Here is a 455,354-nt window from a genome sequence, read left to right as displayed (position 1 = left end):
TAGGTATGTGCCCCAATCAGGAATTCAGGAATTGAACCCATAACCTTCTGGGGCATGGGACGACACGCCAACCAACCAGGCCACCTGGCCAGGCCAGGATAACGTACTTCTAACAACCACATGCCATGTTGCTTTGACAAAACAGAAAAACCCCACATCCTAGTTTCATAGACAACAAACGACAGGGGTGGCCTCCTGTTTGGCTAAAGTCTGGCCCTCGGTAGCGGCACCCCTTGGCCTGGTCCAGCTGTGGGGCCAGTCCAGGAACGATTCCCCCTTCCCGTGCTGGTCACAGGTCATCAGGTGTGTGAGGCAGGTCTCTGGGGAAACGGAGACGACCCAGCTGCTCTGACTTCCTCACCAGACAAGGATTCCACATAGAACCAACTCAACTCAGGGATAAGCGGCAGCCACAGCTGCGGGCTATGATAAGAAACCCTTATCATAGGTTTTTAACTTAAAGCCAGACTGACCCAGGCATTCGTCCTCAGCTCACAGCGCAGTGGCCCACATTGAGTGGGAGAAGTTAGGAGAGAAGAGAACTTACATTCATTGCGTATCCACTATGCTGTAGCGTATGTGCTAGGCGCTTTGTACAGTATGTGTTAATTCATTTAATCCTCAAAAACAACCCTGAGTTTAATGCCACTGAACTGTAACTTAAAAATGGGTAAGATGGTAAATTTTATGTTATGTGTATTTCACCACAATTTAAATTAAAAAACAACCTTGTGTGGAAGCTACTACTCCCATTTTTGAAAGGAGGAAATAGAAAGGCACAAAAAATTAGATCCAGCCGGTTTGGCTCAGTGGATAGAGCGTTGACCTTCAGGCTGAAGGGCTCCAGGTTCCATTCCAGCCAAGGGCACATGCCTGGGGTTGCAAGCTCGATCCCCAGTAGGGAGCCTGCAGGAGGCAACCAATCAATTATTTTCTCTCATCACTGATGCTTCTATCTCTCTCTCCCTCCCCCTTCCTCTCTAAAACCAATAAAATAATATTTTTTTTAAAAAAAGAAAGAAATTAAATAACTTGTTCAAACTGCCCAGCTAGTAGGTGTCTGAGCCAGTGTGGACTCAGGTTGTCTGGGTCAAAGCCAACGCCTTTCTGCCCTGCTGGGTGACAAGGTAAATGCTATTAATAAATGAAATGGAAGGAATGAGTTCTAGGAGGGGTATATGGTCTTTCTTCAGAGGCTCACAGTTTTGCCCGACGCCAACTTGGCACTCCTCCCTGGTGTTGTGAGCAAATGCTAGACAGAGTGAGGCTTACAAATTAACACGCCCAGCGCTCAGCAGCTCTGGGAGAGGGGCCGTGATTGCTCTCACTCATGGAGAGCAGTCAGCACGGGCTGTGGGTGTCTGCAGCAGGAGAACACGCAGCTCTGAGATGTCTCAGATTCTCCACAGGAGGTTCCTCACACTTGATTTCAAGTTCTGAATTAGCTGAATTTCCAGATGCAGTGAATGCAATTCATTCCCTGAAGGAGTTGGAGGAAATGAGAGGAACTTGACAGAGGACAAGAGAACATCAGCATGTTATAGGAGGAAGGGGAGGGAGGGCCAGGAGGACAAATGAAGGTATAAAGAATAATAACAATAATAATACCACCCAAAGCTTTTATAAAGCATGCAATGTGTCCAGTACTGTACTAAATACTGATTATGTATTAATTCATTGAATTCTCATAATCACCCAGTGAGGTTATTATCAGTCATTATCAAAGAGTACATGGTTTATACAGCATTGAATTATCCAATATTCCAACTTCCACCTAGTGGAAGAATACTATTTATAACAGACAAAAACTAGAAACTGACCAATGTTCAACAACAGAAAATATTAAAGCCATGGAATTTATGCAGACAAAAAGGATAGATAATAATAATACGCAGTATTTGCTGAGTGTTTGCCATCTCCACTTTGCATACATCACCTCCTTTAATCTCTTTAAAAATTATTTTTATTGATCTCAGAGAAGAAGGGAGAGGGAGAGATCGAAACATCAATGATGAGAGAGAACCACTGATCGCTGCCTCCTGTATGCCCCCGCGATCCTGGACATATGCCCCGACTGGGCATCAAACCATGACCTCCTGATTCACAGGTTCACGCTCAACCACTGAGCCCCACCAACTGGTTGATCTTTACAACAACCCTGTAAGGGAGGTCTGTTTTACAGGTACAGAGACGGAGGCTCAGAGCCCTCTGAGGCTAATTAGCTAGAGTAGACTTGAAACCCAGATCTAACTTCAGGATCCAAGCTCTTCCTACTATTGTATGCTATCCTGCCTCCCAAGCCTGGAAGATGAAAAGTGGTACACAGCTGAAACCGGTTTGACTCAGCAGATAGAGCGTCGGCCTGCGGACTGAAAGGTCCCGGGTTTGATTCCGGTCAAGGGCATGTGCCTTGGTTGCCGGCACATCCCCAGTAGGGGGAGTGCAGGAGGCAGCTGGTCGATGTTTCTCTCTCATCGACGTTTAAAGCTCTCTATCTCTCTCCCCTCCTCTCTGTAAAAAAAATATTAAAAAAGAAAGAAAGAAAAGTGGTGCACAAACCGCTTCTCGTCAGGATTACAATCACATACACCCGAGGCTGCGGGAAATGCCAGTGACCAGGAGAGGTGAACTAGGAAAGGGGCTCATTTGTGTGACATGAGTGAAAGCTGTTCTCTCCAAATCCAGTGGTTAAAGGCAGCCAGAACAGGGCATCTCTTCCTCGCCTTCATTGGTAACAGTTCCCTGGGCCACTTGGAGCACCTGGGCCTTCCTGTCCTGGGTTCCCACAGGGAGAGAGGAGGCAGGAAGTACAGCTTTCCTTCCCCCGTGCCCCGGGACCCGCAGGCCTGCACTGACCGTCTTTGCTGAAGTCACACCTGCTCGGAGCAGAGACTGTGGTGGGATGTCTCTGCCCCATTTCACATTTCGGTTACGTCCCAAGCCTTCAGGGGGCCCGAAACCCCCCTCACACAGTCTCTGTACATCGTGGCCCCTGAGTCCTCATATACACTGTCCCTGGCCCAGAGAGTCTCAGAGGTGACCCTGGGCTCCTCTGACTTCCATGGCCGGCTCACCCAGAGCTGCTGTTCGCAGAGCTGAGTTTCCTGATGGTTTCAGAGCGAGGCGAGAAAGGCGTTTACAGCAGAGCCATACAATGTCATCCTCTTTCTGAACATTCCTTTGCCCCCTTTCACCAGTCCTGGCTTCTCACCACCTCTCTGGCTCTTCTCTCTGGCTCTCCCTTATCCCTGTCATTCTCTCCGCTTCACTGCTCTCCTCCCTGTTCAGGAGCAAAGCTGGTCATTCCTCCCTGAGCTTCCAGCAGAATGGCTTTCCCCTCTCCTTCCTGCAAATTCCATCTCCAAGGTCACACTCAGTCTCCTTGAAACTCAACAAGGTTCTCCCTCAAAAGACACCTCCTACAGAAACAGGTCAAGGGCATGTACCTTGGTTGCGGGCACATCCCCAGTAGGAGGTGTACAGGAGACAGCTGATCAATGTTTCTCTCTCATCGATATTTCTGGCTCTCAATCCCTCTCTCTGTAAAAAATCAATTAAAAAATATATTTTTTAAAAAGACACCTCCTTCCCTACTACTTATTTGTTAACTACTCTTAACTAAATAGTTAACAAATAAACATTTTTATTACAATAATCTTGAGAGTAAGACTTTTCTAGGGGAGGAGAGGGAGACCAAGACAAAAGAGGCCAAGTTGCAGTTGTTCAAATCCAAGGAAGTGACTTTTCTTGCTTGACTTGAATTTCTCTTGCCTTCAGTATTCTGTAAAAAGAGGCATTCCTTGCCACTTCCTGCCTGCGGTTGTGCTGCAGCCCGCACAGCTGTTGAGCAGCTGTCACGTCCGTGGGAGCACAGAGGTGGCTTCTAGCACCTCATGGGAAGGCTGTCTGCTTGTGGCCAGTGTGGGAGGAGCAGTAAAAGCTGGGCTGCGCAGATCCCACAATTCCTGGGAATTGGCTGCAGTCACCGCTCAGCCTCCCAGGCCGCTCCCTCTCCACCTGTCATCCTCGTCATCATCATCGTCAGAATAACAATGACCTCTTACAGAGGGTCACCGTGTGCCAGGTGACGTACCAAGCACTTCAGCCATCTCACTTCTTTTTCACAACAATCTTATGAGGTTATCTTGTTTGACAGACAAGAAACAGAAGCTTTTGCACAACTTTGTGAATATACCAAAAATCACAAAACTTTGTTTTTCTTGAATTCAGAGAGATGAAAGGGAGAGAGAGAGAGGGAGAGAGAGGGAGAGGGAGAGAGAGAGAGAGAGAGAAACATCGATGTGAAACATCAACCAGTTGCCTCCCTCTGTGCCCCAACTGGGGATTGAACTCGCCACTTTTTGGTGCACTGGAGGGTGCTTCAACCAGCTAATCCACCTGGCCAGGGCTACTCTGTATACTTTAAATGGATGGACTATATGGTGTGTGAATCCTATCTCAAATCTTAATAAAGCTGCTTAAAAAGAGAGAGAGAGAGAACTAAAGCTCATATAGGTTAGATAACTTGCCCAAGATCACCGAGGTATGAAGTGGGAGGATATTGCTAACAAGAAAGAAGCAGACAGCCTGGCTGGTGTGGCTCAGTGGTTGAGTGTCGACCTATGTACCAGGAGGTCATGGTTCCATTCCCAGTCAGGGCACATGACTGGGTTGGGGGCTGGATCCCTGGTTGGGGGCTTTCAGGAGGCAGCCAATCAATGATTCTCTGTCATCATTGATGTTTCTATCTCTCCGTCTCCTTTCCTCTCTCTGAAATAAAAATTTAAAAAAATATATTGAGAAAGAAAGAAAAAGAGAAGAAGGGAGGAAGGAAGGAAGGAGGGGAGGGAGGGAGGAAGGAAGGAGGGGAGGGAAGGAAGGAAGGAAGGGAGGGAGGAAGGAAAGAGGGGAGGGAAGGAAGGAAGGAGGGGAGGAAGGAAGGAAGGAAGGAAGGAAGGAAGGAAGGAAGGAAGGAAGAAAGAAAGAAAGAAAGAAAGAAAGAAAGAAAGAAAGAAAGAAAGAAAGAAAGAAAGAAAGAAAGAAATGGGCAGGCAGTGGATGCAGGGCAGCGTGCGGTGCGCAGACACTGGGCTTCTCTGTCGCTGACAACCTCAGTGCACGGGGACCATAGAGGGCCTGGGGCGGGCAAGCCCTCTGGCAGCCACTCTCAGCTGTGAGCAGCAGCAGGGCTCCTCAGAAAATTGTTTATATATTTTTAAATCCTTTGTGTTCCACCCTCGCAGTAAGGGAGGAAAGTGAGTGACTTCTGTGCCTGGAAGCCCCATGCGGAAATGTTCCACCACGCCGAGGGCTCCGTCAGTAGCTGTCCCAAACCGCCATGCACGGGTTGGAGAAGGGGCAGACGAGCTGCTGGGGCTTATGTTGCTAGCGTCCTGGGAGCCGGCATCCAGCCAGGGCAATGGGTGCGGGTAGGGCCATGAGTGCGGGTAGGGTCATGGGTGAGGGTAGGTGGCTGCTGCTGCTGGAGAGTCAGCATCAGGCTGGGTCCCAAGCCTCTGTCTTCACCCGCACCAGCTTCTGTCCTTCTGCAGCCCCTGTGCCCCTTGAGCTGGACCCTACTGCTGTGTGATGATTGCTCTAACCACTCGGGGCATGTCTGCTAACCAGACCTTCAGCATTATCTTTAAATGGATGGGGGCAGGGGGTGGGAGTGGGGGTGCAGGAGAGAAGAAGAGATAGTTGGTACAAGAAAATGTGATGGGTTTGAAATCCTTTGCCTTATCACAAGACATTTCCATAAAAGCTGTTACACTCGTGGAAGATAATTTCAACTGCTACAAAAGTTTGAAGTGCGGTGAACATGCTTTACAATTTTTTATCTCTTACTTGGGCAAAATTTCTCACTGATGGTGATTAGCAAGACCTTGAATAGATTATTTAAAATCTTCATTGGCAATTATTTATCTCCATGGTAAGCATCCGAAGAGATGTGTAAAGGAGTTCTGTGCAGCCATGTCTGCTGCTCTCTCTGCAGAGCGGTGCTGTGCGGGCAGCAGCCCAGCCGCCCCGGCCACAGAGTGCAGGGTCTGTGCCTGGCCCTGCCTGTCCTGTGCCGACAGGGAACATACACACCAGCCCTAGTAAGAAAGCAGGAATGCGAAGTATCTCATTAATAATTTTTATTTTCATGACATATGGAATCATAATATAGTAGACACTTTAACTGAAATAGAAAACATTTTCAAGTTATGTTCATGGAAGTAAGATCAGGTTTCTCGTTAAATTTTGGAAATACTTTATTTGGATAATTTTATACAAATTCAGTATTTACTAAGTTCTGTAATAACTTTATATTGTATTTAATTCTTTAGTATAAAGAAAACATAATTACTTTTTCCATCCAGCCCCAGGAGCTGCCCCCAACCCCTGCCCATCCCCAGTTTACTTGAACATGCTATGTATTTCCTATGAGTGTGATGCCATGGAATAGGCTCAAAGAGGGTATTTTTGAACATCCATATGGTTCAAAAAGTCATTTTTGAGCATCTTTAAGGTTCAGAGAAGGCATTTTTCAGCATTTTGCCATGCCAGGAGCCATGCTGAAGTCTGAAGATTCAGAGCTATCCTTATGGTAAATTGCATTTATATATATATATGCAATTTACCATATATATATCTATGGTTATGCAGGGAAATCTTTGTTGTCCCACAAAGAAAAGAAACATCTGGTGGAAAGCTCACAGCAGCCTGCTCTGTTGGAGCAGAATCTGTGGCATCTTAGGAAGGCCTGGACCAGCCACAGAGCAGAGGGCCAGGAGGCCTGTCTGAGAAGAGTGACAGAGAGCGGTGGGCGCTCTGCCTTTGTGAGCTTTCTGGTTAAGCAGAGGCCCTGGCGTGGCTCCGTATTACACGTTTCCACTGCACACTCCAGGAGCCCAGGCTCAGCTGCTGAGCATGTGTGTGTGGTTTTCTATCATCCTGTGCCTGAGGCAAAGCCTGCCCAGAAGTCAGAGGTGCTTGTAAACGTGGTTACTTTTCACACGTGCGACTTTGGCAAATCACTGCGATCTCGTTATGGGCCAGCGGAATGCCAAGGCTGACTTTCTGCTTCCAGCCTGGCCCCTGGGTGGAATACTGCCGTCTCCACAAAAGGCCCCAGCAGTGCGGGAAACCGCCTGTGTCATCTGGGTAATTCGAGACGCTGGTGTTTTCTCGGCTCTTCTGAGGGGGAGCCCAGGGGACTGTCCACCTGGGAAACCGGCAGGGAATGTTGAAGGTGACAGTAGTCAACATTACGTCCCAGACGGCCTGGTCTCTTCCTGGAAATGCAAAGAAGCAATACGGCCTCTGCCAGATGAACACCGGGTTCTCCCATGCTGTATGGCCTGCACTCACTCTGCCATGTGCTGTCATCACTTCCTCCACCTTTGCCCCCAAATACCTAAGTAATTGTGCCTAAAACAATTGGTATACAATGTAGGTGGTATCCATTACCACAAAAACTATGTATTGGGATATGTATAGGTACAGTGCAAGGAATATGCCTGGTTATTAGTGTTGAATCGAGCCGAAACCAGTTTGGCTCAGTGGATAGAGCGTTGGCCTGCAGACTCAGGGGTCCCAGGTTCGATTCCGCTCAAGGGCATGTACCTTGGTTGTGGACACATCCCCAGTAGGAGGTGTGCAGGAGGCAGCTGATTGATGTTTCTCTCTCATCGATGTTTCTAACTCTATCCCTCTCCCTTCCTCTATGTAAAAAAATCAATAAAATATATTTAAAAAGAAAAAAAAAAGAAGTGTTGAATTGAGATGATGGGGATCATAGCTATTATTTACTGTTAAGTTGTTTAAATACTAAACGGTGAAGAGCAATTTTCCCAGGCAAAAGCATGTACCTGGGTTGCAGGTTCAATCCCCAGCTCCCGAGTGTGGGAGGCAACTGATTGATGTTTCTCTCACATCTATGTTTCTCTCTCACACTCTTCTTCTCTCTAAAAATCAATGGGAACAATATCTGGGGGGGACGGGGTTGATGTGGGGATCCGATGTAGTTTGCAACGACCTGGCTAAATGCACCAAGAAGATTGGAATCCTTGGTAAACACAGGACCCATTAAGGCCTCCCTCAGAAAACGGTGAAGAAAATTGATACTACACTTGATCTTAGCCAAAAGGCCGAGAAGCGATGGGGTGAAGAAAATTGAATGAGCCAGCATGCCAAGTACACTTGCTCCTTCTGTGGCAAAACCTAGAAGAAGGGATGAGCAGTGGGGATCTGGCACGGTAGTTCCTGCATGAAAGCAGGAGCTGGTGTGGCTTGGACCTGCAACTCCACTTCTGCTGCCACAGCAAAGTCTGGAGGAGTGGAAAGACCAATAGAAGGACCACAGTTTGAAACATTGCTCGCCTGTCATAAATGAGTTAATTTACATAACAAAGTTAAGTTGGTTTGTTAATTTTATTATTTAGACATTTTGATTTACATTGTATTAATCTTGCTTTCTCAAAAAAAGAGTTGGAAATTAGAACCCATCTAATTGTTCAGTAGTCAAGTGACCTATATTCTTAAATATGAGCCTTAGCTTTTAGACATGTGCCTTAGCTTTTTACAAGTCTACGTATGCCAATTCAACTTCTTTGGGGTACCTGGGTTCAAATTGTGTGGACTTGTTTTTAAGTCGCAGTTAATGTTTACTTTAAATGTTCCTAAGGGTGTGATGGACATGTATTTCCTCTTAACTTTTGGTGTTTTGACTGACCATTGTATCAGCACCTTCAGAAAACAGTGAAACAGTTAGAATTTCAGAACAAATTTTGCAAATCATACCATTCTTCATTTTTCAATTTGCACACAAAGATTCCCAGAAATGATTCCTAGCAGGTTTGGCTCGGTGGATAGAGCGTCAGCCTGCAGACCAAAGGGTCCCGGGTTTGATTCCAATCAAGGTCTCATACCTTGGTTGCAGGCTCCTCCGTGCCTGGCCCAGACTCGTGCAGAAGGCAACCAATGGATATGTTTCTCTCACATCGATGTTTCTGTGTCTTTCCCTCTCTCTTCCTCTCTCTCTAAAAGATCAATGGGAAAATATCCTCAGGTGAGGATTAACAAATAAACAAAAAATGTCACCTAGAAGCAGATGTAGGTAAAATCAATAAATAAATAATAAAGTTGCATACACACACACACACACACACACACACACACACACATATATATATATATATATATATATATATATATATATATATATAATCTTCAGGTGAGGATTAACAACAGCAACAAAAAGTGGTTTGCCTCTGAGGCATGGGGAAAAGTAGTGAAGGGAAATTTTTCCTTTTCCCTTTATATATTTCTGAATTTTAAAGGTTCTTTACAGAGAGTGTGTATTACTTTTATAAGTTAAAAGAAATTATGTGTTACCTTGCCGGGTGGCTCGGTTGGTTGGCACATAATCCCATACACCAAGAAGTTTCAGGTTCAATTCCCGGTCGGGGCACATACCTAGGTTTCAGGTATGTGATCCCTGGTTGGGGATGTCCAGGAGGCATTCAATTGATCTCTCTCTCTCTCTCTCTCTCTCTCTCTCTCTCCCTCTCTCCTTTTCTCTAAAAATCAATAAACCTATCCTTAGGTGAGGATAAAAAAATAATAAAAATAAAAAACTTATGTGGAAAATTTTAATGTTATGGGAAAATATTGTAAAAAAGTGAGAAAAATCAGAACATAAAGTTATGTATGCAGAATGATCTCAGCTACAGAAAAATGCATGTAAAATCCAGGGAGGAAATATATCACAATGTTATTAGGGACTGCCTCCGGGTGGCAGGATTATAGGTGGCTTTTTTCTGCATCTACCTTCCCCTACTTTCTAAATGAGCCTTGTTATTTTTATAATCAGAAAAAGGCATGGAGCAGGTCTGCCGAAGGTGCGTGGCAGCTTGTAAATCCCAGCAGCTGTGGCCGGCCACGTGCTCCTACCATCGGTTGCTGGTCCCCGCACTGGGTGGCATGATGGCCCAGCGTTCGTGGCCGCCTCAGGACACTTTCCTAAGTGCCAGAGGACAGATAAGGACAGAAGATGGTTTCTTCACTTGGCTTCTCTGAGAAAATTGCAAGAGGAAAAAGGAGAGGCCGATACCAAAGGGGGAGAGAGTCTTCTGGCAGAGAGAGTGGGATTCCCAAGGGCCAGAGTGTGGGGTGAAGGTGAGCGCACCTGCCGCCTCCAGGGAAGGGGCCTGGTGGTCAGTGACGGGCTGTCCCAGGAACTGGAGGATCAGCGGAGGTGCTGCAGGGTCCTGGCAGCACAGCGGGGGAGGGGGAGAGACGGGGAGGGAAGGTAAGCACCACACCTGCTGAAAGGACTTGTGTGATCTCCAGACACTGACTGATTGGGGTCACAGGGGCGGTGGCCACAGGGAAAGCAACCCTGTCACTTGACCTATATGACCCTATGGATCCAATATACTTCTCTTTCTCTTCTTTTTTGTTAATCCTCACCCGAGGATATTTTCCATTGATTTTTAAAAAAATATTTTTATTGATTTCAGAGAGGAAGGGAGAGGAAGAGAGAGAAAAACATGAATGATGAGAGAATTATTGATTGGCTGCCCCCTGCATGCTCCCTACTGGGAATCAAGCCGGCAACCTGGGTACGTGCCCTGGGCCCAAACTAAACTAGGACTCCTCAGTCCACAGGCCGAGGCTCCATCCACTGAGCCAAACTGGCTATACTTTTGTTATTGTTTGTTTTTTAGTTAATCCTCACTTGAGGATATTTTCCCATTGATTTTTAGAGAGAGTGGAAGGGGGAGAGACAGAGAGAAACATCAATGTAAGAAAAACACATCAATTGGTTGCCTCTCACCAGGGCCGGGGGTCGAGCCTGCAACCAGGATATGCGTCTTTGACCAGAATGGAACCCGGGACCCTTCAGTCTGGGGGCCGACGCTGTATCCACTGAGCCAAATCAGCTGGGGCCCAATATATTTCCTTTTCTAATTTTTTAAAAAAATATTTATGTTTTTTGACTAAATCATACATTATAAATACATTAACCAATATATTTCTTGACGTTTTTGAGACTGGGATACTTCATGGAACCCAATGACACCAGTAGTGATGGCACGCTGGAGAATTCTGGAGAAAAGGGCGTCTCTTTTGACAGGCAGTTCTCCTTTAGAAAATCGCTCTTGGCTGCTGTTCATGCTGGGCCTGCTTGTTCCTGATGCTTTTCTTTTCTTTCCATTTTTAAATATATTTTATTGATTTTTTTTTTTTTACAGAGAGGAGGGGAGAGGGATAGAGAGTTAGAAACATCGATGAGAGAGAAACATCCATCAGCTGCCTCCTGCACACCCCCTACTGGGGATGTGCCCACAACCAAGGCGCATGCCCTCGAACCTGGGACCCTTCAGTACGCAGGCCCATGCTCTTTCCACTGAGCCAAACCGGTTAGGGCTGGATGCCTTTCTTGCTCTTCTCCCTTTGGGCTCTGTAATACCAAGGACTGTTCCCTGTGGTTGCGTTCCCAAGCTTCCATCTCCCCTAAATCCAGGCCGGGCTGAGCCAATGGGAGGCACTGCAGGGAGCCCGGGAGACCCGAGGCAGAAGAAGTCAGAGTGTTTGTCCGCTGCCCTCTCTGCTGTCTCTGCAGCAAATGAATGTCCTCCCCGGTGTCAGCCTCCCGTTACCCCACCTCCTCTCCTTGCCCCCTTTATGGCAGGTGCACTGACTGCCTGTCATTGCCGACCTCTTGCTTGTTTGGCTTGACACCCCTGGTTCGGGCCCCCACATCCTCTGTCACACGTGTTTAACCCCCCACATTAAGCTCTCTCTACGAGAAGCTCTTTAACGGGTTGCTCTCTTCTTGGTTGGATCCTGAACTAATTAATGCCTCCTCCGTCTAGGGCAGTCCCCGTGTGGTAGTTCTCGAGAAAGGAATACTGAAGAAGATTTATGTGCAATTGGCTTACCCTCTCCCCGACCATGTCTCCCAGGAGTGCCCAGTGCTTCTCGGCCTCTAAATCACACACCTATCGGGGGATCTCATTAAAGTGTAGGCGTGAATGTCATAGGTGTGAGGTCGGGTCCGAGTGTCTGTGTTTCTAACAAGCTCCCCAGGGATGCGGACCCCGCGGATGCAGAGCTGAGGAGAAGGAGCCCAGGCACCTGGGACCCCACGAGGGAGGGGAGCACTGGCGCCCTCAGCAGCTCCGTGGCCGGAGTCCCCGTCCTGACGGGACTGAGTGGGGGGCGGACGGGGGGTGCCAGCCGCCTGGCCACAGATGGACTGGGCTCATGTAGCGGCAAGCATCTGGCTTCTTTCTCATGGGACCAGATTGTGCCTGAGCTTTTACTTATTTAAATAAATTTTATTTTATTTTTTATAAATAATTTCTTTCCCCTTTATTAAACAGAAATATTATAGATCTTTGGGTATATATCCTGAATTTAATTTTTAGGATGGTAAAGGGGTGGTTACAAAATGTTTGTTTTGCCGAAACTGGTTTGGCTCAGTGGATAGAGCGTCGACCTGCAGATTGAAGGATCCCAGGTTCGATTCCGGTGGTCGGGGGCATGTACCTTGGTTGTGGGCACATCCCCAGAGGGGGGTGTGCAGGAGGCAGCTGATTGGTGTTTCTCTCTCATTGATGTTTCTGACTCTCTATCCCTCTCCCTTCCTCTCTGTAAAATATCAATAAAATATATATTTTTAAAAACACGTTTGTTTTACGAAGAAGCCTTGGGATGGAGTAGGATTGCGAACCACTGGGTTAGAGGACCTAGGATGGGATCTAAAAGAGGGTGGCCCCCCCGGGAAGTCCTAGCCCAGACGTGGAGGATGCACTGAGGGATAAGACTCTGGGTTGCGTTCCTTCCCCAGGGAGATGCACTCACTCTTGATTACTCACAGAACAGAGTCCTTGCGTTGGCGGCAGCATTTTCAGCCTAAGAAGGGCTCCAGGCCCTGGGACCAGTGTGTATGTGTGCGGGGGGAGTCGGGTCATCTTTCACGCCTCTCACTGCCGGGCTCCTGAGCGCTCTCCCTCTCGGGGTTGGGGTATTCCCCGTTGTACTGGTCTCAGCAGCCGGCAGAGCCTGTCTCCCAGGACAGGAGCTGAAAGTGCTCCCTTGTAGCCAGGTTCGGACTCGTGTTCTAGACGTGCACGCGGCAGATGCTCTGCCCAGGCCTGTGCTGAGGACACGAGCGCTTCTCGCTGGGTGAGGAGCGAGGCCCTCGCTGAGGGGCGGTGTGTACGCGAGGCTCTGAGGGATGTGCAGAGTTGGGAGGCTGGGAGGCTGGGAGGCTGCAGGAGTGAGCTGTGCGGGTTGGGAGGCTGGGTGGGTGGCAGGCATGCCTGATGTGGCAAAGTGTGAAGACACTCTGAGCCAGGTAAGAGGCCATTGATTTTACTTATGGATGTTGGAGCCAAGCGCTGAAAAGGGGTCAGAAGACCTATGCTCAAATATGGCTCCTGACTTGTGTGACCCCAGCCCTGGGGCTCAGTCCCCGCACCTGGAAACAGAAACGACTACTCCCCATCTGCCAGACTCACAGGGTTTTTGTAGGATCAGGTGACAGTAAATGCAAAAATGAAGACGTAAATGAAGCACTAGCCGGTTTGGCTCAGCGGCTAGAGCGTTGGCCTGCGGACTGAAGGGTCCGATGTTTGATTCTGGCCAAGGGCACATGCACAGGTTGCGGGCTCGATCCCCAGTAGGGGGCGTACAGGAGGCAGCCGATCAATGATTTTCTCTCTCATTATTGATGTTTCTCTCTCTCCCACTCCCTTCCTCTCTGAAATCAATATATATATATATATATACTTTTAAATATATATATATATATATATATATATATATATATATATATACTTTTAAAAATAAGTAAATGAAAAAGTAAATTGAGAGAAGGGGAGCAATAAAACAGGAGAGAGCACAGAGAGGTTGGAGGAGAAGCATCAGTCCACGGAGGAATCTGTCAGGTCAAAGACCAGGTCCTCCTGAGTGGAGCCTGGGAGGTTGGGCGGGTTGGGTTGGGGGTGGCCGGGCAGGAAGCTGCCAGGAAGCCTTCATCCTGGGCAGCTGGCAGGTGTCAGAGGAGCACAGATCCCCAGGCAGAAAAGGGGAGAACCCTGAGTTTCTCCTCTCCCAGGGCAGGGCCCACCCCTTACCTCCCTGAGGTTCCGGTCCAGCCACCTCAACGGCTTCTTGCTGTGCTCAGCCTTCCATTCCTCTTGCACAAATGCCACACCCATATCTCTCTTCTCTGGTTAGCCATGTCTTTTATCACATTTTGATTCTTTTTATAAAATACAGTTTTATTGATTTCAGAGAGGCAGGGAGAGAGAGATAGAAACATCAATGATGAGAGAGAATCATTGATCTGCTGCCTCCTGCACGCCCCCTACTGGGGATTCAGCTTGAAACCTAGGCATGTGCCCTTGACCAGAATCAAACCTGGGACCTTTCAGTCCACAGGTTGATGTTCTGTCCACTGAGCCAAACCAGCTAGGGCTCATTGTGATCCTTAATTTTTATCCCAGAAAGTAACTCCGACTTTATTTGTAGGGAGTTTGCCAACTCCCCCATTTCCCTCCTGAGAGCAGCTCTGGTGCTCAGCTGCTGCTTTTCAAATGTTCACATAAATGTGATCACTTGGGTGGTCCACAGTTAAGCCTTCAACCTCCCCGTTACGTGGGCTCAAAATCAGCAATCGGATTGACACCACCTTCCTGTTTGCATTCCAAACCATCCGGATAAAGCAGGGGCCTCTGGGCGTTCACAGGTAGTCAAGCGTGTGACCGTTTCCCCGAAGTCCGTGACCGCCGGCAGCTGCGACGGGGTCTCCACCCCGGAAGCAGGGCTGCTGTCAGGGACACGGGAGAAGGCGCTGCAAAGCCCCACAGGAATCCAAACAGCAGCGTTCACCACTGCGCAGCAGCCCTTCCGCCCAGCGAGCGGTGCCCTCACCCGGCAGGCTTCTCCCCTCTGTGCTGTCTGCAGGTCCCAGCGGCCCCAGTTCAGGGGCCCATCTCCACCTGGGCTCCGGCAGCTACTCCTCCCATTTCCTCCGGTTCTGCTGCTGTGCAAACAGCCTCCGGGCCTCCATCACGTAGATCCTCAAACACATCTGGCTTCACCCTGCTCAGCCCCTTGGGAGTGAGCCACGCCCTGCAGATTGCAGGCTCAGCCGAGTTCTTGGAGCCCTCACCGACCGACCGGCCTCCAGCCTTCCCTTCCACTCCAACCTTCTCCTTCCCCCCGCCTCTCCCGCTCCAGCCAACATTGAAAAACCCGTGCCCTGGCTCCAACATTGAAAAGCCAGCCCGTGTCACATGCTCTGTCATTTTGGTCAGTGGTGCCATCACCCTGTGTTATCATATTGTTGCTCTTACTAACATTCCAAACGGCAAGTGGTCAGCTAAGAAAAGAGAGGCCAAGACATGCTGAAAGCGGAGCTGTCATTCACGTTACAGAATTAATTGTACAGGAAAGAGCAGAAGGGAGGGCAGGGGCCAGCTGGCGCCCGGTGCCCGGGGACTTAGAGGCTGCCCACTCCCCCACGGAGGCCTGGAGAGCTGGGCGGTGGTGGGTAACGGACGAGCAGTGGAGCCCCATCATATTCCTGGACCTTGTCCCCTGACCCTGGTTGTCGGCCCTGGGGTGACGTAGGGAAGAGGAGCAGCGTCCGTACGGACCGCAATCATTTGCATATCATAGGTGTGCACACGGGCAAGCTGGTTGCTCTCTCCAGAACGTGGGCAGTCCCTCCCTGCAGACCCCAAAGATGTCAAAACAGAAAACAAAAGGGAGGATGTCAGAAGGGCCAGAGCAGCAGGGAGTCTTTGGGGGACTGTACCTTCCCCACGAACCCCACCCAGCGAGGTGGGACAGGAGAGCCACCAGAGATGTGGAAGCCAGATTCCCCAGGTTCCCTCACAGCCGCCCTCAGTCATCAGGGCCCAGTGCAGGGTGGACTAGAGCCTGAACTTCACCTGGCCGGTTACTGCTGTGTGACCACGGGGAAGTGCCTTCGCTCCTCCCGCCCTGAGAGATAATTGGGGGTGTGAAGCGGATCTGTTTATAGAAGCTTAGGCATCGCTGTGAGCTGCAGTCCTCCTGCCTCAGAGACTCCTCCGTGCTGGCTGGCAAAATGTGGATTTCCTGGCTCCACCCAGACTTCTGTTAATGTAAAAAACACATTCAAACCTGAAAAGAATGTTTGTGAGTTTATTTGAGCCAATCTGTCGACAATTGCTGGGAAGCAGAACCTCGACTAATTGAATAAATGCTATGGAGGTCACATTTGTATTTATACATTGCAATCAAAGGAGGGAGGAAGGTGGGTTACATATGAAACCCATTGGTGACAGACTGGAGAGGCGGGAGAAAGCAAAGCAGGGAGGGGGAAACCTCTGGGATTGGATAAAAAGTAAAATGATAGACACATGCTTAGGTGGTGTTGGAACAATTAACTTGATAACAATGAAGGGATTTGTGATCTCTGTCCAGGCCCCAAAGGGTCCAGAAAAGGGGAAGTTACAGTTACCCGGACATTTCAAGGGTATGTTCTCAGAGATGCAAACAGACAGATAGGCTCAGTTAAGGTAAAGGTTGACCTTGTCAGTGAAGATACTGGCCTAGGATGTCACCGCCCACCATAACTGTGTTTAGTTAAAGTTTAACTTCAGACCATCCTTTGTGGTGACTTTAGGTCTCTGAGTTTGCAAGACCGCCATGCAGGCCTCCCCTGAGCCTGTCCTGTCAGCGTGTGGCCCCTTCCGTCCACACCTGCATGGGGCTGGTGCCTGGGCCTGGACACTGTGAACTGGAGAGAGAGAGAAGTGTCTGCCTTAGATCTCCGGTAACAGTAGGGAGGATACTAGTGTGGGGCAATTTGGAATCCACCAGCGCCATGGCCGGGAAGCCTGGCCAGGCTGGCTGGGCCTCCGCCACTGAACTAGGACGGCGCAGGCACAGATGCTGCCCAGCGTGAGGAGCTCCTTCCGGTGCCACACAAGGGGCTGGCACCCTTCAGCGGGTCCACTCCTGTGCAGCCCCAATGCTGACGTTAGAGGTGTTCCGTCAACACACGATAATACTTTCAGCTCTGTTAGGCCCCGGGTGAGAAATAAATTCACATCCTCAGAGGAGAATGGAAGTGTCGTATTCTTTTCAAGTTCCTGGTAGTGCCTGTACACTCCAAACTGTGGACTATTTACTTGTTTATTTATGAATGAACACTTTTAAAATATATATATATATATATATATATATATATATATATATATATATATATATATTTTTTTTTTTTTTATTGATTTTTTTACAGAAAGGGAGAAGGATAGAGAATTAGAAACACCGATGAGAGAGAATCATCGATCAGCTGCCTCTTGCACACCCCCTACTGGGGATGTGCCCGCAACATGCCCTTGACCAGAATCGAACCCGGGACCTTTTAGTCTACAGGTCGACACTCTATCCACTGAGCCAAACCGGTTTTGGCTATGAATGAATACTTTTAATGCAAGCTGGTTTCTCTTGGTCTTCTTTTATCGGCAAATTCCATGAAGGCTATAAAACCTAGAGCTCCTCTCCTTTCATACGCACCCCTTCATCCTGCCTGCCCCCGACACAAAGATACCTTTGTGTGATTTCTGGTGAGAGAGCAGCGTTTCACGGATGTGATTTCACAGGATCCTGCAGCCGGCACCCCTGCCCCCCGACTCCCGGCCGGCCTGTGGGGGGGGGGGGGGGGGGGGGGGGTGGGGGGGGTGGAAGGGCTCGGACCCGGGGCAGCCCTGTGGTGGGGAGCCCAGGGCAGCCCTGGGTGCTGATAATGCCTGCCTCAGCCCCCCGGCGTTCCTGAAGAAAGGGAAGGGAAACGAAAGCCTCCCACGCTCCTTCCAAAGCTACACTCTCCGTCCCAGTTGTCGTAGTAACGTGCTCAGGCGCCCGGGCCTTTATGTGTCTGGGTGCTGGTGGATCACCAGTTTCCATGAGAACAGAGTGGTTTTAAACGCGGGGAATCTTGTGCTGCTGATCTCTGTGTCTTTGGAAAAGCCCATGCCCACAGGGACAGCCTCAGCCAAGCACAGGGAACCTCACAACGGACTGTGAGGTCTCCGTCCAGTGGGGCCTAGAAACCACCAGACGTTCACTTATTTGTCCTCTGAATTTTATTTTGGAGAAAAGATATAGTTTTGTTTTGTTTTTTTAAAGATCCACTTGCTTTGTTGTCACTGGTGAATAGATTAGTTTCGAATGCATCGTCCTACCTTCAACCTTAAAGACAAATTTGTCACCGCTGCCTCCCAATTAGAATCCTTTCCTGAGCCACGCTTCTCTCTGCTCCCCCAGCCCGACCCGGGGCCCACGAGGGACGGACAGTGCCTGCTGACCAGGCGTTCCCCGAATTCCAGGCCCACGCTCCCTGCATTGAGTCCCTGAATGCCTGAAAAATGTGAAGTTCAAGGACACATCACACGTGCTTCCTCAGAATTTTCAGAATTGTCCTGTTTGTCAGTTGACTTGGATTTAAGCTTCCCCTTTGGATGTAGGGAAGTAAGTTTCCGCTGAGAGACCTCAATAGTTCATGTCAGAGAGTTTGTGTGTGGGAACAAACTTGAAGGTTTAAAGAAACCAACCCCACAGTCTGAATAGCAGGCTGTGTTATGACACATTCTTCCATTAGGTCTTCCATAGCTAACTTCCTTTGTGCACTTACCAGGTGCTAGGCACTGAACCGAATACATGACATATATATATTATCTCATATAATCCTCACCGCACCTTGCACACGTGTGTGTGCGCTCACACGCACACACACACATACACACACATGCACACGTACACACACACACACACGCAGCCTGGCTGCCCTGCAGCAGCAGGTTGTCACCTTGCTGGGTGGGCTCCCGGAGGCTGCCCTGTGGAGAGAGAGAAGCCCATTGCCCCACACGCCTGGCGCAGACCTCCGAAGAGGCCAAAAAGGACGGACAGAGAGAGGCAGAGAGGGGACCAATGGAGCTGAGCAATTCAGCCAGCACAGCTGCCAGGTGGGCCTACATCACGGACACTGTGGTTTACAGCTCTCCTGGGGACCTTCCTGTGACAAATAGGACGATGCCAGGGCACAGCACTGACTGGTGCCCCAGGAGCCAGGGATCAGGCCGCCCAGGAAGACGAAGTCTGAGGGACAGCGGCCGGGGAGACGCCCTGAAGCCCTGGAGGTGGCAGACCTCCCAGCCCCACCCTCTCCTGGCGCTGAGATGGCCGTGAGCCTGACCTCTGATTCACAGCTTCTCTGCCTCATTTGTCATGAATGTACTTTACATCCTAGTCCAGGAGAGAACACACAGGTTGAGATCATTGGGGCAGACGGTTCACAGGGTGACAGATCCCAGATGCGAAGTGGTGGGTAGGAAGCGCAGACTCGGAGCCAGTGAGGGCGAACCAGGCCCACGGTGAGTGTTTTCTGCAGGAAGTGGGTGGAGGCGGACGGAGGGCACAGGGGGAGGGCTGTCTGGTGGCACGTGGTGGGGCCCGGGGGCCTGGAGGGCGGTTTGTGCAGGAGGATAGAGGGACCACTGTTTTCCCCACGGCACCAGGAAAAAATGAGGACTAAGGCTGTGTGCAGAGGGAGGAGTACTGAGCGGATCCTGCTTTATGAGAAAGTCCTTCCTTCATCTCCTCCTCCCACCTCATGGGACGGCTGCCCTCACGCGCTGCCCTCCCCTCCCATCTCTACTGGAGATCTAGAACGAAGAGGGAAAAGCCCTGATGGATCCACTGCTTGTTTTGCATTATTTTATTATGGTAAAATATAAATAAAATAAAAGTTACCATTTTAAGTGTATAATTCCATGGCATTACATACAGTCATAAAACATAAAATATAAATATAAGCCCGGCTAATGTGGCTCATTGGTTGAACATCGAACCATGAATGAGTTCAGTTCCAGCTCAGGGCACGTGCCTGAGTTTCGGGCTCAATCCCCAGGAGGGGATGGGTGTGCAGGAGGCAGCCAAGCAATGATTCTCTGCCATCATTGATGTTTCTATCTCTCTCTCCCTCTCCCTTTCTCTCTGAAATAAAGACGTATTTTGAAATATAAATATAAAACTTACCATTTTAACTACTTTACGTGTACAGTTTTACAGCATTAAGCACATTCACAATTATCCATTTAGAACGTTTTCATCATCCAAAGTAGAACCTCTTGCCGAAACCGGTTTGGCTCAGTGATAGAGCGTCGGTCTGCGGACTGAAATGTCCCGGGTTCGATTCCGGTCAGGGGCGTGTACGTTGGTTGCAAGCACATCTCAGTAGGGGGTGTGCAAGAGGCAGCTGGTCAATGTTTCTCATGGACATTTCTCGCTCTCTATCTCTCTCCCTCCCTCTCTGTAAAAAATAAGAAAATAAAAAAATAAAAAGGAGAACCTCTGTACCCACTAAACAATAACTCCCCAGCCCGCCCGCTCCGCAGCCTCTGGGAACCACTCTCCTACATGCCAGCTCCCGGGATGTATCTATTCTAGATAACTTACATCGACGAATCATACAACATTCGTCCTTTTGTGTCTGGCTTATTTCACTTAGCATAATGTTTTGGAGGTTTTTTGTGTGTGTGATTTTTAAAATATATTTTATTGATTTTTTTTTTATAGAAAGAAAGGGAGAGCGATAGAGAGTTAGAAAGATCAATGAGAGAGAAACACTGATCAGCTGCCTCCTGCACAGCTCCCACCGGGGATGTGCCAGCAACCAAGGTACATGCCCTTGACTGGGATTGAACCTGGGACCCTTCAGTCCGCAGGCCGACACTCTATCCACTGAGCCCAACCAGTCAGGGCGGCATAATGTTTTGAAGCTTCATCCCTGTTGCAACAGGTGTTAGGATTCCCTGCCTTTTCCAGGCCAATAGTCCACCGTCTGTCAGGATCGTTTGTTTGCCCCTCCCCCTGCTGGTGGACACTGGTGTCACTCCCACCCTAGACTGCACATTGGTGCCCAGGGATCTGTCTGGCTCCCTGCTTCCACTTCTTTTGGGGTTCATACCTAGAAGTGGGATTGCTGAGTCCTGTGGTAATTCTATATTTAACTTTTTGAGGAACCATGAGATTCCTTTCCACAGTGGCCACACTTCCCCTTGGGCGATCTCAATGAAAGCCTCACGTATGTTTGGCCTGGAAGGATGTTCCAACATCCAGATTCAAGAGGCAAGAGCTTAGCTTCCCTGGCTGTGAATATGGGTGCTGTGGTGAACTGGGGGCAACCAGAAGGGGGTGACCAAGAGGGCTCGTGTCGAGGAAAAGGTAGTCGAAGGAATCACTGCCTCCAGAATCCTCATAGCAAGAGAAACACAATGTGTGAGGATGAGTGGGGACAGATGTTCACTGGGTTTCCTGGGCCTCTCATGTCACAAAATATCCAATCAGCCCGCTGTCTACCTAAACCTAATCTACTATTACATGTCAACTGCACCTCTACAATAACAATAACAGCCCTAGCTGTTATTACAGCGTCAGCCTGGGTACTGAAGGGTCCCGGGTTCGATTCTGGTCAAGGGCACAAGCCTGGGTTTCGGGCTTGATCCCCAGTAGTGGGTGTGCAGGAAGCAGCCGATCAATGATTCTCAACATTGATATTTTTCTCTCTCTCCTTCTTCCTTCCTCTCTGAAATCAACGAAGAAATTAAAAATAATGATAACAATAATAACAAAAGGAAGATGAAAGGGGAAGGCTGAGTGAAGGAGACCAACTTGGGCCAGGAGCTGCTTCCAGTGCTGGGAGGCAGGGCGGTGGGCAGGGCCTGACCATGCAGCGAGCCGCCTGCGGGCCATGGTGGGAAGTTTGACCTTATCCCAAGAGCAACAGTTTGCCTGGGGCATGTTTGAGGCAGAAGAGCAATGTGCTCCCATCTGTGTTTGTGTGTGGGAGGGAATGGCAAGTGAGGAGGAAATCAACCTCAAGTTGGCTCTGACCCTCACCACCAAACACGGGCCCTAACTCAGGGGCTAGTAGCTCTGCCTGCCCAGCCTTCTGGAGTGTCTGGACCCTACTTCAAGCCAGCAGCATCTCTGGGCTCTCCTGCAACTCAGGGACGCATGCTGCTCCTCCCACCACCAGGGGGAGATACAGAGGCATTAGGCACTGCCTGCTTGGTGGGGCGCAGGCCAGAATCTGAGGGCAGTTTTGGTTTGTGCACCAGCTGAAGCCTCTCTTACTTCCGTCTACCTTTACTCTCATCTCCTTTATATAAGGAGATGGAGACAAGGGGGACCCTGGTCCTGCATAGGACCACGGTCCCTGTTTCCATTCCCTCATCCTCCCTGACGTCTCTGCAGCATGCAGCCCCACAGACTCCCCTTCTCTTCCAGTCTCCTCACCCTCTCCTCCTCTTCCAGCAGGGAAGTTCCTCTTCTTCCTTCTGCCCTTAAGGAAGGGATTGTTCCCAAGGTTCCTACCTTGGTGCTCCTTTCTTATCCTCTACATGATCCTGACCAGTCCTTGGTTCCAACCATGAGTTTGCATTCAATATTTTGGGCACCTCCTGGGCATCTCTCTTAGGAGCCCTAACCCCAAATCCCCCAAATGACATCTCCCTGAACGTTCCATGGCCACCTCAGTCTTCCAGGAAGGTCTGACTCACCTGGCTTGTGTTACAGCCAGGTGCCCAACCCTGGGCAGCCGGCTGAGGTGGGGGTTGGAGGGAGGAGAGACGGAGTGTTACAGAGGACTGAAGAAATACCAAGCACGCTTCCTAGAGAAAGGGAGGGACCCCGTTTATTAACGCTAGTGGACTCCTGGGATAATTTCCAAATCAGAGTGAAGAAACATGCAGAGGGCTTCACTTTTTATAAACTTCTGGGGTCTTTGTCTTGCAGATATGGTTCTGCCCCCTTTCGTGGGAGTACAGGAAGGCCCCCAGGTGTTGGGGGTCCCCAGGCCATATCCAATAATCTGTCCTGGGGCCAGCGATAAAGATCCTTTCTCCCCCCCACCCAGGGCAGTGCATTGTTCACAGTTTTATGGCTTGACATACCTTGCAAGGCCAGTTTCCTCCTCAGTGGTACAGAGCATAGCCCAGATGGGCTGCATGGGGAGAACCCTGCAGACAGGAAGAGGAGAAGTGAAAACAGATGTACCAGAGAGAGGAGGGGACCCAGGAGAGACCTGGCAAAGAGGCCAATGCAGCAGGGGGTCTTGAGAAGGGCATGAGCACAAACTGGGCATTGTGTCAGCAATTACCAAATTCCGTACATTTGAGCACCATGTGTCGTACAACTGATGGCATTGGTGGTGGGTCTTTCCCCTTCCTTTTTAGTCGTACAAAGTTATTTTTTTCCACAAGTGATCACTATCTATGATTATCCTATATAATAAAAGCCTAATATGCTAGGTGTCTTGTCATCCAGTCAACCAATCAAAGCATAATATGCTAATAATATGCTAAGGCAGCTCAACCACTTACTATGACATGCACTGACCATCAGGGGGCAGGTGCTCCGACTGGTAGGTTAGCTTGCTGCTGGGGTCTGATCCATCAGGACTGAGCAAGTCAGGCTGGACATGCCCTGAAGCTCTCCCATGGTCCCTCCACAGCTGGCCAACCTCCTGCATCCCTCCCTGGCCCCGATCATGTACTGGTGGGGTCCTTTGGTCTGGCCTGCTCCCTCTTGATATCCAGGACCCCTCAGGGGATGTCTGAGAGCCAGTTTCAGCCTGATTCCACAGGCCAGGCCGAGAGACCCCAATGGTGCACGAATTTGTGCACTGGGCCTCTAGTATGTACATAAAAAATATATAGATAATATATGTCTGCTATATGTATATATGCATGTATGTATTTGTATTACATGTGTATATAATATATACTTGTATTACCTATGAATATATTTATACACACAGAGTGTGTGTATATGCAAATGTGAAAAAACATCTGGGCCAATGTTCTTAACTGGGGGTGATTTTTGACCCCCATGGGACTTTGGTGATGTCTGGAGACACGCTTGGTTGTCTCAGTTGAAGCTACCAGCATCGAGTGGGCAGAGGTCAGGAGTGCTGCTAAACAGCCCACAATGCACAGGACAGGCCCACACGATGAATGTCCAGCCCTAACTGTTGTAATAGTGGCGAGGTTAAGAACTCTGGTCGTGTAAAAGGTCTGGGGAGTCATTGTTCTCCTTTCCTTCCTTCCTTCCTTCCTTCCTTCCTTCCTTCCTTCCTTCCTTCCTTCCTTCCTTTCTTTCTTTTTATAGGATTGTCTGCTGCCAGACAGCTCAGAGTTTCTTTTTTTCTTTTTCTTTTTTAAATATATATTATTGATTTTTTACAGAGAGGAAGGGAGAGAGATAGAGAGCTAGAAACGTTGATGAGAGAGAAACATCGACCAGCTGCCTCTTGCACACCCCCTATCAAGGTCGGCCATTGTTCTTTCTTTCAACTTCTATGTGGGTTTGAAATTTTAAATGCAAAGTAGGTATGAAAAAAAGTGACAGGAATAATTTGTGTGACAGAAAGAAGAGGAAGTGAAGAAGAACATATAAGCACATGCTTTCCAGGATCTTGCTTATAAAGGGAGGAATAACAGCGACAGAGAAAGAAAGGATCGTGTCAACCATGCTACCACCCCTGTCCCCATGAAGAATCACAATTCCTGACCAGTCATACCTGTACCCCTCCGCAGGCATAGCTGATCAGACCAGCAGGAGACCTCTGACCCCGCCAGCTCACCCACTAGCTGCCACCACAGAGCCTGCTCCAGGGTCAGACAAGGCGGGTGTGTCAGATCCTCTCTCCTGTACAGACCAGAGAACAAGGCCATAAGAAGCTGACACTTGCCGAAACCGGTTTGGCTCAGTGGTAGAGCGTCGGTCTGCGGACTGAAAGGTCCCGGGTTCGATTCCGGTCAAGGGCATGTACCTTGGTTGCGGGCACATCCCCGGTAGGGGATGTGCAAGAGGCAGCTGGTCGATGTTTCTCTCTCATCGATGTTTCTAGCTCTCTATCCCTCTCTCCTCCTCTCTGTAAAAAATCAATAAAATATATTAAAAAAAAAAAAAAAAAGAAGAAGAAGCTGACACTCGAAGGAAACACAGAGAGGAGTCACAGGGGTCATGACAAGCTGAAGCTGTGGAAAAGCAGAAACCTGGGGTAGGCAGGACTCAGGAGCGGAGAGAATTGGCACAGAAGGAGGCCGAGTCAGCAGCTGGCAGGATCGGCGCCTCACTAGTGGCCCCGGAGTGAGGAGTCCTCACCGCCCCTGGGGCTGCTGGGCTGCTGAGCTCTCCGGCACCGCCTTGGATCCTGGTCATTCCCTTTGACGGCACATGCTCTGCCCCCTGCCATTCCCTTTGACGGCACATGCTCTGCCCCCTGCCATTCCCTTTGACGGCACATGCTCTGCCCCCTGTCATTCCCTTTTGACGGCACATGCTCTGCCCTCTGCCTAAATGAGTCCTAGTTAGTGCCTTCCCGCGGCAGGTCCAGCTTTTGTAGGGCCCAACGCTTTGGCATCCTCTTTAAGAAAACAACAGCAAGAATATAGTCACACTGAAACCAGTTTGGCTCAGTGGATAGAGCGTCAGGCTGTGGACTCAAGAGTCCCAGGTCCGATTCCAGTCGAGGGCATGTACCTTGGTTGCGAGCACATCCCCAGTGGGGAGTGTGCACGAGGCAGCTGATCAGTGTTTCTCTCTCGTCGATGTTTCTAACTCTCTATCCCTCTCTCTTCCTCTCTGTAAAAACAATCAATTCTTTTTTAGGAAAAAGAATACAAAGTCACTAGGGCTTCACAGCCCACGGAATGCGTCCGATGTCTACTCCTCTTCAGCGCCACTATCTCGGTCACACCTACCTGCCCTCTCCCCGTCCCAGCTGGGCTCCCTCCCTCCATGGTCAGTGCTGCGCAGTCCCAAACAGCAGCCACTAGCTACGTGTAGCTATTTACATTTAAATGGATTGCAATTAAATCAAATAAAATATCCCAGCCCTTCAGGCTTCACTGGTCACATGTGCTTTGTGGCTATCGTGTTGGGCAGCACAAATACAGAACATTTCCATCGTCTCAGAAAGTTCTGTTGGGCAGCGGCTAGTATATATTATCTTATCACTAGTGACTACACCCTCTACGCCTACCCTCCAATTCAAAACTGCTGGCCTCATTGCTGTCACCCCAGTGCCTGGCACAGAACAGGCCCTCGATAAATATCCAATGAATGAATGAATGAGTGTGCCATTCTTACTGTCCCACACACCTCGTTTCAGACCTGCCCCCAGACTTCAGCCAGCCCTGCCCACGCTTTTTAAGCAGGGAAAGCGGCTGCCTTTTCCGGGCTGCAGGGAGCAGCTGGCACAGACAGCGAGCTTGAAAGTCTGGAGAGCCGCTCTGACGACGTTTTGACATATTTGGTGCACTCTTGGGCTTTTTCCTACCTGGTGATATGAACATGCCCCCATCTAGGGAAGGGTTTGAGGGTAAATTTACCTGTTTGGGACGGTAGGAAACGGAGGTGTTCAGGGAAAGAATGGCAGGTGCGCGATTTGCTTTCACCTGCTCTGGAGAGACGCAGGGGGACATAGATGAATGACTGAATGTGAGAGGGTGTCCGAGCTGGGGGGTTTGTGGACTCCTTTCTGCTCGTGTGAGTTTGGGAATGTTTATAATAAGTTATTTTTCAAATGTAAAATAGAAACAATATTCAACCATCAGCTCTTAAAGTTCCACTAATGGTTTCTCTGCTTCCTTGGTTATGGCCTCACTTTCCCCGGGGCAGGAGGGCCGGGCAGCTCTGTGCTGTGTCTGTGCTTGCAGAGCGGGCTGCATCGCTGAGTACGGTCGCGGGGTTAAACGCCTTGGTGGTCACCCCACGGGGCTGGAGGAATGAAGGTGCCGGGTCAGGGGTGGTCACTGTGGTGAAATGGGAGCCTTTAGGGCTGGGGGACTGGACTAAGGAAGAACTTTCCACGGAGAGGAGACTTCAAAACTCTTTCTGTTTTGAATATTTAAAAGAATTTTTTTTAATTGATTTCAGAGAGGAAAGGAGAAAGAGAGGGAGATAGAAACATCAATGATGAGAGAGAATCATTGATTGGCTGCCTCCTGCACGCCCCCTACTGGGAATCGAGCCCAGAACCCAGGCATGTGCCCTTGACTGGAATCAAACCCGAGACCCTTCCGTCCGCAGGTCGAAGCTCTATCTACTGAGCCAAACCAGCTAGGGCTGAAACTAGTTCTTTTTGAACTCTTCCTGTGCCCTTCAGAGGAGGAGCGAGACTCAGAAACGTGTGGGGTAGGGACACTTTCCCCTAAAAGGGAGATCAGGTCACCTGCTGAAGGTGACGTCCAGAGAGGGAGGGTAAGAATAGTGATGGGGACGAAACCTGTTTGGCTCAGTGGATAGAGCGTTGGCCTGCAGACTCAAGGGTCCCAGGTTCGATTCCAGGCAGGGGCATGTTGGTTGCAGGCACATCCCCATTGGGGGGTGTGCAGGAGACAGCTGATCGATGTTTCTCTTTCATCGATGTTTCTGACTCTCTGACCCTCTTCCTCTTTGTAAAAAAAAAATTAATTAATAATAATAATAATAATATACGTATCATTTCCCCCGAAAAAGCCAGGGACAGGAAACAGTGCTCACAAGCAGCATGCTCTCGAGCAGATCCCGGGCTTTTCGCCGTCTTCTCTAAAAGACAAAGCCGCGTTGACGAAAGAAAGCGCACTCGAGTGAGAACTGCCTTTTGAGAGCAAGGTTTAATTCGGATCCAGGATTGCAGTGACATTTTTAAGTCCTACTCAGTCTTGCCCCCCTAACTTCTGAAGAACCAGACTGGCTAGCCATACCCGAGTTGAGCTGAGGAAGTGGAACGCACCTCTGTACCACTCCCTGCCGCAGAAAGCTGCCCTCTCCGGTTGCCGTTAGCAAGTCCACGCTGCTTGCAATGGGTGTGTAGCCCGCCTCCTCCTCCCTCGATCCTGCTCTGTGGGAGAGATGTGCCGCGGAACGCTATCCCCTAAGTCTTGTTTTTCCCTTTCTTCGCCTTGGGGTCGCCCGGCCAGCGGAAGCCCCGCATGTGCAGGCAGTCGGCCGCGTGGTGGGCGATGTAGTAGAGGTTCAGCATCGCCGCGGGGCTGAGGATGTCCACCTCCTGCTTCTTCTGCTTCTTCCCGCGCTTGCCCCGGCCTTTTCCTCGCTTCCCTTTCCCTGGCTTTAAAGACAAGGAGACAGACGGGGCAACATTAGCTCTCATCACCTTGACATAACGTTCAACATAGCCTATGGAACGTAAGAAAAAATACATTCCTAAAAGGAAAAATGGTGAGAACCAAAAGTGGTGCATGGCGTGGGGGAAGGGGGGGTGGGACACAAGCCATGGCAGTCACCAAACATATGCAAAGCACCTCTAGGTTAAGGGAAACCCAGCCTAATGCATGTGGGGATCTTGTTGCCATTCTATTAATTTTTATTTTTATTTTTATTTTTATTTTTATATTTGAGAGAGAGAGAGAGAGAGAGAGAGAGAGAGACCTATTTGTTATTCCACTCATTTGTGCATTCATTTGGTTACTTCTTTATGTGCCCTAATGGGAGATGGAACCTGTGACCTTGACTTATCAGAACCCTTTAACTGACTGGGCTACCCAGCCGAGGCTCTTGTGTGCATTTTGTTTGGAACAAACTTGGGAAATTTGATAATATTGAAAAATTATTAATTCTGTTAGGTCTGATATTGGCACTGGGTCATGAAAAAAATGTTTACACATTTCAGAGTGGGACATGAACATCAGTAGGCATGAAATAAAAGGAGGCCTAAGGTTTGCTTTATTTTATTTAAAAAATTATTTTTATTGATTTCAGAGAGGAAGGGAGAGGGAGAGAGAGAATCATCAATGACGAGAGAGAATCGTTGACCAGCCGCCTCCTGCACACCAAACGCTGGGGATTGAGCCCACGCCCCCTGGGCATGTACCCTGACCTGGAATCAAACTGTGACCTCCTGGTTCATAGGCTGACACCCAACCACTGAGCTGTACTGTCAGGGTGAGATTTACTTTTTTTTTTTTTTTTAAATCCTCACCCCAGGATATTTTTCCATTGATTTTTAGTGAGAGTAGAAGAAAGAGGGAAAGACAGAGAAATCTCTATGTAAGAGAAACATATTGAGTGGTTGCCTCCTGCATGCATCTGGACCAAGGCCTGGACTGGGGAGAAGACTGCAATCAAGGTATATGCCCTTAACTGGAATCGAACCCGGGACCCTTCGGTCCGCAGGCCGACACTCTATCCACTAAGCCAAACTGGTTAGGGCAAGATTTGCTTTAAAATACTGCAGTTTCCACCCCTAAAAGACAGATGAAGCAAGTGTGGCAAAACCCTAATAATTTGTAAATAATCATTTTACTATTATATTTTTGTGTATGTATGGAAACTTTCATATTAAAAGTTAAACAAAAAACACTTGATAATCAGGATGTAAAGACATATTTTGGCTTTACATATGTGGTAACCTCCAGCCATGAGGACTAAGCAGCCGTGAGGACTAAGACATGAATATAAGGTACTTAGCACCGCGTAAGCAAGCACTCAGTAAATGACTAATGCCATCACTTTATCACAGCTAATTCTCAGAGATGGATATCAAGGGAAGTAGGTATTATTCAGCTCAGCAAAGTCATGGCAAATCGACATCCACCGGGCTCAGTGCCTGTGTTTTTGCCACAATGGCACTGCCAGGCCAATGTGCGCTGGAAAAGGAAGGTTACTACCAGAACCTGGAGTAGACAATCCCGGAGTCCTGCTGGAGCTGCACGGAGCTGAGGCGACTTCTCTGTGTCCTATGACTCTCTACCCAGAAACTAACAGCTGGAAGTGCATTATTTAGAAAGTGTCTGTTCTGGGCAAGGGGAAGCAGAGGAATGGATACGTTATTAAGGACACCTGCAATGGCTAAATATTCGGGTAAAATAGATGCTCTGTTCAGAGCATGGCATCTTAAAAATGTCCCGAGCTAAACAAGAAGAAACATAGTTGATGTGTTAAAAACACTAAAACATACTTTTGTTAGGTGAAATAGAGTGCATTCCTAAACACAAAACCCAGAAATAAAGATGAGAAGCATCTTGTAACACAGAGGCCTGCCTTGTGTGATGAAATCCAAATGGCAAAGAAAGGATCTGAAAACTGGAAAATAACTGCACCTCCTGAGAAAATCTGCCCCTGGGGATGAATGTATGTATGCCCATAAGCTCTTAAAGATTTGGGAACTGGGCTTTTTTAAATGACTTTATACTTCTCTTGCATGTCAACCATACTTGACATACCTGGAATCACTGCAAAAAAAAAAAAAAAAAGCATTTTGATATCTAAAAAGGTTTGAGAACTAAAATTCACACAAAAGTTTGCCATTTTTATTCACAGTTTTCATCTTGTAGAAACTGGCAAACTGATTCTAAAATTCATATGGAAATTCAAAGGACATAAGATAGAGGGCTGATACTTTTATTCAGAGTGCTCATCTTTTTGTAGAAGATTCTAAAATTCCCTTCCTGGCCCACGTGGCTCAGTGGTTGAGAGTCGATCTAAAATTCATATGGAAATTCAAAGGACTTTGAAATAGAAGATCAAAGTTAAAGGGCTCATACTTTATTTCAAGAATTGTTATAAAGCTACAGTATCCAGACAGTACAGCATTGGTGTGAAGAGACAAAGCTCAGTGGGACACAATGGAGCCCGGAAGTAGATCCACACATACAGGAACAACTGATTTTCAACAAAAGTGCCAAAGCAATTCAGTGGAGCGAGGGTAACTTTCTAGTGAATGTAGATGGAACAATAGATATCAATTTGGAAAAAAATGAACCTCAATCCATACTTGCACCATATACAAAAGTTAACTCAAAATGGCTCATAGAGCTAAATAAAAAACAGAAACTAAAAAACCTCTGGAAGAAAATAGAGGAGAAAACCTTTGTGATCTTGGGTTAGGCAAAGATTTCTTTGATATGACATGGAAAGCACAACTGTAAAAGAACAAACTGATAAATTCTTCAGCTCTGCCAGTGTGGCTCAGTGGACTGAGCATCGTCCCATACACCAAGAGGTCAGCGGTTCGATTCCAGTCAGGGCACATACCCAGGTTTCGGGCTGGATCCTCAGCAGGGGCGGGAAGCAGTCGATTGATGTTTTTCACATGAATTTTCTATCTCCTTCTTCCTCTCCCTTCCTCTTTTTAAAAATCAATAAAAACATATTAAAAATAATAAATTGTTGCCTCTAGCTGGTTTGGCTCAGTGGATAGAACGTTGGCCTGCAGAAGGGTTGTGGGTTCAATTCTGGTCAAGGGCACATACCTCGGTTGCAGGCTTAATCCCCAGTATGGAGCATGCAGGAGGCAGCCAATCAATAATTCTCTCTCATCATTGATATTTCTCTCTCTCTCTCCCTTCTTCTCTCTGACATTAATAAAAATATATAAAGAAGAAAAAATAATAAAAGATATACAAATCAATGTTCTTCTTTTAAAAAATAAACTGTTAAGATATTTCTTTTTAAATCTTTTTTGGATCAACTAATACATTCTATTTTTTTTTAGTATTTCTTTATTGATTTCAGAGGGGAAGGGAGAGGGAGAGAAAGATAGAAACATCATCAATGAGAGAGAATCATTGATTGGCTACCTCCTGCATGTCCCACACTGGGTCTAGCCCACAACTCAAGGGCAGGACCCCAGTCCTCTGGCTGCCTCCCTCGGGGCCTGGCCCTGGGTGGGCACACATCGGCCTGGGTTACTGGTCTAATATGGAAACCAGCTCAGAAGAGCGAGGACAAAGGAGATGGAGAACCCCTGGGTGTCGCCTGGACATAGGCTGCTGCCAGAATCCCGGCAGATGGCAGAGGGCTGACAACCAGTGGCAGTTAGGAGGGGAAGCAGCTGCAGGAGAGTGGATGAAGGCTGAGGAGTAGGAAAGCTTGTGTTTGAGGCCAGAGGAAGACCGTGCTATTGGAGCGAGCCGATGAGGCCAGAGAAGGCAGTGTTTAAAAGAGCTGGATTTTTAACGCAGTTTGAAAAGGCTCTCTGGGGGCGAGATGCAGCAGGAGGTTGAAATGGAGGTTTGAAGTTTGAGGTTTAACGTGTGAGCCAATGACATGAAGTGAGATGAAGGATGTTGCAAGTTTTCCTGGGCATAACATGAAAAATATTTGCCCTAACTGGTTCGGCTCAGTGACTAGAGCATCGGCCTGTGGACTGAAAGGTCCCGGGTTCGATTCCGGTCAAGGGCATGTACGTTGGTTGCAAGCATATCCCCAGTAAGGGGTGTGCAAGAGGCAGCTGATCAATGTTTCTAACTCTCTATCCCTCTCCCTTCCTCTCTGTAAATAAATAAATAAATAAATAAATAAATCAGTAAAATATATTTTTTAAAAATGCAAAAATATTTTACATAAAACGTCTCCTCCAAAGCCTTTCCTTACACTGGAATTCCTTAAAATTAGCCAGCAGTCCAGGCTGCACCTGGGCTCATTTTTAATTAATTAATTAGCTAATTAATTAATTAAAATATATTCTTATTGATTTTATTAGGGGAAGGGAAAGGGAGAGACAGAAACATCAATGAGAAAGACATCAACCCGCTGCCTCCTGCATGCCCCCTGCTGGAGATTGAGCCACCAGCCGGGCATGTGTCCTGGGGGCCAATCCAACCTGCGACCTCTTGGTGCGTGAGTCAAGGCAGAACCACTGAGCTGCACTGGCTCAGGCCGGGCTCATTTTTAAAATCCACAGATAAGAACCCCGCACAGGACCAGGGCAGCGGCAGCTAAGTGCCTGGCCAGTCCCTGCTGGCGACGAGGGGTTCCACACCACGTGGCCAGCCTCTCTGACACATAACCCATCTTCTGGGTGCAATAAGTGGCTCAACAGAACGAAGAAGTGAAAACCAACCAACTCGGAGCGGGCTCGGCCTGGTTCGGATGCTGCAGTCCTCTCTCTCCCTGGGGAACCCGCCCCCCTTCACCCCAAGTTCATTCAGATCCCTGGGCTGGACACCGCCCAAGCGCGAGGGGGTGTCCAGCCTCGCGGCGGGACAGACAGATCTCTCTAAAGGCTGACTCTACAAGGCGGACAGACGGTGTGAAACTCATTTAGCGAGAGCCTCGGGACCTCTTATTCTTAAGAAAAGGCGTGTGTTGTTACCATGGTATCTCCTTTCTCAGTTGAGCAGGTGAGTGTGGCATGTATCCCCAATCCTGAAACGAAGACAGCGCCCCCAGTGTTCCGTGTCACCTAGGGGAGGCGTCCCCGCGCCCATTCCTGCCGCGCACCCGGCTTTCTCCTTCGCCCTCCGGGACCTGCCCAGGCCTCTAACCCGGCTGCCCCGGCGAGCTGTATGGGCTGCGAGCCACGAGCACCGCCTCGGGAGGCGCGAGGTCACGGGCTGCAGACCCCGGGCTTCAGCGAGCACCGAGCGCGAGGGACACGCGGCGGCCGCCGGCGGCCGGAGAACGAACGCCAGGGGGCGCTGCGGGGGCGGGCCCGCGATTGTTTACTCGTTGCCAGGATACCGAGGTCCGCGTTCAAGTGTCCAGCCCAGCGCGCGTCCTGGAACCCGCGCCGCCTTCCTTTTAGCGAAACCCTGTGCCCTGCGGGCCGGCCGGCCTGGCAGGGCCCATTGTACTCGCGCTGTGGCGACCAGAACCCGGCCCGGCGTGGGGCGGCTGGACCTGGGCGGCTGGACCAAGCTCCGTACCGCCAAGGCGGTGCTGGGTGTCTGTGGTACTGGTGCCGGAGTGGGCCCAGCATCCGGAGTGAGTCTGAGCCTGGCCACTCAGCTGGCCGACCTTGGAAAAGTCCCAGGAGACGCCACGACCTCCTGGAAAGTGAGAGAAAGCTGTTGAGAGGTGAAGTGAGAATAGCGTGGGGAAATGTTTGTGAAAGAACCTGATACAGGCCCCCGATGCGTAAGAGTCTGAAAGTTCCTATAATCTGCGTGGGTTTAGGCAAGAAGGGGTAGAGGAGGTGCAGTCCGCTCCCACCCTCTGGAGTTCATCCTCCTCTCTGAGGGGAAGGCTACAGGTTGGGAGCAGTGCCGTCATTCTTCTTTTTAAATGACGTTATCCTTTTAAAAATATTGATTGGTTTTAGAGAGAGAGGAAGGGGAGGAAAGCGGGGAACTTGGATTTGTTGTTCCATTTAGTTATGCATTCATTGGTGGATTTTAAAAAATAAATATAAATGTATTTTTATTGATTTCAGAGAGGAAGGAAGAAGGTGAGAGTGATAGAAACATCAATGATGAGAGAGAATCATTGTTTGGCTACCTCCTGCATGCCCCACGCTGGACATCGAACCCACAACCCGGGCATAGAACCGAGACCTCCTGGTTCATTGGTCAATGTAGCCACACTGCTGGGCTGGTTGGTTCTTGTATGGGCCCTGACCAGGGATCAAACTGATCAAACCCCAAACCTTGGCTTATTGGGATGATGCTCTGACCCATTGAACTACAGGGCCAGGGCCTGGCTTACTTCTTTTTACTCAACAGTTATTGATCATCCTCCACTTGCCAGACACTGAGTTCTAGGCCCTGGGAATGCTTCCCTGCATGAGTCAAAGTGCTTGTTCTTCAGGGTATTTTTTTTTTTTTCTGGGGTGGGGGTGATATTGAAATGAAGGACAGGGCAGACATTAAAGATAATAGATGTGACAGAGGGTATTATATTGGGTCTATTAAATTGATGTGCTGTTTTTTGTTTGTTTGTTTTTAAATATATTTTATTGATTTTTTACAGAGAGAAACATCGATGAGAGAGAATCCTCAATCAGCTGCCTCCTGTACAGCCCCTACTGGGAATGTGCCCGCAACCAAGGTACATGCCCTTGACTGGAATTGAACCCAGGACCTTTCAGTCTGCAGGCTGACGCTCTATCCACTGAGCCAAATTGGTTTCGGCTGATGTGCTGTTTTACATTGGTGACTGGGATGGTCTGAGGCGGTCGTGTTTAAACTGAGATTTGGATGATCAGGAGCAGTCGACTATGCCAAGGTCAGGGTCAGGGCATGGCAGGCGAAGGCAGGGAAAGAAAACTGGACCAGGAAACAGGCGGGGCCCTGAAAGGCTCTGCATCCAAGGATGGGTGTTTTGTTTGCCTTCTGTAGTTGATGGCCTGGCTTCCCACGGCCATTTATACCCTCACAATCCTTTCCCTAATCGTTCACCCACACAGCCAACTTCCAACTACCTTCAGTTTACCTAGTAGTTTTTCCACGAGTCCCTGTGCCCATTATAAAGCACGTTCTCCTGTCCTCTGCCGTGGCTTCCTCCTCTGCTGGCCCCTCGTAATCCCTGGGTGGGGGCACACTCCCCACATTTCTTTGGATCATCACAGCTCTCTCAGGTTCACCCTTTTTGGGGTCACTCCGGATCTGTTTTGGCCCTGCTTTCCTCGATTCCTGAGAGGAGGCCCAGGCCCTGCTCCACGTTTTTAAAATGCAGTGGTTGGGAATGGCACGGAGTGTGTGTGTGTGTGTGTGTGTGTGTGTGTGTGTGTGCACATCCAGCGGAGGGAGAGGGGTTGACTCTGCAGAGGGTTAGGAGGAAAGTTTGGGAGTGATGGAAAGGTCTGTATCTTGACTGTAGTGGTAGTTATACCAGTGCAGGGCTGGCTACCTAGTTGGCCTGGCCCAGTACAACATGAAAATGTAGGGAAGCAGGAGAAAAATGCCACTAAAGGTACTAAATTATGAAACCCTTCCTTTTTTTTTTTTTGTGGTCTCTACCAACCTATCAGACTATTTATTGATTGATTGATTGCTATTTAATATTGTATTTCCTCAGGGAACAGGGACACTCACTCCCATTTTTAGGTACCTTCCTTACTCGTGGGCTGCCATCCACTATCGGTGACCTCCAAGGAAGTGCAACAACTTCTTCTTCTTCTTCTTCTTCTTCTTCTTCTTCTTCTTCTTCTTCTTCTTCTTCTTCTTCTTCTTTTAAATATATTTTATTGATTTTTTGCAGAGAGGAAGAGAGAGGGATAGAGAGTGAGAGACATCGATAGGAGAGAAACATCCGCCAGCTGCCTCCTGCACACCCCCCACTGGGGATGTGCCCGCAGCCAAGGTACATGCCCTTGACCCGAATCGAACCAGGGACATTCCAGTCTGCAGGCCGACACTCTATCCACTGAGCCAAACCGGTTTCGGCGTGGGAAGTGCAACTTCTGTGCTGGGATGTACTTGATACCTGAAACCTGATGAGTGAGATGCTCACATGTCATTCTCTGAATGTGCTGGGGTGCAGCTGTACTCTGCCCTGAGACCTGGGTACCAGCCTGCCCCTGAGGCTGGGGGTGGAGGTGGACTGGGTGGGCGTCAGGGTTAATGGAGTGGGGGCTGACAGATGAGACTCAATAGGAGTTCATGCTCCAAGCTCCTCCACCCAGCACAGTTCATTGTCCCCACTGAACTTCAATTACAAAACACAAATTCAAAGATAAGAATTTCAAGATTGTGAACTCAAGAGCATTAAAACCCAAGCACAGGGACCTTCTGAGAGTAGCACCTGTGTGATCCTTGGTCACATGCCTAGGAAGCTGAGCCTGCACAGGTGTGTATATTTGTCAAAATTCATTATATTCAAGTGAGTGCAGTTTGTTATACATTAACTATACTTCAGTGAGGTTGGTTTTTAAACTTTAGCTCTCAGGAACCTAAACCGTGCCACAGTTAAAATCAAACACATCTCATATCCAAATATTTTGGGTAATGGCATCAGGAGCCATCTAGGACCCAACTGTAAATTGACCATCCCTCACTCCTTCTATCCAGAGCTCACTCCCACCCACACCTACTGGAGCCACCTCCTGCATTATGCTGGCTCACTCAGCCATCTAATGATCTTTGGCCTGTGGGTGGTGCCACCTCTGCCTAACCACCCAGCTCAAAACTGCCTGTGTGCCCCCTTCACTCCTTGTCAAGCCCCCTCTCTCTGAAGACTGCCCTTTCTCCTGACTGCCCAGTTCCTCAGACCACCACCCATCTTCAGGTCTGTACTGGTCCCGCTGTCTCTCAGGCTTCCTGCACTCCATCTAGTGTAGAGATATCATCATGTCTCACCCATTTCAAAAACTTTTAATGACTATTTCCTAGAAAGTTAACTCCTTGGTATGGTATTGATAGACTTTCAAAATATTGCCTGGATCTGCTTTTATTTACCCACATGGTCCTACATGCCTTATTTTATTTTATTTATTGATTTTTCACAGAGAGGAAGGGAGAGGGATAGAGAGCTAGAAACATCGATGGGAGAGAAACATCGATCAGCTGCCTCCTGCACACCTCTTGCTGGGGATGTGCCCATAACCAAGGTACAAGCCCTTGACCGGAATCAAACCTGGGACCCTTCAGTCTGCAGGCCGACGCTCTATCCACTGAGCCAAACTGGTTAGGGCCTACATGCCTTATTTTGGTCACACTTCTCAGTCTCTGGGATTTGCATTTTCACACCTCCCAGCCTTTTCTTTACATGATCTATTTTACCTGGAATGCCTTCGCCCCCACGTCTATCAAAAGCCTATTCAAATTTCAAGGCCCAATACAAACAGTACCATCTCTGTGAGCTCATAAATCACTATGACACTTTGTGCCCATTAAAGTCAGCCAAATCCTCTGCACAGAAATACGTGGATTTGTCTCCTCTTCTGCACAGTGGGCAACCTCTCTCAGGCTCATCTTTGTATGCCACAGCAGTAATAACAGCCATAATGGAACCATCATCTTGATTCAGTGGGAAGTATTAGCACCTTAATTCTGCCAAGCCCAGCAACTTCTCCATTCTCATTGACCTCAGAAACAAAGCTGATGCTGCTCCCCTCCTGCTATCTGCCCTCTTGTTTCTGAGACAGACATGCATTATGCTTGCTCACTTAGTCACCCAATGCCTAAATACCTCTCCTGCAATTCAAGTGTTGGCTGATCTCAGAGCCCAGCCTCAGCCCTCTGCCACTCCTCCTCGGTGTCTCCTCGCATGGTGGCTTATCTAATAATGTCAGTGACTACCTCTCTTGGGATGACAGTCTGTCATGGAAGAATGGCCTTCATCTGCACGCCAGTCCTCAGGCTCCATTATTCCCTGGACGGAGCCTCTCTTAGTTTCCCCTGTCAGAGGCAAAACGGCTCTCCCAGCCTTCTGCCCTTGGGCAAGTAATAGTTAACATTGAAGGAGCACTGATGTCAGACACCTTGCTGAGCCTCACGCATTATCACTTCACTACGGCAGATGTGGTAGTTTCTGTTAAGTTCTCCAATTTGCACAGGAGGTCAGAGAGAGTAAGTAACTTGCCCTGTTTCACACAAGCAGTCAAAGCCAGCTCTATCCATCTGTCCAACCTGTGATGTTAAACACCAGAATTATTCAGGAAGGTGCCCTGGACTTGAGGCCAGGAATGTGGGTTCAAGTATTGACCTCACTACTTATTAATTAAGCAATTTTGAGCAATTATTTAAGCTTCACTTCTTCCCTCGGGTTGCTATAAAGATAATTAGAGTGCATGTGAAAGTGCTTTGTGAATTCAAATTGTTTCTATGTCTTGTGTAAAATGTATAAAATTGGCCTGGCCGGAATGGCTCAGTGGTTGAGCATCAAACATACGAACTAGGAAATCATGGTTTGATTCCTGGTCAGGGCAAATGCCTAGTTGCAGACTCGATTCCCAGGGTGTAGCATGCAGGAGACAATGATCAACGATTCTCTCTTATCATTGACTAGAGGCCCGATGCACAACATTCGTGTACTTGGGGGTGTAGAGGGACTCAGCCCAGCCTGCACTCTCGCAACCCGGGACACCCGAGGAGTCCTTAGCGCTGCAGAGGCAAGAGAGGCTCCTGCCACTGCTGGTGCGCTCACCAGCCGTGAGCCCAGTTTCTGGCTGAGCAGTGCTCCCGCTGTGGGAGCACACTGACCACCAGGGGGCAACTCTTGTATTGAGTGTGTTCCCCCTGGTGGTTAATGCACATCCTAGCAACTGGTTGATTTGCATATTAGAGTTTTATTATATAGGATGTTTCTATCTCTCTTCCTCTCTAAAATTAATTTTAAATATATATATATAAAATTAGGGTGGGTAGGAAATGGAATGGAAAGAGGTACAAATTTTCAGTTATAAGATGAATAAGGTCTGAGGATCTAAAATATAACATGGTGACTATAACTGATAGTGCTATATTGCATGATTGAAATTTGCTAAGAGTGTAACTTAAATCTCAAAACCGAAAAATAAACAAACAGATAAATAAATGAGGTGATGGATGTGTTAACTCGATTGTGGGAATACTTTCAAAATGTATGTGAATGCCAAATCATCATGTTGAACACCTTAAAAATATTACAATTTTGTCCATTAAACTTCCATAAAGCTGAAAAAAAGATATAAAGCATAAGAAAGCATGATTTGTCAGTGGACAGGTGGGACATAAAGGGAACGGTCTGGTGATGATTGAAACAACCTCAATGGCGGCACCATCTTCCACTGACCAAATGGCTCTCCAGACTTTGCACCGGAGAAAGAACGCCTTACAGGGAGGTGAGTGAGTGAGGAGGGCTGTCTGAGGTGTGTGGCTGAAAGGCAGTCTTTGTTATGATATAACCCAGAGCACAGTTTCTATTAGGATCAAAATATCAATGACCCGCGGCAGGGTGGCTCCGTTGGTTGGAGTGTCCTCCCATACACCAAAAGGTTGTGGGTTCGTTTCCAGTCAGGGCACATTTCTAGGTTGCAGATTCGGTTCCCAGTCTGTGCGAAGGGGAGGCAACCATCAAAGTTACTCTCTCCCATTGATGTCTCTTTCTCTTCCCCCCTCTTCCTCTAGAAAATCAAGAAACATAACTTCAGGTGAGGATTAAAAATTATATAGCCGGGACGATGTGGCTCAGTAATTAAACATCGACCTATGAACCAGGAGGTCATGGTTTGATTCCCAGTTGGGGCACATGCCTAGGTTGTGGGCTTGATTCCCAGTGTGGGGCGTGCAGGAGGCAGCTGATTAATGATTCTCTCTCATCATTGATGTTTCCATTTTTCTCTCCCTCTCTCTTCCTCTCTGAAATCAAGATATATATACATATATCTTGACAACATATGCATTTTTCTTAAGTACCAGTTCACTTGAGAATCACTTCATATTTAGACTTAAGATCTTATTCTACAAGAACTGAACAAATCTTCCTGTGTCAGCTGGAAGACGATGTTAAATTTAGATAACTATTCAAATAGCACTAATAGCACTAGTTAAATTTATCTTTTTATAAATGCATAACCTTATGTCTTCTTTATTAATAGTAACATTAACTATGCTGTTCTTTTAAAAAATATATTACCAGAATTGAAGCATACATTCTTAGAACATCAAACTTAAAATATTGTTCACTATCTTTCTTAGAAGTTATATTTAAAAATTCCTTTTTCCTACTTTCTACTCTAGTAGTGCCTTCCTCCTCTCTCCCTCCTTGCCAGGGCTAATCAGCCCCTGAACGATGAATGAACAGGTTACTCAGACACAGTTTGACTTCCCCCCTTCTACCCCACCCCCCTCTAGTGGCCAGGGCAGCCTCTATTGCCTGCCTCATTAGGCCTTTATTGGAGTTTTTATCTTATTTATTTATTTATTTATTTATTTATTTATTTATTTTTACTGGTTTTTTACAGAGAGAAAGGGAGAGAGATAGAGAGCTTTCTAGAAACATCAATGAGAGAGAAACACTGACCAGCTTCCTCTTGCACACCCCCTACTGGGGATGTGCCCACAACCAAGGTACATGCCCTTGACTGGAATTGAACCTGGGACCTTTCAGTCCGCAGACCAACGCTCTACCACTGAGCCAAACCGGCTTCGGCTGGAGTTTTTATCTTTAGATACATTCAGTAGGGTGAGTAATCTTGGGAGGTTTACATTGTCCTCTAGGCCAGTGTTTTTCAACCTTTTTTGGGCAAAGGCACACTTGTTTCATGAAAAAAATCACAAGGCACACCACCATTAGAAAATGTTAAAAAATTTAACTCTGTGCCTATATTGACTATATATAAAGTAATTCTCTTAAATAGGAATCAAATAAACACAAAGAAAGTATTTTATAATTACTTTATTATGAAATATTAAGTAAACAAAATAGTGAAAAATTATAAAATTCTTGTCTTGTCTGCACCTACTGCACACCAGGCAACATCTCGGGGCACACTAGTGTGCCTCGGAACAGCGGTTGAAAAACGCTGCTCTAGGCAAAGGCATCCAGGGATTAAGCATAAGGATTCTAGTAAACACCCGGGATCTGCATATCACAGGTTTGTTTGGAAAGATTAGGGGATAATCAGGGGCTCCGCCTTTGGCACTCCCTTTAGTTGGAATTCCGATAATCAGGGCAGGCGGCCTTCCACACACTTCCCTTTTATCAGAATGTTCTCCTTACAACTTTCCAACCAAGTGTCTGTGCTCCCCAACACCTCCTTCCCTCCTGTTTTTTTCATTCTTTCTTCCCCTTTTATTTTCATCTCCTTAAGTTCAACAGTATAGCACTGCATTCACTTTACCCATTATAGTCCTAATATTGAAAAGGGAATCACACACACACACACACACACACACACACACACACATACACACAAATGTTCTTTGAAGGTATTGTAATTTCCTCTGTTGGCCATTAGGGTCCCTGCAATTGAGAACCTTGGGGTGCAGTGACGAGACTGGTTTGGCGCAGAGAACCTTGGGGTGCAGTGAGAACAGTTGGGGCAGACTTGGAAGACATTATCTAGAGCAGGGGTGGTCAGCAAACTCAGTCAATATTTTAGGCTTTGCAGGCCTTATGTCCTCTTTTGCAAATACTCAGTTTTGCTGTTGTAGAATGAAAGCATTTATAGACAACATGTAAATGGATGAGCATGCTGTGTTCCACTAATACTGTTATGGAAACTCACAGTTGAATTTCTTCAAATTTTCATGTGTCATACAATATCTTTTCTTCAATGGATTTTTCCTCAACTACATAAGAATGTAAAAATCATTCTTAGCTCATGGACTGTATAAAAAGTGTTGGTGGGCCAGATTCGGGCCATGGGTTGTAGTTTGCTGATCCCTGATCCAGAGAATTAAAATCCCATTTATTATTCTTGCTGGGGGATTCCATGAAAGGGAGGGGGATGAGGTGGGAAGCTACAATTGAACACTCATGATTAGCAAGCATTATTCTAAGCGCTGTACGCATAGTGACTCATTTAATCCTCACAATTCTAGGAGGTAGGTAGTATGATCCCATTTTACAGATGGGGAATCTAAGAAATTAAACAACTTGTCACTTATCACACAGCAAATGGAGTCAGCCTTGAAAGAATAACTCGCCAAGTTGGGTCCAGCATCCACACTCAATCTGACCCATGCCGGGCTTTCTGGGTAAGCTACCTCACATCTTGTTGCGGAAGACATATTTCCACAGGCATCCACAAGGAGGATCTGTGTCATGCCAGCTCCGTTAAGCATTTGAACAAAAAGTTACAGAATGTTCAAAGCAGTGTTTCCATTTGAAGGCAAGGGGACAGATGGCACTGTCTTACTTAGTAAGGAAGTCACTGTCATCAAAGGTGTCTGAGCAGAGGTGGCATGACTTTCGCATTTTCTGCAGTTCCTTAGAAAGATTTGGGTTATTTCGTATAAAAGTAAAAATTTTAAATTCTTGCTTTTTGATATTTAAATCGAATTTTAAAGGAGTAAACAGTTTGAACACCTCCCCGTAGCCCACTCAGGCACAATCTTATTACATTCACAGGATCTGGCAGTCTGAAGGGCCAGAGCTACTGGCAGACTGTATGTCAGATTGCTTTGCCTCATTGCTATGAGAATCTCTCTTAACCTCATACCGTCATAACTTACACACATCCCATTCCTCCCACCTATATCTTTTCTTCTAATCTTTCTTCCTAGCTGAAAAACATTTGCAAACATATTAGGAAAGAATTGTTTGATTTAATATATTAAATGTATGATCATTAAGAGAATACTGATATATAATAGATAGATCTCTAGGATAAGTGATTTTTTTAAAGTATACAATATATTGTGCTCTCACTTGTGTAAAAGAAATTGGTGTGGCGATGGGTATTATCATGGGAATTTGCTGGAAGGACAGAAAATAGGAAAAATATTGATAGTGATGATTTCTGAATAATGAGAAAGGGATCTGGGGTGGGAGGTTGCATTTTTCATTGTGTACTCTGAAAAATTATTTGAATTTTTACATTGAATCTTTGTACAAAATACCCATACATACATGTAATATTCAATTTTACACTTACTTCCTTATGTCACAAAATCTACCCAATCCTGAAACTCTTTCTTTATTACTCTCCTTTGATTACGTCAACAACCAGACATATTTTACAAACAAAAATCACTTCCCCTGGGTCTTGCCTTATACCTCTAATAACGATAGAGGGAGAGTAAGTAAATCAGTATTGCTATTTATTAGGTGTTTGGTGAGTACATTAGTGGATTGAATGGTGGCCCCCCAAAATACCTCTTTATGCCTGCCTCACCCTTGGAACCTGTGAATAGTACCATATGGTAAAAGGTTAAGGCTCTCCAGTGGAGGAGCTTACCCTGGTGGGCCCTAAATTCAATCAGATGTATTCTTATGAGAGAGGCAACTGAGTTTTGGGAGAGAAGGGGAAGCAATGTGACCATGAGGGCGGACATTGGAGTGAAGTGCTGTAAGCCAAGGAGTGCCTGAGCCCTCAGAAGCTAGAAGAGGCAAGGAAAGGATTCTCCCAGAGCCCTTGGCGAGAGTAGTCATGACACCTTGATTTCAGACTTCTGGCCTCCAGTCCGTGGAAAAACATATTTTGTGTGTGTTGTAAGCCATTCAGCTTCTGGTAACTTGTTACAAGTAGCTTGGTACAATTAATAGCTTATGTTAGGATTTTGGATTCTATAAATGTTTATGGTGCTTCTGGCCTAAATAATACCATAAGCTGACTGTATTGAGGTACTTAATGCTGTTGTAGGCACTTTAGTTGTTACTATAGAAACTATGAAGTAGTGAGGTTCTTATCAGTAAAAATATTGGAGGCTAGATAAGCACCTGGCGGTGCTATTAAAGGAATTCTTGCCCAGCTAGGTGTGGCTCAGCGGTTGAGTGTCAACCCAGGAACCAAGAGTTTACCGGTTCAGTTCCCGGTCAGGGCATATGCCTGGGCTGTGGGCTCAATCCTCAGTGTGGGGCGTGCAGGAGGCAGCCAACCAATGAGTCTCTCTCATCACTGATGTTTCTATATATCTCTTCCTCTCCCTTCCTCTCTGAAATCAACAAAACACACATAAAAAAAAAAGAAGGAAATCTTAACTTAAAAAAAAAAAAAGGAATACTTGTGCTGGGTGGGGGTTGGCCCAGATCCATTGTCGGCAAACTATGTTTCTCGAGCCACATGTGGCTCTTTGGCCCCTTGAGTGTGGCTCTTCCACAAAATACCACGGCCTGGATAAGTCTATTGTGAAGAAATGGCGTTAGAAGAAGTTTAAGTTTAAAAAATTTGCCTCTCAAAAGAAATTTCATTCATTGTACTGTTGATATTTGGCTCTGTTGATTAATGAGTTTACCGGCCACTGGCCTAGATGATCTTGGATCCCTTTCAACTCAAGAATATATTTCCAAAGAAAAACAATTTTAAAAAATATATATATATATATATATATATATATATATATATATATATATATATTGACTTCAGAGAGGAAGGAAGAGGGAGAGAGATAGAAACATCAATGATGAGAATCATTGATCGGCTGCCTCCTCCATGCCCCCTTGTTGGGGATTGAGCCCCAAACCCTGGCATGTCTCCTGACCAGGAATCGAACCATGACATCCTGATTCATAGATCAGTGCTCAACCACTTTGCCACACTGGCAATAACCAAATAAAGATTTGCTTATAAATATTGAGGCTTAATATTTTAAGGATACTAAAATAGTCAAACATTTAGCAAATACCTTCACTTGGAAAAGGTGTTTGAAGGTATAAGCTACTTAGGACTTACCTTCTATAAACTTTCCAGACCAAGAATCCTGAAGGAATACTGAAATTTCACTAGTGGAAAAATAGGTAAAATAAGATAACTCACATTTTCCAAAAATGACCAATTGGAACTTACTCATGCCAACATTTCCAAAAGTATTTGCATGTTGCTGCCAATATAAACAGAGCTTTGATCTCTCCCTTTGTTCTACCCTATTTTTGAGATTACGCATTTCCTTATATTGTTAAATCACCACCACAATAATAGCTCAGTGTTGATATGATAGGGAGGTAAATTATTATTTTCACTATCACTATTATCTTTTGTTTCTTTTTAAGACACACAACTTTTAGGAACTTTAGTTTTCATCAACCTTATTTCCATTCTGTTTAAGAGCTTGAGGAAGAACAACTGGAGACCAGTCAGCGGCTGTTCCTATCCAGTCAGTAACCTGCACAGGGGGTTGCAGACCAGTCTTCAGTGGACGCTGAGCTCTCCAGGCTTCCATAGGAAACTACTGAGTAGGTGGAGGGCACCTGCACAACTTCAGAATAGTTTTCGACCTCAGGTTAAGGAGCAGTGATCTCAGGAGCTGGAGCTGTCCATTGACCCTGGAGAATTCCTCCTTGGTCACAGCCTTTTCAGTAGCAGCAGCCTGCACTTCCTTTTCACTCAGGGATCTCTGTGGAAGTGGAGATCAGGCATGACCTCCTGTGATAGTTCTTTGGAGATGTTGCCATCCATGGGCAGTACTTCCCAGGCCAGCATCCAACACATCAGACCCACTGAGTGAATCCCCTTGTTGTGGCAAGGGTTGGCAATGTCCGCATAGTGCAGAGGACTCTGTTACACACAGCAGTGGTGGGCAGGTTAACATAAGACGCCTCTGTGAGAAGCTGGTAGTCAGCCTTGGGGTCAGTTACCACCAGAAGTCTTGGCTCCCAGAAAGCTGCCTGATCTGGTTGATGAAGGCTCCAGGAGAGAAGCAGCAGCAATATGAGTGGTCCCAGTGGCAGCAGCAAACTTCAGCAGCTCGCTGGCCAGTATTCCTGGACAATATGACTGACATCAGCAGGGTTTCCAATGGCAACAATGGCATGAGCTGCCAGCAGAAACTCCTACAGGTTCTCCTCAGATTGATGATGTAGGTGCCATCACTCTCCCTTCTGTAGATGTGCTGTTCCATTTGGAAGTCAAGGTTGGTGCCTCCTAAGTGGGTTCCTGCTGCAAGGAATTTAAGGACCTCTTCCTCCTTGCAGGACATCAAGGGCTCCGGACATTGTGCAAGTTTCCCTTTAAGTTACATAGGACCCAAGAACACCATCATATGGCACTTCCTCTCTGGGCAGCGTGTGTGTGTGCGTGCGCGCACACGTGTGTGTGGAGAGAAAATGAGTAATCAGGAGGCCAAGAGGAAGAGAAAAGTTATAATCTTATATAATAAAAGTCTGATATGCTTTTATTATATAAGTATCTGACCTTATGTTTGGCCTTTGGACTAGTTGCTATGATGTGCACTGACCACCAGGGGGAAGACGCTCCAAATGGTAGGTTAGCTTGCTACTGGGGTCCAGCGATTGGGACTCTCCAGCCTGATTGTGCACCAGTGGGGTCACTCAGCCCGGCCTGCGCCCTCTTGCAATCTGGGACCCCTCGGGGGATGTCGGAGAGCTGGTTTCGGTTTCGGTCTGACCCCCACAGGCTGAAAAATCCCACCAGTACAAGAATCTGTGCACAGGGCCTCTAGTGTATAAATAAAATCATTCTGTAGCCATATTTAGTCTAATTTTTTTATTTTCTCTTATTTAAAGCATCATATAAAATATGTATTTAAATATGCAGTAATATTAAACATGTTAGACACTACTAGCTGCTATGGAACCTACTGGGTGTTTTAGAAATGTTTATGTCTAAATTCTATATTTTGTAAAATGTTGCTTTATTACGGGAAACATTCTTATCACATCAATACAGAAAAGTCTGGCCTGGAATTATAGGTAGAGTAGATGCTAATTAGCCATGCCCAGTATTTTTGAGATAATGGCAGGACTTTCTTAGCCCCAGAAAATCATCCTAAACACAGTTATCACCTAGCTTCCCAAAATTGCAAAGTTCATACTTGACCTAGCCTGGATGTTAAGATAGTTACTTAGCTCATTAATTAGAGCATTAATGAGATTAAGGTCATGACTTTATTGTATGAACCATGGTCATTTTTAGAACCTCAGCTGCATTCCTAATCTCAGCTAGTTTTATTGTAAATATGGGTCATCTCCAGAAGGACTAGAGGGAAAAATTCAAAACGCACCACAATTACTTGGGAGAGAAACAGAAACAGAAACCATTAAAACACTTGTCTATAGGATTATCCTACCTAATAAAAGAGTTATATGCAAATTAACCATTACTCTGCTACACCCACAAGCCATGCCCACCATCCAATCAGAGTGAGTATGCAAATAAACCCAACCAAGATGGCTACAGCCACAGAAAGCAGAGGCTCGGGTTTCCCAGGCAATGGAAGAAGCCAAGTTTTCCACCTTCCCTTAAGGGCCTAAGCCTCCACTCAAGACTACAAAGTTTCAATTATAAAAGGTAAACAAATTCAAACAGAAATGACTGCCAGCCCCTGGAGCTCCACTCCAGGCTACAAAGTTTCAATTGTAGAAGATAAATAAATTCCAGATACCAGGGCCTCTGCTTGGGTCACCAGGGGGCATGGCCGGCCTGCAAATCACCAGAGGCCCCTTGCTCAGGCTGCCCCACACCCCAAGGGAAACCCACACCCTGATCTGGTACACCCTTCAGGGAAAACCAGCTGGCCCCACCCATGCACCAGGCCTCTATCTTATCTAATAAGAGTAATATGCAGATTGACCATCACTCTAACACACAAGATCAAGATAGCTGCCCCCATGTGGTCAAAGATCCTGCCCCTATGTAGACACAAGATGGCCACCACAAGATGGCCAGAAGGGGAGGGCAATTGGGAGGTACCAGGCCTGCAAAGGAGGGCAGTAGGAAGCGATCAACCCTGCAGGGGAGGGCAGTTAGGGGTGACCAGGCTGGCAGAGGAGGGGAGTTGGGGGCAAACAGGCTGGCAGGGGAGCAGTTAAGACATCAATCAGGCTGGCATGGGAGTGGTTAGGGGGTGATCAGGCTGGCAGGCAGAAGTGGTTAGGGGCAATCAAGAAGGCAGGCAGAGCAGTTGGGAGCCAGCAGTTCTGGATTGTGAGAGGGATGTCTGACTGCATCCCTCTCACAATCCAGGCAGTTGGACATCCCTCGAGGGGTCCCAGATTGGAGAGGGTGCAGGCTGGGCTGAGGGACCACCCCTCCCCAACCCCATGCACAAATTTCATGCACCAGGCCTCTAATTTTTACATAACAATGATTGTTGTTAGAATGAAGAGCTGGGGGACTATGAATAAGGAAAGACAAGAAAGCACAACTAAAAATATCAGCATAAAGCACTAAAATGGATGGTTTCAAATGCTTGCTGGAAATGTCAAAATTCTCAGGAATCACTAAGGAAGTCTCACTACCAACCTCAAGCGCTCACTGGGAAGCAGCCGTGACTAAGTGTCTCTGGCAGTCTGGTTGCAACTGTTTCTCTGTAGGTGAGGTGTGCTTCTCTGGCCCAGTGGTTGGCTTGTCTGTTAATTGCTTTAAGTCAATGGAATAGGAACAGTTTGACCTATGCCACATCCAAGCAGGAACTTTAAATGTGCTTGCATGGTATGGTTTGGTCTCTTGCTCCTGTCCTTCACTACAAGAAAAGTGTGTCCCAGACAGGGGCTGTCCTATCAGCCTAGGGCCAGAAGAAGATGCATGGAACAGAGTCAGTCTAGCAGAGTTCAATCGGAGTTGAGCAGAGCTGCAACTGATTTGTAGACCCATGAACAAGAAATTAAGGTTGGTCATAAATCACTAAGATTTTGCAGTTGCTTATTTTAGTCTACTCCCAGGGAATACTAAAATAAGATTTTATATATTCATTCTCTTTAATTATACCCTTCCTTTCTATATCTAATAGGTATAGAAATTATCTATTATATATCTTTAATATTCTCCTGTATTAAAGAATTTAAAGACCAAGTTTCTGCCAAAATTAGTTTGGCTCAATGGATAGAGTGTCAGCCTGTGGACTGGAGGGTCCCAGGTTCGATTCCTGGTTTAACTCTGGTAGATTGACTCTGTTCCATGCATCTTCTTCTGGCCTTAGGCTGATAGAACAGCCCCTGCCTGGGATACACTTTTCTTGTAGTGAAAGGCAGGAGCAAGAGACCAAACCATACCATGCAAGCACATTTAAAGTTCCTGCTTGGATGTGGCATAGGTCAAGGGCATGTACTTTGGTTGCAGGCACATCCCAGTGAGGGGTGTGCAGGAGGCAGCTGATCCATGTTTCACTCTCATCGATGTTTCTAGCTCTCTATCCCTCTCCCTTCCTCTCTGTAAAAAATCAATAAAATATATTTAAAAAGAAGAAGACCAAGTTTCTAACTCCAGTTGAATTTTTTTATTAAAGTGCATCAGTAAATAAAGTGTTAACAATCAAGACAAGCTTTACTAAAACATGCACAAATAAAAATCCTCTATTTGTCCTGCCAGCGTGACTCAGTGAGCATCGACTTAGGAACTAGGAAGTCACGGTTCGATTCCTGGTCAGGTCACATATGCTGGTTTCGGGCTCAATCTCCAGTAGGGGGTGTGCAGGAGGCAGCCAATTGATGATTCCCTCTCATCATTGATGTTTCTATATCTCTCCCTTTCTCCCTTCCTCTCTGAAATCAATTAAAAAGATATTTTAAAATCCTCTATGAATCACTCAAAAGATGTTCTATGAAGTAATAGTAATCATGATTGGAAGCTAATTTATTCTTAACCACACACATTGAGTCTCAAATTAGGATATCCAATCATCCTGGTTACCTTAACATATGGGGCTAGCTGTCAATACCTGAATACTAGTCCCAGCAAGTCAGTGGAAAAATGATGTGATTTGAAACTAATCATTTATCCTTGGTGCCACAATTTCTCCATCTGCACTGAGAATTAATCTTCCCTTGGAGAAGATTTGTAAGAAAGTAAAATGTTAAGACCATACTTCTAAGCCTCAGAAAGCATTCACATGCATATTTTAAGTTTATATATATTTCAGAGGGGAAGGGAGAGATAGAAACATTAATGATGAAAGGAAATCATTGGTTAGCTGCCTCCTGCACGCCCTCTCCTGGTGATGGAGCCCACAACCCAGGCATGTGCCCTTGACCAAAATCAAACCTGGGACCCTTTAGTCAGCAGGGGACACTCTATCTACTGAGCCAAACCGGCTAGGGCAATGTGCATATTTTTAAAAGGGCAACTTACTTGTACTTGACACAAATTAATACTATATGGCTTTAAACGAAATAAATGACTGCTCTTTCTTTGAAAATTATCTTTTTACTGAAATTACATTAAAATTATAGTTTAATAGGGTTCATAATGATATGCTCGGTAAATTATTTTGATTGCAATGAGGACTGCCATCCTCTTCGGGCAAAATGTACAAAGTATTTAAAGCAATGCCATGCATCACACATTCACAGGACCTATCCATAAAAACAGAAATCCAACTGCCTAACAGCACAAGGAGGTGAGGCCCAAGCTCTGGTTAGTTTTGGCATGGTTCCTTTGGATATGGTTTGAAACGCCATCATGACTCCCAGAGAGGCTGTGGCTGACAAAGGACAGAGTATAAATAAGCCAATTTTGATTAGGTCTCCTGGCACAATTAAATGGCCTGGTGCTGTTATTAAACAGATTCAGTAATATCTACGTTAGGAGAAAGAGGATTTAAAGTAAAAAAGCTTGAAAATATAGATGGCAATTGTGGGGCTAGAAGAGAAACAAAATAATCCTGATTGAATCAGACTTTCCTAAAAAAACTTGTTCCTGTGGGAAGTATGTGATTCTGCTGTAAGAGAAGTTTAAAGAGGTTGGTACAAAAACCCTTATATTTCAAAGAAATGTGCAATACTTCTAGGTAGAAACAGTATTGCTAAATCTCCACATGACACTTTGAAACCACTAACAGGAAAAAAAGAAAATAAAACCATCATTAATCAACATAGAAGAAAAATGGTAAGCTGTCTTGCTGTTCAATAATTGATCATGCAAATGGACATGCCATATCAATAAATAAAATCTGTAGTTAATTGGTCATTTAAAAATGAATTAGATGAAAATGAATTTCTGCAGTGTACTCAGACATTTTAAGACTAAGGTAGTTTCAGAAAAAACATGGAACATCCTTGGAGGAGGCCTTTTTGTACTGGTTGTGACAGAGCACTCCATGCCCTATACAGAGTTCACAAGAAAATAATATTCACATTGACTATAGATCTCTTAGAAAATCAAGGGAAAACACTTTACACAATATACCTTTCAATAACATGCAGTATTTAGGTAATTGTAAATCATCATCCTTTACAAAGAAGGTGCAGGCACTCCAAAATTATCTTAAGAGTTAATGACTTTAGAAAGAGGTGTCAAAATATTAATTCTCAGCCAAGGATATGTTTTTCCTTGATTGGTTGCCTCCTGTATGTGCCCTGACCAGGGATTGAACCAGCAACCTTGGTATGTGCCCTGAAGGGAAATTGAGCCCGAGACCCCTGGATGCATGGGATGACACTAACCAACTGAGCCATACCGGCCAGGACTAGTGTCAAAATTTTAAATTAAAAAAAAAACAACAACTTAATTTCAAAGTTAGTTTTGCCAAACCTCTGATAAGTCCTAGGAGTACAGGGTGAGCAAGAAGAAAATATTCTCCCTCTTTTATGACATGCACCTCTCATGACCATGACGAATGCCATGGACCAGATGCCATCATAATCTTATCTGCACACTTGGGGCCAGCAGGAGCCAGGCTGGTTCTAGGTAAAACTAAAGCAGAGAGCAGTCCCACAAAAGAGCATGTGAAGGACGGATCCAACAGGAGATTTCCAAGGTCACTGGGCATCCAAATGACCCCAGTATAAGTTCATCAATTTTTTGTGATTCAGGATCTTAGCCTTGCACTGTCTACAAGCACCATGGCCCACAGGTCGCCCTGAACTACCCTGCTGTCCTTGGCCTGGGCCAGCTCTCCCCTGGACAAGCTGGAAATGAAGGCTGAATGAGCAGGGTAGGCAGAGCACCATTTATTGGAGCCAACCCCCACCGAGCAGATGCTTTGTTGACAAGAGCTTAGTGATTCTGGAGCAGCTCTTCCCAACAGATGGGCTGTGAAAACACCTCTCTTTCCAGCCAGATCTCATATGAACAGTGGAAATCCTCGGGCAGATCCAGCCTCTGGCCCAGCACACTCTGCAGGCAGTTATCCACAGGTGAAAACTCGGAGTCCTGAGGCCTGTCGTATCGGCGGCTGTTAAAAGCCTCGATGTTGGCCCTCAAGGTACATTCTTCTGCTTGGAAGTCCCAGGGCCTGGCATCTATGTCTGGTGGGAGGAGAGGAGAAAGATGTATACAACTTAGGACGCTGCTCCCCTTACCCCAGAGCATGGTCTAAGGACACCAACAATGGAACTGTTCAGAATTTCCTTTTCTGTAAATTTTTAAAACATGCAATGTTTTGGCCTTAGCTGGTTTGGCTCAGTGAGTGGATAGAGCTTCGGCCTCCAGACTGGAGGGTCCCAGGTTTGATTCTGGTTCAGGACACATGCCCTGGTTGCAGGCTCAATCCCCAATAGGGGGTGTGCAGGAAGCAGCCAACCAACGATTTTCTCTCATCATTTTTGTTTCTATCTCTATCCCTCTCCCTTCCTCTCTGAAATCAATAAAAATATAATTAAAAAAATAAAGGGATGTTTTGGAAAGGGGGTAATTGTCTCTCAGTTTATTTAATAAAATGGATTTTCATAGGATGGGGTATATGCTGGACTGGAGCAGTGCCTTAAAGTTTGTTACATCAGCACCTATAATCACATATTTTCTCACCCAAAATATGCAACAATAAATGCCACGAGAATAGAGTAAACGTTTATTTAGTTTTATTTAAACATCAGGCAACTCCTGGCTGTCGAGAGCGCTGAGAGTACTCACCGTTCCCGTAAGCCCAGTCGTCGTTCATGCGGTGGCGCACTTTCTGGTAAATGGCCGACATGGTCTTCATGTTGCTTTTCCTCCACTGGCGCCCCAGGTACTTGGTCTGTATTTTTAGCAGCTTCAGGACATAGAGTTGCAGCATGGCCTGCTTGACCTTGAGGGCCCGCTTTAAGATTGGAGCAGATTTAAACACCACCAGCATCTGCTCGTTTAAAGAGGAATGAGAGTGAAGAAAGACAGATAAAAATATAAAGTTAACTTGGCGTTTCCAACTCAGAGACACCTCCTTCATTTGGAGGGCTATAAATATATACTGCTGACCTGAGATTACCCGGGGGAGCTTTTGGAAATCTATAGTCCAGGCTCCACCAAGGAGGTCACTCCGTTTATAGTTCACAATGGAAAGTTTCTGGTATCTGCCCCATTCTTTTCTGTTATATAATATTCTATTATAAGGATACGCCATAAGTTATTTAGCCAGTTGGTCCTGTATTAACGAGCATTTGGGTTGTTTCTAATCTTTCATAATTACAAACGATGCTGCAATGAATAACCATAGAGCTGCATCGTTTGCGATTTGTGACTATAACTCAAATATAACGCTAACTTCCCTACCAGAGCTGCCCTGAGGGAGGACCCACATCTAGCTCTCTAAAAATTAATGTAAATACTTCTCTCAAATAGAATAAATTACCAGAATTGGGAGGGCCAAATCTTTTTTTTTATTTAATAAATATTAATATATTTTTATTGATTTCAGAGAAGGGAGAGGGAGGGAGAGATGGAAACATCAGTGATGAGAGAGAATCATTGATCGGCTGCCTCCTGCACATCCCCTACTAGGGATAGAGCCTGCACCCGGGGCATGTGCCCTGACCAGGAATAGAATCTCCTAGTTCATAGGTCAACACTCAACCACTGAGCAACACTGGCTGGGAAGGAGGGGCTAACACTTACATAGCATTCAGTGTCTATGTATAGAGCTTGCAAAGCAGGAAGTCCATACAAATTAACTGAAGATTTCAAAAAACTCTGTGAGATGGACACCTCCATGATCAGAAGTCCCACTCACCATGGTTCTGGAATGCTTCCATTTGGTCAGCTTATTGAGCAGCCTCAGAAGGTTGATGCAGGAAAAGAGGTTCCTCCAGCAGAACTGGTTGTTGTCTCCAGCTTCCTGTAATAAGGCATGCCCACCATAATCTCAACACCCATAGGACTTATTTCACTCAACACGCATAAGCCTAGAAGTTACTGTTGGTCGATTTAGATGAGACCTTCCATATAAAATGCTACCTCCTCACTATCCTGCTTTTCACACACTGAGGCCAAAACATGTAATGTCTTTCATTTGGTTAGAAACATTATACACAAACATAGGAACTTCATTCAAGCAAGCTTTCTTGTGTAGCTTTCTAATTTAGGATCAGAGAAGAGTTTCTTTTTACCCCATACACTGTGCACTTATATAATCTATGTTTGTAACTGCCAGACTTATTCTGGTAGATTTCAAAGTATGTTGGATGGGTCTGGTATTCATTGTGGTTGGGTTCTAAATATCAACCCACCCTCCTTTATTAAACCATATTGCAGCAAATTGCTTAATTCTCCAGCACGGGAAAAAAAAAAAGGCAGATGGTTAATGCTAACCAGGTGTTTCTCTTGCATGTTTCTTAATATCTTGTGAGCACCCAACAAGAAGTAACAGATGGATGTCAGATTAGAAACAGGTATATACTCATAGAAACATCATTTAGGGACAAAAATAGAGTCCTTATGGATTTGGAGGGCTTTAAATATATACTGCTGACAGAAGCTATATAAATTAATGAGTATGCATGATGGCCAAACTAACATCTTGGAAATTCCTCATGTCTACGAAGTGATAACATAATGCAGGAGTAGAAGATTATAGACGTGAACTGTTGTCTGGTGAATGTGAAATTATCTCTCCTCCCCCAAACTGATTTGAAGCAAACAAATGTAATACATGTAATGTGGACTGAACATCCAAGATTTTTGAGTGTATTAGGCTCATCTAAGATGTACATAAAACTACGGATCAAAAAGTTTCAGGGAAGGGTCAATGTGGGGAGAAGAGGATATATGTAATACTTTCAACAATAAAGATTTAATTAAAAAAAATTTTTAGGGAGCCCTGGTCGGTGTGGCTCAGTTGGTTGAGCATTGTTCTATGAACCCAAAAGTCCCTGGTTCCATTCCTAGTCAAGAATTTAATTAATTGAGCCTAAAAAAAGATATAAATCTTACTCATATAAATATTAGTCTTTTCTGAGTATAGAAGCCATTAGTTTAGACAAATAAACCATTACACTGAGCACCTATGTGGTGTAAACTTGCTGGTTACTTAAGCCTGTTTACATAGGTTCACACAAATACAAAACAAACTATGGTTACCAACTGAACCACCAGGTGCCACTGTTGCTTCATAGAAAGGAGATGAAATACCTAACATGAACTTGTATTATTATTAAGACTAGACAACGCTTTCATCCACTCTTGCATAAAAATGAAGTCTTCTCAGAAGCATTACAATTAGTTAAATAATTTTATGCTTATATCCTAAAAGGTCATTCAGAAGAGATACAGAGAACACATTGTACCAAGAAACAGATTCAGGTCCTGGCAGTTGTGGCTCAGTTGTTTGGAGCATTGTACTGTACACCAAAAGGTGGCATGTTCGATTCCCAGTCAGGGCACATACCTGGGCGGGTTTAATCCCTGGTGGGGACATGTATTGGACACAACTGATCAGTGTTTCTCTCTCACATCCATTAAAAAAAAATAGATTTAGGTCATAAAAGCTGACTATTTTCAAATATCCTACTAACAGAATTTTAATGCTATCCATGTTCCACTTTCTCATTTCAACCTTGAATGGCAGGGAAGCAGGTCTCTATCCTTGCTCTGCTACATTCAACTGTAAAATTTTGGCCGTTACTTAACTCTCTATCCATAAAACAGTAATACTAACCTCATAGTTGTTTTAAAGATTGAATAATGTCATGACCATAAACAAGGTTAGACAACTTATTACCTCTCTCTGCAAGGGTAAGGAGCGCCTCTTGGCTGCTGAGACCACATCTAAGTAAGACAGAATTTCTGCCCTGGTGCTAAAAGGGTGCTAGACTTAGTGTCTCAGGACATGGGTCTTTCTCTAATTCAGGGTCTGTCATGAATGAGACATGAACCATGAAAAGTCATTTTATTCAATGGACATTTCTCATCTTTGAAATAGAGGCTTGGGCCAAATAGCTCTCAGGTCCCCTCCAAGCTAAAAATCTATAAAACCTGTACCATGGAAGGTATCATTCTGTTTTTACATAATAGACTTTTTAAAAATATATTTATTGACTTCAGAGAGGAAGGGAAAGGGAGAAATAAAAACATCAATGATGAGAGAGAATCATTGATCAGCTTCCCCTACCGCCACTCCCCCTCTCCCCTCACTGGGGATCGAGCCTGCAACCTGGGCATGTGCCCTTGAATTGAACCTGGGACCCTTCAGTCCGCAGGCCAATGCTCTATCCACTGAGCCAAACCAGTGAGGACCAAAATAGACTTTTTGATGCAACATTTTGCAGGTATTAAAATTGGGGTTGTGGCACACATGTGTGCTGTCATCTGACCACTCAGCACTTGTTGAGCTCCTTCTATATACCAAACGTGGTGCTAGACTCTGGTGATATAAAAATGATGATAATTCTATCTCTTACTTCAAGGACTTTTCAGTCAAATGGAGAAACTGATACAAATTCCACTGCAACGGGGGGAGGGTAAGGACTGAGGAATATCTAAGGAGCTGAGGCAATGCCTGGTGAGATAGACACTTGGTCTTCAGTATGCTATTCATCAGTCAGTTTCATGGAATTAAGAATAACTCTGAGGGCCTTGGCCCGATTGGCTCAGTAGGTTAGGTATCGTCCCATGCACCAAAAGGCCCCTGGTTTGATTCCCAGTCAGGACATATGTCCGGTTGTGGCCTCCATCCCTACTAGGGGGCATGCAAGAGGCAGCCTATCGATATTACACTGTCACATCAATGTTTCTCTCTCTCCCCCCCTCCTCCCTTACTTTCTCTCTAAAAATCAATTTAAACATGTATATTTTTAAAAAGAATAACTCTGAGGGACTTTTCTGGCTTGCCTAGAGCTGTTTCCAGGATGAAGAATTTTCTGGGTCATCCTTCTGTGGCTCTATTGACTTTTGCCTCAGAGATGTAGGCAGGTATTTTCCGAAGCACCACTCCTGGGTTTTATAACCCGTATGGAAATGAAAAGTGAATGGCCTGTGGCACTGCAGAAAGGCAGATAATTATTTGGGATGACCAGAAGAGATTCTCCTGCCATTCTGCGCAGATGTTCACATTCAGTTTCATCCTAATTATTGTCCTAAAATTTCCTCTCCTCCTTAGTGTTCTTCACTGACCCTTTTCTTGACAAAATGCTACGTACAGCTTTTCCAAACTATTCTCAACTGGGTCAGCAGATCTAAACCCCTCCTGGTGCTGTGCTATTGCTAATATGCCTTTATAAATCTGAGACTCCCAAACCAGGGCAAATGGAGTTAGAGAAGCAATGGAAGAGCAAGTGCCAGCCTCTGCTACTTGGCATTTCAAAGGCAACCGAATTCGCATCTGCTTACCAGACTCTCCGTAGTCAGTTCTGGCAAATCCTGGATGGTACAGCAAGGGTAATCCAGGACCGAGATGCTGCAAGATGCAAAGATAAGGACAGGCTTTAGGTAAATGGCAATGGCAGGAAACAGCTGTATGATAAAGGGCAGGGGTTATTTCTCTCCAGCAGGCCCTATTTATTTCCCAAATTGCTTAGAGACCTTAGCTGAAACTGAGGGCTTTGGTGCCAGGCAACTCCAGCTCCAGTCTCCTCTCTTCACGGAGAGGAACTAACAGAGTGCTTCCAGCTGGCCCCCATCTGGCAGAGGCAAAAGAGAGCAGAAAGAGAGCTCGGGATGGCCATCTCTCTCCTTCCTTCTTTAAGGGGATATGTGAACTGGTTGGATTTGAGTTTCTGTATTTAAGTATATGCTTGTGCATATGTGTGAATGTAATGGTGCTCCCAGAGATGCTGCTGAAACTTATTGCACTTAACAAATTGTGAACGTGAAGATGCAACGCAGATTTCTGTGTCTCTTTCTGAAAGCCAGGAGCTCTAGGGAATAATAGCATAAGCTACCCCTACAGGAAGCTTGAGACAGGCAGCATCCTACAGCAGGGCCAATCTATTGTAGTAGCTCAAGAATGGTAACAGCATCTGCCTCTATGGGAGCTGGAGGCTCTGAGGTGAACCCAGGGAAGCAGGAAAAATAAGGCACCACATGATGACAGGAACAGTCCCTGTCAAATGACATGTGTCAAATGACAGCTCTTTCCTTCCCCTTCTCCCTTCTTCATTAGTACAATGCAGAATTAGGTAATCTCTGATACTTCTGGTTGGGACACTCCATGAGGTTTATACACCAATCTTGCACTAGCCCGTGTTGCTCAAGAGTGTTGCCCTGGGGACCAAAGGGTCATAGGTTTGATTCCTGGTCAAGGGCACTTACCTGGGTTGCAGGTTCGATTCCCAGCCCCAGACATCTCACATCAATGTCTCTTTCTCTCCCTCCCTCCTCCTCTCCCTTCTACTCTTTAAAAATCAATAGAAAAAAAATATCTTCAGGTAAGGATAAACCAAAACAAAACAAAATTGAAAAACTACCAATCTATCTGAACTAATGCAGTTGGAAATATATAAAAGACGTTGCAAGCAGGGGCTACAAAGAAGAGTATGGGGTTTCTTGGACCTGTCTCTATTTTGAAAGTCAAACTCTATCTAAACAAAAGGCAACAATTTATCCCACTAGAAATGTTTGCCTTTGTCCAGGAAACACACCAAGATAGCCTAGGAAACAAAAGGAGAAGAGGGATCAATGGCTCTCTCTTCAATGTTACTCATCATCTTAATTCACTCTACTAGATTCTCCCAGGGTTGCCAGTTCTCTGCTGCTCCTTTAGGAAGAACATTCTGGGCTGGCTTACCCACTCAGCTATCCACCTCCCACTGACAAAGCCCCACAGCAAAGTAGGTGCTGGTGACCAGGAAATGGGGGCGGGAAATCAATGATGGATTTATTCTAATCTCAGTGAATTGAATTCTAGCCTAAAGGGGAATAAAAGAAAGTTACAAGTTTCTACAATATCTAGCGTGTAAGAGCCACTAGAAACTGCAATAATGAGCTGTGGGTGCTCTAAGTTTCTCAGGGATTATGCAATAGTGAAGTATACCATGGGTGGTAAACAGGAAGACCATCTTATCAAGGCCAACCTTAGCAAATGGCATAGTCTGGCTCTATCACTCTTTCAACTCCAAATGATCTCGATGGGCACATATTGGATTGTTGGCCCCTCCTCTTCTAGGCCCAGGAGTGCATTTGTCTCCTGAACCCAACTTCCCAGCCTCAACTGATTGATCCAGGGGCAGACCTCTAACCCTGGAAATGTGGAACAAGGATTGAGAGCCGATTCAGTCTGAGTGGCATGGGTCAGGACATGTTGAGCTCGTGTGAGCATATTTTACTGGGAAACAGACACTACTACCATGCTTCCCCGAAAATAAGACATCCTCCGAAAATAAGACCTAGCGCATGGAAAGATAAGACATCCCCTAGTGCAACTTTGGGAGAAAAAATTAATATAAGACACTGTCTTATTTTCGGGGAAACAGGGTATCTGCAAGTGAGAGAAGACACTGGAGTGGAGGTACAGGGGCTTGGTGTCATAGAGAGAGGTGGAGGACTTCCTGGGCTCTCTATACTATAGACCAACCAACCCTGAGGCTCAGAGCTGCATCCTTGTCCTAGGTTCCTCAAGATGATCTACCTCCCATTTCCTCCTAACAATTTATCTCCTATGCGTGAACCAGGTCTAGCTGGCTTTACTTACTTACAAGTAAAAAGGCTGACTGATACACAGAGGTGCCTTCATGAAGCTGTGGCCCCTACCTAGCCCAACCTACACTTCCATTTTTCCTGGTAATTCAACTAGCAAGTCTTAGTGTTAGTTTTATTTTTTGTTAATCCTCATGGAAGGATATTTTTCTTTTTTAAAAAAATATATTTTATTGATTTTATCCAGAGAGGAAGGGAGAGGGACAGAGAGCTAGAAACATCGATGAGAGAGAAACATCGATCAGCAGCCTCCTGCATAACTCCCACCGGGGATGTGTCCACAACCAAGGTACATACCCTTGACCGGAATCAAACCTGGGATCTTTCAGTCCACAGGCCAATGCTCTATCCACTGAGCCAAACCGGTTTTGGCTGAAGAATATTTTTCCATTGACTTTTATAGAGAGTGTTAGTGAGGGGGAAATACAGAGAGAAATATCCACATGAGAGGGACACATTGATTAATTGCTTCCTGCACATGCCCCAACCAGGGCTGAGGCTTGAGCCTGCAACTGAGGTTCATGCCCTTGACCGGTATCAAACCTGGGACCTTTCAGTCTGCAGGCCAATGCTCTATCCACTGAGTCAAATCAACTAGTGCTTAGTGTTATTTTTAAGGTGGCCAGTGCATAAGTCTCCTGTAGTTAAAAAAAAACAAAAAACAAAAACAAACAAAAAAAAAACAACCAAACAACCCCTGAATTCTCCAATGCTTCCTTCAAATAAGAAAAAGTATTTAAATCACTCTGATATATATTTATCTTAACTAATGCTTATAAAAGCTCTATGATTCAGTCAGAAGAGATATTATTTTCATTTTAAAGAATGAAATACTGTGGTTCAGAGAAACAAAGTGTCTTACTTGAGATTACATAGCTAGCAAATGGCAGATCCAGGCCAGGAATGGAGGCCTCATGACTTCAGGTTCTGTGTGAGTGTGTGTGTGTGAGTGTGTGTGTGTGTTTTAAACTATATATAAGTAAGCTGCCTCTCATGGAGGAATTTCAGGCAGTACTGACATACTGGTGAGGCACCATCTCCTATCCCCTCCCCAGTCAGTCCAAGTAATCTGCCTTCTACTTTAGAAACTTTGCCTCTGTTGAAGCACTTCTGGTAGACTCTACTGATTCACAGGCTTCCAGTTCTCATGGCAACAGCAAAGTAAGGAACAAGGATCTGTTCCGTGACCTTCCCTTTCTGCCATGTCCCCACGTGGCTGGAGGAGTGGAAAGCAATTTGTATTCACAATTGTGATCAGAAAGCAATTTGTGTTCTGATCCTGTCTTTGCTGCTTCCTTAACAAGTCTCACTAGCATGTTAATCTTGAGCAAGTTAATTAGCCTAAGTTGTTTCCTAATTGGTGAAATGAGAAATAAAACTTGTTGTAATACCACTTAAAACTGCTTTGGAGAGTAAATGAAATAATGGATAGAAAAGTAATCTAATTTTAAAAATTACTAATTAATCTATCTATTATTTTTCAGTTACAAATCCTCTATAACACTTTACAGTTTACAAAGTCGTGTAACTAATCCAACTTATGATCTATACTAAGATTGGGACTGGCCAGACAAGCTATAAAGCTGAAATTTCACCGTTGTAGTTTTATTACTTTGAGTCATGACATTTTTCAGTTTTTAAAATTTTAAAAATACATATATCTTTGTGACGAGGCCAAATCATATACCCCAGCAGTTAACACTTCAAGGAAATTAAATAGTAATAGCTCTAAAATAGAATGAACTTTGGACACCAGAACTGACAGGCTCAGAAACAATGTAATTTTTCTCAATCATCCCAAACTAGCCCTTTTGAAGTAAAATGGTCCAGAGTCCATACCTGTTTTTAGCAGTGATGTAGGACAAAATATTTTGATTGAAGAATTTCAGGATCAATGGAATGCAGTTGGCAAATACCAAATGTTGTGATACATATTCAAACTGAATTAAAAGATCAAGGTGGAAAGGGCTGCTTATTTGGGGTAGAAGAAAGGATCTGTATGAAAAATAAGCTAATATAAATCTAATATCCATCCCTAACGATATCCACTGATCGCCTGTGTTACCAGTCTTTCTGCCTGGGAAGGAGGCAGTAGTCTCCAGCTCGTCCATCCATCCTGCATGGAGGGGGACAATCTGCAGTGTCATATAGGCTGCAAACTCTTAACCAAAAGCACACAACATAAACCGGAAAGAAAGCCCTATTACAGATCAGCAGAATTGCGGTGAGATTTGCTTTAAGCTCAACAGGAAAGGAAGGCAACCCCGAGGGAGCTGTCTTCCACACCAAAGCCCTGGCTCACAGTGTTTCAACTGTTACTGATACAGCAAGAACAGGTGCAACTCACCCAGCAACTGCTGGCATCACTCAGCCGGCATGGAGACAACACTTAACCAAACGGACCACTGGAATGTGGGCTCCGGTGCCAGTCTGTATGGTTCCCTGTACTTAGAATATCATATTGTAATGGACGAATCAACAAGAGCCCTTCAGTCAACAGATACTGCAAGGAAAATAAGTCGAGGATCTCTTTGATGAGCTTAACCACACAGCACAGGGGCTTCACTTTGCTCTTCTGAATCTGGATGGGGTTTGTGTCCAGGAAGACTTAGTGGAGACAGCTGCCACTAGGATTTTGCCCAAGATACACTGAAGAGCATCAGACACAATTTTCTCCAGATCCAGAACCTAGACTACTAGGACAGTGCAGATAATGGGTTGAAAAAGCAGAAAATTGTGCTGTTTTATATCCTCTATTGTTCCTGATTACCAAAAAGTAGCCTTGGTAGCAAGCTACCAAGTGATGGAAAACTTTTTCCAGTTTTATACGTGCCTTGTCAAGATTCACTGACACTGATACACACTGGCAAAACCCATAAGCCACCCACCTGTCTGTCTGTTGATCCACCTACTGCCACCATGAGAAGCAAACAAACACACATCCTCAATCCTCTCTACTAGGACCGCTATCTCCCACCAAGCCCAGCTCCTCCCAGCCTTGCTGCTGCTCTCACCACCCAGGACACGCTAACACACCTACAGATGTTTCTGAATGTACTAAACCCGCCACGGACACAAACCCTGCAGGGCCTCCCCTGCACTCTGAGGACCTGGTCTCCCACCAGCAAGCTTGGGTTTGACTTCAGAGGAGGAAAATAGAGCAGGGCCTCTGCAGGAATGACAACCTCCTCTCTCCCATGATCTCACCACAGCGACCATCCACTCACTGCTGCCATCTTCCCCCTCACCTTGGCAAAGCTACAGAAGAACCAAGTCTAAACTCCTTAGCATGGCAAACAACGCGCTTATGAGGAAACAGGTACTTAATAGCTGTGCACTCTCACATGTGTTATTAGGTGCTCCCTGTTGTTCCCTCCAGCCTTAGGGACTTTCACAAATTAGCTTTTCTGCTTGAAGTGCTTCCTGGGCTCTTTCCTCAACAACATTGTAGCTAATTGCTCAACATTGTAGCTAATCTCTCTTTAGGACTCCGGTTGAAGTCACTTCACCTCAGGCTGGATTAGGCATTTTCCTACCAGCCAATGTTTAACTGTACTTACCACTCTACGATTGGACATTTATGTATCTGTATCCTTTACAAGATCTCTAAGCCCTTAAGAGCCAGAACTGTGCCTTATTCAGAATTATATCTCAAATGTTAGAAAGATGCTTCACACATAGAAAACTATTCTTAACATGCTCCTCACTCCTCCCAACCCCTCCCTCATTTTTGTAGAAAGCTTGAATCCTATCATCCATTGTTTTAAAGCTGGCTGGGCAGAGATTCCTACCCACAACCCTCAGATAATGTTCAAAGGACATAGACATCAACACCTTTCTAGAACAGCTCCCCACACCCCACACCATATCTCCACCCCAAGCTTGTACAACAGCCACCAGTATTTTGATTCCCTGAGTGAGACAAAGAAAAGGCTGAAAGATCCTCAGCTGGATTACAAGGACCCCCGTGGCCCTTTAGGAGACAGCGCCTAGTGGACACCAAGACCGTGGAGAAGGGCTCCCAGCTGCTCACCTGGTAGATGTGGTTCAGTTTGAAGTGCTTGAGGAGGAGCAGCAGCAGGGCGGAAATACTCTTCACAATGATCTCCTTGTGCCTGTTCACGTCGATGCCCAGCTTCATGCTCTGGAGAACAGTGACGCTACGATAGGGATAGGAAGAGCGCATCTACATACATACATATCTGGATCGGATACAATGTACACAGGAGAGACAGAGCTTAGGAAACACGAATTCCTGTGCTAGGGAAACCTCCAGTTCCTGCTGATAATCCTGTTTGGAGAAAAGCTCCTCTGATCCCTGTTTCTCCCTCTCCTTTAGTGAGCTTGTCCCTTGGCAATGTCCACCCACAAGCCTGTGCAGCCCGTCACTGGCACGCATACTGCCCGCCAGACCCTCCATGCTGAGCTAAAAAGAGCACAGCAGAGAGCGCGGCAGTGGAAAGGGGCTGCTGGTGGGGGAAGGGGATCTCTTTGGAGATGATCTCTGTGTTAACCAGGCAGGGTGGGGACTAGAGACACCTCGTAGACAAGACAGCTAGTAGCCAGCAGCTGCCACAGTGGAAGCACTCACGGCATCTCCTCAGGCAGGACATCTGCCAGAATATTGATAGAGTCTGTCTTAGCCTTGGAGGTGGGAGCTGCAGCCAGCAGAATCTTAAGCAGAGCAATCTGGAAAGTAGAAAAGGAGGAATCCATCCCATTCTACAAGGCTAGTTTCCAATACCTCCACAGTCCTATGAGAAGTGTTTTAAAGTCTTCCTCTAAGTCATTCCCTCAATGACCAAATCTCCCCAGCCTCCAGAGGGGCAAGCAGGTGCCCAGTCCTGAGAGGCCTGCCTGTGAGACTCAGGAGCTAGAAGGGAGCTGACAGGCTGCTGTGCTTCAAGACTGCTCTTTCCAAAGAGGAAGATGGAAAAGGCAAAGTGAGAGGGACAATGCCTAGAAATAAAATGGGAGGTACAAGCAAGATTTCACTTCCTCTACCCTTTCCTTCCCCTCACCCGGACCATCGGCATCATCACCATTTTTGGCCTGAGGCTATCTAGAACATGAGACCATAGCAGACCTCAGAGGGACTAGGGCCCCCAATACACCCTGCACAGATTCCCATCTCAATCTCTATCCCTTCACCAAGCCTGCCCCCCCCCCCCCTTGCAGGAGTCCCGAGAAAAGCTCAGAAGTCTAAAGAGTTACAGAAAGCCTTGACTGAGGAGTCAAAGCTCAGGAAACTAGCTGAAACGATGGGTGTCAGCTGTTGAAATGACTCTCAGCTGTCTGTTCCTTGAAGCAAAGAAGGGCAACTTCTTACCATGTCCTTACCCCACCATCTCTTACCATGTCCTTACCCCACCATCTCTTACCATGTCCTTACCCCACCATCTCTTCCATGTCCTTACCCCACCATCTCTTACCATGTCCTTACCCCACCATCTCTTACCATGTCCTTACCCCACCATCTCTTACCATGTCCTTACCCCACCATCTCTTACCATGTCCTTACCCCACCATCTCTTACCATGTCCTTACCCCACCATCTCTTACCATGTACTGGGGGAGGCTGTACAGCATGCCCTGGTAGAGGATTTCACATGGCGTCTCTGGTACGACCTCTTCCCCCTGTGGCAGGAAACACAGTTACACAGGCCATTTTCCAGTTGCCCAGAGGCTATGTGAAGTGTGGCATGAAAAGAGCACTGAGCTGGGAGTCCTAGGTTCTACTCTCCCTGTGTAGATGTTTCATTATATGACCTTGGGTAAGTTACTTTCCCTATCTGGGTCCTAATTCCCTCTTCTATCGATCAGTGGGCTGGGCTGGATGACCTCTGAGGGCTCTTCCAGCCCTAACGAGCTATAATTCTGGTTTTCACATTATCTGGAGTCAATCCGAATTCTTTTTTCCATGTCCTAGCTGGGTCAGTAGTCAAACTCCCAGCTAGGAGATGGCTCAGACACTGCTTTGCTGAACACATGTGGACTTCATTCAGGCTGCAGGTATGCCTGGGACACTGGGAACAGCCCACACTGAGCCACTTCCCACGGTGTCAATCTAAGGCCACCTGAGAGCACTAATGCTCTGAAGCCAGAAGGGAAAGGTAGGTGACTCAACAGAGAGGGTTAATAAGGGAGATGGGTAGCCTATGGCCTGGAGAAGCAGGAAGGACTACTGGCTGATAAGCTTTTAGGTATAAACTATTTTTACTCCTCTATTAGCCCCTACAATATCCCTTTCTCCTTCCTGACCAGTCCCCTCGTGCACAACTCTCTCCGTCCTTTTGATGACCCCATTTAAGCCTTTTAGCAGAGAATGGAGACAGAGACCTCCAGTGCTTGAGAGGCTACTCAAGGCCACTGTCATCTTTGGGCAATGCAGTCCTTCCTCACCCAGGCCTGTCTATTACAGGGCAAGGGTCACTGCCAAGAGAACCAGAGGTAGGTAACTAAGCCCCTTTCATCCCACACAACTCAGCTATGCTCACATAAGCAAAAGTCTTAAATGGGCATTCAGTGAAGCCTGGCAATCCTGTGTGCTTGCCTTGTGCTACCCAAAAGGCCTATTTCACATCTTCTCCTTTTTCTCAAATCAACCCCCTTGCCCCACAGTCCCTTCAGAGTTGCTCACCCTGCCTCATATTTCATGGAGAAAACAGAAGCAACCAGACAGACACACTCTCATCTTCTCTTTGTCAAATCTACCGAACCAGCTGCGCTCCCATGACAGGCCAGCCCTCCACTTGTGCTTAAAATCTCACTCTTTTCCTCTGTCAAACGTAGCAGTTCTGTATGTATCCCCTCCCTCCTGGATCATCTCTTTGGGATGTAAACACACTCTAGTGTCACCTAGCTATAAAACATTTTCCCTTGACTACACATCCTCCTTCAGCTGCCACACTTGTTCTATTACCCTGTTTCCCTGAAAATAAGACAGTGTCTTATATAAATTTTTTCTCCCAAAGTTGTGCTAGGTCTTATTTTCAGGGGATGTCTTATCTTTCCATGCGCTAGGTCTTATTTTCGGAGGATGTCTTATTTTCGAGGAAACACGGTATCCTCACAATAAAACTCCTGTGTTGTATATGTCAATTGTTTGCTTCCTTTTGTTACATTCATTTTCCAACACACCAAGTAGGCTTCTAGCCCCACCACTTCACTGGAGGTCGCTCTTTTCAAGATTATCAGTTTTCTTCATGTTGCCAAATTCAATGGACACCTTGTTCTTATTATGCGCCATTTATCAGCAACATTTGACATAGAAGATCACTCCATTCTTTTAAAAAAACAACAAAAAAAACACAACACCACATTTTTATTGATTTCAGAAAGGAAGGGAGAAGGAGAGATAGAAATATCAATGATGAGAGAGAATCATTCATCGGCTGCCTCCTGCATGGGAATCGAGCTCACAACCTGGGCATGTGCCCTGACCGGGAATCGAACCATGACCTCCTCGTTCATAGACTGAAGCTCAACCACTGAGCCATGCTGGCCAGGCCACTCCTTGAAATATTTTGTTTTCTTAGCTCTTATGGTTTCACAACATCCTGGATTTCCTCCCACCTCCCTGAGTGTTTTTCTTACTCTTCTTTGTTGGCATCTTTCCTGGCTCATCCCACCTCCAACATTTTGGTGTGTCCCAGCGTTTTGTCCTGAGTTTAGTCCTCTTTTCCATATCTACCCTCTCCCTGGGTCATCTCAGCCAGTTCTATGGCTGTAACACTGTCCACATCAACAGTTTCCAAATTTACTTCTCTAGGCCAGACCTCTCTCCAGAACTCTAGACCCAAATATCTAATCACTTGGTTGCTCTGTATGAGTGTCTAAGGATATTTAAAACTTACTATGACCAAAATAGAACCGTTGATAAAACAGAACTCCCATCTTGGCAAATGGTACTTATTCTCAATTCCTCTTTTTGTCTCTATCCACATCCAATTGAACTGCAACGCTTGTCAGTTATACCTCCAAAATACAACTCAAATTCATTCACTTTTCTCTACTCCAGCAAAGTCACCACCTCTCACCTTGACTATTGTAATAGCTTCCTAACTGACCTTCCCACTTCCACTCTTTCCTGGTCCAGTCTTTACAGCAGCCAAGGGTTCCTTAAAAGACAAATCAAATTTATATTTTTTTATCCCCTATTTAACATCTCCAAAGGTTTCCCTTTGTATTGGGAATCAACTTTAAGCTCCCTATTTTGTTATAGGTTCTGCATAAAATTGGTCCAAACCATCTCCAACAAGCCCACCCCTCCCATGCTCCAGTGGGCCCACCACCTGAAAGGCCTTTTATTCACTACTAGAGGCCTGGCACATGAAATTCGTGCGCAGCTACAGTCCCTAGACCTGACCTGAGATCAGGGCTATCTTCCCAGGCGGCCCTGCCACCCACCCCTGGGTCTCAGTTAGCCATTGGGCAATTGGAGCCTGCCAGTTGGGGGAAGGGGCAGTGGGGGGGGGGGAGGAAAGGGATCAAGAAGTCCATTGGTAGGCCCCAATCAGGCGATCAGGGCCTACAGGCTGAGGGCAGCTTCTACATTGAACGTCAGGCACCCCCCGCCCCCCTCTGGGTCAGTGTACTTCATAGTGACTGGTCATTCTGCTTTCAGTTCAATTGCATATTACCCTTTTATTATATAGGATATCTAATGCCCCAAGTTTTGCTCTCACATAGTTCCCTATGCTTGGAATGCTCTTCCCCCTGATGTTTCTATGGTCACTCCTTCTTGTACCTCATATCTTGCATAACTGTCACCTTCTAAGAGTTCTACCTACCTTGACTATCCAATCTAAAGTAGTCTGTCATACTAGTATAATTCTACTTAAATTTTCTTTAACATGTTGTGAAATTAGGGACCTTGTCTTGCCTGGCACATAGTAAGATCCTCAAAACATGCACACATGCTCTGTGACAGCACTGCAAACACATTCCTCCTGCCCTCTTCCTGTGCAGGACTCTTTAACTCACCAGAGACATGGGGCACTTCTCCAGCTCCTCTTCATTCTTGATCTGAACATCTGCGATGGAGATGTATTTGTGCTGGGGAAGATAAGACATCAACAAGGGGCTGAGGGCCTCAGTCTCATGTGTACCAGCCTCTTGCTTTCACTTCCTCAACGACAAGGAACATGTCCTATTTATGGATCTTTCATCCCAAGTAGGCCATGAGCTATTTGAAGGCAGGAGTCTGATTTGCACCATTAACACTGAGCAAAGTATTTCATATAGAGTGTTTGTTTGTCCCGTGTTTCCAAATTGTTGAAGAGCAGCAAAAACCTAAGCATTTACCTTTAACCAGCCAGGAACTGGCTCTTGCCCCTGGACCACTGCCCAGAGGTTTCTGCTACATGTGTACGCATACATGGAGTGATGATGATGATGGGGTTGGGGAGAATTCAAGGTCTCTGTAACTTAGTCTTTGTGCTCACACAATTTAGATGCAGAGTAGTAGCCTGCTACTCGATCCTGAACCTTTGGAAGTTAGTTGTCTAGAGGGAGAGAGAAGTGAGAGGAAAGGAAGGGAAGAATGAGAAGAGAGAGAGAAAGGTGGAAGGAGGGAAAAGGAATGAGATGAAGGAAGAATAACTTTCTCATCTATCTGAATATAGAAAACTGGTAAGTAGGCAGAGGCCCGATTTCTTCCTCTTTGGCCAAAACGCCTTCAGGAAAATGTAGAATAATAGATTCAGAATGTTTCTGGTAGAAGAGTACTACCCAGTAGGAGGACCCCACTAATCCAACTTGCCTTGATGGCTCACTATCCCTGAAGACTTAGTGCCCACCCTGGTCACCTGCTTTAGGGTCTTCACACTCTCATGGATGGGCCTGGGTAATCCAACCAAGGTATCTGTGTCCCTGTGAAATGCAAGACACACTAGATAAGCTTCAGAAGTATAAAGAACTGCTCATTCCCCCTGGAGTCACATAAACCATGCCACTTTCAGCTTCCAGGTCCCCTATGATTGCTTTAGGACACAGAATTACAGAAACTTTTTGAAAATTAGGATTTCTGTCTGGTCCTTTAAGAACTCACTTTGCAGATAGCCCAATGTCACTTTTGACTGAAATACCAATAACCATGCCTTCTCGGATTTTGTAGAGGCCAGTGGGAAGGATTCATGAGGGTAGGGAGATGGGGAGAAAGACTAAATCTGTTCTGACCGTGTCTCTTCTTCACAGAATCCTGGCTCATTGGAGTAGGTAGGGCCGCTAGAGACTCGTAATCCAACACTCTTATGAGGAAATTGAATCCCAAGAGGGACATGACTTGTTGCTCAAGGCCCTACACTGGCCAAAAGTGTAACAGTTCTCCTAAGAAACTAGAAGGAAAAATTCCATGGGAAGAACCCAAAGTAATCACTGGGAGCTGCCCATGCCTAATAGTCTAGGTTGTATCCTCACGACCCAGCAACATTTCTCATTCCAAGCCACCACTCCGGCCCCATAAGAACCACTCTATAGCCATTGTGACGATTTGGTCACTTACTGCCCCAGAGTGAATCCGATGAACTTGTTCCTGCTTAGCTCCAAGAAGTGCTCAATGTCCTTCTGTCTGAGAGGACGGTGGAGATGAAACCCAAAGAAGGGAAGAAAAGCAAACCTTAAGAGAGAGAACCTTTCTGGGCTCCTGCCCCTCCAATTGGAGGACTGGGGCATTGGGGGAAGAGAGTAGCCAACAGAGAACTTCAAACCTAGGCGTTCTGACTCTCAGACCAGCTTATTGTGCCTTTCACACAAAGACCCCTCCACCCTGGGTCTTCAATGACCGAAACCCCAAGGTTCAGGGTCCCTATCTTTCAAACCTACCTGACCTTTGGGGCCCAGGGTAGGCCCTTGGGAAAAGCCACCCGCTCAGCGGAGAGGGGTGCCTGTGAAAGTGGAGGTGGTACCAGAGGGTCCTGTTCTAGCAGGTCTAACTCTCCGTCCAAGGTTCGTTCTCCATCGCCAGCAGACTCCTCTTCCTCTTCTGTGGCTGGTTCCTCAGTCTTAAAGAGATCTCTTTCATTGTAAATGTCCAGGCTGTCCTGCTTAGTAAGGAGTTGCTGGGTGGGGGAAGGAAAGTATGCAGAGATCTCACCCTGGGCATCCTTGTCTGAGGTCACCCCCTCCCCACAGGCTGTTAGAATTCAGGAAACATGGAGTAAGCACCCAGCTCTTGTGAGAAGATCCACTTCCAACTTCAACCCTACTGTCCCCACCAGGCCTGATCCCAGGACAAGCAGCTCTCAGACAATCAAGCCAACGGACAGGGCACAGAGCACAGATAACCCCCAAGTCATAGCTACTTAGCTTTCAGAAAGAACTGATGCCATTTTTTTTTTTTTTTTTTACCAGCACTTTCCTTCCTAATTATGCTTTGCTTAAGTGAACATTCAATTAGTTTGCCTTCTGTGGGCATACACCAGCTGGTTGACTGAGGAAGAAGAAAAACAGAAGCTTGCTGCTAGGCAGAGGAAAGCGAGTTTGGAATTTTAAATTTTGTCACACAAAGAAAAAGAGTGGACAGAAATAGGCCAAAAAGTTAACAGTTACTGCCTCTGGTTGTTAAGACTGTGGGTGATTTTTTTTTTATCCCTTCTTCTCATTTTATATTTGTTCCAAATTTTCTATAATGAGTAAACATTACTTTATAAAAAAAAAAAAATCAAGGTTAAAAAAAATCTCCCTGAAGATAATAGGCTAGATAACTGAGTGTGACTGTCTGGTCCTGACACCTATAGTTGGTGAACTCAGGTAGATCACACAAATGAGTTCATGGGAACATGGTCTCAGTGCACCTTGTCATTTTGACCTTCCAGAGATGGAGACTATACCTAAAATCCTAACCTGTCCTCTCCCAAATGTAAGCCTTTTGTTCTGGGGCCAGACAAAAGTATGGTTGACTCAGAGTAAGCCTTCTTGCTGCTGAGAAAATAGGAAAGTGCCACACATCCAGTACAGGGATTTTCTAGGACACCTGTTCAGGTGCTTTGGGTCCTTATACCCTAACCTAACTCTTGTTCTGGGTGCTAAAGAACTACAGGTGCCGAGATCCAGGTCATTGACCCTGTGGCAAGACCTGGATCTGTAAGGCAATATCACAATGTCATATCATGATAGTGCAGGCATCTGTCAGGACTGGGGGATAGAAGCCAAAGTACAGACTGCAAGGTTTCAGGTTGGTCACAGGGCCAGCCAGGGGCAGGATGAGCTGGGTCATTTACTGCCCTTTCCTCCCACATCCAGAGTAGCTTAGAATCTGGATTTTTGGACAGCTAGTGTCCCACTGTCTGCTTTAGTGCATACCCTTCTAGAACCACGGCGGCCTCGCAACTTGGAAGGTGGTGGTGCCAGCTGAGACTCCCCCAGGTCCAGAGTGTAAGAGGGCGGGGAGGCAGCACGCATGCTCTTCACCACCTGGAGACTGTCCTCTGCCAGTGGCGGCAGGCCCAGTTCTGCCCGCTTCTGTACTTTGAGAGCCTGTAGATGCTCAAATCTACCGAGGGTGAACTAAGGGGTAAAAAGAAAAGGGGCAGAGAAGAGAGGGGAAGGGAGGGAAGTCAGAGAGAGCAAAGTCAGGAAAGCATGGGTGAAGAGGAATAGCCACCACCTCCAGGCCCCCTCAGACCCTGGGTTAATTAGTAATAAAACAGGAAGGGGCAAATGTGGTTACTAGCCCAGTCTGAGGAACTCAGGCACCAGGATAAAGCATTATTTACTGACTCCGGGTTGGACATATCACAAGAAATTAGGAAAGGGACTCCTAGGGGCCTCCACTACAAAAAAAAAAAAAAAAAAAAAAAAAAAAACCGAAAAAAAAATTAAAAACAAACAAACAAACAAAAAAACCCCACAAAACCAAAAAAACACAAACAAACAGGAAAATTTATCTCCTTCTTTAAGAAACACATCCAGATGCTAAACCCAGTCCTCACTCAATTTCCTCTGCAGTTGGGGGAGGGGGGAATGCCTCTTGAAGTTGGGGAACTTTAAGAGGCAGTTACCCCTATGAAGCCAGTCCTGTGAGGTGGGAGCCAGAGCTAAAGGATCAGGTTGAATAATTAGTAACAAAACTACAACCATACATTTATAAGGACTTCATTTTTATCTGGACGGAGGGCAGCTAGAGAAATTGAGGCACAGAGAGTTGCCCAAGGTTGTCAGTATGAGCAGAGGCCAGATTTCCCAACTCTTAGCCAGTGTTCTTTCCACAAAACATCAGTTCTATCAGGGGGAGATGCAATGATACCCCAGTTCACAGAGTGGCAAATCTTGTCAGTCCAACAGACACAGATAACCTGCTCTCACAGAGAACATCTGATTTCTCTAGGATAGCCTAGTTGCCCCTCCATTGGCTAACAGCTGCCCTAGTCTTCAGCCTAGCTCCTGCCTGCAGAATCAGAAGAGAAGAAACTGAGGTATAGAGGGCACTGCTGAGTTAGGAGGGAGGAGAATGAGCCACTCACCATGACCACCTTCCAGAGCAGAAGCAGGACCTTCTTTATGGGGAAGTGGGGAGCCAGGCCACTACAGAACTTGGTAACCATGGAGAAAAGCAGAAGGGCAAAAGGCTCCTCATTATGCATGGAGAAGCCTGAAGGGTGTGGAGAGAGGCAAATGAGAAGTGAGAATGAGGTAACGGAAAACATTAGTAGTCCTGATTCTGGACACTCTCACCACCCCTAAAGATTTTGAGTACTGCCCAACAGGAGACCGCATAGCTCAGTGGTGGAGGGTCAACCTATGAACCAGGAGGTCATGGTTCGATTCCCAGTCAAGGCACATGCCCAGGCTACAGGCTTGATCCCCAGTGGGGAGGGCATGCAGGAGGCAGCTGATCAATGATTCTCTCTCAGCATTGATGTTTCTATCTCTCTCTCCCTCTTCCTTTCTCTCTGAAATCAATATATATATATATATATATAATTTTTTTTTTTTAAATTTGCGTCCTTGGTCCTGAGAAGGAGGCTTAGAGAGTCCCCAGAGGGAAACCCCTCAAGGGCAGGAAGTGAAGCCCTGTAGGTACATGGCTTACCTCCCAAAGCTTGGGGTAAAAGTAACAGTAATAGAGATGTTACTTTCTGGCTGAAGGATTCAATGCATTTGAGTCACTTTCCCACATCAATGAATATATTTTATTTATTTATTTTATTATTATTTTTAAAAATATATTTTATTGATTTTGTGCAGAGAGGGAGAGAGATAGAGAGCTAGAAACATCAATGAGAGTCATTGACCAGCTGCCTCTTGCACACCCCCCACTGGGAATATGCCCGCAACCAAGGTACATGCCCTTGACCGGAATCGAACCCGGGTCCCTTCAGTCCCCAAGCAGACGCTCTATCCATTGAGCCAAACCGGTCTCGGCATATTTTATTGATTTCAATGAATATATTTTAAAAATCCTGTTGGCTTTCATATCTTATCCCTCTCCGATGACACCAACTTATATTTCAACACAGTTCAGTTTTAAGGTGATTCGACTCATTTTTTCATGTGGGATTCGTGATAGAATGGAAGAGGGATACCTATCCCGATTTACAACCAAAGGAATTATGGTGTAGAGAGGACATTTGGTCTGAGCTCAGACACAGGGGCAATTAAGGCAGGCCCTCATGCCTGCTGTGCCGTATCTCTGTCCTAAAAGGATGTTAATGAAAAACAAAAAAAGAAAAGCTGCCTGTCTCTCTTGGGCAGATGCTAGGCTTCCCTTCCAGTGCCAGCCCCATCCTCACCCTTCCTTAGGGCCACTTCTTACTCAGTTCAGTGCGGAAGGTCTCCCTGGCCGTCCTCCACCCACAGGAGTCTGTTTCTCGCTCCAGGCGGATATTTTCCACCAGTAGGTACAGGACACTCAGCAGCACCCTGGGGTTACAGAAGGATCACAAGAGGTGCCCGAGGCAGATCCCAGCCTATAGTCAGAGACCTCAGTGATGGTCTTTGTGGGAGCCCAACCCAGTGGAATTAGCAACTTCTAGTGGTCTAGGAGCATCTGGAATTTGAGTCAAGAGTAACAACCCATTGCTAACCATTCCATTCCAATCCCATGGCTAGCCCCACTCACCGGAGCTCTGTGCTATCAGCAATGGAGATGGCTGGTTTTCGAACAGCAGTGCTACAGGCCTGGCTGTTGCTGCCGTGGGAAGGAGGGAGAAAATGAGAACCCATACGGCATCTTTACTCACTGTGTTCCCACTGACCATACACACAAATACGAGTACCTGCTACTCCCTGGCTATATATCCATATGGGGCGTACAGCAGGCAGCCCATCAATGATTCCCTCTCATCATTAATATTTCTAGCTATCTCTCCCTCTCCCTTCCTCTTTGAAATAAATAAATAAACAAAAATATATTTTTTTAAAAATAAATTGGTCTAAGGTAAAGAAGCCCATAGAATTCCTCTGTCATCTCAGCATAGGACATCTATGCAAAGGGCCCATCCCACTGTGGCTAGTACTGTGCTAGACACCAAATAGATGTTAAAGGACACTTGATAAATAATAAATAGATTGCATCCTATCAAACCCCTGGGTGATAGACATGAGATAAAATGAGGCTTCACTACAGTGTCTAGAGAAGATAAGGCCACCTCTAGAGCTATAACCCATGAGGGAAAGAATTGGCACATGATAGGGACTGGCCCTGTCCCTCTTGGGTCATGTTTTCACCAGAAGAGTTTTCTTCATGGATTCCAGAGTTAGGATGAGCTGAGAAGGTTTGGATAAAAAGGCAATACACCCAAGATAGGCCTCTGAAGCCCAGGATTGAAGCTGTAAGTGGGGCAGAAGTAGCAGATGAGCCCAACCTCAGGGAGGAGAACAGAATATCAGAGAATATGGCTGAAAGAAAGGGAACTGTCGGTGTAAGCTTTGGACCAACATGTGAATAGACCCAGCTCCACAGAGAGGTCTCTATGGTAAGGGACTCAGCATAGGACATGAAGCAGCCTTCAGGGAAGGGGGTTGTCTCAGCCAGCCCTGCCCTAAGGCTTCTTACTCGATTTCCATGTGGAGGAGCTCCAGGAAGGCTGAGAAGGTCCCCATCTGGTAGAGCAGGAAGCAGTTGTATCTGGACCAGTGTAGCACATCGACCTCTGAATCACATTCCCCAAAGGTGCCTAAAGGACCAGACAGTGCCACAGAGGTTATCCCAGTTCTTTCCACTCTGCCCCATGATTTTAGGACCATCTTTCAATATCCTGTCCAATAATTTGGCTGACAAGTGTAGGGCAAGGGCCCCGCAGACATCCCAGAATGAGGCAGGGAGAGGAAAGGCAGACTCCAGAGTTAGGTCCAATGTGCTCATCAATGGCCACTCGTAAGTTTGAGTTCTCTGAGAAGTAGATCCAGAGATGAAAATTCAAGTGCAAGCATTTTATTTAGGTGATCCCAGGAAACATCAGCAGAGAGGTAAGGGGGAGAAGGCAGTTAAGAGCTCAATCCCAGGTGGGGAGAAGCTCTGGGAAACAATATAAAACACACAACTCAAAAGTCATCTTACTCAAGAAGGGTGAGGTAGTCAGGCTACTCACTCACTATCTCCTGTCAGTCACTGAGGAGTGCTGCTGGACCAGGGGAGCACATGGATTCCCCAGCACTCCTGGCTTCCCTGTGGGTGCTTCCCAGAAACCCTCAGGCAAAATGGTGAAGGGAGAGGCACCTGGGAGTTGGTCATAGTACCAGACCCAATAGATATGGTTGGGCATTTGCATGCTATAGTCTTCCCTTCCCCTTATTAATGTCCACTCTCTTTCCTCTCCATGTATGACTTTTATAGTTTTTAGCTTACAACTAGTCTCTTCTGCCAACAGTCCTCTTATTTATAATTTCAGAGTTAATTTTACTATTCCAATTAAGCTATTTTATTTCTCTTTCCAACACCTGGTAATAATCCTTTTCTAGAAAAATTTCCTCAATCTTATTGAGTTCTGATTATCTCCAAATTACTCACAGCATCCACTCTTGCTGCTATTTTGGCTTGAACCTTCTAAATACCAACAAGAAACTATGCAGAGGGTCCATCGTGCATCTGTGGCACCCCCTGCCTTCCCTCCGTGTCAGGGCCAGGTCACAGATGACAAAAGAAGCCTCCGTGCTCAGCTGGTAGTACTTTGTCAGCTCTGGCCATACTGACTAGTTTCCAGATACGACTATAGCCCAGGTTAAGGAAAAGAGAAGCCATGAGAAATCCTGATATGCCTGGTAAGATAAAGGGTGATTCCAAGGGATCCAGAACAGTACCTACTACCATCTCATCTTCATAAGCACCAGGTTACTCCAAGCATGTGACAAGATCTGTCCAGCATCACTTGCCCTATCCTGCTCCTGAGAACACCATTTTCATTCCTGGTCTCCACCCCTCTAAAGTTGGCAAAGGTGGTCACTCACCTTGGGCCAGATAGAGAACAGCTCGGGCCACCTTCAGCCGCCGCTCTCTATTGACCACCTCCAGGCGGTCCAGGAGCCCCATCACATAGGTCTTCTGGGCGTCTTCCTCCAACTCCAGCCACTCCTTGCCCTGTACTGGGGACAGGCCATATAGGTCCAGTGTCAACTACTGCCTTCCCTTCCTGGAAAAGCTCCTGACAGCATAGTACAATACCTCTGATCTCAGCTCCCTAGAAATTCTTCTCCTCAAAAGCTTTATTTGGCTGAGAAAAAATAGGGGTGGGAAAGGTAAATGATCCAGAAGTTCTTGCCTGAGCCCACTCTGCTGCCTCATCTTTTTGCACATCCCCTCCATCCTCCACACACAGCTTATACTGTTCTATCTCTCTGTCTTTCTTCAAAGTGTTCCCTCTGCATTCCTACATATGCAATTCCTATTCATCATTACAGATCAAACACAAAATTACTTCTTTCCCACAAATGCTCCGGGAAGAAGCTCTATCCTTAAAGATACTTTTTACTTCTCTTTTGACACTTACCAGTTCCTCTTGGCCTGAGCTGGTTTTGTGATATACACATCTCCCTTTTGCTATCTAACTATAATCTCTTTGAAGACACTGCAAATTCATCTTCACCCCTGCCTCCTGCATCTCTGGCATGGAACAGGGTACTCACCACACACTTGTTGAGTTGAAAATTGAATTGCCACTGACCAAATAAGGGAACAGAGGTCTGAGAGAATCAGTGTGGACACATGAAATTATTATTAGACTAGAGGCCCAGTGCACAAATTAGTGCATGGGTGGGGTCAGGCCAGCCTGGGCTGGCTTGGGGGAGGGTTTGGAGGAGGTGCAAGGAGGGGACATGAGAGGTTGGCTGGCCATCCCTGTCCCTGATCAGGGTGGGGGGCCAAACAGGGATGGGGCTAGTGGGGGGGAGAGGCTGCAGGCAGTTGGATGGCCCCACCCCCTGGCCGACACCTGATCGAACTCCCACCCGAGAGGACAATTTGCATATTAGCCTTTTAATATATAGTATGCTATTGATAGTGAGGCAGAGTTGGAAGCAAGGGTTGAACATTAAGGTTAAGGACTAGGCTAAGCACAGGGTAGTATCAGGCAGCAGGGCACCAGCCCAGCCCCACCTCCCCATCCCTCTGCCCTCTTTGCCCTTTACATCAGGTAAGGGGATTCAGCTCAGGCCACTCCAAGGTTTCTCCACCTGAGATATAGGAAACTGTCCCATAAGCAAGAAGGGATAGCGAAGTTACACAGTTATGGAGCAGATGAAGAAGGATCATATTTTGTTTAAGGTATTTTTCTAGATCAGGCGGAGATATCATGAAGGGAAAAAAAGCAGGTCTCTGAATAAGGGTCTGGGATCACCTTGAGTCTTGAAATCTTCTTCAAAGCACCTCCTGTTAGTGGTGAATTCCAGGTTCTCAGTGTAGCTGTACAATTCTGTGCCAGGAAAGATAGGACAGAGTCACAAACATTTAGTAGACCCTTACCGAAGGGGTCTGGAGTAGAGAGGGTAGCACGAAAGAGCTAAAGCTTCCAATACATTCCTGTGTCCAATTCAACCCAGAGTCCGCTTCCTCCTTTTTGGAGCAGTTAAAAATAGCCACTTGTGTCCCTGGGTGATTAAACCATCAAACCTGTCCTCCTCCTGCCAGCTGGCTGACACAGCAGAGAAGGCAGGCTTCAACATTTGGTGAGGGCCAGGAGGAGGGTTGGAGCTGAGAGGGCATAATGTTATCACTCCTGTTTCTTAGGACTGCAACCCCTCCTGTTTGTCAACCCAGACTGGGGTTACTCAGTCTCTAGGAAAGAGAAGGGCACTACAAACCCTGACATTTAGAGGTGAGGGTGAGGGCTGAAGAATATGCATTAGAGATGGCTGTTTGGGGTTAGAGCCAACTCATTCTCTCCCTGCTAAGTTTCCTCGAAGGGTATAGAAGTTTAGGTTCCTGCTCACTGCCACATGGGAAGAGACCATATCGAGCAGCTATGGTTGCCAAAGGGCAGCCTGTGCCCAGGAAAACCTAACTTTGCTGACAGTAGTCTCTCAATTCAAAATGTTTACAAGAATATAAATGCCCTTTCACACACACACACACACACACACACACACACACACACACACCCGAAAATTATACCAGTACCCTCAACTTACGGAGGATGAAGAACTGAAGTTGAAAAATCAATAGGTGATAAAACAGGTTTCCTCAAAACCCTGTTCCCTAAATGAGACCCTAGCTGGAGATTTAGGTCACAAAACAAGAGAAATTCACTTATGTTCCAGCCAGTTGTCTTATGGTTGAGAAACACTTTGTCTTGGAACCAGAGATTTAAAAAAAATTTTAGAGAAAGGAAGAGGGGATGGGGAGAGGGAGGGAGGAAGGAAGGGAGGGAGGGAAAGAAGAGAGAGAGAGAGAGAGAGAGAGAGAGAGAGAGAGAGAGATTGGTTGCTTCCTACATGTCAATCAATCATAATTTTTTTCAAAAGATGTTCAACTACATTAGTAATGGAGAAAAGCAATTAAAATAATGCCATATTATTTTATTAATACATTCATCAAATTGCAAAATTTAAAAGCCTAGGTTGGTGAGGGCACAGAGAAATGAGTACTTTTATGCACTGCTTGGCATGAGAGTATAATAAAATTGGAAAGCAGTTTGGTCATATCTAGCAAAGTTGAAAACCTACACATATTATGACCTAGTGATCTAGATGAACACTTTAAAAACAAACAAATATATTTTTAATGATTTCAGAGAAGAAGGGAGTGGAAGGGAGAGATAGAAACATCAATGATGAGGGAATCATTGATTGGCCTCCTCCTGCAAGTTGGACTGAGCCTTCAACCCAGGGATTGGAACCAGCAACTTGGGTATGTGCCCTGACCAGAAATGAAACTCCGCCACCTTTTGGTATATGAGAAGAATGGGAAGATGCTCCAATCAACTGAACCAGGCTGGGCTGGGAGCCAGGGCTTTTGAGTCCTGAGTTCCAGAATCCTGGAGTGACCAGAAGCAAATCCCATCTCTGAATCTTAAATTCTTCAGTCATGATTGGAGTGTGTGTGTGTGTGTGTGTGTGTGTGTGTGTGTGTGTAAGAGTAGAGCACAAACCCAATCAGAAAAGAGAGCAGTTTCTTAGGTATTAAACTTTTTTGTTTTTATTTTTAAATTTTAGATCCTGAACTTACATACAGATAAATATAGAATACATATGACACATGTGTATCATCTACCCAGATAAACAAATATTAACACTTTGTCATATTTGCTTTAGACATCTAAAGTCCCCTCTTCCTCTCCAGTCTATTTTATGTCCCTCTCTCAATGTAACCACAACAATAAAATCGGTGTGTATGCTGCACATGCCTATCTTTATTCTTTTATTACCTATGTATGGGCCTGTAAACACATGATATTGTTCTGCTTTAAAAGTTTTTATCCAAGTAGTATCTATCATATTGTATACATTATTTTTTCTTAGTAACCTTTTTTATTATGTGCCTTTCAATAGTTTTTTTGTATGAAAAACAGCATGATGAACAACACATCCTTTCACTTTATGGATACTGCTTTCAAACAAGTGTGCAACTGCACTGCCTAGAAACACCTTTTAGACTCATGTTTTGCAGTTTGATGCATGTTTAAATTATTTTGTCATTGTTTCTTTCCTCCCTCAACATTGTTTTGAATATTTATTAATAGTGAAACATATTGATATAGATGGATTATTTTAATGGCTATTTATTGATATACTACAGTTTATCCATTCTCCTACTAAGTTGTTTTCCATTTTCCACAATGGCCACAATAAACATCTTTGTACATGTTTTCTTATGCCCAAGTATTTTTAAAAAGTGTACATCTTGTCCTAGTCGGTTTTGCTCAGTGGATAGGGCATTGGCCTGCTGACCGAGGTGCGATTCTGGTCAATGGCACATGCCTGGGTTGAAGGCTCAGTCCAACTTGCAGGAGGAGGCCAATCAATGATTCCCTCATCATTGATGTTTCTATCTCTCCCTTCCACTCCCTTCTTCTCTGAAATCATTAAAAATATGTTTGTTTTTTTAAAAGTGATCATCTAGATCACTAGGTCATAATATGTGTAGGTGTTCAACTTTGCTAGATATGACCAAACTGCTTTCCAATTTTATTATACTCTCATGCCAAGCAGTGCATAAAAGTACTCATTTCTCTGTGCCCTCACCAACTTAGGCTTTTAAATTTTGCAATTTGATGAATGTAAAATAATATGGCATTATTTTAATTGCTTTTCTCCATTACTAATGTAGTTGAACATCTTTTGAAAAAATTTATGATTGATTTCAGAGAAAAAGTAAGGAGAGGGAGAAAAAGAAACATCAATGATGAGAGAGAATCATTGATCGGCCGCCTTCTGCATATCCTCTACTGTATTGAGCCCACAACCCAGGCACGTGTCCTTGACTGGAATCAAACCCGGGACCCTTCAGTCTGCAAGTCGACACTCTATCCACTGAGCCAAACCGGCTAGGGCTAGTTGAACATCTTTTCATGTGTTTATTGACTGTATAGTTTTCTGTTCTATAAATTCCTATTCATTCTTTGACCATTTCATGTCTCTTCTCTCTCTCCCTCCCTCCTATACACACACACACACACACACACACACACACACACACACACTATGTATTGTAATTTTTGTTGGTAGTTAAACTAAGCTATTTCAAAATTTGTTCCCTGTGCTTATTCACAAGAACTTCTTTAAAAATATTTGCCTATTTTCTTTGAAAAAAATCATACCTCAAAGTATCACTTACACGTGATGGAATATTTAACTTTCACACCATCTCCACCCAAAGCTCATTTATTAATAACTGGCCTTCATAGCACGGGTAACATGGAGGCCCTTAATGTGAGGACGTCATGTTTAGCCTAAGCCAGTGGTCAGCAAACTGCAGCTCATGAGCCACATGCAGCTCTTTGGCCCCTTGAGTTTTTAGCAAAGGCCAGCTTAGGAGTACCCTAATTAACTTAATAACAATGTACCTACCTATATAGTTTAAGTTTAAAAAATTTGGCTCTCAAAAGAAATTGCAATCGTAGTACTGTTGATATTTGGCTCTGTTGAGTAATGAGTTTGCTGACCACTGGTCTAAGCTAAAAACCCAGAGAGAAGCAGCCCAGCACTGAAAGGAGAGTGGGATCACACAGCTCCACCCTGACGGCTGAGGTGAATGGCCAGCCTTGCTCAGCTGGCCAGTTATCTACAGAGTTTTTCTTCAGCCATTGCTGAGATTTATTTAAGGGGCAAGTGTTAAGGGAAAGCAGCAAGATGGGGGTAGAAGAGAAGAGAGATCGAATGAAATAGAGAAGGAGAGGGTGGCAGAAAGAAGGAGACATGCAAAGATACAGGTGAATATGGGAAGAGAGAGAGAGGAGAAACAGGAGAAGGTGGAGAGAAAACAGATGAGAGAGTGCACCAAAAGAGAATAAAGAGTGTAAGCAGAAAAGAGCGACAGAATGAAAGAATGGAGAGTACCATAGCCATGGGAGGATTCACAGAAAGAAATGTGAACAAAGAGATATTTACCACTGAAGGGTGGCGAGAAGAGGGAATGCGGAGAACAGCCTTTGTTCTGCAGCCACTTGTTGAGAACAGACAAGCTGCCAAGGGAGATGACAAGCCCCTTCCTCTCCCTCTTGGCCACCTTCCACTCTCTACAGACCCATCTGCCTCATACCTGACAACTCTGCTGCATGCCCATCTGCATCTCCATACTCAAATTCCAGAGTGGGGCAGTCCACGGAGCCCTGCAATGGAGAAATCTTTGCGGTAACTGGGGAAAGGGTTGACAAAGGAGATTATACCCTAATTTCATCCTCTTCACCTCTTGGAGGCCAAGGTTAGATCAGGGAGGCAGCTACAAGAGTTCCATCTGTGCCTTTCATCTAGGAGGTAACCTTCTACAAGTCAAAAATTTTATTTACAATTTTTTTCTTTATTGATTAAATTATTACATGTGTCCTTATCCCCCCATTGCCTCCCCTACCTGCCCCCCTAGTGTCTGTGTTCATTGGTTAGGCTTATATGCATGCATACAAATCCCTTGGATGATCTCTCTCCCTCACTCCTACCCTCCCCTACCTTCCCTCTGAGGTTTCACGGTCTGATTGATGCTTCTCTGTCTCTGAATCTGTTTTTGTTCATCGGTGTATGTTGTTTATTATATTCCACAAATGACAAGCCCCTTCCTCTCACTCTTGGCCACCTTCCACTCTCTACAGACCCATCTGCCTCATACCTGACAACTCTGCTGCATGCCCATCTGCATTGAGATCATGTGATATTTATCTTTCTCCGATTGGCTTATTTCGTTTAGCATAATGCTCTCCAGTTCCATCCATGCTTTTGCAAATGGTAAGAATTCCTTCTTTTTTACCGCAGCGTAGTATTCCATTGTTAGATGTACCACAGTTTTTTAATCTACTCATCTGCTGATGGGCACTTAGGCTGTTTCCAACTCTTAGCTATGGTAAATTGTGCTGCTATGAACATAGGGGTGCATATATCCTTTCTGATTGGTGTTTCTAGTTTCTTGGGATATATTCCTAGAAGTGGGATCACTGGGTTAAATGGGAGTTCCATTTTTAGTTTTTTTGAGGAAACTCCATACTGTTCTCCACAGTGGCTACACCAGTCTACCTTCCCACCAGCAGTTATAAGCCAAAATTGAGGCTCGGTGCTGGGAGGGGCTTATATATATAGAATCAGAAACTCTGGGTAATGGGCCAGGATTGTGAACAGATATGAAAGCTACAATCTGTACCCATATCTAATCTACATAAACACAGACCAGAAGAGCATCTAGCTGATCCCCAGAAAAACGTGATGGACGAAAACAAGAGGTGAACTGTATTCTAATTGCAACTCTGTCAACCCACTATATGATTTGGGGCAAATATCATTCTGTGGATCATAATTCAGCCCTAATATTCCAAACTTTAGGACTGTCAAATAAGGTAGCATTTCTACTCCAATTTTTTTTTAAAGACTAGATCTCCTATGATGGTGTATGTATAAATTATCCTATATAATAAAACCCGAGTATGCAAATCAGTCGAACTGCAGAACGACGGGTCACTATGATTCGCACTGACCATCATAGGGCAGATGCTCAATGCAGGGGCTGCCCCTGTGGTCAGTGTGCTCCCACAGGGGGAGCACTGCTCAGCCAGAAGCTGGGCTAATGGTGAAACTCTCCCACCTTCGTGGCAGTGCTAAGGACCCCTTGGGGGATGTCTGACTGCTGGCTTAGGCCCACTCTCCGTTAGGCCGGCAGTTGGACATTCCCCGAGAGGTCCCAGACTGTGAGAGGGCGTAGGTTTGGCTGAGAATCCCCTTTACCCCCACTGCACGAATGTCATGCACGGGTCTCTAGTTTTTTTTTTGTTTTTTTTTTTAAATATATTTTATTGATTTTGTACAGAGAGGAAGGGAGAGAGATAGAGAGTTAGAAACATCGATGAGAGAGAGTCATCGATCAGTTGCCTCTTGCACACCCCCTACTGGGGATATGCCCGCAACCAAGGTACATGCCCTTGACCGGAATCGAACCCGGGTCCCTTCAGTCCCCAAGCCGACGCTCTATCCATTGAGCTAAACCGGTCCCGGCACGGGTCTCTAGTTTTAATATAATCCCCTAATCAATTTAAGCACTTTGGGGTATTTCCTACTAATATGTATTAATCTATCTGAGCTTTTTAAATTTTGAATCCCAGCTTTGACATACTGTCACATATTATGTGATCTTGAGCAAACTACTTAACCTCTCAGTGTGGTGTAAGAAAATATATTTAGTCTTTGCCTCACCTCCCTCCCATTCTGGCACAGATCTCCTAAAACCTCTGGAATTTCCTGAGTGATGGGAGTGTCTGATATTTATAAGGGTTCTTGTCAACCATACTTGTGTTTAAGCTAATGAGGTGACTCACACGAACCCAAAAAGTTTCAAAGGAGGGGCTGGCCCTACCTCCAGGGAGAGGAGGAGCCTGGAGACTGAGTTCAATCACAAGGCCAGTGGTTTAATCAGCCATGCCTAGGCAATAAAACTTCATATAAAAACCACGAAACAGTGAGGTTTGGGCACACAATGCCCAAATTTTCCTCATTTTGCCACAAACTCTGTCAAGGACTTTGGGAACCAATTAAACCAGGGGATCTGGCTCACCGAGGCCAGAAATGAATCCTTTTGAAAGTTAATAATCTTTTTATTAAGCAACTTCCTTTTTAGGTTGAGAAAGCTCATACCTAAAGCCATTGTGAAAGGGTAGGTCAACAGTGCCCTATAAACAGTGACATGTACATAGGAGATGCTTTTGACTTAAGCCAAATAATTGTCTCTCAGTAATTCTTTAGCAGCCCTAGAGAGGAAAGAAAACCATCTCTCCTGAGGACTAGCTTACACAGGAGAGCAAAAGGAGGGAGGGAGGAAAGTAGGGAGGGAGGGAGGGAGGGAGGGAGGGAGGGAGGGAAAGCCCACGGCCATCTGAGTCTGGCACCCGGGTGTGGTAGTGATACTGACAGGAGAAGTGCTCTCCTGCTGCAGTGGAAGGCAGAGGAAAGCTAATCTGTCCAGCCTGCCTTTTGGCAGGCAGCGAGCCCAGATAGAGAGGATCACTGCAGTTGTTCATTCCCAAGCATGACAAGTGCAGCTGCAGGAGTCAGGAGGTAAACTGCAGTGCAGGTGGAAAGCTCGGAGTCTCGGGATACTGAGCTCACTGAGACAATGAACTCACTGGCAAAGGTAAAGCAGTATCAGAGCCTTTTCCTAAAGGAAGACTTGGGACAAGGGGACAAGGCTACTGGGCGTCAGGAGGAGTTTTAATTCCCTCAAAGAGCACAGCACTCTGAAATTATGTTCTTTATTAGCATATTGTCGGTCTTGATCTCGCCACTCCCACTGGAATACTAGCAACGAAGAGCAAAGATGTTATCTTGTTCACGGCTGGTATCCCTAGCACCCAAGTTAGTACTGGGCATATAGAATGACTATCCCCCCCCCCCCCCCAAATATACCACATCTGAGTAAGAACAGTGTCTCTAAGGGGGAAGGAAGCAAAGGTCCCCTAAAAGTCCAGACTGGTATTGAGGCGGGGTAGGAGGGGTGGGGAGGGGGGAAGATGATGTGATGGATAGAACCCTGCCTGATCTAACAAGGCAGGAGGGCTGAACTATGCCTCTGAAAGTGGTGTGATCTGGGGCCAATCTTTTTACCTCCTCTACTTCTCTCTTTTAAAAAATGGAATGGATTCCTACTCTGTCTGTATTAAGATGGAAAGCATACCTGAAATCCCTTTGGAAACGGTGAGATAGCATTCAAATGGTCCACCCTGGACTGGGATGCTTAAGTCCTGGCACTCAGAACCAACTCTGCCACTCGATGTGGCGGTGTGCGGTACTGCTAAGAGCTGCTCTGAACTGACCCGTTGCATGCAGGGTACCTGCACTGCATTAATCATTTTACATCCAATTATCTCCCTTTGGTTTTATCACAGCCTCCCACGGCACATAGCATTAACCTCATTTTACAGATGAAGAAAACTGGAGCGCCTAGAGGTTTGGCAATTTGCCAAAAAGTCAACACGGAGAATAAATGGCCGGGCTGCGATTCAAAACCTGGTCTGCCTGACTCCAAAGCTTGGTACTCCTGGCCTCTGAGCCAGAGGTACTAGCATGATGGTGGGCAAGTTAACTTCTGTTTCACGTCTGTGAAACCAAGGGCTAACCTGGATGATCGCTCCAGACCCTTCCACACCTGACATCCCACAGTCTGTTCTCCTGGTCCCCGCTCAGACCAGTTCTACTCGGGGCTGGTAGATAGAGATTGGCTGGAGGAGGACGGGTGTGTGTGTGTGTGTGTGTGTGTGTGAATAATATGATCCAATCCTTTCATCCTCCTGGCTAGGGATTTATTTTTACTACTATTATTATTATTATTATTATTATTATTATTATTATTATTATTAATTTTCCAGAAGAGGAAGCGACCCAAACATGCATACTCCTATGTGTGGGTTTGGATCCTGGGACAATCTCATCCACTCCCTCCTGCACTGGCCCCGCCTGAATCCTATCCCGTTAACCCTTCCAGGTAGCGGTCCCGAGGCCGGTGGAGCCGCCCACACGGGGGCGTGGGAAGGGGGAGGACAGAAGGCTCGGGAGCCGGGGTGGTGGGCAGCCCCCCAGCCCGCTCCCCTGCCCCGCGGCGGCGCTCGGCCTCCCGCCCCGGTCGCAGGTCCTCCACCACCCGCGCCCGTTCACTCCTGTCAGCGGGAGGTTCGAATCCCCACCTCCGGGGGCTGCAGCTGCGAGCGAGGTGATAAATATTTGAAAAGTACCCGGTTCGCTCGGGATCGCGCCACATCTCCGGGTGCGGAGGCCAGAGGGGAGGGGAGGGGTCCGGGACTGGAGAGCCCGGAGTCCAGCAGCGGCGCCCCCGCAGGCGCCCGCCCTCAGGGGGGACTCGGGGCGCCGGAGGGGAGCCCGGCCACAGCCCCTCAGCCGCCGCTCCCCGCCCGCGGGCACCTCCCGGCCCCAACAGCAGCTCTCCGGGCTCCTCACCTCCGACTCCCGCCGCTGGCTTCGGAACACTTCCCGGCCCTTGGCCGCCGCCTGCTTCCCTTTGCCGCCGCCGTTGCCGTTGCCATTGGCGGGCGGGCTCCCGGCCCCCGGGGCCGCCGGGTCCTCCATGCGGCTCCGGTCCGGGCGCCGCTCAGCTGCTCGGCGCTCTCTGCCAGAGGCGACCCCGCCGCCGCGCGGGCCGGCGGGCCGGCCCCGCCCCCTGGGCAGCGATTGGCTGCGGCCGCTCTCCGCAGCCCCGCCCCGCGGCGCCATTGGCTGTTCGGCCCCGGGGAGCGGGGCTTGGAGGGGGGCTCTTTCCAGGGAACAGACCTGGTCTTTTTCCCTGTCCTGCGGCGCGGCCGGGAGCAGGGGGCTCTCGGGTGGGCTCCCAGCTCTGCCTCCCCAATTGTGGGCCCGAGCTCAAGGCGGTTTCCCTTTGCTTCTCTCTCGGGGCCCCTCAGCACTCACCTCCTCCCAAAGAGCGACCTTTTCGGGGAGCTCTGTTCTTCACCTCCCGCTCCACTGCGGCTGCTTCCCCGTGACCGCAGACCTCTGCCCCCACTGCTCCTGCGTCCCAAACCCGCTTCCATCGCAGGGGAGGGATGGGTGGCCAGGGACCCCGCAGGAAACGAGGGACTCGCCCTCTCTGGAAGCTGAGGTTTCTGAAGAGAGCTCATCCGCTCAGAGGGAGGACTTAGCTGGGAGCCTGGGGTGCACAGGTGAGGTGGGGGGGGGGGGGCGTTTTCGCTTCACTGACATTGCGGGTGCCTCTCAGGGCTGCTCCCGGTCACCTGCCTTCCTCTGCAGAAGCGGGCACCTCACGCTGTGATCTAGGGCTGTGATCTAGGGAGTTAAGATGGTACGGAGAGCAAGCGCTCCCGCCTCACCCTCACTCACCCCGAGTCTTTTTAAAAAAATATATTTTATTGATTTTTTACAGAGAGGAAGGGAGAGGATAGAGAGTTAGAAACGTCAATGAGAGAGAATAATTGTCGACCAGCTGCCTCCTGCACACCCCCCATCGGGGATGTGCCCGCAACCAAGGCACATGCCCTTGGCCGGAATCGAACCCGGGACTCTTCAGTCCGCAGACCGACGCTCTATCCACTGAGCCAAACCGGTTTCGACTCACCCCAGTCTTTTGCTTCATTCTTCCAAGATCCTTCCCGGGGGCAAATGAGGCTGCGTGGCTTGCCCACCCTGGAATTTATCTTAAAAGCAGGAAACGTTTTGGCAGTCTGGGTTGGCAGTAGTAGCCCCAAGGAAGTAGCAGCCTGAGGAGAATGGGTGGGAGTGGGGACCCGCCACTCTTTCCAGGCACTGCACCAGGGGCCTTTCAGGTGTATCACACCTCCCGCTGACAGGTTGTTTTCACACATCACTGGTGAGGAAGGCGGACCTGAAGAGATGAATTAGTCCTTGCAGTTCTCAAGGCATCAAATTCTACCTTGTTTCAGTGCCTTCAAATGTGCTGTTCTCTCTCTGGAGGGACTTTCTGTTCCTCTCTTGGCTAACTTCAGTTCTTCCTTACAGATTCTATTTAGTCATCACCTCCTCTTCCAGGAAGCCTTCCTTTGACCCTCCTCAATCCTTTCAAGCCAAGTCAGCTGGGTTCCAAAATCCTTCTATTTTCCACTATATCCCAAAGGGGAGGGCCTGAAGAAGCTACTCCACTGTTTACTTCTTAGGGACAATTCTGTTCCTTTCTTAACCCTATCTTTCTTTCTCATTTTCCTCTGCTAGCTAGTAGGGATAGGTAAGGCAGAGCTGAGAGAGGGAGCCGTCCTTGGAGCATTCTCAATTCCCTTTTTTCCCTGGTCCCCAACATCTTCTTATTGCACCCTCTCACCATTTCCCCTTTCCTTTCTTATACCCACCTCTCACCCTCCACCTACAACCTGGATAAAAGCTGGAGAGTAGAGCCAAGTTTAATTCATTTTTGTATGCCTCGTTTATGTATTGTTAACACAGGGTTTATGTACTATTGACAGAGTTATTTGTTGTGGGGCTGTCCTGTGCATTGTAGGATGTTTAGCAGAATCCCAGGCCTCTCCTCACTAGGTGCCAATAGTTCCTTCCCCCAAGGATGACAACCAAAAGTCTCCAGATCCTGCAAAATGTCCCCAGAGGGTTAAGACTCACTGGTTCAGCAGAATTGAATTCATATGAATTTCCAAGAAAGTCCCTGGCTCAAGGCTGAAACCATTTGATTTTGGAATTCTTCTCAGGGTATAATTTGTTAAACTCTTAAGGACTCATACTCTGCTTTAAAATTCACAACCTACGCCTAGCTCATCACCGCTTCAGTGTGGTAAACCTGCCACAGCACAGCCCATTAGCCTTTCTTAATAAAAGAATCAATTATCCTACCTTCCCTCTCCCCAATACCTCTCCTCCTAAGCAGTCAGAGCTCTAAGTGACAGGCCCAGAACTTCATGTTCTCTTTTGTGAGCCTCGTCAGACGGCAGGATCCCCTCCGGTGGAGGCAGGCAGGACTGGCCGCTTTGGAGGCTTGTTCCTTTCCAGCCCAGTCACTAGGGCAAAGGGCAAAGTGACCTTCAGTTGAAAGTAGGATTGAGGACTGCTCTCCCGACCCCTCTGGCCCCTACGTAAAGCTTTTTGTTGAGTCTAGAGCTCCACCTGGCTTCACTTTCAGAGAGGGTTTTGAAAAATTGGTATTGTGGTGTTTGCAAAGAATCAACATGAGCACAGACCTCAATCCATTATCTTTTTCACAACTAGTGAAATGGAAGACAGTAAAGGTCAGACATCTCTGCATTATAGGTCCAGACTTTGTCATAAGAGGGAGCTATCTGGAGACAACTCCTGGAAGAAGTAACAAAAAAACAGATTAACTGAAAACTTTGAAACTTCCTAAGTCATGGAATTGGCACACACTCCCTCTCTTTTGTCAACAATGAAGTGGCAACAATCATTACAATTAACCATAGAGGTGACCATAAATATACCGGGGAGATAATTAGGGGCTGGTCTATAAATTTTTCTATCTTTGCAGAGATGGCCCCATGCTGTTATTTTTAAACTTCCAAAAATTCAGGATCCTGAGCCACTGGGAGAGAGAGGGCTGGAGGTATAAATAGGTTTATTACAAGGACCAAATATATCCTTCTCCATGTAAGTACTCCACTATAACCCATGGAGGTCAGATATATGATTGGAGAAAGTTTAAAAATAAGATGCAGGAAGTCTTAAAATACCTAATTTTTGAGGATATCAGGCAGCCAAGGTAAAGTAGTAGAAAAAGGATAGAACACCCTCCTCTCTCAAAAGCCACGTGTGGGTGTAATGAGAAAACACCTTGCATTCAGAACGTAGAGCTAGTTTAGGCTACCAACTAAAGGAGCTGGCTACCAGAAGCTGCTCAGAAATGGCTGCTCTACTGGTAGTTGAGGAAGAACAGGAAGTTACTGATTGAGCCGGGCAAAACCTCTGCCAGATTAATTTCTTTCTTCCCTTTGGTTGTATGTTGTCAGGTCCTGGATGTCAGGGTTGTTTGGTCCTAAACTCTTGGATGCTAGCTTCTCTGCTCTCCAGCTAAGGGTAGTACACAGGGGGCTTGGGGAATTTATAAAGATGCTTTAATTTCTCTGCCTTAAGCCTACACTTCTCAACTCCCCAGTTCTGAGAAAGCAGTATATTTATACATGCAATGGAGGGGTGGGGTGGGGGAATGTTAATTAGTGGAATGACCCATCATGGAATAGGGTTTCAAGGCTGATGCCTATTGGTAACCGCTTCAGTTTGTCACATCTTTGCCCTACAGCAAGCTCTTTAGCCTGTTGCCCAGAAACCTCTCTCATCTCTGTATTAGTTCATAGAAGCAAAGAATACTCTCAAGACAGGAATCCATTTAAGAATATTTTATTTATCTCTTCAGATTACATGTTCATTATTGCTGATCTAATACAATCACTTAGACATAAAGATTTCTAAGAGCCTCTTCAGAAATGGTGATCCTTAGAGGTTTTATTTCCTTTCAGTTAGATGACAATGAGAACTAGATGGTTATATATATATATATTTATATATATGTATGTATATATAGTTTAGAACTTGTTCATATATGATTTGCTGGTGTTGCCTATTTTCTTCCAATAATTTTCCTTAATTAAAAAAAGCTTAATGCAACAATGCATTTGAATTTTTTTTTTTAAACTGTGACAAAGTTAATTTTGAAAAAAACCATAGGAGCAGCAATTTTAGATCTGTTCAGAGAAAAGCTAAGCAGCAAAAAAGCTTTGCAGGAGTATATGGCCATGGGAGCCGTGCTCAGATGGGAGGATAGGATGAGGAGGTAGGACGGCAGAGGGAGTGTACCAAATATGTTTCTTTAAAAAGAAGAGAGAAAGAAAACAATTTTTTCATTAAGAAGACAAAAAAGACCTTGAAAAGTAGCACAAATTCATCACAGGGAAAATGGTAAGTATTCCCGACAGGCCAGGGCCACATAGAGAGATAATTAGTTTTCTTTCCCATGCTTCCAGATACCTAGGATGCGTCTAGGTGAGAAATTGAGGGAAGAAGACACATTTGCTCTGATTCCAAGGATAGAGGAAATAATGACCAAATTTCAACTAAGAGAGAACCCAAATTCTCAGGAGGCCTGTCCCTCCTTCTTCTCAATGACTGACAACACAGGATCCCCAGAGAGAAAGGAATTCAGAGGCAAATACCTCTTTATGGACAGCAAAACTACAATAGCAACGTGACCAAAAGCCCAGTGTGGCTCCTTTTTCATTTGGAAGGGCATGTTCCGTCAGGATCAGCTCAGAGAAAGCTCCATGGAGAGCCAGGCTTTGCTGAGAAACAGCAGGTTATGACTTTTGATCTAAGAACATAATAGGCTAGAGTTTAGATATCTGCCTAAGGAATTTTCTCTAGATATAAGATAAAGTACAAAGATCTGAATATTTTGCAAAAGGGATCCAATTAATACAAAAATACCTGGGTAAGCAAGAAAAAAAATTAAATAGCCTCGTGGAATTTTCAGCATTTATGATCTTCGTCATGAAAGAATATAGCCATGTATGTGGCTTTTTCCCAGTACTTGCTAAGACATACGGCCTTTGGGTAATCAGACTGTATGGGCTGAGCCTACATGGAATCTAATGAAGCGAACAGTCATTCCCCTACGGTCCTCCTCCCTGCCTCCAGAAGGAAGAGCGCTTCCAGAGGTACACAGGAGGAGCAGGGTAATTTGGAGAAGGTGGAGGTTGGGGAGGAGATTAGAGTGGGAAGGTTACAGTGACCCTGGATAGTCTGGTGTTTTCTTGAGTCACCTTGGTCTCAACTTAGAAGCAGACCAGGATAGGAAAAAACAAAACAAAACAGGAAAACTAAACAAACCTGAGAGTCTAATCAGGGTTGGAAGGGGGGGAAGGGGACTCACTTCATTCAAGATTTGTAGGGCCAGTACAAATCTAGACTTTTAACTCTTAGATCCAATCTGGTTCCATTGGAACCCTAAGACCAATAGGTCTGTCTCCAAAAGGAATCAAACTCTTAGGTGGGACATAAAATTTCAGGCTGCTCACATTATTAATTGTTTGTAATGTTGGAGTTACTGAAGAAATGACAGGCCCATAAGATGGAAAAGGCCAGAACATAGTAAGATATCCCAACAGAGAAGAAATACAAGACTAAATTACATAAACATCAGATTTCAGTTTCATCAACAGCTGAATGTCTGATAAAATTCAACCTAACCAAACTGACTTGATCATCTGGACACAGTTCACAATGTCATCTCTATACAGTTAGTTAAGCTGCAAAGATCTTCCCAGGAGACAAATAAATACATTCTGCTTCTTTAGGGTGTCAAGCTGTGGGCCTGAAAGACCTGTCCCATTTCCAAAGCCATACACTCCAAATCCCTTGGGAAGTATGCCTTCCCCTGCTCAGTTTCAGGCAACAAGAGGAAGTTTCAGGAAGTAATGTTTCGCATTTCTGAGACTGTCACTTTGGAGACAGCTTCCTGGGAAACCATCCAGTTAAATGACAAGGAAGTAGAACCATGGGCCCCAGTAGGGCTGCCTCCCACTTCCCGAGCAGAGAGGGCAGTTGGGTTAGAAAGATGGCTAAACAAATGTCTGACAAATATCAGAGATGCTGAGGAAATAACGGAAGCACATTCCTCTTGGAACCAGAAAGCGTTAAAATGGACAGAAGTACTTGAGATGAAAGGAGTCCCGGGTACAGGAGACTTCCAGTAAGCACAGGATAGCTGAGTTCTTGGGGCTGCTTGCCAAAGCCCTAACAATCCTTCCCAACCAATTTATAAAGAAGGCAGTGACAACGATGATGGCTGGGAACCCGGGCCATGTTAATACAGTGGCTTCCAAAAAGCCTCATCTGGGGACAAACCAAAGCTGAGAAAAGCAGCTGTTGAAAATGCAACCCAGAAACATCCCAGGAAACAAGGATTCCGGAATCCCGGGACTAACTCCTGAGGCTGAACAAGAGAAGAATGACCGCCGCTAAGGCTTCCGTCAATGGAAAATAATGCAAAAGCTGCACTAGGAATGGTTACCCATCCCTCTCCTTCCTCAGCCTGTCCTCCGCGGCTCTCACAGCCCTCGGGGCAGTAACCACTCTGGGCCAAGGCGACAGGCGCAGGACTCTAGATTTTAATAAATAAATAATCTAACATATAAGGTGAGCACGGCGGGCAGCTGATTAGAGAAGCAGCTTGCTGGGTTCCTTCCTGTATAGGAGTGGAGAAAAGGCTTGGAGTTCTATTCCTTAAAACTTCTTCTGGCTTGAGTTACAGGAACTTAATACCTGGAGGGGAAAAAGAAAGATGAGACTGTGATGTTATCAGCTTGTGGGGATGCTGGGACATGAAGTGCCTGCTTAGAGGTGTACTAGGGAGGCAGGGACTTTTCTGGAGTCTATAGTGAGGGTACATAATTGTGGTACTTGTTCACATCAGTAAAAAAAAGTCAGTATTTCTTTATAAAGAGGTAAAAATCATATCAAGAAGATGAAATGAATAAAGGCAAATTCAGGGAAGGGAACACTAATGTCTTGAAAAACCCTCAAAGAGTCTTTTGGGGGTGGCAGTGAGGGAGGGTGGGTTTATTTTTGAGTCCGTGTAAATATGGTGATGATGCAAAGACCAATTCGGTCTTCACCGCCCAGACTCCCCTGTTTTCTAGGGAACCCAAGGCACCTGTAGTAATTCGGCTTGAAGGGCCCATTCTTGTTGAGTCCCAGATACTTGGCCTGCTCATCTGTCAGCTCTGTCAGGTGGGCATCAAAGGTGGGCAGGTGTAGGCTGGCCACGTACTCATCTGAAACAGAGCACAGAAGCCCTGGCTTAGGCATTCATGCCTCTTGTCTGGCTGTTCTCACCATGTTAGGCCTTAAAAAGTTGAAAGACACTTTCTAATTCTTGGAGCTGAATGAAAAATGCTTAACTTTTGCTCACTGGCCCTTACTTCTAAGGAATGATTGTTTGAACTTTGAACCCATAAACTTTTCAAAGCCATTACCTTTCTTTCTTCAAGCTGCTTTGGTCTTGGACCTTTCCTTCTTCTCAGGGAGAAATGAAAGAAGTAGGCCTTTGCGTCTAAAAGCAAGGATGGGCTAGTGGGAGGACTAAAAAATGGGAAGCTCCAACTTTAGTTCTGCCTCAAACTCTATACCTTGAGTCACTCAGAAAACTAACATCTGGTAAATCTGAAAGGAATGACTAAGAATAATACTACACTGTCGGTCTTACTTTCAGTACATTTAGTTATCTTATGATTTGTTTACATTCTCTTTCCTGAATGCATATTACTTATTCAAAATTCTATGACATTTCCTATGTATTTGTTTGGTCTCCCTAATTTCACCGGATATTCAGAATATGGTCTACTCTATTTCTTTTATAATCTTCCAAAGTGTCTACTCAAGGAAAACATGTCAACTTCTAACAGCTGCTTTGCATTTAGAGCTAAAGCAAAATGAAACCAGAGCTGATTTATTCCCCGATCTTTGTGTCAGGAGCTTATAAACACACTGTTTCAGTTCAGGAGCTTGCGGTAGGTTCTTTAAAAATTTAAGACAGTTTAATGTTTCTCTTATACAAAACACCCACATAACTAAACTCGTCATAGAAGCTGTTCAGAAGCTTTCTTTTGGCCTGAAACAATGGGCTAAGAGTTAGAAGGCGTAGTATGAAGGTGCTCCTGGTCTGAGAGTTTGGTAGAGGCTGCCTAGAACTGGAATAAGTCAGATGTTGCAAGGTAGGAGATGATTCCTCTCTTGGGGAAAATTTTTTTCTTCTTTGAGATTCTTACATACAAGATATTTGATGAGAGAAAACTCTTAACATGCACAGACAGGTAAACAAAATCACAGCAAAGTGTCATGACTTTACTGGAGCAACCCATGTGGAACATGGGATCAATTAGCTGAGGATGGAACCTAGGAATTCTAGCTCCTACTTTACATGATAAACATCTCTCTCTCTCTCTCTCTCTCTCTCTCTCTCTCTCTCGCTCTCGCTCTCGCTCTCGCTCTCGCTCTGGCTTTTTCCTGTCCTTAAGAAACATAATGCTCCCAAACTTCAGTTAACCTCTGATTCTGAACTACTTTGGTAAGGATGGGGATGGAAGAGCACATACTTACCCATTTTCTTGGGCAACAGGTAGACATCCTGCTTATAGCGACCCTCAGGAGCATTGTAAAGCTCTATCAAGGCAAGAGCCTAGAAAAACAGAGAGATGGAAGCTGATGTGCCATTCACAGCCATCCACCCCATACCAAGTAAACCCTGATGGTGTCAGGATCCTCTCCAGGCCATTCTGGAGGCCTTACCTGAGTAGTAGCGGTAATTGAGAGCACAAATGTAGGCACTGTAGAGCAGCTTAGGTTCAGCAGACGGCCCTGGAGAGCAAGGATTATGACACAAACTGGTTAGAACCAAGTCTCCAGCCTTTGAGGGGTGAGGGAAGAGCATGCCTGCAGTTTCCAAATACTTCCCAATAACATTGCTGGGCAAAAAGCAGGTGTTCAATAAACAGAAATTGATTGACATTTAAATGAAACCATAAAAAGTTCTGGAGAATTTGATGAAGGAAGCAGATAAAAGATCTCTGGATTATGTAAAAAAGATAGTCAGTCACAGATACTGAGTCTTAGGCCAGCCTTTCAATTTCCTACTTTCTACAGCGGAATATTCTCCTTCCAAGGTATTGACATTCTTTTAAAAGACTGTTGTAACCAATGATGTAGTCTAATCCAAGGGAAACTCTCCAGACTAAGAGAAAATATTTTTTATTTTTTTATTTGGGAAGCTGTGATGATTTTTGTGTTCTTTCTCAGTTTGGTTCCCCTAAACTCAAGGGCTACCCTGTATTTTGAGTGGATGATTCAGAGACTAGAGGAGCTAGAAACTGTCCCCAATGCCATCCTTTCCTACTTCATTACCTAGAAAGCTTGGCAACCTTTTTTTGCTCAACCACTGGCACCAAAAACAATTGGTGACTTGCTTTTGTCACAAGAATGACTAGATGGACCTTCCAGGGCAACGAGAAATCAGTCACCAGACAGTGGGCTGACATCAAAGCAATTAATGGATATTTAACAACCTGTCCCTCCTCTCCCTGTACAATTCCTTTCTTGTAAAGAAATAATTCAGTCCCTTTATAGATCTGTAAAGTATCTGAGAAGGTGAGATAAGGTGAGGAAAGTTAAAGAGAACAGGAAGGATACTCAAACTTAAAAGGCCAATGAAAGTCAAGACAAAGTCTGAGTTAGAAGAAGCCAGGAGAGGGAACTATCAATCATACAACCAGAATACAGCTGAGTACATACTGCATGTTTGGCTCAGTTCAGGAGCATGAACACTCAAAAATGGAATCTATCATAAAGACATGACCTACGCAGAGCTTGCCTAAGATAGTCTTAGTTATAGTCAGGAATATCTACTTGGTGCTTTCTGATTAAATCATCCCACAATCAACACTACCTCTTTGTAAGCATCACTCAGAGTGGCATGGGTTCTATCCATTAATTTCTTACAGTAATAGTCATTATCTGACTCAGCCTGTAGAGTGACATAAAGAGACAGGATAATTGGTGAAAAGTGGGGAACCAAAATAGTTTCTTAATTGCTAAATGAAAAGACCTTTCACAGTTAGATGTAAAATCCATTGGTAAAGTAGTTAAGCTGTGCTAAAGAGAAGTTGAAAAGTATGAGAGAACATGAGGAGGAGGAGATCTGAGCACTGCAATCTCTCCTGTCAGAGCTGAATCTCTCTTACCAGCCTCAGGTCTTACCTCTGCCAGCAATACTATCCTCTTGCCATCAGGCCATATTACATGGTCAACTTGGGACCTCACTCGCTCCCAGGTCAGTTCTGGTGTCCGCAGACTCGCCTGGAATACATACAGCAAGCACATCATCAGCCAGGCCAGGTCCCACTTGGTGGACGAAAAGTGTTGAAGAGAGCCATTTCAAATAGCAAGTTGAAAGGAGCAACCAACATGCTAGATAGAGAATACCTGTCCTGGGTTGGTTAGGACTGTTCCATTTCAGGAAATTTAATCTTAGGCCCAGCCAGGGAGGGATCACTCAGGATGTCATTCCACAACATATACAGTACGCCCACTCTCTGCTGAGCACAGTAAAAGGTGCTATGGGAAATACAAAAGAAACCAAAGACGTGGTTTCTGCCTTCAAAAAGCTCTTATGTTGGCTAGGGACATAAAACAATACATATGTGATGGGGGGAAAGCCTTTAAAATACTTACAAAGCAACATGCAAACAAGTGCAAATTAATACAGTGCAAACTGAATACATAAGTGCCAAAGAGACACACAAAAAAAGGAGGTTCAGAGCTGAGTGAGATTAGTTAGAGAAGGCTGAACATCCTAAACATAGCATGCTAGGGCCCAAGTTCTGCCCTCATGTCCCAGTGTCCCAGGTTCCACCTTCTGAATGATGGTGGTTCACCCTAAAGTTACAGAAGCTCTGTGACCTCAGTGCACATGTGAAGTAGCCTTTAGAGAAATGCTTAATGGTAGAATAAAGCTCCCGATGGGCTCACCCTCCTTCCATTTCTGTATATTGTATATTCCGAGAACAAGAGAAGAAATGTTAAGTTTATTAACAGCAGCAATCAAATAACAGTAATAAGGTTAAACTGAAGACAACTTCCTTCTTCCAAAAGGCAATGCCTAAAACAGAAAGTCCATATTCTAAGAGCACCTATTGGATCATGGTGGTAAAATTGAGTATTTCTGCCAAATAGTAGTTTTCAGACAAAGAGAAACACTTCAGTTACACAATAATAATTCACTGAATACATACTATATTCTAGATACTGAAGTAAAGGACACTATTATAGGTGAGGCTATGGACTCCTCTACTAGAATGTGAGCTATTTCTGGATAGGGAATGATTCTTCTTTACATTTTCAGCCTACTGGGAAAGATAGACACATAATGATACGTCAGTATATTCAGGATATTATTAATGGTCTGGGTCCATTTATAAGGTAAATGGGAAAGAAATAAATTTACTGAAATGTCAAGTTCAACCTTTCTAGAGGGCAATTTGGCAGTGGCTAACAAAATTTTATACGTCCGCTAGAGGCCCAGTGCACGACATTCATGGCGGGGCGTTTGCGGCCTGTGCCCTCTTGCAGTCTGGGGCCCCGTGGGGGTCCTCAGCACTGCCCAGAGGCTGGAGGGGCTCCCGCTGCCGCCGCTGTGCTCGCCAGCCATGAGCCTGGCTCTGGCTGAGCGGCACTCCCTTTGTGGGAGCACAGTGACCACCAGGGGCAGCTCCTGCATTGAATGTCTGCCCCCTGGTGGTCACTGCACATAATAGGACCAGTCATTCCCCCATTTGGCCAATTTGCATATTAGCCTTTTATTATATAGGATAATCTTTGACCAATCAATTTCCCTTTGAAGGCTGTATCCTCTACAAACACTTGCTCAATAAAAGTGCCCAAGAATGTTCATCCAGTGTTGTTTCTAATAACAAAATCTAAATCAACAAGGAAATGGCTAAGTAAACCAAGATAATTATATACAATGAAATATTATATGTTTTAAAAAAGAAGTATATCTGTATGTGTTAACATGAAAACCATTCATTATGAAGTGAAAAAATCAAGTTGCAGAACAATATACTATAATCTCAATTATGTAAATTTTTATTTCTTACTTTAAATGTATTTATATTGTTTGAAATGTTAAACTAAGCAAATATTACTTTTTAAAAAGTTTTTTTTCTTTTTTTTAGCAAATGTTACTTCAAAATTAGAATTTTAAAAGAAATTTTATGAGTACTATAAATAGAGTTAAAAAGAAATTTAAGCAAACATAATTTTGAGATCTTAAGGATATAAATTAAGTTAGAAATATCACCATGGAAGGCAATAACAACATAGAGCCCAGAGATGCTCCCTGGTGACACTGGTACTTATTGATTGAGATTATGGAACTTTAAAATGGCTATGCTGCAAGCAAAATACTCAAGGATCAGTTTTAAAATGGGGTTTGAAGAGCTATCCAGGCAACTTCAATAATCTACCTTAGGGTCTTTTATTCACCATTCTCTGAATAGAATTCTTAGAAGGCTTGCTCTTCTTGCTGTTTTTTTTTTTGTTTGTTTTTTTGTTTTTTTCCAACTCTAGGCACTAACTGACAATAACTGTCTATTTTTTTTAAAGTGTATTTTTATTGATTTCAGAGAGGAAGGGAGAGGAAGAGAGAGACAGAAACATCAATGATGAGAGAGAATCATTGATTGGCTGCTTCCTGCCCCCTATTGGGGACTGAGCTTGCAACCCAGGCATGCGCTCTTGACCAGAATTGAATGCAGGACTCCTAAGTCCGCAGGCAGACCTACGCTCTACGCACTGAGCCAAACTGGTTAGGGCGATTGTCTGTTTATTTATTGTCTGCCTCCCACATTGGAATATAAAACCCAGGAGAGCAGGCATGTTGTTGTTCTCTGCTATTCTTCAGATAAACCTTGGCACAGAGCAGAGGAAGCATTCAATACAAATTTGCTAAATAGTGAATGAACATTCTGGTTTCAATTATTAGTTGATTTTGCTATTTCATTTTACATTCCCTATAACACTTCCATCAAGGTAGAGTAACAATTTTTCTAAAGCCCTTCTGCGCCTCTCCCTTCTAGACTATTTGGTTTAGAAAAGCACAAAAAGAACTGAGAGTTGTCCTTTGACTGGTGTACCTGGAAGATGCTGAGGCTACCTAGCAAATACCTGTGAAACGAGGCCTACTCTAAACACAGGAGCCAGGGTGATCTTTTAAAAATAAAAGCCATTCCTTGAGGACAGAAGTCAGACTGTTATAAATGTTACCAGCACTCCCTATTTCTCTCAGAATAGAATCAGCTGTTACAATGGCCTATGAGACCCTATAAGGTCTGGCTCATTACCTCTCTGACCTCTTCCTGCCCCTTACTCATTCTACTCCAACCATTCTGGCCTCATTGTTGATCCTCACACAGACAAGCACCCTCCTACCTCACGGTACTTATCTGACTATTCTTTCATCTTGAAATACTCTTCACCTAAAAACCCATGACTAATTCCTTCAAGTCTGCTCAAACATCACCTTCTCATAGGGGCTTATACCTGACTCCTCTAATTAAAATTATAACTTGGCACTCTGTGCCCTGGCTTATTGAGTGTTCAGAAGGGAAAATTCCTTTCTCCTTCTCTTAATTAGAAAATGTCTCATTAAGGCTCAGAACACAACTACTACTACTTCCCTTAAGTTTTTCCCATTTGGGGGGCTCTCTAAGCAAATTAATCCAGAAAAGTATAATCATGTGCCAGGCAGTTTTAGAAATATTAATATCTTAGACCATTTAATAAAAGGGCAGTATGGCACATAAGTGAAACTTAACCCAACCACAACCACAACAAAAAGAACTAACTAAATGATTCATAAGCAAAATATCGTTATAAAACAGAGTAATAGAGTCGTGCCACTCAAAAACATTAAGGGTAGAATAGGCTTTGGTGGGTTGTTTGTCCAGCTATTTTTATAAAAAAAAAAAAAATAGAGCACAGAGTTAAAAAGAAAAACCATTTAAAATAGATATTATCCAACAGGTTCTCAGTATATCAACTGATTCTTACCTGGCAGTGCTGAAGCTCAATCAGAGCAGCCCTCAGTGGAGATAAAAGCATGCTTTGCCTGAGCCATTTACCCAGAGAGAAATATAGTTGTGCCAGAAAAATGCCATAAAATATTAAAAACAGAATGAAAGTCACTCTGAGAAATACTTTGGTAAGTCTGAAAAGAAATAAATAACACTTCTATTAACTTACTTGGGCAACTTACTTGGACCAAGTGTTATTTTGAATTTGAAAATTTTAGGGTGAATATAATAAAATTAGAGAATCAAATTTGAGGAGCATGTGCTACTGAGTTGATTGTGGCACCTAGAGATCCAATTACGATAGTTAGAAAACAGGTAAGGGGAGACTTAGCTCAGTGAAAGAGGGAGAGAGAAAAAGAAACCATAGTATTTGACTTAAGCAATGTTCTCATTCCAGCCCATAGATTCCTCTTCCTCGACTTATTTCCTTAAATCAACCTATCTTACCTTTATGGTAAAATTAAACATTCCCAGAATACTGACTACCATTTTATAAAACTGACTCACATTTACTATATCCTTTTTGTAGTACTGAATTTACTTAGCTCTCAATTTTAAACGTAAGATAAAATGGTTTACAGTGTAAACTAGGGGTGTCGAACTCAATCAGAGAAGGGGCCAAAATCTAAAATCCAGCCTAAATCGCGGGCCAAATGGTTTACTGAACAGTCATAAACTGTCATTGTGATGGAAACGCAGCGGAGTGCAGGGATGACAGCGCGGTGCGGGCCACATTGCAAGGCCTGGCGGGACTGATTTGGCCCGCGGGCCTTGTGTTTGACACATGTGGTGTAAACAGATATCAAGCTTGGGTGGAAGAAAACAATCATTTTAAATGGTTAAGTTGAGACAAAGAAGCTTCATATTATCTACAAGCACAGATCACAGAGCTAGTAAGTGAACAGACTGTGGGCAGCGCTGCCAGGACAATCATGTTTGGGGTGGCTGGTGACCCTGCTCTTTCTTCTTCCAGTTTGTTCCTTGGCAAGGAGGAAAGAAAAAGCCCCCAATGATGACTTGCTTGATCTTACCACATCAATCTCTGTGTTGGAATGTCCCATGTTACAAACAATGCAGCTATTCTTCATCCGGTCTAAGTGCTCTCTGGTTACCACATTCTTGTTACCTAAAAAACAGAGGAGATAGCCACATAAAAAGGAATGAAGCTGGACTCCTACCTCACACCATAAGAGACCTAAATGTAAGAACTAAAACTATACAACTCTCAACAGAAATGGCATAAATCTTTCTGACCTTGGAGTAAGCCATGCTTTCTTAAATATAACACCTTAAAGCACAAGCAAGCAAAAGAAAAACTAAACTGAACTACGTTGAAATTAAAACTTTTATGCTACAGATAACACCAAAAAAGTGAAAAGACAACGCACAAAACAGGACAAATATTTGCAAATCATAGAACTGATAAGGAACTTGTACCCAAAATTTATAAAGCATTTTTTAAAAAATATATTTTATTGATTTTGTACAGAGAGGAAGGGAGAGAGATAGCAAGTTAGAAACATCGATGAGAGAGAGTCATCGATCAGCTGCCTCTTGCACACCCCCTACTGGGGATGTGCCCGTAACCAAGGTACATGCCCTTGACCAGAATCGAACCTGGGACCCTTTAGTCCCCAAGCCGACGCTCTATCCACTGAGCCAAACCGGTTTTGGCATATAAAGCATTCTTAGCTCAATAATAAAATGCCAAATACTAATAATTGAATTAAAAAATGAGCAAATGATCTGAATAGACATTTTTCAAAAGAAGATGTGCCACTAGGCACATTAAACAATAAATGAATAAGTAAAATGTGGTATAGCCTTAAAATGGAATATTATTTAGCAATAAAAATAGATGAAATATTGATACATGCCACAACATGGATGAACACTGACTGACATTATGGTGAGCAAAAAAATAAATAAATAAAAACCAGTCACAAAAGACTACATACTGTATGATTCCACTTATATGAAATGTCTAGAATAGGCAAATCTATGAAGAGAGAGAGAATACTGGCTGCCAAAGGTGGAGGGAAGAATGAGGAATGTCTGCTAATAGTAGGGTTTCTTTTGGGGGTAATGAAAACATACTGACACATGTGGCTCAGTTGGTTGAGCGTAGTCTCACACACTGAGAGGTCGCCAGTTGGATTGCCGGGAAGGACACATGCCTGGGTGGCAGGCTCAATCCCCAGTAAGGAGTGTGCAGGAGGCAGCCAATCGATGTTTCTCTTTCATCTATGTTTCTCTCTCTTTCTTCCTCTCCCTTCCTTACTAAAATCAATAAAAACATTAAAAAAAAGTCACTGAACAGTATATAGGGTGAATTTTTTTTCATATGAGGATTATATATCATTGAAAAAATTAGATTGTGGTAATGGTTGTATGAGCCTATGAATTTGCTAAAAAAACAAACATTGAACTATACACTTAAATGGGTGAAATCTAAGATATGTGAATTAAATCTCAATAAATTTATTTAAAAATAGGTTAATGGACTGATGTGAAGCAAGAACAGTTTCTTGTGGTCCTTCTTCTCTGCCCCCAGCTCTTCTTGATCCTATATTTATATATATTTTTTTCGTTTTTAAATATTCTGATTTCCCCCCTCGAAGATACAATTATAAAAGAAAACCAATGTTACAACAGTTTATGGTTCTAAGATAAAGATAAAATCTCAGTCTAAGAAAACCAGCCATATCTTCATACTCCTCTCTAAAATTCAAAATCTACCTCTTTGGAAATCAGCACAACTACATTTCCCTATTTCTCTATGAGTTTTGCTCAGCCTTGCTTTAATTATAGGGACTATAGAGAAACATACATCACTTTTGGAGGTAAAATAGAAAAAGTCAAATGTACAAATGTAAGATCTGGCTTCCCAAACAAAACTCATCTCTAGCCATCTCGTAGGTGGTTGAAGATCATGGAGATACAGAACAAAGCGATGGAAAGAAGCCTTCCTCTATGAATGACTTAAAGGCATACTTTTGGTCACACTCTAAAGCGATAGGAAGAACGTGAAAGATTGACTGGTTTTGTAAACTGCTATCTCTGGCTTTTAAGTTTGGTTTTGTTCAGAACATTTTCAGTCATTTTTCATTTGTTCCATAAAGGCATTCTCAAGTGCCACCCATTTTATGTTATAATCGTACCTGTACAGGTAATAACAATATCCACTTGTCGGATGACCTCATTCAATTTCACCAGTCGAAATCCATCCATACTGTAGAAATAAAGCATGATCAATGAAGCTAAAAGGCAGATGGGAGGTTTTCGCTATAGAACTTCAAAAGCAAGATTACCAAGTTGCTTTGATACATACACTGTCATTTCTTGATATAGCTGGACTACTCTGAGCAGTGAAAAACCATTTCTTTAGTTCATTCAAGACAGAAATAAAACATTTTTTCACATCACTGGAACCTAATTCTTCCTGATAATAGGGAGACAATGTTAAGCATGGGATTCCTCAATTAAGTTCCTATAAAGTGCCATTTTAACACTGAACCTACTCTCCACTGAAACTGCTTCTCTCCAAGATCAATCATCTCCTGAATGCCAAAGTAAATTTATTTAGTCATATATTACTTGATTTCCTCTAGTACATTAAACATTATTTGTCTTCTTAAATCTATATACTGCTTGGAGTACATACTGTTTTATCCTAGTTTTCCTACTTTTCTGATTGCTCCTCCAATCTCATTAGTCTTTAAATGTTGGTACTCGGTAGGGTACTCTTTTCCCTCAGCACTTCTCCATAACTTTTCCTGGCTATAAATGACTCCTCATAGGTGGCTGATTTACACATCTATATCTTTAGCTTAGATATCTCCAAAACTTCAGAGCCTGGATCAAATTATCCACTAGATAGCTCTTCCTAGATGGCCCATAAGGATCTCAAACTTACTGTATTTAAAAAGAAACTCATTATCTCTTCACGTCCCTAACTCTATTTCTTCTTCTATATTGTCTATATTGATTATTAGCATTATTTGTTCACCCAACTATATAAGTCAAATAAACAAAATGTCTGAGCCTACTGCCTCAGACATTGAGACTGTCACCAAATCTTTTACCTAACTTCCTTAAAACCTCTTGAATCTGTCCCTTCCTTGCCATACATGCTGGCCTTATGTTCAGGTTTATTTTTTGCCTGTATTACTACAGTAGCTCCTGGTCCAATCTCATCACCTCTAGGTTTATGCCTCTCTAATTCATTTTGCAGAGTGGATCATGTAACTTGGATCATGTAACTTCATTGTTTAGAATGCAACTTGGATCATGTAACTTCATTGTTTAGAATACTCCAGTGAGATTGCCTGCTCTCAGGAAAAGACCCAAATAATTATACTGATATATGATTATCCTAACATAGGATTCCTCTCTCAGATATACTCCTCCCAAATTTACCCTATAGACCAGCTACATCAAGCTTCTTAAATATATTATACTCTCTCCTTCCTTGGAAACTATGGAATTTACTTCCAAACTAAGAAATCATTTACACAAGTTTCAAAACTCAACTGTACTGACACCTCTTTGGACCCTACCTCCTTGCTCTTTTGTTAGATATTTCTCTCTTTTTTTTTTTTTTTTTTTTAAATATAGTTTATTGATTTTCTACAGAGAGGAAGGGAGAGAGACAGAGAGCCAGAAACGTCAATGAGAGAGAAACATTGACCAGCCGCCTCCTGCACACCCCCCACCGGGGATGTTCCCGCAACCAATGCACATGCCCCTGACCGGAATCGAACCTGGGACCTCTCAGTCCGCAGACCGACGCTCTACCATTGAGCCAAACCGGTTTCGGCAGATATTTCTCTTTTGTGCTCCTAAAGGAGCATGTGCTGTTTACCTTCATCATAGCACTTACTATACTGAACAGTGGTTATTTGTCTGTGCACCTGTCTTCTCTCATTCACTTATTCATCCTCAGCATAGAGCACAGTACCAGATATATTATAAATGATCATTTTGTATCTATAATTTGAATCAGTATATCAGTGAGTATTAAAGTAGGTTCAGTTTTCTCTAATGAACCCTGAAAGGACTAGAATGGTGATAATTTCCAAAACCAACAACTCTGTTGGGGAAATCTGTGGGTTTATGGCCAGCATGTGTGAGGAACAGTAGGACAGGTAGGAATGGTTGTGATAAAATCTTTATGTCATGCCTAAATCTATCCTGGGCACTTTCCTCTGGAGGATTAATGGTAAAGACTGGGTGGGTAACCCAGGCTATAGACACTGGGGCTTGTCAGTAGTTTTCAGGGACAGTGATTTCTCCATCCTGTTGAGGGTGGCAAGAGATAATTTTATTAATAACTACCATTCAGTGAGCCTTTATTATGTAGCAGCAGCTCTGTACTTTTTATAATTACATGACTATTATATGACTATACATTATATAATAAATATATAATTATGTTACTGAATGTTCACAACACTTTGAGGCAGGTAAAAGTACCCACATTTTACATATGGTAAAGAAACTACTCCTTTTTAAACTTTTAATTTTGGAATAATTTCAAATTTAAGAATTGTAAGAATACTACAAACATCTCTAATACACCTTTCACTCAGCAGATTTTATCCTGACTTTGGATCTGCCTACTGTGTCCTTCTGATTAGATTTAGGTTATACATTTTTGGGAGGACTATTGTAGAAGGTGCTCTTTTCAGTGCATCATATGAGAAGGGACCTGGTACCAGCCTGAATCTTTTTTTTTTTTTTCCCCCCCAAAGGGAGGAGGATTATATGGAGAAAATAAGGAACTACTTGTTCTCTAGGTCAAGGCAGGGGGTACTGCCATAGGAATTTTAAATTTTAGCTTCTCTGATCGTCTTTGTTCTCTCTGAGCAGAGCTCCTTGATCTCTGAAAAATAGGTGCTAACAGTTAATGGCAGTCTCTTTCAGGATCTGGGCCCCTCTAAATTAAAATGTGTCTCAACCAGGCCATTCTTTGAAGCAGCTACAAGATCACCTGCTAGATGGCGGTGTACGCTTACCAGGCTTGAAGAGCACAGATGGGGTCAATCTCCGTCACATACACAATGGAGCCCATGGCTTTCAAGGCAGCACAGCATCCCTTCCCCACCTGAAAATGGGAGAAAGAACACATATTAAGGAGAGTCAACGAGAAAACAGTTTCTCAAAGTTTCTGGTAAAGTGTACCCTACTTTCCGCCCCCAAAGGAATTTCACTCAATATATTCATGCTTGGGGAAAAATAAGAAAAACAAACAAATGAATGCAGTTCATAAACAAACTCCTAGTGCCTGCTTAGCACATGCACGTGCATATGAAACACCCACAGTCACAATTCGTAATAAAAACTCAAGCTAAAAGAACATCACAAACAGAACACTGGAACAGTCAGAAAATCAACTTAAGAAAAAATGGCAACAATGAAGAGGGAAAAAGAAACATTGTAATTGAACCAGAGAGTCTCTAAAGTTATCCCACTCCCCCATCTAAAGTGATAAATGATAAAGTGATAAATGTCCATACAAATGAGAAATTCTAGTTTATTTTAGCAAAATACATTTAAACACCCAGTACATAACTGAAAGGGTAAGCCTTACCTCTCCATAGCCACAGACCACCACCTGTTTTCCACCAAACATCATGTCTGTTGTCCTTTTAAGTCTAGTGGGGGGGAAAATTACATCAGAAAAATCTTTTCATTTCTCCCTTGAGATTAAATTGGGTTCCTTATTTTCATGTTTCATGGTGTGTGTTTTTTCCCTATTTTAAAAGAAAGCCTGGTTTCATCCTAGATAAAATATTTAGTAACTAGAAAGAAAGGTTTAATAAATATGTATTTTCTCACTCCATGCTATCCAATCAATTCCATCTGTATGCAAGTTTTTGTTTTTTCTTTCTTTCTTTCTTTTTATTCCCTTGTCTTGGAAGTAGTGCAGAAGGGAAGCGGCTACAGACTACAAAGTAACTTGTAAAAGCAATATACACAGGGTGTCCCCAAAAATGTACACATACTTTGGATAATTATTAATTCCAGTGGGTTAAGTCTGAAAAGAAAGAAACATCAATTGAGCTATCAGCTGTTAAAATGTGTATACATTCTTTTGGGGCATCCTGAATTTATTATACAACATTGTGAATATTTGACTTACTGAAAACATACTACCGGTAGCTTATTGAATTAGACACTGATAGATCAGCACTACATTTAGCAGTATCATAATGGCCAACAGGTCCCACTTTTATTCAATAGGGAGGACAAGATGGAGAGGAGCTTTGAAACACGCCAACACCGACTACATGAGATAGTGAGTTTTCTGGGGCGGATTCCTTCTCAGACATGTTCTACTTCATCTCTGATTCTCTACGAACTAGAATAAAGGCCTTCCTGTTTTCAGAGTCTCCTGGAAAAACTGCAGGAGCAGTTTCTGGTTTCTTTTTAGGTTCAATCAGTCTCCCTTTTCTAGGAATCCTTGGCTATGCAGAAGATTTTCAACTAAAGCAGCCTATTCTGAGATAGACAGCTACTAAAAATACTTGTGGGTCTTTCTACTCACTGATCTGTTAACCTCTGCTGTTGAAGAGTCTATAAATGCCCCAAAGGCAAAGTAGGAATCCTGTCTTTCTGATGATTGGACAGCTCCACTCAAGAGGAACCAGTATAACTCCCTAAACCCAAATAAAACAATAAATATTAAGTGAAGAGGCAATTCTTTTTAAAAAAAATATATATTTTATTGATTTTTTACAGAGAGGAGGAAGGGAGAGAGATAGAGAGCTAGAAATGTCAATGAGAGAGAAACATTGACCAACTGCCTCTTGCACACCCCCCTACCGGAGATGTGCCCGCAACCAAGGTACATGCCCTTGCCCGGAATCGAACCTGGGACCCTTCAGTCCGCAAACCGACGCTCTACCACTGAGCCAAACCGGCTTCAGCTGAAGAGGCAGTTCTTGAGTGAAAAGAGTAAGTCTAGTCTGGCTGGATTACCATATTCAAAAGTCAGAGCTTCAGAGAATGGTCCCGGAAGGGCTAACACAGCAAGGAAAATCAACAGATCATATTTCTGAGCCTCCTTTGCTTTGATTATCCTCAGGCCTTTCTGCCTCTCTTCCCAACTACTATGTGTAGTCTTTCCTGAATACAAATGACTGTGTGGTGGGAAGGAAACTTCACCAGTCCTGCTACTCTGCAAATGATAAGCTGACAGACCTAGATGGATTCCAGTTAGGTAGCAATTTCTCTGTCATCTTAGGGACCCACATTTGCCTTAAGATTTGAGGATAAGGGGTAGAAAAGACCTCAGTCAAAGAAGGACCTTTTTGAGGGGGGGGGGGGTTTAGAAGGAGCTGGAAGTAACTTCTCTGGTGGCGTATGAGTCACGTCAAGCCTCCTACTTCTAATTCTTCTAGCCCCAGGATCCTCTAGAAGGGTTCCTGGAATACAGTCTATTTTATGACCTGAAATCACATCTGAGATATTCTTAGTCTTCCGATCAGGTGGAACCTCAGTCTCCAGAAGACAGAAATGACAGTTGGATGACAGATTAAATGAAAAAGTGATGGCTGAGTCCTATGGGCTCCTTGCAGGGGCGTGGTCAAAAGATGATGGCAACCCCACACCCTTTCCTGACTCCTGTGTTTTATTTTCCTTTTTCTCTGAAAATGTTATAAGAGGAATGAGTATTTCAGACATTTTTGGTTTAATATAAACACAATGTTAGCATCAGGAAAAAAAATTTGCACTGCTTTTTGGCATTGCAGACCAATTACCGAAATGTCCTCTAGAAGTCAGTGGGGCCATTCCCACATACTAGCTTATGGTGCAGTGTGCAACCAGCTCTTAGAACTACAGAAGCTCAATCACTAATCTTTTCCTCATATGAACTCTCTTTTGGGCTGAATGTCCTCTCTGTTCCATTGCAGCCTTCTCTGGAACATAACGGCCTTTTTTTAATTCCTCCTGCACTCAACTCCTCTGACAGGGACAACTGCCCATGACCCAACTGGGAAGTTTCTCATCACCTGAAGGTACCAATGAGCTCTTACTACTCAGCAGGTTTTCTGGCAGATAGTTGGTTTCCTAATTCTTCATTAACCTTAACTTCCGTTCCACTGTGTGCTTCTTACTTCACTCTCATACACATCTGCTATTAAAGAATCTTTCTTACCCACCAGATAAACACTGCTTAGAAGGGACTCTTTCATTTTTATGAACTAGTGTAGGTACCTTTCTGTATCTTTTACTGAACCCAGTATAGACAGATTTTAGGCTCACAGATTTGAGAATTAAAAAAATCTACAAGATACTTAGCTGTGGATGAATAGATATTTTAATGCATATTTAGCCAGATTATTATTAATTTTATCAGGCCCAAGTCTACTTACATTAAAATAACACTTAAATGTGGACAGAATTAGGGACAGTTTATAAACAGACTGATAGACTGAGAATTCATTTAAATGTCTAATGTGTCTGATAATACTATTGACACAAAGAAGTAATAATAATAGTTCAAATTTGCATTGAACACTCCCCACACCAAAAAAAGATTTCAGCCGAAACCAGTTTGGCTCAGTGGATAGAGCGTCGGCCTGCAGACTTAAAGGTCCCAGGTTCAATTCCGGTCAAGGGCATGTACCTCGGTTGCCGGCACATCCCCAGTAGGAGGTGTGCAGGAGGCAGTGGTCGATGTTTCTCTCTCATCGATGTTTTTAACTCTCTATCCCTCTCTCTTCCTCTCTGTAAAAAAATCAATAAAATACATTAAAAAAAATTTTCAAAGTAAAAAGCTTCCCTTAAGATCTAACTTACTGTACAATAAATTATAAATTATAAAATTTATAGAACCCTGTACAGTAAATTCTGTACAGAGTTCTAGAAAGAAGAGCAAGGAATTAACATCGAATATCAGGATTTATATGTTATCTCATTTAATCCTCACAATAACTCCATGAAGCTGGTCTCACTGTTACAGTTTAACAGATGAGGAAGTAGGAACAGAGAGGTTAAATAACTAGTCCAAAGCCTTTCAGTTAATAAATGATAGAAGCAATAGTCAAACCAAAGTCTTTCACCAATGCCTGTAATGTTGCAGATTGCCTGGGGTCCAGATTTGTTGGTAATGTGACCCACAGGCCCTTTCTTTACTTTCCCAATAACCTACCCTGTTTCCCCGAAAATAAGACAGTGTCTTATATTAATTTTTTCTCCCAAAGTTGCGCTAGGTCTTATTTTCAGGGGATGTCTTATCTTTCCATGCGTTAGGTCTTATTTTCAGAGGATGTCTTATTTTTGGGGAAACATGGTATATATGATGGGAACAACTTAATGGTTTCAGACAGGGAATTACTGAGTCTTCCCAGCAAGAATGAAGTTATGTCAGGACACAAGTGTGGAAACAGAAACTGGGTTTTGGAACAACAGAGTATTTGGTATATATCTAAGTAAATTTTTGTCAGACTTGAAATCATTACAGATTTGAAAAACTAGAAATGCCTCTGAGAATTGACTCTTTGCTAACCACAACTTTCCAGATGGTGAGAGAATTATATGATAGTTGGAGCTTAAGAACTGGCAATATGACCTAAATAGAAACATCAGGAACCTTTCCCAAACCATCAAAGATACTTACATGTTTACAATGACTTCAGGCCTAAGAGTTGGTTACTCTCAGGCCTGTTAGAGTCACCAAGTTAAAAGCTGCCATCAATAGACAGGGGCTAATCTGATCATTTATATAAAATAGATTTGCTTCTAATAGGTTATATCAATGGTAGCTCTGGGTTATAAAACCTGAGTGTGATGTGATGTGATGTGATTCAGAAGTGCTACATGAATAATTTTCAAACCTAAAACACTGAGGACCTCACTTCAACAACTCAAGCTCATCACAAAGATAATAAAAAATTACCCATCAAGAATAGATTCACGGCAACAGTAGAGGTTGTCAAATTTTTGTTTGGTGACTGAGTCATTCACATTCATGGCTGGAACACACAGCTTCCCAGCTTTGGATAGCTGGTACAGCCTAGGACGAGGGGAATAAAGAAGAACATGAAACAATGAGATACTGCAGTCTCCTGTCAGTTCATATCCAGTTCCAGAAATATGTTGACTAGGTAGGCATGACAGCATGAGACATGAGTAGTTTATCTTATTAGTATATAGAAAGAAATAAAGAGTATCTTTCTAGAGTCTATATAGCTTAAAATAAAGATCTTTAGTCAGAAGACATGTGGGGGAAATCTCTAACCAACCTCTACATTATAAGAATTAAAATATAAATTTTAAAATTGCTTATTAATATTATTCACCTTTTTAATTATAAAAAATTAACTTTAAGTACTATTTTATTTTTAAAAAAATATATTTTATTGATTTTGTACAGAGAGGAAGGGAGAGAGATACAGAGTTAGAAACATCGATGAGAGAGTCATCGATCAGCTGCCTCTTGCACACCCCCTACTGGGGATATGCCTGCAACCAATGTACATGCCCTTGACCAGAATCGAACCCGGGACCCTTCAGTCCCCAAGCCGATGCTCTATCCACTGAGCCAAACCGGTCTCGGCTTCAAGTACTATTTTAATCCCACTACTCTAATGCAATAATTTTAACTTCCAAACAGTCTCAATTTATAATTTCAATACACGTACTTATAAATATGCATATCTATATATATATGAGTTTTATTTAAACTGATTCAACTAAGAATCAGAACCAGATGTTTTATTCAAAATTCATCTCTTTCTAAGAATATGAAAGTACAGCTAGCCTATAGTTTTGTATGTTCAAAAAGATCACAAAATTTTGAAGCAGTGATGATGGTTATTCAGAATTTACTTCCCTAAACCTTTTACTTTCATACTTTCAGTTCTTTCTGGGTGAATAATAGATAGAAATGATTTCAATTTTATTCAGGAAATTATTTCTCCTTTGAGAAAAAGGACCCCAAATCCTTGCTTTCTACGTAAGAATGTATTAAGGCCCAGGTTTTTTCCTCTTCTGCCTAGTGCTAGATCCCTAGCACAGTTCTTACAGCTGTTCCTGGTTCACTGTAGAAATTCAATAAATATCTATTGCATAAATGAATTCATCCAAAAAAAGATAAGCAGTCGTTGTGTTACATTGACTAGAAAATATGAGGACCACATTTATTCCCTACCCATCCCTGCCTTCACTAAATTAGGTTTGTTATTTGTGTTGTTAATTTAAAAAAAAATAAGTGTGTAGACTCCGATCTCATTACCTCATTGTGGGTTCCAGTTTTTAACCTAATGTGTTCTACAGGTATGTGATTACAAGAATGTATGTCTAGGCTGCATAAAACCAGGTATGTCCATGACAAATCTTACCTATGAACTCCAGTTACACTCTCCTCTACTATGCCCTTGATCTTCTTAAACATGTTGGGATACTTCTTATAAATCCAGTGAGTTAGATCCCCTCCATCATCCAAGATCTGCAATAATAAGCATCAATAATGTCATTCATTTTGCTGAAGTCTCTGTGTTCCTAGTGCTTCTCTGGGTCTTGAATCCCAATTTCCAATAGTCCATTCACAAATATTTCAAATTTCCCACATGGTTATGTAAGGTAACTTAAAGCCAGAATAGTGACCAAACAGTTATTAGACTGTCGTAAAAGACAATGAGGGATGAAAAACCAACTGTAATTTTCATAGCCAAATGACTTTTCACCTAATAAAAGAAAATACACAGCAATATAATGAGGATTTTCTTATGGACTAATAACTCAAGTGGTTATCAAAATCATTACTTCTTATTTTTTAATGTTTTATTTATTGATTTTAGAGAGAGAGGAAGGGGGAGAGAGAAACAGAGGTTTGTTGTTCTATTTGTGTATGTGTTCATTGGTTGCTTCTTGTATGTGCCCTGACTGGAGATGGAACCCACAACCTTGGTGTATTGGGAAGATGTTCTAACCAACTGAGCTACCTGGCCAGGGCCTGACCCACTAGTTCTTAAATGTACTGTAAATATTCAGAAAGCTTAAATTTGATATGAGAATATTTCTATTAATTACAGTTAGTACTTTAAATATAATCAGTCAAAACTTGGTTTAAATAGAGTCAGATAATTAGTCTTCTTCCCAGAACAATGGCTCATAAAACTATATTCATTATTCCTTTACTTCTTCCAGAGTACAGGCATTCTCCTACCCCAAATATTAGGCAGTACTGTAAGGTTTTGCCTAGCACAATCTCACACCAAATCTATAACCAAATTAAAAATAACTAGGGAACTGTGCAGCACGTAGGTGTGCAAGCAGGCCTCTGAAGAGCTCATCACCATTTCAGGTTGGGATTAAAGAGAAACACAATGCTGTGCCCCCTGCTTTCATCACAGAGGAAAAGTCTATGAATTATAAATAAGCTAAAGAAAGATCAGCTTAGCATTCTATTAGGCACCAGGCTGTGGCATTTCAGCCCTTCGCTTAGCTGTTAGAAATGCCTGGCAGGATGTTTTCAAGTTGTTATACCTATCCTCCTGCCAAGTCCCACAGAACTAGATGCCCTCTACTGGCATGCACCCATTTTGCAGTTCATCAATTATCAACTCTACTGCAAGTGCCAAAAATGCCATCCTGGACTTCCGGGCACACAAAATCCCCAACCTCACGTCTACCACATGATCTCTTTTTTGCTTCTGCTCTTGCTATTGATCTGACTCAACTAAACCTTACTTGAGAGCAGGGATCCAAGATAAGAGCTCTCACTAAAATGCTGCACTTGCTCCATGTTCTCCCAGAAGGAACCTCAGAACAGATGTGAGAAACAGAAAGGCTCCTCTAAGTTTCTCTTGCCCTTTCTGCATGTTTGAAATCCCTCATGGAGTTTTCCTGTACAGCTTCTGATTCCCTAACCACGCAAAAGATCAGAGACAAAAAAAAGACAAAAAAAAAAAAAAAAAAAGACTGACCATCCTAACTGGTCCGGCTCAGTGGCTAGAGCACATGTGTCAAACACAAGGCCTGCGGGCCAAATCCGTCCCGCCAGGCCTTGCAATGTGGCCCGCACCGCGCTGTCATCACTGCACTCCACTGCATTTCCATCACAATGACAGTTTATGACTGTTCAGTAAACCATTCGGCCCCGCGATTTAGGCTGGATTTTAGATTTTGGCCGCTTCTCTGATTGAGTTCGACACCCCTAGGCTAGAGTGTTGGCCTGTAAACTAAGGGGTCCAGGGCTCCATTCCAGTCAGGGGCATATGCTCAGGTTGTGGGCTTGATCCCCAGTGGGGACATGCAGGAGGCAGCCAATCAATGAGTCTCCTCACTGATGTTTCTATTTCTCTCTCCCTCTCCCTTCCTTTCTGAAAAAAAAAAAGAAAAAGAAAAAAAAAAGGAGCAATTGTAAGCTCTATGACTTAAGTCCCACTATTCTCATCCACTTTCCCCCTTTTTTTAAAAAAATATATATATATTTTATTGATTTTTTTACAGAGAGGAAGGGAGAGAAAGAGAGAGCTAGAAATGTCGATGAGAAAGAATCATCGACCAGCTGCTTCCTGCACACCCCCTACTGAAGATGTGCCCGCAACCAAGGTACATGCCCTGGACCGGAATCGAACCTGGGACCTTTCAGTCCGCAGACCGACGCTCTACTGCTGAGCCAAACCGGTTTCGGCCACTTTTCCCTTTTAACACAGATATCTAACACAGGCAGGTAGATGCTATTTCTAACATGTACTTAATGAAAGTAGCCCATCATTCCCACCATGTAACTCTATTACAGAAAATTCTCGTCACCAGGGAATCTTCCTGAGGTTGGAAAGCAAGGAAAAGTATTAGATCTTGACAGAATTCAAAGAGATATAGGTCCTGTTTTCTGGGGGTGACAACTGTTTTTATCCTTGTATTAATCTCTTCATTATCCTTTTCAGCAGTTCATTCTGGCTCTAAAGTCTATACAAGCTTTCTGGGAACAATCTCATGTCCTCCTCGTGTTCATGACTTTAAATTACTATTATATTTCCAGTAGAAATCCCCTGGCATATCTTCTTTATTGCCTGCCAGTCATACTCCCTCCTATAACTGTTGGAAAGAGCCGACTCCTACCCCCCTTTCAGGATATGAAGGCTTTAACGCAGCTTCCTCAAACCAGCTCTTGGTGCACCATGACCTGAATCACAGAATCCAAAAAGATAGGCTGCTTTTTTCTGCTGTGAAATAGTGAGTCCTGCTCTGCAGCATTCAGCAGCAAGCAAGAGCTGTGCTACAGCTTCAAGGATTCTTTTTTCAGTTGATCCCTTAATTTTTCTTCTCCCTCATATGAAAAAATGTTTGTAAAGTAGGAGTGCTTCATACTTTGTGCAGTTTTTTCTTTCTTTCTTTGCAAATCTAATATGCTATCAACCTTAAACAATTTGATCTTTTAAAAAATGAAACGGCCGAGACCGGTTTGGCTCAATGGATAGAGCGTCGACTTGGGGACTGAAGAGTCCCGTGTTCAATTCCGGTCAAGGGCATGTACCTTGGTTGCGGGCATATCCCCAGTAGGGGGTGTGCAAGAGGCAGCTGATCGATGACTCTCTCTCATCGATGTTTCTAGCTCTCTCTCTCCCTTCTTCTCTGTACAAAATCGATAAAATATATTTAAAAAATAAATAAATAAAAATAAAAAATGAAACAAAAATTTTAAAAAGCAAAAATAAAAAACCTAAACTTTACGTATCTAGTTATCTTTCTCAATGTAGAATGAATAAAGCAAAAAATCTGAACTTGGAAATCCTTCATGTTTACTATAAATCTAGCATATAATTCTAGAGAGAAAGCTAGGTACCACAGGAGGGGTGTGTGTGAGAGTGTGTATGTTTAGATTATTGTTGTTAGGGGATGGTAGTAAGAGGTGGTAGAAAACGGTAACTTATCAATCTTACTTTTTAACTAGCTTTGTATGAATGCTGAGCAGTATTTGTTGTTTTTTTAAAAAATATTTTTATTAATTTCAGAGAGAGGAAGGGAGAAGATATAAAGAGAAACGTTGATGAGAGAGAATCCCTGATAAGCTGCCCCCTGCATTCCCCCTAATGGGGATCAAGCCAGTAACCTGAGCATGTGCCCTTGACTGGAATCAAACCTGGGACCCTTCAGTCTGCAGGCCGACACTCTATCTATTGAGCCAAAAACCTTTGTTTTTTTAAATCCTCACCCAAGGATATGTTTTTTGTTTTGTTTTTATTGAGTTTAGAGAGAGAAGAAGGGAGAGGGAGAGAGAGAGAATCAGAGAGAAATATCAATTAGTTGCCTCCCATATGTGCCCTGACCTGGAATCGAACTTGCAAATTTTTGGTACATGGGGCAATGTTCAATAACTTGAGCCACTTGGCCAGGGCTGCTGAGCAGTATTTTAATGTTGTAGTGAATATGAATGATTCTAAGATTAGCACTAACAATTGAGGCTATAAAGAGATTTAATATTCTTGAGGTGCCCTGAGCTTAAGTATCTAGTTCTGTTGGAAGCCCAGGTACATTAGATAGAAAAGGAGTCCTTTTCCTTTTTTTCCTGTTGGGAAACCCTCTCCTAAACCAGAGCCTCCCTCTCTACCTCTCCTTCCTGCCTCCCTACAGAACTGTGTTAGCTGAAATCTAACCCACCATGTTTGGCTGCCAGCCCTCCACATTCACACATCTATCAATGCACCACCAAAAGTCATCTTCTGACTCTCCTTTCCAGGCAAAGACAGGAAATCCTGAGAAAAAGGAACAAAGAGAAATCATTAATTTACGGGCTGACCCTAAATTCTGGCAAGATGATGCTGGTTTTCCTCAATTATGAACTCTCTCATTCTCCTGTTCTATACTCCTTGGATTGACTTTCTTCCCTGATTAGTATTGACTTCAGTTCCTAATCCACTCCTCTGGTGGCCATTTTGCTCATTAGACCAAAGAGGATAAACAAAAGGGACAACAGTATGATGGAGACTAAACATATGACTAAAGAGGAAAAAGGAGAAACTAGAAACAAGTACTTGTTTATCCAGTCCAATTGGAATTCTCACCATTTCCCAACCAAATTCTGATCTTTCTCACTTCCATACTTTAGTCATCCCATCCTCCATCAGGAAAACCTTACACTTTTCTCCATCTGTTAAAAGGTTTATTATTTACCACACTTCATGGTCCTGTTAAGTGTCATATTCCCAATGAAGCCTGATTAACTCAGCTGGAAGTAACTCGTGGAATCAGAACTTTTATAAACCCTCTGAGCGCTGAATTTGGGTTTATGATATGTTGTGGCATTTATCATCTATGCTCTTATACCATCATTATCTACAAATGTGTCTTTTCTTCTCAAGGAAAATGTAAGATTCTGAGGGCAAAAACATTGACTCATTTGTCCTTAATATCTCTTACAGAAGGCATAATAAGTATTTGTTAAAAAAACAAAAACAAAAAAAACATCATGTACAATTCATTAGGCTATATATTTAATATTTGTATATTTTTTCTACATATATTTTACACAAATAAAAATTTTATGAATGAATGAATGTAAATGAAGAAACAAATGAAATGCTGAAAGTGCTAGCAGAAGGAGAGACATGCATGCACTAACCAGCTTTCTCCTCATTTCTCAAGAGCTCTGAAGCAAGGGTTTGGTTCCCTGACCAGTGTTGTGCTGCCAGGGAGTGAGAGAAAAAACTAACAAAGTTTAACTTCCCCATTTCTTTTGTCCTTCAAGTGCCAGTGGCTGTTGTGATCAAATATTAATCTTTCAGGTCAAATGCTGAAGCAGAAGCACCAAAATTAAATCAGAGCAAGCTGCTGAAATACCAAAAGGACCACAAAACTATGGGTGAAGCGTTGCCTTTTCTAACCCATATTACCTTAGAGTGGTATTTAATAGTTAGCAAGTCAAGGCAAAGCACTAACTAATAAAGGGTTATTAGACTTAAGGAGATATTTGCAACTGTAAATATCTTCTGTATGGAAGCAAGAAAGATCAAAGTGTAGTTGGAAAATGGTGAGAATTCCAGTTACCAGGTAAATCTAGTTCATATTTAATAAGAAAAACCCAGAAAGAAAGCAAACTCATCAAAAATTGGGATTCATTTCTATTGTACCAAGACAGCTCCTTTAATGTCAACCTTCCTTAAAGGTTTATATTGAAATAATGGAAGTTTTTGGAGACTTAGTTTAGCCAAAGACACAGAGAGTAAGCAAAGATCTTACCACTTTCTGCTAAAGCAGCAGCCACTTCATTGAGAGTGGAATAGATATTGCAGGCGGCCCATCGGCACTGAGCTCCCAAGGCACCCAGAGTTTCCATGAGCACCTATATTAAAGGGAAAGCAGGAGATGAGCAACTTTTCCATAAATCTGTTTATTTCAAGTTTTAAACATATTTTTAAAAATTTAACCCACTGATTTGATCCTGATTTATTTTATTATATATTTTAAAATATATTTTATTGATTTTTTTATAGAGAGGAAGAGAGAGGGATAGAGAGAAACATCGACGAGAGAGAATCATCGATCAGCTGCCTCTTGCACACCCCCTCCTGGGGATGTGCCCTCAATCAAGGTACATGCCCTTGACCAGAATTGAACCCAGGACCTTTCAGTCCGCAGGCTGACACTCTATCCATTGAGCCAAACCAGTTTCAGCCTGATTTATTTTACTTTAATATTTAAAATAGAGATAGCAATCTTTTTAAGAAGGTAGTATATCACCCTACTGCTTTAATTAAGAGCTATTTTAACAATGATAAAGTTTTGGTTTAAAAGCTTGTTTTAAAATTTCCTGAGAGTGGTTAACTCTTGAGTACTGCCAATTTTCATTTAAAAATTTTGTATTTATTATATTTTTATTTATTTATTTTTATTGATTTTTTACAGAGAGTAAGGGAGAGAGATAGAGCTAGAAAAGTCAATGAGAGAGAAACATCTACCAGCTGCCTCTTGCACATGCCCTACCGGGCATGTGCCTGCAACCAATGTACATGCCTTTGACCGGAATCGAACCTGGGACCTTTCAGTCCACAGACCGACGCTCTACCACTGAGCCAAACCGGCTTCGGCTTAAAATTTTGTATTTAGTATATTTCTATAATGTAGAAAAACAGTCCCCTATCATCCCATACTTCAGAATCCTATGCTATAGTATATTTCTATACTAAATGAAAATTCTAATAAAAAATATCCTTTAGCCAGGACCGGTTTGGCTCAGTGGATAAAGAGTCGGCCTGCGGACTGAAAGGTCCCAGGTTCGATTCCAGTCAAGGGCATGTACCTTGGCTGTGGGCACATCCCCAGTGGGGGGTGTGCAAGAGGCAGCTGGTCGATGTTTCTCTCTCATCAACATTTCTGACTTTCTGTCCCTCTCAATTCCTCTCTGTGTAAAATCAATAAAATATATTTTAAAAAAATCCTTTAATATAAAAAAAAAACACTTGTAAACAGCTTTAATTAAAAAAAAAAAAAAGCCACACACACAACACTTGTAAACAACTCCACTAATGTAGGCTAATCCCCTCATATAATTTGTCCAAGACCACACGGTAAATTAGTAGCAGAACTACTCATATCTCTAAATTTCTAGTCTATACTACCTTTCAGTATCTAATTCCATTTTCCCCCCTCTTGTTTTCTTTTTTTACCTTAAAGAATTTCTAAAGTCCTACAACTTAGGAATTCTGAATTTTTCAAACAAAAGAATGATACAGAGACTTACCTACAAAGCAACATAAATTAACTATATGGTCTTAGATGGTTTGGCTCAGTTGCCTATGGACCAAAGGTTCCCAGGTTCGATTCCAGTCAAGGGCACGTACCTCGGTTGCAGGTTCCTCCCTGGCCCAGACCCTGGTCGGGGCTCCTGCAGGAGGCAACCAATCTATGTGAGACACATTAATATTTCTCTCTTCCACTCTCTCTAAAAATCAATGGAAAAATATCTTCAGGTGAGGATTAAAAAAGATAATAAAATAAATTAATTAACTATAAAAGTCATTGAAACCAAGAATATAAAAACTATTCAAAGAACTTTGAGTCAAGACTGATGGCTATTAGGGCACAAGCAGGAGTGAAGGCAGGTAGAAGTGAGATGAGGACAGACAGAGCTTAAACCCAACTTTAAATCATTACCATTTAGAAGAAGTAGACAGGAAGTCTGGTTAGAAGGACCTATGAAACATACCTAAAACTATAAATAATCCAAGTCCACTAGAAACATGGGTAGGAAACTGTTAACTATAATAGATATTTCTGAAGCATTGGATTATAGGAGACTGTTTTGTTTTGTTTTTCTAGAGAGATTGTTTTTCTACATTATAGATTGTGATGTTTGCATATTGTAAAATAAACATAATTACTTTTGTAATCAGAAAAATAGAAACTAAAAATAAAACAGCAAAATTCCTTTGTAATTTTTAAAGGAGAAATAAAAAATGTGGGAAGGGTACATTAAAATGTTAAAATTGGTAAACGGGTATTAACTACCCGATTAGAAAAAAATCTTTATTGTTGAAAGTATTACATATGCTCTCCCCCCCCCCCCCCCCCCCCCCACTGACCTCTTCTAGTCCCTCCTCCCCCACCTAGGCCTTCACCACCCCATTGTCTGTGTCCACTGGGTATGCATATATGCATACAAGTTCTGAGGTTGATCTCTTCCCACCCACCCACCCTCCCCCGCCTTCCCTCTGAGATTCCACAGCCAGTTAACTCTGATTTTGATTACTCCAGGAAAAGCAGAACGGAACTCTGATGAAAGGGTGGTGATATTCAGTGAGCCAGTAGGTAAAAAAAAACTTCGATATAATTTAGCAACATGAGACAGTACAGAAGCACTTACTATTTTAAGCCACCACACTGAAGTCTCATGTCCCTGCCTGGGGAAGCCCAACAAAGGTTCTAAGAGCGCTTCGGCCTCAATTCATTAGTCTATAGCTCCAAAAAGAGAGAGCTTTTCAATTTATCATATTAATTTTGGGCTGCCAAAGTACCCTTTTCCTCAGAGAACATGTAACCCAGGAAAAGTGTCATAGGGAAGATGCTAACAGCAAATGTCTGTGCCTTAAGGAATCTCTGCTGTTCTTAATGAGGAATGTAGCCAAATAAATGTAGTAGTTTCAGGAGACAATTTTTTGAAAGTTGATCTAGCCATAAAAATGACTGGATCTTGCCCTAGCTTATTTGGCTCAGTGGATAGAGCGTCAGCCTGTGGACTGAAAAATCCCAAGTTGGATATGGGTCAAGGGTACATGCCTGGGTTTTGGGCTTGATCACCAATAAGGGGTGTGCAGGAGGCAGCCAATCAATGATTCTCTCATCATTGATGTTTCTGTCTCTCTCCCTGTCCCTTCCTCTCTGAAATCAATAAATATAATATATGTGTGTGTGTGTGTGTGTGTGTGTGTGTGTGTGTGTGTGTTTAATGATCTGGACCTTATAAATTCTATAAAAGATTCCAGAGCATTTTCCAATACACCAATTTCCTATGTGATCTCATTGTGGTGAACAACTCAGTATCTATTACATATTTGATGGTGGTTAATCAGTGGTTCTCAACAGAGGAACTTTGGGAAACTGTAGGCATATTTGGTTATCATAATAATTGAGAGGGTAGTGCTACTGGCATTTAATGGGCAGGGCCAGTTTGAAAGTGCAAAAACAGTCTTTTATATCAAGAAGCCATGCCACACCTAGTTCATTGGAATAATTTTCAAATATTCCAATGAATTAGCTGTATTACCTTGGACAAATTACTTCAACTCTCTGAGCCTCAACTTTCTCATTTATAACTTGGAACTAGGAGTACCTGCTTTACATGGCCATTATGAGGATTAATAAACTAATACTTATTAAACTCTTAACCTAGTGCTTGGCAAGTTGCAAGCACCTAATGGTTGGGGTATTATTAACTACTAGTGGCCCGGTGCATGGATTTGTGCACATTGAAAGGGAATCTGGTGTGGGTGAACCAGATTTGGGGCCGATAAGGCCCCGGCAACAAGCTAACCCATGGCTGATTTGGTGAGGAATCAGGCTCCCTCTTCCCTCCTCTCTGGGTCTGAGGTGTGGGAGAACCAGATTCAGGCCAAAAGGGCCCCAGCAGCAAGCTGTCGGAGTGTCTGTCCCCTGATGGTCAGTGTGCCAGTCGAATGGTCACTTAGGCTTTTATTCTCTATAATCCTATATAATAAAAGCTTAATATGCAAATCGATTGAATGGCCGAATGACTGATTGCTATGATGTGCACTGACCACCAGGGGGCAGACACTCAATGCAGGAGCTGCCCCCAATCTGGGTGCCAGCCAAGGCGGGTGCCAGCAGGGGGACCCCCTAATTACCCCGCCAGTCACCCCACAGATTAGTTCTGATCACTGGCCAGGTCTAGGGGCCCTACCCATGCATGAGTTTCATGCACCGGGCCTCTAGTACATATAGATTGTTAAGTGGAGAAAGGAAAAAGACTTACGGCAGTCTGAGCAGTGATGTGTGTGCAGCCCACAATTTTGGCTCCAGCCAAAGGTTTTTCTCCTTGAGCTCTCTTTCTCAAAGCCATCAGGGCCGGCATTTCTAAAAAGACCAAATATATACACAGCAATATTAGAGAGGAGGGAATGAGAAAGAAAGAATAAAGAGAAAATTTTATTCTCTTAAGATCCTTCCCCTGGTAAAATTCCCTGTCAGATTGGGTTTTTTAAGGGATCAGGATAATAAATCTGACCCTTAAGGGGCTTTAGAGGCAAATGCTCAGTGTTCTGATTTCCTGTACCCCAGGCCTCTTTATCTAGTCCCTCTCCCTTTTCCTTGTAGAGGAGTTCCTTGTAGACCCACCAGAGTTTACTCCCTCCCCACAATGTTTTCTGAGCTCAGATTGTTTTTTGTTTTTTTGTTATAAGTAGTCTTCCACATTACAATGAAATTTCATAAGCTACTAGGCCGCAGGACCAGGAAAGCGATTACTATGGACAAAAGGATACAGGCAGCTTGAGAGGAAAAGGTGCTTTCTTTCTTTACCTTGTTCAGCAATTTCAATTTCTCTTCGTCCAAACTCTGCCTGTTTTATGTTCTTGACACAGAAGTCACTGCTTCCCTTAGAGTTCTTTTGCTGCTTGTCCCTGGGAGATGTCTCATCATCAGAGCTATCTGTATATGATGCCGCTGAAAGGACAGAATAAAAAACCCTCAGGGGGAAAATGGCTTCATTTAAAATTCCAAACTATGGAGGGAACTGAGGCTCCTCTGGTCACCCAGCACTACACACATGTACACACCTGGTAAGCACCTGACTGACACTGTGGAGCTGTCCCCACCATCTTCTATGGAAAGTGCTACCCAGAGATCAGAAAGAGGAAGCCGAGAGGTGGTCCAAGACATTACCCCTGGATAGCATTAACTTGGAATCTAGGGCTGACTTTATTTTCAGAACATGTAGAGGTCTTTGGATATGCAAAAATAGAGAGATTACACCATGGTAGCAATAGGTTAAAGTTCTAAATGCAAGATCACGGTCATGAACCTAGGGGTTTCTGGGATTCTAGCTACCTTTCTTGGTCTGCTGCTTAAATGCCTGATGTAATTTGTGTTTTAGTACAATAACGAAATAGATAAGACCTAGAAAACAAGGAACCCATGGGAAAATAATTAAGAACCACACAAAAAGTGTTTGTCTGCCATAACAAAGCTTTCTTTTTCAAGGCTGGCTCTGATGAGGCTGAACTACGTCTGCAGACCCAATTAGACATTGACAATGAAGTATTCAGCCTGCTCTCCCTTATTGCTGGCCTCTGTTAGTCCTGCATTAGGCATTTTAGAATCCCAGAGAAATGATAAATCCTCTTTGGTATAATAAAATGCTCTCATGACAAACTCATTTAGCAATACACACTAGAAGGTGAAAGGTATGACTTTTGATTGTGGTTAATAGGCAGCAGCAGCTGCTGCTATTCCCATGACTAACTGAGGTCTTCCTAGTCTTCATTTAATTCTGTAGTTGATGGTTGTTTGCTGGATGATTTGAATCTGTTTCCTTCCTTGACTTATGTTTCAGATTCTGTGGATAGGTTCTTCCTAAGGAGTCATCAAGGTTGGGAGGAAGGTTGGGAAACATAAAGTATGGTCTATATATTTTCCAATTAGATAAGAAGTACTTCCATCACTTTTAAGAGGAGAAACCTGCAAAGTCTCATAGCCCCTAAGGTCTCTAGTACTCTGACCTACTTATATCCAGAGAATTAAGACATTTTTGGGACTTCTTAGCCAACAGTCTATCTCTGGGAGGGCTGTAAAAGGCAAGTCTGACCTTGCCCAGTTAATCAGGCATGGCACTACAAAATGTTTGGCCAGCAGGGGCCTCTGTCTCTCCTGGAGTTGGAAAACAGCCATAGAGCAAAGTCCTAACACGAGGCAACAAGAATGAGCCTGAGTCACAGTCACCAGGGAGGTGAGGAAATTAAAATCCCCAAAGAGACTTTTGTTCTCGAAAGGAGCTAACCTGTACAAAAAGTCTGTGGTTCTCCCTCCTAGGGTGAGTGAGAGCTCAAAGTACTTTTGGCAACAGAGCCCAGAAACAGCTTCCCGGGCAGTCACCTGCTTCACTAATCAATACTCAGAAACAGCTTATGAGTTGGAAGCTGAGGGAACCATGCTTCTACCACCCGAGAGAAGAAAATAACAGCCTTCCCTAACCCTGATCCAATTTACAGGATAATTGTTTTGAAGAAAGTGTTTACATTCAGAATACAGAAATTTCAAACCTTTTTCCAGAGCCATGATGATTTTTATGTCCCCAATGGCCATTTAAATATAGTGGTTATGTGTTCTGGCGTCAGACAGACTTCAGTTGAAGTCTCAGTTTCTGTTTCCAGCTGAATAAAGTGGAGATGATACTAAAACCTATTTAATAGGGTTGACAATTCATCCATATATTCAGTCATTCACACATTCAAATACACACAAAATTCAACAAAATTTTATTGCATATCTGCTATGTACCAGGCACATTCTAAGTGCTGGGGATAAGGACAGATATAGGCTGTCTTTACCTTCATTGAGTTTTCATGAAATAACTAGTTATAAAAGTAATCATTTTAGAGTTTTTCTTTCCTTGTGGTTATAATATGTAGTATGAAGCAGACTGTACAATAGGCAGAAATGGCTTTTCAAAGTCAAGTTATTAAGAAGATGAAATAAGATAATGTAAGTAAAGTGTTTAGTACAATGCTTGGTGTAAAGCACTCAATAAATGATACCTGATATTACCAGGTTTTATACATATTTTAAATGCAGTAGCACACATAATACTTCAAGGATCCTTATTCAGCTTTAGGATTTTGAATGGGAAAGGAATAACATACATACAATATTATTTAACAGGGTTTTTTCCTACCTCCTCCATTTACTAATCTACCCAAGCAGCAGGTGGCTGGGCTGGCAGTGATTGAAAAGGTTGAGGCTGGAGTCCTGACTCTACCCAGAATGGCTCTCCTCTCCTCTGCCTCTTTCAGCTTCTAAAGGTGAGTCAGGGGGTAAAAAAACAAACAAAAAACTACGACAAGACCCTCACATTTTCCCTTAAGAGAAGCACACTAATTTTTAACTTGAGTTGTTTACTTCCATCGCAAAGAAAAAAGTTTATTTATACCACCTTCCTATTCTAAAATGAGAAAAAGCACACCCAAAAACCAGTATTCTATTTCTTAACAGTAGTTAATTGGTTGTAGTTAGTTCAACCAATGTGTGGTGTTGTTTTTTTTGTTTTTGTTTTTTGGGCCAAAATGAATTTGTTTTCAAAGAGCCCTTGATATAGATCTGTTATCAGGTTAGAAAGAAAAATACCAGTTGTCTAGATTGTAAAAGTATGTGAATGTAAAAGGGCTGACAGGCCCATACTGAGTGTTACTTCTGCAAGCACAGTGGAAAGACTATTCCTGAACTAGTGTAACATTCATTTTTTAAATCCTACTCATTTCCGCCACTATATTTAAAGTACCACATTCATGAAAATAGCTGAGATAGTCTTAAACATTTTCCTGGGGAAAAATGGAGAAATGCAACACATCTGTATATACACACTTAAAAAGGTTCTAAAGTGTTTGTTCTTTAGAAGCCCAGAGTTTTAATTAAAAATGAATTCTGAAGCCCAGAGTCTTAATTAAAAATAAATGAGCAATCACCAAGGCAGTAACCTACTGAAGTACAGGCCTGAGACCTTGGCTCTTGCTTCACCTCTAATTAGTTATGTGATCAGTTTTCAATTTATCCAACTGTAAAATAGGTTATATAACAGAGTCCTCTCTCTCTTTCCTCTAACTAAAACCAAAAAAGTCTTATGAATAAATGAGATAATACCAAAAAAGGTTTAACTCTAGATAGAAATTAATATAAAGTACAATGTAATGTTCCCATGAGATGTTGTCTTATTTCATGATATCGCAGAATCAAAGCATAACTTGAGGAATCACTAATTCACAATCTATCCTATTTAACATGCATACATATGTTCTAGGGCTCACACCTGATGAAGTCTTACCTCCTAGCAGCTGTGATATTGTGGGTTATTGCTAGGAGAAGAAGCAGTCAGACTCCTGGTTGAATTAGTCCTATTAGGCTATTTTAAGTCAGGCAATTCCTCTTAGGCCCAATCTATTCATTTGGTAATGGAAATAACAGTAGGGACCTGTGTGTCAATGTGCAGCAGATTTCACTGATGAGTAACACTCTAGAAACATGTGAAAAGCTATGTTAGCAACCAAAATACAAATAAACAAAATGTTATTATTTGAAAAATATTGGAATACTTCAATCAATTATGACCTAAGAGACTGCAGTCTTTCCTTCTTATCCTTAACCAATTAATTCCCTGCAAAGACAGCTTTTTCAGAAGTGTATTACTGAGAATGATCTGGCTTTGAAGAAACATCTTCTGCTCATTTATTTTTATGAGGTTTTGTGTTTAGGGAGAGAGTTTTTAGAAGGTTTTTTTAAAATATATATAAAATAACTTTAGGGATTAATGTAGCCTTTTTCAAGCTAGCATTAGCCTTGAAGCATCCATTAAATATAGGAATTAACTTCTCTTCTATGCATCTCAAAGGATACTAGTTAGTTCATCCTTTGAAGAACTAAGAAAAACAGTCTCTCACCATTTTCTGTGTTCTGTGATTCAGATGAGGAAACCTGGTTGAGAAAGCCTGGCAGAAGTTTCTAAACGAAAACATTTTGTAATGTCATAAACCTTCTTTTATCTGTTTATGTGCACAGAGTAGATCAGAGACCTCAACAAGGGAGTAAAGTATATTAAAATCTCTGGACACCTTTCACCAATATTTACTCATTGAGCATCTCTCATGTATCAAACACAATTCCAAGTGCTGGAAACAGAGCAATATAAAACAAGCAGAAATCTCTGCTCTCAAGGATCTCATGTTTAAGAAGAAAGAAGATAACAATAAATTAGTAAAAATATATGTTATATGGTAAGTGCTATGGAGAAAAATTTGATAGGGAGTGTTGGGTGGGTTGTTTGTACAATTTTATTTTTTTATATTTTTATTAATTTCAGAGAGGAAGGGAGAGGGAGAGAGAGAAACATCAATGATGAGAGAGAATCATCAATCAGCTGCCTCCTGCACAGCCCCTACTGGGGATTGAGCTTACAACCCAGGCATGTGCCCTTAATTGGAATTGAACCTGAGACTCTTCAGTCCAAAAGCCAATGCTCTCTCCACTGAGCCAGGGCTGTTTGTACAAATTTAAAAGAGAAGCCAGGATAGACCTATTTTGAGAGGGGATCTTTTGTCAAGAACTGCAGGTAAGCCTTAACCGGTTTGGCTCAGTGTCAGCCTGCGGACTGAAGGGTCCCAGGTTCGATTCCGGTCAAGGGCATGTACCTTGGTTGAGGGTACATCCCCAGTCGGGAGTGTGCAGGAGGCAGCTGAATCAATGTTTCTCTCTCATCGATGTTTCTAACTCTCTATCTGTAAAAATCAATAAAATATATTTAAAATAAAATTTTCTAAAAAAGAACTGGAGGTAAGACCCAGCTAGGGTATCTTAGAGCATTCCAGGCAGAGGGAATAGCAAGTGCAAACGTCTTAAAGCAGAAGAATTTCAAAATAACAAAATAACAGTAAGAAGGCTAGTCTAACTGGAGTGAAACAAATAACTGGGGGAGGCAGGAGGTTTGGAAAAGTAAAGATGTGATTAGAAATGTAATAGGAGGCTGAATGGTATACTTTGTAGGCCATTGTAAGAATTTTAGGCTATACTCTGAGTGAGATTGGGAAGCCATGGGGGATTCTGAGCTGAGAAGTGATATAACCTGACTTATCTTAAAATAATTAATCTTGCTATAGTATTGTCAACAGACTGAAGAGAGGTAAGGTTGGAACTCAGGAACTCAGCTTTTAAGATATGGGAGATTTGAGATGCCTAAAACACCCAAGTGAAAGGACTGATAGCAATTGAATACAAAGATCTAATATGTATGGGAGAGATTTCAGCTGGGGATAAAATTTGAGAATCATATGTCACTACTATGTGGTATTTAAAACTATGAAACTGAGGTTCATTGGGAAGGCAGGCATTAGTTTTTCTCTGCAGAAACACAGTTAGAAATATGGATCTAGTGTGTAGGGAATAAATTGAGTTGGAGTGAAAATTTAGTATAGTTATTATTTAGTATAATCTTTAGATAAACATGCACAAACTACTAGTCTAAAATGTTATACTCTGTTTTACAATTCAAATTTTCACAATTATTAAAGTTTCCAGAGTTATATTAGCTGGTTTATGAATTTTCAACACTGGTTATTTCAGCCGAGTAAGAGTGGTACCACACTTGGTGTCTGCAGACAAAAATCCATAGGAAATTATCTCATGTTTTTTTTTTTTTTTTTTTTTTTTTTTTTAATATATTTTATTGATTTTGTACAGAGAGGAAGGGAGAGAGATAGAGAGTTAGAAACATCAATGAGAGAGAGTCATCGATCAGCTGCCTCTTGCACACCCCCTACTGGGGATATGCCCGCAACCAAGGTACATGCCCTTGACCGGAATCAAACCCGGGACCTTTCAGTCCCCAAGCCGACGCTCTATGCATTGAGCCAAACCGGTTTCGGCTATCTCATGTTCTTTACATCATTCAGTTATTGTGGGGAGAAAGTAAAAAATGAATGTAAAAATGTAAACAACAATCTACCAATCTAAAAGTTAGTTTTCTAAACAGGCATTCTTCAAGTTTACATAATAAATACTGCTTTCCTAATTGTGTGAAGAACAAATAAAACTTCAGGTCAGGATGAAAACTTTCTAATGAATATTACTACTTCTAATGTGAAGAGACAACTCAGTTTCCTACTACATTCCACTATAAGAGCAAAATAAAATAGCTCCATATTAGATCAGATACATACTGGGCACTGTTGCACAAATAGCCAATGCCTTAAAGGGGTTTTACATGGTAACAGCTCATCTGGCATTAAATGATAAAACTCAGGGCACATATATTTGGAATAGTGCCACTGCAAAGGAAGAAAGGAATAATAAGCAATACAATATCACAGCTTAGAAGAGAAGGCAAAGGGCTCACTTGAACTAGCTACAACGTTTTCGTGTTTGTTGGGGCAATTAAGGTTTCCCCATTAATATGCAAGTACCAGCTGGAAGGACAGGGAACCCCTCTTCTATTTTCAAAGAAAGGAAAAAAAAGTCTTAACACATGTTGTTTAGTGAAGGTGGTCAGTGAGCAACATACTCCTTCCCACCCTCTGAATAAATCAGAACTCAATTTCCTTAATCACCTTCTTCTACCTTTATTGGAAAAAGAGGCTTCTGTTAAACTCCACTCTTAATCCCCAAGAGCAAGCATATCAAACTCGCGGCCCATGTGTCACATACCATGTTTATTTGGCCTGCGATAACCTTTGAATTTGACATATTTGCCCAAGAGGAATCCAAAAATTCCATCTAGAATTTTGGTCTAAATTTCAACTTAGAGACAAAGTGTTTATTCCAAAGCACAGGCTTGACCATGCTTAATTAGCCTTGGGTAGGCAGTGGGGTCGATTGGTCCTACCTCCACAGCTGAGTCCATAGAAGTTCAGTACTCACCTGAACTGTAGCTGTCAGTAGACGACTGAGAAATGGAACGAGACAGAGAGCGACGTCCAATTTTGGTGGGACGTTTGTTAAATTCTTGCTTCTGGTCAGCAAACTGGATCTGCTAAGAAAAAGGACTCTAGTTACATAAAGGAAAACAACCTCTGCTTTGAGATAACATTTCAAGGAAGTTGATCTAACTGTAGCAACCCACCTTGAGAATGTTAACACTGGAGAGAAGAATGATTTTTCATTCTTTACTTATTATATTTCCTATCAAATTTAAAATATTCAATCCACTCTCTGACTATATGCTTTTATTTTATTACTAGAGGCCCAGTGCCTGGATGTGTACACTGGTGGAGTCCCTCAGCCTGGCCTGTGCCCTCTTGCAATCTGGGACCCTTCCGGGGATGTTGAGGAGCTGGCTTCGCCCTGATCCCCGCAAGCTAGGCTGAGGGACCCCACCGGTGCACAAATCTGTGCACTGGTCTCTAGTATGCATGTTAAGATCTTTGGTTAATCTCTTCCCTCTCTCCCCTCTCTCCCCCTCTCCCCCTCCCACCTTCTCTCTGAGATTCATCAGTCTGTTCCATGTTCCCATGACTGTGGTTTCCACTCCTTCATTGAGCATCTGCCCCCTGGTTGTCAATGTGCATCATAGCTACTGGACGGTCACTTAGGCTTTTATATACATAGATTATTGTTATTTTTTAAAATCCTCACCTGAGAGAGTGGAAGGGAGGGAAGAGGGAGAGAAACATCTACTGGTTGCCTCCTACACATGTCCCCACTGGGGTCAGGGATTGAACCTGCAACCGAGGTATGTGCCCTTTGACTAGGAATCAAACCTTCGACCCTTTGGTCTGTGGGCTGACACTCTAACCACTGAGCAACCAGCCAGGGCTATATGCTTTTTACAATAAAATTGTGATGAGAGAAAGGGGGGAAGGGGGGAGAGAGGGAGAGAGAGAAAGGGAGAGGAAGAACGGAATTTCTGATTAAAATTAATTTTTAGAAAGCTGAGTCATATTCAGAAATTTTTTCTATAGTTTTGCTGAAAAGAATTTTGAGACTATTCCAATTTTCACCTATCTAGATGAGAAACTGCAAGGTACAGGAGGGTAAAGTGACTTGCCTTCAAGGTTTTAAGATTCTCAGGAAATGGTTTGGTATAATGAAAAAATAGATAGGCTTTCCATTCAGACAGAACGTTCCTGAGACTGCATTAAAAATAATGGCTATGGCCGAAACTGGTTTGGCTCAGTGGATAGAGCATCGGTCTGTGGACTGAAAGGTCCCAGGTTCGATTCCGGTCAAGGGCATGTACCTTGGTTGAGGGCACATCCTGGGGGGGGGGGGGGGGTGTACAGGAGGCAGCTGGTTGATGTTCTCTCTCATCAATGTTTCTAGCTCTCTGTCCCTCTTTATCTCCCTTCCTCTGTGTAAAAAAATAAATAAATAAAAATAAATCAATAAAATATATATTTAAAAAAAATAATGGCTCTGCTGAAACTGGATTGGCTCAGTGGATAGAGCATCGGCCTGTGGACTGAAAGGTCCTGTGTTCAATTCCAGTCAAGGGCATGTACCTTGGTTGCGGGCTTATTCCCAGTGGGGGGTGTGCAAGAGGCAGCTGATTGGTGATTTTCTCTTATTGATGTTTCTAACTCTCTACCCCTCTTTATTCCTCTCCGTAAAAATCAATAATAATAATAAAAAAAAATAGAATCACTTCGTGCATGATTTACTTAAAAAAAAAAAAATGACTATACCGCTCACTAGCTATGTGATGTTGGTCAAGATGTTTCTATTAGCCTCATTTTCTCATAAATACAGCAAAGATGGAAATGCCTCACAGGTTTTAGAGAAACAATGTATGGGCATACTTTGTTTTATTGTGCTTCACAGATGTTGCATTTTTGTTTTTGGTTGGTTGTTTGTTTATTTAAATTGAAGGCAAGACTCTCCACCAGCAAAAGATCACAATTCTATTGTGATAGCCTGGAAACAAACCTCCCCCCCCCCATCTCTGAGGTACATCTGTAGGTAAACTGTGAGACATAACAGGAGATTCAGTAAGTCCACTCCCCCACTCCAGCCCCTACAGTTTACAAATCTTCTTATAGCTCTTGCAGATAGTCATTATAGTTTTTAAAGATGTATGAATTAGCTTTTTAATACTAGTAAGTATAGTAAACATTAATTTATTATTTTTAATGCTTGCTATAAAATATCTAAAAGTCACAAGAGTGATCATTTATCCTATCTAATGAAGAGGTAATATGGAAATTGACAATCACTCCAACACCCAAGATGGCTGCCCCCATGTGGTAAAAGATAGCCAGCGGGGGAGGGCAGCTGTGGGCTATCAGGCCAGCAGGGGAGGGCAGTTAGGGGTGACTGGGCTTGAAGGGGAGGGCAGTAGGGGGTGACCAGGCCAGCAGGGAAGGGCAGTTAGAGGTAACCAGGCTGGCAGGGGAGTGATTAGGTGGTGATCAGGATGGCAGGCAGAAGCGGTTAGGGGCAATCAGGCAGGCAGGCTAGTGGTTGGGAGCCCACAGTCCTGGATTGTAAGAGGTCCCAGGTTGGAGAGTGTTCAGGCTGAGCTGAGAGACACCTCACCTCTGAACACAAATTTTGTGCACTGGGCCTCTAGTTAACTATAGTATGACAGATGTAAAGGAGTGAATAAGTGTACTGAATATGTATAAACCTCAATACTCGAGATTGCATTTTGGACACTATCTGAAAATGAATTTCTTGCACTTTTATCTTTCTCTTGCTGTTGGAGGTTCTGGCTGCTATTTTTTAATACTTTATCAATCAAAGCTCATATAATTTGAACAAATATATTTTTTCTTTTCCCCTAATTGAAAATTTGCATTAATTGCTTAAATGATTCTGGATCCCAGGTGGCAAGGAGGCAGGAAGCACCTAAGATCTGACAACTGGTTCTACCTTTCATAATAAAAAGATGATTCCCCGATGGGCAGAACACAGATACAGCATATGAAAATGAGAGAGCAACTGACCTCCATTTCCTGCAGCTAGAGGTAACTATCGTACTACCGTGTTTCCCTGAAAATAAGACATCCTCTGAAAATAAGACCTACTTACAGGTTTCCTTCTGAGTGAAATATAAGGCATCCCCCCGAAAATAAGGCCCCCCCTAGGCTATCGCTAAACATGAGAGATTTGGTCCACTGATTCTGAAAGAAATGGAGTCACAAGAAATTCACCAGGAAATTCAGGAATCGAATTGTTATGATGATGTTCCAGAAGATGATGACATGATTGTCATTGAATAAATGAGTAAATTCTTGATACTGTAGGATTCACAGTTTGTCTGGTTTGTGTTGACAACTACCGTACTACTGTACCGTATACAAGTAATAAACTTCCTTTATTTTCATTTAACAATAAATGTGTACCCTATTCTTCATAGAAAAGTAAGACATCCCCTGAAAATAAGACCTAGCACATCTTTGGGAGCAAAAATTAATATAAGACACTGTCTTATTTTCGGGAAAACAGGGTAAGTCATTTGAGTATTGAGACAAAGGAACCAATGACAAATTTAATTAGATTAGCATGTCTTTCAGGGGAATTCATACCATTTTCATAGCTGTAGCAACATAGAAAGCCTATGCAGCATTTCCAAGCTGTAAATTATTTTCAGCAATAGGAAAATTCATTGGATTACAAGTTCTTTGCAAAATAAAAAGGGGCAAAACTGATTATTTTGCTAAACAGGTAAAGTGCCCTTTCTATGAACTCCCATGGGATATACATGAACTTCCATGTACGTCTCCAATTATAGCACTTATCACACTGAACCCTGTATAAGCAACTGGCTCCATAAAGGCAGGAGCTATGTACTAAGGGTGACCTTTCATTCTCAGACACCAATGCCTGACACATGGTAGGCAATCATGTGCTGAAATGAATCTGAAGTAGCCTGGTCGAACTTCACTGTCCGTACATGGTTGAATATTAAGTAAACATGGTAAGCATAAACCAAGCTTATAGTTAAAAGAAGTTTTAAGGGCAAAAAAGTTGGGAAGGGGAGGAAGGTGGGTGTGAAAATGGGGAGGAGGATAGCAGTCAAGCTCAAAACTGGTTTGCATTTCATCAACCTTGTTTAAGACAATGACTTGTCTTTATTCTTTTTTAGAGGCCCATCTAGGAAAAGGAGTAATAACTGTCCTTCCAAAAGTCACAATGAGTCACTAACTTTAGCAGTGCCTTCTTAAAACAGCAAAAAGAGAGTAACAGACAAACCCGCCCTGAGGCATGTGAACAACCCCCTCCCATCCCACAGGCCACTAGAGGGGGCCACTCACTCTGCTTCTCTAGGATCAGGGGTGGGTGGGCACACCCCAATAACACTAAGCCATAGCTGCATCATCATCTCACACCATTTTCCCTAAGCTAAGCTCCATTCTCTATTCTTCTCTATTTGCAGTAATTCCTTCTTCCGTTTAGGTCAAGTTTAGGCTGTTTTTGGCACTACAGAAGACTATGTAGGCTTTTTCACTCAGAGGCAGAGAGTACTAAAAGTTGTTTACTTGTTTGATACTTAACTCAAGTTTCTTTTGTACAGAATATTAGAGACTAACCACTACATAGAATGTTATACCATTTTCTGGAGAAATTAATGTTTATCTCTTACTGATAACCAGAGCATATGTTTTAAGTCGGTCATCCCTGTTGCCCACCTACCCTAATAGTTAAATACTATATACATTCCTTACTCAACAGCTCACCTTGTAACACTCAACCTCTTGTAACACAGTAGTCTATCCACTCCCGGCAGGCGTATTTTGGTAGATCCTATCCCTAATTTTCTATGTGTCTGAAATCAGAGAGTCCTTCAAGGTAATCCACTTTTTTCCCCAGAGAGAACTGCCTAATTTCAACAAGCATCAAGATAAGGAAAGGAAAGAGACTGCTAGGAGAGGGGCAGCTCACCTTTTGCCAGAAGGAGGGATGAAAGCAGGAAAGGAGGGAAAAAGCAGCTGGCCTTTCACATTAACGGTCATCACAGCAGCAAGACTGGAAAGTAAGAGCTTAGCCTCACCTGGGCTTTAATCCCAGATTTGCCACTGACAACGTATTTCTTCTTGTTGCTCAGCATAGTGACATTACCAGCCCTACTGCCACCTCTCCTGGCTAGGGACCCTTGTGGTTAGGCCTTTAAACTTTCCGCACCAGCAATTCTGTTGGCTCTGATTCCAGCTAGCTTCCCCCCCTCCCTCCTCATTGGGAGGTGGGGTGCTACCCTTCGCTGGAATCACTGAAGCTGCTCTAACAACCCCTCCAGCAATTGAACCCAATGTAATAACGCATTTGTTAGTGGCTCCTCAGCCATTCCTAATTCTGGTGGCTGTTTTGCTTTTATTATATTTTTTTTCCTAAACACCTAATTACAAGATCCTCTGACCTCTAAACCTTAACAAGTCCCTTGACAAGGCCCAACTTGCATGCGCATAACAATAGAGTATTTATATAACCATGGCACTTTTTTGCCTGCTATAATTACCTTGCTAATTAAGTTCCTTTTTAACCTTACCTCCTCCTTTTCCATGTCAGATGATTTTAGTTAGCCTAGTCTTATTAGAAAAAAATAATAATAACTACAAAGCCACTGAAACAATGAGGGAATTTAAGATAGCAAGAAAAAAAAATGGTGCTAAGTGCTCAGGCAGCCCCCCCCGCCCCGCTCCCCGTCCCCCAACTACGCTCTGTGTCCTTGAGTTAGTCAGAGTAGGGACAGGTTTTGACATCTGATTTCCAGTCCCATCTCCAGATTGTTGCTGATTAGGTACTGAGTGACTGTTTTTTTCAGCCCTGGCAGGTTGGCTCACTGGTTAGAGCATCAGCCTGCTGACCGAAGGCTGTGGGTTCAATTCCTGTCAAGGGCATGTACCGGTGGGCGCAGGAAGCAACAATCAACGTGTGTCTCTCTCAAGTCATTTCTCTCTCTCTCTATCCCCCTCCCTCCCTCCCTCTCACCCTCTCAAAAAAAAAAAAAAAAATCAACGGAAAAAATATCCTCAGGTGAGGATTTAAATTTTTTTTTCAGCTTTGGCTGGGAGTATTACCAAGCACCAGAACTTTGCCACTCCGTCGGGTGCATGCAGGAGGCAACAGATGGGTTTTTCTCTCTCTCTTTCCCTGCCCCTTCCTCTCTCTAAAATCAATAACTGTGTGTTTTGTGAAGGTATGACTACAAAGGAAAGTTTTCTTTTCATATATTTATGAAAAGAGGGATAGAGAGTTAGAAACATTGATGAGAGAGAAACAGTGATCAGCTGCCTCCTGGATGCCCCCCACTGGGCACGGAGCCTGCAACCAAGGTATACACTCCGACGGGAATTGAACCTGTGACCTTCCATTCTGAGGCCCGACGCTCCATTCACTGAGCCAAACTGGTCAGGAAGGACAAAGGGAATTGCCTTAGAGTCCCCAGAATCACAATGGCTTTGTTACATATCAAATACAGTCAAATGAAAGGGCAAAGAATCATTATTTATCATTATTTTTTGTTGAATTCTGAAAGGGGGCCAGTGAATAGAAGATCCATATTCAACTGTATCTTATAGAGACAGGGTAGAAAAGTATTTTGAATTCTTCTTAAAAGGAGCTACTTATTGAGCAGAAGAAAGAACAAAAAGTGGTAAATTATTTTTTTTTTTTTAAAGAATAAGCTTTAAGAGAAAAGGTCTCTGAAAGAATAGAATAAGGGTAAGAGCTAATGTTTATTAAGTGCCTACTATACACAGCCTGTGCATGTTACTTCTATTAATCAGCAAAGGATGTTTAAAAGTAGGCATTGCTAACCCCATTTGACAAATTAGGAAAGTGCAGCTCTGTGAGAACAAATGATTTGCCTGAGGTCTCACAGTAAGTAAATGATGGGACTAGAAGGTGGGAGCCTGTGTTTATGTCAGAGCTGAGGCTCTTTCCCCTAGAGTGGTTGGCAAACTCATTAGTCAACAGAGCCAAATATCAACAGTACAACTATTGAAATTTTTTTGAGAGCCAATTTAAAAAAAATTTTTTAATCAGGTTTAAATCATCACTTTATTTTTCTTGTGTAAAATTATGTGGTGGCCACAGCTGGAGCCTGGGTCCTCTGCACAGAAACTCTGGTGTGGGTCTTTACAAGATGGTCAGTGAATTCCTGATAGGAACTCTTTCCAGAGATCGGGGTGAGATAGCTGTATGTCGTAGAGATGGCATCAAAGGTGGCCTTGGCAAAGTTGCCCAGGGTGGCAGCGCAGCGCCTGTCTGAGGTGTAGCAGTCATCAGTACCAGCCATCATCAGCAAATTCTTGGGCACAGGGGCTGAGACAATGCCTGTACCCCTGGGGGCAGGGATGAGAGCACCAGGACAGAGCCACAGCGGCCAGTCACCTTGCCAGGAACTGTGTGGGGCTTGAATCTCGTTTCCCCGCAGCCTCTCCGCACGGGCACAATAGAGAGCTTAGCCAGGATGATGGCTCCACGGATGGCAGTGGCTACTTCCTTTGAGCACTTAACACCCAGACCAACATGTCCACTGTAGTCCCCAATGGCGATAAATGCCTTGAACCGGGTCCTCTGACCAGCACGGGTCTGCTTTTGCATAGGCATGATCTTTAACACCTCATCTTTGAGGGATGCCCCCAAGAAAAAGTCAGTGATCTCAGATTCCTTGATGGGCAGGGAGAATAGGTAGATTTCCTCTAGGGATTTGATCTTCATGTCCTTGACCAGGTGGCCCAGCTTGGTGACAGGGATCCACTCCTTGTCCTCGGCCTTGCCTCCACGAGCTCCACGGCCTCAACCCCTACCCCGACCACGGCCTCCACCCCAGCCCCGGATGCCACTGCGGCCTCCTATTCCGGGGCCTCCCGCAGCACCGGCCTCATCCGCCATTTGGTGTTTCGTTGTAAAAGAAGCTAAACTTAAACTTCTTCTAATGCAACTTCTTCAAAATAGACTCGCCCAGGCCGTGGTATTTTGTGGAAGAGCCACACTCAAGGGGCCAAAGAGCTTCATGTGGCTCGTGAACTGCAGTTTGCCCACCATGGCCCTATACCATACTTAATGACATCAATCAATCAAACACCAAAAACTCCCTGGGTCCTAATCTCGAGTGCATTAGCCCTACTTCATTTTTAATTTAATTACTCCTTACATTTACTTTCTTATCAGATTGGGTCTCAGAAATGACGTCATCCCAGATAATCTTGGAGCTCTGATCAAATCACAATTCTGAAATGGCTAATCCAAGAGTTTTTAATTTAAAAGCCCTTTAACTGACAACTTTGCCTAATGCCACCACCAGAAATTAAAACAGAAATTGAATCCCGTTATTGATGTTAACCATCACTCATAATTTCAAGAAATGAGATAGATGGATAGTTTCCTGCTTGTTGGCTGGATCTCTATAAACTTCTGCTTTTGCTAACAAAGGATGTTCACCCTAGTACACTCTCAGCTGGTTCCTCATTTTACTCACTCAGGTGGAAAGGAACTCTTTGGTCCAATGGCTTGTCATCACACTTGAACCAAAAGGAGTTGCAGATCTACACCAAACGCAACCAGAAGACATTTTAGGACACTATTACTGATGGGAAAAAGCCTTACCACTTAATGAGTTTATCTAACAAAGAAGTTCTCAAACTTTATACTCTTCAAAATCACCTGGAAGGCTTATTAAAACGCATTTCTGGGCCCCACTCCCAGAATGTCTGGTTTATTATAGTAAATCTGGGTGGGGCCCAAGATTTTGAGTTTGTAACAAGTTTCTGGGAGATGCTGCCCCTGCTTTCTGGGAACCACACTTCTCCAAGCATAGATAAAGCAGCTCTAATTTTCTTGACTCTTTCCTTGGCCAACCATTTGATCCTATCTGTGACTATGCCAGGGCGGAATATTGAAAGGCAGAAAAGATTCTTAGAAAAGTAAGAGATTAGAATGAAGTAAATCTTCATACCCAGCTCAGAGATCAAGAGAACTGGGTCTAATTCTGATTTCCACAGTTTGAGGCTGTTACGAATAGATGGTTAAAACAGTAAGAAAAACAGAACTCCTGAGGGACTACAGAATATTTATTTAACCTAAAGAGGATCAGGCCAAGAAAAAACAGTTAATTCCTTTTCAAATATTGATACACAAAGGATGGTAATCAGAGGTTCTCTCTGTATCTCCATTTCTTAACATTTCCCACACTTTATATCTGTAATTCTTGTTTGTAATATGGGAACAATCACAACTACTTTGCTTATCCCAAGTGTGTTCTGAGAGATAAAATAATGTATTTGAGAGGGTTTTGAAGACTACATAATAATACACAGTATAAAACATGAACATTTTTGTATTTTTAGGTCCAAAGTTCTTCATCTACAGTCCAAAGAAAAAATGCAAAATTTTCTATATGTGTATATTTTCCTAGAGAGAGGGCCCATAGTTTTTCAAATTGGTCTGTGCTTTAAATGTCAACCCTGACCCAGAGCTCAAGCCAAGCTATCTCTACCACAATTTTTCAGATAGGTATCTTAAAGGTGTCTGTCTCACTTCCAAGTAGATATGGCACAAGCATTCTTAGAAACATGCCTCCCTTTCAAGCCAAATGAGTTGCTAAGACAAATTCTTCACTTACAAAAGGAATTACTCTAGCCAAAAGCAAGCCAGGTAACCAGCTGGCTGAGTACTCAAGTCATTAGATTTCCTATGGAAAAGTACCAACTACTATAGAGAGCCTGGGTGGGAGGAGAATATTAAAATGCAGAATCTTTAAAAAAGGTCACTGCTGATCTCCACACAACGTAAGAAAAATCATTTGTATTTCACCTACTGACAAGAACTAAAGATTTCTCGGGGAAAGTAAAAACATATCAATAAGACCAATCTTTAAAAGGATGTATTCTCCAAACTTTTTGCAGTAAAACTGCCTGAACAAGCCAAAGGAAATCCTTCACAAAAACAACAACAACTGAGGAGCAGAGGGTCCAGCAGAAGTTTTCCAGAGACTGATGGAATGTTAACTGAAGGTCTATCCTGTCAACTCTCAAGATTGGGGTTCTTCAAAGTTCGTCCTGACTTATTTCCCTCCCGGAATCAGAGATGTGAGTACTATCAGCTGCTGTCTGGTCTGGGTCCTATTTTTGAGGGATATGCAAGTCTCCTTTTTCTGCTATGGTTAACAAAAGGGAAGGTATTATAATGGACCTTCTTTGCTAAATTTTCCTCCTGAAAGGTTTGAAGAGTCTTGTCATATTTCTTTTGGAGGCTAGGATAGTCTCAGTGGAAGTTTCATTACATTAATATATAACTGGAACATTTGTTAAAATGAGTCAGACATTTGTTAAAACTTTTAAAATTGAAATTTCTGCCCAACATGGGAGCTGGCTCCAGGGTTTTCTCTCAGGAGATTTAAGGGCACTGACCTTTTACAGGTAAGGTCTGGAAATCTATAGACAACACACTAGAGGGTGCTCAGCCTAATGCAGCACTTTCAAACCAGGTCAGAAATTAATGACATGCATTATCTTTAAAAAGCCTCAAAAGGTTAAGTCTTTTGGCCAGGAAATATAGATGAAAAAACTGAATTACTGAAGATAAGCCCCTCCTTATTCTTTCTCATTGTTGTTTTAAAAATGAAATCTACTGATTCAAGGTATTTTCCTAATTTTTGAGAGAGATGGGCCAAGAAATTGCTAAATGAGAGATGCCATAATGAAAACAGAGCAGGCCTGTATTTTAAAGAATGTTTACTAAAAGCTGGGGAGTCCTAGGTTATATCCCTTAAGCAATAGTCACACTAACACCTTAAGACACAGTCTTCCTTCATGTAAATAAAAAGAAGGTAAGCAGGTAAGCAGCAGGAGGTGCTCTTCAGGATGTGCTCAGCAGGTAAGATGGTGAGAAAGTTATGAGATTAAGAATTACTACAAACTTTCATTGATTCGGAATTGACATACTAATGTTCCATGGAATTCTTCTGTAATATTCCTTTAGAGAAGTACCAAAATTTAGTAGTATCTTAATATAAAATACAAAACAGACTTCTTGCTCCCCCTCGTTATTAGTAAATGGCTGGAGATTCAGAAACAAAAACCCAACTAGAATTATTGTATGAATCCTTTCCATTAATTCTAAAACAATACATTATTTGATGTGGATGGGTAGAATTATTTTTTATCAAACTTTCAAAAACTAAGCACAAGGTTATGAAACAACAGCAATAATCCCAACAAAAATAAAAAACAATAGTTTTGACAATAAGGTGAAATGTGGGCTACTCAGTTGGGCCTTTGTTAGACCTATTATATATTCAATCTCATTATTTTTGTTGTTAATATTCACCCAAGGGTATTTTTCCATTGATTTTCAGAGAGTGGAAGGGATGGGGAGAGACAAAGAGAAACATCGATGTGAGAGAGACACATTAGTTGTCTCCTGCATATGCCCGACTAAGACTGGGATGGAGCCTACAACTCAGGTACGTGCCCTGGATCTGAATCGAACCCAAGAACCTTCAGCCCACAGACCAATGCTCTATTCACTGAGCCAAACTGGTTAGGGCTCAATCTCATTACTGATGGTTATTTCTTTAAGTCCATAATTCCATAAAAGCAAAAAAGAATTTGAAATATGTTGTATATAGTCTAACCAGTTTTCCATGAGGAGATCCTACATAATGAGAGACTAATATGCAAATAGTCTGAATGGCAGAACAACCGAACAACTGGTCACTATGATGTGTGCTGACCACCAGGGCAGAACATGGTGGGCGTTGGAAGCAGGTGCCAGAGCTTGGAACATGGCGGGTGTTACCAGAGGCAGGATGGTGGAGCAGGTGAGTGGGGGTGCTAGACCAAGCTGGGATACAGGTTGCTATCATTGAGGCGAGCATCTGGTGGTTACTAAAAATTCTTTGCTCTCACAGGCTATGGTCCCTCTGGGCATGTGCACCTGCTGTGGGCGCCAGCCCTGCTCCCACCTGTTCACACCTGTTGTTGGACACGATTGTCCCTGAGGGCTTTTCCACCTCCCCCTGCTCCTGAGGGGCAACTGGGGCAGCAGCTACTGCTAGCACCCACTGACAGCGCCTGCCCCACTCACACCCAATTGCTGGCGTGGGCCCCAATTGCTCACATGGTCAGCAGATTTGAGCGGGGCCTGTGCTGTCAGCTTGTGGGAGCGGTGGTGGGAGCAGGGTTGCAACTGACAGAGGGCCAGGGTCTGCGGCAGGAGTGGGAGGGGCAAGCAGGCATGTGGAGGATGGGCCTAGACCCACTCCTGTACCCACCACAGCCTCTAGGCCAGCGTTTTTCAACAGCTGTTCCGCGGCACAGATGTTGCCTGGTGTGCCGTAGGTGCAGACAAGACAAGAATTTTATAATTTTTCACTATTTTGTTTACTTAATATTTCATAATAAAGTAATTATAAAATACTTTCTTTGTGTTTATTTGATTCCTATTTAAGAGAATTACTTTATATATAGTCAATATAGGCACAGAGTTAAATTTTTTAACATTTTCTAATGGTGGTGTGCCTTGTGATTTTTTTCATGAAACAAGTGTGCCTTTGCCCAAAAAAGGTTGAAAAACACTGCTCTAGGCCCACAGTTCCTTTAAAAGTGCATGAATTCATGCATTGGGCCCCTGATATATATTATATATATATATATATATATATATATATATATATATATATATATATATATATATATATATATATATAAACACAGATGGTAAAGACTATAATAAGCCGAAACCGGTTTGGCTCAATGGATAGAGTGTCAGCTTGGGGACTGAAAAGTCCCAGGTTCGATTCCAGTCAAGGGCATGTACCTTGGTTGTGGGCATATCCCCAGTAGGGGGTGTGCAAGAGGCAGCTGATCGATGACTCTCTCTCTCATCGATGTTTCTAACTCTCTATCTCCCTCCCTTCCTCTCTGTACAAAATCAATAAAATATATTTTTTTAAAAAAGACTGTAATAAATCACTAAACTCAGAAGAAACCACATTTAGAAACATAAGAATGGTTGCTGTTTTTAAATCTAAAGTTGATGATGGATCTAAAATATTAGGTTTTATGTGGTAGTTCTTATTAACAAATAAGTCTTTATTACCATCATATTAAAAACACTTATCAGGCAAATATGTCATTTGAAGAATGGCACTAAAGAAGCTATAGATCCTGCCTCTTAGAATATACATATAAAGAATATTTGGGGAAATGTTTTGATGGAGGAGGAAAACTGGGCAGATAGGGGAGAAAGGTCAAATGTTTTCAGATACTTGAGAGCAAACCATTTCTACAAAGTCTCTCCCCACTACCTGCTCTCCCTCTCCCCCCCCCCCATCCCCACCCCATACTCATCACACTACAAGCATAATTCAAAGATAAAGCAAGATTTGATCTAGACCAGGAATTTTGACCAGTATGCTGCAAGAATTTTTAAAACATGCAATACTTGACTATTTAGTCAGGGCCACTGACCTCTTTTCCCTTAGATTGTCAAACTTTAAAAATTGACAACAAGCCAATACAACAGCCATCTGGTGTGAATGAATCAAAATTATACCTAACTTTTCTGTCAGATTGGTAAAAATAAATAAATTTTTGGTTTGCTGCAGAATTTAAGTAGTTAATGTGTGCCATGAGATTAAAAAGATTGAGAGTCACTGGTGGGACCACCACAGTGAAGTAGTGAACAAGGCAAGTCCACTCTTTTTGCTGGTGGAGGGCCTCTTGCCTTTAGTTTGTAAACAACACAACATCTCTGAAGCACAATAAACTGAGGTGTGCCTGTATTTTCTTTTTTAATCCACAAAAGAAACAAACAAAATATCAGCTTGTGTATAAAATACAAAGCACTCATAGGATAACACAACCCATGCAGTACACAAGCACAGCCGGGCAAGCAGCTGACTCTGGCCAGGCAGCTCTAAGACTTCCCAGCTTCACTTGTAATTAAGAAACAGGGGCAACCCAAGACAGAGGAACGAATCATAAATTAGAGTAATAACTTTTTTTCCCAACCGCAGGTCTTGGTAGGAATTTCTCACAGGTGATCCCTGTCATCTGTCAGAGGTGGTGGCCTCATTATCAAGAAATGGAAAAGGAAAATGATGGGAGAACTCACCATCCACTCAGGCATGTGAAAAGCTGAGGTGCCCTCATTCCCGTCCCACTTATCCATAGTGCAGGCTTGGGGAATATATGTCCTGAAGCAAAGTGGAAAGCTGGTTTGGAAATGGCTGGGTTTTCCGAGTGGCCAAAAGCAGAACCAAACCAGGTGATTCAGAAGTTCACAATGTCTAGCAGAAGCTGCATCCCCTTTAACAGAGGCTTCCTATTCAAATCAAGATCACTCGTCAACTGCCTAACGCGTCCCTTACTGGCTGGCTAGCTTCAAAGCTTCTGCTTGTGATTCAAAATCAGAGCTAATGCAAGGTTCTGCACCCGGCCACTGAACTTCCTACAGGGCACGCACTGTCTAGTGCTACCCACACACTCTGCCGCCTCCACCCCAGCGGGGACTTTCTGCAGCACCAGTCAGGCTTCCTTTCTCCCTTTCCCTGTGTGTAAGGCACTCGTTAATTTTCTCCTGCCCCTCAGGACACGTCACTGGAAGTGCTGATACCAAAATCAATAAGGCTCAAGGTCAAGAAGGCACTCCCATTTCTCAAGAGTTACTGGATCTGCACAGTAAATAGGCGTTTCCTTGAAATCAAGAGTTCCTTATGACTTTCAAGTTTAAACAACTGTTCAGAAGCTCCCCACCTGCTCACAGCAGAGGTCTGATACTAAACTCAGGCACATCTCAAATCTCATTTTTCTCTCACAGGAGATGGAGCCAAGGAAGATCTTACAAAATCAGAATTTATAAGAAGGTCTAAAGAAAGTTCTGGCACTACAACTCCCTCTGCTGGCTCCCAGTGCTATGTACATCAAGGTCTAAGTGGTTGGCAAACTCATTAGTCAACAGAGTGGCAAACCTTGGCTTGCCAGCTGCAGTTTGCAGACCACTGGTAAGACCTTCAGGGGCATCAACAACATCAGTGCCAACTGTAAATTAGCAGCTTCCCCAGGGCTAGTCAGGAGTTAGCAACGTGTAGGTTCAGAGGGAGCCAGGTTTTCTAGTCAAGGCTAGAGCTTCCTCAAAGTCCCTATCCAATGCCAGTTTTTACTCACAGGTCTGGTTTCAGGAAGAAACAGGATGCCAACACAGCAGCTGTATAGACTATAATCTTAAGGGATCTCAGAAGCAGTTTTTTCTTTATGCCCCATACCAGCTCCCTCCTCTCTGTACACTTCAGATGTTGGAAATAAGACACAACTAGCAAAAAGGTGATCTAACCTATTTTGCCTTCTTAGTTCATTCCAATAGAAGTACCTTAGATTTCAGGCACAAAAGAAGCCCAACAAGATATGCCTGCTTCAGTCCCCTTCAAGAATCAGGGACTTAGGGAAGGTGGAAGGAAGGAGGGGGTGGGATAAGAGATCAATTAAAAGACTTTGTATGCATGTATAAAAGCATAACCAATGGACACAGACACTAGGGGATGAGGGCCTGTGCTGGGAGCGGGCTGTGAGAGATCAATGGGGGAAAAAGTGAACATATGTAATACTTTCAACAATAAAGAAAAAAAAAAAGAAAAAAAAGAATCAGGACTCTTCACAGTGGCGATTCCCATTACAGAGAATTCTTTCTATGGAGCTAATAGTCATCCTATATAATAAAAGGTTAATATGCAAATCGACTGAACAGCAGAATGACCGGTTGCTATGACACGCACTGACCACCAGGGGGAAGATGCTCAATGTAGGAGCTGTCCCCCTATGGTCAGTGTGCTCCCACAGTAGGGGTGTCACTCAGCTAAAAGCCAGGCTCATGGCTGGCTAGCACAGCAGCAGTGGTGGGAGCCACTCCTGCCTCCGAGACAGCACTAAGGATGCCTATGGGGGGTGGGCCTAAGCCATCAGTTGGACATCCCCTGAGGGCTCCTGGACTGTGAGAGGGTGCAGCCCAGGCTGAGGTACTCCCCACTCCAAGTGCATGAATTTTGTGCATGGGGCCTCTAGTAATACTATAATTAGGATTAAAGGTTCATTGTACTTTAGGGCCTTCACTGGCTAAGAGGATGGTCCTTTGGATGTGGAGAGAAGAAGAAGGAAACTCCTAGGGAAAAAGATACTGTAAGATGCCAGAGAGGGTAGAATTCAAATAAACTGATTTGGAGGGCTAGACTAGAAAGAAAGTCAAGTGAAAACAGAGGGGACTACTGGGCCAAGTGAATGCAAAGGTGTCAAAGGATTAGAGGTCCCGGGGCAGGTGGAGATCACGTGCAATAACAATAGAGTATAGCAGCCTGGCTGGTATTGCTCAGTTGGCTGAGCGTCATTGAACCATGTATCAAGAGGTCGCAGGTTTGATTCCAGTCGTGGCACATGCTTCCCCTGTAGGGGCATGAGGCAGCCGAGTGATGTTGATGTTTATCTCTCACTGATGTCTTTTTTTCTCTCTCTCCTTTCCTCTCTTTAAATTATATATATATATATATATATAAAAGATACAGAAAGTTGGTGAAATGCAGTAGTGATAAGGCCCCTCTGATACCAGGGTGTCAATTTTGATAATGCCTTAGCTTTCAGCAACCTCCAGTTATTGTCCCTCGATCTTCCTTTTAATCCAAATTTAATAAGATGAAAGTTACATCTGCTGCCTAAATTTCCAATGATAGGTTTCATCTGTATTTCAAATGCAACATATCTAAATCAAAAATGATTGCTTCATCTTTCCTTTCCCTTCACCTTCCAAACAAGCTTCTTTTCCTCACTTTTCTACCACTGTTCCCTTAGTCAAACAGATATTAAACCTAAGTCATCATTGATTTTGCCTTTGTCCCTAATCACCAGTACAGTCAATTTTCAATTAGATCTAGAGAGTATTATGCTAAGCAAAATAAGCCAGTCAGAGAAAGACAAGTATCACATGATGTCACTTTGAACCTAGTGAACAAAATAAACCCAGACACATAGAACCATGAATAGACTGATGAATTTCAGAGAGAAGGTAGGGGTAGGTTGGGTGGGATGTGGGGGGAGAGATTAACCAGGGAACTTATATGCATATATGCACAGTACATGGACACAGACAATACTGTGGCAAAGGCTTGTGAGGGGCAGGTGCCAGGAGAACAAAAGCGGACATCTATAATTACTTTAAACAATAAAGATAAAATATATATCACCCTGACCAGTTTTGCTCAGTGGATAGAGCGTTGGCCTACAGATTAGACTGTCCCAGGTTCAATTCTAGTCAAGGGCATGTACCTTGGTTGCGGGCACATCCCCAATGGGAGGTGTGCAGGAGGCAGCTAATTGTTGTTTCTCATCTATGTTTCTAACTCTTTATCATTCTCCCTTCCTCTCCGTAAAAAATCAATTAAATATATATTTTTTAAAAAGATAAAATACATATCACTTTGGCAAACTAAACTAAATGTCAATAAATATTATTTTATTATCGATCTTAGAGAGAGAGGAAGAAGAGGAAGAGAAACATCGAAGTGAGAGGGTAACATTGATCAGCTGTCTCCTGCACACCCCTTACTGGGGATTGAGCCCGAAACTCAGGCCTGTGCCCTGTCCAGGAATCAAACTGGCAACCTCTCAGTATAAGGATGATACACAACCAACTGAGCCACACCACCCAGAGCCTAAATGTCATTTTAGTTGTGATTTTTTTGTTTTGTTTTAATGTAGGTTTTAACTAAAATAGACTTAATTTTAAAACTTTAGCCTCACTATACCTTTCTGTAACAAAACTGAAATGGCAGCTCTTTGCTGCCATGCCGTGCAGTCTTCACATGCTGAAACAAAAGTAAAAACAGTAGCTGTTATAGAACTAAAGGTCTATTAACTGAGCAGGACTATATGAGGCATAATGTACAGGTATAAGTGCTAGTTATAATCTTGTTTCCAGTCTAATTTCATTTTTCCATAAGGTACCTTGGAAGGTACAAGGGCAGGGGTGACACCACTGCACATGATTATCTATTATAAACATCCTTAACATTTAGGTGAGGAGTTTGCAACTTCATAAAAGGTTACACAAACTGCACCCACTCCTGCAGTCTTCTGCTTTATAAAAATTAACCAATGTGTGTACAGCTCAAAAGAATCACATTTTCACCCCAGGAAGAAGACCAATTTGAAGTTCTATGTGCCAGTGTGTTCCTACCAGTGGTATCTTGATAGCAGTATCATTATTAATGAAGGCAAGCCAGACTTGCCAGGGAATATATGCTTAGAGCTGAAGGGGAAAGGACAAGAGGTTAATAAATCCAGGAATCAAAGTCAAGAAGAAACAGGCAGTGGTAAAGAAATAAGTATAATTGCAGAACAGTTTTAAACAAGAAGTGATGAATCTTCAACCAGAGAGTCATAAGGCACAGGGCAAAGAACACAAGAATGTGATCCTGTCCTCTGTTCCGGGCCTGTTGCTAATGGTTTTATTAAACGTTGGCAAGTCATCTAATTACTTTATCCTTACTATAAAATGAGGGGGAATGAGTAAGAGTGAACCGGGGAAGATCAGAACTGGTTCCTTCCAGTTCTGCCATTCAACATTCCTAATCCATTTGGGGCCATAGAAAAAGCAACAACCATTTCTTGGTCACCTACGTTACAGCTTACCGTAGAGGTTAAGGTTCTTAATCTCCTGAGTTCAAAGTTCCTCCTGGGCATTAGGAGGCTGGCTGGAATCTCCAGGCCTCAAGTGTCCCTTTCCTCTTCAAGCTTGAAAAGCTAATGCTACCAGAGCGACTGGGATTCAGTCTCCCCCTACCCTACCTAAATGTTGGGCATCCTACCTGTCAGTTCCTCAGTAACCTTAAGCTTCATATCCCACAGGTATTTTAGACTCCACATGTAGGCATCGCCATTTCTGGTAAAGACTACAGGATTTCGAGTTGGATAGCCTTGGGTTAAAGGCTTGGGTTTTAAGCGCTCCGTCACTTATTAGCTGTGTATCTTTAAGAAAGCTATGTAACTTTTCCCCTTAAATTTATTGGGGTGACATTGGTTAACAGGATCATATAGGTTTCAGGTATAGCTTTCTATGATACAAGATCTGAGTATTGCACTGTGTGCTCACCACCCAAAAGTTAAATCTTCCGTTACCATATATTATGCTATATGACTTTTTGAGCCTCTGTATCCTTAAATGTAAAATAGGATAATAATATATTTCTCACAGTGATGTTATAAAGATTAAAAAACATATAGAAATTCATAGAAGCCGAGAGATCTCAGAGCTAAGCAAGAGGCGGTGCAGCCAAAAGGCTGCGAGAGTCTGAGGAGCACTACCACTTTGCAGAGCGGAGCTGCAGCCTCAGGAGGGCGCCGCGGGCCCACAGCCTCACTAACACGCCGCAGCTGGTCACCTCGGGGGCTCTGCACCACCGGTCCTAGACTGACAACTGGAAAAGCAAGCCCCGTCCTGAGAATGATATGATCTCTTTAAATTGCCTTTGCTCGTGGATGCATGGAACAGACTGACAGCTGTCAGAGGGGAGGAGGGACTGGATGAAAGATAAAGGGATTAGCCAAATAATATACCGTATACAGACCACAGTGTAGTGATGGCCTGACGGAAAGGGAAAGTAGGTGGAGATGGGCAAAGGGGGGTGGGGGGACTGGGGAAGGAAAGACGATGGGCACACGATGCAGTGTGCAGATGATGTTTTATTGAGTTGTACACTTGAAACCTTTATGATTTTGTGAACTGATGTCACCCCAGTAAATTCAATAAATAAAAAAGAGAGAGAGAAAAAAAGAAATACATATAAACCCTTAGCATAGTGCCAGGAAGCTATTTTGTCCAAAACCAGACGTAGTAGAGTAGTACCAGATTATAAAGTTTGAATCTTGTCTTACCACTTACTATATCACCTGAAGTAAATTACTTATCCTCCTTGTGCCTGTTTTCTCATCTATAAAGAGGATATTAGGATTATCTACCACTTAGCAGGGGACATTTTGTAAAGTAAATTATTGTCTAACCACCATGCTGTACACCTGAAATTAATAAAAAACAATACTGAATGTAAACTCTAATTAAAAAAATTTAAAAGCAAAAAATTTAATGTATTTTAATAATGTAAATAATATCTAACTACAACTACATTAACAAAAAGTAAAAAAAAAAAAAAGTAAAAATTAAGAATATCTACCCTTATAGGATTGCTGAGAGGATCAAATAAATTAATACATATAAGGCACGTAGACCAGTGCCTGAAACATGTCAGTGCTATTTAAAATTTACTATTACTATTAACAAATATAACGGGTACATCCCCCAACACACCCAAATCCATCTTCTCTTCTTATACACAGTGAACTCATTCAGTCAAACCACAAATATTTATTGGGTACCTATCATGTGCCGGGCAGCATAGAAAGACAGTCTGACCTCACAGAACTGAGTCTAAGGAGAAACGTGGCAATTAAATAAGGAATTACAGTCCAAGAAAAGTATGAGGAAGTGATAAGGTAAGTACAGGGTGCTCTGGGAGTATATGGCAATCATGTGTATTGGGAGTGTAAAGAATGAGTAGGGCTCCTGGCATGTACTTGTGAGGAGAGGGATTGAGAACATGTACTCAGTAACATCTCTTCAATCTGTCTTTTCTTCACACCAGCTGTCTAAGGTCTAACCATCATAATATCCATCTAAATCAATAATTCTTAAACTTGAATGTGCCTACAAATTATTTGGAGGTCTTTCAAAATTTACCTTGGCTTAACTTTCTTAGGTACACACTTCCAGCTCCTGGTCTAGGTTAAGAATCAATTCTATGAGTTACTGACTAATCACCAAGATTGATCTCTATCATAGCACATACTGGTATCAGTGTTGTTGTTTTTTAATATATTCTTGATTTCAGAGAAGAAGGGAGAGGAAGAAAGAGAGATAGAAACATCAACAATGAGAGAGAATCATTGTTCTGGCTGCCTCCTGCATGCCCCTTACTGGGGATTGAGACCACAACCTGGGTATGTGCCCTTGATTGGAATCGAACCTGGGACCTTTCAGTCTGCAGGCTGACACTCTATCCACTGAGCCAAACCGGCTAGGGCTGGTATCAGTTTTGACACTATAATTGATCACTTGCCTGTTTCCACACTAGAACTACAAGCTATGTGAGGGCAAAGATTATATGTCTTATTCCTGCATTCCAAGTGCCTAATACATAGTAAACAATGAATATGAGCTGAATGAAAAAAAATGACTTAAAAACAGCTAGCTTGCCCTGATCGGCTTGGTTCAGTGGTTAGAGTGTTGGCCCATGGACAGAAGAGTCAAGGGTTCGATTCCTGGTCAAGGGCATTTACCTCGTACCTCAGTTACAGGTTCCCCCGCCCAGGTAGGGGCACCTGTGGAAGGTAACCAATCAGTGACTCTCACATCAATGTTTCTCTCTCTCTCTCTTTCTCTCTCTCTTTCTCCCTTCTCCTCCTCCTCCTCCTTCTCCTCCTCCTCCTCCTCCTCCTCCTCCCTCCCCTCTCTTCCACTCTCTCTAGAGTAGGGGTGTCGAACTCAATCAGAGAAGGGGCCAAAATCTAAAATCCAGCCTAAATCGCGGGCCGAATGGTTTACTGAACAGTCATAAACTGTCATTGTGATGGAAATGCAGCGGAGTGCAGTGATGACAGCGCGGTGCGGGCTACATTGCAAGGCCTGGAGGGACGGATTTGGCCCGCGGGCCTTGTGTTTGACACATGTGCTCTAGAGTAAAAATAAAGCCATATATAGAAATATGACTATTAAGAAAAGTCTGCTTAGTATAGCTAAATGTACATCCTTGCCACTCATTAATCCAATCACTGTTTCTCAAGTAAACAATTAAGCAATACAGCCCGGCTGGCGTGGCTCAGTGGTTGAGCATCGACCTATGAGCCAGGAGGTCACAGGTCGATTCCCGGTCAGGGCATATGCCCAGGTTGTGGGCTCCATCACCAGTGTGGGGTGTGCAGGAGACAGCCAATCAATTATTCTCTCTCATCATGGATGTTTCTATCTCTTTAGCCCTCTCCCTTCCTCTCTGAAATCAATAAAAATATATTTTAAAAAGACAATTAAGCAATACAGAGACTACAGTACACTAAAGCAGGTACCAAGCCAGCTGCTTTTTCCACTCCCTGTTACGTCCTTTAGACTCTGGGAGTGGAGTGTGGACTTAAACCCTCAATTTCCCCGAGACAGCTAACAGAGCTCCACTTAGGCCACAGTTCAGTTTGCTGCACAGTGAGCACCTGTAGGTAAAACTGTCCTCTCAGAGATCAAGCTTAAACTTGGAAACTTCTTTTTGAACTTTAAAACAACCAGAAAAAGAGTGAGAGGAATTTACATTCAGGGCCCTCAGTTTTATCAAAGGTTCAGGGTTAGGGGGGAAGTATTGGACAGTATAGGGTAAAATAATGAAACATAATGCCATTAAATAAATGTAGAATGTGGATTTCTTACTATGTTCTTTTATTAAAATAAACTTTTCATTGAAGCATAACTTACCTATAAAAAAAAGTACACCAATAAAAATGTTACAAAGGGATAGAATTTCAAAAGTCAGCACACCTATGTAACCACTCACCCAGATAAGGAAATAGAACATTATCAGCACCAGCCCTAGCTTCACCTCCAAAATACCAAGGTTTCGGGTTTGATTGCCACTCAGGGCACATACATGAATCAACCAATGAGTCCTAGCCAGTGTGGCTTAATTAGTTGGGTAGTCTTCCCATGCACAGAAAGGTTGCTGGTTTGATTCCTTGTCAGGACACACGCCCAGGTTGCAGGCTTGATCCCAAGTAGGGGGCATGCAGGAGGCAGCCCATCGGTGTCTGTGTGTGTCTCTCTGTCTCTCTCTCAGCAGCCCATTGGGGTTTCTCTCTCTCTCTCTAAATAATTTAAAAAAATTTTTTTAAAGAATCATTCTGAAAACAAATCAACGTTACCAGCACCCTAGAACCTCCCTCTCAGTTATTACCCTCAACTGATCAGTTTTGCCTCTCTGGTTTTTTAGTTTGTTTTTGAACCTGATGTAAATATCATAAAAGATGCCTCTTAAGTACCTGTTTTTCCCCTCAGTTCAATATGTTTCGAAGAATTATCCAAGTTTGTTGCATTTAGCAGTAGTTCATTAATTTTTATTGCCAGGAAGCATCCTTTGCATGAATATTCATAATTTATTGAATACATTCTGTTGAAAGTTGTTTTCAGTTTGGGGGCCATAAAAATATTGTTGCTATGAACATTCTTGTGTATGTCTTACCCATAGGGAAGTGAAAATATCTCTGTTGGATGTATATCTAGAAGTGGAACTACTGGGTTATAGGGTATACATATGTTCAGGTAGGTAATATCAAGCAATTTTCCAAAGTACCTGCACTAATTTATACTCCTACCAGCAGAATATCAGTTCCAGTTCCTTCATATCTTTGCCAGTGCTTAGTATTGTCTGTCTTTTTTACATTTTAGGCACTAAATAAACGGATCTTATCTAACACACACATTTTCTCTATAAAGCATATTACAGCCTCCTTTGTGCTTAGGAATACTAGAAATCACTTCAGCACTACATCTGGGGGACATTTTAAATAGTGAAATCACCGTCCTTTCCCTTTGGCCAAGGCCATCATCAGCCTTAAAAGGCTCAGTTAAATGATTTCTAGAAAACATGTAGCAAAATCAAAATCTCTTAAGACCTAACTTCCTTCCCACTCAAAAATCTCAAACCATTTATTTTGTTCAACTAAAGGAATAAATGTCTGTTAAACTAAAACAACAACAACAAAGCCAAACAAACAGTGAAATCACAAAGAAAAAACACAAAAATGCCAAATATGTGGCACTAAACAATGGAAAGGACACTTGGATGAGAGCTCACACAGGAAGGCAGAGCTTGCCTTGTCTGACCTCATGACAGACCTCATGATACACATGATAGGTGACTCAAATTTCTGCCACTCTGTGCTCATAGCCATGAATGACTACGGAAACGACTACAAGTATTGATATTGGTGTTACAAGTAAATTTTAGTGAGTAGGCAAATTTGTAAATACAGAATCTGAGAATAATGGGAATCAGTTATGTTGTTCATTACTTGCTCTGAATAATTCCAAGACAAATTTACTCTGATTTTAAAGATTATGAGTTAATTCTTGCCTACAGATGCTGTAAATACCTTCTGAGGTCCATAATCATCTCGATTTTACTAAGTATAATATTCTACTAGATAAAAATGCTCTAGTCGACTAAATCTCCTGCCAACCTAACAGTAACAAAGAAGATAATTCAATCTTCTTAAAGCAATGCTGACACTGTAGGGTTAACATGAGTCTACCCCTAGTTGGGAGAGATCTTACACAATGGAGATTTCTAAAAGGCGATATTCATACATGGAAGACTACCACTACCAAATAGTCATGTCTGTGCTTGGACTGCTCTGCTGAAACCCAGCCTGGTACACAGATAGGTCAACGCAATCTAGTAATTCTGCCATGTTCCCCTCTTCAGTCATTCTTCCCCTTCTCCACATCAGCTACTCTTCGCAAATACACAACTATAACATCTATCCTTTACACTCAGTACATTGCTTGCACTCCTTTTTTCACAGAGAAAACCTTGCCTATATCGATCTTCTTTTATCTCCCTCCTGTTTTATTTTTAAAAAATATATTTTATTGATTTTTTTACAGAGAGAAAAGGAGAGGGATAGAGTTAGAAACATCGATGAGAGAGAAACATCGACCAGTTGCCTCCTGCACAACCCCTAGTTGGTAAATGCCACAACCAAGGTACATGCCCTTGACCGGAATCAAACCTGGGACCCTTCAGTCTGCAGGCCAATGCTCTATCCACTGAGCCAAACCAGTTAGGGCTCTCCCTCGTTTTAATGGAAGAGGATTCTCTCTTCTCCTCTGTTATGGACTAAAGGGTTATCACCCCAAATTCATATATTGAAACCCTAACTCCCAATGTGACTATACTTAGAAACAGGGCGTATAGGAAAGTAATTAAAGCTAATGAAGCCATTAAGGGTGGAGTCCTAATCAAATGGGATTTTCATAAAGAAGAGAAAGATACCAGAAAAGACTGTCGCTGTGGCACACAGAGCAAAGGCTATGTGAGGACACAGGAAGAAGGCCGCCATCTATAAACCAGAGAGGGAGGCCTCACCAGAAATGAAGCCTGATAGCTCCTGATTTTATACTTCTGGCCTCCAGAAAATACACAGTTATTTACACCACCCAGTCTGTGGTATTTTGTTATGGCAGCCTGAGTAGACTTACACACCATCAAATCTAATCCCTCCAACCAGTGCTCCAGGTCAAATTCTCTCCACCTTCTAAGGGACTGGTTTCTATCAATGATCTCCTCTCCCTTGTGTTTCTTCAACCTTTCACCCTCTACTGGCTTCTTCCCATTAGCACAGAATGGGTTCAGGTTCTCCCATCTCCAAAAAACAAGTAAATGTGCCACCTTCCCTTTTCAGCTATTGCTCTCTGTACTTATATCAGAGAGAAACTCTGTGGCTTTCTAAGCTCACTATATCCTCAATTCTATATTTCCATTCACTCCTCAACCTACTACAGTCTGCCTTCTGCAATCCACTGAAACTACTTATGCCAAAATTGCTAAATCTAATGGAGACTTCTCAGCTTACTTCTCAGGAATTTGACACCATTAATAACCTTTCCTTGAAAGACTCTCTTCCCTTGGCTTTCCTATCATTATATCCATCTTTTCTTTGCTCTGCAGAATATCTTCATTGTTAGTTTCCTTAGTAGCTTCCTCTCCCCCAACCCCTGCCGACATTTCTTGTCCCTTAAATATAGGAGCCCTTGGCCGAAACCGGTTTGGCTCAATGGTAGAGCTTCGGTCTGCGGACTGAAAGGTCCAGGGTTCGATTCCGGTCAAGGGCATGTACCTTGGTTGTGGGCACATCCCCTGTGGGGGGTGTGCAAGAGGTAACTGGTTGATGTTTCTCTCTCATCGACATTTCTATCTCTCTATCTCTCTCCCTCTCTGTAAAAAATCAATTAAAAAATAATATATATATATATAGGAGCCCTTGAAGGTTCTAATCTCTGTTTCCTCTTCATTCAAAACATTCTTTTTCCGATATTCATGGCTTCATTTACTATTGTAATAAATGCTTGGTTTTGTGGACCTCAATTTAAAAAAATTTATTTTTAGAGAGAGGAAGAGAAACATCGATTTGAGGGCCATACATTGATTGGCTGCCTCCTGCATGTCCCCTACTGGTGATCCAGTCTGAAATCCAGGCACGTGCTCTGATTGGGAATTGAACTAGCAACCTTTTGTTGCTGGGAATGATGCTCAACCAACTGAGACACTGGCCAGGGCACAGACCTCAATTTAATGAACTTCAGACTGAAGGACAAATTTTTTGGTTTGGTCCCATCAGGGTGTATATGAGAAGGCAACTGATTTATGTTTCTCTCTCTCTCTCTCTCTCTCTCTCTCTCTTCCCTTATCCCCTTCATTTCTCTCTAAAATCTATTTTAAAAAAACATTTAAAACTAAATTAAAAAGAAAATAATAAATTCATTCACTAACTTATGGAGGAAAAGTCAGCTCAAGAGCTCACTCTTGTGGAGAGAGGGAGGGAAAGCAGAAGAGCTACAGCCAAACATAAATAAATATGCAACGTGTGTACAAACTAAATTCAGCATTCTAAGGTAACCTGAAGGAAATGATCAAGAACATAATCAAGACTCTGAGTGGTTGGAGCTGAGGTACTAAAAGTGTTACACACCCTGGATGGTTTGGCTCAGTGGATAGAGCATCAGCCTGCGGACTGAAGCAGGGTTCGATTACAGTCCCCCTGAGGCCTCAGAACTGTCTTTTCAGTTGTGAACTGAAGGCTGACAAAGATTATCACTTTAATGTGGATAATGAAAATGAGCAAATCTGCAAAACCAATTCTCTTTAAAAAACCGTCAGTTTAGAGGCTGGTACAAATAATAAATTGCACATTTTTGAAGCAGAGGCAATGAATTAAGAAGGCAGTACAATTAAAGTAACACTGGCAACTTTGAAAATGTTTGTATAGCCAACAAGTTCCCTTGGTGGCTTTGAAATAGCACCACCTGTGGTCTTGGTTGAAGTGTGGTTAATGGACAGCACTTAGTAGCTATGGAGGAAGATGCAGTCAGAAGATGAAGAGGAAGATGTGAAACTCTTAAGTATATGTGGGAAGCATTCTGCCCTGGAAGTGGTAGCAAGGTTCCACAGAAAAAATGTAAAACTTGCTGCTGATGAAGATGATGGTGATGATGATACTTAAAAAAAAAAAAAAATTCTAAGTAATGGCAACCATTGTAGGAAAGGGAAGCTGTTTTTCTTTTCTTTTTTTTTTTTCTTTTTTTTCTTCTTTTTTTTTAAAATATATTTCATTGACTTTTATACAGAGAGAAAGGGAGAGAGATAGAGAGTCAGAAACATCGATGAGAGAGTCATCGATCAGCTGCCTCTTGCACACCCCCTACTGGGGATATGCCCGCAACCAAGGTACATGCCCTTGACCGGAATCGAACCCGGGACCCTTCAGTCCCCAAGCCGACGCTCTATCCATTGAGCCAAACCGGTCCCGGCTCTTTTCTTTCTTTTTTTAATCCTCACCCAAATACGTATTTTAATTAATATTTAGAGAGAGAAAAAGGGAGAGAAATATAGACTGGTTGCCTCCATATGCACTTCGATGGGGGACTGAGCCCTAACCCTTGCATGTGCTCTGACTAGGAATCGATTCCATGATCTTTCATGTATAGGAAGATGCTCCAACCAACTGAGCAACACTGACCAGGGCAAGACAATGATTTTGATAAAGCTGAAGAAAAGGCTCCAGTAAAGAAATCTGTACAAAATACTCCAGCCAAAAATGCACAAAATCCAAACCAGAATGGAAAAGATTCAAAACCATTAAACAAGATCAAAAGATCAAGAATCCTAAAACAAAAAAGGAACAGGGGGGAAAAAAAACAAAAAAAAAAACTCCTAAAACACCAAGGATCTAGTGCTGTAAAATACTTTAAAGCAAAAATGCAAGCAAGCATAGAAAAGATAACTCTCTTCCCAAAGTGGAAGCAAAGTTCATCAATTATGTAGAGAACCAGAGGCCTGGAACACAAAATCCATGCACAGGGTGTGTGTCCCTCAGCCCAGCCTGCACCCTCTCCAATCTGGGACTCCTTAAGGGATGTCCTACTGCCTGTTTAGGCCTGGATCAGGTCTGGTAGGACATCCCTCTCACAACCCAACTGCTCACCTGCCTGCCTTCCTGCCTGACCAGCCCTAACCATTCCCCTGCCAATCTGATTGACGCCTAACTGCTCCCCTGCCAGCCCAATTGCCCCCAACTGCCCTACCCTGCCGGCCTAGTCACTCCTAATTGCCCTCCCCTGCGAGTCTGGTCACCCCTAACTGTCTTCCCCTGCTGGCCCGGTAACTTCCAACTGCCCTCCCTTGCCAGGCTGGTCCCCTCCAACTGCCCTCTCTTGCCAGGCTGGTCCCCCCCTCCCCAACTGCTCTCCCCTGCAGGCCTGCGTTCCCCACCCCTCAACTGCCCTTCCCTGCAGGCCTGATCGCTCCCAACTGCTCTCCCTTTTCAGGCTGGTCCCCTCAAATTGCCCTCCCTTGCCTGCCTGGTCCCCCCCAACTGCCCTCCCCTGCAGGCCTGATCGCCCCCAACTGCCCTCCCTTGTAGGCCTGGTCCCGCCAACTGCCCTCCTCTGCCGGCCATTTTGTGTCCACATGGGGGGCAGCCATCTTTGACCACATGGGGGCAGCCATCTTGTGTGTTAGATGATGGTCAATTTGCATATTAGTCTTTTATTAGATAAGGTTGTTTCTAGATGACTGACCAGGAAGCTAATCAAGATCTCTGAAAGCAGAGAAAGTCTCTTTAAGAAAATAGTTTAGTTTGTTAAAATTTCCAGCTGTCCTTTTTAAGTTCAAAATGAGAACTTTGCTTAGCATGTTGGATAAATGTCAGGTTCAATTGCCAAGGATGAGTTGTCCAAAATGCCTAAAAGGTTTTTAAAGATGGAAGCCCACCTTCTGCTTGGTTTAAGTATGTATGAAATGTTATGATAGGACATAGTAGTAGTGGTGGTCAGACAAATAGAAAAAGTGGGGAAACAAAATTATATATTTGTCATAAACTCTATATTTTAATTTTAAAAAGTAAACACAGTTGAGAACTGTATAGATTTGGGATAAATGATTCTGAATAAACTAGGTTGTGCAATAGTGTGAATAATCACATATATAACTGACTTCATTCTGACAAAGTGTGCAGAATGAAGTCAAACAAGTAGTTTATAATTATAATTTTTGAAATCAGCCAGTAACAGGTAATGGTCAATAATGTTCAAAGCAATTCTTAGTATAGAACTACAACTCACAGGTTATTATATCCACTTTATCTTTATCTACTTTTCTTCCTTATCCGCAAAACAAAGCAGGGGAAAGTCTTTGAGAAGGAAGACATTTAGAAAAGAAAAAAAAAAATTAAAAAAAGAAAAAAAAAAAGAGAAGGAAGACATTTTACAGAAATATTACCTATGTCTCACAAAACCACCAGAGCACATTATTCTATTTTATAGATGTAACGATATATATTCAACCAGTCCTCTTCCAATGGACATTTAGATTACTTCCTATCTTTTGCTATTTATAAATCACCATATACTGTAATGACTATTATTCTACAATATATATGTTAGCTCACACATGTGGGGAACATTTATAAAATAAATATCCAGAAGTATTAGTTATCATTCTTTTTGGAAAAGATGACTTTTGCCGTTACCCTCCCCCCAAAATCCATGTACAATAAAAAATGAGGATTGAAGATGGCATATCCACCAGTCACAAGCTAGACAATTATTGCACCTTAGTTTTACAGGATCTTTTGTATACATGAGTATAAACCAATACCCTTTGAGTATTAACTCAGTGATTTCAAGTTTGGACTAGTAGTCCTGAGTTGTCTGACCTGTCTCCATGCAGTTTCTTATTACAGCTGGGTGTTCCCTTTACAGATGTTTTTAGAGCAGTTTTAGGTTCACAGCAAAATTGAACAAAAAGTGCAGGCAGTTCTCTTAAATTCCCTGCCTCCTAATACACATAGCCTCTCCCACTATCAACTTCCTGCATGAGAGTGGTACAGCTGTTACACTGACAAATCATTATCACCCAAAGTTCATAGTTTACATTAGGGTTCATTCTTGGGGATGTGCATTCTATGAACTTGGCAAATGTATAATGACACATATCCATCACCATTATACTATCATACAGAATAGTTTCACTGCCCTAAAATTCCTCTGTCCTCTGCCTATTCATCTCTTCTACTCCACCCCCTCCTCCCACCCACCCCCATCCCCATCCCTGGCAACCGCTGATCTTTTCATTTTTTCACTGTCACCTTAGTTTTGCCTTTTACAGAAAGCCATAGTGTTGGAATCACATAGTATGTGATCTTTTCAGATTGGCTTCTTTCACTTAGTAATATGGATTTAAGGTTCTTCCATATCTTTTCATGGCTTGATAACTCATTTCTTTTCAAAGCCAAATAATATTCCAATGTCTAAATGTACTATAGTTTATCATTCACTTACTGAAGAACATCTTGATTGCTTCCAAGTTTTTGCAATTATGAGTAAAGGTGCTATGAACATTCATGTGTGGACATAAGCTTTAGCTCATTTGGGTAAATACCAACAAGTACAATTGCTGGATTGTATGGTAAGAGTATTTTTAATTTTGCAATGAACTACCAAACTGTCTTCTAACTTCCTCCTTCCCTCCCTTCCACTCTCTCTAAAAATCAATGCAAAAAAGGTGAGGATTAACAAATTAATTAATTAATTTAAAACAGCTCACCTAAAACAAATACTATCCTAGTGCCCTCTAGTGGGGATAAACTGTAGGGATATACCAAATGGAGAGAGATGGGCTAATAAAACATTGTTCACAGGGCCGAAACCGGTTTGGCTCAGTGGATAGAGTGTTGGCCTGTGGACTGAAAGGTCCCAGGTTCGATTCCGGTCAAGGGCACGTACCTTGGCTGCGGGCACATCCCAAGTAGGGGGTGTGCCTCTTAGAGGCAGCTGATTGATGATTCTCTCTCATCTATGTTTCTAACTCTCTCTCTCTCTCTTTCTCTCTGTAAAAAATCAACAAAATATATATATAAAAAAACAAACAAACAAAAATTGTTCACAGGAATACTGAATAGTGACAAATTATTTTCATTTTTTTCTTCTCACTCTTTTTAAAACAATAAATTAAAATAAAAAGGAAACTATTTTTCTATCTTAAGCTATTTTAATCAAATGTGAATGCAGTGAAATAGAAAACTGGTTATAAAAACAAAAAAGGTGTTTGGAATTTGTATTTCCATAGTATACTTCTACATATAGAGTAAATGAGAACCGGAAGTCAGAGACAAAGAGAAAGGATTTTACATAATTGAGCAAACATATAAATGAAGTGGCTTAAGATATGTAGTTTAAATATACTGTCAAGATTATGTATATGTTGAGATATGTTTTTATTTAATGCAATACATAATAACCTATAATAACAAAAGTGTAATATGCTAATTAGACCAGACATCCTTCCAGACGACCTTTTGGATGAAGCCAGGGCTGTGAGGAAGCTGGGGTCCTGGGTATCTGCCGGCAGCTGGAGGGAAGCCAGTACCAGCAGCCAGGGAAGGAAGGCCTACTCTTGCATAAATTTTATGCATTGGGCCTCTAGTGTATAATATTAGATACAAATACACAACACATTTTTTGGGAATGGAGCACAAGAAGCTGTTGACAATAATGATTATCTGTGGGGAAGAGGAGTGAGTAGGCCTTGGGAAAGGAGGATTTATATATTTTAAATATATGTAATAAATGCACTTTTAAAAATATAGGTTGTTGGCTTAGTGGATAGAGGGTCAGCTCGTGGACTGAAGGATCCTGGGTTCAATTCCAGTCAAGGTCCCAGATTGGAGAGGGTGAAGACTGGGCTGAGGGGCCCTCCCCCATCACTCGTGCACAAATTTCATGCACTGGGCCTCTAGTTTCCTAATAAGGGTCTAAATACCAGTAAGGGAGGCTGGTGCATTGGATAGGATCAGGAAGGAACCAAGGGAAAAAAAAAAAAAAAAAAGACAAACCAGCGCCGGAGAAACAGATGTTAAAAAAAGAAAAACAAAGCAAAGAGGAGACTACATGAATGTAGCAGTGTAACTATATTAGAACTACAATTGGATTTGTAGTTTTTCATTTATATTTAACTGGTTTCTATTTATAAACTTTTATAGCATGGCTTTGAAGTAAAGATTGCTCATAAGAGGAGCTTAAAGTTCCTAAATTTCAGCTTAAAACTATTTGAAACCACTCAAATGTCCAGCAACAGAGTTGGTTTTGATTACATAAACTGAAGTACGTTCAAACAATGGAATAACATAGATTTGTAAAAAGAGGGAGCTTTCTTTGTATTCACACATGAGGTTCATATTATGGGTCCCTCTTATGTAAGAAAGGGAGGATAAGAATAAATATATGTATTACTTATATTTGCATAAAGAAACAAAAAATAAAAACTAAGTAATGAAAGAAAGTTTCTGGCTATTTACATATACTTATTTAACTTTTTTCTTTGCTAATCCTCATCCAAGGATATGTTTTCCATTGATATTTAAATATGCTTTTATTGATTTTTAGAGAGAGGCAGGGAGAGGGATAGAGAGACAGAAACATCAATGAGATGTTTGGCTGCCTTCTGCATAGCCCCTACTGGGGATAGAACTTGCAGCCCAGGCATGTGCCCTGACCAAGATTTGAACTTGCAGACTGGGGACCTCTTGGTTCTTGAGTCAATGCTCAACCACTGAGCCACACTGTCCAGGCTCCACAGATTTTTAGAGAAAGTGGAAGGGAGAGGGGGAGACAGAGAAAGGTCAATGTGAGAGAGACATATTGAGGGGCCAGGGATTGAGCCTGCAACTGAGGTACATGCCCTTAACCGAAATTGAACCGAGACCCTTCACTCTGATCTACTGAGCAAAACCTGCCAGGGCTAACTTTTGCTCCTTCCTAGCTAAGAGGTGAACTGGACCATTTAGATGGAATGTTAAATTTAGTTTTATATGCCACAATAGAGTGAGGATGGAGTATATGACATTGATTGATTTCTAAAGTCATCTCAGATCAGAGAAGAGATGACTTTTTCTCCATATCTGGACTAGATGAGTAATGGTAACACTCACTCTTTCTCTCCCCACAAATAATGTTTCAGCCTATAATACCTCACTAACCCCTAAACAATATTTATAATTTAAATAAACACCTTACTATCTAATTCCAAGTACTTACCTAGTTTCTGTGCTATGTGTTTTAGGCTTCAGCTGTTATCATCTATCCAGTTGTAATTATAAATGTTTGTATATTACTGACCAGCTCACTACATGTAGTCTTTACATATTTCCTCTATGCATATTTATTTATTTATTTTTTAAAATATATTTTATTGATTTTTTTATAGAGAGGAAGGAAGAGAGATAGAGCTAGAAACGTCGATGAGAGAGAAACATCGACCAGCTGCCTCTTGCACACCCCCTACTGGGGTTATGCCCACAACCAATGTACATGCCCTTGACCGGAATCGAACCCGGGACCTTTCAGTCCACAGACCGATGCTCTACCGCTGAGCCAAACCGGTTTTGGCTCCTCTATGCATATTTAATTAGAAGCTCTGGAATGACTTTTTTTATGCCAATCTCCAAAAGTGTAACACTTTATAACCAAAGGTCATAAACCCTACGCCATGCTGTACAGCCATTTATTTTCCTAGGTTTTCCAACATGCAAACAGCTTAGAATCTATTAATTCCACCCCAAAATAGTGACAGTTTCCAATATGCAAACAAATGGAAGAAAAGGCTATCAATCAGCTACATTTAAGCTGCTGGGAAAAATGACTAAGGACCAACACAAATAGCTATAGGCAACATATTATAATCAGAGCAAGAATCAAGACTAGGACTATAAACACTATATATACTCTCTTCCCTCAGTTTCTACCCTTTCTTCTTGTTCTCCTCAATTACTGTCACCACTTCCTGTAAGGAGGGAGGTTTCAGGGAGCAGCTGGTTTACTCACTAAGCTAGCTTTATTTGGTTTACATGGCAACAGAAAGGCACAAAAAGTCAGGCACAAAAGAGAGCTATTTATGATTTGTTCAAATTCTTTTCACCCAGGTTAAAAAAAAAAAGAACATTAAACTAACAAAAAAGAACTGAGAAAAAGGAGAGGTAAAAAAAGATTTCCTAGTGAAAGGCAAAAGGGATGGGCCTTGTGAATTGCTAACTGAGTTTCTAGGTACTGTGCTTCTTCTGGTTTCTGAATCTTGTTACTAGTGGCCATGGCCCCAGGTCTAGGGAACAAACTGAGTAATGGTTACAAGGTTGTCATTTAAAGGTCTTTCAACTGTTCTCATGTTCAAATCTCAGAATAACACTGTCGTTTCAACCTTGTAGTTTTTATAAACTACAGCCAAGAGGAAATTCTAGCAACATTAAGAGTGGACACACCCAAACTTAGAAATATATCTCTCTTCAGAAACAGAGGGGAAGAGGGAATGATTATTTTTTAATCCACCCCACCCCTCTGCTATGAAATGAATATCTTTTTAAAAACTTTAATAAGCCTTGGCCGCATGGCTCAGCTGGTTGGGTATCGTCCTGTGCACTGAAGGGTTGCTGGTTGGGGCACATACACAGATTGTGGGCTTTATGCCCAGGTTTCTAGCTTGATCCCCAGTAGGGGGCGTGCAGGAGGCAGCCAAAAGATGTATTGTTCTCACATTAATGTTTCTTTCTCCCTCTCTAAAAGTCAATAAAAAGTTTTAAAAACCTTTAATAATAAGTAGCTTATATCCACTGTGGAAAACAGTAAACAAAAGACAAAAATCAACTATAATCTCAACCTTCAACTGTTATCACTGTTGACATTTCAGAATATATCTTTCTGGTAAATTTTATATGCAAAAAAATAAGCTCATGTTATAACCTTTTTTATGTAATGTTATTACATATTTTATGTCCATTACATCATTAAATACTGTAGATGAGAGCATGAATTCTGAAGTCAGACATAACTGGATCCCAGCTCTTCAACTTACTGAATGATTTTATTATTTATAAAAAACATATTTGTATTGATTTCAGAGAGGAAGAGAGAGATAGAAGCATCAATGATGAGAGAGAATCATTGATTGGCTGCCTCCTGCATGCCCACACTGGGGACGGAGCCTGCAATCCAGCTGGGCTTACTGTATGATTTTAGACAAATTATTTAAGCTCCCTCAGTACCTGAGTTTCTTTATATATAAAATGGAGATAGAAAGTGCTTACCTCACAGGCATAGTATTCTAAGGATTAAATGAGATAATAGATAAATGAACAAAGCAAGAATATAAAAGCACTCAACAACATAACCTTTTAATATGTGGCTAGTATCCACTGAATAAATGTATTCTAGTTTATTAAAAATCCCCTATTTTCAAAATAAAGATGTTTCAAAATTTGTATTATAAATAGCAATGCAAGAAACACTAGATCTAAATCTTTACACCTGTGATTTTTTAAAAACTAAATTCTTAAAAGTAGAATTCAAAATCAAAGGCACTTCTATTGCCAAAGTATCTTCCAGAAAAGTCATATCAATTTATATATAAAAATATTCATCTCCTCACTTTCATCCACATAGAGATTAAAACATATTCCTAAAGTATCATGTATGAATTTTTAAAGCCTGTATTTTAGATTTATAAACTATAAAATTCTGATAGAAAATTCCATCATTTCAGGACTGTTAGAAGTAAAAGTTTCCCTTGCTTTAGTTTTACCCCTATTTGGAGGTTAATTTTTTTTAAATATATTTTTATTGATTTCAGAGAGGAAGGGAGAGAGAGAGAGAGAGAGAGAGAAAGAGAGAGAGAGAGAGAAGAGCATCAATACTGAGAGAGAATCATTGATCGGCTGCCTCCAGCACGCCCTCTACTGGGGATTGAGCCTATAACCCAGGCATGTGCCCTTGGCCAGAATCGAACCTGGGACCCTTCAGTCAGCAGGCCGGTGCTCTATCCATTGAGCCAAACCAGCCAGGGCTTGGACGTTAATCTTTATGTAGTTAAAGGTATTGCTTCATGAATTTTGGGATTTATGTCACATTTACTAAATAATCAGTAATGGCTTATTTTAATAACTACAGTCTCTTTTTTATCTATGTATGCTTAAAATATAGAAGTTATTCATTAATGTTCTTATTAAAAATTCAAACAATACATAAATATCCTATACTAGAGTCCAGGGCACAGAATTTGTGCACGAGTAGGGTCCCTAGCAGCTGCCGGCTGCTGGCTGCCAGCTGCTGGCTGCCAGCTGTCAGCTGCCAGCTGCCAGCTGCCAGCCAGGGCCTTCCTTCACACCTGCCTCGGCCTGGCACTGCCTGCTCACCTGCTCCACCATCCTGCTCCAGTCCCACTCTCCTCAGGGACCACCGGGGTGGCAGCACCCCCACTGCTGCCCCGCTGGCAGCGCCATGTCCCCAACACCCACCATGTTCCACCCCGCCCCCTGGTGGTCAATGCACGTCTAACTCCATTATCCAAAACCTGTATCAGGACATTCTTTTTAGAGAGGCATAAATCTGCCTGCCCTTAGTTTCACCTTCTTACAGAGTTCCCTGATCCAGGCTAAATAATTCCTCTCTTGTTCTAATGTTAACACCCTTCAGATATTTGGGAGTCTCTTTTTCTCTCCAGGATCTTATAGTTGCCAGAATTCAGTCTAGCCTGCATGCTTAAAAATTTTAACTGATCTTCATAAATTCATCTATTTATCCCTTTCAGCACTACAGTTGCTCACAGAGCTTACCACCTCCTGTTTCTATTTTGCTGACACTGTGCTAAACGTAATACTCCCTCCCAGTGGGCTCTTGCCAACTCCCTATGCTATGGCACAATTCTTCTTTGTTCGCTGCCTAGAATAGCACCGGCTTTCCTTTGACTATCAGATCATATTTCAAACCCAAACCAAGTTTGTTATCTGTCATTACTGTCAAGTCTCAGTTGCCCTCTAGGGTTTCATTCTCTCCTTCCCCATACCCTTCCCCCTCCCCCATCAGATCACTTGTATCTCCTCTTCAGCTTCTGAAAGAAGAGAATTGTGTCCTAATGCTAATATCCCAGACAAATGAATATTGTTCATATTTTGGCCTGATATTAATACTAGAAATTGCTTCCTGACAATTTTCCTTTGTTTTCCTACCTAAGATCTTTCCCTGTTAAATCTCCACTCAATCCTATGTCCTCCTTCTAGTAACGGTTTTAATTAAACAGAATAGGTTGTATACTCTCTGTAGTTCCTTTAGTTCAATAAACCTTTACGAATCACCCACTAGATGCAGGTGTTGTGACTAAAAATAAATCTATTGCTTAATCATGTAAACAATGAACAGGTAAAGAAATACAAAAGGGAAGCTATATGACCAGTGTTTCAGAAGAATAACTCAACATACAAGTACAGAAGAAAAAGAAAGGAGCAGGGACAGAAGGAAGAAAATCAATCATGTGTCAGTTGTAATAGTCCAGGTGAGATGTAAAGCCTTTAAATTTGAACAATTTCAGGAGGAAAAAAAAATAAGATAGCTATTTTCAGGCTTTTACTTACTGAGCATCAACTACCTAAAAGGTTCCGTATTATATGCTTTCCATATTTTACCTCATTTAATGGTTACCATAACCCTGTCAGGTAGATATTAGCATCTTAAACCTAACATATGAGGAATACGAGGCTCAGATTAAACAAACAAAGCTAAAAAATGTAACTAAATAAACCAATCACAAAAAAGCCAAATTTAGTAAAATGTCCTTTGTACTCTCAAATGTATGTTTTAGAACACTATTCTAAGTATACTCCCTTAACTAGTCACAGCCTCATAGTCTCTATTTCAATTCATTTATTCAGCAAATACAAACCAGTAACTAGAATGTGCTAATACTAATTACACTACATAATTCTACAGTCAATGAGTTTACAATCTGGTGAAAGATAGATATGACATAATCACACAATAAAATATATGATTAGAAAACTAATAAATTATAAAAGAAAAAATACAGAGTATTATGAGAAAACATGAGAGACGTTAATTTAAACTTGAGGGAAGGAAATATAAGAGACAGTCTCTTGAGAAAGTGACATTTGAGACGTGAAGCAAAGATGAGTAAGAACGGTGACCTGAAGGTGAAGCTGTTCTGGTCTACCTTTCTCTGTGCTGCTGTCACCTGCTCCCTCTAGGCACTTCATCTCATTTGCTGAAAACTCGCACAACTAGTTCATGACTTTGGGTCTTCAAAGTTCACAGGCATGACATATCTCGTCAGATGCCTGACCTCAGTTCCTTTTTATCTTCTTTAATGACCTCACACTGGCAACCGTGGCAGTACCTGTAACTGCCACAATTTTGAAATCCAAAATTTAAATAGCTTATTTCATCAAATCTAATTAATTGGAAGACTCACCACTATTTCATATACCAATAAGAAAAAAGTGTTACCAATTAAAGTGACAACTCAACTTCAGAGATGTTAAAATGGGGAAACAGCCCCAAATTCAACAAATCATTGATATCTTAATTAATGACACTAATCCTTTTATCAGCCTTTTGCTCTATTTTTCCCCCCATTATATCGACTCTTTGGCCTCAACTATACCTCCAGAAATGTGACCCTTTTATACTGTCCCAATCTATTAGTTCTTGCCAATTAGCAAAAAATGAGATTGGAGTTTAGATACATGAATTTACAGTAGTGAAATTCTATAATTTCATAGAATAGACAGAAAGAGAGAAGGCAGATTACAGGAGTAACCCAAAAATTTGGAGACTAGTAGAGGATAAGAGCAAAGGGGTTGAAGGTATTTACAGGTAACTAACTGAAATGATCAACCATTTGTAATAACAGTACTTGTAATTTAATGCTTTAAAATACTTACCTCCATAGCAATGACCACAGAACATCCCTGAAATTGGCTGTAATGATTTATACCAGCCTGCCCATATCATGTGGCCCATGTGCCCTTCACCACAGCAAATTATTCTTCATTACAATAATGATTTTAAAAAATCACTTTAGTCTACAAACAAATCTCAGTTCTCAAACATCTCCCACCTGAAAATTTGCTTCTTACCCCTTTCATGCTGATAGCTATAAGATCAGTCCCGCATTTCTCAGGTGACAAAGGAGAGAACACACAAGTAGGAGTCAGTTTACCACTAGACCTCATGTTGTTAACATCTCAGGAAATTGTGCTGTGAATATTTTCATGTTTTCTGCTTTTGTTGCTGCTTATTATTATTAAATTTTTGCGTGTTTTTTTTTTTACTATATATTTCATTTCCTTTTGGTTAAATTTTCATTTACATTTCACGTCCTTTTTGTTTTGAAAGTGTTTACAGATTAAACAGTATATTAAACATATACTGTATATAAGAAAGGTAAAAACAGGCTGTCATTTGGGGATGTGGAATGGAGTAATCCAATTTACATGATTTCTAATGGGAAAAAATGATTCCGTTTTTGAATAGCCTTCTGGAACAAAGTAAGTTCGAGAACTGAAGTTCCACTGTAATTTCATTATCTGAATGTTTCTAGCTTTTAAACTCAATCTCCTATATATATATAATTATTCACTAAAACATTCTTTAAAATTATCATTCTGGTGTGTTTAATTTAAGTTATGTAAACTGTAGAAATACAATAAAACCAGGACAGATCAGAGTCCATTGTATTCTATAAATACAAAGTTGAATACATCTACATTATGTGGGTACAACACCCACCTGACAAGTCATAAGAGCATGAAAATACTCCTAAAAGTTGGGAATTCTCTTCTAGACTATCACCCTCATCAGGTATAAGAACTTCTAAGTGAATTTTTAAGATGTTTCTGGATATAAAGCTGGTGTCAGTTAACTATGGCCTGCAGACCAAATTTGGCACACTGCCTATTTCCATGTAACCCACCAATTAAAAATTTTTTTAATGGTAATAAGAAAAAAATAAAAAATAAAAACATGCAAGAAAACAAAAACCTTAGAAAGCTTTGGCTGGTGTGGCTCAGTTGGTTGGAGTGTCATCCAGTGCACCAAATGGTAGCTGGTTTGATTCCCAGGCCAGGGCACATTCCTAGTTTATGAGGTGGATCCCCAGGACACAGAGCTCGATGTGTTCCCCCCCCCCCCTCTCCCTCTCTCTCTTTCTCTCTCTCTTCCTCTCTCTCTCTCTCAAATCAGTGAAAAACATAGTTTTGGGCAAGGATTTAAAAAAAAAAAACTTAAAAAGAATATTATCTCATGGGGCACATAAAGTATATAAAATTCAAATTTCAGTTTCCATTAATAAAGTTTTATTGGAACACAGCCACACTCATTCATTTAGTATTGTCTCTGACTACTTTTGTGCTACAACAGCAGAGCTTAGTAGTTGCAACAAAATTGTGTGGCCTGCAATACTAAAACACTTACTATCCGACACAATAAAAAAATTTGCTAAACCATGACCAGCTCCAAGTCTTTTTTTTTTTTTTTTTTTTAATTGATTTTAGGAAGAGAGAGAGAGAGGGAGCGAGAGATAGAAACATCAATGATGACAGGGAATCATTGATCTGCTGCCTTCTACATGTCCCACAACGGGGATGGAGCCAGCAATCCAGGCATATGCCCTGACTGGGAATCAAACCATGATCTCCTGGTTCATAAGTTGATACTCAACCGCTGAGCCACGTTGGTTGGGCTCAAAATAGTCTTATTTTACTGTGTAATTCAGTGATGGCAGTATTTCTAAATGGTCACAAGATCTTGAACCAAGAGTAATTTAGAAAATGACTTTTTAAGTCAATTAGAATTAACAAAGCTTAAACAGTTTAACAATAAATTAGTCTTAATTCAATTAGTAGAATGATAGATATAGAACATACTATTTCAAATATGCTACTTTATAAGGGGTCATCGATTAGGATTAGTTACTGTAAGCCCCTTATCCTGTATCTCTTTAATCATTCCCCAAGCAACCTTTAGTAAGAACCCCCCAAACTCTAAAAATTTTAGAAAAAGCTATAGAAAGATATAATCTTTAGTCACTGCAACCCTTCCTAGATACCTTTCAAAGCTGTCATATTTCCATGTTTCAGGAAAACAAACAAAAAAGCAAGTGTCCGCATGAAATGTTAAGTGAATTGTGGCCAGTAGGTGGAGACAGTTTCTAACCATACTAGAGAAGCAAAATTAGATTCCAGGTTGAAGTGGAAATTTAAACTATCTTCAGATCCTTATCTTGAAATGTTTAGTTAACTACTAGTAGATAGGACAACGTGATTTTTTCCCCCTAGTTCAACAGTAAAACTAGGCTACCTCATATTTCCTAAATCAGATTTCATTAAGGGATCAGAAATAAAAAGGCTGGCTGTTGAACACTACTCCATTCCCTATCAAACACAAACCTATTTTTATCGGCCAGAATACATCAAGGATTTTCTTCTCTTGCCAATACAAAAGGAGTATTTTCCGATCATTTATTCTCAGGTCTTTCCTCTCAAATCAAACCTCAGGTCTTCTTCTCTAATACTCTCTAGATTAGGGGTGTCAAACTCAGTCAGAGAAGGGGCCAAAATCTAAAATCCAGCCTAAATCACGAGCCGAATGGTTTACTGAACAGTCATAAACTGTCATTGTGATGGAAACGCAGCGGAGTGCAGTGATGACAGCGCGGTGCGGGCCACATTGCAAGGCCTGGTGGGACGGATTTGGCCCGCGGGCCTTATGTTTGACACATGTGCTCTAGATACTTGATTATATAAACTGGGAATAACTGATTCCCAGGTAATGATTTTGATAATGTTCTAAGATTTTATGCTCCAAATCACCATATCAAACACTACTAACCTTCACTTGCAAAAAAATATATATATATATCATTCTCAAAGATATTGCTCATTCAAAAAAGAAATACATTTTTTTCCTTAAATATATTGCAAATTATAGGAACAGAATTGTGCTTCTACTTTCTATGTTTAGGGCTATAAGACAATTTCTAGCAGTATACAGGAGGAAGCAGGCTGTTTCTTTTAGGCCTTAGGCAAAAAAAATAAAATAAAATTCTAAATTTCCTATCTTAACTCCTGACACTTCTGCTACCAAGCACTCAGTGCCCTGGAGCTGCTCACTAGCTTTCCAAAGCTCCCAACAGGGGCTTTTCTTTGGGGTTGGTCTATACTCTATCCTACACTTGTTCGGTAACTCTAATTTCAGCAGTATGCACAACTCAGCCAGGTTTTAAGATGAAGCTTATTTCAAGATAAAGCACACTAAGTGCAAAGGACTCACAGGCAACCTGTGCCACCGTCACTAGCAGGAGATACGCGCAGCACACTGGAATGAAAGAACAATGTTATCTTCCAGAAGCTCCTCTCTTTGGAGCAGCCACCTCTCTACCATCTTTCCTGTTGTATCCTCAACCACCATACTTATAGTCACACACAGTGAGTGTCAGGGACACAGGTACTCACGTGCAGTCTTGAGAAATTGTCTACCTACTTCAAAAAGGTTGGCTTATCTTACACTAAATCTTAGAAAGACCATAAAACTAAAGCCTCTAAAAATTCTAGCTCACTAACCCAGGATAAAGTCTGATTTAGCAAGTTGAATTTAATATAAAAATACACATTCAGCCGAAACCAGTTTGGCTCAGCCTGCGGACTGAAAGGTCCCGGGTTCGATTCCGGTCAAGGGCATGTACCTTGGTTGCCAGCACATCACCAGTAGGGGGTGTGCAAGAGGCAGCTGGTCGATGATTCTTTCTCATCGATGTTTCTAACTATCCCTCTCTCTTCATCTCTGTAAAAGATTAATAAAATATATTTTTTTTAAAAATACACATTCATTGCTTTTATAAAGGCTGTTTCAAAAACCATTTATTTTAAAAACTCAAAAACCCCTGAAATTTTTATTTCATTTTATGTGAAATATAAGGTGTAAGCATCCTAATCTTTTCATTTTAATAAATTCCACGCATTAAACCTCTATTGATTACATGGAACACTTTAAGCCAAACTATTTAAATACAATGAAAGCCAACATGACACCGGAAAATAATTTTATCTTCCCCCCCTAGATGTTTCTGATCTTTTGAGAAAGGACTTAACTGGGAGTAAAGTCTGTGGCTGATTATACATTAAGGGGTAAAGTGGCTCTTCATTGGCTCCTTTAATGTAGCCTCTCCTCTACTGCTCCTCTTATTTTCTTAATTTTCTATTTTCAACCAAATATCTGTTTTGAGTGATCCTAAATAATTCCCCAAAATGAAACTCTCACAACCACAATTCCAAGTCTCCAGTTTCTTTATTTCTTTATTTCTTTTCCAATCTATTTCTTTAAATAACACATACTGGAAAGGATAAGACTGATGCAACAGAGCCAAGAGGCTGGCTTTAAGACTCCAGGATCTAACTCAGCTATAATTACCCCAAATCAATTCAGCAATAAAAACAACAGTATGAATGTAAAGAGCCTTTAGAAAAATGGCCTAATCTATTTTTATCCTGACTTTGGCCAGATCTTTCTGGTTAGAGACAATGTGAGTTCCTCCAGGGCACCAGGTAACTCTCCAGGTATGCCTATAGATAGAATCTCATTTCAAATTATTTCTCTGGCCATTCCCTCATCTTCACTGTCAGACAATAATTAGGCATAATTCTTAATTGTTTTTACTAAACATTCACAGACTTATTTATTGTGTGCCTCCTATGAACTGTGTGGAGTAGTTGCAGTTTCCTGTCTCAACCTAGGGATATAGACTAACATTTTTAAAGCTGCTGGTCTGCAGTCCACATCCCTCTAAAACCTTAATCACAATAAATTTAGTTAAATCCTTTCAAACCAGATTGCTCTAACTTCACAGAACAACTCTGGCTGCTCAGCTTCAATTCCCTGGCAAGAAGAGAGAAGCTCCACTCTATTATGAAACCAGCTTGTCTAATCAGATTCCTTTTCAGAGAAAGAGGTCAAGGAGAATAACTGCTGTGCCATTTTTTACTTCTTCCTTCCAAGAAATGACTGTGATTGACAGATGCTATTTCTCTGAGCTCAATGGCCTACATAATATTTATCAAGAGCACACAAAGTAACTGTTCTACCAACTAAACATATATTTGAAAGCTAGATATAATACAGTCCAGTGGTCGGCAAACTGGCTCAAGAGTCACATGAGGCTTGTGAGCTATGGTTTGCCTCTCTGTTGACTAATGAGTTTGCCGACCACTGTAATACACCATTCACTGTGCCAATAAAGAAAAGCTGGCCCAGCTGGTGTGGCTTAGCGATTGAGAGTCAACCTATGAACCAGGAAGTCATGGTTGGATTCCCCATCAGGGCACATGCCCGGGTTGCGAGCTCAATCCCCACCCATGTGGGTTGTGCAGCTGATCAATGATTCTCTCATTATTGATGTTTCTATCTCTGTTTCCCTCTCCCTTCCTCTATGAAATCATTAAAAATATATATTTTTTAAAAGAGAGCTGAATCAATGTTACTTTAACTACAAAATAACTGGTTACATCTATACAAAGAGAATAAATGAACATTAATCTAAACAATCCTCTTTATTACTACCAAACACATTGTTAAATAAAGCACATTTAACAATAAATGAATAACCATGTTGACTGAAATAAGTTCCTAAAAGTGAATTAACAGCCTCTAAGTTAATTACTTAGTTTAGAACAAATCACATCTGGGTCTTATTCTCAATACCATACAAAAATTAGTACTAGCCAACTCTTTCCTGGTGTTTCAACAAATAGTTAAGACAATTACTATTTTATTTTTTTATTTTTATTTTTTGTAATCCTCACCCAAGGATATTTTTTCCATGGATTTTTTTTTACAGAGTGAAAGGGAGGAAAGAGAAACATCAATGTGAGAGAGACACATCAACTGGTTGCCTCCTGCAGGTGCCAACCTGGGCCAGGACCGAACCTGCAACCCAGGTTGGCAAAAGACCTGTACTCAGGAAACTACAGGTCTTTTGCCTCTTTGGTTAAATTTATTCCTAAGTATCTTAATTTTTGTTGTTGTAGCAATGGTAAATGGGCTTGTTTGTTTAGTTTCTCTTTCTGAGAATTCATTATTGGTATATATAACCTTGACCGGAATTGAACCTGCAACCTTAGGTGTGCTGTCCAATGCTCTAACCACTGAGCAAGACAGGCTAGGACAAGAAACAATTATTATAAATACTTGAATGATTCAAGATGTTAAACCCCTGGCCTATAGAAATTTAATTTACTCTTGCTGTTTTTATTGTTTTTGTTTCAAAAAAGGGTTTTTTTGTGTGTGTGTTGGGTTCCCTCAGATAGGTTGAAATATATGTGTGTGTGTGTGTGTGTGTGTGTGTGTGTGTGTGTGTGTATATATATATATATATATATATATATATTGATTTTTTACAGAGAGGAAGGGAGAGGGATAGAGAGTTAGAAACATCAATGAGAGAGAGACATCCATCAGCTGCCTTCTGCACACTCTCTACTGGTATGTGCCAACAGCCAAGGTACATGCCCTTGACCGAAATCGAACCTGGGACCCTTGAGTCCGCAGGCTGACACTCTATCCACTGAGCCAAACCAGTCAGGACCCTCAGATAGGTGTTGTTTTTTTTTTAATATATTTTTTTAAATAGATTCAGAGAGAAAGGGAGAGGGAGAAACAGAAACATCAATAGTGAGATAATCACTGATTGACTACCTCCTGCACCACTGGAAGTAATGTGCCCTTACCAGAAATAAAAAAGTAATCTTGGGGTTCATAGGTCGATGCTCAACCATTAAGCACACTTCAGATAGATTTTAATTCTGTGGTTATAATCAATCCATGGCTTCTACTAGAACATTTTCAAGGCCATATCCATAGAACATTTTCAAGGCCATATCCAGACACTGATATTGATTGAAGGGGCATATGTATATTTGTATATAAATTATATGTGCTGCAAGAGTATTTTTTACCTCTCAGTCTTGGGAAATAAGCATATATTACTATACATAAATTTATACTAAATTTAGCAGTTATTTTTTTATTTCTTGGTTTCCATTTTTTTTATATATAACTCTTTACCCTATTGTCTGTGTCTATGGGTTATGCATATATGCATACAAAGTTAATTACCTCCCACCCCCCCCCACCCTCCCCACCTTCTCTGAGATTCCACAATCTGTTCCATGTTTCCATATCTCTGGATCCACTCCATTCATCAATTAATTTTGTTACTTAGATTCCCCATACAAGTGTGATCATGTGATACTTATCTTTCTCTGACTGACTTATTTCACTTAGCATGATACTCTCCAGGTCCCCCCATGCTATCTCAAAAGGTAAATTATTCTTTCTTACTGCCACATAGTATTCCATGGTATAAATGTACCACAAGTTCTTTATCCACTCATCCTCTGATGGGCACTTAGGCTGTTTCCATATCTTAGCTATTGTAAATTGTGCTGTATTCATTCTGACTGGTGCTTTGGGTTTCTTAGAATATATTCCTACCGTGTTTCCCTGAAAATAAGACATCCTCCGAAAATAAGACCTAGCGCATGGAAAGATAAGACATCCCCTGAAAATAAGACCTAGCGCAACTTTGGGAGAAAAAATTAATACTATAAGACACTGTCTTATTTTCGGGGAAACAGGGTAAAGTGGGATCACTGGGTCAAATGGCAGTTACATATTAAATTTTTTAAGGAACTTCATAATATAACTTTGTAGTATAAACCGGTCTCGGCTACTGTTGGTATTTTAATAGGGATTGCAGTGAATCTGTAGATTGCCTTGGGTAGTTCCATATTACCCATCATTTTAATTATGTTAATTCTACCAGTCCATGTATGTTTATATCTTGTTTATATCTTCTTCTCTTTTTTCAACATCCTGTAGTTTCCTGAGTACAGGTCTTTTGCCTCTTTGGTTAAATTTATTCCTAAGTATCTTAATTTTTTTTGTTGCAATGGTAAATGGGCTTGTTTGTTTAGTTTCTCTTTCTGAGAATTCATTATTGGTATATTAAAAAGCCATCAATTTTTGCATATTGATTTTGTATTCTGCTACATTGCAAAATTCATTTATTAAATCTAGTGGTTTTTTTGTGGAATCTTTTCTTCGTTTCCTGTTTGAAAAATTCCTTTTCCTCAATTGTTAAATCTGAGCTTCCCCAAACTAAAGTTTCAAAGATGAAAAAACAAACAAAAAACTACTAGATGTCTTTGCTATATCAGTTTGAAGTGGTTAAGCAATATGTTTTAAAAGTAATGTTCCTCAAACTACAAGTTGTAAAACTGTATCCCAAATAACTTATTCCTAACAATACATAAATACCTTTTTATGAATATATTACATTAGATTAAAAGTAATCCCTATTAATGTCACTTTTCTTCTCAACAGTAGTTTCCCTTTATCTGTGGGGAATACATTCCAAGACTCCCAGTGGACTCCTGATTCAGCAGATAGTACTGATCCTATTTATGTTTTTGCCTATACATACATACACTTTATGGCTTCTCTTTGGTATAGCCAAATTGCCAGTAACTCTTGAGCTTTCAGGCCACTATTAAGTTTAAAATAAGGGTCACTTGAACACAAGCAGTGTGATACTGTGACAGTCAATCTAATAAGCAAAGATGTCAACTAAGTGACTAATGGAAGGGCAGCAGGTAGCATCTATAGCGTTGATACACTGGAGAAAGGAAGGATTTGCATCCCAGACGGGATGCAGTGGGACAACTCGAGATTTCATCATGCTGCTCAGCCCAGCACACAACTGAAAACATATGAATTATTTTTATTTTAATATTTCCATTCAATATTGTCCACAGGTAACTGAAACCATGGAAATCGAAACTGCAGATAAGGGGGGACTACTGTATTTTTCAATTTTAACGAGTGGAAGGGACAGTGAGTCAGCAAGGAATTTTGCACAATCATTAGACTCTATTATATATGCTATACCTCAGCTGTGACAATTACTGATTATTATACTGGTTGTGAGTTATTTTCTCTTTATCATGCATAAATTCATAATAATGAAGGAAGGAGAGATGAAGAAAATAGGACAAATTCCTTTTTAAGGCTCATGTATGAGAATGCTATGAACATGCTAGTAAACACAAAAAAAACAAGTTATAATTACCTAATCAAATAAAATGATGGCAAACAAATTGTTACACTGCTTCCACTAAAAATTTTAACATTTGCAAATTACATGAATTCTTTTTTACAGTAACACTGAAGATAGTAAGAACTTATTCTTTAGTAGTTCATACATACTATATGCCTTAATATCTACCAATGAAATGACCTAGGGCAAAAATTAAGATTCGTTTTTCTGGGAATAAAGTTTCCTTAAAAGAAAAAAACTGCCTTTAGCCATAATTAATTTTAAAATAACAGATTTTGTAACACAAAATGAATATAATTTTTATTATACTATGACCATAAAATTCTTTTATGAACACCCATCCTATCCTACAAAGAGTCTGTAGTAAAGTCACTAATTTAATAGCTCTGGCTCTGGAGAAAGAATGCAGTTTGAATCCTGGCTCTAACATTCACTAGTTGTAAAACCTTAGGCAAGTTACATAATTTCTGCATCTCAATTATTTCATCTATAAAATGGGAAGGATGATAATGATCTTACCTTCTTAATAGGTTATGGTAAGAATGTGTGTGTGTGTGTGTGTGTGTGTGTGTGTGTGTGTAGCCATATAAAATTCTCAGAACAGTGCCTAGCATATTGTAGGTATTTAAGTTAGTTTTGCTTTTTTGAATTTTTATAAAATAAATGGATAAACTCATGGGGAACATGTGTGTGATAATGTAAATGTTTCTTGCTATTTTTATTAAAGGAGAAAAGAGCAGAGGTGGGGGCTGCTAGGGAGGATGCTTTCAAACGTTATTTATTTTATAGTAAGAAAGTAAAAACAGCTCTGGCTGGTTTTTCTCAGTGGTTAGAACATCAGCCCTCCAACACAAGAGCACATACCTCAGTTGCAAGCTTGAGCGCTGGCTCCTGTCACGATTGTGTGGGAGGCAACAAATCGATGTATCTCTCACACTGATGTTTCTCTCTCACACTCTTTCTCTCTCTCCCCCTCTTCCCTCCCCTCCATTCTCTCTTAAACAAGCAAACAAACAAAACATCATCAACAACAACAAAGGGGGGAGGGAATAGCCTCAGAAGAGTATACAAAAAAAGTAAAACCAAAGATTCGGATTTATTCCTTTAAACAAAAAATGTAATGAAAAGATTCACTGGAAACAATAGAATAAACACTCCATGTCTGCCAACAAATAGCAATTAAGTAACACTCACATTTAAAATGCCTTTTGCCCTGGCCAGTGGCTCAGTTGGTTGGAGCATTGGCCTATGCACCAAAAAAAGATTGCAGGTTCGATTCCTGTCAGGGCACATGCCTAGGTTTCAGGTTCGATCCCTGGTCGAGTCACATCCAGGAGGCAGCTGATCAGTGTTTCTGTTTTTCTCTCTTCCCCTCTTCCTCTCTCTCTAGAAATCAATAAAGACATCTTTGGATGATGATTAAAATGAATACATACATACATACATACATACACACCTTTTTCTTTCACATTCACCCAGAATATTTTTCACTGTTATATCAAACTTTTTTCAGATCAAAAAAAGGAATCTATGCTTGACATTGTTGCTCTGCCATGCCACTAAATGAATTCATATTTTTAAATGCTGCTCAGAACATTCATTCATTTAACAAATATTTATTGGAAGCCATGCACCTGGCACCAGGAACATAAAGGTGAATAAGACATGCTCTCGTCTTCAAGCTTAGTCTATTAGAAAAAACATTATGTAACATTACTAGAAAAGGAATCATGTACAATAATAGCAGCAATGAAATGAAACATTTTTAAGTGTTTAAATCTAGGACTTCATAATAATACCAAAAATAAAACAAAAACCCTAGTTGGTGGAGAATGCTAGTGAACCCATTCATTATTTTGAAAATTGGTAAATAAAAGGAAAGAATCAAGCAGTCATCCTGATTTTCCTACTGGAACCATACAACTGGGTAATCAAGAACTAGATAAGAAGAAGTTTCTCTTTACAGACATACTAGAGGCCAAGTTCACAAAATTTGTGCACTTGGAGGGGGGGGGTGGTGTATGGGTCTCTCAGCCCGGCCTGTGTCCTCTTGCAGTCTGGGAGAGCTCAGGGGCTGTCCGTCTGACAGCAGAGGAGTGGGCCTAAGCTGTCAGTGGGACATCCTTCGCACTGTTGCAGAGGTGGGAGAGGCTCCCACCACCGCCTCTGTGCTCGACAGCCGTGAGCTCGACTTCTGGCTGAGCAGTGCTCCCCCTATGGGAGCACACTGACCACCAGGGGGCAGATCCTGCATTGAGCATCTGCCCCTTGGTGGATAGTGCATATCATAGTGACCGGTCATTCCACCGTTTGGCCGACTTGCACATTAGCCTTTTATGCCTGCAGGATCAGGCCGAAACCAGCTCTCCGACATCCCCTGAGGGGTCCCGAATTGTGAGAGGGCGCAGGCCAGCCAAGGGACCCCACTGGTGCATGACTGGAGTCAGAAAGGGACAAGGGAGGTTGGACAGGGAAGGACTGTGGGAGGGCTCCAAGGCTCCAAGGCATGTCTGGACCATCTCACTCAGTCCTGATTGGCTGGACCCCAGCAACAAGCTAACCTACTGGTCGGAGTGTCTACCCCCTGGTAGTCAGAGCACATCATAGAGAGCAGTTGACTGAACTTAGCATATCATTAGCATCTTATGCTTTGATTGGTTGAATGGACTATGGACAACTGGATATTTAGCATATTAGGCTTTTATTATATAGGATTCCATCTAATAAAGAATGACAGGTTGGAATATCACCACTTTGCAGCTCTTCATGATTTAATGAATCTAAGTAAAAATTGTCAATAGCTACTGACATCACAAAGACAGAGTTAGATACTATACACCTCCTGATGAAAGTACACACCACTCATGAAGGTGTCTGAACAAACTCTAAGTCTTAAGTATCAATTTAAAGGAAATGCAGAGGAACAAGGAATATGTTAAAAGATACCACTGACATGCAATCAGCAAAATTCAGACTCAAAGAAACTCTACAAGACAAATGACTCAGTTTCTACAACAAAAAATAACAAAAATAAATCTTTTAAAAAATTTTATATATTTTTAATTGATTTCAAAGAGGAAGAGGAAGAGAGATAGAAAAATCAAAGAGATGAAGAATCTTAAGAGACAAATTAACTGACGACACTGTACAACATTTATATGTATGAATGACATAATCATGGAAATGCATACACTCACTGGGTTTTTGATGCTATTAAAAAATTATTGCCCAGCTAGCTGTGTGGCACAGTGGTTGAGGGTCAACCTATGAACCAGGAGGTCAGGGTTCAATGCCTAGTCAATCCCCAGTGGGGAACATACAGGAGGAACCTAATCAATGATTCTCTCTCATAGATGTTTCTATTTCTCTCTCCCTCTCCCTCCTTTCTAAAATCAATAAAAATATATATATTTAAAATAAATAAATAAAATAATGGTTTTTTAATTACTGTTACTTTTTTTAGGGTGATAACAGAATTGAGGTTATTTCCTTAATTTTTAAAAAAAATATATTTGTTGGTTTCAGAGAAGAAGGGAGAGGGAGAGATAGAAACATCAATGACGACAGAAAATCATCAATTGGCTGCTTCCTGCGCGCTCCACACTGGGGGTTGAGCCCACAACTTGGGCATGTGCCATGACCAGAAATCAAACCATGACCTCCTGGTCCATAGGTCTACGCTCAATCACTGAGCCACGCCGGCCAGGCTATTTCCTAATTGTTGAAGGTGGGTGATGGGGTACATGCTATTATAAAAAATATTTAAAGAAACAATAAAGATCGAAATAATATTTTGATCATTTTGAAAGAATGCAAAAGCACGTAGCCTATACATCACAAGCACTAGTTACATTATAAAGCTTAATAATAATTAACAAAAAAACTTTGTGTTTTGTTTTTAATGGCTCCATTGTAAAAGCATTTAAAGATATTAAAATGATCTCACAGGCACTTTTCAAGTCTAAAAATTTAAAATTAAAATTACATGACTAGATTATCTTTAAAGGTCATTTTCATCTCTAATATTCTTCGATTCTTCCCCAGGGATCTGGCTCAATTTTATCCTCCCACTGATTAACAAAACACTACAAAAACACTGAATAACAACTACTGCTAAAAATCACATGGACTGGGATTGACTCCCAGTTCAGTGCTTGGAGATGTCACCAATACTGCCCACTTCAATTCTGGTGTCTGAGTTTGATACTGCTTAATTATTATCCTAAACAACCAGTACTGATTAGACACATGGAATATTTTGCTTTACCCAATGGCGAAAACTTGTGTTTCTGCCCCCAACCACAACCCCCCAATACCACACACACGAATAGTTTGAAAATAGTGGTCCAGAATCCTTTGGAGGTAAAGAGATACTTTCAGGGAGTGCTTGGGATCAAAGTATGTTCATGATAATACCCAGATGATATCTGCATTTTTTTTTACTCTCATCAGTGTACAGTGGAGTTTTCCAGGCATATAGGATGTGTGGCAATGTACCAAATGGAATGCAAAAGTAGATATGAAATCCAAGCTGTTTCTAATAAGGCCAGATATCAAAAGATTTGCAAAATTATAATACAATATCTTTCTTCCCAGTAAATGTTTTCTTGTTTTGGAAAAAAGTTATTTTTAATGAAAACACTATTTATATTTTCAAATAAAATATATTTGTTAATTTCTCAGTTTTAAACTGTGACTTCCTGGTTCTTCGGTCAATGTTAAAACCACTGAACCACACCAACCGGGCTATAAAAATCACTTTAATCATATGGATTCTACAAGATCAGGAGGAGCATTCCCCTTTGTTGTTTTAAAATATATATTTTATGTTGAAAGTATTGCAGATGCCCCCCCTTTTTCCCCCATTGACCCCTTCTAGCTCATACCTGTCCAAAGCATTTCCCCTTTGGAGAGAGGTTGGAATTAAATTCAAAGACCTGAGTTCTTTCCATTGTGAGCTTTTAGCCTTTTTATTAAGACTTGCCAATACTGGAAGTTAGAGTCCTCGATCCCAGTTCCCTGGAACTATTGGAAGACTTTGGCAACAATCCTTCCTGGTCAAGGTAGGAAAGTTGGTCATCTCAGGACACAGAGCTGTTCATTTCCTCCAAAGGAATCTCAATGCACTGATCTGTGCCCAATTCTTCTAACACAAACTTGAAGTTTAATTCAGTTAAACAAACTTGGGGTGAGCTCTTAAAGGAATGACTCAAGGAGGCTACAGATGGAACAGAGATAAAAGAATGCAGCCCGAAACAGAGCTGATGCTAGCTATAAACACTTATACATACATAGAGACATAATGGAGGCTACCTACAGAAATATATCAGGGAGGCACAGATGGGAGAGAAAGAAGAGAATATAGTCCTAAATAGCTAATGCTAGGAGTAAACACATACTTACAAACATACATATAAATGTAAACACATACAGTTGGTTGTCCTATCCTAACTCCTGAGCAGCACTGGATCCTTCTGTATCATGTCCTCTAATCTTTTTTTTTTTATTTAATATATTTTATTGATTTTACACAGAGAGGAATTGAGAGGGATAGAGAGTCAGAAACGTAGATGAGAGAGAAACATTGACCAGCTGCCTCTTGCACACCCCCCACTGGGGATGTGCCCGCAACCAAGGTACGTGCCCCTGATCGGAATCGAACCAGAGACCTTTCAGTCCGCAGACTGACGCTCTATCCACTGAGCCAAACCGGTTTCGGCTCCTCTAATTTTTTATACTCCAAGGCATTTTAACTGAATTTCACATTTATTATATACTTTTCTGCTTGGAAAAAAATCTCTAAAATAATTTCATTCCTGCTCCTTTTTAAGTATTGATAATCAATTGCATATTGAACATAGAAAAGAGGAGCAAGAGTGAAAGTGACACACTAGAATCCTCCATGAGGATTCTCCTCCTCAAAAAGGTGAGAATCACATTGCCTCAGGATGGCTTCCCAGACACCTATTCCAAGCCTCTACCCTGCATAGAGGTTGGATTTTCCTGTTCTTCCGTAATGGCAGATGACCCTGCTTCTTGTCTGAGAACACTAACAGACTCTTTCATCTTAACTTCAGAATCACTCTCTACTCAAAAACCAATACCTATTTTGTATCTTTTTTCCTTTATTATTTCCATCAACAGAACCCATGTCCTTAGCACTTCCCTTATTCAGCTAGAACACAGTCTTCCTGCCCCCAGGAAATCTTACAAATAAATTATTTATAATAAAATACTATTCAAGTTAAATAATTCCTTAACTAGGCTTCTTTTTTTTAATGGCTCCATTGTAAAAGTGTTTAAAGATATTAAAATGGTTTTAATATTTGGATCTTTGTTTTGTTTTTTAAAGCCTCAGGATAGTAAATGTTTCTTTATTCTATTCCTGGGAGGTTTCTTTCCTGATGTCACAAGATCAAATCAAACCAGATTAGTAGGCTAGTTATAAAGTTAAAATGACCACCTGATGCTATTTGGAAGCTATTATGAAACAAGATAGTGATATAGAGCTCAGGTCTCAGGGCATGTAGTACAGGAAGTACTGTTCTATTCATACAATCACAGAACATAATAAACCTCTTTGTTTTAAAGATAACCACTGAATTCTGCTAGAACAAAGCAAAAGGAATTACCTAAAAAAAAAACCAAAACAAAACAAAAAAAACAAAATATAAAACTTTAGTCTCTCAAAATGTTTGAGAAAAAGGTAAAGTTTATTTCAAGTCTAGAAGATTCTAATAACTACCTTTGAAAAATATACCTGTTTGGTTTATGTATTTATCATGAAACATTCTAAGCACATAAAAAATATGGAAAATAGGGACTTTCACTTCCAGCCAATATGGAGTAGCAGGTATAGGATTACCTTCCTATCTGAAACAAACAAGTGAAAAAACAGACATAATATATGAAACAATGGTTCTGAGGACTCTACTCAATAGGCAATCAATAAAGGACAGTGATCCATGAGAGACAGGAAACGAGGTAAGTTCTATGAATGCCTCTGCCTACTGCCTTGAGACCATTTCCAGGGCACAGTTCAGGGAGGAGGAAAACGGCCCAGCAGACTCTCTTAGTGGAGGAGATGGAGCTGACTCTAGGGAGACCAAGGCAGAGTTTACAGGACAGAGTGCTGGAGGAGAAAGAGTTATACAGATAGAAGGCTCTGGAGATGTGTGACAGGCACCCCTCAAGTATTCATCAAAGTACTGATCAGCGACTGATGTAAGGAACCAGTCAAAGGGTAAGAAAGAACACTAAATGGCACTTAATTAGAACAGGAATAAAGTCCATTCTTATCAATCAGAATGAAAAACCCCATAATTTACAGAGTACAGGGAAGCATATTCACAAAGGTCTTGGGAAATAATTACCATAGATGGAAAACTTCTCTGGCCCCACATAACAAATCTTAAAACCAACAACAGAAAGGGTCAAATTATATTGCTAATTTAACTATAATGGAGGAGAAGGAGGAGAAGCAGGTGGAAGGGGAAAAGGAGGAAGAGTAAGAAGAGAGGAGGAGGAGGATGAGCAGGAGGGAGGAAGAAAAGATCTAGTATACAACAAGGTAAAATTCACAATATCTGGAATTTATGAGATAAATAAAGAAGCAGAAAAATCCTATCTAATAAAAGAGTAATATGCAAATTGACCATCACTCCAACACACAAGATAGCTGCTCCCATGTGGTCAAAGATGGCTGCCCCCATGTGGACACAAGATGGCCCCCACAAGGTGGCCAGCAGAGAAGGGCAGTTGGGGGTGACCAGGCTGGCAGAGGAGAGAAGTTGGGTGCAACAGGGCCTGCAGGGAAGGGCAGTTGGGGGTTACCAGGCCTGCAGGGGAGGGCAGTTAGGGGTGACCAGGCCTTCAGAGGAGAGCAGTTAGGGGTGACCAGGTCTACAAGGGAGCAGTTAGGCATCAATCAGGCTGGCAGGGGAGTGGTTAGGGCACATGTGTCAAACACAAGGCCCGCGGGCCAAATCCGTCCCGCCAGGCCTTGCAATGAGGCCCGCACCGCGCTGTCATCACTGCACTCCGCTGCGTTTCCATCACAATGACAGTTTATGACTGTTCAGTAAACCATTCGGCCCGCGATTTAGGCTGGATTTTAGATTTTGGCCCCTTCTCTGATTGAGTTCGACACCCCTAGGTTAGGGGGTGATCAGGCTGGCAGGCAGAAGCAGTTAGAGGCAATCAGAAAGGCAGGCAGACAAGCAGTTGGGAGCCAGCAGTTCTGGATTGTAAGAGGGATGTCTGACTACCCGTTTAGGCCTGATCCTCCTGGCTGAGGGTAACAGCCCCCATTCACGAATTTCGTGCAACGAGCCTCTAGTATGATATATAAAGAGTAAAAAATTAATCAGCTGAAACACAGAATTGACACATAGGTTAGAATTAGCAGACAAGAGCAGTAAACAGTTATATATAGAATACATAAGTAAAAATAATTAAGTAAAAAATAAGAGATATATAAAAAAAGGCCTAAATCAAAGTTTTAGAAATAAAAAGTATACAATGTCAGAGATGAAAAATACACTAAATAGAATGATCAACAGATTAGACACAACAAAATAAGAGATGAGCAAACTTGAAAACACAACAAAAGAAACTATCCAAAATGAACCAAAGAAAAAAAGAAAGGGGGGGACCGTCAGTGATTTGTGGGAATACTTTAAGCAGCCTAAGAGATATGCAATTTGAGTTCCTTTAAGGAGGAAGAGGGGCAGAAAATAAATTTTTTAAATGGTCAGATTTTCCAAATTTGTTATTTTATTTCATTTAAAAAATATATATTTTATTGATTTTTTACAGAGAGGAAGGGAGATGGATAGAGAGTTAGAAACATCGACCAGCTGCCTCTTGCACACCCCCTACTGGGGATGTGCTCGCAACCAATGTACATGCCCTTGACCGGAATTGAACCTGGGACCTTTCAGTGCACAGACCAACGCTCTATCCACTGAGCCAAACCGGTTTCCAAATTTGATAAAAACACATAGGTCCAAGATGCTCAATGAATCCCAACAACAAGAACACAAGCATAATTATGTCAACAACATAATAATCAAATTGTTCTGCCGAAACCGGTTTGGCTTAGTGGTAGAGCGTTGGTCTGCGGACTGAAAGGTCCCAGGTTCAATTCCGGTCAAAGGCATGTACATTGGTTGCGGGCACATCCCCGGTAGAGGGTGTGCAAGAGGCAGCTGGTCGATGTTTCTCTCTCATCGATGTTTCTAGCTCTCTATCTCTTTCCCTTCCTCTCTGTAAAAAAATCAATAAAATATATATATATTTTTTAAATAATCAAATTGTTCAAATCATTAATTACAGGACAATCTTAAAAGCAGCCAGAAAGAAAAAAAAGACACATTATGTATTGAGGAGCAAAGACAAAGATGACAACGGATTTCTCATCAGAAACAATATAAACAAGTTTTAAAGTCATAGAAAAAATAAAACTGTTAACCTAGAATTCTATACTTAGCAAAAAAGTATCTTTTAAAAACAAAGGTGAAATAAAGACATGTTCAGATACACAAAAGAATTCATTACCAGCAGGCCCACACTAGCAGAAATGTTAAAATAAATCCTTTGGCCAGAAGCGAAACACCAGATGAAAATCTAAGTATGTGCCCTACCCTTAGTTTTGTGAATATACCAAGATGATTTTCATCCGCCTTGAGTAGTTATCCAAAGAAACCTATGACTTCATACATTAGATTTTCTTGAAGAACAGCTACCCATATTTAAAGCTCAGAACCCAGATGTGAGAAATTCAGAACTAATTTTTAAAAGTCACAGAGCTATGGAGGGAACTTCCTGGAGAGAAAAATATATGAAGATGTTTACAGAGCAGACTGGCAGACATACAAAGGGAGAAACAGAATTCAAGAACAACTAACTCCAAGTCTGAGAGTATATCTGAAAAAAGAAATAATTCAAAAAATGTTTAAAAAGAAAGCTATGCCCTAGCCAGTTTGACTCAGTGGTCAGAGCATCAGACTGTGGATTGAAGGGTCCTGGGTACAATTCCGGTCAGAGCACATGCCCAAGTTGTGGGCTCAATCCAGTGTGGGGCGTGCATGAGGCAGCAATCAATGTTTCTCTCTCATCATTGATATTTCTCTCTGTGTGTCTCTCCCTCTGAAATCAATAAAAATATTGTTTAGCCCTAGCCAGTTTGGCTCAGTGGATGGAGCATCAGCCTGTGGACTGAAGGGTCTCAGGTTTAATTCCAGTCAAGGGCATGTACCTTGGTTGTGGGCACATCCCCAGTTGGGGGTGTGCAGGAGGCAGCTGATCAATGTTTCTCTCTCATTGATGTTTCTAGCTCTCTATCCCTCTCTCTTCCTCTCTGTAAAAAAAAAAAATCAAAAAAAAAATCAATATATATAAAATATATTTTTAAAAAGAAAACAAAACAATAATAAAAAGAGTTAACATTATTGAAAAACTGAAAAGGCTTATAACATTTTTATATTTGAAGGCTTCCAAGAAGCTACAGATGGTACAGTTAAAGCTGAAGACTGTAAATGAAAACAGGAAAAATCTCCCTAGTTCTCAAAAATAAAGTATATATTCAACTTGTTGAAGATAATAAAATTATAATGAAATCAAATCTTGGGAAGAACAAATGGTTGAAGTTGGACAAAATGATCTTCCTTGGAAAGTGAAACCCCAAGCAAAAAACACTGAGGAGTATTAAACAGAAGATTGATTTATGTTCATAATGTTTAGACATAAGAAACCAATTAGATCTCAATATACCTATGTTATAAAATTAGTAGTATAAAGTTGGTAAACATTTTATACTTAACTAGAGGCCCAGTGCACAAATTTATGCATGGTGGTGTCCCTTGGCCTGGCCAGTGGCCATCGAGGCTGATCAGGGCTGGCCAGGTCAGGGGGTGGGACCACGGGAGGTTGGTCGGACGCAGGAGGTTGGCTGTGAGAGCACACTGATCACCAGGAGGCAGCTCCTCCATTGAGTATCTGCCCCTGGTAGTTATTCTGCGTCATAGTGACCAGTTGACTGGTCATTTGGTGGCTTAGGCATATATATATATATATTCCTTTTTCTTTAGCCCATGGACTCTGCCAGTTCAATACGTTTTGTTTGGTATCTTGTTTTGAAAAATTAAACATATAAAAATCTCAAGTGAGATTTATTTTGTATTTAGAAACTGAGGATCAAAATAATCCATTAAATGTATTAGTAATCATTTTACCTTTGATAAATGTGAACCATACTGTGAAAGTTTTTCATAATACTGAATGATTGTGGAAGGAGTATTTTTGTTTCCTTATATTATGGAGGTAGGGGTTTACTACTCAGAAGTATCCCAAATTATAGACCCCTATGTTCTATAATTAATTGTGCATTTTTAAAAGAGCACCCAAACCCTGGGCAGTGTGGCTCAGTTGGTTGAGAGCCCTACCTGGTTTGGCTCAGTGGACAGAGCATTGGCCTGCAGACCGAGGGATCCTGGGTTCAATTCCAGTCAATGTACATATCTGAATCGCAGGTTCAGTACCCATTTCTAGTGGGGCCGAATATGGGAAGTAACCAACTGATGTTTCTCTCTCCCCCTTTCCTCACCTTTCCACTCTCTCTGGGGAGAACAAAACAAAACAAAAACAATGGAAAAAATATTCTCACTCCTCCAGTGAAGATTAAAGAAAAAATTACCCCAAAAGTTAGTGGCAAACAATGATCATTTTATTATTGTCATGATTCTGTGGGCCAGAAATTCTAGCAGGGTAGGGCAGAAACACTGTGTGTCTGATCCACATTGCCTAGGACCACAAATGTGATGATGACTTGAATAGATGAAGATGACTTGGATGTCTCAACCGGAGCTATGTGTCTGAGACCTCAATTCTTCGCCTGGTGGTGTTTGCTAGAGCTGAATATGGTTCCTTCACTCACATAGCTGACAGTTAGTAGATGCTGGCTATTTGCTGGTAGCTCATTGGGGCTATCAACCATTGCCTACATGGGTCCTCTCCAACTGCCTTGGGCTTCTCACAGCATAGTGGCTGGGTTCTGAGAGTGAGTATTCCAAAAGAGAGAATTCCAAGAGGCACAGGCAGAAGCTGCAAGGCTTCTTATGACCTAGCCTCAGAAGTCCCTGAAAGTCACTCAATTGGTCAAGCAAGTCACTAAAGCCAGCCCAGATTCAAAGGGAGGAGAGAAAAAGATTCCACCTCTGAATAGCCACTTTGGAGACAAGTTACCACATACCACCCCTTTGGTCCCAACAAGTTCCTCCCACATGCAAAATACACTCACCCTCTCCTAAGACCTTCAAAAGTCTCATCTCATTATGGCATCAGCTTGATGTCCAGAATCTTGATATCTAATTCAGGTCCAAGTGTGACTGAGGTTCCTTAGATGGAGTTCATCAGGTACTGCTACTGGAGTACAGTTCCTTTTGATCTGAATAAAGAGACAAATTATCTGCTCCCACACACCCAACAAACAAATGTATAATAGTGAGACTGACTCAGGATAACTATAATAGACACTCATTCAAAATATGAGGAAAAGGAGGCAGGAACAGGAGACATAAAGCAGTTATTGGTCCATAGAAATTCTGAAATTTAATCAGACTCATGTCAACAGTTCCTTGATTATAACCGAGTTCTACTCTCTGAGAGTGATTTCCCAAAACTCTTGGCTCTACCCTCTAAAGTTGTCATTCCCTTTACATAAGAGATGGTTAACACCTGCAATGGAATAGTCTTCTCAGTCTGCTTCCTGCCTGTAGATGATAAGAAGCCCAAAGACCTATTTCTATTTTTTACTGTTTCTGTTCTTTGTAATCCAAGCTAAAGCTGCCTCTGTTAGTACAATTTATTAAAAATCTTCTAGATTTCCTATGAGTCTAGCAGAGCTTATTTGTAGAGAGAGCCACACCCACCTTCTCTAAAGTTCTGTGTGAGGCTACTCTAAGAAAACACATTTAAGATCCTTAAAAGCCCTATGGTGTAATAATAAGATCTAAGAAGTGTTCCCTTAAGATCTTTGGAATCTTCTTATGTATCTAAAGGGTTCTATGAAACACTGCCATAAATCTTTCTGAAGTTTTAACAAAGGAATTTACAGTTGCATCCTTGAGATGTTTACTTTGAGGCCAAGTTATTATATGATTTATTAATTCTATTCTATTATAACCCTCTGAAGAATCTACTATACTTTATTCAGCTTTGGATGCACCTCATTCCCCACCATTCCTACTCTAGCATTTAACTTCAGTATCATTATTAGACACTCAACTATATGAGTGATTTATCAAGATTGGGTTAACCTGATAAAATTATGTCCAATATGTTACCTAGAGTTCTGTGAGATGATACTTTACTTCAGGTTGTTCCAAGGTTGATTCTTTGACATTTCCTTTAATTCTGTGAATTACTCCTATTAGCCTTATAATACCCCCCCTTTTTTTTTAACTTTTTTAAAAATATATTTTATTGATTTTTTACAGAGAGGAAGAGAGAGGGATAGAGAGTTAGAAACTTCAATGAGAAAGAAACATTGATCAGCTGCCCCCTGCACACTCCCCTCTGGGTATGTGCCTACAACCAATGTACATGCCCTTGACCGGAATTGAACCTGGGACCCTCGAGTCCGCAGGCCAACACTCTATCCACTGAGCCAAACTGGTTAGGGCTCCTTTTATACTTAAATCAATTTGCAACCAAAGAAACCTAACTGATAAAAGCTGGAATAATTTTTAACTGCTCAGTAGATATTTGCTTATTGAGCAAAACAGTGTATAAATGCTCTAAAAGACAGTTAAATGAGCAATAGAAGGAAGAAGAGGATACAGAAACAAAGAATACATTGGAACAGAAAGATATTAATTATACCCACAGTAGGCTGCTGTACCAATTATAATTATCCTCATTTTGGACAACTTTCCCTATTGCTCTGGCTAAATGCTTTGAAATCATCCTTAACTTCTCTCTTTCTTTGAAACATTAATTAAATTAGTTAGCATATCCTGTTTGCTGTACTTTCAAAATATATGCAGACTCTAAACACCTCTATCTTCGTTGCTATTATCTGGTCCAAACTATCGTCATCTTTCATCCAGTTATTGCAATGATCTTTTAACCAGTCTCCTGGCTCCCACCTGACTTTCTTCAGTTTACTCTCACCCTTAAGCCAGAATGATCTTGTTAAAACTTAGGTCAGCCCTAGCCAGTGTAGCTCAGTTGGTTGGAGTATCGACCCTTATGCCAAAAAGGTGGGGTTCGATTCCGATTAGGGCATAGACCCAGGTTGTAGGTTCAATCCTCAATCAGGGCACATGTGGGAGGCAACCGATCAATGTTTCTCTCTCACATCAATGTTTCACTTTTTCTCTCCATTCTTCTCTCTAAAAAATCAATAAAAAGTAAAATAAAATTTAGGTCAGTTCATGTCACTCTGCTCCAAACCTTCCAATGGTTTCCTATCTTATTTAGAGCAAAAGTCAAGGCCTAAAATCCTTAATATGAGCTATTAAAACCATATGCGATCTGTTACCTACTGACCTACATCTCTCTCTCTCTCTCTCTCTCTCTCTCTCTCTCTCTCTCTCTCTCTCTCTGCCAGCCACACTGGCCTCCTTGATACACCTTAAAATCAACTAGTATACTCCCCTCTCAGAACCTCTGTACTTACCATACTCTTTGCCAGAGCACTTCTTCACTCTCTTATAAAAAGCAGCCCCTTTGAGGTCATATGATTCAACTATTACTTTCTTCCCCTCCTGGTTACTACCATCTATTAAATTTCTCTTTCTCAGATTTTAGTCACCCTAGATTCCATTAACCTGGGTCTATCAAATGAAAGGTAAAAAAGTGGAAGTTGTTGAGTAAGTCTTCTGAGAAAAATGATTTTTTGCCTTTTGCCTGTCCTCCTTGCTGGTTATAATTCACACATAATGCTTGGAGCCCTAGCTATTACTCAGTGGTTAGAGCATCAGCCCTTGGACTGAAGGGTTGCAGGTTCAGTTCGGTCAAAGGCATGTACCTCAGTTGCAGGCTCCATCCCTGCCCTGGTCAGGGTGCATGCAGGAGACAACCAATCAGTGTGTCTCTTTCACATCAATGTTTCTCTCTTTGTCTCTCTCCCTCCCTTCTACTCTAAAAACAACGGAAAAAATATCCTCAAGAATTAACAACAAAAAAGAAATAATGCTTTGAGTTCTAGCAGTTACCTTGAACCATTAAAAGTGTCCTTAGTAATGGAAGCAACATACTAAGAATGATGGAGCAAAATGATGAGAGTCTGGGTCCCTAATCTTTATGGAACTATCATACCAACCTTGTAATGCTTATCTCTGTATTTCTTTATATTTATGTTAGAAGCCCTCTCTCAATCCGGGACCCCTTGAAGGATGTGAGACTGCCTGATCCCCACAGGCCAGGCTGAAGGACCCCACCAGTGCAAGAATCTGTGCACTGGGCCAGTTTTGGCCCAATCCCTGCAAGCCAGGCGAAGGGATGCCACCAGGACACAAATCCGTGCACTGGGCCTCTAGTATGCATAAAAGATCTTTGGTTAATCTCTTCCCAACCTCCCCCTTCCTTCTGAGATTCATCAGTCTGTTTCATGATTCCACGCCTTTGTGTTTAGCATCTGACCTCTGGTGGTCAGTGCAATTAATAGCTACCAGTCGAATGGTCAAATGGTCACTTAGCCTTTTATATACATAGATAATACTGTTGAGTAGAGCTGAGTAGATCATGCATATAGCTTACTCAGAATGCACTAAAAACAATAAATGCTGTAAAAGACATAAAAGGATGCATTTATGTAAACAAAGAACATATTTTTTTAGAACATAAACTCATGTGCATATAAAGCATTATTATTGGAAGCTACTGTCATATGCAGTTTTTCCAGTGCACATTGCCCATGGTTATATTAATAAGGAAGAAGTACAAACTGGATAATGTGTATATAACTAGAATTTCTATAACACTGGGTGATTTCAACAATGCATATGGGTGGCCCATGAAGACCTTGGCTTTAAGTTTCTTCATCTCATTTCAAATGGTGTTCTCCATTCTACCTCTGTTTACCACTACCAAGGCCACAACCCAGATCTTATTACCCTATTTCCCCGAAAATAAGACAGTGTCTTATATTAATTTTTTCTCCCAAAGTTGCGCTAGGTCTTATTTTCAGGGGATGTCTTATCTTTCCATGTACTAGGTCTTATTTTCGGAGGATATCTTATTTTCGGGGAAGCATGCTATCACTAGAAACTGTTCCATCTCCAAAATAACAAATTTGTGTATCCTGCTCTCTGACTTCTTTTTCTAGCTTTCTTGTTTACTCCTAATATAATCTCACAGTGACTTTAGCTCACTGATTCTTTACTTTTATCTCCTACCCACTCCTTTTATTCCTTTTCCTTCTTATCCATGATTTTTTACCTTTACATTTCATGAATTATCATTTTTATAACTTTTTAACATCCTCTGAGCTCCATACCACTATATCTGATTTGTCTACTAGTTACCTCCATTTAGATGCTCCACAGACACATCAAATTGAAAATTTCTAATATTAAGATGTCTTCTCCCACCACCTATTTTACCTCCTATTTACTATGCAACCAAATATCTCGAACAGCCATAACTCACTTCCATCTCTTTCATTCCTCCCCACAATAATCAGGACCTGATCTTACTTCTGTAGTATCTAGGAAAAAAATCTATCTACATCTTTACAAACCTCTAGTTTGTTCTTCCACTCACCATTCTTTCTTCATAAGGAACTAACTGTTCTTTCTGCTTCTAATCTGATGCATTCTCTCCATTCTCCATACTGCATCCAAAGTAACCTAAAATGCAAATCCAATCATGGCACTCTTCACTTAGGAAATTTTCAGGAACCAGGGCAGCACAAGGGAGTACAAAGACTAAGCTTCCTGGACATTTTCTGGCCTCTCATTTCTCTGTACACTACTAGCTTCATTCCCTCAGGTTACTTTGAGTCACTAGAAACATGGCCACCAATAGCTACAGGTTAATCACAAAACTAAAGAAATAAAATTTGATGCATGTAAATAGATTCCTTATTATTAAAAATATTCACTGCCTCTTCCTGGTGGAAGTTTAGATGTCCCTGCCCAATTGATGTCAGACTTGGCAATGTGACATGCTTTAGCCAATGAAATGTAAGCAAATGACATCCCACTCTGAACAGAAGCTTTCAGAGCAATGATAAGATTCTACCATATCTCATTTTCTTCTAGCACCAGGGGAATGTCTCAGATAGGCGCTGCATCTCTAGCCTGGGTCTGGAACAGAGCCACATGATAGATATGCAGCATGAGCAAAAAATAAAATCTTGTTACTATAAACCCCTGAAATTGGGAGATTATTATCACAATATAACCTAGCCTAGTCTGACTTAAATAGTACATCCTAAGGAAGAACTCTGAATGGTCAGGTTTTGATCATATCCCCTGCTTAAAACCACTCAATGAGCCCTGTTAGTGTGGCTCAGTTGGATGGGCATCATTCTGGGTACTGAAAGGTAGCAGGTTCAATTCCCACAGGGACATGCACTCGACCTTGGCAGGTGGGGTGTAGGAAGCAGCCCTCGCTCCCTCTCCCTCCTCTCTAAAAATCAACAAAAGTTTTTGTGGGTTTTTTCTTACACCCTTTAATGATACTCATGTGCCCATGACAGTCCAAATTCTAGCCCAGTATAATGGCCCCTTCTGTATAATCCTTTTCTTTCCAACCTCATTTCCTGGGACTCCATTTTACATTCTATATTCCAAGCATACTAGATTATTTTAAAATTTCTTAACATGCCATGTTGGCTTTTACCTCCCATGTATTTGCTCATCCTGTTCTTCATAGAACAGGAAGGAATGTTATTCCTCCAATCCTATCCCAATCCACTCAAAATATCTACACTTTCTTTAAAAATCCACTTAAATAGAACTTCCTCTGTGGAGGCTCATAAAAACCTGCCCATTAAACATAATTGGTTGTCTTTTCTCAATACACAGGTTTCTTAATATCCTCTATTAGCCTTTATCTTGCTATTCTGCAAAAATTTATGTGAATCTCTCCAACCAGGTTGTGACTTCTTTGAGAGAAAACATGTCTTACTCATTTTTGGAGCCTAAGAATCTAATGCAGTGCTTAGCACATAATAGAGAATCAGTATGTTTATGAAAAGTGCTAACATACAGAGTCTTTTTCTAGCATAGTTGGATACAGAAAGATGAGATAGTATCTTATGCTAGTTAGATAATAGAGAATTGGTTGACATCCTTAGATTTTTTTTAAATTTTATTTATTGATTTGAGAGAGATAAAAATCAATTTGTTGTTTCATTTATTTATACATTCATTGTTGCTTCCTGTATGTGCCCTGACAGGAGATCAAACCCACAACCTTGGCATAACAGAGGATGCTATAACCAACTCAACTAGCTGGCCAGGTCCATCTGCAGATTATTAGTCAATGACTTAATATCAATCTAGGTATAAGGTTCTTATGTTGTCACAAGATTCTGTATTTTTGGCCTTACTTTAGTAGATATTATCAACACCTTGAAGATTTAAATGGTAGCTTATAAATTTTGTTGGTGGTAGAAGCCTGAGAAGATTAGATAATACCATTGAAGACATAGTTTTAAAAATACCTGAACAAATAGAAACAAAGGGCTGAAAATACAAAATGAAATTTATCAAGAATAAATGTTGCCTTGGCTGGTAGCTCTGTTAGCTAGAGCATCATCCTAATGTATCAAGGTTATGAGTTCGATCACCAATCAGGGCACATACAACAATCAAGCAACAAGTGCATAAATAAGTGATAAAACAAATCTCTCTCCCTCTTTCTCTCTCTAAATATCAATAAATAAAAATTTTCTTTAAAAAAAGTATACTACTAGTAAGAAATTAATTTTAATATTAGCTGATTAGTTGAGAATTTAGTTGGCTGTAAGGTAAAGACAATCCTTCAGTGTAGTGTCAGCTTAAGAAACTTGCATAAATTTACTAGCCCTGGCCGGATAGCTAGAGGTCAGGGCACAAATAAGAAGCAACGAATAAATGCATAAATAAATGGGAAAACAAATCAATGTTTCTCTCTCTCTATCCCCTTTCCTCTTTCTCTAAAATCAATCAATAAATAAAAAATTTAAATAAAACTAAAATGCATAAATTCAGGTAATAAAATAACAGTACAGTGACCTGAATAAAGAAGAAAATTGCTACAGATCAGGCAACTCTTGAGAATTATAATTTGGCATATGACCTCTTACAAGTAACACTAATCACATATAATAAATCCAGAAGAAGACAACCATGTTGGTGGTAATGGGGTGAGCAAACTAAGTCATATGAACAACTAAGAGAATCAGAAATGATTTCCACAGAGCAAAGATCTGAGGTAGGAAAAGTAACATTCAGAGCTGTGTTTGTAAGTATTTGAACAATTGTTATATTGAAGAGCAGAAATTACAATTTTATACATTTTATACTTATTTCCCATGCACACAGTTCCAAGTTTTTTGTTTTTTGTTTTTAATATATTTTATTGATTTTTCACAGAAAGGAAGAGAGAGAGATAGAGAGCGAGAAACATCGATGAGAGAGAAACATCAACCAGCTGCCTCCTGCACACCCCCTACTGGGGATGTGCCCGCAACCAATGTACATGCCCTTAACCAAAATCGAACGTGGGACCTTTCAGTCTGCAGACCGACGCTCTATCCACTGAGCCAAACCGGTTTCAGCAAGTTCCAAGTTTTGCATATAATAAATGCTCAAGACCAACCCCTTGTTGATGACTAAGCCAACAAAGACATTTGTCATATAGATCATTTGTCATGATCTGAATGACAACTCAACAAATGAGTAATAAGTTTGGAGGAAGAAAACTTAAAAACAAAAGTAAAAACATTTAAAAGCCTTAAATGAGCAAGCTATTTAGGATATCTGAGACATATTACCCTAAAATTCAGAATTTCTTTCTTAGATGATATTCTTGGCCATACAAATATTGGTATTTTAGTCTCTTTTGTAAATATTTTCCCATAATAGAAAGTCATTGTACTCAGTGATCCCACTTCTAGGAATATATCCCAAGAAACTAAAAACACCAATCAGAAAGGATATATGTACCCCAATGTTCATAGCAACACTATTTGCCATAGCTAAGAGTTGGAAATAGCCTAAGTGCCCATCAGCAAATGAGTGGATAGAAAACTGTGGTACATCTACACAATGGAATACTACACTGAGGTAAAAAGGAAAGAACTCCTACCATTTGCAACAGCATGGATAGACCTGGAGAGCATTATGCTAAGCAAAAGAAGTCAGTCAGAGAAAGATAAATATCACATAATCTCACTCATCAGTGGAATATAATAAACATAAACTAATGAACAAAAACAGATCCAGAGACAGAGAAGCATCGATCAGACCATCAAACCTCAAAGGGAAGGCAGGAGAGAGTTGGAGAAAGGGGGAGAGATCAACCAAAGGACTTGTAAACTGGTCGTCATTCGCGGGTCGCCCACAACAATATAAGCATAACCCATGGACACAGACACTAAGGGGTTGAGGGCGTAAGTGGGAGTGGGTGGGGAGCAATGGGGGGATAAGGACACATGTAATACCTTAATCAATAAAGAAAAAATAAAATAAGTCATTGTTTTCTCAAAGAGAAAATTGAAGATGATGAAAGCTATTTGTTTAGCACTAACAACATGACAATGGTTAACCCTGGATAAGAACCTTAAGCTTTTCATTCACAAGCTCTTTGTTAAAATCACTTAACTCATTAGGAAGGTAAAAAACAAGTACCGTACACAGCCCAAATTTGGTTTCACTCTTATTATTCCCCTCCAGTTATCCAATTGCTAAATCCACAAAGAGTAAGCCTCCATTCAAACTCTAAAGCATATGGAAACATCTATTGTTAAAAGCTTAAAAATTAAAACAAAAAATTAAAAATTGAAACCAAGAATTTGTCTCTTTCATGCTGCTTAAAGAGTAGCAGAGGCACTATCCGTTCTACCATAAGCTAAATCTTGGCCAACAGGTTATACTAAGCACACACCACAGTGTTTCTCCGGAAACCTACGTGGTTTTCTTTGTGCATCAGAGATTTGAGGCAAGGCTGCAGCCATGTCAGTGCCAAAAGGCAGTGAGAAAAAAGTAATGTTAGTAAAGATGAAAGAGGCCATTATGTGTATGAAGATGATAAGCACGTCTGGAGATTAGTTTTGTTTTATACACAAATTAAAATGTGGTGTTAAGCCGAAACTGGTTTGGCTCAGTGGATAGAGCATCGGCCTGCAGACTAGAAGGTCCCGGGTTCGATTCCGGTCAAGGGCATGTACTTTGGCTACGGGCACATCCCCACTGGGGGGGGGGGGGTGCAGGAGGCAGCTGACCGACGTTCCTCTCTCATTGATGTCTCTAACTCTCTATCCCTCTCTCTTCCTCTCTGTGAAAAATCAATACAATATATTAAAAAATAAATAAAATGTGGTGTTAGCTTCTGAACAAACTAAAAGAAGACTAGAGTAGCACAGACCTCGATGGTGTCCAAGAAGCAGCTACACTAGGTCTGTAAAATAGCAAAATGCTAGTCAGCTCTAGTTGTGGGCCCTAACAAGTGCCCACACTCTCCATTTCCTTACCAGTGAGACTCATTTACATTATAATGGTTGCCAAGGTTACTTTAATTGCATTACAGCTCCTTTCTCCAGTAGCTAATCTGAAGCACCACCTGGGTGGTATAGTTAACAATCAAAAACCTCAATTAAAGATAACTCAAAATTTAGGCTACTAAAAAATTGATCTAAAAAAAGATTAATTAGTTCTAGTAACAAAGACTGCATCAAGATAGGAGTTATTTGTTTCCTATACTCTGTTCTACCCAAGATCTTACACTACCTCAGGGAAATCTCTAGGAGTCAGTATTTTTATCTGCCCAACAGAGATTCTTATAAGAGAAGCAAGTTAAATAACATAAATTTTATAAAGGGTAATGGCTCAAAACAATTATTACTTCATTCCAAGTATATTTCCCCTTACTCTAATTAAAAAAAAAAAAAAAAGGGACATTATATCTATAAAAGGACACTGAAAAGTCTTACAGGCTCTCTGCTCCTCCTGTTCGTCCGACAGCCTCTCCTGCGCTGTGCCAACAGCTAAAACCCTGAGACACAGATGGTGAAGGTCAGAGTGAAAGGATTTGCCCACATTAGGCGCCTGGTCACCAGGGCTGCTTTTAACTCTGGCTAAGTGGATATTATTGCCATCAATGACCCTTTCATTGACCTCAACTACATGTTCTATATGTTCTAGTTTGATTCTACCCATGGCAAGTTCAAAGGCACCATCAAGGCTGAGAACGGGAAACTTGTCATCAATGGAAAGTCCATCTCCATCTTCCAGGAGCGAGATCCCACCAACATCAAATGGGGTGATGCTGGTGCTGAGTATGTTGTGGAGTCCCCTGGTGTCTTCACTACCATGGAGAAGGCTGGGGCTCACTTGAAGGGTGGAGCCAAGAGGGTCATCATCTCTGCCCCTTCTGCGGATGCCCCCGTTTGTGATGGGTGTGAACCATGACAAGTATGACAACTCCCTCAAGACTGTCAGCAATGCCTCTTGCACCACCAACTGCTTGGCCCCTCTGGCCAAGGTCATCCATGACAACTTTGGCATCGTGGAGGGACTCATGACCACAGACAATGCCATCACCACCACCCAAAAGACCATGGATGGCCCCTCTGGGAAGCTGTGGCATGATGGCCAAGGGGCTGCCCAGAACATCATCCCTGCTTCCACTGGCGCTGCAAGGTCATCCCTGAGCTGACTGGGAAGCTTACTGGCATGGCCTTCCGTGTCCCTACCCCCAATGTGTCGGTTGTGGATCTGACCTGCTGCTGGAGAAAGCTGCCAAATACGATGATATCAAGAAGGTAATGAAGCAAGCATCAGAGGGCCCCCTCAAGATATCCTGGGCTATAGTGAGGACAAGGTTGTCTCCTGTGACTTTAACAGTGATACCCACTCCTCCACCTTTGATGCTGGGGCTGGCATTGCCCTCAATGACCACTTTGTCAAGCTCGTTTCCTGGTCTGACAATGAATTTGGCTACAGCAACAGGGTGGTGGACCTCACGGTCCACATGGCCCCCCTGAATCGCCAGCCCCAGCGAGAGAAAGAGAGGCCCTCGCTGCTGGGGAGTCCTGACCCAGATCAGTCCCCGGACACACTGAGAATCTCCTGACCACTGTTTCCATCCCAGAGCCCCTGAAGAAGGGGAGGGGAGTAGGGAGCCTTACTTTGTTATGCACCATCAATAAAGTTTATTGTGCCCAACCAAAAAAAGAAAAAAAGAAAAATAATAATAAAAAAAGAAAAGTCTATTATATTACTCATCATTATCATCTTCTAAGAATGAAAACATATAGTGCTGGCTATACTAGTACATAAACCAGACATAAACAATGAGGCTAGTATATTCTGTATAAAAGCAACCACCAAACAAAACATTCTGTAACAAAAATAGACTTAAAAAGGTAAAAAAAAAATAATAATAAAATAAAGAGCAAGCTTTCAGAAGCATGAATAACAAACATTCTATTTATAGTTAGAGTAGAGGCCCATTGCACGAAGATTCATGCAAGAATAGGCCTTCCTTCCCTTGGCTGCCTGCACTGGTTTTCCTCTGACACCTGGGACCCAGGTCTTTGCTCTGGCCATCGCCTTCAGTGTTTGGTCTGGCCAGAGCGCTGCTCCTGTAGCTCCCTCTGACCCTACCCTCTTCCTCATAGCAAGCATAATGCCCACCCTGCTGTTCCGTGCCTGTGTATGCAAATTAACTTGCCATCTTTGTTGGGTTTATTTGCATACTAATTCCTGATTGGTTAGTGGTCTTGCTTCAGATGTATGGTCAATTTGCATATTTCTCTTTTATTAGTGTAGATTAAAAAAAAAAAATTTCCAGAATTTTTACTCCCACAGGTAGCAACAATGGGAGATATAGGGATACTGGTCTGTAGATGTCCTCCCCCTCATGCTTTAAGATCACCTCAGTGGAGAAATAAAGTTTCACATTTACCTATTTTCATTCTTTTATCCCCACTCCCATCATTTCTCAATTTAAGCCATCACTGTAATATGTTTAATGTTTTTTTGTAGTGTACAATGTGTTTTAAATATACTTTAAAATGTACATAAATATCATGTTACATATCTCATTCTGCTTCTTTCTGTTTTTAATCAGCACTGTTATTAAGATCCATCATGGTGCCATGTGCAATCTAGTCCATTGTTTCAAACTGCTACATAGTAGCAATATAATATAAATCTATCACAATTTACCTGAGATAGTTGGGTAAAGTGTATAGACAACCAGATTGTTTTCCACAAGTACAAATAACATTGCTATGGACTCATATAAAAATTTCTGTCAACTATACACTGAGTGGCCAGATTATTATTATCTCTGAACACATAATAATCTGGCCATTCAGAGTGTGTGTGTGTGTGTGTGTGTGTGTGTGTGTGTGTGTGTGTATTAGAGGCACGGTGTATGAATTCATGCATGAGTGGAGTCCAGCCAGCCTGGCCAGGGGGAGGGGACATGGGCGGTTGGCCAGCCTGCCTGCTGGTCGAACTCCTGATTGAGGGGACAATTTGCATATTAGCCTTTTATTATATAGGATATAAACTGAATGCCCAGATTATTATGCGTTCAGGGATCATAATAATCAGGCCACTCAGTGTAAATACCTAGGAAAAGAACTGCTGGATCAAGGGGTGTACCTAATGTATAATATAATTAAGTACTACCTCCCTCTTACCCCCCAGTTTACTCTTCCTCCAACAAGAACTATAATACTATAACTGAATAGCCACCTACCAGGCACTGGGCACTTTTTCTCAGATTTTTTTCTCCTATATCACCTCATCCTTTTTAGCTAGTCTTTGTCCCTTTTGTTTTTCATATCAGCTGTCACCTCATCAGAAATGTGAAGGCAAGGAGTTCCTCCCTTGCTTTTCCCTGGCCATCAAGTTCCCTATTTCACTCCAACAATGTCTTAGGCTGCCAGGGCCTCTACTAACCATGCATTATGAAAACAAAATCAAACAGCAAATGTTATTTTTAAAAAGTTTGATTCTCGAGGTCATTGAAGTGTACCTATTACAAAGGGCATTAAGATATTCATTCCGCGCCTTGGCCAGTATTGCTCAGTGGTTGAAGCATTGGCCCTCGCACCAAGGAGTCTTGGGTTCAATCCAGGTCAAGGGCACATACCTGGGTTGCCAATTTGATCCCTGGCCCCAGCCAGACACATGCAGGAGGCAACCAATTGATGTGACTCTCTCTCTATTCGCCTCCTTCCCTTCCTTCCATTCTCTAAAAATCAATGGGGAAACAACATCCTCAGGTGAGGATTAAGAAAAGAAAAAGAAAAAAAAAAAGAAAGAAAGAAAGAAATTCTTTCTGCATACATTTATAGCCATTCTTATCCTTTTTTGGGAGGCCTTGGAGGAATAGCTCCATCTCTTTGGAACTCTTCTACAAAAAAATAAGGGGAATTAGATGATAATCAGATAATAATCATTTTTCAATCTATACTCTGGAGACCTATGGGTTTCCCTGAGTGGCTCAAGATAATCATCTCAAGGCAAAAGAAGTTACCTACTCCTCTTCTATTAGAACAGCACAATACAAAGAATAGCACAACAAAAATTCTTTTGTCTTCTTGAAGATTCAGTTTGGAGAATAGGTTCTATTTAAGAAAAAGTTTATTCACATTACTAGCTGAAAGTGGTAACAGGTATAACCTCTATCGTATTTGGCAATATTCATAAAATTTTGAACAAGAAATTCCAGTTGTAAGAATTTATTCTATGGACATTCAAATACATGTTCAACATATCTATACAAAGATCGTTACAGCACTGTTTGTATGGCAAAATATTGGGGGAAAAACTTAAACAACCATAAATAGCCAAGCAGTTACTGCACATAAATTATGGTACATCCATATAATGGAATATTATATAGACTTTAAAAACAACAGAGCAGCTCCAAGATACAGTTAAGTGGGGAAAAAGTAAGATGCAAAATGGTGTAGTGTTATGCTACCCTTTTGTATAGAAAAGTGCCTGCTATATGATATGTTAACTATTAGTATAACTTATTTTATTTTCACATTACCACCAGTCTAGTCCAAATCCTTACTATCCCTCCCTTGGATGATTTTTTAAATATTTATCAAATTGATTGGGGTGACATTGGTCAATATGAACATACTAGAGGCCCAGTGCACAGAATTTGTGCACAGGGGTGGGTGGGAGGGGGTGTCCCTCAGCCCAGCCTGCACCCTCTCCAATCTGGGACCCCTCGAGGGATGTCCGACTGCCCGTTTAGGTCCGATTTTACAGGGATCAGGCCTAAACGGGCAGTCAGACATCCCTCTCACAATCCAGGACTGCTGGCTCCCAATTCTCATCTGCCTGCCTTTCTGATTGCTCCTAACTGCTTCTACCTGACAGCCTGATCACCCCCCTAACCACTCCCCTGCCAGTCTGATTGATGGACTGCTCCCCTGTCAGCCTGATTGCCCTTAATTGCCCTCCCCTGCAGGCCTGGTCACCCCTTACTGCCCTCCCCTGAAGGCCTGGTTATTCCTAACTGCCCTCCCCTGCAGGCTTGGTCACTCCTAACTGCCCTCCCCTGCAGGGCCTGGTCACTTCTATTCTAACTGCCCTCCCCTGAAAGCCTGTTCCCCCCTCACCCCCAACTGCTCTCCCCTGCAGGCCTGGTCCCCCACAGTTGACCTCTCTTGCAGGCCTGGTCCCTCCCAACTGTCCTCCCCTTCTGGCCATCTTGTGGCGACCATCTTGTGTCCAGACGGGGGCAGCCATCTTTGACCTAATGGGGGCAGCCATCTTGTGTGTTGGAGTGATAATCAATTTGCATATTACTCTTTTATTAGATAGAATAGGTTTCAGGTATGGGTTACTACGTTACAAGATCTGTATATTGTACCGTGTGTCCACCACCCCAAGTCAAATCTTCTACTGTCACCTTACATTAGGACTCCCTTCTCTACCCACCCCCTTTCCTCTGGCAAATACCACATTGCTATTTGTGTTCACAAGTTTCAGTTTTATATCCTGTATGACTGAAATCATATAGTTCTTAGCTTTTTCTGACTTATTTCACTTAGCAAAATGTTCTCGAGGTCCATCCAAGTTGTTGTAAATAGTGCTATTTCATCCTTTCTTATGGCTGAGTAGTATTCTGTTGAATATATGTGCCACATATTTATCCAGTCCTCTATCACAGGACATTTTGGTTGTTTCCATATCTTGGCCACCGTGAATAATGCTGCAATGAACATATATCTTTGCCAATACAGGATTTGGAGTTTTTTGGGTATATACCCAGGAGAGGAATTGCAGGGTATGGTAGCTCTAGTCTTAATTTTTTGAGGAATTGCCAGACTGCTTTCCATTGTGTTTGTTCCCACCAGCAGTGAATGAGGGTTCCCGGTTCCCACAACCTCTCCAACACTTGTTATTACCTGTCTTATTGATAATGGTCACCCTTAATAGGTATAAGATGGTGTCTCAGTGTAGTTTTGATTTGCATTTCCCTAATTGCCAGTGAAGTTGAACATCTTTTCATGTATCTATTGGCTGTTCATATATTTTCTTGGGGGAGGTGTATTTTCAGGTCCTCTGCCCACTTTTTGATTGGGTTGTTTGGTGTTGAGTTTTATGAGTTCTTTATATATTTTGGAAATTAAAGCTTTGTCAGAGCTGCTGTTTGCTAATATCATCTTCCATCTGGTCGGCTGCCTCTTTGTTTTGTTGTCAATTTCTTTTACTGTGTAGAAGCTTTTTAATTTGATACAGTCATATTCATTTATGTTTGCCTTACTTCCCTTGCCTTTGGGGTCAAGTTCATAAAATGTTCTCTATGACCAAGGTCCGTAAGTTTGGTACCTATATTTTCTTCCATGTAACTTATTTTTCAGGCCTTATATTTAGGTCTTTTTTTCAATTTTGAATTAATTTTTGCACATGGGGGCAAACTGTAATCCAGTTTCATTCATTGGCATGTGGTGGCTTTTCAGTTTTCCCAGCACCATTTATTGAAGAGAATATCTTTAATCCTTTGTGTGTTTCTGGATCCTGTGTAGAAAATTACCTGTCCATATACATGTGATTTTATATAGCTACCATTTTAATCAAGAACTTTATAATAACTTTTCAAATTATTTATTGACTTCCTCCTCTAATTTCCAGTCTGACTCCAGTTCTATCTGTAAGACATCTTCATTTAAATGTTATACTAACATTTCAAACACATGATAGAAATCTGAGTTTTTATTCTATAATACTTTAACCAAGTGATTGTATTATGATTTAGTCAAATAAGCATTTTGTTGAAATTTTATAGAACATGAATTCAAGTTCAATTTTTTACCTTTTGCTTGATCTGCTCAAAGCATATTTAAGCAGAAATGTAAACAAACTATAAACTAAGTTTGTTTCTTAAATCTGACTATTTACTCCTATGAAATTTCATGAAATACAGAAACCTAAACAAGTGTATATTTTTAAACACTTGCATTCTAATATCTACTACTTATAGCTCTAGAACTATCTATATTTATAGATAGAGAACTGAGATACTGTGTTGGAAAAATGCAGCATTTGTTTTTTCCATTTACAGCTGTCTGCTCTGGAGCCTTGGACAAGCACTAGAGTGCTTAATGGCATTTAACAAACATTAAATGAATTTCTTTTTGGCTTTTCCATTAGTAAACTATAATTGCTTACCACAGTGCTATTGTAAGAACTGATTCATATTTATAATTGCTCTAAAGAGAGTATTCTTTAATGCTCTATTATGTCTTGGCAAAAACCCAACCTTCCTAGGATGTCCTTCCTTTTCTTCCCTAGATTAGGACAGAAGCTTCAGGAGTCTGAGTCCCAAAAATACCATCACCTTTGCCCTTTTTTTTGTTTTTTAATCTTTATTGCTCAGTTACAATTGTTTCTTCCCCCATAGCTCCCTTCCACCTGGTCCCCGCCCCACCCTCTACCCTTACCTCCTCCCCACCATTGTCCTCATCCATAGGTGTACAATTTTAATCCAGTCTTTTCCTGCACCCCCACACCTCTTTCCCCCTGATAATTATCAATCCACTCCCTTTCTTTGCCCCTGATTCTATTATATCCACCAGTTTATTCTGTTCCTCAGATTTTTCATTCACTTGATTTTTAGATTCACTTGTTGATATATATGTATTTGTTGATCATAATGTTTATCTTTTTTCTTCTTCTTCCTCTTCTTAAAGAATACCTTTCAGCATTTAATATAATACTGGTTTGGTGGTGGTGAACACCTTTAGCTTTTTCTTATCTGTGAAGCTCTTTATCTGCCCTTCAATTCTGAATGATAACTTTGCTCAATATAGTAATCTTGGTTGTAGGTTCTTGTTATTCATCACTTCAAATATTTCTTGCCATTCCCTTCTGGCCTGCATAGTTTCTGCTGAGAAATCAGCTGTATGGGTGCTCCTTTATAGGTAACCAACTGCTTTTCTCTTGCTGCTTGTAAGATTCTCTCTTTGTCTTTTGCCTTTGGTATTTTAATTATAATGTGTCTTGGTCTGGTCCTCTTTGGATTCCTCTTGTTTGGGGTTCTGTGCACTTCCTGTATTGTAAAACTATTTCTTTCACCAGGTGGGTGAAGTTTTCTGACATTATTTCTTCAAATAGGTTTTCAGTATCTTGTACTCTCTCTTCTTCTGGCACCCCCATAATTCTGATGTTGGTATGCTTAAAGTTGTCCCAGAGGCTCCTTACACTATCTTCGACTTTCTGGATTCTCTTTTCTTCTTGCTTCTCCAGAGGAGTGTCCTTTGGCTCTTTGTATTCCAAATCTTTGACTTGATTCTGTGTTCCTCCAGTCTGCTGTTGGATCTCTGTATAATATTTTTTATTTCAGTCAGTTTATGTTCAATTTCTAGTTGGGTCTCATTAAATTTATTGGCCTTTTCTAGGAAATTCTTGAAAAACCTTATAACCGTGATTTTGAACTCTATATCCAGTCTTTTGTTCTCCTCTATCTCTTTTGTTTGAGATCCATTTCCTTGTCTCGGCATTTTTGCTGCTTCCCAGAGTTGGTAGGATGGCTTTGTGTGTTTGGTGACCTATATGGCCCAATGGGTCAGCCTCCCCAGTTACCTGAGGTAGACACTTTGGTGCTCCCCTTTGTGGACTGCATGAACAGGCTTGTTGTAGTTAAGTCTTGATTGTTGTTGGTATCACTGGGAGGAATTGACCTCCAGGCCCATTGGATGTGAGTATCAGCTGTCTACTCCAGGATACCTTCTGTATTGGAAAGTCTTATAGGATCAGACTTGCAAAATTGCAAAAGATTCTATGCTCAGCTTGGATGGGGTGAAGTCTCAGGGCTGAGGTGACAATCTTGGCTTCTTACCAGCCCTGCCCTTGTGCGCTCGCCTGAGTTTCCGCCTGACCGTCCAGATTCCCCGTGCAAGAGTATGGGTGCCCCAGGGGCTTGCTCAGAATTGGGTTGGGTCTCTGTAGTCTGGAGCTTCTGACTCTTTCCGCTATGGATAGGCCGTGGCAACCTCTGCAGTCAGACCTCTCTGCCTGCACTCACTCGAGCGCAACTGTAGACCCTGCCTGCTGTGGCTCCCGGCTCCCCCAGTCTCCCAATCTCTCAGTCTCCAGGTGCCTTTCTCTACAGTCCAGACTCCACCTGTATGAGCCTGGGTTTATGGAGATTTGGCCGGGGTTGGGGTTCAGTGCAATTGGGGACTTCCCTTCCCTCCCGCCAGCCAGGCACTCGGCTGCCCTTCCTCTCTGCGGCTGCGTCTCCCTACCTCAGCGCTTTGCAGCTCCCAATCTGATCTATGAGCCTCTCTCCTTCTTTCTAGTTGTAGATTTCCCACTCGGCCAGCTTTCCTGTGGTTTTGGATGATGTCCGTTCTGTCTTTTAGTTGTTGTTTTGAAATTGTGAGAGGCGGCAGCTTAGGTGCTTACCTAGGCTGCCATCTTGGTTTCTCCACCTTTGCTCTTTTAAGCCAACAGCCCTCCTACTGAGTCTCTCAGTCTTCAAATGGAGATACAGATCTACCATGAACTCTGTTAGTATTTAAGAAACTATTCTGAAGAAAAAGAGTAAGTAAATTCTACAAAGTAGGCTTTAATCCATAAGTCTTAATTGGTTTAACTGATGTTCTTGAATAAAACCAGTGTTGCTTTAGAATTGCCAAGTATCATCATGTCAATATATACTATACACTCTTCTTGTTGTTATTGTCTAAACATGTCCTTTACACAGTGAAAAATTGTACTGTGAGCTGAGACCGGTTTGGCTCAATGGATAGAGCGTCGGCTTGGGGACTGAGGGGACCCGGGTTCGATTCCGGTCAAGGGCATGTACCTTGGTTGCGGGCATATCCCCAGTAGGGGGTGTGCAAGAGGCATCGATGTTTCTGGCTCTCTATCTCTCTCCGTTCCTCTCCGTACAAAATCAATAAAATATATTTAAAAAAAAAATTATACTGTGAGGAAACAGCATATACTTATATAAAAGAGTGAGATGGTATATTCATAAAATTTGCTAATCTGCTACAGAATGTTAATATCTAACAGGCAAGTCACCATTATCTACTTCCTAGTTTCCTCACTATAATATTTAAAAATTATAATGAATATATGTAAATGAAACTAATAGAATAACAAGAGGTAAAAAAAAATACTTCTATATGCAAAGTCTGCAAACTAAGATGTATTTTCTTTTTCTTTTTTTTAAATATATTTTATTGATCTTTTTACAGAGAGAAAGGGAGAGAGATAGAGAGCTAGAAACGTCAATGAGAGAGTAACATCGACCAGCTGCCTCTTGCACACCCCCTACCGGGGATGTGCCCGCAACCAATGTACATGTCCTTGACCGGAATCGAACCCGGGACCTTTCAGTCCGCAGACCAACACTCTACCACTGAGCCAAACCGGTTTCGGCCTAAGATGTATTTTCTTTTGAATCCTCATCCAAGGACATGCTTAGAGGGAGAGAGAAACATCTATGGGTTGCCTGACGTAACTGCCCCCTGACAGGGGATCAAACCTAAGATGTGTTTCTCAGAAGGAAAGATAGAGGGGTGAATGATGTGTTTGTAAGGGAAAGAGCAATTTTGTCTTAAAGTAGAATGATTGATTGTTCCAGCATAAGAAAGATGAACTGTGGATATTTTAAAATGTTGGAGATTTGTGGAAAATGAATTTACATATGTTCATACTGCTAACATTAAAAGGGTTTATTTATAAGCTAAAAAAAATATTGCTAGGAAACAAAGACTGTAACTTATCAAAATAATTTCTTATACTCCATGTTGTTTCTATCATGTCTTTGATTATTTAAAAAATAAAAATTAAAAAACCCCGAGTCTTCCCAGTATTGAAGGAGCTAAGGTTATTTTGTCTTGTTTGTTTTTGCAGCTATGTTACTTCTTATATTTGTCTTTAAAATTTTTTACTATCACTTTGGTTCAATGATTAAGTATTGTTCCATAGTAACCTCTGACCCTATTTAATCAAATGTTCATTTTTGACAAACTTCCTAAAATCAAATTCTAAAATGATTTTTAAAAAGATTTTTTGACCTTTTTGACCTTTATGAATATACCATCTCACTTTGGTTTCTCCACCTTTGCTCTTTTAAGCCAACAGCCCTCCTACTGAGTCTCTCAGTCTTCAAATGGAGATACAGATCTACCATGAACTCTGTTAGTATTTAAGAAACTATTCTGAAGAAAAAGAGTAAGTAAATTCTACAAAGTAGGCTTTAATCCATAAGTCTTAATTGGTTTAACTGATGTTCTTGAATAAAACCAGTGTTGCTTTAGAATTGCCAAACTAACTTGAGATTTCCCAAAGGGCCATTAGAAAAGATCAAAGGATTTGTTCTTTTACCTTATAAAAAGAAATGTTTGTAATAATTCCGTTTATTTGGTATAATAAATTGCATGGGAAAAACTGTCAAATAAACAGGGTTATATTTTTTATGGGAGAATGTTAATATATGTATTCCAGAAACTGTATGAAGTTCACAGAAATTTGTCAATACCTTCATTATTTGACTATTATGTGTTAAAATCCTGTGTGCCATAGAAATAACCAAATTTTCTTATCAAACGAGCATTCATCAGATCTTTAATCTCAATCATTTTAGGTCTTTTGTCATCCACAGATAGTCTTTGTTTTACTCTTATTCTTCTCAGTTAATATTTGAAACTGACCACCCAAGATCAAGCAGAAGAATTAATTCTATGAGACTGAATGAACTGATGAAGGATTATGACTTTAAAAAAAAAATTTTTTTTTAATTGATTTTTTAGAGAGGAAGGGAGAGGGAGAGAGAACTAGAAACGTCAATGAGAGAGAAACATCGACCAGCTGCCTCCTGCACACCCTCTAGCGGGGATGTGCCCGCAACCAATGCACATGCCCCTGACCGGAATCAAACCTGGGAACCCCCAGTCCGCAGACCGACGCTCCACCACTTAGCCAAACTGGCTTCGGCGGATTATGACTTTTTTATGGCTTTCTTGTTTGAAACGTTCTTGGTTTTTTAATGTTCTATTTTCCTCTATAAGGAACTCCTTTCTCTTTTCTCTTAAGCTATCTATATCTTACAGCAATTCAATAGATTATACCTTAGTAGACAAAAATGAAACATTTATCTTTTCTCCCTGTCTGATCCCTCCAAAATCTGGGAGCTCTTAAGTGTTCTTATTTTCATGGGCATGTATTTATTTTATTTCATCCTCACCTGAAGATATGCTTAGAGAGAGGAAGGGGGGAGGGGAGAGGTGAGAAAAAAAGGAGAGTGGGGAGGGAGTGTGGCACAGAAAGAGAGAGAGAAACATCGATCAGTTGCCTCCCATTTGCGCTCTGTCCAGGAATCAAACCTGCAACCTTTTGGTGTATGCTCTAACCAACTGGCCAGGACAGCAATATAGTTATTTTAATAAGCTCAATAGAAATAAGAATCTGTTCTCCTTGCCAGGGCTAGTGTAGTTCAGTTGATTGGGCATGGTCTTGTGCACCAAAAGGTGCTAGTTCAAGTCCAGTCAGGACAAATGTCCAGCTTGATAGGGGGTGTGCAGAAGCCAGACAATTGATGTTTCTCTCTCATCAATGTTTCTTTCTCTCCCTTCTACTCTCTTTAAAAATGTATAGAAATATTTAAAAATAAATAAAATTAAGCAAACTTTAAAAGGCCTGTGTGGTCAGTTATCATTCTTGGTGCACTTATGTAAATAATTAGGTCAACCTTACTCTGGTTATCTTTGCTCAACAAGGGGGATGACTACAGAGAGAAATTCTTAGGTTTCAATGGAAAACCCTAGTATAGACCTGTGGGTTCTCAATTCTAGTTTCCTCAAATATTTGGCTACCACTCTACAAACTAACATTCCCAATTTCCCCCTCCCTCCTAACTTGGTTTCACTAACAACTAAAACTGCCCTTTTCCTAAAACTCTGAAAGCTAAACAGAGAAATTTGACATAAACTTCGAGGAAATCACAACAGATCAGGCATGGACAATTTTGTGTCTGCTGCTATGTGGGCCACTAAAAAGTTGACTGGAACAGCCAATGCCATCACCAGAGACATTCAAACTGAAAACCAGAAAATTCCTTAGATTGCCACTGCCTATCCTTCCTCCACTATTTAAAAAAGATGCTTTGAGCCTAACATCTAGAAATCTTGACTGACTGCTCTTTGGACTAAAAACAAAACAAAACAAAACAAAACTGTGTTTATAGTTTGTACTAACCATTAACTTTTGTTTTTATAGAAATGTCCTTCATTAAATGCCTGATCGCTCACACCAGCTAGAGGCCTAATCAGGTGTGTGCCCTACTCCCTCTGCCTCCTGAGACACAACTGTTTAATGAGGTTGACATATTCCCAGGACTGAGACATTAGCTCAATGGATTATGGAACAATCTATCAACTCAGTTTCTGGACTGTGAAACTTCCTAGGGGAAAGTTTTGAATGAGAAAATTATGTGGTTCAGAATACCTAACCCAAAATATGGTGCACTGGCATATTGACTATTTTAAGCTACAGGAATTTAAAAAATGACAAGGGCACAAAGAACTCTCTGACCTCCTCTTTTCCCCTGAAGCAGATCATAAGATCCTCATGTGAAAGGTGTTCTCCTTACATGTGGAAGAGAGGAGCATTCTTATCACTAAAGACTAAGGGACCTAAGAAGAGGAATCCTAAGGAATAGGCTGGCTAAGTTCTCCCCAGTTTACTACCCTTAGCTCATACCATTTTGTCCTAACACATTTTCTCATGACTTTCCACTCCTCTTCAAACCTAGTATAAAAACACCCAAGTATAACCATTTCTTTAGTCTTCATTTCCTTATGAAGGCTCCCTTGTTACATAAAACTTGTATTGAATAAATCTACAAATCACAACTAACAAATGCTGACTCTTCTTCAAAGAAAAAGATTTAGGAATAAATTGCCATTTTACTAAGAAGATATGCACTTTCTATTTCTATTTACAGGACCCTACTCAGCAATCCTAGGAGAGTAGCAGGAAAAAGTATTTTTCTTCCCCTACTTATCAAGCAGTAAGAGAAAAACAAATGAATAAATTATGGACTAATAAGGTCACTGAAGCACAAGGACAGAGAATAAGGCTGAGAGCCAAAAAAAAATTCAGCTCAACTCCTAAAGAGCAAGTTCTAACAGTCCTCCATGTTAGCAAAGTCTTAGCCAACAAAGCAGAGAGAAAATGGAGACAAGGTCTCAAAAGTCAACTATGAATTCTTTATTCAATACCACCCAAATGAACTGCCAAAATCAGAATGGACTTATTAAGATCTAACAAATGCTGACTCTTCTTCAAAGAAAAAGATTTAGGAATAAACTCCAAAAAAAAAATATATATATATATATATATATATATATATATATATATATATATATATATATATATATTTATTTATTTTACCAATCAGACCCAAAAAAAAAAATAGGTATAATTCTGATTCATTCACACTGGGTGGCCATTGTTGTGTTGGCTGCTATCATTTTTAAAAATACGTTTTTATCGAATTTAGAGAAAGAGGCAGGGAGAGAAAAATGGAAACGTCAATGAGAGAGAAACATCATGGCCCCTCTGGGGATCGAGCCTAAAACTTGGGCATGTGCCCTGACTGAGAATCCAACTGGTGACCTCTTGACACATAGTCCAATACTCAACCTCTGATCCACACTGGCTGGGTAGCTATTGCCATTTTTTTATTTGACAATCTAAGGGAAAAGAAGTCAGTGGCCCTGACTACATAGTCAGGTATTGCATGTTTTAAAAATTCTTGTGAGCACACAGGTTGAAAATCACTGTGATAAGTGAACAACTCTGACACAAAAGACTATATATTGCATAATTCATTTACATAAAATTTCCAGAAAAAAAGCAAATCTATAGTGAAAAAAAAGCAAATCATTGACTACTGGGGGCAGAGAATGGGAGCAGGGACTGACTGCAAATGGGCAAAGGAAACTTCTGGGGGAAGTTTTTCATACCCATTAAGATGGCTACCATAATTAATTAATTAGTAACAAGTGTTGCTGAGGATTAGAAGACATGTACATTGTTAGGAGAAATGTAAAATAGTGTAGCTGCTATGGAAAAACATTTTTACTTATTGTTAAATAATGTTGGCTTAGTAGGTGGTATTATTTTGTTTCTCCTTTGTGAAAACTCAGAGTAGAGAGGCAAGAAAACCATTTGGGGGTTTTGTGGAAGGTTAGAAATTTATCATTAAGTCATGACTAATGTGGCTCTGTGCTTAGAGTGTCAGCCAGCACACCAAGGGGCTCAGGTTTGATTTCTGGTCAAGGACATGTACCTGGGTTGCAGGTTCCATCCCAACCCAGTATGAGACACATGTGGGAGGCAACCAATCAATGGAAAAAATATCCTCAGTGAGGATTAACAACAGGAAAACTTACCATAAGAGTTGTAATAAAATACTTGATGGACACAGAGACATAGAAACATAGATAGCCCAGCTGGTATCACTCAGTGGCTGAGCATCGACCAGGAGGTCACCAGTTTCCTAGCAGGGCACATGCCCCAGTATCTGGCTCAGTCTCTAGACGGGGCATCTCTTTAATGTTGATGTTTCTTTCTCATTGATGTTTCTATCTTCTCCCTGCCTCTCTCTCTAATTCAATAAAAACATATTTAAGAAAAACAAAGACAGGCACAGATGTACAAAGACAAATACACAGTGATTCCCCACATGCAACAGAACTCCTAAAGACCTCTACCAAGATCCTTCCCATACACAAAGACAGACACACACACACACACAGAACCCATACATCTCCACTCCACAGAGTCTTCTATGTGTACCCACAGAGATACCCCACACAGACCTATATATACTCTGAGGCCCATCCCTCTCACAAAAACATAGAGAAGCTGAAAGAGAGAGAGAGAGAGAGAGAGAGAGAGAGAGAGAGAGAGAGAGAGAGAGAGAGAGAGAGAGAGAGAGAGACACGCACCCAATAGATAATGCTTAAAACTCAGATTTTTATGGGACTTGAGTAGTGTTCTCCATAGTTATTTTGAGAAGGGACAAGGCTATTCTCTAATGTACTTTCAACTGAGCCAGAAAATGAAAGAAACTAGACTGGTTGCCATTGGATCTGCAGAACAGTGAATGCTACAAAGCCAGTTTTTATTTGAATTCCTGTTTCTGGAACCACTTGTTCCTGGGCATCATTTTCTGTTTGATGTACTCATCATGCTTAGATAAAAAGTCAGTCTCTTCTTATTTTTTAGGAGCTGTGAACCTAGATTGCTGGTCAAGCAAAGTTCCATGCTTAGATCCCCGTGGCACTAACAAACACACATAAATCTGCCCAAGATGAGGAGGTCCAGAAACACCTCACCTACGTGGAGGACTCATACTGAGCCCTCTGTGGGGGTGGGGAACTGAAGAATGTAGGGTAGAGAGGAAAAACTGTGTTAAAACTGGAAAGAGATGTGATTTTTGTTTTGTTTTTTTTTCTTACTGGGTAGTTCATGGTATAAGTTTGCATAGAGACTCAGGGTAATAATTTAGCTGCAAGTTAAAAGATTTTAAAACTATACTGATGGAGGCGGGGCTGGCACATTAATTGTGTTGGTTGATAGAGAGATCACTGGTATCCACATAGCCAGGTTTTTTAGTGCCTTAGGCAGCATTTTTTTTTTTTTTTTTTTTAAGAAATATCTTTGCCGAGCCCAAACTGGTTTGGCTCAGTGGATAGAGCATCGGCCTGTGGACTGAAAGGTCCCAGGTTCGATTCCAGTCAAGGGCATGTACCTTGGTTGCGGGTACATCCCCAGTAGGGGGTGTGCAAGAGGCAGCTGATCGATGATTCTCTCTCATCGATGTTTCTAAACTCTCTGTTCCTCTCTCTTCCTCTCTGTAAAAATTCAATAAAATATATTTTTAATGCCGAGACCGGTTTGGCACAGTGGATAGAGCGTCGTCTGGGGACTGAAAGGTCCCGGGTTTGATTCCGGTCAGGGGCATGTACCTTGCTTGCGGGCACATCCCCGATGGGGAATGTGCAGGAGGCAGCTGGTCGATGATTCACTCTCATTAATGTTTCTAACTCTCTGTCCCTCTCTCTTCCTCTCTGTAAAAAAATCAATAAAATATATTTTTAAAAATAAATAAATAAAATAAAATAAAAAATAAAAAAAAAATCTTGCTGAAACTGGTTTGGATCAGTGGATAGAGCACCGGTCTGCAGACTGAATGAAGGGTCCCAGGATCAATTCCTCTCAGAAGCATGTATATTGGTTATGGGCACATCCCCAGTGGGGGGTGTGCAGTAGGCAGCTGGTTGATGTTTCTCTCTCATTGATGTTTCTAGGTCTCTATCCCTCTCCCTTCCTCTCTGTAGAAAAATCAATATAATATATTTTTTAAAATATTAATAAAAAATTAATAGAACACACGGGTAGTGAACACACAATACAATATACAGATGATGTACTATAGAATTGAATTGTACACCTGAAACCTATATAATTTAAAAAGAAGAACATATGAGATTAGAAATAGAGACAGTATGAAATAGTCATTTCCAGTGAGTGGGAAAGTGAACTTACTAGAGAAATGTATAGCATTGCTAGGCAATACTGATTATGCATATGAGGTTGATGATTATGTAGTGATATTGATCTGCCTGGTTTTCTGATTTTCTCCAGCAATTGACATCTACACGGAGGCAGACAACTAAAAAGACAGATGGTTAGGTTCAACCAGTGCATCACTCTGAGTTCCATAAACAGCAGAAGGCAACTATGGCTGAATTAAACAGAAAAAGAATTTTCAGACTATGAAGTAGCTTTCAGAGTGAAGAACCTGCTTCAGGGCTACACAGCTAAAAACACCGCCCAAAACCATATACAAAAATGGGTTTGGGAAAGTTGTGTTTGCTAATGCCAAGCAGGAGACGCTACAGCTTAGACTGTACCATTATAGTTCTGGATACCAGGTGACACACTAGTAGCATTCCACTGTTGACCCTATAACTGGATCATACTGCTAGAGGCTGATGCTATATGGGAATTTGCTAATAATGGAGGAACAAGTTGTAGATCTTGAGATCCAAAAGGTTTCACAGAGAGCTGAGTAGAGGGGAGTAAAGGGGGGAAGGAGGGGAGAATGGAAGGCACCTGTAATAAATAAATAAATAAATAAATAGTTGCACAGAGTGATCTGAGCAGCAGCCTAGGTGCAGTGCTAAAGCAGATTTCACATGGGACTTTGGTCAGGGAAGGAGCCTCCCACTGTTGCTATGGGCAGTGTCGTCTCTCACTAATCCCAAAGGCATCACAGACTGGCAAAGCCTTGGGCAAGTTAATTACTCTCTTTGAGGCCAAATTTCTAGTCTGTAAAATAATAATATTCATCTGATAAAACTGTCCTGATTAAATGAGATGAGAAGGAAAGACAGATATTTGGCAGAGACTAAATATTCAGTAAATGGTAGCCATAAGTGAAGAATTATAACTGAAGCCAAGAGAAGAGTTTCCAAGAAAACGCAGTCAACAGTATCTAATCTTTTAGAAAGATCAAAAGCGTTCACCATTGGAACACTACAGGAGGTAAGTTTGTAGGGAAGTGAAACCAGTTTTAGTCTCAGGTTACCTAACTTTAAATGACAGTTCTGCAGTTTTCAGAAAGGCTTTAAGAAAAAGCATGATTTATAGTCAGAGAAATTCCACTAGCAGCTCTAAAACTTCTGTACCCTTCCTGAGCTAAGAAGAATTAAGTGCCCCAAACAAATATATTTACACTTGAAAAAGAGAACAGGAAATTACCAGCTATTAATGCAGAGCCCAAGAAAGAAAATGGTTAACTGAATTGTTGCAGAATAGAGCCGGGGAAGAGGGGAGCTGTTACAGAAGGAATTTCACTCCACCACTTTCTCCTCTGCTCACTTAGCCCTCACCAAACCTCAGGTCATAGGTCATTCAGACTATAAAAAGCTCCTACAAATTCCATAGAAACCTGATCAAGCTTACTGAACCTCTTATTGGGTAAACAGAATTCAGCTCCGGATTGTGCATACCACCTGAACACAATGGCAGGACAGTAAGCCAGGGCAACTGCCAGATTGTTCTCTCATCCACTTGTCAAGAGTCTAAATAAAGATTTCAACAAACCTTTTTTTTCTTTCCTACTCTCCTTTTTTCATGAACAATATATTTCTTGAATTAACTGGATATTAAAAAACTAAGTTTTTCCTCAGGACACCAAATATACAACTGCAACTTCAGCTCTGAACAACCTAAACCAGCTCTTAATGTTCAATCTTTCCCAATATAATTCACAAATTATAATACAAAAAAAGGGCTGCTTTCTCAGAAGTTTCATAAATGTTCACATAAATATATGGTAAAGCCACTAAATAAGCTCAATAAATTAAAAACATCCACAAAAAATACACAGATTAAGATTCAATCTGAGATTTGAACAGAGAAATATTTCAACTGAAAAGCAACTGAGTTTGAAGTCAAACAGATTAGAGTTCTGTCAGCTCCATCATATTACTAAACGTGTAATCTTGAGACAAATTCCTTAATCTCTTCAACCCTCAATAAAATAAGGATAACACTACCGCTCTCTGAGAGCTCTTTTTTTAATAGTCATCCGAGGATATTTTTCCCGTTGATTTTTAGAGAGGGGGAGAGAGAGGAAGAAACATCAATGTGAGACACCTCAATTGGCTGCTTTCCTCATGAGACCCAGGGATCAATCCTGCAACTGAGGCAGGAGCCCTAGACTGGAATCAAACCTGAGACCCTTCAGTCTTTGGGTCAGTGCTCTAACCACTGAACAAGCAACTGGCTAGGGCTGAGAGCTCATTAAAGGAGTAAATAAAATAGTATATGAAAGCTCTAATACAATACCTGGCACACAGCAAGAATGTATAATATAAGCTTCCCATTCTAACCTGTAAAATGTTATTTTTTTTTGTTTTGTTTAAATATATTTTATTGATTTCTTATAGAGAGTTAAAAACATTGATCAGATGTCTCCTGCACACCTCCTACCTGCAACCAAGGTACATGGTGTCTCCTGCACACCTCAGGTGTCTCCTGCACACCTCAGCCTGCAACCAAGGTACATGCCCTTGATCAGAATCGAACCTGGGACCTTTCAGTCCGCAGGCTGACGCTCTATCCACTGAGCCAAACCAGTTTCAGCCTAACCTGTAAAATGTTTAAGTAGAGAATGATTCTAAGTCCTAAGGTGGTAGGACTTAAAGAACAGGGAAAAACTGTTAGCTAGACAGGAAGAGGAAGCATATTCCTTAGGTATTCCATATCTATTTATAATTTTTTAAATAAGAATAAAATTTCAGGTTACTAGTAAATTACTAACATGAAAATGCACCATTTATCTTTAAATGTTTTTTCTATAAGATGCTCTTCTTCCTCTCTCCTAATTTTATAATTCTTCGCAGTCCTACATTTGTACAATTTTTTCTCATTCTTCTTCCTAACGCTCTGACTCAGATTCTTACTTGGTTTTGGGATAACCTAAGCCTTAAACCAGACACACATACCTTGGAATTCAAGAGTATTCTCCAAGACTTCTGGGAGAAGACCAGAACCAAGCATCTAACAAGTTAGAAAGGCCCTAGCCAGTGTGGCTCAGTTGGTTGGAGCATTGTCCCATACACAGAAAAGTTGTGGGTTCAATCCCTGGCCAGGGCACAGACCTGGATTGCTGGTTTGGCAAGTGATGGATATTTCTCTCACATCCATGTTTCTCTCCCTCCTCCCACCCACCCTCTCTCTCTGTCTCTCTGAAATCAATGAGCATGTCCTCAAAAAAGAAAGAATTAGTGTGGCATAATGGAAAGAAGAGGGGCTTTAGAAACAGAAAAAGGCTTGAGACAAGATTTAAGTCCTACCTCTGCCACTTTCTAGACAATATAACCTTGGGCAAGGCACTTTATCTCTCTGGACCCCATTTCCTTATTTGTAAAATGGAGATAATGCCACCTATATCTCAATGTGTTGTTGTCAGGATTAGAAAAAACACCTATAACAATTCTTAGCATATAAAAGGCCAATTAATGATAACTATTATTAGGGTCAATATGCCAATTGCCTTATTGAACATTTTGCAAGGCTGTACTTTCCTAACTGGCAAGAGGAGTCACACTGCTCCCACATTCCCATGCCTAGATCCTAAAGATTCTATTTTAGTAATCCATAATTAACCAAATCAAGAGCTTAAAGAATTCAGGCAAGAAAGTGCTAACATGGCTCAACTCATCCTCTGCTGACAGCAACAAAGCCAGTGCAAGGTGGATACCTTTGCCAAAAAAAATAATAATCATCGGCTTGAACATAGTCATTACCAATACTGATGTAAGCACAAACTAGTTACAGTTCTTGGCTCACAGCCTTACTGTCATAAAGTTTTAACGTTTCTGAACATTAAGCAGCCTCTTCTGCCTTGTTTTCTGTACTGTGACACTCCTATAACTCAATTTTTAAGAACTTAGGGAAGAAATCCTCTCCACTTCACCACTCCACTCACGGTAGAACTACTCTTCCCATTTCACCAATCACTTCTTATAAAGATTTTTGGTTTGTTGGATTCACTTGGTGTGAGCTTATGAAGAAAAACATTATATACAAATATGTCAGAGCCACAATGACTAGATCTGGTCCTCAGAGTATTACAAATTACACGATGTAACTTGTGCCAAAGACAAGATGCGACTAAGTAACCTACACACCATATGTTCATTCTTATTAACTACCACACTTGGGAATTCCAGCTCCTGTGAAAAAGTGTATTTCCCTTGTGTGGCTGAATTGAGTAACAGAACTAAGAAAAATGATGACAGATACATGAATGGAGTAAGGGATACCATCAATGGAAATGTCAATTAAGATAAATAAACTTATATGTGACAGTTACAAAACTGAAGCAACAGTCACCAATTATACAGCCAAAGGCAGCTATTTCAATCCACAAGTACCCCAGTCTCTCCCTACACTCTATAAAAACAGGAGTCAAGGTCAGAATGATTAAGTAAACAATCTAAGAATCAAGAAAGGCTCAACATATCAGAATGTCACACTGTAGTACCTTGGTGAGGTGACTTTCATCATGAGGAAAGCAGGGCAGTCTCATGCACTTATAATTTAACCAATTCAATATCAAGAAAGTTAAAGATTCTGTCCCCCAAAAGTAGCCTTCAGCTATGTCACACAGCTGCATCCTTGCCCAGAGTTATACCTGCTTAACATCCAGCCGAGAATTTTTCTAAGTATTTGTATTAATTTTTAGAGAGAGGAAGGGAAAAGGAAAGAGAGAAACATCTATGTGGAAGCAAAGCATGGATCAGCTTCCAATCGGGAATCAAACCAGCAACCCTTCAGTGTACAGGATGATTCCCAACCAACTGAGCCACAACGCTGTGCAGAAAGCTAGGTCCTGCCTTCCATAGCCTTGAGGTGCTGAGTAAATCTAGTATTATGGAGCCTGCATTTCTATACTGGAAAAACGGGAAGAAGGTGGTTTGGCAACAAGGAAAAAATGGTCAAGAAGCACACCTCAAATTAAGAAAAAAAGACCGATATGCTGGCCTGTAATTTTTAAACTTATTTTTATAGAATTTATAGAATTTGGTATAATTCGGAGGTGGTCCTAAGGGCATGCACTTAAGCTATGATGGAAAGAGAAATAAAATAAATTCTTAATAACAATAGCTATTATTTCTTAAGACACTACTATATGTACCAAGTTCAATGCTAAAGCCCTCTATTAATGCTTCTAATCCTCAATCATAACCGTATCCTTATAGAAGAGGAAACTAAGATTTAGAGAATTTGAAAATAGCTAGTTTTTCTTTTTTTGGGGGGAGGGGGTAACCAGGATTCAAACCAGGTCTTCTTGACAGTAAATCCCATTCCAAAAACAGTTTGTTGAATACTCTTACCCTCAAGAGATCTAATCAAATTACACATTTTACAAAAACAAAACAAACAAAAAAAACACACCCTTAATCGCAGGAAAATTTTGTCTGAAGTTATAAAGCAACTAAACTACTCAGAAACATGTTCTAGATTTCCAGACTCATATATAGGCAGTAAAGGTGGCTCTGGAGGAGTTTCATACTGCAAACGACAAGGAAACAGTCCCAAAGCATCACTAAACAAATTCCTTCAGGCTTACCTCTGACATCACTTGTTAATCACCAATATCAGGGTGCGTAGAATGAAAGGATTATCTGCTTTATAACTTAATTATGAGGTTATTATTACAACTAAAAATAAGCCGGTTCCAATTCCACAGCATCCTTACAGTGAAACCAATGCCGATTTCACAACACTTGCATGCCGTTCTGATAAAGAATTAAAAATCGTTTCCAACAATAAAAACACACACATAAATCATTGTGTCCATATTGTACATATCTCGGAAATTAGAGCCATAGTCGTTTTGTACATGATCCCCGTCTCTGTCTTTTCCAATGTGCGCCCCTTTTTTCTGTGCCGAGTTAGCCTTATGAGAGGAGAGACATGCTAAGCCTAGCATTGTAAGGGTCATAGGGAGTGTACTACATGGAGGCACACTTACTCCCCGCTGCTCCAAGGCTACTGTCTCTTCCAAACCACATCCGAAAGAAGCTGGCAGCTGAGACACAAAGCCCCACCACGATAGCTTTTCCCAAAAGTAGAAGCATTTCTTCCTAACACGTTCAGATCACAATGAAAGGAATCAATAAAGCATCATGCTCTCTACATACAGTCTAATAATCCTGGTGGCCAGCTACTACGGAACGGAGAACAACCCTCTGAAAAGAGTGAAAGACAACCTCTCCATGACACGTCCTCATTCAGAGAAGACGCACGGCTATGGCATGTCTAGAGTGAAGGGACACAGCATCAGCACTGCTCGGTGGAAGCTGCTGACCACAGAAAGGCACAAAGTACTCATCTGTACAGAAACCAGACCACTGAGGATGTCGGTGCTAGGTAACCACTGCTTACTCCTTCCTTCAATCAGAAAAGATCTTCCCACCCCTGTGGCTGGGCGATCTCTCATAAGCGGGAAGGTTTTTGTGCACCATCGGGGTCTTCTCCCCGGAGAAGCTGAAAAATAACCCGGGAGTACGTTCGGGGTGCAGGGAGGGGCACTCTTAGGTGCCTCTTCCCCTCGCCCATTCCAAGTAGGAGTGGAAAGCACTCCCTCCATGTTATTCCTAGTGAAGTACGACCGTGCCGGCTGGAGTCTTCGCTCCCCAGCACCGGGGCCGGTGGAGGGCATCCCTGAGAGTGGGTTTAAGGGGGGGGGGAAGGGTCTCTCTGCTCCTGTGATCGGAAGGGAGGGCGTGGAGGATGGTGCCGCGGTGCCGACAGGATCTGCGTGCGGTCCCCCTCCCTCCCTCCCTCTCTCTGCACGAGAGGCCGCCCGGCCCCAATACCTTCTTGACTGTGCGCGGCGCCTCGGTAACGGTGCCGTCGGGGCTGAGCAGGGCCTCGCCGCCGTCGCGGTGCCGCTGGTGCTGGTGATGAGGGTCGCTCCGCTTCATGGCTGACGCCTGGGGCACTTTCCCGGCGGCAGGGCTAAGAGCAGCGGCTGGCCCCGAGCCCGGGCCGGGGGCCGGGGGCCGCTCCGCCGCGGGAGCTGGGGCCTCGGGGTCGCCGCCGCCCGCCGGAGGGACCATGGCGCTCACGGCCGCCGCGCTCAGTCCCAGTTGCGGCTCCGCCTCGGAAGGGCTCAGGTCCTTCAGGTCCACCTCGGGCACTTTGGCGGCGGCCGCTGCGGACACGACCTGTACCGACATCACCGCCTCCCCTGCAACCGCCGGCTCAGGCTTCGGCTTCAGCTCCAGCTCCCGCTCGGCCCCGCCTCCCGCCTCCCAGCCCTTTCCCTCCCCCATTCCTCCACTCCTCCCCTCCATCGCCTCCGCTCTCCGCCCCCCACCCCTGCCTCCACCGGCCCGCCAGCCAGCCCTGGGCTCCCGCTCCCGCCCCCGCCCCGCCCCGTCCCGCCCCAGTCCGCCCACTCGCGCGCGAGGCGCCACGGAACCTGTAGTGCGCTTGCTCCCGGCCGCACGCGGTGAAAAGACCGCGGGACCTCAGCCCCCGACCTACACTGCGCGCCGCGACGCCCCCTGGGAGTTGTAGTTTTCGTCCCCTTCCTCCGGCAAGTTGGATTCTGTAGGTTATATGGAGCTCTAGGACCGGCGACTCACAGAAAGGAAAGGAGTGGAAATAGGTGACACCAGAAAGGGGATAAGGAAGAGGAAGTCTCCAGAAGAGTTATGGTTTCATGGAGTGAACAGCAGAAACCCTAGGGTTGGGAAGGTGGGGGAGGAATAACCCCGACTGCGTGAACTTCCTGCGTGTGCGCGCGCATGTTTGTTATCACGTGAGCAGACATTTAAAGGAAAAGTGGAGGCGTCACGTGAGAGCCTTCCTCAAGCTTAAAGTTGCTTCATTTTCCTGATTCTGCGAAATCGGTACCTCACACCTTTACAAACTTAAATAACATTGTTTTTAGAAGGAAGCATATTCCTGCTGTGGTCATTCCTGACACTTGATGGGCCTGGAAGTTTAAAATCGGTCCAAAAGAAGTAAGGTATCATTAGAGATTTCAGGGCAGTGGAATTTGGCGTTTCTTGAAATGAGGATAAATCTTTTGACCTATTCGTTCTACTAAAGCACATGTGTCAAACACAAGGCCCGCGGGCCAAATCCGTCCCTCCAGGCCTTGCAATGTGGCCCGCACCGCGCTGTCGTCACTGCACTCCGCTGCATTTCCATCACAATGACAGTTTATGACTGTTCAGTAAACCATTCGGCCCGCGATTTAGGCTGGATTTTAGATTTTGGCCCCTTCTCTGATTGAGTTCGACACCCCTATACTAAAGGAATAATCTAAAATTAAGGTAAATCATTCTTCATAGAGGAATGGTAACTACAGTGTGAAAACTTTTTTTAAGGACTCATTTTATAAAAATAGCATTTCCAAATCACAGTGAAAAAAACTTGAGTAATTTACCAAATTTGTTTTCTATGTGCCTTAGAGATACCTAACTAAAAACTGGTATCTGGCAAAAACCGGTTTGGCTCAGTGGATAGAGCTCGGCCTGCAGATTGAAAGATCCCAGGTTCGATTCTGTCAGGGGCATGTGCCTTGGTTTCAGGCACATCCCCAGCAGGGGGTGTGCAGGAGGCAGCTGATCAATGATTCTCTCTCATCAATGTTTCTAACTCTCTATCCCTCTCTTTTCCTCTCTGTAAAAAAAATCAATAAAATATATATTTTTAAAAACTGGTGTCTGCTGAAACTGGTTTGGCTCAGTGGATAGAGCGTCGGACTGTGGACTGAAAGGTCCCAGGTTCAATTCTGGTCAAGGGCATGTACCTTGGTTGCAGGAACATCTCCAGCGGGGGGTGTGCAGGAGGCAGCTGATCGATGATTTTCTCTCGTTGATATTTCTAGCTCTCTATCTCTAGCTCTTCTTCTCTGTAAAAAAATCAATAAAATATATATTTTTTAAAAACTGGTATCTGACACAACAGAATGACATTTGTAGAATGTAATATTGTAGTGACATTACTGAGGTTGATTGTTACAAACTCTGAATATTTAATGGTCACATCCTAATTATTTATATAGAACATTGGTCCAATAACAAAAAATAAAGAACAGCAGCTGGAAATTTATCAAATCCAATGTCCAGAGATAAAAGGGTTAACCATTCTTTCAATAATTTTCTGAAGATAAGTCCCCTTTTCATATTGAAATATGATGGCCATTAAATTCAGGTATTTTCCCAAGCTACTGTGTGAAGAGGATGCTGAAGGCCATCTCCAGCATTCTGCAATATAAGGACTCTTCCAGCTCACCAATTCTGGCTCACTTCCAAAATATACCCACCAATCTAGTTTTATTTCTGTCCAGGAGGCTGGGTGCCAAGAATTTATATAAGCAGGGACTTACAAACAGCATAGATGCAGTCACCAGACTCTGAAAATTGAAAATGGCAAACATTGTGAGACCAGCAAAGCTCCATCCACAGCACCTTTCTAAACACTGACTTTGTTAAGTGATGGGATTTGGGGTGATTTTTAAAACTTTCTGTGTACCTTTCTGTATTATTTTAAAATTGACATTTATTTTAGAAGGAATACAAGCAAAGACATATATGGTGGCTTTATTTTTAATAACAAAAGGGGTATGTGAAACTGCTTTAATGTCCAACAATAGAGGGTTACAGCCTTTAACATTAAGTTTGCTATGAAATTTTTTATTTTTTAATTGATTTTTTTACAGAGAGGAAGAGTGAGAGGGATAGAGAGTTAGAAACATCAATGTGAGAAAAACATCGATCAGCCACCTCCTGCACACCTCCCACCGGGGATGTGCCCACAACCAATGTACATGCCCTTGCCCAGAATCGAACCTGGGACCTTTCAGACCGCAGACCGATGCTCTATCCATTGAGCCAAACCGGTTTCAGCGCCAAGAACTTTTTTTTTATGATAAAGAGAAAGAAAAGCTTATGATGACATAGTAAACTAAAAACCAGAAGACAACATTGTACATTCTGAAGGTTTTAACTATGTAAATAACACTTGTGGGGAAAAAAGACATTAAAATGCAGGTAACACTGGGTAATAGATTATGGGATAGGTTATTTTTTCTGTATTCTCAGAGAAACTACGGTAAAAGGGATCTTATAGTTTATGGTTGCTCAGAGAGTGATAGCCCTGACTATCCCAGAAAGCCACTAGACATCTAGTCTTTGAAGTAACTCTTTTTTCCCCTGGCAAGAATGCAGGGAGAAGCTCCATCTGTACTACAGAATTTCGCCTGCCTTAATCTTCCCTATGGTACTCCTGTCTTGGAAATCTGTTCATTCGTGGAGTTGTCCTTCCCTGAATGGAGTCTCATATGCTGGTCTTCAAAGTTGTGCCTGATGCTATGTATTGGAAGGCATCTGAACATTGCCATTTCTGCAAAGCCCACAAGTACACCAGACACAAGGACCTTCTTAAGCTTCCTCTTCACATTCTGGCTTTCAGAATTTCCTTCCTGTTCTAGAGAACCAGCACAGAGCTCTCCATCTTCCAGCTGTTGGGGCAGGGATTAGCAGCTCTATAACTAATTTCTTTCTTCCCTCTAATGCCCAGGGGAGCTCTGCACAGCCACCTGGCATATGTTGGAACACATAGGCAGCAGCTGCCTACCTGCACTCCCACCACTAGAATTGATTACTAAGCGGATGAATTAATTCTTCAGTGGGATGTGGTTACAAAATATAAGGAGTTGGAGGACTGGAAAGAAACTAATATTCAGGCAATGTCCACTGGTTGGATCAAACATCTGGCACACTTCTTAGCCATTCTTAACTTTATCCTTACCCAGTTGCTGTTTCTGCCGTCTTTGTTACTGAGGGACATTAAACACAGTTAAAGATGGAGATAGCATACTGGAAACACGGCAATTAAGCACAAGTTTATTAACTATTTAGTTTATTAAATATTTAGACCATAGGTTCTTTTTCCCTCACTTGGCTCATTCAGCTTCCAGAACCTAGCAGGCTTGAATGTATCTTGCCTGAAGGAAACTAAAAGAACTTCTCTGAAGTTTCTGATAAGTCAAAGAGAGAAAAACTTGAAGATATTAACATGAGAGTTTCATAAGGAAATGGGCCAGCTGCATCACCCTTGGTAAAGACCATGCTCAAGTTAAGAGAGTTTCTAGAGAATCATTAATGTCATTCTCAAGTACAAGCAGAAGGACAAAGTCACCAGATGTATGAAGAAAACTTTTAATATGAAAACCCAACATAAGAAAACAGAAAAATATGTATAAATAAATAACTTGGAGGAAACAAGTTGTGCATGAAAAATAAATCAAGACCAAAAAAATCATTAGTATCCCCAGAGACTGAAGATATTGTATTTGTGAAAGAATATGCTATTTCAAGAAATGAACATTCAGCCGAAACCGGTTTGGCTCAGCCGTAGAGCGTTGGTCTGCGGGCTGAAAGGTCCCAGGTTCGATTCCGGTCAAGGGCATGTACGTTGATTGCGGGCACATCCCCGGTAGAGGGTGTGCAAGAGGCAGCTGGTCGATGTTTCTCTCTCATCGACGTTTCTAGCTCTCTATCTCTCTCCCTTCCTCTCTGTAAAAAAATCAATTAAAAAAAAGAAGTGAACATTCAGAAAATAAATGAGAACTTTAAAATGAAAGCATTCTATCGATAGCAGGAAAAAAATTAAAATTCAATAAACAAAAGAAAAATTAAAAATAGGAAAGATGCATTTTATCTTTGCTCAGATTGTTGAATGATGGATTATTTTATGGTTTTTATTTTTTTAGTGTATTTTTATTGATTTCAGAGAGGAAGGGAGAGAGATAGAAACATCAATGATGAGAGAGAATCATTGATCAGCTGCCTCCTGCATGCCCCACACTGGGGATTGAGCCCAAAACCCAGGCATGTGCCTACATGGGGAACTGAATAATGATCTCTTAGCTCATAGGCTGACTCAATCATGGAGCCACACCAGCCAGACTTCTGGTTTTTATATTTGTGTCTAATTCATGCAATAATATAATAAATGAAATGTGTTGTGCAGCTACAATTTTCTGGAAAAGTTTGGTCTTTTAGGAAAATTTTTTCAGATCTCCATTAAGTCTTTTTTCAATTTCCAAAAAGACTGAAAGTGAGAGAGAGAAAGGAAGAAGGAAGGAAGAAAGAAAGGAAGGAAGAAAGGAAGAGAGGAAGGGAAGGAGGGAGAGAGGGAGGAAGGAAGGAAGGAAGGAAGGAAGGGAGGGAGGAAGGAAGGAAGGAAGGAAGGAAGGAAGGGAAGAATTAGAGGGTCAGTCCAACTCAACCAAGGTGATAATGAACTTCTTAAAATTAGTTTTGGAATCTAGAAGATAATGCCTTCAAATATTATAGACCTTTCACTTGCCTTCTGTGGAGAATAAACTGACCATCAGCTAAGATTGGGTAGGACAATCATCTAACTGTGCAGAGTTAGGTAGGGGATCAGTTTTCATTTTTACCCTCCTGTTTTCATTTTCACCTTCTGAAGTACCTGCTCCCTTCAATTCAGAGCCTTTTGATGGTGCTGCAATATACATTTTCTCTACTGTGGACTAAGATTTGAGCTTTTGCAAGTCTGGTAAATTCCCACTAATCATTTTCTTTTCAACTTTCAATAAGAGCGCCTCCCCTCTCTACCTCTTTTTGTCTTCCTTGTGAGTGAAGAATGAAAAAGAGCTAAGATCTTATTTTCTATTTTGGAGAGTAGTTTACAATTGTGAGTATGAAAAAGAGTTTATTCTTTTTAAAAATATATATATTTTATTGATTTTTTTACAGAGAGGAAGAGAGAGGGATAGAGAGTTAGAAACATCGATGAGAGAGAATCATCAATCAGCTGCCTCTTGCACACCTCCTACTGAGGATGTGCCTGCAACCAAGGTACATGCCCTTGACCAGAATCGAACCCGGGACCTTTCAGTCCACAGTCCGACGCTCGGCAAGAGTTTATTCTTGTATTGTTACTTATTAATGAGTATATTATTTTCCATAGGAATAACCATAGCCTACTTTTGTCCCACCCTGTATATAAAAACATAATAATGAACTGGAAGGAAACCCACTGAACTCAAACAGTAGTTTTTCTGTCAAGGAAGGAGAAGGGGGACAGGGCCAGGGACAGGGAATGGGAAAGGGTCAAAAAGGACTTGAGCTAAATCTGTTACACTTTATTTATTTTTGAAAAAATAGAGTGGAGCCCTGACCAGTGTAGCTCAGTTGGCTGAGCATCTTCCTATGCACTAAGAGGTCACCACCAGTTCCAGTCAGGGCATATGCCCTGGTTGCAGGCTCAATCCCCTGTAGGGGGCATGCAGGAGGCTAACCAATGTTTCTCTCTCCCTCTTTCTCTCAAATCAGTAAAAACATATTTTTATTTATTATTATTTTTTTTATTTACACCAAGCAACTTACATGTTACTCTTCCAAAAACATATTTTTTTAAAAAAATAGGGTAGAAGCCAATATGATAAAGTCATTTTAAAATTGATTTTAGAGGAGACACATCGATGTGAGAGAAAAACATCCTTAGTTACTGAGAAATGTTACCTTTTCTACCCTCTCATAAGTGCCCCATCGTGAGGAATCAAACCCACAACCTGGGTATGGTGCCCTTGGTGGGAATTGAACTCTCCGCCTTCTGGTGTATGGGATGATGCTCCAACAAACTGAGCCACACCAGCCAGGACTGAGGAAAATAATTTTATGAGTTGTTATTTCTGAATAGTGGAAATATGAATGTTTATTAAGTTGTTCTTTGTGTGTGTGTGTTTTTTAAATATCTTTTAACTTCTTAGATTAAAAAGCACTCTCCCCCTTTCTCCCCCCCAAAAATAAATAAAGCTCAGGCAAAGGCAGGGATGAGGCAGTGGAGAGACTGCTAAAAGAAGTTGGGATCAGCAGAGGCAGGCCTCACAATCTAGGAAGATACACACTGAATGAGTTTGACTTGCACTTAGCATGAGCGGTGAGAGCCTGCCAGAGCAGTGGACACAAGGAGACCTTTTCTCAGGGCAGCAGCTGGGCCACAGGGAGGCCCACAAACCAGCTCCTCTTGGATCCTGAGGTGTTTCTTCCAGGGAGGGTCCTCATTCAGGAGCTATGGTAGGAAAGTGGCCTCTGTGGCTCAGTCATAAGATCCGGTGCTCCTATAAAAAATACTGCAATGTTTTCTCGGTTTGGGGAGTGTCTGTGGTACCAGACCTCCAGCTGCTGCCCAACCTCTGCATTCACAAAAGGTGAGCTCACAGTGCCCTCTAGTGGTTGAGTCTCTGTCCACCTCCACAGCTAGACATAGAAAGGTAACATTTCTCAGCTTTTAAAAGCCTAGAATGAACTCCTTCTACATCCCATTCCCTATTCTTTACATAAGTATTCCCACTAAAGAAAAAAGGGGATGGATAGAATGTCCATGGAGATGAAAAGAAGAAATTTGTTAACATAGTCTCTTATTTCAGAAAAAATCATTAAACAACACTGATAAATTTTGTTTTCAATACTGTTGCTGATAAAGGGTAAAAACTAGCTATCCTACAGCTGAAAGAAGCAGTGATGACTAGAATGGTCAAGGTAAACAAGCAATACAGTGCAGCCAGAGGGAACACAACATAGGGAACTTGGATAGAAGGACAAACCAACGGTCATAACTGAGTGAAGAGTTTGGATTCCATCAGGAAGAGCCTGGGCCCAGGGTCTGTCACTTAGTAGCTGTGAGGTTGTGGGCAGGTCATTTTGACTCACTGAGCTTCTTTCTGGGGCGGGGGGGGGGGGGGGGGGGAGACTAGCTTCTCTGATACCTCTGAATTAAACAAGAGGCAGCACACAGTGCCCAAGAGCCAACGGTGGATCCAGAGTTGGAATGGAATCCACGCTTTACTATTTACTGTGTGGCCTTGGGCAAACTATTGGAACTCCGCGTCTCAGAACCTTGGGGGTGTTAACAGTGCCCCAAAGGTCTGTTGTGAGATTCCAGTCAATGCATGTGAAGTACTTGGGAGACAGCCTAGCAAGCCTTCAATAAGAAAGAGTTAGTTAGCCAAAACCGGTTTGGCTCAGTGGATAGAGCATCAGACTGAAAGGTCCCAGGTTCAGTTCTGGTCAAGGGCATGTACCTTGGTTGTGGGCACATCCCTAGTAGGGGGTGTGCAGGAGGCAGCTGATCAATGTCTCTCTCACCGATGGTTCTAACTCTCTATCCTCCCTTCTTCTCTGTAAAAAATCAATAAAATATATATATATATATTTTTTTTAAAAAGTTAGTTATTGTTTTAATAAAATACATGTAAAATGCTTAGAATACAATCAGATCCATAGTTAGTTCCCCTTCCTCTGGCAAAATGCTTATTCCCATCACGTGAGCTTCGTCTCCAAAGGAGTCTGGTCAATATTCCACACCTTCCCAGTGTGTGGGTGCCACCCGCTTTCTTCCACAGATCTCCTTCCCATATGATCTTGAGACCTTGCAACCCAAATAGTTCCCAGTCCTCTACTGGCATTTTTGGGGGAGAGGAAGTGGGGCTAACTCGCTTTCCTCAAGGAAATATGAATTCTTTTGACTGATGCACAGCTTCCTCTTGGCCCCTCTGACATCTCTTGAAAGCAAGAGGCCCCCAGAGATGGGGCCCAGATTGCCACAAGGAGCCATGCTCATCTACATTAGCAGTCCAATTGTCATCTCAGGGGCAAGATGTGCTCTTAACCAAGTAAGACCAGTATGAGATCAGTATGCAGTGAGTCTGGGGCCACATAGAACCAGCAAGACAGGAAGGACCGCCAGTACATCTGTTAGTCATGACCTCATTAGCACCAAGTTCTCCGCCTTTCGGAATAGCCTGAGGAAGGAGTGGAACACACATGAGATCAGGACCAGGTAAACAGTTCGGTGGAGACTGGGGCCTATGAGAAAGAAGCACACCAAGAGTTTATACAAAAAAACCTTTATTGACTTTTTATCTTTCTCCTCCCCACCCCTCTCCCCGATCTGGAACCCAGCCAGCTCCAACAACTTCCTGCTGCCTGGGTCTTGAAACTGGGGCCTTGGAGACATGGAGGAGGCCTATAAGAGGTCGGAAACCTCTCCACCCACCAGTTGTGGAAGTGAAGGAAGCTTTCCCGCCTGCCTGAAGCTCCAGCAGCTTCCCAGGGTAGCCCCTCAATTCAGAGGACCCATCCCTCCCTGGGTGGATACAGGAAGAGACATGTGTCTCGGAGACCCACGGACTCCCCACCACCCACTGCTTCTGTCGTTGAACCAGCCCCTTTCTTGGAGACGGAGTCCAGCAACACGAGTGGGACTTGGGGCTGGGGGGGTGGGGCTGCAGTTCTGGGTCCTAATCAACTAACAGGGAACAGGAAGAAGTTGGCCTGGTAGAACTGAAATGGGAAAGGGAAGGAGGGTGCAGGAGAACATGGGGGCGGGTTTACTGGCCTGGGGCGGGGCCAGCTGGACATCTGTAAAGAGGGGTTATAGCCCTTATAGGAGTAGGTACTCCTAGCCCCACAACCACCTGGAGGAGGGAGAAGGGAGCCCTGTTCCCACTTAGACAAAGGGCTAAGGATACAATAAACAGTTTTGGTCTGAGGGTGCCCTTTCCTGGTACCCGTTATCAGCCCTCATCTGCCAGACAAAGGTTTGGCTGTCTCCCTGGCCACCACAGCCCATTCCGGGCACTGCCGTTCCTACCCTCGCCATTGCGACCTCACCAGAAAATCTGCACACCCCATAACCTTGTTGCAGACTGGGGCTGCCAGCCAGACTCCACCTGATGGGGCAGAAACGAGGGCCCTGAAGCTCAGGGCTGTTCTCTGGGTGAGGCCCACCCGTGGACTTTTCAAGGCTCTTTCCCGCAGTCCTGTCATAAGCCAGACACGGAACCTTCCTGGGAGGGCGCTGGGCCCTCGGGCTCCCCGGAAGACGAGATCCTGGGGAAGCACCTCAGGGAGGAAGAAGAGCCTCGGAACACCACCTGTTCCTGTTTGCTGTCCCAGGTCCTGCTCTCCTGGCTCAGAAGTCTGAGTCTGCATCCATGAGCTCGGCCTCCATCAGGTTGGTACGGGAGTGGATGGGCCCCAGTCCCTGCCGGCGGCCCTGCGCCCAGGCCGTGGGGGCCGAGGGGCCGGGCAGAAACGGGTCCTGCAGAGGACCAGGCTCTGGGCAGAAGGGGTTGGAGACCAGGGTCCAGGCTCTCTGCCGGCAGGATTCTCCAGCTCCCCAGGTGCCGGCGGCCACCAGGCACTTCTGCCGGGGCAGCTGGGGCAGGCGAGGAACGGCGCTGGAGGCGGGCGCAGGGGCGGGGTGGGGAGGCTCAGGGGGTGGCACCAGCGGACACACCTCCTTCTTCCTCTTCCTCCGCTTCTTCTTCCGGCCCAGGCGCTTCTCCAGCTCTGGGGAGATTTCTGCCTCCACCAACCACAGATTGGTTTTCTCCTCTGGGGGCACTGATGACGGGAGAGAGACCATGAGTCCGGGACCCTGGCTCTGTCCACATCACCCTTCTCTCCTCGGTTCCCCCACGCTGAGGTCTGGGATCCACAATTCTAGACCTCGAGGGCCTCAGCCCCACACTTTAGTTCTTCCACAGTCTTCCCTTCCTCCTCACCGCTGGCAGCCCCTGATACTACAGCCCCAGTAACCCCCAGCCTCCACAGCCCCCGCCTTCCTACAGAGACCTGAATCCTATACCTGGAGTGGCCACAGGGGTGACAGACACATCCTGGGGCAGTATGGCTCCTCTCCGAGCCACCATCTTGGTGACATGCTGGGCCCAGGCAGAGGACACATCGGCGGAGGGCTCGTTGAGGTCAAAGGCCAAGCCCGCTGCGGGGACGGAAGGGAAGGATAAGGAATCGTGGTTGCCTGTCCCTTGCAGCCAACCACGTCTCCGTCACTCAGCTCCATTCACCTCCCCCCAGCGATGGCTCCCACTTCACCTCGCACAGAAAACCCACCCTGGTGATCACAGCGGTCCCCACCCATCCCCAATTACAGAGCAGTTGGCATCTGGGGCACCCGGAGCAAAAGCGGGGTCTCACTAAAGGCCGGAAATCCAGCTCCTGAAAGCCTGACTTGCTCCAGCCCAGGGAGAGCAGCTGGAGAAGACAGGAGAAGGGGAAGGGAGACGAGTCCTCTGGGAACCAAAACCAAGCATTGAACCCAGGACAGAAGCAGAGAGGCAGAGTTGCTGGGGATGGGCCGGGTACTGGAAACAAGGAGTCTGCGGAGAGGAGGCAGCACCGTATTCCTCAGAGCCTTCCACACAGTCCCCAGGCCCACACCAGCCTGGCAGGGAAGGGGGCCCGGGTGTGGCAGGTGTTAGGTGGCTCCCGGGGAGGAAAGGGCCAACGCTCACCCACAGGCCCGTCGTGGGAGACGGTGTGCATGCTGAAGGAGAGCTCCTGGCCGGGGTTCTGCAGCAGCTCGCGCCGCTTGGAGAAGGCCTTGGCGATCATCTTGCTCTTCTTGATGCGTTTGGGCTCATCATCACTCTGTCCCGTCAACCTGAGAGCGGCAGGGGTGGGGCGGGAAGGTGGAGCAGCCACTTCCCATCAAATCTTGAGAAAGACAGCAAAGCCATCCCCTCGAGGGCAGCGGCTCAGGTTCCTCAAGGACTCTGAGCAGTAGAGGCCTCCTCTGCGAAGAAGGAGGCCTAGGATGCAGGGCTCCTGTGTGCCCAGTTCTCAAATCACCGGGCTTTTAAAAGATGCCGGCAGTGGGCTCACACCTGGCTGGTGCTCCCAAGGACAGGAGGTGTCACCAGGGGGCAGTGGTGAGCCACAGAAAAGTCAGCTTTAGGGCTCCCGCAGACCCTTAGAACCCACACCTGCCCACGGCTCTGCTGGGAGACACGGGAAACCTAGGATGAGAGACTAAGACGGGGCTGCCTGCCCTCCCCACCTGCACCAGGTGCGTCTCCAGATGAGCAGCGTGGCCTTGGTCCAGACCCACGTGCTCATGGCGATGCCGGTTCCGAACATGGCAAACAGGTTGATTTTCTCCACCAAGAGGCTGGGGCGATTCTTGATCTCACAGTCAGGGATGGGCTTCTTGGTGGGCAGCCCGATGGTGACATTGGCCTGGCACCTGCGGTGAGGGGGAGTAGACGGGTGAGATTTTCTGGATCTCCTGGGTGCGTACCCAGACGATCACTAAGCCCCACAGCACTGATTCACAACCCTGGGTACTCATTAGAGTCACCCGGGAGCTCTCCGTAACTACTGATGTCTGGGCCACACCCCAGACAATGAAATCAGATCTCTGGGGCGGAGACCCAGGCACGGGTGTAGTTTAGAGCCTCCCAAACTGCAAGCTGGAGCCTTGAAGGAGTCTGAAGCAGTCCACGTGGACTGGCATTCATTTTAATGGGCATTTGAACTGCTGTTCCTCGTGTCAGTAGTTGCTGCATTTCTTTCCACAGCTGAGATGCCTCAATCTCTCAGATTCGTCCTCATCGTGACACAAAAAGCATAGACTAATTAGCGTTAACAGGCTTATAACTCCTTCTGCCCTAACCAGTTTGGCTCTGTGGATAGAGCATAGGCCTGTGGACTGAAAGGTCCCAGATTTGATTCCGGTCAAGGGCACGTACCTTGGTTGCCAGCACATCCCCAGTAGGGGGTGTGCAGGAGGCAGCTGATCGATGTTTCTCTCTCATCTGTGTTTCTAACTCTCTATTCCTCTTCCTTTTCTCTGTAAAAAAATCAAATATATATAATATTTATATCTACTTCTGTGCAGGGCTCTCCAATAAGTCATGTGAAAGAGTATGTGAGCCGAAACCGGTTTGGCTCAGTGGTAGAGCGTCGGTCTGCGGACTGAAGAGTCCCAGGTTCGATTCCGGTCAAAGGCACGTACATTGGTTGCGGGCACATTCCTGGTAGGGGGTGTGCAAGAGGCAGCTGGTCGATGTTTCTCTCTCATCGACGTTTCTACCTTTCTATCTCTCTTCCTTCCTCTCTGTAAAAAATCAATAAAATATATATTAAAAAAAAAAGAAAGAAAGAAAGAGTATGTGAGAATTGGAGACAGCAACTTCTGTGGACAACAGAGTCGGTCAGAGAAGCCAAAACACGAGATGGCTTCTTAACAGTTACAAATACACCAGCCAGACCACCATGGGGACACAGAGTTGAGCAGGAAGTTATGGGCTGTTTGCTATGTTGGCAGGTTACCAACTGACACCTTGGGTGCCCAGAATAAGACGGGCAGACCCCTGCTGGACGACACAGGAAGGCTGCCCCTGCAGTCCCGACTCCAGCTGCCTCCAAGGCCCCAAGCCCCAGCCCTGCACTCACAGCACGTAGTCCCGGAAGCTGCGCTCCCACTCCGCCTGGTTGAAGAAATCGTAGAAGTGGCAGCTGAAGGTGATGAGCACAAAGCCAAAGGCCAGGAAGCCAAAAATGCCTGTGGAGGGCCGGGGTGGGCAGAGGATTACCAATCCCAGGTGTGGGCACAGCGGTGGGGAGGAGGGTGTTCGACCCACCAGGGCCTGACAGACAGCTGAGTCTGGGGCGAATTCATGCTAGGCTCAGTTCAAGAACAGAAGTCTCCAACATAAGGCATGAAGGGCACTTGAGGCAACTGTGGGAGGCCCAGTGGGAAGGAGTGGACATGAGGAAGCAGACTTGGCATGAACTTGAATTCTTCCACCTAAGCAGGTCCCCTTCCTTTGAGCTTCTACCGACACACACACACACACACACACACACACACACACCAGCCTTGTCTTGCCCAGGGCTGCTCACTTGTGCCACTGGCTTACTACATCCTCCAAGACCCTATCCTGTAGGTCTCACGGCCCCAGGAGGGTGCAGTGTTGGGCTGGATAGTACCACAGGCCAAGGGCCCAGGGGCCCCACTCACCTAGGCGCAGCATGGTCTCGTTGATCTTGCTGGCAGCCTTCTCGCTCAGTAGCCCAGGGTGGTTGCTCTTGATGGAGAACAGAGTCATAACTCCTGGGCAGAAGGGACACCTCATATTAGTGGGTCTCCTGGGAGGGGGGTGTGTGGCAGGGAAGTCTCTCATGGCACTGGAGTCCGGGCCTAATACTTCTGTGCTGTATCAAGCTTGGGGAAATAAAGACACCAGAGAAATGGAGCACAGCTGGTGGCAGATGTGATTTGTAAGTGAAAGTCTGGTCAGAGCACCGATGGACAGTAGAGAAGAGAAAGAAATCACCTTGTGTCTGGCCTGCCCTACGTAAGGCAGTCAGGTCAAAGCTGCTCTGCTGGAGCCCCAGCTGGTTTGGCTCAGTGGATAGAGCCTTGGCCTGCGGACTGAAGGGTCCTGGGTTCAATTCTGGTCAAGGGCACATGCCAGGGTTGTGGGCTCAACCCCCAGGAGAGGGCGTGCAGGAGGCAGCCGACCATCGATTCTCTCTCATTTTCGCTGTTTCTCTCGCTTCCTCTCCCTTCCTCTCTGAAATCAATAAAAATACATTAAAAAACAAAAACAAAAACAAAAACTGTTCTGCTGGAAAAGGCATTAAAAAAAAAAAAAAGACTTGAGATCAGTGCTGTCCAATAGAAATATAATATGAGCTGCATACATAATTTCAAATCTTCCAGAAGCCACATTAAAAGAGTAAAAGGACACAGGTGAAAATGATTTCAATATATTTTACAAAAAGTATACCACTGTTCCTTATATTATCATTTCAACATGTAATTTAAATTGCAGCTTATTAATGAGTGTGCTATGCCTTTGAAATGCAGTGTGTCTTTTACACATGACACATCTCAATTTGGACTAGTTTCAACACATGTGGCAAGTGGCTACACCAAACAGGACAGCATAGACACAAAACATAAATCCGAGGCCCAGACACAGCCAAAAAGAGGGAAAGGAGGAGGGCTGCACAGAAGGCTGACCTTCTGCAGAGGGAGGAAATGGAAACTTACCAAAGGAAACAACACCTACAAAAAACACGCAACAAAAACGAGCTAAGAAGATATGGTGGAGGTGGCAGATTGAGACGGGGAAATTAGGGAACAGAGAATCTGTGCATGTTGTGAAAACTGTGCGAGTGTGTGCTGTGGGCAGGCGGGAGATGAGAAACCAACTCCAAAACATTGAAAGTATATATAACTTGAGAGTGAGCTCGCTAGACTGAAGGCCCCAAACTGGCTCATGTGGACAGAGTAGGTTACCCACCACACAAGCGCACCTGGCCACGAGCTGAGGGACGGAGCCAGCCCAGGCTCCTCTCAACAGGCCGTGGAAAGGGGTGCACTTTTCTGGCCAGCACGAAGGTGTTGTCCCACACCAAGTGCCCACACCAAGTGTCTGCCCAAAGGGGGCACCTTCCACTTAGCGCCAATACCCAGTTAGTCCTGGCTGAGGTCCCACTGCGAAGGCAGCAGAGCTGGCTGCGTCTAGCTCCTACTTCCACAAAGCTGGTGCTCAGCGTGCTGGCTGCCGTAGTCCGGGTCCGGTCCTCACTCACCACGGATGAGGAAGTAACCTCCCACGATGAGCACCAGGCCAATGGGGGCCAGCACGAAGCCAGCGCGGTATCGGTAGTTCTTGTAGCCCACGAAACAGATGCCGCTCACGGAGTCCCCGTCCACCTACAGCAGGAAGGGGTGGGAGGGGCGGATTCGGTCACTGGCCCCTCAGCCAAACCCACCCCCCCTGGGGACCCCAGCCCCCCACCAGGTTCTGTACCTGGGCCACAGCGAGGATAGCCACCGTGAGGACAAAAGGGAGTGACCACGTGATCAGGTGGAAGTAGGAGGTCTTGCCAGAGAGAGGCTGGTAGGTGGTGCCCAGGGCTTTGAAGGAGGTGTGCCAGGCATAGGTAAGGACCACAAACCAGACGACGCCGGCCATCAGGGCGTAGTACACGATGACAAAGATGATGACGCAGGACAGGGTCTCGTTGGAGCTACGCACACATGTGGGGTGTCACTTGGGGAGGTCATTCTGCACTCCCTCTCTCCACCCTGTCTCCAGACCCTCGCCTCTAAGGTCTGGAGGTCCCCTAGGAGTCAGGGCTTGGACCCAGGACCCAGTCAGATTTGAAGAGGGCACGCAAGATGCTCCTTTGAACAGATGCAAACATCAAGGTCCTAACACCGAAGCCGAGGTCCTAATGCTGGAGACCTTGGATGCAACAAGGCAGAGCTGAATCTCACTCCGAAATCTCAGCTTCGAGCCCAACCTGCCCCTTTGGTGGCAAACACACATTTCAGCCTTCCTCCCCTCGCCTCCGGGTCCCCAAGTCACCTACGTGGGCTCCCCGAGCCTCATGGTGCCATCTGCCCGGCAGACAATCTCCCGGCGGGCACCGTCCATGAACTGGGCCAGCCAGCCGATGCTGCCCACAAAGAAACACGCATTCACGTAGAAGAGAATGACTGCAGGGTAGCGATTCGAGTTCCTCCAGTCAGCCACGAACGTGGCCTAGGAGAGAGGGGTTGAGTTACTCTGCTGCTGCAGACACCCTTAGGACCCTTCTTAGGACCCCGCTCGGGGGACCCCCGCCAGGCCGTCCCCCCCCCCCGACCTCTTCACCCAGAGCCCAGCCGCTCTCCCCGACAGTCCCACTCCCTTCCCACTTTGCCAGCTGAGTGCTCAGGACACCCGCCTCCCCTGACCCCGGATGTGCAGGCCAGTCCCCGGCTGACCAGGGTGAAGAAGGTGCAGAGGCCGGTGACGGCGCCGAAGGCGGCGATGTAGCTGTGCATGTCCTGGTGCTCCGCCTCCGTGAACAGCGGGTTCTGGCACTGGATCCCGCAGCCCTCCACGTCCTCGTACCAGCTCTTGGGGTTGTCGGTCCGAACCAAGGGAGCCTCACACTGGCCCGAGCTGTTGAACTTGATGTTCTGCACCTCATTCTGGCACAAGGCAAGGAAGAGAAGACAGTGCAAAGGAGGGCAGGAGGCTCAGCGGCAGCCTCTGGTTTCCTCAGGGCACAGAGGCAGCACGACAGAGGGGCTGAGGGCACAGACGCTGGAGGCAACCCATGGCGAATGACGTGACTTTTCTGTTACCTCAGTTTCCCCATCTATAAGATAGCAGGAAATAATGGACTCATTTGGAATATAGTGTTCGGGGGGAGCTCTATGCCCCCCAACCCTGGACCACCATTAAGATGAATAAGTGGGTCCCAGAGCAAATGAAGCCTGAAACATCACTGGAGTCAAAAATGACAAAACTGAAGCCGTCCTACTTCAGGCAGGGGTCTTTGGAAAAGACATTAATGCCGGGGAAAATAGAAGGCAGAGGGAAGGGGAAGACCACGCATGGGGTAGACGGACTCCATGAAAGAAGCCACAGGCATGAGTCTACAGGAGCAGAGAAAAGAACACTGGGACACCACTCATTCCTAGGATCACCGTAAGTCAGAGCTGACTCAGCAGCATCTAACACACACACCTCTTCATTGTGGGATTTAAGGGGTAAATGAATGAATAAGTATAAAATGCTATAAAAGCATTTGGCAGGTAGGAAATAATAACCAGTAGTGTTATTACCATCATTATTATCACTAGAGGCCTGGTGCATGGATTTGTGCACCCACGGGGTCTCTCAGCCTAGCACGTGAGGATTGGCCAAAACAAGCTCTCTGACATCCCCTAAGGGGTCCCAGGTTGCAAGAGGGTGCAGGTCAAGCTGAGGGACTCCACCAGTGCACAACTGGAGGACTGTGGGAGAACTCCAGGATGTGTCTGGCCCATCTCGCCCAGTCCTGATGGGCTGGACCCCAGCAGCAAGCTAACCTACCAGTCAGAGTGTCTGCCCCCTGGTGGTCAGTGACTGATCGAACGGTCGAACGAATGGTTGGACTTAGTGTATTAGGCTTTTATTATATAGGAGGATTATAATTATTATCACTTATGAGCTCTCCTTCACCACCCAGAACTGGAGCACATCCCGTCTTGGGGTTTCCAGCTGTTTTACATGTGTCTTGATTCCATGTGACTCTTGTTAACCCCTAACACCTGACAGAGCTGGTGCTCAAAAAGGACTTGATGAACAGTTATCTTTTATTAAAATAAAAAGGGCCGAAGCCGGTTTGGCTCAGTGGTAGAGCGTCGGTCTGCGGACTGAAAGGTCCCAGGTTCGATTCCGGTCAAGGGCATGTACATTGGTTGTGGGTACATCCCCCCGGTGGGGTGTGTGCAAGAGGCAGCTGGTCGATGTTTCTCTCTCATTGGCATTTCTAACTCTTTATCCCTCTCTCTTCCTCTCTGTAAAAAGTCAATAAACTATTTTTTAATAAAAAAAAAATAAATAAAAATAAAATAAAATAAAATAAAATAAAATAAAATAAAATAAAATAAAAAGGGGGAGTTGCCTTGGCTGCATTGCTCAATGGTTAGAGTGTTGGCCTGCACACTGGAGGGTCACGGGTTTGATTCCTGTTCAAGAGCACATACCTGGATTGCAGGTCCAATCCAACCCCTTCCCCTCGTCAGGGCAAGTGTGGGAGACAACCAATCCATGTATCTCTCTCACATAGATGTTTCTGTTTCTCTCTCTCTCCCTATCCCCACCTCCACCCCCTTCCACTATCTCTAAAAATCACTGTAAAGAATATCCTCACTCCTTGGGTGAGGATAAAATAATAGTTAATTATTATTATAAATAATGATTTTAGGCCAAAACTGGTTTGGCTCAGTGGATAGAGCGTTGGCTTGCAGACTGAAAGATCCCGGGTTCGATTCCGGTCAAGGGCATGTACTTGGTTGCGGGCACATCCCCAGTAGGGGGTGCGCAAGAGGCAGCTGATCGATGATTCTAGCTCATCGATGTTTCTGACCTCTATCCCTCTCTCTTCCTCTCTCTAAAAAAATCAATAAAACATATTAAAAATAATAATAATAATAATGATTTTATACTATTATTAGAAAATAATAATTATTATAAATAGTTATAAAATAATAATTAACCAATAAGTAAATCAAGGATAGTCCCTGGTAGATGGGCCCAGCCAACAAACTTCAGTTTGGGGTGTTGGCCTATGGACACCAAGGCTGCAGGCTCGGGCTGCCCAGGGAGAAGGCTCTGGGCTCCCTGTGCCCCTCCTGCCCTGTGCCTGGTGCTGACCAGCCTGAGGGCAGGGGCCTCCCCACAGACACTCACCGGGCAGCCCTCGGGGAAGTGGTCGGGGGTGCAGCGCAGGAAGTCGGGCCAGCCGCGCTCTCTCTCCACGATGGCACAGGGGCCCCGCGTGGCCTGGCAGAGGGTGCGGCTGGGCAGCTCCACCCGGTCGTTCTCACACTTGGGCATGTACACGGCACACAGCAGGGGCTGGATCACTGCCCAGCAGCGGGGGGCGTTTCGGAGGCCTGCAGGAGTGGACACATTGCAATGAGGACCCCTCTTCCTTCGTACCCACAAACACAGCAGCACCCCCGGTTCCCCAGGCCTAAGGCGCCTCTCTTTGCCTCAACAGAGGCCATTATTGCTCAGAGCCGTGGAGCAAGGTGTTCCTCACCAGGGCATTTGGGCAGGACGACTCTGTGCTGCAGGACGGTCCATGCATTGCAGGACATGTAGCATCCCAGGACCCTGCCCACTGAATGCCAATAGGCCCTAGCTGGTTGGGTTTTGTGGTTAGCTCTCACCATTACAGCATTGGCCCACCGACTGAAGGGTTAAGGGCCCGATTCCAGGTCAAGGGCATGTGTCTCATTTGCAGGCTCCGTCCCTGGCCCTGGAGCCCACGCGGCCGGCAACCAATCACTGTTCTCTTTCTCTGACCCCCATTTCCACTCTCTCTAAAATCCAATGGAAAAAACATCCTCAAGTGAGGATTAACAAAAAATAAAATAAAATAAATCAAATGCCAATAGAACCCCTGAGTCATTGTGACAACCAAAAACTGCTCCTACCAAGCCCCGTTCCAGGGGCGGTGACTGGCGGAGAGCCTGAGGACCGTTCTGCGAGGCCACTCACGCTCTCCTTCTTGATCTGGTGCTGGATTCCTGGGTACATTCACCCGTGGGCATTAAGTTTATGGTCTGTGCGCTTCTCTATATGTACATTATAATTCAATTAAAGTTTTATAAAACAGCCTCCATTTCCAAATGCCCTGCGAGGGAGGATAACACCTCTGGCTGAGAACCCTAAGTGGATTCACATTTTACCTTTTCAGGGGCATTTAAAACCCTTGCTTCAGGGCCTCTTCCAGCGGGAAGGAGAGTGGTGGGATGCCACCCCTCCCCGCACGCCCCCCTCAGGCCCATGCTCCAGAACCCGAAACGGTTTCCCTTGCCGAGATCCCAGGACCCCGGGTCTCCTTACCGAGCTGAGGTGAGATAGAGAACAGGTAGGAGCTAAGAAGAGGTAGTCAGGGGAGCCAGGTACTCCAAGGCCAGAAGAGGAAACAGGAAATCAGGTGGAGAGAAACAGAGGAGGCTGTGTCCAGTGCAGAGAGAGGTAAGGAGGTGCCAGCAAGACAGAAACAGCTGCCCCAGTGGCTGGGCTCACTCAGCATTCTGCCTACTTCGCCCCTCCTGAATCCTCCTTGCTTCAGGAACACCTATTTCCCAAACAAGAAGTTGAATTAGGAGAAACTTTTGAGGACATGAAAGCCAACATGGGTGCTGGCCACACTGCTGGGCTGGGGGGAATGTGGGGAGGTAGGTAACTGCTCTTCTTTGCGGGGAAGTAATATAGCAGAGAGGTAGGGAGCATGGACACTGCAACTAGCCTGTCTGGGCCCACATCCTGACTCTACCATGTCCTTGCTGTGTGATCCTGGGCAAACTACTTTATCTCAAGCCTCAGTTTCCTGGTCTGTGAAATGGGAGCAGTACATTTACCGTGTGGAACTGTTGTGAAGAATGAGATAGCAAGTTAACTGCTTAGCATGGTACTTGTCATATATATAATAAGCACTCAGAAAATGTCAGCTATTATTATTACCTCTCCGGGCCTATTATTATTACCTCAGCTGCTCTCACTGTGACACAGCCTCTCTCAGGGCACAGAGCAAGTTCCTGTCACGTAAGAAGCAATGGTTTACCCCGGCCAGGTAGCTCAGTTGGTTAGAACATCGTCCAGGTACACTAGGTTGCGGGTTTGATCCCTGATCAGGGCACACACAAGCGTCAACCAGTGAATGCACAAATAAGTAGAACAATGTGTATGTGTGTTGTTTCTCTCTCCCTCTCAAATCAATTAGAAAGAAAAAAAACCAATGATCTTGGGCAATGGTACCCAGACCTGACTCAAATTCGAATCCTTTGGGGAACTCTTATCACTCTGGCTGGAGAACCCCAGAAACGGCCTGAATGGCTATGGGTGGAGCACACAGCAGGGAGTGCCAGGAGGAGAAGGACTATTCGGGGTAATGGGATTGTTCTCTGTCTTGAATGTAGTGGCTGATTATACACTCTGTGTGCTTGTCTAAACTCATAGAACTGCACAACAAAGAAAAGGTGAATTTTACTGGATGTTTATTAAAAATGGGGTAGGGGGCTCACTAGAATAAAATGTATTCTAGAGAAGCATCAGGCAATTAATAAAATACTGGGTTATTTTTTTTTCCCCCCTCAGGAATTTGTGGTTCTTTCAAAAAATATGTAATTTGTTGTTCTCAGTTTTTCTCATTTTAAACATTGTTTTATTCTTTAAAAATAAACTTCCAAGGAAAAGATAGATTATTACATAAATCTTAAATGACAATGGAAGAGCCATCTAGCGAAAAAATAAGTTGGACCCTTATCTTGTGTCTTACATAAAAATAAGTTCCTGCCCGGCTGCGTGGCTAAGTGGTTGAGCTTCAACCTATGAAGCAGGAGATCATGGTTCAGTCTTGGTCAGGGCACACGACTGGGTTATGGGACCCACCTCCAGTGGGGGGTGTGCAGGAGGCAACCAATCAATGATTCTTTCTCATTATTAATGTTTCTATCCCTCTTCCTGCCTCTTTGAAATAAATAAAAAATATTTAAAAAAATAAGTGCCTGATGAATCAAAATAATTACATTATTTTAAAAAATATTTAACTTTTACTTATTGATTTTGAAAGAGAGGAAAGGAGAGAAACATTAATTTGTTGTTCCACTTATTTGTGCATTAATTAGTTCATTCTTGTATATACCAGTATGCCCTGACTGAGAATGGAATCCACAACTTTGATGTATTAGGACAATGTTCTAATCAACTGAGCTACCTGGCCAGGGCTAATAATAACATTATTTTAAAAAATTAAAGTAATAAAAGAAAAAATGAGAAATGCTTTTTGAAACCTTGGAGTGGAGAGGATTTTTTGATGTATAACACAAAACCCAAAAGCTATGAAACAAAAGATTTAAACAAAATCCTAAAATAAGCAACATCCTGAGAAAATATTTCATACATATTACAGGTAAAGAGCTAATTTTCCTATATGCACAAAGCTTTTCCAAATCAATAAGAAATTCATAAGCCTCTAGGAAAGGGGCCAAAGGCAAACAGAACAGATCAGAGAAAATACAAAAATGGCCTTTAAATGCATAAAGAGATGCTCTAAATGTGAAATAAAGCTGTAATGATATATAATTTTTTTAACTTGAGGGTGAGAAAGACAAAAATATTTGAAAATGCTATAGTGGCAAGAGTGTGGGAAAAAGTGGCACTTTTATATATTTTTAGTAGGAATACTAAATACTTGTAGAGGCTATCTGGCATTATCTATCAAAACATTATACTCGCAATCCCACTATACATGTTCACACTGACAATTTATAGGAGTATTCATTGCAGCATTGCTTGTAATAGCAAATGAGTAGAAACAACCTGAATGTATATCCATCATTAGGAGCAGCTAAAAAAATATCATACATCAGTATAATAGGACATTAATCAGGGTTAAACTGTTGTATTTGCATTGAAATGGAACTATCTCCAATAGATCTTGTTAAGTGGATGTAGTTGAGTGGAGAACAGCCCGAAGAGCATGCTACTACTGTGTGTGGGAAGAAATAAACAAAGGGCTCGCCTCCATTTGTACATATGCTGGCAACGTCTAGAGGACACACAGAAGCCAGTCTTGATGGTTGCCTCTGAGAAGGGAAAATGGGTAGCTGAGAACACAAGTGGAGAGATTTAACTTCTGTTGCTTTTGAATTTTGTACTATGTGCATATACTACATTTTTTTTAAGTAATTAAGTTAAAAAAAATAAATATGCAAATTACTGAGGTGAGAAAAGCTTCCCAAAGAGCAGGGAATGAGATTGATAACAGGAAGCCAGGGGACATCAACTTTATCTGTATTATTTTTTATTTTAACAACATATGAAACAAACAAAAAAATAGGGACACATTTTTAATATTAAAAATATTAAATTAAAAATAACACTGCCACAATTTAAACTTTGAAACAGGCTTTTTGTTTGTGTGATTCTGATAAGTAGTCAAGTTGAAAACTGTTGGTCTAAGGTTGGGTTAACATTAGAAAATTTAATCAATGAATCTATATTCATAGATTAAAGAAGAAAAAAAACATAATCATCTCAATAAATGCAGTAGTTGATAAAATCAATATCCATCCTATCTAATAAAGACGGAATATGCTAATTGACCCTCACACCATTGCAAAGATGGCAGCACCCACAGCCAATAAGGAGGGAATATGCTAATTGCTGTCTCACCCTCAAAGATGGCAGCGCCCACAGCCACAAGATGGCGGCTCCCAGTCCCCTCAGCCCCGCTGGAGCGCCTGCCTCTGGAGTCCCCCAGTCCTCTCAGCCCTCCAGCCTCCCAGGGTAACCAGGGCCACCTGAAGCTAGCACTACTGGCAGTGGTGTCATCAGAGGTGTAAAGGGCGTCTCCTCCCCCTGATTGCCAGGTCACCGCCCCTGAGGGCTTCTGGCCTGCTCCTAGTCTATCACAAAAAGATAACTGGCAGATTAGGAAATAGAAGACAACTTCCTTAACCTGATAAAATGTAACTACAAGAAAACTACACCAAACACCACATTTAAGAGTGAAAGGTAGAAAAAGCTTTCTGTTTAGAACACAGAAAAAGTCAAGGACAAAGGATGCTGCTACTATTACCACTTCTATTTAACAATGTATTGAAGGTGTTAAGCAATGCAACAAGGCAATAAACATTAACAAATATATGGTTTATAAAGGGAAGAAACAGCCCTGGCCAGCTTGCTTAGTGGTTAGAGCTTGGGCCAATAGACGGAAGGGTTGAGGATTTGATTCCTCAGTTGTAAGTTCCCTGCTCCTGTGGGGGTGCAAACAGGAGGCAACCAATCAATGTGTTTCTCTCACATCTATGTTTCTCTCTCCCCGCTCCTCCCTCCCTTCCATTTCTCTCTCCTCCTTCCTTTCCTCTCTCTCTAGAAATCAATTGAAAAAAATATCCTCAGGTGAGGTTTTTTTTAAAAAGGGAGAAAGAAACTCATTATCCATAAATGAGATAATTATTTGTGTAAAGTAAATTTATTATAGCTAGTTTACTCGATTCAAAATCAATTGTATTTTTTTAAAATATATTTTATTGATTTTTTACAGAGAGGAAGAGAGAGGGATAGAGTTAGAAACATCGATGAGAGAGAATTATTGATCAGCTGCCTCTTGCACACCCCCTACTGGGGATGTGCCTGCAACCAAGGTACATGCCCTTTACCGGAATAGAACCCAGAACCTTTCAGTCCGCAAACCGACACTCTATCCACTGAGCCAAACCGGTTTTGGCAAAAACAATTGTATTTTTATTAACTTTTTTTTTTTTTTTTAAGAAGGTCAACTATACCACACCAATGGAGAACCTTTATTTTTTATTTATTTATTTTTTTAAATATATTTTATTGATTTTTCACAGAAAGGAAAGGAGAGAGATAGAGAGCTAGAAATGTCGATGAGAGAGAAACATCGACCAGCTGCCTCCTGCACACCCTCCACCGGCGATGTGCCCGCAACCAATGTACATGCCCTTGACTGGAATCGAACCCGGGACCCTTCAGTCCGCAGACCGAAGCTCTACCCACTGAGCCAAACCGATTTCGGCTGTATTTTTATTAACACAAAATACAAACAAAATGTTAAAGGAATCATTTAAAGTAGTGTAAAAAATTATCAAGTATCTAGGAATAAATCTAACAAATGTTATTAAGAACTCCCTGCAGAAAAACTGTAAAAATATTGAGAAAATAAAAGATCTAAATAGAAATATAGTATAATGAAATTATTACAATACTCAATAATGTAAAGATGTCTTTTTTTCAAATCCACCAACAAATATTTTTATATTAAAGCTCAAAGGATCAATAATAGTCCAGACTATTTTCTGCTGTACTATGAAGTAGAGGCTCCTAGCCTCGAGTTCACAAAGGATTCTTAGAGAGACTTTAGAGATCCATGAACTTGGATGGGGAAAAATTACATTGAACTGAAATTCAGCATTTCCTTCCATTATAAATGTAAACAACATGCCACAGTACTGTTAGCAATACCCGTGGCTTTGTCACAAATAGAAATCGGATATTGTATTTTTGTTGCAGATATCTCAAAATATTGTCACTGCTCATCATCACCTTGATGCCGGTATTATAACGGTTATTAAACCCATACTAGATCTTATAATGTATTACTAAAGAAGCACATATACATTAGATCACAAACTTTTTAAATATTTGATAACTATATTTCAATAGAATTCATTTCCTTTATAATCCTAAATGCTCTTTTCAATTCAATGTGTTTTACTTTAAAATTTAAAAATATTTTACTGAAAAAGGGGCCCATAGATTTTATCAGATTGCTATAACTCATAGGTTCATAACTCAAAGAATTGAAGAACCATGCTATAAAGATATGATAATTAAGATGGTGTGGTATTGGCAAGGGATGGACAAATAGATCTATAGAATAGAGTAAATATTCCAGAAGTAAATATATATTTCAACACTTGATTTATGACAGAGCTGAGATATTGTATTTAGCAAATTATATTGAGCCCTGACCGGTTTGGCTCAGTGGATAGAGCATCACCCTATGGACTCAAGCGTTCCGGGTTTGATTCCAGTCAAGGGCATGTACCTTGGTTGTGGGCACATACCCAGTGGGGAGTGTGCAGGAGGCAGCTGATTGATGTTTCTCTCTCATAGATGTTTCTAACTCTCTATCCCTTTCCCTTCCTCTCTGTAGAAAATCAATAAAATATATATTTTTAAAAATAAACACTAATTATATTGAGACTATAAAATTGAAGTTCTAAAAAAAGAAAAAAAAAGAAAAATCAACTCCAGGTGATTTATATGCCTAAAATGAAATGAAAAGCTATGAAGTTTTGAGAAAATAATATAAGAAAATAAATTTATTACTTTGTGGTGTGAAAGGGCATTTTAAGGTAAGACACAATAGCTGTAGCTGACTCAGTGGACGGAACATTGGCCAGCGAGCGGACTGAGGGGTGCCAGGCTCAAGCCCTGGCTCTGGTTGGGTTACATGCGGGAGGCAACCAATCAATGTTTATCTCTGTCTCTCCCTCTTCCTTCTGCTCTCTCTAAAATCAATGGGAAAATATCCGTGAGTGAGAATTAACTAAAAATAAATAAATAAATAAATAGCACAATAAACATTACACATAAAAAGTTTGATAAATGACTCTTAAAGTTCAGAACTTCTGTTCAATGAAAGACACAGAGAACGAAGAGGCAAGCCACAGAATAGTACCTATTTTCAATACATACAACCAATAAAGGATTCATCCATGAAGATCTACAAATCTTATAAAAATGACAGCTAGGCCCATAGAAAAATGGGCCAAAGATCTGGACAGACACGACACAAAAGGAAAACTCCAACAGCCAGGAAACATTTCACATGGTGCTTAACCTCACTGGTTATCAGGAAAATGCACATTAAAACCACAAACACACACCACAACATATCCACTAGTTTGGCAAAATTCTAAGGTAGACAATGCCAAGGGTCAGGAATCACGTGGAGCAATAGTGACTATTCTACTGAGCTACTGGGAGTGTAAGTTTGTGCAACCACTTTGAAAAACTGGCATTCTCTAGTAAAGCTAAAAGTTCATACATTTCCTTTTATCTCTAAGTATGTTCCTGGAGAATCCTGACCCAAGTGCACCAGGACGTACATAAAAGAATATCCACAGCAATGGTATTCCCAGTGACCCCAAACTGAGGACAACTAAGATATTTAACAACAAAATAAAATGGGTAATTAAACTGAGGTATATTCTACAATGGCAAACTGATCAGCAATGAAACAAATGAGCTATGATAGCATGAATCTTACAAAATAATGTAGAACAGAAACAAGACATATAATACACACAGCATGACTACATTTTATAAAATTCAAAAGCATGAAATTTGAAATATACTGTTTAGGGATCTAAAGCTAGATGGCAAAACTATAGAGGAAAGAGGAATTGATTATAAAAACATCAGGATAGTGGTTACTTCCAAAAGAGGAGGAAGGGACGCCTTGGCCAGTAGTATGGCTCAGCTGATTGGGCATCGTCCAGTGCAACGAAGGGTTGTTGGCTTCATTCCTCGTCAGGGTGCACGCCTGGGTTTGCGGCTCCATTCTCCGATATGGGGTGTGCAGGAGGCGTACAATCAGTGTTTGGCTTACACATAGATATTTCACTCTCTCCCTTCCTCTTTCTCTAAAAATCAATAAAAAACTCTTTTTTAAAAATGGGAGGGGAGATGGGAAAAGACAAAGGGGGAGCTTCTGAGGGTTTTTGGTATAGTCATAGAATTGGGCAACTATCACCACAATCAACTTTAGAAAATATTCATCACATCAAAAAGAAACTATATTAATTAGCAGCCACTTTCACAAACACACACACACACACACACACACACACACACACACACCCAGCTCTAGGCAATTAATAATTTTTTGGATAAGTATATCCCACAATTACATGGGCCATACTTGTATAAAAATGTATTTATTGTTTATCTAAAGTTGAAATTTAACTGCACATTTTGTTTTTGTTTCTTTTTTTATTTACTATTTTTTTAAACATAGTTCTTTATTGTGGAAAGTATTACATATGTCCCCTCCTTCCCCCCCCCCCCATTAACTTTCCCCACCCACACTTTGTACCCCCACCACCATAGTCTAGTTCTTGATTCAAATAGCACTTTATAATTATCTGTTATTTAGTGATTCTGTGTTCAATGCAATTTCTGTATATATGCTACATTTCACAATTAAATCTGAACCAAATTAAAAACATGAGCCTGCGGAAATGGTTCCCAATTTTTTTACTTTCCCAAAATATATACTTTAAAAACTAATTCTGATCATGAGCAAGCCAGGTTGGGGAACAGCTCTAAGGAGATTCTTCCTGATCTGACCCTGCAAATAACTCACCATCACCAACAACATCCCTCCTCTCACCTCTCATCTGGCTCTTTCCTACTGGCTGCCCTGGCGGGATGACAGGGCCACATACTCCTGTGCACACACAGAGCAGAGCAGTGGTCAAAGAGGCTACGTGCTGGTTCTCAGGGACCTGTTTCCCTCGCCAGTCTCTGGCCTCTCTGCTTTCTTGCCCCATTTACCAAACCAGATTTGGCCGAAGATGGACCATGACCTGGATATTATATTTGTCTGGTCAACCTGAATGCCTGAGAGGAGGTGTTTCAAGCTATAATGTGAAAGATTCTGAGTGCCTAAAATATCTCAAGTCCATGCCCTAACCGGTTTGGCTCAGTGGATGGAGCATCGACCTGCAGACTGAAGGGTCCCAGGTTCAATTCCAGTCAGGAGCATGTACCTTGGCTGCGGGCACATCCCCAGTAGGGAGTGTGCAAAAGGCAGCTGATTGATGTTTCTCTCATCGATCTTTCTAACTCTCTATTCCTCTCCCTTCTTTTCTGTAAAAAATCAATAAAATAAATCTTAAAAAAAAAAAAAAATCCCAAGTCCAGAGAGTTGAAAGACACAGGAGAGACCCAAGTTCTATTCAAATCTAGAAATTTATCCAACTTGAGTCCATGAACGTCCTCACTCAGTGGCATGCTTCCAAAGGCTCAGTGGTCTGGGCCAAAGAAGCACATGGTGGCCACCTCTCTTTAGCAACTACTAGTCCAGATCTGCTGATCTGTCCACATAGATGTCCAGGAAGTGTGTCTAGGTCACATGGCCAAACCTAAACCCAGGCTTTCTTCTATACCTCCTCCTCCTCTAGCATTCTCTGGCTTATGAAAGGGGAGGTACCACTTTCCATTCAAGCCCTCCATCCAACTTATGGGCAAGACCCATGGGTTCTAGCTCTAAAACTCTGGGTGTCTACTTCCTAAAGCCTGTTACAGTCCTGACCACCATCCTCTCGCACCTGGACTCCTTCAACCGTCCTCCGAACAAGCAACCAGCCTGTAGGTCTTTCCTCCAGCCTGGCTTCTTCACACAACACTCAAAATGCAAATATGATTACACCTCTCCCTTGCTTAAAAACCTTCAATTACTCTTTATTATCTTTAGGACAACATACAAATTTAATATGCAGGGTGTGTGTGTGTGAATCCCTTTATTTTCTAATTTTCTAGGTCTTATCTCTTATAATTCTCTCTCACACATGCTTTGATCCAGCTCTACTGAAATTCTTACCCTTTCTCAAAAGCACCAATCCCTCTCACCTCTTCACCTTTGTGCCTGTCATTTCCTCTTCCTATCCCTTCCTATCCAACCCATCCTTGGCCAGGTAAGTCCTACTTATTTCTCAGATCATGGGGTAAATGTCAGTTCTCCTCGGGGAGGGGGGGTAAGTCTTCTCTTGCTCCACAAAGTCCTTTGTGTTCCTTCAGCACCCACTTTATCACAAATATTGCAAAAGCCTGTTTAATGGTCTGTCTGCCCCTTGATAGCAGGATTCATGCCTGCGTTCTTCATTTTTATATTCCCTAGGACCTGATCCAGGATGTAGCAAGCACCCAGTACCTAAATGAATAAATGACTGGGTGGGTGGGTATACTCAGAACTTGGGCTTTCAGAAAAAAAAAAAAAAAAAAGAAGAACAAGTCTCTGCTTCCGAAAGTTTACAGAGAAAGACAACCTAGATCATCTCCATTCTTTACCCACAAAAATACCCACAAGAGCTAGGTGACACTGACCGTGTCTAATGCCAAATCCAGGCTACTAAGTCAGGATAGGATTGCCACTAGCTGCAATTCCTAGCTGATGGCCTGTCTCTGATTCTCTCTTGGTTCAGGTTCACTCTACCCTGTCCTATCCACACACACACACACACACACACACACACACACACCCGCCTCCCACTGACTCAGCTCATACCAACACCTGCTTCTGGCTCTACTTCATAGAACATCCCACAGAAGGACCCAAAGCAGAAAGAGAACAACCAAAACACATAGGAATGGGACTGAGCTGAGGGATGATGGGTGGCAACAGAGAAGAGCTCAGAGTGAACTGAGGATCTGGGCTCAGCGGTGGCACCTCTGCAGGAACCTACCCCACCAGAGGCGCAGCGAGTGAGGTTTGAACCTGCATACCCAGCAGATGTTTCTAACTGCTAAACGTTCCTGCCAAAACCACTTCTGCCTACTCAGCAGCTGCTCTCAGGAGTAGGGGCTGGAAAGAGGTTCATACTCTTCCTCCTTGGTTTGATGGTAACAACAGAAGGGCAGCATCACACATGTATCAAACTTAGGAGAATTCTACCACTTGCAAAACAGGTAAGGAGAGAGAAACAGAATATCCTCTCACAGTGTGAGCAAGATTCTAGTGCTGAGAGATGTATTTGGATTGTCCATACAGCTGGCTCCTAAATTCCAGCCTTATCTCAGGTAGTGCTTAAAGAAATAGTGTTGCCAAAACAGGTTTGGCTCAGTGGATAGAGCGTCCAATTGCGAAGTGAGGGGTCCCAGGTTCGATTCTGGTTATGGGCATGTACATTGGTTGCGGGCACATCCCCAGTGAGGGGTGTGCAGGAGGCAGCTGGTTGATGTTTCTCTCTCATCGATGTTTCTAGCTCTCTATCCCTGTCCCTTCCTCTCTGCAAAAAATCAATAAAATATATTTTTTTAAAAAGAAAAGAAATAGTGTTTATACCTTTTATGTTCTTTTTTTATTCCTTCAGTCTTCTGCTTTACATTTATATAATTTAAAGATTAAAATGATAATTTCTACCTACGCCCCCTTTTACATTCTGTACATTACTCTTTGTGACACATTTATACAAACATATTACCATAAAGCGGCGTAGTGTATATGCAGAATTACACAGCTTTTATGTTATGGTAATTTATGATTTTCAAAGCTACTGATTACACATGGTTTTTGCCAATATGCTGATCTGATACTCACAAACAATGAAGCGCCACATGGGCACCATCCTCCAAGTTCCTCACCTGGCATCTGCGCCATGCCAGGAATATATCCATATGGCTTTGTCCAACATCCCTCAAACACTCTGAGAACGCCATGGCCGAGTGGACAATGACAGGCAACCTCGATCTGCTTCCCTCATCGGGATCATTACCAGCAACAGCCAGGGCAGAATAGAGATGGGAGATGTGGGGCATCGAGGTCTATCCAAGGGGGGCAGCCAGGTATGCTCCTGGCCTTTGGTTTTCTTTTCTTTTTCAAGTCAGTTTTGGACCACACTGGCTAGAAACAAGGGATGACAAGGCCAGCCAGCTACCGTCCTGAGCACTTTTCAAGCCCTGGGCTCAGACTAGTGACAGGTGGGGACATAATTCACTCCACACTACTAAGGAAGGACCTGTGTGGGTTCCTTCTGCAGATTTTCAGGCCGACCTTAATGCCACCCTGAGGTGAGGGCTCTGGGACCGTAGATCACTATGGAAGTTTCCACGGACTCTCAACATCCCAGGCTTACATGTTCTTCCGCAGCCCTGCCCAGCTTGAGGAACCAAACTTCCAGAGAACACACAAATAATCTTCCCAATAGTCTCATTCCTTCACCATTTCAAGCAAAAATCAGAGTCCCCATTTTCCAGGTGAGGAAACTGTGCAATCTCCTGTGGAAGCAAAACAAGACCAGGGTTCTCTGGACTTCCTGTCTCCCAAAACATTATTTCTGGAACTTTCTGGTTGCCTTTTAATTACTCATCATCGGGGTTTCTTAGCCTTCATAAATTTCACTCAGTCCTCACTCTCCACCCCCATGCCTAAATTGTACCCACATCCTCCCCCTTTTTCCTTTCCAACTCCATTTCCCGGTCTCTTCTCCAAGGTCTAAATATCTTGAATCTCTGAGAACCCAGCTTCCAGAGTGGCACTTAGGTGGAGCATCTCCTCCTCCTTTTTTTTTTAATGTCCTTTCCAGCCCTAATTGGTTTGGTTCAGTGGATAGAGCGTCCGCCTGCGGACTCAAGGGTCCCAGGTTCCATTCCGGTTAAGGGCATGTACCTTGGTTGCGGGCACATCCCCAGTAGGAGGTGTGCAGGAGGCAACTAATTGATGTTTCTAACTCTCTATCCCTTCCCCTTTCTCTCTAAAATAAATCAACTATATATATTTTTAAATGTCCTTCCCTGTATAAGAGATCAACCGAAGGACTTGTATACATGCATATAAGTACAACCAATGGACACAAAACTTTGGGGAGGGAGGGAATGTGTGTGTGTGTGGGGGGGGTAATGGTATATGTACACAGATAATAATTTAATAAAAATTTTAAAAAAATAAATGTCCTTCCCTGTGGCTCACAGCCCCTTCCTGACCATCCTTTGCTCACCCACCCTGCTCAGGCGCTTTATGGCCGGCTCCTTCCTCATCACCGAGGATCCGTCCCATCCTGCATTCGGTCTGCTCCAAAGTTTCAGACTTTGTTCCTCCAACTCTCTCGGGTGCAGGTCCCGCCCTTTGCAAAACTCAGGCCTGAGCCTTTTCTTTCCCGGAGCCCCGCATCCCAGCGCCGCATCCCCCGCCGCGGCTCCCGCGCTTACCGGACCACAGCACGAGCTTGCCGTGCGCCTCCTCCTGGGACTCCGAGTCGCCGGCCAGCAGCGTGGAGGTGGCGGCGTAGGGCAGCGCCGAGCCCAGGCACACGTTGTAGCGCAGCGGCTCGCAGGGGGCGGCCCGGCCGCAGTGGCTCAGCGGCGGCGGAGCCCCCGTCCCCGCCGCGCTCCTCCGGGCGCCCCCGCCCGCGCCCCGAGGCCCGGGCCCGGTCGCGTTCCCGCTCAAGGCCATCCCCCGGCCCGGGCCCCCCGGCAGCAGCAGCAGCCACAGCAGCCACAGCAGCGGCCCCCAAAGCCAGAACTCCGACCCCCGTGCGAGGCGAGCAGCGGCCATGACCCAACCCGCCAACTCAGCGGGAGCCCCGCGCCCCCGCCCGCTCCCCGGGGCCCCCGCGCCACCCTCGGGGCTGCGGGGCCGACTCAGGCGACCTGTGCGCCCCGCGAGCCCGGGGCCGGGCCCCCCCGGGTGCTCCGCGCGCCGCGGGCCCTCGGCGCCCAACTTCGCAAACTTTGGAACCGGCGGCCCATGCTGGGCGGCGGAAGCCCGGGCTGGGATGCACCGCTCCCTCGCCCTTTCCCTGGCGACCCAAGTGGTCTTCAGCCCCGGGAGCCCCCAGGGCCCCCAGCCTCCAGCCCCATCCCCTCTCCCACCATCAAAAAACCACCTCCGGGCGCCGCGATGGAGGCCAGGCGCGGGCCGGGGGTGAGGGACCGGGTCCCCGGCGCCGCCCCTGCACCGGCCGGGGGCCCCGCAGCCACCTCGGCCGAAACGCGCCGCAGCCCCCCGACTCCTCCCCGCCGACCGCCCGGCTCCTTTGTTGCCGCTCTAGCTCGCTAGGCTTTCTGGAATGCACGGGCCTCCCCGAGCCAAGCCCGGCCCCCCCTCCGCCACGGCTGGGGGAGGGACTGGCGGAGAGAGGGAAGAGGAGGAGAGAAGGGAGAGGAGGAGCACCAGCTTCAGGGACCCGGGCGCGCCGCTGGGCCCGGGCTGGGGGCTCTGACCCGGCCTGCCGCCCGGAGCTGGAGAGACGTGGGAATCGTGTCCGGAGCCGCACCGAAACTCAGCGGGCGCCTGGATTAACCCGCGGATCGTTCCACTAGGTCTTCTGCAGCGCAGGGACTCTTCTGGTTTGCAGAGAGTAACTCTTCTGGTTTATGGAGAAACAGGGGATGCCTGGAGTTAGCGGAAACCTCCACCTCACTCACTCCCCATCCCCAACTCGCCAGTCTTTTCTGCTTTGGGTTCGATCTTTCAGCTTGTCCCGTAGCCCCATGGAGAAAAACCAGAATTTGGGGTTCCCGCTTGTCCAAATCCTTCCAGCTCGGGACCTGTGTGAGAAAGGACCTCAGAGTCCCTCGGGCAGCTGCCCCACTGCTGTTAACTGTGGATGCAGGAGCGTGGAAACCAAACGTGCCAACGTCAAGCCTTCATTGCTACAAGTGTGTGAAACCTGAATTGTGGTTCCCAACGACTAGCCCTGGCGTGTCTTTGTTTAGGTCCAAAGGAAGCCAGTCCATCTCCGATGGCCCCAGCTTCTCACAGGCTGGCAGAGGACGCTTCTTCTGCTGCTCTCCTTCCTCACTCTGCTCATTTTGCTTTTCCAGCTCCTTTGCCTCTGCAAGTCACTGCACTTGATTTCAATTTACACCTAGAGCCAGGGGTCCAGCCAAGAAGAGTAGACTTGCATTGAGCAACTTTTCTGAGTTGCTGATGGGGCAACATATTAGTGTGGGTGGCTTTTTCTATCTTACTCCCTACCCTGGTCTTCAGCCTAGCTGAAATGGACTAGTTCTGTTAGGTCTGGCCATCTATGAGCAAATTAGCAATTGCACTTCAGCTGTCATTCTCAATTGAGAGAGAGAAAAAGAGAGACTGACTTTAATTCAATTTAGCAAGTCCTTCTGAAATCCAAGGATGTACATATAGCACTGTGATAAGCATGACTTCCTCACAGAACTTGTGCATGTGACTGTGGTGACAAGCTTGCCCTCAAGAAATGGTAATATGGCCGAAACCGGTTTGTCTCAGTGGATAGAGCATCGGTCTGTAGACTGAGAGGTCCCAGGTTCGATTCCAGTCAGGGGCATGTACATTGGTTGCGGGCACATCCCCAGTGGGGGATGTGCAAGAGGCAGCTGGTCGATGTTTCTCTCTCATTGATGTTTCTAGCTCTCTATCCCTCTTCCTTCCTCTCTGTAAAAAATCAATAAAATATATTTTTAAAAAAGAAAAGAAATGGTAATATGACATCACATCAAAGTCTCCTGCTCCAGCGCAGGGACCTTATTCTATTCTCTGTATCCACAAAGCATCCAGTGCAGTAGGACATGCATATTAATCACTCAACAATAAGCTGCCTACGTGAAGTGCACAGTGAAGTGAGTATGCTGTTGGAAGTGTAGCAGGGAGAGTGGGTAGAAGTCGAGGAGGTGGGATTTGAAGCCAGCCCTGAAATGTGATTAGGAGGAGTTAGAAAAGTGTAGGCGAGTGGAGCTGGCATTATAAGCGGAGGAAACTATGACTACGGCTCAGAGCATGACTGGCCTGGCAATCAGGACATAGTAAGAGATAAACAGAGAAACTGATTGGCAAGGAAACTTGAATAATATACAGAGGCATTAAGGTTTAATTATGTTGGCAATAACAAAACAGTGCAAGGCCGACTGGTGTGGCTCAGAGGTAGAGTGTCCACTTGTGAACCGGGAAACCAAGTTTGGATTCCAGGTCAGGGCAACATGCTCCATCCCCAGTGGGGGGCGTGCAGGAGGCAGCCAATCAATGATTCTCATCATTGATGTTTCTATCTCTCCCTCTCCCTTTCTTTCTCTGAAATCAATAAAAAAAAATTTTAATATTAAAAGAAAGCTTCCAAGTTTTTATCAGATTGGTATGTTTAAGGACATTCATCAGGTGACGTGAGGATGGTATGAAGGCGAAAGGGTGGGCCATTTTGAAGGAAGCTGCTGGTGATTTTTGGAATAGACTCTGTCATCGGGGCATAATATTCCCACTGGAAAAATAATTTGAAACTTTATGACCTACTTCCATTAATTTTTCCTGTGATGTAAATGAAATGACTTTTATAACTTGTCCAAGGTCTGAGCCACAGAGAAAGTCGTCTGATATCACACTGATGTTTTGCTTTGTGAACTTTCTCCATTTATTTTTCAATCTGGTTGTTACTGTGGCAGATTTAAAGCCCTGTGAAATTTTCTCAGGATTCTGTATATTAGGGAGGAACCTACATAAGTGCTTACCTCTCTGCCTAAAAATTCTTCAAGTATGAAGGCTCTACCATTCCTTGTCTGGGATTTCTTGGGAGGTATGAGGAATAACCACATAATTGTAATATATTGTAATATCTTTACACTGGAAATATAAAAAAGAAAGTGAAGTGAGAAGATTCTAAGATGGTATCTTATGGCCAAAATGTTCTTCACTTCAAAAGGAAGAAGGTATTCTAAATGCTTCTCTCTCTCTCTCTCTCTCTCTCTCTCTCTCTCTCTGTGTGTGTGTGTGTGTGTGTGTGTGCATACACTTTTGTACTCTAGGCTTCTTGCTGGCCTAGGCAAAGGCCAGCAGGAAGGCAGATTGAGAACATTCTCAGTACTGTCTATAGCTACTGGGCCAGGTTCCCATCAATGGCAGCTGCAATAGCCATGGCTGCACATTTGAAATGTCTGTTTCCCCAGGAATAGAAGGAAGCAGTTTTAGTTTTGGGAAGGAAGGAAAGTGTTCAACAGGAACCAGGCCAGAGAGAATTTCTTGGTGGTTCCTGAATGACACTCAGAGTCCTGGAGAAAGCTGATACCCCCTGCAGGCATAACAAGACTGCCAGTGTATTTTAGAGACTCTTCAAAGTGATTTGATGCACTCCTAGTCTTCAAAATCATGGAAGGCTGCAAAGGGCCTCTCTCCTGATCCCGAGCCACCTCCCTACCCAGTTCCTCAAGAGTCTTAGCACATGTCATAACACGGTCCTTTTGTCAGGGGCAGGAGAAGCTGTCCTGTATTGACAAGGTATTACAGTATTTGATTTGCTACAAGTAGCTTCTTGATTTCTGAGTCATTCTCATAAAATATGTTGGCATTTTGAAGTCACACATTCAATGTTGAGTCTTTGTGATTTGCCTCTGGAACTTCCACTCAAAAAGAATGAACATGAAACTATTTGTGGGATATCCATGTGTATCCTTGAGGCCTTATGGTTCAGTTGTCACACTGGTTAGAATTTGGAGCATAATTGTTGCCAGTTATTTCTTGTTCTTTTTTTCTTTTTAAAAAAATATATTTTATCGATTTTTTACAGAGAGGGAGAAAGAGGGATAGAGAATTAGAAACATCAATCAGCTGCCTCTTGCACACCCCCTACTGGGGATGTGCCCGCAACTAAGGTACATGCCCTTGACTGGAATCGAACCTGGGCCCTTTCAGTCTGCAAGCCAATGCTCTATCTACTGAGTCAAACCAGTTTTGGCAGTTTTTTCTTTTTTCTGATGTTTCTTATTTTGCAACTAAGAGCATCAAGTCAGAAGGAATAGGCAAAATGGGAAAGGGACTAGACAAGCTGCCTCTCCAGAGGGGCAGCACAATAGATATGGAGTTAGATATAAGTTGGGCCTTACTAGCCAAGATCCTTTGAGCAACTTATTCTAAGTCCCTATTTCTTCTTCCTTTACAAAAATTAGATGTTATCAACTGTGTTCCTGTATACCAGCAATGAGCAATCTGAAAAGGTAATTAAGGTGGAAATTCCATTTATAAGGCATACAAGAGAATTAAATCCTTAGGGGAAAAATCTAATCAAGGAAATGAAAACTTATACACCTAAAACTACAAAACATTGCTGAAGGAAAATTTAAAATATCTAAATAAGTCGAGAGGCATTCTGTGTTCGTGGATGGAAAACTAAACATTGTTAAGATGTCAATACTACCCAAAGTGACCTGTAGAGCCACCTCAATTTCTATTAAAATTCCAACAGCCTTTTTCACAGAAATGGAAAAGTTGATCTCAAACACACATAGAACCGCAAGGGACCCTGAATAGCCAAAACAATCTTTTTTAAAAATATATGTTTTTATTGATTTTTAGAAGGAGAGGAAGAGAGGAGGATAGATAGAAACACTGAAAAGAAAGAAACATCATTGGTTGGCTTCCTCCTGCAGGATCAAACCTGCAAACGGGGCATATTGCCCTGGCAGGGAATCAAACCAGTGACTTCTTGGTTCATGGGTTGACACTCAACTACCAAGCCACATGGGCCAGGGCATAGCCAAAACAATCTTGAAAAAGATTAATAAAGTAGGAAGACCACACTTCCTGATTTTGAATCTTACTATAAAGCTGCAGTAATTAAAACTATGATACTGGCATAAAGACCGACATATAAGCCAATAGAATAGAACAGGAAGCCTAAAAATAAACCCTCAATTGACTTTTTACAAGGTGCTAATACCATTCAATTGGAAAGTCTTTTAAACAAATAGTGATAGGAAAAACTAGATATTGTATGTAAAAGAATGAAGCTGTACACTTACCTTACCCAATATACAAAAATTAACTCAAAGTGGATCAAAGACCTAAGTTTAAGAGTTAATACTATAAAATTCTTAGAAGAAAACATTCAGGAAAAATATGCATAGCATTGGGTTTGACAACAATTTCATGGCTATGACACCAGAAGCATAGGCAATTAAAAAAACAGATTAATTAGGCTTACTCAAAATTAAGAACTTTTGTGCATTAAAGAATACTATTAAAAAAGACAACCAATAAAATGGGAGACAAATATTTGCAAATCCTATGTCTTATAAGGAATTAATATCCAGACTATATAAAGAACTCCAACAACTCAACAACAAAACAAACAACCCAATTTAAAAGGGGCAAAGACTTATCCTGGCTAATATTGCTAAATGGCTAGAATGTTGGCCCACACACTGAAGGCTTGCAGGTTTGATTCCCACCCTCCCATTCTCTCTAAAAATTAATGGAAAAAATATCCTTGGGTGAGGAATAACAATAAATAAATAAATAAATAAGCAAAGACTTGAACAGATATTTCTCTAAGAAGATATACAAATGGCCAATAGACACATGAAAAAAATCCTCAACATCATAAGTCATTAGGGAAATGCAATCAAAACCATTATGAGATACAACTTCACAATACCTAGGGTGGCTATTTAAAAAAAAAAAAACATTAAAAATAAGTGTTAGCACTGATGTGAAGAAACTGGAACTCAAAAAAAAAAAAAGAAAAAGAAAAAGAAAGAAAAGAAAAGAAACTGGAACTCTGTGCATTGCTAGTAGAAATGCAAAAGGGTGCAACTTTGTGGAAATTTTTTGTGGTTTCTCAAAAGTCTAAATGCAGAACTATCATATGACCCAGCAATTCCACTTTCAGGTGTATGTCCAAAAGAACTGACAGCAGGAATTCACAAAGTTGTACAATAATGTTCACAGCAGCACTATTCACAATTGCCAAAAGGTAGAAACCACCAAAGTGTCCATCAATAGATGAATGGGTTAATAAAATGTAGACTATACATACAAGGGAATATTATTCAGCATTTTGATACGGTGTACAATATGATGGACCTTGAAAACATTATGCTTAGTGACATAAGCTAAATACTAAAGGACAAATATTGAATGATTCTTCTTCTATGAGCTACCTAGAATAGGCAAATCCATAGATACAGAAAATAGAATATAGTTTACTAGGGATAAATGGGAGGGAAGAAAGGGTTGTTGTTTAATGGTATAGAGCCTTTGTTGGGGAGATGAAAAAGTTTAGGGTCTAGATTAGGGGTGTCGAACTCAATCAGAGAAGGGGCCAAAATCTAAAATCCAGCCTAAATCGCGGGCCGAATGGTTTACTGAACAGTCATAAACTGTCATTGTGATGGAAACGCAGCGGAGTGCAGTGATGACAGCGCGGTGCGGGCCACATTGCAAGGCCTGGCGGGACAGATTTGACCCGCGGGCCTTGTGTTTGACACATGTGGTCTAGATAGTAGTGATGGTTACACAACACTGTAAATATATTTAATGCTACCAAATTGTAGATTCACAAATGGTTAAAATATAACTAGCAAGTTATATGTTATGTATACTTTTCTGCATTAAAAGAGAGAGAGAGAGAGAACCCTGGCCAGGTAACTCAGCTGATTGGAGCATCATCTCATACACCAAAAGGTAGCTGATTCAATACCTGGCCAGGGAACATATGTACCTAGGTTTCTGGTTCAATCCCCAGCCAAGGTGCAGGCAGGAAGCAATGGATCAATATTTCCCTCTCACATGGATGTTTCGCGCGCTCTCTCTCTCTCTCTCTCTCTCTCTCTCTCTCTCTCTCTCTCTCTCCATCCCTTTCTCTTTCCCTCCCCACCTCTCTCTAAAAATCTATAAAAACACATCCTCAGGTGAGGATTAATATTACTACTTAGCTAAAAGGAACCTAATGAGGATTAATATTAACATGAGAAATCTTGGTCCTTAAATGCTTAATAACTGTCAATTTCACTTCCCTTGTTTTATCTCTGCCATCTTTCCCATGGTGCCATGTTAATAATTCCCGGAAGCCCAAGTAGTAGCTAACATTGTAAAAATGTATCTGGTTTAAGAAAAAGTAGTCTTACCCCATTCCAGTCTGTGATATCAGATTTTAGGTCTTTCTGGTTCCTTTTTTGTACTGCAGATCACAGTTTTCCTCTTCTCAATAAATGGTACTATCATTTCCTTTACCCAGTCGACTGGCTAAGAATCTTGGAGTCATCTTTGATTCCTCTCTTTTTCTAACATCTCACACTCAATCCATCTGCTAACCCTGTCACTCCAACTATTCCTTATCACCTCCACAGCTACCAACCTGGGCTGAGTTACTATCATCTGTCACCTGGGCCACCCCAAGAGCTTCCTAACAGAGCTCTCTGTTTCCCCTTATCCTTCTCCAGCCTCTTCTCCAGCCGGGTGCCGGGGTGATCCTTTTAAAATGACATATCACATCATTCCTGCGCTCAAAACTCTCTGATGGTATCTCATAACACTTAGAGTAAATCTTCAAGATCTCATCATGACCTTACAAAGGCCCTGACAACCCCTAGCAACCTCCTGGATCCCATCTGGTGCTACTCTTTTTCTATCTCATTCCATCTCAGACATGCAGTTCTTTTTGCTGATCCTTACATGCACCAACAAGCTCATGCCTTAGGACCTTTGCACTCACGTTCTCAAGTTAAAATCTCCGTTCAACTATTTCTCCTCAAGAAGGCATTCTTTACAAATTGCTCCAAAGAAAACTAAATATCTAAGTTTAAATCTAACAAAAATATAAACATGATCTATATGATGAAAATTATTAGCCAACACTGGTTTGGCTCAGTGGATAGAGCGTTGGCCTGCAGACTGAAAGGTCCCAGGTTCGATTCTGGTCAAGGGCATGTACCTTCATTGCGGGCATATCCCCAGAAAGGGGTGTGCAAGAGGCAGCTGATCGATGATTCTCTCTCATCGGTGTTTCTAACTCTCTATCTCTCTCTCTTCCTCTCTGTAAAAAAATCAATAAAATATATTTAAAAAATTTATTAAATGCTGATGAAAGTAATAAAAGACAACCTAAATCCTTGGAGAGACACACTGTGTTCATGGATTGAAAGATTCATTGTACTAAAGATGTCAATTTCCTATAAATTGATTCTCTAAAATTCTCAGTTTAACAGAATTCCTGTCAAAATCTCAGCAAGTTTCTCTGTAAAAATAGACAAGTTTATGCTAAAATTTATTTGGAAAGTGAAAGGCACTAGTATAGACAACATAATTTTTGGAAAAGGAATAAAGTGGGGAAAATCACTTCTCAATATTAAGGCTTACTACAATAGATAGCTACAGTAATCGAGACAGTATGGTGCTGGCAGAAAGATCCACACATTGATCAGTGGGACAGAATAGGAACCCTAGAAATGTGACCACAAATATGCCTAATTTCTCTTGACAGAGCAGCAAAAGAAATTCCATGGAGAGATAACCTTTTCAATAAATGGTGTTGGAGCAATTAGATATACGTAAGCAAAACTGTGAAACTCAACCTAAATGTGACACCTTATACAAAAATTAACTCAAAATGAATCATTGGACTTACATGTAAACAAAACTATAAAACTTTCAGGAAAGAATATCGGAGAAAATTTTCAGAACCTATATGACTAGACAAAGAGTTCTTAGACTTGACACCAAAAAAATGACCTACAAGAGGAAAAATTGATAAATTGTACCTCATCAGAATTTTACATTTTTTTTTAGCACTGCAAAAGTCACTATTAAGAAAATGAAAAGACAAATTACAGACTAGAAGAAAGTATTTACAAAGCATATATCTGACAAAGGTCTAGTATCTGGAACATATAAAGAACTCTCAAAACCAGCAACATGAAAACAAACAATACAATTAGAAAATGGGCAAAAACAGGCAGACACTTCACCACAGAGACTATATAGGTGGCAAATAATACATGGAAATATATTCAACATCATTAGTCATTAGAGAAATGTAAGTTAAACCACAGTGAGATATCCTAACACACTTATCAAAATGGTTGAAATGAAAAACAATGATTAATACCAAATGTTGGCAAGGCTATGGAGAAACTGAATCACTTATACATCACTGGAGAGTGTAAATTACAGTTATTTTGGAAAAGTTTGTTAGTTTCTGAAACAAAACAACAAAACAAAACCATACATACACTTACCACAAAACCCAGCAATCACTCTTCTGGGCATTTAGCCAAGATAAATGAGGACTTATTTTCACGCAGGAACTTGTACACAAATATTCATAGCAGTTTTATTTGTCATAGCTCAAAACTTGAAACTCATCAAATATTGTTTCATAGGTGAATGGTTAAGCAAACTGTGGTACATCCATATCATGGAATATTACTGAGAAATACAAAGGAACAAACCATTGGTTCACCTAACTTGGATGGATTGTAAGGGAATTATGCTGAGTGAAAAAAGCTGATCTGTATGATTCTATTGATATAATGTTTATGAAATAACCTAATTATGGAGGTACAGATAAGTGGTTGCCAGGGGCTAGTGATGGTGAGGAGGGATGGATGTAACAATGACATTTCTTGTGTTGATACAGTTGAGTATTTTTTTTTTTTGTCATAGCTTCATTGAGTATAATTCATAGATGCCGTTCAGTTCCTTGATTGTAGTGATGATTACACAAGGCTATACGTATGATAAAATTACATAGAGCTATGCACACATACTCAAATGAGTGCATTTATAACTGGTGATGTCAATTCCTTGATTTTGATATCTTATTATAATTGCAAAATTTTTTTTTAACCTTGGGGGATATTAGGAAAAATGTGTGGGGCTTCACTGTGTACTTGTTTGCAACCTCCTGGGAATCTAAAATTATTTAAAAATTATTTTTTTAATTAAAGGCATTTAAAAAAAAAAACCTGCCTTACCCAAAATAGCACCTCTTCTGTCACTCTCTACTCTCATAGCTTGCTTTATTTTTCTTCAAAGACTTTATTTCCACCTGACAAAATAATATATGTATAAACTAAGACATCTTTTGCATAAATCTGTCTCCTCCAGGATACTTAGGAAGACAGGAAGTTGTGTTCTCCACTGTAGGATGGCACCTTGTTGAGTGAACACGTGAACCTGCCTTCCTATAGATGTACATTTCGTTTATTGTGTATATACATAAACAAGCCTTCATAGCTTGCCAGAAACAATACCTTTGTCAAGGAATCTACCCCAGACTCTCTATTCAGAAGAATTTCAATGGCCTTTTTTTCAGTAAGAACATTTTATACATGCAATTCTCTAGCAGGGAATTTATCTCATTCTATTCCTTCCTTCCCAGCTCCAAGCAGGCCTTTGGGAATATGTCCTCATTTAGTGTCTTTCTGGGATAGTTAAACCTTCAACTATAAGAAGGCAGCAAAATAAAGGTCCTTGAATCTGACAGAGTTGACCTTGTGTTCTTCATAAAGACCTTTAGGAGGCCAAGGCCTCAGGGTGAATAGTTCAAATAGAATGAAACAACATTATAAGAAAAAGAAACAGTGCAAAGAAAGATCATTAAACTCTCAGCCACCTATCTTATTACAAATGGTCATGATATATTTTATTGTGCATCTGTGGGAGGCAAAACAATAGGTCCTAAAGATGTCCATGTCCTAATTCCCAGGACCTGTGAATATGAGACCTCACATTGCAAAGGGACTTTGCAGATGGATGTGATTAAGATTAAGGATCTTGAATAATATTCTCTGTATTTTATACCCCACCTGTAATTAACCTTTCCCACTAATCTCCTAAAAAAGTCATGATCCATTTAGTCCAGTATCTACATTATAATACTCATACACCAAGAATATTGGACATCATGGCATATCTTTTCTCACTCCTTACAATTGATTAAAATAATACCCTCAAATGCTGGTAAAACATAAGTCACTGTAGTGATTCCTCATAATACTGTTCCCCATTTGTTTGTTTATTTGTTTATTGGCCTGGAATGCTCTTCCATAAAGAAGAAAAAGAAGAAAAAAAAAAGATTAAGGATCTTGAAATGGGGAAATCAGCCTGGAATATACAGAGGGACCTAATCTAATCATAGGAGTCTTTACAAACAGCAAACCTTTTCTGTCTGTAGAGAACTAGAGATGCTGTTGTGAGAAGGACTTGACCTGTGTTGCTATCTTCAAAGATGGAAGGAAGGGGCTTGAAGAAGCTGGAAAATTCAAGGAAATAGACTCTCTCCTAGAAACTCCATAAAGGAATGCAGCCCAGCCAACATCTTGATTTTATTTATTTACTAGAGACCTGGTGCATGAATTCGTGTATCAATGGGGTCCCTTGAACTGGCCTGTAGGGATCAGGCCGAAATCGGCCTGGTGCACAGATTCATCCAGGGTGTGTCCAGCCCGTTTGGCCCAGTCCCGATCAGCCAGACCCCAGCAGCAAGCTAATCTACTGGTTGAAGTGTCTGACCTCTGGTGGTCAGTGCATGTCATAGCAACTGGTCAACTGGTCAAAGGAAGGGTTGGAACTTTGCATATCAGGCTTTTATTATATAGGGTTATTTATTTTTTTAAATATATTTTATTGATTTTTTACAGTGAGGAAGGGAGAGGGATAGAGAGTTAGAAACATTGATGGATGAGAGAGAAACATCGATCAGCTGCCTCCTGCACACCACCACTGGAGATGTGCCTGCAACCAAGGTACATGCCCTTGACTGGAATTGAACCTGCGACCCTTGAGTCAGGCCAACGCTCTATCTAATGAGCCAAACCAATTAGGACAGGATTATTTATTTTGTTAATCACCACCTGAGATATTTTTCCATTGATATTTTAGAGAATGGAAGGGAGGGAAAGACACAGAGAAAAACATCAATGTGTCTGATGTGAGAGACACATGGATTGGTTGCCACACCCCAATTGGAGCCTGGGTTGAAGCCTGCAACCGAGATACAAGCCTTTGTCAGGAATGGAACCCATGACCCTTCAGCCCACCAGCTGAGGCTCTAGCCACTGAGCCAAACTGGCTAAGGCCAGCCTTGATTTTAGCAGTCTTCTGACTTATAGATCTGTATAATAGTAAATCTGTGTTTAGTACTAAGTACTAAGTTTGTGGTGAGTTGTTACAGCAGCAATGGGAAACTAATATAGTATCTTACTCTGTTTATAGATTTTCTATTAACTGTGCTTGTAAGCCAAGTAGAGCTTCTTAAGCAAACAAAGCAAGCTTTTCTGTAAGCAGTGTCTCGGAGCCCAAGTCAGGACAGCTATACAACTGCAGAAAGGTAGGACCATAGTGAAAGCTGCCACCAGAACTACCCTTTTTCTATCCCTTTTGTCTCTGCCTCCCAACACGCTGTTCCCATCTCCTTGCTGTAAACAGACCTTCTCTGCTACTTAGTCCATAGGTGTAAGAAGGCTGAGCCTCAGCCTCCCCTTGTCCCCTCTTTCTTCATCAGACCAGTCAGCCCAGGCTGTGACTAGAATCTCATTCTCAATTCTGAAGTTCCAGAGAAGGAACTGTTTGGTGTATGGGCTAGATACCCATTATGGGTTGAATTGTTCTCTCCCACCCCCTTCCCCGCAAAAAAGAAGATATGTTGAACCCCTAATCCTCAGGACCTCAGAATGTGACCTTATTTGGAAATAGGGTCATCACAGATGTAATGAGTTAAGATGAGGTCATACTAGAGTAGAGAGGGCCCTTATCTTTATATATATAAAACCCTAATATGCAAATAGACCAAATGGCAGAACAACGGAACAACCGGTAGCTATGACATGCACTAACCACCAGGAGGTGCTTGTGGAACATGGGTGTAGACAGCAGGCGGTAGATCACAGAACATGGTGGAGCAGATGAGTGGGGGCGCCACACCAAGGTGGGGTGCTGGTCACTCATCGGGACAAGCCTCTGGTGGTTACTGAAAATTCTTTGCTGCTGTGTGCCATGATCCTGCCCAGTGCTCATACCCACTGCTGGCACAGGCCCCGTTCACACCACAGCTGGCGCCAAAGCTACCACCTGCACCCACTGCTGGTGCCTGCTGCCGGTCCCAATCGCTCAGTGCCATCAGCAGGTGCAAGTGGTGGCTGCCAGCCCCAATTGCCCCTGCGCCTTCTTCACCTCCCCCTGCTCCTGAGGGGTGATCAGGGCAGCAGCTGCTGCTCACACCCACTGATGCATCTGGCTGCTGGTGCCAGCCCCAATCACTTCACACCATCAGTGGAGCGAATGGGGCTGGGACTGTCAATGTATGGGAGTGGTGGCAGCAGGAGTGGAACTGCCAGCAGACAGGGGACTGGGGGCTGCGGTGGGAGGGGCTGGGTGGGGGCTCGGAGGATGAGCCAAGACCCGCCCCTGTGCCCACTGCAGCCTTGGGGCCCACAGTTCCTTTCAAGGTGCACAAATTTGTGTACTGGGCCCCTAGTTTCTGTACAACTTGTGTCTTTATAAGAAGAAATTAGGACACAGACACAGAGGTAAGATAGCCAGGAGTGAAGATAAAGGCAGAGATGGCAGATAGCTGCCATAACCCAAGGAACGCCTGGGGCTACCAGAAGCTGAAAGAGGTAAGGAAGAACCCTCCACTGGAAACACCAGAAGGAGCATGGCCCTACCAATGCCTTAATTTTGGACTTCTGGGCTCCAGAACTGTGAGATAATGGTTTCTGTTGTTTTAAGCCACCCATTTTGTGGTACTTTGTTACAGTAGCTCTAGGAAACTAATAGAGTGCCCAAGCTTGATCCAGTCAGCTCTGTTTAGGAGACCCTGTCTTGTAGTACAGATATGGCTCCTCAAGACTCACCCCTCTGGCTTGAGGAGTAGGGTGCCAGTTTCCAAAAAAGGAAGAATCATTGTGAGCTAGGCAAATGCACTGAAAACTGTCCATTACAGCTAGGACAAATATGATATTCTCTCTCTCTCTCTCTCTCTCTCTCTCTCTCTCTCTCTCTCTCTCTCTCTTTCCCCCCTTTGTTTTGAGTGAAAATATTTAATTATTTTACCCTCTGGAAAGCATTTCCGTGTATGAGGTGAGATATGAATCTAAGTTACTTCTTTTCCATAGCATAATTAGCGTAATCCCCTTGCTCTAACACCTGTGTATTGGTGTACTGATAATTGAAAACATTTCTGGAATCTTTATGTTATTCCATTCATCTGATTTATTTACCAGATTCCTGGCATAGTGGTGAGAGGGACTTAACTTCCAGCCTGAGTTCTAGAGCATGATTATCCCTTGCTTCATTCCCTCCTCTAAGTGTTCTGTCTATGGATGAAACATCTAATTACTCAATTTACTTTTAGGGGTTGGGGCTTCCACGATGTTTCTAACCATAGATGAATGGATCAGGAGAACTCTTCTGGTGGAAGACAGCGTGCCCTTCCTGTGTTCCCTTTTTGAAACTAGTCCCTCACATTGTAACCTATCTGGTCTTAGGGATGGGTCAAGCCAGTAAACACTCAATAAATATTAAGTAATTATCAGAACAAAGGCCAGATAATACCTACCTCAAACTCTGCTAGCATCTAACAATTGCTCATTCCTACCTCTCCCCACTTAAGTCATGCATTTGAGTGAGAAAGGGATGTGGTAGGCTAAATAATGGCCACCCAAAATGTCCATGTCCTAATCCCTAAAACCTCCTGGCTATATTTCCTTGCGTGGTAAAAGGGACTATCAATGTGGTTAAAATAATAATCTTAAAATGGGAAGATTAGTCTGGATAATCTGGGTAGGCCCAATATAATCATCACGGTCCTATCAGGCACAAGGGAGAGTCGGAGAGAAAAAGGAGATGTGACCATGGAAGCAGAGTTGGAGTGATGTGCTTTGAAAGATGGAAAATGGGGCCAGGAATGCAAGTGGCTTCTAGAAGTTGAAAAATGGATCCTCTAGAGCCCTCAGAAGGAACTCAGTTCTGCTCATATGCTGCTTTAGCCCAGACAAACCTATTTGGAATTGACTTCCAGAACTGTTAAGATAAAAAATTTCTGGGAAGTCAAAATTCAAAATGGATTTTAAGCCACTAAATTTGTGGCAATTTGTTACAGCAGCTACAGAAAACAAATACAGAGGGAATCAGAATTTCATTGAACATTCTGCAAAACTGGCACTTCTGGACTCATCGTTGCTTAAATTGTAGGGTTTGAGGCCCTAAAAGAACCTAGTGGTACCTTTCTTGCCATGTCACTCCAGCCAGATTTCACCATCCTTTAAGTCAGCGGTCACCAACCTTTCGGACCTCACGGACCACCAGTGGTCCGCAGACCACCAGTTGGCAATCGCTACTTTCTTTTCTCTCCATTTCTGCCCATCCAGCCTGATATTCACTACCCCAACAATCTTCTTTGAACCTAGACTTAATAGCTATTCTAAAATACTAACGTTAACCTCACATACGGTTATTAGAAACACAGAAGTTCAGAGAGTAAATTAAGTTGAAACATGAAATAACAATAAATTTTTTTTTTTTTTTAAATTGGGGCAATTTTTCCCTCTCCCAGCATCAGGCCAAAGAGAAAGCTAGAGATATACTGATATCAGAGACACTGAGGAACAAATCTAGCTAGAAACACGGAACCACACTACCAGCTTCTGAACATTTGCTCATATTGTTTTAAGATCTGGGCTTGGGCAGAAATGGCCAACCTTTTGTCCAAGCCCAGAAGACTAGATACCGAGAGACAGTGGAGACTTAAGTAAAAATGCAGCTTGGAATTTAAGAAATCTGGATTTGAATCCTGGTTCTGTGGACCACTGTTTTTCTTTTCCTTTTCCCTTTTCTTTCTCCCCTCCCTCCTTCTCTCTCTCACTCCCCCCTTCCCTCCCTCCCAACCATCAAAAATATGTATTTATTGATTTCAGAAAAAGGAAGGCAGAAGGAGAGGGAGATAGAAACATCAACGAGAGAGAGACATCAATCTGCATGTGCCCTGACCTGGGAATCAAATGGACCGCCTCCTGGTGCCACACCAGCCAGCTGTGAACCCGTTTTTTTGTTTTTTGGTCTCTTTCTTCAAGAGGCCCTAAAAGACCCTCCTGTCAGGTGAGCTCATCCAAAGGCAGTGAACTGGGAAGATGTATCACTCCAACTCCTAACCCGAAGCACGGATTTCTGGGTCTGCGTCACCAAAAGAAGAAAAAGTATAAAATGCACGTCTCTGGAGACTTACTAAGAAAGCGTGCTTTTAAACGCCTCTCTCCCAGAATAAAAGGCCCTTGCTTTTAATTTTTTATTTGTGATGATTTTGTTTTTTTTCTTCTTTCCGTTCTGTTACTAGCTGGAACGAAATGTTGGCTGGGGCCCCGGGCGGCTGCTGGAAAGGCGCCCTCCCAGGAGCAGCAGGCTCGCCCGGGAGAGACTGGGGGCGGGGAGAGCGCTGCCTCCCCAGCGCCGTGGGGATTCTCTCCAGTCTTTCCTGGGCTCCTTAATCGGAGCCCCCCGCAGACTTCGGGGGACACTCACGGCGCAATGGGGTCACGCAGCTCAGCCCCGAGCTCCTCGGAGGGGGGTGCGCTGGGGAGCGGGTTCTGGCCGCCGCGGGGGCGAGGACCACCCACGACGGCCCCGCCCTCCGCCGCCCGGCGGCCTCCCCGCTCGCCGCCCTTGCGCGCTCCTCCGCCCTTGCACGCTCCTCTGGGCCCCGAGAAGCCCCGATCCCGGATCAAATGTTTCTCTGAGTCTTCTCCTGAGCAAGATGGGCTGTGGTGACCAGCTCTCCCAGATAAAGAAGAGGGGCTAGAGGGCCAAGCCTGGGAGTGAAGAGGTGGCTTTTCCCTCCTCGCTCCGGTCTCACGCAGGGAGAGCTGGACCGTGGTGTCCAGACATCTCTTTACCTCCCCCTCCCTACCCTAAAAGGTTTGGGTGGCAAATGTTAGTTCACTTTTTTAGTTTGGGAAAAGGAAATTAACATTAGGCTTCGAGACACAACGAACGCATTTCCAGATCAGAATTGGCATCTTTCGACCTAATCATGAGAGCGGGTTGCGGGAGAAGGGGGTACATCTGATAGACTCAGAGCGACATGGGGCCGAGGAGGGACAGCGGTATTGAGGGGAGTCTCCAGTCCTCTCCTGGAGGGAGGGCCCACGCTGGGCCCTCTACCCTTCCCCTCCTAGTTGCCAGAATGGAAAATTCATGGAGTTCAGCTTAGCCCAGGTCAACAAACTTTTATTGCCACTGCTGGCTCCCCCTGCCCCAGCGAGATCCTTGCCTCTAACACTGTAGAAATACTGAGCTCTGGTGCAGGGGAATGGGGAACGAAGGGCGGGGGGTTACCTCACCCCCTCAGTACACTGCCAAGCTTAAAGAACCCCTCTTGCTGGAGGGATGAAAAAGAAGGAATGGCTCAGTTCCACCTTTGCTGGCTGCAGAATATGGAGACCATGGTCCCGAACATTTTTCAAAGGGTGTCAGAGAGAGAGGGATGAATTTGGCTGCTGCTGTCCCCCCTTGCCCTTGCTGCCACGTTTCCATGGAGATGAGGGAGGGACAGGATGTACCTCACTCTGACTACCTGGGAGGATGGCAGGGCAGGCATTTAGTAAACATACTGCCTTCCATTGCTACCCAACACACACAACTGTCCCGAGCTGACCCCCCAAGCTCACTGCCTGCTCCATTCCCTTCACTTCTGGAGCCAGCACCATGCCAAATGGACTCCAGGCAGAGCTGCTGGGTCACTCCTCAGCCAGGTCTTGCTGGCATCAGCTGGATTCTGAGTGTGTCCGTCAACCTCAGTAGAGCAGTCGGTTATAGCGCCTCCGTGAAAAGCAGCAGCTACACCCTCATGACTCTGTGCAACTGCTGTTCCCAAACATCTGTGCCCAGACAAAACTTCAAAGAACATAAACCCAAACGGGTTAGGTAAGAAACAATACAAAACAACTTTAACAATACTGAGGGCTGGAAAGAGGAGCGAAGGAACATCTTCCCGAGACTTGAGCCACCTGAGCACCTGCCATCCGCCTGTTTGGAGTTTGCTTCTTCCCACTGGGCTGTTGCCGGGTGGGGGAAGGGGGGATCCAAATCTCCATTGGGAGCTGTACCCACTGCTGTTGGTGATGAGGCTTGCCCGTTGCCACAGTGAAGAGGTGCAGGTGGATTCTCAGTACCATGGGTCAGCCCGGTGCTGTTGGTTGTAGAGCTGTAGCTTGATCTGATCTTTGATCTGATTCACAAGGATCTGGGACAGCAGGATTCCCACCAGCTGGGAGAGGCAAGAAGGATTGGGCCCTCAGCAATGAGCAATGCCCTTGTTTTCCCTGACTCAATCTTCCCAGTTCGGTCAGCACCATCTCATCCCCTGCTCCTCAGCAATGTCAGTGCCTGACACCCTAGCTGATCCCAGGTGCCCTCCCCCAAACAAAGGAGTCTCTGCAGAAAGGTGGGACCCACAGGTCTTGCAGGGTAAGTTACCTGGGGGATGGCCAGGCCCAGTGCCACACCACCAAGTAAGAAGAGGTTGCTGTGTATCCAGTTGACCAACTTGTCAATACAGCCATTGGTGTAGATGACTTTACTAGCTTCCAAGTACTCAAGGGCTTGCATTCCTTGGCCACACATGGTGTTGATCACTGCCTAGTGAGAAAGTTAAAAAGCCGAGTGGGACTCCCATTCCAATCACCTTTTCTTTCAGACCATAGCTGATGGGCTCCCCACCCTTCTTTTTATTTATTTATTTTTTAAAATATATTTTTTATTGATTTTTTACAGAGAGGAAAGGAAAGGGATAGAGAGTTAAAAACATCAATGAAAAAGAAACAATGATCAGTTGCCTCCTGCACACCCACTACTGGGGATGTGCCCACAACCAAGGTACATGCCCTTGACTGGAATCGAATCTGGGACCCTTGAGTCCACAGGCCGATGCTCTATCCACTGAGCCAAATCAGTCAGGGCCCACCCTTCGTAAAGTCCTGAATTGATAGAGAATACATGTGGAGGATGCTAGGTTATAAGTTGCTAAATGCAGGCTTCTCTTCCTCAGAGAGATCCAAGTCCAGTTCTCTTTGCTTCAGAGACTCGCCCCTTCTGAACTCCCATGTGGGCTGCATGAGTAAAAGGCCATCAGATTGGGGTGAAGAAGAACATCTGACAGCTGTCCAACAAAACTGATTGGTTAAACTAGGAAATGGGGATTCCTAACTGTGACTGTCCTAATCAGAAGGTAACTCAGATCACTGCCCGGAAGGAAATGAGTTGTGACGTCTGCTCACCTGGTTGGGAGTAGGCAAGCAACAGGAGTAAGGCACAGAGCAACGCTCCCGGCTGGGATTGTCTTCTGAACAGTTGAAGTACATGTTCTGGGACCAGTCCTTGTAGGAAATCCCTCCACAGCAGCTGAACTGCAACAAAGCCCATCACAGAGGTTAAGAATCACCCACACTCACAATGCGGTGATCAGGAGAATTCTCAGAACAGCCAAAGTGCATGGCAAGCTTCCACTTGTAAAGGCAGGTTGTGTTTAACACAACCTTGAAACATGAGCCCAAGCTTTTCAATGGCCTTCAGGTGAAGAAGTTTTACACTTTAAACTATGAGTTTCCTGAGGGCAGTTTCTGGTTTTGAAGTCCTGAATAGCACAGAGGCTGGCAAAAGGAGGTGTTCAAAAACGCTGATGGAAGTAAAAGGCTCAGTGTTGCAGACATTTGTGTTAATGTAGAGAAGACACAGGAGGAGGACCCGCAATATTGTGGGCCCATAAGTACTCCATGAAAGCGGGTAGGACTAGGTCCGTGTCTATTATGCCAAGGGAAGGGGAACTCAACAATGATCTCAGAGGCACTTTTATTTAAAATGTAGCTTTTGATTCATAACAGTATTATTCACAAGAGCCAAAAGTTGGAACTGACTCAAGTGTGCATCAAAAGATGAATGGATTATCAAAGTATGGTGTATATACATACAATGAAATATTGTTGAGCCTTAAAAAGGGAATTTTGACACATCCTACAATATGGATGAATATTGAAGACATTATGCTAAGTGAAATAAGCCAGTCACAAAAGAACAAATACTGTGTGATTCCACTTATAAGAAGTACTAGAGTTGTCAAATTCATAGAAACAAAAAGTAGAATGGTAGTTGCCAGAAACTGGGGGAGGAGGAAATGGGGAGTTCTTGTTTAATGGGTATAGAATTTCAGTGGGAGAAGATGAAAAAGTTTTGGAGGTATTAGGTCTAGTAATAATTAATGTCGTTTTCTAATACTTTTTAAAATCGAATTTATTTAAACAATAGAACAAAATTTAATCAACAATATAGTTGCCGTTGTTTTCTACTACTTGTGCCCAATGCTCAGGAAGCATTTTAATCCCTCTGTTGTAAAATTCTTGTGATTTTGATGCAAAAAATTCGGTCAATGCATTTTTGAGGCATTCTTCATTATTAAATTTTTTTCCAAGAAGAAAGTTTTGCAAAGAACGAAACAAATGGTAATCGGAAGGGGCAATATCAGGAGAATATGCAGGTTGAGGGAGAACTTCCCATTCCAACTGGCGCAGTTTTTCAGCAGTGATTCTTGCAGTATGTGGTCGTGCGTTATCGTGGTGAAGAATTACGCCCTTCCGATTAATCAGCGCGGGTTCTTTTTCTCTTAAAGCTTGGGCTAACCTTTCCAATTGGGCACTATACACACTGCACTTGTAATGGTTTGGTTAGATGGTAAAAGTTCATAATGAAGAATTCCTTTAAAATTCCACCAAACACACAACATCACTTTTTTCGCATGCAAGTCAGGTTTTGGCGTGGGCTGCGGAGCCTCATTTTTGTCCAACCATTGAGGCCGCCTTTTCAAATTAACATACAGCACCCATTCTTCATCTCCGGTAACAATTTGCTCTAAAAATGGCAAATGGTTTTGACGAGAGAGGAGCGAACTGCAAATTGTGACTCTTTGATTACGGTTGTTGTCGGTCAACTCATGAGGAACCTATTTTCCAAACTTTTGGACTTTGCCAAGTGCACGCAATTGATTGGAAATTGTTTTTTGTGAACAATTTAAAGTTGTTGCAAGCTCTTGTTGGGTAATTTGAGGATTTTGCACCAAAAGAGCTTGAAGAGCTTCTTGATCAAAATTGGACACACGGCCTCGACCACTCTTGTCATCTAACGAAAAATTTCCCTCGCGAAATTTCTCAAACCAATGCTGGCATTTTCTGGCGCTAACTGCATCTTGACCAAGAGCACTACAGATGTTTTTTGCAGCCTCACTTGCTTTTCTTCCTAATTGGAACTCGTAAAGCATGCAGTGCCGAATATGCTCTTCATCCGCCATCTTCTTAGCCCTAGTTTTGCAACAAAAACCAAACCAAACACAAACTTTTTCAAGCAAAACTTGTTAATTGCACTTCACACGTTCTGTAGATACCACGTGTTTGAAGGTGATGTCAATACACGTCAACGCCAAGCAAGATTTTAAACGAATGTTTAAAAACGACATTAAGTATTACTAGACCCGATAGATGGTGATGATGGCTGTACAATGTGATTGTACTTACAGCCACAGATCAGTACACTTAAAAATGATTAAAATGATAATTTTTATCTTATGTATATTTTATCACAATTAAAAAATTTTAATTTCCGAAGAAAAGATAATATTAAAAAATCTCCCCAGTTCTTCATCACCCCCATAAGCAACCTCTTATCATAGTTTCTTACATATCCTTTCAGATTCCTTTTGCAAATATGAATACATGTTCTTTCCTCCCTCTTGTTTTACGCAAGTGGTAGATTACTACATATTCTGTTCTATGCCCTTAAAAATGCTTTTAAAGCACCCTGCATGTATTTCTTTTTCCAACCCCCTTCCCAGAATCCATTACTCTCGCAGGCAATGAAGAGGCCCACAGACCTGGAGGGTGAGGCCTCTCTTGGGAAGGCACTTTTGCTCACAGCTCCCGGACCACTAGCTGCCCACCCCCACCTCTTAGCCCATACCTCCTTCTGGCCAAAATCAATGAGATTCTGCAGGTCCAAGTCATCTCGGTAGTGCACAATGGCATTATTGATGATCTCACTCACTTTCCCTCGTGCCTGCCAGAGACAGAAGTAGGGAGTAAGAACACAGAGCTAAACCCTAACCTGCTCCTCCCTGCAGAAATCACAGCAGACAGCAGTCATCCTTGTTTAAGTTAGCTTTGAAATCAGAACCAGGTCCTACTGATGGAAGAGAGCCAGTTCTGAAGCCCATTCATCCTTAGGCCCTCAGGCATCAGTGGACCTCCAAAGCGCCACATTTCATGATAATCAAATATTTATCTACTTCTGATACTATTACCACCAAATACTTGCTGATTGATGCAAAGCAGAGGAACTATTTTTTTTTTTTTTTTAGTAGAAAAAGACTTACTAAGCTGAAGCACTGACCTCTAGTGGACATAAGAGAATTACATCTCTTTAGACTCAAAGCATTTACATTTATCATTTTAAGAGTTTACTAAGCCAGAAGGACTAGGACATGCTGAATGAATACAGTGGCTCTCAACTTCATAGTTCCTACCATGATCTCTTCCTTCTTGCTCCACTACTTTTCCCCAAAACATCTTCTCCATAATCCTATACTGTCCTCTACAATCATTTGCCCTTAGGAAAGGAATTTTGGTTCTTAATGAAAGGAACTATCACTGAATGACAGATCACACCCAGATGTGGTAAGCACCGTTCAGAATCTTGTTTACTTTGGTCCTTCCTTCCTACTATTTATTCCAATAGACATTTTCCCCCAAAAGAAGTAAAATGCTCTTCATGTTGTCTGTGGTGCAATCATTTGCCGTTAAAGTTTAAAGATTATTTTGACTTTGTGTTCATAGAACTTACTTCCCTGCTAGCCTCTCAGATTGTCAGAGGGGAACAATCTTAAAGTCCTCTTTAAATATGGTGACTTTAAAGGCTATTCATTCATCCCTTGGAGAAACTTTCAAAGGCTGATGCTTCTTGGTGCCGGATTAGTTAATCAGGCTAATCTCAGGCAGAAACTTTCCCTTCTTCTTCTGGTTCACACCAGAGAAGGCCCTTGGCTCCCGACACTACCTTGTCTGAGAAGACGAAGCCCAGGACCCCGGCAGCCAGCTGTAGCAGGAACACGATGGTGAGGCAGAGTGAGAACTGTGGGGAGTGGCAGGAAAAGGCAGCGGTCTGTTACCACACTGGGCAGTAGCCCCTCCCAGGGCCATGGGAAGTTCTGAGGGACCACAGGGTACTTCTCCCAGAGGACCCCCCTCCCGGTAAAGGGGTCACCTGGGCTGAACTCTACGGTGAGGAGTGGACAGCACCGACCTTGGGGGTAGGGTGGGACAGAGGAAATCGAAAGGTTGTAGGAATGGCACTGTGAGGCTGAGAGACATGCGAGAAGGGGGCCTCGGTCTTTCTAGTGGGGCCGCTGAGCACTCACCGTCTGCAGGAGGCAGATGTTCTCACGGAGGGATCCGATGCAGCCACAGAAGGTGAGCAGAAACATGAGGATGCCCACCACGATCAGCAGGATGGCTGGATCCACAGCCAGGGCCCAGGCTGCTTCTGGGAGAAGGGGCTGTTTCTCAGTCTGAGCCTGGTGCCGACTCAGGGTGGCACCCAGGAACGGGTGGAGGTGCCCCCCCCCCCCAAATGTTCTCCTTCGCTATTGGGGGTGGTGGTGTCTAGTGTAGTTGGGTGAAGGTTATGGGGAGGAAGTACTTCCCTCTCAGGGGAGAACAAAAAGGGCCCAGCAGGGTTTGTGGCATTTAAGTTGAGGAACTAACAAAGTAAGAGCCTTTATTCCTTGGCTCAAGAAAGGAGTGACCACTTTCGCTCCAGAAAAGAACTGGGATGGTATTAGGCTCACCAGCTTTGCTGATGGTTTCTCGGAGATTTTGTGCACTGGAATGGGAATGGAGGTTGAGTTACTCCAGGACAGAGTGAGGGAGGGGCTGAAGCCTCTGATTACTGTGTTCCCAGAGGCCTACCTTCTTTTCCTAGACATTTCCTAAGCCTAAAAGGCAGCTATATTTGCAGGGTTCATGGGAGCTCTGGGAAATCCAGGTGAACTGACGTGAGAACAAGATTTGGCTCCATTTAGTCCCATAGCTTATATGGGAAGGATGGTGCAGGGCTGAAGGAGACGGAGAAGGAAGAGCCCTGGCAAGAGTCGTAGGGAGACAGAGGGGCCGGTAGCTCACCTGTGTGCTTCATCAGCCGAGCATAGACTCCTATGGCCACCATCACCATGGAAATCACCTGCGGAGACAAGGGACCAGCTAGACTCCGGGATTTTGGAAACCAGAGGCCTGACCACCATTGGATTACCTTAAAGGAGAGTAGGAGGTCTTTCCCAGGACCCAGAGATAAGCATCCAGGGATACAGTTGATAGTTGATAGCGCTTTATCTTCATGAAAAGCTTTTACCAAGATTATCCCATCCATCCTCACAACACAGTTATCTTGTGAGGCGGCTATTACCCCCATTTTACAGATGAGGAAATTACAGCTTACAAGGTGACGAACAATGGCTAAGAACGTGGGCTTCAGAATGACTCAGACCCGGGTCCATGATGGACAAACCTGGAGCCTCAGTTTCTGTGTCTAAAGGTGAGGATTAAAAACAACTATAATACATTTTTTAAAAGTAGATGAAAATGAAATAAGACGATGTATGGAAAGTATGCACCACAATGCCTGACAATAGACTGTCATTACTAAGTTAACTAAGTTGCCCTGGGTCACACAGAAGCTCCATGAAATTCCGAATTCTAACCCAGCTACATCCAAGGGTAGGTCTTAAGTCAAAGCAAGACAAGTAGATACTCCCAGGTCTCCGGCTTTCTTGAAGGTCAATATGATGTCAAATTCAAGAATTAAAGTGCATACCAAAGTGAAAGAATGCATGCATGAATGTGTGGGTGTAAGGACAGCAGAACTCCCTTGGCAAAGGAACTTTCTCTCTACAAACCCCGACTACAGTGTGGAGGAATGGAGGGAGGTTAGCCTTTCGAACTTCCTGACTGCCCTGAGGGAACAACCCATCAGAGACCAATAGGGGTCCTCTAGGGGGCCTTTCTGCCGCCCACTAAGGCCTCCAGGAGCGCAGGGCTGCCCAGTCTGCACCTCCTTAGGCTGCCTTTTCTTGGTCCCCAGGCTGGTGGCGCTAAGCAGCAGCTGGCTGTCACCATGGCAATAGCTGGGGCCATGCTCTGGCTGGAGAGAGTTCTCAGAACAGAGTCTTGACCACCTCAGTCGGGGATATGGCTGGCTAGACTCCACTGTCCTGCAAGACAGAGACCAGCTGGAAAGAGCCATCTTGGGGCTTTCGTGGGAGAAGGGAATTGGACCCCTATAGCAGGTAACAGGGTCAGACTAATCCCTGCATACAAAGACATTTTTCTCCTCAGGGGCCTCTACCGGCGTATTCAGCGGTAAAAGGGAAACCCTTATCCACAACCATGTCTTCCAGCCCCCTCTCCTTACTCGCAACCGTCTGACACTGTCTCTGGCTTCGGGCCAGATATGCTATCATCGGGCCCTCACACACTTTGCCCAGGGAGTGGCTTGTAGAGCCGCGGGTGGGGCTGGAGGTGCCAACTTGCTTCTTGTCCTAAGCACAACCAGGCTCAGGGAGCAACAGGGTGAGTGGGCGGCAAGAAAAGCGGAGGACAGAGATGCAGGCATCCCCCCGGCCCTGAGGCACAGCCCTTTGCCAGAGGGACGGAGCATCTCTGCCTGCTCGTTAAACACCACAGGCAATTACACTTCTGAATATCACTTTACTGGATCATTTAAAAACACGTATCTGCTCTTTATTTCTGTTGCTTTCAGGTGCCTCACTGTTTTTTTTCCACATGTTAAATTTTCACAAGGGTGTATAACTTTTCACAAAGATGATCTCTAATTAAATCCTGACACAGCTGAAACAAGAAAGGGAAAGTAAGAGCCGCCATGTATCACAGGGTGGCTTAATTCCAGGCATGGGCCTGTAGCTAGAGCAGTTGTTCTGTCTCTGTTTGTGGTAGATAGAATAGTGTCCCCCCCAAAGACGTCCTGTACTAATTCCCAGAACCTGCGAATGTTACCTTATGTGACAAGAGGGGCTTTGCAAATGTGATTCAGTTACGGCTCTTGAGATGGGGAGGTTATCCAGTTGGGCCCAATATTACCACAAGGGACCTTAAAGAGGGAGGCAAGAGGGTCAGTGTCAGAGGAGACAAGTGTGACAATGGAAACAGAGGTTGGAGTGATGGGGTACCATGAACCAAGGAAATGGATTCTCCTGTAGGGGCTCCAGGAAAAAAAACAACCATCCCTGCCAGCACCTTGATTTTAGGCCAGTGAGAGCTTTTTTGGACTTCTGAGCTCCAGGACTGTAGGAAGATTAATTTGTGTTGTGAGTTTGTGGTAATTTTTTACAGCAGCAATAGGAAAGCTAATACACTATCCAAACCCAGTTCATCAGGTGTTATGTACAAGGTACTCTGGGGGCTGCAAAGATGCGGTCCTTACCCTTAAGGAGACGCATGTGTAATCTGGGAGAGGGGCAAGAGCCTCTATTGCCTAAAGCAGTGCTTCTCAACCGTGGCTGCCATTAGGATGGGGTGGGGGAGGGAGAACTTTTAAAAACTCCTGAGGCCTAAGCTATACCCCAAAACAAGTATATCTGAACCTCTGGCACTGGAACTTGGTCAACAGTAGTTCTGATTGTATTCCAGGTGATTCCAATGCGTAGCCAAGTTTGAGAACCACAGCCTAAAACACACTCTGCCAGGGATCTAGAGCAGCAGCCGCAAGCTATATTACAATCAAGATTAAGGCTCTAATGTTATCATTAATATTTAATATGATTATGAATGATACCACTAATGCTGGTGCTCACCAGCTAACTCTAAAACCCTGCATTTCGGTCATCGATCTGCCTCTTTCTCCTGGAGCCACACGTTGCCCTTTCACACTTCTATTCTTGCCCACATCTCCCACCTCGAAGTCTTCAAAGCTCCAAAATAGTGCTGCTGTTGTTAATAGCAGAGCATTTAAAAACTGAATGGAACCTCAGAAATGAGTTCTGCCACTCATCTCTTTTTACAGATGAGGCAGAAAGAGCAAAGTGATACTTGACCAAGTGCACATAGGTGCAGTGGTAGCATCTGGACTAAATCCAATTTCCAAACTCAGTTTGGTTCTCATTCCACCATATCAGCCTTTGCCACAAAACCCTTATAACACCCCACAGTATCACCAATGACCTCCTTTCATGATAAGGATGGAGATAAAGACACTTCTTATCTTAGAACAGCTTTTCATATGCTGGCTAGAATAAAATCTCGCTAGAAACTTTAAAAAACTAGAACATAGTTTTTAAAATAGCTGAGTCCAGCAAAAGGCATGCTCCTGAAGAGGTGTCAATCAAATTATGTAAAATAATGTGCATGCACCAGTACCTTTATCCATATGTGGGGTGAGTAATCAACTAAAAATGAAAACAGCCATCCCCTGGGCTCCTTGGAAAGTGGCTGATTCTAGAACTGAGGCAGGAAATATACAAGATAAGCCTGGAGTTTCTTGTAATAACAGAAAATAAGGAAATGCTCCAAAACAAGCAAAAACAAAACCACATATTGATGTGGGTAAGACAAAGGAACACCAAAATAAGGAAGTATGGGATTATTTCCTCAAATATAAAATAAATGCCCATGAGTGCATACTGATATAAATGACTTAATAAATAAGTAAATGAGAGAAAAAAGACAAATCTCCCATGCAGGAGAGTTCCAAATAATTTATGTAAGTACTGTTCTCTTGAAGAGACAGAGTGTATCTCCCCACTCCTAAGTGTGGGCTGCACATAGTAACTTCCTTCCGAAGAGTACAGTATAGAAAAGGGGGGGGGGGGGGGCAGGCGCGCCAAACTTTACAGTGGAGAACCCTGACAAACATACCTCAGCCAAATGATCAAGGTCAACATCAACGAGAAAAAGCACTGGTGTGTGATATGATGTGATGGAAATGGCACTGCACCTCTGTGGTCTACCTCTCCAAACCCCGTAACTCCGACATAATCAGGAGAAAGACATCAGGCAAGTTCCAAGAGAGGGATATTTCTGCAAATTCTGCAAAGCATCTGACCGGTATTCCTCAGAACTGTCCAAGTCATCAAAACCAAGGAAAATCTGAAAAAACTGTAACTAAATATAAAAAAATAAAATATAGCTGAAACTGGTTTGGCTCAGTGGATAGAAGGTCGGCCTGCGGATTGAAAGGTCCTGGGTTTGATTCCGGTCAAGGGCATGTACCTTGGTTGCAGGCACATCCCCAGTGTGGGGTGTGCAGGAGGCAGCTGGTCGATGTTTCTCTCTCATCGATGTTTCTAGCTCTCTATCTCTCTCCCTTCCTCTCTGTAAAAAATCAATAAAATATATATTTTTAAAAATTTATTTCAGAGAGGAAGGGGGAGAGAGAGAGAGATGGAAACATCAATTATTGATCGGCTGTCTTCTACACACCCTGCATTGGGGATCAAGCCTGCAACCTGGGTATGTGCCCTGACAGGGAATTGATTTACCACCTCCTGGTTCATAGTTCAACACTCAACAACTGAACCACACTGGCCAGCTGGGCTCTGGAGCTATTTCTAAAACAATAGTAATAGACCAGACATGGGTCTAAACACTTTATATCACTACTAGAAGCCTGGTGCATGAAATTCGTGCACTCAGCCGGTGAGGGGGGGATGTCCCCTCAGCCCAGCCTGCACCCTCTTGCAGTCCGAGAGCACTTGGGGGATATCTGACTGCCAACTTAGGCAGAGAGCAGGCCTAAGCTGGCAGTTGGACATCCTTAGCGGTACTGTGGAGGCAGAAGAGGCTCCTGCCACTGCCAATGAGCTCACCAGCCCTGAGCCCGACTTCTGGCTGAGCGGTGCTCACCCTATGGGAGTGCACTGACTACCAGGGGGTAGCTCCTGCATTGAGCGTCTGCCCTCTGGTGGTCAGTGCACGTCACAGTGACCAGTCCTCCTGCCATTTGGTCGATTTGCATATTACTCTTTTATTATATAGGATTTCATTGCATTTTGACCACAACCCCAAGAAGGTGTTAGTATCTCCATTTTATAAAACTGATGTGGGAGAATTCAAGTAACTTTCCCTGGTTCACTCAGTAAGTAAGTGGCTGAAGTGGGTCTGGAACGTAGGTCCTCATGACCTCAGCCACATGGATGCCTTCCTCTCTCTGCCTCACAGCAACCTCAGGTCCAGGGCCTTCACCACGGGGCATCTGAGGTGGGAAGAAGCTGCCTACAGTTCTTTTCGGGGAGTAGCTGGTAATCTCCAAACTGGGTAAGGCTGAGGCAAGGGGAAGGAAGATAGCAGGAGGAAGTGATGGTGCCAGCAGGGGAAGTCCCTGGAACGGTGCCCCAAAAGGAGAAGACACAGCATCACCACACGGGGCCCACCAGTCCCGGAGAGAAAGCCCCGTCTTCCACATTTTGAAGTCTGGTTTGTGTGAAGTGGGTGCATCTGTCCCAGGGTCCTCTCCTCTTCCTTGAAATGTCTTTCCCTTCTCTTTTGAAGGTGGTGGTGGAGGACAGCTGATATTAGAATGATTCCCTTTGTAGGAATCAAAATCCTGTTCCTCCCAACATCCCTGTGAGTCTGCACTCTGGTTTCTTCGTCCTTTCTGTTCTCATTTTGGATAACATCAAGGAAATCACAAACTGCTAGAGCTAACGCTGGGCACAGGATCTGCACACACTTCTGAGGCCAACCCAGCACTGTTGTTCCTGGTTTCTGAGGTGGCAACTCTCCGTGTGAAAATGGCTTTTGGCTTTCTGAATTGGGGCTCTTTCCCCTCCAATGTCTAGGGCCAACCCTTTAGCTTGCTTAGGCCATGGCTGGTTTCGGTTTTCCAAGTTTACAAATGAGTCCACAAGGGCTCATAGTGGTCTAAATACTCAAAATCATGGCCCTGGAGTGACCAGCCTGATGCATAGCCTGCTATGGAGACCCTGAGAGGTGCTAGATGTTTTCTTTTATTTATTTTTTAAAACACGGCTCGAAGTTTATAATTTCCTACTTGGTAGGAGGCAAAGAAGCTATTAGGGTAGTTAAGAAGGTAGGCATGTGACTTGACAGCAAAGGGTATGGTTCTTGTCTTCTTTTTTGGTGGTTTAAAAAAAACACATTTATTGGGGTGATATTGGTTAATAAAATTATATAGGTTTCAGGTATATAATTCTATAATGCAGCATATGTGCATTGTCTTGTGTGTTCACCATCCAAAGTCAAGTCTTTTTCTATCACCATTTATCCCTCCTTTACCCTCTTACACCTCCTCCCAGCCCCCTTTCCCTCTGGTAATCACTATACTGTTGTCTGTGTCTATGAGGTTTTATTATTTTATTTAAAAAAAATTTTAAAAATAAAAAGAAAGTGACTACTTCACTTATTGCAGCCTGCTTAATCTATGGGGAAGGAAGGGAGATGGGCTCTACTTCCTAGTGTCTTTAGGTGTGTGTGTTTGTGTGTGTGTGTGTGTGTGTGTGTGTGTGTGTTGGTGGTGGGAAGGGACCCATGCCATCCAGGAGGGTTTTTTGCCAGGCTTGATGGCTGGTCATTTCCTCATGGCCTCTGAGTCAGATTATAACAGATGGTGCTGCGATGTTTGGAGCATTCTGAGTGCCTTGGAGACTCCAATTCTGTGGTCCTGGACAAGAAAGTGAATTCCTTGAAGAAAATACTTCACCAGAGGCCTTTATCAGCCTAGGGAGGACCTGAATGGGGGTCCATGTGTGCTATATTAAAAAAAAAATAATCCATGAGCTACAGATTGTATTTATACCTGGCCCTGAGGGAGGGGATGGTGTCATTTTTTTCAGACCTGGCTTGAGAGGGCCACAGGACCCACTGCGAAGGAGAACACAGCTGGATAACCCCTAGCAGGAATGCTCAAGGACTTAACATTGTGATGCATATGGACAGACTGATGTCCATGAGAGAGGAAGGAAGGGCATGTCCATCCTGTAGGATCTGCTCCCTCGTTTGCCATCCAGTAAACATCCAATAAACACCCACTCTTTGCCAAACACAGCTAGGCACTGAGGATACAGAAGTTAATCCATCCTCAGGAGCCTGAAGTCTAGAGGAGACTTAAACAAACACATAAGTGCAGCACAGATAAGGGGCCTGACAATCAAAGTACAACTAAAGCCCTGAGGCATGGACTCCAAGCAAGTCTGGGCTGAGGCATGGGCTGGAGGTCTGAGCTTCTGGATTCTGCCTGACTCAAAAGCCACCCCAACTGTTGCCCCAAGTGGGAAAAGGACCAACAAGAAAGGAGGTGGCTGCTGTGGGCAGTGCTGATAATGCTCCTGCTAAGGTATGCCCAAGGCTGATAAAGCACGTACCACCCCACTGTCCTCCCTCTGCACAGAGCTGTTCCTGTATCGGTGAGGAAAGGCCTGCTCCTCTTTGTTGTTGCTGTTAACCCTCACCTGAGTATATATTTCCACTGATTTTTAGAGAGAGTGGAAATGGGGTGAGGAGCATGAAAAGAATTCAATTGGTTGCCTCCTACACACATCCTAACCGGCCCCGGGGATCGAACCTGCAACACAGGTACATGCCCTTGACCGGGAATCGAACCCGCAACTTTTTGGTTAGCGTGAGCTTACACTCTAACCACTGAGAAACACTGGCCAGGGCAAGGTAACTATTTTTTGAATTGACGATTTAAATACAACTTTTGGTATCTTGGGAAAACTACTCGAAGCCATGGGATCCCAATGATTCTGGGGAGAAAATCAGAACTCCCAGGCAAAAGGGAAAGTGAGGTTTAAAATGGAAAGAGGAGCCGAAACCGGTTTGGCTCAGTGGACAGAGCGTCGGCCTGCGGACTGAAAGGTCCCAGGTTCGATTCCGGTCGAGGGCATGGACCTTGGTTGCGGGCACATCCCCAGTAGGGGGTGTGCAAGAGGCAGCTGATTGATGATTCTCTCTCATCGATGTTTCTAACTCTCTATCCTTCTCTCTTCCTCTCTGTATTAAAAAAATAAAAATTAAAAAAAAAAAAATGGAAAGAGGAGCCATTGGTCCTGGTGCCAGAGGAGCTTTCGGAGTCAGGCTCCAAATCCCCCCGCGGGCAGGGCTCCTAGAGCAGCAGAGGTAACCCTGCCACCACTGCCACCACTGAGCATGGCACAGACGATGCTGGCTACCTTCCCAAGGGATTCCAGGCGTGGTCACAAACATCATCCATGCTCAGCTCCCAGGACACTCTGCCTGGAAAAAGAGTGGGTGCACAGTCCCAACGAAGGGTGCCTCCTGGACAGAAGAAGGGGGTTTGATTAGGATGATGGAAGTCTGCAACAAAGAAAACCCAGTAACCAGTCCCTGGAGGGGGGATGGGAAGAAAGATGACCCCGATCTGCAGCACCAGCGCTTCATCCCTAGCTGCACTCGTGTGGAATGAAACTGCAGCTCTGGGCCTGGGGGAGAGCCGACACTCAGGAACGCCCACCAAAAAGTGCCGTCCCGGGGAAGGCCAATGTCCCAGGGGTACAGGACACAAGAGAGATGGATCCTTAGATCCAGCCCCAAGTCTTGAAGAACTAAAACAGTCCCCAAAGTGATGCTGCGTTCATCTTTAAATAGCTCACAGAAGCAAAAAAAAAAAAAAAAAAAAAAATGCTCTCTCTCGGAGTACAAAGATTGACAGAGAGGCAGATACACTGGCTTCTGGTCACACAGTAAGTTGGTGCCAGAAAGAAATGCGTCCTTCGCTGTGCCATCTCTAGAGCCTTTGGCTTTTATGGGCTTAAAGGAGAACCAAGAAGGGGTTCTTCTCTAATCCGGGGTTGTGCCAGCTTGGCTAGCCAGGCCCTCGGACCTCGGATGAAGCATCTTTACCAAGGTAGATGGGTCCGTGGAGCCAAGCCCTCTCCCTGGCTGCGGCTCCCCAGGTCATGTGTCTGGTCAGAGCGGGGTGGAATGGAATGGGGAAGCCCAAGAAAATGACCATGAACACAAGTGCAACAGATGCAGCCAGCTGTAGTCGACACTGGGGAACCCAGATAAGGATGTGGTGCCAAAGGCTCTGACGGAGATGCAGTCTCGGCTGAGAGGGGAAGTCGGCCTGAGGACCTGAGGTCCCGCGATGTTAGTGCTGGCACTGTCCTCGAGGATGGCATGCCGTTGGCCTGGCACACTCAGTGACAACGTAGGAGGGTTCTTCGGGACTTGCCCTTAGGTGGGGAGTTCCCTTTAGGATATCCCCAAGCCAAGGGGTGGTGAGATTTTCTCTCGTTCTCTTCCAATCTGCAGTTGAAGCAGAACCGTAGCCAGGGGTCCTCAAACTTTTTAAAGTGGGGGCCAGATCACGGTCCCTCAGAGAGCTGGAGGGCCGGACTATATGAACTACTAATTCCTACTGTAACACCTCGGCTGCGCTCACTGCCCAAAAAACCTGGCGGGCCGGATCAGACTCCTCTGCGGGCCGCATGTGGCCCGCGGGCCGTAGTTTGAAGACGCCTGAATGGGAACCTGAGTTGTCCGGTTAGCTACTAATACTGCAAACACTCTAGTTTCAGTAGCAGCCATCTGGGCCCAGAGCTTCCCCTGGAGGCACTGTGGTTGAGCAGAAAAATTGTCAGATCAAGCCTACTAACCAGCTGTTGGGCCCTGGATAAAACAATGACCATCTCTGTGCTTTAGCTCTCTCATATATAAAATGCAGGTGCTGGACATGCTGTCTTCTAAATTTTCCCCCCCCAGTTCTGAACTGATAACTTGTTAAGAGCTCAAACTTGATCTCTCTTATTTGTCCCAACAGGCTAGCACCTATGTGCTTCTGTGCTTCACACCTCAGCCCTTGTGAAACCTTTGCAACAACCGGCTTAGATGCCCGGTCTGCTCTCTCTCCTCAGAACCATATTTTAGACGCATAATTACTCCCTCCTGCAAGTATGAACTGTAGGTCTCAGGCAGAGAGGGGCAAGCATAATGGGTACCTAGAGCGGCAGCTCGGTCTAGCTGGAGCCGGAAGAAGAAAGGGGAATGGGGGTGAAGCTCCCTACATTCTCAGATCCAGAGGGGCCCGGGGACTCTCTAGACATGAAACAGGATGGAACTAGCATTTCACGACCTGGTCCAGCTGGATTCTCCGTTCCGGCGGAGTATTTCTCCTGTCCTTGATCAAACTGGGTTTGATTTGATGGAGGAGGAGACTAAGGCCTACAGGGGTGAACACATTGGCCAACGAAGTCAACAGTTAATGGCAGCGTGGGCATGAGAAGCCAGGCAAGCCCAGTCCCATGCTTTTTCCACTCTTGCACCCCCAAGCAGAAGACTCTGAAAACACCCCTGGCCTTCCAGCCCAACCTGGAGTCCCATCTAAAGACGCTGGAGACCGGCAGACCCCAGGGGATGGCCTCTGGTCCTGAGAAAGGGGGGCAGAGTTTGGGAAGGCGCTGGGAAAGACATCCACACCTGGAGGCCCTTCCTGTCCCTTCTCAGCCTTTGAGGCCAGGGGGCACCAGAGGCCTGCAGGAGGAAGAGATAAAAGCCCCTTAACCCATTCTCTCCGAGGTGAGGGGAAGGAAGGTCTGGGTTTTCCCTCTTTCTCTCTCTCTCTTTTTTTTTCTTTGCCAGCAGGGCCTCCCAGTCCCCAGGCCTGAAAGTCCCCCAGTCATGACTGTACCAGTGGGTCTGCTTTGGTCCAAGAGGAAAGCAGGCAACCCTCTGTATCCCACCTCTTTGGCCTGACACCGACCCTCATCCGATGCCCGGAGAATGCCCATAAGTCTTTCCTGAATCCCTTCCATCCCCTCCACCCAACGCCCCCTCCAGACACAGCCCCCTCCAGACACGGCGGCGACCCTGGGGTGTCCCTCCCCAGGATGGATCACCCCAAAGTGCCATCAGCCTAGGAAACTAGGGGGTACCGCTCCCCGCGCCCGCCTGGGACCGGGCATCCCAGGACGCCCCCTCCCCGGCCGCGGGGGGGTGCTCTGCAGCCCGGGTGCCCCCGCGACCCCTGGAGAAGACTCACCCAGAAGAGCATGTTGAAGAAGAAGAGCAGGTATTTCACCAGCGGGCTGACGAAGGAGAAGTCCTCCCCATAGGCGGCCGGCGCCCCGGGTCTGCGGGCCATGGTCCCGCCGCCGCCGCCCCCGGGGGCCTATCTCCCCGCGGCGGCCGGCCCACCTGCGCGCCCGGAGCCCGGGGGCATGAGCCGCGCCGCCGCCGCCGGAGCCGGAGCCGGGGGAGCCGCGCCGCGGCCGGGGGCGCCGAGCCCTGCGTCGGCGAGGAGCGCGGGCGGGCGATCAGCGCCGCCACCGCAGCCTCCGAGAGTCGCGCGAGCAGCCGCGGGCGGCGTGAGCGCGGAGACTCCGCGGCCGGAGGACCAGTCCCGCCCGCCCGCCGGGCTCCCGGGAAACCGGGCCCGCCCCCGGCCGCCCATTGGCGCGGCCGCCAGAGCTCGACTTCCCATTGGCGGGCCGCTCCTGTCACTGAGGGTCCTGCCATCCCGCTCCTCCGGGAGGAGGGGGAGACAGACACCTGTTCGGTGAGCGACAACTTGCCGAAGGGTCAGCGGCTCTGTCTGCCTCCTCCCCCGAGAAAGCATCCAGGCTGCAGCTGCCCAAGGGGAGAGGGGGGAGAGGAATGCACCCCGCATCACGACCTCTGTCCTGTTGCCGTGCACACACACAAACACACATACGTTAAAATCAACAAGTACGGGAGCCCTGAGTTGAGCAATGCTCCCAAGGCTGTGGGAATACAGGAGAGTGGAGAGACAATCCAGAGGGTATGGCAATGAAATCAGCGAGTCAAAATTAACGTGTAAATGACAATTAGAAAATATTGAAGAGTAGCTGCAACCTTGAGTAGTAACTATACATTTTAAATGCTTATTTCGAAGGCTCTACAACCCAGCAGTGGACATTGATAACATCAACAATTCTGCCTTCCAAATTCATTACTTGCTTTATTTTTTAGTTAGAGAGGGAAAGAGGCTGTGGAGAGAAAGGTTTGTTAGGAGACCACTATTATTAATAGCCTAGACATCAACAATTAGGATCTGATTTAGAGGTAATGGACAGCACTGAGAGGAAAGGATAGCAGTGAAGTGACTAGGAAGAGAGAATCTCCAGGGCTAGCCCATGGTGAGGATAAAGGTACCAGGAACACCAGGCATGGGGGCTAACGAACTGAGCCAAGGCCAGGTTCTTGGAAGATTGTCCATTAAAAGGTTAGTTGACTACCTGAAGATCAGTTTTAGTATAAAGGGGGGTGAGGGTGGGCAGGAGTCATTTTAAAAAAAGGTTAAGGAGTAAATGATTTAAAAAAAAAAAAAAGGATGGATACTCAAGTGCTAGGGTGGAGACAGAAAAAGACCAACTTGTTGAATGTTCCCATTAGATGACATCTGAAGATGAGTTTCGGTACAGACAGGAAGAGGAAGGCAGGTCACAAGAGGTCAAGGAGGGAATGGGGGTGAAATGGGAGCTGTGGATGAAGACTGTGGACACCTCACTCCAGTTTGAAGGTTACAGGAGTTTTAAGGGTCCTTATAACAAGAGGAACATTCCCTGTTAGCCTACAGAAACCTGACAGTTTTGTAGACAAAACAAACCAGTAAAAAGGGGTTAAGGTGGAAGATTGAGGGGACAAGGTTTTGGAGTTAATAGATAAGAGATGGGATCAGGAGTCAGTGGGATGACCACAGTGCTTACCGTGTGGAAGTCAGCAATGGCCCCTGCTCAGAAGGAAGACATGTAGCTGCAGAACAAAGAATAAAGAAATTCCATGTACTGAGTTGCAACAATCTTCAAGACAAATTATTAAGTGAAAAGGGCAAAGTAAGGGATGGTGTATATAATACAATCTGGTTAAAAAAGAAAAACAAAAATAAGAAATGACCTTTACATTTGCTTGCATCTACCTAAATAAACTCTGGAAGGAGACAAAGAAAGGAGGTTGGTTACACACGAGAGCGGGGAGAGAAACAAGGAGAGAGACTTTTCTGTGTGCCATTTCACTTTCTTCTGATTATTTATTTATTGATTGATTTATTTTTCTTCTGATTTTGTAAACAGGGAGTGAGCTAACTATTCAAATCATTAAATTAAAGAAAATTACCTCCTTATTGTGGAATGTTATGCAGCCATTTAAAATAATGTAGGGGGGAAAAAGAGCCGAAACTGGTTTGGCTCAGTGGATAGAGCATCGGCCTATGGACTGAAAGGTCCCAGGTTCGATTCCGGTCAAGGGCATGTACCTTGGTTGTGGGCACATTCCCAGTGGGAGGTGTGCAGGAGGCAGCTGATCGATGTTTCTCTCTCATCGGATGTTTCTAACTCTCTATCCCTCTCCCTTCCTCTCTGTGAAAAATCAATTAAATATTAAAAAAAAAAAAAAAAGAAAGAAAGAAAGAAAGAAAGAAAGAAAGAAAATAAGGCAAAAACAAAATAATGTAGAAAATATAGGCACTGACTTGGGAGGAAGTCCATGACATAGGAAATGTAAAACACAGATTGTAGAATTAAGTATTTAAAGTATCTGAGAACCAGGAAATGGTTTCAATTTATTTCAGGTCCTTGAAGGCATTTTAATCCTTGGAATATGTGGTTTTAAAAATAAAAACCACAGCCCTAGCTGGTTTGGCTCAGTGGATAGAGTGTCGACCCACAGACTGAAGGGCCCAGGTTTGATTCCGGTCAAGGGCATGTACCTTGGCTGCAGGCTCAATTCCCGGCCCTGGTAAGGGTGCAGGCAGGAGGCAATCAATTGATGTATCTCTCTCACATAGATGTTTCTCTCTGTCTCTCCCCCTCCCTTCCATTCTCTCTAAAAATCGATGAAAAAATATCCTCAGGTGAGAATTAACAGCATATATATATCCCACAAATATGTAATACCATAAAAATGTTTACAATGTAAGTAAAAAATTTTAAACAGCATATTCACTGTATGAAATATGTATAAATATTCACAGAGATGAACCAAAGAAAATGTGAAGGTAAAATCAGTTGCACTGATATGGTGGGGTGTTCAGCAATTTCTAACTTTAAAGTTATACGATATTTAATATTATTATATGTGATTGTGAAAATAAATAAAATACATAAACAATATTTCTGTAAAGAAAAAAGGAGTCATGTGGCTGGAACTAACATTGGCAAGATGTTGAAGAAAGGAACAGTGACAAGGAGAGAAGGAGTGGATTAGTCAGTAGCCTTAGGAAGGAGGAGTTTGAAGTGGAGCAGGGCAAGAGACTGGATGAGAGATGGTGCAGCAACGACAGCCCAGCAGGGTGGCTGAGGGCCCCGGTGATCCCGGCTGGCCATTTCCTTAGCCAGGCTGGCCATTTCCTCCAAAAACGCAGTTGGTAGCCAGAGGGCCCACCATGAGGACTACAAGTGGGGGGAACTGCAAAGAAGCAATTGATTCTGGATGATTTGAAATGCACCATTGAAAAGCCAATCTATGGAATTTAAGATTGTAAGATAATTAATTGCTGGTTTGTGAGTCTAGGAGAATTAGAAGGTTTATCTGCAAACATCTGCTTAGTGTTTAAAATTTTTGTATTCTAATTTTTTTACATACCTACCAAATGCATCACTCTCTTTTAATGTGCTCTTCTTTCTACTTTTGGTGTATGTTCTTTTTTGTTGTCGTTGATCCTCACCCAAGGATATTTTCCTCCATTTATTTTTTAGGGAGAATGGAAGGGAAGGGGAGAGACATCGAGAGAGAAATATTGATGTGAGAGAGACACTTTGATTGGCTGCCTCCAGCATGCTGAGCTTGCAACTGAGATATGTGCCCGTGACGGAATTGAACCTTCCACCCTTCAGTCTGAAGGCTGATGCTTTAACCACTGAGAAAACTGGCTAGGGCTGGCATATGTTCTTTTAAAATCTGAGGTCAACATGCTTGGCTGGTGTGGCTCAGTTAACTGAGCATTGTCCCATGAACCAAAAGGTTGCCAGTTTGATTCCTGGTCAGGGCACATGCAGTGGTTTCAGGCTCCATCCCTAGTAAGGGGTGTGCAAGAGGCAGCTGATTGATGTCTCTCTCTCTCTCTCTCTCTCTCTCTCTCTCTCTCTCTCTCTCTCTTCCTCGCTTTCTAAAATCAATAAAAACATATTATAAATATCACATGATCTCACTCATTTGTGGAATATAATGAACAACATAAACTGATGAACAAAAACAGAGACAGAGAAGCATTGATCAGATTGTCAAACCTCAGAGGGAAGGCAGGGGAGGGGAGGGGGGAAAGGGGGAGAGATCAATCAAAGGACTTGTATGCATGCATATAAGCATAACCAATGGACACAAACACCAGAGGGGTAAGGGCATGAGCAGGGAGGTGAGGGGATAATAGGGGATAAGGGCATATAGGTAATACCTTAATCAATAAAGAATAATTTAAAAAAACACACACAAAAAACATACTCTTAAAAAAATCTGAGATCAATATAAAACAATCCAGAGTAATTATAATTTTGTAACATAAAGCAGTTATATTTGTAAATGTATAGAAGAAAATGCATCATAATATAAATAATGATTATCTCTGTATGGTAGGATAACAGCTTCTTTTTATTTTATTATTTTTTTTATTGATTTCAGAGATGAAGGAAGAGGGAAAGAGAGAGAAACATCGATGAGAGAGAATCATTGATTGGTTGCCTTCTGCATATCCCCACTGGGGATCAAGCCTGCAACCCTGATATGTGCCCTTGACCAGAATCGAACCCAGGACCCTTCAGTCCGCAGGCTGGTGCTCTATCCACTGAGCCAAATCAGCCAGGGCAATAGCTTCTTTTTATTTGTGTTATTTTTGTTTTTCTCTAAATTTTCTTTAGTAAATAGCTTACTTTTAAAAAAAATATTTTTTTTATTGATTTCAGAGAGGAAGGGAGAGGGCAAGAGAGATAGAAACATCAATGATGAGAGAGAATCATTGATAGGCTTCCTCCTGCTCGCCTCCCCCCTCCCTACACAGGGGATCAAGCCCTTAACGTGGGCATGTGCCCTTGGCTGGAATTGAACCTGGAGCCCTCCCACTGAGCCAAACCGGCTAGGGCTTGTTTTCACTTTAGATTAGACACATTTTCAAATACACAGTAAGGTAGAAATATTCATCTGTAAACATCTATACCTCATTACCAAATTTTCACATTTTGCCATGTTTGTTTCATCCATTTTTTAAGCTACATCATGGTAACATTCCATTCTAATTCAGTTCTCATATTTAAAATGAATGATTTTTTTTTTTTACCTAACTACAATAATCTTATGATTCCTGATCAATTTAACAATAATTCCCTAATATCATTTTGTACCAAGTTCAAATTCAAACTTCTCTAAATTTCCCCAAAATATCTCTTAGAGCTGGTTTGTTCAAATCAGACTTAATCAAGAACCAGTCATTGCATTTGATGTTACATGGGCTTCTTTTTTAAGAAAACTGACTTAATTGGAACTTCGTGAGCAATTAAAACATTTCATGAAGAGGGTGTTATTGGAAACTGCATCTTTAAGGTTATGTCAGAATTGATATGGGTAGAGAAGTGAGGAGGTCATTTCAGGAACAGAGATCAAAGTGAGATCAAAGAGAGATAGAAAAGTAGCAGATGTATTTGGAGAGTTGTACTTAGCCCAGCTATTTGGATCAAAAGAAAGGGAATAATGGGGGGGGGGGGGGTGTAAATTAAGCAAAATCAGTTGGAGATAGATCATGGAGAGCCTTGAAGGCATTTCCAGTGCTCTCTGTAGAGCACTTGAGAACTCAAGTGTGTCCCAGATGTGAATGACTCATCAGGACAGTGGTTGTGTTTTATACATCTGTGTGTCCCAGGCACCTAGCAGAGTGTACCTTGTGAGATGCTCAGAGTGTATTCATTGTTGGAAACATGGTGCTACTGAAAGATTTTCAGTTGGAGGCTAACAGGCTATCAATCTCTTTGGGTAAGATTTAGAAAATTGGTTGGCAATGATAGTGATTAGAATAGGATTACAGATGAGAACTAGCTAACTGGGTTGGAGCAATTGGCTCCATAGAGGAAGTGGAGTTTAGCTAAACTAGATGGAGAAACAGCATTAAGCAAAGGTGAGGAATCAGGAATGAGTCGAGGATAACATAATGACAAGTGAAGGGAATGTACTTGGGGTGCTTTGAGAAATGAGGTTCCAAAAGACAAGGTCAAGAATGGTTTAGGGATTCCAATATTGGTCCACGATCTCTGTTATTACTCAATAAATGACCTCTGGTCATCCTTAAATTCAAGATTAGGGGCTTAAAAGATTGTATCTATCTATGCTCTTTCATATAAGAAGAACTTTTAGTACAATAAGAAAGACAAAATTGGATAAGATTATTCTAAGCCTAAAAAGAATTAATAACCCACAAAAGGGATATTTAATCAGAATTATATTGGATCACGTTCATTTCAAATTTGCTAGACAATTGAAATTTGATATTGAGTACAACTGCATACCATATAAAATGGGAAGATGATTGGCAGTGTTAACAAATTTAGTTAAAATAAACTTAATAAATCGGAACATTTGCTAAAAACCACATAGGAAATTGTGTGCTCTTCCTGAAACTTGCCAGATTATCCCTCTTCCAGAAGGAGGTTGGACCCTCCTTAATTATATTCAAGTTAAGGTTGGTAAGTGTGGGGATTTGGTGCAGAACTGAAAACAAAACAAAAAATTAGCAACCTTTACCTTGCTGTCCAGCAAATGACTCAAGCTTGTGTGGATCATATGGTGGTGGTTCTTGGGATTTTCTGAGCTCAGAGATCATCTGGGGAATTTGTTAAAAGGAAGATTCCCAGGCCATGAACCATCCATTCTTACGCTTGGTTGGGAGGTCAGGTTGGGCAAACAAGCACCTGGGACATTTGTCTTCATAAACAAGCAGCCTGTGTGATTCTGATGCAGACTATGTATGGGCCATACTCTGAGAAACTTTTCTAAAGGGTCCAGCATCTTTCCTTAGGTAAGAATATAACTGGTACAATTTTAAAAATGAGCTTTAATTTAAAATAGGTTTTTTGTTTGTTTGTTTGTTTGTTTTTGGTCAATTTGTTAGCACTGTTTTCAGCTGCAAGTAACATAAAGCTCAGCCAACAGTTTTAAACAAATAAGTTCGCTTGTTTTTATTTCAGGCAACAAAAAGTCTGGGAGAAAACTGCCCAGGGCTGGGGCAGACTGCCTTAGGGTGCAACCATCATGGTCACAAGATGGCTGATGCTCGTCAGTGCATTACACGCACCCACACTCCAGGTGGGAAAAGAGGAAAGCAAAAGGTACAGGCCAAACACATTTGTTGTTTTTACAAAGTGCTCACAGATGCTTTACCAGCAACTTACGCTAATATCTGTTTGGCCAGAATTTGGTCACATTGCTACCTTAGCTACAAAGGGTCTGAGGAAGTAGTGTTACTAACTAAATGTACTACCATATTTCTTTAAGGGGTGAGAGGTGTGGAGGGACCCAGCTCTGGATATTAAAAGAGAAGGGCAGCCCTGGCCAGGTGGCTCAGTTGTTGGAGCGTCCTCCCGTTCACCAAAAAGGTGGTGGGTGTGATTTTTCTTTCAAGGCATATACTTACTAGTAGTTTTCAGGTTTGACCCCCATAGGGTCATATATAGGAGGCAACCAACGACGTTTCTCTTACATTGATGTTTCTCTCTCACTCTAAAAAAACAACAACAAAAAACAATAAACATATCCTTGGGTGAGAAAATATTAAAAAAAGAAGGGGAGAATGAATATGGGTAGAGAACTAGAACAATGTCTGTCACAAAGTTTTATGTTAGAGTGCATCAGAATATATCTGTATGTGTTTTGTTTTGTTTTGTTAATCCTCACCAGAGGGTATTTTTTCCATTGCCTTTTAGAGAGAGTAAAAGGGAGGGGGAAGAGGGAGATAAAAAGAGAGAGAGGAGGGGGGGAGAGAGAGTGAAACATCAATGTGGGAGACACATGGATTGGTTGCCTTCCAAATACACCCAGACGGGGGCTGGGATTGAACTTGCAACCCAGGTAAGTGCCCTTAACCAAGAATCGAACCTGTGACCCTTCGATCCTTGAGTGCTCTGCCTGACACTCTAAACTACTGACCATGCTGGCCAGGACTAAATCTGTGTGCTTTAATTCAGATAGTTTTTTGTTTTTGTTTTTAATTCAAATAGTTTTGTTGAGCCTAATGTGTGCGTTAAGGTCAACAGAACTGGTGTCAAATTGATTCGATTTTGTTTCCTGACAAAAAGCATGTGAAGATAAAGAAGTCACAATTAGTGCCCTCGAGGAGCTCACAGTTCAGCTGGGGAATCAGGCATGTAGGTAACTCTGGAACCTTTGTCTGCCCTGTCCTCCGTTATTAGCCTTCAGCGCCGGGTCTCATGGGAGGTGTGTGGCCTTTGGTAAGATGTGATTCTGCCCACCCACCCTCCACCCCACCCAGATACCTACCGACCACTTACTGCTATCCGTTATTTATCACCTGATCTCTTTCAGGAACTAACTCTGTGAGTAAAAAAATAGCTTTATTTTCAACACAGAGCTGTGTGTTTTAATAGCTCTGATCTCTTTTAACATAACGACGGGCGAAAAGGTGATGAGACTATGTTTGAAGCCTGTGCTAATGGTCATGCTGATGATGATAGGAAAAGGGAGGCAACCATGAATGTGATAAAACCATGGATTTTCTTCAGTGTAGTCTCACTTTATAGCTATACACTTATAGCCATAAAAACGCTTATTATTGAAATTTCTGCAGGAACACTGTTATTACGGTTCTGAAACTCTCCAATTCCCAATTCCTTTTTTCTCATTGAAAGATGTTGTTCTTGAAGAGGTCATTTCATAGCTTTTCTCAACCAGGTGAGAAGGGAGTAAACTGGTTTGTAAGACAGGAGGGCTGTGACTTGCTCATTCCTGCATCTCTGCTGTGCTGACACGTACTGGTATTAGGCATTGCGGAAATGTTGTTGAATGAATGAGATGAACTGTTCTGTTACAGGAGAATAGATTGAATTATAATAACATTGACCTCTGACTATTACTCATGGTAAGAATATATATAAATTGATACATTTTTGTTAGGTTATTTGGGTAAAAAAAAATTTTTTTTTATTTGCAGAAAATAGAGCCATGTGACAATATAGCATCTGGAATAAACATTTAAATGAGAAGTTGGCAAGTGCTACTCATTACCACAGTCCACCCCTTGTGGATGTACATGGCATCCATATACACCTCTTTTGATTAACAAGATGGCATGTGTAATAAACATCGAAATGAAAAGTTGCATTTTTCCTTCCATATTCTGTACCTTAAATACTGAGATATGAGGCTAACTGCTATTAAGACATTTTATTTATTTATTTATTTATTTATTTATTTATTTTAATATATTTTATTGATTTTGTACAGAGAGGAAGGGAGAGAGATACAGAGTTAGAAACATCGATGAGAGAGAGTCATCGGTCAGCTGCCTCTTGCACACCCCCTACTGGGGATATGCCTGCAACCAAGGTACATGCCCTTGACTGGAATCGAATCCGGGACCTTTCAGTCCCCAAGCCGACACTCTATCCATTGAGCCAAACCGGTTTCAGCTGTTAACACATTTTATTAAATAGTAGGAGAATGGGAGAGGGGAAGATAAAATAAATTGGTTAAATACACACACACACACACACACACACACACACACACACGTAGCCCTGTGCACGAATCCGTGCGCCAGTACCTCTCTGTAGGGCCTGGCTACTTTGTGCCCGCTGCCCAGAGGCTCTCCACAGCCCAGAGGCCCATCCAAGACTGGGCGAGGAACACTTGTCTTGTTGCCGGAACAATAAAGCAAGCATTCTACCAGGCCGCTCTTGCTGCCTGCTCTCAGTGGCTGCACTGTCCCCCACCCCCTGGGACTGAGGGACTCTGGTGGGCTGAGAGGACTGGGTACCACCTTTTTGTGGTCACTGTCATCTTTGTGATGGAGTGATGGTTAATTTGCATATTACCCTTTTATTATATAGGATATCCATTCAACATAAGGAAAATACTCATAACTATTGTACTATGTTTCTGCAGCTGGTCACATGATTGCAATGGTATTTGTAGGTGCCCTTTTCCAATACTGCATTCCTTTGCTATCAGCAAGCACCTCAGCTAGTTGTGATCTGGTGGGGAAACCCAAACCTATGTTCCTTGAAGGGTCTGGCTCTTTAACAATTCTGCCTAAATGGGTTATGGCAGCTTTTCACTGTCTTTAATCACATAGTATGTGTAATTCTATGTGTCTAAGACAGGCGTCTTCAAACTACGGCCCATGGGCCACATGCGGCCCGCAGAGGAGTCTGATCCGGCCCGCCAGGTTTTTTGGGCAGTGAGCGCAGCCGAGGTGTTACAGTAGGAATTAGTAGTTCATATAGTCCGGCCCTCCAGCTCTCTGAGGGACCGTGATCTGGCCCCCACTTTAAAAAGTTTGAGGACCCCTGGTCTAAGAGGTGCTCCCAGGATTCCACCAGACATACTCTTCTTTACCTCCATCGTATCGGTAGCTTCTCAATTTCTCCTTATTATTTAGGATCAGCCACCACAGCTTGTACAGTAACCATTTTCTTTGCCTAGTGATCCACTGGCTATGGCCACTTTGTTCATAAGTTCATTGGGAAAAAACAGGGATGGCTGGGAAAGAAGCTGACTAATCACTACAGGACAGGTCTTCTTGTCCACTTGATTATTAACATCTGCTTCCCCCGAGGTTGCTCTTTGTATGCATTCACGTGGAACACAATATCTTTTCACTCTCTGTGACCATTCATATGCCTCTAACCACATAACATTTCCCCTGACCTACTTGTCACCAGTTTTCCAATCAGGTTACTTTCATGTCCCTGACCATCCAGCCAAATCATTAGCCTCTGTCCATGTACCTCTGACCATCTCTCTTTTCAGGAGCAAGGAACAGCCAGGCACGCTGCTTGAGCTCTACTCTCCAGGAGCAAGGAACAGCCAGTTCCTTCACACTATCCTTCCGACCACCTTGGAGTGGGCTGTAGTGCAGCCATCTGTTTTTCGGTAGAGTTAGCCAATCATATAGGACATTTTCAAACTAACCCTAAATTGTTTTATTCCTCAGCCAGCTGCTCATAGGGAACTTCCCGTGAAGCCATATGCAAGTAGAGAAGGAGGAGGCAATGTGGTAAAAGTATGGGCATAGACAGCCGGTCAATGATTCTCTCTCATCATTGATATTTCTCTCTCCCCCCCCCCCCTTTCTCTCTGAAATCAATAAAAAAATACTTTTAAAAAATACATTGCTAAATGAAAAAATAGTAAAGAAATTATATTCTAATATTTGCATAAACCCTCTCTTCAGTCTCCCTTTCTAATTACTGCCATTTTCTGCAAGATTTGTAAATAATATCTTCTAACTCCACCAGGTGAGAAGGGAATGCTCTGCCCAGGAAAAATCCTGCAAAACAGAAATACTTCAACACAAGCCTAAACAATGGTTTATACACTAGCCTCTTCGGACAATCAGTGGATTTTCTTTGTCTCACAAATTTGGAGTTTGAAAGCCTTTAGTTTTTACTTACCCTCTCCAGTTAACCACAGACTCCACCACTCCTAATTATATAGTCAGCCATTATCCAAACATTGTATTACTTCCCTGGCCCTATAGCCATTTAAGATTATAGTCTTAAAAAAAAAAAAAAAAAAAGATTATAGTCTCAGTGCTAGAACTATCCCTCACTAAAAAAGAAAAGGACACACAGAGAAATAGATTTTGTGATGCTAGGGTGCCACAGCCAATGAGAAGCCAGTGAGGAAAGATTCGAAGACACTGAGGCACACCATTAATGGTGAGAAGTAAGGTGTACAGGAGAGGAACATGTTACAGGGGAATCTAAAAAACCTACACTGTTTTAGGAATGGTAAAAAAAAAAAAAAAAAAAAAAAAAAAAAAAGGTCCTGGTGAACATGTGATTTGGTAAAAGGCCCTGGGAGATTTGGAGATTCTTTTTTTTTTTTTTTTTTTTTCTTGTTTTTTTTTTATAAGTTTTTATTATTCATATTATTACAAATGTTCCTTTCCCCCCCCCCCACCATTGCTCTCCTCCACCAGGTTCCCACCCCACCCTCTGCCCTTTCCCCTCTCCCCATTGTCCTCATCCATAGGTGCACAGTTTATGTTCAGTCTCTTCCCACGCCCCTCTCTCCCCTTTTCCCCAAGAATCGTCAGTTCACTCCCCTTCCATACCTCTGATTCTATTATATTCAATAGTTAATATTGTTCATCAGATTTTTTTAATTTCCTTGGTTTTTAGATTCACTTGTTGATAGTTACGTATTTGTTGTTCATAATTTTTATCTTTGTTTACTTTCTCTTCTGAAAGAACCCCCTTCAGCAATTCATATAATTCTGGTTTGGCGGTGATGAACTCCTTTAGCTTTTTTTTATTAGTGAAGCTCTTTATCTGGCCTTCGATTCTGAGTGATAGCTTGGCTGGGTAGATTATTTTTGGCTGTAGGTTCTTGCTATTCATCACCTTGAATATTTCTTGCCATTCCCTTCTGGCCTGCATGGTTTCTGTTGAGAAGTCAGCTGACAATCGTATAGGTGCTCCTTTATAGATTACTACCTTCTTTGCTCTTGCTTCTTTTAATATTCTCTCTTTGTCTTTTGCTCTTGGAATTTTAATAATGATGTGTCTCGGTGTGGTCCTCTTTGGATTCCTTTTGTTTGGGGTTCTATGCGCTTCCTGGACTTGTAAGTCTAATTCTTTCACCAGGTGGGGGAAGTTTTCTGTCACTATTTCTTTCAGTATGTTTTCGATATCTTGCTCTCTCTCATCTTCTGGGACCCCAATAATTCTGATGTTGGTTTGCTTGAAGTTGTCCCAGAGGTTTCTTACATTATCTTCAATTTTCTGGATTCTCTTGCCTTCTAGCTTCTGTGGAGGAGTGTCTTTTGGCTCTTTATGTTCCAAATCTTTGACTTGATTCTTGTGATCTTCCCTTCTGTTTTTAGGACTCTGTAAAATATTTTTTATTTCAGACAATGTATTCTTTATTTCTTGTTGATCCCTTATCATTTCTCGATGACTCCTTATTAATTCTAGTTGATCTCTTTTCACATCCTCATAGGCCTTATCCATCTTTTCTAGGAAATTCTTGAAAAACCTTATAAGCGTAGATTTGAACTCTATATCCAGACGCTTTTTGTCCTCCATTTCTTTCGTTTGTGATCTATTTTGTTGTCGCATTTAGCAGTTACAGATGGGGCGGGGTTTCAGGGTGGAGCCTACAGCCTTGGCTTCCGTCAGCCCCGCCCTATGCGGGTCCTTCAGTGCTCGCTGCTGGCGCCTCTGAGAGAAAGGTGCCCTCGATTTTCGCCTGCTGCCAAACAGTCTATGCTCTCCCCCAATGAGCCCGGTATTGGGGTTCAGTTCAGTTGGAAGTGGAGTTGGAGGTGGCGTTCAGAGCAGTCTGGAGCCCCTGTCTCCTTCCCGTCAGGGCAATCCCGGGGCACAGCCGACCGTCCCTTCTCTGTGCGCAGTGTGTGCACCGCCGGGACCTCCTTTCGCCGCTTCCCCGGGGTTCCGCCTTACAGCCCGGCTCCCTATGGCTGAGCCTGAGTCCCCGGGGTCTGGCTTAAAACTGGGGATCAGAGCAGTCAGGGGCCCAGCACAGTCGGAGTTTTATCTCCTTTCCGCTAGGGAACGCCCGCCAGGCACTCGGCCTCCCTCCTCTCCGGCTCCGTCCTCTCCGCGCACCGCGTCTCTGTACCTTGGCTTTTCCAGCTCCTCCGCACCTCCTTCTGGTTTTCTCCTTGCTTCTCACTGTAGAATTTCCAGTCAGTCAACCTTCCTCTAGTTCTGGGCAATGTCCGTTTTATATTTTAGTTGTATTTTATTGAAATTGTTGTGTGCGGCTGCGGCTAGGTGTTCACCTGGGCGCAGCCATCTTGGATTTCCCTGGAGATTCTTTTTTAAGCAAAAAGACTACAAACCAGCACCAGAGAAGCTTTGGGTTCTTTTGTATTCACGCGAGAAAAAAGCACTGAGATCCTTTAGAATTCAGTGAAACATTTTAGCTGTTTTCAGCTCGACAATGTCATCCTTCCAGATCCCGGCAGGTGGAGGAGATAGAACATGTAGGTCGCAGCAGGGCAGCAGGGGCAGCAGGGGCAGAGGTGAAGAGATGAGACTGTGTGTGCCTTCTGCGGGGAGGAGAGCCAAAGACAGAGCAGGACCTTGAAAACCAGAGCAGATTATATTGAGGAGAAAGCGTTTGGAGCTGCTTGCGGAGGGTTCTGGAAGACACGCAGGTTATGTGAGTAGGAAACAAATAAGGATTGGAATCTGGAGCCCTGAATGCCTTGGAGATGTTCTGTTTGCAGACACCTGGAAATGGAGCATGTGTGAGCGGCCAGAACAGCTGCTGTTGGTGCAGAAGGAGGGGACCAGGGATGCCTGAGCAGCACACCCAGAGGAAGGTTGGCCTGTGTTAGCAGAGGGTCTGGTCAGGGAGGTAACTGGTCAATCCAGTGGCAACCTCAGGGGACGCATAATTCTGCAGAGTTGGGACTGGAGCTTGGGGCTGCAAACAAGGAGGCTGGAGTATTTCCCATCAGGAGCAGTCTTACACCCATGAAGGAGTAGAGCACTGTCCATCTTAGTGTTATTTGAGGGGCTCCATAAGGCTCCGCTTCTCCTACTTCTCACCCTTACCAGCTTGCCTGAAATTCCCAATACTCTCAAATCTAACTGCAATCATTGTAGATTAAGGAGTTGAATAGTTTATTAAATGCAAATATTCCTAGGAGGGACAGCCAGCCCAACCTCTACACGTTGTATGGTACACACCATACATTTATGAAAACATTCTGCATGTCCTCCATTCAAGCCAGCCAGAGATCCAGGGAGAAGAGGGCTCCGACAGACACGGAGTCTGCTGGGCACCTTGATCTTGGCTTTGATCTATGAGAAATAAAGTTCTTTGTTTCTAGGCTGGCCAGCCTGTGGCGTTTTGTTATAACAACTAAACAGGCCTAGACACCGACTGGCACACCACACTACCCAGGTGTGTGGTGCTGTTAGGCAAAATGGTTTCTGGTGCTTGATGTGACTGATGCCATCTTAAGAAGCAAGTTGCTCTCAGTGACCAACCGCCCTCCCCCCCCATAACCCTCTCCCTCGCCCCCAGGAGTGAGCCATATTTCTGAAAAGCATGTCTTTACATAGGTAAATAAGAGGGGACATTTTCCCAACCGCTGTGATTATTCATAACGTTCACCTTTTCTTAGGAATTCATCCCACACCGTGATGTAGCCAGATCTAGGACAGCCTGTTTCACAGCCTAGCCTTTGACTTCCTTGCCTCTGATCATTGCCTGATGACCTCCTTTCAGCAGCTCCCGCAGAGAGAAGCACAGTGGGGCTCTTTAAAAGGTGGATCCCCAAAGGATGGCATGCCGACAGCTGACCACAGTTAACTGCAGGAACCACAATTAGCTTAGGCAGTCCTGAGGCAGATGGCCACCCCTGTCCTGTGGGCCGCTGCCCCTGCAGAATTAGACTCCAAAAGAACCCGCCACCAGTTCTGTACTGAGGTGGGAAATAACCCCGAGAAGTTTGGCTCTCGAAGCAGGGAACAACCCAGAAATGAGTCAGCTTTCTGCAGAAAACCCTCCTTCCCACAGTCTGTGATTCACCGTGTCTGCCAGGCCCCCGCCCCCGCGGCAGTAAGGCCCATGCATTTCTGTCAGGAGCATAATAACACCTTCTATCTGAAAAGCACTGGAGTGCGGCACCTCTTTCAAAGTACTTGTGCATTCATTATCTCATTAGGAAACCAGATTTGCTATTTTTTCCCCTTCAGATTCATTAAAAAAAAGACACACACAAAAAACAAAACTCACATCCAGAGGAGAAATTTTTATGTGGCTTTCAATGAACCTCGAGAGGAAAAAGTCAGAATTCAATCCAAGAGCATAGCTTTCCTGGAGCCGCAGACATAATCCTTCTCTTATGCCAGTAACAAGGGGGCAGGGGCTGTATTCTGGAGGGAAGACAGTTGAATGGGAGGTGGGACCAAATCTAGTTCCAAATCTGCAGCTAAGTAGCTGTGTGACTCGGACCAGCCCCTTGCTCGCTCTGTGTTTCAGTTTCTTCCTTTGTAAAATGGTGGCACTGAGGCTCCCTGGGAGGCTGGCCTTGGCCTCTTCTGAAGTCCTTTCAAGCTCTGAGGGTTGATGGGTTGGGAAATTGTGGAGCCAGAAGGGACTAATTTACCAGTAAGTGGGCACGTTTTTCATAAGCCTCGCTTCTATTTTGGGGTGTGCAGAGGAGCCCCTCCCCTCCCCTAGCACCAGGAGCCTTAGCATAGGGGGACACAGAGCTGAGCAAGCCTGGTCCCCAGAGACTCCAAGGCCCTCCCTCAGGACCACTTCTAAGAGGTGGCTGGTTGGTGGCGGTTCCTTGGGTAAATGGAGGGTGAATGCCTGACCACTCACAAAGTGCTGGCCTCTTAATAGATCAGGAAACCCTGCGGCCCGGGAGACCACAAATGTCAGATTCGTCTTGGAAAAGAGGAAGTGGAACCTGGCATTTTCTTGGAGACGTGGCCTGTGTCGGGCTTGGCAGGCCTGGGGAGTAGGCATGACTTAGCAGAGACCCACCCGAGAATTTTTCTTGCTGAGTTCCACCTCTGCTTTACAACCCTTTCCTCCAGCAAGCACCCCATCACCCCCTAAACTCCGTCTGTATGACTACATTCTGCAATGTTTCCTGGCTCTTCCTTCCATTTGCAATGACTACTTTGAGAAACGAGGATGCCAGTGGTTTGTCTTGTCTCACAGCCTGAATTATGTATCCCTTGAGAGCAAGGACTATGATATGTCAGACTGTCTCCTATTTTACTCAGCACTGCTTTCGCTCTGAGCTTTCCTTCAACCTGTCCCCTCTCCATCACACACACACACACACACACACACACACACACACACACACACACCAAAACAACCACCACCACCACCACCACCATTAACAACAACAAAGCCCCACACCCTTATCCTTTGTTCCTACACTAATTTATGCTTAAGTACTGATAGCTGCTAAGGTTTATTTCTTCCCCACCCTCCTGCCACTGATCTGAATATTTATTTGTATTGTAGCAGGGACATTGGATCCAGGATGGCAGAAACACTCCCATTCAGGAACAGCATCAGATCTGTGATGGGAGGTACTTCTGTCCTTAAGGAAGGACCTTTTTGGTTCCTCCAGTTACTGAGAGGAGGCTGGATACTGGTGAGGTCAGAGCTACAGAGAGCAGCCTGGCCAATCAGGCCTCCCCCTGCACCAGCAGTGCCCTCCCATACAGGATCAGACTTTCAATTTTAACACCTAGAACTAAATCTGCCACGTTGCATTTGCCAGCCTCCCTGTTTTTCAAAGGTTATTTTGTTGTTTCTGGGACTGTCTCTCCTCCTCCTTAAATCCTGGCCCAGCCTCAGAAGCTCCTGGCTCTGTATGAGCTGTACTGCCTGATGCTGGGATGTGGAGTCCTCGGAGAATTCCTCAGATTTGCCTGCTCTGCACCCTCCGCACCATTCCTATGCCTCTTTTAGAGTTTCCAATCCCCAACCCCAAGCCCCAGAACATCATGGCCTGAGCTTTAAAGCAGATCATAGAAAGGGAACACAATTCCATTAAGTAAAATCAAACTTGAATTAGTACAGGGAAACTGGCCCTAGCTGCTTTGGCTCAGTGGATAGAGCATTGGCCTGAGGACTGAAGGGTCTCAGCTTCGATTCTGGCCAAAGGTACACGCCTGGGTTTTGAGCTCCAGCCCCAGCATGGGGCACGCAGAAGGGAGCCCTCCCGGCTGTTATCGGCCCAATCAAGACTGGGCAAGATGGCCCAGATCAACCCTGACTGTTGGCCAGGCTGAGGGACCCTACCTGTGCATGAATTCATGCACCGGGCCTCTAGTAAAAATATATTTTAAAAAATATCAGGAGACTGACGGAGTCTCTGGAGCTTCCAGGCGTCTTCAAACTACGGCCCGCGGGCCACATGCGGCCCGCAGAGGAGTCTGATCCGGCCCGCCAGGTTTTTTGGGCAGTGAGCGCAGCAGAGGTGTTACAGTAGGAATTAGTAGTTCATATAGTCCGGCCCTCCAGCTCTCTGAGGGACCGTGATCTGGCCCCCACTTTAAAAAGTTTGAGGACCCCTGTATCTATTGTAGATCATGTTTCAAAGAAGCAACTTTCTATTCCAGTAGTTTGCCCAATCTGAATTTTTATCCCAGACCAGTTCTCTCCACCACTCACCATATCCCATCTGATTCCCACAACACGTTCGAGAATGTCCCTGTGAACAGGAACCAGCCCAGTTCCCTCAACTTGGAAGACTGGTTCATCCTTGAAGGAAAGGTTTTCACATGTGTCAAACACAAGGCCCGCGGGCCAAATCCGTCCCGCCAGGCCTTGCAATGTGGCCCGCACCGCGCTGTCATCACTGCACTCCGCTGCGTTTCCATCACAATGACAGTTTATGACTGTTCAGTAAACCATTCGGCCCGCGATTTAGGCTGGATTTTAGATTTTGGCCCCTTCTCTGATTGAGTTCGACACCCCTAGTTTAGATGAATCAGGCAGCTGTGGGCCATCCTTTCAGTGATCGGATGTCCTGATTTTACTGACCTGTACTAGTGTTCACAGGCAAGCATAGGCGAACTATGAAGAAATTTGCACTGATGTGTAAAATACAGTGACCAACCTAAAGTAATAATGTGAATAAACAACTATAAAGAAGGTGAAAGTCTCTCTTAAGTTTGGAAAACCAATGCCACCCCATCCACTGTCCCTTTCCCTGTCCCCCAGCCTGGAGCTGAGTCTTGGAGCTAGAGAGAAGGGAAAGAACCACTCTTTTCCGGTCCCTGATTTATCCTGCCTGGCTCTGCCTGGTCCAAGCCTAAACTCATGGTTAGAGGTGTGGTCACTTACGTCATCTTTTATCCAGTCAGCTCGCCCTTCCCACTCCCTCATGTCGATTTGGTGGCTGACACAGCAAAAGTCATGGAGAGCCCTCAAGAGAGGGAACACCAGAACTCTGTTAGGTCCCCATGTAGAGATTAGTGATCAAGCCTCATTAATGATTAATGATCAAGAGACATATGGGGATGATACAAAAAGAGACATTGCTGACAAGGAAGAGGGAGAAAGAGGAAGGCTGGAGCGGAGGCTGAAGGAAATCCGCTCACCAGTGACACACAGGCCGAGGTCATCCCTGCAGCTGCGTCTGTGGCTCAGGAGTTCCTTACAGCTGGGGTTTCAGGCCGACCGTGCCCAGCAACCAAACTGGAGCAGCCAAGCCCACTTTGATCCTAAGCCCACTTCTCTTATAGTGAAGGAGCTTTATCGTTACCTCTGGGTTTCTAACACCTCACCACTGTCCCCAGCTTATTCCCCCAGAACCAGACGTGGACAAGCATGGGCTGCAGAAAAGGTTCTTTGCTCAGTTCTCTGATTCACACACTTGACAGCAATAGTCATGACTGCCTGCACCAATACCACAGAGTGACTCCCGGGTATGAAAAATTGAAATATGGAAATCCAGAGTATTATATTTTCCCAATGACTAATTGACTAATTTGGGAGATGACCACATCATTTAATTAAAAATAAATAAATAAATAAATATATATATATATATATATATATATATATATGGAGAGAGAGAGAGAGAGAGAGAGAGAGAGAGAGAGAGAGAGAGAGAGAGAGAGAGAGAAGCCTGGTCATATGAACCTTGAATACATTGTGCTAAGTGAAAGAAGCCAGTCTTAAAGAGTCTTATATATTTTTTAAAATATATTTTATTGGTTTCAGAGAGGAAGGGAGAGGGCAAGGGAGAGAGAGATAGAAACATTAGTGATGAGAGAGAATCGTTAATTGGCTGCCTCCTGCACACCCCACACTAGGGTTCAAACCACAACCCAGGCATGTGCTCTGACGGGGAATTGAACCGTGACTTCCTAGTTCATAGGTTGATGCTCAAACAATGAGCTATGCCAGCCGGGCCATAAATGGTTTTATTTTGTATTATTTCACTTGTATGAAATCTCTAGAACAGGTAAATGCATGGAGATAAAAAGTAGATGGGAGCTTGAGGGGAAATAAGGAATGACAGCTACTGGAGGTGATGAAAACATTCTAAAATTGTGGTGATGGGAGTAAAACTCTGAATAAACTAGCAATCATTAATTTGGACACTTTAAATGGGTGAAATGTATGACATATGAATTATGATAAAATTATGATAGGTTATTTTATTTTTTATTTTTAAAATATATTTTATTGATTTCTTACAGAGAGGAAGGGAGAGAGAGAGCTAGAAACGTCGATGAGAGAGAAACACCGACAAGCTGCCTCTTGCACACCCCCACCGGGGATGTGCCTGCAACCAATGTACATGCCCTTGACCGGAATCGAACCTGGGACCTTTCAGTCCGCAGACTGACGCTCTACCGCTGAGCCAAACCGGTTTCGGCTATGATAGGTTATTTTTAAAAAATGGCCTATTACGTGGATATGTCAATAGGATTATTTGCATAGTTGTCAGGTAGAAACTATTTCTTTATTATTATTTTTAAAATATATTTTTATTGATTTCAGAGAGGAAGGAAGAGTGAGAGAGAGATAGAAACATCAATAATGAGAGAGAATCAATGATCGGCTGCCTCCTGCACACCCCCCTACTGGGCATTGAGCTTGAATATGCCCTTGACAGGAATTGAACCTGGGACTCTTCTTCCACAGGTTGATGTTCTATCCACTGAGCCAAGCTGGTTAGGGCCGTTTCTCTATTATTAATTCTGCTCTGTGTTTCATATAATTTAACAAGAATTTACTGAGCATCATCTGTGTTGGGAATATTAAAAAGCAGACGAACATGCCCAGCCAATGAGGCGGCATCATGCACAGAAGGTAAGTAACTGGGCAAAGCAGCACATAATAAATGCTACCTGCTTAAGAGGCAGGCGGCCTGTGCACCCTACGGAAGGCTTCATTGAGAAGGTGGAAACCACTGAATCCTGAAGGATAAAGGGAGAAACAAAAGTATAACACACGTAGTATTTGTTGAGCACTTGCCGCATGGACACTGCTCTGAAAACAGTACGTAGAGGTGGGGCTTCCAGAAGGCAGCCTAAGGAGTTGGGTGAACCCTCTCCCCAGCAAAACAGCAACTGAGCTGGTAAAAATTATAAAACAAAATACAACACCATCATTTGAAATCCCTGAAAATTGTTATAAAGGCATAGAGTCAAAAGGAGGCATATTATATAAGGAAACCTACATCTTGGGAAGAACAATAGAGTAATGACCCATTATTCCCTGAACCTTGTTATAGAAGCTCCATCTGAAAGCTCTGTTCTAACAAAAGATTGCCCCTGGCTCTTAGTCTGTAGTTATAGTTTCACCCAGGAGGAGGCAGACTCTCCAGGCTTCTCATCCCCTAGGCCCCGGTTGCAGACACTCTGGTATAAGCTTGGCAGGCTGAGAATACCACAGCCCATCATTACCCGCTCAAGCTAGTTTATATAAAATATATATATATTTTTTAAATTGATTTTGTACAGAGAGGAAGGGACAGGGAGAGAGAGTTAGAAACGTCGATGAGAGAGAGTCATTGATCAGCTGCCTCTTGCACACCCCCTACTGGGGATGTGTCTGCAACCAAGGTACATGCCCTTGACCCAAATCGAACCCGGGTCCCTTCAGTCCCCAAGCCGAGGCTCTATCCATTGAGCCAAACCGGTTTCGGCTCAAGCTAGTTTATAGAGTGGAGATTCTACACCAGGAGGAGCAAGCAGAGATCAGTAGCTTCCATCCCACACTCCCACCCATTCAGAGAGCAAGATGTCACTGTGAGAAGAGCAGGGCCCCACCCCCATCTCTGATGGAGTGGCACAGGGGTTCTTCCCAGGAGAAAAGGCAACCAACCTGTAATGACAGTGGGTTTTAGAGCTCTACTTAAAACACTGACTTTATTGCAACAGAGCTTGGAGAACTCTTCCTAGAGATGTAAAAAACAACAGAGATCTTTTTTTTTTGGTTTTGTTTTTTGTCTGTTTAATCCTCACCTGAAGATATTTTTCCATTGATTTTTAGAGAGAGTAGAAGCGAGAGGGAAATACAAAGAGAAATAGCGATATGAGAGAAACACATTGATTGGTTGCCTTCTGCATGGGCCCTGACCAGGGCCCAGGCCGGGAAGGAGCCTGCAACCGAAATATGTGCCCTTGACCGGAATCGAACCCAGAACCCTTCAGTCTGCAGGCTGATGATCTTTCCACTGAGCCAAAGCAGCTAGGGCAACAACAGAGATCTTAATGTAAAGCAATAAAGAGGAGGTTGGTAGCTCCATGATGCAAGCAAAATCACAGAGCAGCCAGAAATTTAATAGAGAACCAGGGAAAGAGAGAGCCAAAAAGAGCCCTCCTAGAAGCCCATTCAGCTCTAGGGAATAGAAGGCTGTGCACACGTGCCTGGCTGTACCCACTCAGGGGCAATCAGAGCAGGGCATGGGGCAGACTTGAAAATACTCCCCAGGCCGCACATAGGCCAGTTAACACAGGGCCCCTCATGGCACAAAGGGCTTAAAACAACCTCTGACCAAACACTGGGTGTGACCAATAAACTACTCTGATCAGGAGCAATTCTAGAAAATCAAGCTTAAAAGTAAAATCACACTCATCTGTGACAGTTGGGAATGACTGTGGGCAGAGAAGGATCATCCAAGCTACTAGGTCCTGGACAAACGTGGAGCTCAAAAAGCAAACCCCTTGAACTGTGACAGCAGCTTCCAAGCCAAACACATATCCAACAATAAAAAGTAAAAATATAGCCCAGCTGATGTGCTCAGTGGTTGAACATCGACCTATGAACCAGGAAGACATGATTTAATTCCCGGTGAGGGCAGATGCCAGGGTTGCAGACTTGATCACCAATAGGGGGCATGCAGGAGGCAGCTGATCAATGATTGTCTCTCATCATTGATGTTTCTGCATCTCTCTCCCTTCCTCTCTGAAACCAATAAAATATTTTTTAAAAAGAGTAAAAATATAACTGGTTCAGGGGCCTTAAATACAAGTATGCAAAGATAAAAATCATGGAAAAATATTTGAGCAGGGACATTAGAGGCCACACACTACAGGGGACATAGACTTTGTAAAAATTAAATTCAGCAAGTCATTAAACAAATAAACAAACAAAGCAAATAACAATAGCCCTAACTCCTTGGGTGGAAATCAGCATCCACAGTTGCTACAATCTACTATCTAAAATGTCTACTTTTCAATTAAAAATTGTGAGACATACAAAGAAACAGGAAAGTGTGACCCATACTCAGGAAAAATAGGAGGCAAAAGGAACTACTTGAAAGGGCCCAGAAGGCGCACTTAGCAGACAAAGACCCCAAAGCATTTATTCATGTTCAAAGAACTAAAGGAAACCATGCCTAACAAAAGATTTATGATGTCTCATCAAACAGTGAATATTAGTAAAGAGATAGAAACTATAAGAATCAAATGAAAATTCTGGCATCAAAAAGTGCAATACCCAAAATAAAATATTCACTAGAGGGGCTCAACAGTAGATTTGATCTGTCAGAGGTAAGAATCAGTGAACTTGAAGATAATTCAATAGAAATGATGCAATCATAGGAACAAAGAGAAATAAGAATGAATAAAAAATGTACAGAGCCTCCCTCGGAGATATGTGGGAGCCATTAAGTGCATCAACATATGTGTAATGACAATACTATTGTACAAAGAGAGGAGAAAGAAAAAGACAGAAAAATATTCAAAGAAATAATGGCTGAAACTCTCAAGTTTTATAAAAAGCACTAGTCTACACATCCAAGGCATGGCCTGGTTTCTCCTTGTTGCTTATAGTAAAATGCAGCAAAGAGACAGGTTGAAAAAAGGAACTGTTAAGCAAAAAAGGAACCAGAGTTCAATGATTTGGAAACCTTTCAGCCTATCCATATTGCAAAAGATGAGAAAACACGCTCTGGAGAGAATGCCAGTGGAGCTTGGACAACCATTTGCTACAGAGCTTAGGCATTGGATTTATGGATCCAATCCACCATCTCAGCAGAAGCCTGAGATGGGTTTTGCAGGAAGACTCTGTGGAGAACAATGGTGTCTAATGGGGCATGGATCTCCTCAACATCACAGAAGACTGACAAAGTTTTTGTGAATTTTACACCAGCGAAAATACTGCCAGCCTGGGATGAAAGGGACAGAGATGGGATAAAATAGAGGAAGAATGACTAAGGACACCACTACGGAGGCAGAGACAAGAGATAGTGGGATCAGGCATCCAGCCACAGATTACCGTATTTTCCAGCATATAAAACGACCCCCTAATTTTACAGTTAAAACATAGGTTTAGGCCTATATTCGCTGTATAAGACTATCCCCAACTTCCGAGGCAACACCAGTTCTTTTTTTAATAGACCACCTCTCTGACTCTGGCCAATCTGAGCAGGCTTATTTTCGTTTCAAAAGTTGTTTTATATGCTGGAAAATATGGTACTCTCACGTTTGAAATCTAGGAGAGAGCCACAGGATGTTTCTCACTCACAGCCTCCATGAGAAACCAACCCTGTTGATACCTTAATTTTGAACCATGAAAGAAAAAAAAATATTTATTTATTTTTTGTCATTTTAAGTCCCTCTGTTTGTGGTGATTTCTTACAGCAGTCCTAGGAAATAAATGCAAGTGCCAAGACCATTCACTGGGGAAAGAATGGTCTTTTCAACAAATGGTGCTGAAGCACTGTATATCCACAGGCAAAGGAATGAAGTTGGATCTCAGCCTCACATCACATACAAAAATTAATTCAAAACAGCAGAAACCGGTTTGGCTCAGTGGATAGAGCTTTGGCTTGCGGACTGAAAGGTCCCAGGTTCGATTCTGCTCAAGGGCATGTACCTTGGTTGCGGACACATCCCCAGTAGGGAGTGTGCAAGAGGCAGCTGATTGATGATTCTCTCTCATTGGTGTTTCTAACTCTCTATCCCTGTCCCTTCCTCTCTGTAAATAATCAATAAAATATAATAAATAAATAAGTAAATAAATAACACACTGGCATACCCTGGCCATGTGGCTCAGTGGTTGAGCTTTGACCTATGAACCAAGAGGTCACAGTTCAATTCCCAGTTGGGGCACATGTCCAGGTTTTGGGCTCAATTTCTGATAGGAAGTATGTAGGAGGCATCCAATCAATGATTCTATCTCATCATTGATGTTTCTATCTCTCTCCTTCTCCCTTCTTCTCTGAAATCAATAAAAATATATTTTAAAAAACAATGACATAAAATAATATGTGTAGAATTATACTGGTTGCCCTATAACATGTAAAAATGTAACATTTTATACAATAATGGCACAAAGGAGGAAGGTGGGAACAAAGCTGTGTTGGAGAAAAGAAATGACATGAGGTGGTTACTCAAATCCATAGGAAGAAATAAAGAGAAACAGGAAGAGTAGATCAGAAGGTCAATATAGAAATTCTATAAATATACACTTGTTCTCCTTCCATAAGCTCCTTTAAAAGTAATAATTATAATAATGCAATGTTGGATTTATAATATGTCTAGAAGTAATACATGTAACAATAATAGCACAATAAAGAGAGAGAAGGAAATGCAGCTGTTTAGGTGTAAAGTTTTTATATTTCACTGGAACTTTTTAAAATAATAAATCCCTCTGAATTAGAATTTCAGAGAAATGGCCGGGCCTTTCTTGGTCCTGACAGTGCCTTTGTGTGAGTTCAAAAGGCCCCCCATCCTCCCACCAAATGTAGCTCCATGCAAGGCCAATGGCTTGGCAAGCTGAACTGGATCAACCACCCACTCACTCTTGTTCACTGAATAATCTGCACAACTACACTCAGACATGACCCCCAGGCATGACCCCATCTATATTTTATGGTTGTTCCTCTAATAATTCTAATGTACAACGACGGTTGAGAAATGCTGGGTTAGGAAAGCATTAGAAAAGAATCTGAAATATCAGGTAACTGATAAAATATGAGAGGTGATCATTAGTGAGGATTTGGAAGAAGGACTCTCAGGGTTTTAGTCCCAAAGACTTAGAGAATGGTAACAGAAATAGAGAAGCTGGGAGGAAAAACCTGATTTGGAGGTTATTAATCCTATTGAATTTGAAGTCATGGCAAGACATTCAAGTAGGAATGTTCGACTGAAATTAAAAGAAAGATGGTCTTGGGACTAAAAAAATTCTGTATTTAGGAATCATCACATAGCATAATGATAATGAAAATAGATAATGTTTATAAAGAGCCCATTCAGTGCTGTCCCTCGAGCTTACATTTTTATATAAATACTAGAGGCCCGAAGCACAAAGATTAGTGCAAGAAAGGGCCTTCCTTCCCCTGGCTGGCAGCACCACCTTTGCTCTGGCTGGAGCAGCCTTTCCCCAGAGGTCCATAGCGGCTGACGTGGTTTAGAACCGCCCCCGGGTGCTTGGCACCTGTGTATGCAAATTAATCCACCATCTTTTTTGTTAATTTGCATACTCATTCATGATTGGCTGGTGGGCATTGCAAAGGTACTGTCAATTAGCATGTTACTCTTTTATTAGTGCAAATGAGCAGCAGTAGGGATAAGGGTGACAACACAGCCACTGTCCATTGAGGAGTTGTCTACTCCTCATGTGTTTGGCCTGAGGCCTGGGATGAGTCAGATGAAGGCAGAGGTCAGAAAATAGGATGGAACTGGGAGGGTGGGGGTGGTCATGCACCTGACCATGAGGCCTGTGAGCAGTGCTGATAAGCACCAGGTAGCTGAGAAGGGGCTGCCACCTGAGGTCTCAGGGCACTACCTTGGCATCTTGAAACAGGGAAGTGCCAGTATCATCATGACAAGTGGGTGATAAAAATGTCAGTGCCTTCACAAGTTTTATGGCCAGTTGTCATGGGGTCTTTTGGGGGACAAACCCCTTTTGCATCTCTCATTCCCAATAGAGTATGTCTAGTATTGATATTCACCAAGACCAGAAGTCTGGGTGTGTTGGTATCTGGGCCCACTAGACTGGCCCTGATTAATAAGGTGGTTCAATACCTAGAAGCCATTAATAAATTACTGCAGATAAATGGTGAGGTATGAAGAAAAAGGAGAGGGTATTGATAGGATTGGGAAGTGGTAGGTTATTGGAGAGGGGCATGCAGTAAGTCCCGCCCACAACATAAATGACACTTACCTCTGCAGACATGTGCACATATCTATCATAGTCTCTAGGGCCTCTGTGCTGTGGACAGGCCCCAGCCAGGTTCTGGGGTTGGCCAGACTGGTGAGCAGGTGTAGGCAGTGAGCCAGCCTACCTTTCTGTCACCCATCAGGGCCACCACTTCCACCATTTTCACCTCTTTTGGCATCCAAGCTGGTTGACAGCATTATTATATTCAATCCTTCCTTAGCTAAAGTCACCACCGGCCAATGCCTGCCAAGGTCTTTTTTATTCCAAATGGTCCCACGAGGAACCCTGCAGAGTGGATTCTGTGCAAAGTCTTTCTGGCTACGTGAGGGGCACAAGCTATTTCAGAGTTTCCCAGTAGGACAGGAAAACAGAAACTGTTCTATAATTTTTCTTGCCCAGAGTACATGGGGCCTAGAGGATCAAAAAAACAAAACCACACACACACACACACACAAAAAAAAAAAAAAAAAAACCACACACACACAAAAACAAAACAAAACAAAACAAAACTGCAGTCACAGCAGGATGCCATGCTGGCTCTGCTGGCTGTGGAAGCTGGAATTCACCTCTGGAAGGAGAAACTTTCGTTACAAAGCAAACCTAGCCAAGCGGAGCAAACGCAGAGTGCCTGCGAGCTTTTCCTTCTCGCCTGACTGGGAATCTGAGTCTGTGAGTTAGTTACTGAGTAACTGGCAGAGGCAGTTGATGTGACCTGGAGGCCTTTCACAGAATCAGCAATTCAAAGAGCGGTAGCCAGACAGTGAGTGCAAGGTCAAAGCTAGGAGAAACCAAATCCTGAGCTAAATTTCAGAGCTGCAGGGCAGAGGAAACCCAGTCTAAGGCATGTAATGTAGGAGGCAGGAGAACAGAGCGGAAGAGAAGTGAATTTACGCAGGATTTAAATCTGGCCTTTCAGATCGTTTTGATACTAAACCATCAGGGAGCCCATCAGACTGGACATAAATGTGTTTTGTGCCTTTTGAGTGTTCATAGGCATAAACCCTTGGAGCAGACTATGGATTGTTATTCCATAATTCTTTTTATCTTCTACTGGCTACCCAGGAAATATGTTAATAACTACATGGTTCTTTGCAAAACCTTCCAAGTGGCCTTCCTTCCTCTCCTCCTTTCCTGTAAGCTGAGTCCATGAGTCTTTTGCTCAGCACTTAAACACATCTCTTTCTGTATTTATCTCCCTCTTCTACAAGTACTAGTATTTACTAGCTTAGCTCTTTCCCTTCCCTAGAACGTGGCTTATTGGAGGTAGGGCATTTTCTTTTTTATTTTCATTTGTGTGAGTGGTACTTGACTTGGTATTGGCTACATAGAAAACGCTAGTGAATGAAGGACTCAACCCAAGACTGAAGGCACACACACATTAACCTGGTCTTCCTCTTCTTCGCCAGTCTCATCTTCCATGGCCTTGTTCCAATTGGTGGTTACTGAAAATTCTTTGCTCCCAATCCTGTGCTCACACCTGCTGCTGGTGCAGGCCCCACTCATACTCAATTGTTCGGTGCCATCAGGGGTGCCAGTGGCTGCCAGTCCCAATCGCCCCTCAGGGCTTCTCCACCTCCCCCTGCTCCTGAGGGGCAATCAGGGCAGCAGCCACCACTTATACCCACTGACAGTGCCATCCCTGCTCGCACCCACTACTGGCACTGGCCCCAATCACTCTGCACAGTCAGTGGGTGCATGGGGAGCCAGCACTGTCAGTGCATGGGAGTGGTAGCAAACAGGGGCCATGGTGGGAGGGGCTGGGCAGGGGCACAGAGGATAGACTGAGACCTGCCCTTGTGCCCACCCCAGCCTCATGGCCCACAGTTCCTTTCAAGATGCACAAATTCATGCACTGGGTCCCTAGTTTATAATAAATTACTATTATTTTATTTCTCCTTTATGTTGCAGAGGCAACATATTATCTTTTGAAATTATCTACAGATTTAATTTCATTGTAGTAAAAGAGGGGATGATGCAAAATTTTTATTATGTAAAAAGATACAGATAGATATCACATGGGTTTGAGAACCACTGTAATGGAATGAGTACTTGACCAAGAAACAGCAAAACCTTGATTGAGATCTTGGTTCTGCCACTTACCTTGAGCGTATCACAATCTCTACAAGACTGCCAGCTTCTCCGTAAAATGTGCACTTGCTGTATTAACCAAATGATATCATATAAATAATGCACATATGGTGAATACTCTCAGTGTAGAGCACGAGTAGAACATGCTTATTTGGGATTAATTTTAATCCTGATCAAGGCTTTGATCACTCGTGGTGGGTAAATGTAGGCTTTAAATTGTTTGCCTGAAAGCATTGAATAGTCACTTGACAAAAGAGGACATCCGAACCTAATGGCCGGTAAGCTTATGAAAAGGTACCCAACTTCATTAGTCACCAGGGAAATGTAAACAGAAACTATAAGGTAATACATTACCCACACACCAGGGCGACTGAAATAAAAAACAATCTACAACAAACTCTCACACATTGCTGATCGGGATGTAAATTAGTACATTTGAAAATCAGTTTGGCAATATCAATAACAATCTTGTGACCCAGCAATTCCACTCCTAGTTATAAAACCAACCCAAATGTGTACATATATTTCCTAAAAGCTATGAACAAGAGTGTTCACAGAAGCATTCTTACAATAGCCCCAATCTGGAAGTATCCCAAATGTCTACCATTAATAAAAATGGAAAAATTGTGTCATATTCCCACAATGGTATACTCTAGCAATGATAATGAACCATATGCAGCAACAGGTTAATTTCATGTTTAGCAAAAGTCTTATACAGGAGTATGTACTGCTTGATTCTGTTCAGATTAAATTAAAAAGCAGGCAAATCTAACCTATGATGTTAAAAGGCAGAGCACCAGAGGCCTTAAGGGTGAGCTGTGACTGAATGGGGATATGGATAGCATTGGGGTGCTGGTAATGTTTTGTTTCTTGATCTGGATGCTGGTTACCCGGTGTGCTCAATTCTAAAAGAATTTAACGGTACATTTATTATTTGTGTATTTTTCTATTCTTATTATATAATTCTATTAATTTTTTGAAAAGTTAATGAAACAGCCCAGCTGGTGTGGCTCAGTGGTTGAGCGTCAATCTATGAATTAGGAAGTCATGGTTCAATTCCCAGTCAGAGCACATGCTCGGGTTGCAGGATTGATCCCCAATGTGGGGCATGCAGGAGACAGTCGATCAATGATTCTCTCTCATTATTTTTTTAAAATATATTTTATTAATTTCTTACAGAGAGGAAGAGAGAGAGATAGTTCGAAACATTGATAAGAGAGAAACATCGATTAGCTGCCTCCTGCACACCCCACACTGGGGATATGCCCACAACCAAGGTGCATGCCCTTGACCGGAAAGACTGCTCTGTGTTTTCTCTAAGGAAGAGCAAGCCCTATATCCCTAAGTATGTGAACAATGCAAGTCCTGCCTATGTGCTCACATAGGCATTGAGCCCTTTCTACTTATGTCCTAGGATGGCTTGGGTAATGATCATGCCTGTTGTCCTCATGGCCTCCATTTCCTCTTCTTTCCTAACGCAATTCCAACTGAGTTAATCTACTCTTTGTTCCCCAGAGAGCCATGTGGCAGAGGAAAGCCGACCTCATCCCCAGCTGCAGAGTAGGACTGATTGGGAAAAGGATATTCCTCTCTCCTGTGCCAGTGGTTACAGCTGTGAGGACTCTGAAAAAGGCTTAACCCGGGACCTTTCAGCCTGCAGGCCGACACTCTATCCACTGAGCGAAACAGGTTTCAGCTCTCTCATTATTTATTTATTTAATATATTTTATTGATTTTTTACAGAGAGGAAGGGAGAGAGATGGAGAGCTAGAAACGTCGATGAGAGAGAAACCTCGACCAGCTGCCTCCTGCACACCCCCCACCGGGGATGTGCCTGCAACCTATGTACATGCCCTTGACCGGAATCGAACCCGGGACCTTTCAGTCCACAGACCGACGCTCTACCGCTGAGCCAAACCGGTTTCAGCCAGCTCTCTCATTATTGATGTTTCTATCTCTCTCTCTCTCTCCTTTTCCCCTCCTCTCTGAAGTCAATAAAAAATATTATTTTAAAAACTTGGTGAAACAAAAAACTGTTTATCTAGGCCTTTGCTGTTTTAATTACGTGCTTTGTTCTCTGTTCTTTTATTGACCAAGCCCTAGCAAGTTTAATGTTCTGATCACAGAGCAGAGCAAAGTTAATGAGCTCCTATAGTAATCAAGGTCATGACCTCAATTCCAAGGTCCCGCAACCCAGGAATAAGGGTGTGGTCAGGTCTACCCTTATGCGAAATACAAGAAAAGCATTTATGTAGTTGTTATTTTTCAGTTTTTCCTTTTCATTCTTAAAGAGGAAGTGAGGTGATGTAAAAAGGGGATGAGAACAGATGACATGAAAGGTTTGTGAAACACCCTGTAAACTGCACGGTGTTAGGTTATTAATAGAGGGCAGGCTACACAGGAAGGCTGGCTTTGGGAGGTAGAAAGGAAAGGTAAAGCAGTAAGAGAAAACGAAGAGTTTTCTCTGGCGGTATTTCTTGTTCCTTTAGACTCTTCCCCCTTTTGGGGTCTTGGTGGACTGTTTCTGCACGCCCCCGGCATTTGTTCTCCTCGCCAGGTGGAGTTCCGTTCTCTGCCGCAAGAGGGCGGCATGGCCACACTGAACTGAGGTCTCACTGGGGAACTGAGAGGATTCTGCCCGCGGGTTGGAGGAGTGGCCTGGGTTTAATCTGATTTTGAGGCCTGGGCAAGTCCTCCTTTGTCCTCTCCTGCCCCAAGCAACCATGATAAAACTGCAGCAGAAAGGCAGGGGAGCATATACACATTGCATTTCTTCTCCGGTGTATTCAAATCTGGGATGGGGATGGAAGTTGGGGAATGCTTTTTCTGAGGGCTAGTGGAGATTAAAATGTGCACTGCCTTTGCAAAGCGCTGGGAGACCAATAGGAATCCAAGTCTCTCTAAACCAGAGTCCTGGGGCTCTCAAAAGGGGAATATTAATACAATAGGCTTTCAAAAACACTTTCCATGAACATTTTCCCCGTGGAGCAATTTTCCTCTCCACTTTTCTTCTCCCCATGCTCCAGCCCTGTGACTTCATCAGTCCCACCGGAATCACAGGTGCCAGAGCCAGAAAGGACCTAAGAGACTGGTTGTTCTTGTGTTTGCCAAATCATGTACATGAATCAGCAGCATCAAAATCAGCCGTGTGCTTGTTTAAAATGCAGATCCCAGACTTACTGAGTTAGAACCACAGGAAGCCCCTGCTAGTACACACTGGTGGCGGTGCACACTTACTACTGAGAAATTCCTGTGTAGTTCAGCCTCAATTTGCAGAGGAAGAAACAACTCAGACAAAGGTCAGTGACTTGCCCAAGGTTACCCAGCGGGTTGGCAGCATCCCTAACATTTAAATCAAGACCCTGGGCCCTAAAAAAAGAGCCTGAGCCCTGACCTCACACCAATAGTTTTTGTTGTTTGTGTGTGTGTGTGTGTGTGTGTGTTTGTGTGTTTGTGTGTGTGTGTTTGTGTGTTTGTGTGTGTGTGTGTGTGTGTGTTTGTGTGTGTGAGAGTGTGTTTGTGTGTGTTTATGTGTGTTTGTATGTGCATTTGTGTTTGTGTGTGTGTGAGTGTGTGTTTGTGTGTGTGTTTGTGTGTGTGTGTTTGTGTGTGTGTGTGTTTGTGTGTGTGTGTGTTTGTGTGTTTCATACCAATAGGTTTTACTCCATGTTTCTGAGAGCCCTGGAGTTTTGAAGAGGTGCTTGAGGTTCTGCAAATATTTACTTGTAAGGTAACTGGCTGAAAACAAAACTGTTAGCATTTGCAACTTCTTATGCTGTGAATTGGAATTTTTAAAAAATACTGTAAATTGTCATCATTATCCCCACATATATAATATATATAATGTATAATATATAATACATAATACATAATTTATAATATAGAATATATAACATAATATATAATGTATAATGTATAATGTATAATATATAATATATAATATATAATATATAATATATAATATATAATATATAATATATATATTTTGTTAATTTTTTACAGAGAGGAAGAGAAAGGGATAGAGTTAGAAACATTGATTAGCTGCCTCCTGCACACCCCCTACTGGATATGTGCCCACAACCAAGATATATGCCTGGGATCCTTGAGTCCACAGGCGGATGCTTTATCCACTGAGCCAAACCGGTTAGGGCAACCCCATATATTATTGAGGTCACCACAAAAGTCCCACAGTTAGTACTGTCTGACTTAAGTCAACTATTGAAAGCCTCTTTTATTTTTTATATATTGGGCCAGAGCAGGTATGTGCTCAGTATCTATCTACTAAGCAGAGTGGTAGGGAATTGAGAATCATAAGTGGATTTAAATATCTAAATTATTCAGGAAGAAGAAACTGGCTAGTAAGCACTTTGACCCTGGGAAGCAGGAAGATGTAGGCAGTCTGACAGGTGTAACAGTGGTTACTGGTGGTTGGCCTTTGGGTTATTTACCTCATTAAGGACACTATTCCTCCAGTATTTGAAAAGCTTGTTGGAGTGAGGTAAAAACCTTTGACTTCTAAGTATCTCAAGAAGACCAGAAGAGACTGACACCATATACTTATAAGAGTGGATTTAGCCAAAACTGGTTTGGCTCGGTGGATAGAGCGTCGGCCTGCGTACTGAAAGGTCCCAGCCAAGGGCATGTACCTTGATTGTGGGCACATCCCCAGTAGAAGATGTGCAAGAGGCATCTGATCGATATTTTTCTCTCATTGATGTTTCTAACTCTCTATCCCTCTCTCTTCCTCTCTGTAAAATATCAATGAAATAGATTTTTTTTTTTTTAAAGAGTGTATTTGTTTACAATGTTAACACTGAGCCAATGCCAAGGCACTTTCACCTGATCTTGCTTGGTCCTGTTGGATGGTAAGTATTATGACCTCTGTTCAGGGGGAATCCGACAAGGAAGGTAGAGTCGCCTGGCTGGAAAGACATGGTGCTGGGGTCTGGTTTTTAGGACAACCCTCTTTCCATTGCGCCATACAAGAGTTATTTCCTTCTCCCTACCAATGAGTGGGACCTTCTGCATTTGTGAGGGAAGTGCATTCTCTAGCCTGGTTGGGCAATAGTTTGGCCCATCTCACACCAGTCCCAATTCATTGCTTAATACTTCGAATAAAACTGGGCTAAGAGTCGGTAAACTGTGCTTATACTATGACATAAAAAGGAATCTTGCTGACAGAAAGCTACTCTTGCCCTCCTCTGTACCTGATTTGCAAAGAGGAGAGCTGACTAAGAGAAGGAAGACTTTGTGAGGAACAAGGGAGAAGGAATCAGGGGCAGTTTGCTGGGCCTTTACTATGTTTTTTTTCTCTTCTTGTATCTCTGAGTTTTGTCTCATATTTCCTTTTCTGAAACAAGTATCACTTTGCTAATGTTCAGAAAAATTCAAATCCACACAGGCTTTCCCACCCCACCATGTCAGAAGTGTCCTTTAGAACATCTTTACACAAGGCTCCGTTTGACTGTGGACAGGTAGGGTAAGCTCTCATTATTCCATAGAAATTCACGGTCTCCATTCACCATCCTCCTCACCCAGTTCCTCCCACCAGTCTGAATTTGCTTTGCAAATGAACTCTGTGTGAAAAGCTGGCCAGACAGAGGGCAGTTCTTTAAAAAAAAAATTTTTTTTTAATTTTTATTGATTTCAGAGAGGAAGGAAAAGGGAGAGAGAGACAGAAACATCAATGATGAGAAAGAATCACTAATCTGCTGCCTCCTGCTCGCCTCCTACCTGAGATCGAGCCTGCAGCCCGGGCATATGCTCTGGCTGCAGTTGAACCCAGGACCCGTCAGTCCATAGGCCAACACTCTATCCACTGAGCCAAAACAGCTAGGGCCCTTTATGTCTTTAAAAGAAATAACTTCTTCAAGTTTATAGTGTGATTGGGAAAAAGACAGCTGTGATGTTTCTAATAAAATGTTTGTTAAGAATGTAAATGATCATTGTAAAGAAAATTCAAATAAATATTAACGCATTTAACAAATATTTATTGTGTGCCTGCCATATGCCCAGTGCTATTTAAAGCAATGAGCATAGGAGAATGACTAAAATGAAGTTTCTGTCTGGAGGGAGTGGCTAAATATCCTATATAATGAAGAGGTAATATGCAAATTGACCCTCATGTGGTCAAAGGTGGCCGCCACAAGATTGCCAGCAAGGGAGGGCAGTTAAGGGCAACCGGGTCTGCAGGGGAGGGCAGTTGGGGAGGACTAAGCCTGCAGGGGAGGGCAGTTGGCGGCAATCTGCCATCAGAAGAGCAGTTAGGCATTGATCAGGCTGGCAGGGGAGTAGTCAGGAGGTGATCAGGCTGGTAGGCAGGCGAGCGGTTGGGAACCAGATGTCCTGAATTGTGAGAAGGATATTCTAATGCTGGTTTAGGCCTGATCCCAACTGGGCCTACACCGGCAGTTGGACATCCCCTGAGGGGTCCCAGTTTGGAGAGGGTTCAGAATGGCTGAGGGACACCCCCACCCAGTGCACAAATTTCATGCACCTGGCCTATAGTCTATAATAATAAAGGCATAATATACTAATTAGACTGGATATCCTTCCTGATGACCTTCTGGATGAAGCCAGGGCTGCGAGGGAAGCCCAGGTCCCGGTGCCAGAGGGAAGCCAGTGCCGGCAGCCAGGAGAAAGAAGGCCTTCTCTTGCACACATTTTGTGCATCGGGCCTCTAATATATATATTATGTCAAGTGGTGATAAGTGCTATGAATAAACAAAAAAGAAAGTATAAATTATTCAAAATCCCATCAACCAGAGATAACCATTGTTAATATTTTGTTGAACATCTTTCCAGACATTTTTCTTTGCCTATATAGATATAATATAGATATAATTTCATATCTATAGTTATTTTCACAGGCTGAGACATAACCTGTTTCTTTTTTTCCAATAATATTTTTTTGGTATCTTTTCATGTCAATAAATAAAAGTTTATTTGATTCCCCCCCCCCCCCCCAGTTTTAAAGTTTTTTCAATTTGGAAATTTTTAAACAGAAAAGTAGAGAGAATGGTATAGTGAACAAACACATTTACTTATACCCTATATTTTGCCATCTCGGCTTTATCTATTTGTGGGGTAAAGTTTATGTCTGTTAAAGTAAATTACAGGCTTCAGGAACATCTTACCTGCTCCGCTGAGTGAGCTGCTATTCAATCTGACACTGACTGCTCGGAGTTGGTGTCAGACTCCACAGGCTTAACGATCAGTCCCCCATAACACTGCCCTCACTTCAGATGTCAGCTTTACTTCAGGAGACCCCAGGCCACCTGAACTCCTGACCAAATGACCATGACTTCAGGGGTTCCCTCTGCTAGGTCTGATCAAATAATGGAACCGATACCCCCTCCCCTGGGAACTGACCTTTAGGCCACTTCACAGCCCGCATTCCCGGTGGCTTAGACCACATTCCATTTGCTAAGAACATTCATTATCTTTCCCCTCAGGACCTAGCCCAGAGAATTCCCCACCTAGAAATTCTCCTGCCTCGAATAGTTTAAAATCTCTGACTCCCTGTCCCTGGGTGCTGGCGCCATTCTGGGGCTGGGCCCCTCTGGTTTTCCAGATGACCTAGTAAACTCAGAATTCTTTACCACTTTTGGCCTCGTGTGTTCCTCCCGTGGTGACCTTTACCCCCACAGGTTCAATAATTTTCGCTGGCAGCTCACAGACTCAGGAAGGTGCTGTAAATAGTATTAAAGTTTTATTGTAAAGGCTATACATTGGGCAGGTTCTTGGAGGAAAGCAGAGTGCCTGTGTCCTCCCTTGGTAGAGGGCTGGCACATCGACGTGTTCACTGACCAGGAAGCTCCCTTGAGTTTCAGTGTCCAGAGTCTTGATCAAGTTTCTGTCAATAGGCATGATGGAGTAAATCAGAGCTTGCAAACAAGAAAAGAATAGGTGTTGGGGGCGGGGCGGGGGGAGGCGCAGAAGCGGGGGAGCATTGGCCTCTGCAATGCTGTCTGTGCAACTTCTCCACAAAGTGCTAGGGCGCACCCCATCTTGGGGTTTGGAGGATGGAGTAGGGGGCAGGGGGTGAGAGAAGAGAACTAAAGAGGACTCCATGGGGCTACAAGCCATGCTTGTATTGTATAACCGGAAACTCACCCCGAGTCACAAACACCATCCCATGGCAGATTTAAGCTTTTATGGAAGCCCCCATCAAGCCCTGCTGGGTGGGTGCATGCCTCAGGTCCCCCATCCTGGCACGAGCTTGGGGCATGACCTGAGGTTCCCCTGTCAAGCCCCATGGCTTGCTGGTTGCTTGATGAGTTTCCTTACGGGCATTTGGCCTCCATTGTGGGTGCAACCATCTTGTGTTATGGAAACGCCCCCTCCACTGTGGCAGAGTGATGGGCGGGGGCGCACCTTGAGGTGCGCATATTCCCTCTTTATTACTATATAGGATTTGTATTTCCCTGATGATTGATGATGGTGATGAGCATCTTTTCATGTTTATTTGTATATATTCTTTGGAGAAACATCTATTTTGTCTATTTTCTTAGATATGAAAGAAACATGTCCTTTGTCTATTTAAAAAATTGAAATATGCCAAAACCGGTTTGGCTCAGTGGATAGAGCATTGGTCTGCGGACTGAAGGGTCCCAGGTTTAATTCCAGGCAGGGGCATGTACCTTGGTTGTGGGCACATCCCTGGTGGGGGGTGTGCAGGAGGCAGCTGGTCGATGTTTCTCTCTCATCCATGTTTCTAGCTCTCTGTCCCTCTACCTTCCTCTCTGTAAAAAATCAATAAAATATATTTAAAAAAATAAAAGAACTTCAGAGGCATCTTTAAAAAAAAATTGAATTATTGTCCTAGCTGATTTTATGCCTGCAGACTGAAGGGTCCCAGGTTTGATTCTGGCCAAGACTTATACTTTGGTTGCAGGCTCAATCTCTGGCTCTGGTCTGGGAGTGTGTGGAAGGGAACCAGTCCACACATCGATGTTTCTCTGTCTCTTCTTCTCCCTTCCACTTCTCTAAAAATCAATGGGGAAAAAATTCTTTGGTGAGGATTTTCTAAAAATTGAATTATCTTTTCATTGTTAAATTGTAAGAGTTCTTTATATATTCTGGATACTAATCCCTTATTCTATCTAATAAAAGAGTAATATGCAAATTGACTGTCACTCCAAGGCACAAGATGGCCACCCCCTTGTAGACACAAGATGGCCACTACAAGATAGCCTGCAGGGAAGGGCAGTTGGGGGGGACCAGATCTGCACGGGAGAGAAGTTGCTGGGAGGGGGGGGGGGAAACCAGGCCTACAGGGGAGTGCAGTTGTGGGCAATCAGGCAAGCAGAGAGGGCAATTAGGGGTGACTGGGCCTGCAAAGAGGGCATTTGGGGGAGACTAGGCCTATAGGGAAGGGCAGTTGTGGACAATCAGGCAAGCAGGGGAGGGCAGTTGTGGGTGATCAGGCCAGCAGGGAGGGCAGTTAGGGGTGACCAGGCCTACAGGGGAGGGCTGTTGGAGGCAACCAGGTCTGCAGGGGATGATAGTTAGAGGCAATCAGACTGGCAGGGGAGGACAGTTATGGGTGACCAGGATGGCATGGGAGGGCAGTTATGAGCAAATGGGCTGGCTGGGGAGCAGTTAGGCATCTATCAGGCTGGCAGATGAGTGACTAGGGGGTGATCAGGCTGGCAGGCAGAAGTGGTTAGGGACAATAAGGCAGTCAGGCAGGAAAGCAGTTGGGAGACAGCAGTCCTGGATTGTTAAAGGGATGTCCGACTGCTCATTTAGGCCCAATCCCACCAGGCCTAAATAGGTGGTTGGACATCCCTCAAGGGATCCCAGATTGGAGAGGGTGCAGGCTGGACTGAGAGACACCCCCTGCCCTGTGCATAAATGTTGTGCACCAGGCCTCTAGTCAGATATATGTTTTGCAAATATTTTCTCTCATTTTGTGGGTTCTCTTTTCACTTTCTCAAGTGTTCTTTGACACACCAAAGTTTTTAGTTTTAACGTCCAATTTATCTATTTTTTCTCTTATTATTGTGTTTTTGGTTTCATATCTAAGAAAAACATTGCCTAATCCAAGGTCATGAAAATATATTTAGGTTTTCTTCCCAGAGTTTTATAGTTTTAGCATTTACATTTAGGATCTAGGGTTTGTTTGTTTGTTTGTTTTGTATCTGGTATAAGGTAATATAACATCATTCTTTTGCTTGTGGATATTCATAGAACTTTTAAACTGTATTGAATTGCTGATCTTTCTTTGAAATTCTACGTAATAAAAGAGTAATATGCAAATTAACCATCACTCTGCTCACAAGCCACACTCACAGCCAATCAGAGCATATATGCAAATTAACCCCAGCCAAGATGGCTGTGGCTACAGAGGCTTGGGTTTCTCTGGCAACGGAAGAAGCCAAGCTCCCTTCCCTTCCCCAGCAGGCCTAAGACTCCACTCCAGGCTACAAAGTTTCAATTATAGAAGGTAAACAAGAAAAGGCTACTGCCATGGAGCAAGCAGGAGGCTTGACTTGGCTCCAAGCTACAAAGTTTCAATTGTAGGAAGTAAATATATCCCAGATACTTGGGTTGCCACAGGGTGTGGCTGGCCTGCAAACCACCACAGGCCCCTCATTCAGGCCACCCTATGCCCCAAGGGAACCCCCACCCTGATCCGGGACACCCTGCAGGAAAAACCAGCTGGCCCCCACCTGTGCACCAGGCCTCTATTCTATCTAATAAAAGAATAATATGCAGATTGACCATCACTCCAGCACACAATATGGCTGGCCCCATGTGGTCAAAGATCCTGTCCCTATGTGGACACAAGATGGCCACCACAAGATGGCCAGCAGGGGAGGGCAGTTGGGTGGGACCAGGCTTGCAAGGGAGGGCAGCTGTGGGTTATCAGGCAAGTAGGAGAGGGCAGTTGGGAGGCACCAGGCCTGCAAGGAAGGGCAATTGAGAGGGACCAGGCCTGCAAGGGAGGGCAATTGGGGGCAATCAACCCTGCAGGCAAGGGCAGTTAGGGGTGACCAGACTGGCAGAGAAGGGAAGTTGGGGGCAAACGGCCTGCAGGGGAGCAGTTAGACATCAATCAGGCTGGCATGGGAGTGGTTAGGGGGTGGTCAGGCTGGCAGGCAGAAGTGGTTAGGGGCAATCAGGAAGGCAGGCAGGTGAGCAGCTGGGAGCCGGTAGCCCTGGATTGTGAGAGGGATGTCCGACTGCCCATTTACATCCGGTGGGATCGGGCCTAAATGGTCAGACATCCCTCGAGGAATCCCAAATTGGAGAGGGTGCAGGCTGGGCTGAGGGACAACACCGTCTCCCCACCCCCACGCCCCAGCCCTCGTGCACGAATTTTGTGCACCGGGCCTCTAGATATACTATAAACTCTATGAGGGCAGAGACCAAGGTGGTCCTACTAAATCTTTTTTTAATGAATAGATGAATTAGGTAACCAAAATATCAAGTTTCTTTTCTTTTCCAGAATTATATCAACTCTGTGCAACAACACTTTTGACAATCCCTTGAAAGTATCAATTCAGAAACCAACTAGATGACAGAGTAATAGGGACTGATTTAAAGTCAAATGCTGACTTTCATTTAGGAACTGTGTAACTTTGGGCAAATTACATTACTACCATCTTATTTCTTAAAATGGGGATTTAATTGGTTCAGTGTTAAAGGAATAATTGAGATCTTGTAACTAAAGTGCTTTGCATTTTCTAAGCATCCATCATATAGTAGCATTTATATTGCAAAGGAATAGAAGAATATTGGGAAATCCTTTAACATACTACTGCCTTTTGTCCCAGATTCCTTCTGTAGTACAGATTTCAGTATCTTTATTTTCTTTTGTGAATTGAGTATTGTTAGACCACTAATATTTAATATGGAAGAAAGGAATACACATAAATACAATTCAATGTGGGAATGACCTTAAAGGTATGCAAATACTCTGGAGTTCAGAATGTCCTGAGCAACAGAAAGAAATACCCTTTGGTGTTGTAAAAACTTAGCGAAAAAGGTTTCTGAACAGGAACTATAGGCCTTTTGGATTTATCTCATTTAAACAAATTTCAGGTTTGTTCCGCAGTTATTTATGTGTCTGTCTCCTTCACTAGTCAGCATAGAAAACCTGTCTGAAGCCATTGGATTTCCAGGACAGTGGGCACGCCTCCGATGGTTGTTGAACTGACGTGTTTTGGCCACTTGAGTCAGAAAGGATTATCTGGAGAGGGATGGAGAAGTCGGGAGGCAGAGGACACACCTCGATTCATTGCCAAGAAGGGGAGAGCGGCTCCGGTATGGGACACCAGTCAGTGCTAAGGCTCCAGTTTGACGCCAGGAACCGAGGGAACCGCCTGCGAGCACTTTCTTTCCGGCTCCCGGCCCAGCAGGGCCACTTCCGGGAGAGGGCGGGGAGATTTGAAAAGAAGTGCGGGGAAGGAGGCCTTTTGCACTGCACCGGGCGGAAGTGTGCCAAAGGTATCCGGATTGCCGCTTCCGGTCCGGGTTAACGCGGTTTAGCTACCCTGCGTGGGGTGTGTGTGTGGTGCTGGGCCGGACTTCTGGGGGCCAATCGTGGGTGGAAGAGGCGAGCACCGGCTTCAGGACTCAGGAGTGGGGAATCTCATGGGAGGATCGGAGAAAGGGCCAGGAACCTGAATACGACCTAACCTCTGTTTCCGAGGGGCAACTTCCACCGGGAACCCCTCTGCCCTGATAACGGCCAAAGAAGAGATGGCGCCAGTCGGGGAGCGGCTGTGGCCGACACAGTAAGGAAGGGCGAAGGCGGAGCAACCGGAGGAGCCTTGGACAAGAGCGAGAGCCGTCACTGCCGCCGCCGCCGCCGCCGCCGCCATGGAAGGAGCCAAGCCGACCCTGCAGCTCGTGTACCAGGCCGTGCAGGCGCTTTACCACGACCCGGATCCCAGCGGAAAGGAGCGCGCCTCGTTTTGGCTTGGGGAGCTGCAGCGTTCGGTGAGGGGCCCGGAGAGGCCGTTCTGCCCCGCGGGGCCAGGGCGGGGTGCGAACGAGGCTGGAGCCGGAGCCCGAACCCGCCGTGGGCCTCGTGAGATCCTCCTCGGGGAGGAGCTGCTCCCGCGGGGTGGGGCTGCGGAGCTGCAGCGCGCTGCGCGGCTTTTTGGAAACTGGGAACAGCTGGCCGGCCGCGCACCGGCCCTTTCCCCGTCTCCTGGAAACTGATGAGTGGGTCCCACACTGGACTGTGGCAACCATGTGGTCCTCTTTTAAGTTTTACCCGTGCTACTTGCTTCTTACATGGCCGTGCTTTTCCGTTTTGTCTTCCTTCAACCAGATCCAGCCCTAAGGCATTCTCTATCTTCCACTTGCGGCTCGGTGGCCAAGTCTTGTGTCTGGCAATTCCTGCCCCGTCGTAACTTACACCTCACTGTTCTTGCTGATGTTTCACTCTAGTTTGAGTTCATTATTCTCGAAACTTCTCAGATGTCTAGATTCTTGTACACGTGAATGGTTGCCTGTGTTTTGGAGTGCAAGATAATTTAAAGATAAAAAAAAAATCAATGCCGATTTCAGGAAAATCTTTGCAGTTCTCGTTTGCTGCATATTGGTTCTCCCGCCTTGTCTTTTCGGTTCTTTATAAGATATGGGTAGCGTAACTGCTTTGATAATTCCGTGCAATTGCAACTTTTTATACCTATTGTATTTCTGCATTCTTTGATGCACAGGTCTTACGTTTTCTTATCTAATTTTTGTATTCACCTTTGCTGTGTGTGTGTGTGTGTGTGTGTGTACTTGCTGACTTTACCATTTTTTATTTCTAATTTTGTTAAAAATCTTGCCCCTCTTTTCTTCTTAAAAAAATATATTTTATTGATTTTTTTTTTACAGAGAGGAAGAGAGAAGGGATAGAGAGTTAGAAACATCGATCAGCTGCCTCTTGCACACCCCACTAACCAAGGTACATTCCTTTGACCAGAATTGAACTTGGAACCTTTCAGTCCACAGGCCAACGCTCTATCCACTGAGTCAAACCGGTTTTGGCTATTTCTTTCTTCTTTTTTTTTTTTTTTTAAAATATATTTCATTGATTTTTTACAGAGAGGAAGGGAGAGAGATAGAGAGCTGGAAACGTCGATGAGAGAGTAACATCGACCAGCTGCCTCTTGCACACCCCCTACCGGGGATGTGCCCGCAACCAAGGTACATGCCCTTGACCGGAATCGAACCCGGGACCCTTCAGTCCACAGACTGACGCTCTACCACTGAGCCAAACCGGTTTCGGCTTCCTTTCTTTCTTTTTTTTTTTAACTAATAATTGGTACTTAAAGGTACTCTACTCTTTTAAACCAGCCCCTAGGCTGCAAGTGAATATTATTTTAAAATTTATAATTTTTATATTATACTTAAAAAACAGGTGGCGGTCCACGTGCTGGATAACCTCATGGGAAGATAAAGAAATAAGTGTCACTGTGGGTTACACAAGAAAATCATTCACATGTGGTCTTATTTACTGTTTAGTTAGGGGACTGACAAGTCCTTAACTATCATAGAGTTTTTAAAGTAAATAGGAGAAATGCTACGTTATGCCAAAAGTCAGCTCTTCCCTATTAAGCCTGCTTATTGCTGTGTGTATTTTAAATCAGTGTTTGAGTACATACCATGTACTAGCGACTGTGCGAAGCTTTGGTATATGGAAATGAAACATAAAAAAATCTCTGCCACATAGGATGCTTGTGATGATTAAATGAGTTAATACTTACCAAGAAAAGTTCTTGGAACCTAGGACTCAAAATATGTTAGTAATTATTATTTAAATGGTAGTCAGTTTTATTACTTTACACTACCCTCTGTTACAACCTTACATCATTATCACCGCTGTCATCCTATGACCTCATCACACAGGGTCCCAAACAGGAACAGTTGGCACACTTGAAATAGGATAATTTGAGGAGGCTTTATTTTTTAAAGGTACTTTATAAAGATGTGGCACCTAAAGAGGTAGTGTTGTAACCTGTAGCCAAATTGTTAATATTTGTAGGCTGGAAGGGATAGGAGAGAGAGTGGTTCCTTGAATTCTCAAGAGTATGGAGTTGGCTACCTTGAGATGAGTGGTAGTTTTTGGTTGAAGGGACACAGCTAGCATGAGGTGACTTTGCAGGGAGGAAGCTGGAGGAATAAATGTCTTGACCAAATGTCTTGTCCCTAGAATTCCCTAGTGGGAAAACCTAACCAGAGCTAGGGGACATGGGAACCTGTTGCTAGAGTGTATATTAGGGTAGAAAAAAATGATAGAAAGGGTGGTAGTGTGGACCTGGAAAATACCTAGCACAGCTACATACCATTTTTAGGCGGTGTCAGCATCTGGATTGACAATTCAGCTAACATATGGGCCTCTTCATTTCTTTACCTCTCTTTCTCAATCAGCTGGTCACACTCACACCCTGGGTCTTGTCATTATTAAAACGTTACCAGGTCCCCAAATCACTAACTCAGATATTTTGTTGGCTCAAGAATCTCAGGTAACCTCATATAGTAGTTTTTATTTTTGAAGCCTTATGTAATTTTAATTTTTATAAAAAATCAAAATTTTATTTTTTATAACTTAATATTAAAGCTAAACTTTAAAAACTTTTTTAAAAAGTTGTAAATGGAAATTTTACGAGAAAACTCCCTAGGATGAAAAAGCAGTTATGTATAGACTTTCTCCTATGAAAGATGAGGGTTTAGGCTCCCTCCATTTCCTTTCATTCATTCTCTCAAACATAATTATATTACTTTTTTTGTTAAATCAATACACATTGTGAATTAAACCATGTAGCATATATATCATGATAATATTTCCCATTTTGTGCATCTTTTTTTCTCATGAAAATTTTGCCTTTTTTTTTTCTTTCCACATTTGCTTTCTTTTCTATGTATCTGTAGTAATTCATTACAAACTTCATCATGAAGTTTGACAAACTTGCTCAAATCTGGCTCTCTAATTGTTGCTCTCTACTATGTTGCGTCATTATTGTCATGGGATTTCAATTTAACACTATTCTAAGGCCGTGGTTGGCAAACTGCGGCTCCCGAGCCACATGTGGCTCTTTGGCCCCTTGAGTGTGGCTCTTCTACAAAACACCATGGGCTGGGAGAGTCTATTTTGAAGAAGTAGCATTAGAAGAAGTTTAAGTTTAAAAAATTTGGCTGTCAAAAGAAATTTCAGTCGTTGTATTTTAATGTTTGGCTCTGTTGACTAATGAGTTTGCTGACCACTGTCCTAGGGTATTCCTTTCACTTCTTTCTTGTGTTGGATGCGCTAAGTTTTGGATCTGATGGTCTTTTCTTGGATTACTCCCTCATTTGTTGGGCAGTCGAGAAGGGAACCTTCACCCTTTCTCTCTCATTGTCTTTCTCTTGGGTCACTTTTACTCTGAGAGAAGTCCTCTGGTCTGCCTGGGGATTATAAACGCTGGTAGCAGGTGGAGAATGAGCTAGGACTGTGGTATTTTGTGGAAGAGCCACACTTAAGGGGCCAAAGAGCCGCATGTGGCTTGTGAGCAGCAGTTTGTCAACCACAGAGCTAGAGGGTGGATTCACTAAGTATTTGGCTTTAATCTAATCACCCATTTTCAGTATGTTGGCCCTGACCTTTATGTGAGCCTGTTGTTCAGGAGTCCAGAGTCACAATGCAGTCTTCCCCAAGTAAACCTGAGTCTTCTGTGATGGTGGGAGAATAGTAGCCGGGCTGCTCACAGTCAGGAGGAAAATCTAGGAATATGTTTATACAGATTTTGAACCCACTCGTTCCTTTGTTTCCTGTTCTACCTGTGTTTCTGCTGTACATGGTACTTCTAATTTCTGAGCCTATTTGGGATTTTGCTTATGAATTAGTTTGTCCCTTTGTGGCATTCTCATCCCATCCTCCCTCCTTGCTCCTAGACTTATTCCAGCTTTCTCAGACCTCCTAAGACACTTAACACTCATCCATTAGCTTTCTAGTTTCAACAGTTTTATTATTATCAATCATGTTTCCATTCTCTGTTCTTGTGGGATTTCCCCACCCCCTTAACCTGCCCTATTTTGTTTTTGTTTTAACTCTTTACTCTGAGTTTAATGGATTTTAATGTGTGTGTGTGTGTGTGTGTGTGTGTGTGTGTGTGTGTGTGTGTTTCAGAGAGTAAAGGAGCGGGAGAGAGAGAGATAGAAACACCAATGATGAGAATCATTGATCGGCTGCCTCCTGCATTCCCCTTATTGGGGATCGAGACCTCAACCTGGGCATATGCCCTTGACCAGAATCGAACCCAGGCCCCTTCAGCCCACAGGCTGGTGCTCTACCCACTGAGCCAAACCAGCCAGGGATTTAATGAATTTTTGAAAGAGACCTGGGGCAAACTGATGTGTTCAGTCATGTTAAACAGAATTCCCTGCATTAGTTTATTCCATTGACGACACCCCTACTTTTCTTTATTCAGTCTTTACTTTATCCAGCTTGGATTCCATAGTCTTTCATTCTAGTCACTTTCTTTTTTTTCTTTTTCTTAATATGTTTTTATTGATTTTTAGAGAAAGAGGAAGGGAGGATAGAGAGATAGAAACATCTCTGAGAGAGAAACATCATCAATTGGCTGCCTCCTGCACACCCCCTACTGGGGATGGAGCCTGCAACCCAGGCATGTACCCTGACCAGAATCTAACCAATGACCTCTTGATTCATGGGTTGATGCCCAACCATGAGCCATCCAGCCTGACCACTTTCTTAAATATACCATCAACCCTTCACCTCTGATTTGGTAAAATTTCAGCATGAGTATTTTTAACTGCTTCTCCCTTCTCCTAATATAGGTGCTCTGCATCTCGTTTTCTGAATTCTCAGGAACCTTGATTTATTATTATTATTATTATTATTATTATTATTATTATTATTGGTTAATTCTCATCCAAGGCTATTTTTCCCATTGATTTTATTTTTTTAGTTAATTCTCACCTGAGAATATTTTTCCATTGATTTTTAGAGAGGGTGGGAGGGAGGAAACATTGATGTGAGAGTGACTCATCGACTGGTTGCTTCTTGCACGAACCTTTCAGTCTACAGGCTGACTCTCTATCCACTATGGCTAAGGCAGGAACCTTGATCTTTTGGTTATCCTATGTCTCACTTGCATTTCCTTCTTTCTTTACAGGATCCTTCCCACCAGCATTCAGATAGCTGTAGTATCTCTCATAGTAAGCATATGATTTTGGGGAGGGAGGATGCCACCTTTGCCAATATTGTGATCTCTTTTATTCTTTCTTACTTAACTCTGTGCTTTTACTATTATTATTTCCCAATGCTTTCTTCAAATGAAGAAACTAATCCAACTTTCAAAGCCCAGCCTAAATGCCACTCTCTTCTTTAGGTATTAACTGATTCTTTTTAACTGAAAGTCATTTCTGCCCACACTGAATATTTAGAGGACTTTATTTAATTGCATTTATTTTGTTTTACTTGGTAGACTGACTGTAGGGTTTTTTAATTTCATGTATGTATGTACAATATGTATGTAAGCATATATGTTAATCCTCACTCGAGGATATTTTTCCATTGATTTTTAGGGAGAGAGGGAAAGATAGAAACATCTGTGTGAGAGAAACACATGGAGTGGTCGCCTCCTGCATGAGCCCCAACCAGGGCGCAGGCTGGGAAGGAACCTGCAACCAAGGTACGTGCCCTTGACCGGAATCGAACCAAGACCCTTTGGTCTGCAGACCGATGCTCTGTCCACTGAGCCAAACCAGCTAGGGCTAATTGGTTGATTTTTAGAGAGAGGAAGGAAGAGACAGAAAGATCAATTTGTTTCACTTATTTATGCATTCTTTGGTTGATTCTTGTATGTACTCTGACTGGGGATTGAACCTGAAACCTTGATGGATTAGGACTAGTTCTAATCAACTGAGCTACTGCACGAGGGCAACTGTAGGATCCTTTTATTTGCTTATATAAACTGATATCTGTAGTTGAAGTTATAAACCATGGTTATAATGAAAGAAACCATTGCCTGGCCAGTGTGGTTCAGTGGTTGAATGCTGACTTATGAACCAGGAGGTCATGATTTGATTCCTTTCAGGGCACATGCCTGGGTTATGCGCTCAATTCTCAGTAGGGGGAGTGCAGGAGGCAACCAATCAATGATTCTCTCTCATCATTGATGTTTCTATCTCTCTATCTAAAATCAATAAAAACATTTTTAACAAAGAAAGGAAGGATTAAGATGCCTGACAGGTTCTTAAAAATATGGCATGGGCGAATGTAGGTTTACAGTTGTTTGTATGGAAAAAGACATGCAGGCTATGATTATAATACACTGTATTGTATGCTCAAAACTGTAAACATACTTTTGCCCACCCCATTTATTGAATGACTAGCAGCTTGTAGGCACCTCCAAAGGGTGATTTCTTTATAATTTCATTTATTTTTGCTGCTACTCCCTGCCAAATTCCTAGATAATTGAAAATAAACTATTTATTCAGCCTCCGGTGTTGATGTTTTTAGTCTTTCCATTCTTGCTTTAAAAAGCAAAGCACAACCTTTATAAGTTTTATATTGCCCTCTTTTTATACTCTGAAGGACTTGGGTACAGAAAGGAACTTTTTTTAAGGCTGCCTCCTGCACAACCCACACTGGAGATTGAGCCTGCAACCCAGGCCTGTGCCTGACAAGGAATCGAACCGCGATCTCCTGGTTCACAGGTCGATACTCACCCACTGAGCCATACCCCGTCTGGCAGAAAGGAACTTTTTGACTCAATAAATTTTCTTGAAGTAGTCATTAAGTGACATTCCAAACCAAAAGTCTGTTTTAGTTTGAATTTTAAGTGGATAGGAACAGATTTTGCCTGTTTTTTTAAAAAACAAACAAACAAACATTTTATTGATTTTTTTTTTTTTTTTTTTTTTTTTTTTTTACAGAGAGGAAGGAGAGGGAGAGAAAGTTAGAAATATCGATGAGAGAGAAACATTGATCAGCTGCCTCCTGCATACCCTCTACCGGCAATGTGCTTGTAACCAAGGTACATTCCCTTGACTGGAATCAAACCTGGGACCCTTGAGTCTGCAGGCAGATACTCTATACACTGAGCCAGATTGGTTAAGGCGCCTGGTTTGTTTAAAAACCACTTTGAGGAATACACATTTTGCAGAATTATTATCCTTATTTCCCTCTATCCTACATTTTACTAATCTTAAGAGTCATTTAGTATAGTTCTAATGACCTGGTGACAATAGATTTGATATAAAGCTATAATATGGATATAGATTATTAATGCTGTGAATTAACTTCTCTTCTGTTTCACTAATATTTATATAAAGCAGCCGTTTTCTAAAGAATCCATACTCCTTACTCTAAACTTTTTTCTCATCAAAATTCTTGGAAACGACCTAGGGGCATGATTTTATGTCGTAGACAGATATCACCAATACCTTCAAAGTATTTTAAAAGGAAGAAATTATTTTGAGATGGATCTGAACACTAGTGGTTTACTTTGTCTACCTCTGATAACCAAAATTAGTAGACAATGTGGGAAGCCATGGAAGGAAAGACTATCTTTTTTTTTTTTTTTTAAAGAATAGTTTATTGATTTTTTTATTTTATTTTATTTTATTTTATTTAGAGAGGAATGGAGAGAAACATCGATGTGAGAGTGCAACATTGATTGATTGCCTCCTGCACGCTCCCTACCAGGGATTGAGCCTGAAACCCTGGCATATTCCCTGACCGGGAATCAAACCATCAATCTTTGGGTGCAGGGGAACACGACCAATGAAATGAGCCATATTGGCCAGGATAAGACCATCTTTTTACAGGTTAATTATTATGCTACTCATTTCTTCTCAGCTTGTAATTTAGATTTATGGAGGAGACTACAAGACTACTTTTACAGAGATAAATCTCTGGGTTATAGGTAACCTCAAAAGTTTTATAGTTTAGTCTGAAAACCAAAAAGGAAAGATAAAAAGCATAAATCAAATGAAATCATATCTTTCTTTGATTGACTAAGGTGGTTTCTACATGTTTGGTTAATCATATCCTTGGGAAATTTGCTTTTGAATATTAGGAAGGTCATGGGTCATGGAGTATCACCTTCAAATTTCTTTCCTATTTATCTTTCTTTCTAGAATTTTTTGATTTTTTAGTTTTAAAATATAGAGCTTTGATTTTTCTCTACTAAATGGCCGTCATTGATTTGATTTATTTGAAAAGCTAGGCTTTTTTCATGCTTATGCTCTCATCTTCCAGTCAAGTGACCCTTAAAACTTATCATGTTGCCCTGCCTGCATAGCTCAAAGGTTGTTGATTTATGAACCAGGAGGTCATGGTTCACATGGTTCAATTCCCAGTCAGGGCACATGCCCAGGTTGTGGGCTTGATCACTAATATGGGGCATGCAGGAGGCAGCCAATCAGTGATTCTCATCATTGATGTTTCTATCTCTCTTTCTCTCTCCCTTCCTCTCTGAAGTCAACCCTATATAATAAAGAGGGAATATGCTAATTGAACCTCACACTGTTTCAAAGATGGCAGTGCCCACAGCCAATAAGCAGAGAATATGCTAATTGACTGCCCTGCCCTAAAAGCTGGTGGCGCCCAGTCCCCTCTGGAGTCTGCCAGTCCCTTCAGCCCCCCAGCCGCCCTGGGCCTGCCCAAGGCACAAGCAAGCCTTGGATGGTGGCTGCCCATCTGCCCGGGGCCGCCTGAGGCTCAGGTAACCAGAGCTGGCCAAGGCTGGTGCTGCAGCAGAGGTGTGATGGGGTGGGATCAGGCCTAAACGGGCAGTTGGACATCCCTCTCACAATCCAGGACTGCTAGCTCCCAACTGCTTGTCTGCCTGCCTTCCTAATTGCCCCTAACCGCTTCTGTCTACCAGCCTGATAACCCCCTAACCACTCCCATGCCAGCCTGATTGATGCCTAACTGTTCTCCTGCCAGCCCATTTGCCCCCAACTTCCCTCCTCTGCTGGCCTGGTCACCCCTAACTGTCCTCCCCTGAAGGCTTGATTGCCCTCAGTTGCCCTTTCTTGAAGGCCTGGTGCCTCTCAACTGCCCTCCCCTACTTGCCTGATTGCCCCACAACTGCCCTCCCTTGCAGGCCTGATCCCTCTCAACTCCCTCCCCTGCTGGCCATCTTGTGTCCACATAGGGGCAGGATCTTTAACCACATGGGGCAGCCATATTGTGTGTTGGAGTGATGGTCAATTTGCATATTACTCTTTTGTTAGATAAGAGAGGCTTGGTGCACGGGTGGGGGTCAGCTGGTTTTCCCTGAAGGGTGTCCCAGATCAGGGTGAGGGTTCCCTTGGGGTGTGGGGCAGTCTGAGCAAGGGGCCTGTGGTGGTTTGCAGGCCAGCCACGCCCCCCAGCAATCCAAGTAGAGGCCCTGGTATCTGGGATATATTTACTTTCTACAATTGAAACTTTGTAGCCTTGAGCAGAGCCAAGCCTCCTGCTTGCTCAGTGGCACAGCAGTTTCTGTTTGGATTTGTTTAAGTTCCTTAATTGAAACTTTGTAGCTTTGTGTGGAGGCTTAGGCCGGCAAGGGCAGGTGGAAAGCTTGGCTTCCTCCGTTGCTGGAGAAACACCTCCCTCCTGCTCTCTTTGGCTGAAGCCATCTTGGTTAGGTTTATTTGCATACTTGCTCTGATTGGCTGGTGGGCATGGCTTGTGGAGTGATGGTTAATTTGCATATTACTCTTTTATTAGGTAGGATAAATAAATCCCAGATATCAGGACCTCCACTTTGGTCGCCAGGGGGGATGGCCAACCTGCAAACCACCACAGGCCCTTAACCCAGGAACCCCACCCTGATCCAGAACACCCTTCAGGGCAAACCACTTGGCCCCCACCTGTGCACCAGGCCTCTGTCCTATCTAATAAAAGAGTAATATGCAAATTGACCATCAGTTGGGAGGGACCAGGCCTGCAAGGGAGGGCAGTTGTGGGTGATCAGGCCAGCAGGGGAGGGCAGCCTAGGTAAGCACCTAAGCTGCTGCCTCGCACAACAATTTCAAAACAACAACTAAAAGACAGAACAGACCTGGTGAAAGAAATAGATTTATAAGTCCAGGAAGTGCACAGAACCCCAAACAAAAGGAATCGAAGAAGACCACACCAAGACACATCATACTTAAAATGCCAAGGGCAAAAGACAAAGAGAGAATCTTACAAGCAGCAAGAGAAAAACAGTTGTCTATAAGGGAGCACCCATACTATTGTACTATCAGCTGATTTCTCAACAGAAACTATGCAGGCCAGAAGGGAGTGGCAAGAAATATTTAAAGTGATGAATAGCGAGAACCTACAACCACGATTACTCTACCCAGCAAAGTTATCATTCAGAATGGAAGGGCACATAAAGCTTGGCTTCCTCCGTTGCTGGAGAAACACCTCCCTCCTGCTCTCTTTGGCTGAAGCCATCTTGGTTAGGTTTATTTGCATACTTGGAAGCTCTTTAGCTTTTTCTTATCTGTTCATTACCACCAAACCAGTGTTATATGAAATGCTGAAGGGTATTTAAGAAGAGGAAAAAGAAGAAAAAAGATAAAAATTATGATCAACAAATACATATATATCAACAAGTGAATCTAAAAATCAAGTGAATGTAAAATCTGAGGGACAATAAACTGGTGAAAATAATAGAGTCAGGGGCAAAGAAAGGGAGTGGATTGATAATTATCAGGGGAAAGGGGTGTGGAGTGGTGCAGGAAGAGACTGGATTAAAATCATACACCTATGGATGAGGACAATGCGGGGGTGGGAGGTAAAGGGCAGAGGGTGGGGTGGGAACTGGGTGGAAGGGAGCTATGGGAGAGAAAAGGAGAAACAATTGTAATAATCTGAGCAATAAAGATTTATTAAATTTGAAAAAGAAAAAGAAGCCGAAACCGGTTTGGCTCAGTGGATGGAGCGTCGGCCTGCAGACTGGGGGTCCCGGGTTTGATTCTGGTCGAGGGCATGTACCTTGGTTGCGGGCACATCTCCAGTAGGGGGTGTGCAAGAGGCAGCTGATCGATGATTCTCTCTCATTGATGTTTGTAACTCTCTATCCCTCTCTCTTCCTCTCTGTAGAAAATCAATAAAATATATTTTTAAAAATAATAATAATAATTTAAAAAGAAAAGAAAAAGAAAATGCTTGTCCCAAACACACTGGGTTTTCATCAGTATGCAGTACAGTCATTTGGTCTTGATTCCTTTCTTTGAACTCAAAATAGAACAATGTGTATGGGCACTATGTCTTCCAAAGTTAACTTGAAAAGTGTTTTGAGTATTTCTACTGGAATTTCAATAGCTTATATTGTTTTAAAGAATTTTTTCTGGCCAGGAATCTCTTCTCTCACATAAGGGAAATAATATCTCCCTTTTAATTTTCCAATTATGAGGATGGCTAACTTTGTCTCTATAAATGAGCTTTTTTTTTTTTTTTTTTTTTTTTTTTTTTTTTTTTTCTTTTTTTTTTCTAGAAAAGTTATTTATGTATACACAAGGATATTCTATGGGTCTTGAAGCTTGCTAGTGGCTTACTGATTATATTTGTTTATACTCTGCTCTGGGAGGTGGGGGTTGTTTACTCAGTGGTAAAACTGTTAGCTAAGTTTCATTTCATCATAGTTTTCTGTATTTCAGATTGTCTTGCAAAAACAAGTTATAAAAAATACAATTTTTATGTAGTGATGGCTATCTTGAGCCCTGTAACTTAAATTTTTCTTAATATTTCTTCAAGCTATTTTTTCTCTCTGTTGTCCAAGAAAAGCACAAGAGTAACTTGTGACAGACCTAGCAAGTTGTAAAATTCTCAAAGGATTAAATACAAAAACTAAGATAATTGACTGACTTTAAAAATCACTTTCTCTGTTTTAGGTAAATTAGACTTGTTCTTTCTTTACCTGTCTTATGAAAATGACTTTTTTTCTTGATTTGGGAAATTTTTATTTTCTAGATCTATACCACATTGTTACAGGGCATATGTCTAAAACATTGTTTTACTGATAGTTTAAAAAATTTTAAGTCATTTTTTTATTTTTCAGTTACAGTTGACATACACTATTATATTAGTTTCAGGTGTACACCCCAGTTATTAGACATTACATAATTTATTAAGTGATCATCCTGATAAGTCTTGTACCCATCTGACACCATACATAGTTATTAGAATATTACTGGCTGCCCTAACCAGTTTGGCTCAGTGGATAGAGTGTTGGCCTGTGGACTGAAGGGTCTCAGGTTCGATTCTGGTCAATGGCATGCACCTTGGTTACAGGCACATCCCCAGTAGAGGGTGTGCAGGAGGCAGCTGATCAGTATTTCTCCCTCATCCATGATATTTTGAATTTAATTTAAAAAGGTCCATCATTTATGTCTATAGATGCTTATGGTGTACAAATGGTTAATCCCTTCATCTTTTTTAACTATCTCCTCTCCTATCTGGCAATTGTCAAAATATTCTTTTCATCTGTGAGTCTGTTTCTGTTTTGCTTGTTTATTTTGATTTTTACATTCAATTTTTGATAGATACCTATTGCCATTTTATTCATGTATTTGATCTTTATTTCCTTCTTAAAGAAGACCCTCATATTTTCTGTAATACTGATTTGATGGTGATGGACTCTTTCAGCTTTGTCTTGTCTGGGAAACTTTATATGTCCTTCAATTCTACATGATAGTTTTGCTGGAGGAGTAATCATGGTAGTAGGTCATTGCTTTTTTTCACTTTGAATATTTCTTGCCACTCCCTTAGGGCCGGCAGAATTCAGTTGAAAAATGAGATGACATTATTATGGGAATTCCTTTGTAGTTAACTAACTGCTTTTCTCTTGCTGCTTTTAAGATTCTCTTTTTGCCTTTAACCTTTTGCATTTCAATTATGATATGTCTGGTTTAGGTCTCTTTGGGTTCCTTTTGTTTGGGACTCTGCATTTCCTGGACTTGTATGTCTAGTTCCTTTACCAGGTCAGAGAAGTTTTCTGTCACTTTTTCAAATAGGCTTTCAATTTCTTGCTATCTCTTCTCATGATGTGAATGTTTGAATATCAATGTTTGATACGCTTGAATTTACACTATCTTCATATTTTTGCTCTTCTGATTGGGTGTTTTTGCTTTCTCATATTCTAAATTGCTGATTTGATTCTCAGCATTCTCTACTACTAATTCACTGCAAATTATCCTTCATTTTAGTTAGTGTATCCTTCATTTCTGCCTGTTTCTTTTTTATGATTCCTAAGTCTTTTTTCATACTGTTGAAGTTCTCAGTAAGTTCCTTCAGCAACCTTATAAGAATTGTTTTGCTCACTTCAATTTCATTTAGTTTTTCTTTTTGGAGATTTCTCCTGTTCTTTCATTTGGGACCTGTTTCTTGTGCCTGCATGTTGGCTGCTTCCCTATGTTTGTCTATGTATTAGATAGAGCTGCTGTTTCTCCTGGACTTGGTAGAGTGGCCTGTACAGTGGGTGTTCTATAGGGCCCAGTGGCGCAGCCTCCCCAGTCACCTGAGTTGGGTGTTCCAGGTGCACCCCTATGTGGGCTGTATGCACTGTTTTGTTGTAGTTGAGCTTTGATTGCTGTTGGTGTCTCTGGGAGGGATTAACTCCCAGGCCAATGTGCTACAAGGACCATCTGCAACTTCAGTAGAGGAGCTACTGTGCAGGAGTGGATCCTACAGAGCAGAACTTGCTTCAGTGAGGTTTTGGTGCTCACAGAGTTCACCCCTTGAGTGTGTTGTTTGTGGAGGTGGTAGGATTCTAAACTGGGAACTGAAGCTGTCCACTGGGTGCACTGGCTCTGGGACATCCCTGAAGGTCAGCCACTGCCTGTAACCTGCCTGAGGCCACCTGAGGTGGTGATCTATAGATGGCTGCTACTCATGCTGCACTTGGAAGTGCCCAGGAGAGACCAAGTTGCAAACCAAGGAAGGTTGCCACTTAGTGCCGGGCCTGGGGCCACTTAGCAAGAGTTACAGGGTGCACTGAGGCTAGATGCGGCTTGTTTGAGAGATTTTATGAAAGTCTTAAGCATGAGGCAAAAGAGGCCAGTTGTTTTTTGTTTTCAGGAGTTCTTTTCACTCTATGCTCTAACCTAGTTCTCTCTCCCCCCATACTATCTAATAAGGAGGGATTATGCTAATTGACTGCCATGCCCTCAAAGATGGCGACACCCATAGCCACAAAATGTCAACACCCAGTCCTCTCAGCCCTGCTGGGGTGGCAGGCACAGGCAAGCCTCGATGGCAGCTGCCTTGCTGCCCAGGGCCACCTGAAGCTCAGGTAACCAGGGCCAGCTGAGGCTTGCGCTGCAGGCAGTGGCAGCAACAGAGGTGTGATGGGGCATTGCCTTCCCCTGATCGCCAGGTGGCCTCCTGCCCCTGAGGGCTCCCGGTCTATGAGAGGGGCCAGGCCGGGCTGAGAGCCCCCCCTCCAGTGCATGAATTTTCATGCACTGGGCCTCTAGTACATTATAAATCTTTGAAAATCTTTACTTAATAAATATATTATTTACTAATTGAAATGCATTAAAAAGTACAACAACCTGGCACTTTTATGTTAACTTTTTAAGCTTATTGAAATATTTGTATTTTCAGAACCTCTTTTTCTGTTTGCCTGAGCTCTTCTGTCCTTAGTGAAGTATTTTAAGTTATTCTGCTTGATTTGAGGAGTTTTTGTGTAGTATTAAATAGCAGCCCAAATCCGCTTCTAATTCTTGGCAGCTATTGAATCGTTAGGGGCTCCTATTTGGGTGTGTGCTGGCATTGTTGAGGGCCTGCTTAATTTTGATTGATTTGACAGTTTTAGAACTGTTGGTGTAGAAGTAAGTCTTTGAGCAACAGTGCACCATTAAAAGAAAAAGGGGCATCTATCAGGATTTGCTGTGAACTATAATAAAAGACTAGAGTATGTTAGTGAAAGGATTACTGGCCATAGTCTGCTTCATATTCATCACATAGTCATGGAAATATCTTTTGGGGGAAGAGAATTATATAAAGGCCTGTCCTGCTACTGCTTTGTGAAATGGAAGATTGGAATTAGATGCTTAAATGGAAAATGTTCTCTTGTTGCAGCCTCTTTGAAATGTGCTGTTTAGTGGGAGCTGCAGCTTCCTCCTGCTGACTCTGAGCCCCAGGCTTCGGTTGAGATGGTCCTTTCAGAAATGTGGAGCTTAGTCCAAGCCTGGATTTCAGTGGTAGCACCTGGCATCTGTGGCTAGAAAGTCCTATGAAGTGTAAGTGCTTTATTCTCTCCTTGTAAAGAAGCCCTTTTCCTTTTTTCCTTCTCTTCCTTTCTGCAGCTTAGCAGAGGGGAAGAACAGTGAGCACTGTACTAGACTGCCGGGGGTATCAGGATTTGGTTGCATTTTCTTTATGATTCATGACCAAAACAAGATTACTTGTTATGTGTAGAAAGCAACCAATGGATGCTTCTGTTGCCCACCTGGAATTTAAAAGTAGTAAATTATGACCCCTTAATATATAATACTGTCAGTAACATCCCAGGTAATTTTTCATTGACAGTTTACTTGGCAGTTTGTGCTATTCAGGTTTGCCAAGTTTCTTTAGAGCTCACTTTTATCTTTTGTTCTTATTCTAAAAAACAAATATTTGAAAAGAGAGGCACATTTGACCAGCGGGTGAGGTAGCATCAACATACCTAGCCAGTTGCTCAGTGGATAGAGCGTCAGCTCGTGGACTGAAGGGTCGTGGGTTTGATTGGTTAAGGGCATTTACCTTGGGTGTAGGCTTCATTCTTGGGACACAGGCAATCAATCAATGTCTGTCTGTCTGTCTCTCTTTCTCTCTCTCTCTCTCTCCTCCAACCTTCCATTCTCTCTAAAAATCAATGGAAAAAATAGTCTTGGATGAGGATTAATAACAACAACAAAAAAAGAAGAAGAAAAATAGGGATACTTGAAATGAAAAGACAAATCTTTTCTTTCACTTTGATTTTACTTGATACACTTGTACAAGGAACAGATAGGGATTTTTTCCCCCCCCTGAGACCAGTTCCTTGTAGAATTGTCCTAGGAATTTCATATAGCTGCCATCTATATTTTAATTTATTAAAAAATTAAACAACTAGGTAGTAATATAATGGGCATTAGAAAATGCAAGTTTTATTTTGATTTAGTTGCCCAGGGCTAAGCACTGTTTTGTGTGTGTGTGTGTGTGTGTGTGTTTGTGTCCCAGAAATACTGTTAATAGTTTAAAGTAAGCTTATTCTAGCCCTGACTGGTTTGGCTAAGTGGATAGAGTGTTGGCCTGCAGACTGAAGGGTCCCAGGTTCGATTCTGGTCAAGGGCATGTACCTTGGTTGCAGGCACATACCCATTAGGGGGTGTGCAGGAGACAGCTGATTGATGTCTCTCTCTCTCTCTCATCGATGTTTCTAACTCTCTGTCCCTCTCCCTTCCTCTCTATAAAAAAATCAATTAAAAAATATTTTAAAAAATAAAGTAAGCTCATTCCAGAAGAGACTTTCCTGTCACTTAACCTGAAATTTTTCTGATTTTAGCTAGTAAAATGCTGAGCTCCTTCTCATTGCTGAAATAAGATATGTGTTTAAAACAAAAGTAAACCAAGTCTTCATTTGGGCAAGGCAAGTTAAGTTCTACAAATGAGGATTCTCAATGAAAAATGTCTCATCCTCTCAAGGCCTTTATTATTATTTTTAATCTGTAAAGAACTGATTTTCTTGGTCTCTGTTTCCTTTCTCTCTGTAAATATTTGGATTCTGTTCTTACAGCTGACATCCAATTCTTTAAGATTCTAAGCTACCTAGTAAAAGACTGCGCTTCATGTTTGGGAAAATAAAGTTGTGCTTATATACCTAGGAGATGATGGTATCTTGTCATTTTGCTTCATATTTAATAATTTAAAATATACTGTATTTTTCGGACCATAAGATGCTCCGGACCATAAGACGCACCAGTTTTTAGAGAAGGGAAATGAAGAGAAAAAGATTCTGAAACAAATAGTGTCCTAAAATATTTTATGTGCATTAAAACCCAACATCACAGTCATAAACACATGTAATCAACCCTGTAAAGTAAACAGCAGCATTTAGAACCATTTTAGAGCCGGGCAAGCACACAGAGACCACACAGAGCCGGGCAAGTAAAAAAACTTTTTTAAAAAAGTATATGTGTAGGCTATATTTGGACCATAAGACGCAGGGACTTTTCCTCCCCACTTCTGGGGGGAAAAAGTGCGTCTTATGGTCTGAAAAATACGGTACTTTAATTTTAAAAATACACACTTAAGTGCCTCTATGACCAAATAATTTGAGAGCTGCAGAGAGAATTAAGCTTTTCTTTACTTTTGAAGACCTTACAATCTATTAGAAAAGATGAACAAAGGCCCAAGTAATTATAATACAAGGTTCTACAATACAATTGAGTTCTTGCAAAGTCAAGGCTACTTTGGGAGTAATAGAAAAGGATTCCTGCCTCCAATATTTGCTCCTTATCTCTAGCTTTGAGAAGTTGAGTATAATGTGTTTTAGTATATTTGTTAGTATAGGGATATAGGAGACAGGAACATTATATGTCCTTTTCTCATTGTGGGACTTTCTCAGTGATCCTGTCTATGGCATTTCCTCTCTGCCTTGCAACTGGCAGGTCTTGGACAGAATAAATTTTTTTGCTTTTCCCTCTTTGGTAGAAGTCTTCTGTTAGCACTGGTATAGATAGATAGCATCACGGGCTCAAGACTGTTTTGTGCCCTATCTTATAGGGGAAGAAGTTTTTGTTTTATTTTTAGTTGTTTTTTTTTTTTTAATGTTTTTATTCATGAGAGAGAGATTGAGATGTTGATGAGAGAAGCATATGTTGGTTGCTTCCCACATATAACACAACTGGGGACCAAACCCACAACCTGGGCATGTGCCCTGACCAGGAATTAAACAGTGACTTGTCAGTGCACAAGATGATGCTTAACCAACTGAGTCACACTGGCCAGGGCAAGAAGTTTTTTCTTGTACCTTTACTGCAATAGAGAGGTATGACTTACTACCCTTCCCACACAGCTTAAGATTTGTTCAGTAGGGGAGAAGGATCCAGTCAGAGCTTCTTGTGCTTTTTCTGCATTGAGGCTGCTCTTCTGCAGGACTGCACCAAAGGAGGTGTTCTGTTGATCTTCTACCCCAACCCAAATCTTTCCCCTGAGTATCTGGTTGAGGTCTGTGGAGAAGAACCTGTAAATAGTTGTGAATTCCTCTTGTATCTGAGTCTCAGGAGTTTTAAATGCTCGTCCTAGCTCACACTCAGCCTTTATCAATTTAAAAAAATATATATTTTATTGATTTTTTACAGAGAGGAAGGGAGAGAGCTAGAGAGCTAGAAACGTCGATGAGAGAGAAACATTGACCAGCTGCCTCTTGCACACCCCCTACCGGGGATGTGCCTGCAACCAATGTACATGCCCTTGACCGGAATCGAACCTGGGACCTTTCAGTCTGCAGTCCGATGCTCTACCACTGAGCCAAACCGGCTTTGGCGCCTTTATCAATTTTTAAGTAATTTTTTATACAGATAGTCCTTGGGTTACATCAGAAATCCGTTCCTACGGTGTGACATAACTCAATTTTCGCCATAAGTTGGAACCCACCTACATAAGCACCTATGTCACTCACATAGCAGTAATGAAATGAAACAGGAAAAAAATGTAAAAGATAGATAACAATTGCTGACCTTTACTTGTGATAAATAAATAATAAAAAACATAAAGCACATGTGTACATACTTCGAAATGATGGAACTTTTTTTTAAATACTGTAAATGGGAGATGGCAACTTAACCACGAAACGACGTGAGTCGAGTCCGATAATGTAGTTATCTTTTCTTCAGTTTTCTGATTTTTTTTTAAACATTCCATTTGGTTCTTAATTTAAGCTACTCTATTCTCCAGTTCTAGATTGTCATTTGATTATTTTTTATTGATTCCATTTCTTCATGGAAAGTCTCCATTTGGTTTGCTCTACCACTGAGCCAAACCGGTTTCGGCTGAATGTGTATTTTTTAAAAATATATTTTATTGATTTTTTATAGAGAGAAGGGGAGAAGAATAGAGAGTTAGAAACATCAATGAGAGAGAGTCATTGATCAGCTGCCTCTTGCACGCCCCCTACTGGGGATGTGCCTGCAACCAAGGTACATGCCCTTGACTGGAATCGAACCCGGGACCTTTCAGTCCGCAGGCCGACACTCTATCTACTGTCTTTTAATAGTGTACTAGAGGCCCAGTGCATGAAATTCATGCACAGAGGTGTCCCTCGGCCTAGCCTTCACCCTCTCCAATCTGGAACCACTTGAGGGATCTCTGACTGCCTGTTTAGGCTCGATCCTGGTAGGCAGTCGGACATCCCTCTCACAATCCAAGGCTGCTGGCTCCCAACTGCTCACCTGCCTGCTTTCCTGATGGCCCTTAACTGCTCCTGCCTGTCAGCCTGATCATCCCCTAACCATTCCCCTGCCAGCCTGATTGCCACTAACTGCCCTCCCCTGCAGGCCTGGTCACCCCTAACTTCCCTCCCCTGCAGGCCTGTGTCCGCCCAACTGCCCTTCCCTGCAGGCCTGGTAGCCCCCAACTTCCCTTATCTGCTGGCCCGGTCACCCCTAACTGCCCTCCCCTGCAGGCTTGATCACCCCTAACTGCCCTCCCTTGCAGGCCTGGTCCCTCCCAACTACCTTCTCCTGCTGGCCTGATCACCCCCAACTGCCCTCTCTTGCAGGCCTGGTCCCTCCCAACTGCCCTCTCCTGCTTCCATCTTGTGGAGGCCATCTTGTGTCCTCATGGGGGCAGCCATCTTATTTGTTTGAGTGACTGTCAGTTTGCATATTACTCTTTTATTAGATGGATAGAGAGAGGCCTGGTGCATGGGTGGGAGCCAGCTGGTCTTCCCTGAAGGGTGTCCTGGATCAGGGTTGGAGTTACCTTGGGGCATGGGCAGCCTGGGTGAGGGGCCTGTGATGGTTTGCAGGCTGGCCATGCCCCCCGGTGACCCTAGCGGAGGCCCTGTATCTGGAATTTATTTATCTTCTATAATTGTAACTTTGTAGCCTTTTTTTTCTTTCTTTCTTTCTTTTTTTTTTTCTCTCCCCCAACTTTGTAGCCTTGAGCAGAGGCCAGGGCCGGCCAGGAAGTTTGGCTTCCTCCATTGCTGGGGAAACCTAAGCCTCCTGCTCGCTCCGTGGCCGCAGCCATCTTGGTTAATTTGTTTACTTGCTACTGATTGTCTCGTGGGTGTGGTTTGGCGTAGTGGAGTGATGGTAAATTTGCATGTTTCTCTTTTATTAGTATAGATATTTTATCTCTTCTCCTTTTCCCTCCTCTCTTCCTCTTTCTGCACTTTCTCCTCCTCCTCCTCTTCTACCTTTTCCTTCTTCTTTATCTTCAAGAATACCCCTCAACATTTTATGTAATATTGGTTTGGTGGTGATTAACTCCTTTAGCTTTTACTTGTCTGTGAAACTATCTGACCTTCAATTCTAAATGATGGCTTTGCTGGTTAGAGTAATCTTGGTTGTAGGTCCTTTTTGTTCTTCACTTGAATATTTCTTGCCACTCGGTTCTGACCTACAAAGTTTCTGTTGAGAAATCAGCTGACAGTTGTATGGGTACTCCCTCATAGGTAACTAACTGCTTTTCTCTCGCTGCTTTTAAGATTATCTCTTTGTCTTTAACCCTTGGCATTTTAATTATGGTGTATCTTGGTGTGGGCCTCTTTGGGTTCCTCTTGTTTGGGACTCTCTGGGCTTTGTGGGTATTTCTTCCACCAAGTTAGGGAATTTTCTGTCATTTTTTCTTCACATAAGTTTTTAATACCTTACTCTCTTCTTCTGGCATCCCAGAACGCAAATGTTGGTATGCTTGACATTGTCCCAGAGGTTCCTTATATTATCTTAATATTTTTTGAATTTTTTTTTTTTTTTGCTCTTCTGATTGGGTGATTTTTAAAAATATATAGATTTTATTGATTTTTACAGAGAGGAAGGGAGAGAGATAGAGAGTTAGAAACATCGATCAGCTGCCTCCCGCACACCTCCTACTGGTGATGTGCCCACAACCAACCTACATGCTCTTGACTGGAATCGAACATGGGACCCTTCAGTCCACAGGCTGACGCTCCATCCACTGAGCCAAACTGGTTTCGGCTGATTGGGTGATGTTTGCTTTCTTATATTCCAAATTATTTATTTGATTCTCAAAATCATCTACTCTACTTTTGAATCCCTGTAAATTTTTCTTTATTTTAGTTAGAGTGTACTTAATTTCTTTTTTTAAAAATTTTTTTAAAATATATTTTATTGATTTTGTACAGAGAGGAAGGGAGAGAGATAGCGAGTTAGAAACATCGATGAGAGAGAGTGATCCATCAGCTGCCTCTTGCACACCCCCTGCTGGGGATGTGCTCGCAACCAAGGTACATGCCCTTGACCCGAATCGAACCCCGGGGCCCTTCAGTCCCCAAGCCGACGCTCTATCCACTGAGCCAAACCGGTTTCGGCTTTTTAAAATAATTTTTATTGTTGTTGTTGATTTCAAAGAGGAAGGAAAAGGAAGAGAGAGATTAAAACGTCAATGATGAGAGAGAATTATTGATCGGCTGAATCAAGCCGGCAACCCAAGCATGTGCCCCTGACCAGAATTGAACCCAGGACCCTTCAGTCCACAGGTTGATGCTCTATCCACTGAGCCAAACCGGCTAGGGCAAGTGTGCTTAATTTCTTTTTTTTAAAATATATTTTATTGATTTTGTATAGGGAGGAAGGGAGAGCGATAGAGAGCTAGAAACATCGATGAGAGAGAGTCATCGAACAGCTGCCTCTTGCACACCCCCTACTGGGGATGTGCCTGCAACCAAGGTACATGCCCTTGACCGGAATCGAACCCGGGTCCCTTTAGTCCCCAAGCCGACACTCTATCCACTGAGCCAAACCGGTCTCAGCAGTGCTTAATTTCTTACTGTCCTTTTTCATGTCTTTGATGTTTTTACTCAGTTTCTTGAAATTTTCAGTCCCTTGAAACTCTCATTAAGATTCATGAGCAACCTTATAACCATTGTTTTGAACTCTGTGTCTAGTAGTGCTCTTTTTGGAGATTTCTTCTGTTCTTTCATTTGTGATCTGCTTCTTTGTAGCCTGTGCTTGTTTCTATGTATTAGGTAGAGCTGCTTTGTCTCTTGGAATTGGTAGAATGGCCTTGTGTAGTAGGTGTCCTTTAGGGCCCAGTGGCTCAGGCTCCCAGTCCCCCAACCTGGGCACTCTAGGTGCACCCCTGAGTGAGCTGTGTGCACAGTCTTGTTGTAGTTGAGCCTTAATTAACTATTGGCATCACTGGGAAGAATTGACCTCCAGGCCAATTGGCTCTGGCTCTGAGGACCAGCTATGACTACAGTGGAAGAACTGTTGTGCAGGAGACACCCCTATGTAGCAGGACTTGCTTCAGTGGGACTTTAGTGCTCACTGAGTCTGTCCCATGAGTGTGTTGCCATGAATGTGTAGAATTGTAACCTGGTATGGTCTGAAGCTGTCTAATGGGTGCACTGGCTCTGGGGCCTGCTAGGAGTTGTAAACTCAGCCACTGCCTCATGCCAATGGGCAGAAGCTACAGAGCGATCTGTAGATGACTGCTACTTGTGTTGGGCTTTGAAGTTGGCCAAGGCGAGACCAAACTGTGAAGCCTGGCAAGCTGGTACTAGTGCTGGGTCTTGGGCTTCTTATTGATAGTTGTGGGGCATGGTGATGCCAGCTGCTAATTTTGTAAGAGATTTTAGTAAAGTCTGTGAAGCCTGAGCAAGGATAGGCCATCCATATGAGAAAACCATTGCAGATAGCTTGGATGGAGCTGACATTTTGTTGAGTGGGTCCTCAGGAAATCACCAGAGTGGGCCAGACTGATGGAAATTCAGTTATGGCTTCTAGTCAGCTCTGCGATGGGGGAGGTCTTAGCATAGGAATAAGGACCCCTGTGAGCATCCTTATTTGGGAGGAAGCTGCTCCCAAGTTCTTGCTCCGATGTCAGGCAATCCAGTTCCTCCCCATATTTCCTTGGAACGTCCCCAAGCCACTGCCCAAGGGCTGGTGTTCAGAGGGAGTGAGTCCAAGTACGTTCATGTGTAGACCCTTTAAGAGGAACTCCCTGGGTCTCCAGCATCCTCCCTGTCACTCTGCCACAATCCCCACTGGTTTCTACACTCTGAAATGATAAGGACTTCACTTCCCTAAGACTTCATTGAGCCATATTTCGGTTGGTTCTGAATGATGGTTCTATATTTTAGTTACAATTTTGATGAGGTTGTGGGAGGCCCCATCATGGTATCCTATATAATATAAGGCTAATTTGCAAATCGACTGAATGGCTGAACGACTGGTTGCTATGATGCGCACTGACCACCAGGGAAGACGCTCCATGCAGGAGCTCCCCTCTGGTGGTCAGTGCACCCCCACAAGGGGAGCTCTGCTCAGCCAGAAGCCTCTGCAGCAGCGCTAAGGATATCCGACCCATCGCTTAGGCACTGGGCCTCTAGTTTCTTATAATCCTTTTTATTTCCTTAGAATTGGTAGTAATGTCCTCATTGTCATTTCATTTTTGTCTATTTAGTTAATTTACCTAAAGGTTTGTCAGTTTTGTTGGTCTTTTTCAGAATCAAATCTTGGATTTTGTATATCTTTGCTCTAATCTTTCTTTCCTTTTGCTAGCTTTGGGTTTAGTGTATTCTTTTTCTAGATCTTTAAGGTATAAAGTTAGGTATTGGTTTGAGAAGTGTTTTGTTTTTAATGTAAGTGTAAATAGCTATAAATTTCTTTCTTAGAACTGTTTTGCTGCATCTCATAAGTTTAGGTGTATATTGTTTCCATTTTCATTTGTCTTAAGATTTTTTTCAAATTCCTTTTTTAACCCACTGGTTGCTTTAGAATATATTTAATTTTTACATATTTGTGAATTTTGCAGTTTTCCTTATTTTCATTGTGATTCGAAAAGATACTTTCTATGACTTCAATTCTTTTATATTTATTAGGATTTATATTGTGGCCTGGCATCTGGTCTGCCTTGGAGATGTTTCCATTTCTGTCTTGGAGATGTTTCCGTTTTCTGCCTTGGAGATATTTCCGTTCTGTTTGAGGTGTAGTTCCTCTTTTCTTTATTTGAGCCCCAGCTGAAAGTCTGGAGAATTTACCAGGGCTCCTCTTCTTGGTGTGCCTTAAATTTGTTTTCATCTCCCCAGTCTCCTGAGACTGCACAAGACTCCTTAGCCTCTTGTCTTCCACTTTGAAATAGGCAAATGCTTTGAGAGGAAACATGGAGCTAAATATTGGGCTGAACTCTCTGCTTTTCTGTTCCATCTCTGGAATTTGCAGCTTCATGTTCTAGCTGTTTTGATTGCTTTGAAGTCCTCAAAGAAGTTCTTTTTTAGTCATCTTTTGTATTTGTTTTAGGCTGGAAAGGTGGTGTAATGCCATCCAATATTTTATAACCAAAGTTGAAACACCTGATAAATGCTATGAGCATGATAACGTCAGGTTGCTTAGGGAGCATATAGAGCACATGTGTCAAACACAAGTCCCGCGGGCCAAATCCGTCCCGCCAGGCCTTGCAATGTGGCCCGCACCGCGCTGTCATCACTGCACTCCGCTGCGTTTCCATCACAATGACAGTTTATGACTGTTCAGTAAACCATTCGGCCCGCGATTTAGGCTGGATTTTAGATTTTGGCCCCTTCTCTGATTGAGTTCGACACCCCTAATATAGAGAATAAAAGTAACTCGTGTGTTAAAAAGCTTCACTATACTTTCTATTCCCTGGCTGGGTACCTCAGTTGGTTAGAGTGTTGTCCAGATAAACCAAGGTTGTTGGTTTGATCCCCTTTAAGGGCACATAACAAGAATCAATCAATTAATGCATAAGTAAGTGGAACAACAAATCGATATTTCTTACTCTCTCAAAATCAATTTTTAAAAAAGCTTCACTACACTTTCTAAAAAAAAAAAAAAGTGTAATTTAAGTTTTTACAAAAAGGATCTTATAAATCTGTTCCTGTACCTGTTTTTCAAGTGTATATTTTGGAGATCTTTCTATATCAGGAATACAAACCCACCTTTATTTTTAAAGGCAATTCCAAAGGATATGTTAAAAAATATTCAGACATTAAAGGTTCTTAAAAAATAAATCTTTGCATCCCTATCACAAGAAGGAAATAGTATTTTTGTTTTGTTTTGACTTTTGGTTCTGTCCTTTTTTTTAAAGATAAATCTTTATTGTTCATATTATTACAAATGTTCCTCATTTCCGCCCCCCACCCCTCCATTGCTCCCCTCCACCAGGTTCCCACCCCACCCTCTGCCCTTTCCCCACTCCCCATTGTCCTCATCCATAGGTGCACAGTTTATGTTCAGTCTCTTCCCATATCCCCCTCTCCCCTTTTCCCCAAGAATCGTCAGTTCACTCCCCTTCCATACCTCTGATTCCATTATATTCACCAGTTAATATTGTTCATCAGATTTTTTTTTTTTTAATTCCCTTGGTTTTTAAATTCACTTGTTGATAGTTACGTATTTGTTGTTCATAGTTTTTATCTTTATTTACTTTCTCTTCTGAAAGAACCCCCTTTAGCAATTCATATATAATAATTCTGCTTTGGTGGTGATGAACTCCTTTAGCTTTTTTTAATTAGTGAAGCTCTTTATCTGGCCTTCGATTCTGAGTGATAGCTTTCCTGGGTAGATTATTTTTGGCTGTAGGTTCTTGCTATTCATCACCTTGAATATTTCTTGCCATTCTCGTCTGGCCTGCATGGTTTCTGTTGAGAAATCAGCTGACAATCGTATGAGTGCTCTTTTATAGGTAATTACCTGCTTTTCTCTTGCTGCTTTTAATATTCTCTCTTTGTCTTTTGCTCTTGGAATTTTAATTATGATGTGTCTTGGTGTAGTCTTCTTTGGGTTCCTTTTGTTTGGAGTTCTGTGCGCTTCCTGGACTTGTAAGTCTAATTCTTTCACCAGGTGGGGGAAGTTTTCTGTCACTATTTCGTTCAATATCTTTTTGATATCTTGCTCTCTCTCATTTTCTGGGACCCCCATAATTCTGATGTTGGTTTGCTTGAAGTTGTCCCAGAGGTTTCTTACATTATCTTCAACTTTCTGGATTCTCTTGTCTTCTTGCTTCTGTGAAGGAGTGTCTTCTGGCTCTTTATGTTCTAAATCTTTTACTTGATTCTTGCAATCTTCCATTCTGTCTTTAGGACTCTGTATAATATTTTTTATTTCAGACAATGTATTCTTTATTTCTTGTTGATCCCTTATTAGTTCTTGTTGATCCCTTTTCATTTCCTCATAGGTCTTATCGACCTTTTCTAGGAAATTCTTGAAAAACCTTATAAGCGTGGTCTTGAACTCTATATCCAGTCTCTTCTTTTCCTCCATTTCTTTTGTTTGTGATCTATTTCCTTGTCTCGGCATTTTCATAGCTTCCCTGAGTTGGTAGGGTTGCTTTGTGTGCTAAGGTGTCCTATATGGTTCAGTGAGTCAGCCTCCCAGTTACCTGAGGTGGACAGTCTTGGTATAGCCTTTTGTGGGCTGTGTGTGCAGTCTTGTTGTTAAGCCTTGCTTGTTGTTGGTATCACTGGGAAGCGTTGATCTCTAAGCCAGTTGGAGGATCAGAAGTGTCTCAGCTAGGAGGGTTTCTGTATTCTCTGTCCTTCATTTTTGAGACCTTTCCTTTTAAGGAGATAGAAATGTTTAGGTCAGAAATATTATAACCCAGCATGATCAGTTGGTATTTTTTGCTAGTTTCTGTCATTCAGATTAAAGCACAACATAGCACTGCACAATCACTGAACTTTTTCACTGGCCACTTCAGAAGTCTTCCTTGTGGCCTATTTGAAGTAACTGCTTCCTCTCCCTAAAAGTAACCACTTCCTTTCATAGTAATCCCTTCTTTATTTATCTTTATGGTTTAATCACCCAAGTGGGTATTCTTCCACATTACTTTGGTCTTACTATTTGTTTTTAAAATACCTTCTGAGTGTCTTTTAATCTGCAGGTTCTTTTTCTCTGTGTAGATTACTTATCTGTTGAGGAATCTGGGTTATTTGACTTGCTGAGTTTCCCTATGGTCTAGATTTTGCTGATTGCAGTATGATGCAGTTCTACTCTCTTCTGTATTTTCTGCAAAATTGCCAGCTGGATCCAAAAGCTTGATGAGACACAGAATAATTTGAAATAATTGGATCCTGTTTTTTTCATCAGGATGTACGTACTATCTGATTGTCTGTTCTCATGATTTACTACCATGAAACAAATTACCTCAAAACATAGTGACTTAAAACAAAAACAATTTCATTGTGTCTCATAACTTTGTAGGTCACGAATTCAAGCAGGGCTCCGTGGAAGATAATTCTGCTCCATGAGGCATCCATTTGGTGGATGGGCTGGTCTGGAGGTTCAGAGATGGCTTTATTTACATGCTTGACACTCTGGTAGGAATGGCTGGAAGGCTGGACTTAGCTGGGCTCCTCTTGCTTTCCATGACTTTCCAGAGACTTCCTGGTCTTGTACATTGTCTCTCCAGCAGAGTAGTCTGAGTTCTTACATGGTAAGTGTCAAAGAATTTGTGAACATAGAGTAAAACCACCCCAGTAACAAATATTTTGAGGAGATACTTTGATATGTCATGTTTCTCTTTAAAGTTTCACCCTCTAATTTTATCATTTATACATGAATCTTGCCAGTAGCAGTTATTATCTGTAGTGTTTCTATTTTTCTCATTCCTTCTACATTCATTACCTAGCATAGGATATAAAGTGTCCTACAGCCTATAAATCAGGCCTCAATAGTTATTTATTTAGTTGTTATTCACAACTGTATGACTCATGGATGTTTGTTTTATTTTTCAGTTATAATCTAATACTATCATAATTAATTTTGTTACCCCAGATTTTCTATCTGTGGCCATTGGAAGCTCTTTCAGGTTGATTCTTATGTCCTTTGGACTTAAAGCTAGTTTTAAAAATGTTTTTCTGGCCTACTTTTTTTGTAGGAGTATTATTCTGTTTATTATTTTCTTCTCAACTACTTCCTGTATATATGACATTTGACTTCATTTGTTTATTTTTAAAAATAGTTTTTTTATTAGTTTTAGAGAGAGGAAAGGAGAGGAAGAGAATCATTGATTAGCTGCCTCTTGCATGCCCCGCCCCCCACCCCCCACTGGGGATTGAGCCCACAACTTTTAACATGTGCTTTTACTGGGAATCACACTGTTGACCTCCTGGTTCATGGGTTGATGTTCAACCACTGAGACACACTGGAAGGCCATTTGCTTATTTTTGTGTGAAATTAGTTTTTTTGAACTTTTAGAAGGCATGGTTAAGGATAGTATTTTCAAATTTAAAGAGCTTCCTTTTCTGTCTTTTTCAGGTAGTATTTACAAACATGGTGGTTTATTTCTAAGATTTCCTAGCTTTGTTACCTTCTCCTTTGTTCCCTTTGTCTCAGTTGTGCTTGTCCTGTATAATTTTGATTCTGTTCATACTTTCTTCTCCGTTTAGAGCCCTGTCCTAGCTCTTCAGTTTCAAGAGTTTATAGAGACTTCCATCTCCTTAGCCCATACATAGACTTCTTTCATTCACCTTTTCTAACCACCAAAACATCTTCCATTTTCAAATATAGTCCTCAAATTGGATCCCTGTGCTTTCTAGTGAATACCTGTTGGCTCTTTTGTTGTTCATCTGCTTTTAGATCCATTAGCTACCTGTTGTTTCCTTCTACTTCTGCTTCTACTGAAGCTGAAACACGTTGTATAGATATCACTGGTTTGTCCCAACCACTTAAAATTTGGGGTTCTTAGAGATAACTAGGTAACACCTAGTTTTGTTATAAATGTCCACAGTGCTTTAGTTTTCCTGCATAAGTACTCCGTTTTTATGAGGGTATTTATGGAGATTTCAAGGCTTCATATAATCTTTTTATTATTTTATGTGTCATTTTGAGCAAAATATATTTTAATGGCATTTTATATATATGTATATATTTTTATTTATTTATTTATTGGTTGATTGATTGATTTTTTACAGAGAGGAAGAGAGAGGGATAGAGAGTTAGAAATATCGATGAGAGAGAATCATCGATCAGCTGCCTCTTGCACACCCCCCACTGGGGATGTGCCCGCAACCAAGGTACATGCCCTTGACCGGAATCGAACCCGGGACCCTTCAGTCCTCAAGCCGATGCTCTATCCATTGAGCCAAACCGGTTTCAGCTAATGGCATATTAAATGACAGATGTAGTTGGGTTACTGGTTGGATAATGAATCACTAAAAATTATGTGGCTAGGAGATTTTTTGCAACATGCTGGGGTACAAGTTCCAAAAAAAAGTAAAATAATATGATCTAGAAAGAAGTTAATGTTTTATGCTTATAGTCACCAACTTACTGATTTAAAGTGAACTTTTATTTCAATAAACCTATGGTGAATTTCAGGGTCTCTATTTTTAGTTTACTTTGGAAACTTGTATAGGCCATTTATTCTACCTTTTTCTCCCTTGACTTTCTGTTTATCTTCGGAAAGATCTTGAAGAATAACTATGGCCCAGCCAGTATGGCTCAGTGGTTGAGCATCAACCCACGAACTCAGGAGGTCACAATTTGAATCTCCGTCAGGGCACATGCCAGGGTTTCTGTCTCGGTCCCCAGTAGAGGGCATGCAGGAGATGGCCAGTCAATGATTCTTTTTCATTATTGATGTTTTTCCCTCCTTTCCTTCCTTTTTCCCTCCCTCCCTCCCTCCCTCCCCCTCTCTCTCCTTCTCTTTTTTTCCCTCTCTTTTTCTCTTTCTCTCTCTCTCTCCCTTCCTCTCTGAAATAATAAGAAGAAAAAATCACTGTATATTAGTTGTGAAGTGCTCTATCTTCATAAAAAATTGACTAGGTAAATCTGTGTGATTTTTCTTCACATTGACTCTCTTTATGAATGAAGACTGAAAATTTTTTTCAGTCCATCATTGCCAGTCCATTTTTGCCTTTTCCCATGAAGAGAGGCAGTTTGGTGTAGAATTGCTTTAGACTATCAGTTGTTAATTAGTTGCCTATTGTGTGCTGCTCAATTTTTATTATCAAAGTTATCTTTCAAAATAGGATTATGTTTTATAACTATGACTAGCTGTTAGGGACCAAATTCTATGCTTTTGTTCTCTTTATTATTTATATACACTTATTTTCTCCTTTGAAAATGATTTTAATAGCATGTATATTACTTTGCCAAATACATAAAAATAATTTATTATGTGAGATATTGACTTGGGATGAGATAGTTTTTCTGAGGTTTTATTCGGGAACTAAAGATTGAAATGTCCCGTTTATTGATATATTAAATTAGCTTCCAGTCAATTCTCAGAGTGAACAAAGCTTATTTATTTGAAGTGGGGAAAAAGAAGAAACAGCCAACTTATACATTAGGGTTTGAAAGTTATACAGTGACATTTTAGTTTTAGTAGAAACTTTTGGGACATTTTTCTTCCTAATCTCCTCGCTACACAATTAATGATTCTAACAGTAGGTTTAGATTTATTGATTCAGTTGATAACTCTATGCTTTCCTAAAATAAGTCAGAAGAGTTTAGATATTTTTGTTTAATAGAGCCTATTTTTAAATTTAAAATATGGGCTAAATTAATGGATAATTTAATTTGTCAGATTTTTTTTTTCCATTATACTTTGGCATATAGGTTGGGTAATATTAAAATTATTTAGAAAAGCATTAAGGCATTTTGTTTGATCTGCTTTCAGGTTCATGCATGGGAGATTTCAGACCAGTTGTTACAGATTCGACAGGATGTAGAATCATGCTATTTTGCTGCACAGACCATGAAAATGAAGATTCAGACCTCATTTTATGAGCTTCCCACAGACTCTCATGCCTCTTTACGGGACTCATTACTAACCCATATCCAGAACTTGAAAGACTTGTCACCTGTCATTGTAACACAGGTAAAACCTATGCTTCTCATTAAGGAAATTTGTTAAGAAGACAATTTGGATAGCAAATTAATTTTGATTAACGTTGCTAGATCATGTGAAGTAATGTTAACAACCTTAATATACACTAATTGCTATATTCTTATAAGTGGGTAGAAAGTGAAAATTTAAATACTTGTATTAATTTTAGAGTTCATTTAATTTTAAACTAGCATATACTAGGACAGGGGGAGATAAGTACAGGTTTTACAGGCAGCCACATGTGTGCCCCACACTCCCCTTGTTAAAATTGCAGATGATAAAAACACTGTGCTATTTCGGGCCAGCGGTCTATGTAGTTGCCTTTAAAAAAATCATTTCTGGACTGATTGGCTAATAAAGCTTTCATGAATGAAATGGTAAGGTAGAGCATTTGGCCTTTCTCCCTTAGACAGGGAAATAACTTTAGGAAGGAAAACTGAAGCTTCAGTGAATACATGCATATGTCTTCTCTACCTGGCATAGAAGTGCCCTTGAAGAGGAAGGAGGCTTTTGCATGAGTCTTTAAGATGTGAAATGGAAAGAGAAGGGAAATGGCAATTCATTACTTGAGGAATGAGTCAGTGGGCTGACTTTGTCAGTAGCTTTGGCTTTTTGACAAAGTGAAATTTCCATGTCCATGGAGTTCTATTGTATTGCCAAATAAAAGTAAGTATTGTTAAATTCTGAGGAAAATCTATTGTCTGTACTTTTTTTTTTTTTTACTGTCTTTTATTTTGTTTTTCATTTTTAGGTTACCTTTTAAATTCCAGTAGCTAACCTAGGAGAGTGTGTATGGTATACATAGTTGTGAGGTGTCAGTCTTGTCATTGTTTGGAAGAAATTTCGGTTTTTTTTAATTAATACTGATGGTAACCCTATTTCTGTTTATCTGTTCTATTTATTTATTTACTTTCTCTTCTTATTCAGCTGGCTTTAGCAATAGCAGACCTTGCCCTACAGATGCCTTCATGGAAGGGGTGTGTACAAACATTGGTGGAAAAGTAAGTAACTTATATTGACTGTATGTTAGCATTTGGGATTACTATTAACCTACACAGAGAAATTTGTTAGCAATAGCTAGACATTTCTACTATTTCCCCAAACTCTTATTATAGAATTATTTATTATTAACCGTTGATAGATTAAAAGAAAATAATTTAAAATTTAAATACTATAAAAATATGTCATGTGGAGCATAAGACCCTCATAATTTACACACACACACATCACCTGAATTAACTGCAGCAAAGTCTTTTCATTGCCTCATAGATCACTCTCATTGATAAATCAGCAAATCTATAAAAATATTTTAGAATGTTTAAGATGATATTAAATTGAAAATTGTTGTGAGTATACGTTCTTACGTGCTTGCTGATGTGGCCGTGGCCGCGGCTCTTGTGGCCGCGAAGTTTTCGGGTCTTCCTCCGTCTGGATGGCATGTCAGTGGCCGAGCTGCAAGAGCTTGGCAACATGATCTTGAAATTTGTTTGCATTTTGGCATTTGGTCAGGAAATTATTTTTGAACTTAGTGGATGTCCTTTTTACCTCCAAGCATAGTGTGTCATTAAAGACTTTATATGGATAGTTTATTTTATTTCAAAGTAAAAAGCAAACACTTTTTTTTTTCCTTATTCCTATATTTCATATTAATGTTTGGCTATATAGCCCTCTAGATTTTCCTTTAAGCATTTTATAATAAATAAGAGTACACAGCCAAAACCGATTTGGCTCAGTGGATAGAGCGTCAGCCTGCGGACTGAAAGGTCCCGGGTTCGATTCTGGTTAAGGGCATGTACCTTGGATGCGGGCACATCCCCAGTAAGGGGTGTGTAGGAGGCAGCTGATCGATGTTTCTCTCTCATTGATGTTCTAGCTCTTTATCACTCATTCTTCCTCTCTGTAAAAAATTAATAAAATATATTTTTTAAAAATCAATAAAATATATATTTTTTAAAAAGAGTACACATATTTTATTATACATATCATATATATGTATTTGTTCACTCATGTAATATATTTTGTATACTTTTAATACTTAGTACATTGTGGATATCTTTTCCTGTTATGACATAGATAGGTATCTCATTATAATGGCTATGTATGTTCCATTGTATAACTTGGAACCTTTTTTATCTTGTTTAATTATGAGGGACCTTCATGTTTTCACAATATTTTTTCTGTTATAAAGAAGTATTGCAGGGCACATCTTTGTATGCACCTATGAGATTTTTCTGAGAAATAATTCTGGAAGTAGAATTGTTGGGTCAAAGATTATGCAAGTTGAAATTTTGTTCTTCAGATACCCTTCAAAAGTTATATCTATTTTTTTCTTTTCTTTAATAGTAGTGAGAATGTTGCTTTTGTTGTCATAGGTTATTTTGATGGTTCTTGTTACCTTATGTGATTATGTCCTTTCTGACTCTAAGTAACTTACATCTCTTCTTTCTTTTCTAGATATAGCAATGATGTAACTTCTCTGCCTTTTCTGCTGGAGATCCTTACAGTGTTACCTGAAGAAGTACATAGTCGTTCGTTACGAATTGGAGCTAATCGACGCACAGAAATTATAGAAGATTTGGCCTTCTACTCTAGTACAGTGGTATCTCTATTGGTAAGTAGGTTTGAAATATGAAGTTGCTGCATAGGAGCAAAAAGCCATGGTGGTTATTTTGTTTTTCAGTTTCATTATAGTAAAACTTCGATATAACAGACTAATTTGGGCAAGGGGGTGTCCATCCATCCATTAAAGCTGAAAGTCCAATATATAATAAAGTAGGTATTCCAAATGTATATGTTAAAAAATTGATTTTTAGAGAGAGTGGAAGAGAAAGGAAAAGACATTGAGAAATATGTAAGAGAAACATTGATTAGTTGCCTCCTGCACATGCCCTGATCAGGACCTGGGCTGGGAAGAGCCTGCAACCAAGGTACATACCCTTGACCAGAATTGAAACTGGGGCCCTTTGGCGACACTTTATGCATTGAACAGAGCCAAACTGTCTAGGGCTATTATGATTCTTTTCAAAAATATATTATTTATTGATTTCAGAGAAAAATAGAGATAGAAATATCAATGATAAGAGAGAATCATTGACTGGCTGCCTCCTGCAGTGGGGATCAAGCCTGCAACATGGGCATGTGCCCTGATCAGGAATTGAGCCATGACCTCCTGGTTCATGGATGGACACTCAACCATTGAGCAACACTGGCCAGGCAGTTATTATGATTCTTAATCATAGTCTCTCCTCCCCTTTTTCAAAATGACACTGATTTGTTGAAGAGATTGGACTAGAAGGTAAGGTATTTTATTTTCTGATTGTTTTGTCTTTGTTTCATTTAGCTTGTTTTTCTGCTCTCTGTAAGTCCTATATTTGGAAGTTGTAGCCAAAGCCAGACTTAATTCATAGGGATTCTTCAAGAGAATTAAGCCTTAATGATGTTAATGCACCCATTGTATGTAATGAATTTTCCAATGCATTAATAATAGTACCAACTATATATCATCCTTAGGATAATTGAGGAAATAGTCACTAAAACCATTTTCTGCGGGACTTAATTCTTTCCCAGAACCCTAATTGAGAAAGGCTTGATGGGTTAATTTTAAAGCTTAAATATTTTTTACTAGAACACATCACAGATACTTCATGTACATCTTATCAGAATATAAATACTCATTACTGATGCTAGGATTGACTGGATTAAGATGGTGACAGTCTGATTTCTCAATTATAAACTTTGTCTTCCTCTTGTAATGCAATTTGTTTGATGGTAATTTATTATTTTACAAGTGCCCATTCCATGTCAAATTTTGCCTTATGTTTTAAACTCTAGTTTATAATTGTTGCCACTTTAATTATGACTTGCCAAATAGTATTTTATTAATTGTACTAGGGGCCTGATGCACAAAGATTCATGCAAGATTGGGCCTTCCTTACTCTGGCTGCCTGCCTGCCTTGGCTCTGGTCAGAGCTGCCTTTCGCTCCGCCCGGAGCCACCTTTCTGTCTTCCCATGAGGCCCGGAGTGGCTGGGGCGGTGCGGATCCCACCCAGCCACCAGCCACTCGGTACCTGTGTATGCAAATTAACTTGCCATCTTTGTTGGGATAATTTGCATATTCCTGATTGGCTGGTGAGCTTCATAAAGGAATGGTCAATTTGCATCTTACTCTTTTATTAGTGTAGATAATTCTACATATTAGTTGGCAATCTCCTGAGTTTCTATTAGAAAGTCAAAATATCTTTTTTTATATATAATAAATCTTTATTGTTCAGATTATTACAGATGTTCCTTTTTTTCCCCCCAAAGCTCCCTTCCACCTGATTCCCACCCCACGCTATGCCCTTACCCCCTGCCACGGTTTTCATCCATAGGTGTAAGATTTTTGTCCAATCTCTTCCTGCACCCTTCAGACCCTCTTCTCCCTGAGAATTGTCAGTCCACTCCCTTTCTATGTCTCTCTGATTCTATTATATTCACCAGTCCATTCTGTTCTTCAGATTTTTTATTCACTTGATTTTTAGATTCACTTGTTGGTAGCTATGTATTGGATGTCTTTTTGTTGTTCATAGTTTTTACCTTTATCTTTTTCTTCTTCCTCTTAAAGAATACCCTTCAGCATTTCATGTAATCCTGGTTTGGTGGTGAACTCCTTTAGCTTTTCTTATCTGCGAAGCTCTTTATCTGACCTTCAATTCTGAATGATAACTTTGCTGGGTAGAGTAATCTTGGTTATAGTTCTTGCTGTTCATCACTTTGAATATTTCTTGCCACTCCCTTCTGGCCTGCATAGTTTCTGTTGAAAAATTAGCTGACAGTCATATGGGTTCTCTCTTGCAAGTAACTAGCTGTTTTTCTCTTGCTGCTTTCAAGATTCTCTCTTTGTCTTTTGCCCTTGGCATTTTAATTATGATTGTCTTGGTATGGTCCTCTTTGGATTCTTCTTGTTTCTGGTTCTGTGTGCTTCCTGGACTTGTAAGTCTATTTCTTTCACCAGGTTGGGAAAGTTTTCTGTCATTATTTCTTTCAATACGCCTTCGATATTCTGCTCTCTCTCTTGTTCTGGCACCCCAGAAATCCAGATGTTGGTATACTTAAAGCTGTCCCAGAGCTCCTTACACTATCCTCACACTTTTGGATTCTTCTTTCTTTCTGCCTCTCTGGGTGTTTTTTATTTCCTCATATTCCAGATGTTTGGTTTGACTCAAGGTACATTGATCTACAGTTGAGTTTCTGTATATTCTTTATTTCAGACAGTGTATATTTTATTTCTGACTAGTCCTTTTCCATTTTTTGCTATTATCATTAAGGCCCTTAAAGGTCTCTTCACGTTTCTCAGCAGTTTTTAGAAGATTCTTGAGTAACCTTATAAATGTGATTCTGAACTGTGTCATTCAGTAGTTTACTTTCCTCTATCTCTTCCATTCGTGACATACTTCTGTGTCTCCGTATTTTGGTTGCCTCCCTATGTTGATGGAGTGTGGCTTTGTGTGGTAGGTGACCTATAGGGGCCAGTAGCTCAGCTTCCCCAAAGGTATACCCCTTTGTGGGCTGAGTGCAAAGTCTTGGTGTAGTTAAGCCTTGTTTGCTGTTGGTACACTGGGAGGAACTGACCTCTAGGCCAACTGGCTGTGAGGACCTGCTGTGTCTATAATGAAAGAACTGCTGCACTAGAGACATGCTTATGGTGCAGGCCTTGTTTCAGTGGGGCTTTGGTGCTCACTGAGTCTGCCTCCCAAATGTGACACTTATGGGTGTGAGGAGTTGAAATCTGATGTCTCACACACTGACCATTAGATACACTGGCTTCTGGATCTCCAGTGGGGTGAAATTCAGCTCCTATCTGACGTTACCCTGCAGGAGCTACAGGGAGAACCACAGTCCTCTCCTTCCTGATTGGAGCTTGGAGTCTTTGGAGCTGTCTGCACGAGGTTGCAAGTTTGCTAGGTTAAACTGCAATAGAGAAGGCCATTCATATGCAAAAGCCACGTGGATGTGTTTGTAGATTGTGTGGGCGGAGTCTTAGGGCGTCAATAGGCTAGGGTGTGGCAAACAGCGATGGTTGCCAGTCAGCCGTCTCTGCCTCTCTGACCTGCGCCCTAGGACAGCAAACAATTATTTTTGTGCGCAGCTCTATACGCAAGCCACCCTCACTTTTCGACCCAATGGCAGACAGTCCAGCTTCTTTCCAGAAACTGGATTTCAGAGAGATTGGGAGCTTATCTCTCTTCGGGTTGAAGAAAGCAATGCCCTCCTCCAGCCTGTATCGCTAGAGGGATGTCTGTCTCCCTGACTGGGATGGGGCTTAAGTAGGTAGTCAGACATTCTTCTCACAATCCAGGACTACTGGCTCCAACTGCTCGCCTACCTGCTTTCCTGATTGAGCCTAACCACTCCCCTGCCAGCCTGATTGATGACTAACTGCTCCCCTGCCAGCCTGTTTGCCCCCAACTTCCCTCCTCTGCCAGACTGGTTACCCCCAACTGTCCTACTCTGCAGGCTTAATTTCCCCCAACAGCGGTCCCTTGCAGGCCTGGTCCCTCCCAACTGCCCTCCCCTACTGACCATCTTATAGCTGCTATCTTGTATCCACCTGGAGGCAGCCATCTTTGACCACATGGGGGCAGCCATCCTTTGTGTGGGAGTGATGGTCAGTTTGCATATTACTCTTTTATTGGATAGGATATAGGCCATATATCCTATCTAATATATCTACATATCACTATCTATATAGTGATGGTGGGGGCTAGCTGGTTTGCTCTGAAGGGTGTCCTGGATCAGGGTGGGGGTTCCCTTGGGGTGTGGTGCAGCCTGGGCAAAAGACCTGTGGTGGTTTGCAGGCCGGCCACACCCCCCGGCGACCCAAGCAGAGGCCCTGGTATCTGGGATTTATTTATCTTTTATAATTGAAACTTTGTAGCCTTGAGGGTAATCAGGACTCCTGCTTGCTCCATGGCCACAGCCATTTTTGTTGGGAATTATTTATCTTCTGTAATTGAAACTTTGTAGCCTTGAGTAGAGGACTGGGCTGGCCAGGATGTGCGGAAAGCTTGGCTTCCTCCATCACCAGGGGCAACCCAAGCCTCCTGTTCACAGTCATCTTGGCTGGCTTAATTTGCATACTTGCTCCTGATTGGCTGATGGGAATGACTTGTGAGTATGGCAGAGTGATGGTTAATTTGCATATTACTCTTTTATTAGATGGATTATTGCCTGATACTGCAAACATAAAGGGGGGCATGGCTACCTAGAAGTATAAGTGCCAGCATTTAGGTCATATGGGATTCCATATACCCTATACCTCCAAAACTCATGGCAATTATGATGGAAATGTTATTTATTATTTTGTTATTGTTGTCAATCCTCACCCAAGGATATTTTCCCATTGATTTTTTTTTAGAGAGAGTGGAAGGGAGGGGGAGAGACAGAGAGAAATATCCATGTGAGAGTGATGCATCGATTGGTTGCTTCCAGCACAAGGATCAAGTCTGCAACCAAGGTACATGCTTTGATCAGAATCGAACCCAGGACCCTTCAGTTCACAGGCCTATGCTCTGTCCACTGAGCCAAACCACTTAGGGATGTAAATGTTATATTTAAACACTTTTTTTTTTTTTTTGGTTATTAAATTTATTATATTGCATTTACAAAGAAAACAGACAATGCATCTAGTAGAAAGAATAAAAATGTAATCAGGATTTTATTTTTAACTGACAGCAAACAGAAATTCTTTAGTGAGATCTTGACAATTTGACAGTATTATGATTAAGTTCAATAAACATCCATGATGTATACTTGGAAGATCAAATTCTACAGCTGCCTCTTTCTACAACTTCTACTTCATCTCGACCTTTAAATGATAGGGAAAGCCCTTATTTTATGAGAAACATTTCCAAAATGAAGTTATATGTTTTTCTACTATTAGTTCATGTCAGTTGTTGAAATAGGGCCTTCTATTTTATGTTTTGGTTATTTCCCTTACTATCATTATCAGAATTTCTGTAATTCCACAGTTGTAATTTAAAACTTTCTGTCCAGAAAAAGTTAAATTACACTTCACTTTGGAAAATTATATATCACAAAAACAGTTTGCAAAGAGAAGCAATAATGAGTTTTAGCCTAACTTTAAAAAAATCTTTTATAAACTATCACATTTATAGTATTGCCAGTCTCAGTGAAATGGCATATTTACTTGAGTATAAGTGCTTAAGCTGAAATATCAGCTTTTCATATGGGAATATACAGTAGTAGTATGATTAACTTATTTCTATTTTATAAAATCAACCATAGATGAGTATTACTTTAAAGACAGTTCTACTGATAAGATTATATTAATGCACAAATGGGATCTAAGAAACGGTTATTTGTAAGACATCTCTATCTTTTGGCAAGTGTATAATCTCTTTGTATCTCAGCTTCCCAAGTGAGATAATCATAGTACCAGCTATAGAGTTTTAGTGGGGATTAAGTGAATTAAAAGTGTTGAGAACAAAGTCTAAAGCACTTCTGTTAGCTTTTACTGTTTTCATCCTTTTCATTACATCTGTGAGGTGATTATCTTAAATATAAAGATTTTTTTTTCTCCTTATTTTCAGATGACCTGTGTAGAAAAAGCAGGAACAGATGAAAAAATGCTCATGAAGGTCTTTCGATGTTTGGGAAGTTGGTTTAACCTAGGCGTTTTAGACAGTAACTTCATGGCTAACAATAAGTTACTAGCACTCCTTTTTGAGGTTTTGGTAAGTAATGGCTTTTTTTATTAAAGTATTACTGCCACATATCCACAGTAACTAACATTCTGGGACATAACAGTGTTCTCATATTTCTGAAAAGTGATTGGAAGAAAAAGAAAAGCACAAGTATAAAATAGATATTTGCAGGTGGGAGTGACTTTTTCTTCTTTTTTCCGATGCTTTTCTTACATGAAGACATATTAGTATGTGCCAGGTTTCTTGTCCCAGCATTAACACTGGGTGCTGTAATCTGGAGAAAGGAGCTAATGTGTAGATTCAAGAAGGAGTCCAAAGATGAAAGATAATTTTGAAAAGCATTAGGGGTCAGGAGAGCTTCAGCTAAAGGAACTGAAGACTACCCCTTGTCTAAGAACTCCGTGCTATTTATTAACACGATTTGTCCTGAGGCAAGGTGGAGACATACACTTCAAAGGGTAAGATTTCAAAGGGTAGGGTACTGAAGCATTGTCAGTTTGGGGAATAGTCTATAGCTATACAGGTGTTTGGCCAACAGGAGGCAATAAAATGCCTTGAGCTGTCTGGCAGCAAGCGATTATACTAATCAGGTGTGGGGGAAGTGCCGTTTAGCCAGTTCCAATAGATAATTACATTTTTGGCTCAGCCCTTGTTCAGTCTCCAAACTTCACCAACCTTTTGGTGAAATTCTTGTAATTATTACATGCTGGAATTGGTTCCCGGAAGTATGGACTCTCTGTGCTTAATGGTTGTGTGCTGGTATACATTAATTGGCTGCCTCCTGCACACCCCTTACTGGGGATCAAGCCCACAACCCAGGCATGTGCCCTGACTGGGAATTGAACTGGTGACCTCTTGGTTCATGGTCAACGCTCAACCACTAAGTTACCCTGGCTGGGCGAGTAAAATAATTATTTTCCTTCAAAATTTTCAAGGGCTCTTGTATACTGGCAAACATCATTGCTAATGATGAAGCTGGGTAACTGATTTTTGCTTCATCTTTGCTAATGATGAAACTGGATAACTGGTTTTGCTCCTTTCTAAGTTACCTTCTCCTCTCTTCCCCAGAAGTTTTAAGAACCTCTCTTTAACCTTGATATTCTGAAATATCATGTTGATGTTATTTATGGGTCTCTGATAATTATTGGATCCTTTCATTTTAGATAGTACTTAAATGTCAGAAAAAGGATGGAAAAATTTTCAGAGAATAAATAGGGCAGGAATAAATAGGGCATTTATAGAGAATAAATCGGAGGGACTGATAAGGAAAACATGGGTTTTAGAAGTGATGTGTTCATGATTGAGGTACAAAAAGACTGACTTGCTTGGCATATAGGGAAATCTCAATAGCATTGAGAAAATTGATGGATATTGTCTCATTGAAGACCATGATTATCAGGCTTTAGCCATGTAAATTACATGTTCAGAAACAGGCTATAATTGTTTACATATTAATTGAATTATAGCTTAATGATCATACTTCTACCCTATTCCTGTTTCCCAGCAACAGGATAAGACCTCATCCAACCTACATGAAGCTGCTTCAGATTGTGTGTGCTCAGCTCTCTATGCCATTGAGAATGTGGAGACTAACTTGCCATTAGCCATGCAACTGTTTCAAGGAGTCCTGACATTGGAGACTGCCTATCATATGGCTGTGGCACGCGAAGATTTAGATAAGTGAGTATTTAAGGCAGTAGCCCTGGATTCACACACAGTCTGGTGTTCTTTTTATAATTTATCTATTCTTTGTGACTCTTTGTAACTGTAAATGCACACTTTGTATCCTAAAGATGCTCTTCTGTTTTCATCTGACCTGGAGTGGCAAATTGGATGCAGAAGGAAAAGTTGTAATCATAGAAAGTCGTAATTTTTTATGCTTAAAAGGAGCAAGGCTCTAAAAATTAGGGATGAACTTTGAAGTATCATGTGATTTTGATGGGAATTTTTTGCAGATGTTTAGTAATTGAGAATTTGAACTACTTATGAGTCATTTACTTATATGTATAAAAGTATTTGAGGTAAAAATAGTGGATGTCATGGAGATTGGAGTACAGCATAGCAAATAATCATTTGGGCTGAGGATAATTTTCTTTATTTGAATAACTATTGGTGAATATTTACATAAAACACCAAGATTTCTGACTTGGTATTCTTATTTCTCTTTCATTTACAGAGTTCTGAATTACTGTCGGATTTTTACTGAACTATGTGAAACTTTTCTTGAAAAAATTGTTTGTACTCCAGGCCAAGGTCTTGGGGATCTGCGAACTCTAGAACTGCTTCTTATTTGTGCAGGACATCCTCAATATGAGGTAGTGTTTATACTATGCTAAAGCATTTTTCTCCAAGTTTTATGTTGTACATTATTTATATTCTCTTGTTTCCCACCCAGCTTTATATTAATGGGAAATAAAAGTCTTATTTTTAATTGATCTGATGTGGGGGTTGCCTCTGTATTGGATTTTTTAAAAAATTAATTACATTTGGGCTTCTTCTTTTGAATCCTTTTCTATTTTTTTACCTGGTTAGCTGAACTAACTGGTATATGTACTTCAATGAGGCAGTTAGAAAGAAAGCCCACTATCTTTCTGCTGAGCTCCCTATTTCTCTGTAGTTATTCTTTAGAGTTTTACAGCTAAAAGAAAACACCACCAAATCTTAAGTACACCTCCAAAAATCTTAACATCCAAAATTTGTCTCCAGATTATGAATGGGAATGAGAAAAGGATTAAAACGACTTAAAGAGTCTCCTTCATTCTAAAATTTGGTGTAAGAGACCTTACCTCTTTTAAGTTTGCTAGATTAAAAAAAACATTTCATTTAAGTAATTTTATCTTCTCTTAATTGTGTAAGAAGTGGCAAAAAACTCCCAAGTTGGGTATTACTTTAAATAGTTCTATTTTGTATCCTTGATGGGAAAAGTATGATATAGAGCCCCTCTTAGGGAGGTCACAATAATCCTGTTAATTTTCAACCCTTTTTTTAAAAAAATATATTTTATTGATATTTTACAGAGAGGAAGGGAGAGAGATAGAGAGCTAGAAACATCGATGAGAGAGAAACATCGACCAGCTGCCTCTTGCACACCCCCTACCAGGGATGTGCCTGCAACCAATATAGATGCCCTGGACTGGAATCGAACCTGGGACCTTTCAGTCCGCAGACCAATGCTCTACCACTGAGCCAAACCGGTTTCGGCTGGAGCATCATTCTGATACACCAAGGATGCCGGTCAATTTCCAGTTGGAGCACATATAAGAGAACCAATGAATTGCATATATAAGTAGAACAACAAGTTGATATTTCTCTCTCTCTCTCTCTCTCTCTCTCTCTCTCTCTGTCTCTCTGTCTCTCTGTCTCTCTCTCTGAAAATCGGTTTTTTAAAAACCAGTTAAAACATTTTTGGGCTGGTCAAGATGATTGCATAGGTAAATGCTGGACTCTCCACCTCTCACAACCACATCAAAATTTCAACTAAAATACCAAACAACCATCATTCAGATCCATCTGAAATCTAGCTGAATGCAAGTCCTATACTAGGGAATTAAAGAAGAAGCACATCGAGACTTGTAGGAGGGGTGGAATTGCAGAACCAGTTGGTCCCATTTCTACGTGTGGTGGTTTAAAATGGGAGGGATGTCTTGGCTGTGGAGGTTTCCCTAAGCCTTAGGGCCTAAGGAGTGATGGGTCCCAGCACCACACTAGGTTCTACAGCCCAGGGTTCCAGTATCAGGAAGAGAAGTCTCCATAATTTCTGGCTGTAAAAACCAGCAGGGATTGTGGCTAAGTGACATGGAGGCTTACTGGTCTCAGGCAGTTCCTCTTAAAGGACCCTCTTACTCAGACTCATTTCCTCCTAGCTCCAGCACTGGGCAGCAGCTTGAAAGGAACCTGGGACATTCAGGAAGGAACTACAATAACTTGCCTGGAATCAGGGCAAGAGCTGGAGGGGCAGCTTTCTCCCAGACAGAAGTTCTAGCAGAGGCTATTGTTCCTTTGATGAGCCCTCTGCACCACAAAGCTGGCAGGCACAACACCATATCTGTATCTTCATCAACCTGGCTCACACTATTTAGCACATCTTGGTGATTTCCTAAGATCCTGCTCCTCCCTACTTGCATGCTCATCCAAGCCATTTCCAGTGGCTTTTCCATACAACTGTTCTATCTTGCCTCATGCTACAGACTTTGCTAAAATTTCTCAAACAAGCAGCATCATACCTCTCAATAAGAGGCCCCAGGTCTGGCATTAGTGGCAGCCTGTCTTGGTTCATAGCATGGCTCTCCTGGGCACCTCCAAACCCAACACAAGTAGCAGCCATATGCAGATTGCTTTGTAGCTAATGCTGGGTGGACCCGTGTAGAGGGCATAGGCAGTGGTTGACTTTGCACCTCCCAGTGGCTCCAGAGCCAGCAATGCACCTAGTGGTCAACTTCATCAATGCTGGATTACAACCCTAATACTGCCAAGGGTGACACACTCAAGTGACAAATGCACTAAAAGCAAGTCCTGTTCCATAGGGTCAGCATCTGCACAGCTCACACAGGGAGGCACCTGGATTGCCCAGCTCAGATGACTTGGAAAGCTGAGCCACTAGGCCCTACAGGACACCTACTACACAAGGCATCCAAGAGACATAGCAGATCTACCTAATACTTAGAAACAAGCAGAGGGAAGCAGACAAATTGTAGAGACAAAGAAACATGCCACAAATGAAAGAACAGGAGAACTCTCCAGAAAAAGAACTAAATGAAATGGAAGCAAGAAAACTACCAGATACAGAGTTTGAAACAGTTATAAGGATGCTCAAGTAACTTACTGAGAACTTCAAGAAACTTAGTGAGAACATCAGCAACATAAAAAAAACCAGCCAGAAATGAAGGATACGCTCACTGAAATGAAGAATAATTTGCAGAGAATCAGCAGTAGAGTAGAGGATACTAAGAATCAAATAAAAAAATTAGAATATCAGCAAGCAAAAACACCCAATCAGAGCAAAAAGAATAAAAAAATATGAAGATAGTATAAGGAGTCTCTGAGACAACTTCAAGCATACCAACAATCACATCATGGGGGTGTTGGAAGGAGAAAGAAAATGAAAACCTATTTGAAAAAATAGTAACAGAACTTCCCTTAACCTGGTGAAATAAATAAATATACAAGTCCAGGAAGCACAGGATCCCAAACAAGATGAACCCAAAGTGACCTATATCGGAACACATCATAATTAAAATGCCAAAGATTAAAGACAACTGTGGGGGGGAGTGTGTGTGTTTTCCCCAGAGAGGAAGGGAGAGAGGGGAAAGATAAAAGCATTAGTGATATCAGTGATGAGAATCATTGATTGACTGCCTCCAGCATGCCCCCTATAGGGGATTGAGACTAACCTGGGCATGTGCCCTGACGGAATCGGTTCATAGGTTGATGCTCTACCATTGAGCCACACCAGCTGGGCCAAAGAGAGGATCTTAAAAGCAGCAAGAGAAAAGCAGTTAGTTACCTACAAGGGAGTTGCCCATATGACTGTCAGCTGATTTCTCAACAGACACTTTGCAGGCCAGAAGGGAGCGGCACAAGATATTCAAAGAAATGAAAAGCAAGTACCTAAACAAGATTAATATACCCAGCAAAACTATCATTTAGAATTGAGAGACTTATAAAGAGATTTCTAGTCAAGAAAAAGCTAAAGGAGTTCATCACCACTAAACCAGAATTACATAAAAAATAAAGGGTCTTGCCCTCGCCGGTTTTGCTCAGTAGATAGACCGTCAGCCTGCAGACTAAAGGGTCCCAGGTTCAACTCTGGTCAAGGGCACATGCCCGAGTTGTGGGCTCAGTCCCCAGTAAGGAGCATGCAGGAGGTAGCCGATCAATGATTCTCTCTTACCGATGTTTCTATCTCTCCCTCTCCCTTCCTCTAAAATCAATTTAAAAAATTAATAAATAAAGTGTCTTCTTGAAGAAGAAGAAAGGAGGAGGAGGAGGAGAAGGAGAAGGAGAAGGGGGAAAGGAAGGATGATGGTCAAGAATAGGAATAATAAAATGGCAATAGATAATGTATATATCAACAATTGAATCTAAGAAAATAAGCAAAAGAGAGATACAGACAACATCTTGACAGTTGTGATATGGGAGAGAGGTTGAATAAGGTGAAGGATTTAAAAGTACAAATTAATCATAGCCCATGGACAAAGACAATAGACAGGTGAAGGCCTGGAATGGGCTGGGAGAGGAGAGGAAGGGAGCAAAGGGAGAGAGTGGAGGACATATGTAATAAATACTCTCAACAACAAAATAATTTTTAAAAAATAAAATGAAATAAAACTTTTGGGAGGTAGTATAGCACTACATATTATTATAACTTCTTTAAACAGTGCTATAAGTAAGATAAGCTTTGGATAAAATCTGTTTCCCCTTTCCCACTCAAGAAATCAAGTGAATAAAAGTGATATAAGGTTGGTAAGTATAGGGATACTTGCAGATGGTTTGTCTTGTTATAGGTTCTCTAATCTCAAATATGAAATGAAATGATTTCAGAATTTGGTGAAAAATACTTGAAGGGATTTCCACTTTTCTATCTGCTTCTCTAAATTCAGAATCTAATATACTGTTGGAGAAGTTATCTAGGGTAAATAGGAAATGTAAAGCCATCTCTAAAAGGATTTTGGGATCTGATATGAGAAGATAATTTGGGAGGAGGATAATAAATCTACTAGAAAAAAAGTGGTTTCTTAATTGATTCCACTTAAAAATATATCTTGTTTCCTACATTGCCCTAATAATAATAAAACTCATTCCATTTCATTTCCCTTTCTCTAATAGGTAGTAGAAATTTCCTTTAACTTTTGGTACCGACTAGGGGAGCATTTGTACAAAACTAACGACGAAGTTATTCATGGCATCTTCAAAGCTTACATTCAGAGGCTACTTCATGCCTTGGCTCGACACTGCCAGCTAGAACCAGACCATGTAAGTTCTTTTCTCTATTCTTTAAATCTTAATTTCCTCCTCTTTTTAATATTGTTTTGAAGAGGAACTTTTGACAATTAAAGCTAATGAAATGTGTGAAGGTTTTCTATCACTAGCTTAAACTGAAGAAATCAGTATCAGTATATTGAAGAGTATTAGGTCTGCGTACAAAGAAATTAAGTCTGCTGAGCCAGTAATTCTGGGAATTTACCTTAAATTTTGCAGAAGAAAAAGGAGCTACTTTATAAAAAGCACTATCTATTTAAAAAACAAAAAAAGGTAAACCATTTACAACAGTGTATGAAGAGTTGTATCAATTATGATGTAGTACCTTAATGTAACAATTAAAAATAAGTAACTATTGATATTGTACCATTATGTAACAATTAAAAATAAGTAACTATTGATATTGATATTGATAGCTGGTATGCTAAAAAAAAAATTCAGAATGCATTGGTTGGATTAAAACTAATGCGAAAGTTAAATATTTTTTATTTTTATGAGGATATGGAGAATAATATGATTTCCCTCCCACATACATACATGTTTTTATTTATATTATTTATATGATTTTTAAAGGAAATTTAGAAATAATTTATTTGCTTAGAAGTATACTAGGAATATTATCAAATAGCTGTTCAAAAACTCTTCAATTTCTATTCTTTGCATAGTCTCTTCAAATTTTACAGCATTTATTTCATCCTTTGAGTTGGTTGGTTGGTTTAATCCCTGTATTCTAACTTAGGACTTAGAGTGAGGATTTTTTTTCCCCATTGCTTACAATTAAATCTGACATGAAAACTGTCTATTCTGTTCATTTTAATGTTAACATTGTTTGAGTCATGATATTTTGTGTCTCTACAGAACCTTAATGATGATTTAGTCTAGTGGTTTTCAATGCTTTTTTAAACTGATGAATGCTATCTTTAACTACATTGTACTTAGAAGCCTGATAATGTAAATAAAAGCAGGTTGCTCTGGTTTATATGACTACTTGATTCCTTTCTTCCCTTTGCTAGTTCTGTGGCACCATTTCCCTTGTAGTTAATTTTCTATACTAGTTAGGTGTATAGTGTTTTATCTCACCTGAGACAGCCATCATTTCCTTTCCTCCTTATTCCTTCACGTTTATTGATTTGTTCATATTACAGTAAGGAGGTTGAAACACATCAGCAATTCTCAGTAGTCCTAAGGGCTTTTTTCACATTTCATGTTCCAAGATTCTTATATATGCCCTTAACCACTTCATGATTGGGTAAGCCTTTGTTTACTCAGAGAAGTGTGTTGGAATAAGAAATATTTAAGAAACATTGAAATGTAAATGATTTCTATTTTTTAATGAAAATTTTCAAGTATGTAGCAAAGGTGAAATGATTTTGTTAGTGAATATCTGTATATCTACTACCTAAATTCTACGATTAATATTTTACTATACTTGTTTTATTATGTCTGTTAACATATTCAAAATTCTTTTTAAATAATTTATTCTGTGACTAGATATTGGGATAATGGTTGATTTTAGTAGATCTTGAACCATAACATTTCAGAGGCTTATTCAGTACTAAAAAGCTAGAACTTATTTAAATGAATTTATAAGCTCTTGTATTACCACCTCTTCCAGATTACTTCCTACCTCCACCCCTTTAAAATGTTCTAACAATAGAGTAAGTTATAGCTTGGAAATGAAGAAGAAGAAAAAAGAAGAAGAAGAAAAAGATGTAGTAGAAGAGTTGATAAAGGTGGTTGATATGTTTTATTGACTTGAAATACCTAAATGTTTGGGGGACGATCTATAATAAAATATCCTTGTGATTTATCTTTTGTCCAATGGTCTTTCTCCCCCCCCCCCCTTTTTTTTTTCTTGACTGCATAGTGGTCAGTGAAAACATTTAAAACAAATGTTATTTGATTTGATATTTTAGGAGGGGGTTCCTGAGGAAACTGATGACTTTGGGGAGTTTCGAATGAGGGTATCAGACCTGGTGAAAGACTTGATTTTCCTGATTGGGTCTATGGAGTGTTTTGCTCAGGTAAGCTCATTTGGAGATTCTCACCAGTTTTAATGATAACTTTAATTATGTTCAATTCTGTATCTTCTATAAATGTTCCATTTTTTTCTTCAATCTCAATGGCTAAATAGGACAATAGATATGTAGGTGCCTAGCACACTGCCTGGCATATAGTAGCTATGTTTATTTACTATCTTATAAGCCAATTGCAGTCTGTGGATGGTTCAATTATAGTTTGCTCTGTGACGCTTGCTAATGAAAGTTATTCCACTTGTCCAGCTGGAATGGAAGATCATAGATAAACCTTAAAGCCCCAGGATACTTACAGGGAATTTAGACAGGAAAAATAGTAAGTTTCTCTGCTTTAATAATTATGTACCAACTCCTTCGATTCCTTTAGTTATTTGGCATTGTCTTTTGTCCATACTTATGGTTAGATTCCTGTGCAGTTTCATCCCAGAGGTGATTATACTAGAGCAGAAGAATTACAGTTCTGTGGTTTTCCTCACAATTAGTGAGTAACACTTTACCTCATAAGATTATGATCATCACCATTCCACATCACTTAACAGCGTAAGTTCAGGTGGCTTTCATATTGCTCGATCACACTCTTAAGATCTGAAATGCTAGTTTTGATGCTTTGTCAGCAATACTGAACTAACCTAATATTTTTGTAACCCATACATTTTGTGTATTTTGGGGGCATAATCTGATCTAGAAAGTGTTAATAAAACTATAACTATTTTTCTTTATATTAAGCTAGTGTGTTTATTGACCTAACTACAAAGGGTTGGGGATTTTTAGAAAGGACTAAGATCGCTACATCACAGACAGATGACCTGTGTTCAGATTTCAGTTCTCTTACTTTTCAGCAAGTTATAATACTTATTCTTTTGTGGGTTTTTTTTTTTTTTTTTTTTTTTTTTTTTTTTTGTGTGTGTGTGTGTGTGTGTGTGTGTGTCTGTGTGTGTGTGTTTAATCCTTATCTGAGGACATATTCTTTGATTTGGGAGAGAGGAGAAAGGAGAGAGACAGAGTTAGTTGCCTCCAGTACACACCTTGACAGGGGATCGAACCCGCTATCTAGGTACATGCCCTGACCTGGAATTGAACCTGCAACCTTTTTATTGTACAGGTTGATACTCCAACTGTGCCACCTGGCTGTTATTTATGATCTCCAGATCATAAATAAAGGGTTGTTCAAGATATTTTCTGTGGAACACCAGTCCCATGAGATATTCTTTGGCAAAAAAGGATCCATCATCAATTAAAATGGGGAAATGACTTAAATGATATATTAAAGGCTCTGTGAAGTCCTATACACTAGTTTTGTCTTACCTAGCAATGTCTGTTATTTGACTAAGAAATCTTATTTAGACTAACACCCAGAGTCACATTCCAGATGGATATACCCTGGGAAATTTCTGGATATCTCTGAAAATTCTACTTGGTCTCTCCACACCACCTCTTGTTTGGACATGGTATTGTGATAGGTCCCTTTAGACCGCTACTTTCTAGGAATTCAATCTGTGCTATAGTTTGATGTAGTCAATAGGAATGCAAAGCCAATGCATATATAGAGAATTTACATTGTGTCTCAATTTTAAGTGTGTTTATGTATTTATCAGTTGTTATCAGGACTAGGAAAAGACACTCACTAATATGTTTTGTTTTTTCTATAATATTCATTTTGTGGGAGCAGATAATAATCTTGGTATATTCTTGGGGACCTAAATGGGTTTATTTTAAATATTAAATTACTAGTTACTTGTAGATTAGTAATTAGTGAAGCTGTGAAAAATGAAAGTCATATTCTTTCCTGGCTCGGAGAGATATTTCAATTTAGAAATAAGGGGCTGGATTTATTGTAACTAACAGGGTTTTTTTTTGTTTTGTTTGTTTTGGAATTCTATTCTGTTTTCCTTTTAATGGATCCATAATCCACCTCTTCTTCTCTAGTTATATTCTACTCTGAAAGAAGGCAACCCACCCTGGGAGGTGACAGAAGCGGTTCTCTTTATCATGGCTGCTATAGCAAAGAGTGTTGATCCGTGAGTGTCTAATAAGTCTTTTGCTGGGAACTCTATCAAAGAAAGGAAAATTACACCATTTTTCTCATGTGATATATGCTTGGAAACTCTTAGAACATCTTCTGACTTCTAGAGTCTAGTCCAGAGTCATATGCATTGCTGATATCTAAGTTTTAACCACATTTCCCAGAGTTAAAATTACTTTGTTCTTGATGCTAAAATGCTGATTTATTTTTCTAACCGAGGTTCCTTTGTGAAAGTTGGTATAATCAAAAAATACTGTTCTCCTTTTTTTTTTGTCTTAGTCGTTTGTGAGTTTCAGAGAGGCAAGGCATAGGTACCATTTTACCAAATAGAGTAGCAAAATCTAAAATGTAATTGTTTTTGTTATTGCTTAGCATAGAAATTCTATTTATGATTTTAACATGAATCCTTAAAAACAGGTTACTTTGTGCTGTGAGTTTATAAGTTGGTGTTAATATTTGTCCAGTTTTCTTGTATTAAAATCAGATACCCCTTCAGTTGAGTTTTCCACCCAGGCCTTGAATGGGGAGATGGTGAAGGCATGTATTTGTAAAAAGTACAGTGCTTCTTTCTTATTTGCCTCGCAGGGCCTAGTCAGCTAAATCTTATATTGTTTCTAATTCAGTAAATGTTCAATGACACAATATGTTTGTTTTTCTATATTAAGAGGTTCTGGTCCTGAATTACATTCTATTCTATTTGCTCTTAAACCTATTTTGGTGTCTTTTGGAACCTTCAGTGACAGTCTGAAGATTATTAAAAATCACTAGTATTTTTTTTAATATATTTTTTTTTATTGATTTTTCACAGAGAGGAAGAGAGAGGGATAGAGAGTTAGAAACATCGATGAGAGAGAATCATCGATCAGCTGCCTCTTCTACACCTCCCCTGGGGATGTGCCCGCACCCAAGGTACATGCCCTTGCCCAGAATCGAACCCAGGACCTTTCAGTACGCAGGCTGATGCTCTATCCACTGAGCCAAACCGGTCCCGGCAAAAATCACTAATATTTTAACTGACACGTGTTGGTGTGAAAAAAGGTAAGAGTATCAGTAATAACTTTAGTGTCCCTGGGAAACAAGATTTTATTTTGTTTTTTATTTATCCACATCTCAAGCCATCTGCATGAGTGTAATTTTTTAATGTATATAAAGGACTAATAGACGTAGTTTATCAGCACGTAGTGCTCAATTCATAATATTATGTACATTTTAAACATCTTTTATTTCTGGATTATGTTCTACCACTTTGGAGGCATCCTCACTCTGCTTAAATAACTTTAGCTAGCATTCTTGGGGAGTGGGGGGAAAAAGATAAGAAAAAAGGAAAAAATAAATTCATGGAGCTGTGGAAAGTACTTGTTAACTTTAATTTTCCTTTACCTGTTCCTGCAACTTATATTCTTTTTGTTTGTTTATGTGATATATCATGTTTATTGATTTGTGAATATTGTACCATCCTTGCATCCCTGGAAAAAATCCCACTTGGTCATGGTGTATGATCTTTTTAAAATATTGCTGGAACCGATTTGCTAATATTTTGTTGAGAGTTTTAGCATTTATATTCATCAGGGATATTGGCCTTTAATTTTCTTTCTTCAACTTATATTCTTCTTGTTCCTTTAGTTAGTTAACTGGCTCACTCATGCTTAAGTGTTCTTAAAGTTTTTAGTATCCAGCTGTAAGAAATCTTTTGGAGAATAACAACTAATAAAAAGTGGTCTGTAAGAAATATTCATTCATTTACTTAGCCATTCAGCAATATTTGTTGAGTGCCCACTATGTGCCAGGCACTGTTCTAGGTGCTGCAGATATAGGAATAAATATAAAAGATTCTTTAAATGCAACCATAGTAAATGCCTGCCTCTCCAGTTTGAAGAGCCTTTTTTGGTAGCAGAATGTATCTTTAGACATTGACATTCTAAAGATTAAGGAGCAGTATGCTTCTTCTGAAACAGTTATATCTTCCATTTCTTTCTTTCCCCCCATTTCCTAGGATTTAAAAACCTTTCATATCAGGTGTTAAGTACTTTTATCCAAATGATAAATTATTTAGAAAGAAGCCCTTTAGCAATGATTTGTATCATTGCAGCCTGTTTCTTAGCCAAAACCTGATCTCTGAAATCAGGAACTCTGAGTGCTTGCCTTCTGTACACAGGGAGAACAATCCAACGCTTGTAGAGGTCCTAGAAGGAGTTGTCCGTCTCCCAGAGACTGTACATACAGCTGTGCGATACACCAGCATTGAATTGGTTGGAGAAATGAGCGAAGTGGTTGATCGAAATCCTCATTTCCTTGGTATGTGTGAACTCTGCCCTCAGCCACTGCTGTGTCTGATTTTTCTGATTTTCTTTCTTTCTCTTATGTTTGCTCTTGTTTTCTTGCATATTGCTAGGTAGAATGTTTCTAGGCACTGAAAGTAAATATTTTATGAGTTATTGCTTAGTTGACTTGCTTTATAGAAATTCACCTTTAAAACCCTTTTTTTGGAACACTTATATTTTGTAAAAAGTAGAATATGATGAATTAATTCTTCCAGAAGTACTAAAGATCCATCTGCATGTTTTAAGGCCCTTTGTAACTATAAAGAAGCAAGTATAAAAGTGTCAGTTTTAGATAACTATCATTGTTCTTATTAATGTCAGCTATTTTTACAAAGTGACTCACCTGTGAGTATATTGGTAGCTCTCTGAGCTTTACATTTTTCCTTATAGTCTTAACTAAAGGCCCGGTGCATGATTCGTGCACCAGTGGGGTCCCTCAGCCTGGCCTGCGGGGATTGGGCCGAAACTGGCTCTCTGACATCCCTCAAGAGGTCCCGGATTGCGAGAGGGCACAGGCCAGGTCAGGGGACCCCACTAGTGCACAAATCTCTGTACTGGACCTCTAGTATGCATATAAGGTCTTCCCACCCTCCTCCCCTCTCCCGAGATTCATCAGTCTGTCCCATGTTTCCATGCCTGTGGTTCCACTCCTGCATTGAACATCTGCCCCCTGGTGATCAGTGCACATCATAGCTACCAGTCCACCAGTTGGCTGGTCGCTTAGGCTTTTATACACCGAGTGGCCAGATTATTGTGATCTCTGAATGTATATTAATCTGGCCTCTCAGTGTATATCCTATATAATAAAAGGCTAATGTGCAAATTGTTCCCCAACCAGGAGTTTGACCAGCAGGCAGGCCCGCCAACAGCCCATGTTCCCTCCTCCTGGCCAGGCCGGCCAGACCCCATCCATACATGAATTTATGCACTGGGCCTCTAATATGTATATATTTATATACGCTGGGTGGCCAGATTATTATGCGTTCAGAGGTCATAATAATATGTCCACTCAGTGTATATATAGATACTTGGATGGTCATATCCACCAGTGGTTTCCAAACTGCTCTGTGAAGCACTAGCAACAAGCAGCATTTGATTGTCCATGAGGAAAGAGATGGGAAGATGACTAAGACTCAGGGCTCTCCATTTTTATGTTCTATATATTGAGGTTTGAACACATTTTATTTTTTAAAATGGTTCTTTTGCTTTAAAAAGAAAGAGAATGTAAACATCTATTATAGTAAACAAGAACTTTTCCTTAAGTTTCAAATATGTAATCTTTACCGTATGGTTTTTTTCCTTAGACCCTGTATTGGGCTATTTGATGAAAGGCCTGTGTGAAAAGCCTCTGGCTTCTGCTGCAGCCAAAGCCATTCATAACATTTGTTCTGTCTGCCGAGACCACATGGCTCAGCACTTTAATGGACTTCTGGAGATTGCCCGTTCCCTCGATTCCTTCATGTTGTCTCCAGAAGCTGCTGTGGGCTTGTTGAAAGGTATTTACTTATGATATTAACCAGGAACAGTCTCTTTTAAGCCACTTCTGAGGGTTATTGAGATATTATGACTAGGGGGGAAAAAGACTTAGAAGAGACTTTAAACATGATGCCTATTTTTAAATATTTAGAAGATTGTTATGAAAGCAAGAACATTTATGCTATGAGTAGTCAACTGTTGACAGTTTATTGACTCTTAGAAAATGCTTTCTAGCTAAACTTTCTGAAAACAAATGACTGTGAGGTAGTGAAATCCTTACAACTGGTGGTTGAGAACATATGGGAGTATATCAAATACAAAATTGGTAATAGGAACTGTGAGCATTTTTTAAGCCAGTGTGAGTGGCAAACAGCCTGGGCAATACTGGATGACCTTATGTGTGAGCTAGCTCTGTCCTTTGTCACCTCTATGACTAGGTTCCTTACTAGCCAGTATACCTGCGTTGTTTTAAAGACAGATTTTGTAGCATGGGTTTTTGTTGTTTCCCTTTGAATGCATAGGTAATAAGATATTAAGTTAGAGTCAGACATTCTTCATAACTACTATTGTGGTTATTGATGCCATCTTGTCATTTTCTAGAGAGATTTAACCTTTATGCTGAAGTGACATATGACCTGTAATAGAATGTGGCATCCCAGTCTAGACATAGAAAACTGTTTTTAGTTACAAACTGTTTAGTTCTGTAAGAATGAATTAAAAGAAACAATTATATTTAAGTTAGATTTTCACTTAAAATCTAATTTTAAACAAAAGTCTATATATCCATGGCTAATAGGCTGTCAGGAAGAATCATTCCGTTTTTTTATTCACATTTGAAGATTTATGGATTGATTTCTTTTTTTTTTTAATGAAATTTTAGAGATAATCAAGGAATTTTGGGCCTAGAAGGGATATCGTTTTACACATCAGCCTTTGAGTTTGGGGCGGGTGGGGGGGAGGTGCTTCCGCAGTTGATGGGGATTGTGAAAAGAGGGAGGCCAAGTCTCCACTTTAACCTAACTACCTCCCCCCCCCCAATCTATCTTATTAGAGCTCCAAGTTAAGATTTCATTTGGGGGAAATGTAAGGAAAGGGGCTTTTGCAACTATTTAAAAACAACAAAAAAGGCAGGCTTACTACTACTTTCCTGTTCAAAGCACTCATTTTATAGATAAAGAAATTGATGCCAGCTGAAACCAGTTTGGTTCATTGGATAGAGCGTCGGCCTGCGACTGAAAGGTCCCAGGTTCAATTCTGGTCAAGAGCATGTACCTTGGTTGCGGGCACATCCCCTAGAGGCAGCTGATCAAAGATTCTCTCTCATCGATGTTTCTGACTCTATTCCTCTCTCTTCCTCTCTGTAAAAAAAAAAAAAAAAAAAAAAAAAAGAATAAAATATATATATTAAAAAGAAAAAAGAAAGAAATTGATGCGCAGCAAGAATACTTTAGCCCCTTTCATAGATTCTGTTATGGTAGAAAAGAATTAAATCTCTAATTTCAGCCCATTCTTGTAAAAAAAAATATATTGTTTATATTTCTCCAATTTCTCTGATGATAAAAATTGCCCATGGGACTTATCAAAAATAAAGGTTCTCTATGACTTACTAAGTCAGGGTCTCGGGGAAGTTTTAGAGCTATTGTACTTTGCTATATAAAAATAGCTTTGGATCCAACACTCAGTGGTTGAGTGTTGACCCATGAACCAGGAGGTCAGAGTTCGATTACTGGTTAGGGCACATGCCTGGGTAGCTGACTCAATCCCCAGTAAGGGGAATGCAGTAGGCATCTGATCAATGATTTTCTCTCATCATTGATCCTCTCTCTCCCTCTTTCTCTCTCTGATATCAATAAGAATGTATTTTTTTTAAAAAAAGCTTTGGTATTGGCTTTGTAGAGGAGATTTTAAGTCTTGAAGGAATTGGAAGGGGAGATAAATTTAAACATCTTTAAACCAATAGGCTTCTATTAAAAAAAAACCTGACCATCAATAATAAACTATTGCAATTTAAAAAAACAGTGCTGATCTTTTTGGAAGGCAGCTATGCTCACCACTATACCACCAACGCAGCTTAGCGCTGATCTTTTTGAAAGAATGGGACCTGTCAGGCTTTTCTGTTAACCACATGCTGTAGACCAATGAATAACCTCAATTCAGCTTTTACTTTCTTCATCTGTATCTTCCTTTGTCTCTCAGGGACAGCACTTGTGCTAGCCAGATTACCGCTGGAGAAGATTACTCAATGTCTTAGTGAGCTATGTTCTGTTCAGGTTATGTCATTGAAAAAGGTGAGTTTGATTAAGTAAGGGGATGTGAAACAAATTAAGATATTTAAAAGGAAAAGTCAAAATTATTCATTTACTTGTATCTTTTGTAAAAGCCAAAAGAATGAATTGAAAAGTTTCCTTTTTCTTTCTCTTTTATAATGTACAGAAAAGTTTTTAAAATTAATATGTCTCTTGAAGTAGCTGCATGCACAGAAGTATTTAAAAATCAATAGATTTTTACTAATATCATAATACCATTTAGAAGATGTAACGGTAAAAATATCATTCAAGTTAGCATCCAAAACCATAACCTACCATGTTTCCTCGAATAATATGTAAAGATGGCAGTTCTTCTCAAATTACTTGTACTAGTATAGTGCAATAACAGTGAACATACTGATAGGGTTTTTAGGAAAATATAACAAAATGATTCTAAAGTTCACTTCTACTGATATAATGGTGGAAATTTTAAGAAAGAAAAATAAGGGGCAACTTGCCTTATCTCTTAAAATATAAAGCTAAATTGGAATGTGAATATAATATAGATTACATAACACATAGTAATCTTATATATAAACTATCTTTTAATATATAATTTCTATAATGTCTCAATCATAATACAAATAAATGGAAAAAATTAAATTATGTTTTCTCCACAATGATTATATATTAAAATGTTAGTATAATAATATATAGTCTTGGCCAGTATGCAGTGAGATGGAAGAAAGTAATTTGACAATATGAATTAAAAGTTTGCACCATTTGAGTAACTTTACAGAAATAAACAGAGATTGAGACAGAGGTTGATGTGTAAGGGTGTATGTTGCAGTGTTTGTATGTGTAATGACTGCGTGTTAATGTCTGTCTCTTCAGCTGTTGTCTCAGGAGCCCAGCAATGGTATATCCTCAGATCCCACTGTGTTCTTAGATCGTCTTGCAGTAATATTTAGGTAAGAAGAGAGATTCTAGATATCTGTCTTGGGTTAAAAGCACAAATGAGACCCTTGTGTATTGAAGTATGCAAGTGGGGTGTTTTTTTCTCCTATAATTGCCTTTGTCAGAATACTTAATTAAGATCATTGCCTGAAAGAAAAAAAAAGATCATTGTCTGAAGTCTTGGGCAAAGGCAAATTCTAAGAACTTGTTCTTGGTAGACCTTTGTCAGAAGAATCTTTTTAAAAATTGTAGGGATTGATGTATTTTAGTGAACCAATCCCCTACTGATGGACATCAAGGTTGTTTCAACCTAATCTCCAAACAACCTCACACACATCATTGTACATGTACAAGAGTATCTACAAAGGATAAATTCATAAAAATCACAGTTAAAGAATATCTACCTTCATCGTTTTGGTGAATTTTTTGAAAATGCCAATAAAACTTGTATCTATCCTGCATTCCCACTCACTATATCAGGGATAATTTTACATCAGAGAAATATGATATGAAAGGTGAAAAGCGCTATGTAAAATTAGGTAGCTACTCCCTTAGCTATAGTTTCATTATCCCTAAGGAATCATAGACCTCATGGAGGAAAAGAACTTCATTTCCTTCTGAGCCACTAAGGTAAGTTCACCCAAATCAGTTATCAGCAAAATTCTTGAAACGTACGCTGAGCACCCAGGAGCTGGTGACGTCAGTGCTTGTAGAGCAGGGAAGTGAGGACCGAGGCTTCCAAATTGCAGTGACCTTGGGTGATGGCAGATCCCATGGTGATGCACAGAGTGCTGAAGTCATCGGTCTCAGGGTTGGTGGGGTCCCACTCGAGAGTCCACCTGAAAGGCCACTGTGGGCAATGGCCTGGCAGAAACTGGGAACCTCCGTGGATTTTTTTCACAGAATAGGGTTCCTGAGTCCCAGGCAGGGAAGACATGGTCGCATGTACATTGGGGAGACTCACAGAGTGCCCTTCCCACCTGACCTTCCCCAGTCTGTTTACTCTGGGTCCATGGGTGATGTGACATGGCCCAGGGAGGGAAGGGCTGTCAAAAAACCCTTTAAAATGTAATAAATTCTTCTGGTCTCTAGATCAGTGATTTTCAAACTTTAACATGCTTCAGAATCACCTGTATGATTTATCAAAACATAGATTGCTGCCCTAACCGATTTGGCTCAGTGGATGGAGAGCTGGCCTGCAGACTCAGGGATACAGATTTGATTCTGATCAGAGGCATGTACCTTGGTTGCAGGCACATCCCCAGTAGGGGTTGTGCAGGAGGCAGCTGATCGATGTTTCTCTCTCATCAATGTTCTAACTCTCTGTCCCTCTCCCTTCCTCTCTCTAAAAAATCAATGAAATATATATATATTTAAAAACATAGATTGCTGGTTCCATCCCAGATTGTCTGATTGATTGGATTTTTGATTGAAACTAATAATTTACATCCTATATAATAATTCTATATAATAAAAGGGTAATATGCAAATTGACCCAATGGCAGAACGACTGGCTGCCCACTATGTCACTATGATGCCCACTGACCATCAGGGGGCAGATACTCAATGCAGGTGCTGCCCCCTGGTGGTCAGTGTGCTCCCAGGGGGAGAGTGCCGTTCAGGCAGAAGTTGGGCTCACAGCTGGCGAGCACAGCAGGCATCCGTGGCAGCGCTAAGGATGTCCAACTGCAGATCAGGCCCACTCCCTAAGCCCACAGTAGGACATCCCCTGAGGGCTCCAGGACTGCGAAAGGGCACAGGCTGGGCTGAGGGACTCCACCCCCACCCTCCAAGTGCACGAATGTTGTACACCAGACCTCTAGTATTTAATAAATTTCCAGGTGCTGCTGCTTGCTATTCCAAGGACCACACACACTTTTAGACACATTGTGAAATGTATGGATACAAAACAGTAATAAAGGCTCTTCATTAACATGGTGAAATTAATCCTTCTTTAAAGTTAAGAGGAGCCTAATGATTAAAAAAATATTTGAGTGACAGTGTTCAAAGAGTGATAATGAGTTACATAATTTATACTATGTGAAGCCTATAGGTATAACAGGAATAGTGGAGTAATAATTGCAAAAAAGCCTATGTGGAATAAGTTAAAATAGGCATTGTTTTAGTTTATTACTTTTTGTCAACAGGTATCTCTATCTGAATTGGTGCAATGCTTTCCTTGTATAATGACATCCCATTCTTAGAGCCTATTAACAATAACCCATATCCTATGTAATAGAAGAATAATATGCAAATTGACCATCACTCCAACACACAAGATGACTGCCCTCATGTGGTCAAAGATGGTTGTCCCCATGTGGACACAAGATGGCCAGCAGGGTAGGGCAGTTGGGAGGGACCAGGCCTGCAAGAGAGGGCAATAGGGGGCGATCCAGCCTGTAAGGGAGGGAAGTTAGGGGCAACCACGCTGGCAGAGGAAGGATATTGGGGGCAACCAGGTCTGCAGGGAAAGGCAGTTGGGGGGAGGGGAACCCAGGCCTGAAGGGGAGAGCAATTGAGGGGGACCAGACCTGCAGGGGAGGGCAGTTAGGGGTGACCAGGCCTGCAGGGGAGGGCAGTTAGGGGCAAACAGGCTGGAAGGGGAGTGGTTAGGCAGGCGTCCTCAAACTTTTTAAAGTGGGGGCCAGATCACGGTCCCTCAGAGAGCTGGAGGGCCGGACTATATGAACTACTAATTCCTACTGTAACACCTCGGCTGCGCTCACTGCCCAAAAAACCTGGCGGGCCGGATCAGACTCCTCTGTGGGCCACATGTGGCCCACGGGCCGTAGTTTGAAGACCCCTGGGTAGGGGATGATCAGGCTTGCGGGCAGAAGTCGTTAGGGGCAATCAGGAAGGCAGGCAGGCGAGCAGTTGGGAGCCAGCAGTCCTGGATTGTGAGAGGGATCCCAGGTTGGAGAGGGTGCAGGCTGGGCTGAGGGACACACACCCCCATCATGAATTTCATGCACTGGGTCTCTAGTCTATATGTATAAAAGCCTTAGCAACTGGTCGTTATAATGCACACTGATTACCAGGGGCAAACACTCAACACAGGAGCTGCCCCCTGGCGGTCAGTGCACTCCCACAGCCAACCTCCCATAGCTGACCAACTTCCCCTAGTCCCTCCCCCTGTCGGCAGGCCCCAGCCAGCAGCCGGCAGGAAGGAAGGCCCCAGGCGGCAGCTGGAAGGCCCCAATTGGCCCTGATCGCTGGCCAGACCTAGGGACCCCACCCATGTATGAATTTCATCACCAGGCTTCTAGTTTCACTATAAATGAAAGAAAATCTGTAATACATGGAAATACCTGGATTTAAAGAAAAGTAAATTTTAAATAAATTGCTGTTGAATATTAAAAATTAAAGAATTTTTTTTTTCCTTTAAAGAGGTTGATATTTAATTTTTTTCTTTTTTCTTTTTTTCTGCTTCAAATTAGTGGAGTCTAGAACTAGACAAATAGTTGGATTTGACATATTTTAGATGGGCCTGTGTGTTGTGTGTATTCCTGGGTTCAGACTAAAACCATGAGAAACATCTTTGGTAGACTAGAGTTGCTAAAGCTTTTGACTTTCAATGCTGGGAAAGGAGCAGTGCTTGGTTTCTCATTGTGGATTCAGACAACCTATATATATTCTTTATTAATTTGGGAGAGATTACATATTTAGGTTTATAAAGGGTAAAAAAATGAAAAAGATAATTTAGTGTCCCACACCCATAGCCCACGTACCCAGAGTTAGATTGAGTTTACATGTTCTAGTGGAAGTCACTTAAAGGTGGCAATTAATGATAGGATAATTTAAGATTATTTGCTTGTGTTTGTTTGAATGCAATAGGAGGAAATGGTTTTGAGTCCTAAAAATAAGTTTGCTATCTGTTTTTTGTTTTTGTTGTTTGGTGAAATGATACTAAGTAACTAAAGGGACAGGGCTCTGGGTCCTCAGTGAAATTGTTCTTCTTTCACTAATTTGGGCCATTTGTCTTTCTGCAGACACACCAATCCCATTGTGGAAAATGGACAGACTCATCCGTGCCAAAAAGTCATACAAGAAGTAAGTGTTAACAAATGTCTGTGGTACAAGACTTTCTTCCTTTTTCCTTGCAATGCTGTGGGTAACTAGAGTGAGAAGGTACCTTTTTCTAGTTTCATAGAAGATTTAATTTGCTGGTATGAATTAAATACCAATGAAAAGAGGAATGGAACCATCCAAATAAATAATTTAGATTTTAGATTTTTTAATTTTTATTTATTTACTAGGGGCCCGTTGCAGGAAGATTCCTGCAAGAACAGAGCTTCCTGCAGGCTTCCCCTTCCACTGCTGCTGTACACTTTTCTGCTGCTGCTGCTGCCCGCCCCACCCGCACTTTCCCTCCTGCATCCGCTTTGCTTTCCACTTTCCCTTCCTTCTATGCTGTCTTCAGTCTTCACTCCTTCCTCCCTCGGCATATGCAAATCAACTACCATCTTTGTTGGGTTAATTTGCATACTCTGATTGGCTGTGGGCGTAGCGAAGGTATGGTCAATTAGCATTTTTCTCTTAGTGTAGATTTATTTATTTTAATATATTTTATTGATTTTCTATAGAGAGGAAGGGAGAGGGATAGAGAAGTAGAAACATTGATGAGAGAGAAACATCAATCAGCTGCCTCCTGCACACCTCCTACTGGGGATGTGCCTGCAACTAAGGTATATGCCCTTGACTGGAATCGAACCTGGGTCCTTTCAGTCCACAGGCTGACACTGTCCACTGAACCAACCCAGTCAGGGGTAGATTTTAGATTTTTTTAAAAAGAAAACAGGCTATGGGAAAATTTATTGAAAGGCCAAAGAAGCCAAAACCAGTTTGGCTCAGTGGTAGAGCGTTGGTCTATGGACTGAAAGGTCCCAGGTTCGATTCCGGTCAAGGGCATGCACCTTGGTTGCGGGCACATCCCCGGTGGGGGGTGTGCAAGAGGCAGCTGGTCAGTGTTTCTCTCTCATCGATGTTTCTAGCTCTCCATCTCTCTCCCTTCCTCTCTGTAAAATATCAATAAAATATATTATAAAAAAAAAAAAAAAAAGAAAAAGAAAGAAAGGCCAAAGAAGTGGGAGAGATTATGTGAATCCTAGAATTGCTAGGAGGACTGATTAATACTAGCAACATTTTCTTTGACAAAGCTAATTAAGCCTTCTTTGCTTTAATTTCCCTATTGATAACATACTTCCCTTATGCTTCTTTCACTGAAGGTAATGTAAGGATCAAAAGGTATGTTTGAAAAGTGCTTTGCAGTCTCTGGCCATACCACCCTGAATGTGCCTAATCTCATCTGATCTCGGAAGCTAAGCAGGGTTGGGCCTTGATGGGAGAAGTATTTGCTTTTCAGACTATGGGATGGGCCACACCAAATGTTCTTAAGTGTTCAACGGTATCAATGCTATTTCCTTTATTCCATTTGTTCAAGGTCTTTCAACTTCTTGGAACTGCCTTAAACATTTCTTCTTCTGTAACTCTTCCCACCCTAAATCAGGAAGTTCAAAGTTTAGGAAAATGCATATCTTTGTCCTCTAGTAAAGTTAGACAAGCTCCCCTTCCTGTTCTGAAGAGTCATTGTGCTTCTCTTAGAAGCGGTTGGGTTTTAGTGATGAATAGTATTTTGAATCTCCACACATGTACATACACATATACACTGGTCAGAATCAGGCTATGTGTGTTTCTTACAATGAAAGCTTTTTCCAAATTATTTGAAAACCAAATATAATGCTACCAACTTGAAAGCATTTTTTTTTTCAGCTCTTTCTTTCTTATGTTTTTTCACTTTTGATTCAGATATGGCCAGTTTTATCTGAGACTTTAAATAAGCATCGGGCTGATAATCGGATTGTAGAACGTTGTTGCAGATGCCTTCGCTTTGCTGTTCGCTGTGTAGGCAAAGGATCTGCAGCCCTGCTGCAGCCACTAGTCACACAGGTAAGTTCTCTACAAGAGGGAAAATGTAACCTGTACAGAATTTGAAATAGGAGCCTTTGGAACAAAAACTCTGATGATGAAACACTTGTATTAATTGAATATGAAAAAAAAAATTCTTTGAAAGAGGTTAAGTAGTGCCTGTGGTAGGTATGTTGTCTATAATCTTATCTGTATAGTGAAGTCTAATTAGCAATACATTCCAGTGTGAAATTAGGAAAAGAGAATGACTTTAATGTTCAGCTCTTGTATAATATATCAGTGCATTAATTTCCTTTTTTTAAATGTGTTAAGTCAAAGTTTGCAATTTTTTAGCCCAAAGGGATTTTTAACTATATTGAACATTGTTCATATAAGTTTCTTATTTGTCAAGGTATAAATTTGACTCTTTTAATGACCAAGATTGATATATTACTAAGATGGTATGACTCACTAATGAAGTTCTCTAAGATTATACCTAGAACTACAATCTATGAGACATCTGTGACTTGTGACTTAGTTCACTAAGTAATTTGTGTTGATGTTAACCTCATAGCAGAGCCAGAACTAGACTGAGGCAAGTGAGGTGCTGTGTGCCCAAAACTGAGGGAGGCAAGGCCAGTGCCAATCCTACATGTGTAGGACTCTTAAGCAAGTGCCTTCTTAAATTTTGCTCTTGCACTGTGAGGAAAACTGCTAGACAACACTCACCCACCCAACCTAAAGCGATTCTTCTCCACCTGGACAGGGTACAGACAGTGAAGATTTTAAGGTGCCACACACCCTCAGCAGCTGACCCTGACAGTGAGTGCTACCTTAAATTCTGCACCCTGGTACTTCATTCTTAAGGAAGCACCCTCTCAACTAGGGTCATGCTAGTGCAGTGTCAGTTGACATTTGCATGATCTCCCCTACTTAAATTTGTAGATTTGATTAAAATTTGTACAGGTACATATTTTATTTGTTTATTATTTTTAATAAATTTTTATTGTTCATATTTTTACAAATGTTCCTTCCCCCCCTCCATTGCTCTCCTCCACCAGGTTCCCACCCCACCCTCTGCCCTTTCCCCACCCCCCATTGTCCTCATCCATAGGTGCACAGTTTATGTTCAGTCTCTTCCCACATCCTCCTCTCCCCTTTTCCCCAAGAATCATCAGTTCACTCCCCTTCCATACCTCTGATTCTATTATATTCAACAGTTAATATTGTTCATCAGATTTTTTTTTTTAATTTCCTTGGTTTTTAGATTTACTTGTTAATATTTACGTATTTGTTGTTCATAATTTTTATCTTTATTTACTTTCTCTTCTGAAAGAACCCCCTTCAGCAATTCATATAATTCTGGTTTGGTGGTGATGAACTCCTTTAGCTTTTTTTTATTAGTGAAGCTCTTTATCTGACCTTCGATTCTGAGTGATAGCTTTGCTGAATAGATTATCTTTGGCTGTAGTTTCTTACTATTCATCACCTTGAATATTTCTTGCCATTCCCGTCTGGCCTGCATGGTTTCTGTTGAGAAATCAGCTGACAATCATATAGGTGCTCCTTTATAGGTAACTACCTGCTTTTCTCTTGCTGCTTTTAATATTCTCTCTTTGTCTTTTGCTCTTGGAATTTTAATTCTTGGTGTGGTCGTCTTTGGATTCCTTTTGTTTGGAGTTCTGTGTGCTTCCTGGACTTGTAAGTCTAATTCTTTCACCAGGTGGGGGAAGTTTTCTGTCACTATTTCCTTCAGTATGTTTTCGATATCTTGCTCTCTCTCATCTTCTGGGACCCCCATAATTCTGATGTTTGTTTGCTTGAAGTTGTCCTAAAGGTTTCTTACATTATCTTCAACTTTCTGGATTCTCTTGCCTTCTAGCTTCTGTGGAGGAGTGTCTTCTGGCTCTTTATGTTCCAAATCTTTGACTTGATTCTTGCGATCTTCCGTTCTGTTTTTAGGACTCTGTATAATATTATTTATTTCAGACAATGTATTCTTTATTTCTTGTTGATCCCTTATCATTTCTTGTTGGTTCCTTATTAATTCTAGTTGATCCCTTTTCATATCCTCATAGGTCTTATCGATCTTTTCTAGGAAATTCTTGAAAAGCCTTATAAGCGTAGATTTGAACTCTATATCCAGTCACTTTTTGTCCTCCATTTCTTTCGTTGTTTGTATTCTATTTTGTCTCGGCATTTTCACAGCTTCCCTGAGGGGGCGGGGTTTCAGGGCGGAGCCTACAGCTTTGGCTTCCGTCAGCCCCGCCCCATACAGCTCCTGGGTCTCAGGGTCCTTCAGTACTTGTTGCAAGTGCCTCTGAGAGAAAGGTGCCCTCGATTTTCGCCTGCTACCAAATAGTCTAGGCTCTCCCCCAATGAGCCCGGTATTGGGGTTCAGTTCAGTTGGAAGTGGAGTTGGAGGTGGCATTCAGAGCAGTCTGGAGCCCCTGTCTCCTTCCCGCCAGGGCAATCCCGCGGCACAGCCAACTGTCCCTTCTCTGCGCGCAATGTGCGCGCCTCCGGGACCTCCTTTTTCACCGCCCCCCCCCCTCCCCCCCCCCCGGGGTTCTGCCTTATAGCGCAGCTCCCTCTCTTTGAGCCTGGGTCCCCAGGGTCTGGCCTAGAACTGGGGTTCAGAACAGTTGGAACTGGGGCCCAGCACAGTCGGAGCTTTTATCTCCTTCCTGCTAGGTAACACCAGCCAGGCATTCAGCCTCCCTCCTCTCCAGCTCCGTCCTCTCCACGCGCTGCGTGTCTCCGTACCTTAGGCTTTTACAGCTCCTCCGCTCTTCCTTCTGGCTTTCTCCTTGCTTCTCGTAGAATTTCCAGTCAGTCGACTTTCCTGTACTTCTGGGTAATGTCCATTTTGTATTTTAGTTGTATTTTATTGAAATTGTTGTGTGTGGCTGCGGCTAGGTGTTTACCTGTGCAGCCATCTTGGATTCTCCTCCAGCTTATTCCAGGTACATATTTAAATAGAATTTTAATGATTAGTGGTTTTCTATACTCTTAACTACTGCAGTATATGTTTGCATTTAGACTGTGTCCACCTCTGGTTAGGGGTCCAGTTGGTGTAATACTTTCTAAGTCCAATATAACTTGATTTTAAAGTCCCTTTGCTGTTGGAGGATATCTCATGACTTTGGTTTTTTGGGGTTTTTTTTTATTCCTGTTAATTAAATATGTGATCAACCCAATAGAGTGGGGCAGGACCTTACATAGGAAGTGCGTTCTAAAGTCAGTACATGTGGCAAAAGTGAAAATTATTCTTAAAAGTCCCATAGAAAAAGGGGTAAATAAACTAGAGCTGATTGTCCTGTAGTTTGTAAATAAAATTTTAATGAGTGATTGCCATGCTTATTCATTTAAGTATTATTTATTGGCTATTTTTGTGCTACAGTGGCAAAATGATAGTCAGAAGATTGTATGACTGGCAAAGCCTAAATTATTTATTATCTGGCCCTTTAAGACAGTTTGCCAACCCCTGACTTAAATCATTATTCATTAAGTAGAGCATATATTTTTTGAGTATACAGCACTGAATAGATTCATAGTTCTCATCTCATGCTCATTCTATGGTATATGCTGTTAAGAGTCAATTACTCTATCCTTCAGCCCTCACTACTTTTATAGAACTGAATTTATATAACTTAAGTGCATGGGTGTTGTGATGGCATTTCAAATAGATGAATGTATAGATAGATGCCTCTTGATTTTTGGAGAATAGTAGGGTAAAAATCCTAAACAAATCATTTAATTTAAATGTGTGTATTATATTAAATTTCTATTCTTTTGAGAAGGATACCTTAATTTTAAACACTGTTTTTTACTTAGAAGATGAAATAAAGAAGTTTAGGAGCAACTCAGAATTGAAATAATGCTTTCACAGCCTCCAAGATGAAGGCGTAGTTTAATCCTATATAATAAAAGGCTAATATGCAAATTGACTGAACTGTGGAATGACCAGTCGCAGTGATGTGCTCTGACCACCAGGGAGCAGACACTCAATGCAGGAGCTGCCCCTGGTGGTCAGCGCATTCCCACGGGGAGAGGGGAGCGGTGCCGCTCAGCCAGAAGCTGGCTCATGGCTGGCAAGCACGGCGGTGGTGGGAGCCTCTCCTGTCTCTGAGCAATGCTAAGCTTTCAGTCAGACATCCCCCGGGGGCTCCTGGACTGCAAGAGGGTGCAGGCTGGGCTGAGGGGACCTCCTAACCCCCCCAAGTGTATGAATTTCGTGCACCAGGCCTCTAGTTTGGTATATATAACTACTTTTTTTTTTTTAAGTTTTTTTTAATGCAAATAGGAGCAACTATTAGATGTTAGAAAATTTGAGTATGTTATGCTATGGTTTTACAAACATTATGCAAGCCTTGGATAAAATAGTTCTTTAATGTCTTTCAGCTTGAAATATTATACATGTTTTCCTATGTTGTCTGAAAGAAACGAGACTAGACTCTCTGTAAATGTCTTCCTCCAAACAGCTTTCTAAGTTGATACTTATTGAGGAGTATCAACCTCAATAAGAGGTTGAATTAATTGGTTTTTCCCTTGGCAGATGGTGAGTGTGTACCATGTACATCAGCATTCCTGTTTCCTGTACCTTGGCAGTATCCTTGTGGATGAGTATGGCATGGAAGAGGGCTGTCGGCAGGGATTACTAGACATGCTTCAGGTATGTTTTCTTTGGGGTATATAGATGTGTTGGTTCTTTGATGGTCTAAAGGCCTAGCAGTGTGTTCTTTACCATGTCTTTAATTCTGTTGCTTCTTTATGTTTCCACCCCAGGCATGTTGATTTCCTAATAACAGGGAGATAGAAATGTCCTAGTTCTCTGAACAGGCCTGCTTGGGAGAAAGAAAGATTGACTACACAAATGTAATGATCATTACTGCCTAATTATGTAATCCAGAGATAGGGATTTTTTGAGGAGTGGGGAGGTGGGCAACTGAATTTAAATTCTTGCCTGAAACAGCCAGTGAACAAGTTTACTCAGCACATTTGGTCTTAGGGTAAATAGCAGACGTTGGAAAAGTTTCTGATATACTAACCCCCCCAAACCCCCCGTTCTCCCCTCTCTAATTATGGGGGTGGAGGATGGGTGGGAATATATTAGGGAGTTAAATTATGATACTCCTTTTCTTCAAGATGTATTTTCCTTTAAAACTTCATCTATTATTATTAAAACTTCATTTACTCCTTTAGCACACTGACCAAGTTTAGTACATATAAGTACAGTCTTTATTCTCAGGAACTTCTAAAGCTTTGAAATGATATCTATCCACCTTCATCAACTAGAATCTACACCATCAATCCTTCCTAAAATGTGGCTTTCATTTATGAAAACTAAGTCAACTGAGAGAGCTTTCCATCATCCTTTTCTTGATCTTATTTTTGTCAGTCCTTTTTTTGTGTATGTCTGTGCTTTCCCCCTCTTTGTTCCTTTTGTGTGTGTTGTGATGTTTAGCAAGTCTGAATGCTGTGACATTTAAATACAAGTATTTGATTTAAAATCACTTCTGTTTTAGGCACTGTGCATCCCCACCTTTCAACTCCTAGAACAGCAAAATGGGCTCCAGAATCACCCTGACACCGTGGATGACCTGTTCAGGCTAGCCACCAGGTCAGTTCTTCCAAAGAGCAACCCTTTCTTTTATTATTCATTCCAAAAACTGCTTAGACTTGTCACCTAACACTTGACTCTTTCCTTCTTTATGAATTGACTTAAGTGAAGTAGGTAGATTAATCATTCATAACCCAAAGTTAAATTTTGAACCAGATTATCCCCATAAGTGAAGAAAAGGAATTGGATGGGAGCAGGGGAAAGTGACTGAGTTCCTATTTTGAAGGAGGAAACACATGCAGGACAGTAAAATTGAGCTTGGTAAAAACATTGGACAAGATAATCCCTAAAATACCTTGTGATTTTAACTTTGTATGCTGCTGTAATATCAGCCTTCACCTCAAATTTTTCTTTGAGTAGATAATATTTCAGAAAAACATACTTAGGATTTTAAAGTGCTTAGAAGTTATCTGGTGTTACACTTCCCAGCTCTGCCACTAACCTGCCACCTCACCTAGTGCTTAAATTCCTTTTACCAGTAACACTGACGTTATTGTCAAATCTTTGAGTTCCTTCTTAGTCTCTCACTAAGGAATTTTAATCAAACCAGTTAGTGAACATAAAACCTTTTATAAAAATATAAACCATTATTAAGTGTAGATGTTAAGTTTTTGGACAAGTTAGAAAAATGTGTGAGTTTTTCCCCCTCCAGTTTATATGGGTGGGTTGTCAATCTGTTTTCCCAGTACATATTCCTTGAAAAACTAATTCCTAGAGACATTCTTTGTACCTGGTGAAAATAACTTGGAAAAATATTGTTTTTCTTGGAGATTCTCCATTACATTAAAAGATCTGAGAAACCTTGTGGAAAATTGAATGGAAAGTAATAGCGTTTCCATATACTTCCTGCTTCCCCACCCCCACCATCTCCCTCACTATCAACAGCATCCCTCACCAGAGTGGTTTGTTAGAATTGATTAACCAGCCTTGACACATAATAAAACATTAGGTTTTATTCTTGGTGGTTTACCTTCTATGGTTTTGGACAAATGTATAATGACATGCATCCATCATTATAGTATTTGTACAGAATAGTTTTACTACCCTAAAAATCCCCTGTGCTCCACCTATTTGTCCCTTTCTCCTCTTCAAACCCTAGCAACCACTGATCTTTTTACTTTCTCCATAGTTCTGTCTTTTATCCTGGCTGCTTTTATGGCCTTTTCCTGTCATTTACACCAGCATGTCTTTCCACACCAGGTTTATTCAGCGTAGCCCTGTTACCTTGCTGAGGAGCCAGGTGGTCATCCCTATCTTACAGTGGGCCATTGCCTCTACTACCCTGGACCACCGGGATGCCAACTGTAGTGTCATGAGGTTCCTACGAGACCTCATCCACACAGGGGTAGCCAATGATGTAAGTATAAACATTGTAAGTTTTCTACTTTGCAGCTCATTATCTTCTCATATTGCTTCCTCATTTCCTTAAGGGTATCTGTCTTATAATGCTGGCTTAGTGGTGATGTACTTCTTTAGCCTTTTTTTTTTTTTTAATCTGGGAAACTATTTCACTATCTATTTTGAATGATAGTCTTGCTGGATATAGTAATCTGACTTTAGATCCTTTATTTCCATTACCTTGAGTACTTTATACCATTTCCTTCTGGCCTATAGAGTTTCTGATGAGAAATCAGGTGTCAGCCTTATGGGAGTTCCTTTGTAGGTAACAGTTTGCTTTTCTCTTTCTGCCATTAAGATTCTCTGTCTTTAATTTTTGGCATTTTAATTATGATGTGTCTGGGCTTGGACCTGTTTAGGTTCTTCTTGCTTGAGATTGAAACTCTCTGTGGCCCCTGAACTTGTGTGACTTTTCCCTTCACCTGGTTAGGGAACTATTTTATCATTACTTTTTCAAACACATTCTCTATCCCTTCCTCACTTTATTCCCCTTCTGGCACTCCTATTATGCAAATATTGTTACATTTCTTATTGTTCCACAGCTCCCTTAAACTGTCCTGGTTTTTTTTTTGTTTTTGTTTTTTTGTTTTTGTTTTTCCTTTTTTTCTTTTTGGTCCTCTGATTGAGTGATTTTTTTTTTTTTTCCTTTTCTACCCTGTCTTCTAATTCACTGATCCAATCCTTGGCTTCCCCTAATCTGCTTTATATTCCTTCCAGTGTGTTCTTTACAAGTGCTATGTCATGTATCTTTTCTCATAGCTTGAGCATCTTTGCCATCATTATTTCTGAACTCTGTGTCTCATAAATGTCTTATCTCCATTTCATTTAGTTCTTCCGGAGAACTCTCTTATTCTCTCATTTGGAGCTTATTTTTTTTGTCTCCCCACTTTGGCTGCCTGATGGGTTTGTGTCTGTGTATTAGGTAGATCTACTACAACTCAAAATCTCTAGGGTAGGACAATGTCAGATACTGTTTCTGATTGGCCCTGAGTATCTGGTTTGGAGCTATCAGCAATCCACGGTTTGTGGCTCCTCCTGCTGGGGCTGGGTACCTTTGGAAAGGACCAAGATGTGCACCAGGTTCTGCTTTTCCTAGCCCCAGGTCTGGAATTAGATCAGACAAAGTCTCAAAGCCTCCAGAAACCCGCCTCTGCCTGCATTCCTATTGACAGTCAGACTTGATTAGCCTCAGGCTGTCAAACACAGTATGGAGCAAGAGGTCTTCCAGCAGGGTGGGGCAACTGCCTTCCCCCCAGGCAAAAACTACCTCATAGCAAAGGTCCACAGGAGAATGCTTTCCTCCTCAGCAGAGGAAATGACTCAGCACAGGAAGCCATTGGGGGCTGCTCCCTATTTCCAACTCCAAAGCCCCCAATCCTGGCTTCTGCTCCCATCAATTCATTCTAATCTGCCCTTCCTCTGCCCAAGGTGAGTGGTTGGATACTAAAGTTTGTGTGTTGGCCCTTTAAGAGGGTTCCTGCAATTCCAGTTATTTCACTGTCAGAACCCAGCTGCTTTTCATATACAGTTGTTATGTGGGTACCTTTTACAATTTTGTTGTTTTAGACCTAGCTTGGGGTTTAGACCTCAGAGTTCTCAGTGGGAAACCCCCACAACTGAGATATTTCTCAGAACTCAGCTGCTGTCTGTAGGATCCAGCCAGCTCTTTTGGTCTTCCCCATTTCCTACCAATCTCTATGCAGTCTCCACTTTCTATCCTTGATTATCAGGTGTCTCTCCAGCTAGTCTTTAGTTGATTTTTCAGGGTGGGTTTTCTGTGTTTTAGTTGCGTTTCCAGTTTGGTCCTGGGAGAGTGACAGTGTAGCTTCCACTTACTCCACCACCATTTTGGATCGTCTCAGTTGGTTTTCAAAAAGGAAATCAGAATACTTTGTTATTTTTCACACAAAAAAAAAAATTAAGAAAATTGCTAGCCTTAATCTTTAACCATTGTGTCTCTTCTGTATTCTTTTCATGAAAAATCTAAGGGTTAATTTTAGCTGAAACCCATGTCTATTTCTTTGATACTAAACTCAATGTTTTCTTCATGATGAAACATTTGGTGGGCTTTGTGAATCCTCCTGCTATATAATATATATATTTTCTTTCCTGGGAAAGAGAAATTACTAGATCAGCAATTTTTACCTTTTTCATCTCATGGCACACATAAACTAATTACTAAAATTCTGCAGCACACCAATATATATATATTTATTTATTTTTGCCAGTCTGAGAAATTTTAAAAAGGCATGATTTTGATTGATTCACACTGCATGGCTATTCTATTAGTTGTTGTCTTTTTTTTTTTTTTTTTTTTTTTTTTTTTTACAAAAAGAGGCCTAGGCCCCTGGCTAAATAGTCAGATTTTGCATGTTTTAAAAATTATTACAGCTCACCCATTGATAATGCTGTGCTAGATTAAAAGGGAAAGAGTACTTGGTCTTTGGAAAGTTGAATTAGAACTTATCCATTGCTCTGGTTTTTTTACAGCATGAAGAGGACTTTGAATTACGGAAAGAATTGATTGGACAGGTGATGAATCAGCTGGGACAGCAGCTTGTAAGCCAGCTGCTCCACACCTGCTGCTTTTGTCTCCCTCCCTACACCTTACCAGATGTGGCCGAAGTGCTCTGGGAGATCATGCAGGTTGACAGGCCGGTAAGATTATTTTCCTAAGGGGCCCATTTCTCCCTGGCCTAAACTTTGGTTCCTTAGGGCCAGCTATACCTTTGAAAGCAGCCCTGTTGAACATTCATGGAACCTAATTTAGGCATATTGCTAAGTTTAATTGTTAGACAAAGGAGGTCACATGAGGCCATTGATTCATCACTGGGTTATTGAAAGCATATTTTTATCACTGTTGTATGGCTTATAAATTACCATAAGTGAATAGTAAGTATTGAATTCAGCTCTGTGGTCATCAATGAGAAATGTGTTCATTTGTAGAAAATGCCCATGTATGCCTTGTATAGTGTTACAGGTTATTTAAAAAGTGTTAATTAACTTCATTCTCCTTAGATAGCATGTATGGTTCCCTGGTAATAAAACTTGTCAGAGCATTTGGAGGCATATAGGTATATTGTAAAACTAGTCCACAATATATACTTGATTTGTTTCCTTATTGCATTTATTTGCTTCCTATTTTCTTCAAGTTTTTTATCACCTGAGCATGGAAATTTTTTTAGGCTATCCAGTAATGCCCAAGAAATTTCAGTAGTAGACCACATGATCATAAATCAGGTTATGTGTGCTGCATGAAAGTTTTGAACATAGTGACAAAGTATATCATGTCCTATAATTTATTTTTAAATAGGATTTATAATTTTTGATATTTAATATAAAAGCAGTTGGATCTAGTTAAAGTGAGCTGTCTACCAGAAAAGATCCAGATACTTATAACTTTGAAGTACATGTATATGTTAACATTGTATTTTGCTTTATGTTACCGATGGCAGTTCTTAGCCTCAATTTCAGCAGTTTCACAAAAGAAACTGCACTTTTACTGTTAGACTTTAATATCTACTGAGCCAGAAGTTCTGCTGGTTTGGTGTGTTCATCTCCAAATTCAGTGATTAGTATATATTGTCTTAGTGGGCTCAATGCAGGAGCTGTTCCCAGTGGTCAGTGCTCCCACAGCCACGTCCTGTGGCCGGCCAACCTCCGTCAGTCCCTCCCCTGGCTGGCCGGCCCTGATTGGTCCCTATTGCCAGCCAACTTCCTGTGGTCCCGATCACCTGCCAGTCCAAGGGACCTCACCCATGCACGAAGTCAGTGATTCACCGGTGCTCCAGTCAATGATAAAAGAGAATCATTGATCTGCCTCCTGCATGCCCCCTACTGGGAATCAAGCCCATAGCCCTGACATGTCCTTGATTGGAATCGAACCTGGGACCCTTCAATCTGCAGGCTGACACTCTATCCACTGAGCCAAACCAGTTAGGGCTTTTTTTAAAAAAATATATTTTATTGAGTTTTTACAGAGAGGAAGAGAGAGGGATAGAGAGTTAGAAACATCGGTGAGAGAGAGTCATCGATCAGCTGCCTCTTGCACATCCCCTACTGGGGATGTGCCCGCAACCAAGGTACATGCCCTTGACCGGAATCGAACCCGGGACCTTTCAGTCCGCAGGCTGATGCTCTATCCACTGAGCCAAACCATTATTGGCAGTTAGGGCTTTTTTTTTGTTTGAGTAGAGTGTTGTCTTCCTTGAGGGCAACATTTGAAAAATTATGGAGTATTTTTTTGGAATAAGGAAAGGTTTATTGATGGTGAAGGTTCCAACCAAGAAGATGGGAAGTTTTAGGGGTGTCTCAAATCCATCTTAAGAAAGTACAGAATTCAGGCTTCATTTATGTCAAGTGAAGGGTAAATGGGAGAGGCAAGAGGTGATTAATAGCCACAGACATCTGGACACCAACAGGGGTCCAGAGGCCAACAAAGGTCCAAGGAAAATTATTAAACTTTTTTGTTTTTAGTCTTGATTCTGATTGGTGTGAGTACGGTTACAAGCTTCCTGCAAGTAATTTTGAATTTCCTGTACATGAGGGTTTACTGCACTTGTTTCCTCTATAATCTAGTTCAATGGTACAGATTCTAAGGGCCTCATCACATTCTCATTGATGATGATATTGTTGGCAACAATGAAAAGGTGTTAAAAACTGGTGGAGTGCCGAAACCGGTTTGGATCAGTGGATAGAGCGTCAGCCTGCGGACTGAAAGGTCCCAGGTTCGATTCCAGTCAAGGGCATGTACCTTGATTGCAGGCACATCACCAGTGGGGGGGTGTGCAGGAGGCAGCTGATCGATGTTTCTAACTCTCCTTTCCTCTCTGTAAAAAATCAATAAAATATATTGAAAAAACTGGTTGAGTCAAACCAGACCTCAGTTCAACAACTTTGGTACTTGGGTTCTGGCTAAGAAAGAATTCAGTGCCAATATTCAAACTATAAGAGAAAATTTATTTAGAAAATCTCACAGATAGAAGTGAGTCATGGAAGAAATAGGCTCAGGAAACAAGTTATAGAGGCTAAAGGGCCCTTGGAGCTTAGGAGAGGGAAAGGGAAAGGTAATACACGTGGGGGAAGAAGAGGGAGGGAGAGGGGAAAGGAACAGCATGCTCCCAGGAGGGAGAGTGCGCCATGCAGTGCTTTTTAAGCATTTGTAGTGTAGAATTTACTTTTCTCTGGTCTGTTACCATAAATTAACATAATGGGAAAACATATATTATAAAAAATCAGCTGGAAACTATAACCAAAGTATATATTCTACTTTAAAAAAAATGAAGAAAAATTAGAACTGACTCAAAGAAGAACAATTAGACTGAAAATAAGAATCCAGAGGAAGTCTCTAGAATTTGGATTTTTAGTTTGAAGAGGAAGTAAGCAAGGGGGCTGAGGACAAGCAGTTTTTGTGCATATGCAAGGTATAAAGATACCTTGTGTAGGTATAAATAAATTCTTCTAAATAGCAACTAGATTGAACAAGGAAAGAACTTTCTAACCCAAAGAAGGGCTGATATCACAAAGGACGTTATTGACACGACTTCTGAGAGAGATGACCTTAAAATCCTGAAATATATGAATTTGTATTACATTTATATTTTGACATGTCTACTTAGTATACTTTTTGTCCCTACCCTTTCTTTGATCTTTATACTCAAAAGTTTTTTGGCAGCTATTTAATTTTTAAAATACTGTATAAGTTTAATGACAGGAACAGAGCAATAGCCTCATCCAGAAGAGGCTTTCCTCTCAAGGAAGAAGGCTCTTTCTTAAATGATGTCTCCTACCCCTTTGAAGGGAAGTCTCGCATGTCTTTGTGTCTGATTCCAACCCCCAGAGCTTTGGATGACCTAAAAATAGTGATTTTGTTAATTCTTTTACTTGCTTTCAAGTCCCAAGGCACTAATGCTACTAAGGAAAACATGCAGGTTTTTGTTGTTACATATAGAGTCCCAGTTGAGTAAGCCCCGCCTCCTTTAAAAACTCTTATTCTTCTTGGTACAGACTTTTTGTCGATGGTTAGAGAATTCCTTGAAAGGTTTGCCAAAGGAAACAACTGTGGGAGCTGTCACAGTGACACACAAACAACTAACAGATTTCCACAAACAAGTCACTAGGTGAGTGATGCTGGGTGTATGTGTTTTTAAAGGAGTATGAACTGCAGCTGAGGTGTTTAGAAAAATAGATCTTTGTTTCTTCTACCATTTTAGTTACACATCTGCCAAAGAATATGTTTTTTATGTGCCTTTTTATTTTTAGTTTCCATATAGTCTTGAATTGCAGATTGGCATGGGAAGCCAGTCTTGGGGAAAATATCACCATGTAGTATATGTGTGTGTCAGTTTTATTGTACATATATTAACTGTTATAAGAACTTAATAAGTAAGTGAAAGCATTATATCTTTCAAAAGAAAAATGCACTGTGCAGCACACTATCCTGCGGGAGAACTGTGTTTTTCTTTTTAAGTTCTCAATTCTGATTCATATTCAGGGGTCAAGAATGCAGGTGTCTGAATAGGTGAAGCATTGATTGTAAAACATAGAGTGATGTGCCAAAACCGGTTTGGTTCAGCAGTAGAGCGTCGGTCTGTGGACTAAAAAGGTCCTAGGTTCGATTCCGGTCAAGGGCATGTACATTGGTTGCAGGCACATCCCTGGTGGGGAGTGTGCAAGAGGCAGCTGGTCGATGTTTCTCTCTCATCTACGTTTCTAGCTCTCTATCTCTCTCCCTTCCTCTCTGTAAAAAAATCAATAAAATATATTAAAAAACAAAACAAACAAAAAAAAGCATAGAGTGATGTAGAATGCAATAAATTAGAAAAATTTCGCCATATCTAAAACAAAAATTTCTCTGGAATGCATTAGGCCCATGAACCACTTGCTTACAGCTCACTTAAAATGTTAGGTATACATAAGTGGGGTTTTTTACTACCCTGTTTCCCCGAAAATAAGACAGTGTCTTATATTAATTTTTGCTCCCAAAGATGCGCTAGGTCTTATTTTCAGGGGATGTCTTATTTTTCCATGAAGAAGAATACAGTACACATTTATTGTTAAATGAAAATAAAGGAAATTTATTACCTGTATACGGTACAGTAGTACGGTAGTTGTCAACACAAACCAGACAAACTATGAATCCTACAGTATCAAGAATTTACTCATTTATTCAATGACAATCATATCATCTTCTGGAACATTATCATAACAATCCAATTCCTGAATTTCCTGGTGAATTTCTTGTGACTCCATTTCTTTCAGAATCAGTGGACCAAATCTGTCATGTTTACCCTAGGGGGGGGGCCTTATTTTCGGGGGAACGCCTTATATTTCACTCAGAAGGAAACCTGTAAGTAGGTCTTATTTTCGGAGGATGTCTTATTTTTGGGGAAACACGGTATGAACATAATAAACACTAGAGGTCCGGTGCATGAAATTCATGCACATGGTTAGGGGGGAGTATCCCTCAGTCCAGCCTGAATCCTCTCTAATCTGGGACCCTTTGAGGGATGTCCCTCTCACAATCCAGGACTGCTGCCTCCCAACCATTCACCTGCCTGATTGCCCCTAACTGCTTCTGCCTGCCAGTCTGATCACCCTTAACCACTCCCCTGCCAGCCTGATTGATGCCTAACTGTTCCCCTGCTGGCCCAATTGCCCCTAATTGCCCTCCCTGCCAACCTGATCATCCTTAACTGCCCTCTCCTGCAGGCCTGGTTCCCCCCATCTGCCCTCCCCTGCAGGCCTGGATCCCCCAACTGCCCTCCCTTTCAGGCTTGTCCCAACTGCCCTTCCCTACTGGCCTGATTGCCCATAACTGCCCTCCCTGCTGGCCATCTTGTGTCCACTTGGAAGTGCCCATCTTATGTGTTGGAGTAATGGTCAATTTGCATATTACCACTTTATTAGATTGGATTTTATATAGCTACATGGTCTTTCTAATCACTATTTTATATCTATACCAGGTATTGCTTGATTTCCTTACAGTACCTCTCTTAGTAGACATTTGATCTTGTTTTTGTTGTTGTTTTCAGTATTATAGATAATATGGTATGTCTAGCCTTTTCTTCTTTTGACCATTTTCATTAAAATCACTGAATCAAAGGTTATGAAACTTTTATGGTCCTTGTTAATATTAATGACAGCAACTTAAATTGGATGTTATAACTGTGTATTACCTTGCCCGGATATTTTTTTGTGTGTCTAGAGTCTAGAATTTTGACTAAATTTTAGGCAGTGGCATATATTCATTCAGTTGTGGGACAATTTCTAGATCCAAGAATGAGTGTTGATAATAGTGAAAGAAACATAGGTGTGGGTCCAGCCAGTTCTGAGTTTTCACCTCTCCTACCAGTCTCAGTGTGGCTTTAAATCTGGACTTCCATTCAGCTAGATTTCAGGCAGTTCAGAATGATGTTTTATCTGTAGTTGAGTTGTAATTTTGATGTGAATGTAGGAGGATTAGAGTACCACATTTACCTACACTGCTATTAATATCTTGACCTGAAGTCTTTAATTTTTTTTAATTTTTTATTTATTTTTTTTACATGGAGGTGGGGGTATAGAAACATCAGTCATGAGAGAAAATCATTGATCAGCTGCCTCCTACATGCCTCCTACAGGGGATTGAGCCTGCAACCCGGGCATGTGCTCTGACAGGGAATCAAACCATGACCTCCCAGTACATAGGTTAATGTACCACTCTGGCCAGGCTTGATTGGAAGTCTTAGTGTCATTTTTCAAAATGGTTTACTTTCTCATCTCCCAGGGTATCTCCAATAATTTTGTTAAAGTTAAAATAACAAACCTTGAGTGTTATTTTTAGTTTACCTGTGGCTTAACTTCATGCCCCAGAAGTAACTGACTTTTGGCCATAGATCAAGTGGCATGCATGACTGGAAAGTAGCATGTGACTGCCTGCCTTCGTGCCACAGTTTGCCAGAAATGGGACTTCCCCTCTACTAAGGAGGCCTATACTAGTATTGACTGGGATGACCTTATAAAATTGTTTCTTTTTATTATGAATTCTCCCAGTAGAAGTAGTATTCTACCTACATGCTGTCTCATGGGTAAAAGTATAATTATTTGCTTTTCTCTACTTTTGTTTTGCTCTGTTCCATCTAACTGGTCATAGAAGGGCAGGATGATATTGACTCAGATTAGAGCAACTGGGAACCTGGGGCTTAGAGTCACAGATGTTGGTTTGAATCTTGCCATTTACTGGCTGTTACTTTGTTTTTCTTTTTTTTTTTCTTTTTCTTTTTTTTTTTCCTGTTAGTTTGAACTTCAGCATATTTATCTTTTAAAATAGGGTTAGTAGCCCTAATCAGTTTGGCTCAGTATATAGAGCATCAGCCTGCAAACTGAAGGGTTCTGGGTTCAGTTCTGATCAAGGGCACAAGCCCAGGTTGCAGGCTCTATCCCCAGTAGGAGGGGGTATGTAGGAGGTTAGCCAGCTGGTCAATGATTCAGTCTCATCATTGATATTTATATCTCTTTCTCCCTCTCCCTTCCTCTCTGAAATCAATAAAAATATGTTTTAACAAAAGTAGGGTTATAATGGGATACCAAGTGGAAATCATAAGATCTGGCACATAGTAGGTGATCCGTGAATGTTAACTTTCTCCATGGAAAATCATCTGCCAGATTGTCATTATATATTTACAAAACTAGCTGAAGCATGTTTTCTCCTAGCTCTAAGACAACCACCCACACATTCTGGAATAAGTCTCCACAAAGTCCATATTCCTTCATCTGGGCTAACATATAACAGTTAAGAGTAAGTCTGAAATGAAGTTATGGACCTTCCCTAATTTAATTAAAATCCTGGGGCAAGGAAAAGGGACCCAAATAATGCAATGCTGTGAGCAAAAAGATCTCTGATCTTTGCCCTGTGATATGGGGAAAAAAGTCCACTACCAGCCGGGCCTACTTGATCTCTCATTGCCAAACAAGTTTTGCAGCTCTCTTATAGTAGGCTGGGACATAATAGTGGGAAATGAACAGAAGAGGTAATGTTGAGGTGAAGAGAAAGGGTTTGAGATTGCTCACCTCCTCTCACTAATTCCCTGTCTTTAGTATGCATGTTGCCCTTGAACCTTCTATTCCATGCATGACTCAGTCTCCCTTTTGGTTTAAGGTCCTAGAACTCCTGCCTCAACATGCTGCTTTGTTTGCCATCCTAACTGGGAAGGTGAACTGGTTCAGTGTCATTTCAGCAAGTCCAAGCCTGTTTTTCAGATGGTACTTAATCAAAGTATGGTGGACAAATTGGGATTGTGGGACTAGATGCCAGAAAATAAGACCTAGAAAATAGTGGCAGCTTCAAATGGATGGGTGGGCAGATATAGATAGATAGATAGATAGATAGATAGATTGATTGATTTTTAAACTAAAAAAAAACAAAATAGTCTAGCTTTTAGGAAGTTTTCAAGTCCCCCCCCCCTTTTTTTTTTAGCTTAAACACCAAGGACACTTAAGTTAAAAATTTGGCTAAAGCTCTTAATGCCAAAGCAGTTGCTGACAGGATTGGAAGTAGAAACTGAGCTCAGTTGAGACACTATGGCCTGTCCCTCATTTCACCCTGTCCAACCATAGTTCTCCTGGACTTGAATTTGGTTACTTTTTCTTATGCATCACTAAAGAGGCTAAGGATGGAGTTACCATTTTTCTTCCAGATTAAACCAAGATTTCTGGTTAAAGAAGGATAGAATTTAAAACATGTAAGACATCAGGATAACAAGATTCTTGAGTCTCCAGCAGTTTAACTATTTCCCGTTGTTTAGTCCCTTTCAGCACACCACAGTGGCTTCTCTTGGTTATGTATCTGGCGCCTTCATGACATTGGGAACATGAGTGATATGGACACTTATTCACCTGGCTGCTTCCTTAAAAATCAAAATCAATACTGATTTGGAAATAGACTGAGAAGTGTTATGTCCATGCCCTTATTGAAGCATGTTAAATGCACAAAGAGCAAATGGCAAAATTATGATAAAACCAGAAGAACATCCTCATTTCCATTTTTAGGGTGGAGACAAACTAAAAGAAAGCTGCTAGTATATTCTGTTGAATCAAGTCCTCTAGTCCAGTGTTTCCCAACCTTCTGTCATGATGAGAATCACCTGGTGGAGTTGTTAAAACACAGATTCCTGAATCCCAACTAAGAAGTGCTAAACTAGAATTTTTGGGAACATATAGGTAAAATTGTATACTTAACTAGTGCTCTAAGACAGATTTTATATACAGAGCACTAAGTTAGGTATGCAATTTTACCTATATGTTCTCAAAAATTCTAGTTTAGCACTTCTTAGTTGGGATTCAGGAATCTGTGTTTTAACAACTCCACCAGGTGATTCTCATCATGAGAGAAGGTTGGGAAACACTGCTCTAGTCTAAATCAAGGTTCTTAATGATGTTTCAGGCTTTAAAATAGGTGTAAAATCCAGGTGTGGGCACTTGAGGAGATAGCTCTCATTTCTCCTTTTCCTTTGGAGCACTGTTAGCTGTTTCCTCCCTGATCTTTGACCATTCTGAGAAGGAGCTTTCTTCTCACATTGAATCCTCTCTGAGTTTTTCTAAACCAAGAAGAGGGCCATGGAAGGGTGGACCTATTGAAAGCATTTCCTTTCCCACCATTTGGACAAAGGAGGCCTTTTAAAAATTCAGTTTGGCTCAGTGGATGGAGCATCAATCCCCAAACTGAAGGGTTCCGGGTTTGATTACACTCAAGGGCACGTACTTTATTTGCAGGTGCAACGATGGCAGTGTCTCTCTCATATATCAATGTTTCTCTTGGTCTCTCTTCCTCCCTTCTTCTCTCTCTCTCTTTCTCTCTCTCTCTTTCTCTTAAAAAAAAAAATCAATGGGAAAAATATCCTCAGGTGAGGATTAACAAAAAAGAAAAGAAAATACAGGGTCCGGTGATATTGGGCTATTCCTACCACCTCAGCATCTCAGTGCTTGTCTGAGGGCCTGCTTTCTCCTCCCATAGGAGGAAAACCCTGAGCAGCCTGTTCAACTAGAAAATCGATGACTGAGAGACTCTTAGTTGCTGGACTGGGCTTTGTAAACAAAATCTGCCTTTGGGAGAGAATGAGGAAGCCAGGGTATTTGAGTTAGCTCAGCTTATAGAATTAAGATAACTGGCCTTAAATAAATATGCTTGTATTTTATTACTTTGGGTGTTTGTTTGTTTGTTTGTTTGTTTTTATGTTAAGGGCTTTAACCAAGTGTTGTTGTAGGCAGCCTACAGTTGTTGAATACTATTTTGTTCACTGCTCTACTATCCTAAGCACTTTGTAATTATGAACTGATTTAATTCTCAAAGCATTATGAGGCAGATAATAGATGAAGAAACTGAGGCAGTTTGGTAACTTGCCTAAGGACACAGTGGAGCCAAGACTCATATGGAGGCACTTTTTCTCCAGAGCCCATTCTTTAAGGACCACACAGTTTATAATTATTCTCATTTACAATAGTTAATATCTACACTTGAGTTACAGAAAGATTGAAAGCAGAATCAATGTTGCAGCTTTTCAGAGTATTATATCTTTGTCATCAGTTAGGGACTAACCTGCCTTTTCTTTTCTAGTGCTGAGGAATGTAAACAAGTTTGCTGGGCCTTGCGAGATTTTACCAGGTTGTTTCGATAGTTTACACTCCTGCACTGTGCCTGTCACCCAGGTGAGTGGAATATAGTTCCCGGTTTTCTCTGGCTGTCAGGAGTGCTTGGGGTGGACATAGGTGGTTTGTTTGTTTGTTTGAATCCTCTCTTGAGGATACGTTTTTATGGATTTTAGAGAGAGAGAAAGGGAGAGACAGACAGACATCGATGTGAGAAAAAAACATTGATCAGCTGCCTCCTGCACACACTCCCGACTAGAGATTGAACCTGCAACCTGGGTGTCTGCTCTGACCAGAAATCAAACCCCTGACCCTTTGGTGTACGTGATGGCTCTTCAACCAACTGGTCCACACTGGCCAGGGCTGGACATAGGTTTTATTGCCCATCTGTGGACTAATACTAGCTAGAGTCAGGGAAGACCTAACAATTTAACACTTCTGGGCAGCTGGGAAATGCAGGCTCCTAATTTCCCTGGGCTAAGGTAGCCAGATAATTGTCAGCTGCTTTGGATGCCATTTCACCCCCAATAAGAAAGTGATTGTTGCAGAATATATCAAAAAAATGTTCCTCACCTCTTCTCATCACAGACACTTCTAGGATTGTAAATGTGTATAGCTAACAAACCAGTCTTTTTTAATCTGGCTACTTTGATGAAAACACTGCTGACCTAAACTTTACCATGATAAATGGTACTACTCCTAAACCTGACCTTTCAGATTTAATGAGCAAAGTTGCCTGTTATTATCACTTTTACAATTTGAATACTGAAATGCTAGGTTTTGATTGAGGCAGGAGATCTGCTATCTTTGTCTTGCTCCTGATCATCAGTTTTCTCTCTGGCTTCCTGTCTCTTGATACTGAATCAAATCAAGAAGTTGAGCTGAGGAAAGAAACGATGGGGTAGTGGGATGTAGGAGCCAGTTTCTTGACGGAGAGAAGAAAGGCAACTCCTCTAAACCCATTCTTTGACATCTTAAGCAGAATTTATTCTTCCAGGAGTTGGTCCTCCATGCATGTGCAGCACTCGCTGAGGGCTTGTGATTAAATGCATTAGTAGGTAAAGGTGCCGTTCTACAATGCCTCACCACACCAAAAATAATTTCTATGCTTTGGTTCTTTAAGTAGTGATATCATTTTGTGATTCTTAGGTTTTGCAGTATCTATAAAAGCTAACATTGATATTCATTGCTTGTACAGCTGTAAATGTTCATAGCTAACATTCATGGAACCCTTACTATGTATATAGTACTATTCTAAGTGCATTGTATGTATTTTTTTGTTCTGTTTTGTTGTTGTTAATCATACCCAAGATATTTTTCCATTGAATTCATAGAGTAGAAGGGGGGGTGGAGAGGTAACAGAGAGAGAGAAACATCAATGTGGTTGCTTCCTGTATGCACATCAACCAGGGCCCAGAGATCAAGCCTACAACCAAGTGTGTGTCCTTGATCAAAATCGACCCAGAACCCTTCAGTCAATGGGCCAGCACTCTATCCACTCAGCCAAACCAGCTAGGGCTATATGTATTAACTGTATAGATAATTCTCATACAGTTCCCTGCGTTAGTTACTGTTATTATTCCCATTTTACAAATGAGGAAATTGAAGTTGCAAGATGTCAAGTCAGTAATTAATAAGGCCACAATACAAATATAGACATTTGGGTGCCAGAGTCCTTACTTTTAACCACTCTACTTAATACTTTTACAGTAATATTTCTAGGGAGTCCAAATCATTGTTTTTTAAACTTATTTTATCAGGCAAAGCCTTTTAAAATAAACTCTTAGCCTGGCATCAACCCATGAACTAGGAGGTCATGGTTTGATTCCCAGTCAGGGCATATGCCTGGGTTGTAAGCTCGATCCTCAGTAGCAGGTGTGCAAGAGGCAGCCAATCTATGAATCCTCTCATTATTGATGTTTCTATCCCTCAAATCAGTAAAATTAATTAATTAATTAATTAATCTTACATGAAATATTATATTTAATAGACTGAAGTGGAGATTTCTGGTTGTTTTGGAGTTGGAATCCTGGACCTACTGGCTCACCTTTACCCTCTCCTCCTCACCCCCCGCCCTCCCCTCCCCTTCAACTTCCTTTTTTTTTTTTTTTTTTTTTTACTGAGTTCTTATGACAGGCCAAAATGAGGTACCTGAGCAAGTATAGAAACTTCTGCCTTGACTTTATAAAATGCTCGCTATCTCCTGGACCACAAGTATTGACTATTTTCTCTCTTTTGTAGGAATGTCTTTTTTAATTAGAAGACAAGAAGAAAATAAAAACCAGACTGTGTCCCACAATCAGAAACCTCCATTATGGCAGAGGGGCCTTTACCGCCACCAGGCGTTCCACCAGACAGGGAGAAACTCCAGCCCTCTGAGGCCATCCTGAGGAGTTCCTGTTTGGGGATGTGAGGGAAAGTCAGCACCGTTTCTAAAAAGATGGCTGCAGCCTGTCTTGCAAGGTGGGAGGGGAGCTGGTTTCCTGGTGAACTTGTTTCTAAAAGGAAAAATAATTTTTAAGGAAATAAAAAAGGAAAACTAAACTGAAACCAGAACTGAAACATCCTCCTGGTAGCATATGACACTCACACATACATACACGTACCTACACACATGCTACTACGCATGTGCATATACAGAAAAATAAAGGTACAAACTTTCTGTGAAACAAAAATGGTTACTTGGGGAAAATGGGAATTTGAATGAATTATATAGCTGCAATTGGAAAAAAAGGGTCAGGATCATCTCTTAAGGTTTTTTATTGTTTTGTCTGCTTTTTCTCTCTCCCATCCCTTCTTTCTCATTTCCCCTTCTCTTTTAATGAAAGTGAATAGAAATTTTTTTTCCATCCTTCCCAACCATTGCTTACCACCTTTATAGAGTTGTTAGGACAGAGAGCAGTAAGCAAAGAGCCTTTTCTATTTTATATCATGGTCACATTGGTGATTCTAGGACCTGCCAGGGCCAAATTCATGTATATCCCAACTCACTAACTCCACTTCCAATCCACATTGGGTTATCATCAGCCATGAAGAAAAGAGCCAAAATTGGGGTGAGTGGGTTATAAGTGTATATTCTAAGTTTTAGTTTATTTTTGTTTTGTTTGTTTTTTGTTTGTTGTTAGTTAATGTTTCACCCATAGACATGAGAACACAAAAGGGTGGGAATATGGAAAAAAGCGTTTATAGGGCTGAACTGTATTTTACTAAAAAATGTGGAACTTATTTGACTTCATGGGGATGAGGTAGGAGCAGGAAGCCCAAAGCAGGTTGTAATGTTGTAAAGGAGTTGAAGCCCCACACAGGCATTACATACAAGGACACTGTTCTGTCTGGTGTTGTAGCCATCTCAAGAACAAATCAGCAACAGAAAAGAAAAAGAAAAGAAAAATAAATTTTTAAAATTTAATTAGTGTTTGTTTTCACTTCCTTTCTCTGCCTCATAGTTCCGAAGTGGTACAACTAGACCACTTAAGTAAAGTTTCAGTTGTTATCTGATAGTCTGGGTATGGAGTTTAAAAGGCAGGCCTCTGTCTTCAGTGCCCTGTGCCTTCATATTTCAGGAGAGTGGCTCATCCTGCATCTTCTATTCTAGTTCACCCCGAAACTCTTCATGGTAAATTTTATCTTTTAATATAGGCTCAGTGGAAAAGAGAATGAGTCACCCAGAATGGGTTAATCAGAAATGTATATTCTTTCCACAATGGCCACCCACGTACACTGATTGTTTCCTAACCTACTGAGTATTGGTCTTTAAAAAAAAAAAAAAAAAAAAAAAAGCAAGCAAAAGAATGCCTGTAGTGAAGTATAATTGACATACAGAAAGCTTCACATATTAAAGGTGTACGATTGCTAAGCTTTGACAGAGGATACACCCATGAAATCATTAGCAATCAACGATAGTGAACCTATTCATTCCCAAAAGTTTCCTCATGCCTCCTCTTCCACATGCCTAAGTAGCCACTGGTCCGCTTTCTGTCATTGTACATTAGTTTGCATTTTTTTTTTTTTTTTGAGTTTTATAAAAATGGGATCGTACAGTGTGTTACATTAATTGGGCTCTGAGCTAATGATCTTGACTGCAGAGCTGCATCTAGTATCTGAAATCAGTGAAACTTTCCAGCTGTCAATGGGACTCTGAGTTTACTCTCTAAAAAGGCATTGTTGGTAGGGGAGTTGAAAACTTGAAGGTGAAACAGTGTTTGGAATGAGATTATCAAATTCTAGAGATCAGCTCAATACCTCAGCCAGTCTTCTCATTTTCTGGGTAAACAAAACTTTTGAAGCCTGGTCCAATCCTAGATCCTTACAACAGGCAGTTGACTTTTCTGTTTAAGGAATTCAGCTTTTATGACAGAAAGTTGAGTCTGGGACTGAAGAAAACCTATGGAAGGCTTAATGCAACTCTCCAGCCACTGAAAAATAGCATGTGGAATGCATATCCTAGTTAATGCAGAGAGCATCTCCATGGGTATAGCTTTGAAAACGAGAACTTTCATTAATGAGGTCAAGGCCTCAGTGTGTACTGTCTTACAGATTGTTTCAGAGTAGTTCTTAAAAGTAGTCATTACTTTTTAGTGTGGCAAGGATACCCACATAACTTTTAATTTCAAAAGGTACCTATTGGGATCAGGTACCCTCATGTAAACATTGTGTCCCTGTATAACATTGCATAGTGGAAGAAGAACAGGAGTCTTGCATCTGAACTTAAGTCAGAAAGTCCCCATATAATTGTTCCTTCATTTCCACAATTGGCTTAACCAAGAAGTTTTAGTCATGATTATGTGAAATATATCCATTGGGGCTACTAAAAATCCCAGTAAGATTATACAAAGAAAATGATTTAAATTTTTTTTAAAAAATATGTTTGTATTGATTTTAGAGAAAAAGGGAGAAAGGGAGAAAGAAACATCAATGATGAGATCATTGATTGGCTGCACACCCCCTCCTGGGGACCGAGCCCACAGCCTGGGCATGTGCCCTTGACCAGTATCGAACCTGGGACCCTTAAGTTTGCAATCCAACGCTCTATCCACTGAGCCAAACCAGTCAGGGCAATAAGATAATTTTTATGAACCTGTTATAGAAAGTTCAATACTGAAAGTATAGGATAAATAAAACATAAAGGAACGTGAGCTTTTGAATGGCATTTAAGACCTCATAAATGCAACATGTGTGTCCACCTTGTGTGGCCCTGGCTTAATTGAATCATTTTACAAAAATGAAAGCCAAAATTCAGAGAAGTTAAAAATCCAATATTATGATACAAGATATGCCTGATTTTTTGAGATACATTATCAGCAAATGAGAAAGTTGTTTGCAAGAACAATTCTCTGATTGGAAAGTCCATCAATATCCTCTTTTGCTCTGAATACTGAAAAGTTATTTATGTCAAAGAAAAGCTGTATTAGAGACAGGAGTCTGAAATTAAAAGGGACTATAATAAGTTTGCCAATTTTCTGAGAGAAGCTGGAAATCAGGTGACATCTAATTTTGAAGTGATGACAACTAATTTCAATCTAAAGAGGAAATAGAGCTGCACAAGCCAGTGAGGAGAAAGGTGGCTGAAAACTAAGACTAAAGACAAAAAAAGAACCGTGTAAGCACTGTTCTCTAGTTGGTAAAGCTTCTTAAAGAGCCTTGAGTTTAACAAGTTTGAAAACTCTGTACATATGTGCAGTACGGAAAGGGGGATGAGAGAAACCTGACAAACACTGCTTTACCAAGTGACCAAGGTAGAAATCAGCAGTAAAAAGTCATGATGATAGTGTGCTCCCTCAATATGTGAGAATGATTCTTCACCTCTGTGGTCTTTCTTACAAAAACCATAATAAACACATCAGGTAAACCCAAAATGAGGGACATTGTAAAATATATCCTCAAAAACAAGGAAAATCTGAGAAACTGTCAGACGATTTGAGGCTAAGGAAACAATGACTAAATGTAATGTGTTAATTTAGATGGGATCCTGGAATAGAACAAGGATATTAAATAAAACTAATCAAATCGAAATAACGGAATTTAGTTAATAGTGTATTCATATTTCATTAGTTGTGATGCCATCTGCAGATATTTGGTGGCCCGAGGCAGTGGCTGACTTTGCATCCCTTGGGAGGCCCAGAGCCAGTGCACCCAGTGGACAGCTTCAGATTACAACTGATTATACCAGATTACCACTCTAAGCATCTACAAGCAATATACTCAAGGAGCAGACTCAGTGAGCACCAAAGCCCCACTGAAGCAAGTCCTGCTCCATAGGGTATCTCCTGTATTGTAGACACAGCTCTTCCACTGTAGACACAGCTAGTCCTCATAGCCAATTGGCCTGGAGTTTAATTCCTCCCAGTGATGCCAATAGCAATCAAGGCTCAACTATAAGACTGTACACACAGCCCCCACAGGGGCACACCTAGAGTGCCCAGCTCAGGTGATGGGAGATTGAGTCACTGGGCCCTTCAGGACCCCTAATACACAAGGCCATGCTACCAATTCCAGGAGACATAACAGCTCTACCTAATACATAGAAACAAATACAGGGAAGCAGCCAAAATGTGGAGACAAAGAAACATTACAAATGAAAGAAATGGAAGCAAGCAAACTACTGTGACACAGTTCAAAACAATGCTTAAGGTTACTCAAGGATCTTAATGAGAGCATCAAGGGACTCAGTGAGATTTTCAAGGATCTTGGTGAGAATGTCAAAGACATGAAAAAGGACCAGTTAGAAATTAAGCATACACTAACTGAAATAAAGAATAATTTACAGGGATTCAACAGTGGAGTAGTGTATTCTGAGAACCAAATCCATTATTTGGAATATGAGGAAGTAAAAAACACCCAATCAGAGAAGAAGAAAAAATTTCAAAAATATGAAGGTAGTATAAGGAGCCTCTGGGACAACTTCAAACATACCAACATTCACCTTATGGGGGTGCCAGAAGAAGAGAGCGAGCAAGACATTGAAAACATATTTGAAGGAATAATGACAAAAAACATTCCCCAAATGGTGAAGGAAATAGACTTACAAGTCCAGGAAGCCCAGAGTCCCAAACAAGAGGAGACAAAGAGGCCCGCACCACGACACATAATTAAAATGACAAAGGTTAAAGAATCTTAAAAGCAGTGAGAGAAAAGCAGTTAGTTACCTACAAGGGAGCACCCATGTGGCTGTCAGCTAATTTCTCAACAAAAACTTTGCAGGCCAGAAGGGAATGGAAAGAAATATTCAAAGTGATGAATAGTGAAGACCTACAATCAAGATTAATCTACCCAGAAAAGCTCTCATTTAGAATTAAAAATCGGATAGGTTCACAGACAAGAAAAAGCTAAAGGAGTTCATCACCACCAAACCAGTATTACATGAAATGTTGAAGGTTATTCTTTAAGAAGGTAAGAAGAAAAAAAATAAAAATAAAAAAGGGAAGAAGAAATTATAAAAAATATAAACAATAAAATGGCAATAAATACATATCTGTCAACAATTGAATCTAAAAATAAAAATAAGTGAACAAGAAATCTAATGGACAAAATAAACTAGTGAATAAAAGGATCAGAGGCATGGAAACATGGAACAGACTGACAAATCTCAGAGGGAAGGAGGTTGGGGGACAGAAAGAGTAACTGAAGATCTTGTATGCATATATGCATTACCCATGGACAGACAATAGAGTGGTGAAGGGTTGGGTCAGGAATCAGGTGGAAAGGGGCAATGGGAGGAAAAAAGGGGGACATCTGTAATACTCTCAACAATAGAGGTTTTAGAGAGAGAGAGAGAAGGGGACAAAAGTCTGTACAGAACATGTAACCATATATAGATGCTCAACTCAGCCATGCTCTTAACAAGAAGTGGCACTGAGATACTATTTCTCACTTGTCAGGTTGGCGAAAATCCAAAAAGGCAACAGAGTCTGTTTGGTCAGACTGGGAAGATAGACATGCTGTAGATTGATCAGGGTTTTGCCAATATCTGGCAAAATCATATCCATTTACACTTTGGCCCAGAAATTCCATTTCTGGGGCTCCATCTGAAAGATATACTGGCAAAATATGAAAAGATGTAAGTATATAGAAGCCTATTAACTGTAGCATGATAATAACTAAAGATGGAAACAACTCAAATACCCACTAATAGAAAGTCAGAACAAAAATCTATGTCTAGTTGAGTCTCCAGTATCCAGTACCAATTTACAGGAAACACCAGTAGAGGAGACAAAATTGTTAGCAACGTGACAAAGATGCAGTCAGCAGCATTGAAGCAAAAGCAAAATGCAGAACAAACACTGAAGTTTCTTCCCCAAATTGCAAGGGAATAGAATCTTACATTTTAAACAACAGTTATTTGATAAGAAATTAACTTTGCCAGTTATATTTTTGTTTTTTTAGAACATCCTTGTCTTTTAGAAATATATTCTATTTACACTCCAAATATTAGGTGTAGCAATTGCCTCAAAATAATCTCAACGGGTGTGGATGGGAGTTTAGGCGAGAAAGCCTATGAATCGATCATTGTTGAAGCTACTACATGAGGATTTCATACCATTCTCCCTACTTTCACAGATGTTTAAAATCTTTCACAGAAAAAAGATAAACAACAAAATTGTTCAGGCCAGAAAATCACAACTATGAGCCAGATTCAAACCCTAAGCTACCAATTTGCGTGCATTGTCCTAATATATTTAATTGTGTAATGGTCCTGTGTGTAGTTGTATTACCAGCCTTTTTTCACCATTTCTTATGGGGAAAATGACTGGGGCAGGATTTTAAATTCTGCACACAGTTAACAATCCACACCCCTGCCTAGCCAGCAGCTTCCTCCTGGACAGCGGCCAGCCCGGGAGTGTTTCTGGAGGCCCGCTGACTCATCCACCTGGAAGGCAGGCCCTCCCAGTGTCAGCAGCCCGGAGACAGAGGGCAGGAGCTGGGGGAAGGAGGGCCAGCTGGCAGCAGAAAGAGGGTCTGTCAGAACAGCATGGAAGCAAGTGGAACTGGAAAAAGCAAAGAATAGCCGAGTCTGTTTTTAACATTTATTAATCCCAAAATACATAAATTCCACTTTCTACCCCAGGTTCTTGGACTCTCAAGAAAGGAGGTAGCTTCCAGACTTAAGTATCTGGTGTAATACCTAAGTGCTCATATCTGTCTCAGGGAGGAGAAAGATCAGGAAGCATGGCTCAAACTAGGGAACCCCCAAATCAGGCCCATGCCCTGCGGAGGCCCTGCCAGGGGAGACTTGGCAGAAAGCGTGAGGCTTTCTGTCAGAGGAAATGGGGGCACTCTGGAGCAATTTCCTCTTACAATTAGGCTTCCCGTTGGGGAGGTCCCTCTCTGCTCACGGGTGTTGATGGCTGAATCCCTCCAGAGCCAGCAACCAGAGCTAGCAGAGAGGCGTGTCCAGAAGCAGAGCCGGAAGCAAAACTGGCTTCTGGCTTCCCTCAGCTTCTACAGGGAGAACCTGGAACTCAGGCCTCTCTTCCCTCTCCTTCTTGGCCCAAATCCACTTCCAAGAGAGCCGGAGACAGGACCCTGCAGCCAGGCAGGTGCCCCTTGGGGCTGTCACACCTCCAGGTCAGTCCACAGAGCCTCCAGGAAGCCTGTCTCAGTCACTGTCTGCAGCCTCATTGCATGCCAACCGGGTGCATGGGCCAGGGCTCATGGCCTGCAGGAGGGGCCTGGGCCACAGGCTGCAGCTGCTGCTGGGACTGCCAGATGCTATGGAGCTCCTTGAACTGTTCCACCATGTGGTCTTTGAGGTCTGGGTTTGAGATCTGCAGCCGGATGCTGTCAGCTGACCAGGAAAGCTCCCCTGAGAACATCTCCAGCAGCAATCTAGCCGCCACGGGCACCACCTGGGCAGCAGAGAGAACAGGGAGAACCCAGCAGGGCTGTCAAACCTAGCTGTGCAGGAGCGCGACCGCCAGGGGGCGGGGGGTGGACTGCAGCCACCAGGAAGGAGGGGCACCCGATTTTACTTCGAGCAGCCCTGGGCCTTGATGGCCTCTGGTTTCCCTGAGCCCCCACGGTGTGGGGAAGGCTTGTGTCAGGATTCCCCAGGATTCAAGCCAGCGCAGAGGCAGGGGCTGGGGAGGATGGCATACCTGCACGGTGATGAGCTTCTTCTCTCGGGGTTTGCGGTCAGGCCACTCCTCCCCAAAGCAGAAGAAGATTTCAAATGGAGGCGGGGTGTTGGTCTGACCCTTCTGGAACATGATGAGCTCTGGGGTAAGAAAGAGACCCTGAGTCAGAGGCGAGAACCCGCCCCCGGATGGGAGGAGGCTGGGAGGAACACGATGGGGATGGGGGGGGGGGGGGGGGGGGGGCGGGGCTCACCATTGAGAAAATGCTCCAGGCTGAAAAGCTTGGTCCTGACCTCCCGCTGGATGGGGTTGGGGTGCGAGCCGTGGGCCGAGGCGCAGGGCCCGCTCCAGAACACCTTGCACTGGCACAGGCGGATGGCGTACAGGTCCTGGCCCTGCAGCTGGAGGATGAGCCCGCGGTCCAGGAAGTCCAGCAGCTGGTTGGTGTAGAAGCGCTGCTTGTCGCTGGGGATGTCCTCGGGGCTGGGGAAGCGCACTTGCTCCAGGCTCACGGGGCCGAAGAGCTCCACCTGGTCCTGCGTGGCCTGCAGCTGGCTGTAGAAGAGCCGGCAGCCGAGCGGGTTGCTGATGGTGAGGGCGCGGGGCGGCCGCCCCCGGTACTGGAACTTGATCTCCAGGTCCGTCACTGCGGGCAGAGGGGCAGGGCCACCCGCCTGTGAGCCCCGCCCTCCCCTCCCCACCCCGTTCCGCCGCTGTTCTCTGGCTTTCTCTGCTCAGCTGCTAGCCCACTTACCCCTTCCCCTCAAACCCCCAAGGAGGGGCTGGCATGGTCATCTTTATTTCTTTCTTCACCATCCTCCAACCTCTTGGCAAGCCAACCCCCAGCACCGCTTTACCAGCCCAGCCCAGCCCAGCCCACCAGCCCCGGTTCTTACGAGGCAGCATGTGGGGACTGATGAGCAGGTCGGGCAGGAGTTGTTCGCCTGCGGGCGGCAGGCTGGCGGCCAGGGGCCCAGGCTGCAGGCTGGGCAGGACCTCCGGGAGGAGCTCTCCGAGGGCAGTGGAGTCGGCAGGGGCAGGGGCGGGGCCCAGGAGGCCGGGGTCTGGAGCAGCGGGGCCCAGCACCACAGGTGGCTGGAGAGTGGGTGGCCACTTGGCATCTTCTTTGGGTAAAGAATAGGGTGCCATGGGGGGGCCAGGCTGCACTGCTTCTGCAGACAGTGGGATGGGGGGGGGGGGGCACAGAGCTCTAATGCCGATTCTAGGAACTGCCTCCCAGGCCCACTATTCCCAGCCTGGGCCTTCCCCCCACCCCCACCCCCACCCTCAGCCCCTCCCAGGTACCGAGGGTACCTGCACCTTCTCCTTATTCTAGGCCCCCAACCACACCCCCTCAAGGCCCCCACCTGTGAGGCTCAGGCTCGGTAACATCCTCTGGAGCTGAGGTGAAGACACGGCAGAGGAGGAGGGAAGAGGCCAGAGAGACACGGGAGAACGCGTTATTCCATCCATCCGATGCCGAGGCACTAACGCACGAGAACCACAGGCCCCGCCCCAGCCCCAGCGCTGAGTCCTCAGCGCCTGTTCCCCCACCTGCCTCCTGAACAGGCGCAGCAGCTGCCACACCCGACCCGCCACCTGCCGTGAGGGTCAGTCAGCGAACAAAGCCCAGGGCGTTAAGGTGGTGACTCTGTTTCTATGCTCAGGTCCCAGGGAGAAACTCGGAGTGGAGCTGCAGGAAGAGCAGGCTCCCAGAGGATCAGGGCTGCTGGGTCTGGGAGCAGAGGAGAGCAGAGGAGAACCGAGATCGCCCCCACCAGGCGCTCCCTGGCAGGGCAGGCAGACCCTGGGAGAATGACCTGCTCACCTCTTCATCTTCCTCCTCCTCCTCCTCCTCTCCTGCACCACAAATGTAATCCTCACTGGGCTGTGACTCTGCGGATGGGAGAGCAAAGCAAGACAGGAAGGGAGTCCGTGAGGGAGGAGAAGGAAGGCCGTGGGGCCTCATGTGGCAGCTCCTGCTGTGGCTTCTCCCCTGCCCAGAGCTGCCCAGTGAGGTGAAGGGCCGCAGAGCCTTCAGGAATCAGTAGGGCTCTCCCTGACCCCATGGCACTCAGCTCCTGGGCCACCGAGAGCCGAGAACAAGGGCTGGCTGAGGAAGGCCACGAAGGCCCATCCGGGTGACTCCCGGAAGGCCTGGGTGGCTGACCTAGCAGCATGTGCCTGACCCCTGCAGCATGGAAGGCCTGGGCTTTTGTGCGCGGGCTCCGAGGTGGCCCAAACGGGGCCGGCACCATACCTGCAGGCGTGGGGCCGTTGGAGCAGACCTCGTAGATCTTGTAGGGCTGAGGCGGCATGTCCCGGGGCCCGTCATAGATGAGGCGGAAGTCACGGCTCTTGTTCAGGGCGCAGCGCAGGTTGGCCTTCCACTTGGCGGGGTCGGCCTCGTCCACCCCCTCCGTGTACTTCCCCGTCTCCGTGGCCCAGGCCTGCGGCAGGAAGACAGGCAATGACAGAGAGCCTCACCTCTCACCCAAGCTGATCCCGCTGGCTGATGGAGTTGTGGTCTGCAAGGTGGGAGCTGGGACGCCAGGTGCTTTGAAAGGCGTTACGTTCACTGCTCCTGGAGGGTGCAGGCACAGTCTCCAGGGAGGATGGTGTCACGTGGTGGATGAGAGCATGGGGCCTGGGTGTGGGTGTGGGATCCCTTCCTGTCTTGCTTTGCTCTCCCATCTGCAGAGTCACAGCCCAGTGAGGATTACATTTGTGGTGCAGCAGAGGAGGAGGAGGAGGAAGATGAAGAGGTGAGCAGGTCATTCTCCCAGAGTCTGCCTGCCCTGCCAGGGAGCGCCTGGTGGGGGCGATCTCGGTTCTCCTCTGCTCTCCTCTGCTCCCAGACCCAGCAGCCCTGATCCTCTGGGCCAGGGGCATGCCATTTTGTCTTTCTTTGCTTTGGTCTCCCCACTGTAGTGCCTATTCCACAGGGTGGCTGTGAAGACTCGAGGGCCCGTAAAGCTCTCCGAACTGACTGTGTCTGTGCTTGGATAGGCTCTGTACACCTAAATTGTGGGTATCATTATTCTGGAGAGCAATTTGGTTGATATCAGGATTACAAATGTTTCTACCCTTTAATCCAACCATTCCTACAGATACAGAAGCGTCCACACAAAATTCTGCACATTCAAGGTTATTAATTGCAACACTTTGTAAAAGTGAAAGTCCCAAAATAACCTAAATGTCCATCAATGGGGACTGGTTAAATTAACTATGGAAGACTGGAAAGCAAGGGGGGGAAGGAGGAAGCTTTTGATGTACTAACATGTTGTGATCTCCAAGAGACATGAGGTACAAGAGAGTATGCATGTACCTCTATCATTTTGCAAAAGTTGGGGGAAGGATAAGGACATATTTTTTTTTTTTTGTATATGCACAAAAATATATCAGGAAGGATAAACAAGAAACTGATACTAACTTCCTCTAGGAAAGGAGTGGGTGGCTGGGATGGGTGGGAGGGAGATTTTTCACTGTAAACCATTTTACACTATTCAAAAATAGGAAATGGATTTGAAAAGTAAATGTAGCTTTGTTGGTTGGATATTACCCGTTGTACCAAAAGGTCTCATTTCCCTTCAGGGCACATGGTAGGGAGCATGCAGGAGGCAACCGATCCTGATGTTTTCATCTCACATCAATGTTTCTCTCTCTCTCTTTCTTTCTCCCCCCCGCCCCTCTCTCTCTGTCTCTCAAAATCAATTTTTAAAAATCTTAAAAAATAAAAATGTTCCCAGGCCTTCCACCCAGAGTTGCTGATACACTTGGCCTGAGATTCAAAAAATTAACCTTGACAAGGTAAATATCAAGTGCAAGAACTAAAGAATATATATCCAGCTTTAAAAATAAACATTCTCTTTGACCCAGCAATGTTTAACTCTAGGAACTAACCCCAAAGAAAACCACTGAAGATGTGCAACGGGTAGGAGTTGAGAGCATGTACCTGGCAAAGTGGTCTTCAATGCTGAAGCACTAAAAGCAACCTGAAGTGTCCAAAAACTGGGACTGGGTGGCTAACCTGTGCTGGACCCCTCCAGTGGAACCTGCAGCAGCCACTGATGTTGAGTGAAAAAGTGCAGGTTACAAAACAACATATAGTTTGGTTCCACATTTGCATTTCATAGATGCATTTGTGCAGAAAACAAAAGGCAAGCAAAAAGATAGGACCAGCAGTCACCTCAGGGTGTTAAAATTACCCGCTGCCTGCTGTCTCCGGGTATGTGTACCCCAGACAAGCACCCTGCCTGTGTACGCATGTGCAATGAGAACGAGACAAGGACAAAGGGGAGGAGGAGGAGGAAGGTCTTCTGGGGCCCATCAGTGCCCCCTTGCCCTGGGGATCAGGTCCTCTGTGGTTATGCCTGTGTCCCCTTAGTCCAGGCCCGGGTCACCCGCAGCAAGACAGCTGGCTGAGAGGCCAGTGTGAGTGGGAATGGGGGTCCTCCTCGGAGGGACGGGGCTTCCTCAGAGGCCCAGGCAGACCGCTGTCGAGGGCTCACCTTGAAGATGGTGTTATCTCCGTCCTGGCTAGGGCCGTGCCGAGTGGCATGGCGCCAGGGGATGGAGAAGAATTTCCTTTCGCCGTTCACCCATTGGAGCCCTGGGTACTGGCAACTGTTCACCTGGGCCACCAGCCAGGGCTTCAGCCGCACACGGCGGGGTGGAGGAGGGACCCCGAGGGCAGGCTGGTTCATGGCAAAGGCGTCTGCAGGAGAAGACAGAGGGCACATCAGAGGTCTGCCCTGCGCTAACCACTCCTCTGGCAGGGGGCTGGGCGGGGGACGCTCCAGGGGCCCGGCCATGGCGTTAGGACTGTCTCTTCCTCCCAGCACTGGGGGCTGGGGTCTCTCCAGTCCATCCAGGTGCTCAAAGCCGGTTCCCTTTCCAGCCATCAGCTTTCCGGCACAGGGTCCCTGCACCTGTGCTGTGTTTGGGGGGAAGGGAAGGAGGGGGTTACACTGTAATGGAAGTCCCACCCAGACACCCTCTACCAGATAGGGCATCGCTTCCCCAGCAGCCAGGAGGCTGGCACAGTGAGAGGCTCAGAGCTGTTCATCTCAAAAGCTGCCCTCCTTGGCTCACTCCAGGCCAGGCCCACTCCTCCCCTCGGGAGACAGCCCTGGGCAGTGAGTGATGGACACACAGGGACAAAAGGCTTCAGGTGGAGCATGCCGGTGCTCCTGTGTGGGCACCCCAGGGCCCAGGGGCAGGCTGCAGCCAGCCTCCAGCTGATTCCACATCCCTGCTTAGCATTCTCCCCGCCCCACCCTGTCCCCTCCCTTCCCTCCTCCCTCACTAAACTGCTGCTGGGGTCTTTCTCAGCATCTAAAAGGGTTCGGGAATCTGGAGAAGGGGCTGCATGTAAATTAGTAAAGAGACTAGAAATATAAAATTGGAAGGCATTTTGGGGAGCCAGAGGAGACTGAGCTATAGCAACCAAGTTCCCCGAATCCCTGGATCCCTAGCTTTTTATTAACACAAATTGCCCGAAAGCAAAGCAGATCTATACATATTCAAGGCAAGGCGTGGTATACAGTAGGCATTGTCAGGCTGGAGGAACTGCCCTGGCTGTCCCAGGAGCCAGCAGTAATATATGCAGGTTGTCAGGTTTGGGGAAATACTTTCTGCTACTCCAACAGGCAATAATATGTATGTTCAGCCCTGCTGGATATAGAAGCCCATCAACCTTTTGAGGACTTCTTGCACTTATTATGACATGCTGGAGTTAGCTTCCAGCAAACTGCCTTCTAGGAAACCTGGCCTAAGAACTAGGTAGGCCTGAGAATGGAGGGATGGGTTCCACACCCAGTCCCCAGAGCTTCCTTTTTCCCTCAGTTCCCCCCGGGATCAAACTTCCCCAACCTGGACTTCCTGAGTGAAGTCCCATCAACACACTCAGTCTACCTCCTGCATCACCAGACTTAGGTCCTATCCTTGTAAAGCCATCAACTTCCTAGAGTCCCACATGTGTCAAACACAAGGCCCGTGGGCCAAATCCGTCCCGCCAGGCCTTGCAATGTGGCCCGCACCGCGCTGTCATCACTGCACTCCGCTGCGTTTCCATCACAAGGACAGTTTATGACTGTTCAGTAAACATTCGGCCCGCGATTTAGGCTGGATTTTAGATTTTGGCCCCTTCTCTGATTGAGTTCGACACCCCTATCCTAGACCCTCTGAGCCATGCATTCTTCCAGCAATTGGTAAGCACCAAACGCTTGCCAGACCTGTGCTGCCCAGAGCCATGGGGACTACAGAGGTATAACAGCTGCCCACTGGGAGCCAGTGCCACCTCCCCAGGCCAGTCTCTGCCTCCCATTCCCTCTGACCTAAGAGAGTGAGGAAACCAGACAGGCCCCAAGAACGCAGAAGAAGACTGCAGGGCTGAGGTGACGGGTGGGGGGAGGTTGTGACAGAGGCAAGGGTCCGAGGCAGGGGCCAATCAGGGAAGGAATTGCTGAAGGAAATGGGATATCAGGGCTGGTGCAGTGAACACTGTTGGTGGGGATGAGAGTTACCCTTAATATCTGAGGTAGTGCCACGCACAGAGGGACTAGGGTTTGAGTCAACACCAGGACAGCCTCAGGTTGAAGAATTTTCCAACAGCTAAAGCCATCCAGTCGAGGCCGGGCTGCTGCCTGGGGGTGCTCAAGCCGAGGAGGCTCCCTGGCCTGCCTGGGCGGGAGGCTGACTCCTCTCTGTGGTTCCACGTCCGCTCTGGCCTCGGAGCACTGAGCCTCCGTTTCTTCTGAAATTCCCCGACCAGCACCTTTCGGGGCTGTAGCTGGTAAGTGCCACCTCTTGCGAAGAGGTCTCCACCTGCAGGCCTCTCCTCAGAGCAGGTCCCCGCTCCAGGCTGGGCAGGGGAGGGAGGGGAGCTTCCAGCCCTGCCCCCAGGCCTCGGGAGACGTGTGGCTCAGTTCCCCTTTCTGTACCAGCCTCCACCCAGCACCAGGGGAAATGAAAGTGGCCAGGCCAGGCAGCTCGGAAACTTGACTCAATGGGAGCTGGGGGGGGGGGGGGGGGGGGGGGGGGAGAGGGATGTGGAGAGAAATTCTCAGCGGGTCCCCGGGACCAAATCCTCAGTCTCTTACCCCATAGCCAACCCCAGCCCCCACCCCACCCCCAGGTCTGCTGGTGGCCATTGTACATTGTGTGGTTCACAGCGTTGGGTCACCTCCCCCCAAGGTCTTGGTCCTAGAACAGAGGAGCAGCTGTCATCGGTGGCAGGCAGTTCTGGTTAAGTGACGGTGGACAGAGGAAGGCTCTGTTGCCACCGAGGGAAGGCAGTCTTCCCTGGAGACCCCCACACCTGGAAGGCCCACAGCTGTGCCCAGGTTGGTGCCGCTGGGAGGGCAGAAAGGGCTAGGAGGAAGTCGGGGTGAGTCTCACTCCTGGCCCTGCCCAGCATGGCTGTTCAGTGCAAAGGTTTGGGAATGATCTCGGCTTCGTGTCCGAGAGGCACAGTCTCCTCAGGAAGTCCAGCAGAAGCCGGCAGAACCAAGGAAGGGTCTGTGCAGGTGTGGGGTTTGGGAGTTGGAAAGGGGAAGTATCGGGGTCCCCGCGCCAGCTGCGGGGGCTGGGGCGACCCTTGCAAGGGACCAGCCGGTGCACCAGGACCCAGCTCTGTGCCAACTTCCCAAGGACGCTTCCTCCTGCTGCCAGAGGCACATTCAGCTCTTATTCGGACCATCCAGGAGTTCTGAATTTTAATCTCTGTGTCTCATCCCCCCAGATAGACACAGATTTCCCAGGGAACCTCAGAAGCTACGGGGCAGCCCTCAGAAAGTCCATCCCAACGCTGGGGGCAGGACTTGACGTCCCCTCAGAGGGCAGCCCAAAGTGGGACAAGATGGCGGTGCCTGCATCAGCTTCCATGGAAACAAGGACAGCGGGGTGGGCTGCTCAGGACCCAAGGGAGGCCCCAAAAGTGCAACATCCAGCCGGGCAGCCAGGAGCCCCTCTGCAGTGGGTGAGGCCCCACAACTCACACCAGGGCCCTGAAGGCCCAGGAGCCACCCCATGAGGCGCCTGGAACACTGTGGGCACCAGAAACCCTTCGGGGAGAAAGCACCTCAGCCCCAGACAGTGAGCGAGCAGCAAGCCCCTTGCCACCTCCCGAGTTCGATTCCCATTTCTCTGCAAACCCCACCTCAAGCTCAGGAAGAAGGGGGAGTGGGGTGGCCCCTGCATCAGGGAGACCCTAAAACCTCCAGGTGAGCTGACCACCACACCATGAGACAAGTGGGAGGGGAGGGAGAGGAAGGGCTGGGGCAGCAGGTGCGGCGAGAAGACGCCTCAGCCTCCTCCCAGCAGCTCGGTGGGGGAAGGCTGAGGCGCAGGGGGAAACCCCTGGGCTGGGTGTTTTCCCAGGGCCTCCCTGGGCTTGTTGGGAGCCTAGCGCCCCAGGCCAGTAGTTCCGGGGAGGCTGGGGGCTCTGCCTCTGGCCCAGCTGCCCCTCCCACAGGACCCGGGGCTTCCCACGGCCCGAGGAACCCTGGGGCTCCTGGTCACCTTCCCGCTCTGGGCCGGGGAGGCAGGCAGACCTGCGGGCGGGGTGCGCGCTGGTTTGGGGTGCCCGGGCTGCCCGGCGTGGTGAGCTCACAGGCCGTCTCAGGTCGCTGCTCCGGGCGCCCACGAGGCCAGGAGAGTCCCCCATCCTCACCGGCTCCGGGTCCGGAAAGCCTCGCGCCGGCACCGCGGCCACACCGGCCTCTGTCCTGCGCTTTGAGGCTCCTCGTCGCTGGGTTGTCAGTTCGAGGGAAGCACGAAAAGACACGAGTCCAAGAAGCACGGAGCCCGAGGCTCGCAGCCTCCATCTGACACCATCTCCCCGCTCTCTGCCCGAATGCCTGTCATGGCCCCAAGATCCGGGAGGATAAATCCTTCCTGCCCATCCTCCTGCCCGAGGGGAGAGAGCACAGAAAGGGGCATCGGGGCTCGTCCCTCCAGGGTCAAGGCCAGGCGCCGGCCCATCCATCCCTGGCGGAGCGAATGGGAGGGAGAGACCGATTCTGCCGCCCCGCCTCCCGGCCGCCGGCTCCGGGCCCCTGCGGGACGGAGGCTGCGGGGCGGGGCGCCCTGTGCGGATCCGGGACCGGGAGGCACCTCGGAGGCCCCTGGACCCGCGGGGCGCGCCCTGCACTAGGCGCCCCCCGAGCCGGAGCGCCCGCGAGCCGGACGCGGACCCTCCGCGCGCCGCCCCAGCCCCGCCCGCCCGGCGGGGGGCCTACCTGTCCGCGGGGCGCCCGCGTGGCTGCCCCGAGCACCGGCCGGCGGGGCCCACTGCGCCCGGAGCGCCTCCCGCCGCCCGCCCGGCCGCCCGGCACTTCCGCATCGCCGCCCCCGCCCTGGGCCCCGAGCTCCGCGCCCCGCCCCGCGGAGCCGCCCTGCAGCCGCGCACCGACCCGCGAGGCGACCGCGGCCGGGCCTGCGCATCGGGCCGGCGGCTCCGCTCCTGCCCGGAGCCCCGAGACCTCAGGGGCGCGGCGGCCCCGACCGACCACCGGGCTCCTCGGGCAGTCAGTCCCGAACCGCGGCGTCGGGCTACCCAGCCCCACCCCACCCGCCCCACCCTCTAGGTGGGCCTGGGAGCTGCCCGCCGGCGCCCTCGGAGCCCGAGATCCGTGCAGACTCGGGCCAGCGGCTGCGCCACGGCCAGGGCGGCTGCGGAGCGGCGGGAGGGAGGCCCGGCCCTCGCCCCCCGCCCGCACCCCTGGCAAGGTGGCCTCAGCCCCCGCAGCTGGCGCGGGACCCCGACCCTTCCTCCTGGACGTGCCTTCCTCCGGCTGCTCTGCCCCTTTCCAACTCCCAGACCCACCCCCGCCTGCCCAGCTCCCCCGGTCCCCTCCCGCCTCGGGGTCAGCCTCGGCCCCGCTCCACTCACCGCCGCCGCGGCTGTCCATCTGCCTTCTGAACGGTTTTCGGTTCCACAAATGGGCCTCAGCCTTCACATGTCCGGTTCCTTCTCAGGGAACAGTCTTCGCTTCAAATTTTGTTTCGACATCGGCTTCTCTGAAGAGCGTTCCCTCCTGGGCCGGGTTCCGAGCTCCAGAGCCCGTCCTGGCTGGTTTCATTTCATGGTTTTAATGTGTGCCTCCCACTGAGCTCAGCTTAGGAACCACTCCCCCTTTCATTGTTTTCCACAGTAATTTTCAATAAAAATATTTTTTAAAAGAAAAACATTTTCTCGTCCCCCCCCCCCTTTTTTTTAATTTGATTTCAGAGAGCAAGGGAGAGGAAGAGAGAGAGAGTGAGAAACATCAATGATGAGAGGGAATCATTGATCGGCTGGCTGCCTCCTGCAACCTGGGCATGTGCCCAATGGGAATGGAACCGAGACCTCCTGGTTCATAGGTCAATGCTCAACCACTGAGCCACGCCACAGGGCAAAATAAATAAATAAATAAATAAATAATTTCAAGTTAACCAACTAAATTTTAGACAGCAAATAAAACATATAAGTTCCAGAAAGTACTATTTGCCCTTTAAAGTTTGGTGCTTGTGTTTTTAAGAAATAGGGTTTTAGTTGATGAATTAGAACTTTGACCTTCCCCTCCCCTCTCCTTCCCTCTAGGAAAACCTTTGTTCCTGGTCTTTACACAGATCTGTGTCAGCACTTATTATGGGTTGTCTTTTTCTTCTCTTCTGTCTCTTCTTCTTTCTCCCCACTCCTTGTAGCCCTGATATAAAATGGAAATGTAATTATACATAAATATTTTACTATTTGTATCTGCTAAGTATTTCACTACGTCATATCTTTAAAATTTAAAGTGTGGATGGGAGAAAAGTGGGTCTGTAGATTGTTTTGTATTTTAAAAATGAAACTGGTATTTAATTGAAAGTGGTCCCTCACCAAATGGGAACCTTTTCCACTGGAGGCCAATAATGCTTCATAGAAAATACTATATATTTGTTGGACTAAAAAAAAATAGCTGGGGAAACAGTCAAAAAGAACCTTCTTTTATTGTCAAATGCCCCCCTCACAGGTGAGGTCCCCACCCTTAGAAACTCTGAAATTCATCAAGAACCATGAAGAGGCGGGGCTGGTGTGGCTCAGTGGTTGAGCACTGACCTATGAACTAGGAGGTTCCATTCCTGCTCAGGGCACATACCTGTGTTGCAGGCTCAATTCCCAGTAGGGGGCGTGCAGGAGGCAGCTCATGGATGATTCTCTCTCATCATTGATGTTTCTATCTCTTTATCCCTCTCCCTTTCTCTCTCTGAAATCACTAGAAACATTTTTTTAAAAATAAACAAAGATCGGAAACCGGTTTGGCTCAGTGGATAGAGCATCGGCCTGCGGACTGAAAGGTCCCAGGTTTGATTCCTGTCAAGGGCATGTACCGTGGTTGCAGGCACAGCTACAGTAGGAGGTGTGCAAGAGGCAGCTGATCGATGACTCTCATTGATGTTTCTAACTCTCTATCCCTCTCTCTCCCTCTCTGTAAAAAATCAATAAAATATATATTTTTAATAACACAGAGAATTCGGTGGTTTAAAAATAAATAAACAAAGAAAAAATCATGAAGGGGCTACATGCAGAGGAAGGGCACAGCACTGGAGCTTCTATCCAGCTCTGTCGTGCTCAAGCTAAGTGACCTCCAGCAGGTCCTGTGAATCCCGCCGCCTGCCTGTGAAGGGGGGATGATGTTCCTGAGCTCAAAGCTCCGGTGTGAGGCTCTAAGCCTGCAGGCGTCTTCAAACTACAGCCCGAGGGCCACATGCGGCCCGCAGAGGAGTCTGATCCGGCCCGCCAGGTTTTTTGGGCAGTGAGCACAGCCGAGGTGTTACAGTAGGAATTAGTAGTTCATATAGTCCGGCCCTCCAGCTCTCTGAGGGACCGTGATCTGGCCCCCACTTTAAAAAGTTTGAGGACCCCTGCCTAAGGGAACCTGAGTGAAGAACCATTCTGGGCCAGAGACAGGGCAGAGGGAAGAAGGGGCAGGGGAGGAAGCATCACTCAGACTTTCCTAAAATCGAAGGGCCCTTGCCTCCAGATGCTGTTTTATAGTGAAATACAAGGAAAGGGGAAGTGAGGCCACACCAACCCCCATGCGATCACTCCCAGTTCTGCCCAGGGGCACATGGGGAACAGGGAGCTGTGCCTCCGCAGCCTCCGGAAAGATGTGTGTCCAGGTCCCTCCCTCCCAATGGTGAGATGGCCCCCGCCCCGACTTTCCGGGCTGGGGCATCACACTGAGCATGTGGTGAGAGGCCTGGTTCTGGTAGAAGCTAGAGTGTGTGTGTTGTGTGTGTGTGTGTGTGTGTGTGTGTGTGTGTGTGAAGGGTGAGGCTGTGTCACCAAAGGGAACTGAAAGAAGCTCAGTATGAGTGTTAGGGAGAGAAGACAGAGTCCACCAGGCAGCTAGATAAGACACCAAGACATCGCACCCAACTCCGACCTTCAGTGCAGACCTGGGCAGCTGCCTTTCCCCAAAACCTCCTTTCTAAGAGACCCCCCCTCTCTGGTCTGGCTCTCCGGATTCCTGTTCCTCACATACCCCCCCCCCCCCTTTTCTTGGAACCTGTTGGCTGGACACTGAACTCTGGAGCCCAACAGGGCTGAGTCACACCCTGGCTCCACCACTCTGGGATGGCGTGACCTTGAGCAAACCATGGACTCTTGTGGAACCCCCATTTCCCACCTGTGAAGTGAGGATGGTACCACCACTGCCACAGATTGGCTGGGAGGCCTAAATTCGACACATGCTCAGTGAGAACCTCTACATGCCTGGCTGGGCGGCTCAGTTGGCTAGAATGTCATCCCAGTATGCCAAGGTGGCAGGTTTGGTCTCTGGTCAGGGCACATACAAGAAACAACCAATGTGAGTGCTGACCTGTGAACTAGGAGGTCACAGTTTGATTCCTGGTCAGCGCACATGCCTGAGTTTCGGGTTCAATCCCCAGTGGGGGGCAGGTAGGAGGCAGCTGATCGATGGTGCTTTCTCATCATTAATGTTTCTCTCTCACTCTCCCTTTTGCTCTAAAATAAATTAAAAAATATATCTATGTAGATAAAGAGTTAGGGTCTGCAACAATAAAAATGACCAAACGAACACCAGAAGCCAGTCCTGCAGGCAGTGCTGGGATGCTGCAGTTGCCTGATTCCCTATTGGAGATGGTGCAGGCTGGGCTGAGGGAACCCCCCATCGTGCATGAATTTCATGCACCAGGCCACTAGTATATATGTACAATAATTAACCAATGGATGCATAAATACACGGGGAACAACAAATTGATGTCTCTCTCTCTCTCTCTCTCTCTCTCTCTCTCTCTCATCAATAAAGAATAAGTTGTAATTTCAAAAATAAAAGTCTATTTTGTCTAAACCCCTGTTCTTCTGGAGCGTCCATTCTATGGAGAGAGATAGACAGTAAGTGTTCAAGTAACAAACGTGGTGGGTGCCTGGTGGGTTGTTGTACAGGCCGAGCAGAAGGGGTGAGAGGCTGTGAGGTCCTTTTACCTCGGCCACTCTGGCTCCTACAAAGTGTATGCTGTTTCTGACACACACATGTGGTAGCTTTATTCTTATCAATGCCCAGGACACCCCCGCTGGGCTTCCTCCCCTTTTCTCACTAACTGCCCCCTCCTCAGAGCTTTTGGGGGCAGATCTGGAAGTCCCCCACTTGGCCAGTACTGTCACATGATCTCTCGATCTCAGCCCCCACTTCTTCCAAAGCGCAGCTGCTACCGCTTCCCATGGCCCGGGGCCTAGTGAGCTGCACATGGCCTCCTGGGTCCCAGGCCCTGGCTCTCTGTTAAAAACAAATACTACTTCCTTTTCCCTCCTGGTCGGTATCTTTCCTCTCCCCGATCCTTTACAACCACACTCCTGCCCCTTTTCCATAGAGTCTGCTCTGGGCCTTGGACCCACAACTCGAGCAGGCCCGGACACTCTCAGAACTGCTCACAAGTTCCAGTCTTGGTCTTTTTCTCGATTAAACTCTGATCCTGGGAGTTCATGGTTGCCTGGGTTTCTCGCCATCCGTCCCCTTGACTAGTAAATAACTGTGCTGGGGGCTTCTCATTTTGCCATGGGGTTCTGCTTCTAGCTCAGCTCAGCACCTCAGCATCCTCCCTCCCCGTCGCTGCCTCACCCCTGCCCCGCCTCTCAGTGCAGTCATCACTGGTCCTGTTGATTCTCCCCTGTCATGTCCTCCATCTCACGTCCTCATCCCCCCCCCCCTTCCCCCGCTCCGCACTCAGCAGCTGCACTTGGCTGATTCAAATCTGCTTAGCTCAGCCTTTCACTAAAACCACTTCCCTCCCCATTCCTGGGCTCTGTCCTTCCTGCCTGCCTGGAGGGCTCGCTGTAGAACACAAGACATCTGGATGAGGAGGAAAAGAAAGAGGAGGAGGTCTGACCCGGAAACCCCCGTCCTCTGGGGACTCCTGCAGTCAGAATGGCTGAGCCCGTTTGTGGGCCGAGGCCACCCTGTTCCCACGAGATCCTGCTGTGCACCTCAGTGTCCTCTCTCGTCCCAAACAGACCTGGTTGAAGCCCAGGGCCCATGGTGACGCCTCCCCATCCAGGTGCGTGAGGCCTCATTGATGGGGGTGTAGTGACCACAGGGTCCGGAGTGCTTCGCAGCCAGTTCTACCTTAAATCCCTGCAGCTCAGACCCAGGGGACAGGACTGTTGTCACTGTGAGATGGGAAAGAGGGGGATTCCATACTGACCAGGAGGTCAGGGTCATCCCAAGGGCATAGGGGCTCTCCTCAGCTCACATCGAGGCCTCGGATGAGGCCATGGGAGGCCACCGTTGTCCCACGTGGCTTCTCAACACTTCATTGTGGGAGGAGGATGTCTTAGCTGCCCCTCTCTGACCGCCTAAGCTTGGGGCGGGGGGAGGGAGAGGGTCGTGGGTTGAGCAGTGTGTGTGTGAGTGAGTGTGTGAGTGAGTGTGTGTGTGTGTGTGTGTGAGTGTGTGTGTGTGTGTGTGAGTGTGAGTGTGTGTGTGTGTGTGAGTGTGAGTGTGTGTGTGTGGGGGTGTATGTGAGTGTGAGTGTGTGGGTGTGAGTGTATGTGTGTGTGTGAGTGTGAGTGTGTGTGTGTGTGTGAGTGTGAGTGTGTGTGTGTGTGGGTGTATGTGAGTGTGAGTGTGTGTGTGTGAGTGTGTGTGTGTGAGTGTGTGTGTGAGTGTGTGTGTGTGTGAATGTGTGTGTGTGTGGGTGTATGTGAGTGTGAGTGTGTGTGTGTGTGAGTGTGAGTGTGTGTGAGTGTGAGTGTGTGTGTGTGTGTGAGTGTGTGTGTGTGAATGTGTGTGTGTGTGGGTGTATGTGAGTGTGTGTGTGTGTGAGTGTGAGTGTGTGTGAATGTGTGTGTGAGTGTGAGTGTGTGTGTGAGTGTGAGTGTGTGTGAGTGTGTGTGTGAATGTGTGTGTGTGTGAGTGTGTGTGTGTGAGTGTGTGTGTGAGTGTGTGTGTGTGTGAGTGTGTGAGTGTGTGTGAGTGTGTGTGTGTGTGAGTGTGTGTGTGTGTGTGTGAGTGTGTGTGTGAGTGTGTGTGTGTGAGTGTGTGTGTGTGTGTGAGTGTGTGTGTGTGTGTGAGTGTGTGTGTGAGTGTGTGTGTGTGAGTGTGTGTGTGTGTGTGTGTGTGTGGGTGGGTGTGTGTGTGTGTGTGATGGAGGGAGGGGGAGAAGCCCTTGGGGGACGGTAGCCAATCAGAGCTGTGGAGACAGGTGTTCGGTGCCTGCCAACCAGTCGCCCCAGGGCCAGCCCTGTGGGGGTCAGGCCTGAGGGCCCTGGTGGGGCCTCCCCCGGGCTGCTCTCCTGCTCCTGTAGCCTCTGCCGCTGGGGCAGGAAGTCCAGAGAGCAGAGAGCGCTGGGGGCTGCAGGTCCTGGAGGCCCAGGGGGCAGGCCCCGCTCCGCTCTCTTGGGCCCTCTCAGGGAAGAGGGATTGTCACACCTCAATGGAGGGGCGTCTGGGGGCAGCTCTTACCAGGCTAGTGTCCTGGAACCTCAATGTTTCCCAGGTCTCCAAGCCAGGAGCCGGCTGGAACCCTCCTGATGTCCACTCAGGCCCCCGTGCCGGGCAGGCTGGGTCGTGCGAGTGCTGGGGGGCCTGTGGGAGTCAGGGGTCTCTGACCATCCGCCAGTCTGAGGACTGGGTCTCCCTACTTCTCTCAACCTGTCCTCCTCCTCTCCGGGGGCACTCCGGCACGGCCTGGCAGCTTGTCTGGGAACATCGTGGGGTTGGAGGCTCGAGGAGACAGGAAAAAGAAAGAGGTACCTGCTCAGGCAGGAAAGCGTTTACGGGGCTTTCTCACTGGCCCCCATCTCACTGAGAAGGCTTTGCTGTGGAGCAGCAGGTCACAGGCCTGCCTGGAAGGACTGGGGAGGGGACAGGGAGCCCAGGGGTCTGGGCCCCACCTGGAACTCAGCTGTCCAGAAAGCAAGTGTGCTCAGCCCTGTGTCGTGCAGGTTTGGGTTCAGGGAAGAGAGCGTAGGGCAGGGGGTCCCCTGCAGAGGAGCAGCCCATCCCAAGCTGTGAGGAGCCAGGAGTGGTCACCGCCAGGCTTTAGCTCGAGGCCGACGGCCCTGCTGCGGAAGGAAGGCCCTCTCGGACATGGAGCTGGCGCTCTGGAAGGGGCAGGCCGCACGCCGGACTGGCTGACGATGTAAACACAGCCAGAAAGTACTCATGAAGCCTTCACGTATCTACACACCGCTAAGCACTTTTCATCCTTTATTGCATTTGATTGCCACAGACAGCCCCTGGGAATCATCTCCACTTACAAGGAAGCGGCTGAGTGACCTGCTAACTTCTTGAACCTGAACAAGCCAGCCAGCTTCCATCGCGGTGCTCCCGGGCCTAGCGAGGCATCGCCCGCTCCCTGTCTTCAGTTTCTCACGGGGCTTTCCCTGTGTCGCATCGCTGTGTCCAAACTTCCTCTTTTTATAGCCAAAACCGGTTTGGCTCAATGGATAGAGCATTGGCTTGGGGACTAAAGGGACCTGGGTTCGATTCTGGTAGAGGGCATGTACCTTGATTGCGGGCATATCCCCAGTAGGGGGTGTGCAAGAAGCAGCTGATCGATGACTCTCCCTCATTGATGTTTCTAACTCTCTATCTCTCTCCCTTTCTCTCTGTACAAAATCAATAAAATATAAAAAAAAATTTTTTTTTCAAACTTCCTCTTTTTATAAGGACATCAGTCCTATTGGCCTGGGGTCCACCCTGATGACTTCATCTTCACTCATTACGTCTGCGGTCACCCCGATCCAAACAGAGTAGCGTGCTGAAGCACAGGGTGGGGTGGTTAGGACGTCCACACGGACACTGGGGCCGAGGGACACAATTCAACCCATGATACTACAGCATGTAACCCACCAGGCACCGAACACTGGGGTCACGTCTGATCCTCACGGCTGCTGCACACAGACTATGTGCTCCCTTCGTTTTATAGAGGGAGACGCTGAGGTTCAGAAAGGGGAGGCCGTTCGGCCAAAGGCTCGCAGCAAACTGGGAACACGAAGCGCTGGTGTTTGAACCAGAGGGAACCATGAGTGAGGTGCGATCACTTTGGAGTCACACAACCCCGTGCTCAGGGCCTGGCGGTCTAACCCAAGGTGAGGCCCTCAGCCTCGCTGAGCCCCAGCGTCTGTCCCGGTTTATAAATAGCGAGGTGGATACTGTACCGTCAACAATGCAGAGCTGCTGTTGGGCGGTGAGGATGTGGGTGCGCGGCAACAGTGATAATAATATACACACAGTGGTCGCTGCTCCTCACAGCACATCCTGTCTTCTGTTGGTTCTGGGTGGCTGCCCCACTGTGACCAGCTGTCCTCTCGAAGCCCCTGGGGCAGGCAGAGCCCAGAGGCACACAGACTCCCCCCCTCCTCTGGCAGCCAGGGCTTCCTGGGGCTATGCCCCACTCAAGCTGCACCCCCACCCTCAGAGGCCCCCACTCTTTCCCTTCACTAGGAGGGTGGGGGGGTTGCCTGCTGGAGGTCTCCTTCCTTGTGCTCAGGCCCCGGGTATTGTCTGTGTGGAAAAGGCGGCCCATGTGCCCAGGGAATGACCGTGGCCCCTCAGAGAGGCTGCCAGGCCGCTGGGCCTCACCCTTCGGGACAGGCCCGTAGATCGGAGAACAGCCCGGGGCCTGGGGTGTAGGGAGGGGTTTACCACAAAAAGCAGCACGAGAGTACCTTGATTATCTTGGTTCTCTATGTTGATTGTGGTGGTAGTTTCCCTGTTCTCGGCATTTGCAAAAACTCAGACCTGCACACTGAAGAGAGTGAATTTTATTGCAGGTAAATTTTAAAAAATAAAAATTTTAGCCGAAACCGGTTTGACTCAGTGGATAGAGCATCAACCTGCTGACTGAAAGGTCCCGGGTTTGATTCCGGTCAAGGAACTGTACCTTGGTTTCGGGCACATCCCCAGTAGGGGGCGTGCAAGAGGCAGCTGATTGCTAACTCTCATCGATGTTTCTAACTCTCTCTCTCCCTTCTCTGTAAAAAATCAATTAAATATATATAAAAATATTTAATATATTTATTTTTAAATAAAAGAATAAAAATTTTTGCCGAAACCGGTTTGGCTCAATAGATAGAGCGTCAGCCAGTGGACTGAAAGGTCCCGGGTTCAATTCCAGTCAATGGCATGTACCTTGGTTGCAGGCACATCCCCAGTAGGGGGTGTGCAGGAGGCAGCTGATCGATGTTTCTCTCTCATCGATGTTTCTAGCTCTCTATCACTCTCCCTTCCTCTCCATAAGAAATCAATAAAATATATATTTTTAAAAATAATAATAAATTAAAAAAAAATTTAAAAGTGATCCAGAAGATCCAAATTCTAAATGTCAAGTTCTAACCAGTTTGGCTTAGTGGATAGAGTGGGGGCCCTCGAACTGAAGGGTTCTATTCCCACCAACGGCAGGTCCTTCGGTTGCAGAAGGCAACCAATCAATGTGTCTCTCTCACATCGATGTTTCTCCCTCTCTGTCTCTGCCCCTCTCTTCCTCATTCTAAAAATCAACGGGAAAATATTCTCAAGTGAGGATTAGCAAAACAAACAAACAAACAAACCCCCCAAAATTCTAAATGTCAAGAAGTTTTAGGAATAGCTTAATAAATGTAGTTTGTAGCTTTCTTTTTAGGCAAGCGAAGTCGGTTACTATATACGATGTCTTAAAGAACACTTTAAGTGACTCTAAAATAAAACTTCTAAGTAACCAGAAAAGAAGAAAAGAGAGAACAGGCCCTTCACGAAGAGGCAGGTGCATTGCTCTCACCCTCTCTGCTTTGCACCTCCTCCGCCTGGCTCTCCAGGGCCCATGCCCAGCTGCCCTGCTGGCCCCTCTCCTAACCTCCCCCCAGTCCTCAGGGCGCAGCCTTGTCTATGGGACTTTGGCTCCCCAGCTCCCCCAGGGACCCAGACAAAAGGCCCGTCCTCAGTGGGGGCGGTCTCAGGTTAAAGTGTATGAGTGGGTCCTGGCAGAATACAAGTGGCATGAAATGTCCTCAACACAAGTTTAGGGCACGAGCAGAGGTATGGACAGGGTTACAAGAGCGGGAACTTCTGGGCCCCTGGGGGGCCTAACATCAGCCAAGAGTCATTACCGCCCTCAGAAGGGGGCACCCTCCAGCACCCGCGGCCCTGGCAAAGCTGGGAGCACCGTCTGCTTTACCCTCCCACCCTCCTATCTTTTGCCAGGGGCCTCCATGGGCCAAATGCACCCAGAATCCAGAGCCCAGGAGCCCAGGTCATGCAGGCCAAGGAAGTCAGCTGCTTCAGCCCAAAGTGAGGCAGGGAAAAAGCAGAGGATGGATGGGGAGAGGGTGGCAAGACACCAGAGCCACTGGGAAGGGAGGGATATCATGGGGATATGGGGTCGGAGGTGGTTGGGGTGGGAGATCCCTGGGCCCCTGGCTACCTCAGTCTTTTCTTTTCTTTTTTCTTTTTTAATATATTTTATTGATTTTGTACAGAGAGGAAGGGAGAGAGATAGAGAGTTAGAAACATCGATGAGAGAGAGCCATCGATCAGCTGCCTCTTGCACACCCCCTACTGGGGATATGCCCGCAACCAAGGTACATGCCCTTGACCGGAATCGAACCCGGGACCCTTCAGTCCCCAAGCTGACGCTCTATCCATTGAGCCAAACCGGTTTCGGCAACCTCAGTCTTTTCCACAAGGACAGCCAAGTGTCCCAGCTCCTCTTCTGGGTGGGCGTTCCTGAGTGAATGAATGAATGAACGATGGATCTGAGAAGGGATGAATGACAGAATGAATGGGGCTGGGCTGGTTCCTAAAGGCACTAAGAACACAGTGGATCATTTTCCCCAGGATTCCACCTTCCTAAACAGTTCAAGACTTCTTCCTAAGAGCACACTTCAGGGCCCTACACAGCGAAGCAGAGCAAGAGAAGCAGAGGCTGCCCAAAACCGGTTTGGCTCAGTGGATAGAGCGTCAGCCTGAGGACTGAAAGGTCCCAGGTTCGATTCCGGTCAAGGGCACATACCTTGGTTGCAGGTACATCCCTAGGAGGGGGTGTGCAGGAGGCAGCTGATCGATGTTTCTCTCTCATTGATGTTTCTGTCTATCCCTCTCCCTTCCTCTCTGTAAGAAATCAATAAAATATATTTTAAAAAGAGAGAGAAGCAGAGGCTGTGGGGCAGGGAGGATGGAGGCAGGCACTGGGGAGCCTGTGCGGTCCTGCCCGGCTAGAGGCTTTGTTCCCCCTCTCCACTCTTCCTGGAAAGTTAGCAGGGGCTGCCTGTCCATCCCCAGGACCCACCTTCTCTATCCAGGCCACTTAGGGGCACGGGCTGGGCTCCCCGGTTTAAGCTTCCATCGGGCGTTGGTGCTGCAGGGGAAGGGAGGCTCAGTGGGATGGAGCAGGGGACCTGTCCCCCCATCAGTGTAGTGCGCACGTCTGCAGAGCAGCTGCCATCTCCCCACGCAGGCACGCCTCCTGCTGGAGGAGCAGAGCCTGGCCGGGGACCCCGCTCGCTGTCAGTGTGCCCTGCCTGGGGAGGTAAGGCTGATGGCAGCCCACAGGGAGGGAGAGGCTCTCTTCCGGCCACCGGCGGGTTAGGAGGGGCCTGGCACCCTATGAGTGTGCATCCTCCGTCCCGCACGCCTCACCCCGCGGGTTCGGGCCTGTAAACACCCCTGGGGTTTGGTGAAAGCTGTTGTGGGTCCAAGGGTGAGAGACAGAGAGGTTGGGAGCCCAAATGTCACGGAGAACACCTCTTGGGGGCAGGAGGGCGCTCAGGATTTCTGGCATCCAAGAACTAGCACCGAGGTTGGGATGACGACCGTGGTGGGTGGCCCAGAGGCCTAGGACAGGAGAGACCTCTCAGGAGGTCCTCAGACATCATCCTGCCACCCCTCCTTCGATCACAGCTTGATAGGCAGCACCTCCTGCTATTGGGCATCAGCTGCGATGGGGGGCCCGGGTCTGGGGTAAATGTTAAAGGACACAGTGCCCCTTTAAAAAAAAAAAAAAAAAAAAAAAAAAATATATATATATATATATATATATATATATATATATATTTTTTTTTTTTAATTGATTTTTCTTACGGAGAGGAAGAGAGAGGGATAGAGAATAAGAAACATCGATGAGAGAGAATCATTGACCAGCTGCCTCTTGCACACCCCCTACTGGGGATGTGCCTGCAACCAAGGTACATGCCCTTGACCGGAATCGAACCCAGGACCTTTCAGTCTGCAGGCAGATGCTTTATCCATTGAGCTAAGCCAGTTTTGGTAAGTGCCCCTCTTTATGCTTCAGCTTTGGCCCCACCAACCAGGGGCTGAACTCTGACCCCAAAAGCCGTACTCTGGGTGCCCGTGGATGTCTGAGTGAGTAGTGTGAGGCCCTTTCTGGTCCCTGGTGTGTAGGAGACCTTGGGTCTTCACCTTGTCCCATGCCCTACCTGCTTGCGGCTCTCAGGTTTATTCCTGAAAATTCCCGAAGGCACTCCCAGTAGGATTCTAACAGGGACCTTCTGCTTTCTCACAGGGCCCTAACCAAACCAGAAAGGCAGAAGCCTGCAGTGTCCCTCCGCTCCCAAAGCTTTCTCACCTCCAGATCCCCCCTCAGTCCACCCTTCATCCCTTTGCCCTCCAGCAGGTCCCACATCGGGCCTTGAGTTTTAGGATGCCCGGAGGAAAGGTAGGTGACAGCCACCATGTCCCGTGAACCCTGCTCCCACAGTCCGATGGTCCCTGGGGGCAGAGGAGCCGCTCTGGGCCCGCACTGGGGCCCGCACTGCAGGATGGAGCCACAGGGGCGGTTACCAGGGGAGTCTGGCCCCGGGTCTCCTTAGAAGCTGTGGGCAGGCCTGAGGACATGTGTTTTCGCGGACCTGGACATCTGTCCTGGACGTCTGTCCTGACATGCGATCTGAAGTGACCCTGAGGGTTGTGCAGCCCCACGGGCTCCAATGGAGCACAGCCTCCATACTGCTCACTGGGGCCACCGTGTGGCCAGCTCAGGCCCCCCGGCCCCAGGCCGCCCTTCCTCAGGCAGCTAGCTTTCCTGCCCACACTCCCCACCGGGGCCCTTTTCTGGGGACAGCCTGCCTGAATGGAACAGGAAGGCATTATTACATAAGCCGTCCACGGTAAACCCTAGAGCAGCCACAAAAATGAAAATCTATTAAAAAACATTATAAACTGACAAACCAAAAGATAGATATAAAGACAGTAAAGCAACAAGCAGACTGTAAAATTACAGCGGGGACAGTAAGGAGATCTGGGGGAGATAAGAAATCAACCGAAGGACTTGTATACATGCATATAAGTACAACCAATGGACAGAAAACTCTGGGAATGGAGGGTATGTATGGGGGGAGGGCAATGTTAAAATATTTACACAGATAATAATTTAATAAATCAAATAAAGGGGGGAAAAAAGAACAGGAAAAAAAAGACTACGTGTATAAATACCTTAAAAAAAAAAAAAAAAAAAGAGTTATAGTAGCCTGGCTGGTGCAGCTCAGCAGTTGAGTGTCAGCAGTTGAGTGTCGACCCAGGAACCAAAAGGTCACCGGTTCAATTCCCAGTCAGGGCACATACTTGGTTTTGGGGCTCCATCCCCAGGAGGGGTGCATTCAGGAGGCAGCCGATGGGTGATGTTTCTGTCTCATTGATTTTTCTATCTCTCTCCCTTCCCCTCTCTCTAAAAATCAATAAAACCATAGTTTGAGAGAGAGAGAGAGAGAGAGAGAGGAGAGAGAGAGAGAGAGAGTTATTGCCGATATGCCAGGCACCGTGCTGAGCACTCTTTCCGGCCGTTTATTTGTTTAACCTTCACAGACCTCGGTGAGGCGGGTGCTGTTAGAGGACAGGGCACAGCGAAGAACATTTAACCCTGAAGGCAAACGACTTGCCCGAGGTCACCAGCAGGAAGCATCTGCTCCAGGATGGGACTTGGCAGCTCTTTGCCGCTCCTCCCCGCAGCCTCCCGAGGGACCTGCTGTACAACACACATCCTTTTCCTTAACACGGCGGAGACCGAGCTGCCACTTCCCGTTCCTTCCCGCCAGCTGCTCCTGGCCCTCCTCTGCTCCTATGGGCCTCCAGCCCCTCCCCCGCTGCCGGCTGCTCAGGCCCTGTAAGGGGCCCACAGGCCCTGGGGAGAAGCTGCCCTCTCTTAAGGTGCATGGGGAGTGGGCCGGGGGACCTTTGTCTCTGCCTGGGCCGGGGCAGGGCTGGCCTCTGACTTGCTGGCCTTTATGGCAGCAGGCAGCCGCCTTTGGCAGGATTCACGGCTCCACCCTCAGTGTCCCTGTGCCTGTGAGTTTGGGGCCCATCCCTCCTTCCCTCTGCTTCCCAGCTGCACTAAGGAGTTTCCCAGACTTGTGGGCCCACGTGGCCAGCTCCCCTCACTTCCGCCCTGAGCCCCATTTGCCTGCTGAGTCCATGGCCTGGCCCTGCCCCCTGCCTTGCTCACTGCTAACCCCCAGGCCAGGCCTGAGCTCAGGAGCTGGAAAGCGGGCTGGGACCAGGCAGCAAAGAGAGGCCTTGGCATCGGGGACCCAGCCTGGGCCTGCTGGGGTGCACAGGGGGTGAGTAGAGCCTAGGGAAGAATGAATAGGTGGAGAAAGGAGGAGGTGACTACCCGATTTCAGAGGGGGTAGCAACAATGGTTATTTGTTTACTGAGCCCTTGGCATGTGCCAACCACTACCCGAAATTCTTTACCCGACTAATCGCACTGAATCCGCACTGCCAGTCT

At 43.2% G+C, this 455,354-nt stretch overlaps 7 protein-coding genes and 5 pseudogenes across 29 annotated transcripts; 3 read left to right on the top strand and 9 right to left on the bottom strand.

The window, feature by feature from the left end:
• Positions 1 to 8,040: 8,040 nt before the first annotated feature.
• LOC118714651 lies at positions 8,041 to 8,147 on the bottom strand (annotated as a pseudogene).
• A 19,542-nt stretch (positions 8,148 to 27,689) lies between these two features.
• Positions 27,690 to 33,367, bottom strand: SMKR1 (small lysine rich protein 1). The gene is made up of 2 exons (XM_036426765.2): positions 33,164 to 33,367; positions 27,690 to 28,177 (listed from the first exon to the last, which is right to left on the bottom strand). The coding sequence occupies exons 1-2, from the start codon at positions 33,164 to 33,166 to the stop codon at positions 27,983 to 27,985; spliced, it is 198 nt and encodes a 65-aa protein (XP_036282658.1). The 5' UTR covers positions 33,167 to 33,367; the 3' UTR covers positions 27,690 to 27,982.
• Positions 33,368 to 49,532: 16,165 nt separating this feature from the next.
• Positions 49,533 to 88,289, bottom strand: STRIP2 (striatin interacting protein 2). 7 transcript variants are annotated; one of them, XM_036426732.2, is made up of 21 exons: positions 88,103 to 88,289; positions 83,223 to 83,292; positions 78,865 to 78,939; positions 77,480 to 77,614; positions 76,089 to 76,209; positions 75,153 to 75,221; positions 74,847 to 74,953; positions 73,555 to 73,682; positions 72,395 to 72,598; positions 70,916 to 71,151; positions 70,596 to 70,661; positions 69,901 to 69,964; positions 69,077 to 69,148; positions 65,654 to 65,728; positions 64,683 to 64,780; positions 64,125 to 64,251; positions 61,931 to 62,031; positions 57,788 to 57,854; positions 54,195 to 54,299; positions 53,120 to 53,324; positions 49,533 to 51,100 (listed from the first exon to the last, which is right to left on the bottom strand). In XM_036426732.2, the coding sequence occupies exons 1-21, from the start codon at positions 88,229 to 88,231 to the stop codon at positions 51,072 to 51,074; spliced, it is 2,283 nt and encodes a 760-aa protein (XP_036282625.1). In that variant the 5' UTR covers positions 88,232 to 88,289; the 3' UTR covers positions 49,533 to 51,071. The 7 variants fall into 7 exon arrangements, with proteins under 7 accessions (XP_036282625.1, XP_036282558.1, XP_045432649.1 ...); XM_036426665.2 differs by having other exon boundaries at positions 49,533 to 52,515; positions 88,103 to 88,286; XM_045576693.1 differs by having other exon boundaries at positions 49,533 to 52,515; positions 70,596 to 70,657; positions 70,999 to 71,151; positions 88,103 to 88,286.
• A 4,874-nt stretch (positions 88,290 to 93,163) lies between these two features.
• Positions 93,164 to 227,282, bottom strand: AHCYL2 (adenosylhomocysteinase like 2). Of its 6 annotated transcripts, none has more exons than XM_036426578.2 (17): positions 226,857 to 227,282; positions 132,352 to 132,463; positions 125,257 to 125,400; positions 124,712 to 124,812; positions 120,463 to 120,565; positions 118,885 to 118,979; positions 114,618 to 114,724; positions 113,174 to 113,290; positions 108,860 to 108,923; positions 108,285 to 108,373; positions 105,429 to 105,499; positions 103,299 to 103,393; positions 98,393 to 98,491; positions 96,929 to 96,997; positions 96,740 to 96,818; positions 95,295 to 95,415; positions 93,164 to 94,903 (listed from the first exon to the last, which is right to left on the bottom strand). In XM_036426578.2, exons 1-17 carry the CDS (start codon positions 227,217 to 227,219, stop codon positions 94,897 to 94,899), a joined length of 1,836 nt encoding a protein of 611 aa, XP_036282471.1. In that variant the 5' UTR covers positions 227,220 to 227,282; the 3' UTR covers positions 93,164 to 94,896. The 6 variants fall into 6 exon arrangements, with proteins under 6 accessions (XP_036282471.1, XP_036282477.1, XP_036282485.1 ...); XM_036426584.2 differs by having other exon boundaries at positions 132,352 to 132,460; positions 226,857 to 227,281; XM_036426592.2 differs by lacking the exon at positions 226,857 to 227,282 and adding an exon at positions 146,491 to 146,892.
• LOC118712670 lies at positions 139,411 to 140,270 on the bottom strand (annotated as a pseudogene).
• Positions 156,401 to 159,770, top strand: LOC118712677 (annotated as a pseudogene).
• LOC118714508 lies at positions 202,936 to 209,523 on the top strand (annotated as a pseudogene).
• Positions 227,283 to 229,145: 1,863 nt separating the features above from the next.
• Positions 229,146 to 229,590, bottom strand: LOC118711023 (annotated as a pseudogene).
• A 7,379-nt stretch (positions 229,591 to 236,969) lies between these two features.
• On the bottom strand, positions 236,970 to 260,231 carry SMO (smoothened, frizzled class receptor). 2 transcript variants are annotated; one of them, XM_036426555.2, is made up of 12 exons: positions 259,877 to 260,231; positions 246,089 to 246,294; positions 243,628 to 243,837; positions 243,231 to 243,403; positions 242,666 to 242,885; positions 242,445 to 242,568; positions 240,862 to 240,954; positions 240,294 to 240,402; positions 238,897 to 239,082; positions 238,352 to 238,500; positions 237,685 to 237,819; positions 236,970 to 237,440 (listed from the first exon to the last, which is right to left on the bottom strand). In XM_036426555.2, the coding sequence occupies exons 1-12, from the start codon at positions 260,220 to 260,222 to the stop codon at positions 237,007 to 237,009; spliced, it is 2,385 nt and encodes a 794-aa protein (XP_036282448.1). In that variant the 5' UTR covers positions 260,223 to 260,231; the 3' UTR covers positions 236,970 to 237,006. The 2 variants fall into 2 exon arrangements, with proteins under 2 accessions (XP_036282448.1, XP_036282455.1); XM_036426562.2 differs by lacking the exon at positions 259,877 to 260,231 and adding an exon at positions 247,253 to 247,454.
• A 17,379-nt stretch (positions 260,232 to 277,610) lies between these two features.
• Positions 277,611 to 295,705, bottom strand: TSPAN33 (tetraspanin 33). 2 transcript variants are annotated; one of them, XM_036426528.2, is made up of 8 exons: positions 295,470 to 295,705; positions 284,621 to 284,678; positions 283,858 to 283,982; positions 283,497 to 283,571; positions 282,405 to 282,500; positions 279,680 to 279,808; positions 278,880 to 279,041; positions 277,611 to 278,670 (listed from the first exon to the last, which is right to left on the bottom strand). In XM_036426528.2, the coding sequence occupies exons 1-8, from the start codon at positions 295,569 to 295,571 to the stop codon at positions 278,569 to 278,571; spliced, it is 849 nt and encodes a 282-aa protein (XP_036282421.1). In that variant the 5' UTR covers positions 295,572 to 295,705; the 3' UTR covers positions 277,611 to 278,568. The 2 variants fall into 2 exon arrangements, with proteins under 2 accessions (XP_036282421.1, XP_036282429.1); XM_036426536.2 differs by having other exon boundaries at positions 283,858 to 283,979.
• A 41,334-nt stretch (positions 295,706 to 337,039) lies between these two features.
• On the top strand, positions 337,040 to 424,484 carry TNPO3 (transportin 3). Of its 8 annotated transcripts, XM_045576671.1 has the most exons (25): positions 337,659 to 337,789; positions 365,153 to 365,384; positions 368,574 to 368,774; positions 369,267 to 369,449; positions 369,711 to 369,784; positions 371,238 to 371,394; positions 377,376 to 377,519; positions 378,994 to 379,169; positions 379,666 to 379,804; positions 384,315 to 384,461; positions 386,384 to 386,491; positions 388,430 to 388,521; positions 390,682 to 390,821; positions 392,152 to 392,343; positions 394,520 to 394,611; positions 395,464 to 395,540; positions 399,516 to 399,576; positions 401,296 to 401,472; positions 405,989 to 406,105; positions 406,959 to 407,053; positions 408,254 to 408,410; positions 410,942 to 411,109; positions 414,458 to 414,570; positions 421,044 to 421,135; positions 423,317 to 424,484. In XM_045576671.1, the coding sequence occupies exons 5-24, from the start codon at positions 369,744 to 369,746 to the stop codon at positions 421,102 to 421,104; spliced, it is 2,454 nt and encodes an 817-aa protein (XP_045432627.1). In that variant the 5' UTR covers positions 337,659 to 337,789; positions 365,153 to 365,384; positions 368,574 to 368,774; positions 369,267 to 369,449; positions 369,711 to 369,743; the 3' UTR covers positions 421,105 to 421,135; positions 423,317 to 424,484. The 8 variants fall into 8 exon arrangements, 7 of the variants coding, with proteins under 7 accessions (XP_036282384.1, XP_036282366.1, XP_036282408.1 ...); XM_036426515.2 differs by lacking the exons at positions 365,153 to 365,384; positions 369,267 to 369,449 and adding an exon at positions 352,860 to 353,020 and having other exon boundaries at positions 337,043 to 337,789; XM_036426509.2 differs by lacking the exon at positions 369,267 to 369,449.
• A 5,600-nt stretch (positions 424,485 to 430,084) lies between these two features.
• IRF5 (interferon regulatory factor 5) lies at positions 430,085 to 441,198 on the bottom strand. Of its 3 annotated transcripts, none has more exons than XM_036426452.2 (9): positions 441,044 to 441,198; positions 435,660 to 435,865; positions 433,409 to 433,598; positions 432,977 to 433,044; positions 432,516 to 432,549; positions 432,045 to 432,320; positions 431,402 to 431,794; positions 431,170 to 431,288; positions 430,085 to 430,920 (listed from the first exon to the last, which is right to left on the bottom strand). In XM_036426452.2, exons 1-9 carry the CDS (start codon positions 441,060 to 441,062, stop codon positions 430,690 to 430,692), a joined length of 1,536 nt encoding a protein of 511 aa, XP_036282345.1. In that variant the 5' UTR covers positions 441,063 to 441,198; the 3' UTR covers positions 430,085 to 430,689. The 3 variants fall into 3 exon arrangements, with proteins under 3 accessions (XP_036282345.1, XP_036282353.2, XP_045432614.1); XM_036426460.2 differs by lacking the exon at positions 441,044 to 441,198 and adding an exon at positions 440,391 to 440,610; XM_045576658.1 differs by lacking the exon at positions 441,044 to 441,198 and adding an exon at positions 439,823 to 440,016.
• Positions 441,199 to 455,354: the final 14,156 nt, after the last annotated feature.

This window comes from Pipistrellus kuhlii, unplaced genomic scaffold (genome assembly GCF_014108245.1).
Source record: "Pipistrellus kuhlii isolate mPipKuh1 unplaced genomic scaffold, mPipKuh1.p scaffold_m20_p_10, whole genome shotgun sequence".
In the NCBI taxonomy this organism is placed as follows: Eukaryota; Metazoa; Chordata; class Mammalia; order Chiroptera; family Vespertilionidae; genus Pipistrellus; species Pipistrellus kuhlii.
Note: the sequence above shows the minus strand (reverse complement) of the source record. Positions and strands in the feature narration are given on the sequence as shown.

What these genes read in the sequence shown, in the direction of transcription:
- STRIP2 (XM_036426665.2), bottom strand. Translation starts at nt 88,231, where the DNA reads ATGGAGGACCCGGCGGCCCCGGGGGCCGGGAGCCCGCCCGCCAATGGC. An exon ending in AGAAGATTTCAAGACTCAAG is followed by an intron (nt 77,615 to 78,864) that starts GTGATCCCAGAC and finishes GCCTGTCCCCAG; the next exon opens with TACAGGGCAAGGAGTGGCTG. An exon ending in GTGTGAAGACCCTAAAGCAG is followed by an intron (nt 69,149 to 69,900) that starts GTGACCAGGGTG and finishes TATCTTCCCCAG; the next exon opens with CACAAATACATCTCCATCGC.
- IRF5 (XM_036426460.2), bottom strand. Translation starts at nt 440,595, where the DNA reads ATGCGCAGGCCCGGCCGCGGTCGCCTCGCGGGTCGGTGCGCGGCTGCA. An exon ending in AGGAGGAGGAAGATGAAGAG is followed by an intron (nt 432,550 to 432,976) that starts GTGAGCAGGTCA and finishes TCTTCACCTCAG; the next exon opens with CTCCAGAGGATGTTACCGAG. An exon ending in CAGTCCCCACATGCTGCCTC is followed by an intron (nt 431,795 to 432,044) that starts GTAAGAACCGGG and finishes CTCTGCCCGCAG; the next exon opens with TGACGGACCTGGAGATCAAG.
- TSPAN33 (XM_036426528.2), bottom strand. Translation starts at nt 295,571, where the DNA reads ATGGCCCGCAGACCCGGGGCGCCGGCCGCCTATGGGGAGGACTTCTCC. An exon ending in ACATCTGCCTCCTGCAGACG is followed by an intron (nt 283,572 to 283,857) that starts GTGAGTGCTCAG and finishes CACTCCCCACAG; the next exon opens with TTCTCACTCTGCCTCACCAT. An exon ending in TTGATTTTGGCCAGAAGGAG is followed by an intron (nt 279,809 to 282,404) that starts GTATGGGCTAAG and finishes GCTTTGTTGCAG; the next exon opens with TTCAGCTGCTGTGGAGGGAT.
- AHCYL2 (XM_036426578.2), bottom strand. Translation starts at nt 227,219, where the DNA reads ATGTCGGTACAGGTCGTGTCCGCAGCGGCCGCCGCCAAAGTGCCCGAG. An exon ending in ACATCACTGCTCAGACTGCC is followed by an intron (nt 120,566 to 124,711) that starts GTAAGTCTTTTT and finishes CCTTTAATATAG; the next exon opens with GTGCTCATGGAAACTCTGGG. An exon ending in CCTGTTGCCCAAGAAAATGG is followed by an intron (nt 95,416 to 96,739) that starts GTAAGTATGTGC and finishes GCTCTGTTTCAG; the next exon opens with ATGAGTACGTGGCCAGCCTA.
- TNPO3 (XM_036426473.2), top strand. Translation starts at nt 337,670, where the DNA reads ATGGAAGGAGCCAAGCCGACCCTGCAGCTCGTGTACCAGGCCGTGCAG. An exon ending in CACTCCTTTTTGAGGTTTTG is followed by an intron (nt 377,520 to 378,993) that starts GTAAGTAATGGC and finishes CCTGTTTCCCAG; the next exon opens with CAACAGGATAAGACCTCATC. An exon ending in GCACGCGAAGATTTAGATAA is followed by an intron (nt 379,170 to 379,665) that starts GTGAGTATTTAA and finishes TTTCATTTACAG; the next exon opens with AGTTCTGAATTACTGTCGGA.
- SMO (XM_036426555.2), bottom strand. Translation starts at nt 260,222, where the DNA reads ATGGCCGCTGCTCGCCTCGCACGGGGGTCGGAGTTCTGGCTTTGGGGG. An exon ending in ACTTCCCCGAGGGCTGCCCG is followed by an intron (nt 243,838 to 246,088) that starts GTGAGTGTCTGT and finishes GCCTTGTGCCAG; the next exon opens with AATGAGGTGCAGAACATCAA. An exon ending in CGAGACCATGCTGCGCCTAG is followed by an intron (nt 240,403 to 240,861) that starts GTGAGTGGGGCC and finishes GGCCCTCCACAG; the next exon opens with GCATTTTTGGCTTCCTGGCC.